The sequence below is a fragment of the Lissotriton helveticus genome, chromosome 1_1 (assembly GCF_964261635.1).
Source record: "Lissotriton helveticus chromosome 1_1, aLisHel1.1, whole genome shotgun sequence".
NCBI classification, from domain to species: Eukaryota; Metazoa; Chordata; class Amphibia; order Caudata; family Salamandridae; genus Lissotriton; species Lissotriton helveticus.
Window position 1 is genome coordinate 1,925,135,496 of NC_136057.1, and position 576,716 is coordinate 1,925,712,211.

The window sequence follows — 576,716 nt, forward strand, 5'->3', positions numbered from 1 at the left end:
ATCTCCGACTAAAAGTGGTATTTACATGTATGTTCATGGACTTTTAGAAAACGGAGTGATGCGTGTCGTCGTTCAATCTTGCAACGACCAATAATCAGCTATTACCGGATATTTTGGAAAGCATGGCTTACTTATGCTTTTGGGAACATCCTTGGTGTTTTAATCCATGGTAACATTCGTACAATATGTAGAATTCGTATTTTAAAGACATGTTTTCGTGACAATATCTACCCCTCAGATAACGCACATTACACCTCCTAGTTCCCCTGTGATGTTAAAATGCCACTCATCGCGTGCGCATAATGTTTGCAGGCGCGGTTGCCATGGCAACACCAACAACATGCTCAAAGTCCTCCAGAAGTTGCGTTCCAGGTCTCGAGCTCCAAGTGGTATTATTTATCTGGGAGGGGGCCGCAGACCAGGGTTCCTCTCTAAGGAAGGGTCCAGTCAGAGGGGACCCCCCACAAAACCACGGCATTGGGGGCATTTCGGGGGGCACGGGCGGTGTTTATAAACAGGAGCTAGAGTCCATCCATTCAATGCACTCTGCCCCCTGCCTAACCCTGCCTAAGACCCACACTGAGGACCAACCACAGGCCGTGCCCTGCTCGCGCGCTCACTCAGCATTCGCCAACATGGTGCCGTTCGTGTTACCTCACATGTTCGCCGACATTCCGACAGGCTTGGTTCGGAAACTGCTGGTGCATGTGAGCAAAATGCTATATTAGGGCACGTATTCCTCAGATACACAGGTCTGCATGTAAAGCAACATTGGTATGAGTTTAAAGCAGTGCTCTTCCAGTTTTCCTCCTGCCCCCATGTGACAATATGTTTTCACAATTCTTCTAGAAAATGGTATAACTATATTTTGAAACTTTATACTTATGTTCCGCTCTTCCCTTTAAAAATGTGGTCAAATACATGATTGGCACCAGGCTATGGGCAGCCCGGTCTTACTAAAGTGTACAACTATCCTCAATGTGCATCGTTATCCGAAATGAGGGGGGTGGAGAGTTAAGAATTATTTGGACCTCCTCCTCGACCCCTACTTGGCTATGAGTGACAAAACATGTTAGTGATGGCACATTACAAGGTGGCCTAATGCAGCACTGTTTTTTTTGTAGCATTTATCCCAACGGGATAAGGTATCCACCTCGGAATCAATTCTCCTAGGCCTGCCCCCCTCTTGAGAACTTCGTATTTAAAGGAACAGACGTACAGTGTGCGTGCAATGAAGGAAATGTTTCTGGGACAGAACGGGATGGGTGTAGTGATTTCACTCTCTCAAGAAAAAACGTCCGGGTACACAGTGCTGCGGGCTGAGCGCTGAGGCAAGAAGTGTGCGATGTTCTAAGGAAATGTACTGGGTCTTTGTCACACATCTCTGCAGTGAGGTAATAAAGGGAAGGGCCCCGTCCCCCCCACCGCATATCCCCTTCTCTCCACTTGTCTCCTCCCTCCATGTCACTCGGTAATGATTTTTGGAATGAGTTACCCCTGCACAAACACTGCCAACGCCTGTCCCCACCTCCATGCCTCTCCCCCTCTCTCAATCAGGCCCCTGGCAGCGCCTACAGCGCCTCTCCCTCCTGACGAGGCGCCCCGCTGGCCTCCCAAGGAGTGGGATGCCTCGCCCATGGCTGTCACCCTGCTGGAATCCGCTGACAGAACCGGTTCCGAAACTGGCGTCTCCCTCTTCCCCATGCTTGCAGAAGGCATCACAGCCCTCTGGAATTCCTTGATGGAAACACCTCAGTCGGTACACTCGTTCTCCTGAGCTGGGCCTGGCACCCTTCCCAGCCTCTCCCCGCCCCGTCACCCACTGCTGCCAAGTCCCGCGCGACTTCCCAATTCTGCCATCGGATTGCACACTGAAGGCCAACAGACGGACAGACAGATGAACAATGTTTTATACTAGTGTGGCCTTCTATACCGCGTTAAGCTACAGCGAATCACGGACACATTTATTTGTGTCTCATTAACATTGACCAATGTAACCTGGCACTTATTTCATTGACTTGCCAGAAACTGCCATCAATTTCTCTCTTGTGTGTGCGGTGGGTTAGAGGCCAGTGGGCTGTTGTTGGTTGAAATTAAAACCAGCACTTCGGTTAAAACGTAGGATAAGGATGTTCCACTCTAATAGTTCAATGCAAGCTATACACAGAAGTGCAAACGTCTAATATGCCTCATCATAACTGACGAAGTATGAATCTAATTTTCTTGTACAGTGCAATTGTAATTTGTAATTGATGGCAAAGTTGGACTGTGGAGGCAGGCACTTACTTCAGTTCGGAATCGGAGTCGACACAGACAGTCACAGTGAAGTCCTGAGCGTGCGCGGGCCTGGCTGCTTTGTCTGTTGCTGGAATCGAAGTTCGTTGTTCTTCTCTGTTGTCTTCTTGCCTATGGCTATGCTCAGTGAGCGCCGCCGCACCCCTGATGCCACACGCACCTTACTGAGTGCTTACTGCTTATTGGCCCGCCGGCGATTGCGCATGAGTGTTGTGCGTGCGTGCCCTGGGGCTGCCTGGAATTGCTCACCACTCAGCAGCCGCCTGCCCTGGCCCTGCTGCCCACGCCCCCCACCCGGCACGCGCATACCCGGCGCGGGCGGAACGGAAAGTGAAAGAATAAGTCAGTCAGGCAGGACTACTCAACTCTGTGGTAGCGGTCTAGTTGTTCCGGAGACGGAACAGGAAGCAGCTAGGCAGGAAGCGGAAGGCGGCCATGTTGTTTGCTGGCGCCGACCGCAAGAGCAGTCACGCAGCCCCGGCGCTCCCAATAAATTTATCTCACTTTAAAACTATACGGAGTCTAACATCATTATTACAATGGCGACGAGTCGGGATCTCTAGAGACCCGCGCAAGCACACGCTACCTCGGCGATTCACCCGCATTGTGCGTGAGACACAAATTAAGCTCCGGAGCGCGGCAGAGGAGCTGGAACCAGTGAAGTTTTGGCGCGAAGGTGAACCACCACGTCCCCATGCCAAGCAACTAACAGCCAGCCAGCCAAGCATAGTGCACCACCCTACCAAGCTGGAAAAACGCCCAGAAAAACGCCCAGACAGCAGAGGGCACCAAAGGACAGTGAGGGACCACTGCTGATAACCAGGAGGGCACGGCTGTGTGGTGCACTGCGGAGGAACATCACCTAGTGACCAGGTACCCAAGCAGAGTGACACACGCTGGCGCAAAAAGCAGGCCCATCACGTCCAGGAGCGGTAGGGGCAAGGCAGGCGACATCCGACACCACTAGGGGCACGCTAGTGGAGGAGAGCGAAGAGGAGAACGGAGGAGACGAAGGAGTGGAGCAGGACGCTCCGGGCAGTCCGACCAGGCAGGCAAACGCCGCATCTACTGGAAGGAGGAACGCACCAACCATGGCGAACCCGAGCAATTCCCTCACGCAGCTGGTGCCATTTCTTACGAAGAGCGGAGAACCTGAGAGAAAATGGGAGGACTGGAAGAGGTACTTCCTAAATTACCTGGAGGCATTAGAAGAGGAGGGCGACACCCCATTCACAAGCAAAAGAAAAAAGAAAATTTTGCTCCACAATTTAGGCCCAGAAGGGCTCAGGATCTACGACACCATTGTGAAAGGTGAGAGGACGGCGGGGGACGCAGAAGTGTTTGATCACGCCATTGAGGATTTAGACGCACATTACAGACCAGTGGTGTGTGTCGCAATTGACAGGTTCAATTTCTTTCAGAGAAAGCAGAAAAATGGAGAATCAGTGGACGAATACGTGGTTGCACTGAAGAAGTTGGCCATCACCTGCAAGTTTGGAGCCCTACATGATGAACTCGTTAGGGACCAAATAATTATGCATACCACCAGCTCTCACATTCAGGAGAAGCTGTGGGTCAACGGCGACGCTCCCCTCAAGGAGATCTGGGCGATGGTAAAGAAGGCCGAGTTGTCGAAGAGGTGCGCTCAGGCGGCGAAGAGGGAAGCCCAAGAATCTCAAGCGGTGTGCAGAGTGATGACGCCCAACAGAAATGACCGATGGAAACAGAGCGAAGCGAGGAGGAACCAAGGAGGTAGCAGAGCAGAGTTCCATGCAAGACCGCAGTCGGACGGCAGGACACACAAAGCGGGTAAAGCACAGTGTTACCGGTGCGGAAGCAGCTCTCACTTGGGCAACGACAAGGCATGCCCCGCCTTCAGGGCCAAGTGCTCCTACTGCAACATATTCGGACACTATGAGAAGGTGTGTCGCAGGAAGCCCAAAAGCGCAGTGGTACGGCTGGTGGACCAAGAGCAAGGAGGGGATCCCAGCGACCAGGAAAGTGCAGTGGAAGAGGAGGAATTCCTCTACATCGACGTACAGATTTTGGAAATGGATGGCTCCAACACGGATAGACCCAGGCTAGACATGCACATAGGGGGAGTACCCCTGGAGATGATTGCGGACAGTGGAGCACCTATATCTATAATCCAGAGACGTGTGTGGGAGAACGATTTCGCACCCATTCTCAGAGACACCTTGTTACCCATGGATGTGAGACCGGTGACGTACACTGGACAAAAGATTCCCATGCTGGGCTATTGTCCACTCATGTTCGAATTTAGAGGCCGGCAGGCGCAGTGTAAACTGTATGTTGCTGAGAAAGGCCCATCCGTACTAAGTTGGAAAGACCAGGGGGCATTGGGAATTCAACTCAACCCGGGTGGCATAGAGAAAATTCTACTAATGGACATGGAAGTCAAGGAGAATGTGCAGTTGTGGCGGGCAACGTATCCGAGAGTCTTCAACGGGCAGATTGGTGAGCTGAGCAAATACACGCATCTCATCAAACTCAAAGACGGAGCGGTGCCGGTAGTGCACAAAGTGAGGAACATCCCGTTCCGCAGCAGAGAGGCGGTACAAATGGAATTGGAAAGGCTGGAGAGGGAAGGCGTCATCAGAGCGATTGAGAGTGCGGAGTGGCTATCTCCCCTGGTCGTTGCCCAGAAGCCCAACGGCAAGGTACGTCTATGTGTAGACCTGAGAGAATTAAATAAGAACATTGTCGTGGATAAATTCCCCCTTCCGCGAATCAATGAGATGTTGGCAAAAACTAAGGATGTCACATGGTTTTCCACGGTGGACCTATCATCCGCCTACCATCAAGTGAAGCTTCACCCATCGTGCACACACCTCACCTCCTTTATCACGCCATTCGGGTGTTATGAGTTTGTGAGGATGAAGTTCGGCCTTGCCTCGGCAGCGGCCGTATTCCAGAAAATAATGCACAAACTGTTGAAAGACCTGAAGGATGTCCTTTTCTTCCAAGATGACATTTTAGTGATGGGGAAATCAATGCATGATCACAACGCAAAGCTTCACAAGGTGCTACAGAGGCTGCAGGATAATGGGTTGACTGCTGAATGGTCCAAGTGCAGTTTGGGAGTGCAGTCTGTCACGTATCTCGGTCATGAGATTAGTGGACAGGGAATAACACCCAAGAAGGCAAACATCAGAGCCATCGAAGAGGCACCCACTCCAGAAAAGAAAGAGGATGTTCGGTCATTCTTAGGAATGGCTGAGTATTACAGCAAGTTCATCCCACAGTTCGCAACCAAGACACACTTTATGAGACAACTGCTCAAGGAAAGAAACAGGTTCCAGTGGAGTAAGGAAGAGCAAGCGGAGTTTGATGCACTCAAACGAGAAATGAGCACTGCAATTCCCCTCAAGGGCTTCGATCCCAGGGCTGAATCCGTTCTCACCACGGACGCAAGTGACCGAGGCCTAGGGGCAGTCCTGATGCAGAGGGAGGATTCGGGTGTGATGTCTACGGTCAGCTTTGCCTCCCGTTCGTTGACGCCTAGTGAGGAGAAGTTCAGCGTGGTGGAGAAGGAAATGCTGGCTGTAGTCTGGGCAGTGGAGAAATTCAGGCAGTATCTATGGGGGGCCAAGTTCCTTGTCAAAACGGACCACAAGCCATTAGTTCGCGTCCTGACGTCGAGCGGACATGATCATGCCACACCCAGAATCGCCAAGATGACCCTCCGATTGTTGGACTTTGTCTATGATGTTGAACACATACCGGGGCCACAGAACAAAGTGGCTGACTTTCTGAGCAGGGCGGCGGCCATGGACGAGGCACAGAATGAGGAAAAGAATGAATGGGAAGGATATATGGTAGCAACCATTCAGGACACTGAGGAAGTAATAAGTGCTCAAGACTGGGAAAGTGCCTACAAAGAAGACACGGATCTGGAAGCAGTGAAAGGCTACGTGACACATGGCTGGCCTGAGAAGAGACATTTGAAGGAGGAATTGAAAAGGTACTGGGAAGTTAGGGAGGAGCTGTCCATAGCGGACAACCCTGTGTTCCTACTCCGTGGTGACAAGGTGGTACCACCCCAGAGCATATTGGAACGGCTGATGTCCTTACTCCATGAAGGGCACCAAGGGATCACGAAGACTAAAGCGTTGGCCAGACAGGCATACTGGTGGCCTGCCATTGATGCACAAGTTGAACGGCACGTGCGCAACTGTGAGTCCTGTGCCAGGGCTGACAAATCTCAAAGCATGCTCAGGCCGCCATTGGGAAGATTTCCTATTCCGGAAGGTCCATGGGAAATGTTATCGGTGGACATAATGGGGCCAGTCCTGGACAAAGATGGTACTCCGAAATATGTACTAGTAGCAATTGATAAGTATTCCAAGTGGCCGGAGCTGCAAGTATTGGAACAGGTGGACACTGAGGCGGTGATACGTTTCTTGCGCACCACGTTCGTCAGCGAGGGCATCCCAAGGATCATCACCTGCGACAATGGTCCCCAGTTCACGTCTGAGAAGTGGATCGCCTTTACCAGCAGGAATGGCATTGAAGTGAAACACTCCCCGATTTACCACCCCGCTGGAAATGGACAGGTGGAGCGCTTCAACCGGGTGATAATGGGCACCATACAAGCAGCTATTGAAGATGGCCTAGATTGGGAAAGAGAGTTGGAAAAAATGATTTGGGCATATCGCATTACACCCGGAAGTACGGGCTATAGCCCCTTCAAGATCTTAAGAGGTAGGGAAGCATTCACCAAAGACAATGCGGCCTGGAAGAAATTGGTGGTGCAGAGCAAGTGGTCACCAGCGGTGGTAAGAAAGAACCTGGAGAGAGCACAGGACACATACACTGTGCATTACAACAAAAGGAGGAACACGCGCAGTACGGAATTGGACAAAGGAGAGTGGGTGAGGGTTAAACTCGCTATCAAGAAGAAGAAAGGGGAAAGTAAGTTTTCTCCACCCCTCAAAGTAGTGGAGCCATACTCCCGGTCTGCACTGCTGAGCGACGGAAAGGTATGGTCTATGGACAGAATGGCCAGGTGCAGCAAGATAATGAAATGGGAGGAGGAGATAGAAGAAGGAGCGGAACAGGTCAGTGAAGAAGGAGAAGGTGAAGTGAGTGTGAGACAGGAAGAGAATGTCGGAGGAAGTGGTGAGAGACAAGGAGAGAACGTTGACGCTGCTGATGGGAGATCTGCAGGCGAAGGAAGAGAAAGGGGGAAGCCAACAGGAGAAAGAAACAGAGGAGAAGGAAGTGGTGAGAAGAGAGAGAGAGACAGAGAAAAGGAAAGCAATAGAGAACTAAGAGATAAAGGTATGATGGAAGGTGAGAGGAAGGAAGAGAGAATGGAGACTCGTGTAGGAAGAAGAACCAAGGTGCCGGAGAGATTTAAAGATTTCGTAATGGACTAGAAGTAAGACATTGTAAATTGTTGTGTGATTAAAAGGGGGGAGATATGTGGTAGCGGTCTAGTTGTTCCGGAGACGGAACAGGAAGCAGCTAGGCAGGAAGCGGAAGGCGGCCATGTTGTTTGCTGGCGCCGACCGCAAGAGCAGTCACGCAGCCCCGGCGCTCCCAATAAATTTATCTCACTTTAAAACTATACGGAGTCTAACATCATTATTACAAACTCGGACTCGGAGTGAAAGTGAAAGTGTGTGCGCGCCGCACATCCACCCTCCCACCGCAATGTCATAGATTGGAATCGGGCGGGCTCACTCAGTGTAATAATAACATAAAAGTGCCTCACAGTCCGAGTGACTCACAGGCCACGGCCGGGGCCCCCGGCCCCCCGCACCATCGAAGACTCGGACCCTGGCCGGGGCCCTGCACGCACCATTTAGAAGACTCCCAGGGGCCAGGCCGGGCCGCACCATTTCGAAGAATCCTCTCCCAGGGGCAACTGCCGGGGCCCCCCCGCACCATTTCAAATACTCGCAGGGGCCCTTGCCGGCCGGGGCCAGCGCTGCGTACCATTTAAGAGCCACAGCAGTATTGTATTAGTGACGTGAGGAGGGGCCCAGCTGGGGCCCCCCAGAGCGCGCCCCCCGCCCCCCCTGCAACGCGGGGCCTGCGGGGGCTTGTGTTACGCCCCTGGGGCCTTATTTGTGAAAGCCTTGCGCCGCCGGTACGTCACTTTTAAAATGGGAAAAAGTGACGTACCGGCGGCGCAAGGCCTTCCCCTGGTGTGCAGTCCGTTGACTCGCAGCCTTTTCACCCACCACCTTCTGCCGCATTCACTCAGCGAACTGGCGTCCCAGCCATCTCCATCTTCAGGGTCAGCGTCCTGGCCATTTTCACCGGGAACGACACAGTTCCGCTTCACCTTATCCGCTCCTACTCAGGTGGCGGGGGGGGGGGGGGTTTGCATCACTGCATGATCCATTCAGTTTACTTTCTCATATGCCAGAGCTGTGCCTGTATTCTCGCTTTTCCCGTGATATTTGAAAGCCTCAAAAGATTAGTCTTTGGCTAAGGAGCGATTGGCACTGATTTGAAGAATAGCTAGCTATTTAGTTATTATTATTTTTTTGCACAGTTTTATATAGCGCGAACTAGACCCGAACCGAATCAGGTATCAGAGCGCTTTACATATTTTTCCAGTTACGTTACAATTCACGTTTCCAGTTACTTTCATTTTAGGCACGGGGAGATTAAGTGATTTGCCCAGAATCACAGGAGGTTGATGGGCGTAATAAAAGATGCTGTTTGAGAAATCCTAGTTACTTTAGACAAAGGATCAACAAACCAGCCCCAGGACACTAAATGATAGGCAATGAGGAAACTTTTTCAGCAACGGTTTTGGGACTATGTTGCAGCAAGCTAAGGCGATCTAGCACATATTAACCCCAGCTTTGCCTTTAGACATTCTGGAGGTTTTTCTCCAAGTGTCCGGGAAATGTTCTTTATAGAAGTAGCACTGGAAACTGTTCATGTTGATCATTGATCGTCCAAGCTTCAAAGCCTGGTGTAATTATTACTCTAGCCCCTTTGTTAGAGGGACGTAGTTTTAAAAGTTGCAGTGGTATTAAAACTATGAAACTGTGGACAGAAGCATTGCCCTCGTGGACTTAACATGTGGTCAATCTGAACTAAGTTCAGCACCTGAAGCTGGTCTCCAGCAGATGCCTGGTTGGCACAAGTGGTGCACCTCAGTGTTGCACATGGCTGATTCCTGTCTGAGGTGGCATGATGGGCAAAATAACAATCAACATGGGGATATCCACAAGCAATTACCAGTGGCTCAGGTTTGTTAATTCTAGGATTCTATCCATAATGTTTTGGTTTTCCTCAGTGCGATGCCCTAAGTCTGACTGGTTTGCCAAGATGGCCCCATGCTTACTGTGACATATACTATAAAATTCAAGCTGCACCCTATTCAAGAGGCCCAAAAAATCCCAAAACACATATACTATACAATTCAAGCTGCACCCTATTCAAGAGGCCCAAAAAATCCAAAAACAATCGGTTGTTACTTATGTTCCCATTCATAGGGGACTTGGCACAGTGCTTACGTCTGGACTGTTCCTGTTGGAGCAGGGCCAATTCTGAGTTACATATAGCTGGTTCTGGATTGGATTGGATTGGTTCTTGTCTGAGGTGGCATGGTTGAAGAAAAAGCTATGGACTGTGATGCGGCTCAGAGTTATTACCAGTGGCTGAGATCAATTCAGTCATTCTACCCCTTGCTTTATTCGCCAATGTGATGCTATAAGTGTATTAGGTTCACTGATAGCTGGTCTTAAAATAAAGTATGTTTAAAAGGCTTTTCCTGATTCCCCTTTGTGCCGTTTTTGTTGTCACTCAGCATGTTTGAGTTATTAATTTTAATTCTTTTGTTTTATTTCTTGGTTGTGCCTTGTCTAGATACTACTCGTGGCCCTGAAGAGAATCCCACGAAAATAATTGGGATTCGAAACGCGTAGGCTCCTTTGCCACATCACAACTGCGAAAACGGCTTGGCCATCCAATTAATGTTTACATCCCGTCTGTACATTACGTAGAATCTTTCGAAAGTGCAAAAAAAAATATTAGAGACGAATGTACATATGATAGAAGTCGTTTTGTTAATTTTTGTGTAACATTGTGTTCGCAGTTTGTGGCCCCATGTTCTTTTTGAAAAATTAGAAATTGCAAATGTATATATAACTTTTTACTATTATAATGTGTGTTTCTTTATTTCTTCCTTTTCTTCTGAATGGTGTGAAAGTTTGTTGAATGCCTGTGATATGGTTGCATTAACGAATGTTTGAAGATAAATATTCAGTTTTCTTTCATTTCACTTGTCCTTCCCCTGTGACTATGTTCCTTTGATTGCTTCAAAAAAACAGAAATCCTTTTTTCTAATATATCAAAATAAAAAGCTACTAAACAGCAATTACCGTCCTTGAATCCTTTGTTCAGGTTCTGGTTAACATATTGTTTGTCTAAATTGTCCATATCAGCATTGGCATTCTATTTTGTTTTTTGATAATCCGGCTCAGCCTTGCTGTATAGAGCCAACCCACAGTTGTTTTCTAGATAAGTGTTAGTGGTCTGCCCAAACAAGGGTCCTAACCTCACTGTATTATTGGACTCAAGCCACATCCTACGAATGTGGTCCATATAGTCAGCGACTAGTCTAGGGATACCTGTGTTCCTGTTCAGAGGTAACCTGGACTGTTCTTATTGGAGCAGTATGAAGTCTGATTTGCCTATAGTTGGTTCCTGTCTGAGGTGGCAAGTTGGGCTAAAAAACGACAGATTATAATACAGCCACCAGCAACTACTAATTTCTTGGATTAATTCAAGAATTTCACCAAATACTTTTTCTTTTACTTAAAGTAGCCATGCAATCACCTCTCTGATCCACAACCGAGGGTGACTGAAACATATAATCTAAACATTACTCGTTCATAGTACAACAACCAGATTCTTGCTGAGGGAGGGATTGTTACAAATGCATGGGAATAACTGTACTGGGTGTGAATGTTTGACATTGTTCAGCATTCCATACATCAATTGTTTTTTTTGCATTTGTCGTCCTAAGTGGGATGCGTATGCCTGGCTGATGAGGGGTGATACCCAGAAACCGGCCCAGGATGCTTTGTTCCGGTACAAGGAGGGCCTGGCTTGGCAGTTCTGGCTGGACTGTTCCCATGAGGAGCAGGGTCAAGACTGATTTGCATTTGGCTGGGTTCAAACTGAAGTGGTATGGTGAGCAAAAAAAAATATGGATTTAGTCCTAGGTCACTGTACTGGGGGTGAATGTTTGACATTGTTCAGCATTCGGTACATCAATTGTTCTTTTTTGCATTTGTCACCCTCAGTGGGGCGGGTATGCCCAGATGTGGGTGGGCCCGCTGCTTGCCATGCCAGTGGAGTCAAGTTAGCCTGGCTGATTTGTGGTGATACCAAGAAACTAGTCCCAGGGTGCTTGTTTCCTGTCCAGGGGGGACCTGGCTTGGCAGTTCAGCTGGACTGTTCCCATGGGGAGCAGGTTCAAGACTGATTTGCATATGGCTGGGTCCAAGCTGGAGTGGCATGGTGACAAAAAACACGATAGATTTAGGCCCAGGTCTCTGTACTGGGGTGAAAGTTTTACATTGTTCAGCATTCCGTTCATCAATTGCTCATTCTGGATTAGGGAATAACTAACAATCAGAAGGCATGGAAGATGCTTCCAACTCTTTCTATCTGTACACCAGCAGTGTCTTTTCATGTCTCCACTCTGAAATGGGAACTGTAGGTTATGCTGCAAAAGTGAAATGGCAACCTTTGTAGACCCTGGACAGAGGGCATGCAAGGTGACAATGAAGGATAGATTGCTTATGAGATAGATTCCTTGTTATGTGGTATTCATTATTAGCTGGAGTGTGAATCTTTCCACCTGTGTGACAGAGGACAATGATTGGGTTTGAAAATGGCTCATGCTGCTGGAGCTGAGGAAAAATGCTGTCTTTGATGTGTTAAGCTTCACGGGACATCCTAATCTGGGTGAATGAGGTATAGTATGTGCTGTGTTGGAGGCGGCTGGCAGGTGGAATTTTCTCATGCAGACCAGTGCAACCAGTTTATTGGAGTCGGCTTATTCTGTGAATGGCCGAAGAGATGAGAGAGGATCAGTGTAGAGGTTGAAGAAATAATGGACCGATGTATGATCAACTCAAAGCTCGCGCGATCTAGTATCTCACATTTCAATTAATAGGTCCTTTTTGCTATGGTAGAATGTTAACCATGACACATATTACTTGTAGTATTTATAATGGATTGTTAGTGTAGGACCTGCGATTATTGCCTGGAAACGGATTAAGTTCTAGTCCCATAACCCTGCCAAAGACCCCCCTAGTTTTTGTTTCCCCCCCCCTTTTTTTGTTGTGCAATTAATGATGTTAAAGATTGCCACCACTGAGTACGTGAGTAGATCAGCTGTATCACAGCTGTTAATTTCAATTATTTTTTTCTATATGCCCACCCAGATTCCCTATGCATCGTGGATAGTATTAAAGTACGAAACGTAGTTTTACTGTAGCCCACAGTGGAAATTCACACTTAAATGTTTTGTAAAATATCTGTTAAGAAAAATAGTATAGGATAATTCTTGCTTTACTTTTTTAAGATCACACAAAAGAGTGGACACTGGACGACGTAACAGGCAGGCTTTAATGATCTCAAGGTACATGAAGTAATATAGGTAAAACTGTATCAGTGTGTGATATGTCTGAATCCACTGTGGTGGATGACTCACATCAATAGTTTCAATCATAGATGCAGTTTCTGGAGTTGGGGGCTGGGAAGCAGAACAAAAAACTGTGAACACTATTGTGCACCACTATTTAAACAAAACAGTGCAGAATTGTTTCTGATGTTTTCATAATAACATATATCAAATATTTAGGTGTATTATTGACTGGCTTCTCCCAAGTTAAACTACTAAATGTATTGCAAAAGAAAGTAGAGCAACGTGGGTTTGACCTTATTGCTTATCTAATTACAATGTCTTCGTTTGGATTGATTGCACTATTTCCCCATTTCAGGTCGAGCCTCAGCTAGATGAAGCAGATTGGCCTATGCAGTACACTCCAGCAGAGGAATCACTCAGGATATTCAGAAGTCACCATTGAGTTCATCTGTGGATCAGAACAATACTGATTGCCTGTGCCATATATGTTTTTCCACCCACTCAAGGAAACATTATTATCATGAACAAGGGGGAGGACATGGGAACCTCTATGTCAGCAGCCTCCTCCCTGGAGGATCAGGAAATTATTACAGTGGCAGAAGAGATGCCTAGTGCAGCCTGTGGCATCGAATCTCAAACAGGATTAGAGTCGCAAGTCAACACTGCGCTTTATCCAGCGGGGTTAAACAAATGCAATTTGCTTTGGAAGGCTGTTGTAGAAGGGAAGTCTGGCAAAGTCCGCCTCCTGTTGGAACAAGGTGCTGATATCAATTCAAAAGTCAAATATGGATGGACCCCATTACTTCAAGCAATGCACCTGGGATGGGATGAGATTGTTAATCTTTTGTTGGAAATGGGGGCAGGCCCATTAGTCAAAAAGGATAATGGTGGTACTCCATTCATTATTGCTGGGATGCTGGGAAATGAAGAATACCTCAAACATTTTCTTTCCAAAGGGGCAAATATCAATGAGCAAGATAACAATGGCTTCACAGCGTTAATGGAAGCCGCCTTACATGGTCATGAGCAAGCAACCAAGTTCCTCTTGGGTGCAGGCGCAGATGTAAATGTGGTGCGAAGTGCAAATGATGAAGGAAAGTCCAGGAGCACAGGTGGACAGACAGCTCTTATGGATGCGGCAAAGAATGGTCATGGAGGCATAGTCAGGATGCTGCTTGCTAAAGGAGCCGATGTGAATCACCAAGATCTTCATGGACGAAGTGCATTGCATCATGCCCTGAGTAGTTCAGACCCCACTGTCATCAGTATTCTGCTGGATTTTGGTGTAGAGATTAACATGAGAGACAGAGAGGGCAAAACAGCTTTTTTCATGGCAGTGGAGAAGAAAAAACCTAGTATGGTAGAGGCTTTATTGAGCAAGTGTGGAGGTCAAGCTGATGTACAGGATAACACCGGAAGGTCCGCATTGCAGGTAGCCGTCAGTAACAGTGATTATCAAACAGTCAAACTCTTGTTGGAAAATGGGGCTGACACAAAAAATAGGCATTTAATCCAGGAGGCCCTGACCAAGTATAATCCATCGTTGGTGAAGCTGCTTCTCAATTATGGTGCAACTGTGGATCCAAATGACATGTCAACAAACTGGACCGCTGTCAGCAAATGCTGGGGGCAGAAACTAAAGGAACTCCATGATTTGAAGCGTCCACTCAAAGGGAAACTGGAGATCTTTATCAATGACAACTACAAGATTAAAAGTACTTCTGGAGTAGGCGTCTATCTAGGCATCTATGATGATCATGAAGTAGCCGTGAAGATAACCCTGAAAGAAGGTGGGAATGAGAGATTCCTACAGGAGCAGCGGTGTCTGAATTATTTCCAAGGCAGAAGCCATACTATGAAGCTACTTGGAGCAGAAGACGATGATTACCTCCATTACTTGTGCCTTATGTTATGTGAAAATAGCATTGAGGGACATACAAGCATGTGTCCACTGAAAGCCAAGAACATCATGAAAAATGTATTCCAAGCTCTTGAGGACTTACACCAGTCAAACTTTGCCCACCAAGATGTATGTCCTTCAAACATTTTGATAGGTGAGTACTGTCTTCTCACCATTGCAATGAGTAAATTTGGTCTACTGGATTAGGTATTTCAGTTGGAACCACGAGTTATGACTATCAGCCTTAGTTGCTCACAGATACAGTTCACCATTGGGTAAATAGCTTTTTTTCAGTCTTGCTGCAAACAGTATTGTTATAACAAATTACATTTACTAACAAGTGGTCTTTGCGACTGCCCCTTGCTTATGACCCTTGCTCATGATTGGATGACCTTCTTGTCTATTTTAGCTCCTTGTTCCTGACTTTTTGACTTTGACTTTCCTCTCTATTCTTGTATTCACCACCCCTCCCCCCCCCCCGAGGATCATACCAAGTTTTGATTGGTTGACTTGTATACTTCAACTACTGACTTTAGGGGACTATTGTCCCTTCGGTATGCTTCTTCTGCATTTCAGTTTTTGCACATCAAAATATATGGACCCTTCTCTTTTTTGCCTTTTATTGTTTGCTCCTTGCTCTCCTATTCACTCTGTGCTTTACTTGCCCCTACTCCCTCTGCTTTGCCATGCCACCTCTCTCCTTCCCTCCCATTTGCCTCCCTCCTGTTTCTGAATCTGCAGCTTGGGCCTACTTATCGGTGCTCTCCCGGTCTTCCTTCTTTTCTCAAGCTGTGCTATAACCATCATAGTGTGGGGAATTGGTTCCTGCCTACCAGGGTGTGGGGAGCTGATCCATATGGATGGAGTATATTGTGTTGAAGTTTTTGCTCATACCTCCTCTTCATTACTATGTAAGGGTTGGTTCTCTTTCAAACATCGTCCCCATGCATCTTGCCATTCGCAGTCTTTGTGTAAATTGATGCTTCTCACTGCAGGTAGCACTGAAATTGCCTTTGAACAGGAGTGCCCACAAGGAGACAATGAAGTCTCATCTCACAATCATCAGCCTTCCTGAAGCAGCAATAAGGGTCAGACAAAAGGGCACTCCTGGCTTAGAACTTCCCTTATTTCGAATATCAAAAACAGCAATCTCACCCCTACAATACATCAAATGGCAGTGCACAGGAAGAACCTGCCAGCATCCCTTGCTTACAGTCTCCAAGTAATTTTAATGGTAGCCTTGTATCCACACTTCTCACTTCAGTCTTTCTCCAGGCACAGGAATGCAGGTAATAAACTTCCGCTATCTAGGGAACTATTGTCTGGATCCATGTTGTTCCCTGCTAAATTAGGGGCATCCATTCAGTATGGATCCCAATGGATTCAGTTATCCTCCTCTCACACAGACACACAGACAGAGTCCTAATACCATAAATGGGTTGCATGCTTACTGTACGCGCGCAACCACTTGACACACACACACACACACGCACGCACGCACACACACACACACACACACACATACACACACAAACAATATAGTGTCTGGTTCTGCATTTCTGATGGCAGAGGAAATGTATATGAGAGGGATCAGTAGACTGCACCCTCTCTGACACATTTGTGTTTTTTCAATGCCAGAAATGTAGAGGTTGCCGAGCAGCAGACAGACGATTCGCCAGATTCTAGTACCTATCGAAAATGCTTAGACGAAAACTATTTAATATGCTAATAATGTTGTTTCTTTCTACAGTTGTGCGTACTCTTAATGCCTGCCGCCTTAAAATGCCCCATTTATATTCCTAAAACCCTGCATGAAAAATGGACCGACTTAACTTCCGACTGTTACCTCTCCATGTTTTCTTTTGGATTACTCTTACCTTACTGTCCATCCTGTGCATGCCTCTCACTACAGCCTACTCCTGTCGCATGCATGGTTCGCTTTATTCTCTATTATTGTATTTCCTCAAAGTCACTGCATGTAATTTCATCACAACTTCTCTTTCTTGAAACCATACCTCGACAATTTACCAATGCCTAATCTCCTCTTGTCTGCATGTTAAGCTCACCATTCATTTGCATTAACGTACATAGCCTCCAATAGCGATCACCTAAAACCCTATCAATTTAATCTACTACAAAGACACTTGAGCAAATGCATGAAATGGTCTCCCCAAGAGCACACGACAAATCCCAATAACCACTGGGTTAACCACTAAGCTTGTGTTCCAGGACAGCCTGTTGCCCAACTAAAAGTACTTCAGCACCTTATCTGGGGTAGTAAGCACTATATACATTCAATTACAATATAAATTAAATTACAATACTCTACAATAAAACAAATACATTACACAAAATGATGTGATTCTTGTTATCATTGAAAGAATTGTTGTCAAATGCCATATAGTCAATATATCAATGTATTATGAGTTGGTAAAATAGTGCAGTATTGCGTTTAGCAGCAGTATATGTAAAATGAAGTGAGGAGTGCTCAGTATAGTCCATGATCACACAGTGAGTAGTATAACATCAAGACAGAAATGGAGCCAAAGTAAAATAGTAACAACTACCTGACCAAGATCAGCCACGGTAGCATAAACTATCTGAACCCCAATCAACAGTCAGATTCATGGTACACTAATATTCATGGTCTCAGTAGTCAGGATATGATGTTTCGGCCTGCACATTAGTACAAGGTCACCAATAGGACGAATGAGTGCTGCAACAAGAGCAATTAGAGATCAAATACGAGCGATAAGTTAGAGGCTCAATCGACCTCAAACATTAATACTGGCCTTAATTAGTCACTTAGCATCTCAAATCAGATGTAAGATGTAGATAAGTCAATGTGAGCAACAAAGGAATATAATTGTACGTAGTTCCTTAAGAGTGTATGATTTACTCTAAAATGTTCAGACGGGAAGGACAAATGGAATGAGAAGAGGGCAATCTAATCAGTCTCAATATCGTGTCTCCAAAGAAAGCACACGGGGCCAGGTGAGTAATCATTTTAACAGCAAATGTTTCGATTCAGTGTTAAAATGCTTTTTTTGAATTTAATAAAGTAATTTCAGGAGTCGTTAGCATAAACGTTTACCAACTCCTAAAATGGTTTTGCAAATTTTGCAGTTTGGAAGGGATGTGTTGTATTCGTGTTTTACGACAAAAACCCAGTTGCAAAACATTGAGAAATTACCAACTTCTGGATTGGGTTGGTATTGCATTTGCAAAAAAAAGGGAAGGAGTTTTCTTTGGATAAAGGCCAATTGATAAACAAACTGAAAAAAAAATCTTTATTGAGTAGCAATCACAGACATGGTGGACTGCTGATTCCAGCAGGCTTAGTCCCTTTGCTTGCCTCCAATCGGAGTGACTTGAAATTTGGCTATGTAGCTTATAAATATTAGTGAGTGAGGTTGGATCGCGGCTCACTTCCAATCCTTTTTAGGTCGAGTCTGATCAGCGCGCAAGCACTGCTCTGGTGATCTGCTGTTGGTACTGTACTGAGGAGAAGCCCTGCCCACATTTTTCATTGGCTTGTGTCTTTGCCCTTCATAAATGCTGTCTTCTGATTACTTCATAGGCTTGTAAGTCCCTCCTTAGTACGGCCATATCTACTGGCCCCTTTACTTCAGTTCTTACACAGTCAGCACTATTTTCTTCAATGAGTTTGTCCTAGTGAGGCACAACATGCTTTAATTACATTCAGCGTGCTATGCGCGCTTTCACTTTCTAAGCTCCTGGGACAATCGCGACCGCTTGTCTTTCCTTGCAGTCAGTCCCCTGGCTTGTAATGCTGCAAGGATGTGAAGCAATGACTATTAGAGCCCATTGTTCGGCGAAGGCCACCAGTCTCTCTCGCTCTCTCTTGCGTTCACATTGTGCAGCCTCCCTCACCGCCGCTCTTGCCTCAACAGAGCACTTCTGAGAGAGAGCTCTCTGCTGTTAATGATAGGTAAAGACGGACGTTAACAAATCATTGCCCTTAGGGCAATGATTTGAAGTGGGCATGTAGTGTGAAACACATGACTGTCTTTTCCAAATTTGTGCCTAGTGACTTAAATACAAGGCTGCTTAAATACTCTTTATAACCCTATATCTTCTAATAGCCACAAAGGCTGCCTGCTCGAGCTCCGCTGTGCCACTTCTGCCTGGCCGAGCCTTGCTATGGATCTGCCTCTGCTTCCGGGAGGAGAGCATCTGCCCCGAGCGGTAAATAATGGTAGACAGGGCACGGCAGACCCGGGGCTGGCAGCGGACTGGAGGGGCCCAGCCCACGGACAGTGTTGGAGCTTCAGGTGCTCCGGTTCCGCCCCAGCCCTCATTTTCCCTCTTCCTTCACTTCAGGTGCTCCGGTTCCGCCCCAGCCCTCATTGTCCCTCTTCCTTCAGTCCACGGATAAGGTCCGCCTGGAGGCTACTGTTGTTCTCCGGATTTCAGTCATACTAGATTTTCTTGAATGTGCCCTCTCTGTGTCTTCATTTGCCTCCACCTGCCCTCTGTTGCAGTGTTGCCAGATTTTGGTACTCATCCCAAACCCAATGCTGTCCAAGTTAAAGCCCAAATTCAGCCCAACACAGACCAGTTTCAGCCCAAAAACAAGTCCAATGTTGCCACCCTCAATTTATGCTAAATCAGCCTTCAGGAAATATTTTACACATAATCCTAATTTCCATTCAATAAGCTCATATTGGAAGAATATTCAATGGGCACCTATGCACTTCTGCATTTATGACCCAATTCGATTAGTAACTACTGATTTTGAAGATCAGTCCCATTAGGACATGTACCTTTGTTCACCACAAATCCAAACCTGAACCTGGCATTGATGAACAAACTTTACAAGAGCAGACTGTAATCCATTTAAGTGGAGTCCAAATGCTGAAAAGTTGAAACTCAATGTCGTGTAGCTCCTCAAACGGGGAATTTAATGCATTTCATGAATCTCACAAGATTACCACTACACAATGATGCACATATAAAGTAACCACCTTGCCATTAAAGCAATTTCAGCACTACTTGTTTGGCAAGCTGCAATCATAGGTCTACTCCCTCCAAATAAAATGTAACAAGGCCAAATAGGAGAGTCACTTACTCTGATTACTGCCTGCCCTCCACTTCAAAGTCTTTCACCACGACCATCTACTGCGACATTGAAAGTTAAACAGAGCCTATGTCGTTGCCTTCCTGTTTCAGCAAAGGGTAGACTAAAGGCACCATTCTTGGCAAGACGCAGATGGGTTTGTGTGGGGTCCAAATAAAATCAACTGTAGCAGACAGGAAACAGACTTCTTTCCCAAAACCTTAGGTAATACCCTCCCCAACTTCTGAACACTAAGGGGCCCATTAGGATGGCGGGCGGATTGCCCCCGCCAGGCTGGAGGTAACCACCGCCGGCCTGACGGGGGCAATCCGCCCGCCATCCTAACCAGAATGACCCCCATCATATTAGCATGGCTGGGGGGTCCGCGGCGGACGGAAAGACCGTCCGCCGCTTTTCCGCCCCGGTCGACCGGGGCCGAAAAGGTTTAATATGGTGGCGGTGTCTATCAGACACCGCCAGCCATATTAGTATGTGCTGCAACAGATGCCTTTCCGTGGTGGCGATGCTGCCACGGAAAGGCAGGCAGTCTTCACTTCGGGGGCCCCTGTGGGCCCCCGGAGTGAAGGCGAGGTGGGGGGTGCACATGGGGGGTACCTGTGGTACCCCCAGCATTTGCATACACAAAGCGGAAGGCACCGCGGGGTGCCGGCCGCTTTGTGTATGAAAATGCGTACATGTATTCTCAATGTTAAAAATGCAGGATGCGCCCGCCACTGCGGCGGGTGCATCCTAATACCCCCCACCGGACCCCCGGCCTTATGGCGGGCGGTCCCAAGTACCATCCTAATGGCCCCCTAAGTCAGATGACACTGTCATCACTTCATTTGACCCATTCAGTTCCATTCTCCTTCATCATTTGCACTGTCTGTCTCTCATATCACCATTGATCAGTGAAATCTCATTAGGTTGTGCAATTCCTTAAAACCTATTAGCCACTCGTGGCTTTAAGCAGAGCAGCTCCTAAAAACTTGCTTTGCAGTGGATGGATCAGTGACTAAATATCGAGGGACAGAAAATCGACTGTCCAGAATATCGATGCCAAAATATCGTGGGACAGAATATAGAGTCCCTATCTACAAACAGGTAAGTACTAAAATATCGAGTACAAATATAACAATGTTTAAAGTATAGTTAACTAAAATATCGAATTTTTCAAATGTGTTAAGAATAATATAAAAGTAATTAAATAATAAATACAATTAAATATAAAATAGTTAAAGTAATGTAAAAAAACGTAAATTGTAAAAATAATAAATGTAATATTAAAAAAACATTAATTATTTTGTAACATATATTTACATAATAATATTATAAAATAATTATTAATCTTAATGATAAAATATATAAAACATTATTCAAAATATATTTACATATATATAAATAAACCTCATATATAAATATAAACATAAATAATATATAATAGTTTACACAACATTAAATATAGCAAAATTAAAAATGCTGCATAGCTAAGGGAATAAAATTAGTATTCACACTCCAACAACTGCAAAAATAGGGAATTTGTTGGATAGCAGGTGGGTACAAATTAATATTCCACCTCCAGCGAGTGGAACTGTAGGGAAAGTGTTGGATTGCGGGTGGGTACAAATTAATATTCCGACTCCAGCGAGTGGAACAGTAGGAAAAGTGTTGGATAGCGGGTGGGTAAAAATGACTATTCCTACTCCAGCGAGTGGAACAGTGGAGAAAGTGTTGGATAGCGGGTGGGTACAAATTAATATTCCGACTCTAGCGAGTGGAACAGTAGGGAAAGCGTTGGATAGCTGGTAGGTGCAAATTACTATTCCTACTCTAGCGAGTGGGACAGTAGGGAAAGTGTTGGATAGCGGGTGGGTGCAAATTAATATTCCGACTCCAGCGAGTGGAACAGTAGGAAAAGTGTTGGCTAGCGGGTGGGTAAAAATGACTATTCCTACTCCAGCGAGTGGAACAGTAGGGAAAGTGTTGGATAGCGGGAGTGTAAAAATTACTATTCCCACTCCAATGAGTGGAACAGTAGGCAAAGTGTTGGATAGCTGGATTGTAAAAATTACTATTCCCACTCGAGTCAGTGGAACAGTAGGGAAAGTTTTGGATAGCGGGTGGGTAAAAATTACTATTCCGACTCCAGTGAGTGGAACAGTAGGGAAAGTGTTGGATAGCGGGAGTGTAAAAATTACTATTCCTACTCCAGTGAGTGGAACAGTAGGGAAAGTGTTGGATAGCGAGAGGGTAAAAATTACTATTCCGACTCCAATGAGTGGAACAGTAGGGAAAGTGTTGGGTAGCGGGTGGGTAAAAATTACTATTCCCCCTCCAGTGAGTGGAACAGTAGGGAAAATGTTGGATAGCGGGTAGGTAAAAATTACTATTCCCACTCCAGTGAGTGGAACAGTAGGGAAAGTGTTGGATAGCATAGGGGAATAACTTAGTATACCCACACCTGCAATATAATTAAAATGAATTAACAATTAATTAATTAATAAAAATGTATTTACCTCCAACCATTTTCCTCTATAAACGTCACCTCCAATATTGTAAAATTTTAATCTATTAACATAGTTAATTAAGAATTAATTAATTGGCTAATGAAAATTAACAATACAAATAATAACCATCATATCTAAATTAATTCACGCAATTAACACTATAAAATAACTTTTAATAAATATTATATAAAAAAATTGGATTTAAAATTCAATTACTTCGCAGCCTCCCCCCAATCAACGCTCAACCTGCTCCTAATTTTTTTACACAATTAACATATTAATAAATCAATAATTATTAATTAATATCTAATTAATTACTAATTCATATTTTGTACCACAATTAACATAAATAAAATTAATTATTACTTGTTATTAATCAAACAATCAGAATGAAGCTCGTGCTCTGGAGGATTTGCAAATCCTCCTTGGTGCTCAAATATCATTATTTTATTTTTTTTTTTTTCTCAGCAACTACTGAATGGATTTACACCATTTAAGCCCTTCGCTGCGGCAGCAATTCCGCCGCAGCGCTAGGGGGAGGGGGGGATACGCGGCGCTCACATGCTCGTGACGGAACCGCTCCGTCACGAGCCTTGGGTGGGCTGTGTTTGTGACGGAGCGGTTCCACCACGGCCCGCCCGCTCAATAGAGGTAATATATATATATATATATATATATATATATATATATATATATATATATATATATATATATATTCAGTGAAAAAAACAAAGGTTACATTTCACTGATACAAAACCAGATAAATTCAGCAGTAATAGTTAGCTAAGCTAACTATAACTCTCGTCCCTGCAATGCACTGCTTATGACCACATATTACTATAGTCAGTGAGTTCACTGATTACATCATCCACTGACTGTGACTGTGAGTGTTTTTTAAAACGTTTATGAGTGTTAAATATAGATACCAAGGTGTATTGGTGAATCAGTGCATGTATGAGTACCTGATTCGATGATTCAGTCGATGTGTTAGTAACTGTATAAGTGAATAATTAAGTGTTTCCGTAAATGTATGGGTGAGTGACTTGTGTGAATGTCTGTATCTCTCTGTCAGTTGGCGTGTAAGTGGTTGTATAGGTGTGTGAGTGGGTACTTGAGTTTCTGTATTGCTGAGTGATTGGTCGTCTGAGTATGTGTATATGTGTCTCAATGTCTGTGTCGGTCAATGAGTGGGTGTGTAACTGCCTGTATAGATGAGTGTGTGAGTGAGTTAGTGCTCTATGGGTTAGTGAGTGTGTGTGTGTGTTTGTGTGAGGGTCTGTATGGGTGAGTGAGTGTGTATGGCTGTGTCAGTGGGTGAATGGATGTCAGTGGTATGTGAGAGAGTAACTGAATATATGAAAGGTAGTGTAGGTGAGTTTTGGAGTATGAGTGACTGTATGTGTGACTGAGTGATTGCGAGAATGGCCGTATGGGTGAGTGTGTGCTTGTGTCTGTGACGGTATAGGGGAGTTAGTATGTGTTAGTATCTGTATGAATAAATAAGTGGGTGTGTGTATAACTGTATAGATGAGTAAATGGTTGTGTGATTTACTCTACAGGTGATTGATTAGGTGTGTGAGTGGCTGGCTGCGTGTAAGTGGCTGTATGGGTGTATGAGTGGATATGCCAGTGGCTTAATTAGTGAGTGACTTGGTAAATGAATGGCTGTATGGGTAACTGAGTGGATGTGTCTGTGTAAACCTATAAATCAGTGAGTGGGTATTAAAAGTACTGGTATGTGTCAATGGTTTGGAGAATGCTAGTGTAGAAGTTGGAGTGGGTGTATGAAAGGTTATATTGGGGTGTGAGAGGGTGTGTGAGAGATTCTGTGGATGATGTTGTCAGTGATGTCATCAGTGATGTCATCTGTGATGTCACTGACCATGTTATGAGTGATGTAATATGTGAGGTCCTAAGCATTGCATTGCGGAGGTGTGAGTTATAGTTAGCTCAGCTAACTATAACTGCTGAATTTCTCCAGTTTTGTATGAGTGAAATGTCAGCCTAACTGTAACATCCCTGTAACCTTTGTTTTTTCACTGAATTGCTAAGGTTTTTTAAAATTCTATTTCATAACTATAATGTCTAGGTAACCTATGATTTTTTTATAGAATATTTAAGATTTTGATATTGTATTTTTGAACTAAAATGGCTCTATATGAGTTTTTTTTAAACATTTTTTAAAATTCTTGACTATGCTGTGATACACGCTGTGATGTCGCAAAAGGTGAATTTTTTTTAGAAAGTCTTAAACATATATATATATATTTTCAAATGGCTGCTCCTGCTGCCTTCCCTCCCTCTCTGCAGAGGATCGTGCACAGTCGGCGGAGCAACACCAACCAGAGAAAATTTCCAAATTTAAAATAAGACGATCACTCAGAGGTTTTGGCTGACAACAGTGGTTGTTTTAATAATATATATATTCACTGAAAAAACCATAGGTTATACACCATATATAGTTAGGAATTAGCATTTAAAAAACCTTATTTTACTCACACAAAACCATTGAAATTCCATATATAGTTAGTTGCACTAACTATATATCGCGCACCCGCAATCCACTGCTGATCATGTCACATATTACATCATTCATGACATGGTCAGTGACATCACTGATGACATCACTGATGACATCTCAAATGACATCACTGATGACATCTCAAATGACATCACTGATGACATCACTGATGACATCTCAAATGACATCACTGATGAGATCACTGATGACATCATCCAGTGACTGTGTGTTTCTGTAAAGTTTAAATATGTTTTACATATTGAAGAATGAGTAGATGTATAAGTGTCTGGGCGAAGGATTTAGTAGGTGCATGACTGAATGTATGAGTGAGTGATTAAATGTGTCTCACTGAGTGCATGGGTTAGTGAGTAAACTGTCTTAATTTGTGCATCATTATGTCTGTTGTTCTGTAAACTGCTGCATGTGTTGATCAGTAGCTATATGATTAACTATATGGGTTATTGATTGATTGTCCAAGTATTTGTATAGGAGACTGAGTGTGTGTGTGGCTGGCTGGGAGGTGTGTGACTCTGTGCAGATCAATGTGTACTTGTATCAATGATTGTATAAGAAAGTAAGTATGTGTTAGTATATGTTTGAAAATGTAAGGTGCTCTATGTTTAACTGTATAGACAAGAAAATGGAAGTGTGATTGATTCTTTACAGGACTGACTAGGTGTGTGAGTAACTCCATGGATGAGTGGCAGAGTGTAAGTGTCTGTATAGGTGTATGAGTGCATATGATAGTGTTGTAAAGATGAGTGATTGTATGTATGAATGATTGTATGGGTGAATGAGTGAATGTGTGTGTAGACGTAGGAATCAGTGAGTACGTATGTAGTAACTAGTATTGGTGTGTCAATGGTTTCAAAAATTATACTCTGTATTTAACACTGGGTGAAACAGAGGTTATATTAAAACGTGAGGAGATGCATTGTATTGTCACATGAATGATATCATCAGTGATGTGGTCATTGATGTCAAATGAGATGTCATCAGTGATCTCATCAGTGATGTCATTTGAGATGTCATCAGTGATGTCATCAGTGATGTCACTGACCATGTCATGAATGATGTAATATGTGACATGATCAGCAGTGGATTGCGGGTGCGCGATATATAGTTAGTGCAACTAACTATATATGGAATTTCAATGGTTTTGTGTGAGTAAAATAAGGTTTTTTAAATGCTAATTCCTAACTATATATGGTGTATAACCTATGGTTTTTTCAGTGAATTTTCAAGGTTTTGTAAATGCTAATTCCTAACTATATATGGTCTATAACCTATGGTTTTTTCAGTGAATTTCAATGGTTTTTTAATAGCAAATATCATAAGCTGTCGAATGTCAAGTACGTGGTAAGTGAAAACATTTTCGTGTTTATGCACACTGATCTGCTTTGAATGGTGCCCCCCCCCCCCTCATTTCTATTAGGAGTACTCTCTCTTTGCAGATAGTGAAAGGTAGTTAACGCAGGCCTTTGCCCCCGTTGTAATCCGTCGTGCCTGCTTCTCTCTCCATTTGATTGATTGATTGTTATCCAAGTATTTACTGTTTTAGAATTAGTTCTCTTTGGTTCATTCTCTATTTACAAACAAACACAGAGTCGCAATACTCTGTTTAGTCTTTGCAGATAACGAAAAATCGTGTAAAAAAAAAGAAAAGGAATCGAGCAAAATCAGTAGGCCACTAATGGGATCTCTTTTTGACCTCGCTAAAATAGAAACATTAGGAACAACCCCTCATGACAAATACAAAACTAGTGAGATGAACTGAACTCCACACAATGATGGCTGCAAAACAGCTCGGCTCCGCCACCCACCCCGCCCAAAATAACGATAAAGAGCGGCTGCCATGATTGGTTGCGGAATGGCCACAACGGAGCTACGAAATGGTGCTGCTCTCATGCTAACCCCAGCTTCGGTCTGAAACATCCAGAAACACTGTAGACTACCAATTCGATCAGTTCCGGTAGCGCCCCAATGTAACCCGGTAGAGAAGAACTAGCCCTCCCCTCTTTGACTGATGGTTCTTGTTGCCTGTCCTTTCTGTTGTCATTTAACAGAACTATTTAGCCTGCTGAAAGGGGTTGTGTTTCGACCGCTGGTTGGTGGAGACATTTTGACTATATTCTGGACCTGCGTTGTCGCGTAATGCGTCATATGACGCGCCGCGTTAGCGCATCCGGAAGTCATCCGGGGCGCGCAGCGCGTAACGTAAGCATAACAAGTCATGTGACTTGTTAATAAAACTTTTCATTGGTTCATTTTACTTTTCTTATTCTAATGATGAAAGCCTTGGTCATATCACCTAAAAATTACGCTTTTAATTACTTCCGAACATTATTTTCTCTTAAATATATGTTATAATGTTCCAGGCTAATGTACTTTCCCGGAAATTTTACAACTGTCCTGCAAGTAAAATATATTCTTTTTTCGAGAAAAAGAGCGTTTCTTCGTCCCATGACGGAGCCGTTGAGCAAAAGAGGGTCGACCTGCTGTCTTAGTCGCCGATACGCCTGAATATGAGATTCTTATCGATCACTTTATGTTGCAGGAATAGAAAACACAACAGCCCTTGACCATTTATCTTTACTGCGTTCCTTCGTATTATACCTTTTACCCTTCATGTAATTGGTCTGCTTTATTTCACTTGCCTTTTAATGATTCTAAAACAGTGACTATTATTAAAAACTTTACCAATGTATACACTACTACCATGTTTTCTTTTAAAAACCTTTATTGTGAAAATTTCATTATACAAATACGAGCCTATAACCACGTGGGCCTGCCACGGAGCAAACTGTAATCGTATATGATGAATAGACATTTACACTGTAGAGGAACGTAACGGGCGGGCCATTAGGTTGCAAAAACTAAGGTGTCTAACAGTTACGGAATCGGTGGACGTACATTTTATAATTAAAATACGACAGGGCCAGTTACAATAAAATTATCTAGATATACATTTGCGGGCAAGTACCATGGGTGACGTTAATTCGAATTTTCAACAGTACAGTAATCAATAACACATCAGAACTTAATATCAATAGGGATGTCGAAATATTCAATCAATTCTCGTCCCCGCCCGCCATGTGCTTCAAAACTGCATACGTATCTCGTGATTTCAAGGTTCTGCAACCAGTACACAACAAGGAGTTACGAGTCCCATTTATTCCGGCGCCATTTTGGGCGAGGACGGGCAGGTCCAGGATATAGTCAAAATGTCTCTACCAACCATCGACTATGATGATGTTCATATGCTGTATTTATTAGAGTAACACTCATCTGCCCACATGAAATTAATTTACCACAATCTAAACATGTCATTTTAATCTTTCCAAAGTTCTTCTAAATATTTGGGACCGTTTCCCTTGCCTCTGAAGCTCTCAGTGCCACTTCTTTGATGAATGTACTAGCAGGTCAGGGGTTCTCCTCCAAATCTCTCTTTTATGCAGCACTATAATTAATTGGTGCCACCTCTCCATATGACGATGCATGGTATAGTTACCACAACTATATATTTTTTCGGTTCCTCTGGAGAGTTCATCGTGGCAGATGAAGCGTGTAACATACCGGGCATTTACCTTTTTTTGCATGTACAGGAAAGGAAAAAAAAATCGAGCGTTCGAGTTCTTAGGTGTCCCAGGGCCATTTTAGTGGACCAGGCCCAAATCCAAAGAACAGCTATCTCACAGGCTAATGGGGCGACCCACGCCGAGTTTCAGCATTGTAGGATGACCACACAAGTACAGCAACTTGCTAGACATCACCTCGGTGCCATCCGGATCTCGGCGCCGCACTGCAGATGAAGTGCCTCTCAACTATGAAACCACCACGGTGACATCCGGATCTTGGCGCGTTGTGCTGCCTTCGGCCTATTCGCACATCGGTCCGCTACTGACGCCATCTCACAGGCTAATGGGGTGACCCACGCCGAGTTTCAGCATTGTAGGATGACCACACCAACTTGCTAGACATCACCTCGGTGCCATCCGAATCTTGGCATCTCAACGCCTAGTGGTATCTTCCATACAGAAAATATTGTTACGCTGCCTTTGGCCCCATTCGCACATCAGTCCGCAACTTAGACATCACCTCGATGCCATCCGGATCTTGGCATCTCAGCGCCTTGTGGTGTCAGTCAGAAAATATTGTTGCGCTGCCTTTGGCCCCATTCGCACATCAGTCCGCTACTGACACCATCTCACAGGCCAATAGGGCGCCCCACGCCGACTTTTACCATTGTACGATGGCCACACCAGTGGCACAACTTCCTAGACATCACCTCGGTGCCATCCGAATCTTGGCATCTCAACGCCTAGTGGTATCTTCCATACAGAAAATCTTGTTACGCTACCTTTGGCCCCATTCGCACATCGGTCCGCAACTTAGACATCACCTCGGTGCCATCCGGATCTTGGCATCTCAGCGCCTTGTGGTGTATTCTCTTCAGAAAATATTGTTGAGCTGCCTTTGGCCCCATTCGCACATCCGTCCGCAACTTACACATCACCTCGGTGCCATCCGGATCTTGGCATCTCAGCGCCTTGTGGTGTCTTCTACTCCGAAAATATAGTAGAAAATATTGTTGCGCTGCCTTTGGCCCCATTCACACATCAGTCCGCTACTGACACCATCTCACAGGCCAACAGGGCGCCCCACGCCGACTTTTACCATTGTACGATGGCCACACCAGTGCCACAACTTGCTAGACACCACCTCGGTGCCATCCGGATCTTGGCATCTCAGCGCCTTGTGGTGTCTTCAAATCAGAAAATATTGTTGCGCTGCCTTTGGCCCCATTCGCACATCGGTCCGCTACTGACGCCATCTCACAGGCCAACGGGGCGCCCCACGCCGACTTTCAACATTGTAGGATGGCCACAGAAGTGCGACAACTTACTAGACACCACCTTGGTGCCATCCGGATCTTGGCGCGTTGTGCTGCCTTCGACCTATTCGCACATCGGTCCGCTACTGACGCAAACTCACAGGCCAACGGGGCGCCCCACGCCGACTTTCAGCATTGTAGGATGGCCACACCAGTGCGGCAACTTACTAGACACCACCTCGGTGCCATCCGGATCTTGGCGCGTTGTGCTGCCTTCGGCCTATTCGCACATCGGTCCGCTACTGACGCAAACTCACAGGCCAACGGGGCGCCCCACGCCGACTTTCAGCATTGTTGGATGGCCACACCAGTGCGACAACTTACTAGACACCACCTCGGTGCCATCCGGATCTTGGCGCGTTGTGCTGCCTTCGGCCTATTCGCACATCGGTCCGCTACTGACGCAAACTCACAGGCCAACGGGGCGCCCCACGCCGACTTTCAGCATTGTAGGATGGCCACACCAGTGCTGCAACTTGCTGGACACCACCTCGGTGCCATCCAGATCTTGGCGCGTTGTGTTGCCTTCGGCCTATTCGCACATCGGTCCGCTACTGACGCCGCCTCACGTGCCAACGTATTTTCTCCTAATTTTACACCCTATGCCGCATAACAGGTCATGTGACTTGTTTATAAAACTTTTCATTGGTTCATTTTACTTTTGGTTTCCTAATGATGGAAGGCTTGATCATGTGACCTAAAAACAACACTTTTCATAGGATGAAAACTTTTTTTTTTCCCCAAACGATGAAAGCCCCACCTTGTTTCTGGATGTTTCAGACTGAAGCTGGCGTCAGCATGAAAGCACCACCATCTCGTAGCTCAGTCGTGGTCATTCCGCGAGCAATCATGGCAGCCGCTCCCCACCAGAAGCCTGCAGGAGTCGGAGCCCCCAAAACTTTTGATGAATTCTCAAGGCGGAGGGGACGCTTTCGAGAATGAGGTCCAAGACCTAGCAGACAAGCGTCCGATTTCCAAGGTGTCCCAGGGCTATTTCAGTGGACCAGGCCCAAAAAGGAAAGAGCCTGCCGCCATTTTGAGAGTCCTGTGACAGCCGCCTATCGCTGCACCGCAAGAGTGGGCGCAACTCAGCTGAATTGCGGCTTTTGACACAGTGGACCAAAAACGGACGGAATGGCAACTGAAACGGTAAAGGGGCGCCCCACTACAACAGATGACACTCCACCTGGAGAGGCCCGTTCACGCCGCCTCCCCCGGGGCGCTCCACGCCGTTATTCGGAGCAGCATTGTAGGATACCAAAACCAGTGCGGCAACTTACTGGACATCACCTTGGTGCCATCGTTCTGCTGCCTTGGAACTATTCGCGCAACAGTTTGCTACTGATGACCCACCCCCCGCGACGCCCCATGCCGTTATTTGCTGGGTGGCAACTTACTAGACATCACTTTCGTGTCATCTAGATTTCAACGCGTTCTGCTGCCTTGGAACTATTCGCACAACAGTTTGCTACTGATGACCCACCCCCCGCGACGCCCCACGCCGGAAATCTGGACGTTGTGCTGCGTTGGGACTATTCGCACAGCCGACCGCTACTTCGTTGTTTTTCCCTAAAAATGTTTATATGTTATTACTATTTTTGTTTTCTTGTATATATTTATAAATTATTAAAGTTTTATAATCTTACTACTTTGTCGGAGTGCTATATATTTTTAATGTGACACATAATTGTAAAAACTTTGATGTACAAACAGTCATCCCTGGAATCTTCCGCTTCAGGCTCGGTCCCCTCCCCAATCACAATACAGGATGGTTTTCAGATAATAGCAACGCTTCTGCTGTGACGAATCTCATCGAGTGTGGGCCTTGATCTACTATAACTCCTTTGAAGAGGGGTGATTCTTTACAGCTGTGGCCATATACTACATCTGCAGGGCTAGCTGATACCCTAGGACCAGCCTGGACAATCGGACACAGAGGAAAAGGAGTGTCAGAGGGTGCGGTAGTGAATAGGGCGAAAGGGAGGTGTCGGGCAGGCACAGGGTGTGATTCTCAGGGAACAGCAGCGCAGATGGGGGAGGTTTATTACCCATGCATAAGACAGAGAGCGGGGGTGACCACTGCCTGGGGGAGATGTTTGCGAGGGTGGGGAGCCATGCTAAGGATCGACAGCGTGCACAGAGTGGGTCTGGTCAAGGCATCTAAAATGGCTGCCGTGCACGACAAAAGTGTGGCATTTGAAAAAAGACAAGATGGCGCAGACAATGTTTTTCAACACTTCCTGATTTCCTTCGAATCGAACGTTAACAGACGTTGGGGCATATTACCAAAGTTAAGCGATATTTATCCCTAACGATGCTTAGCAACGATTTTTTTACCGTCAGAAATTATCGCAGATAAACCTTGCTATTATCAAGGTTTATCGGAAATACGATAAAAAACGACCGCAATGCATTAATATCGCTGATAACTCAGCGATATTCATGCATTACCGAGCTAATGCTCTTAGCCATGTTATCCACCTCCCATTGGATAACATGGCTAAGAACTGCTCAGGGCAGGTGGTAGCTTTTAGAGATATTCGCCCTTATCTCGAATATTTCCAAAAGTTGATAATAGGAGATAGCGATGTTAGCGACTGTTTCCAGTCGCTAACATCTTGGCATGCCCACTTTGCATGTCATTAGTGATAAATATCACTCACATGAAAAGTGGGGCCCAAGATGGTCGCTATCTTCTACTAGCCGTCGCTAACTGGTGTTAGCAACAACTAGGTAATACACATATAATTTTATCTCCGCGAAGCGGAGCGCTGTTACAGATATATATCTTGTTTCTGAACGTTAATTTCTCAAAATGCACTGAAGCACATATATTGAGACCTAGCAAAGGCACATCGGGCTACCAGTCCCTACAATTTTGCCAAGTTTCGTGCAAATCCATTCAGCTGTTCGATCCTACCGAGAGACAAGATGGCGGCCGCTACGGACTGTTTGGAATGTTTACAGACACCGGAGAGCCAATCAGCTTCGCTTCGCAAAGCTCCGTAACGCGAAAAGTACGCGAAGCGGTGCGCTGTTACAGATATATACCTTTTTTTGAACGTTAATTTCTCAAAATCCACTGGAGCACATATATTGAGATCTAGCAAAGGCACATCGGGCTACCAGTCCCTACAATTTTGCCAAGTTTCGTGCAAATCCATTCAGCTGTTCGATTATTATTATTTTTATTTTTTTTTGCCCCGCGGGGCCCTTTTAAAACCTCCACATCAAACCTAGGGGGTGAGCGACAATGTACTATGCCCCCTTATGGTCATTTGCCCCTTCGCTTCGGCCTCCTCTTGTCTCTCGATCCTACCGAGAGACAAGATGGCGGCCGCTACGGACTGTTTGGAATGTTGACAGACACCGGAGAACCAATCAGCTTCGCTTCACAAAGCTCCGTTGCGCGAAAAGTCCGCGAACCAGAGCGCTGCCCGGTCCGCTGTTACAGATATATATCTTTTTTTAAACGTTAATTTCTCAAAATCCACTGGAGCACATATATTGAGACCTACAAAAGGCACATCGGGCTACCAGTCCCTACAATTTTGCCAAGTTTCGTGCAAATCCATTCAGCCGTTCGGGCTAAAAGTGAGGCCAACCGCCCTATGGAAAACTCAATGTTAAAAACACGTTTTGGGACCCACCTTTTTTCTCAGCCCCCACTGGACGAACCCCCCCCAAATTTTCAAGGGCTGCTCAGAAACAAAATGTGCCATTTTCCTGAAAATTTCAGCCAATTCCGTCCACAAACGCCAAAGTTATTAGACATAGAATTTTCAAAAAACCCATAGAGAAAAAATCCTAACTATATATACCTACTGGCGACCGCCAGTAGGTAATATATATATATATCTACAGACTTTACTTATTAATAGACACTAGTTGTTTATTAATGTAGAGTTTTTATTTGAGCTTTTGTAATGGTTTTGTAAAAAAAAGTCTTCAATGTGATGTTTTATATGTTTGCAGTGACTTACCACACGTCATGTGATCGGGAGTCTCTCTGAGCTGTGCTCAGTGACAGTTGGCTTCTTTAACTTTTGACCTCCTGCTTTCAGCTCAAGGTATTTCTTTTTGTAACTTTCATAATGCCAGATAAAAAAGGGTTGTTTAGGCCCTGTAAGTCTTGTGGCAAATCCAGACTTTTCTCAGAAGATCCCCACAAGCAATGTCTCTATTGCCTCTTCCCTGACCATAAGCCCATGGAATGCAAATACTGCCGCACCTTCTCGGCCAAAACCCTCGACAATAGGGAAGGAAGACTGCTCCTTTGGCTCCAGAAGAAATAGACAGTTTCTGAATTTGGCTCGGACGCCCCCCTATTCCTCCAGGAAAAGGAAAGAAGGTAGCTCCTCTTCTCACCAAGGGGACAACAAGAGATTAAAATCACAGGAGGAGGAAAGATTTGAAAAGAAATGCCACAGAAAGCAGACTGAAGGAACTCATCTTCTACTCCAGTTTTTGCTTCTTTAACACCTGTGAGAGATCTTTCTTCTTGTCCGTTGACGGCGTCATCGAAGAGAGCTATCCTGTTAGACCTGAGGTAATTCCTTCGCCGGCTGCGGCGGTGACAACGTCGACGGTCACTACATCGATGGCTGCTGCGTCAAGGGGCCCGCAGTTAACCCTGACGATGGTGTCACCATCGATGAGATCATCTCCGATGACGAGACCTTCGTCGACAAGTCTTCCTCCGTCAATGAGAATTTCTCTGTTTACGACCACTCGGTCAACGACGTTGTCTTCCTTTCCGCAGACGGTCGTGGTGCCACCGTTGACACCCTTGATGGGCCCATTGACAGGAGAAAAAATCAATTTGGGACCTTCTAAAGTTCAGGACTATTCAAAAATGTCTCCGCTACCACCTACACGTTTGCTTTACTTCCAGGAGTCTGAGGATGACAGCATGTCATCCTGCATATAGTCCTTACCAGCTACAAGTCAAATGTCAGGACTTTGATGATGATTAGGCCATAGAGAAGGTTAATCCATCCAAATACCTTGCAGGAGAGTACTCGTTCACTGACTCAGCTACCATTCAGGAGTCAGAATCTTTCAAGAGCGTTATCCCTATGAGGAAGCGGATCTTCATCATTTGAGGGAAACATCCATTAACGTTCCAGTGTCTTTGTAACGGACTTATGTCACATGCTAAATGACTACTATAGACACTTTCCTGTGGCACATGCTCTGCAATATCCTCCGCGGCCTCAGCAGGCCCCGGTGGAGCACGCAGGACAGATGACTCCTAGACCCACAAGGGAAAAGGTCTTGCCTCCTCCTATCGTTATTCCTGTTGAATCACAGAATGTGGACCAACCACAGATAGAGGAAAGAGACGTTGACACCCAGGACGAATGGGATGATTATGTAGTTACCACACCGTCATCACCTCCTCCTGCAGACTCTCCCCCTGCTGACATCAGGAGCTTTCATAACATTTTAGAACATGCCTTGAGGCGATTTGCTCTACCCATGTCAGTTAAACAAACTGAGTGTTTCTTGTATGACTTTAGGCCAAGCACTCAACGATCTATTAGCGCAAGTCCCATTGTGGATTACTTAAAAGCTGGAGGGACTAAAACTGATGCGGACACCAGCTTCTATTCCAGTGGTAATCCCAAATCTGGATAAAATGTACAAGGTCCCGGATAATTCACCCACATGCCTCGTCGATCATCCTAGACCGGATTCCGTAATCATGCAGGCTGCTCAAAGAAGAACTAAAAGTCCTGCATCTCAATGTTCTGCGCCTCCAGATAAAGAAGGATGTCGGCTGCACAACATAGGGAAGAGGTTTGCCACAATGGCAGCCACTTCTACAAGAACCCCCAACGCTTTGGCTATTCTCCGCAGGTATGACCGATACATGTAGTTGCACATCTCTTCACTCCTAGAACATCTACCCGGAGATGAGAAGAAAGAAGCAAGGGATATGTTATCGGAGGGGGAAAGAGCATCCACTGAGATGATAGTGATTGCGATGGATATCTCTTTGACTTCATCCCGACAAATGGCAGAAGCAGCTGTGTTGAGGCGTCAGGAGTGGCTGAAGTTAGCTTCCGTCCTGAGGTTCAGGCTAGAGTGCTAGAAATGCCTTTTGACGGCGAATGCCTATTCAAAAATCATATAGATGAAGCTCTTAAATCTATGAAAAAGGACACAGACACGGCTAAATCCCTGGCAATGCTACAACAATGTTGTTTCCAGTCCTTTCGGGGCAGAGTTCGAGAGCAGTACTCATCCAGACTGCAGTTCCAACAGAGGTTCCAACAGTACCCTCAAACATCCTATCAGGCGTACAACCAGCCTTACAGATCCGGCACTGCATCATCCTATTCGCAACCTGCCGGTCATAAAAGGCAGCAATCTGCCGGAAGACAACAGGATTCTCACAAGATTTGCTTTTACAGTCCCACAACAATTCGGACCAACCTGCTCAAAATTCTTAAAAAATTGGACATCCATCTCGTCAGACAGATGGGTTTTAGATGTCTTCCATCACGGTCATACATACCCTAGAGTTTGTTCAGTATCCTTCAGCTACCCCTCCTCCAAAGGTATTACATCGTCATCTGCCAGATCTCAAGAATGAAATAAAAATTATTTTCTCCAAACGCGCCGTAGAAAAGGCACCCTTAGGTCAGCGCAATCGGGGATTTTATTCCCATTTTTTCTTAATTCTCAAAGAAGACAGGAAAATGAAGGCAGGTCTTGGACCTCCGGTTACTGAACAAATTCATCAAAAAACAATCTTTCCTGAAGAGGCCTGGGACTGGCTTGAGGGATGTCACACAGTGGAAAAGAAAGGTAAAAAGGCATTCTCTGCAGTGGATGACAACACTGACTGACGTCAACAGAGACAATCTCCTCTGCATTCTGACTCCCAGGGACACACGGGAGGGCGCTGATTCGGTGGTTGGTAAGACTGTATGAGATTGGCAATGTCCTCCTGATGCCGCATGGTCTTAGCGCCATGACCTCCCGAACTTGACTTTATACAAGGCTAGTAATGGGGGGAAGAAAGGGAAGATGTCTGATTCTTATATCATTTGGGTTGTCAAGTCTTGGGGGATTGCCCTAGTACTTGATTACAGTGCCTACGCTGCTGTTTGGTATGTTCGTGTAGCATGTTGGGCTGTTTGAGAAAAAGATAAAAATTGTTATTGCACTGTTCTTGATGATGTGGGCGCCACAGGACATTTTGCGAGGTTCGAGCCGAGCCTCTGTGTGGTATACTGCTTCTGGGGTGGGGTTGGGCCGGGGAGCGAAGAAATGTCTGTATAACGATCTGCAAATTGAGAGTGGGGTTACTTGCGTTCCCTGGAATTGTTTATGGCTGGGCGACAGGCACTCTGCATGTTGGAGGTGGTGGGTGGTTTAAGTCCCGCTAAGCAGGGAGACAGGGAGGGGGGTGAGTTTGTTGTCCTGACAGTACTCTGGAGGTTAATTTGTTCGGGGGGAGCTAAGGGGGGCACTTTGCAGCTAGATGAAGTAATTGCTTACTCATGAACAGCTTGGTTGGGTCCAATGTACAGATGGCAGCAAGAGATTTTCAGTGTTTTGAAATTATCACTGTAAGCCCGGGCATTGCTCAATTGACAGCAGGGGAGAGCCTGGAAGGCCGCATGTCCTACTTCGTTCTTCTGATATTTGTGACACTATGGCGAAAGGTCAAGGACTTAAGCTTATAACCTGGAATGTCAACGGGTTGGGAGACAAAATCAAAAGAGGTATTGTACTGCAATATGTCCACCGGCATGGGCTTGACCTGGGTTTGCTGCAGGAAACTCACCTAATTGGTAACTCTTGCATGGCCCTTGATAGGAAAGGGTACCGAATGGTAGTCCAATCAGGTTTCATCTCAGGATCCAGGGGGGCAGGTGTCCTCCTTCGAAAAAGTTGGTCATATGTAATACAGAATACCTGGACGGACCAACAGGGTAGATACACAGCTTGCACAGGGATGTGGGAGGACAGAGTTCTAAATGTTGTTTCTGTGTATGCTCCACCTGGTCTACAGCGACTGACACTGATAGATGTTGGGACACTTTTACTTAATCTACCTCTGGACACACTGGTATTGGGGGGGTGACTTTAACCTGACAATCGATGATCAATTGGACAGATCACCGCCCAGACGTGACCCAGTACACCGCTCCCAACTACGGGATTTTATCGAAGCCCTGGGGATGGTAGATATCTGGAGGTGGTCACACCCTCATGACACACATTTTACCTTTTAGTCTGCCGTACACGGAAGTCAATCATGTATTGACTATTTGTTCACACATGCGCAACACATACAAGACTTCTCTAGTTCTGGGCGCGGAGGTGTCAGATCATTCCTCAGTGCTGACGATCCTGGGAGTGCAACGCCCGCTGCAACCTGGTCCAATACGGATCCAGCCTTTGGAACTAAAATTCAGAGACACCTTGCGGAAAGACACAGATTATTTTTTGGAGGAAAATGTAGGCTCGGTCCAATCACCCATTACACTCTGGGGGGCGTATGGTGCAGTGATCAAAGGAAGGGCACTATCGTAGATGGCTGGAAATAAGGCTGAGCGCCGTTGTAGGATATCGGAGCTAGAAGCCTAGATTCTACAGCTTGAGGTTGACATATCTCGGGCTCCAGACCCTGATACTCAGCACCTGCTTAACATGAAAAGGCAAGATTATAAATAATTGCTCCTAGAAGACGCCAATATGCGTGCTCTGGCCTCACAGCATCATATATATGAGCAAGGGGAACGCACTGGCAAATTACTGGCATGGCTGGAATGCAAAGAACAATCAGGGAGATGGGTATGCACGATTAAGGTTTCTATTGACATTCTCATGACGGATCCTCTGGACATCGCTGAATCCTTCGCAAATCACTATAGGACAATGTACGACACCCCACAAGACTTGCAGGCTTCGAGAGCGGCGGAACTCCTCGCCACTATCGGGGTGACGTGCCTCTCGGAACATGTGAGTGAGGCGCTCAACGCTGATTCAACGGTCGATGAAATTCAAAAGGCGATTCAAGACATTAAAGCGGGTAAAGCAATGGGCCGAACGGGCTCCCGATTGAACTGCTCAAGCCTATGGCTATCAAACTAGCACCTCATTTACTAAATTTATATAACGAAAGTTACGAGAAAGCCCTCTTCCCGAATGATATTCGTGAAGCCACTATTGTGGTCATCCACAAACCTGGTAAACCGATAGATGAGTGCATCTCGTATAGGCCTATCTCTCTAATAACGGTAGTGGCTAAAATTGTAGCCAAACTTTTCGCCACTCGTTTGTTACCCTATCTCATTGCCTTGATCCATTCAGATCAGTCGGGCTTCATGCCAGGACAGAACACTCCGTGCAACTTGCGTCGTTTTCATGGTGCACTGGGCAGTGTAGATACTCTAGCAGAAGAAGCAACTCTCCTGGCGCTCGATGCCAAAATGGCGTTCGACCCCATAGCGTGGGAATACTTGTTTGCAGTCCTTGACCGCATTGGGTTCGGAGCTAAATTTATGGGGTGGGTCAAACTGTTATATACACAACCTAGGGCTCATGTTTCAGTGAACAATCATCGCTCCACTCCTTTCCCTCTGTGTCGCGGCACAAGGCAAGGATGTCCATTGTCGCCGCTCCTTCTCGCCTTGGTTCTGGAACCATTGGCGGTGTGGATAAGGGGAGACCGGGGCATTAGAGGCATTAAATGGACTAGAGAACATGAAGACCGCATATCATTGTATGCAGATGATATCTTGCCTCGCCGACGCGATCTTTACACTGCGTACTCCATATCATTCACATTTTCGGGGCGCACTTCGGGTATCAAATAAACTGGTCTAAATCCCAGATGTATCCCCCATGGCGAGACGTATTATGGAACAACAGGCCGCCCGCATAGCCATGGCCAAACTTTCTATGGGGTGGTACGATGGGGGTATAGGACTTCCAGATCTACGCTTCTACTATCAGGCCTCACAGTTGACGGCCATCAGTCAATGGGTGTTTGGGCGACATGACTATCCCAGCTTTCGCACTGATCACTAGCTGCTTGGTAAGGGGGGCTACAGCAGAGCACTGTATACAAACCACAGGAAATTGTGCTTGACTGGCCCTACGGCATGAACGGTAGAAGTGTGGCACAGATACGAATGGGCTGGCAGAGGCGCCTCACGAAGACTACCCATCTTTGGGAACCGGACATACTGGGACGGCTCAGTGCCTGTGCAGGATTTGACAACTGGGACATGATAGGGATCTCCACTGTGAGCAATTTATGGGTCAAGGGCAAGTTGGCATCGTTCCCAGATCTCCAAACTAAGTACCAACTAGCAAAGACGGAGAACTATCGCTACCCCCAAATCAGCCATGCCATTGACTCCGCTGTCCCTAAGGATACCCCCTCCCTGACTACTCCCCCCGGAGGACCGGCTAATGCTGTATCCTATGACCCGGAAGGCCATCTCTCTCACGTATAGAAAATTGATAAATAACCGAGCCGATCCGATGCTGAAGTTGAGAGTGGTGTGGGAGGCTGAATTGGGAGAATTAGCTGATGAAGCCCGGCTAGATGCGCTGTCCTCACCCCGAGAGGTAGCCATCCCGATGCAGCTTCGCCTGGTGCAGCTGAAAATTCTTCGTTGTGTATATTTTGATGCCACACTACTATACCGACTAGGTAGGCGACCCGACGCTCTCTGCCTCCGACACTAACCATACGGGAACATTCCTACACATCCTATGGGACTGCCCCCACATACAACAATACTGGACAGACGTAATCCGACAACTGACTAGGACGTGTGACAAGCCCCTCCGCTCGACTCCCATGCTGTGTCTTCTCAACATTTGGGAAGCAACAGACCTCACGCAAGCCGAGCAATCATGGGCAATAATGGGATGGAGCATAGCAAATTGAAACATAGCTCAAAAATGGGGGGGTCGATACCCTACCGCTGCTGAGAGACTGGGCAAAAGATATGGATCACACCATGATCGCCGAAAAAATAGTTTATAAAAATAGGGGATGTCCACGCAAATGGTATCACAAGTGGGGGCGCTGGAATAAATATAGGGGGGAGACATGCATCTCTCCGACAGTTGAATTAAGAAGCGAAAGACTCCTGGTGTTGGAAGAAGACGTAGATGAAAGCACGGCACATACTGTGGGCTAACAGAGTTAGCTGGACATGGGTGAAGTTTCCTGACCCGAGAATATACAATTGACCCTCCCTGGATAGTTCTGTAACTGTTAGAATATACTGCCCTGAATCTCTGCCAAATTAATATAGTGAAGATAATATTGTAATTGATTGCAAATACTCGTGAGGCGGAAGCCGGGAGGTTAGAACTTCAGAAACAGAAAAATTGTTATTTTTATGCACTGCACTTTATCATAGCATAGCGCTTTTTAAAAAATCGGCATAATTGCTTTTTATAGTGTTGTAGTGTAACTTGTGTAAACTGCCCCTGACGACCGCACCGAGCCGCTTATCATTGTAGATTCAATTACATGATACGAAGCCGTTCTCAAGGCTCCCGGTCTCCTTAGACTATCCCCCTCGAGGCAAAGAATCTACGGCCGCCATCTTGGAACGGGGCCTGGACAGCGCTCTAGTGGCTGGGCGATTTGGGCCCTCCCACTATAAAATGGAGTCCTCCTCCCGTCCGCGCAGCGGGCGTGCCGATGGCGCGCCAGAGGCAAGCCCGTCTGGGCCCCTCCGGGCCGGGCCAGGCACAGGGCCACCCACTATGCCCTTTTCTCGAAGTCATCGAATCAAACATTCACGTGACTACCTTCTACAATTCTGCACAGCCGCCTCAACCCCTATCCCACCACCCTCGCTTCAGGGCGAGTCTTCATGGAAAACCAATCGCCACCCACCAAACCCGGTTAGCCTCGCTCTGCTGAACTGTAGATCTGCATCCAAACATTCTCTAGAGATCAAATTACTGATCCAAGACATTAAATTAGATATACTTTTCCTCGCGGAAACTTGGTTGACGTCTCATTCCGAGGCTGATATTGTCAATATGCTACCTCACGGCTACCTTATACAGCACCAGAACAGAAGGAAGGGAAAAGGAGGTGGTCTAGCGATTGTATACAGAAACACCTTCGTATGCAGGCTACAAGAGGGTGGAATCGAAGACTGCGAAAGCGTCCACTTTTCCCTCCAAATAACTCCTAATAAATCCCTTTCGGGTACTCTCATATACCGACCTCCCGGCAGTCTAGGAAATTTTGGCGGTTCATTGCTAGAATCCACATTCTCCTCCTGTACCTCGACTTCCAATTTTATCTTGCTTGGAGATTTAAATCTCCATTTCGAGGACTGCACAGACAAAATAGCAGGGGATCTCATTTCAGAATTAAAGGCACTTGACCTTCACCTACTAAACTCAGAGGCAACACATACCAAGGGTCACCTTTTAGACCCTCTCTCCGCCAACCTCTCTAAAATAGAAATCCTACCCTCACTCCCCCTTCCATGTTCTGATCACTCCCTCATCCCATTTACTTGGCAAACTATTTTAAACACTCCCCAAACCCCGATCTCCAGAGAACAGGATAGAATATGGTCCAGACTCTCATTTGAGCGCTGGACCCAGGAATTAACACTTTCTGCCCCTCCCGCAGACCCTGACCCTGTAAAAGCAGATGAAAACTTCACTAGATGGCTCACCTCCACTCTGGATGCAGTCGCTCCCAAGAAAAATCTAAAGAAAAAAAGTAAGACCTTCAAATCCCCATGGTACTCACAAGAACTAAGGAACCTTAGAAAAATTTGTAAAATCCAAGAGCGGAAATGGAGGAAAAAATGGGACCCCCTCATCAAGGAAGAATACAAAAAAGCAATGAGGACCTATAAATCAGCCCGAAAATCAGCCCAGGCTTCCTTCTTTGAAGAAAAAATTAAAGCTGCATCTAACTCGTCTCGAGAGACTTATAAAATAGTCAAAGAGCTACTTAAAATTCCCAATCCCCCTTCAACCCAGCAACCCACAGTCGCTAGATGCAACCAAGTAGCATCTTTCTTTCAAAATAAAATTGCTAACATCTTACAAACCCTCCCACATAAAGCTGATAATAACCTCCCTGCCCCCTTGTTACCGCCCACAACTGGCCCGACTCTGGATAGTTTCAACCAGCTGTCCAATGAAGACTTTCTGAAAGCTCTTTCAGACATGAAAAGTGGCTCACCTAATGACCCAGCCCCCATCCGTATCCTCAAACAAGTCGGACCTACCATCTCACATCTAGCCACCAACCTTATTAATGCTTCTCTCAGCCAAGGAGTGGTCCCTCCTAATTGGAAACACGCAATAGTTAAAGCTTTACAGAAAAAACCAGGCCACGATCCTTCAGATCTTTCCAACCTTCGCCCAATCTCTCTCTTACCAGGCATAAGTAAGATTGCAGAGAAGGTGGTCAACCAGCAATTGTCGGCTTTCCTTGAATCCAACAATCTCCTTCGCCCCTCGCAAACAGGTTTTCGTCCTGGTCAGGGGACCGAGACCGCTCTTCTGAAAGTGGTCGAGGAAGCCAGATGCATCTTGGATTCAGGAGGATCGGTTTTACTAATCCTCCTGGATCTAAGCGCTGCATTTGACACGGTGGACCATAAGATCCTGATCCAGCGACTACTTGGCCTAGGAGTGAGGGACACGGCACTTTGTTGGCTTTCTTCCTTCCTTAAGGACAGAACCTTTCAGGTCTGTGAAGGGAATATGCGATTGGACTTTTTCCCCCTCCAGTGTGGGGTTCCCCAGGGCTCTTCATTGAGCCCTACACTTTTTAACACATACATGGCCCCCCTGGAGGATGTGGTTACTCCCTTCGGGATAAAAGCCGTCACATACGCTGATGACACCCAAATGGTTGTATCATTCTCCTTAGAAGGTGACAAACTCAAAAACCTCCATGACTGTCTTGAAGGAATCCATAACTGGATGTCTAACTCAAGCCTTAAACTAAATGGCTCTAAAACCGAGCTCATGCTGCTGGGACACCAAATGTCATCTCTCCCCACCGCCATGTGGCCATCATGCTTAGGACCCCTCCCACAACCCAAGACTGAACTTAAAAGTCTTGGCTTCTGGCTGAAACAAGACCTTTCTTTGAAAACGCAGGCAAAAAAAACAGCTGGTACCTGTGTGGGCTTACTCCGTTCAACCAGGAAGATTCTTCCATTACTTCCCGCACAATCACAAAAAATGCTCATTCAAGGTCTAATCTTATCAAGATTGACTACAGCAACGCTCTCTTCTTAGCAGCCCCAGAATCCACTATCAATGTTCTTCAGAGAACACAAAATGCCGCTGCAAGGATTCTGACTGGTACCCCCCGCAGAGCATCAGCCAAACCTGCCCTAAAGGCACTCCATTGGCTGCCGATCCGTGAAAGGGTCAAATTCAAGGCCTTATGTACCACCCACAGAGCTATGCAAAATCAAGGGGCCCGATGCTTAAGGCCATGCTGTTCCCATACAAACCCAACAGGTCCCTACGTTCCTCCCAAGGTAACCTGGCTACTGTCCACAGAGTCAAAAAAGCCCGCACTGGAGGGCGTCGCTTTTCGGTAACAGCTGCAACCCTATGGAACGCATTGCCAACCCAGCTACATGCCGAACCCAACCATATGAAATTCCGGAAGCTACTTAAAACCCACCTTTTCCCGCAATAACCCTTCCCTTTACTCCTCTGTTTCTCCCCTCAGTTGTTAATGCAATCCCAGCGCTGGGACGCCTCCGGGCAGCCATGCGCTATAGAAATCCCATTTTCATTTCATTTCATTTCATTGTAATCTCTTGAACAACTTAACCTAAGCTGTCGATGTAATGTCTTTAATTCTGCTCTTGTTTTCTTATAAAAATTGTTTAAACAAAAAAAACAATCTTTCAAGATGTTGTCTCTGCAGGACATCCTTCTTTTTATCGAAAAAAGGGGTTATCTGTCATCTCTCTATCTTCTTGATGCTTATTTTCACATCCCCATTCATTCCAAGCTTCAAAGATATCTCAGGTTTGAAGCGGCAGAGTGCCATTATCATTTCAGAGTGCTTCCCTGCGGTTTGAAGTCTGCTCCCAGAGTCTTTACTAAATGCATGACGCCGATAGCTGCCTTTTCTGAGACGCTCAGGTCACCAGGTATTCCCCTACCTTGGCGATTCGGTAATAAAATCTCCTTTGTTTCAGGTAGCCAGACACTCTACTCAAACTTGCTAGAATCTCTTTCAGTCTCTGGGTCTCCGCCTCAATCTAGAAAAGTCCTCTCTCATTCCTTCCAATTCTCTGACTTTCCTAGGAGCTCACTTCGATACAAATCATGGCAAAGCTTTTCCAACTCTCGAAAGTGTCCTGCGTCTCCAGAGAATGACACGCCTTCTATCGTTAAATATCTCAGTTTCTGTCAGAAAGTACAAATCTATGCTGGGGAGGATGTCCTCATTCATTCACCTAATTCCCAATTGCCACCTTCGGATGCGCCCAGGAGCAACTGGACACTCAATTGGTTCAGTCCAAGGGGTCATTCAACAACATGATTTAGATCTCAACAGCTATGAAAACTGCAATATCTTAGTGGAAATCAAGAAAAACTTGGCTCAGGGCCTGTCCTTCATTCACTCAACTACTCAGTTTGTGATGACATCATATGCGCCCATGGAGGGTTGGGGGGGCTCACCTACAAGAGCTTCAAGTGCATGGGGAATGGTCCAAACATGAATCAAATTGACACATAAACCTTCTAGAGTGAAGAGCGGTGTTCTTGGGACTCAAAGCATTCTTGTCTCGGATTCGGGGATCTCCAGTTCTGGTCCGGATGGACAACACCACCACCATGTTTTATCTCCAGAAACAGGGTGGCATGGGATATCAGGTTCTCTCTCTTCAAGCGCAAGAGATTTGGGAATGGCTTCTCCTCAACTATATTTCACTCTGAGTGGAGCACATGCTAGGAATCCACAATCAGTGGTCTGACTCTCTCACCAGGGTGTCAACACAGTGCCTCAAATCGGAGCACAATGACTAGATGTTGCAGATGGTCTTCCGGTCTTGGGGCTTTCCAGCGTTAGATCTATTCGCTACGTACCTTAGCAAATAGTGTACCTTTTACGCAAGCAGGACTCCTCAGCTGGGATTGTGGGGAGACGCTTTTCTGCTCTCCTGGAAAGGAAAATTCACCTACACCTTCCCCCCGTTTCCTGTCATTCCTCGAGTTCTCAAAAAATAAAACGGGAGCCGTGCCGCATAATTCTTATCGCTCCAGGGTGCGCAAGGCAATTTTGGCACACAGAGCTTCTTTGCCTATCAGAGTGCACTCCGATTCTCCTCCCTCCAAAGGAGGACTTTCTCTACATGGGCAAGGGGCAAGTGATCCATCCGCAAATCCCTTCTCTTCACTTATCAGCTCGGCTCCTCACTTCATTGAATTTGAGAGTTTGAACATACCCAATGATTGCAAAGCAATTTTACTAAATTCTCGAGCTCCTTCCATGCTCAAATGTTACTCTGCAAAATGGAAAAGGTTCTGTGCGTGGTGTAGCGCTCATTCCCTACATCCTCTTTCATCCACACCGGAGCCAGTGTTACCCTATCTCTTACACCTAGGTAAGGCGGGGCTCTCACATTCGTCCATTAGGATCCACCTTGCTGCAATTTCTAGATACAAATGACTTCTGGATCAATCTTCATTGTGGTCTCCAACCAGACACCGAGAATGAAACTAGAGACTCTTCCTGCGGTGAGAAGGAGGCTGCGGATCCTTCCATGCACCCTTTGGCAGCTGAGATCCTCGCAATGGAACGGGACGCGATGGAGGAGGCTACAGCGTCACAGGGAGAACCTCATGAAGAGTGGTCTGCAGAGTTGGCCGTGGTCTAGACTGATATGCCGAAGCCGACAGGCTGGGTATTCGCCACCCCTCCTCCTTTTCTTTTTCTTTTCCTTTTTCTTTCTCAGTTATTACTGTTACATACAGAGACATATAAAACACCCGCAGAGCCGCAGGCGACAGCCTGGTGTGGCTGTAGACTTGGACCCGTAGCGGCTCGCCTGTTCTGGCTGGAGTGTTCTTCCTTGGTTCTATCTCTGTCCCTGTTTCCTCTTCACTCATCTGTTCATTTGGTAGGATTTTGGGTTTGATGAAGGAGTCGGAACTTGTGACGTAAGTGGGGACTGGGAGGGCCATAGACCTCCACCAACCTAGTGTTCACTCCCCTGCGACTGGCAGGGGATGCGACCTCGGGAGGGGGGAGGGGGGTGCGGGTGGGGTGGGGAGCTGGGGAGGGCACCAGAGTTCTACAGTTGGGGGTTGGTATACGTTTGTTGTGTACAGGCAGTCACATGGTCACTCAGAGACGCGCGCTCACCTGCTCTGCCCACCCGGGTTATACGTTGACCACCCACTACTATGGCCCCTGTGACTCAATGCACCCCCCTGCTGATGGGATGTAGGCAGATAGCTACAGGATACTTACATGGAATGTGAATGGCCTAGGGGATAAAATTAAGAGGGGACTGGTATCCACATATATAAAACTGGTTCACCTGAATGTGGTCTTACTACAGGAGACCCACCTTAAGGGCACAAAGTGTGGGTTCCTGGCAAGGGGAGCTTACACAGTATTGGAGCATGCGGGTTTCACTGCTGGTTCCCAGGGGGTGGCAATCATACTCAGGAAATCTCCCCCTTTCAAGATAGTTCGAACAAGGGTAGACCCCCAGGGTACATACGTGGGAGTGACAGGGTCATGGGGTAGACGGAAAGTTACCATAGTCTTGGTTTATGCCACTCTGAAGTTACAGGACAGGACACTAAGGGGGCTAACTGATATCCTGCTTGATACCCCGGACACACTTCATATAATAGGGGGTGACTTCAATGACGTCATGTCCCTCCCTATAGACCGTTCAGGGAACCGTACCGACCGCACCCCAACAACGCATTTGGTGGAGGTGATGAACACGCTGGGATTGACAGACATATGGCGGTATCTACACCCAGACACTCGAAGTTACTCACACTACTCTGGCACGCACAAGACGTACTTCTGGCTAGACTATGTCTTTCTCCCACAGCGGGCACTGGACAATGACTGTGAGGCGGAATACATGGCACGCTGCATCTCTGACCACTCCCAATTGACAGTTAGGACGGGAAGGATGGCCAGGGCAAACTGTGGTAATTGGAGGTTGACGGCTTGGGACCTTCAGAACACCGAGATATTAAAGGCACTGCGGGCCGACACAAAAGTGTATTTTGCGGAAAATGTTGGCTCTGTGCAATCTGGCGTGATAGTGTGGGAAGCGTATGATGATGCTTCGCGATAGGGCACAAAACCGAATAGCCTGGGAGAAGCGGAAAGCCCGAGAGAATCTAGCTTCCATGGAAGCCCAAATCCTGATGTTGGAGTGACGGTATTTGACAGGTTGCGACCCGCAGGTACTTCGGCTTCTGACTGAAAACCAACAACGCTATAGAGCCCACATAACAGAGGAGGCCAAAGCGCAGGCGACCCTCCACAGGCTGTATGATGTTGGGGATAAATCTGGCAAACTACTTGCTTGGCTTAACCGCAAGGAACTTGACGCCCGCTGGATCGCACCTATAGTGGACTCCCAGGGACTGCTCCATAGGGGGGATGCACAGATAGTACAGGCTCTTGCCTCCTACTTTAGGGATTTTTACGCGGCCAGGGAACTAGCTACCCCGGAGAAGATACAGGCCTATCTAGACACTGTTCCGACTCCGAACTTGGAGGCAGAGGATATAGCAAATTTAGAAGCTGACATATTGGTGACGGAACTTAAGGAAGCGATTTCCAAATTGCGCCCTGGGAAGTCCCCGGCCCGAATGGATTCCCAGCCGAATTTTATAAGAAAGGGGCAGTCCTCCTGGCGGCCCACCTGTTGGCTCTGTTCAGAGACGCAGCCCAAGAGGGCGCCTTTCCACTGGACCTCAAACTGGCCACAATTGTCCTAATCCATAAAATGGGGAAACCCCCCCCCCCAAGGAGTGTGCGTCCTATCTCCCAATCTCTCTCCTCAACATAGAGGTTAAACTTCCGGCGACGATGCTGGCCCTCCGAATACGCCAAGTAATTTCGGGCCTCGTGCACCAAGATCAAACAAGTTTCTTGCCAGATCGGGCGACCCGACAGAACCTACGGCGGACTCACAACTGGCTTATGGAGGTACAGGACCGGGAGGACCCACATATGTTCCTCTCTTTAGAAGCAGAAAAAGCGTTTGACGCTGTCTACTGGCCCTTTTTAGAGGTGGTCCTGGTCAAATTCGGCATCGGCCCCAAATTCAGACACTGGGTGGGACTCCTATATGCGGACCCACACGCTCGAGTGAAAGTGAATAGGCTATTGTCTGAGGACTTCCCCATTAGAAGGGGAACCACATAGGGGTGTCCTCTGTCCTCCCTGCAATCCCCCCTCACTATTGAAATTGGGGGAGATAAGACAGACAAAGGAAATATGGGGGTTCCAAATTACGCAGACGCAAGAAAAGATTTCGCTATACGCGGATGATATCCTATTATATGTTACTCAACCGGAAAGAACGATCCCCACGCTATTCAGGCTCCTGGGAAAATATGGCACCTTCTCGGGGTATACGATTAATTGGCACAAGTCAATTCTGTATAGCCCACGACCTTAGGTAATATAGCCCCCTCTCCCAGGGGCTCTCTTGGATACACAGACGGGGTTCATGTACCTGGGATCTATATAACCATAGACAGACATGTCTCCTACCAAAAAAACATTCACAAATTTTACACAAGGCGCTCTACGTTGGAAAACGCTCCCCCTTACGATACTTGGCCGAGTCGCCATGTTTAAAATGATAACGCTACCTCGCTTCCTGTACGCCCTCCAAAATGAAAATTCCCTCTCCCTCGACAGACGTTTCAGACGATAGCAGCGGAACTACGTTCTCTACTATGGCTAGGGAAACATCCGAGGATTGCGTTAAGTACACTGCAGCGTAACCAGTACAATGGAGGGATATCCCTACCGGACGTTGAGGCCTACTATTTGGCGGAACATCGAGCGCCGGTGAATGACCGGCTCCATGCCCCGGCAGATCATCCCACAAATAGATTGGAAAGGGACACCATGGCACGTCGATCCTGCCTGTTTTATTTATATGGGGGTGCGGGTAGGAGACACCTCCTGCCGTACACGCAAATAACCAGTGAGATGTGGGATAGGGCGACTAAGACCATAGGATGGGCGCGTAAGCCGACAAAACAAATGCCGCTATGGAATTACACCTGGTTGAGGGAACTTCACAAACTCAAGGGCTTATGAGGCTGGGATGACATTGGGATCTCCACCCTGGGGGAGATGGTGGCAAAGGGGGAACTTAAAACCTTCGGGGCTCTGGCGCAGGAGTTCGGGCTGCACCCCACCCAAATTTTCAAGTACGCCCAATTACGACATGCATTGAGGGCGGAGATTGTGCACTCTGGCCTCTTGCTGAAATATGCTCAGCTGGAGGGTCACCTAACACAAGAACAGATAGCCAACAAGACAGTATCTCTGACGTACAGAACACTGAACAATAATATGCTGGGCAAGCTAGAAAAATTAAGAGAAACATGGGAGCACAACGTGGGTGAGATGGACACAGTGGATTGGGAGGCTGCCCTGATGCATCATAGGGAGGTAGCGATTAAGTCACGCCTCCGTCTCATCCAATACAAAATATTACACAGGGTATACATCGACAGGGCTCGACTCCACCGAATAGGGTGAGCAAGTGACCCCAATTGTCTGCAGTGTGGCCTTCCGCCGAGGGACTTCTATCATACCATCTGGGATGCCCCTTCATCCTCACATACTGGTCACAAATATTGGGAGAGTTGAATAAGGTGCTTGAGACTACACTTCCCCTGGACCCTAGATTTGTATTGTTGGGAATCTCCTACAACGTTGACTTGGGCGCAACTTATCTTTGCATTATTGGCATTAGTGGTTGCGAAAAGGGACGTGGCTCGCGCGTGGGGAGCAGCGCTCCCTCCACAGCTGGATGAATGGTGACGGGGATCGGACCTTTACATGGCGGCAGAAAGGGTCACATATACAGCGAGAGGGTGCCCCCGGAAGTTCCGTAAGGTATGGGGGAAATGGAGGAAATATCATGGTCTGGATTGGGGGTTGGACCCTGAATAGCGAAATGTGGGCCTCCTCGACCCTTACTACGTGCAGGGCCGAAGTGCTAGGGAACGTGTGTATTAGACCCTGGGGGAGGACGGATGGAGAGGGGAGTGGACTCCCAAATATGTCACCGGATTCAGAGTTGATTCTTTGGCAGTTATATGTCATGGAAATTATGCTATAGGAGGTGGGTGGGGGAGGGGGAGGGTATTGGGGTGTGAGAGTGACCATCTGTACCATGTTGGTTGTTTGGTTAAAAATGCAAAGACAAATGTTTAAAAAAAAAAGTAAAATCTTCATTGTGGTCTCATAGACTTATTAAGGAATTTCTAAAAGGCCTATTCAGGACCTGCCCACCGGTGCAATCTCCTCCACGGCTTTGGCAACTAAAAATACGGTCTAATCACAACTAATGCATTTTCCATTTGAACCCATACACAAATGTGACCTAAAGTTTCTCTCCTGGAAGGTCGTCTTTCTCTTGGCCATTACGTCAGCCAGATGTATCAGCGAGATTCAGGCTTTTTCTTCAAGGGAACCATTTCTTCAAATTTGAGCAGATTGGGTTATTCTGGGTATGAATCCTGCTTTCATACCTAAAGTACCATCTTCTTATCACCTCGACAAGCCTATAATTCTGCCTAAATTTTTTCCAAATCCGACCACTATGGCAGAAAAATCTTTCCATTCTCTGGACATCAAACACTGTTTGAAATTTTACCTGCAAAGGACAAAATCCTTTTGTAAGTCTTCTCAGCTGCTGGTTTCTTACTGTGCACCCAGGTAGGGACTCGCCCTAACTAGGGTCAGTATTGCTCGTTGGGTCACTTCAGCTATTGTTTTCTGGCATGAGAAGGATGAACATCCATTGCCTGCAAGAGTGCAGGCTCATTCGATGAGAAAGGTCGCAACTTCTTCAGCCCTATTTGCGGGGGCTTCTCTCCCTGACATTTGCAGGGCAGCAACGTGGGCAAGGACGCACACATTCACAAAGCATTACTGCCCAGATGGTTGGTGGAAGGCAGATATAGCCATGGGACAAACGGCTCTTTGTCATCTCTTTGCCTAAGGTAGGAGGCTTGTAGCCATCTTGATTTCTTTATCTACTTATGGTGTGTATTCTTGTATAATCTTTTTTGATGGTTATTTATTCTGGTTTGATATATATATTTTCTGATCCTGTCATGGTGGGATTTTTCGCCTTCATTGTTGTTTCTATTCATATATAGATATACTGCTCTTTAATCGGATTCAAGCATGTGAATGTATAAAAGATACAATACTGGTTAAAAAACAAGTTCCATACCTGTACACTGCGGTTCTCCAGTATTGATATCGTTTATAGATTCACATGCGACGCGCCCTTAGGCTCACCATTCTACCTCAGAGTAATATATATATATATATTTGCACACTTGTGCTCGAAATCTGACGTGTGGTGGCACTGTGGAGAGGGTTAATCTGAGGTCTCTGCTGTGATGTGCTGAACTTTAGATGTTATAAAATTAGGTTGATAGAGTGCTCAATTGAATTTTCTCTCAATCGAGGTCTATGTAATGTATTCAGTACTACTATCAATAAGAATCCCTAGCTGGTGTGCACAGGACAGGATTATTGCTATATCAATTCAATGTTATCAATCCCATCAATCACGCTCCACCTTCTGTAGCCCACCACTGCAGGACCACCTCCAATGAAAAATACCACAATGAAGGGAGCGCCGTATTCAGTAATCCGTATTTGCAAATGCAAATTTGTTCCCAACTGATTCAATTAAAAATACAGATTTCCTTGAATCCACAGATCCACAAATAATTGCACGTCACTTTAGGATAGTGTTTCCACAACGATTATGACAGTTCATCAATATTAATTGACAAGCTCGTAGCAGTTCATCAACAGAAGTTCCTAATAAATCCAGCCAACTCGTTTCGTCCAAAGTAGGACGTCATCAGGGCTGAAAAGAAAAACATAACACCATTCATATTTCCCATACCATATAATTAAAATCATCTTGATTGATGACACAATTTCCTAAGCATTAACTTCTTCACATTATCATCAACAGCCCCAATATATCGTCATCAGCATTAACAGTGTCCCTCTATAAGGAAGCCTGCCGATATACCAATCTCAACAAAAGTCGATCATATAACGCAAATTGCAAACAATTCTTAGAAACAACTAAACACTGGGAGAAAAACATATTCGTCCTATATGTAGAAATACTGGACCCTCCAAAACATAATCTCATGGTTATTGAATCGTAACCGTACATTGACCAGTTCATTCATGTCACCAAATTGTCTTTCCTGACATTGATCGTTCACTTATTATTTAGCTCAACCTGAGACATTATTGCTTGCCAGAATTCTATCTCTATCCCAAAATCCTCTTTACAGTATTAAGACAGAAAATTAAAACACCTACCTATAGTTCAGTGTTCTTTCTGTGTAACTTCTACCTATCACGCAAAAGGTTCTGATTTAGATTTTTATATTTCTGAAGATAAAAGGAGATACATAAAATATGATTATTACATCTGCCCCAATCCTCTTATCTCTTACCATCCGTTCAGAATCTGATAACCTCATGGCCGATTAAACGTACCTTCTAAAATAATGGTTTCCAAAATGTCATGAGCACCATATTTCATTAGGTTATCCTTGTCTACTACATTCCCAATCAGCAGTGTGCACGAAATTACAATTTAACTTATTACACCAAAGTCCACTTTAGTCTTCATCATACAACAGTTTCAACAATTAAGCCACCCACCATATTTATTATGAGCTCACCTTACATATATCCGCATCCAAATTCATCAACGATTTCCCTGTAAACAGCTATTACAGTGGTCTTGTAAAAGCATCTTACTTATTTTCAGTCCACTCCCTACAATTGAAACAACAATAGAAAAACCTATTACTCAAAGGTCCAGGACACAATCCCCATATTATATAAAGCCTCCAATCTACGCCAAAACCTGCTCACCTTCAATTAAAGCCCCATTCAGCTAAGGCGACCTCATTCCTCTCAGCTGGCCCGATAAATCCCGCAGTCAGAGCACTTCCCGCGTCCATCTCCTTAAAAGTCTAATCACAGCCTATCATGAGCGAGTCCCTTTAGCTCATTCATTAGCATAAAACCAGTACTGTTTCCACTGTGGTCCTGTACACGAAAACCAGCGCATAGCGTTCGGGTGCACCCGAACGCTATGTGCTGATTTCCTGGGAACGGAAATATGAAAAGAAGGGTTGGCATTGGTCACGGTGGATTGCGCGAAAGCAGGACTCTTATAGGCTGGTTTTTGAGCACAGGAGATATATCAAGAATAGCTTTCATTAGTTGAAAGGTGAGGAGAACCACAGTGGAAACAGTACTGGTTTAAGCAAAAAGAGGATTCTGATAGGCTGGTTTTCGGGCACAGGAAACATATAAAGAAGGGCTTTCATTGGTTGAAAGGGGACGAGGACCACAGTGGAAACAGTACTGGTTTTATACTAATGAATGAGCTAATGCGACTCGCTCATGATTGGTTGTGATTAGACTTTTAAGGAGATGCGCAAAAGCAAGATTCTGGTTTTCGGCACAGGAAATATATAAAGAAGGGCTCTCATTGGTTGAAAGGTGATGAGGACAACAGTGGAAACAGTACTGGTTTTATGCTAATGAATGAGCTAAAGGGACTCGCTCAAGGAAATCTGTCTTTTTGATTGAATCAGTTGGGAATTAAATTTGCATTTGCAAATACTGATTACTGAATACAGCGCTCCCTTCATTGTGGTATTATTGAGTACTACTATTTCTTCTGTTACCGTGGGACCCCACCATGACGACTGGGAAGATTCAAGCATGTGAATCTATGAAAGATATCAATACTGGAGAACCACAGTGTACAGGTGAGTAACTTGTTTTTTTATACATATTAAATTGTGTGATACTCATTTGGGGTTTAATATCAGTTGATTATCATTTATGGTTGACTTCTTATTTTCAAACAAAATATTATTCTGTTAAATTTCTGGTCTTCGCGATGACGCCGATCGACGTGAAGATCATGTGACCGGGAAACAAAGAAATATGATTGGATGATACACTTTTCAATGATAACATTGGGAAGAACACCCCCATACTCCTTTCTTGTTCATTCTCTGAGAGCACTTCAGTGAAAGAAGGTGTCTGGAATTTTCTGGTGAGATTTTAACAACTTTACTAAAGAAATGGCAACTCAAACAACAGCACAACAAATGGGCGGAAAACAACAACAACAGGAAAACCAGGAACTGCATTCAGAAGACTCTGAAGATGAAGGGCATCCACAAAATAAAGCAGCATTGCATGGGAGTTCTTAAAAGTTCCTTCTGGAGTATACAAAACTATTGCAAAATTGTGCAATGCACAATTTGTGAGAAGAAGTTGTCAAGCGGTACAAATAAAAATACTCTTGTGGATGGACTTCAATGCTCTACCATCTATAAACTTTCCACAACAATCAATTACAAGCTGCAAAGAGACACGGAGAGGCTGAACGTCCATCTACATCTCTAGCAAGTGCATCAACACCACAAAGATTGCCTTCTGAAGTTCAACAACCGTCTCAAGATTTCACACCTCAAGGCAGCGAGAGGGCCACTTATTATATGGACTGTGGAGTTGTGGTTAGTGCTGACAAGCAGAGCATAACAGCTTTCTGCAACAGTTGCAAGATACACAAATGTTGATTTTGTCTTCGGTTCCTTGCAGTATTCTCATGTTTTTGAGAGCTTCTTCAAGTTTTTCCATTGCCAGTTGTAGTAAATCTTTGCTTAAAAAATAAAGAATTAAGAAGTTGAAAAATCACAAAAAACAACACCTCTCAAAACAAAAAAAACACAAATATTTTTACAGATATAAATAAAGCTGAATGAATGTGTGTGTGTAGGTATGTGTATAATGTTTGTAATAGTAAATGACAGGATGAGTGGTTTATTGAAGAATGAATGAATGCAAGAGTGGTACATGGGTAATGGAATGAGTGCATAGGTAGTGCCTGAGTGAATGGGTAATTACATGAGTAGTACCTGAGTGAATTTATGAAAGCATGGATAGTGCCTGAGTGAATGGAGGAGTGCATGGGTAGTGCCTGAGTGATTGGATATGTGCATGGTTAGTGTCTGGGTAATTGCATAGTGCATGGGCAGTGCCTGAGTGAATGTATAAATATGAGGTTTGTGATTGTATGAGTTTATGGGCGGTGCCGGAGTGAGTGGATATGTGCATTGTTAGTGCCTGGGTAAATGAAAAAGTGCATGAGTGAATGGATGAGTGCAAGCGTAGTGCATGAGTGAATGGTTGAGTGCAAGTATAGTGCCTGAGTGAATGGGTGAGTGTATGGGTAGTACCTGAGTGAATGGATGAGCGCATGTGTAGTGCATGAGTGAATGGATGAGTGCAGGTATAGTGCCTGAGTGAATGGATGAATGCAAGATAGTGAGTATGAGTGCATAGATAGTGACTGAGTGATTGTATGAGTGATTAGAAAGTGCCTGGGCTATTGGATGAGTCTATGGGTAGTATCTGAGTGATTGGATGAGTACAACGTACTGCCTGGGTGACTGGATTAGTGGAAGAATAGCGCCTGGGTGATTGGATGAGTGCATTTATAGTACCTCATTAAATGGATGAGTGCATGGGTAGAACCTGGCTGATTGCATGACTGCATGGGTAGTTCCTGAGTGGATGGATGAGTGGATGGGTACTGCTTGGGTGATGGGATTAGAGCATGGGTAGTGTCTGGGTGATTGAATGAGTGCGTTGTTAGCACCTTGGTGACTGGATGAGTGCAAACGTAGCACCTCTTGAATGGATGAGTGCATGCATAGTTTGTGGCTTATTGGGTGAGTGCATGGATAGTGCCTGGGTAATTGAATGAGTGCATGGGAACTGTCTCAGTGAATGGATGAGTGCATGGGTAGTGGCTGTATGAATGCATGGATGCAAAGGTGCTGCCTGGGTGATTAGATATGTGCATGGTTATTGCCTGGGTGAATGGATGAGTGCATGAGTAGTGCGTAAGTGAATGGATGAATGCAGAGATAGTGCCTGAGTAAATGAATGAGTGGAAGGGTAATGCCTGAGTGATTGAATGAGTGCAAGGTAGTGCCTGGGTAATTGCATCAGTGCAAGGGTAGTGCCTGGGTGATTGGCTGAGTGCATGGATAGTGCCTGGGTGTTTGAGTGAATGCATGCATAGTGCCTCTGTGATTGAGTGAGTTCATGGGTAGTGCCTGGGTGATTGGATGAGTGCTTGGGTAGTCCCTCAGTGAATGGATGAGTGCATGCGTATTGCCTGGGTGACTAGATGAGTAGAATAGTTGTGCCTGGGTGTGTACATGAGTAGTGATTGAGTGAATGGATGAGTGCATGGGTAGTGCCTGACTGATTATATTAGTGCAAGGGTAGTGCCTAGGTAATTGTGGGAGTGCATGGATACTGCCTGGGTGATTGGATAACTGCAAGGGTAGTGCCTGAGTGATTAGATGAGTGCATGGGTACTGCCTGGGTGACTAGATGAGTGGAAGAGTAGCATCTGGGTGATTGAATGAGTGCATGGATAACACCTCATTGAATGGATGAGTGCATGGGTAGTGCCTGGGTAATTGGGTGAGTACATTCTTAGTTCCGGGGTGATTGGGAAAATGCATGGATAGTGCCTGCGTGATTGAATGAGAGTATGGGTACTGCCTGGGTGACAGGATGAGAGCAAGAGTAGTGCAAGGGTGATTGCATGAGTGCAAAGTTAGTGCCTAAGTGATTCAATTAGTGCATGCATAGTGTCTGGGTGATTGCATAGTGCATAGGTAGCGCCTGAGTGATTGTATGTGCAAGGGTAGTGTCTTGGTGATTACCTGACTGCATGGATAGTACCTGAGCAATTGAATGAGTGTATGGGTAGTGCCTGAGTATTTGGATGAGTGCATGGGTACTGCCTGGGTCACTGGATGAGTGGAAGAGTAGCGCCTGGGGTATTGGATGAGTGCATGAATAGCACCTCTTTGAATGGATGAGTGCATGGTAGTGCCTGAGTGAATTGATGAGTGTATGGGTGCTGCTTGGGTTTGGATTAGTGCATGGGTAGTGCCTGGTTGATTATATGAGTGCGTGGGTAGTGCCTGGGTGACTGGAATAGTGGAAGAGAAGCACCTGGGTGATTAGAGGAGTGCATATATAGCATATCATTGAATGGATGAGTTCATGGATAGTGCCTGGGTATGTGAATGGATGAGTGCATGGGTAGCAGCTGGGTGAATGAATGAGTGCAAGGTAGTGCCTGGGTGATTGGATATGTGCATGGTTAGTGCCTGGCTGAATGGATGAGTGCATGGGTAGTGCATGAGTGAATTGGTCAGTGCAAGGGTAGAGCCTAAGTAAATGAATGAGTGAAAGGGTAACACCTGAGTGAGTGCAAGGTTGTGCCTGGTTAACTGGATGAATGCAAGGGTAATGCCTGGGTGATTGGGTGAGTGCATAGATAGTGCCTGGGTGATTGGTTGAATGCATGGATAGTGCCTGCATGATTGGTTGAACGCATGGATAGTGCCTGCATGATTGGGTGAATGCATGGATAGTGCCTGAGTGATTGGATGAGTGAATGGAATAGTGCAAGGGTAGTGCCTAAGTAAAGGAATGAGTGGTAGGGTAACGCCTGAGTGATTGGATGAGTGCAAGGTAGTGACTTGGTCTTTGGGTGAGTACGTGGATAGTGATTGGGTGAATGCATGGATAGTTCCTGCATGATTTGGTGAATGCATGGCTATACAAAAGGGGATGATGGACGGAGCGTTTGAGCAAATCAAACTCTCACCCCCAGTCAACTGATCTGGGTTTAATCCATCACCATTCTTTAGCCCACTCAGCCACCCCAGTTCAGACATGGCCACATGCAAATCAGTCTGACCCTGTGCCTAATGGGAACAGTCCAGCCCGAACTGCCAAGCCATGTCTTCCCTGGACCGGAAAGAAGCATCCTGGGACCGGTTTCGGATTCATAATCCTCATCAGCCAGGCTATCTTGAATCCAGTGGCCAAGTGAGCAAGGGACTCACGTCTGAGCATACCCTGCCACACTTATGGCGAACAAAGCGATACAAAAGGGAATGATGGACGGAGCATTTGAGCAAATCAAACACTCACCCCCAGTCAACTGATCTGGGTTTAATCCATCACCATTCTTTAGCCCACTCAGCCACCCCAGTTCAGACATGGCCACATGCAAATCAGTCTGACCCTGTGCCTCATGGGAACAGTCCAGCCCGAACTGCCAAGCCATGTCTTCCCTGGACTGGAAACAAGCATCCTGGGACCGGTTTCGGATTCATAATCCTCATCAGCCAGGCTCTCTTGAATGCATGGCTAGTGCCTGGGTAACTGGATGAGTGCATGGGTAGTTTCTGGGCGATTGGATGGATCCATGGGTAGTGCCTCAGTGAAAGGATGAGTGCAAGGATAGTGCCTTTGTGAGTGGATGAGTGCATACGTAGTGCCTGGGAGACTAGATGAGTGCAAGAGTAGAGCAAGAGTGATTGCATGAGTGTAAAGTTAGTGTCTAAGTGATTGGAGGAGTGCCTGTATAGTGTCTGGGTGATTGCATAGTGCATGGGTAGTGCCTGGGGGATTATACGAGTGCAAGGGTAGTGCCTGGGTGATTGTGTGACGGCATGGATAGTGCCCGGGTGATTGCATGAGTGTATGGGTAGTGCCTGAGTGACTTGTTGAGTGAATGAGAACTCCCTGGGTGACTTGATGAGCGGAAGAGTAGCACCTGGGTGATTGGATGAGTGCATGGATATTCTCTATTTCACTTTTTAACAGTTTGCATTTGATTCTTGTAGTGAGTTTGTGGACAGCATACACAAACATACGCTGATTTTTCAGAACATACTGTCTATTTTGTAATCTCTTCTTCAAAACTATCAACTGGAAGACCTGTGCCCTGTTCTGCAACTCCTCCTGTTATCAGCTCTTCAATTTCCCTACAGTCCTGTTCTGGGCCAAAGAAACAAAACTGCACATCATCACAAACCTTTTCAACCACTGCCACTGTACCATGCAAAAGTGCCCTATTCATTTCTTCTAAACATAAAGCATGAGTTTTCACAATATAGTACAGCCTCCAAACTAAAGTTTGAATTGTTTAGTGATGTACAGCTAACTCTTTAAATAATGAAAGGTGCTTTGGCCCTCTTTCTTTAATAAACAAGCTTGTGAGTGTCCCTGCCAATTTGTATGCTTTCTCAGATTGCAAGGATCCAAACCTTGTAAAGTACTTAATTTGTGTTTTAAACTTCGCCTTAGATATATGCATAGGAATTTCCTTAATATATCAATGGATTGCTGTACAAACACTACTACAATTTCATTTGTATACAGGGGCCTGACTACTCCTTCCTTGTATCTCTTCTGCAACAACTACTTCTACATTTCTAGGTAGCATCACCTGTAGGACTGCCATTCTTCATTTCATAATTTTGTCGTCGTTCATCAATAGCTTGAACTATTCTGTTATCTCATATAATAGCTTTCTTCATTAAAGAAAGGCGCTGTACTAGAATTATGTGTCCATTCTCCACTAAACACTGTACAAAAGTTACTTCTATTCACTAATCCTTTCTTCTGGTTTTATCCCCACATGCACAACACTGTTGTGTCAAGAGTCTTCATTCTATTAGAATCAAAATGAAAAGCTTCATCTTCAAAACATAGGCCTCATCAACTGCTCTCTTAACTTGTTCTTTCTGCTTCAGTGCATCTCTCCTATAATTTTTTTTATTTCTCAGTAGATTTACAACAACTCTACTACGAAACATCCTGGCTCTGATTTCCTTAAACTGCTTCTGTCTCCTGGTTAAGGTGCATCAATGTTTTTACAATCTTTTCTGCTCTTGCAATGTACACTTTGTCCACTTTTTCTGTATTTTGCCCCTTTTTTCACTCATTTCTGCTAACATACTGTAGTTGGTTATGATGCGTGTTCGTCTGAGCTTTTGTAGGCATTCTAACTGTGTGTAGTTATGTAGATATTGTGCTATAAAAAAACAAGAAGATTTTAATTTTTACCCTAGCCAATCTACCAACTACTTTACTACTGACTTACACATAATACAAAAACAGTTTTCACGTAATTTTCAGTTTGAAATCTACAGATGAAGCTAGATATCTTACTACATGCACTTAATTCAATATAACAAAACCAGAACAAAACACAAAACTTTATTTATTAGTTGCCTTCTAACATTTTAGGTCGCTGTTGTACAAATAAGGTGCAGCATGTCTCACTTATATATATTGAAAGAGCAGTTTATACCTACTGTAGTAAATTTTAAAATGAAAATCAAGGCAAAGAGGCGCATTTACAAACCCCATGCACTTTCCTGGACATTACTTTTTTGGCACACTGGTGCGTACTGTGATGCTCCATATTTACAAAGCCACGTAAAGCCACTCTGCATAGTTTTTAACACCTTCAGCGTGGCGCGAATTTTCGCGCTGTGCTGAAGGTTCTAAAAAACGGGTGTGGTTATGACGGAACGGTTCCGTCATCAGCACAGCTCAACCGACGCTGATGACGGAACCGTTCCGTCATAAGCATCGAAGGGGTTAATGGCCTTATAAATACGGGCCCTTTTCAGGCAGCACTTTGTGTGAAAGAAGCATGCCATGGGTGTTGCTGTGGATGTTCCCATGCAACACCCATGGATTCTGCTACATATCCAAATTTACAACAATTTGTAAACCTGGTAATGCAAAGAGGAGAAATACTGTTCTTTCTCCTCATTTTTTCCTGTTTCTATGCATGCTGCATTCTGCAGCACACATACAAAGACGCAAATACCTCTGTGATTGTTTTTTGTACAGAAAGGTGTCCATTCCTGCAGAAATACATTCATCCCCACCACACAGACACCCTTGCACCACCTGTGCTGTGAAAGTATTGTTGCAAGAGACAGCCAAATGACTTGCAGCTCTGCACTACATTACTTTCTTGCAAATGTAGCCGCCCCAAGTGTGCAATAATAAAAGTCTCAACACTGTAAATACGAAAACACAACTTAAGAGCAATTGGATGCCCGTCTACCACTGTGTTAGTGGTGTATTTTAGTATCTCAGTACTGTTCTATTTAAATTTATCAGATTTAAATTTTGGGAAACTGTGCGTATAACAATCTGCACATTAATCTCTATCAAAGCATATAGCTCACACATTCTTCCAACTTAATGCAAAGAGTGAGTCACAGCTTGCATATATAATTCACCAGATGGTTCCAAAAGACTACAAATTCCTCCGTAAAACTTGTAAAAACATGTGCTTGTGGTTGAACACATGAATACTTGCTGAATGATTGAATTGGTGCATAGGTAATACCTAGGTGATTCTTTGAGGCTACAGGTAGTGCCTAGATGATTCCCTCAGTATATCAGAACTCAGATCGTTCTATATCTGCATAGTTCCTGCCTTCATGTTTGCATGAGTATATCACTACTATCTGCGTGTTTGGATGAGTGCATATGAGTAGTACCTGAATGATTAGAAAAGTTCATGACTACTGGCTCAATACTTCAATACATGCATAGATAGTGGTTGGATGATTACATTAGTGCGACTTTAGTGCATGGATGTTTGCATGAATGCATAAATAGTATATAGGCGATTTGGAGTGCATGGATAGTCCACACATGACTGTTTAAGTACACATGCATAGCACCTAGCAGTTTGGATGAGTGCATAAGTGGTGTTTCAGTGATTACATGACTACATGGCTGCTACCCATGTGTTTTTGATTCAGTGAACAGGTAGTACCTGGGTATTTAGATAACTATATGGGTAGTGCATGGATAATTGAATAAGTGCATCAGTAGTGCCTGGCTGATTACATCAGTGCATGACTAGTGTCTTAGTGATTGCATGACTCAATTGTTAAACCTTGAGAGATTGGATGAAAGTAATTGTACTGCTGAGTTGATTGTATTCGTGCAAGAGTATTCCCTCATTGATTAAATGAGTGCATAGCTACTGGATGGATAACAGCTTTACTACAATGGTACTCTCTACATAATTAAATAAGTGCATGAGTAGTATCTGAGTGTTTGCATGAGTTCATGCGTGTGCCTCAGTATTTCAATGATGGCATAGGTTGTAAGTGTAGGTTTAGAGGACTGCAAGTATTACTATGACTGCATAGTTACAGCCTTGTTAATTGCATAAGTAAATGGGTACTGTCTGAGTGATTAGATGAATGTATAGGTAGTGCCTCCATAGTTCAATGACTACATCATTTCTACCTGCTTGATTTGAAGAGTACATGTGTAGTGTCTAGGTAATTCAATAACTCCATGGATACTGAATCACTGATTTGATGACTGCCTCACTAGGCTGCAAATATAATCATGTCTATTTTAGACTACACTATATCCACTTGTGAATAGTTAGTATCTATTAACCCTTTCCCTCTCTTTCAAAAAGAGATTCCTATCTATGTGTGTTTGCCATGTATTTGTGATGATCCCAGAGAAATCGCAAAACAAACGGGAGTTCAAACTTACATCTAGCTTCATTTTTCTAAAATTTAAATACTACACAACAGTTCATTACATAGTCCTGAGTAGGAAATTAAAGCTTGCCATTACTTAAATTGTGTCATCACTCCTCAACGTAAAAAAAATATTTCTGTCTCTTTAACACCCTTCCCTCCCACCAATACACTCTTAGCACAATGTACTTAGCAACCCAGCGGAACTAGTAGGTCACAAGTTCATAGCACATTCTAAAATAAACATGCTGCTTCCAAATAAGATACAGCAGGTGTGCTTTACTCCACAGATTCAAAAGCATATTCATGTCTGGATTACATTTTTTTTCTTAAACAACAGCCAATAATAAGACTTCTTGCTATAGCATCCAACACACTACCTAATCTAATTAACTTTCATGCTGACAACATTCAATGTCTAGTAGATCCCTGGGCCTATACCAAACTTGCAGGCTGTCCACAGAACCAATATAAAAGACAGATCCCTCATGCGAAAAGCTTATGTTAGATCTGAATAATGTAATGTGTTATGATCTTGTAGCCCTCTTATGATGTCATGAAATCTGCACTTAGAGATGCAATGTAAAGATTGAACAACTAATGTGAATAACATAGTTTGTATGAAAATGTTAAGAAGCTTATGCTAATAACGAGTCTATTGCCATGTTATTAATTTCACTGTGTATCTATCCTTTAGGAACATTTGTAAAGTACGACAGAAATAGAATCTTTGTCTTGATAAAGGTGGATAAAATTTCAACAAACCACTGAAACGCGTCGACGCCCTAGTACAGTGTGATTGATGGTTCATACATCGCTACTGACAGAATAATATTCTATCTGCACAACACCGCTGTTCCAAAAAGAACATTAGAACACATACCGTGTATTGCATAATTTGTATGTCTTACTGTTGTTTCTGTCTTTTTTCAGCAATATTGCTGGTCAATATTGAATATGGATTGTTATTTTTATCATGTTTTAACTTGTGTTTAGCAGTCAACTTGTTCTCTGCTTTTTTTAACCTCATTGTATACAATAAAATTTGAGAGATTTTTTTAACCTTTATTCAGTTGTTATAGTCACTGTTTTTCCTCACTTATGGTATTTATGTGAATGACCTTACTCAAGGGAATTGTTCTTTTATATTGGAACATTCAATGTACATCTTTGTTTTTAAAAACCTGGAAAAAAACACCTACATTGTAATTGCTTTTCCCCTGGAAAACTACATCCTTCAGCTCCAGCCTTCTCCTGACCACTATTGCTCCTTCACTTCAGCTTAGAGCATGGATTGTGGGCCACAGCTATATCTATTGGGCTAAAGAGGCTGCAAAAAAGAGAGGCCTTGACAAGGACTTGGGTTTGCCAAATATGCAGATTACTTGGTTTGGCCAGAGAGTGGTAACGTTTCATCAATTGCTGGCATTGGTTAAATACATTGTGGATTCCCAAGCTCCTCACCTCATGAGTGTGCGCTGTGGCACATTGACTGGGGTAGGACTGGAAATCCTAATGAAAGAAACCTTTGCAGAATTGATGTTGCTTTCCCTCACACTGTCTTGGTGTACTCTAAAACATGCCAAAGACAGAAATGGAAGTGGTCAAAGTAAATGTGTAGACAGATTGACAAAGCCAGAAAACATGTTATTAAACTGTTTCTGCATTCCTCAGAGACCATTGAATGGGCTGTATCTATAACAACAATCTGCGTTTTGATATGCATGGAATTCATAGAAATGGTGGAGTGCAGTTTACAGATGAAAGCAACAGGCTGTTTTGAAGTAATCTGAAACTCTGCATCCGGTCTTATGTATCGAAACTATATACACACAACCAACACAACAGCACTTGTAAGAGCCACCCTAGTACCCAAAATATTGTGAAGTTTTTTTCTAAAAGGTTTTTTATCCTTTAGTTTTTGCCAATGTTCTCGATGACGTCGCGATCCCTGCAGATAAGTCGTGAAAACAGAAAGCAAAAGCAGACATTCAATGACAACCAACACATCAAAATATAAAAGGTTAAAAATCAGTTCTGAACATTCCCCTACACATATTAGTATATAAATACTTTGTTCAAAGCATGTTTAAACTCATATTTGGTACTAAGTTACTTTAAAAAGCATCCTTCAGATCCTTCATGATGCCGCGATGACGTCGTTAACCACGACAATCACACCTTTTCCATAAAGTGAAAACACATATTTGCACACCTATTACATTATTTTACACATTAAGGATTTCTTACAGTATTCTCTAAAGTCATGTTTTTCTAGAGCGTTTCTATAAAAACCATCTCTAAAACCTAGTTTCTGTTTTTGTGGTGAGGCCGGAGATCAAATTACATCGGTAATCAGTATATCCCCGCACTTACACTGCGAAAGCAAAAGCAGGAATTCACTAGCCACCACCACATTAAAAAATGCTTACTATATAACTAATTCTAAACATCACAGTAGATAACTCACTGTATAAATAACTAAACACTTATTAGAATCTCAATATCTCTATAAAAATGCGTATTAATGATTCACTGATAAATTATTTATGTTTCCACCAATATTTGCGACAACATCGATAGTTGCAATGTCTCCACGATGGTACATGGGGGGGGCCGCACTAGTGGTCAAGGCGTTGTCAAAGTCAATTTTGGACACATAACTTGTGTCACTAACACCCCCATTCCTCAAACATGGGGTCAGAGTACCTCTACTCTTACCCCTTATGTTAGCTTTTTCAGAAATGTTCAGCCCAGGGAACAGTTCCAGAGCAATAAAATGTGGGCCGCAACTTTCTGTTCATATTCTGTCCAGCCAATCAGAGCATTCCCTTTGGCGTGTGTTTTCAAAATTAATCGCAAAACCACTGCGAAATATCCACGGCCAGAGGTATCACTATAATTTTAAACTTACATTTCTCGACAACTACTGAACGTATTTACACCAAATAAGCAAAGGGTGCTTCCTTGAACCAACATATACCTCCGTACCAAAGTCAGTGTACGTCCGTTCAGCGATTCGAGCTGTAGCTATGGCTAAAGGTTCCTATGGGAATTAACATTACAAATGCACCCTAATTTCATGCCCCAAATTCTCCGGTCCCACTGCAAGGATCAACCCAAACTTTCCATGAAAAACAGAACATACCTTGACACTTTTTTGGGAATCTTTCATGAAGATTGGTCAAACGCCACCAAAGTTATAGGCAAGTCAAAAATGCTATTACTTTGGAAACTAGGTCCTAACTATAATATATATATATATATCTATCTATCTTGAAAGCAAAAGAAGCCAAACTGCAGTCCCGGGTCCCCAGGGCAGAAACAGATGACTCCACGATTCCAGTCTGAGGCAAAAGATTTATTTAAGCAGCTTAGCAGAAAGCACAAACTGACGCGTTTCGGGCGGATGCCCTTGATCACAGTTGAATCTTAACCCCTCATATTTGAACTTTTAAAGTGCTAGTGCATACCATGTGACAAACATAGACATTGAAAACATACTATCACTACGAATCACTGGCATGGGTTTGGAATAAGAGGGGAAACATTCTGTAACCACATTAATATTATATCTTAAACACCAGTTAATACCTGAATAAATTCATTTAGTATATTTTGAAAAAACAAGATTGCTTCTGCATGAATGCTCGAAGAAAGTTCTATATAAGGATAATGATGATAAACTACTAACAAATATAAGTATTTAAAAAAGGCATTATAATAGCAGCCCACAAAATATCCACATACTGACCTCCATAATGCATTTGAATATGGTACACAGCATATATATGAAAAATAATGTAGCTAAAAATGCACATTTTACCACTACTGCATGTTGTTATGAGCAAATGCTCTAATTAATACACTATGTATCTCTACAATAAAGGTAATATCATATGTGCAAAATTTCGCCAATAAATACTATACATATATACAAATAAAATCATCTACCCTATTTACAATCTTGTGGGGACATCTCATAGTGATGGCAACCCCTATGTGGTGCTGGAAAAAAGGGGACATCTAAACTTGATGGCAACCCCTCATTTCCCAAACCAATTTCCTACGTCTAATAGTAAATTTTCAAAAATAAGTGAAATGTGTGCCCAATATCTAATAGGTGAAATAAACAAATGAACCAAAATTATTCTCAGATATGGTTCCAATTTTTTTGTACATTTTCTACAACATAATCCAGTCAGGACCGATAGTTGTGTTTAAGTTCAAAAAACGAAAGAAATATTAAACGGGGTGAATAAAGAAAATAAACAGAAAATTCTTTTTTAGAAAAAAGGGGGAAAGGGACAAAAAGTAATAATGTTGTATTTTGAAATTAGCAGGAATGTCAGTATGATAACATAAAGGCAGACTTCTGAACTAACCGATGAACACAGATAATAAAGGTTACAAATGAATACAGAAAATGGACAATAATATAACTGAGACAGGATCTTATAGAAAATGATATAGGTCCTCCGTGGTGTTAAGCCCATTGGGGATCTTCGTATCTAATTCTAATATCATTCTAGATTCCAGCTGGCGAAGCATCTTGTCTCTGTCCCCTCCCCGACGGGGTTGGGGTACAGATGTCAGGACAAAATAGCTTAGACACTCCAGATCGTTGTTGTGAACACTCTTGAAGTGTCTTGCCACCGGATAGGAACTGTCGTTATTTACAATTGCTCGGAGATGCTGCAAAATCCTGACATGCACCGCAAGCCGAGTACTACCAACGTACCTCAGGCCGCAAGTGCATGTCAGGACATATACAGCAAACTCCGTCCTGCAATTGAAATTGCCCCTGATCTGTATTGGTAAAGGACTGAATGGAGTCTTGTAAGTACTGGTATTTATACCAAACTTACATGCTCGGCAACTAGAGCATTTGAAAAATCCTGGTCGTTGCGGGAACCAGGATTTCTGTTTGAGGATTTCAGGAAATGGATTTGTGACATGGTTGCGGAGGGAAGGTCCTCTCCTGAAAGTAATCTTGGGGTTATCAGGGAGTTCAGATGATATAACATTATCAGTTTTGAGAATTGGCCAACTCTTCGTAAGGATTGATCTAATTTTCCTATTTTGGCAGCTATATGGTGTAATAAATCTCAATAATGATTTTTCAGGGTCATCATTTATTGTTGCACTCAATTCTTCCTGGTGAAAGAGACAGTCTCTAGATTTTTCATTTACTTTGTTGACCGCCCTTTTCAGAGTATCAACATGGTACCCTCTTCTTCTGAACCTACTCAACGCTTCCGTGGTACACTTCTCAAATTCCTCTTCACTGCTGCATATCCTTTTGAGGCGGAGCAGTTCCCCATAGGGATATTTTCAATAGTATGGTGCGGATGAGCACTACTAGCGTGCAGAGTAGAATTGCCCGCTGTGGCCTTTCTATGGAGAGTGGTAGCAATCTTGCCTGACTTGTGGTAAACCTTAACATCTAAAAAATCAACTGATTGGCTACTGATGTGATGAGTAAACCTTAGGTTGTAATCATTAGCGTTAAGTTGGTCAATAAAAGCGAGTGCACTCAATTCATCCCCTCTCCAAATTAAAAACACATCGTCAATAAATCTGACCCACATTTGTACATTTTCCTTAAAGATGTTGTGGTGTGTGCCCATGAGGACCTGCTTTTCCCAATATCCCACGTGCAAGCACGCGTAGCTAGGGGAAAAGCAGGCCCCCATTGCCACCCCCCCTCTCCTGTAAATAAATGTCTCTGCCAAACATGAAAAAATTGTGGTTGAGGCTCCATGCAGTTAAGGCTACCAACATTTTACTGTGGTTATAACACTCTACAGGTCTTGTGTTTAGAAAAAATTCCAAAGCCCTCAATCCAATTTTATGTTCTATGCTCGTATAGAGAGCCTCAATGTCAAGCGTAATCAGAAGAGAGTCATCTGTCCAGGTGGTATTGTTAATTTTGCTCAAGAAATGTCCCGTGTCTTTAATATACGTGGGCAATTTGACCACCAATGGTTGTAAGAAGTAGTCTATATACTGCGCAAGATGTTCACCCATACTGTTGATGGCCGAAATGATCGGCCGTCCAGGTATGGGGACTATTTCCCTATGGACCTATCTATCTATCTATATCTATCTATATATATATATATTCACTGAAAAAACCATAGGTTATAGACCATATATAGTTAGGAATTAGCATTTAAAAAACCTTATTTTACTCACACAAAACCATTGAAATTCCATATATAGTTAGTTGCACTAACTATATATTGCGCACCCGCAATCCACTGCTGATGATGTCACATATTACATCATTCATGACATGGTCAGTGACATCACTGATGACATCACTGATGACATCTCAAATGACATCACTGATGACATCATCCAGTGACTGTGTGTTTCTGTAAAGTTTAAATATGTTTTACATATTGAAGAATGAGTAGATGTAGAAGTGTCTGGATGAAGGATTTAGTAGGTGCGTGACTGACTGTATGAGTGAGTGATTAAATGTGTCTCACTGAGTGCATGGGTTAGTGACTAAACTGTCTTAATTTGTGCATCATTATGTCTGTTGTTCTGTAAACTGCTGCATGTGTTGATCAGTAGCTATATGAGTAACTATATGGGTTATTGATTGATTGCCCAAGTATTTGTATGGGAGACTGAGTGTGTGTGTGGCTGGCTGGGAGGTGTGTGACTCTGTGCAGATCAATGTGTACTTGTATCAATGATTGTATAAGAGAGTAATTATGTGTTAGTATATGTTTCAAAATGTAAGGTGCTCTATGTTTAACTGTATAGATTAGAAAATGGAAGTGTGATTGATTCTTTACAGGACTGACTAGGTGTGTGAGTAACTCCATGGATGAGTGACAGAGTGTGAGAGTCTGTATAGGTGTATGAGTGCATATGATAGTGTTGTAAAGATGAGTGATTGTATGTATGAATGATTGTATGGGTAAATGAGTGAATGTGTGTGTAAACATAGGAATCACTGAGTGCGTATGTAGTAACTAGTATTGGTGTGTCAATGGTTTCAAAAATTATACTCTGTATTTAACACTGGGTGTAACAGAGGTTATATTAAAGTGTGAGGAGATGCATTGTATTGTCACATGAATGATATCATCAGTGATGTGGTCATTGATGTCAAATGAGATGTCATCAGTGATGTCATCAGTGATGTCATTTGAGATGTCATCAGTGATGTCATCAGTGATGTCACTGACCATGTCATGAATGATGTAATATGTGACATCATCAGCAGTGGATTGCGGGTGCGCGATATATAGTTAGTGCAACTAACTATATATGGAATTTCAATGGTTTTGTGTGAGTAAAATAAGGTTTTTTAAATGCTAATTCCTAACTATATATGGTCTATAACCTATGGTTTTTTCAGTGAATTTTCAAGGTTTTGTAAATGCTAATTCCTAACTATATATGGTCTATAACCTATGGTTTTTTCAGTGAATTTTCAAGGTTTTGTAAATGCTAATTCCTAACTATATATGGTCTATAACCTATGGTTTTTTCAGTGAATTTCAATGGTTTTTTAATAGCAAATATCATAAGCTGTCGAATGTCAAGTACGTGGTAAGTAAAAACATTTTCGTGTTTATGCACACTGATCTGCTTTGAATGCTGCCCCCCACCCCTCATTTCTATTAGGAGTACTCTCTCTTTGCAGATAGTGAAGGGTAGTTAACGCAGCCCTTTGCCCCCTTTGTAATCCGTCGTGCCTGCTTCTCTCTCCATTTGATTGATTGTTCTCTTTGGTTCATTCTCTATTTACAAAAAAGCACAGAGTCGCAATACTCTGTTTAGTCTTTGCAGATAGCGAAAAATCGTGTAAAAAAACAAAAGGAATCGAGCAAAATCAGTAGGCCACTAATGGGATCTCTTTTTGACCTCGCTAAAATAGAAACATTAGGAACAACCTGTTGAAAATAGCAATGCGTATGTATATAAGCGGCGTTCATTTGTGTTCACAGTACCCCTTGTTGATTGTTTCAATCGAGCATTGAATTGTTCGAAGTTAATTCTCTTAAGGATCTTCTCTACCTGCAAACGAGGAAGAATAGGAATATTCTCTCTCCCTTTGCAGATAGTGAAGGGTAGGTAACGCAAGCCTTTAACACGTCGTACCTATTTCATTCCTCATTGATTGATTGATTGTCCGAACATTGACTGTTTGGGAATTAGTTCTTTTTGGAGGTATTCCCTGTTTGCAAATAAACGTAGGAAAATCTTTGCAAGTAGTGAAAGGGTACGTAATGCTGACCGTTCTCCCCCGTTGTAATCTGTCATGCCTATCTACTCCCCACTGATTGATGCACCTTTTTCACCCGGACCATTTACTAGAGATACGTCATCTGGCCCGACCAGAGAGCACCCCTAGTGAAAAGGACATATGCAATAATAACGAAGTGATCACTGTATCCTGTTAACAGAAACTTTACCATGAAACAACCTGGAAAGAAAAAAATAGGAAAACGAAAATCAGTAGGCCACTGATGAACATGAACTTTTATTAAACAACGAACTAAGAAACGATAACATAACGTAATGATAAAACCTATTAATGTCCTAGAAACAAGAAAACGTTAAAATATGCCAGTGGTGAGAGACCAGAAAAACAGTAAGAGAAACCAAATCACCCCTCGCTGTCCCACCGCCTGCCACGCCAAAAAAATCGATAGACTAGGGAAAATGCAAGTCAGTAGAACATCCACCCCCACTCTGGAAACTTCCAAGGTGGGGCAGGGTTCCGGCTACGCCCAGCCGGGAGCAGCCCATATAAGGCAGGTCCTGCTGCCACGCCTCGGCCAGGAGATCCTAACGTAGGGTGTAGCCGGAGGAGAGGCCGAGGCCAGCGGGACCCGGCCAGGGGATTGCCTTTACAACGCTGAACAGTTGCAGGGGGGGGGAATGTCTCCTCGACCCTCCCCTCTCTCTCCCAGTCCGGCCGCGGTGGCCCTTGAGAGTTGCAGGTAGTCCCGCCACATGCTCTTCCGGTCCGACCACCAACGGTCGGGGGGCCGAGGCCGACGGGATCCGGCTGCAGCCGATAAACCAAGAAACCCGTTCATGGGGCCAGAGCCAGGGGCGTCCGGCCGACATCCACTGGAAGCCCGGCCCGAAGACGGACGGGACACTTCTTTCTTTTATAATGGCTGCGACAACACTGGGGGGGGATGTCTTGCACATGCCTCCGACCCCCCCCCCCTCGTCCTCATCGCCTGGTCCGGCCATAACAAATCTCAAGCGAGACGCCGTGGGGTGCACTGGGAGGGAGAGACGGTGCGAACAGGCCTCTCCCGCCTCCCCAGGTGGAGGCTTCCCAGCTGCACCCTCAGCGCTCCAGGCGCCCGGAAAAGGGTTCTTCCACTGTGGCCATGCTGCAACGTCTCGCCCGGCAGGGTGGAGCCCGTCCGCTCATGTGACACCGCGATCGCCGGTAGCTGCCGAACTCTCAAAATGGCGGTCGACCTGGCAAGAGCGGGCCCAGCATAAAGAAATGGCTCCACCACCGTAGTCCTCCACGACCTTGAAGATTCTAGAGGAGCCGCGGGAGTCTCCGACCCCCGATGGGGAATGACTGCCATGATCGCCCGTGGAGTGACGAAACTGTATCCGCGGGACGTCGGCGCTCCCATGCTGGCGCCAGCCTCACTTTGAATTACTAGAATCCTGCAGACCTCACTTCCGGTGAAAGCACAGTGTGACCCGGTAGGAAAAATTATTGCACCCCCTCCCCTTTTTGACTGATAGTTCAAACCACCGATCCTTTCCTTTGCCCTTTTAACGGAACTTTGGACTGCCTCCCCCTCTTTTACATTTTCTAGAGAAAACAAAACATTAACCACTACATTAGCATAGCAGTTGACACCAGAACTGTTTTCAAATTGAAAACCAACAACATCTTCAACAGAATCCTTTTTGTTTCTGCTGTGACCCTGCTACAGCACAGGCATTGTCCCCAGCAGTAATTCTGCAATGCCGGTAAGAATAGCTGTGGTGCCTACTGGACTCACTCACCCCCGCGGCGCCCCACGCCGTTTTTTGCTGGGCGGCAACTTACTAGACATCACTTTCGTGCCATCTAGATTTCAGCGCGTTCTGCTGCCTTGGAACTATTCGCACAACAGACCGCTACTGACAAGAATATTTCATTATTGGTGCTGTCAATTTCAATAAATCTATTGGATAATTCAAAAGAAATTGCCACGGTCTCTTCGTTGTTTAAATGTTTTTACTGTTTTTGTTTTCTTGTATATATTTATATGTTATTAAAGTTTTATATTCCTACTACTTTGTTGGAGTGCTATATATTTTTAATGTGACACATAATTGTAAAAACTTTGATGTACAAAGAGTCATTCCTGGAATCTTCCGCTTCAGGCTCGGTCCCCTCCCCAATCACAATACAGGATGGTTTTCAGATAGTAGGAACACGTGTGGTGTGACGGATCTCATCGGGTGTGGGCCTTGATCTACTATAACTCCTTTGAAGAGGGGTGATTCTTTACAGCTGGGGCCATAAACTACATCTGCAGGGCTAGCTGATAGCCTGGACAATCGGACACAGAGAAAGAGGAGTGTCAGAGGGTGCGGTAGTGAGTAGGGCGAAAGGGAGGTGTCGGGCGGGCACAGAGTGTGATTCTCAGGGAAGAGCAGCGCAGATGGGGGGAGGTTTATTGCCCATGCATAAGACAGAGAGCGGTGGTGACCAGTGCCTAGGGAAGATGCTTGCGTGGGTGAGGAGCCATGCTACGAATCGACAGCGTGCAGAGAGTGGGTCTGGTCAAGACATCTAAAATGGCTGCCGTGCACGACAAAAGTGTGGCATTTCAAAAAAGGCAAGATGGCGCAGACAATGTTTTTCAACACTTCCTCATTTCCTTCGAATCGAACGTTAACAGACGTTGGGGCATATTACCAAAGTTAAGCGATATTTATCGCTAACGATGCTTACCAACCAATTTTTTACCACTAAGCATCGTCAGAAATTATCGAAGATAAACCTTGCTATTATCAAGGTTTATCGCAAATGCGATAATAAACGGCCGCAATGCATGAATATCGCTAAAAACTCAGCGATATTCATGCATTACCGAGCTAATGCTCTTAGCCATGTTATCCACCTCCCATTGGATAACATGGCTAAGAACTGCTCAGGGCAGGTGTTACTTTTTGGAGATATTCACGCTTAGCGCGAATATCTCCAAAAGTTGGTAATAGGAGATAGATATCTTGCATGTTGTAATGCAAGTTATTGTGGTATATGGAACTCATACCATAATCTCTCAGGAAAGCAGAAACTGATCCTTTTGGGACCGCCTAAAAAGGCCTAGGGGGTGAGGAGTACTCTACTTTGCCCCCTTTTCACATTCCGAACTATTTTATTTTACTCTCTTCTGTAATTACACAAAATAGCAGCGATAAGATGCATCGGAGACACACAGTGAGAGAAAGGAGGCCGGAGATGAAGAAGAGATGTCAAATACACATTGGAGATAATATAGTGGCAGAAGGGAAGTAAATATGAGTAAACTTACCATGTAACATAAAAATGTTGCACTCTATACTATAAGTCTCGTTTTATACTACAATCACTTCGCTACAACCTCATAAATTAAAAATAAAAATGAATAATGTCTCAAACAATTTTTGATTTCTAAATATAAATTTATTCTTCAGAATTTTCTAAATTTGAAAGAACTAGTAACATGTCCTCATCAGCAATGTCCTCATTAAAAGTCTCCAATGATGATTCTTGTAACTCTATGGTCTCCAAACACTCGATAAATTCGCCATCAAGAGATTGATCAAAAAAATCATTCAAGTCATCTCCTCCTTGTGACAATATTTCATTATTGGTGCTGTCAATTTCAATCAATGTAGTGGAATCATTCAAGTCATCTCCTCGTGACAATATTTCATTATTGGTGCTCTCAATTTCAATCAATGTAGTGGAATCATTCAAGTCATCTCCTCCTTGTGACAATATTTCATTATTGGTGCTGTCCATTTCAATCAATCTAATGGAATCATACAAGTCATCTCCTCCTTGTGACAATATTTCATTATTGGTGCTCTCAATTTCAATCAATGTAGTGGAATCATTCAAGTCATCTCCTTGTGACAATATTTCATTCTTGGTGCTGTCCATTTCAATCAATCTAATGGAATCATACAAGTCATGTCCTCCTTGTGACAATATTTCATTATTGGTGCTCTCAATTTCAATCAATGTACTGGACAATTCAAAAGAAATTGCCACGGTCTCTTCATTGTGAGCCATTTTATTTTGAAATTGCTTGCTGTAAATTGCAGAAAAAAATAATCACTTTCATTTATCGTTTTTAGTAATACATAATATAAAACTAACTTTATCAAGTATTTAGTATAACAGAAGGACTGCAAATAAATAACAGAAAACATTTTTCAAATTATCTTCAAGTGTACAACATAGTTCCCCTTACAAATTAACAACTCACCTTTTTAAAAGTAGCAGAAGTGTTAGTACTGTGTAAATCAAACACCAGAAATTCACCACCAAAAATTCCTCACAAATGTACCTCAGACAGTAGTATCACAAAATGGCTGTGGTTTCCTCTCATTTGACATATATACATAACCAATTAACTTTCATCACACACAAATACAAAACCAAAGTAACATTTTAATTGGTTCTAAATTTCAACACTTTCAAATGTGTTTTCCCCATGCAATTTTCCATAGGACATTTACATACGTCTACAGCCTGAATGGCTGAACGGAATTACACCAAACTTGGCAAAATGGTACATCAAACCTAAGAGGTCAGGAAGGATCTACTATGCCCCCTTATGGTCATTTCCCCCTTCGCTTTGGCCTCCTCTTGTCTCTCAATCCTACCGAGAGACAAGATGGCGGCCGCTACGGACTGTTTGGAATGTTGACAGACGCCGGAGAACCAATCAGCTTCGCAAAGCTCCGTAACGCGAAAAGTACGCGAAGCGGAGCGCTGTTACAGATATATATCTTTTTTTGAACGTTAATTTCTCAAAATCCACTGGAGCACATATATTGAGACCTAGCAAAGGCACATCGGGCTACCAGTCCCTAATATTTTGCCAAGTTTCGTGCAAATCCATTCAGCCGTTCGATTATTATTATTTTGTTTTTTTTTTGCCCCGTGGGGCCCTTTTAAAACCTCCACATCAAACCTAGGGGGTCAGCGAGGATCTACTATGCCCCCTTATAGTTATTTCCCCCTTTGTTTTGACCTCCTCTTGTCTCTCGATCCTACCGAGAGACAAGATGGCGGCCGCTACGGACTTTTTGGAATGTTGACAGACGCCGGAGAACCAATCAGCTTCGCTTCACAAAGCTCCGTTGCGCGAAAAGTACGCGTCCTGGGACGCTGCCAGGTCCGCTGTTACCGATATATATCTTTTTTTAAACGTTAATTTCTCAAAATCCACTGGAGCACATATATTGAGACCTACAAAAGGCACATCGGGCTACCAGTCCCTACAATTTTGCCAAGTTTCGTGCAAATCCATTCAGCCGTTCGGGCTAAAAGTGAGGCCAACCGCCCTATGGAAAACTCAATGTTAAAAACACGTTTTGGGACCCCCCTTTTGTCTCGGCCCCCCCTTGACGAACCCCCCCCAAATTTTCAAGGGCTGCTCAGAAACAAAATGTGCAATTTTCCTGAAAATTTCAGCCAATTCCGTCCACAAACGCCAAAGTTATTAGACATAGAATTTTCAAAAATCCCATAGAGAAAAAATCCTAACTATATATACCTACTGGCGACCGCCAGTAGGTAATATATATATATATATATATATCTATATATTTATATATATATATATATATATATATATACAGAGACCTTTCTTTCTTGTGAACACTCCGATTTTGTGAGTTATTTTAGCTGTTCCAAGATGGCGCCCACAGTGGTGCATGAAGGGATAGTCCCTTATTGGTGTTTAGTTGTGTCATCACATGTTTACTTAACCGGAACTGCCTGTGTACGGTGAGAAACACCGAAGAAGGCTTACGCCGAAACGTTTGTTGTGCATATTAAACTCGCTGCGACTGTTCCCGCCTTAGTGCTGCTTCCTTTCTTTAACGGGGAGGAATTTGAGCGTTACATATGGCGGGGCCACGGCCCGCTAGCAGCACCCGCTCCAGAGTGCTCGGGATCTTTCTGTGGGAAACGGAGCGCTTTCCATTTCCGAGCACTGCCTCAACTGCGAAAAGGATAGACGAGAGGACCGCTGTTGGATTTCACGGCGAAAATCTCTCCGACCGCTGGTTGGGGACGAGTGCTTCGCACCTAGCCGGTGAGTCCTTTACCCCACTTTGTTTGCAACTGCAGGAGTGAACTGCATATCGCGGTAGAGCGTCTGGGCGGATGACAGTCATAGCGAAGCTCGTTTAAGCAAGAATACGAGCACACAGATTGGTAGAAGTACTTACCATCACCTGGCATCACTATGGATGTATTTTGCGAGGAAGAGCGTCGTGCTCTCGCTCAGGATATGTTCAAAAGACGTGATAGACCACTGGTAACGGCGGCTCAGCCCGCTGACACAGGAATGGGGAATAACAAATTGAATGAGACAATGCACAAACTGGAGAAATTACATGAGCGTGAAATACGGAAGTGGTGGGAGGCCACCAGCCTGAGCAGTTACATTGAGGTGGTGCGGGTGCCACGGGGACTCAGAGTTTATACAGTACCATCATATGAGCACCCAGATCCCCAACTGTTTACAGATTGGCACGAACAAACTCAAAATTATTGTGAAGGGATACTTAAACTATTGGTCAAATATGCGTGGAGCGATAGGGACAGGGCACTGGCTGAAATTAAGATCCTCGAAGAAGATATCGAGAAAGAAGAGGATACTGACAAAGTGAAAGAGCTCAAGGAGGCAATGAAAAAACGCCTAACTAGATATCAGCAGAAAATTATGACGCGCAAACAAGAAAAGTTTGAACGCGATGAGACTGACTATCGCCAGGGTCGTGTTCTTACATTCGCCCAAAAATATGACGCACCACGGAAGGCCATGAACCAGGGCATCCTGGTAACCCCCACCTCAAGTGCAGCTACCTCAGAATCGGAGGCCACAGCCGAGGAATCGGGTGATGAACAGCGGGACTGTGGTAATGAACGCAGAAGAGTGGCTGTTCCTTTTCACACCGAGTTCCAACTGATCCGACAGAACTGGCTGAGGGGGGGGAAACAAGCCCCCAAAGCAACAGGAAGAAGGAGAACCCGGAGATCAGGAGATCAGGAGGCGGCGGCAAAAGGAAGAGGGTGGGGAAGAGCAAAACCCCAGAATCGATCTTACCGCAACAACAAGAAGAAGTAAGGGGCAACCAACAGACTGAGGTAACGAATCTAACGGTAATTAACCTCACGGATCACCCCCTTACAGCTGAACAACATGAACTCTTAAGTCTAGGGCTCACCTTCTGTCCATACACCAACCTGGAATTCACGCAAAGGAAAATTGATCTCTTTAGGTTCACCAGGAGATTGAAACTACACAAACATTTCAAATTAAGACCGCATACCAAAGGATCTTCCAAGCATGGTATAAGACTCACAGCTACCGATGCTCTGACGGGCAATGATTTGTCCTGTATTGAAGCAATGGAAGCTATCAGAACTGAAACAGACACCATTGACGTCACTGGAATGGATATGGTGCAACGAGCAGCAATGAGGGGAATTGAACAAGAGCGAGATGAAAGTCACTTTAAAACTCGCTCTACATTTATTCCTCAGTCGCCATGGGATGCCATCGATGCTTTTTCAGAGGCTATAACGATGGAACTACTGAAACATCGGAAGGAAACCAGTAGGAATATGTATAACATCACGGAAGCACAGAAAAAAGCTTTACAAGAACTAATGAATAACAAGAAAATCATTATAAAGCCCTAGGATAAGGGGAGGAACGTTGTACTGATGTCTAGAGAGTACTATCGTGATGAGGCGATGAGGCAACTCTCCGATTTGAAATTCTATTCTATCACCACTAGGAGTGTTTATGAAGCTAGCATCAGACAATACGACGATCTAGTTCTTAAGTGGTACAACCTTTCTATGTTAGGGAAGGACGAGCATATTTATCTGCGCAGCAACAACCCCATGATACCAACTTTTTATCATTTGCCCAAGCTGCATAAAAACAATACAACACCACCAGGCCGACCCATTGTGGCCTCCACTGACGGATTAACTGAAAATATGTCTAAATTTTTGGACAATTATATCTTTCCACTTGTTTTGGAGCTAAAGTCTTATATCCAGGATACAAAAGACTTTTTGAGTAAAGTGTCTATGATGGAATGGAAAACAGACTATCTATTTCTGGTGATGGACATCACCAGTCTTTACACCATCATCGATCACACCCACGGACTGGCCGCTATCGAACACTATCTAGGCAGACGCCCTGCTCGTTTTGCACATCACAATATCATGTTAATCGAATTTGTGCAGTTCTGCCTCACTCACAACATTTTTCTGTTTGAGGATAGTTTCTATAGACAGATCTCTAGTACGGCGATGGGCACCTGCTTCGCCCCCAGCTATGCAAACTTATTCGTTGGCTGGTGGGAGGAGCGGGTGCCCAGGAGCTGGAAGGAAGGCCTTGAAAGTGGCAGGGTGGTACACTGGTACCGCTACATAGATGACTTGTTCATCGTGTGGCAAGGTACCAGGGACATGGCAGAGAAGTATATCCAATCTCTTAATGACAACATCTACAACATACACCTATCAGGTACAATTAGTGGGGTGGCAGCCAACTATTTGGATCTCAGGGTGTATGTTGAAAATGGCCATGTCCATACCTCGCTGTACCGTAAGGAGACAGCGGGGAACTCTATTCTGTTTGCTAAGAGTGGACACCCACCTAGACTCATCAATAGTATCCCCAACGGGGAACTATTGAGAATCAAGAGGAACAGTACTCAAGACCAGAAATTTGAGGCGGCTGCCTCTGATTCCATGGCTTGTTTCCGTCTAAGGGGGTATGACGAGACACTCCTACAAAACACTCTGAAAAAAGTCAAGAAGATCCCTAGGGAGGAACTGCTCAAAAAGAAAAACAAAGATTCCAACTATTTTACCAAAGATACATTTAGGATGATTACACCTTATTCCACAGGTGCCGAAAGACTCAAAGCAATGATGCGCAAGAATTGGCACATCTTGCTTACTGATGAAGTCATAAAAGATGACTTGCCACCGTGCCCGCTGGTGACCTTTAGCAAAGCTAGGTCCCTTGGCGATATGTTGGTACATAGTCATCTTGAGGCGCCTAGTATCCATTCCAACACTTTGAGGGAAATGAGCGGGTTCTTTCCATGCGGAAAGTGCAAAGCATGTGCCACAAGTCGTAGGGTACTTCAATACGACATTCCAGATGCGGGTAGAACGAACAAAATCCATAAATTCATCACGTGCAGTACCACCTATGCCGTGTATTGTTTAGTATGCCCATGTGGTCTCCGTTACATCGGGAGCATCATTAATCAGCTAAAATTGAGAATTTTAGAGCACCTTAGGGCAATCGACAGAGTAGACCCCTCATACCCAGTAGCCCGACATTTCGCGGAACATCACAATAGAGATCGAAATAAATCACGATTCTTTGGGCTAGACCATGTTCCATGTAACCCACGGGGGGGTGATAGACTTAGGAGATTACGACGCCTTGAATCAAGGTATATCATCGACCTGTCTACTAAATACCCAAAAGGTATGAATAGCGGGGAGGAAATGGCAGTACACCTTGGCAAATAATGGCTAATAATGAATTACTTCTTTATGGGAAACATCCTTTACAACAAAACTTTTACAATGCAGTGCTATTACAACGCAGGTTTTACAACGAAAACCATTACAACGCATTGCACTGGGGGGCGCTCTAGGATAGGGAATAGATTTAATTTACTATCCAACACCTTCCCTACTATCCACGGGGACTGGAGTTGGAATAGTAAATTTAACTATTCATTATCCAGCACCGCAAAGCGCTATGCGTTGTAACAGCATGCGTTGTAAAAACTGCGTTGTAACAGCATGCGTGGTAAAAGCATGCGTTGTAGTGTCATACATCCCTTCTTTATGTGTCTTTCATTAGACAACTCTGCTATGTCAGCCTGTCCATCTCCACCCCTGTCGACTGAGCCTTAGGTGATCTATCGTGAGATTGGGTATTACCAGCCACATAAACCTGTGTCTGTGATAGATACAATCACTGCTTTGCTAATCATAATGCTAATGCATATTTTTTTTGATAATGTTGTCAACAATGTTAGATATTAGGAAGGGATCTTCTCTAGTATCAGTGTAGCTCACCTGGTACACCGATTTTGTGTATTTTGTCAATGGACCTATATTAGTTTCCAGGTTACATTTTTGTTACTCTGGAAAACAGAATATGAATTATGGAATTTTCTTATATGTCATTCATTTGCTATTTATCTCTAGTGTTTCCTTTCATTCACAGTGTTGGTGGCACGCTAGCCTTCGTTTTACAATGGTTATATCATCAATTTATGAATTTAAGTGATACATTATGAATTCTCATTGAAAGGTTTGAAATTTTATAACTTGCCTAACATCTGCATAATGTTCCGAGTTCTATCTTTAATGTACATATGTGTCACATAATACTCACCCATATAGGGACATTTGCCGATCCACGGCTTTATCTTGCAGAGACCTTTCTTTCTTGTGAACACTCCGATTTTGTGAGTTATTTTACCTGTTCCAAGATGGCGCCCACAGGGGTGCAAGAAGGGATAGTCCCTTATTGGTGTTTAGTTGTGTCATCACATGTTTACTTAACCAGAACTGCCTGTGTACGGTGAGAAACACCGAAGAAGGCTTACACCGAAACGTTTGTTGTGCATATTAAACTCGCTGTGACTGTTCCCGCCTGAGTGCTACTTCCTTTCTTTAACAGGGAGGAATTTGAGCGTTATATATATATATATATATATATATATATATATATCCTCGCTCCTGTTGCACCAATGACGACGGGGCTCTAACGGTGGGTGCCGCAACACGGTTGGTGCACCGTGCAATATTCCAGCTCCAAGAACTTCTCTCCCGGCCAAGAAAGAAGAGGCAGCACTCGCGGGGTGAGTAACAGTGTTATCTTTATTCCTTACAGACGTGTTTCGGGTCAAGCCCTTTGTCAATGTGATAACAAAAAACGCTACTTGGAAGTCATTATTTATGTGAAGCGCAATTTCCGGTGGAAATAGTAGAAGGACTACCCACTCATAATCCGCGGGCAAACCAGATATTTTAGTAGTAAGATAGCAAAGGAATGTTCTACTCACTAGGCAATACTATATAAGGTGGGGTAAATTGCTGGAACATATACTACTAAAATGTGATAAACTGTTTTGATGATTACGAAATGTATACAAGTATAGGATTACGCTGTATATGTCCTAGCATTTGTTTTTACTCTACAGTAAGCATTGCTGCAATGTGGATATATCTGGTTTGCCGATTCACGGCACAATGAATTGATGGTATTTAATGATTTAAATGCGATTTTGCTAAATGAGCTATGGTACATTCCAATATGGCGCCCGCGGATTATGAGTGGGTAGTCCTTCTACTATTTCCACCGGAAATTGCGCTTCACATAAATAATGACTTCCAAGTAGCGCTTTTTTGTTATCACATTGACAAAGGGCTTGACCCGAAACGCGTCTGTAAGGAATAAAGATAACACTGTAACTCACCCCGCGAGTGCTGCCTCTTCTTTCTCGGCCGGGAGAGAAGTTCTTGGAGCTGGAATATATATATATATATATGTTCACACAACTTGGCTCGCACTCGTAGACCCCTGGCAATTCTTGTCTCTGTGCTGTACATATCGGCAGAGCCCCGCCGAAATGTATTCAACCACAACTCCCTTTCCGGAAAACAGTATGCACTCACAGGATCTTCATATATTCTCAGTTTCTTTTAATTTGACCCGCAGTATCCAGCACTGAAAAATCCTGATGCGTTTCACTACACACAGGTAACTTGCTCACGGTAGATATTTCGTAACATTCAAACCATCCTATAAGAAATAGTACACCAAACATGTGACTACCAACGTCACTTCCTATTTCATTGCTAAGGATTGTGGATGATGTAGTTATCAATTGATAAATGTATCTTCAATATTTACATTGTGGCGATATAATTGTAGCGCTATTTATTCATAGATCGTTATACATTCTAATTCCATAAGCCTTTATATCCAAGCAATTCTCGTTTAAACTGATTTATGCCAATATCCTAATATCCTACTGGGACTGATTTTTTTCCCCGTATTCATCCATTATTCAACACCAAACTTTATTGTTCTTTAGCTTTTATTTGAGTACGCTTATATGGGGCTATAGTATCTTTAATATTAAATCCTCCTTATCCCCTTGCATTTTTAACTGTGCAAATAGTATTTACATAACGAATCTGAGATTTTCATTTAAGGTACCTGTTGTGGTTAATGTTACTGTCCCTTTAATGGAACACCACCAGCCTTGTCTTCTTGACATCACTATGAGAATGTTATGTTTTCTACTAAGTGTCAGTTGCTGTAGACTGCTGTTGATGGTTGTACTAATAAAGCTCCTTCTACAAAGTATCCTGATTTTGAGCTTTTATCACTGGCGACGAGGGTCAAGGCTTGATTGGGGACAAGCGCCTACAACCATCAACTCCCCTACCTTTGGATTTCGTTTTGGACTTTGAACATTGAATTTTTTTCAAATTTTCGGTTTTTTTGGAACATTGGATCGTACTTTGGACATTGGATCTCTTCACATATTGGATTTGCTTTGGTCAAATTGGATTGATATTTATTTGTCATTTCATGGTCATCAATTTTTCCTCACCTGCACCTTTTTGGACACATTTTGGCTGACTATTGTAGACCTTCTTGATCTACACGACTTTAGAAATTGCGCTGGAAATTGTACTACCTTGCTTTGCTTTGGAAACTCATATAGGACATCGCACTCAAGTTTTCGATTTAAACAACAAGGTAGTAGAGAGGCACCAGCGCTCAGCAACTTGGCGCTTACCGTTGCACCTTGTTATCTTTCAAATCCACATTGAAGCATCGCGTGTGACGAGCTGCAGGTGCCATCGCGCGTGTCTGGAAGCACTTCACTGCTCGCTCTCCTGCTTGTAGAATTGTAGACTTTGACCTCGCGTCTTCTCGCGTGTGTCTGACAGCGCGAGTGTTTACCTCACGCTCCTACAACATCGTCACACAGCGTCATCACGCAAACGGCGGCCATCTTTATTACCATAGCAACGCCGATGCGCACGGCAGCGCATTTTACATAAAATTCAACTCGCTGATACACACAACAGCGCGTTTTCAACGACAGGTGCAGTATCGCATTCTACACAGATTAACAGCGCTGATACACACAGCAGTGTATTTTTAGACTACCACTTTAAAGGGAATAACAAATATATCGGAAGTAAGATATTTTTACAGTTTAGCAACGCTGATATTCACAGCAGTGTACTTTTGGACTAGCAGTTTAATGTGATTGACATTACATTGAAACGATTTTATTATTTAATAGTTGCATACGACAACCTGACATTCCCAGTAAACTATGTCTGACTTATTTTCATTACTAATATGCACTACAAAATATTTCTGGAAGTATTAAGTTTTACATGCTGATTATTCTCTACCTTAGTATTATATGCTGTAATTTATTACACTTAGTCTCACAAAGAATAATTTTAATTTATTATTTTCTTATCTAGTTACTCTTTATCTGTATCCTGGTCTATTCCAATAATGGCTACTACTTCTAGTATGTCACAGCCACCTCCTTTCCTTTCAGAAGAGGGTGAACCCATTCTCCCTTGGAAGAGATGGAGAAATTTATTTGATTCGTATTTAGTTGCCATTGGGGGAGAGAAATTTTCAGCGGTCAGAAAACAAGCTATTTTGTTACACAATTTGGGTGTGGAAGGCAGACATACATATGATAGTATGGACACCATACCTATAGGTGGGGCTGACGGTGAGCCTGCAGACATTTTCGAAATGTCTATGTCTATGTTAGAACAATATTTTGGTCCGAGGATAAATGTTGTACTCGAGCGACATAGATTTTTTACACGTGTTCAAGGGTCTCGTGAACGTGTTGGAACTTATGTCGCTGCATTGAAGACTCTATCTCGCACTTGCGATTTTGGTGACCTGTCCGAATCTCTTGTTAGAGATCAACTTGTTCGATGCACGAACAGTTCTAGAGTACAAGAAAAATTATTGTCTAAAAATCCTTCGCTGAAAGAGGCATTAGATATTGTAGAGGGCATGGAGAACACCTCCACTTGGGTCAAAGAGATAAGAAAGAATAAGGAAGATGAGAGTCAAACTGTTAACGATACTAAAAAGAAAATGTCAAATTCTGTACATATGCTAGAAGAAGATGAATATACTGAGTGTCATGAGGAAGTGGCTAAAGTTAGTGTTGGACCTAAGAGTAAACCTTCTCAAAAGAACTCTCCTTTCCAAAAAAACTCTTTTGAAACTCGTCCTGCTTCCTCCAGAGAGTCCACTATCTCCAAAGAACATGACTCTCGTCAACAACGTTCTTTCAACCATCAAAAAATGCGTTGTTTTAGATGCGGAAGCACTTTTCATTCGTCTAATTTTCCTCAATGCTTTGCTAAAGACAGCATTTGTAACAATTGTGGAATCAAAGGGCATTATGCTCGTGTGTGTAGGTCTGGAAAGAAAAAAGAAACAAATGACCATGTATCTGATGGTGTACATACTGTTGTTGTTTCCAGTGTCACTGAAGGTGCTGTTGACGTAGAACGCATTTATATGCCATTGTGTGATGTTGGTATAGGCAAGTTTGTATTCAAACTCATGGCTGACTCAGGATCTCCGTTTACATTAATTGGGAACAAAATTTGGGATGAGGTGGTTGGTTTAGGGAATGTAAAACTCCTACCTTCTGATATCTCTCCTTTGAGCTATAACAAATCAAGAATAGAGATACTAGGCTATACTGTTACTAACATTTCTTTCAGAGGTAGATGTATTTTTGGCAAGGTGTATGTTGCTGTCAGAGGTGACAATCTTCTTGGTTGGCGGCATCAGCATGACTTGGGGATAATCCTTAATCCTGGAGCTGAAGACCCAAATGACCAAGTTATGTTAAAAGAAGATTTTCTTGCAGCGTTCCTTCCTGTTTCTTCTTCTTCTCAGATAGATTTAGTGTCTGGAACTGAGAAGTATTTTACTGATTATCCCAAAGTTTTTGCTGACACCTTGGGGTGTTTGAAGGGTTTTGAACACAGAATAATCCTCAAAAAATCTGCCAAACCATGTGTGCACAAAGTGAGAAAAGTACCCAACATGATGCTTGAGCCACTTAAGAGTGAAATTGAAAGATTGTTGAATTTAAAGATCATCGAAGAAATCGAGTCCTCTGAATGGTTGAGTCCAGTGGTTCTGGCACCCAAGGATGGTGGGAAGTCAATTAGGATGTGTGTGGACTTGCGCGGACTGAATGAGTGGATTTGGGTAGATCGACAACCATTACCTAACATAGCTGAGAGCATTAGCATATTGAAGGGTGCGAAAGTATTTAGTGTACTCGATCTATCTTCAGCTTATCATCAAGTTGTTCTGCATAAAGATTGCAGGCACTTAACATCTTTTGTCACGCCATTGGGTGCCTACCAGTTTTTGCGAATGCCGTTTGGTTTAGCTTCGGCTGCTGCGTGTTTTCAAAGAGTGATGAAGATGGTTTTGGGTAGTCTATCTAATGTCATGTTCTTTCAGGACGATATATTGATATATGGGGTGGATGAGAGAGAACATGACAAAGTTTTGAGATCTGTTTTGAACAAGTTAGATGAAAGTGGTCTCACTGTAAAGAAAGAGAAATGTCGCATCGGTTTAAATTCGGTCATATATTTGGGACATGTTATATCTGGAAATGGAATTCAGCCAAAACTAGAGTTAGCTGAGAGTATTGTAGGAGCACCGACTCCTGTGGATAAAGACCAGGTTAAGTCATTTCTAGGCATGGCGGAATTTTATTCAAAATTCGTTAAAGACTTTGCCAGTCTGGTTGAGCCCATTAGGTCTCTTTTAAAGAAGGGTGCACATTTTTCATGGTCTGCTGACTGTGAAAAGGCTTTTGAATTGGTAAAAAGAGAGATTGGTAAGATGCCTACTTTGGGTCATTTTGACTCGAAGCTTAAGACTATTCTCACAACTGACGCCAGCCTTAAGGGTTTAGGTGCTGTACTCTCTCAGGTTGTAAATGGTGAAGAAGTGGTTGTTGCTTTCGCCTCTAGAGCCTTAAGAGAAGCTGAATTTAATTATTCTTGTATAGAAAGAGAAGCGTTGGCAGTATTTTGGTCTGTGTTGCATTTTAAGTTTTATTTGTGGGGGATTCCCTTTCTAGTAAAATCTGATCACCGTCCTCTAGTTCAAATTTTTTCATGTCATCAAAGTGATCATATGACACCTAGATTGAAAAGATGGAGTGAAGGGCTGCAGGAATTTAACTTTAAAGTACACTATATTCCTGGGACGAACAACAAACCTGCCGATTGTCTTTCTCGTCTTCCCATTGTAAGGGATGGTGTCACAGAAGGTGTTTGTATAAATTGGATCTTGGAACCTAGCATTTCCAAGGAGGAATGGTCACGCTGTGTAGCTAATGACGTTGGTTTTCAGTTACTCAAAGATGTAATCAGAGATGGATGGCCAAGCTATGACGTTCTTGAGGTTGTCTTGAAGCCTTTTTGGACAGTAAGAGATGATCTAACCTTCATTCAGGATAATTTGATGAGAGGTGACAGGGTGGTACCTCCAAGCGATTTGAGAGAGAGAGTCATCAATTTAGCTCATGAAGGGCATTTAGGCAGGAACCTTACGAAGGCTCGCATCAGAGAGAGGTACTGGTGGCCCAGTATGGATAGTATGGTGGAGTCAGTTGTCAAGGATTGTCATTTGTGTGCTGTCAATGACAAATCACGAACCACTACTCAATCTCCCCTGTCACCAATTGAAGTTCCTGTTGCCGTGTGGACTAAAGTGGGTCTGGACATTGCAGGTCCGTTTGAGCTCATGCCTGCACATGAGAGATTTGTTGTTTTACTTGTTGATTTTACATCCAAATGGGTTGTTTCCAAATGTATGAGTGTTGTAAATTCTAGAACAGTAATTGAATTTTTGAAAGAAGTTTTTATGTCAGAGGGCATTCCTAAATTCCTGCTCACTGACAATGGGGTGCAATTCACCTCCAGGGAGATGGATGATTTCTTGAAAAATCTTGGTGTCATTCATCAGAAAACAGCCCTATACTCTCCACAAGCTAATGGTCTCACGGAGAGAATGAATAGAGTTGTGAAGAGTTGTGCACAAAGAGCTTTGGAATCCAAAGTTTCTTTTAGCAGTGTCTTGAGGGAAACTTGGTGGGCACACCGCACGACTCCAAATGCTGTAATGCAAAGATCACCTTTCGAAGCTTTGAGGGGTAGGTTGGCATATTCAAAACTCAATCCTACCTGGCTTCCTGAGAAGGGTCGTGATGACACTGTTGAAAGTGAAGTGAGAAGGAGGGAGGCGTTGAGAAATTATCAGCAAAAGTATAAGCAACGCTATGACGTTAAGATGCATGTCAAACTTAGGAAGTGGAATGTTGGTGATTCTGTGCTGGTGAAAAAACCTAAGTGTGGTCTTAAAGGTACTTCAAACTTCACTGGGCCTTTCACCATTATTTCCATCAGGAAGAATGTTGTCACCTTAGACAATGGATGTACTTGGAATATGTCCAAATTGGCCAAGTGCGATGCTGCCAAGTTCCATTCCACCGGCAGTTTCAATTCTTCTTGCACTCCTAGTGTTTCTCCTTCTCCTAGTTTTCAAAGAACTGTATCCAGGAGGGCTTCACACCTTCCTCGCAGATTCGATGATTATATAATGTCTTAAGTATTGTTTACTTTAATTCCTTTTAAATTTATTGATTGGTTGGGGGATGTGTTGTGGTTAATGTTACTGTCCCTTTAATGGAACACCACCAGCCTTGTCTTCTTGACATCACTATGAGAATGTTATGTTTTCTACTAAGTGTCAGTTGCTGTAGACTGCTGTTGATGGTTGTACTAATAAAGCTCCTTCTACAAAGTATCCTGATTTTGAGCTTTTATTGACCTATTTTTTCTCGGAGCTCCGATTTTATTATGCCATACTCCTGGCTTACATGCAATTGCAAATAATTGCATTTGCTGCTCTCTTGGATTTGGTACATTCTTAAACTAAGCCCTCCAGTGGGCTAAACTCTGATATAGTAATGTCTGGATTCTTTAAGCCCATGCTTAAAGAATGAACTTTTTTTTTATAAATTGGTGTTGAGCCTGTTTGGGTTAAGACTATCCCATACATTAAGCCTAAATGATTTCAATTGCAAAATCATTTAGGCTCAATGTATGGGATAGTCTTAAAAAAATAGTCTTAATGTATGGGATAATCTTAAAATAAAATAAAAATTAAGAAAAGCATGGGGCTTAAAGAATCCGGACTAAACATTACTCCAGTATATATTATTACAATGTACTCCATTCCACTCTATGCCACTCCAATATTTAATTGTATGTCACTCCACTGTATGCTCCTCCACTTTCCACCGCTATAATGTATGGCACTCCACTCTATGGCACTTCATTCTACATTATTCGATAAGACCTCACTCCAATGTACGCCACTCCACTGTGTGCTATTACACTTTACCCTGCAACATTTTACGCCACTCCAGTCTACACCGCTCCATTATATGCCACTCTACTGTACGCTACTCAACTACACAGTGTTACACTCTATGCCACTCCACTGTATGCCACTCCACTATACACTGTTACACTATACACAACTCCACTCTACACTGTATGCAACACAACTCTACACCGCTTCAGTGTATGCTTCTTCAGTGAACTCCACCCCACTTATTTATTTATTTATATGAAAGGTTGTATATAGCGCTGGCTAGACCTGGGGGTATCAGAGTGCTTTACATGAGCAGAAACAGTTCAGGAAGAAAAAAAAATGTTGTTCAATAGCATTAAACTAAGACTAAGCAAGACTAAGACATATTACTTCACAAATGGGCAAACAGCTATTTACATGAGTAGAGGCAGTCAAGAAAGAACTATTTTACACGGTCAACAAGAACGCAGGTACAGCTCAATATTAAGTAAAGGGGTGAACGAACATTCTGGACAGGCCAGCGGGTATCAATCAATCAATCAATCAGAGCATTTGTAAAGCTCACTACTCACCTGTAAGGGTCTCAAGGCACTGGGGGGAGGGGGAGGGGGTGCTGCTACTGCTCGAATAGCCAGGTCTTGCGTAGCCTCCTGAAGGTTAGTAGGTCCTGGGTCTGCCGTAGGAGGATGGGGAGGGGGTGTTCCAGGTCTTGGCGGTGGGTTGGGAGAATGATCTGCCGCCCGTGGTCCTTCTTCGGATGCAGGGGACGGTGGCGAGGGTGAGGTCAGCAGAGCGGAGCTGGCGGTTCGGGGTGTAGAAGGTGAGTCGTCTTCCGAGGTATGCCGGTCCGGTGTTGTGGAGTGCCATGTGTGCGTGGGTGAGGAGCTTGAAGGTGATCCTCTTGTTGACTGGAAGCCAGTGCAGGTCTCTCAGGTGGGGTGTGATGTGGCTGTGGTGAGGGATGTCGAGGATCAAGCGTGCAGAGGTGTTCTGTATGCGTTGTAGTAGTTTCAAGAGTTTGGCCGAGGCTCCTGCGTAGAGGGCGTTACCGTAGTCCAAACTGTTGCTGATGAGGGATTGGGTGACCGTTCTTGTTTCGGTGGGGATCCACCTCTAGATCCTCCGGAGCATGCAGAGGATGTTGAAGCAGGAGGACAAGACGGCGTTGACCTGCTTGGTCATGGAGAGTGTTGAGTCAAGGATGAACCCTAGGATGCGTGCTTGGTGGGTGGGTGTTGGTACTGCTCCCAGTGCGGTCGGCCACCAGAAGTCGCCCACTGCCAAGGGTGGAGCCGAGGATGAGGACTTCCGTCTTGTGCGAGTTCAGCTTCAGACAGCTGTTCTCTATCCACTCGGAGACCGCTTTAATTCCTTCATGGAGGTTAGTTTTGGCGGAGAGGGGGTCCTTGGTGAGGTAGAGGATCAGCTGCATGTCGTCGGTGTAGGAGATGATGTTGAGGTTGTGCGGTCAGGCGACGTGAGCGAGTGGTGCCATGTAGATGTTGAACAATGTCGGGCTGAGGGATGAACCCTGGGGTACGCCGCAGATGATCTCGGCGGCTTCGGATAGGAATGGAGGAGGCAGATGCTCTGGGTTCTGCCGGAGAGGAAGCAGGTGGTCCATTCCAGTGACTTGTCTCGGATCCCTGCGTTGTGGAGGCGTGTGCTTAGGGTGCAGTGTCAGACAGTGTCAAAGGTGGCTGACAGGTCCAGGAGGATGAGGGCTGCGGTTTCGCCATTGTCCAGTAGGGCCCTGATGTCATCAAGTGGCAGCGATGAGGGAAGTTTCGGTGCTGTGGTTGCTGCGGAACCCGGACTGGGACGGGTCCAGGATTGTGTTCTCCTCGAGTTAGCGGGTCAGTTCTCTGTTGACGGTCTTCTCGATGACCTTCACCGGGAATGGGAGCAGGGAGATAGGTCAAAAGTTCTTGAGGTCCTTCGGATCAACCTTGGGTTTTTTGAGTAGGGCGTTGATTTCAGCACGCTTCCAGCTCTCCGGGAAGGTCGCAGTCTCAAAGGAGATGTTGATGGCCTTGCGGAGATGGGGTGCAATGGTGGCGCTGGCTTTATTGAAGATGTGGTGTGGGCATGGGTCTGACGGAGAGCTGGAGTGGATGGTGTTCATGATTTGATGGTTTCTTTGTCGTTTATGTTGGTCCAGGTGAGCAGGGGATCGGTGTGGATGGTGGCCGTGAGGTCGGAGGTCTCATGGGCTGTCGGGGCGGTCACGGTGTTGAACCTGTCATGGATGTCTGCGATCTTGCAATGGAAGAAGGTGGCAAGGGAGTCGCACAGATCTTGAAAAGGTGGGATGTCGTTGGTGTTGGAGCTGCGGTTGGAGAGTTCCTTCACAATGTTGACGAGCTCTTTGCTCTTGTGTGCGTTGTTCTCTAGGCGGTCTTTGAAGAAGGCCCTTTTGGTGGATCTGATGAGGTGATGGTGTCTGCGGATGATGTTCTTGTGGGCTGCGTAGCTGTCTGGTGTCTGTTCGCGGTGCCATTTCTTCTCTAGTTTTAGGCAGGTTGACTTGGAGGCCTGGAGGTCCGTGTTGAACCAGCTGGCTCTCTTGTTGGTGTGTCTGTTGGAGCGTTTCTTGATCGGGCAAGAGTGTTGGTGCAGTTGTTGATCCACTGTCTGAGGTTACGGGCGGCGATGTCCGGGTCGGTGGGGTCAGCACGTGGGCTTCTGGCATGGGTGGCGTTTAGCTGGTCTTCGGTGACTTTGTTCCAGCAGCGGCGGGGGATCTGCTGAGTGCAGTGGTGCATGGTGGGTTTCCGGAAGGTGAAGTGGATGCAGCGATGGTCGGTCCAGTGGAGCTCGGGGTGTGGCTGAAGGAGACGTGGGGGCTTACGAAGAAGATGGAGTTAAGTGTGTGGCTAGGTGTTGTGTCGAGCTGTCTGAGTCCGAGGTTGGCGAGGTTGTCCATCAGGGTGGTGGAGTTGGTGCCGTTGTTGTTCTCGAGGTGGAAGTTCAGGTCCCCGAGGAGGATGTAGTCTGTCAAAGCGAGGGCGTGCGTACTGACGAAGTCGGCGATGGAGGCGCTGAATTGTGGCTGTGGTCCGGGGGGTCTGTAGTCGAGGGTTCCTCTGAGGGTGGTGTTGGGGCCCATGTGGATCTGGAAGTGCAGGTGTTTGGCGATGCTGAGGGTGTTGTCGGTGCTGGTCAAGACTCTGAGAGAGTTCCTGTGGACAATGGCAATTCTTCCTCCTGTTCCGTTGGTGCGGTCCCTGCGGGTAATCATGTAGCCTTTGGGGATGGCTATGGCGATGTCGGGTGCCAAGGAGGGGTTCATCCAGGTCTCTGTCAGGAATGTGACGTCCGGGGAGGAAGATTCGAGTAGGTCCCAGAGTTTGACGGCGTGTCTGTGGGCGGAGCGGGTGTTGAGTATAATGCATCTGAGGTAGTTACGTCCTTTCTCGGTGGGTGGATTTGCGGCTCAGATGCTGGTGAAGCTGCAGTTCTGGCAGGAGAAGGGTCCTTGGGTCCACTTCGGGTGGCCCGAAAGCAGGTGTGTGATCGTCCGGTGTTGAGTGCGTGGAGGGTGCTGGCATCATAGCGGTGACGGGCCTTGGGTCGTTCGTGGGGGCCAGGGGTTCTGGTGCTGGGCGCGGACCGATGCAGACGGGTGCAGACGGGCTTACCTTAGGCGCGCCTTAAGGGGAGGTGGGAGGGAGGAGCAGCTGGGAGGCGGGAGCGGGGCGGCGAATGGGTGAGCAGGGGGCCTGGGCCGCAGGGGACGTAGCGGCAGGAATGGTGAAGCAGGGATACAGAAGGCAAAAGGGGGGCACAGAGAAAAGAGGGAAAATGAGGGAAACAAGGAACAAAAAAATTACACGGGCAGAAAACAAAACAAGACAAAAGCAGTGAGCAAATTAAGGCAGTACCGGACTACCGAGGCGGAGGGGCCTCGAACCTCCGGCAGCAGCGGTGACAGCCAGCAGAGGCAGACAGAAGCACTGGTTGAGCTGTGCAGGGGAGCGACCTGCCTGAGGACAGGGTCTCCTCACTGCGCAGCGGCCGCCATATAAGGAGAGGTGGGAGGGAGGAGCAGCTGGGAGGCGGGAGCGGGGCGGCGAATGGGCGAGCAAGGGGGCGGGCTGCAGGGGACACAGCGGTGGGAACAGCAAAGCAGGGATACAGAAGGCAAAAGGGGGGCACAGAGAAAAGGGGGGAAAAGAGCGAAACAAGGAACAAAAAAATTACACAGGCAGAAAACAAAATAAGACAAAAGCAGTGAGCAAATTACCGGACTACCGATGCGGAGGGGCCTCAAACCTGCGGCAGCGGCGGTGACAGGCAGCAGAGGCAGACAGAAGCATTGGTGGAGCTGTGCGGCGAGGGGGAGTGACCTGCCTGAGGACAGGGTATTCATTATTTAGATTAGTATAGATCGGTGGGAACAAATTGAGGGAGAGAAGTTATTATTGATGGAGAGGGATTATTAGGAGGAACTGGAAGGTAAGGGTAGCAGATGGGGGGGAGAAGGGAGGTAGGGAGAGAGTAAACAGGATGATATATAATAAGGGGGGAGAAGAGATGAGAGCCAGGATGAAAGTAAAGGAGTAATCAGAGCGGGGGAAACAGAAGGTAGGATCAGAGGCGAGGTTATGGACCCAAATATTTGATGAGAAGGTGATGTTTGAGGTATTTTTTAAAGCTGAGGTAGGAGGGGTTATAGCACAGGTCCAGATGTTCGGGCGTTCCCGGAGATAAAGCGAGATTGTGTGAATTTCTTTTTGAACGGGTGGGGTAAGGAGGAGTGCATTAGTGCTTCTCATTGCTCGGGAGCAGCCCGCTTTCTTGAGTTTTTTTGTAAGGTACAACGGGGTTTGTTGGTGAAGAGCTTTATGCATAATGCATGCAGTCATGTAGGAGGATCTTCCTTCAACGGGTAGCCAATTGAGGGCTTTGAGGGCTGGGGAGATGTGGCCAAAACGTTTACAGTCAGTGATTAGTCTGGCCGCTAGGTTGAGCACAGATCTAAGAGGGGCTAGGTGTACATTGTGGGTTCCAGTGAGGATAGCGTTACCATAGTCAATTTCCAAGAGGACTCGAGATTGGACAACCCATTTGAAGTCGTCAGATGGTATGAAGGGCTTGACTTTCCTGAGATGCCGTAGAATGATGAGAGCTTCTTTAGCTGAGTTTTTTATGTGGTCATTGAGAGAAAGGTTTTTGTCAATAGTGAAACCAAGTGATTTAACCGAGGTGGATAAGGAAAGCGAACAATTGAGGGCATTAATGTCCGAGATCCAGGCTTGGAGGGATGGGGACCAGGCCATTAAGGCCAAAGCGAGGTTTGAGCGAGTTGAGTAAGGAGGAATGGTGAACTGTATCAAAGGCAGCAAAGAGGTAAAGGAGAAAAAGTGGGCAGAATGGATGTCATCCACTATGTTTAGCATGGCGGTTTCAGTGCTGCAGTCTTTTCTGAACCTGGATTGTAAGGAGTCAAGTAAGTTGAAATTGCCAATGTTTTTATCCAATTGGAGCAGAGCACATTTATCAAGGGCTTTTGAAAGAAGTAGGAGGTTAGAGATAGGGCGGAGAGTGTTACGGTCGTTAGGGTCAGCAGTGAGGTTTTTAGGAATGGGAGTGATTTTTTCGAGTTGGAGGGAGTCTGGTACACATCCCGTGGCAAGGGAGGTGTTAATGATAGTAGTTCAGTAAGGGGTAATGATGTGGTTAAGATCTTGGACAAGGTTAGAAGGGAGAGGGTCTTTGGTGTGTGAGGTCAGCTTTAGTTTGACAATGATGTTAAAGACTTCAAGCTCAGTCACGGGGTGGAAATTATACCAGGAGACATTGTTTTTCAGCTGTAAGTTTGAAAGGCTGGCTTCAGGAGCAGTTGTAACGGGTTGGTAAGTGGAGGTACGGGCGGAGTCAATAAGGGAGGTAAGTCTATGTCAACATCAACAGCAAATTGGGGCAGGGCGGAACCTGAGTTAGATGGAAGTTTTGACTTATTTTGGCGATGTTATCCGAGAGGAAGTTAGCAATTTCCTCACATTTCACTGTTGAGGCCATCAGCACTGGGGGGTGGGTGGGGGGGGGGGGGGTTGGGGGGTGGGTGGGGGGGGGGGGTTGGGGGGTGGGGTGGGGGGGTGGGGTTGGGGGGGTGCTTTGTTTTCTAACAATGTTAAACAGTTCTCTGGGCTTATTTTTGGGACAATCAAGTTGTGCTTGAAAGAAGGTGGCCTTTTCATTGAAAATGTGTTTCTTGTAAATTGATCTGGCGGAGCTGAGGAGGGTGAGATGGGAGGGAGAAGGGTGTTGTCTCCATGTTCTTTCAGTCAGTCTAAGTGAGCGTCTTCGGATCTGAATTGAACCAAGATTTTGAAGGAATTTTTATTATATTTTTTATTTTAGGACGGGATATTTGTCCAAGACATCCTTAACGGTGTTATAGAAATGTTCAGTGAGCTCATTGGCATTGTGGGAGAGAGGGGTGAGAAGAAGTTGCGCTTGGAGTTTAGACTCAAGTTCACCAGGGGATTTGTTTAAGATTTCTGGTCCATTTCATTGTTTTTATATTTTTTGTAGGGGGAAGTAGGGCACGTGATGCAATCTTAAACAGAATGAGGTGATGGTCAGACCAGTCAATGGGGATAATGTTGGAAGGGGAAGCCAAGTCATTATTGGAAATGATGGCATTGAGAGTGGCCCCTTTGGTATGTGTTGGATTATGACATAGTTGTTTAAGGTCGTTTATCTCTAGAAGGTTTATGAGGCGCATGACTGGGGGATCCTCAACGTTATTCCAGTGGATGTTAAAATCACCTAAAAAGAGATTTTTCGAGTCGGAAAGTGAGGATTGTGTAAGAAGGTCGGATAATTCCTCGACGAAGAGAAGAGGTTCACCCGGAGGGTGGTAGATGTTATGTAGTCGAATCGGGGAAGAGCTCTGCTCTATGAGTTCGGTGCCAAGGTATTCAAAGGTTAAGTAGTCTGTGTTCTTTAAAAGGGTAAGTTGAAGTTAATTTTTTTTTATTATAGCTAGTCCACCCCCTTTTCTGTCAGGTCTGCCCTTCCTAATGATAGAGTAATCTCGGGGGGGGGGGGGTGAGTAAGTGAAGGACAGCCGTCGAGTGGTCATTGAGCCAGGTTTCCATAAGGAAGGCGATGTCAATAGCTTCGCTGAGGATGGTTTCTGATATTTCTGTCGCATGTCGGACAGCCGATCAGCAGTTCACAAGCATGCATGAGAAGGGATTCGGATTATCTTCGGAGGGATTGCAGGAGTGGATGGTGGTAAATTGAGCTGGGGTCTGGGGGAGATGGGTGTGGAAGGGATTCTGTTAGTTCCCACAATCACTGGTATGCTGGCGTAGGGGAGGGGATGATCAGTAGTCAAAGGTTGAGGGTAGGTGGGAGTTGCATTGGTCAATATGGTCGGAAGTGGAGAGGTAGCTCACAGAACGGAGAGGCCTATGCGTTTGGATGCATAGGGGTGTAGTTCTCCATCAGTTATATTGGGAGATGTTTTAGAAGCAAGAACATAAGGAATCCGTGTGATTAAGGAAGGTCCTGGAGTTAAGGGCATTATAATCCTCTCTAAGTTGTGTAAGTTCAATCATCAGGGTAGAAAGATTATGTTCAATGTTAGTTAGTGTCTGAGCCATAAGATTGAGGGGGAACTCAGTTGCAAAGGATGGGGGGGTGATGAAGTGGTTTCCATATTGACCGGGGAATAAAGTTTGATGTGTGGAGAGGGGGAGAGGCCAGGAGGAGGAGTCAGAGGAGTGTTCCGGCTGCTGTACGTGGAGAAGGACGGGTCAGTCATAGAGTCAGGGAATGTGTAAGGAGTGATAAGAGGGAGTGAGGGATGTAGGGATAAGCCACTTTGGGTTGAGGGGGGTAGGATGCAGTTTAGAGAGGGAGAGATTGGTGGAGGGGGTACAGTAGGAAATTCCAGGTGTGGGGGCAGGGAAGTAGGAGAGAGGTCAGAAATAGCGAGTGGGGCTGGAGGTGATCGGTCATTAGAGAGAGTGTGAGTTTGCATGACTGTGTGTGCAGTTGAGATGTAGAGGAGAGGGAGGGTCAGAGCCGGGGCGGTGGGAGACAACATATGGGCATCAGCAGTTGTGTTGAAGAAGGGTTTAGAACTAGTTTGGAGAGTTGGTTGGATAAAGTGCTGCATTTGTGCTCACAGATTTTGTGGTGATAATCAGAGGCTTGAATGAGGATATTACCAGTTTTGAATATGGAAATGTCAGTTTCACTGAGAAAAGCTGGGGATGGGATAGTAGACCATTTGAATTCATAAGGAATTTTGTTTGATATGGTGACTGCAAGGTGGAGAAGGAAAATGTTTTTCCATTTGGAGGGGCGTTTGGAGTAGAAAATGTAGTTTGTTATTATATGAGGTAGGTGTCAACTAATAATGTTTCAGGGTGACAAATCAATAATTTACGTTTAGAAATGTTCTTGGCTGTTTTAGAAAGATTGGAAGGGTATAAGATGTTCCATGATTCGGGGCCATGTCTGGAGAGAACAGGGTCTGGAGGAGTGAGGAGGGGATTGGGGGGGCATGTTAGGTCCTAAGATGAAGACTAGGGGAAAGAAAAAGAGCGGGAGAGATGTAAAGAAAAAGAAGAGGAGTGAACACATGGTGGGAAAATAGCAAGAGAGTGAGGGGGGTAAGTGTTAGGGGGGAAGAGAGGTGATTTTATGTATGCCACTCTCCTGTTCGCTACTCCGGTATATGCTATTTCACTCTACCCCATTCCACTGTATGCCACTCCACTCTACGCCACTCTTTTCTATGCTTTTCTAGTGGACGCCACTCCAGAGTATGCATTTACACTCCACCCCATTCCAGTGTACGCCATTCCAGTCTACACCAGTTCATTTTATGCCACTGCACTGTATGATACTCCACGCTATTGCACATTACGCCACTGTACACTTTACTCCACTGTACACTACTATACTAGATGTTATTACACGCTACGCCACTTCACTATAAGCTCCTCCAGTCTATGCTACTTCACTCTACACTATTCCCCTTTAAGCCTCTCCACTCTATGCTAGTCCACTCTAAGCCACTCCAGTACTCTACTGAATATAACGTGAGTCTACTACTCTCTATACCACTCTTCTAGACTCTAAACCACTCTATTTCTTAACACTATACTGTCCAAGTTTGCACTCGATCTATGCCCATACACTCTATGGTACAGCATTCTACTCCACTCTACGACAGTTTCCAACACTGTACAACAAAACACTCCACTCTACTGTAGGAGACACCACTCCAATTTATATGTTTCCTCAACTCTACACTGCACCACTTCAATGTACGCCACCCCACTCTACTTAAATCCACTGTGCCCTACTCCACTTTACGCTATTCAACTGTATGCCACTCCACTTTACGACTATCCACTCTAGTCCACCACAATGTACACCACTCCACTCTACTCCGCTCCATTGTATGACTCTCTCCTCCACTCTATATAAGTCCACTTAATAAATGTCTGCAACATTTCATGGCAACCCTATGGTCCACTCTATGCTCATACACTCCAGTGTATAATACTCTATCCCACTATAGGACACTTTTCTATTCAACGCAGCAATCCATGCTACTGTATAGGACCCCACCTCAATTTATAACAGTTTACTACCTATGCTACGCCAGTATTCTCCAATCCATGCCACTCTACTCTATGACATAACAATCACCCTATCATACTTTACTCCACAGTACTGTACACCACTCCACTCGACTCTACTCCATTGCAGAAGACTTTTTCTCACTATATGCTATTATACATCAATTTTCTCTACAGAGCACAACTGTTTCACCCACTTCTGTACTCTATGCAACTCCACTGTACAAAACTCTACTACACTATTTTCCACTTTCCGACACTTTACTTCTATGTATAACCTTTCACTCCTTTGTACAACACTGAATTATACTGTATGCCACTGTACACCACTCTGCAAGACTCTAGTCCACTTTACAACATTGTACGCAACTCCATTGCTCCCCTCTTTACTCCATTCTACTCTTACCCAGTACTTAGCTATACTCCACTACACCACTATATGCCACTCAGTTCCATTGTAGTCTATAACATTGTATGCCAATCCACTGTATCACACTCTACAACTAGGTACTGTACACCACTCCACTCTACAAAAGTCAACTAGACTATATGGCTCTGCATACCACTTTAATGTTGTGTACATCACTGTCCAGTGCTGTACGACACCCCATTGTACTCTAATGTACTCCAATTTATGACACTTTACTCAACTGTATGCTATGCCACTCCATCCTAGTGCACTCCACGCCACTATAGTCTAGGACATGCCACTTGTCTTTCTGACACTTTACTCCACTCTACACTACCCCACTCGAGTGTATTCTACTTTACTATGCTCCACTCTGCTCCATTTTATCACACGATACACTACTCTACTTTGCTCACCTCTATGCCACTCCACTGTCCAACACTCTACTCCACTGGATGCAGTTCTACTCTATAGCACTGTACTACACTCTATGCCTGTCCACTCTATGCCATTGTTCTACCCTGTATGACAATTGATGACAAGCCATCAACTTCTCTCTATGATAAGCCACTCCACTCTATGACATGGCATTCCACTCTACGACACTCTCCTCCACTGTACTCTACAACAATCCACTTGGCGTTCATCCTTTCTATGAAACTATTTCACCCTACTCCACTTTACTCTCCTGTGTGACAAGTCTACGACATCCTACTCTACTGTTCGACACAACATTCCACTGTAGAACTTGCTGTGCTAGTCTATGATGCTTGGTGTGTGGTTTTTCAATAGTAAAAAAATTGAAACTGTGACATCGTACAAATACCTGGGCATTTATATGGATTCCAAGGACTCTTTCTGAAAACAGAAAGAAGTGGTCAAAGCAAAAGCATTGTCTCTTGAAGCAGCATCAATGAAATTCTCGAGACAGCTACTTGGCCCTAGCTTATCCCCCCTCCTGACAGTCATGAAGGCAAAGGTTGCAAATTATCTAACCTACGGTCAAGAAATTATGTTGGAAGCAATTCTTTAATGCTGAAGAAAATAACAACTAGAATTTTTAAACGAGCCTGGCTCCTGCCGAAATCAGCATCACCGGCTCAGATCAGGCACAAGTTTGGCCTTTTGAACCATGAGGGTGTCAGAGCAAGTGCTTTCATCAAGTTGTGTCATAGATTCCTCAACTCAAGGGAAGGAAGCCTGGAGGCCATGTTGTGGCAAGAAATATTAGCCGGCCAATCCAGTCAAAAACACCAATGTTACCTTGAACACTCCGTGCGACTGCTTGACGTCGTGGATTACTGGGGTACTAATCCGCCCCAGCAGGCATTAAAACTGTCTATTAAAAGAAGTGACATGAAAGTAGGAACCCAATTTTCTGGGTTCAGAGACCTAGCTTGAGTTATGGTCACTGATCAACTTTGGTCAGTAAAAACCGATAAGAAAGAAAAATTTCTTTCTGGAGTCCCCTCACTCACCGGGGTTTCCCCATGGTGACATGCTTCATCATTGGGATCCCAGTTCTCTACGAAAAGGGGCGTGCTACAACTTGCGAACTACATAGGAGCACTTGGTTGTGAAGGACTATGTGTGGTGCAAGTGAAATTGTGGTCGAGTGGGTGTGAGTGAATTAAAAATACCGTGCTAGTGGGCCTCAACAATTTTATTTTGCTCCTAGGTTGGTATTTTAAAATGGGGTGTGACACTGTATAATAACCAATATTAAGGATTATATCAGTGTTCGGTCGACATGTTTCAAGCTACCCCTAGCTTTTCTTCAGGACCATACAGGGACCAGCCCTATATATGCCACTCCTATAAGCCCCTAATTGGGGTATTAGTATATGTTAAATTAACTAAACAACATGTAACGCTGTTAAATCTAAAACATGCGTATCATACATACGTTTGTACTGTTTTGCTGTTTCTGTAAAGATAATGACACATAGTTAGTGGCGAAAATCCCCTTCGAAAAGAGAATGGGGGTTACACATTTTACCTTCATGCCGCACCTCAGAGTATATGGTGTTTGGTTTGCCCCATATTGGTGCGTGCAGGCTTTCAGGTCCAGTGCGTGATTCATAAGATATAAAAAAAAGGTGATTGTGAATTCACACATATAAACAACACAGGACTTAATGTGACTAAGGACGGTTGACACACAAAACATAGATATCGTTATGAGAAAACTGCATATTTACATGTTTTTGTGCCTATTAGCACTTCATGGTCTCTGGTAGGGGGCAGGATCACCTATGGAAACTCTGCTGCCGTTTGAGAAATCAAGATGGGAACATGGATTAACCCATGTCTATTATGCCCTCATCGAAAATGCTGCGGTTGAGTGAGAAGGTGGGGATCTTCACGCCGTTAAAGAAAGAAATGTACTTACTTCCTTATCAGTGAAACCGCATCAGATTACCTAATCGTTACCCCTCCGGACCGCATCTTAAAGCAGGGTCGGCGGGCGATGTTTTAACTGCTGGTATTTCCGGGTCCGCAACACAGGCGCTAGACCGTGTGTCGTCCGCGGCCATCTTGGGAGTATGTGATCGGCGTGTATAATAAAGTTGTTGAGAACACAATATCGCGTTGTTCAACTCATTGGCTTACAATTATTATCCAAACACTTTCCGACCTCTAAACATAATCTGAGCACAGTTGGCAATGAAATGGCATTTACATGCGTTTAATGACGCGAGTGGTTATTTAATTATTTAATATTCGTAAATTTTAAGGAGATTGAAATTTTGATGTCTGATATGGGCAGGCAGTAAAATCCACCTCCAGATGATTAATACAGGGTTTTTTTTTGGCGCGTGACGCGGTTTATAAGGACAAAGGCAACATGGCCAGTACTTATTGTAAAAGAATGTTATGTCATGTAAAAACAGTCGCATGTTTACATGAGATCCATGTAAAGCCCTGTCTATTCGTTATTAAGGGTGGATGGAGAAGGTTATAGGGTGAATCAGTTATACCACAACAGTAGAGGTTAGTTGCTGAATACACCCCAAGGGATGTCGTAGTTGAGCCCCTGTGTGTCAGTACGTAGTTTGAAAACCCATCTTTGTTCTCATTCATGCAGTACCCTCTTGAGGTTTTCTTTGTTTTTGAGGCATTCCAAAACTACCCACGTGAGGTCATTGGGTGTATGATTTTTCTCAATGAAATGGTTCGTCATGCGAGTGGTAGCACGTTTGCAGTGGATGTTACTCCTGTGTTCCACTATGCGGGTACTGACCTTTCTAGTGGTCATACCCACATAGTGTAGGTTGCAAACACAAGTGATCAAGTAGACCACCCCACATGTATTGCAATTTGAAAAATTGCGTAACTCCCATTTGGTGTTGTTGTTGAAAAGGACAGATTTTGTAATGGAGGTCAAATGGCACACACTGCAATTGTTGCAAGGATAGTGCCCGGTTGGCAGTGGGCGCAGCCTTTGAGTGGAATTGGTCGGTGGTGGTCGGGTATGTACTAGGTAATCTCTGAGGTTTTTTCCCCGGCGATGACTTAACATGGGCATCGGTATGTTTAATCCGCCGCTATTGATCATTGGCCAATGTTTCTTTACTATTTTTGTTACATTGTCAGATACTTGGTTGAAAGTCGTGATGCAAATGGGTCTTTTGTTTTCCGTTGGATTTCTCATTTTGGGTTCCAGCAAAGCGTCCCTGTTATTATTGCTTGCTCTCTTTTTTGCATCTTTCACCAGTGTTTTTGGGTATTTCCTGATTTATAATTTCTTACTTAGGTCTTCTGCTTGTGCAAGGTAATCATGCTTGTTTGTACAGTTCCTTCTCAACCGTAAGAATTGACCAAACGGGAGGTTTTGTTTCAGATGTCGCGGATGGAAGCTGTCATAAGTCAGTAGACAGTTCCGGGCAGTTTCCTTGAAATGTGTTGTTATGGTCAGTGTACCCGCGTCTGCCCAGATGTTCAAATCTAAGAACACCAGATGGGATCTGCTCATAGTATTGGTGAATTTTAGAAATCTATCCTGCTCATTGAGCCAGTAGAAGAAATATTCAGCTTCCTCTTCATTCCCATGCCAGATCAGGAGAACATCATCTATATAGTGCTTCCATAGTATTATATGGTGCCTATATGGGTTGTTGTTGGTCAGGATTTTCTTCTTCTCTAAATGGTGGACATACAATCCAGCTATGCTCGGCGCAAAAATGCTGCCCATGCTGGTCCCGTGTTGTTGCCGGTATAGTGTCTCCTCAAAATGGAAGAAATTTTCTGTGAGAGCCAGGTGGCAACACTCCATCACCACATGTCTAGGAGTGTGATACTTCCAGTCTTCTTTGAAAAGAACTTCCTCAAGTATTTCCAGAGTTTCCTTATGTGGGAGGCTTGTGTATAGACTCTCCACATCCAGGCTGATGAGAATGCTGGATGTGCGGTCATAGCTTTGTTCCTTCAATAGGCAGAGAACATCTTTAGTGTCTTTAAGGTAGGTGTCAGTCCCTTGTACCAGTGGTCTTAAAAATGCATCCGCATATTTCGATAGGGGTTCCAAAATTGACCCAATCCCCGAGACTATAGGTCTCCCTGGTGGATTGTCTAGTCGCTTATGAATTTTGGGAATCATGTAGAAATAGGGGATTGTTGGTTTGTTATTCACCAGGAAATCTGCTTCCTTTTTGCTTATCCAATCATTGGCAAGAGATTCCTCAATAAGGTATGCTATAGATACCCTCAGACGTTCTGTTGGGTCTTCCTTTATGATGGTGTCATTTCTGGTGTCTGCAAGGAGGCGAAAGCATTCCTGCCTGTAGTCTGTGGTGTTTTGCAGGACAATCGCCCCACCCTTGTCGGCTGGCTTGATTGTGATGGTGTCATTTCTGGATAGTTCCTGTATTGCTACCAGTTCAACCTTGCTCGTGTTTTGAAAAACTTTCACTGTGCGAGGATCCAGATCTTTCACCTCCTTGATAATGGCCTTCTCAAAGGCCAATAGTTCAACTGGTAGATTACCTGACGGGGGTACAAAGGTAGATTTCTTCCTTAGTCCTGTGTCACTTCTGGTTTGTTCAGTGGGTTCTTTGTCTTGGAAAAAAACCTGAAGTTTTAGTTTCCTTAGGAATTCCTTCAGCTCACAACAGAGTTTAAATGTATCTGTGTGAAGGGTTGGTACAAACCCAAGACCTTTGTTAAGTACTTGTGTCTGTATTTCAGATAGATTGATAGAGGACAAATTTACCACTAGGTCTAATTGCTGCTCGTTGTTGGTTCTGGGGGACCCTTGCTGCGTGTGTGGCGTACTGCTGTCACTAGTGGTTCGGCCCATTGTAAGTGTTGGCCGGTTTTGTTTTTCGCCCGTTGTGTGGATCTGCCCCCGCCTAAAAAAGGCCGGCCTTGGTTTCCTTGGTTGTTGCCCCAATTTTGAAAGTTCTGTTGCTGGTCTTTCCATCGGGACAGGGCACAATGGTCTAACTGAAAACACGCCTGGTCCATAATCGCAGTGCTCCAACCTAGATCAGAGGCCCCCTATCTTTCAAGCACTTATGCAGCCTTGTTCAAAATGAAGGCATGTAAAAATAGCTCTAATGTGCTAACTTACAAGATTCCAGGCATGAGGGGAGTAAAAACAATCAATAAATTTTTAACTTATAACACCCCCTACTGTGTGTACTGCCTAGTATGTCCGTGTACTCAAAACTACGTAGGCAGTACTATACATCCTACGAAACGCAGAATTCTGGAACATGCAAGGGCCATCGAGAACAGGGATCCCTCGTATCCAGTAGCGAGACACTTTTCCCAGTTTCATAATAGTGACCGTGATCTCTTGAGATTTTTCTGTATTGACCATATTCCAAGCAGTGAACGCGATGGAAACTGCGAGTTGAGGCTATGTAGGCTTGAGTCTAGGTATATAGTCGAGCTAAGGACTGTAATCATTTCCTTTTTAGTCCGAGCAAAGCTTGTTTTTGTGCCATTGCCCTCTTCCCATGCTCACTCCTCCATTGTGCTGCGGCATAATTATTGAGCCTTTCTCATGCTAGTCTGGAACAATTAGCACCCACACCCTGTATTGTATTTATTACTCAATTGTGTTTATTATACAAATGTTCCATGTAATGTACTTGAAAGAGCTATAATGCAGTGCTATGCTGTATCGTTTTACACCATTTAACAATGGCGGTGACTGTTCTTTGACACGGAGTCCTTGGTTAATGTTCCTGACCATAAGCCTATATACGCACAATACTAACATCTGGAAATTAATTTGTCTACCAAGCCGGCAAACTTGAACTTCTGAATAAACATCTATACTCTACGCCTACATTATATGCATACGCATCTCGTTTCTTGCTGAACTCTGGCACAGTAATGTATAACAATGCTCGGCACTCAGAGATGTAATGTTAGGTCTGTGGTAGCAATCACAGAATAATGAGGCAGCGATTTGGACTGCACAGCACTTCATTATTTTCCCTTTAGTCACAATGGTCGGCTGAATAGGATTTACACATCCTAATATTTTCCTTACTTAAACATAGCTACTTACACACCTTATTATGGTTGTTTTAGCACACTTTAATTAGTGTTCACTGGATTCCTGTTTTATTAAGTGTCCTCATTCACACTTTTTATCAGTCTCTGTGAGCAGTGGTATAACATTCAGCTTGTTCAAATAACATTCACATGCATACTCCTTTTGTTCATTTAACATCCGGTGTATGTGCTTTCAAACGCTTTCTAATAACCCTCGTAATCATCTAATACACAATCTTGGTAGCATTAACAACAATGATCACTCCACTTCAAACAAAAATAAACATTATCATTTGCATAGCCAATAGGTCTCACTTTTGGAGCCTTATAAGTATTTAGTTATGCAGCACAATATCCTTGTTGCAACAACATCAACTATTGTATGGCTAAACACTTATAAGGTCCCAAAGGCGAGACCTATTGGCTATGCCAATGCTTGTTTCTAAAGTCCCCGTGTGGGCCACATCCTGGGGCATGGTAAAAATGAAGGAGGAGGTGGCTTGGGCCCGCTCCTCGGGCTATTGAAAGCCCGGGGGACCGCCACCTCCCCAAGCCAGTGATTTAAATATATGCGGGGGAGCCTTGCGGATCCCCCGCTTCCCCAGGGACCACCACCTTAATGGGGCACAAATACTATACTATACCACTGCCCCAGGGACCACCACCACCCTGGAGCACTAACTTAATTATATGTGGGGAGCCTTGCAGCTCCCCTGCTGCCCCGGGAGCCGCCCTCTCCCTGGGGCATTGTTCCAAACAAATGCAGGGGGAGCGTTTGGCTACCCCAGGGACCGCTACCTCCCCGGGGCCGCCACCTCCCCGGGGCACATACATGAATTTTTTTAAAACAACGTGGGGAGACCCTAAGTCTTTGCCCACCGCCTGGGGCCCGCCACCTCCCCAGAGCTCAAATAATAATGCTCCCGCCACGCCATAGCACACAGTGTGCAGTTTGCTTCCACTTGCTCAAAGCAGAGCATACTTTGCTTTTGCACACAGGGAGGTGCATGCCTGCAGGAGGCTGGAAGCCGGCAGGGACGGAGGAGGCCTTCAGGCTCCACCGCGGTACACAACAAAGTGGCCTGGCCCCATGGAATGGGGTCCCCAGGGCCTAAACAGGCCCCCTTCCCTTTAAAGAAAAAAAGAAAGAAAAGAAAAGTCCTGGCCCCAGTGGATGGGGTCCCCTGGGTAATGTCCAACCAGGAGGGAGGCCACGCTGCCCCATCTAGGCCTGGGCGGTGAACTTCGCTCCGTTTTCCGAGTTTGCAGAGTTTTCTGCACTCCGCAGAGCTCGCGGAGTGCAGAAAACTCTGCTTTGCGATGTGCTGCGGAGTTTTTCCCCGCTGCCGCTCTGGTAGAATTTCTACCCGAGCGGTAGAAATACCAGCACAAACTGCAGTTCGCATTGCACTCCATCACCCGCGGAACTTTGCAGAGTTTTTTTGTAACTTCGCGGAGTTTGCTTAGCAAAACTCTGTGAACTACGCCCAAGGTTACCCCATCTCCATTTCTTAAAAGACTGGCCCCAGCAATGGGTCCAGGGAAGGGGGGCTACACAGTCCACGTCCCTAAAATAAAATAATAAAGAAAAACACTGGCAAGTTGCCAGAAGCCACGCCCCCTTCATCACCACTCTGCAAACGCACCTACTGGTGCAGTTGTGGTTCGCGGAAAAAGTCTCCTTGGGTGCTGAGGGTCTTTGGGGCCAGCAAGCCCTCTTGTTAACTCCAGTAATTCCCAGACAGAGGGATTGCTGAGAGGTTATCAGAAGCCACACTGCCTTTCTCCACCACTCTGCAAACATGCCTCCTGGTGCGCTTCTGGTTGGGGAATGAATACTACTTACTCCTGAGGACCTCAAAACTAAAGTGGACTACTTCCCTCAACTAGTAGTGCACCAGAAGGCACATTTGCAGAGTGGTGGAGAAAGGGGGTGAGTCCTCTGACAACCTCTCAGCAGTCCAGCTGTGTGGGTCTTACTGGAGGTGACAGGAGAGATAGCTGGCCCTTATCCCCAAACTAGTAGTGCACTGGGTTGGCCTAGAGAGCTCTGGGCACTGAATGAGGGTTTCTGCCATCATGGTAGTGGGCAGAATGGTGAATCCTAGGATAGTCAGATGTCACACCTCCCAGGAAGTTGTCCTCAGGAGGAAGCGAACCCAGTAGCCCATTGGCTACTGACCACGTCTACCTTCTACCCTATGGGCACATTCTGAGCATAAATAGGGCACCTCTGACACCCAGAACTCAGTACTCAACTACACTGGAAGAAGAACTAAAGAAGGACTGCCTGGCTGCACAGTGAAGCCGGCAATGCGAGGCTGCACCAATGTGAACTGCTTCTGCTAAACCTGGTACGTTGCAAAGAAAAAGAAATGTACCTGCTGTGTCTGCTCAAGGAGGTGAGCAGCCATCACAACGCGGGCATTACCACGCGCTGCCATTACGACGCTGCTTTTACAACACAAGTCGTTTCAACGACTTGCGCTGGAGGGCGCTGTTGGAAAAGGAATAGTTTAATTTTCTATTCCAACACCTTCCCTACTGTAACGTGGGCTGGAGTTGGAATAGGAAATTAAACTATTCCACTATCCAGCGCTTACAGCGCAAGTCGTTGTAACGACTTGCGTTGTAAACACAGCGTTCTAATGGCACGCGGGGTAAAAGCCCACGTTGTAATGTCATACAACCCTCAAGGAGAAGTCGTCTCCAGAGCCCAGCCAAAGCCAAGAGACTCCAAAGGTCAGTTGGCTGACCACCTGTTCACAGCACAGGGCCACATCAGCTGAAAAGCCTGCTGGTTCAAGTTGGTAGCCCAGAATCTTCAGACCTCTGCCAACCGCTGCTGTGCAAGGCCAGGGACCAGTACCCAGCACACATATGTGCACCCAAGTTTGTTGAGCCCGGAAGAGTTGTCATAGAAGGCTTGGTAGCCCAGAAGATGGGTTATCCCCCAGGTTAGGAATTGGCTGTTACTGTGATACCAGGCGACTGGTAGCCCAGTGGTGACTGGATTTCTGCCAGCACCGAGAGTACTTTAAGGGACGTAGATCCTGTTACCAGCACTGCCTTACCCCCTCCATGAATGGAAGAGTAGCCACAGGAAGTCCCCATTGACCACATTGCTTGCACATCGTCCTTGAGCATCTTCAGCATCCTTCATCCCTTGCACCAGGACCACTGCCATAGGAAACCACTGCAATAGATAGGAAGTGCCTTGAACTGACTGAACATCTGCTGAGGTCGCTGTTTCTCCTGACTGGCTCCCTGCTGGAGTTAGTTGCCTAAAGTGAATCTAAGTGACCAACTTGGCTAATTTGTGGTGAAAAAGTTTCTAAGTGTCAAATTTGTTGAATTTGTCAAAGCTTGTTCCTGGCTGAGTGAAATGCTTTGATTTAGTGTACCTTATTAATTCTATATCTCAGGAAGCCTCCAGTAGATCTTTTTGATTGTGATGTCTAAAAGTACATAAAAATACAGTTTACTTTCATAAATTGGTGTTGGATTTCTTGAGTGTCTTCTCAATTTTTTCTTCCATTGTTTTGGTGCTGTTTAAATGTTAAACAGTTCTTCCTTTGTGTAAGCCTTGCTGCTGAGAGTCACGTCTACCTAGGGTTGAGCTGAAGGTTTGACAACCTGAATCTGCTGGTCGTAAAGGGGTTGGTAAGTGAATCACATGGCACAGTTGTACAACCACACCATATAATACATTTCCTCACAGGTGTCTACCAAAATAGCCATCCGATGGATTCAAATCATATTGGAATAATTTTTACTCCCCAAATTGAGTCTATAGAGTGTGTTTACATATGTAAAATCCCCAGATTCATCCTTGAAGTGTGTACACATGGAGAAAATGAGCATGAGTGAGCTGAAAACTATATAATTCATTTAAATACAAATTAAATTATCTATATCAATTCAAATTATCTACATTTCAAGAATCTACAAAATAATGGTGGAAAAAACAAAGTTCTATTCCAATGGTTAATCCCAAGTGGATAAATGAATTTCTATATAAAACTGTTTCTGCTGATTTTGCAAGGTATTTCCACTTTACACTCATTATTAAAAAATCTATTTTAAAAGAGGTCCATATTCTGATCATTCATAATAGACTATGTAAACCCTAGTGGGTGTACTATTCAACACATAAATGCATATAGGCACTTACCAGAATACAGTACACATTTTTCAATTCACATTTATCTTCAATCGTATTTTCAAACTTCAATACGTATCCAGTACTTGTAAGACCGAAACAAAAGTGACCATTTCAAAAGCAGTGCAAAATGTAAATAAATCACAAAGGTAGTTAATTATACTGTATAAAAATTATCAGATCATATGTTCCGCGTCAGTATTTAAGACATTTGGCTCTTTTGTGTCTAACTCTAAGATATACCGGCTCACGAGTCTCCTTAATGATTTTCCCGATCGCCTCCCCCTCTTACTGTTGGGGTTATCATCAATGATGCTGTATTCTAGCAATACCCACTTGTGTTTATGTAGCTGCCAGAAATTTCGAGCTACTGAGTATGTGTCATTCTGTTATCAAAGCTCTAAGATGGTGTAGTATCCTTTTGTGTTCAGGTAATTTGGTGCTTTCAATGCACTTTTGTTTGGCAAGGGCAAGTTAGCGTATATACCACAAAATCATTTTCACACCCAGAATGTTTTCTAATAGGTTTAACATTATTCGTTGTGGGGTTCTCTAGTTCCTTGATGTTCCTGCCATGTTTACAAACCTTACACTTGGAGCAGTTGTACAACTTGCACTCCTTCGTAAGCCAACAGCTACTTTCCTCTGTTCTTAGGTCGCTCTGTAACAACCTAGCTTTCATAGATGGAGGCTACCTAAAGTTCATTAGAGATTTATTATTCAGTTGGTTACCTAACTCTGTTTCAGATTTTAATATTAGCCAATGTTTTTGCAATATGTGGCTTATTGACTCGTGTTCTGTGCTATAAGTGGTATTGAATCTCAGGGAATCTCCATAAGCAGTTGCTTCTTTTTTCCTTTGGGTCCTAGAAGTTCCAAACAATAAATCTCCTTGTTTCTTATTTTTAACTCTCTCAACAGCTTCACTTAATGTGTCCGCCCTGAATTCAAGATTTCTGAATCTCCTAGTGTGCCCGACCTGGATGCCATGTAGATGGCCTCCGTGCTACTATTTCATTTAGTTCTATAAGCTCTCCATATGTTATATTCTCTTTCACAGGAATTGGGTGGGAATGCCTAGCGTTGTGCAAAACATTCCAGCTATTGTAAACAAACACAATTGATTGTATTTGGGGTATATACATTTTGTATTTAGGGCATACAAATGAATTCCGTGTCAATTTCTTAATTCAATGACTATTTCTGTGTACACTACGGGGTCGATTCCGAAAAAAACGCTCCGAATAGCCGTTCGGAGCGTTTTTCCCATACGAATCGTACCCTGCAACGTCCCCCGTACATACGACGAAGTATGATTCGTACTAGGAGCTGTATTCCGTACGAGTCGTACAGAGACCGTACGACTCTAATCTCCGTACGATTCTCCCTCGGAACCCGCTGAACACGACATCTGTACGTTTCGCGGCTGGTTTTTACGACCCAGTAAGTACGATACGTGTCGGGGACGCACCGTACAACCCTTTTTCTACGGGAGCTGAAAACAGCCGTAAAAGCAGAGTTCGCGCCGAAACAGGTACGGAACGGCCCCCCCTGGTACATTGCGTACCCCCCATGATCGCAGGGGTACGGTGCAGGGGTACGCACTGTACCCCATGTATGATGGGTGTGCGCACCGTACCCCATGTACGATGGGTACACCCATCGTACATGGGGTACGATGGGTACACCCATCGTACATGGGGTACGGTGCTTACACCCATCGTACATGGGGTACGGTGCGTACACCCATCGTACATGGGGTACGGTGCGTACACCCCATGATCGCAGTGGTGTGCACCGTACCCCTGCGATCATGGGGGGTACGGACCGTACGGTGTGTATGTGTTTGTGTGCTTTTCCGTACGACTCGCCTTTACCTGACGTGAACCATACGAATCACGTCCTCATACCCCGGTCCGGATCGTACTCGTCGGGTCGTACAGCATGTGTACGAGTCGTACAGCATGTGTACTAGTCGTACGGTTCACGGTTTCAGCCTTGCAATACGTACGGATCGCGACGATTCGCATGGATTCACGGAATACAGATCGTACTTCGCGACTCGGACGGACGGGTAGGATTTGTACGGAGAGGGCTCCGGATACAAATCGTACGGATGTTTTTTTTTCCCGAATCGGAATCGACCCCCAGATGATCTCAATTCTGAGACTTTACTAGTGTGATCTTTGTTTCTTTTGTTTTGGGTAACTAGTGTTGTAATGTAAAAAGTGCTCTAAATATGGAACTCTTTATCATGACCAAGGCTATTAGTTTACCCCAAATGAGTTGAACTTTCTGACAGAGAAAAAAATAAAGCACTTTCGTAGAGTGTGCAGTCGCCTTTTCTTTAATTGAGTGGAGAGGAATGAGCAGTTATATATTTGTATGAGTGTGCGTGTGTGTATATTTATTTATTCATACACAGAAAAAAGCAAAGGTTAAAATAACATTACAGTTGGGTGAAAATTTCTGTGACAGTGTAACGTTTCAAACTTATAAAACCTCTGAAATTCACCAGTTATGTGTACTAAAGCAGCTGTAACTTGTGCCCAAATGTAACTATAGCTCAAGCCCCCTTCATGCACAGTTTTCTAATCAATAATTTTATTGCAAATGCTGCAGTGATGTTATCAATGATGTCATAGATCATGTCATGAGATATGTGGGGTAATTAGCAGTGCATGACAATGGCTTGATATATAGTTACCTTATGGCACGAGTTAAAGCTACTTGAGAAAACTATAACTGGGGAATTTCAGTGGTTGTATACGTTTAAAACATTACATTGTCACAAACGTTTTCACCTAAGTATAATGTTACTTTAACCTTTAGTTTTTATTCCAGTGAATTTTTAAGTTTTTTTTTTTTAACCTAAAGTAATATTACCATACGTAAAGCGAACCCACACACAGCGAAGTGCTTTAGCTGTGCGTGGCAGGGATTGAGCACAGGGCCTGCATCCAACCCATAGCGTGAAGTTGGCTATAGGGCCTGCAATCAACTCATTGCCCCCCCCCGCCCCAAGGGCCCTGACTCAACCCAGGAGTTTTTTCATGAATAGCACAAACTAGCGGCGAAATGTAAAAACCAAAAACATTTGTAGCATTTTTTTAAATGTGTTCTCACTGTGTTTAGATTACAGGGGGGAATGTTACCTGGCAGACTTTGACAAGAGCCTGCGATTTGAAGACTGCGCCGAAAATGTTAAGCGAGAGCTAGTCAAAGGTGACATGAAGGTACACCCTAAGGCTTCTTGTCTTTCTAAGTTTCTCCACAAAATGGTGTATGTGCTTTAAACAGTACCTGGTTTCTTGGTAATTAGTAACATCCACGCTTCTTCTGTTCTGGATCTCCCTGTCCTTCTATCTTGCAAAATTGTGTTTCTAATGCCAGATAGCAAAGCAGATGATGGTGTCTGCTCGACTCTTGCAATGTGTTTTTCTCTGATGATAATCGTGTTTACCCTGTGCTCCCAAAGGTAGGACAGATAACTCAGAGATGCAATAAACAAAGGAAGCACAACCCAGAGGTGTAATCACAACAGTGGCACACACTTTTTAAGGATACTTTTTAAGGTTTATAAAGCTTGTTCAGCTTAGCAGTTTGTGCAATAGAGTAAAGCATCAACTTAGAATTGTGTGGAAAATGTAATTGTTTCACAGCCTTGTTCTCTTTTCAGCATTTACGCACTATACATGAATAAAATACTAGATGTCTCATCATGCATAGGAGAATCTGTGTGTGGGCCCCAACAACCTCTTTCCTCTGTTGCAGTTTTACTTTTGAGCAATGAAGAAATGCAGTTGTAGGTTTGTTTTATTTTTCCTATAAAATTTACTGCTAGGTTAACCTGTCCTATGTGTGGTGGGATCTGGAAGCTAACACCGGCTGATGGTGAAGCACCTGCTGTGAGATCTGAAGTAGAGACCTTTACATAGACAGCCTGAGGGGGCCCTATCAGAGAAGAGCCATGGACCTGAAAATTGCATTGCATGTGGTAACATTTCTGGAACAGAAAAGTAAAATACACCTCTCCCCTGGTGATCCAGTGGAAGGGCAGGGAAATAAATTTCACAGTCAACAATAATTTCACACCGGGCCCATAAGCATATTCTTGTTTTCTTGGCTATTCCGCTCGGGGTCAATTTTTATTTCTTTGATCCTGATTAGTCAATACCTAACTAATCAACACTCTTCCTTTGGTCAATGGACCATTAGTTGAGTATTTGATGGTAATATTAACAATTATAACTAGTTTAATTTATAGCCATTCATAAAATAATCACAGACTCCAGGTAAGATTCAATGGATTTTTTTTATCTAATCACTCATTCAAAAATTAACGCTCATTTATACAGATTCACAGTAAAAACGACATCAAATTTCATGGGAGAGAAAACCTCATTTATCAAATACATTCAATTCATAGATCTATTCAACAATTCATTGCATTAGGAGTGGATAGTTGGAGAGACAAAATACATAATATTGATAACAAGAGAGAGAGAGAGGGAAAAATAATTACAGGCACTATGTGAGGTGGGAACTCCTGGTCCCCCAATTAATATGTAAAAAACAATAGAGGAGTAACCCCTCGTGGTTAGAGAGAAATATCTCTCTAACAATGAGCCCAAATGCTCTGGTCAGCACATTTTGCCCCAACCTGTTGCTGGATAATGCATATCCTTATAGAAGACCCCTCACTCACCAACCTAGTTGGTGACATGCTTCATCATCGGGGTCCCACCCCATAGGCCAAGTGCCTATAGGGTGTGCTGCGACACCTGATTACAGTGGAGCTGGTTTTGTTTTTTATGTGTTCAAGACTATCAAAACTGTGTTTAAAAAGGGCCAACACTACTCACTTCAAGTATTTTATTCTTGAGTGCTTGAACCCTTGTTAAAATTAAAGTGTGGCACCTTTGCCTAATTAGGTAGGCTTTGGTGTCAAAAGTAGTATTTAAAATATATAAAAATAGCCAAAGTGTGCTATGTGAATGTGAATGTACAAAACTATTGTTTAAGAAGGTCTACATGTTTCAACCCATACATGGATTCCAGGGTTTTCGTCAGGACCGTGGTGATTTGAACTGGGTGGTCCGCCCACGCTAAGGAGCGTCCTGCCCTAGTTCAAGAAAGAGACCATAAATAGTGGTCTCGTGAAAAAAGGTGCGTTTTTCTTTTTTGAAAAAACGCTTAGAAGCGGAACTATCGCTTCATGGGCACCAGCGTTACCAAGATGACAGGATTCCGTCTCTTGTCGCTTCTGATCGTCAGACCGAAAAACCTACTTGGTTCTTGCTCGGCAAGGGTTCAAGCACTCAAGAATAAAATACTTGAAGTGAGTAGTGTTGGCCCTTTTTAAACATTATTAAAATGTAACCAACATGTTTGTCTAACTAATTTCCCATTTATTCTGACATTTTGGGTATCCTAGTGATGCTTGCTTATGTGTTTATTAACCTTAATACACTTGCCACTAAAATGGCCTCTGCTTGGCGGGGTTTTCTTCTGCGCATGCGTTGGTCACAATCACGTGACGTGACGTACTCGCAGTTCTGGTGGGAATCTTTGCGCTTGCGCACTCGACTTAAGACGGCCGCTTTGTGTTCTCACATGCTGAAGCTTGCACTGCCGCTTTCTGCATTTCTGTTCGTCTTGCACTAATCTTAATGCTATAGTTAGTATAAAGTAAGGGGAGTCATATAGGGATTCCTGGTATACAGTGTATTCATTTATTTCTATGTTCTAAATAGTTTTTTCTTTACTTTTCATGTATCGTAACCCTTGGGCCTGGGAGGGATTCAAAACCCCATCTTAGAAGTCCCCACTGCGCATGTCATCCTGGCAGAGGGAAGAAAACCTTGTACCAGTGGAAATCAGCCAGGTGGCAGCCACAGTCAAGATGCTCATGAGAAATGACCTGCGACCCAGCAGGACGAAGCTGAACTGTACTACAATTGACACAATTGTATATAATCTTTGTAGTCTCCATTGTATTTTGTAAAATATGTCATGGAAACCCCAAATTCAATAGGCGGTCCCAAAAGAAGCAAATTGTGACTTGTAGAAGCTTATCCTGGTTGGTGTGTTGACCTGTCCTACTTGAGGACCAATCGAAATTGGGGATTCTTACACTTGCAACATTTGGGGGGTGGTACACTGACCCGAAAACAGTATAACTAGCCTAGGTTTAGCTAGAGAATTTGTCCGACTTGTCCAAATAGCTGACCTGTCACTGACCCAACGCACTCAATAGGTGACTGATACAGAGAGCTGCGGAGCACTCTGTCCGTAATTTCCACAGACCCAAGCGGGGGTTTTAAAAACCTTAAGTGCTGGCGGAGCACTTTGCTGGAGAATTCGATAACCCAATCGGGGTTCTGACTGATAGCTGCAGAGAGGGTGTAGCGCAGGCGTTGCTACCGAACTGCGGGTGCTGGTCCTTTCCTTGATGGTCTGTCCTGATCCTAATCTGGTTTACCTGTCCTATCCTGGGGTGTCCATTCTGCACCTGCTGGCCTACTGGCGACTGTCCTTCCTTGGGGTTTCTCCTGTCCTTAACTGACCCGTGGCCATGGTTGGTCTTCACACCGTTCTAGGTAAATATAGGGCTGGGAAATCTATTCTGCATCCTTCATTCTTTTTCTTGCTTTAATAAAGACGTACTCTTGCATATTGATTTTCCATGCTTTCTTTGCACCGACAAATGAAAAGGTCATACATTATAGTTGTTATACTAGCATGTTCCAATTTTTCCCTATCCTTTATGTACGTTCCTGCATACAGCTTATGAAATATAGATGTTCCTTTTTCTTTACCTACCTTTAGCTAAATGAAGTGACTGCATCTGAAATATTAGCGTGTTCCACTTTTACCCTTCCTATAGTTACATGTTATTTTTCGAGTCTCCATAGACTGACTAAATTCTCATATGGTGTCCACTTTAGAAGGGGTATATTCTAGCATGTTCCTTATTTTTCCCGTCCTTTAGTCACTCCACGTCTAGCCTAAATTCCTGAAATTCATACTAGCATGTTCCTTGTTTTTACCTTCCTTTAGAATTATAAATGGTTAGCCTGATGTATTTCCTATATGGATACGTGCTCTTTATAATTTTAGTTATTGACAGTTTATTGGCTGTAAACCTTATGTTTAATGAAACTGACGAATTTCAGATAAAGGTTTTTAAAACTTCCAGAGTTTGTGGTTATTATATGAGTGCAAATAGAGTAAATAGAGTATTTTGGTGTCTGCCTTTCTTTTACAGCTAGCTGCCTGATCCATTGTGGTCATTAGGTACCCGTAGCAGTGGAATGGTAAGTCGGGTACATTAGAAAATACAGTAGGAAGGAACAGGGTTACTGATAGTAGAGTGTAAGGTTACCCGATCAATAAATATGGTAAATTGAATTTTTATGGGCCCAATACGTATACGGTAAAATTATAGTCGGGTGACCTGCGCGCTCTATCAGTAATTTTTCTGGTAGCAGATGTATGGTTAGGGACTAGTTAAAGTTAGGTAGGACTAGTTAGGATAGGTAGGTAGGTTATTTGCTGCTAATTGTGAAAATAATATTTTTCTGTTAAGATCGATCGAATGTACAATTGATGTCTTATTGCTGTGAAAATTATGAAATGTTTGAAATTGTTTTTTTTGCTGCTATATTGACATATGTACTAATCCACTTGTTAGTGATTGTTATATATTTGTTTGGAATCCCCGGGGAAAGAATAGCGGGTGGTGAGGAGAATCCATCGCGCAGTGAGGTCAGTGGCTCGAGGAAAATTGGTGCAGGATAGGCAGAACTGGAAGCACTAATTAGGGTTTCTGTATAAATGTATGAATGAATGGTAGCAAAGAGTTCGCTGACAAAACTTCTATTGTGAGATAACCTAGTAAGGGTCACACGGAAGGAGTAGCAGGTTCGTCTAAGCTTGATTGGTAGCAAAAGAGTTCACTAGTGAAACTTTTGGCTTAGTATATATCCCAAAGTGGATGAGTCGAAGGAGTAGCAGGTTCACTAATGCTTGCGTGAAGAGTAGGCAGAAGGGATCTACTCGTACTACTTGAAAAGTAAATAAAGAAGTTTACTTGCAGTGAAACAAATCTTTTTCTTTCTAGACACTCGAGTACAGTGGCGAATGTGTTTTCGTTGTAAATTTAACTAAGCACTTGCACTTTAAAAGGTAGAATTCAAAGTGTTTCTTACCTTGTGAAGAAGGGAGTCAGTTGCGGAGCTGCGCTGATGTCACTCAGTGCCGCGCTGGTATTGGTCGAGACAGCGGGTGTGTAGCTGAGGCGGAATTGTAAGGGAGGGGTGAGCACAGGAGCATGAGAACTCGTTTACGAGAAACGCCGCTCACCCATTGGTTGAATTATTTTGAAATCGCGCAATTGATTGGTTTGAGAAAAATTGAAAGACGTGTTAACATTGGAAGAAAATAGTAAACAGAAGAACGCATTCGCGTACGATCTAGGGTTGCAAAGTATATGTGGTATCCAGAATTTTTACCTGATCCGAAATACTTAGGGTTCGCTAAAGAACAGATGCTAAAAGGCAAACCTTAAAATATGTACGGAAGCAAGAGAAAAATGACTTTAGTAGACAAAGTTAAAAATTATTTCAAGAAGGATAAGCCCATCAAAACTAGAGAAGGAATAGTTATTCCACCATCAAATACTCCTGCATCATTCATGTTATTTGACAAAGGGTATCACACATGTGTATGGTTGGAAAATTGGGTGGAATATACTCAAAATGACGGAATTTTGGCATTTCCATTAGATGGTACTTTTAATAGCCGGATTCTTTTCAATTTGAGAACCCGAATGAATGATTTACATCCCAGACCCAGACTAACGCAATATGAGGCCTTAGAAGAATGGGAGATAGAGGCTTTTGAACGAGATAGACCTAGAATTGACAAAGGAATAAGTAAATGGTACCCAAAAATGCATGGAGAAGCCAACGAGATAAAAATGAAGCAGTGGAGACAGAACATGATAACAGAAGGACTGTACCCTGTAATTGCCCTAGAAGCCCCAATGGGAGAGAATAGGACAGAGAAATCGAAACATTTGATGACCAGTGGGGATTCAGATGATGATTATTTGGAGGAATTGTTAATGAAGAATCCACCTCCTTATAATGAGGGATCCAGATCCTCAAGTGTAGGGGATACTTGCCTAAGACCCCCTTACCAGGAGGGATCAAGACCAGTAAGTGTAAGGGACGGCTGTCAAATACCTCCTTATCAGGAGGAGCCGAGACCTTTAAGCACAGGGAATCCATTTCTGAAACCTAATTATGGTGAAGGACCAAGTATGACGCATCCACCTGCCCCGACTTATGCCCCAACCCTGACTCCGCGAATAGTACATGAAACAAGCCAGGAAAGAGTACTGCAGGAGAGAGAGCGAGAGGCTATAGCTAAACAGAGAACAGAATTAATTCAGAAAATTTCCCAACTAAATACAAGTCCTGAAGCCTTGACAATCCCAGTAACTATTGGACCAGTTGTTCCTTTGTACGGGGATAAGCAGAATAACCCAAAACCTCCAATTATTACTCCAGCTGTAGTGCAGCCGAGAAAAGAGCCCCTAATGGTAGATGACCAGGCAAGTGAATGCGAATCTGTGATTTCCTTGATGGATTTACCGATAAGGGAACCAGAAACGGGGTTCACGGAGGAAGAACACTCCTTTCAATTCAGGAGAAGTGCAGATTGAGTCAGCTTCTGATACTAGAAGTGCCACCGTAGTGACTCCTGAAGAAATCGAGAGATGGAGTCGAGAATTAGAGAAACCAAATCCTCAGTCGAAACCATTAGATATTTACAAATTAAGAATAGAATTGGAAGAATTGATGGCTGGAAATGTGGGGTTAGACAGACTAAATACTTTTTCCGAGGAAGAATTGCTGTTTATCTGCAAGAGTATCACCCGTAATACCAGAGTGTTTCATGAGAAATTAATGGACACTGCGGCTAGTATGGGAGTAGATATTGGTAAATCTAAAGTGTTGCAAAAACCCTACAGAGCAGAGTTTTCAGACAAAGATTTGGAAAACATGAATGTGTCGGGGAAAAAGGTACAGATCAGAGAATTGTTGAACCTGTTGCAAAAATGGGGAGAATTAGAAAAGTGAAAAGCCAGATGGGCTAAGAAAAAGGAGGAGATTAGATCAAAACAGATGGCTTCCGAGTATGTCTTAAAAGAAGCAGACAAGGCAGAAAAATTATATCCTATGCGAGAAGTGCCAGGTGGAAAATATGTGCATGTTCCATGGTCCTGACAGGATATTGTGTCATTTACTAATGATTTCCCAAAATTAAGAGAAAAACCTGTAGATTGGTACAGACAGGTAGAGAGATTTGTGAAGGTTCAGAAATGTCTCTGGAAAGATTTGGATGGTTTCTTTGATATTGTAGTCCCCGTAGATTTGTGGACGGAATGCAAAATTGCTATTGATTGGCCTAGTGAGGAATTCCCGTGGGACCCTAACACAGGAGCTCCTTCACCCGAGGTAATGAAAAAGTACAACCAGGTAATGTTGCATCTCAAGGGAAAAGTGCCTGCAAAGGAAACTGATTGGACCCGAATAGATAGAACTACCCAGAATAGAGATGAAACTGTGCATTCCTATTATGAACGACTGTTACAGGTGTTCAAAACGTACAGTGGTCTAGACAACATCGAGATGAAGGACATGACCCACTTTATTTATAGATTTGTGCTAGGGTTGAGACCTGAGATTTCACAATGGATCAAAGACAATAAAATCTGTTGGCAGTCCAAACCAATTGATGAGGTCCTGAAGTATGTCAAATATTGTGAGGATGAGATGGCTGACAAACGAAAGGCATTGAAGGAAAAGGTCATGTGGGCACAGGTAAAACTGGCAGAACAACAAGAACAACAGTTAAGTAAATTAACCAGTAATCAGAATCAAGGCCCCGGGGGTGGGGGTAAACCCTAGAGTAAAAATGAGCAGAGAAGAGGCCAAAAAGAAGTTCCCCTGTCACGGGTCACTGGAGAGACGAGTGTCCACATGTACAGAATGGTAACGTCCAAATAACTGATTTAAATCCACAGACGCAGAATGAGAAACCACGAAAGACCCAGCAACAGGTAAAACAGAATCAGTTGCCTCGTGCACCTAGACAGAATATTAGGAGCAAAGCACAACAGGGTGAAGACACCGAAGTGTGGGAAGTAAGGGAAAATAAGAATGCAGCAACCTCACAATTTCTGTTAAATGACATGTTTCTCTGTGATGACACCTACTGACGGGGCCTGAGGGGGGAGGACGAGGAGTGCGTGCTTGGCGCCTCCTAGCCGGTCGACCAGTCAGGACCATACATTGAAGGAAAGGTTGAGGGAAATGACGTCACCTTCCTGTTGGACACTGGTGCTACCCGTTCTACTGTGAGAACAGCAGACGTTCCAAACCTACCCCTCTCGGGAGAAGCGATCCAAGTAGTGGGCGTTTCTAATCAGTTAATTAGTACCCCAGTTACAAAACCCATGGAGATTAAAATTGGAAATTTTAAAGAAATGCATAGATTTGTTGTCTGTGACTCCAGTCCTGTAAACCTATTGGGACGAGATTTGCTGTGCAAAATGAACTGTACTATCTTTTGCACACCAAATGGCGTCGAAATTCAAACCCCAGACGAAGATGGAATTTACAAATTAATGTTAGCACGATCAGACTCTGAAATTAAAAGACTAACAATGCAAGACTTGCCTGAAGAGCTCCAAGGAACAGTGAAACCAGAAGTATGGGATTTTACTGGAAAAGACGTAGGATTGATGGAAAATGTTGACCCAATTAAAATAGCCATAAAAGAAAATGCAGCATACCCAAATATTAAACAGTACAAAATGAGTGCAGAAGTAAAAGCAGGAGTTGCCATTGAAATAAAAAGATTGTTAGAAGCAAACATCATACAAGAAGTAATGAGCAGCCTATGTAATTCGCCCATAATTGGAATCAAGAAACCTAGTGGGAAGTACAGGGTAGTACAGGACCTGCGCAAGATTAACAAAATTGTGGTTCCTTGTTGTCCTGTCGTGCCAAACCCTGCAGTAACTCTATACCAAATTCCATGGAATGCTGGATGGTTTACCGTCATTGACTTATGTCATGCATTCTTTTCAATTCCATTGCATCCAGACAGCAAATTTCTTTTCTCATTTGAATTCGACAGTCACGTGTACGTCTGGAATCGCGTCCCTCAGGGGTATACAGAAAGCCCCTCAATCTTTAATCAGATTTTGAAAAAGTGCCTTGAGACCCTAATTTTGCCCGGAAAATCAGTTTTGGTGCAATACATAGACGACCTCTTGGTGGCGTCTAAAAGTCGAAGAGCCTGTGTAACTGACACAATTGCCTTGCTGAACCATTTAGGTGAAGGGGGGCATAAAGTATCACCCGAGAAACTGCAATTCTGTACCACATCAGTTAAATATCTGGGGCACCAGATAGAGAGAGGTATCAGAAAAGTCACCTCAGAAAGAATCAGGATAATTCGAAACATGGAATTACCAAATACCCAGAAGGAAATCAGAATGTTCCTTGGAGTTGTAGGGTACTGCAGGCAGTGGATTGTGGCATTTGCAGTCCTAGCAAAACCATTAATAAAAATGACAAAGAAAGGAGCAAGTGACCCTGTAGATTGGGATGACGAAAGCATAACAGCTTTTACAAAATTACGAGACTGTCTCTGTACTGCTCCTGCCTTAGGAATGCCCGATTACTCAAAAGATTTTGCACTGTTCTGTGACACACGAGATAATTGTGCACTCTCAGTCCTGACCCAAATTCATGGTTTGACCCGACGTCCAGTGGCATACTTTTCTTCCACATTGGACCCAGTAGCAGCTGGATTACCTGGATGTCTGAAAGCTGTAGCTGCAACTTGCATGAGTCTTGAACAGAGTGAGTCCATTGTTATGGGACATCCAGTAACTGTGTATGTTCCACATTCTGTTGTAATTTTACTGACAAGGACAAAAACCCAGTACCTCACACCTAGTCGGCTGACTAAGTACGAGAGCATCCTTGTAGGTGCAGGAAATGTAACCATCGAACGATGTAACATTTTGAATCCAGCTACCTTACTGCCCAGCTCATTTGCAGAGGAAGTGAGGGAGGAATTTGCACATAATTGCATTGATTTGACTGAGTTCAGTACCAAACCACGCCCAGACATCAAAGAAAACCCTCTGTATAGTGAAGATTGTGAGCTGTTTGTAGACGGCTCATGCATGAGACATGAGGACGGGGGCCTAAGCGCCACCTACTCAGTATGCACTCTAGAGCGACCAGTGGAAGCATCCTATTTACATGGAGTAAAGTCTGCACAAATAGCCGAATTAATTGCATTGACAAAAGCTTGTAAATTTGGGAGAAATTTGAGAATAACCGTATATACTGATAGCCAGTATGGTTATGGGGTTGTGCATGACTTTGGCCAATTGTGGCTACAGAGGGAGTTCCTGACTTCTTCAGGCACCCCTATCCGAAATGGAAAATACGTGCAGGATTTACTGGAAGCAATCCAGTTACCAAAAGAATTGGCTGTGGTCAAGTGTGCTGCTCACAAATCTGGCAATGACGATGTGACAGCAGGTAATTGTTATGTTGACCAGTTAGCCAAACATTGTGCTAAATACAAAATGGCAATCAACATAAAGGTTGGGGGAAACGGAAGCAGCTGCCAACTTTTGATGCTAGAGGGAGTGAATACATGGGAGGAAGTGAGAGACTTACAGGAAGAAGCAGACCCACAGGAGAGGCAAAGATGGAGAAACTTTGGTTGTCGTAGGAGGAATGCAGATGGTGTCATTGTATACCTTGATGATATGCCTGTGTTGCCAGACTGTATGCTTGCTCCTATGGCTAGGCTGATCCATGGAGACACCCATGTAGGCAGAGATGCGATGATTCACATGTTCCACCAAACATGGTTCAACTCGAGATTCAGAAGCGTAGCAGAAGCACTCTGCCAGAGGTGTTTGACCTGCCAACAATTTAACCCTGGAAAGAAAACCATAGTATTACCAGGAAAAATTGGAAAGCAGAAGGCCCTTTTATTAGATTACAACTTGACTTCATTCAGTTGCCCCTTGTCGAGGAATGAAATACCTACTTGTCATTGTCTGCCTGTTTTCAAAATGGGTAGAAGCTTTCCCTGCACGTAGAAATGACAGCATCACAGTAGCCAAATTATTGCTTAGGGAACTAATACCTCGTTACGGTTTCCCAGTCTTAATTGAATCGGACAGAGGAAGTCATTTCCAGAATTAAATAATAAAACAGATTTGTGAAGCATTCAAAATCACGCAACATCTGCACTGTGCATATCGTCCAGAGGCTTCTGGAGTGGTAGAACAGATAAATGGCACAATCAAATCGAGATTGGGAAAGATGTGTGAATACACTCAACTGGAATGGCCAGATGCTCTGCCTCTAGTGCTGATGGGACTCAGAAGTATTCCAGTTCGGAACACGGGCTTGAGTCCCCATGAAATCCTGATGGGAAGAGCAATGCGGCAATCATGGGTGCCAGGATACAGATTAATAAGCATATCTGATGATTTGGTACTGGAATACTGTAAAGAACTGGCTGACCAAGAGCGTTCTATCTCTCGCCAGTTTGGGGGAGAAGACGTTGCCAGGCCAACAACTCCAGCACATAACCTGAATCCAGGTGACTGGGTCGCAATAAAGAAGCACACTCGGAAAAGTTGCCTTGAACCAAGTTGGGGAAAGCACGACAGGTGATCCTGGTAACCACCACAGCTGTAAAGTGTGCAGGAGTACCTCGCTGGATCCATGCCAGCCACACGAAGAAAGTGACTGAACCAGACCTAACTGAAGCTGAAGGCGTGACTTATCATCACCTGCCCTTAACCTATGGAATTTCCTGTAGTATACTAACTAGCTTATTTTACAAAAGAGGACCTTTACAGTATAACTACTCAAACTCTGATGTAACGTTTTCTGAACTTCCTGTTCGAAGAAACCTGAACCCTGTACATACGACTAGAGATGTAGCTAAGTACATGAGTGATTATTTTCTAACTGTAGGAAAAATTAATATAGATGATGCACATAAAAATAACCTGACCTGTTCTTTACATGAAAAGGAAAAGGAATTTCTGGACATGGTAGAGAAGAGAAGAGAGAGTTTCCAAAAGAAAGCCAAAGACAAGAACCATAAAGTTCCTAAATGGGCAGAGAGTATAGGGAGCACCCCAAATGGTGGAGCTAATGCTGCGATGCTTCTGGATTTCGAAAAGAAGGGGAAACTTTGTCTTAAAAGGGAAATGACTAGTTATTATAGCAATATTTTTATTGGTTCCAGTGAATGCGAACATAATTACAAGGTAATTGGAGGTTGGGGTTTCAAAGATGGGACAGAGCCTGTGTTTCCTGGAATTTATTTTATTTGTGGGAACAAGGCTTACTTCAAATTGCCCGACCATTGGTACGGGAGTTGTTATTTTGGTATTGTCTTCCCAAAGATATACCATGTGGGGAAAATCACTGGAAGCAATGAAGAAACTAACCAATTAGTACGCACTAAAAGAGAAAGTATCGATGAAATTGTAGGAGATATTTTTAGTGCAATAATACCTGCAGTGGGAGTGGTTCTGAACTCACACAAAATTTGCCAATTGTCAACAGTAGTAGATCGGTTATCTACTGACACTGCTGGAGGTTTCCTGATGGTCAATACCGAAATGGTTGCGGTCAGATCAATGGTTTTACAGAACAGACTTGCGCTTGATACCCTATTGGCAAAAGAGGGCGGAGTCTGCAGAATGTTGAAAGCGCAACATTGTTGCACTTACATACCTGATACAAGTGTGGAAATCCAAAGGTATGTAAGGAACATTACTAATTTGGCAAAAGAACTCACACCACTGGAGGTTGACAGTGCCTGGAAGAGACTTACTGATGGTCTTTCCGCCGTAGGTCATTGGTTTGCTAATTTAGGTAAAAGTTTTCTGATTAAAGTACTAATGCCAATTGCAGGAATAGGTTTAGTAGTATTCGTCATATTCATCTGTTGTAAATGTCGAAAGCACCAGAAAAAGTATACTGTAAACCAGAGAGGGGTAAAGAGAAATGTGGATGAACTTGAATTAGAAGAAATGAACAATCAGATTTATAAAAGGGTGAAAAATTCTCACCCTAATAAAGAGACAAAAGAGAAATTGAACCAAATGTTTGAAGAAATTGAATTGGGCAAACTGTGAAAAGTTGGCATCTGGTTCTACTGATTTGTGATGATATAAAATATCATCAAAGAGGGTAAACAACATTTACAACGCAACTTTTACAACGCACTACCATTACAACGCATTTTTTACAACGCAAAAACTTTTACAACGCATACCATTACAACGCATGTTTTTACAACGCAAGTACTTTTACAACGCATGCCATTACAACGTAAGTATTGGTAAGTATATAATTATATTTAATATTTTATATGTTTGTTTTTTTTTTACGTTTTCAGCTTTTGGGTAAAGGGGTATTTTTAGGGTTTAGGGTCAGTTTTCAGTTTTTGGGTAAAGGGGTATTTTTAGGGTTTAGGGTCAGTTTTCAGTTTTTGGGTAAAGGGGTATTTTTAGGGTTCAGGGTCAGTTTTCAGTTTTTGGGTAAAGGGGTATTTTTAGGGTTTAGGGTCAGTTTTCAGTTTTTGGGTAAAGGGGTATTTTTAGGGTTCAGGGTCAGTTTTCAGTTTTTGGGTAAAAGGGTATTTTTAGGGTTCAGGGTCAGTTTTCAGTTTTTGGGTAACAGGGTATTTTTAGGGTTCAGGGTCAGTTTTCAGTTTTTGGGTAAAGGGGTATTTTTAGGGTTCAGGGTCAGTTTTCAGTTTTTGGGTAAAGGGGTATTTTTAGGGTTCAGGGTCAGTTTTCAGTTTTTGGGTAAAAGGGTATTTTTAGGGTTCAGGGTCAGTTTTCAGTTTTTGGGTAAAAGGGTATTTTTAGGGTTCAGGGTCAGTTTTCAGTTTTTGGGTAAAGGGGTATTTTTAGGGTTCAGTGTCAGTTTTCAGTTTTTGGGTACAGGGGTATTTTTAGGGTTCAGGGTTAGTTTTCAGTTTTTGGGTACAGGGGTATTTTTAGGGTTCAGGGACAGTTTTGGGTTTATGGGATACAGGGGTATTTTTTGGGTTCAGGGACAGTTTTGGGTTTTTGGGGTACAGGGGTATTTTTAGGTTTCTGGGTTAATTTGGGTTTTGGGGGTACAGGGGTACAGGGTAAAAAAATTAAATTAAATTAAATTAAATTATATTAATTACAAATAATTTAAAAAAAATATATTATATACTTACCAATACTTACGTTGTAATGGCATGCGTTGTAAAAGTACTTGCGTTGTAAAAACATGCGTTGTAATGGTATGCGTTGTAAAAGTTTTTGCGTTGTAAAAAATACGTTGTAACGGTATGCGTTGTAAAAGTATGCGTTGTAACATCATACATCCATCAAAGAGAGGATTGATGGAGCAAGAATTCGCACGTAAAGCGTCTTGCTTGTATTCAAGAACCTCGAATAACATTAATAAAATGTAACCAAAATGTTTGTCTTACTAATTTCCCATTTATTCTGACATTTTGGGTATCCTAGTGATGCTTGCTTATGTGTTTATTAACCTTAATACGCTTGCCACTAAAATGGCCGCTGCTTGGCGGGGTTTTCTTCTGCGCATGCGTTGGTCACAATCACGTGATGTGACGTACTCGCAGTTCTGGTGGGAATCTTTGCGCTTGCGCACTCGACTTAAGATGGCCGCTTTGTGTTCTCACATTCTGAAGCTTGCGCTGCCGCTTTCTGCATTTCTGTTCGTCTTGCACTAATCTTAATGCTATAGTTAGTATAAAGTAAGGGGAGTCATATAGGGATTCCTGGTATACAGTGTATTCATTTATTTCTATGTTCTAAATTGTTTTTTCTTTACTTTTCATGTATCGTAACCCTTGGGCCTGGGAGGGATTCAAAACCCCATCTTAGAAGTCCCTACTGCGCATGTCATCCTGGCAGAGGGAAGAAAACCTTGTACCAGTGGAAATCAGCCAGCTGGCAGCCACAGTCAAGATGCTCATGAGAAATGACCTGCGACCCAGCAGGACGAAGCTGAACTGTACTACAATTGACACAATTGTATATAATCTTTGTAGTCTCCATTGTATTTTGTAAAATATGTCATGGGAACCCCAAATTCAATAGGCGGTCCCAAAAGATGCAAATTGTGACTTGTAGAAGTTTATCCTGGTTGGTGTGTTGACCTGTCCTACTTGAGGACCAATCGAAATTGGGGATTCTTACACTTGCAACATTTGGGGGGTGGTACACTGACCCGAAAACAGTATAACTAGCCTAGGTTTAGCTAGAGAATTCGTCCGACTTGTCCGAATAGCTGACCTGTCACTGACCCAACGCACTCAATAGGTGACTGATACAGAGAGCTGCGGAGCATTCTGTCCATAATTTCCACAGACCCAAGCGGGGGATAGCTGCAGAGAGGGTGTAGCGCAGGCGTTGCTACCGAACTGCGGGTGCTGGTCCTTTCCTTGATGGTCCTGTCCTGATCCTAATCTGGTTTACCTGTCCTGTCCTGGGGTGTCCATTCTGCACCTGCTGGCCTACTGGCGACTGTCCTTCCTTGGGGTTACTCCTGTCCTTAACTGACCCGTGGCCAGGGTTGGTCTTCACACCGTTCTAGGTAAATATAGTGCTGGGAAATCTATTCTGCATCCTTCATTCTTTTCCTTGCTTTAATAAAGACGTACTCTTACATATTGATTTTCCATGCTTTCTTTGCACCGACAAATGAAAAGGTCATACATTATAGTTGTTATACTAGCATGTTCCAATTTTTCCCTATCCTTTAAGTACGTTCCTGCATACAGCTTATGAAATATAGATGTTCCTTTTTCTTTACCTACCTTTAGCTAAATGAAGTGACTGCATCTGAAATATAAGCGTGTTCCACTTTTACCCTTCCTATGGTTACATGTTATTTTTCGAGTCTCCATAGACTGACTAAATTCTCATACGGTGTCCACTTTAGAAGGGGTATATTCTAGCATGTTCCTTATTTTTCCCCGTCCTTTAGTCACTCCACGTCTAGCCTAAATTCCTGAAATTCATACTAGCATGTTCCTTGTTTTTACCTTCCTTTAGAATTATAAATGGTTAGCCTGATGTATTTCCTATATGGATACGTGCTCTTTATAATTTTAGTTATTGACAGTTTATTGGCTGTAAACCTTATGTTTAATGAAACTGACGAATTTTAGATAAAGGTTTTTAAAACTTCCAGAGTTTGTGGTTATTATAGTGCAAATAGAGTAAATAGAGAGTTTTGGTGTCTGCCTTTCTTTTACAGCTAGCTGCCTGATCCATTGTGGTCATTAGGTACCCGTAGCAGTGGAATGGTAAGTCGGGTACATTAGAAAATACAGTAGGAAGGAACAGGGTTAATGATAGTAGAGTGTAAGGTTACCCGAATAATAAATATGGTAAATTGAATTTTTATGGGCCCAATACGTATATGGTAAAATTATAGTCGGGTGACCTGCGCGCTCTATCACACGTCTCTAGAAACTGAGGCACCGGAGCACATCCCTATATCACACTCTCTCCCTCCTCCATATTCTTCTGCAATTCTTCAATCTATTCAGGCTGTCTTTCAATATTGAATATTCCCAGTCTGTTCTTAAACAAACAGCATTTTCACCCCTCCTTATTCAGCATCGACATCTGCATCAATCTCAAAACCCGCAAAAAATCTCACTCGACTCCTTTCTTAAGTTACTCCAGTTATACCCTTTGCTTCTGCATATCCCACCGTCAAAGTTGCAAGTATTCAGGAATCCTGGACTGCGATTGGACAAGGGCTGGGGAGTTGTCATCACCTCATGCCGCCATTCTTTATTTCTTAACTAATCCTTTGTTTAGTAAACCCTTCCCATTTAATTTATTCATAATTCAGGAAAACTTTCTTTCTCACATATTCATGAACAGATTAGATACAAAATGTATATAATTCTTCAGTTAAGAAATGTTCTCAGGCGTCTCGTCCTTGGTTCTTGTCAGCCGGTCAATGATCCGGTCACCAGGTCACTGCAAATTATCAGTGCGCAGACTCGACTTGTATTACGTCTCAACCACCATCTTTTCTGTTTGGCTTAGCACATCAGGCCCAAATGAACACTATTAATAAAAGAATCATAAACAGATGTTATGTTCTCAAATATGTTATTATCACTGTTCACAACCCACTTCTACTCTATCCCATGTTATTTTTTCCTTTGTTAAGCAAAAGCCTTAGGAGCGACAGCTTCTTCTACACTCAGGCAGCATATAACAGGCACGCAGTGCTTCGAGACCCATGGTTAATGACTCCTTGCGCATGCATGCGAGTTTCCTTCTCACATGGGTTAATCACATGGTTACTTGCATGACACTATTACGCACGTGCGCAAGACGATTTTCGGTTTCAAGCGGGATTTTTGTTGCGCAGCAGAACATTTTCTGTTAATTAAGCAAGCATAAAGCCTTTTCTTCATGTGTGGATGTTGCGTGTGTGTTAATTTTCTATTATCTATTGTTTCTTTTTGTTAGTATCTGTTAATAAGAGGTTGATTCAAGCAAGTTTCTTTTCCTCTGATCCTTGCTCCATCAATCCTCCCTCTGATGGCATTTTAGATCCATCATAAAATACCCATCATTACCATCTGCCAAGTATAACATTAAATCTTAGTGTCTACGTTAGTCTTTACACACTCTTTATTTTTCTCTTTTATGTTAATTTCTTTCATTTTCCCATACAAGTTGTCTTTCATTTGCTCTAAATCTATTTCTTCCCATTTTCTCTTTCTGCCCATTCTTGTGTTCTTTGTTTCAATCATTGACCTCGTTTTCATTTTTCCCTTACATTTATGTCAGTCAGTCAGTCAAACCACTTTATTCGATTATTTAAAATCATAAAAGTACAATACACAATACAATAAGCAAAACTTATTTACATTAAATCCATATGAGCTATGGTAAAAAGAATAAAAACAACTGCAGCAGTTTTATAGTTCATCAGGGTTAAAACTAAAAAATTGTCAGATAAATACAATTACATTAAGATATAAAAATAGAGAGATTCATACATCATTAAGCATGGGATATCTTTTTTCCCGAGGTGTACAGCTGCGATGAAGAAACTGGCAATATTAAAAATGTTCTGTGTATTATCAAGCATTTGAAGATAGATTAATGCTGGTCTAACCTGAGAGAAGCTCTTTCCCCTCAAAGGAGGGACTAAAAATCTCCTCTGTATATCATTATAAAAATCACTGAACATCATAAAGTGCAATTTGTCCTGTGGTGAAAAGTTGTCACACTGACACGGGCCTGTATCCTCTGGTTTACACCACCCTGGAATGTTACCCAGCGAGAAATTAATTAAGTTAAAACGGCACCTAGTCAGGAGCCAACAATGGAAATGTTTGGTTACAATTCTCAAGTAAGGCTCAATTAATTGAGAAGAATTTATCATGTAATGAGCCCTGATCAGGGGTTTTTGTAGCTCCAGCTCTTCCCGTTCCATCATCAGTATGTTCAAAAATTTAGATTTAACCCATTTCACGTCCTCTTTTTTAATCCCCTCCGGAACATTAAAAGTTTGGATCGCCCCAGTTTAAAAAACATAAGCTTAACGTAGGACAGCCACGGAATACTGCTGGCTTCATCAAGGGAAACACAATCCCGCAAGATCTGGTGATTCAAAGTTATGTCTGGATTGAGCCAGGTTTTAAGCCAGCAGACCATTGGGGCCATTCTCAGCGAATCAGACACGTAACCCATCCCCAATTCCTGATGAATGGCAAAAGCTGGGGTTGCCTGGGGTACACCCAAAAGGGTACGTAAAAATCTATTTTCAGCCATCTGGACCACTGCCAGTTGTTTATAGCCCCAAATGGCTGAGCCATACATAGCAGTAGCCAGGCTTTTATATCTGTAGATAGTAAGAATAGCTTCAAAATGCCTGGCTCCCAAATGCTGTGAAAACCCTAGTAGAACTGACGTTGATCTAACTGTTGCGTTTTTTTTAGCTTTATATTGGGGGACCCAAGAGTATCTGTCATCATATAGGACCCCCAGATATGTAAAAGAGGTCACTCTGGACACCTCTGCTCCATTACAGAATAGAGGTTTAGCTTTTCAATTTCTTTGGCCCATTGTCATGACATGTGATTTCGAAATGTTCACTATCAAGTCCAGGGATTTCATATAGGCACCAAAGGCATCCAGAAGCCTCTGGAGGCCAATGGCAGTTTGGGATAACAACACAGCATCATCCGCGCATAGGAGAACTGGGATAGTCCTTTCCCGTACACACGAATGTCCAAACTAGCCTGGGCCAAGGTTTTATCTAATGCATTAATATAAAGGGTAAAAAGAAGTGGTGCCAATATACATCCCTGGCGGATGCCTCTACCTGATTTAAAGTGCCTGGTGCATTTACCTTCCTGGGTAACCCTGACTGTTGCTAGAAGATTCCGATGTAAATCTGCTTAAAAATAAACTAAGCATGGATCGTGCCCATATCAAGCAAAATAGACCACAGCTTCGACCTGTTAACCAGATCGAATGCTGAGGTGAGGTCCATAAAGGCCATCTGTAGAGAACCTTCTTTAGCTACGGTATATTTTCCTATTAATAAGTATAAATTGAGACACTGATCCATGGTGCTTCTACCTTGTCTAAAACCATACTGTAGATTAGATAAAACCCCATTGTCATTCACACAATCCGTGACTTTAGCCAGAATCACTTTGCCTAGTATTTTGGCTGCAGAATCAATCAGTGATATTGGTCTGTAACACCGTGGATCCCCTCTCTGTCTCTTTTTAAAAACAGGTATAATTGTAGACAGGGACCATGAAGCAGGAAACCCCTGTGCACCTGAGGCATTAAAAACATTTGATAAAATCTTAGCCCAAAATTTAGGTTCACATTTATACAGGTCTGCAGGGACATAGTCAGGACCAGGTGCTTTATTACTAGATGTCTCTATTATCGCCCTTTTAATGTCTTCCTCTTTAAAAACCAACAAAGGTAAGTCACAATAAGTATCTAAACATTGAAAGGAGTCTGGAACCTCACTAGATCCATAGATTGCTTCAAAGTGAGCTAACCACTGCCCTTCTGAGATATTAGTTTCCAGGGCATCATTCTCAATACCAGAATAAAAGGTGTAGTAACAATAGCCCAGAATCTCGATCTGTCCTTTAAGACTTCAACACACATAAGTGCATTCCAGGCCTCATTTTTGTATCTAATTTTTTCATGTATGTACCACTAGCTTATAATGCTTCCTTAAACTAGCTATCTGGTCCCTGTCTCGAAGTGTACTTTTCAGGGCTTGTACTAGGTTTCGATGGGCCCTAGAGCAGTTGGTATCAAACCATCTGTCACCTGTATTTAATCTGGGTTTAGTTATAACGGTCAGATAAGATGCTACCTAGCCACAAATCCCCTCTGCCCTTGGGGTGGTATAATCTACGCATTTTGCGATATTTTCTTTGGCCCTCTCACAAAGGTTAACAAAAAAGGATTCAGGAATTGCCTTGGACCATGTGAGCCTCCTCCCCTGATCACTTGATGCCACACAATTAGCTCCCATAATACTACCCGCTGGACCCAAAAAACCCAAATCTTTGTTTAACTGCAAAATTACAGGGAGACAACCTAGCATTATAGAACACTACCTTGTCTAACATTGTGGAGGACAAAAATATATAGTCAATGAAGGTGTCCCTCTCCTTGACCTTAAACGTCGGTAACCTCTCAGATGGATCATTAAAGCTTGGTTCACAGAGGTCAGCTCCAGCCAAAAGGTCCTCCAGAGCCTCCCCCTATTGTGTTTGCTCAAAGTGGGGTGTCACTGAGTAGTCAGGCCCCAGGAGATCATCAACATAACAATTCAAGTCACACAAATGAATATTAAAATCGCCCATAAGTATAATATAATAAAAAGTGGATTGCTTCAACCTATAATCTTCCATAAAACTTTTCAAATAACATAAATGTTCATTCCTAAAATCACTTTCCCCAGAGTTATAAAAATGAATTAATAATATTTTGGGGTAATTAGGAGTACTTAGTTCTACTATCAGACAGTTATGGGAGTTCACCTCCATCCTCTTTGTAGACCCTATTAACTTTAATGAAAAGAGGAGCACTAGACCCCCCTTTGCTCTACCTGCCGGAGTAGGACGTGCAGGTGAGCAGAAGGTTTTAAACCCATCCAGCCAAAAATTGCTCGCCCTATCCCACATTTCCTGGAGGCCAATAACGTCATATTGTTTTATAAAAATCAGCCATCTTGGATCTTCTCTTTTAGTTCTAGGACCCGCAATGTTCCAACTAATGATCTTACAATTAGGGGCAACTTCTATATCCATGGGCTGAACGTTATGGCTGAATTCAGGAAAACCCTCATTGGCTATCTCTAGTCAATCAGTCTCATCTAGCTGAGACAGTGGGGAAAATCTATTTGATAGGGCTATACCCACTCCTTCAGACCCTTTTTGCATAGGTAGTGTTTGCGGAGCAGCTGCTACTCTACAGCTGAAACATTATGGACGAGACTCAGAGTTTTTATTTTCTGCAGGATGATTAGAAGACTGATAAGGCATCCTCTGGTATACCTCAAGCTGAGCTTTAGCAAATGGATTAGAACATCTTACTGGGGGGATAAAAAAGTCCCAACGGCAGAGCCCTGATACCCCCTTCCCCAACTCTGAAGCATCCGAAAACAGCCTGTCAGCTACTTTTCGTTTGTTAAAATTAACAATAATACAATCACTGTTGGCTTGTTTGCGGCAATTTCCAACCCAACCCACCGTCAAAGCCATAAAAATGTTAGAGGAGATCTCGGCATTTCCGATACAATATTGATCACACCATTTTTGGGCTTTTAATACCAGGGTCAGGGTGGATTCATTGTCATCGACACCAAGTGGGGGTACCCCTACAAGAACCATTACCAGAGGGGTGGCTTCTGGGGGGGGATTACGTCTACAACAATTGGGTTTTATATTCCTCTCTTGTGGGACTGGAGACCTCCTAGTAGCCAGACCCGGGCCATTGACTGGCAGGTCCACAAGGTTCTGGTCAACATGGGTAGGAATCCACCCCCCCCCCCTTACCTAGGGGCCCTGGATTACCCCATATCTCTCCAGAGAGCTGAATTTAGACCTAGCCCGTGAATGGATTAGGGGTTGACTACCCTAGTGGTTCTTACCAATATGTGGCCTAGACTCGAGTTGGGCTTTAGGAAGCATAGTTACACTAGGTGTATCATGCGGAATTTTTGTTGAAAAGGAGTCAATGCGCTCACATTTTTCAGGATCCCCGCAACACGAGTATTCAAAGTGTCAGTAATATCTTTAGCTATACTAGTAAGAATAGATTCCAGCCGTGAGCTAAAAATGTCCTCCATCAGATTCCGCAGTATTAGATAAGTGTTCTCACCCACAACATTCCCTTGGGTAGAGTTACTCTTTTTCAAGCTTTTGTCCAGTTTAAAAGTTTTTCTGGTGGACCTCCTTTTCCCAGAAGGCCCCTAGGATGACCTCTGCGATGCCTTTTCCAACTCAGGCGAGGGTTCTTTAGTTGCACCATCCATGCCCCCAATCTGCACAATGTCATGCTTTCAAGCATTTTTGCCATGCACCGTCTGCAAAACCATAGATCTGATTGCAACCATTTTAGTATTGATCATTAAGAATCCTCCAGCAGTATCCATTGATAAACGGTCTACTACAGTGGACAATAGATGTAATTTATGTGCATTTAATGTGACTCCAACTGACGGTATTAATGCACCAAATATATCACCTACTATTTCTGAAAAACCTGCTCTTCTATCTCTTGTTAGTCCTTTACTTAAATCACTAATTTCATTGTTCTCAGTAATGTGGTATACCTTTGGAAATACAATGGCAATGTAACAACTGCCATACCATCATGCTGGTAACCTACCATACAAAAAGAACAATTGATTAACAGAATACAGAACAATGTCATACATTCACCCCAGTACAGATATCTGGACCTAAATCCATTGTTTTTTTGCTCACCATGCCATTCCAGTTTGGACCCAGCCATATGCAAATCAGTCTTGACCCTATATCCAATGGGTACAGTCCAGCCCGAACTGCCAGGCCAGGTCCTCTCTGGACTGAAAACAAGCATCCTAAGACCGGTTTCGGGCTTTCAGCCCTCATCAGCCAGGATAGCTTGACTCCAGTGGCATGGGAAGCACGGGACTCGCGTCTGAGCATACCCGTCCCACTTGGGGTGACAAATGCAAAAAGAACAATTGATGAATATAATAGGCATTTTTACCACACATTTAATACATTCCTGGAAATACGGGATCAGTTCCTCCTTTTAGTCCCCATCTCCCCATTATTAGAAAGGTATGTTCACATTCGCTAGTACCAATGAAAATATTGTTATATTCCGCCTTTAATCTATCTAGACAGAATTTCCCCAGTTTCGACAAGTCCAAGGACATTGCAGCATGAGCCCCGCCTTTCTTATAATCCCCGTCTAAAGCAGCCCATGGAGGTATATGGGACTTTTGCTCAACTGCTTTCCTTTGGATATCCTGCCTTCTTTCTTCTACTAAATGTAGAAAATCTTTTTCTTCAAATCGCAAAATGCATGTTAGATTATTTCTATGTGTGTGTGTTATGTCTATGGGATTCGTAGTTAGAAAGAATTCTTCCATATACACTGCATTTCTAGCACTAAGTTCTGGATTCATATTTCTTCTAATAGGAACCTCTGAAAATACTAAATCCATGTTACTATAGAAATATTGCAACTTACCAGTAACATAAAACAAACTAGTTATAACACTATAAGACACACCATAAATTAATGGAAGGTGGGGATATGTCACACCCTCCGAGACAGACGTAGGTAGTTTCATGCAAACATAACATTCACTCACATTCATAGTCTCAACATAATGATAAAGAAGTTTGGTAAATAGATTTAATGTTGAATCACTATTTGATTTATCATGATAATACATGCTTTTATCCACTTGTGTTAATTCAGTAGTAGTAGTTCTCTTAGTAACCACACCTACCCTTTCACTTACATTTGTGTTATTCTGATTATTAATAATCATTAGGACAGGTATCACAAGTGTTAATAACAACCACAGCAATATTAATATTGTAAAACTATATAGACAACATTTAACACATCGCCGTTTTATGTTAGATTTTGGATGTTCAGTCACCTTTACTTCTGCCATTTTTAAGTTCTGAAATGTAATCTTAAATAATTTTATAAAACTAAATATGTAAAATTTTTGTGTGATCCCACACTTCAAAGGCTTTCAGATTCTTGTCAGTCCTTTTCCTTCTTGATCCTTTTCTCCTTTTGATAAATCTTTCAATGAATTCACCCTTTGTACAAAAGTCTTTTCTTTAAGGTGGTCTCGGATCCCTTTCATCGGATCCTACAACTTCGTTATTCTCTGGTTCATCTGTTATATCAAGATTTTCAAAATCTTCCAATATTATGTATGTCCACGCTGGAGCTTTATATTTTCTATTCGGTACCCTTGTTCTTTTTAACAATCTTAATGATCTTCTTCTTGTTTGTTCTTGTTCAGCCTGACTTGATACCTCGTTTACTTGTCCTAGCTCTTCCATGTTTTTCTTCCTAGGATGTATCTCAATCTTTTTACTCCACTTGGCCAGTGATCTCCCTTTCTAACTCTTTTTGTCTGTTCTGCATTTTCACCTTTTCTTTGTTAAAGCAGTTGCTGCTTCGCTCGATCAGGTGGATGTGGGACTTTTTGAGTATGACTGGCATGGATCCAATTTGGAAATCCGGCACTTTACTGCTGTTGTCGTGAACAATATTTCAAAACCAAAGGGGATGATGGACGGAGTGTTGAACATTGCAAGCACTCACCCTCAGTCAACTGATCTGGGTTTAATCCATCATCATTCTTTAGCTCAATCCGCCACCCCAGTTCAGACATGGCCATATGCAAATCAGTCTGACCCTGTGCCTCATGGGAACGGTCCAGCCCGAACTGCCAAGCCATGTCTTCCCTGGACCGGAAACAAGCATTCCTGGGACTGGTTTCTGGCTAATCAGCCGTCATCAGCCAGGCTAGCTTGAATCCAGTACAGAAAAGGGGGTGGTGATGAATGCACTGGGCCAGGGACAGTCTAATTTGCATATAGCCAGGTTCTGAACTGGGATGGTGCAGTGAGCTAAAAAACGGTGATGGATCAAGCCCTGATCTGTTGACTGGGTAGGAGTGTTCTGATTAACTCAGATACTCTGTCCATCACCACCCCCTTTTTGAATCAGCTTGAATCCAGTGGCAAAGTGAGCAAGGGACCCAAATCTGGCATACCCTGCCAATTTAGGGCGAACAAAGGAAAACCAAAGGGGATGAAGGAGTGTTGAACATTGCAAGCACTCACCTCCAGTCAACTGATCTGGGTTTAATCCATCATTGTGACCAATATATCTTGATGAGGTCCTTTCCACCTGGGTTCCAAGCACGACATCCTTGTATGCTTCTTTATCACCACCCAGTCTCCAGGACACAAATCATGCGCTTGATTTGGATGTGCTGCGTTTGGATCTTCTCCAACCTGGTGAGACATAGGACGTACCAGATCCGCCAGTCCTTTGCAATAGTCCAATATTAAATCATCAGTTATATTCATCAATTTGTTTCCAGGTATGAATGCTTGTCTCATTGCTCTTCCCATGAGGATTTCATTAGGATTTCATCCTGTTCTTTGATCAGGAATGCTTCCAAGGCTCCTCAATACAACACGGTACATAAAGAGAGTGGTCCCAGTACATAGTGTCTAGTTAAAACAGATCATAACAGTACACATTTACATGTAAATATAGAAACACAAATGCATATATATATATCAAATTAGCACACTGTTATTTAATCACAATGTGCATGAGAGTGCAATATGCCATATATACATTACATTTTCATAATAAGAGTACATTAGTGCCCCAGCGCATGCAGCATGGTTTTCGATCAAATAAGCTATGACAATTGATTGTCTCTTTCTTTAAGCTGGCTCTATGGTGAAGCCAGGGTGGAATAACCTATTCATGTACTTTCAAGTTCAGGACCAGCATTTCGTACTGTGTTAAATCTCGCACATTCCCTTTTTTCCACTTAACACCCCACCCCTCTAATCCCTGGGGCAGTAATGTACTCTTATTATGAAAATATAATGTATATATGGCATATTGCACCCTCATGCCCATTGTGATTAAATAACAGTGTGCTAAATTGATATATATATATATATATATATATATATATATATATATATGCATTTGTGTTTCTATATTCACATGTAAATTTGTATTGTTATGCTCTGTTTTAACTAGACACTACGTACTGGGACCACTCTCTATATGTACCGTATTGCACCCAGGTCCCAGTGACTCCAATGGGTATACCCCCTTTTCTGTAACATCATCAATACAACAGGCAAAGCATCAGGCCATTTCAGTGAAGTGGATGCACACACTTTTCCTAACCTGGATTTTATTGTGCCATTGAGCTGCTCAACCACTCCAGATACTTCTGGTCAGTAGGCACAATGTAATTTCTGTTCAATTTTGAAAGCTTCACAAATCAATTAAAATATCTCATTAAAATTAGGTCCTCAACTTGATTAAAAAGTGCCTGAAAATCCAAATCTCGGTATATGCTCTCTTAACAGTAGTTTAGCAACAGTGAGACTATTGTTTCTTCTTGTGGGATAGGCTTCTACCCACCGAGAAAACAGACAAACAATGACAAGGACATACTTCAAGCCATTGCACGGTGGCAACTCTATGAAGTCTAGTTGCAATCTTGTGAACGGTCCCTCTGCCTTTCCAATTTTTCCCCAACTAACTACTGTCTTCCTTCTCTGGTTTTGCAGTTGGCAGGTCAAACATATTTGGCAGAGGCTCTCTGCAACAATCCTGAACTTGGGATTAAACCACATCTGTCTGAATTGTCTGATCATGGCATCCCTCCCGACGTGTTCAATTCCATGATATACCCTCGCCATTTGGGACAACAAGCTGTCTGGCATTATTTGTCTACCATCTGGACACACCCATACTTCATCGTCAGCCCTTCTGGTACAACCTGTTTTGATCCATCGTTCCTTTTCTTTCATGTCTGCCTCATTCTGTAATCGCCTTCCTTCATCCCATGTTTCAAAAGCAGAGAAAAACTATTGTTGGCAATTGGTAACTTCTTTTTCCATCCCGCTGTTCGAAGACATTGTATTTCTTGCACAAAATTGTGCCACTTGGTCTGCGTACCGATTACCCAATGTCACATAATCATTTCATGACTTATGTGCGGCACATTTCACTACTACAATTTCTTTTGGCAATTGTAATGCGTCCAATAGTTCTTTAACATTTTTGCCATTTCTTATGGGAGATCCTGAAGAAGTCAGAAATCCCCTCTGTAGCCACAATTGGCTGAAATCATGTACAACTTTGAAACCATATTGACTGTCCGTAAATATGGTTACTCTCAATTTTTTCCCAAATTTACAAGCCCTCGTTAATGCAAACAGCTCAGCTATTTGAGCAGATTTGATTCCTTTTAGACATGAAGCTTCCATGATACCTGACACAGTACATAAAGTATAGCCAAACATCTGTTCTACATTCTCCCTTCTCAAACATGACCCATCAACAAACAGTACAAAATCTGACTCTTCCAGTGGAACATCAAAGAGATCAAGCCTTGGTTTTGTATACATCACTGTCACATTCAGACAGTCATGATTAACTTCTTCTTTCACTTCTTCACACTAAAAATCAGGCAACAAGGTTGCTGGATTCACCGTGGTGCATCTTGTCACACTTACATATTCAGCACCCCAGATTACTCTTTCATACTTAGACAGCCGACTAGGGGTCAAATGTTGAGTATGGGTTCTTGGTAAAGGAACCTCAACTGAATGTGGCACATACACTTTGACAGGATGTCCCATCACAATCGATTCACTCTGCGCCAGACTCATACAAGTAGCAGCTACTGCTTTAAACAACCAGGTAATGCTGCAGCCACCGGATCAAGGGTAGCAGAGAAGTATGCTACAGGATGTCGAGACAATCCATGTCTCTGGGTTAACACCGAAAGTGCACACCCTTCTCTTTCACAACAGAACCATGCAAATTCTTTCGTATAGTCTGGCATTCCTAATGCTAAGGCCTGACACAAACAACTTTTCAATTTTTTGAATGCTTCTTCACTTTTATCATCCCACTCAATCGGGTCTGTTATCTCCTTTCGTGTCAACCTTATTAAAGGTTTTGCCAGCAGTAAAAATCCACTTATCCATTGATGACAATATCCAAACATTGACACGTCCTTATTGGTTTTAGGTCACCCTGGGCAATGAACTCCGCTCCGGAAGCGGAGTTTGTGGAGATTTGTTAACTGCGCATTACATTAAAAAAACAGAATTCAGGCAAAAACTCAGTTCTTCCACCTAGTGGAGTCAGCCACTAAACTGCACCCACAATTGCTTTGATAAAGCAACTTTACATGCTAAAAAGCATATCACCAATTCACAAAAGTGAATTTTGAAAATGAAAAATATCAGGCAATGAGAAAGGTGATGATATTGTGGTCCCCCCCAACCTAGGGGGAGAACAAAGTAGATGCCTTGAACACAAAGAGCATATAATACTGAACGATTCAGTGGTGGTCCCATCCTCTTAAGACCACCCCAAGCACAGTTATGGGCAAAAATACAATCCAAACCAAAGGCCCTGCAAAGCATTATGGGACGAGATAAGCAGTGGGCAGTGAATATTATAGTATCCAAGATCAAAACATTCCTCAAGGTGCAGCAGCTCTCGGGCTGAGCTGAGAGCTAATACTATGAATTCTACAGAGCGGCAGTTCAACTAGTCATTGCTAGGTGTCCCTCAAGTCAAATGCTTTTGCCTTTGACTCATGAGGGACACCTAGTAACGACTAGTTGAACTGCAGCTTCATGAAAGGGTTTCAATGGTTTTGCATTTGACTTGTGAGGGACCCCTAGTAACAACTAGTGGAACTGCAGCTTGATGTAATAATTACAATGCTTTTGCATTTGACTCGTGAGGGACACCTATTAACGACTAGTTGAACTACAGCTCTTTGTAGAAATATTTTGATATTGGGTACTATAAGATTCACTGCCCACTGCTAATCTTGTCCCATAATGCTTTGCAGGGCCTTTGGTTGGGATTGTATTTTTGCCCATAACTGGGCTTGGGGTGGTCCTAAGAGGATTGGACTACCACCGAATCGTTCAGCAAGATGTGCTCTTTGTTTTCAAGGCATCTGCTTGGTTCTCTCCCTAGGTTATAGAGGATCCCACTTTTGTGAAATGACTATATGCATTTTAGCATGTTATTTTCACCAAAAGTATATGAGGTCTCTGTTTTATTAATTGGGAGTCGGACGGAGCGAAGTTGTGGAATTCACTGAGTTTTTGTCAACTTCGTGGAATTCCACGTAGTAGTACTACCTCAACTACGCCCACCCTTAGTTTTAGGTTTACTCATTTGTCGAATCACTTTTATTCTTTCTGGTGCCACCTTTCTGACTCCTTTCCCTATCTTATGTCCAAAATATTGAACTTCTTGTTCACAAAAGTTGAATTTTTCTGGGGACACTTTGTGTCCTCCTTCTGCCAAATGGTTCAGTAAAGCTATTGTGTCAGTCACACAAGCTTCTCTTGTCTTTGATGCCACCAATAGGTCATCAAGGTACTGAACCAAGTCTGAGTTTTCTGGCATTACCAAGGTCTCCCAAAAAGTTTTTTTAAATCTGATTGAAGATCGATGGACTTTCTGTTTACCCTTGAGGAACTCAGCAACATGCCAAAACATGGTCTCCAAACCGGAAAGCAAAAAGATATTGGCTATCCGGATGCAATGGAATTGAAAAGAATGTTTGGCACAAATCAATTATAGTATACCAGTGAGCATCCCATGGTATCTGATAAAGAATCACTGCAGGGTTTGGCACTACAGGACACCAGGGCACTATTATTTTATAAATTTTCCTCAAAACTTGCACTATTCTATATTTTCCACTAGGTTTTTTGAGTCTCATGAATGGCGAGTTACAGGGGCTGCCTGATATTTGTTTTAATATTCCTTGTTCAATCATTTGGTCAATTACTATGGCAACTCCTGCTTTTACTTCAGTGCTCATTCTGTATTGTGGTGTGTTTGGGTATACGGCACCTTCCTTTACCATAACTTTGATGGGGTCTACGTTTGTCATTAGACCAGTTTCTTTTCCTGTAAAATCTCATACATCTGACCTCACTGTTTCTTTAAACTCATCCGGCAAATCATTTTCAGTAAGAAGTGAATACATCTCATCCACTTCTGTTTCTTGTTTAGCTAGCATCCGATTAAAGGCTACATCTTCATCCGGCGTTTGGAAAGACACACAATCAGGTGTACAAAAGATGGTGCAGTTCATCTTGCACAACAAGTCCCTACCTAATAGGGTTACTGGACTTGAGTCGCATACCACAAATCGATGCATATCTTTGAAATTTCTAATTTTCACTTCTAATGGCTTTGTAATCCGGGTCCTAATCTATTTAATTGAGACTCCTACGACTTGGATAGTTTCTCTGAGAGGGTTAGGTTTGGGATTTCTGCTGTTCTCGCAGTAGAACCGGTAGCGCCAGTATCCACTAGGAAAGTAATCTCATTGCCTTCAACCTTCCCATCAATTAATGGACTGGACTGATCTACCGCCAAGGATGCGCCAAGTACGCACTCCTCCTCCCCCTCAGGCACCGTCATTGCGACTGATTCATCTGCACCACTCTGCATCCAAAATTGTTGAACAGTCTGTGTATTCTTACCACTTTCTCCTTGGAATCCGGTGTTCACACTGTATCTCTACACCTGAGCATTCACATTGTTGGGCGAAGGGGCTTGAGGCACCTGTAACTGGGGAGTAACTATCTGCTGCTGCTGTTGCTGTTGATTCGCAACCACCCTATTCTGCATTTGTGGATTTAAAATTTGATTTACCCCATTATTCTGTTGAATGTTCTACACTCTTTCTTCCAATGTTCCAGCTGTCCACACCCATAACAAGGATATTTCTTTCTCGCTTCTTCTCTACTCTTTCTTCCTTTTCCTTTGCTTCCATTCAAAACTTGACTATTCTGATTCTGTCCATTCATCTGTTTATCATTTTGTGAACCAGAATTTGCTTCTTGGTGCTCTGCCATCTTAACTTGTGCCCACATCATTGTCTCCTTTAACTTTTTATGCTTTTCATCAATGTCATCACGGCTGTATTTTGCATACTTCCGAATGTCATCGATGGGCTTGCTTTGCCGACAAAGCAGATGCTGCTGAATCATCTGCCTAGTTTCTGATATTAGTTCATAGACAAATCTATATACAAAATGTCCCATATCTTTATCACCAATGTTCTCAAATACTGTTTAAAAACCTGCAGCAGACTTTCATAGTACACATGCACTGACTCCTTAGGTTCTTGAGTAGTTCTGTCTATTTATTTATTTATTTATTTTAGCTTTATTTTCAGTTTTGTAAAATACAAACGTAGAACCCCCCCCCCCGCTCCAGGCATCATTAAAAAAAACAGTTGCTTACAGGGCGACAGACTCATTACGGCACATCGTGGATTAGGACAACCTCTGAGTTGACACGGAAGGTCATGTGATACATTAACATATAACATCATATCTCGAACATTGTGAGGGAAAACAGGCCAGACCCCACATCAGACACACGCCCCACAATTCACCCCTCAGTGGTCCTCACCCTTCTCCCCCTCGGACTCCAGTTCGGGTGTCGAAAATAATTCACCGCTAGTCCCATCTGAGTCTCTATGTGACGATTGCCCCTCCGTAGCTAGCCCCGTCATACACATGATGCGCCAGGCCCTCAGGTCATCTCCCAATTTTTCATCCTTTCTAGTGGATTGCATGTGTACTTCCTCTGCGAGGGTCCATTCCTTCACATCTCTAAGCCAGGCCTCCACCTCGGGGGCCCTCTGTCCCATCCATGTGATGGCTACCCTACGCCTAGCTAGCACCAGCATTAGTTGTAACATTTTAAATGGAATCTTCCTTTTCCTAGGCTTGGGTACCAATCCTAACATACAGTGCAGGGGGGATAGTTCGATTCAGAGACCAGTTTTAGCCTTTATACGGGTCACGACCTCTGTCCAGAAACTCCCCACCAACGGACATTCCCAGGCCAGATGTATAAACCCTGCGGATTGGTGTCACTACATCGCGGTTTTTTACAACGCATTCCGTTACATCGGAATTTTTACAACGCAGGATCCATTACATCGGATGCCATTACAACGCATGGCATTACATAGCAGATGCTATTACAACGCATGGCATTACATCGTAAGTATAGGTAAGTATAAAAAATGTAATTAAGTTAATTTAATTAATTTAATTTAATTAATTGAATTAAAATACATTTTAAAATAGTAATTAATTTTATTTAATAAATTTAAATCTATTTATTTAAATTAATTTTAATAAAAATTGTAATTAATTTTATTTAATTAATATAATGAAATTAATTTAATTTAAATATTTTTTTAATTGTAATTAAATTAAATTAATTAAAATAATTTATTTAATTTAATTATTTTAATTAAGAAATGTAATTAATATAATATAATTAATTTAATTTAACCTAAAAACACCCCTGTACCCCAAAACCCAAACCCTACCCTGAAACCTAAAAACACCCCTGTACCCCAAAACCCAAACCCTGCCCTGAAACCTAAAAACACCCCTGTACCCCAAAACCCAAACCCTGCCCTGAAACCTAAAAACACCCCTGTACCCCAAAACCCAAACCCTGCCCTGAAACCTAAAAACACCCCTGTACCCCAAAACCCAAACCCTGCCCTGAAACCTAAAAACACCCCTGTACCCCAAAACCCAAACCCTACCCTGAAACCTAAAAACACCCCTGTACACCTGTACTTATTTTAAAAATTACTTTAATTAATATAATAAATAATAAATTAATAATATTAAAAAACATAAATAAATATATTTAATTATAATTAATATTAATAAAATAAAAAAAATTAAATACTTACCTATACTTACGATGTAATGTCATGCGTTGTAATAGCATCTGCTATGTAATGCCATGCGTTGTAATGGCATCCGATGTAATGGATCCTGCGTTGTAAAAGTTCCGTTGTAAAAGACTCTCGTTGTAAAAGTTGCGATGTAACGGTGCATCACCAACCCTGCACCCCCATGCCACACCTGGGGCAATTGTCCCTTCTGCCTTCAGAATAGCGACTCAACGATTTTGGAGTGAGATATGTGCGGTGAAGAAAGTTAAAGTAAATATGCTTAAAGCAAGCATTGCAGGACACTCGCTGCGTTAAGTCCCCCACACGCTTGCTTTGCCCCTGATACAGGAGGGCCCCCAAATCCGCCTCCCAGGCCACCCACGAAGTGGCACCGGGGGGGGGGGCTGAGTCGCGTTTCATAGCTGCATAGAGCAAGGCTATCATCCTCCGGCCTCTCCCACAGGAAAACAGTATATGTAAGGTATGGGCCATCGGGGGAATCTCCGGACACTGCGGCCAGACTGACTGCACTACGGAGTGCAGGCCGTGATAATGCAAATATTGGCCGCCGCTTAGGCCGAACGACTCCTTCGCCTGCTCATAAGACGAGAATACCTCTGAGAGGTAGAGGTCTGCAAGGACCTCACAGCCCCCCTCCCTCCATGCACGGAAAGATAGATGTTGCTCTATTTGAAGCATGGGTGCCAGAATCCAAATCGGCAATTCCCTGTGGAATGGCGCTGAACGGAGAATCCTTTCTATAAAGCGTTGCCACACACCAGCTGTATGCCGCACCACGTAAGGGAGATCGGCATTAGCCCCAGAACCTTGCATCAGAGCTATCTGGAGCTCCTGCACCGTGTCCCGTCCCACCAACAACCGAGTCTCCCACACTTCCGGGTCCGCGAACCACCGTGCCGACGGGAGGAGCTGCGCAGCATAATAGTAGAGATCAAAACAGGGGGCCTCCAATCCTCCCTCCTCAAAGGAGCGCACGACGGTACGAAGGGCCACTCTGCTGCGTCGCCCTGCCCAAGGCAGGGACATGAGCAATGTGTCAAGGGTCCGAAAAACCCTTGGGGGAAGTGGACACATCGAGTTTTGGAGGACATACAACGTCCTCGGGAGCATTACCATTTTGGCAATTGCCAGTCGCCCCATTAGGGACAGCGGCAGAGAGGTCCAGAATGTTATGGATGTCCGAAGAGATGCAAGCACCCTAACCGCATTTCGGGCGACGGACTGTTCCTCCGTCGAGGTCACATGAATGCCCAGATACCGGAAACTGGTCCGCTCCCACCGTAGTCCAAGCTCCGGCAAGTCCTCTAAAGGCACTGCGTCAAAGCCAGGTAGCGGGAAGATTAGGGACTTGCTACGATTAAGTCACAGGCCCGACACCTCTCCAAATCGATCCAACAGCTGTAGCAGCCTCGGCTGTGCCTCCCTGGGGGCCCTCAAATAAAACAACGCGTCATCCGCGTATAACGAGATGACATTACACATGTCCCCTACCTGAATGCCCCAGTGCTGCAGCTCCGTACGTACCTTGACAGCAAACGGCTCTATGGCAAGTGCAAAGAGCAGAGGCGAGAGGGGGCACCCCTGTCGTGTGCCCCTACCCAGCCTCCACTCCTCTGATCTAGCACCCCCCAGACGCACCCGAGCACCTGGGGATCTGTATAGGATCTGAACCCAGCGTGTGAAGTGTGGCCCGAAGCCCAATAGCCGAAGCGCCTGCAGGAGGTAGCTCCAGTCGACGGTGTCAAACGCCTTGGCAAGATCTATGGAAACCAAGACCATCTGATCCTCCTTGCCCTGCACCTCGTGCTGGATGTGGTTCAATTGCTGCAGATTCATGGCTGTATTTCGCCCGGGGATTAAACCGCATTGGCCCAGGTGAACCAATTGCGCCATATGGGGCGCCAGTCGGATGGCCAACAATTTAGTGAGAATTTTGATATCTGTGTTGATCATGGTAATCGGTTGGTAGGAGGAGGGGTCATGTTTGTCCCCCCCAGGTTTAAGGATCATGCAGATCTCTCCTTGATCCATGCTCGGTGGGAGCTCCTCGCGGTCGAACACCTCAAGATAGACCTGCAAGAGGAGCGGTGCCAAAGTGTCCCGAAATTCATGCTAGAACTCTGGAGGGAACCCGTCACTACCCGGCGACTTTGCACGCGGCAAGTGTGCCAGCGCCCCATGAACCTCAAGCAATGTCAGGCCGGTATCCAATTCCTCCCGATCCGAGTCTGATAGGGTCGGTATGGGTGATCCCTGCAAATAGGGGAGGTAGGAGGTCTCAGAAATATCCGAGTCCGCTGTGTATACTTGCCGCAAATGGGAGGGAAGGACCCCCAGGAGGGCCTGCTCCGAGTATACCAACTCTCAGCAAGAGTCCCAAAGGGCCACTATGCGCTCAGGGGTCTGCTCTCACCTCAGAATCCAAGCCAGTAGCCTCCCTGACTTATCTCCCTCCCTGTGGAGTCGCTGCCTATATTGGCCCAAGTTGCTGTGCCTTACCTATTGGACTTGCTGCCACTGAATTACTCCCTATTTTAAACAACAAGGGGACCCCAATTAGTATCAGCGAGGGACCTCGGGGAGCTTAGTTATATGGAAACAACAATGGTCCCTGGCAGCGAGACAAATGATTGAAAATGAATATAGACTCAGTCAGTTCTATATTAGAGAAGACATGCCCAGCCGGGCAGAGGTCCTCAAAATTTATATTTAAATCAAAGTTTGCAAAACAAAATAACACCTTCAACAATTCACGTGCGTGGGGCACAAGCCTGTACCCAGCCACAACAATACACAAACAACAACATACATAAAGGGTTTGTAAGGCAAAATCAACAGTCTCTGCAAAATTACAAGTTTAAACAGAGAATTCCCTATAGGTACCATTACACAATTTTTGTAATAAAATATTTCACAAGTATATGGTACACAGTGGGTCGACGACGTTTCGGACCCCTTGCTAAATGATGGGGTCCATCATCAGGACAAAACAATGGTTGCCTTTTTAATATAAAAGCCTCTTTTGCCAGAGGGGTAAGGGTACTGGAGCTCAAGTAAGCGCGCAGGCGAGGGCTTACTTCGTGAACAATTAATAATCCGCTTCAATCGGTATATCAGTAATATCAGAATATATATTTTCCGAGGGTCCAGGGCAATTGGAATGAGAGCTCACAGGAAGAGCGCGCAGACAAGGAGTTTAGAACGGAACCAATTAGGGAAGCATTATCCGCTTGGTCGGTTCATCAGTGAATCAAGGACGTTAAGTCGAGGGTCCAGAAGGCGGGAGAAGAGTATTATCTTGCATCCGCATGTACCTTGTGCACTGGGTAATACCGGAAGCGCCGCGTCGCGCTGGGATCCTGGAACCAGGAGGGCCGGGTCAGTCGGCAAAACTCGATTTCCTGGTTTTTTGAGGACCTCTGCCCGGCTGGGCATGTCTTCTCTAATATAGAACTGACTGAGTCTATATTCATTTTCAATCATTTGTCTCGCTGCCAGGGACCATTGTTGTGTCCATATAACTGAATTACTCCCAGCTCTTCAAGCACACTGCACGCGGTACCCGCTGCGCGGGTCCCGCTTCGTGCAGGGCGGATTAACAAAGTCACCATCTGCCTATCTCAGGGGAGGTTTGAAACAGCAGGGCTGCGAGCGCGTTACTCGTGCAGGACTACCTGTCCTAGGAGCACTAGTAACCACCCCCAATCGCCACCAGCTGGGGCGCTCTCCCTGCTGGCCCCTCCCTCGCTGGAATCTGTATTAAAATCCTTGACGGAGGCTAACCAGCGGATTGCTCCAAGTTGCTGTGCCTTACCTATTGGACTTGCTGCCACTGAATTACTCCCAGCTCTTCAAGCACACTGCTCGCGGTACCCGCTGCGCGGGTCCCGCTTCGTGCAGGGCGGATTAACAAAGTCACCATCTGCCTATCTCAGGGGAGGTTTGAAACAGCAGGGCTGCGAGCGCGTTACTCGTGCAGGACTACCTGTTCCAGGAGCACGAGTAACCACCCCCAATCGCCACCAGCTGGGGTGCTCTCCCTGCTGGCCCCTCCCTCGCTGGAATCTGTATTAAAATCCTTGACGGAAGCTAACCAGCGGATTGCTCCAAGTTGCTGTGCCTTACCTATTGGACTTGCTGCCACTGAATTACTCCCAGCTCTTCAAGCACACTGCTCGCGGTACCCGCTGCGCGGGTCCCGCTTCGTGCAGGGCGGATTAACAAAGTCACCATCTGCCTATCTCAGGGGAGGTTTGAAACAGCAGGGCTGCGAGCGCGTTACTCATGCAGGACTACCTGTCCCAGGAGCACGAGTAACCACCCCCAATCGCCACCAGCTGGGGCGCTCTCCCTGCTGGCCCCTCCCTCGTCAGCCCCACTAGTCTATCAGTGGGTGATAGGTCCCGCTGCGCGGGAGCGCGCGGGAGGGCGCCGGGAGAAGCCCGGGACAAGGGCGGGACCGTCTGTGGCCGTCCGGGGACGACCGAGGACGGGACGGGCCACCCTACTAACATCACCGCCCGAAAATCTTCACCATCGTGGAGACAAATCGTTGATAAAAAGGTAACTCTCCTTCTCTTCGATTTAAGTGGCACACCAATCCTATTCCAATAAGGGGGAGTTGTTTGGAGTTTCTTGCGGACATATACATCTTACTGGAACGTGATTTTCCGAGATATTAACCAGTAAAATTACTATAAAACCTGTAATAGGAAAGATAAATGGGTCTAAAGAAATTACGTTCGCGTACAATATTCATGAAGCGAATGGGAACGGAGGAAGCAGTCAGGAAATCTACAGACAAAGCGATAAAACCTGGCCGAAGTACTTTAACCCCGGCAATCAATGAATATTTTTCTGCTATACCATCAAAAAAGATACTTGGGAAAATAATGTCTGACACTGAAAATAAACCATTTGGGAGTTCAGGGGATTTAACATGCCTATCTGATTCTCCCCAACTGTCTCATAATGTAAGTGACATGGCGCCCATGAACAAGTCTATTCACTCAATGAATGATCAACAACTAAAGGACTGCAAAGCTACTCTCTTGAAATCATCAACTCCTATAAAAGGCCATGAGAGTTTAAATAAATCAGAGGACCTAAGCATACTTAATCATAAGTCCGAACAAAATAGTCCGAATGTAAAATTACTTTCTACAAAGAGTAATGGGAGCCTACCAAATTTAGAGGATCCAAGTATACTCAATCAAAAATCGGAAGACTATAGCTCCGAAATAAAGCTATTAAATACTGACACAAAAAAACATCTATACAATTACAAGAACAAGATTCCTTCTTGGACCCCTTCTTAATAGAAACCAATAACCTCGATAAATCTACAATTCCACTATCTAAGGCTCTTTTCTCACTACAGGAAATATTAGAATCGGTTCTCTCCTTTTTAGGAAACATCCTTGAAAATTCAGATCAAACCTTGGATGTCCAAATTGGTATTCTAAAGTTTCTAGTAGAAGAGAAAAGGAAAAAGGAGTCCTCAAAAATAATAGAAAATCAATTAAAGGATATCACTAAACGAAAGGAAAACGACTACAAACAAAGTAATTGTAATTCTTCTACTCAGACATCAGAAAAAGATTTAATAGAAACTCATAAAAGGAAAATATCGGAATCTTTTAACGAATCTACACTCTATTCCTTAAAAAAATTATTTAGAGAAAAACCACAAAAAAAGCAAAAGCAGTTCCCGATTTTTATCAAACACAGGAAAAAGGATACATATGATAAAGATTCAGTAAAGGAAGATGAAGATTTTAGTACAAAAACTAAGTCAGAAACTCTAACAGGAGAAACAACAACAAATAAAACCAAGGAATTTGAGCAAAAAGGAAAAAATAAAAGGAGGAAAAAACCTCTAAGAAGGATTCACAAAAAGAAAACCCGTAAACTAAAATTCCAAAAAATTAATATACTTCAAAATGATTTGCAGGAGAAAAATGATGAGAATAGCACGCCATATACGAGCAAAAAAGGAGAATCCACCAAAGGAATAAGTATCGATATAAAGCCAATATTGAACCCAAGGGCGGATGAATATTTCCCAACCAGGACAGTTATAAAGACAAAACATGAAAATATCTATGTCGAAAGAAGCAACGAGAAGGACACCAAATGCAGTGTTAATATACAGTCAAATGCACTACAATTTGAAGAACTTTTCCCCACCGATAACACACCACTTAACAGAGGCAGGATACTTAACCTCTTGCAAAACATAAAGTCTCTTCAATTATTGACTAGCAGTGAAATAGACCTAGTGACTTTCCCCAAAAGAGGTCATAATAAAATCGCAATGGTTTCTTTTTGGTCTCCAGTAATACCCGGGATCATACTTAGGGAAAAAGAAATAATACACAGACTCGGATATGATGTAATTGAGAAGGTCGAGCCCAAAGGAAATAAAAACTATAAAACCTCAAACAATAACATGCAACTAATCTCTATTCCATATCCGAATAATAATGGTCTTAGATCTTCCTCGATGTCTGAAGACTCAGGGGCTAGCAACTTTAGAGATATGCGACAAGGAGATGATATCCTGAAAATTTGTGTGAATAAAGGGGAAAGGGAAGTGTGGTACTTGGAATTAAATGAGAACAAAGCTACTGAAATTGACACTGTGAAGTCTTGGACCTGGTTATCGGGGACGCTGAACTGCAATAAAAGTACTAGCCAACTGAAGTATCCTGTTTAACCAAGGTCTAAAGTTTATATCGTGGAATATAGCAGGGAGAACAATAAGTAAAATGAAGGAAGTCCTTAATAAACAGCCTGATATTCTGACCCTACAAGAAACTTGGGCAACAGAACCCTTTTCACAAAAAGGCTACTATGTTTATAACATATCTGCAAAAGCTACTAATCGGGGTCACGCCAAAGGAGGTTTGGCTATTCTAATGAGGGAGGATCACTTATGGGCACAAGAGATAGTTGAGACCAATAGTGACAATTTGCAATGTATTAAACTTTTTCTAAATACCTATAACATGACTCCACAAAGAGCAATGTTGCTTTTTAATATATACGCTCCCCCTGGAAGAAAGTATGACACCTTATTTGAAGATATCATGGAGACCATCATACAAACAATAGAAGCCCATGTTTCCATCTTACATAATTATGGGTGACTTCAATGGGAAAATCTCCAACCCTGAAATCAAAAAGTGGGAAAGAATTTTTGAAGAGGAAAGACTGGACTTTTCGACTCCCCTATTCCCCAGAGAGATTCGCTCTAATAAAAGAGGAAAAATAATGTTATCAGTGCTATTTAATATAAATGGGGTAATCCTGAATGGGAACATTGAAGGAGACATCCCGGCATCATACACAAGACAGGGAAACGGGAGCCCTTCGATATTAGATTATATCATCTGTGGCAAAGATCTATTTGAAACCATTTCTCATCTTCATTCTAACTTCACAACAGACAGCGATCACGCCGTGATGCAACTACGTACCAGTTGGTCGGCTCAGTCTGCAGCAGAAGGACAGATGATCTTTCACAGAAATGAAACTCTGGTAAATAGCGAACAGAGACGTATCTTTTGGAATTCATCCTCTATGGACAAAAATGCAAAACTGATTAAGGATAAATACCTCTTTAGGAAACAGTACTCTGAAGACCCTATAGTAAACTTTGAAAGTATGCTTAACGAACTCAAAGAGGCATTAATAAAAATGAGTCATCAAGGAAATACTGGTAATAAAATGAAGAAAAATATAAATAAAACCTGGAATACACTTACAAAGAAAAAACTAAATAATCTGATACGAGCTCAATATTTAAACTCTTCTCCTACCAAAAAGAAAGAAATAAACAAACTGAAAAATCAACTGAGAAGAGAAAAAATAAGTAAGAAAAAAACCTTTCAAGATCGCAACTGGGTTGACTTACAAATAGCTGCAAAAGAACCTAACCAGAGAACTTATTGGTCATTATTAGCTAAAATAACAGGAACAAAAAAGAAATTACTAGCAGTACCGGTTCCTCCGAAAGAGTGGGAAATTTATCTGACAGATCTTTACAAATCAAATATGGTCAAAATACAAGAAAACTGTGCAGATAAAGTAAAGGAAAAACCAAAATCATTAATTCCTAAAACAACAACAATAATGGTAGAAACCCACATTCGAAAGGCAAGAAGTACAGGTGCTTTCGGCCCCGACCAAATACCGATCAAAGCCCTGCAGATGAATCCTAAGGAATGGAGTTTTTTGTTAACCCCACTCTTTAACTATATTTTCACCACTGGACAAGTACCAAAATCATGGCAGGGGAGTACTATCATCCCTATTCATAAAAAAGGTAGCAGAACGGTAGCAGGAAATTACCGTCAAATAGCATTGATGGATGCTACCGGAAAAGTCTTCGCTGCTGAAGTAATATTCCAATTGAAAAACTGGGCTTTCTCGCTGGGTCTGATACCTATGTTCCAGGCTGGTTTCAGACCTAAGCACTCTGTCACGGACAATATTGCCATTATTCAGGTTATTCTTGATAAATATGTGACACGAAGAAAACAGACTGTCTATATGGCATTTATAGACTACTCGACCGCATTCGATCGTGTCGACCGACCCACATTATGGAATAAACTGAGGAGTTTTGGAATCAACGAACATCTTCTACAGGTTATAATAAGCCTCCACACTACAACTTGGTGTCAAGTCCAAATGGGGGGCGAAAAAGGTTTAACGAAAAGAATAAATACAGAGAATGGTCTCAAACAGGGTTGTCTCCTAGCCCCTATGCTATTTTCGTTATACCTCAGCGACCTGCCAAATCAGTTACAGCAGGGCTCAAGCCTGCCTCCGAAAATAAACAAACAAAGTATCCACTCGTTGCTCTATGCGGACGATATAGTTATGTTTGATCTCACACCATTTGGTCTGCAAAATTCTCTTGACATCTTGTCTCAATACTCAAACGAAAATTTCTTAATCCCGAATGTAAAGAAAACAAAAGTTGTAGCCTTCTCTGGGAGGAGAAAAAGTGTCAAATACAACTGGAGGATAGGAGGAGAAAAGATCGATGAAGAAAATGAATATATATACCTTGGTAGGATTCTGTCAAAGAATCTAACAAACACAAAGCATATAGATAAATTAATAAAGAAATCTGACTTACATGCTGGAGCACTTTCAAGACTCTATAGTGCCACTGGGAGCAGGCATTTTTCCTCATTATTAAAAATATATAAAGTGAAAATTCCTGCAGTCCTATCGTATGCTACGGAATATATCCCTATAAAACAATGGGGCTTCATGGATCGCCAGGAGGGAAAAATCCTGAAAAGAATGATGAAGGTCCCAGTTGCAACACCAGTACAAGTTCTAAGGCTAGAATTTGCAATAACAAGTGCTTATGCCACGGCTGTGGCCAACATCATTAGGTGGGCCTACAACCTCCTCCATGCAAAGGAGGGAACACTTAGATCCCTGCTGAATAAAGAAACTTTTGACACAGAAGCAGCTAAGCAAACTTTTCTAGGGAATATGTCAGTTGCATTTCAAATGGCTGAAATTACTACAGATATTTTACTCACCTGGACTGTATCGCAATTAAAACTCTTCCTTAAATGTTTTACACCTAGGTTGAGTTTTGATTTGGACTTTGCGCATAGCAATAAACTAAAGACATTCAAATCATTTACTGACCTTTTAGAGTATAAACACATCCAGCCTTACATCGGGTTTTCCCTTACTCATAGTGCAAGGAGGGTGATCTTGATGTTACGAATAGGGATTTTACCTGTGCAATCCTATAAATCAAAATGGTCAGCTGGGGAATCCTCCTACCTTTGTTCGTTATGTCAAGGGGGCGAGCAGACTGTGGAGCATTTACTATTTGTTTGCCCTAGTTCTAAAGTAGTAGTAGCTTGTGCTATGTATATTGATCCAATATATCGAACTTGCAGGATAATAAGGAAAAAGGACCATTAACAGTGGGCAAATTCCCTCCGAATGAATTTGTATGTTATAATTTTTACAAATTTTTTAAAACTATGTTGTTTTTATATTAATCAGTGATGTATACATTCTTCTGTTCTTTTCTTGTTTTATATGTTATATTTGTGGTCCTCTGTCGAGTACCAACACAAATAAAATCTTTGACTTGACTTGACTTGGCCCAGTTTATACTTGTCAAGCCTATCAAGGGTATTGTGAAGCTGTGCGAGGGCAACCTGTTCCTCTGAACTTTGGGGTTCGCTGGGGTCCACCGCTCGTTGGGCCTGCAGGAGGGTATCCTCCGCTGTCTGGAGATCTCGAAGGAGCTGCTTCCTGACACCATAGGTGAGCCCCATGCAAGCGCCCCGCACTATCGCCTTCAAGGCCTCCCACTTAGTGGCCACGGACATGTCCCCGCCCCCCCCCCCCCCAGGAGAGGTCAACATAGTCTCCGATGGCGGTCCCAACGTGTTCTCGCCCCACCTGATCATGGAGGATGTCAACTGGAAGCCACCAGGTACGGGGCCGGACAACCGAGGACCCCCATTGAACAATGCAAGCTACTGGTGAGTGGTCAGACAAGAAGCGGGCTTGGTGCGTTACATCTACTGTCATATTAAGGTCAGTTTTCGCCACCAAGACCCTGTCAAGGCGACTAAATGTGTAATGTGTAAGGGAAAAGCATGTGTACACCTTCTGTGCCAGGTGTTTGAGGTGCCAAACATCAACCGCTCCCACATTGTCCATGACCCCCTTGAGCTGCGCTCTCATGCGGGGCTTAGTACCCGGCCGGGGTGGGAATCTATCTAGGGCAATCCCTGCAAATAGGGGAGGTAGGAGGTCTCAGAAATATCCGAGTCCGCTGTGTATACTTGCCGCAAATGGGAGTGAAGGACCCCCAGGAGGGCCTGCTCCGAGTATACCAACTCTCAGCAATGGTCCCGAAGGGCCACTATGCGCTCAGGGGTCTGCTCTCGCCTCAGAATCCAAGCCAGTAGCCTCCCTGACTTATCTCCCTCCCTGTGGAGTCGCTGCCTATATTGGCCCAGTGTATACTTGTCAAGCCTATCAAGGGTATTGTGAAGCTGTGCGCGGGCAACCTGTTCCTCTGACCTTTAGGGTTCGCTGGGGTCCACCACTCGTTGGGCCTGCAGGAGGGTATCCTCCGCTGTCTGGAGATCTCGAAGGAGCTGCTTCCTGACACCATAGGTGAGCCCCATGTAAGCGCCCCGCACTATCGCCTTCAAGGCCTCCCACTTAGTGGCCACAGACATGTCCCCCCCCCCCCCAGTAGAGGTCAACATAGTCTCCGATGGCGGTCCCAATGTGTTCTCGCCCCACCTGATCATGGAGGATGTCAACTGGAAGCCACCAGGTACGGGGCCGGACAACCAAGGACCCCCATTGAACAATGCAAGCTACTGGTGAGTGGTCAGACAAGAAGCGGGCTTGGTGCGTTACATCTACTGTCATATTAAGGTCAGTATTCACCACCAAGACCCTGTCAAGGCGACTAAATGTGTAATGTGTGAGGGAAAAGCATGTGTACACCTTCTGTGCCGGGTGTTTGAGGTGCCAAACATCAACCGCTCCCACATTGTCCATGACCCCCTTGAGCTGCGCTCTCATGCGGGGCTTAGTACCCGCCCGGGGTGGGAATCTATCTAGGGCTGGGTCGAGAACACAATTAAAATCTCCAAACGAAAACAGCGGAGTCCCCAGGTCGGGAATCAGGACATCCTGCAGAGTCCCGAAAAAAGTCGGGTCATCAGTGTTGGGCGCATAAGAATTGAGAATAACTATTTCCTTGCCATCAAGCTTGGCCTTAAGTAGCAAGTACCGACCCTGAATATCCGCTTCCATATACTGGAGAGCGAACGGAACTCCGGGCGCCACCCAAACCAGGACCCCCTAGCATATGAAGAGAAGGATGCGTGAAACAGTTGACCCCGCCATTTCCTCCCCAACTTCTGCGCCCCGTCCTCAACCAGATGGGTCTCTTGCAAGCAAGCGATAGACACCTTGTGCCTGCGGAGGAAGGAGAGAACTCTGTATCGTTTGGTACATGTGCCTAGCCCCCTCACGTTCCAACTCAAAAACATATACCCCATGACTTCCAAAAGAATTCACCCTGCCGTATCTGGCTGTTCCCAGAGCACGTCGCCTCCAGTGCCCGACCTGTAATGCAAATGATGCCAAAAACATTTCCCCTCAACATTTCCTTGAAACAAACCCCCCCCCTCCCACGAGAAAAATATCAGCAACAACCAAACGCGCCAATATGCCCTTTCCCTGCTGGTGCCAGGACGTACACAGCCACCACATTTCCCCAACGAGTCAATTACCCTCAAAGAACTATGGAAATAAAAATAGAAAATCTGGTCCCCCCCCCAACTCCCTACGCGACCCATTGTTATTGCAAAGAGTACCAGGCTCAACTAGGCAGGTCTAGTCCGCATACAGTCAACACCCCATCCATTCATATCTGCTCCCCTCCATTTATATGCTAATAATAGAGGACCCCCCCCCCACCAGGAAAGGAAACATCAAATGGACACTGCACACTAGTGAGGAACCAAGATGGCCCTAAAGGCACTACAAGGCTAACATACATCACATGCAGTCCATAAAGTTCCTCAACGAGGTACTGTCTCTCCCGGCGGCTCAGCCCCCCCCCGGTCTCTGGAACCACCGGAGCGGTGAGAGTCGTGTCCTTCACCGTGACCTGCAACGTGTCCGGGACCAGGATATCTTCGGACCCATGTGGCTACAGTACTCCCGAGCCGTCCTCGGGATCCGACTGCTCCAGGAGATGAGCGCCATCTTCCCCCACCGTTACCCTACGGCGCTCCTCTCTCTCTGCGATCTCTGAGCAGTGCCGCCACCTGTTGGGGCGCCTCCGTGAAGGTCGAGTCCCCCACTTCTCACGGGGACCACCGCGTTCACCCGGCGGAAGGATGTCTCCCTGATCTCCAGCCTTCCTCCGGGGAGTCGAAGAAGTGCGCCTTCCCCTGGGACAGCACCTTGAGTTTAGCCGGGTACAGCAGCATGTATTGCAGTTGCATCTCGCTGAGCTTTTGCTTGACACCCAGCAAGGACTTCCGTTGCTCTTGGACTTGCTGGGTATAATCCGGGTAAATGGAGATCCTGCTGTTTTCAAAGGTGAGATCCGCCGTCTCCCTCGCTGCCCGCAGGATACAGTCCCTGTCGCGATAATTCAGTATTTTGGCTATGAGACCTCGCGGGGAGCCCCAGGGCGCGGCGGGGGGACCAGAGCCCGGTGGGCCCTCTCGATCACAAAGACCTCCGACAGGCCTCGTGGACACAACTGCGTACGAATCCAGTTTTCAAGGAAATGTTTAGCGTTGCCCGCCTCTGCCCGTTCCGGCACACCAAGGACCCTGATGTTACTACGACGTGCCCTCCCTTCCGCATCCTCGGCTCTCCGCTCCAGGGCACCCTTCGTGGCCATGAGTTGTGTGACCGTCTTCCTGAGGGAGGTCACCTCGCCCTGTAGCTGAGCAATATTACTCTCGGCGTCGGAAACCTTATCTGCCACCTTCCGGAGGTCCGTCCTCAACAGGTTGACTTCAATGGAGACCGTCTCAATTTGCCGTTTCAGCGCCGTATGGAAGCCTTGGATCGCCTTCAACAGTTCCGCCCGGGAGGGCTAGCCGGGGGCCTCATCCTGGCCCGATTGACGTGTGATCCGCTGGGACGGCAGTCTCTGGGTAGTGTACTGCGTGATTGTGTTGGGCTGTGTAGAGCACGACATCCTGTCCTTACGCATTGCCAAGTCCCCGAGAGGTCAAAACAGCACTCCGAGAGGGTGGCAAGGGCCAGGCTCCGTAGCACCTACTCACACGCCTCTCAGTCCATAACCCAAGACCGAGATGCGCCCCACCGCTCCGCTCCACAGCCGACTCTCACCTCCACCTTCAGGTAGCCGGGGGCAGCGGGGGTGGGGGGCGGGCAGCAGCCCCCAAATGTCCTCCTCCACTCTCCGGGACTGCAGCGGGGAGCAAGACCCACCTCTCCTCAACAGTTCAGGCTCCAGACACCTCAGAGTCAGGGGGGGAAAGGCAGCGCAGAGATGCAGGGGGGACCATCCAATTCCCAGGTTGCCCTCCGGGTCACTCTAATGGTGGGTCTGTCCAGCAGCGGGGCCGCCTCGTGATACAAGGCCCCTGAAGTGGCACTCACAGAAGCGCTGCGCTCTGCCCTCCACCTCCGTCAGCGCTGCAGATCTCCACACCACCAGGGCCTTTCCAGGCGGTAGGCCTCAAGGCCGCTTCCCTCCTTCAACGCCAGCCGGCGCAGGTAATTAGCAGGGCGCCTCCCCAGCAGGGGGCCCACGGGGGCAATATCAAGCCACAGCAGCCAATTCCAGGGGCAATGGGCCCTCTTTAGGCCCGCCGACACCACACTTCTTTAGCGGGGTCCGCCCCTACCGGAGTCCAGGGCGCCTCCTCCACACAAGCATAGGCCGAAATTCGGGGCCCTCACAGAGCAGCGGGCCGCCTCTGATCCCCCCGCTGGGAGACTGCTCGGAATCCTCAGGCCCCCACAGCCGCCAGGCGGGGCCCCCGCCGGACAGCGCCACCAGCAGCAAAGTCCGTACGTCGCGGAGGAGGCCCAGGTAGAAGGGGCCGGCCGCCGCTCTCGTCCCGGCAATCACAGGGGCGGCCTCCAACAGCTCCCGCAGGACCCTCACTGTCTCCTGCTCACCAGGGTACCAGCCGACCGTGGGGACCTTGCGTGCAGGCCTCAATCCCCGGCCTCACGTAGGCAGATGTCTGGGGTGGCACAGTCGGGGCTGCTCACGCGGCCGCGTCCACGGGCGCCGACTCTCATTGGCCAGATGAGTGAGCCCTAGACATGAGGGGATCTCGCGATCCACACTTTAGCCCCCTAGGAGCCCGGACAGGAGGATTGCACAGGATTTCTGGGTTCGACGGTCGGGAGCTGGCGGAGCTCACGTCCTGTCGGCCATGTTGCGGGCCACGCCCCCGGTTCTGTCTATTTTAACCCAATCTGATTCTTTAGGGGGAATTTTCCCATTCAGAAAGGTAATCACTTGGTTATATTCCTTCAGTACATCCTCTAAAAGTGCTCCTGTTTTTGCATCTCTAGGAAATTCTTCGGTGGGCCAATCAACTGTAATCTTACATTCTGTCCTCAAATCAGTTGGTGCCACTATGTCAAACAGACCATCCAAATCTTTCAACAGAACATTTCAAACTTTAACAAACCTCTCTACCTGATTGACCACTCTCTCAACCTAGGGAAATCATTTGTAAAAGACAAAATATCCTGTCTGCTCCACGGAACATGAACATATCCACCACCTGGAACTTCCCTCAAAGGACACATCTTTTCAACCTTTTCTGCTTCTCTGAATTGAAATGTATACAACTCTTTCACAACTGCTTCCTCTCCACCTACTTCTCCATCGATCTACATCTCCTCATTTCTTCAGAAGGTGTATCAATTCCTTTATTTGCAATCTCTTTCCTGACACATTCAAGCTTTCTAAGTCCTTTTCAGTAAATTCTGCTCAATAGTGTTTCTGTAGTACCTTTGATTTGATTTTGATTTAGATTTTTCGTTATCTATTCCGAATTCTAATGCTACCTCTGCTATTTTCTCATGCAAATTATTGGTCCTACAGGTTATACTCTCGCATAGAAACAACAACTCTTCATCTTCATAGGAACCTAATCCATCAAGACTTATTGCACCAATAATCATCTAAATCCACCACTGGGACTGCATAACCAGGCACACGTACATGCGCAGAGGCAATATCAACATATGCGCGCACCCGGGCTCCCCTGACCCCTGTGGACTTCTGCTTGGACTATGACATATTGCTCTGTTGCTTGTATTGTGATGATGGAACACTGATTATACTAATAAACAGATTTACAAAAAAAATAATCATCTAATTCCACCCTTAACTTGCTTACATCTATAGTTTTGGGTTTCTTCTTTTTGTAATACTTTTGCCCATTCCTCCAAATCTTCAGGAGAAAATCCAGTGGAATTTAATTTCCTACCACTGGGGTGACAGTTGGTACATTCCTTCTTGCATCAATGGTTGACATTCTCTTTGGGGTTTCAGTCACAGCCTCAATATTTGGAGATCCATTAAAGACACATTTGACTCGTACTCACTAACTTGATCGTCTATCATGACTATCTCCTTCCTAGCACTACTCTGTGAAGCTGCCACCTTTTGCGATTTTGGTGTACTTCGTTTATTACCATACAATGGAATAACAGGACCATTTGTTACTGGTAGTGTTAGTGCTTTCGCATTTAAGCCTAATTGATTACATTTCTGAATTATCTCTTCTTTAGCTATATTCAGTCCATCTCTTTCTTTTTCCTGTGATGCTCGAATGTTGGATCATATAGGACTTGTGGAACCAATGGGGTTCCCATTATGGGGGCACTTGGAGTTGTATCTCTGGCACTCTCCTGATAAGGCAGAGGTCTCTTCGTTAAAATATCCTCTAATAACTCATCATCCAATTCATTACATTCTATCCCTGTTGTACTTATGTGTTTTGTTTTCTCCTTACACTTACTCCCTTCTTGATCATTGGTCACCAACACTGGATACAAACCTTCTGTTACCACAGCCTTTCACCATCTTTTCATGGTGATCTCCTTGTGTGTCAAGTGGGTATCTGGGTAAAAATCCTCTATTGTTTCTCATACCTCCTCTATATTTTTCACGCTCAAATGCCTCAACTTCCCATTCTTCCTGAGCCTCATACTGTGTGTACCTTGGATTTGGTTGCAACAAATTCATCCTATTTCTCAAATTCTGAAGAACTCTTACATTAAATGTACCATATTCAGGAAAAGCTAAAGCATCATCATCTTTTGTATATTCTAACCAATTTCCAACCATACACACATATGATATCCACTTTCCATCATCATATAGGAAGCTGGTGTGTTAGGAGGTGGCATAAGAATTTCCTCCCTAGCTTGCCCTTCTTAAAGAAATTCTTGATCTTATTAATCAACTTCATTCTCTCGTGGTTTTATTTAATTCACTCAAAAAAAACACCAAAACTATTCTTTATTTTGACTAAACCAGTTATTTAACCCTTGTCCAATGCTTGCGCGACTCACACCAACACTCCACTTCACCAATAATAGCACACTACCAGTCTAATAACCAATCGGGGCTTACAGCACACCCACTTGCCTGTCCAATGCCAGCGCGGCTCTTGTGACGTCAGTATTACTCCTTTTACTGACCCTCCCTTCACAAGGTAATATAACAATGTCTGTTTTCGTCTTTTGTTATAATATTCTAGTTTGTAACAATGTAAAAACAGCGCTATTCTGTCTGCTCCACTAAACAAAGATAATTTCCCCACGCACTACAAAGAGAAAATTCCTTCCTGTCACTACAAGTAAAAAAACACTGTTTACTCTTCACTTAAGCCCGGAGAGGACCTGCTACTCCTCTAGGGATACTCCTCCTTTGGGTAAGGCTAGAGTTTCACAGGTGGGCCAGACGAGTAACCTTCTGCAGTGTGATTTCCATTTACCACTCGCTTCTAAATTCCATTCCCGGGATTCCCAGGTATCTCTGTACCCCTGCTTCCAGACAACATAAAACGCAACACTAACTCTTAGTGTTAAACATGTCGTTAATTAGTCGGAACAATAGTCAATAATCAATAATCACCAAGCTAATCGATAATAACCATCACTCTGCTACTAGAAAAACTGATCCAGCGGAAGGCCTGGGAAATAAATTTCACAGTCAACAATAATTTCACACCGGGTCCAAGAGCACATTCATGTTTTCCTGGCTATACCGATCAAGTTTTATTTCTTTGTTTCTTATTAGTCAATACCTAACTAATCTTCACAGATCAACACTCTTCCTTTGGTCAATGTACCATTAGTCGAGTAGTTGATTGTGATATTAACAATTATAACTAGTTTAACTAATAGCCTTTAATAAAATAATCACAGACTTCAGGTAAGATTCAATGGATTTTTTATCTAATAACTCATTAAAAAATCAACGCTCATTTATACAGATTCACAGTGCAAATTCCATCAACTTTCATGGGAGAGAAAACCTCATTTATCAAATACATTCAATTCATAGGTCTATTCAACAATTCAATGCATTAGGAGTGGACAGATGGAGAGACAAAATACATAATATATCATACATTTGCAAAAAGTTATGCAAATTTAAGACCGAAGTATAACAACTGAGTGATGAAATGAGAAACCCAAACCCTGGCCAAAAGGACTGGTGGAGGTCACCTGATAAAGATTCAGGTGACAAAGACTATAGAGTAAGGGCAAGATAGGATTATACTTACTACACTTCTCTAGAAACCAATGCACCGGAGCGCATCCCTCTCTCACACTCTCTCCCTCCTTGATATTCTTCCGCAATTCTTCAGTCTATTCAAACTGTCTTTCAGTATTGAATCTTCCCAGTCTGTTTTTCTCCAGCAGCAGTTTTTGCCCCTTCTCATTCAGCATCGACATTTGCATCAATCTCAAAACCTGCAAAACATCTCTCTCTACTCTTTTCTTAAGTTACTCTAGTTATACCCTTTGTTTCTGCATATCCCACCCTCAAAGTTGCAAGTATTCAGGAATCCTGGACTGCGATTGGGCAAGGGCAGGGGAGTTGTCATCACCTCATTCTGTCATTCTTTATTTCATAACTATTCCTTCGTTTAGTAAACCCTTCCCATTTAAATTATTCATAATTCAGGAAACCTTCTGTTCTCACACGTTCATGAACAGATTAGATACAAATTTATATAATTCCTCAGTTAAGAAACGTTCTCAGGCATCTCGTCCTTGGTTCTTGGCAGCCGGTCAATGATCCGGTCACCAGGTCACTCCTAATTTTCAGTGCGTAGACTCGACTTGTATTACGTCTCAACCGCCATCTTTTCTTTTGGCTTAGCACATCAGGCCCAAATGCACACTATTAATAAAAGAATCATAAACAGATGTTATTTTCTCAAATATATTATTATCACTGTTCACCACCCGCTTCTACTCTATCCCATGTTCTTTTCAGATGTATGACGTTACAACGCAGGCTATTACAACGCCTGCCTTTACAATGCGGTTTTTACATCGCAATCCATTACAACGCATAGTGCTTTTGGGTGTTGGATAGTGAATAGTTTAATTTACTATTCCAACTCCAGTCCCCGTGGACACTAGGGAAGGTGTTGGATAGTAAATTAAACGTATTCCCTATCCTAGAGCGCCCCCCAGCGTAATGCGTTGTAATGGCTTGCATTGTAATGACCGCGTTGTAATGGTAGTGCGTTGTAAAAGTTTCGTTGTAAAGGTTGTTTACCCTCACTTTCTTCTTTGTTAAGCAAAAGCATTAGCAGCGACAGCTTCTTCTAAACTCAGGCATGCATATGCCAGACACACGGTGCCTCAAGACCTACGGTTAATGACTCCTTGCGCATGGTTGAGAGTTTCCTTCTCACATGGGTTAATCGCATGGTTACATGCAAAACAGTAATAAGCACATGCACAAGACGATTTTCAGTTTCAAGCGGGATTTTTGTTACGCAGCAGGTTATTCTCTGTTTATTAAGCAAGCATAAAACCTTTTCCCCATGCATGGATGTCGTGTGTGTGTTAATTGTCTTTTATCTATTGTTTCTTTTTGTTAGTATCTATTAATGAGAGGTTGATTCGAGCATTTTCTTTTCCTCGAATCCCTGTTCCATCACTGGTACCCCCCTGAATTACATATTTTGATTATAATAATATTAGAGTGGAAAAGGAATGGGGAATAGTAGCAAACTCTGTTTTAAAGGCACAAAAAAGCCAACAGAGTTGGGTGATTCACAGCAATCACTTAGTCTTAGTCACAACACATTGCATCATTTTCCTGAGCAACTGTTAAGACTCTCAAATGACCCAATTGTCCCCCTGATTGATTCCCTCAGGATCACAAAGGAAAGAGTCAATCAATCAATCAATCAAAGCATTTGTATAGCGCGCTACTCACCCGGAGGGTCTCAAGGCGCTTGGGGAGGGGGGTCCGCTACTGCTCGAACAGCCAGGTCTTGAGCTGCTTCCTGAAGGCGAGGTGGTCCTGGGTCAGGCGGAGGTGGGTCGGGAGGGAGTTCCAGGTCTTGGCGGCGAGGTAGGAGAAGGACCTTCCCCCTGTGGTGACTCTTCGGATGCAGGGGACGGCGGCGAGGGCGTGGCCGGTCGATCGAAGCTGGCGTTTGGGAGCATAGAAATTGAGGCGACTGTTGAGGTATCCTGGTCCTTGGTTGTGCAGGGCTTTGTGTGCGTGGGTGAGGAGACGGAAGGTGATTCTCTTGTTGACCGGGAGCCAGTGCAGGTCTCGCAGGTGTCCGGAGATGTGGTTGCGGCGGGGGATGTCCAGGATGAGCCTTGCTGAGGCGTTCTGGATCCGCTGGAGTCTCTTCTGGAGTTTGGCGGTGGTTCCGGCGTAGAGGGCGTTGCCGTAGTCCAGTCGGCTGGTGACGAGGGCCTGGGTGACCGTCTTCCTGGTCTCGGTGGGGATCCACCGGAAGATCTTGCGTAGCATGCGTAGGATGTTGAAGCACGACGAGGAGACGGCGTTGACTTGTCTGGTCATGGAGAGGGATGAGTCCAGGATGAAGCCCAGGTTGCGTGCGTGGTCTGTTGGTTTGGGTGCGCTGCCCAGGGCAGGGGGCCACCAGGAGTCGTCCCAGGCGGAGGGTGAGGATCCCAGGATGAGGACTTCCGTCTTGTCCGAGTTCAGTTTCAGGCGACTGTTCTTCATCCATTCGGCTACCTCCTTCATCCCTTCGTGTAGGTTGGCTCTGGCGGTGGCGGGGTCGTTGGTGAGGGAGAGGATCAGATGGGTGTCATCGGCGTAGGAGATGATGTTGAGGTTGTGCTGTCGTGCGATGGCTGCGAGGGGACTCATGTAGACGTTGAAGAGGGTTGGGCTGAGCGAGGAGCCTTGAGGGACGCCGCAGATGACTTCGGTGGCTTCTGATCTGAACGGGGGGAGGCGGACTCTCTGTGTAGGGTAGTGGGCACTGATCCCACCAAGCTGCGCGCGTTGGCTCGCGCGCACGATGGTCTCCTAGAGCGCGCAGTGTCCTGAATTCAGCGCGCACTCTATGAGACCCTACGAGACCATTCGCTCCGCCGCTTTTAAAAGGCGAGCGGCGCGAAATCCAGGCTGGAGGCAGAGGAAGAACATGCTGTTGCAGACGCGCAAAGCCCTTTGTGGTCAAAGGGCTTCTGCTTCAACCATTCCCCCCCACCGCACCCCCGTCGTGTGTGGACCCCCGGGCTGAGACAGCTTCCCCGCCGCACCCGAGCACTTCATGGGTCTTTGAAAGACCATTTGCACGTTAATGAGGCTTTGATGGGTTTCACTCCTTCTTAGGGCCCCTGCAGCTCGACACCTCCTACTGCTGGAAAAATTAGCCCCCCTCCCACCGCCTCTCATTGCTTGCTTGGTCGGCCTTTCTAGAAACATGCTCTGTTGTCAGCATTAGGAAAATAGCTGAGAGGGGGTGTGGAGGTAAAGTTTCCTGCACTCCGCACGTAACTCCAGCTGGTCATTTCTTTGGGGCAAAAACATTCTTTTCCCTGTGTTGACCTCTCCCCACCCATCCCTCTCAATTCCCTACAGGTTCCCTTCCCCCTACAGGTTCCCTTCCCCCGGCCATGCTTGTAGCTTTTCCCTATCTCAATGCGTGTTTGTTCAGCCTTTCTTGAAGCACACTCTGCTGGCAGCATTGGAACAACGGTGAGCTGCGGGGGTGGGGAGGCAAAGTTTGCTGATGATCCTGCACATAACTTCTCTTTTTTTACAGGAATACATCTGTGCTCCATGAATCAGTCTCAATGAAGGCTGTAGAGCATACTTCTTCTCTTTGTGTATTCTAGAGGAGGGACTGTGTTGCGCCTGAAAGGAAGCTACTGATTACACTCTCATTCAATCCCTGGCCCCTGCGCTGCGACTTCTAGAAAGTGTTTTACTGTTGATAATGCGCTTAGAGAAGTGGTCAACCGTCCATGTATTTCTTTTTGTGCACATACACGATTTTTCCATTTGAATGCTTGTTTTCACTTTTATTTGTTAATATTTCCATATAGATACAAAAGGTTTAGAAAAATGTGTTTTTTGTCTAGGCCCGTTCCATCTCTTTACACCCTACTCCATAAAAAAAGACTAGTCATGCTTTCCTGTGAAATTGGCATCTGTGAGCTACAGGGCAGTAATCAAACCGAGAGTCTGAAGAGCAGGTGGAAAAGAGGAGTACAGAAAAGATCGCTGTTATCCATGTAAAAGATGTGAAAGGTGATGGTGTACAAACTCTAAAATGATTTTAATGAGGTCCCAATGAGCAGTGTATACATCATTGTAGATATGCAGAGGCCACATGTTTCCGCTGTGGGTAATAAATAAACCTTGCCTGCGCTTTCCTGCCAGCCCTAAACATTGTTTTAATGGCAGCCAGGAAACAGGGCGTTAATGCAGTGAATGGAAAGGGTGGAGGACAGTCAAGACAGTGCAAGGCCCGTTTTCAGGACAGCTTTTGTTTATGTGATATTTATATCCTTGAACAAAGATGACTAATTACTTAAATGCTGCATTTTTGCCGACTAGACACACCTCAGAGCAATTTCACCAGCATTTTAAAATCAGCATTTCATCTATGGGGGCGACTCACAAAAGCATTTGAGTAAAAGTGCAGGGGTACTCTCGCGAGCTTCTGTGAACTGGCCCAATCTAAAATACGAGAATATTTGAACCGTGTTCATATACATTTAGGAACAATAGAAAAGACGGTCCCTGTTTTCTACTTTGGAGGGAAAGGATTTAGACGTTTCAGGGCAGAGTCACAAACGCATGTAACAGTTCCTCAAAAAGTATTTCCGTAGTAGCACTTCCCATACTCCCTAGTGAATCGGCACCAATATGCCTAAAATATTAACACAATCTTGCAGGTGTGTACTTTTAATACATTATTATTATCCCAAAGGGCCAAAGTAAAGTAGTTTAAAAAGTCCATTCATCTAAGTGCGTGAGGTGGCATCAAATTTACAGGTCCCTCTCACTGCCTGAATGACTCCGGGAGTACACGCGGGGGGGCCGGGGTAATTAAATACAATAAAAACAAATAAACTAAAAATAAACTTACCAGGATGAGGTATCTCCTCCGCCGGTCCCGCGTCATATCAGGTCTCCGAGTCCAAGTGACAAATCGTAGGACTGGATGCGACTGGGGGCGGTATCCTGCCATTTGACAGGGCATGGGGTGACTGTATTTCACGCACCGAGCAGGAGCCTATCTGCAGACTCCTGCACTGCACTAGGCATGCGCAGCATGCCTAATGTAATGTCAATGGAGTGGCCGTGCTAAATAAAAAGCGCCCCTCGCAGAAGCGCAGTAGGAGTCCACTTCTCTGGACTCCTGCTGCTCTCGCCTGCGTGCATACACTGTGCGTTATTGTTGAATGACGCATGCGCATATGAGGCTGTGAAGAAGCTGCCAGCACAGGCCAGAAATGTAAACAGACAAATGAATTGCATCTGCCGTCTGCTTACATTTCTTGCTGCCTGTCAACGTTACAGTTTGTCTTGTTGATTGTAACAATGGACCAGCAGCCACTGGGACTGGCCCATGGCTTCTTACGTTCCTGGATCAGGAGTGTTGGACGACGTCGTCATCCAGGTGGGAGCTCCAGCAGTCTCGACCCCAGCTCTACAAATACTCACAAGAGCTTTTTGACATGAAAGAATATACTGTGCTGTACAGGGCTAGAAAAAAAATTATTCTGTGAAAAAACGGATTTGGTTCTAGGTGTACAGCTGCTCCACATCGCAAAGTTACCATCAGCTGGAGGAGTCCCCAATCACCACCCACTCACCCTCCCACTGTGTGATCTGCTCAGTTAGAAGGCACTTCACTCTGCCTGCATCAGTGCTCAGTTAAGGAGCGGCTGCTGCACCTTTATTCTGAGCTAAGAGCAAAACAAGAATTAGACCGATGAAGATGGGCCAAGGCACTACAAAGCAATATGTTTTAAGAATACTACATTCTATACACAGCTAGCCTTATTTAACCCGTTGGCTGCTGACGTCGGCCAACGGTCGTCGCGAGCACTACCTTGGTAGTGCTGCGCACGTCCGTTGGTCGACTCTGTCCCACCCGTTTTTCGAACGTTCAGCACTGGAGCTAAACATTCAAAGCAGCCAACGGGTTAAAAAAAACAAAAAAAGTGGGACATCTATATGAAACCACATTTGGTGGAACGGACATTTCCCAAACCTAGTCCTAAAAAATGAACGTCTGATCCAACTAATGGTAAGGCAAACAGGGATACCAAACACTTGTTTCACCCAATTACATCAGCTTTATTTACAAATAAACAGTAAAAAAAAGTCACTCACTCATTTCAAAATGGGTTGTGCCTCATCTAGTAAAGGAGTTTTGTGGCAACGTGGAAAGGCCCAGGAATGTTTTCCACAAACGCCCTCCTTTACAGGACAAACACCCCTCAAGCTGCCAGCATAAAACAATAATTCATTTGTAGAGAACAGTTGTTCATGCTATTGCTAACAACTTATGGAAAGTGATATTCATTTTGCGAACAGTTCAGATCGGAGGACAGTCAACACCCAGCCATTAGGTTTTCAATTAACTAAACTCCTCTAACAAGCCAAAGGCTATTATTTTGTGGAGAACAGCTTCCCTACTGCAGCTTAGTAAGGGAGGAGGTGCGGTTGCTAGGTTCCCTTTATTTTTTTTAAAACACATTACCTGCATTTTGTCCACATTCCTTTAACTCATCGGAAAAGTTATAGTTGTAATAACTCGGTGCTTGGTGAATGTGGGGACCTTTCTGGCACTCCCTTTGCAGATTTAAGTATGCAAGCATAGATACACTGATCCTTTGAATAAAACAGGGCGCCAGATTGTTCAGTTTGTATAGAATATTCTGCCAGCAGATTTCAACACAACATCGCTTTACATGAATAGAGCACAAATTCACAACGCTGTCCCTGCCATCACCGTTTCTAAACGTGGGCAAAAAATTCTGCTTCACAGAGCCTGGTGGACACCACAGATAGATACAGCAACTTAAAGGTGGATGAAGTCATGGAATTGTGAAACATAAGGGCAGGATATTGGTTGGAAGGCTTAGATTGGTGATACATGGCATTTTAAGAAAGGTCAACTTGTCTCCCATCTTGGACACTGACAGCCAGAACTAAGTTCTAAATGGTCTTTGCAGACAGAAGTGGCTAATATTGTGAAAATCTGAAATAAAAATTCAAACAAATAAATCAAAGACTTGTGCAGTAATTGGGGAAGCATCAGGCCTATAATATGTTCAGCTGCAGCAGTGACTCACTTCATGGCCAGTTTGCGATTGCGGTCTTATTGCAACAACTGGGCAACAAAGGCAGGGATGGATGTTAGTACAGAAAGTGAGTGATGCCCCCATCTATATGCCACACTTACTAAAGTCAAAAAGGATCCATAAATAAGTGAACAAGAAACACACACTCCATCAATGCAAGGTAAATGCCTAACCCCAAAATGTACAAAGAAGGGAAGGGACAGACTGCTTGGCTACAGCGCCGGCTCTGTGAAGCAGAATTTTCAGCACAGACATCTCATCACTGTACCCCCCCCCAGCAGTTATTAAATATAATAGTACTATCAATCCAAATAACTGACTAACATAGAACCACTCAAATTACGTTCCTATTTCACTATACTAATTCAAAATTAATCCTTATGGGTTCCAGAGTAGCACGCTACTCGACAAAAAAAAGCGCTTCAAAACCCCATCAGGGGTAGCAAGTGCTATATAAATACAAACCTCTTTCCCTCTTCTATCCCGCCACCTACCCTTCTCTATCCAAATGACTGAATAACATTTCCACCACTCGAATTACTTCATATTTCACTATACTAATTTTCAACACTAATACTTTATGGGTTCCGGAGTAGCGTGCTACTTGCCAAGAAAAGCGCTTCAACATCCTTTAGGGGTAACAGGTGCTATATGAATGCAAACCTTTCTTCCCCTTCTATCCCTCCGCTATCTTTCTCACTCCAAATAACTGACTAATATGTGCACAGTGTTTTCAGTTTTTAAGCAAACGTTTGAAGGGATATTTGGCGCTGCACACACACGCGGTCTGGTTCCTGGTGCACATAGCCATGGATGCAGCACATAGAGACCCTACACTGCTGCACACAGAGGAAAAAAATTAGAGGGAACATTGGAAGTGGGTAGTGTGAGGTGAACCAAACATTGTGTACTGTATGTGTGGAAAGATACAATGTAACTTAACGGAACCCAGAGCGAAGAATACCCTAGGGGGTAGGAGACTACTAATTTGGGAATTTTACTTGCCCTGAGCAAGATTAAAACAGCATGGAGAGTCTCACTGGGCAGTCAGTCTGCTGGGGATGTGGCATCTGACCAGATGTCAGTTTTTTAGGTCGAGCCTGTCCCATTCCGCAGGAATGGATAGGATCGAATTCATGTCGGCAAAATCCTCTTCAAACTAAGGGGTTTCAGCCCGGCGTTTTCTTGCAGTTCACGTGAACATGCACGAGCATTCACGGCCAGGGCTTCTCCTCCCCTAGCAGCACTCCTCCCACACCAGCAACTCCCCCCTCCCACACCAGCACCTCCCCTCTCTCTCCCCGCAAACACAGCCTTGCCGTAGCAGCACTCCTCCCACACCAGCACCTCCCCCCTACCACACCAGCACCTCCCCTCTCTCTCCCCACAAACACAGCCTTCCTTTCATTTCTCCTCCCCCTCCCCAGCCAGCTTCCCCCAGGCCGTGTTCCCTCAGATATGCTATTGCATATCGTTTGCTACCTCTTGTATTTTGTTGCTCTTGATACTTGCACAACTGTCACTATTGTCTCATGTAACGTAACGTTTGCTTTTGTAACATGCTCACTTGTAATTTTGGCTTCATGGATCTAAAAACGCCTCCCTCGCGCTCCTTTCCCCCTCTCTCCCGCTGCCTAGTCCTCCCACCCCCTCCCTCTCCAGCGCGCGCTCCACTCGCATCTGCCTGCTGCTCCCCCGCCAACCCCCCCCACTCCCCCAACCAGCAATGCCGAGAAGCTTGTTTCCTCTAAGAACATATCGTTTGCTACCTCTTGTATTTTGTTGCTCTTGATACTTGCACAACTGTCACTATTGTCTCATGTAACGTAACGCTCGCTTGTGGGACCTTATAAGTATTTAGTTTTGCAGCACAATATCCGATTATGCAACTCGGATATTGTGCTGCAAAACTAAATACTTATAAGGTCCCACAAGCGAGACCTATTGGCTATGCCAATGCTTGTCTTGGGTGGTCACCTCCTAATGAGGACTGTTGTTTTTGTGACGGGTGACTCAGAGTGTTCTGTGAATGTGAAGTAAAAACCTTCCCTGGAAGGCAGGCGTGTAAATGCTGACGAGGGAAGATATGGAACTGTGTCCTGGATCAGCAATTAGGAATGTGGTGGTTTGAAGAAAGTATAAAAATGGAGGTAGTTGGTACAAACAGTGCAGGGTCCTCGAGCGCATTCATACATAAGTGGGTCGCAGAAGAGCTAAAGCCAATTTATGGAAAAACTGTAATTACCATCATTTTTTGCTTCCTAATACTCAGGCAGTTTTTCCACACTTGCTACCAAGGACTGGTCGCTGTGAATGTCTAAAGTTTCCTTCTTGATTGCCTAGGAATGGGCGATTGTGCCCAGTAGCCACGGTTCCACTGTGCATATAATATTCAAGACAAGGAAAAAAGGGGTGGAAGGCGTGCCTGTGAGTTACAGGCACCTTCAAGCAATCCTACAGGATTTTTTTGCTTGCTTGAAAGTGCCTGTAACTCACAGGCACGCCTTCCACCCCTTTTTTCCACACACCTTAGCGCTTGTGTAGGACCTACACACGTGGCCTTTCCTTTTGCCACTCACTCACCCTGGTCCTGAAGAAAGTCCCGCCTAGACCCTTTAGGGACTGAAACATGTAGACCGTTATTAAGTCAACTTAGTAATCATAATTTTTTTACTACTAGTTGCAACGCATAGTTTTTATTATCTTAACACCCTGGGCCGCCACGAATAAATTACTAGGCAAGGATTCCCAGAGGTGCATTTTAACATTCACCTTCATCCACTTCACACTATCGCACAACACCCGCTCCGCTGTAGTCAGGCGTTGAAGCACAACCAGGTGGCACTCGGCTGCCTGGTTGGACCCCGATGATGAAGCATGACACCAACCAGGTTGGTGTGTGAGGGGTTTTAAAACAAAGACTGCTTGTGCCCAGCTGACACAGCTACGTTTACAGGTGACATGGAATACTAACCAGATTCCATTACTCCATCACAGTGGGCCAGTCCTCGTTGTTTATCTAAATACTATTTAACCTGTAGACTGGTTCCAGGACTGATGACTTGGGTACCTTGATGTCATTTGTTGGGATGTAAACGTTTAAAACTAGTGGCACAATGGTTTTAGGAAATGAAGCCACTATTAATTTCCGTAATAGAATTTCGTTTTTAAAACATGAAACAGTATTTTACAGTGTTGTAGCAAAATGCAGTACATCACCCCCAGTTCATTTAGTTATGACCTGTACTTTAATATTCAATTGAAACAATGATTATTGAACATACAAGAGTCTACTGTGCCTTGGTAAGATAACATGCTTCCTTCTGTTCCAGGGCCTAGCAGACGTGGTCCAGTACATGACTGGAGCAGTGGGACAGGATATTGATGGATTACCTCCTGATGAGGTGTTCAGTTCAGTGGAGGTGAAGGACTTGATCCAAAAGCTTCTTAACCCAGATGAGGAGCACCAGTCAATAAAAGACTTCTTTAAGCACCCTTTCTTCTGGAGCCGCGATAGGTGAGAAAGCACACGTGTGACACAATAGGGAGAAGAGACTGCTCAATAACTTCTTTATATTCCCAATGTATTTTCATGTTACTCATTACACATATATACAATTTGTGACACAGGAAAGTATACTGATTTGCCCAGACTCGAATGATTGATCCAATGCCTAAGTAAGGAGCATTGCCATTACGCCACATCTCCCACTGGGAATATGTTGCCCATGTTTCTCTGTTTGAGACCTCAGACAATTGGGCGTTATAGCTTGGTTGCCCCAAATATGCAGAGGTGTAGACTCACATCCTGAACCATTGAGTGCACATTTATGCAGTACTCTCTTGACTCTTCAATGATCACACGGTCAATACTCTTGCAAATGTGTGGCTAAACCTTGTTGTTGTTGTTGTCCAAGGTACCTTTTAGCAAAATTAACACAAACCTGCAAGTATGCCAAACTGCAATATTTATTTACAGATTATAATTGTGGACAGTGCTGCAACCATCAGACTGTCATATGCAGGTATAGTCAGAGACCATAACAGTATAAACTCTCATTCTAGTTCCAGGAGTTGCAGGTAGCTTACTCTCATAACAAGTAATGGGTAGGACTGTACATAATTTTTATGACACTTGATTAATTTTTGTAAATCCTGATTATTGGGCTACCTGTAAGTCATGGAACCTCCTGTTTAGGTCTCGCCTAGCAGCATGCATGCGCTGCCTATGAAAAAGACCTTTAGCCGTCGAGTTGGTTTTGATGCCAAAAACTTGCACGAGTTCCATTGCCTTCAATGGCAACGCGTGCACGTTTGGCGATTCCCTTGCGGGAGCGAACAGCAGCGTCATATGTTATCGCGCCTTGCTGCTCCCTCCTGCAAGGGAATCTGGCGCAGGCCCCCTCCTTTCTCCCCTCCCCCTGCAGTCGATCAAAACAGTGCTCGTCCTAAACGCTCGTGATTTGCAATGTCTACGTCCGGGTTTAATCTAGTGCTTAAAGCTAATAAGTAGTACATTGTGCCAGGCGCTACCAGTTTTGGTTGCTCAGACAACTTGGGAGGTAAAGCGATATGCTCAGGGTCACACAGCACAGTCAAGAAGCAGAGCGAGGATAGGAATCCAGGGCCTCTGGATTATCAGCTGGGAATTTAATGATTAGGCCATGCGTCATCCAAGGGAAATTTTCCCAGAGTGATGCAGAGCAGCATTGCAGTCAGGGTCTCCCAAGGAGCAAGCCTCCCTGGAGCACAGAGCTGCCAGGCAGACCCAGCTGCTGCAATCGGGGCAACAGCTGATGCAATAAGTCTCAGACGCAATGAGCTCCTCTGCGTGTGCTCCTCAGAAGCACAGAACACTTACGGATGCCTCCACTGTGGGTCCATGGGAGAGCCAAAGTCATCATTTCACGGGGTGTATCTTTGCAGATCGACGTCGAGATTGTCTCTGTTCGTGTTGTTCTTTCTTCTTCACCAACTAAACAAGTGCAGTGCTGGTGTACAGCCCCTTCAGACATCGAGATGACAAAGTTCCCTTCCTTCCTCGCATGTAATGTAAGGTGTGGCATCAAAAGCTAGTCGGCTCCTTCTACTCAGGTTATCGGTTCAACCCCAACTATTGCTGCAGTACAACAAGCAACAAACACTACAGTGGGCCTAATGGATTACTTCCTCCCTGTATTGTCACTCTGCCTCCTTTCAGCATTCCAACTCAAAGCTATTGCTACACTACAACAAGCATAGTTTAAAAAAAAAGCTATTTTTACAGTACAGCAAGCATAATTCACACCAAAGCCACTACTACAGAACAAGCAGGTTTAAAACAAAAGCTATTGTTACAATGCAACTTATAAACAAATTGCTACGCTACAATTATTATTATTGCAACTCATAAAGCGCACAGCTGCCCCACAGGGTTTCCTGGCGCTGGATCAAGTAGGGCTACAAGAAGCCTAATTAAAAAAGTATTGGTACAGCCAATATGTCTCGTCTTTGAGACCTTATACGTTTTTAGCCATGCAACAGTTGATGTTATTGCACCAAGGATATTGTGCTGCATAACTAAATACTTATAAGGTCCCAATAGCAAGACCTAGTGGCTATGCCAATGCTTGTTTTCTAATGCTAATGCTGATTGCATAGGTTTTCTAGCAAGAGAGTTGCATTGAGTCGAAATATCTTGTGACAGTAGACAGTCATGAGGGAAAGGTACACAAAATATTGTATTCTCATGAGTTGATAGTGAAAATGGGGCTTGTGATGAAAAACATTGCAAAAGTCCTGATTTTCTAGCAAACCTGCACTCTCATGTGAACCACATTAGGGGCCAGATGTAGGAAGGGTATTACCGGTCGGTATCGGCCGAAATTAACGAATTTTGTCCGTTACCGACCAGTAATAGGCTTTTCTGATGTAGGGGCCGAAATTAACGATTCGGTAATTTACCGAATCGGTAATTTTAGGAATCGGTAAATTACTGATATTTTAAATAACGATTCGGTAAATTACCGAATTCCTAATGTAGGGAGCACTTAAATGAGTGCTTATCCCATGTTAGGATTTGTTATTTACCACCAACTAAAATTTTGGTTGTAAATAACGAAAACACCCCAAAAAGCAATTTTATGCAAATTGTTTCAGTGCAATGTTGCAGACATACATGCCCTTAGGGCATGTATGTCTGCAACATGTGCACCCATACACAATTGAGGGGTGCAACAGGGTGTCAAAGTGACACCCTGCCACCCTTCAATGTTTTTCCCCTTTAACGAATCGGTATTTACCGATTCGGAAATTGACATTCATTCCTATGGGCCTCCAGGCCCATAGGAATGAATTGCAATTACCGAATCGGTAAATACCGATTCGGTAAATACTGAATCTTAACGATTAGGTAATTTTTACCGAATGATTTGCCACATAGCATTTACTGATTCGAAAATACCGAACCGTTAAAATTCGGTATTTTCGAATCAGTAAATGCTATTTACCTACATCTGGCCCTAAATCTTTAGTTTCCACAAGTACTAGGCATGGTACATGAGAACAACTATGCGTGTTTGTCTTCCTCTGGTAAAAATAAATCTTGTAAGATTTTGTCTTCCTCAATAAGGCTGGGTCTTCTTTACATATCCCAGTGGTAGTTTAAATCTGGCATACACATTCCCTTGGCTGTTCTGATGGCTTCTTCCTTCCGAGTTTCATTAGGCTCCATGTGATTTTTGGGTTGTGCTTTAATTCAATCAATCAATCGGGGTTCTTGTAAAGCATGACTACTCACCCGTTAGGTTCTCATGGCACTGGAAAATACGTAGCTGAGAGCTAAGTTTTGGCTAGGTCCAAACCCGCAGCCTGGAGGTACCTACCATATTTTCCCCACCTGGTTTGGTATTCCTAAGAATGGTGACCCGCGTTCGGTTGCCCACTTATTGTTCACAAACAAATTATCAATTTCCGGGTTCCACCAAGTCCTCTCTAGCTCCTGTGTTGTGCACTTCTTAAAGATGGGCTGGGTATCAGAATGGCCGCAGGGGACGTGCCTGTTGGTGGCTCAGACCTGTCAGGAGTTTACTGATCAGATGATAACCTATACCTTCCCTGCTCTCCTGCTCTGATGCTTTCTTTTTTAAAACATTTTGATCGTGTGATCCTGGTAGGTTGGTGCAGGTTGGTAAATTTTCCTGAGTATGAGGTGACTAATAAAGTTCTAGTAGCGCTTCCCTAAGTATTAGGGAGCATCTCCAAACTGCACTCTTAAGAAACTTAATCATCAAGTGAATTCAACTTCTCCAGCGTCATTTTTATTTCTTTTCATTTTTCTTTTTCATAGATGATAATATACTTCATCTCATGGAATTCATTCTGGTTATATGATGACATACATGTTAATCCATAAACGAAAATGTACCCAATACATTTCGGGCCACACCCTTCATCAGGGACTTGCTCCTACAAAAATAGAAGAAACTGGTTTTATGCCTATGAGTGTGCACAAGAGACCAATTTTATTAGAATTCTCAAAAAATATTATGTCGTGACCATGCCTAACCTTTGCGAGGTATGTGTCTGGTTTCTACTTGCCGAAAACTCAAATCAATAAAGTATATGCATGCCTGTTTACGTGAACGTGACTTGAATAGTGAAAACAAATAAAATAAAAGAGGTACGAAAAACACGGACTATCATATGGTTCCCTACCAATGGTTGTTGTGTTTATCCAAAAACTTTCCTATAGGTTCATGAATGGATTTAACTGTTGACACGATCGGTCTGAAAGGTGCTCTTAATGGATCTTTATGTATCTTTGGAATCATATATATGTAAGGAATACCACGATTACTCATGGTAAGGTATGTCTTCTCCTGGTTTGTGATGGTTCTTATGTCAATTGCCTTTTCTATCACTTCCGCAAGTATTTTAAGTATTTTTGGGAATCCCTTGGTAGGGTCAGTGGACAATTTCATGTAGGTATTGGTGTCATCCACATGTGCATTGACATTATCCAAATAGAACTCAGTATCCATGATAATAAGTGCACCTCCCTTGTCAGCTTGACTAATAGTTATAGCAGAGTTAGAGAGAGGCCAGTTGGATTAGCACATGTTTTTCTTTGTGTGTGATATTAGTTGATTTCAGTCGCTTTTGTTTGAAAATAGTTGATAAATCTTGTTGCACAACAGCTCCGAAAGCATCTAGAACTTTTTGACTGGTGGGAGCGCAAAATGAACTCTTATTCCTTAGTCCTAACAAGGAAACAGCTACAGCTAACGAGAATAGAGTAATGTTCGTATCCAAATTTTCAACCCGCAGCTACAGGGTAAAGAAAACTAAACAGAAATACTAGCCAATGTAAAAAATGGAAACCGGCTTCAATAAGATATTTGAACAACTGCCAAGATTCGCATACTTGCGTACTAGCAACCTCAAACAAATTCTCAATAAAAACATGTTAAAAAACCTGAAAATGACAGAGGTACACTACCGTGTATGAATTGTGGGAGGTGCAATTCTATCATTAAAGGCACTCTTTTATCTCATCCCACCTGAGTAATCACCGTCACATTTAAAGTCACTGCCACATGTGACACTAGAAACGTCATCTACATGTTGAAATGCCCCTGTGGAAAAGTTTATGTTGGAAAAACAGAGATGAAAATTAAGATACGTTTAAATGAGCATAAAAGTAATATTCATACAAAAAAACAAAAGTCTACAGTAGCTACACATTTCAACTGTAATAACCATAATGTCAGTCAACTCAGGTAAATGATACTCGAGCAAGTACCTATTGTAACTTGGAGAGACAATACCCGTTTCCAACTCCAAAGTGAAATATTTTGGATTAACCACTTGGATACAGTGAGTCCATAGTTTTCTGTAGGATAAGGTACCAACCAGTGTACCAAGTAACAATTGACAGTTGTAATTTAACGTGCTGTTGAAATATGTATTATTCTTTTAGTTATTTTTCTACATTAGGGATTGTAATAGTAGTTACTTTACCCTCCAGTTGTTGTGTGCCATGCCACTTTGGATATTATTATTTTACACATTATATCTAGGGCGGATCCGAACACTTGGTGTAGCATTTCTCGTTTAATTAATATTTTCTCTATTTTCACAACTCTGTTTAACATTAGGGGTATTGCATAACACATTCAAGCCGCTGCTGTGGTTTGTCACTTTCTTTTACGTTTTGAACTTCTTTAAGTTTTTCATGAGGTCTGATCATTTTTAGGTCTCGGAGACCTATTGCAGCCGAGTTCGCTCTCAAGGGAGGACAGGGCGGTGCACGAGCCTACCAGGTCTGTGGACGCGCACACACACAGGCAGGCAGGTAGGCAGGCAGGCAGGCAGGCATGCCCAGACACACACAGACAGACACACGCACGCATGCATACACACGCACACACGCACACACACACACACCCTCTCTCTCTGCCCACTCCCTCTCTGCTGCCCCCCCTCTACCCCCACTCACCGGGCTCTTTCCCTCCGCAGCGGGTCAGTCATGGCAGCAGGCAGACTCGGTGTCTTCTCCGGCGATCTTCAGCTGATGTGCACGCCCACGCTGAGTCTCGTGCGCGCCCACCACGCTGTTTCGCGCCCGTTGATCCTCAGCTTGTGATTACTACTCCTTCTAACCCGGATTTTAAATTACCATTTCTTGGTTCTCTAACTCCACTCTGTTGATTCGTAACAAACTGATATTCAGCACATTTCACAGTCTCGCTTTTGCTTCTCATAAATACAATAAGATTATTTTAAGCAAATGTCTAACCTTCATTTGGTCCTGTGTGCCTATTATGCTTCGGACTATAGAGTTTTAGAAAGTGTGGTGGAAGATTCCATGATATCGGTGGCGCGCACAGTGCGGAACCTGGGTGTCATAGACATAGAAAAAGACTGCCCATGTGCCAACCTGTGTGCTGAGTGCAGAGTGTGAGTGCAGAGTGTGAGTGCAGAGTGTGAGTGCAGAGTAGTGAGTGCAGAGTGTGAGTGCAGAGTAGTGAGTGCAGAGTAGTGAGTGCAGAGTGTGAGTGCAGAGTGTGAGTGCAGAGTAGTGAGTGCAGAGTAGTGAGTGCAGAGTAGTGAGCGCAGAGTAGTGAGTGCAGAGTGTGAGTGCAGAGTAGTGAGTGCAGAGTAGTGAGTGCAGAGTGCAGAGTAGTGAGTGCAGAGTGTGAGTACAGAGTGTGAGTGCAGAGTAGTGAATGCAGATTAATGAGTGCAGAGTAGTGAGTGCAGAGTGCAGAGTAGTGAGTGCAGAGTGCAGAGTAGTGAGTGCAGAGTAGTGAGTAGTGAGTGCAGAGTAGTGAGTAGTGAGTGCAGAGTAGTGAGTAGTGAGTGCAGAGTGTGAGTGCAGAGTGTGAGTGCAGAGTAGTGAATGCAGAGTAGTGAGTGCAGAGTGCAGAGTAGTGAGTGCAGAGTAGTGAGTAGTGAGTGCAGAGTAGTGGGTAGTGAGTGCAGAGTAGTGAGTAGTGAGTGCAGAGTAGTGAGTGCAGAGTGCAGTAGTGAGTAGTGAGTGCAGAGCGCAGAGTAGTGAGTGCAGAGTAGTGAGTGCAGAGTAGTGAGTAGTGAGTAGTGAGTAGTGAGTGGAGAGTGCAGAGTAGTGAGTGCAGAGTAGTGAGTGCAGAGTGCAGAGTGGTGAGTGCAGAGTGCAGAGTAGTGAGTACAGAGTGCAGAGTAGTGAGTGCAGAGTGTGAGTGCAGAGTGTGGGTGCAGAGTAGTGAATGCAGAGTAATGAGTGCAGAGTAGTGAGTGCAGAGTGCAGAGTAGTGAGTGCAGAGTAGTGAGTAGTGAGTGGAGAGTGCAGAGTAGTGAGTAGTGAGTGCAGAGTAGTGAGTAGTGAGTGCAGAGTAGTGAGTGCAGAGTAGTGAGTGCAGAGTAGTAAGTGCAGAGTAGTGAGTGCAGAGTAGTGAGTAGTGAGTGGAGAGTGCAGAGTAGTGAGTGCAGAGTAGTGAGTGCAGAGTGCAGAGTGGTGAGTGCAGAGTGCAGAGTAGTGAGTGCAGAGTAGTGAGTGCAGAGTAGTGAGTGCAGAGTGCAGAGTAGTGAGTGCAGAGTAGTGAGTGCAGAGTGCAGAGTAGTGAGTGCAGAGTAGTGAGTGCAGAGTGCAAAGTAGTGAGTGCAGAGTAGTGAGTGCAGAGTAGTGAGTGCAGAGTGCAGAGTGCAGAGTAGTGAGTTCAGAGTAGTGAGTGCAGAGTAGTGAGTGCAGAGTGCAGAGTAGTGAGTGCAGAGTGCAGAGTAGTGAGTGCGGAGTAGTGAGTACAGAGTGCAGAGTAGTGAGTGCAGAGTGCAGAATAGTGAGTGCAGAGTAGTGAGTGCAGAGTAGTGAGTGCAGAGTAGTGAGGGCAGAGTGCAGAGTAGTGAGTGCAGAGTAGCGAGTGCAGAGTGCAGAGTAGTGAGTGCAGAGTAGTGAGTGCAGAGTAGTGAGTGCAGAGTGCAGAGTAGTGAGTGCAGAGTAGTGAGTGCAGAGTAGTGAGTGCAGAGTAGTGAGTGCAGAGTGCAGAGTAGTGAGTGCAGAGTAGTGAGTGCAGAGTGCAGAATAGTGAGTAGGGAGTAGTGGGTGCAGAGTAGTGAGTGCAGAGTGCAGAGTAGTGAGTGCAGAGTGCAGAGTAGTGAGTGCAGAGTGCAGAGTAGTGAGTGCAGAGTAGTGAGTGCAGAGTAGTGAGTAGTGAGTGCGGAGTAGTGAGTAGTGAGTAGTGAGTGCAGAGTAGTGAGTGCAGAGTAGTGAGTACAGAGTAGTGAGTGCTGAGTAGTGAGTGCAGAGTAGTGAGTGCAGAGTGTAGAGTAGTGAGTGCAGAGTGCAGAGTAGTGAGTGCAGAGTGCAGAGTAGTGAGTGCAGAGTGCAGAGTAGTGAGTGCAGAGTGCAGAGTAGTGAGTAGTGAGTAGTGAGTGCAGAGTAGTGAGTGCAGAGTGCAGAGTAGTGAGTGCAGAGTAGTGAGTGCAGAGTAGTGAGTGCAGAGTAGTGAGTGCAAAGTGCAGAGTAGTGAGTGCAGAGTAGTGAGTGCAGAGTAGTGAGTGCAGAGTAGTGAGTGCAGAGTAGTGAGTGCAGAGTGCAGAGTAGTGAGTGCAGAGTGCAGAGTAGTGAGTGCAGAGTAGTGAGTACAGAGTAGTGAGTAGTGAGTGCAGAGTAGTGAGTAGTGAGTGCAGAGTAGTGAGTGCAGAGTCGTGAGTAGTGAGTGCAGAGTAGTGAGTAGTGAGTGCAGAGTAGTGAGTGCTGAGTAGTGAGTAGTGAGTGCAGAGTAGTGAGTGCAGAGTGCAGAGTAGTGAGTGCAGAGTGCAGAGTAGAGTGCAGAGTGCAGAGTAGTGAGTGCAGAGTAGTGAGTAGTGAGTGCAGAGTAGTGAGTGCAGAGTAGTGAGTAGTGAGTGCAGAGTAGTGAGTGCAGAGTAGTGAGTAGTGAGTAGTGAGTGCAGAGTAGTGAGTAGTGAGTGCAGAATAGTGAGTGCAGAGTGCTGAGTAGTGAGTGCAGAGTAGTGAGTGCAGAGTAGTGAGTGCAGAGTGTAGAGTAGTGAGTGCAGAGTGCAGAGTAGTGAGTGCAGAGTAGTGAGTAGTGAGTGCAGAGTGCAGAGTAGTGAGTGCAGAGTAGTGAGTAGTGAGTGCAGAGTGCAGAGTAGTGAGTGCAGAGTAGTGAGTAGCGAGTAGTGAGTGCAGAGTAGTGAGTGCAGAGTAGTGAGTGTAGTGTAGTGAGTGCAGAGTAGTGAGTGCAGAGTAGTGAGTGCAGAGTGCAGAGTAGTGAGTGCAGAGTGCAGAGTAGTGAGTGCTGAGTGCAGAGTAGTGAGTGCAGAGTGCAGAGTAGTGAGTAGTGAGTAGTGAGTGCAGAGTAGTGAGTGCAGAGTGCAGAGTAGTGAGTGCAGAGTAGTGAGTGCAGAGTAGTGAGTGCAGAGTGCAGAGTAGTGAGTGCAAAGTGCAGAGTAGTGAGTGCAGAGTGCAGAGTAGTGAGTGCAGAGTAGTGAGTGCAGAGTAGTGAGTGCAGAGTAGTGAGTGCAGAGTAGTGAGTAGTGAGTGCAGAGTAGTGAGTGCAGAGTAGTGAGTAGTGATTGCAGAGTAGTGAGTAGTGAGTGCAGAGTAGTGAGTGCTGAGTAGTGAGTAGTGAGTGCAGAGTAGTGAGTGCAGAGTGCAGAGTAGTGAGTGCAGAGTGCAGAGTAGTGAGTGCAGAGTAGTGAGTAGTGAGTAGTGAGTGCAGAGTAGTGAGTGCAGAGTAGTGAGTAGTGAGTGCAGAGTAGTGAGTGCAGAGTAGTGAGTAGTGAGTGCAGAGTAGTGAGTGCAGAGTAGTGAGTAGTGAGTGCAGAATAGTGAGTGCAGAGTGCTGAGTAGTGAGTGCAGAGTAGTGAGTGCAGAGTAGTGAGTGCAGAGTAGTGAGTGCAGAGTGTAGAGTATTGAGTGCAGAGTAGTGAGTAGTGAGTGCAGAGTGCAGAGTAGTGAGTGCAGAGTAGTGAGTAGTGAGTGCAGAGTGCAGAGTAGTGAGTGCAGAGTAGTGAGTAGCGAGTAGTGAGTGCAGAGTAGTGAGTGCAGAGTGCAGAGTAGTGAGTGTAGTGTAGTGAGTGCAGAGTAGTGAGTGCAGAGTAGTGAGTGCAGAGTGCAGAGTAGTGAGTGCAGAGTAGTGACTGCAGAGTGCAGAGTAGTGAGTGCAGAGTAGTGAGTAGTGAGTAGTGAGTGCAGAGTAGTGAGTGCAGAGTAGTGAGTGCAGAGTAGTGAGTGCAGAGTAGTGAGTGCAGAGTAGTGAGTGCAGACTAGTGAGTAGTGAGTGCAGAGTAGTGAGTAGTGAGTAGTGAGTGCAGAGTAGTGAGTGCAGAGTGCAGAGTAGTGAGTGCAGAGTAGTGAGTGCAGAGTAGTGAGTGCAGAGTGCAGAGCAGTGAGTGCAGAGTAGTGAGTGCAGAGTAGTGAGTGCAGAGTAGTGAGTGCAGAGTGCAGAGTAGTGAGTGCAGAGTAGTGAGTGCAGAGTAGTGAGTGCAGAGTAGTGAGTGCAGAGTGCAGAGTAGTGAGTACAGAGTGCAGAGTAGTGAGTGCAGAGTGGTGAGTGCAGAGTAGTGAGTGCAGAGTAGTGAGTGCAGAGTAGTGAGTGCAGAGTGCAGAGTAGTGAGTGCAGAGTAGTGAGTGCAGAGTAGTGAGTGCAGAGTGCAGAGTAGTGAGTGCAGAGTACAGAGCAGTGAGTGCAGAGTAGTGAGTGCAGAGTAGTGAGTGCAGAGTAGTGAGTGCAGAGTAGTGAGTAGTGAGTGCAGAGTAGTGAGTAGTGAGTGCAGAGTAGTGAATAGTGATTGCAGAGTAGTGAGTAGTGAGTGCAGAGTAGTGAGTGCAGAGTAGTGAGTAGTGAGTGCAGAGTAGTGAGTGCAGAGTAGTGAGTGCAGAGTGCAGAGTAGTGAGTGCAGAGTAGTGAGTGCAGAGTAGTGAGTGCAGAGTAGTGAGTGCAGAGTAGTGAGTGCAGAGTGCAGAGTAGTGAGTGCAGAGTAGAGAGTGCAGAGTAGAGAGTGCAGAGTAGTGAGTGCAGAGTAGTGAGTGCAGAGTAGTGAGTGCAGAGTAGTGAGTAGAGAGTAGTGAGTAATGAGTGCAGAGTAGTGAGTAGTGAGTAGTGAGTGCAGAGTAGTGAGTAGTGAGTGCAGAGTAGTGAGCAGTGAGTAGTGAGTGCAGAGTAGTGAGTGCAGAGCAGTGAGTGCAGAGTAGTGAGTAGTGAGTGCAGAGTAGCGACTGCAGAGTAGTGAGTAGTGAGTACAGAGTAGTGAGTAGTGAGTGTAGAGTAGTGAGTGCAGAGCAGTGAGTGCAGAGTAGTGAGTGCAGAGTAGTGACTAGTGAGTGCAGAGTAGTGAGTGCAGAGTAGAGAGTGCAGAGTAGAGAGTGCAGAGTAGTGAGTGCAGAGTAATGAGTTGTTGGACAGGCCACATGAAGGGCTCGCTCCCTCCCCGCAGGACAGGGCCCGGGCCACCGTCAGCACCATTGCCCGGCCCAGCCGCCATCTTGGACACGGCACCACGCGGCCGTGCGGCCTCAGCCCGACCCCAACCCTGGGCCTGGCCAGGCCCCGACATCCCGGCACCACCCTCCACCCAGGAGGTGAACGGCCCACTTGGCAGGTCAATGGGAGTACGAAGTGTCGATGGCTCTCCCCCGCCAGGTGCCGAGCACCCCCAGCCTCCTCGGGCGCTGGCTCCACCCCCCTGCTGGGTGTCTGGACTCCCTCATCCCAGACCTCCCGACCTCCAAGAGCGAGGGTCCGGACATCAAAGGGCGCCAGACCTATAACTGAGGCAGCCCCAGGACAGGAAGGCAGTTGTATCCTGGAGTCGAGAGACACCGCGACGAACTCATCCTTGACGGACTGCTGGCGCTGCCACAGCCCTGCCTTGTGAACTATTATCCTGCCTGCTGGCGCTGCCGCGGCCCTCTGCAACCTTCATCCTCGTTGGGACCTGCTGGCGCTGCCGCGGCCCTCTGCAACCTTCATCCTCGTTGGGACCTGCTGGCGCTGCCGCGGCCCGTTGTAACCTTCATCCTCGTGGGACCTGCTGGCGCTGCCGCGGCCCGTTGCAACCTGCATTCTCGTGGGACCTGCTGGCGCTGCCGCGGCCCGTTGTAACCTTCATCCTCGTTGGGACCTGCTGGCGCTGCCGCGGCCCGTTGCCACCTACGACCTCTTCGGGACCTGCCGGCGCTGCCGCGGTCTGACCCCTCCGAACACCGAGCTCGAGGATTGTGAGCCATCACCGTTACACCCCCGTACCCGTGGGTACCCAGACTGCCCCGCTACCCCTTCCCCTACTAGAGACTAGAATTGAGAGGATCATCGTGTCCTGATTGCCTTGTATCGTACCACTCTACTCCCAGAAGTGCCTATAAAAGGTGTTACCCTGAACTTTGTGTGGTGTCCATCTGTGGGGGGGAAGTTACCTGTCTGTGCGATCACTGTGCTCGGCCGACCCTCCAGGTCCCCGTCTAACATTGGTGGCTAGCGGCGCGATCCGAACCAACGCGTACCGTACAGACAGTAACTCACCCTACGACTAAAACCACAATGACGACCAAAGAGAGCGGATCGGCGGAGAAGTTCCAGATGGAAAAGCTGGAAGAATACAACCACCGAGAGCTCAAACAATTTTGCATGGACTTAGGCATTGCTACCACCGGGCTAAGCACAAAAGAAGACTTCAAAAACGCCCTAGAGGCCTGGACAGAGACAAATACCGCAACCCCCCGGGACCCCGCAGCCCCGGAAGTCAACACCACCCGGACGGAGGAACGGAGAACAGGCCCCTCCCATGAAGAGATCCAAGAGCGGGAAAAAAATAGATTACACGAGTTAGACTTGGCACGACTCAGATTAGACGGAGAATTGAAACTGGCGGAACAAAAAATAAACTTAGAACACTTACGGCTCAGAGAAGAGCGAGAGGAAAAACAGAGACAGAGAGACCTCGAAGAAAAAAGACTGGCATACGAGCACGAGTGCAAACTAGCGGAGATAGAAATGCGCAAACTGAACAAAAACCTAGGGGTGCCCGAGCAACCGCACTCCCCGGGTCCTACCGAGCAGAAGGTCCACATCCCCAAGGATGTGGTCCGAGAATATCACCGGAACGACGACATACAGCAGTGGTTCAAGGCCTATGAGATTGCCATGACCGCCCACCGGGTCGCTCGAAGTGACTGGGGAGCCGGTCTATGGGGGAGATTCGTCAACGAGGGTCGTGATGCCCTGCTGCAGCTTCCGGACCATCAAATGACGTCCTATGACCACATGAAGGCCGCCCTCCTCAGTCGATATGGACTTACACCCGAAATGTACCGCCAGAGGTTCCGCAACTGCACCAGGATCCCAGGTACGACGTGGTTGGAATACGTGAACTATTTCAGCCGAGCCTTCGAGGGGTGGATCAAGGGTAACAACGTAACCACTTACGAACAACTCTTCAATCTCATTGTGTGGGAGCACCTCTCCAACAACTGCTTTGTCGAGCTCAGGCAGCACCTCCTCGACAGTAAATTGACTGAACCCCGGCAGCTCGCCACCGAGGCTGACCGGTGGGAGAGCACCCGAGTGGCCCGGAGTGGGCCGAATGAGCAGAACAGAACCAACCAAGGTCACCATCGTCCCCGAGGAGGAGGAGGAGGCCCGGGCCGGGGCAGAGACGCCGCCCCGGCCGCACCCACTAACGCCACCCCGGCCCCAGCAGGCCGGGGAAACCCCCCGATGCGCCCGGGGTTCCGAGCTAACGTGACGTGTCATCGATGCCAGCGAGTCGGCCACTATGCCAGTGACCCGACCTGCCCGAAGAACCAGGCCCCCGGGCCCCGCCAGATGGCGGCCGCCGCCCTGGGAGAAGAACAAGTCTCCGAAGACACGGAGACCTATGAGTCGGAGCAGTTCGAGTGGGAACCCGCCGCCATGACCCTGGCATGCCTAGGAGGAAGAGACATGGTCCCGCGGACTCCCCTGCCCGCCAACACTCGGAAGTACAGCCAATGGGTGAGCATCAATGGGCGCAAGGCCGAGGCCCTGCGTGATACCGGGGCCAGTGTGACGGCCGTCCGCTGTCACCTGGTGACCCCAGAACAAATCCTACCAAACGTACTTTGCCCCGTCCGATCGGCAGATAACTCGGAGAGCCTGTGTCGGATGGCCTGCGTCCCCTTCGAATGGGGAGGAGTGTCCGGCATGCTGAAAGTAACTGTCCTCGACGATGCCCCCGTAGACTGCCTCCTGGGGAACGATCTCGAGAGCTCCCCGTGGGCCGATGTGGAAAGAAGAGAGCATCTGGGGATGTTGGGTCTCCCGGACTGGGCGTGCGTAACCACCCGGTCCATGGCCACCCGCACCATCCCTAGACCAGAAGAACCAGAATGGGCAGCACCTCCGCCCTCGATCACTCCAGAAGAAGACTTCCTCCAGACCGACCACCCGGACCCCACCCCAGAGGGGTCCACACAGCCCCCCGAGCTTCCCGACCTGGCTCAGTGGCGTCAAGAAGGGGGGCCCACCCAGGAACAATTCCGGCAGGAGCAAAAGACCTGCCCCTCCCTCGAGGGATTGCGACAGCAAGCGCTCGCCCAGAGCCAAGGAGACACCACCGGGGCCCACTGGGTTTATTGGGACAATGATCTCTTGTACAGCGAACAGAAAATCGCAGAACTGGGGGCCGGGCGAGTGCTGGTGGTGCCCCTCCACTTCAGAGACTTCCTGTTGAACCTAGCCCATGATGTCCCCCTGGCCGGGCACCTGGGCCAAGACAAGACCTACCACCGCCTGGTGACTCACTTTTTTTGGCCCAAAATGAGAAATGACGTATCCAACCATTGCCGGTCCTGCCCGACCTGCCAGGCCAGTGGGAAGAGCGGCCGCAAACTCAAGGCACCCCTACAACCATTCCCCGTGGTGACCACCCCGTTCGAAAGGGTGGGAATAGACATTGTGGGGCCCCTGGACCCCCGAACAGCACAGGGACATCGCTTCATCCTGGTCCTGGTGGATCACGCTACCCGCTATCCTGAGGCGGTCCCCCTTCGTACGATAACAGCCCCAGTAGTGGGTCGAGCCTTGATGGGGATCTTCTCTCGAGTGGGCTTCCCCCGGGAAGTCGTCAGCGACAGGGGTACGAACTTTATCTCAAAATACATGAAGTCCCTCTGGCAACAGTGTGGGGTCACCTACCGATTCACGACCCCCTATCACCCTCAAGGGAACGGACTGGTTGAGCGGTTCAACCGCACGCTCAAAGGGATGATTGGGGGGTTGGAAGAGCCCCTCCGTCGCCAGTGGGATGTGCTACTACCGTGCCTTCTCTTTGCCTACCGAGAAGTCCCCCAGAAGTCCCTCGGCTTCAGCCCTTTCGAACTCTTGTATGGACACCCGGTGCGAGGCCCGCTCAGCCTAGTCAAAGAAGGCTGGGAAATGCCCCCTCTAAAGAACCCTCCAGATGTTTTCAAGTACCTCCTAACCCTCCGCAACCAGACCAGAAGGTTCAGAGAGATGGCAAAAGCAAACCTGGAGGCCAGTCAGGAGGACATGAAAAGGTGGTACGATCAAAATGCATCCTCCATCGAATTTGAACCCGGCCAACAAGTGTGGGTAATGTCTCCCACCGAACCATGCGCCCTGCAAGACAAATGGACGGGGCCCTTCAAAGTAATCGAGCGCAAGAGCCCTGTCACCTATCTCATCGATATGGGATCTTCCCGAAACCCTCTCCGGGTCCTCCACGCTAATAGACTGAAACCCCACTTTGTACGCTCCGAACTCAGTCTCCTGATGGCAACCGACAATGGAACCGAGGAGGACTCCGAACCCCTTCCTGACCTCCTACGGTCACGGGAGAAGGACGGCTCCGTGGACGGGGTCCGACTCTCGGAGGCCCTCACCCTGGAACAGCGCCAAGACTGCCGAGTCCTCCTGCTCCAGTTCTCCACCCTGTTCTCCCTCACCCCAGGGGTCACCCCCTGGTGCTTACACGACGTGGACACTGGAGACAGTCCCCCTATCCGCCATCGGGCCTACCGCGTACCAGATCGGGTACGGGCCTGCATCCAAGAGGAGGTGGCCAAGATGCTCACACTCGGGATCATCGAGCCCTCAGACAGCCCCTGGGCCAGCCCAGTGGTACTGGTCCCCAAAGCGGCCGCCCCCGGCGCCACGCCGGAGCTCCGGTTCTGCGTCGACTACCGGGGCTTGAATGCGGTCACCAGAACAGACGCACACCCCATCCCCCGAGCAGATGAACTAATCGACCGCCTGGGAGCTGCCCGCTACCTCAGCATCTTCGACCTGACAGCGGGCTACTGGCAGATCGGTCTCACACCCCGGGCCCAAGAACGATCGGCATTCTCTACCCCTGATGGCCACTATCACTTCAAGGTCATGCCATTCGGCATGAAGAATGCGCCAGCAACATTTCAGCGGCTAGTAAACCAGGTCCTGGCAGGACTCGAAGGATTCAGCGCCGCCTACCTGGACGATATCGCTGTGTACAGCCACCACTGGTCCGACCACCTCCACCACCTCCGAGAGGTGCTACAGGCCCTCCAACGAGCTGGCCTCACGATCAAGGCCAGCAAATGCCAAATTGGCCAGGGGTCCGTGACCTATCTCGGGCACCAGGTGGGAAGCGGTCTGGTGGCCCCTCTGCAACTCAAGATCGCTGCCATCCAGTCGTGGCAGTCCCCCATCACCCAGACCGAGGTCCGCGCCTTCTTGGGACTCACAGGCTACTACCGACGGTTCGTGAGGGACTATGGCAGCATCGTAGGGCCCCTCACGGAACTCACCTCCAAAAACCAACCAAAGAAGGTCAACTGGACCCCAGACTGTCAAGCGGCCTTCGAGAAGCTGAAGGCCGCCATGTGCTCCGCCCCGGTGCTCCAGGCCCCCGACTACAGCCGGGAATTTATCGTCCAAACAGATGCCTCCGACCATGGCGTTGGGGCAGTCCTTTCCCAGCTGAACCCCGAAGGACTTGACCAGCCAGTGGCTTTCATCAGCAGACGGCTCCTGGCCCGAGAACGACGCTGGAGCACCATCGAGAGGGAGGCCTTCGCCGTGGTGTGGGCCCTCAAAAAGCTCCGGCCTTATCTCTTCGGCACCCACTTCCGGGTCCAGACCGATCATCGACCCCTGCAATGGCTCATGCAGATGCGGGGGGAAAACCCGAAACTACTACGTTGGTCCATCTCCCTGCAGGGGATGGACTTCACTGTGGAACATCGACCCGGCCAAGACCACGCCAACGCGGATGGCCTGTCCCGCTTTTTCCGCCTCGACGAGGAAAGTCCCCAAGAAGATGGGTGACTCTCCCCGCCTTCAGCTGGGGGGGACGCATGTTGGACAGGCCACATGAAGGGCTCGCTCCCTCCCCGCAGGACAGGGCCCGGGCCACCGTCAGCACCATTGCCCGGCCCAGCCGCCATCTTGGACACGGCACCACGCGGCCGTGCGGCCTCAGCCCGACCCCAACCCTGGGCCTGGCCAGGCCCCGACATCCCGGCACCACCCTCCACCCAGGAGGTGAACGGCCCACTTGGCAGGTCAATGGGAGTACGAAGTGTCGATGGCTCTCCCCCGCCAGGTGCCGAGCACCCCCAGCCTCCTCGGGCGCTGGCTCCACCCCCCTGCTGGGTGTCTGGACTCCCTCATCCCAGACCTCCCGACCTCCAAGAGCGAGGGTCCGGACATCAAAGGGCGCCAGACCTATAACTGAGGCAGCCCCAGGACAGGAAGGCAGTTGTATCCTGGAGTCGAGAGACACCACGACGAACTCATCCTTGACGGACTGCTGGCGCTGCCACAGCCCTGCCTTGTGAACTATTATCCTGCCTGCTGGCGCTGCCGCGGCCCTCTGCAAACTTCATCCTCGTTGGGACCTGCTGGCGCTGCCGCGGCCCTCTGCAACCTTCATCCTCGTTGGGACCTGCTGGCGCTGCCGCGGCCCGTTGTAACCTTCATCCTCGTGGGACCTGCTGGCGCTGCCGCGGCCCGTTGCAACCTGCATTCTCGTGGGACCTGCTGGCGCTGCCGTGGCCCGTTGTAACCTTCATCCTCGTTGGGACCTGCTGGCGCTGCCACGGCCCGTTGCCACCTACGACCTCTTCGGGACCTGCCGGCGCTGCCGCGGTCTGACCCCTCCGAACACCGAGCTCGAGGATTGTGAGCCATCACCGTTACACCCCCGTACCCGTGGGTACCCAGACTGCCCCGCTACCCCCTTCCCCTACTAGAGACTAGAATTGAGAGGATCATCGTGTCCTGATTGCCTTGTATCGTACCACTCTACTCCCAGAAGTGCCTATAAAAGGTGTTACCCTGAACTTTGTGTGGTGTCCATCTGTGGGGGGGAAGTTACCTGTCTGTGCGATCACTGTGCTCGGCCGACCCTCCAGGTCCCCGTCTAACATGAGTGCAGAGTAGTGAGTGCAGAGTAGTGAGTAGAGAGTAGTGAGTAGTGAGTGCAGAGTAGTGAGTAGTGAGTAGTGAGTGCAGAGTAGTGAGCAGTGAGTAGTGAGTGCAGAGTAGTGAGTGCAGAGTAGTGAGTGCAGAGTAGTGAGTGCAGAGTAGTGAGTAGTGAGTGCAGAGTAGTGACTGCAGAGTAGTGAGTAGTGAGTGCAGAGTAGTGAGTAGTGAGTGCAAAGTAGTGAGTAGTGAGTGCAGAGTAGTGAGTGCAGAGTATTGAGTGCAGAGTAGTGAGTAGTGAGTGCAGAGTAGTGAGTGCAGAGTAGTGAGTAGTGAGTGCAGAGTATTGAGTGCAGAGTAGTGAGTAGTGAGTGCAGAGTAGTGAGTGCAGAGTAGTGAGAAGTGAGTGCAGAGTAGTGAGTAGTGTGTGCAGAGTAGTGAGTGCAGAGTAGTGAGTGCAGAGTAGTGAGTAGTGAGTGCAGAGTAGTGAGTAGTGAGTGCAGAGTAGTGAGTAGTGAGTAGTGAGTGCAGAATAGTGAGTAGTGAGTAGTGACTGCAGAGTAGTGAGTGCAGAGTAGTGAGTAGTGAGTGCAGAGTAGTGAGTGCAGAGTAGTGAGTGCAGAGTAGTGAGTGCAGAGTAGTGAGTGCAGAGTAGGGAGTAGTGAGTGCAGAGTAGTGAGTAGTGAGTGCAGAGTAGTGAGTAGTGAGTAGTGAGTGCAGAGTAGTGAGTGCAGAGTAGTGAGTAGTGAGTGCAGAGTAGTTAGTAGTGAGTGCAGAGTAGTGAGTAGTGAGTGCAGAGTAGTGAGTGCAGAGTAGTGAGTAGTGAGTGCAGAGTAGTGAGTGCAGAGTAGTGAGTAGTGAGTGCAGAGTAGTGAGTAGTGAGTGCAGAGTAGTGAGTAGTGAGTGCAGAGTAGTGAGTGCAGAGTAGTGAGTAGTGAGTGCAGAGTAGTGAGTAGTGAGTAGTGAGTGCAGAGTAGTGAGTAGTGAGTGCAGAGTAGTGAGGATTGAGTGCAGAGTAGTGAGTGCAGAGTAGTGAGTGCAGAGTGCAGAGTAGTGAGTGCAGAGTAGTGAGTGCAGAGTAGTGAGTGCAGAGTAGTAAGTGCAGAGTAGTGAGTGCAGAGTGCAGAGTAGTGAGTGCAGAGTAGAGAGTGCAGAGTAGAGAGTGCAGAGTAGTGAGTGCAGAGTAGTGAGTGCAGAGTAGTGAGTGCAGAGTAGTAAGTGCAGAGTAGTGAGTGCAGAGTGCAGAGTAGTGAGTGCAGAGTAGTGAGTGCAGAGTAGTGAGTAGAGAGTAGTGAGTGCAGAGTAGTGAGTAGTGAGTAGTGAGTGCAGAGTAGTGAGTAGTGAGTGCAGAGTAGTGAGCAGTGAGTAGTGAGTGCAGAGTAGTGAGTGCAGAGTAGTGAGTAGAGAGTGCAGAGTAGTGAGTGCAGAGTAGTGAGTAGTGAGTGCAGAATAGTGAGTAGTGAGTGCAGAGTAGTGAGTAGTGAGTGTAGAGTAGTGAGTGCAGAGTAGTGAGTGCAGAGTAGTGAGTAGTGAGTGCAGAGTAGTGAGTAGTGAGTGCAGAGTAGTGAGTAGAGAGTGCAGAGTAGAGAGTGCAGAGTAGTGAGTGCAGAGTAGTGAGTGCAGAGTAGTGAGTGCAGAGTAGTGAGTAGTGAGTGCAGAGTAGTGAGTAGTGAGTGCAGAGTAGTGAGTAGTGAGTGCAGAGTAGTGAGTGCAGAGTAGTGAGTAGTGAGTGCAGAGTAGTGAGTGCAGAGTAGTGAGTAGTGAGTGCAGAGTAGTGAGTAGTGAGTGCAGAGTAGTGAGTGCAGAGTAGTGAGTGCAGAGTAGTGAGTAGTGAGTAGTGAGTGCAGAGTAGTGAGGATTGAGTGCAGAGTAGTGAGTGCAGAGTGCAGAGTAGTGCGTGCAGAGTACAGAGTAGTGAGTGCAGAGTAGTGAGTAGTGAGTGCAGAGTAGTGAGTGCAGAGTAGTGAGTAGTGAGTGCAGAATAGTGAGTAGTGAGTGCAGAGTAGTGAGTAGTGAGTGTAGAGTAGTGAGTGCAGAGTAGTGAGTGCAGAGTAGTGAGTAGTGAGTGCAGAGTAGTGAGTAGTGAGTGCAGAGTAGTGAGTAGAGAGTGCAGAGTAGAGAGTGCAGAGTAGTGAGTGCAGAGTAGTGAGTGCAGAGTAGTGAGTGCAGAGTAGTGAGTAGTGAGTGCAGAGTAGTGAGTAGTGAGTGCAGAGTAGTGAGTAGTGAGTGCAGAGTAGTGAGTGCAGAGTAGTGAGTAGTGAGTGCAGAGTAGTGAGTGCAGAGTAGTGAGTAGTGAGTGCAGAGTAGTGAGTAGTGAGTGCAGAGTAGTGAGTGCAGAGTAGTGAGTGCAGAGTAGTGAGTAGTGAGTAGTGAGTGCAGAGTAGTGAGGATTGAGTGCAGAGTAGTGAGTGCAGAGTGCAGAGTAGTGCATGCAGAGTACAGAGTAGTGAGTGCAGAGTAGTGAGTAGTGAGTGCAGAGTAGTGAGTGCAGAGTAGTGAGTAGTGAGTGCAGAGTAGTGAGTGCAGAGTAGTGAGTAGTGAGTAGTGAGTGCAGAATAGTGAGTAGTGAGTGCAGAGTAGTGAGTAGTGAGTGCAGAGTAGTGAATGCAGAGTAGTGAGTAGTGAGTGCAGAGTAGTGAATGCAGAGTAGTGAGTAGTGAGTGCAGAGTAGTGAGTAGTGCGTGCAGAGTAGTGAGTGCATAGTAGTGAGTGCAGAGTGCAGAGTAGTGAGTGCAGAGTAGTGAGTGCAGAGTAGTGAGTGCAGAGTAGTGAGTAGTGAGTGCAGAGTAGTGAGTAGTGAGTGCAGAGTAGTGAGTAGTGAGTAGTGAGTGCAGAGTAGTGAGTAGTGAGTGCAGAGTAGTGAGTGCAGAGTAGTGAGTAGTGAGTGCAGAGTAGTGAGTGCAGAGTAGTGAGTGCAGAGTGCAGAATAGTGAGTGCAGAGTAGTGAGTGCAGAGTAGTGAGTGCAGAGTAGTGAGTAGTGAGTGCAGAGTAGGGACTGCAGAGTAGTGAGTAGTGAGTGCAGAGTAGTGAGTAGTGAGTGTAGAGTAGTGAGTAGTGAGTGCAGAGTAGTGAGTACAGAGTAGTGAGTGCAGAGTAGTGAGTAGTGAGTGCAGAGTAGTGAGTGCAGAGTAGAGAGTGCAGAGTAGAGAGTGCAGAGTAGTGAGTGCAGAGTAATGAGTGCAGAGTAGTGAGTGCAGAGTAGTGAGTAGAGAGTAGTGAGTAGTGAGTGCAGAGTAGTGAGTAGTGAGTGCAGAGTAGTGATCAGTGAGTAGTGAGTGCAGAGTAGTGAGTGCAGAGTAGTGAGTGCAGAGTAGTGAGTAGTGAGTGCAGAGTAGTGACTGCAGAGTAGTGAGTAGTGAGTGCAGAGTAGTGAGTAGTGAGTGCAAAGTAGTGAGTAGTGAGTGCAGAGTAGTGAGTGCAGAGTATTGAGTGCAGAGTAGTGAGTAGTGAGTGCAGAGTAGTGAGTGCAGAGTAGTGAGTAGTGAGTGCAGAGTAGTGAGTGCAGAGTAGTGAGTAGTGAGTGCAGAGTAGTGAGTGCAGAGTAGTGAGAAGTGAGTGCAGAGTAGTGAGTAGTGTGTGCAGAGTAGTGAGTGCAGAGTAGTGAGTGCAGAGTAGTGAGTAGTGAGTGCAGAGTAGTGAGTAGTGAGTAGTGAGTGCAGAATAGTGAGTAGTGAGTAGTGACTGCAGAGTAGTGAGTGCAGAGTAGTGAGTAGTGAGTGCAGAGTAGTGAGTGCAGAGTAGTGAGTGCAGAGTAGTGAGTGCAGAGTAGTGAGTGCAGAGGAGGGAATAGTGAGTGTAGAGTAGTGAGTAGTGAGTGCAGAGTAGTGAGTAGTGAGTGCAGAGTAGTGAGTGCAGAGTAGTGAGTAGTGAGTGCAGAGTAGTTAGTAGTGAGTGCAGAGTAGTGAGTAGTGAGTGCAGAGTAGTGAGTGCAGAGTAGTGAGTAGTGAGTGCAGAGTAGTGAGTGCAGAGTAGTGAGTAGTGAGTGCAGAGTAGTGAGTAGTGAGTGCAGAGTAGTGAGTAGTGAGTGCAGAGTAGTGAGTGCAGAGTAGTGAGTAGTGAGTGCAGAGTAGTGAGTACAGAGTAGTGAGTAGTGAGTAGTGAGTGCAGAGTAGTGAGTAGTGAGTGCAGAGTAGTGAGGATTGAGTGCAGAGTAGTGAGTGCAGAGTAGTGAGTGCAGAGTGCAGAGTAGTGAGTGCAGAGTAGAGTGCAGAGTAGTGAGTGCAGAGTAGTAAGTGCAGAGTAGTGAGTGCAGAGTGCAGAGTAGTGAGTGCAGAGTAGAGAGTGCAGAGTAGAGAGTGCAAAGTAGTGAGTGCAGAGTAGTGAGTGCAGAGTAGTGAGTGCAGAGTAGTGAGTAGAGAGTAGTGAGTGCAGAGTAGTGAGTAGTGAGTGCAGAGTAGTGAGTAGTGAGTGCAGAGTAGTGAGCAGTGAGTAGTGAGTGCAGAGTAGTGAGTGCAGAGTAGTGAGTGCAGAGTAGTGAGTAGTGAGTGCAGAGTAGTGAGTGCAGAGTAGTGAGTAGTGAGTGCAGAATAGTGAGTAGTGAGTGCAGAGTAGTGAGTAGTGAGTGTAGAGTAGTGAGTGCAGAGTAGTGAGTGCAGAGTAGTGAGTAGTGAGTGCAGAGTAGTGAGTAGTGAGTGCAGAGTAGTGAGTAGAGAGTGCAGAGTAGAGAGTGCAGAGTAGTGAGTGCAGAGTAGTGAGTAGTGAGTGCAGAGTAGTGAGTAGTGAGTGCAGAGTAGTGAGTAGTGAGTGCAGAGTAGTGAGTGCAGAGTAGTGAGTAGTGAGTGCAGAGTAGTGAGTGCAGAGTAGTGAGTAGTGAGTGCAGAGTAGTGAGTAGTGAGTGCAGAGTAGTGAGTGCAGAGTAGTGAGTGCAGAGTAGTGAGTAGTGAGTAGTGAGTGCAGAGTAGTGAGGATTGAGTGCAGAGTAGTGAGTGCAGAGTGCAGAGTAGTGAGTGCAGAGTACAGAGTAGTGAGTGCAGAGTAGTGAGTAGTGAGTGCAGAGTAGTGAGTGCAGAGTAGTGAGTAGTGAGTGCAGAGTAGTGAGTGCAGAGTAGTGAGTAGTGAGTAGTGAGTGCAGAATAGTGAGTAGTGAGTGCAGAGTAGTGAGTAGTGAGTGCAGAGTAGTGAATGCAGAGTAGTGAGTAGTGAGTGCAGAGTAGTGAATGCAGAGTAGTGAGTAGTGAGTGCAGAGTAGTGAGTAGTGAGTGCAGAGTAGTGAGTAGTGAGTGCAGAGTAGTGAGTAGTGAGTAGTGAGTGCAGAGTAGTGAGTAGTGAGTGCAGAGTAGTGAGTGCAGAGTAGTGAGTAGTGAGTGCAGAGTAGTGAGTGCAGAGTAGTGAGTGCAGAGTGCAGAATAGTGAGTGCAGAGTAGTGAGTGCAGAGTAGTGAGTGCAGAGTAGTGAGTAGTGAGTGCAGAGTAGGGACTGCAGAGTAGTGAGTAGTGAGTGCAGAGTAGTGAGTAGTGAGTGTAGAGTAGTGAGTAGTGAGTGCAGAGTAGTGAGTACAGAGTAGTGAGTGCAGAGTAGTGAGTAGTGAGTGCAGAGTAGTGAGTGCAGAGTAGAGAGTGCAGAGTAGAGAGTGCAGAGTAGTGAGTGCAGAGTAATGAGTGCAGAGTAGTGAGTGCAGAGTAGTGAGTAGAGAGTAGTGAGTAGTGAGTGCAGAGTAGTGAGTAGTGAGTGCAGAGTAGTGATCAGTGAGTAGTGAGTGCAGAGTAGTGAGTGCAGAGTAGTGAGTGCAGAGTAGTGAGTAGTGAGTGCAGAGTAGTGACTGCAGAGTAGTGAGTAGTGAGTGCAGAGTAGTGAGTAGTGAGTGCAAAGTAGTGAGTAGTGAGTGCAGAGTAGTGAGTGCAGAGTATTGAGTGCAGAGTAGTGAGTAGTGAGTGCAGAGTAGTGAGTGCAGAGTAGTGAGTAGTGAGTGCAGAGTAGTGAGTGCAGAGTAGTGAGTAGTGAGTGCAGAGTAGTGAGTGCAGAGTAGTGAGAAGTGAGTGCAGAGTAGTGAGTAGTGTGTGCAGAGTAGTGAGTGCAGAGTAGTGAGTGCAGAGTAGTGAGTAGTGAGTGCAGAGTAGTGAGTAGTGAGTAGTGAGTGCAGAATAGTGAGTAGTGAGTAGTGACTGCAGAGTAGTGAGTGCAGAGTAGTGAGTAGTGAGTGCAGAGTAGTGAGTGCAGAGTAGTGAGTGCAGAGTAGTGAGTGCAGAGTAGTGAGTGCAGAGGAGGGAATAGTGAGTGTAGAGTAGTGAGTAGTGAGTGCAGAGTAGTGAGTAGTGAGTGCAGAGTAGTGAGTGCAGAGTAGTGAGTAGTGAGTGCAGAGTAGTTAGTAGTGAGTGCAGAGTAGTGAGTAGTGAGTGCAGAGTAGTGAGTGCAGAGTAGTGAGTAGTGAGTGCAGAGTAGTGAGTGCAGAGTAGTGAGTAGTGAGTGCAGAGTAGTGAGTAGTGAGTGCAGAGTAGTGAGTAGTGAGTGCAGAGTAGTGAGTGCAGAGTAGTGAGTAGTGAGTGCAGAGTAGTGAGTACAGAGTAGTGAGTAGTGAGTAGTGAGTGCAGAGTAGTGAGTAGTGAGTGCAGAGTAGTGAGGATTGAGTGCAGAGTAGTGAGTGCAGAGTAGTGAGTGCAGAGTGCAGAGTAGTGAGTGCAGAGTAGAGTGCAGAGTAGTGAGTGCAGAGTAGTAAGTGCAGAGTAGTGAGTGCAGAGTGCAGAGTAGTGAGTGCAGAGTAGAGAGTGCAGAGTAGAGAGTGCAAAGTAGTGAGTGCAGAGTAGTGAGTGCAGAGTAGTGAGTGCAGAGTAGTGAGTAGAGAGTAGTGAGTGCAGAGTAGTGAGTAGTGAGTGCAGAGTAGTGAGTAGTGAGTGCAGAGTAGTGAGCAGTGAGTAGTGAGTGCAGAGTAGTGAGTGCAGAGTAGTGAGTGCAGAGTAGTGAGTAGTGAGTGCAGAGTAGTGAGTGCAGAGTAGTGAGTAGTGAGTGCAGAATAGTGAGTAGTGAGTGCAGAGTAGTGAGTAGTGAGTGTAGAGTAGTGAGTGCAGAGTAGTGAGTGCAGAGTAGTGAGTAGTGAGTGCAGAGTAGTGAGTAGTGAGTGCAGAGTAGTGAGTAGAGAGTGCAGAGTAGAGAGTGCAGAGTAGTGAGTGCAGAGTAGTGAGTAGTGAGTGCAGAGTAGTGAGTAGTGAGTGCAGAGTAGTGAGTAGTGAGTGCAGAGTAGTGAGTGCAGAGTAGTGAGTAGTGAGTGCAGAGTAGTGAGTGCAGAGTAGTGAGTAGTGAGTGCAGAGTAGTGAGTAGTGAGTGCAGAGTAGTGAGTGCAGAGTAGTGAGTAGTGAGTAGTGAGTGCAGAGTAGTGAGGATTGAGTGCAGAGTAGTGAGTGCAGAGTGCAGAGTAGTGAGTGCAGAGTACAGAGTAGTGAGTGCAGAGTAGTGAGTAGTGAGTGCAGAGTAGTGAGTGCAGAGTAGTGAGTAGTGAGTGCAGAGTAGTGAGTGCAGAGTAGTGAGTAGTGAGTAGTGAGTGCAGAATAGTGAGTAGTGAGTGCAGAGTAGTGAGTAGTGAGTGCAGAGTAGTGAATGCAGAGTAGTGAGTAGTGAGTGCAGAGTAGTGAATGCAGAGTAGTGAGTAGTGAGTGCAGAGTAGTGAGTAGTGCGTGCAGAGTAGTGAGTGCATAGTAGTGAGTGCAGAGTGCAGAGTAGTGAGTGCAGAGTAGTGAGTGCAGAGTAGTGAGTGCAGAGTAGTGAGTAGTGAGTGCAGAGTAGTGAGTGCAGAGTAGTGAGTAGTGAGTGCAGAGTAGTGAGTAGTGAGTGCAGAGTAGTGAGTAGTGAGTGCAGAGTAGTGAGTGCAGAGTAGTGAGTAGTGAGTGCAGAGTAGTGAGTGCAGAGTAGTGAGTAGTGAGTAGTGAGTGCAGAGTAGTGAGTAGTGAGTGCAGAGTAGTGAGGATTGAGTGCAGAGTAGTGAGTGCAGAGTAGTGAGTGCAGAGTGCAGAGTAGTGAGTGCAGAGTAGAGTGCAGAGTAGTGAGTGCAGAGTAGTAAGTGCAGAGTAGTGAGTGCAGAGTGCAGAGTAGTGAGTGCAGAGTAGAGAGTGCAGAGTAGAGAGTGCAAAGTAGTGAGTGCAGAGTAGTGAGTGCAGAGTAGTGAGTGCAGAGTAGTGAGTAGAGAGTAGTGAGTGCAGAGTAGTGAGTAGTGAGTGCAGAGTAGTGAGTAGTGAGTGCAGAGTAGTGAGCAGTGAGTAGTGAGTGCAGAGTAGTGAGTGCAGAGTAGTGAGTGCCGAGTAGTTAGTAGTGAGTGCAGAGTAGTGAGTGCAGAGTAGTGAGTAGTGAGTGCAGAATAGTGAGTAGTGAGTGCAGAGTAGTGAGTAGTGAGTGTAGAGTAGTGAGTGCAGAGTAGTGAGTGCAGAGTAGTGAGTAGTGAGTGCAGAGTAGTGAGTAGTGAGTGCAGAGTAGTGAGTAGAGAGTGCAGAGTAGAGAGTGCAGAGTAGTGAGTGCAGAGTAGTGAGTGCAGAGTAGTGAGTGCAGAGTAGTGAGTAGTGAGTGCAGAGTAGTGAGTAGTGAGTGCAGAGTAGTGAGTAGTGAGTGCAGAGTAGTGAGTGCAGAGTAGTGAGTGCAGAGTAGTGAGTGCAGAGTAGTGAGTGCAGAGTAGTGAGTGCAGAGTAGTGAGTAGTGAGTGCAGAGTAGTGAGTAGTGAGTAGTGAGTGCAGAGTAGTGAGTGCAGAGTGCAGAGTAGTGAGTGCAGAGTAGTGAGTGCAGAGTAGTGAGTGCAGAGTGCAGAGCAGTGAGTGCAGAGTAGTGAGTGCAGAGTAGTGAGTGCAGAGTAGTGAGTGCAGAGTGCAGAGTAGTGAGTGCAGAGTAGTGAGTGCAGAGTAGTGAGTGCAGAGTAGTGAGTGCAGAGTGCAGAGTAGTGAGTACAGAGTGCAGAGTAGTGAGTGCAGAGTGGTGAGTGCAGAGTAGTGAGTGCAGAGTAGTGAGTGCAGAGTAGTGAGTGCAGAGTGCAGAGTAGTGAGTGCAGAGTAGTGAGTGCAGAGTAGTGAGTGCAGAGTAGTGAGTAGTGAGTGCAGAGTAGTGAGTAGTGAGTGCAGAGTGTGAGTGCAGAGTGTGAGTGCAGAGTAGTGAATGCAGAGTAGTGAGTGCAGAGTGCAGAGTAGTGAGTGCAGAGTAGTGAGTAGTGAGTGCAGAGTAGTGAGTAGTGAGTGCAGAGTAGTGAGTAGTGAGTGCAGAGTAGTGAGTAGTGAGTGCAGAGTAGTGAGTGCAGAGTGCAGTAGTGAGTAGTGAGTGCAGAGCGCAGAGTAGTGAGTGCAGAGTAGTGAGTGCAGAGTAGTGAGTAGTGAGTAGTGAGTAGTGAGTGGAGAGTGCAGAGTAGTGAGTGCAGAGTAGTGAGTAGTGAGTGCAGAGTAGTGAGTAGTGAGTGCAGAGTAGTGAGTAGAGAGTGCAGAGTAGAGAGTGCAGAGTAGTGAGTGCAGAGTAGTGAGTGCAGAGTAGTGAGTGCAGAGTAGTGAGTAGTGAGTGCAGAGTAGTGAGTAGTGAGTGCAGAGTAGTGAGTAGTGAGTGCAGAGTAGTGAGTGCAGAGTAGTGAGTAGTGAGTGCAGAGTAGTGAGTGCAGAGTAGTGAGTAGTGAGTGCAGAGTAGTGAGTAGTGAGTGCAGAGTAGTGAGTGCAGAGTAGTGAGTAGTGAGTGCAGAGTAGTGAGTGCAGAGTAGTGAGTAGTGAGTGCAGAGTAGTGAGTAGTGAGTGCAGAGTAGTGAGTGCAGAGTAGTGAGTGCAGAGTAGTGAGTAGTGAGTAGTGAGTGCAGAGTAGTGAGGATTGAGTGCAGAGTAGTGAGTGCAGAGTGCAGAGTAGTGAGTGCAGAGTACAGAGTAGTGAGTGCAGAGTAGTGAGTAGTGAGTGCAGAGTAGTGAGTGCAGAGTAGGGAGTAGTGAGTGCAGAGTAGTGAGTGCAGAGTAGTGAGTAGTGAGTAGTGAGTGCAGAATAGTGAGTAGTGAGTGCAGAGTAGTGAGTAGTGAGTGCAGAGTAGTGAATGCAGAGTAGTGAGTAGTGAGTGCAGAGTAGTGAGTAGTGCGTGCAGAGTAGTGAGTGCATAGTAGTGAGTGCAGAGTGCAGAGTAGTGAGTGCAGAGTAGTGAGTAGTGCGTGCAGAGTAGTGAGTGCATAGTAGTGAGTGCAGAGTGCAGAGTAGTGAGTGCAGAGTAGTGAGTGCAGAGTAGTGAGTAGTGAGTGCAGAGTAGTGAGTGCAGAGTAATGAGTAGTGAGTGCAGAGTAGTGAGTAGTGAGTGCAGAGTAGTGAGTAGTGAGTGCAGAGTAGTGAGTAGTGAGTGCAGAGTAGTGAGTAGTGAGTGCAGAGTAGTGAGTGCAGAGTAGTGAGTAGTGAGTGCAGAGTAGTGAGTGCAGAGTAGTGAGTAGTGAGTAGTGAGTGCAGAGTAGTGAGTAGTGAGTGCAGAGTAGTGAGGATTGAGTGCAGAGTAGTGAGTGCAGAGTAGTGAGTGCAGAGTGCAGAGTAGTGAGTGCAGAGTAGAGTGCAGAGTAGTGAGTGCAGAGTAGTAAGTGCAGAGTAGTGAGTGCAGAGTGCAGAGTAGTGAGTGCAGAGTAGAGAGTGCAGAGTAGAGAGTGCAAAGTAGTGAGTGCAGAGTAGTGAGTGCAGAGTAGTGAGTGCAGAGTAGTGAGTAGAGAGTAGTGAGTGCAGAGTAGTGAGTAGTGAGTGCAGAGTAGTGAGTAGTGAGTGCAGAGTAGTGAGCAGTGAGTAGTGAGTGCAGAGTAGTGAGTGCAGAGTAGTGAGTGCCGAGTAGTTAGTAGTGAGTGCAGAGTAGTGAGTGCAGAGTAGTGAGTAGTGAGTGCAGAATAGTGAGTAGTGAGTGCAGAGTAGTGAGTAGTGAGTGTAGAGTAGTGAGTGCAGAGTAGTGAGTGCAGAGTAGTGAGTAGTGAGTGCAGAGTAGTGAGTAGTGAGTGCAGAGTAGTGAGTAGAGAGTGCAGAGTAGAGAGTGCAGAGTAGTGAGTGCAGAGTAGTGAGTGCAGAGTAGTGAGTGCAGAGTAGTGAGTAGTGAGTGCAGAGTAGTGAGTAGTGAGTGCAGAGTAGTGAGTAGTGAGTGCAGAGTAGTGAGTGCAGAGTAGTGAGTGCAGAGTAGTGAGTGCAGAGTAGTGAGTGCAGAGTAGTGAGTAGTGAGTGCAGAGTAGTGAGTGCAGAGTGCAGAGTAGTGAGTGCAGAGTAGTGAGTGCAGAGTAGTGAGTGCAGAGTGCAGAGCAGTGAGTGCAGAGTAGTGAGTGCAGAGTAGTGAGTGCAGAGTAGTGAGTGCAGAGTGCAGAGTAGTGAGTGCAGAGTAGTGAGTGCAGAGTAGTGAGTGCAGAGTAGTGAGTGCAGAGTGCAGAGTAGTGAGTACAGAGTGCAGAGTAGTGAGTGCAGAGTGGTGAGTGCAGAGTAGTGAGTGCAGAGTAGTGAGTGCAGAGTAGTGAGTGCAGAGTAGTGAGTGCAGAGTAGTGAGTAGTGAGTGCAGAGTAGTGAGTAGTGAGTGCAGAGTGTGAGTGCAGAGTGTGAGTGCAGAGTAGTGAATGCAGAGTAGTGAGTGCAGAGTGCAGAGTAGTGAGTGCAGAGTAGTGAGTAGTGAGTGCAGAGTAGTGAGTAGTGAGTGCAGAGTAGTGAGTAGTGAGTGCAGAGTAGTGAGTAGTGAGTGCAGAGTAGTGAGTGCAGAGTGCAGTAGTGAGTAGTGAGTGCAGAGCGCAGAGTAGTGAGTGCAGAGTAGTGAGTGCAGAGTAGTGAGTAGTGAGTAGTGAGTGGAGAGTGCAGAGTAGTGAGTGCAGAGTAGTGAGTGCAGAGTGCAGAGTGGTGAGTGCAGAGTGCAGAGTAGTGAGTACAGAGTGCAGAGTAGTGAGTGCAGAGTGTGAGTGCAGAGTGTGGGTGCAGAGTAGTGAATGCAGAGTAATGAGTGCAGAGTAGTGAGTGCAGAGTGCAGAGTAGTGAGTGCAGAGTGCAGAGTAGTGAGTAGTGAGTGGAGAGTGCAGAGTAGTGAGTAGTGAGTGCAGAGTAGTGAGTAGTGAGTGCAGAGTAGTGAGTGCAGAGTAGTGAGTGCAGAGTAGTAAGTGCAGAGTAGTGAGTGCAGAGTAGTGAGTAGTGAGTGGAGAGTGCAGAGTAGTGAGTGCAGAGTAGTGAGTGCAGAGTGCAGAGTGGTGAGTGCAGAGTGCAGAGTAGTGAGTGCAGAGTAGTGAGTGCAGAGTAGTGAGTGCAGAGTGCAGAGTAGTGAGTGCAGAGTAGTGAGTGCAGAGTGCAGAGTAGTGAGTGCAGAGTAGTGAGTGCAGAGTGCAAAGTAGTGAGTGCAGAGTAGTGAGTGCAGAGTGCAGAGTGCAGAGTAGTGAGTGCAGAGTAGTGAGTGCAGAGTAGTGAGTGCAGAGTGCAGAGTAGTGAGTGCAGAGTCCAGAGTAGTGAGTGCGGAGTAGTGAGTACAGAGTGCAGAGTAGTGAGTGCAGAGTGCAGAATAGTGAGTGCAGAGTAGTGAGTGCAGAGTAGTGAGTGCAGAGTAGTGAGGGCAGAGTGCAGAGTAGTGAGTGCAGAGTAGCGAGTGCAGAGTGCAGAGTAGTGAGTGCAGAGTAGTGAGTGCAGAGTAGTGAGTGCAGAGTGCAGAGTAGTGAGTGCAGAGTAGTGAGTGCAGAGTAGTGAGTGCAGAGTAGTGAGTGCAGAGTGCAGAGTAGTGAGTGCAGAGTAGTGAGTGCAGAGTGCAGAATAGTGAGTAGGGAGTAGTGGGTGCAGAGTAGTGAGTGCAGAGTGCAGAGTAGTGAGTGCAGAGTGCAGAGTAGTGAGTGCAGAGTGCAGAGTAGTGAGTGCAGAGTAGTGAGTGCAGAGTAGTGAGTAGTGAGTGCGGAGTAGTGAGTAGTGAGTAGTGAGTGCAGAGTAGTGAGTGCAGAGTAGTGAGTGCAGAGTAGTGAGTACAGAGTAGTGAGTGCTGAGTAGTGAGTGCAGAGTAGTGAGTGCAGAGTGTAGAGTAGTGAGTGCAGAGTGCAGAGTAGTGAGTGCAGAGTGCAGAGTAGTGAGTGCAGAGTGCAGAGTAGTGAGTGCAGAGTGCAGAGTAGTGAGTAGTGAGTAGTGAGTGCAGAGTAGTGAGTGCAGAGTGCAGAGTAGTGAGTGCAGAGTAGTGAGTGCAGAGTAGTGAGTGCAAAGTGCAGAGTAGTGAGTGCAGAGTAGTGAGTGCAGAGTAGTGAGTGCAGAGTAGTGAGTGCAGAGTAGTGAGTGCAGAGTGCAGAGTAGTGAGTGCAGAGTGCAGAGTAGTGAGTGCAGAGTAGTGAGTGCAGAGTAGTGAGTAGTGAGTGCAGAGTAGTGAGTAGTGAGTGCAGAGTAGTGAGTGCAGAGTCGTGAGTAGTGAGTGCAGAGTAGTGAGTAGTGAGTGCAGAGTAGTGAGTGCTGAGTAGAGAGTGCAAAGTAGTGAGTGCAGAGTAGTGAGTGCAGAGTAGTGAGTGCAGAGTAGTGAGTAGAGAGTAGTGAGTGCAGAGTAGTGAGTAGTGAGTGCAGAGTAGTGAGTAGTGAGTGCAGAATAGTGAGCAGTGAGTAGTGAGTGCAGAGTAGTGAGTGCAGAGTAGTGAGTGCAGAGTAGTGAGTAGTGAGTGCAGAGTAGTGAGTGCAGAGTAGTGAGTAGTGAGTGCAGAATAGTGAGTAGTGAGTGCAGAGTAGTGAGTAGTGAGTGTAGAGTAGTGAGTGCAGAGTAGTGAGTGCAGAGTAGTGAGTAGTGAGTGCAGAGTAGTGAGTGCAGAGTAGTGAGTAGAGAGTGCAGAGTAGAGAGTGCAGAGTAGTGAGTGCAGAGTAGTGAGTGCAGAGTAGTGAGTGCAGAGTAGTGAGTAGTGAGTGCAGAGTAGTGAGTAGTGAGTGCAGAGTAGTGAGTGCAGAGTAGTGAGTGCAGAGTAGTGAGTGCAGAGTAGTGAGTGCAGAGTAGTGAGTGCAGAGTAGTGAGTGCAGAGTAGTGAGTGCAGAGTAGTGAGTAGTGAGTGCAGAGTAGTGAGTAGTGAGTGCAGAGTAGTGAGTGCAGAGTGCAGAGTAGTGAGTGCAGAGTAGTGAGTGCAGAGTAGTGAGTGCAGAGTGCAGAGCAGTGAGTGCAGAGTAGTGAGTGCAGAGTAGTGAGTGCAGAGTAGTGAGTGCAGAGTGCAGAGTAGTGAGTGCAGAGTAGTGAGTGCAGAGTAGTGAGTGCAGAGTAGTGAGTGCAGAGTGCAGAGTAGTGAGTACAGAGTGCAGAGTAGTGAGTGCAGAGTGGTGAGTGCAGAGTAGTGAGTGCAGAGTAGTGAGTGCAGAGTAGTGAGTGCAGAGTGCAGAGTAGTGAGTGCAGAGTAGTGAGTGCAGAGTAGTGAGTGCAGAGTAGTGAGTGCAGAGTGCAGAGTAGTGAGTGCAGAGTACAGAGCAGTGAGTGCAGAGTAGTGAGTGCAGAGTAGTGAGTGCAGAGTAGTGAGTGCAGAGTAGTGAGTAGTGAGTGCAGAGTAGTGAGTAGTGAGTGCATAGTGAGTGCGGAGTAGTGAGTAGTGAGTGCAGAGTAGTGAGTGCAGAGTAGTGAGTAGTGAGTGCAGAGTAGAGAGTGCAGAGTAGAGAGTGCAGAGTAGTGAGTGCAGAGTAGTGAGTGCAGAGTAGTGAGTAGAGAGTAGTGAGTAGTGAGTGCAGAGTAGTGAGTAGTGAGTAGTGAGTGCAGAGTAGTGAGTAGTGAGTGCAGAGTAGTGAGCAGTGAGTAGTCAGTCAGTCAGTCAGTCATAAGCTTTTATTCGATACACAGAGATATCTTATAAGCACATACATAATACAATCAATACAGTATACAAAAAAGTTTATGCCATAAGAAGTCAGTAAGAAATATTAGAATGTTTAAGAGTGATAAAAGGATATAAAGTCCGTTAATAAATTAGCTAAAACAAGAATTAAACAGCTACTGACAATCTCTTACATCGAATATGCCAAAACTGCTTTAAAAATTTAGCTATTCCACAGACTATTGGGGGGGAAGTGTCCGTGCTTAGAATACGCAAGGCTACTAAATGACTGCGTGAGTGCAGAGTAGTGAGTGCAGAGTAGTGAGTGCAGAGTAGTGAGTGCAGAGTAGTGAGTAGTGACTGCAGAGTAGTGACTGCAGAGTAGTGAGTAGTGAGTGCAGAGTAGTGAGTGCAGAGTAGTGAGTAGTGAGTGCAGAGTAGTGAGTGCAGAGTAGTGAGTGCAGAGTAGTGAGTAGTGAGTGCAGAGTAGTGAGTAGTGAGTGCAGAGTAGTGAGTAGTGAGTGAAGAGTAAAGAGTGCAGAGTAGAGAGTGCAAAGTAGTGAGTGCAGAGTAGTGAGTGCAGAGTAGTGAGTGCAGAGTAGTGAGTAGAGAGTAGTGAGTGCAGAGTAGTGAGTAGTGAGTGCAGAGTAGTGAGTAGTGAGTGCAGAGTAGTGAGCAGTGAGTAGTGAGTGCAGAGTAGTGAGTGCAGAGTAGTGAGTGCAGAGTAGTGAGTGCAGAGTAGTGAGTAGTGAGTGCAGAGTAGTGAGTGCAGAGTAGTGAGTAGTGAGTGCAGAGTAGTGAGTAGTGAGTGCAGAGTAGTGAGTGCAGAGTAGTGAGTGCAGAGTAGTGAGTAGTGAGTGCAGAGTAGTGAGTAGTGAGTGCAGAGTAGTGAGTAGTGAGTGCAGAGTAGTGAGTGCAGAGTAGTGAGTAGTGAGTGCAGAGTAGTGAGTGCAGAGTAGTGAGAAGTGAGTGCAGAGTAGTGAGTAGTGTGTGCAGAGTAGTGAGTGCAGAGTAGTGAGTAGTGAGTGCAGAGTAATGAGTAGTGAGTGCAGAGTAGTGAGTAGTGAGTAGTGAGTGCAGAATAGTGAGTAGTGAGTAGTGAGTGCAGAGTAGTGAGTGCAGAGTAGTGAGTAGTGAGTGCAGAGTAGTGAGTGCAGAGTAGTGAGTAGTGAGTGCAGAGTAGTGAGTAGTGAGTGCAGAGTAGTGAGTAGTGAGTGCAGAATAGTGAGTGCAGAGTAGTGAGTAGTGAGTGCAGAGTGGGGAGTAGTGAGTGCAGAGTAGTGAGTAGTGAGTGCAGAGTAGTGAGTAGTGAGTGCAGAGGAGTAGTGAGTGCAGAGTAGTGAGTAGTGAGTGCAGAGTAGTGAGTAGTGAGTGCAGAGTAGTTAGTAGTGAGTGCAGAGTAGTGAGTAGTGAGTGCAGAGTAGTGAGTGCAGAGTAGTGAGTAGTGAGTGCAAAGTAGTGAGTAGTGAGTGCAGAGTGGTGAGTAGTGAGTGCAGAGTAGTGAGTAGTGAGTGCAGAGTAGTGAGTGCAGAGTAGTGAGTAGAGAGTAGTGAGTAGTGAGTGCAGAGTAGTGAGTAGTGAGTGCAGAGTAGTGAGTGCAGAGTAGTGAGTAGTGAGTGCAGAGTAGTGAGTGCAGAGTAGTGAGTGCAGAGTAGTGAGTAGTGAGTGCAGAGTAGTGAGTGCAGAGTAGTGAGTAGTGAGTGCAGAGTAGTGAGTAGTGAGTGCAGAGTAGTGAGTAGTGAGTGCAGAGTAGTGAGTGCAGAGTAGTGAGTAGTGAGTGCAGAGTAGTGAGTGCAGAGTAGTGAGTAGTGAGTGCAGAGTAGTGAGTAGTGAGTGCAGAGTAGTGAGTGCAGAGTAGTGAGTGAAGAGTAGTGAGTAGTGAGTAGTGAGTGCAGAGTAGTGAGTAGTGAGTGCAGAGTAGTGAGAATTGAGTGCAGAGTAGTGAGTGCAGAGTAGTGAGTGCAGAGTGCAGAGTAGTGAGTGCAGAGTGCAGAGTAGTGAGTGCAGAGTAGTGAGTAGTGAGTGCAGAGTAGTGAGTGCAGAGTAGTGAGTAGTGAGTGCAGAGTAGTGAGTAGTGAGTGCAGAGTAGTGAGTAGTGAGTGCAGAGTAGTGAGTAGTGAGTAGTGATTGCAGAGTAGTGAGTAGTGAGTGCAGAGTAGTGAGTAGTGAGTGCAGAGTAGTGAGTAGTGAGTGCAGAGTAGTGAGTGCAGAGTAGTGAGTAGTGAGTGCAGAGTAGTGAGTAGTGAGTGCAGAGTAGTGAGTAGTGAGTGCAGAGTAGTGAGTAGTGAGTAGTGAGTGCAGAGTAGTGAGTAGTGAGTAGTGAGCGCAGAGTAGTGAGTGCAGAGTAGTGAGTGCAGAGTAGTGAGTAGTGAGTGCAGAGTAGTGAGTGCAGAGTAGTGAGTAGTGAGTGCAGAGTAGTGAGTGCAGAGTAGTGAGTAGTGAGTGCAGAGTAGTGAGTAGTGAGTGCAGAGTGATGAGTAGTGAGTGCAGAGTAGTGAGTAGTGAGTGCAGAGTAGTGAGTAGTGAGTGCAGAGTAGTGAGTGCAGAGTAGTGAGTAGTGAGTGCAGAGTAGGGAGTAGTGACTAGTGAGTAGTGAGTGCAGAGTAGTGAGTAGTGAGTGCAGAGTAGTGAGTAGTAAGTGCAGAGTAGTGAGTGCAGAGTAGTGAGTGCAGAGTAGTGAGTGCAGAGTAGTGAGTGCAGGTGCAGAGTGAGTGTGCAGAGCAGTGAGTGCAGGTGCAGAGCAGTGAGTGCAGGTGCAGAGTGAGTGTGCAGAGCAGTGAGTGCAGGTGCAGATCAGTGAGTGCAGGTGCAGAGCGGTGTGTGCTGTTGAGTGCAGAGGGCTGTGTATTGGCAATGTAAATGACAATGCCATTTATTTATGATTTAAAGAAAAAAAAAGAAATGTCATGAGCAATGCCAATAGCTCTACCTTTAATGATGCCGAGACCATTGCATTGTAAATGCTTGTTTTGCATTGCCGTCCCCCTTACGGAAGACAGTGCCTCACGTGGGCGAACATTTCCGGGTTAAGTGGCGATTCTTATGCCGAATCACATTAGACGTGAAAACAAATCATCTGCACATCATCTTGGGATTCGCGTCTAGATCTAATCCAGATTTCCAAGGGTAAGTGTTCACTTATTTACACATCGCCCACATATGAAGTTTCGGGTAACAGGGCACTATTATATTGTGCGATTTTTTGAGCCTTCAGGCTCCGGGATTAAACCTTGTACAACATTGAAGTAAGTCATTCTCTTCGAGAGTATTTGATAACTCGTTGCAGCATGGTTTCCATAACACTTTAATTTTTCTGATACCCTGGACACTGGATAATTGTTGAAAGCATCGTCACTACTAGGTGTCATGTAGTGATTTTATTCCGGCACAATATTCCATGTTTTTCCGCACATCTTTTATTTTATTCGTTATCACTATTCAAGTCACTTTCATGGAAACATGCATGCATATACTTTATTGAGTTGAGTTGAGTTTTCGTCAAGTAGAAACCAGAAACACACATCGCAAAGGTGAAGCATGGTCACAACATTATATTTTTGGGAATTCTGATAAATTTGTCTCTTATGCACACTCACAGACATAAAACCAGTTTCTTTTATTTTTGTAGGAGCAAGCCCCTAATGAAGGGCGTGGCCCGAAATGCATTGGGCATAGTTTTTTGTATGGATTAAGATGTATGTCTTCATATAACCAGAATGGATTACTTGAGATGAAGTATATTATCATCTATGGAGAAAAAAAAATATGAAATAAATATGTCACTGGAAAACTTGAATACACTTGACGATTAAGTTTCTTAAATGTGCGGTTTGGAGATGCTCGCTAATACTTAGGGAAGCATTACTAGAGCTTTTTGAAAACAAACCGCAGAGGAAGGATGTGGTGGAAAGTATAGGAGTGGTCAGAGAGAGACAGTGAGACACTACAGCTTCCTCTTCCATTTCGTCGAGCACTGGATAGTGGCTCTCACTGGTTCAAATAATCGCAAGTATACTGGGACACCTTCAGAAGTACTATGAGGCAAAGATCATAAAAGAACAATGGTTTCAGACATGCTACAACTAACAACACACAGGAAACATACATTACCAGCGTCAAAATTAGCAGTAGTATTGATGGGTCATCAGGGAGGACCTGACTTTCAACCCTGTAGACCAATAAACTAGAATCTAATGGGGACACAGGACACAGCGTAGACGGAAGAAGCTGAAGCCTATAGAATGCCTGAATGTGAGCACCTCTGGAAACTGGAGCTGAAAGGACAGCTAAGGAGGAGAAATGAAGGAAAACAACAAAAGTGTAAGGTTGGGAGGGTGGATGCAAACTTGGCCAGAAGTGAAATTCCAGAGACACCCAGGTCATTTAACCAGTTGCCACATTTTTGTCTTTAAGTTTTCTTACAGTGCTTCTGCTTGTGTTGCTCCTGAAGTCGTTATTGCGACACAAAAATTACACTTCTTTCCTCTCGGGAAAGTGACTTTTATCGTTTTTATCCCTACAAAGCAGTATCCATTTCCCCATAAATGCAAGTCCTGTGTTGGAAAATGGCCCTCTCTGAAGGGTCACCCCAAACGTTTTGCCTTCCTCCACCTCTTTTTCTGACTTTGTTTTTGTTGGCTTTAGGACTCTGTGCACGTTACCACTGCTAACCAGTGCTTAACTGCATGTGCTTCTCCTCTAAACATGGTAACCTTGGTTTGGCCACAGTTGGGATAGTTAATTTATCTGTAAGCCCCTAGTAGAGTGTACTACCTGGGCCCACAGCCTGCAAATTAAAAGCTACTAGTTGACCTGCAGCACTGATTGTGCCACCCACTCAAGTAGCCCTTTAAACATGTCCCAGGCCTGCCACTGTAGACCCCGTGTGTGCAGTTATATGGTCAAGTCAACTTGGCATTTAAAAACCCTTGCCAAGTCTTAAACATCCATTTTATTACATATAAATCACCCCTAAAGTAGGCTCAAGGAAGTCCTTAGGGCAGCGTGCTGTGTAAGCAAAAGGTAGGATATGTACTTTTAAGTTTTGCATGTCTTGGTAGTGAAACCAACCAAAATTGTTTTTCACTACTGTGAAGCCTACCTCTCATAGGTTATCATTGTTAATTCCTTATTACACTTTTAAGCTGTAGTTCCTGATTGAGCAGGACAAGCTCTGTCAAGATTTATATATTTGCAATGGTAATTATAAATGCTCTTTACTGGTAAAGTTGGATTTAACATAACAATTTTAGAATGCCACTTTTAGAAAGTGGACATTACTCTACTCCTTAAAGCTCCGTGTGCATGCAGCCTGTCTCCAATAATTGTCTGGGGTGGGCGACAGCTTTACTTTGTGCATTTCCTCTAGACAGCTGCTCACAAAAGAAGGTCAGGTGTGTCTGAGTGGCCATCTGCATCCTGAATAGGCAGTGTTCTGTCCCCACAAAAAGGGTTTATTACCCCCCAGTAGAGTCTGGAGCCCGGGCTATGAAAAAGGGACCGCTCTGCACTTGAAAGAGCTTTCTTTGAAGTCATCCCCACTTCAGAGGCACCACCTACTTATGTGCCTGGTACACTGGAAATGGACCCAGGTGCTCGCTCAAGTTGAACTGGCGCATGTCCTATCTGCGTGTAGCAGAACCGACTCATTGACACTGTTGCTGTAGCAGAGTCGGCACATCGCCCTCGAAATCAGAGCATTGCCTTAAAGTACCGATGTATGTGACCCGACGCATTGCAGTTGCTGCAGTGCGGGAAGATCAACTCATCCCCTTGACTTCGTGGAGAAACCGGTGCATCATCTTCAGAACCAACACTTCTCTGCTCGGTGCATAATCTTCAGAAATGCATGAAGAAAATTGACACATCACCTTGACTGCGGTATCGACACCGATGCATCGCTCAGCTGCATCCCGCATCTTACTGTTGCCACCAGGATCATGGAACTGTGTTCAGCGGACCTGCGTGGCTCCTGTATCAAGCCTGTGCTCCATCGCGGTCGGCCTGAGCTTTTAACTATTCCCCGGTCCAGCGCGACCAGATAACACTGATAGGCTCTTATTGCTTCTAAGCTATTGCATTCTTATTCTTTAAAAATTCATATTTTGTCTTCTCATAATTGGGTTTTTGTTGTTTGGGTCTTGTTCTATTTATAAAAAAAAAAATCTAATTTTTCTCCCCTGTTGTGGAGCCTTTTTGTGGTGTTGTCATTGTGTCACTGTGTGTTGTGTTGCACAAGTATTTTACACTTGCCTCCTAAGTTAAGCCTGCCTGCTCTGTGCCAAGCTATCAGAAGGGTGAGCACAGGTTGAATTGTGGTGTGTGACTGACTTACCCAGACTAGGTTTGTGACCCTTACTTGAACAGGTTGTATACCTCTGCCAACTAGAGATCTGATTTCAAACATCCTTTCTGTAGGGAGACATTTTCTGCCGCATATGGGCCCTCAGAGTAGCCCCAAACCAGTAATGTCACCCCTGGTGTAGAAGACCATGACCAGATTTATGAGGATATCTGTGTTGATACATGCCCATTAATTGAGGGCTATAAATACCATTAGTACGTTTGCAGGATCTTTGGAAGATGTTGCACCCTTTCAAGACCATTTAATAATAGAATTGACTATGTTGTATAAAGGAATCAAGGATGGACTTCACATCATACTTTTTGTATTCATCTGCAGTTACAAGAGTGGGAGGAAGACTACTGGGCTTGGACAGAGCTGGTTTTTGCTTGGGTACATGCATTAGGAGGTGGGCTCTGCAATGAGACTGCAAGGATAGCCATAGTGTTGAGGAAGCGATCCATTTGAGAATCTATAAAGGACGAGGGTATTATCCTGTTATGGACAGAAACTTTGCAAGAAAAACAACATTTTGTCTCTAACAATGTAGTGGGGTAGACTACTGATGCCTGTCAAGGAAACATTGTTACTGTGCCCTGGCATATAGGAGATATTATAATGAAGTTGGAGACAGGGCTTGAGGCAAAATGTGTGGAATTCATATAGCAGAAAAAAGACGAACTCCCCCAAAAACCTATTCAAGAAATTACTGAATGTGAATTCCACTAGAGCTACCAACTTTGCCCAGTCCTCTTGATGATTTATGAGGCAAATTCAGCAATATTGTTCCGTGTTTTGATATAACCTTTCTATCTATCCATCAATTTGAGAATGATAAATAGTAGCTTTGAAGTATTTTCCTAGTCTGTTCAATAGAATTTTCAAATACTGTGATGTAAACGTGTACCTCTGTCTGTGAATCTTTATTTCTGGGATATCACTGATGATTATATTGTCCAAATGTGTTTTCCAAGTGCAAGGCCTGTTACAATCTTTCGAAAGATGAAGTGATCTCGTTTTATGAAATAACCCATCTCAGCTAACAATGTATGATGTCCCTGATACTTTGGCAGTTTACCAGTGAAAGGCATAGAAATCATGATCAGTGACTTTGAAAGCAAAAGCATAGTTTATGAAGGTCCTGTAGGTTTCACTTGCTTTGTCTTGGCTCGTGCACAGATAGAGAAAAAGGAATACATAGTTGCTGATTTGTTCCTACATCTGGTTAACCAAGTAATGATTTAGTAGTTCATTGATCGTCTTTTTTCATAGTGGCATGAGGGCATTCCAACACCGCCATACAGCCTTTTTGTTGTCGCTCCTGGGTGGACAAGAGCAGTGGTCTGCAAAACATGAAATCCCTGCGGCAGAAATGACTGCAGTTCTTACGACTGGTTTGAGATAGTGGTGAGAATATATGGGGCAGTGTCACAAACAAAGTCTGGTTGACTAACCTGGAAAATCCGGGTACAGCGGAAGCGATGCTGAAGCTAGTTCTCTCCCTCCCTATATGTGGCGCTACCCCAGAGTGGTATACACACTCTTTAAGCAGGGCCCCACACGGGAAGGGGAAAAAAGGGAGAAATAAAATATAACAGTCTGGCAGCCAGAAACCATCTATAGCAGAGATTAAACGAGTAGTAGATCACCCTCTATGTCTGCAGTCACTTTTCCTGCATAAAAGACACAAGAACAAGCATGAGAATACCCCCCTACCTCTAAACGTAAGGTACACTATGAATGTTTAGAAATGCCCACTCACTTTTATGGCTGCCACAATCATCCTGAATAATAAAGGCACAAAAGGTAAAAATAAATCAATGTAAAAAAGAAAAGGTAAGTTCTGGGTTCAAAAGTTTCCGGAAAGCTCTATCCTTAACTGTATGAAAGCCACAAAGTGTATATAGATAGGAGGAAGCTACTTATCTGCAGAAGACTTCTCTACATATTCATGCAGTAGTGCTTGTCTGAATCCTGAAGGGTTAATTCACCACAGTTCCAAAACTAGGTCAAACTAGCATTTACAATGCAATGGTTTCGCCTTTGGAAAAGTTATAGCTATTGGCATTGTAAATGACACATTTGTATTTATGTGTTGGTTTTGAAAACAGATAAATAAATGGCATTGTCATTTACATTGCCATTAGCTTAATCTCTCGCAAATGTGAGACCTATTGTACCCTACAGACGAGCTTAGCAGACAGACCAACCCTGCCACATAATTTGGCCCTACAGTGCCGCATAATTCCAATGTCCCTGCCTATACCTCCTTAGGAGCTCCATGAGGTGCGGGTCAATTAGCCAGGCGAAGGCCAATAATTGGCTTCATTGACTGACTTTGTGTTCAGTAATTTTAAATTATATGGCTTGCCAAATGTTTCAATCTGAGACACTACATCCCACATTATTGACTAGTTTTCAAAATTATTTTATGAACCGATGTGTGTTTTTTATGATTTTTTTTTACCATTAACATTAATTTTACAACCTTTCTATGAAATGCTGAATTTTTCTGTTGTGCTTTTATGGTCATCTATATGTACCGAATAAAGCTTCATGAATTGAATTGACTTGTAGGTTAAAAGTCCAGCACTAGAAATGGTGTCCTTGATGACACGGAGGTGGGCATCCTACTATCTTACCACCCAACACAGGGCAAAGGCTTACTGAGAAAAAGTGAAACATCAAAACTGTACCTTCCTAGAGCTTTCAAGTTGCTCACCATCATACAGCAGCTGCAGTAGCTTTGACAAGGTTCCCAAGTCCTTGTGTGATGTGCTGCTCCAATCCAGTTATTTTTCTTTGAATTCTAGGACTAGTCGTGCGTATTCCTTTATGAAACAGAACTACAAGACTCAGAATATAAAAGAAAAAAAACCTTGAACAAAGTAGCACCTCATGCAAGGACCTGGGAAATGTGCAGGTATGCAGCCTGACAAAGACGTGGGTGTACTCTTTACACTTTAGTAAATGTAGTTTTGTTTCCCGTAATTTAAATGCAGGATTACATATCCCAAAAATTAAGAAAACCGGAAACGGCGAGTTAATCACACAGAACATGGTGGTAACGTGTAAACGCTAGGTTTACAGAATACAGATTACCCACTGAAACAGCAGCTGGCCTTGTTACAGCGTATCTCTGATTTAGATATGAAATGTATTCATGTACACGTTTTTGTCCGAACAGCAAAGTAGCAGCACAAAATTCCAGCTAATTCATCTATCTACTTGCTTCAAAGAGTCTGTTAACTTTGCAATGATGGTCACGACACTGGCATACCAATAAAGTTCCACTGAGTTTGAAATTCTGCCTCATTCTCAGCCCCGCCTTCCCTGTGCAGCCAAACCTCTCCTCACCTGCTGACTGCCTCCTTGCTGCCCTCACTAGGCTTCCCCCCTCCGGGTCCGCCGCTGTCATAAAGCACCCCACTAACGTCCAGCAGCAGCGCCCGGAGACCCTGCAGCGCCCCCACCCAAGCCGGAGCCGCCATCACAGCGTGAGCCTGAAACCATCCTCTCGCATGAACCCGCCCACAGGTCCTCCCCCGTGTCACTCAAACTCAGCCAGCCCGCCCCTCGTATCTCCCACATCCGGCTGTCACCCGTGCTTCCCGGGTCGACCCGCACCTGTCACCCCCTTCGGTGACCCCGGCTTGTCAGTAATCAGGCCTTATCGGCGGAAGCTCCTCCCCAAAAACTACGTGACCTGGATGAATTTACTACGATACGAACCCTGCAAACATGCGAGGTCTGCTGCTTGACCACCACCTGCGTTTCGGGAGAGCAGGGAACATTTTTCTACAGCGAAGTCGAACGCTATCTATGTTTGCAAACAAAGAAGCATAACTGAAGCGTGGAGACTGGATACTGTTATTTCCGGTGTAAATAAAACAACCGTAGATAAAACAACCGGAATTAGTAAACATTCTTAGTACAAAACAAATTTAAGTACAACACCCCTGATAAAAAAAAAAAAAGTCAGGTCCCGGACCGGCAGCCAATCACAGCGCGGCCCGGGGAATGATGTCATGGGGGTGTCCCGGGCCGGCAGCCAATCACAGCGCGGCCCGGGACACACGGCAACAAGGGGCGGGACTTAAAAAAAGACCCAGAAACGCCCCCGAATCGCGTTTTCACGGGGAAAGCGTGATTGACAGCCAATCTCTTCCAATGGCTAGCCTCCATTTATGGAGTTAGCCAATGGAAGACAGAGGCGGGACCAAAGCCCCATATTTAGGACATAAGATTTCGCCCTGGGCGGAGCAACTGCTACGCAGTTGCTACGGCCAGGGCGAAACCTAAAAATGAAGGGAAGTAATCCGAGCCTCTCAACGGCTCCGTAGCCTTTCCAGTAAATGCGTGTGCTTTCTCAATCCAGAAGAAATGTGTAACACGTCCAAAAAAGCAATAAACAATCTAGGCGCACACTAGTTACTTCACTAGCATGCCTCTAAAGGGTCTCTCCGTAGTCCTAGAGGTTTACGATATCAATTCCAAAACGCGATAAAAATCGCATTTCCTCCTCACGTTTTTCAGCGCTTCTACGAGGCTCGCGCCACATTGATCGGGGCTTTTCTCAGGTCAATGTTCACCGCAACGCTCCAGCACGTTCGTGGACCTTGTCATGCGCCGATACTAGTAAAAGAACAGCGGACTCTGAAATATGTTGGCGGCTGCTCTCTGGTATTCCATGGATTTCACAAGGGGCGAAGATAGCAGGCAAGACGTCTTCACAGCGAATCTTGGCTGCATCAAAACTCAGGTGACAAGCACGGAATCCAAACAGGGAGTAGCCCATGTAGGAAGTGAAGAGTTGAGAGGGCAAGAGAAAGAGAAGACAGACCTATCCACAAGCATTCTGGGATTTGTAGTCAGATATCCAATACATAGGCTCTATGAGGCTGAGTGCATGACAGGCAGAAGGTTCGCCTTCTATGCCTTTCAGTTGTCTTTATAGGTCCTAAGCCTTCCCCTACTAATGATCTGCTTGATAAGTGATGTAATAAATAAATTGAGATTAAAATAAAGTCCACCCTTCATGAAATGGAGAAAAGGTATGTGGTATGTTCTTATGGTCTATTCAAACCCAGATCACGTGCTTGTTCCACTCTAAAGCCCTTATTACAGATTTCCTTGAGTAAACCTTATTGTTTCTCCACCCCTGGCATTACTATAAATCAGAGACTGTGGAAATAACAGGCAGTACAATTTTTGGGGAATAACATATGCGAGTCAACTTACCCGCATTTTCCTCCCTGGTGTTTCCCTTTGGGGATTTCGGCTGCATTAAGGAGTTGAAATCTCTTTGTAAAACATTGTAACTTCCATTCTGATGGACCACTCTTAATGTCACTCTTAATGTCATGCCCAGAGCTGTACACAGAGCTTACCCTAGGCCCTGTAGACTATGAAAGGGAAGAAGTCTCCTATATGTTTCATGTTAGCATGTTACCGCACAGTGTGCCTTTTCTGATTTAGGGATCTTTTACCTCCGGAAGTGCTATCATGTGTCCAGAGTTTCTGGTGGGGTGCTAGTAGTGTGTAGCACAGGTGGAAACAGCAGAGTTCCAGAACCTACCATGGTGCACAGAATGTCAAAGTTGTTCGAGGTAGAGCAGACATCAAGAATTCACAAACAGGAGTAGAGCGTGGCCTTATAAAATGCCCTTTCCAAGATGGTGGTCACTCAATTGGGAGTTACTGGAATATAATCCTTGATGTGGCAGACATTCTTCCTGAGTTCGGTTCCTGTATCAAGCATATAACAGCGTCAGTAGGAAAGGCTTAATACATAGTAAAGCCACTCATTCCCTGATTTTTGTTGTGCTAAATGCCCACTTGTTAATCGTTGCTGTCCCTGATTTTTTTTCTAGAACAGAATTGGATCTCTCATTCTTGCATCGTCCTTTCTTTGATCTGTTTTCAGTTGGTGTTTTTAACACTCTTTGTGATCCTCTTTTCCGCAGTCGGTTGGGTCATTATTTGTTGATCATCTTTCCTTGAATCTTTTGTTCTCCTTGGCTCTTTTTTCCTTTATGATGTCAGAATGTGTTTAGTACCTTGCTTTTATCACCACTGCTATCTACTTATTTTGTCGAGAATTGCCAAGAGTGCCTGAGGAGATTTTGATTCCTTTTGTACGTTTTTCCTCCCAATTGTGACCCTCTACAGGAGACAGCGGTCACCATTCATGTATATCTTTCCATGCAGATTGTAACAGTCATCTTTTCCATGGGCCGTCTAGATGGACTTTTGACAGATCTTCTCCACTTCCAGTCCTTGGCACTTATTGAGGGCCTAGTAATGGTGACAATGGTATAAATAGTCTTTGATTGCCAACAACTCATGTACATGGATTGTGTAATTAATTTCGGTCACAAATAATATCCTTGAATAAAATGCCACAAGGTGTAACTCCTTAGTACTTCGATGCCTTTGTGACAATATTGCAATTACATCTACGGAGTAGGCATCTAATTCCACAGTGAAAGGTACCTGATCACCTGAATAAATGAGAATAAGGGCTATTGGGAAGGCTCTTTTCAATGATTGGAAAATGTTCTCTTAATCATCAGTGAAATAGAACCCCCATCTCAGGTGGACAACAAGCTCGATAGTAGATGAGAAATCCTGTATGATAAAAGTTGAAGAAGCAGATTAAACATGTTTCCTTCACACCGGTGGGCTAGGGGCTACTCACACTACTTTAACTTTTTTTTCTAAATCAATGATACCAGCTGCAGAAATACTGAAGCCCAAAAATGTGATGCTGAAATCTTTGAAGCACACTTCTTAGCCTTGACACAAGGCAAATGTTGTCAGAATCTAGTCAAGACCACTATAATGTTTCTGCTGTGTTTTTGGAAAAATAAAAGGATGTCGTTGAGGTACATATTTACACACGTGTCTAATGGATCCTGAAAATCGCATTTCCAAAGTGCTGAAATGCTGCTGGATCGCTAAATTAGTAGAAAGGTATCACCAAGTATTCAAAGTGGCTGTATCCTATATTAAATTCAGTCTTCCCCTCATCACCACTCCACTTCGAACTAAGGCTTTGACTCTTCAAAAGCCATATTGAGAATGCTGTATCGTTTTGATCAAAATAGATTCGAGATAAGGGGCAATCGGTAGCAGTCTCTGATGATGATTGCGTTCAATGTTCAAAAGTCAACACGGATGATTCGCCATACGAGGTTCAGAATTAAAGAAAATCGGAACTCGAGCAGAGGACGTGGAGAGCCGTATAATGTTTTTTCCCCAGGGTTTCCTTCAGATATTGCTTTAAGACATGGTCTTCCTTGTCTGTTAACGTGTAGATTTAGCCGTGGGGAATGTCTGGTCCAGGTATCAAATCAATTATTAACAAAGTCATAGGGACGATGTGGATTACCGTGTTGTCTTCTCTCTTCGTGCTAAAGACATCTGGGTGCTGGTTGTAAAATTCGAATATGTGGTCATTTTTGCATGATACTGATGTATTGTCATAACTGTATATAATGAAAAGCACCTGCATTTTTATATAACTGCTAAATTTACTATATTTATTGGTATGCCACAAAGGCTTTTGTCTAAGCACTTGCTTTTTTCGATTTGGGTAGGGTCTCATTATTAAATATGGGTGTATAAAGATAACTGCCATGTTTAGAACTCAGTACACCACCAAATTCATGGAACTTTGGAAGTAGCAGAATTATCCTGCAATGATTGGCATGTGTTTATCCTCGTACTATATAAAAAGCACAATAAAGTCCTAAGTTGGATATAAACATAGCACAAACACCCTTGGTAGCAGCATGCATGCTAAATAAACAAGCAAGGACGGGGTGGGGGTGGCGGGTGAAAGTAATGACCAGGGCTGGGGATGGTGGCTGGAGGCGGATACAAGCAACGTTGGAGGTCGAGATGGGAAAATATAGGAAAGGGGCAGGACAGAGGATGGGGCATAACGACCAGAACTGCCGACCTTGGAGCTTGGGAGCGAGATTCACAAGCGCACTTGAAATACGTGCCAAAAAGTTTAAATAAAATGCAAGATAAATTCATGCAGCTAGAAAAGTAAACTGTATAGAACCTTAAAAAAGTGATGTGCATTAAAAAAAAGTGCCCCAACAACGGAAGAAAACAGTACTTTGGTTACAGGAAACTGATAAGAGAAGCACACGAGGAACAAGCATTGGTAAATGCAGAAAACTATGCTTCAGCCAATAGAAATGGAGGAATAGTAAGTGACAAGCAAAGGAACCAATGAAATGCGAGGGGGCAAGATGTAAGCCCTTTTAAGATTATATTGAATACAATAGGCACGACCTAAAAAGGGAATAAGTACAAACCATTGCTTACATCTTTCGAGTGCTACATTCTTAGGCAGTTTCTTCATGTAATGTGGTTGCAACATCACATTGCACATTTCATCCGAGCAGGCATCAGGCTTTAGGAGCTAACGAAAGTCTTAGTATCAACAGGTGTAATAACCTCAAACATTCTGCGGCTAAGGTATGGAGTTATAGATCAGGTTCTTACCCTTTCTGCCCATGTGAAATGTTCACACTTCTATAAACTTCACGAGGTATACTTTGAACTGGAAAAATGTCCCACCAATGGGGTGCTATTACAGAAGGTGCCAATGGAGCACAACGGCTGTCTGTGCCCTTTCTTTTGCCCACAGTGCTCTTTTACATTCGAGTAGGGTCTGCAGTAGGTGCGGGTGGAGAGCTCTGCTCCGCCCGCGGAGTGTGCAGAGATTTGCACACAGCGGATTTAACCACCCCCCACCACCACCCCCCTATTAAGAATTAATTAAATATACATTAAAGCTAAAAGGGTAAAAAACGTACCTTGACTGCGGCATCCCGGGACTGCCCTCCTTCTCTTCCTCGCCGTCTCAGGGTGATCTGCGCACGTGCATTCCTTGCGAGAAATGTGCATGCGTTGGCGCACGTGCGTGCACAGATCATCCTGGGTTGGCGAGGAAGAGGAGGATGGCAGCCCAGAGATGCCGCAGTCAAAGTAAGTATTTTTTCTTTTGCCTTTAATGTATTTTTAATGAATACTTAATAGGGGGGGTGGAGTCGGGGGGCGGAGCGGAGTTTGTTCTCAACTCCATGGACCTCCACGTTGTCCCGCTGCGCCAGCTCCGCCCAGGGTTAGCCTGCAGGCACTTATGAGGTGCTATTTCTGTGTGGATCATTCTACAACACATTTTATGTGTGCCCAGTCCTAAGAGGACGTTACCTCATTTGCATGAGGCATGACTCCATAAAAAGGAGAGAACACCTGTGCCTCTTCTCCCATGCCACAGATGTGTAGCAGAGGAGGAACAGTAATTGTGTGCCATATACAGCGCCTTGTGATAAAAGTGAGAAATTGAATGTTAGAAGCTTACCAAAAGAACAATAAAATAATCAAAACATAGCACGGATCATTAGAAATACATCATTTGTAACTGATCCACCATTGTTGCAGCGTGCCATTCTTGTGTTCGTTGGATAGGTTAAGTTCAGTAGCCCTTCAGTGTTTCTATTTTGACATTCTTTACCAAAGCATGTAAAACATAATTTTCCTTTTCACTTTGCCCCTTTCAGCAAATTTAACTTTCTCCAAGAAGTTGGAAATGAACCTGACATCAAGACGTCGGAGAAGTGTACTCTGGTTGTGAACTTGAACCGCCCGGATGCAATTGAGGGAAAAACTTTCAATGAATGGACGAAAAGGGTAATGTATTTACCAGCAACTCATGAGTGTGCCTAATGTGTAAAACAATTCAGGATGAATATGTTTTCAAAAGTACGGGTTCCATTTTGGACATCTGCATGAAATCCGACTGCAGAAACTCACCTGTGCAAATTAAGGCCCAGATTTACTAAACTTTGTGGTGAGAACTTAATACTCAGGCAACACAAAATGGGTGCTGTCAAAAAACAGTGGCACGAATGACATTCTCAACCAACTTTCATGAGCAACATTTTTTGTGCCAAAAGTTGATAAAAGCGCAGTACTACAACACATGAACCCGCTGGTAATTTATGCAAGGTGGGTGTGATGGGGTTGGAACAGGGCAATGACTGTTGGGAATCCAGACAAATCCATATCAAGTAAAGTCATGCAAAGTAGAGCAAACAACTAAAGTAGCACAACCTATATTTGCATTGCATCTTAGTGCCAAATAAAATCAATTTGAAACAGTGCGAAAGGTAAACCAGCATGATATTGCCAAATATACTACATTTTATTTCCATGAAATTAAACACACATAAGGGGATTTATCTTTTTTAAGTTTTAGAAAGACTTTATTGATCATAGTTTTATGACATGTATATGAATTAGAAGATAATAACATTCTGTAGTGAACAGCAAAATTATGCTTTAAATAGAAAATAGTGTAAATCGAACTTCATTTCTAGAATAATACATGTACACCTATGAATGACTCAAAACTTTAATGAAAGGAATATATACAAAAATCCAAGTATGATCAAAAAGGAAATTACAAAGAAAGTAAAAAGGAAAGAGAAGAAAAAGGACTGAATAGTGGGGAATTGATTAAAGGTAAGAAATATTGAGAAGTAAAGAGTTGAAGCATATGAAATAATAAACACGGAGCATTATATACTTATAATCCAGCAAAAACCATAGCATGTTGTTGAAAAACAATAGTCATTTAGAATCATCGTGTTATAAAGAATACATCTACAGATTATAGATAAATGTCGTTATTCATTTTTAATTGTACTTCAAATAGAATTCATGAAGAAAGATTTTCAAGGGCGTTTGGGCACCCCTTCAATTAAAGGTTGATACAAAGCATCCAAAATAGCATTATTTGATGAACGGTTACAGGAGACCATGGAGCTTGCCTTTTCATATCAAGTGAGATAGGTGCAATATAAGCTTTATCAAGTTTGTAACATATTCCATACCACCAAGCTTGAAACAAAATGTTTTGAATTTGTCCACTTTTTGGTAATTTATTTTAATGCAATTGCTAAAATCAGATAAATGATGTTAACCTCCAATCACTCCAGCCTTCAGATGAACTGACTAGGAACAAATTGACATATGAAAAATTTATATTTAATTGAAACACAAAATGTATCTTATCCCAAACCTTAATCCAAAACTGGTGAGTATAACGGCAACTAAATATTAAATGTTTGTAGTCTGCACTACATTCATTACATGACCAGCATGTGGTAGTTGTGTTGAGAGTTATCGGTAGAAAAAGCTTTATTCGAGTTATACACTCATAAAAGCACACACATATAAATTCCATACATTTCTTAAAACATCAAACATTCTATAACAATTAATTTATAGTTAAAAATACGTAATACACAAACATAAAAATCATTTATCAATAGAAATTAAAATAAGCTTTTTCATAATGTGCGGTAACTAAATGCAAATGTAGAAACCCCCACGTTACATACCATTCCCAAGTTTGTACAATCAAAATTCATGCCATACGTGTTACCCACATTTTAAAGTTAAAATTCATATGAGTCTCCCAGTTGCTATCTGCAAGGGGAAATCGTACGTAGGATATTAGAAGAACATAAGGTTCAAAGCACATTAGTAGATAGAGCCCTCCTCCTTAAGGACCACGCCCAACCCAAATATTTGGCAGTTCCGATTACAATGGGCATTTCAGTGGAGGAACAGATTATTCTTAGCCCCTCGACACCAGTTAAGACACCAAGATTCCTACAAACTGGAGCCAACCAAGATTTCCTTGGATTTGCATAAGCCACACATGCAAAAAGAAAATGTGCAAGGTTTTCATTGGGGGCCCCACATGACGGACAACACGCACTACCTCCATTTTTCCACCTGGACGTCATACACTTCAAGGGGAGGGAGCCTGCCCTTAGCTGGAAAAATAGTTTCCTATCCATTGGGACAGTTATACTGTCCCAATACTTTTCTAAGGATGGCTTTTGTTTAATTTCCATGAATCTACCCCCCAAGGATTCTGAGGTTACGCTCCTCCAAAGTTTTTGCTCAATGTGGTTCCAGTATAGTTCTTTAATACTGGATTTGCTAGGGAATACTTCCCCAAGGGGGTTTTCCCACAATTTGGAGAGCCCAAGCTCCACAAGGGTATCCCTTAAGGTTTTCAGCCATGTGATTTTATGGAAAACATCAAGTTTGACTAGCGCTAAAAACCCCTCGGCGTAGTGTCTTATTTCCATGGTTGTCCATAGGCGTCTCCAATAGAGGATAGGCCTCAGTCGGGCGCGGTCGCTAAGCGATCTTCTACCTAAATCTAGACCAAGCGGTATGAGTGGGGTGCTTTGGGGAAGACTAGTTATCCCTCTCACAAACCTGTTCTCAGATCTTTGAAGGGTAATAAGACTCTCAAAGCCCCAGACTTCAGCCCCATAAAGGGTTGCGCCCAGGGCTTTTGCGTCATAAACCATGAGAACAGGTTTTATGGGCCTGGTTTTGGATTTAACTTGCTCGACCCTAAGTGCTCCAGAGATCTGCTGATGTTTCAACACCGCCTTCTCTATATGTCGTGACCAACCCTGTTTACTTGATATCTCGACCCCAAGATACGTAAAAACATTTACCAACTCTAGGTTGATTTTGTTCAAAGATACATTGGGTCGAGAGTGACACTTTTGCCCGAAGGCCATCAACTTGGTTTTATTTACATTAACCTCAAGACCCCGTTCTTTACAGAAGGAGTCAAAAATGTTCAAGGCTCGCTGAAGGCCTGACGGGGTTTTGGACACGATCAAGGTGTCGTCAGCGAACATCAGAATTGGAACTCTGGTGCCCGCTAACGAAGGTGCGTCGACCGGTGCGTCCAATATCCTTTCTACAATGCCATTAATGAACAGGGAGAACAGCAGGGGTGCCATAGCACATCCCTGCCGGACCCCCCGCTCGACTGGGAAGTTGGTGGTGGATTCCCCATTCCTCCCCCACTGAACCTTTGCATAGTTACTTTCATGCAGACGCATTATCAGCGTAAGCAAATCAGGAGGTACCCCTATTTTATGGAGGACCTCCCACAGCGCGCTCCTGGGCACCAGATCAAAGGCGGCCCTAAGATCTACGAATGCTACATAGAGCCTGCCTTTGCCCAGGAGTACAGTCCCCCACCGCAGCATGGTGAAGCGAAAAATTTGGTCGACCGTACTAGTTGCACGTCTGAATCCTGCCTGGAAGGGGGATAAAGCATCGTTATCATCTACCCAAGCCATAAGTTTGTCAACCAGCATCTTCCCCACCACTTTCTGCATGGTGGCCAACAAACTTATTGGTCTATAATTTGCCGGGAGTGACCGATCGCCTTTCTTAAAGATCGGTATTATAATTGCCCCCTTCCATGTATTTGGGATTTTAGCCCCTTTCGCTAGACCATTTCCCAACAAAGTCGCATATTTTGCCCACTGGGCTTTTTCGTGTTTGAAAATATCTGAAGGGATACCATCTAGCCCCGGGGCTTTCCCCCCCTGCAAACTTGCTATTACGACATCCGCGTCCTTGCATGAAAATAAATCGCCCTTGCAGAATACCATAGGGATTGGTTCTCTGGCCATTAAATCCCTACTCTCGGCATACTGGGGTTTAAAATACTCGACCCACAATGCCTCGTCGACATTGTTGTCGGGTTTGTTGGGGGCGCCCCCTCTTCCCCATTTCACAATTTTCCAGAATAATCTGGAATCCTTCTGCCCTGAAGCTTCAAGTAGCTCCTCCCAATATTCCTCTTCCCACAACTTCTTGGCCATACGGATACTGTCATTATACTGTTTCCTACAGGCGCTAATCGAGGCCTTAACCCTGCTCTTGAGTGCTCTGCCCAACTCCAGTCTGGCAACCCTGCACTGTTTATTAAACCAGGTCGCCATAGTGATTGGTGCTTTTCTATTAGGCTGTAATAACTTGGTAAAATGCGGTTTTATCACAGTAAAGAAGGTGTCATGTATATCTGTTAGTTGAACAGAGTCAGGTGTTACCGGCTCAGCTTTTATCATGGCATCGATGGCATTGTCTGTCTCCAATTTAATGGACTCCAAAGTGGACGAATTGGCCAGGACATGTGGCCATCTCACCCGTCTTAAGTCGTTAGTCATAACAGGTATGCTACCACTACCTGATAGTGAGGTAGTTCGTGCGGCCCTCCACCATGAGTGGGAGACACAGAGGGGGTTATGATCGCTTTCTAATCTCCCCACAATTTTCATGTCACCCACGCCACACCATAACTCAAGACTACAGATGACGTAATCAATCCTACTTTTGTTATGTCCATTATCGAATGTACAGTTGCCACCATAGTCACTTTTTGTCCTGCCATTGAGAGCCCTCAAACCATACTCTAGACATATCGCATTCAACAATAGAATGTCTTTTGACCACCGCTTTACAGGCACAAGGTTTAACTTTGGGATGCCCCAAAGGGCATCTTCCTCCATTCCTATTGGATATTCAGTGTTTTCTAGTGGCTCGAATGTCCTATTCAAATCACCAGCCAAAATTACTCTGTTACCAAGTGACTGGGATTCGAGAGAGGCAGATAAGACCTCTAGGGTAGCAGAATTACCAAGACTCATGCCCCTGGCATATATATTATAAATGTCTATACTGCCACCCTTTCCCACAGATAGTCTTAATAGTTGTATATCTTTGCACCCTAGATCAATCATTTTTATTTTGACCTTTGAATTTTGTTTGATCCAAATTGCGAGGCCTCCCATGGGTCTACCCCTGGGGCCTCTCGTTGCGGGTATACAAAAATTTAAGTAACCTGGGCAATATATTGGGTCGCAAGCCCACGTCTCTTGAAAAAGGCACATTTCGAACCCACTTACAAAGTCAATCCATTGCTGAGACAATAATCTAGCCCCCAGCCCCGCCACATTCCATGACAGAAATCTCTCCGGTGTATTTTCAACACAGGACCCCACTTCAATGGATACAATGGGCAACAAATCTTCCAGCGTCCTACAATCATAAACCTCTCCTATAACAGTGTTCATACAATTAACAGTTATTCCCTCCTTACTGCCAATAGTGGTTGGGATAGCTAGTTCGCCCACAAAACCCTCTGGGCTTGCAATAGGACTCCCATCACTCACATTCACTATTACCGATACTGAACTCATTTCATCCTCATTATTTAGCACTTTTCCAGCAGGGTTACTTCCCCTATCCATTTCCCCCTCCTGATGGAATTGCTCGTCGGAACTTTGTCAATATCCCCACCTCATCTGGCCCTGCCCATTCTGTGGGAAGAATGCCGGCATATAACAATTGTTTGGTCTTGCGGTGGGCACAGAGGGTAGTTGTGTTGAGAGTTATCTTAGAAGAAATTTGAGGAGTTTTTTTTTTATTTTTTATTTTTTTTTTGCTTTTATTGAGCGTGAATAGCAGGCATAACAATCAAGGTACATAAAAAGACAAACTTACATAATTTCCCAATTTCATATTCAAATAGACCAAAAATAGTGCAAATTCATATTCTATTTTACATGATATAAAACCAACATTCTGTAACGCACTTCTGACTATCCCCCAAAATATACAAGTCTAGAGAAAAAGTATGAAGAAATATTGCTACAGGCTGACCTCGTCTTGATAAAATTTGAGGAGTTATAAGAAGTCTATCAAATATGAAAAACAAGAATTGGGTAATGTTTCTGCTCTTGGAATGTTTCAAACTTCATTGCACAAATTAACAGACATTTAACATTGAGAACTTCTCACTTCAGTTCTGGCTGCGATTTTTGCCTCTCAGTATCAGAAGATCTACTGATTTTATAGAGTGTGGAGCCTACTTGAGCAGATATCTGTGTGTAGAGGTTTGTGCTGAAGGTTGTGCCTGAAGAACAAAACTCACAAAGACACTGCTCGCTTGCCTTTATGATATGATACAATGCTAAATCATATTTAGAGTCACATAAACAAGCCATTTTGAATCCATATGCCATTCTTGGTAACTATGGAGGTTCGAAATGTTTTGCTGTTAGTGCAATGTAATGCTTCATATTTCCTCACGATTCAGAAAAGGGGGTGGTGATGGACAGAGCATCTGAATTAAGCAGAACACTCATACCCAGTCAAAAGATCAGGGCTTGATCCATCACCGTTTTTTAGCTCACTGCACCAACCCAGTTCAGAACCTGGCTACATGCAAATTAGTCTGTCCCTGGCCCAGTGCATCATGGGAACAGGGCAGACCAAACTACCAAGCCAATTCTTTACTGGAAAGGAAACAAGCTTCCGGGGACCGGTTTCTGGAATTGCAGCCGTCTTCGGCCCGGCTTGCTTGAATCCTGATGGTGCAGTGAGCAAGGGACTCATGTCTGAGCATACCCTTCCACTCCTATAGTGGCCAAAACGATTCAGAAAAGGGGGTGGTGATGGACAGAGCATCTGAATTAAGCAGAACACTCATACCCAGTCAAAAGATCAGGGCTTGATCCATCACCGTTTTTTAGCTCACTGCACCAACCCAGTTCAGAACCTGGCTACATGCAAATTAGTCTGTCCCAGGCCCAGTGCATCAGGGGAACAGGGCAGACCAAACTACCAAGCCAATTCTTTACTGGAAAGGAAACAAGCTTCCGGGGACAGTAAAGAATTGGCTTGGTAGTTTGGTCTGCCCTGTTCCCATGATGCACTGGGCTAGGGTCAGACTAATTTGCATATAGCCAGGTTCTGAGCTGGGATGGTTCAGCCTTTTTGCCAGGTATGTGCATGTCAGCCTTCCACCTTGTTTAATGCCTTTCGGGGAAACACCTTTTCAATCTCTCATAGGCTTAGTTTTTCTTTAACTGTACCCGATTTGTATTTATGTATTTAGTTGTGCGTTTTTATATTGCGCGGACATTACCCAGAGGTGTCAGAAGGTCTCATAATAGAGCAAAAGAACGTTACATGAGGAATTTAGCGAAACAAGGTAGTATGTGACAATATGTATAACTACTACGGTTACTCATGTTGAGAGTTACATACCTACAAATTCCATATTCAATGCAAATTACTTATTTAGAAACATTAAATCGATCAGGGATACATTAATATATATTACAAATTTACATAGTTGAAGAAAAAGGTCGTTATAGCTCTATAGGGTGTCTTGTAACTGTCAGGGTAACATCATTAAATCGGAGGGCGTGTGCCTCGTGGGGAGCTTAACGAGGAGTCTTATTTTGAAAAAATTATTTGGAAGAGGTTTTAAGGTCCTTTTTGAAGATCCGGAAAGAGGTGGTGGTGTGAAGGTATGGCTGTAAAGAGTTCCAATTTCTAGTCGCACTACTGAGGATGGATGTGGCGTAACAGCTAGATCGGCTGTCTTTGAAGCTGGGAAACCCGGTTTGAGTCTGATGGGAGACTGAAGCATCCTGTGATTCCGGGTAGATTACTGAATCTCTCCGTGCCAAAAAGTGAATTTGTCTGTCTTTTTTTTTTTTTTTTGCAGAGTTTTATATAGCGTGAACTAGAACCGAACTGAATCAGTTATCAGAGCACTTTACATAGCACCAGTTACGTTACATGAGGACACACTTTCATTTTAGGCACGGGGAGATTAAGTGATTTGCCCAGAATCACAGGGGGTTTTTGGCGTCGTTACCGAGACTCGAACCCAGATGCACAGGTCCGAGGTCGAGCGCCTTAGCCGTTAGGCCAACCCAACGTAATGCAACTTGTGCTCATGTAAAGCGCTGTGTTACCTTTGGTTCGAGATCACGCTATATAAAACTGCAACAAAAAAAACATGCGCCGTAAGTCCCTTTTGAAAGTTGGAGGTTCGAGCAGCAAGATTTTCAGCCTTTTTGCCTTTAACTTTCACCCATAACACTCAAAGCCATCGCATGCTATCACACACCCTGTCACTGCCTTTCCCTCCCTCTTCCATCAACCCCGGCTGCCACTACCCCGTGCCCTACCTTCACCCCACTGACTGCCCCAGCACCCTCAGTCTGGGGTGTCAAACCCGCTTTCGTCACGCCCACTGCCGCCACCTTCGCTTCTCCCTGCTAATCACCCTCTAGTTTATTCACTCGTAGGCCAATACACCCCCCCTCTCTGGGGGCTCGAGAGCACTCTCTTACACTTGGGTGCGCTGTGCGTTGACGCCTGGACGCCTCGTAGCGCTTCTGTGCACCACGTAGGATCACCGGCACAGGAGCCTACAGAGTCTCACGCATCCCGCGTGAGACGCGTACTCCGGTCACTGCAGGCTGGTGCGAGGCGTACTGCCAAAGGACCAAGGCGCCCCTCCCTCCAAGCAGAGCCCCTAACCCTCGCACCCCGCAGCCCTGTTTTAACCTTGGGTATGGTTTGAGTGGCCTGTTATGGTAATCAGTGCGCATAGGATTCAAAATGCCTTTACCAAGTTAATCAGCACCTCGAAAAGCCCCAGGCGATCTTTGGTAGAGTGAGCGGCAACTGTCGCAGCTCTGTGGTGAAACAAGATAGCGTGTCAGGTAGGATAAATTGTTTATTATTGCTCTTACTACCGTGTGGTGCAATAACCCTGAGATACTAAGGAGGATGAGTGGCTGAATGCTGCAGGGACTGCTCTTTGGTATAATCATCATCTTAGGGAGTACGCATGCTTGAATGTGAGTTGCCTCTCACTGGTCCAAGATCTAATTACCCTGAGATGTTACCCTGATTGCACTCGTTTTTTTCTTGCCTCTGCCCCCCTGATTGTGCTCGTTTTCTTGCCTTCTGCCCCCTGATTGCACTTGTTTTTTCTTGCCTCTGCTCCCCTAATTGTGCCATTTTTCTTGCCTCTGCCCCCTGATTGTGCTCGTTTTCTTGCCTTCTGCCCCCTGATTGCACTCGTTTTTCTTGCCTTCTTACCCCTGATTGCACTAGTTTTTCTTGCCTCTGCTCTCCTGATTGTGCCATTTTTCTTGCCTCTGCTCCCCTAATTGTGCCATTTGTCTTGCCTCTGCCCCCCTGATTGTGCTATTGGCAATGTAAATGATAATGCCATTTATTTTGTTGGTAGGTGGCTCTATGTGTGGGTGGCACTGTCTGTGTGAGGGTGGCTCTGTGTAGGGTGTATCTATTGGCATTGTAAATGACAATGCCATTTATTTAACGATTAAGCTATCGGCAATGTAAATGACAATGCCATTTATTGATGATTTTTAAAAAAAAAAAGAAATGTCATGAGCAATGCCAATAGCTCTACCTTTAATGATGCCGAGACCATTGCATTGTAAATGCTTGTTATCTGTGTGTGGCAATGGAAGGTGTCTGTGCACTCTAGCCGCCGCTATGTGCACCGAAGATATGCACCAACTCTCTTAGCAAGCAAGCTCAGTGTGCGAGCTGCAACAATCAGTGGTGTTTGCCACTCCTAAGATTTGTTTAAAAATAAAGGCAAAGAGTTGCATTTTGTCTCACGTTTTGCTACCAGTGCTACTCACTCTTGAGGCTTATGTACCAGTCTCAGTTTACAGTGTGTCCAATTGTGCTTATAACCATTATTTGCTTAATTGTGAAAACATTGTTTCTTATACTGTCTTGGCCATTTCTATGCAGGCGTTTTCACCATGTCGACTGGACTCATAAATCACATATTCCAAGAAGGCAGTATTTACAGTTTAGTTTTATGCACAACCAATGTGCTTCCTTCAGTGATTCATAATAGAGAAAGTTATTCCCTCTTTTCATTGGTACACTAGATAAAGCAAACACGCATGGGGGTTTATGTGAATTCTAGAGGCTCACTGTTGGAATAGCTGCAGTGATCAATGTCAAAGTCTCACTAAAAATCCCACATCGGTGTGCATCAACAGAGTGCTGTTTGGAGAGCTACCACTGCTTTAACAGGTGATGCTGAAAGAAGGATTGGCCTGCATTGGTAGATTTGTATATAGGGTTCCTTAGAACTGCACTAAAATATTGTACGTCTGATATATATTTTGAGGGTGTGTGTTGGGGGGGTGGCAGACAGGCATTAAGTATTACGTTACTATAGTCTTGTAGGTTGTGAAAGAAACCAGTAAGAATGTAATTTCAGAATCGAGTGCCTCATGTAAAGATGTACATCAGAGCAAGTTACACAAATGTGCTATTAGTCCTTCTACCCAAGCTAAATGCAGTTCATACAATATAAATTAGTCAGCCAGTTCCAGAGGAGGCCTTGACACAAGAAAGATGAAAACTCCAAACCATGGGCCTCACAATCATAATGCACCAACCGCAATTAGTAAGCAGCACACCATGAACAAGATCCTCCAAAGACGAAACCTTAATGATCCGCCCACAGCTTTGCATCTTAAAATTATCATCTTTTCAGAAATTAAATTTTCAACACATACATTAGTGTATTGCTGAGACATGCACCCCCATGCAAGGCCACTGGAGAACTCATACAATAATGGAACAGATGGGCCAGTTAGTAGTGCCTGTTCCTGTCATTACATGTTCATGCGAGTGTACTCATCCCCCAAATCAGAAAAGGCACAAAACAAAGCATGGAGCTATCAATTAACCAGACTAGTTTTCTTGCTTCCTATCTCTGTCAATCTTGTTCGTAATCAGTGGGTGGCCCATGCATGCCCAATCCTACCACTGTGCATTTAGATTTGTGTTCAGAGCTGTTAAGTTCAATATATGCCAGAGGGTTTCTTGACACTAACCAATCCAAAGACAAACAAGAAGTAGAGAATAAAATTGATTGCCCACCTTTTCTAAATTTTAGGTGTTTCTGTGGAGTGTGGGAAATTGTGTTGAGATGGGCTCTAATAGTGTGTGCTATAAGAGTTTTCATGTAACTTAAAAGGCCATACTACCATCAAATCCTCTGCCTGTCAAGCAAGAAGGCTGCTTCCTCTTTCTGTTGTCACAGTCAAACCATTGCTTCGTAGAGATACTAAACTCACACAGTGTATAGGGTAAGAGAAACGGGGGGAAAGAAGAGGGACAGGTGGGGCACTACATGTGTTTGGATGAGAACCCTCACTCACGCTAGGGTGACATGCTTCATCATAGGGTACCCAATGTGCAGCCGCGGTCGGTAGTGGGAGTACCTGCCGGGCGGTGACGTGGGGAGGGAGAGGGGCAGGCTGGGGGGTAGTAATGTATGGATTATGGAGCTTTACAGGTAAGTAAACATATAAATAAATAAAACTAATTTTGTTGCGCGCACTGCATAACATTTGGTGATGCAGTGCACACAACAAAATTCGTTTTATTTATTTATTTATTTATATGTTTACTTACCTGTAAAGCTCCATAATCCATTAATAGGCTGTCCGGAATTCAGTTAAAACCGACTCTACTCGAAAGTACACTACTGGATGAAAATCAGCTGACCCGGTTTAAACCGAGTGTCACTGATTTTCATAGTTGCCGGGGGAGAGGAGCTGTTGTGGTCTGCTGTCTGTCTCACTGTGGGTGCACCGAGTACTTCACAGGTCTTCAAAAAAGACCATTTACATAACGAGGCTTTGTTGTTCTTTCACCCTTCTCAGAGCCCCTGGGGGCAGGGCTGAGCGCAGAAACAGTCTTCGTTGCTTGCTGTTTTGGCACGTCTGGCAGCCGACTCTGCACCAGGGACCTGTTTATTTTCCGCGTCCATAACTTGTATGTACACAGGTGCCAGTTTCTTTTTAGCAAGGCGCTCACTTTAATGTTTCTTTGCGTACACGTTAAAAGTAGCACAGGTGTTGTGCTTTACATTTAGCTGAGTGCCCGTTTTTAGGTCTCGTGGCGATTACAGCGCGAAGCGCTGTCTCGCCAGAGATCTATTGTTACCGACTCTGCTTCCCAGGAGACAGCACCTGGCCGCGCGCATTTCCTCTCTGAGAAGGCGATCAGAGTGGGCCGCGCGCACGCGAACGCGCTGGCTGTGGCCAGCTGCTCTCTCCTGGGAAGCTCCAACACCACACACGCATGCGCATACACACAGACACACACACGAGCACCCATACACACACGCACATACATACAGAGACACACACCCCCGCACACATACACACACACACACACGAGTGCACCGAGCCCCCCCCCGCACACATACATACACCCATGAGCATACACACACACACACACACACGAGTGCACCGAGACCCCCCCCAGCCCTTTTGAACTTAACGGACCAGTCTCGGGGGACTCCGCTCTCAGCACGCGGCAGGGGCAGGCACCGGGCATGTGCCTCGTGCCCCCTCCGCAAAGCTCACGCTGCGGCTCTTGCCAGCTTCTTTCCCGGGGCTCCCTCTTGGTCAAGGGAACCCCGCAACACTTCCGCAACCTCCTGCTCGCGGCCCCGGGGCTCTCCACCGCTCACAGGAGCCCCGGGCCCGAGACGCATTTACTCCGCCTGCCTCCTCTTCCGGTCCGGACGCGGCCCCGCCCCCATCACAGGCGACCTTGCCTGACTTCCGGTGCGGCCGCGGCGGGATTCCGGGGGCATTTTCTGGCACACAAACCTTGCCAGAAATCGCATTTGTGCTTAGTGGTGAGATGTAGCTATTGGCAACCTGGCAGCGGAGAACAAAACAACTGAAATCTAGTTCACTCTCTAGCCTCCTCGGTCTATTAACAACAATTTAAATACTTAAAGTAACAAGAATAATCAATTGGCTGAATTCTGTATGATTGCAAAATAATCACATCTGAAATATACAGTAATGTAAATATTGACACCCCGTGTAATTTCTTGAACTTTTTCTATAATACTTAGCTAATATCATTAATACTAATGATTTTGACGATTATCATAATAATACATTTCTGGGGGAGGTTGCTGCCCTTCACACTGTGCATATAATTATACTCGGGAAGCGAAGTAAAAGCTAAAATACTTAAACAAAGTGGTTTAGTCCTAATTTGAACTAACGTAAATTTATGGCACTTAAAGGAGATAAGTCTTGTGGCATTGGTTTGCATACAACCATACAGGTAATGGGTATGTGGATCTTTTAGGGTGAAGGGATTTCAGCCTCGACTTCGTGCCTTCTATTCTTGGCCTTGGGGCTGTGCTCATAACAGACAGCTGTGGTACAGGTGGTATGCGGGGTAGATCCTAGATAAGGTGCTGGACAGCACTGCACAGGTGCGGTGTTTGACGTGGTGCCTAGTGGAGGACACCTTGAAAAGTACTGCCTATAGTATGAGTAAAGCTCACCGTTTTCCCTTTTTACTGATTTTTACAGGTAAATACACACCGAATAAATGTGTTTAATGTCTATTTTTATTTTTAGAAGTGGCAAAATACTGAAAATTGCGGTTCTTGTGAGAGAATCTCCATGCAGTCTTTTATGAACTCCAGGCAAAAGCTGAGCAGAGAGACAGCATGGGGAGTTAAAAAAACAGGATGAGATTTCCTTACATCCAGGCATATGTGAACATATATTTGTAGTATAACGCTATTATGTACCTATGAGTTTAGTGTTTTGTTATATGTTGCTGCTTAACTAGCTAAAACACGACAGGCATCCACATATGAATGCCTGAGGTGCATCATCAGAGCTGTGTGAATAATAACTGCGTCAGCCTGTGCATAAGGTGCATCATCAGAGCTGTATGATAATAACAGCTGTCAGCCCGTGCCTGAGGTCCTTCATCAGAGCTGTGTGAATAATAACAGCTATGAGCCCGTGCCTGAGGCGCATCATCAGAGCTGTGTAAATAATACCTGCGTCAGCCCCGTGCGTGAGGTGCATCATCAGAGCTGTGTAGAGCTGTGTGAATAATAACAGCTGTGAGAACAAGGAAAAGTCCTCCAGCCTCCCAGTCCAGCAGGCATCCAGGCAGCCAGGGGCTGGGCAGGGCCCAGTTATGTTTTACTGTAGATATGCCTCTGTGTACTTCTCTATACAATTCCTGTATCCACCCATTCCTTTCTCTCATTTATCAGTCTAGTGGCTGTCCTTTGTCCATGTTTTGGTACATTGATATGCCAATCCAGTTATCTCTCCCTTCTGTCTATAAGTTTAATGTTATTTATTTGTTTGTGCCAGTCCGTTGTCCTTACATACATCTATTCATCCGCCCATCTATGCGTGTATGTCGGTTCTTCTTTCAGTCTGTTCCCCGATTCCCCTGCAACCCTCCAACCAACCGTCTTTCTGTCTGGCCAGATGGATTAATATCTGTGTATAGCTTTATATTTTTAAATGCATAAAGATATGTATATTGTTGGTGCCCACATGTTGTTCACTATATTACCACACCAGGAGTAGTGTACTATCGCTATCTCGTGCATGGCATCGAACCTCTTTAGCAATAGTTACCCGGAGTCCTGCTTCAAAAGCACACGAGTACCACACACACGAGTACCTACTGCCTCATACCCACTTCTGTCTGGGTGTGTCTCCTCCTTCATTTATGAGGGCTGTGCTTCTGTTCTCTGTGAGAGTGAAGTGAGCAGGCATAGTGCTTTCAGTGGCTGTTACAATGGCTTGATGATCAGTATGATAGAAATCACAATCTACTGAAGGTCCATGTAGACGGTTGGGAGACAGAGAACATGACAGCACCAGCCACACACACATAAACACACACAACCACACACAACCACACACTACACACACACACACTACACACACACACTACACACACAACAACACACAACCACACACACACAACCACACACACACAACCACAAACACAACCACACATAACCATACATACAACTACAGACACACAACCACAAACACAACCATACACACAACCACACACACAACCACACACACAACCCCACACATACAACCACACACACAACCACACACACAACCACACACACAGCCACACACACACACAACCACACACACACAACCACACAACAACACACACAACCACACACACACCCACACACCACCACACCACCACACACCACCACACCATCAGTGCACACTTTCATCAGACACAAACACCATCAGTTGTCAGTGTACGCTTTCACCGGGCACAAACACCACCAGTCATCAGTGCATGCATCCACCAGGCACACACCACCAAACGTCAGTGCACACTTTCACCACTCATCCACACACCACCAGCCATCAGTGCATGCTTTCACCAAGCACACATACACCACCAGCCATCAGTGCACAATTTCTCCAGGCACACACACCACTAGCCATCACTGCACACATCAATTGTTAATGCACCCACAATTAACTATTGCAGCAATCGCAGTATGGCACACTTTACTTTTAAACATATTCATCTAAAGTGCAGCATGCCACCATTGCTACAAAAATAAATACACTTTTTTTTGGCCTACAATTTATTGACTTTTGTTGCAATTAGTGTTGCAATATTTAGCAATGCCAAAAGCTCAAACTTAATTACTGCGAGACCTATTGCATTGCAAATGCTTGTTTTTATCCTGACGAGAGCTAATTTATAACAGTGGCCACGGACAGACCATGCAGTTCCGTTACCTGGAAGCAGCAACTCATTTGCCAGCTTTTCACGTCTCTAAGATTTCGTTTCATTAAGCCTAGCTCTTTAGAAAAACATTTGCTGTTCCATTCTTTTGCTTTTTTCGCTTTCCTTTTTATGACTTTCAAGACCCCGAGGGTGATAATTATAGCTAGTGTAGGTCTCTCGGTTTCTACCCGTTATTTAGGTCGAATTCTGCGTTGCAGCACATGCGTTGTCGCAGGCGAGAGTTCTCGTTAGCAAGAAGGGGCGTGAAACCACGCCCCTTCTTCCATTGGCCGGCCTCGCCAAACGAAGGCCTGCCACTGGACAAAGCCCGTGTTCGGATGATTTGTCCGGCTGTGATCCCGCCTCTCGAGGACTGGGTGACATGACTTACGGTGTCGCAAGCGTATTTTCGAAAATATCGCCATGGCAACCATGAGTCAGGTCACCAGTCCGGGAGGGGCGGGATTCATTATCGTGTTTCCGGCTATTTTTTTTTTTTTTTTTTTTGCATTTTTGCAATCATTCCTGTGCATTCCTCGGCGGTGGAGGAGGTAGGGGAGAGGCAGTGCTGGTTATTTTTTACCTATTGTTCATACTTCCTCTACGTAATTTCTTTTTTGCTCTTTTCATTCCTTCTCTGCTTCGTTTTCCCTCCCTCCGTGTCTATCCTTTTCTCCTCTATCCTCTCCCCTCATTCCACCTCTCTTCTCCCTGTACATACAATTGTAAATTATCTCCTGCTGCCTTCACTTGTGCATCTCTCCGTAGCCTCCTCTTTTTTTCTGCAGGCCTCTCTGTCCCCTATATACTGCTTTAACTCTCAATTCCCGGACCTTCGCACTCTAATTTCTCCCTTCCATCACTTTTCTCCTCCATTCTCCCCGCACTTCTTCTCCTGGTCTCCCCCCACTTCTTCTCCTGGTCTCGCTCCACCCCCAGGCTGATGTGCACCTGCGCGCCGAGGGCGTTGCTAAGTGATGCGAAGGTCCCCAGGTGAGTCCGCTTCAGACAGAGGAGCGAGCGCAGGAGGATGGAAACAGGTAGGAGCCGCATAGGCGACCGACTGTGTGTGTGAGGGGGACTTTGAAGCAATGGGGCGAGGGAGTTAGGAAGTTACGACTCCGGGCCTCGCTCTCCGCCACGGATGCGGAGGACGATGGCGCGCTCTGGACTGTCGTGGGATATTGTAGAACCCTCACAGGGGTGTGATGCAGCCCCTGATTCGCAAGAGGGGTACAGTACAAGGTCGATGATTCGCTGTGAGGCGCAGGCGACTGAAGGGCCCCTCTTCACATTCTGCAGCCCCCCCACCGTGTGCCTTATGCCACTGATTTGCTCACCTACTTACTCCACGTTTCCCTGATCCATGCCTAGTGAGGAGGTCCAGTGCTTTTCGTTGCATTCTGGGGTTTGTAGTACTGGTTTTTCTAATGGAATAAGTCAGCCTACAAGTCCCAGCATGCAAAGAAAAACTGGGCAGGAGCAGTTGGTCACTCATGGATGGACCTCGGAATTTGACGGGGCTGCGCACCACCTCGCCCCTTGTCAAAAGGACACCAAGCGTCCAGTTCTGGGGCTTTTCTGTTGCAAGTCATGGTCATCAAGTGTCAGTCCAGTAGGTCCGATGGAAGCACCCGTCAGCCCCAACAACCAACAATAAGCCTCATGTCTGCGTTCCATGCCCGATTAGCTACTCCAGTCCACTTTTTTTTCCCTTTGCATTCTGGAAATTGTAGCAAAGAAAAAAGTGGACTGAAGCATCTAATTACGCAATGACATGGGAAACCTGACCGCTATGACCATACGATTGCCAAATAATATCCCAGGACTGAAGGGAGATGGCAAATGTGGTCTGCCCACTCCCTCACAATGAACCCTGCCTGCAATGTTTGCTCGGCTCGCCCCACGCACACTTCCGTTTCCCAATAACCGCACTGAAACCACTGTCAGTCACACGCCCCCTCCACCCCACCACCACCACACCCACACTCTTTTATCTCTAGCGCTAAGAAAAAGAATCTCGATATAAAGCACTCAAGTATTCCAGACAAAGAATGCTGCTAAAGCAATAATGGCTTCCCTTTTTAAAAGGCGTCTTGAAGAGCTGCCATAAGCCAGTATTTTTATTTATTTATTTATTTATTTATTTATGCATTTTTATATAGCGCGGACTTTACCCGAAGGTGTCAGAGTGCTTCACAAAAGGAACAGAAATGGAACATAATGAGAAACATTACAAAAGCATACGTTACGTTACATAAAGTAATAGTGACATTTGTGATCAAACAATATACATGAGGTGTTAAAAATTGTGAGCAACCAAAATACATGAGGTAGTAAAGGTAATAATGACAATTGTGAGCAAACAGAATACATGAGGTAGTAAAAATTGTGAGCAACCAAAAATACATGAGGTAGTAAAGGTAAAAGTGACAGTTGTGAGCAAACAGAATACATGAGGTAGTGAAAGTTGTGAGCAGCCAAAAATGCATGAGGTAGTAAAAAGTGCACAGGAAGAAAAAAGTGACAAGTATGCAGTTACAAGAGAGAACAAAGTATCATTTAAGGTATAATACTGCAAAAGGTGCTAGACACTCAGGCACACGAACAACCGTTATGTAGGCAAGGTGGCACTTGTGCAAGTATCAAAGATAAAAACATGTGAGAGGTAGCAAACCGTGTGTTACAAGGGCAAAGTGGAGTGTGCATGTTACACAAGGGCACAAAACACAGGTACATGGAAAAAACTCCAAAGAGGCAGACACTCCAACCCCAGGAATACCCTGGGAAGGCACTTCCATGGGCATGGAAAATATCAGTAGTGGGAAGTCTTCCTCCAAATACCAAGAGGACGTGAATCACTTTTGGAGGTGTCTCTGGAGGAGGAGAACTTTGAGGTCCCTTTTGAAAGCCTGGGAGGAGGCAGTGGTCCGGAGCTGAGGCGGGAGTGAGTTCCAGATTCTCACTGCGCTGCCTGAAAAGGATTGGGCCATTGTTCTCTCCTTCTTGAAAGTGGGAGGTTCAAGTAGAAGATTCTCCGCATTGCGTGAGGGTCTAGAGCCTCCAGAGAGTTTCAGTTTATTCGCCAGGTAGCGAGGAGAGGAGGAGTGCAAGGATTTGTGGGTGATACAGGCGGTCTTGTAGATAGCTCTAGCCTCGAAGGGGAGCCAGCGAAGGGTGGATAACATCGGAGTGATATGATCGCTTCTTTTGGCCCCATAGATGAAGCGAGCTGCTGAGTGGAAAACAGACTTAAGTGGGGACAAGTGGGATTTGGGGAGGCCAGTAAGAAGAGAATTGCAGTAGTCTAATCTGGAGAGGACCAGCGATTGCACCAGGGTTATAAGGTCCTGTTCCGGGAAGAAGCGTCTGATTCCCCAAAGAAGGTGCAGTTGGTAACGAACAGATTTTGCAATAGAATTGATGTGGGGGGTTAGATTGAGTTTTTTGTCAAGAATAACTCCAAGGGATTTTGCGCTGTCGACAATGATGGGTTTAGTGTTGAGTAGATTCAGCTGATCCATCCATGATTGAACCGGGGGGGGAGAGAGTGAGGAGGAGAAGAGGAGGAATTCAGTTTTGGAGGGATTCAGAATCAGTTGATGAGTTGACATCCAGTTTTGGATGGAGTCCAGAGTAGAGCTTAGGAAGGAGAGATCATGGGTGGAGGCAACCTTGAGGTAGAGTTGAGTGTCGTCTGCATAGAGATGGTAGTGAATCCCGGATTTGCTTAGGAGGTTTCCCAGTGGTTCTAGGTAGAGATTGAACAATGTGGGTGCAAGTATAGAGCCTTGAGGAACACCCTGACCTACCGCCACAGGAGAAGAAAGACTGTTCGCAATTTTGATCATTTGAATTTGAATTTTGAATTTAAAAACATTTATTCAGCGCACTTCTACCTAGCGGTTTCATGGCGCTATTGCGATAACAGAGGATGTCAGCAGTGGGAGGGATTTAAACAGAATAGGCTTTAATGAAAAGAAAAGTTTTAAGATCCTTCCGGAACTGGGTATAGGAGGGCACGGTGCGGAGGGCAACAGGAAGGGAGTTCCAAAAAGTAGGGGCCAGGACAGCGAACCTCGCGCCGCCAGCCCTCAGTTTCTTAAATCGAGGGATGGCTAAGAGGGCTGCGTGGGAAGAGCGGAGCTCTCTGCAGGGGAGATAGGGGATGACAGCGGAACAAAGAAATTTAGGGGCGGTCCCTGCTCTTGCCTGGAAAGTGAGGCAGCCGAGCTTGAAGAGGGCACGCTCCCGCACCGGCAGCCAGTGTAGAGCCTTTAATAGTGGGCTGGCCCGATGGTATTTGGGAAGGCCATGAATCAGGCGCGCAGCCTGGTTCATTACCAGCTGCAAGCGATGAATCGCGTAAGCGGGAGCCCCGTTGTAGATTACGTTGCCGTAATCAATACGGGACAATACCAAGGCTAGCACAATGATTTTCAAGGCGGGGAGAGAAAAGAAACGGGAAACCTTCCTAATTGTTCTCAGAGAAAAAAAACAAGAGGAGACGACTGAGCTAACGTGTGAATGAATAGAGAGTTGTGAATCCAGAAAAATCCCAAGGGTTTTAGCTTTAGGCACAGGAGAAGGAGGGACACCAAGTGAGGGGGGGCAGAAGGAAGGGGACCAAGGACTGCAACCACCTCCAGTCAGGACCAGCTCGGTTTTGTCTGGATTGAGTTTGAGGTGATTGCAGTTCATCCAGTCCTGGATGAATCTCATCACTGACTGGACGTTCTGGGCAGATGAGGGGGAGTGGGAGAGGTTGAAAATTAGTTGGAGGTCATCGGCGTAATTGAACACCGTGACCTCCAGCTGCTGTAACATAAAAATGAGGGGGAAGATGTACAAATTAAATAAAAGGGGGGAAAGTGACGAGCCCTGGGGGACCCCACACTCAACCCTACGGGAGGCCGCGGAAAAACCGGTAAGATGAACCGTCTGGGTTCTCCCGGCTAAAAATGACTCAAGCCACGAGAAGGCCAAGCCCTCAATGCCCGCCGCCCTGACACGGCAGAGAAGAATGGAATGATCCACCGTGTCAAAAGCGGCGGATAGGTCTAAAAGTATCAGGGCTTGAGGTGTCTTGATGTCAATGCCTTCCCGTAGCCTGTCCATCACCGAGATCACCACTTTCTCCGTAGAGTGCAGGGGTCTGAACCCGGCTTGATGGGAGGAGAGGCAGTCATTGGCTTCTACATGAGCACTCAGAGAGGTCGTAACATGAGTCTCAAGGACTTTTGCTAGGTAGGGCAGAAGGGAGATGGGGCGGTAATTGACAGGGGAAGTTGGGTCAGCACCCGATTTTTTTATAATTGGGACAACCACAGCTGATTTGTGAAAACTGGGAACAGAGCCCAGTAGAAGTGAGTCGTTGAGGAGGGTCAGGGCCGGTGTGGGACACGCTACATAGATTTCCCTAAGGATGTAGGCTGGGGCGAAGTCCAAGGGGGAGCCAGACTTGACTCGGACCAACAGCGGGGGGAGAGAATCAATGGTTAACGGAGGGAAGGTAGTCAATTTGGGACCCGTGTGGGGAGGGGAAGGGTTGACAAATGTGAGGGAGGGAGGGGGAATGTTGAGTTTAATTTTAACGACCTTGTCAATAAAAAACTCATTGAGTGAGTCACAGAGGGACTGGGATGGAGGGATGGTAGGCGCGGTTCTGCCAGATGAAGCCAGTTCGTGAATCGTAGCAAATATTTCCTTTGGTTGAGACTCTGCTGCCATCACCCTGTTCGTATAGAACTCAGTTTTAGCTTCGAGAATGCCCTTTTTGTAAACTTGTAGCACGGACAAGTAGACTATCTTCTGCTCGGGGCTATAAGATCTTCTCCAGACTCGCTCAGCCCTCCGTGCGGCCAACTTCAGTTTTTTTAGTTCCGGGGTGAACCAGCGGTTGGCGGCATGGGCTCGCTTGACCGTAAGACGCTTTAGAGGGGCAAATTCGTCACCTGCCACGGTCAGCCAGTTGTCAATGGCGGCCAGCTGCGAGGTGGCTGTAAGGCCCGATAACTCTGGACTGGTGTTTGCCAAAGTCGAGCAGAGAGAAGACATGTCGGCTTTGCCCCATTTCCTGACCCAGGTATTTTTGGGAAGTTGAGGTTTAGTCATCGGGGCTAGGGCAAGAGAGAAGGCGATGATGAAATGATCTGACCAGGGACAGGGAACTATTGCGGGGGATGTTGACGGGATGTTTAGTACCCAGATTTGATCTAACGTGTGGCCGTGAGTATGAGTCGGGCCATGAAGTATTGGTGTGAAGTTAAGACTAAGCATGAGGTTGGTGAAGTCCCTGGACTGAGGGCTCTCAGCAGGGTCATTTGGCCAAAAATTGAGATCTCCCAAAACTAATACTGAGGAGTTATTGATCACCAGTGTGGCAAGAAGGGACTGAATGTCAGAAAGAAAAGAGGGGGTAGACTGAGGGGGACGATAGATTAGAGCAAAGGTGAAAGGAACCAGGTGCGAGGTCGAACGAGCTAATAGGTAGTCCACGTCAGGAATTGGGGGGGAGGGGAGAAGCTGGAAGTTGAAAGTTGTTCGAGCTATTAGAGCCACTCCACCGCCTCGCCTGCCCTCAGGGCGATCCGCTCGGATAGCCGAATAAGTAGATGGTAGGGCAGTTAGCAGGTTGGGGAGGGAATCGTCCTTGAACCAGGTTTCTGTCAAAAAAAAAAGGTCTGGTGCATGTGAGTCAATATAGTCAAAGAGCTCGTACTGGTGGGTGACCGCAGAGCGAGTATTTAGAAGTGTAACAGAAGTGCTAGGTGCAGGGAAAGTGGGGGCAAGGGGCGAGGTGGGTACAGGAGGTGTTGTGGTGAAGGGTAGGACTAAGGAGGTTACCATCGCAGGAGGCAGCCGGGGTGGAAGGGTGAGCAGGCCTAGCTGCTTCAAGCGACCGGTGGTATGGCCGCCGATGGTCCCGGGGGCCCAGAAGGAGCAGAGCTGGGAGGGCGAGTATGTGTGGGGGCGGGCAGCGTCCGAGGCCCCTAGCCCCGACCGGCCGCGGACGGGCGCAGACGGGCTTGACTCTGGCGCAACTCCGGCACGAAGCCGGCGCGCCCGCTGCGCTCGTCCGCTGCGCTGACGCATGTGAAGCGTTAAGTAGGCGGATGCGAGGGGATGGGCGGGGTCAACAGGGCGGGTTGGGAGGTGGGTTAAAATGCTAACACAAGGCAGCCGCTCGTAATCAGCGGGATGAGGGACAGGGGACTGCTTGCCTTCAGCAGTAGATCAGGAATAAGGTAAAGTTTTAAAATGAATGCGCTCGCAGCCTCGCGCTAGCTCTCTGCCACCGGGCTTGTTCGCAACGCTGAGGCGAGAGAGAGGAACGCCTAAGTAGGCGGATGCGAGGGGGTGGGCGGGGTCAACAGGGCGGGTTGGGAGGTGGGTTAAAATGCTAACACAAGGCAGCCGCTCATAATCAGCGGGATGAGGGACAGGGGACTGCTTGCCTTCAGCAGTAGATCAGGAATAAGGTAAAGTTTTAAAATGAATGCGCTCGCAGCCTCGCGCTAGCCCTCTGCCACCGGGCTTGTTCGCAACGCTGAGGCGAGAGAGAGGAACGCCTAAGTAGGCGGATGCGAGGGGGTGGGCGGGGTCAACAGGGCGGGTTGGGAGGTGGGTTAAAATGCTAACACAAGGCAGCCGCTCGTAATCAGCGGGATGAGGGACAGGGGACTGCTTGCCTTCAGCAGTAGATCAGGAATAAGGTAAAGTTTTAAAATGAATGTGCTCGCAGCCTCGCGCTAGCCCTCTGCCACCGGGCTTGTTCGCAACGCTGAGGCGAGAGAGAGGAACGCCTAAGTAGGCGGATGCGAGGGGGTGGGCGGGGTCAACAGGGCGGGTTGGGAGGTGGGTTAAAATGCTAACACAAGGCAGCCGCTCGTAATCAGCGGGATGAGGGACAGGGGACTGCTTGCCTTCAGCAGTAGATCAGGAATAAGGTAAAGTTTTAAAATGAATGCGCTCGCAGCCTCGCGCTAGCTCTCTGCCACCGGGCTTGTTCGCATTTGGGATCTGTCAGAGAGGAAGGATGCAAACCATTTAAGCACAGTGCCCTCCATGCCCATTCTCTGTTGAAGGATATTGAGGAGGGTGTTGTGATTGACAGTGTCAAAGGCTGCAGAAAGGTCCAGGAGAATTAGAAGACAGGACCCCCCCGAATCGAGTATCCTCAGCGCGTCATCAACCACTTGCAGTAGGGCTGTTTCAGTGCTGCAGTTTTGCATGAAGCCAGACTGACAATTGTCAAGAAGATCATTGTCCTTGATATGACGAGAGAGTTGTTTTGCTACACATCTTTCTGTGATCTTCGCAAGGAAGGGAATGTTAGTGATGGGGCGGAAGTTGTTGAGGTCCTTCGCATCAGCAGTGGGCTTTTTAAGCAGAGGGGTGACCTGCCCAGTTTTGAAGGGGACAGGAAGGGAGCCTTGCCAGAAAGAGAGGTTGATCAGAGTGGCCCAATAGGAAAGGGAATGGGTATAGAAGTCCAAGGCAATGGCACTGGGGATAGGGTCAAGAGAATGGTTGGAGGGCTTTGCACTTGAGAAGGGCATCTTCAGATATGGGGTCAAAGCTCTGCCAGATGGCTAAGGATTTGCGCTCCTCTGGAGGTGTAGGATGCGCGACCTGATCCACAAGTGATTTCACTATTTCATCGAAGAAAATAGCGAAATCCGCTGCTCTCTTAGTAGGATCCTCCACCTCGGAAGAAGGGGGAGAGCAGCTCGGAGACTTGACGAGCTCGAATAGTTTTTTAGGTCTATTTTTGGCGGAGTCAAGGAGAGTTTTGAAGTGCGCCGCTTTCTCAAGGAAGATATGCTTGTGGTACCTGGATCTTGCTGTGCGAAGCATGGCTAAATTGTCTGTGGAGGGCACTTGCCTCCATTGCTTCTCCAGAAATCTTAGCTGCTTCCTTTCCTCATAAAGGGATTTGTTGAACCAAGGTGCTGAGGGAGTGGGCCTTATCCTTTTGCTTTTGAGTGGAGCGACGTTATTAATTTCAGCTGCAAGAACTGTGAGGCATTGGGAGGTGAGATCGTCAACAGCTATGTTTGGGTCTAGCCTTGGAAGTGATAGCAAGGCTGATTCACAGAGGGGACCGACATCAATATTTTTGGCATCACGGAACCAGGAGATGGCCCTCTTGGGTTGGCCAAGAGTTATAGAGTGTGAAAGTTGAAGAGAGAATGGGATGAGGTGGTGGTCAGACCAATCAACATGGAATGGGGAAGAGGTAGAAAGCATGCCTGCTTTAGAAATAACAAGGTCCAGGATTGCACCCTTAGAGTGGGTTGGTTCAATGCAGTGTTGGATAAGATCGTTTACAGAAAGGAAGGTGGTCAGAGAGTTCGCAGAGGAGTCTTGCGATACGCCCCAGTGGAGATTAAAGTCACCCACGAAGGTCTGATTGTCACTTTGTGTAAATTGGTCGCTGATGAAGTCAGTGAGATCCTCTATAAATGAAGGGCCACTACGAGGCGGGCGGTAAATGATATGGAATCTGAGTGATGGACGGTGTTTCAATTGAAGCTCAAGAGTAAGGCATTCAAAGGTGAGGGAGGAACTGCTTGGAGAAGCAGTATCCAGTGTACTCACCGCGTTGTGTGCCCTCCGTCAGCCTGTTGAGTGAGGAGGGGGTGAGCAGGTGTCTCCTAGCCCTCCCACGGTTGTTTCCCAAAGCAGGGTTAGCTTGCATGTGTGTGTTGGGTGTGCCAGCAGGAGGTTAGGATGCAGGTGTGTGCGTAATTGCCAATGGATTCTCGTTCCATCCTAGACCAATGCATTTCAAGGTGCGGCCTGTACCTTTTTAGGGCTCGCCTGGCGTTGCAGCGCGAAGCGCTGCGGCTAGCGAGCCTTATTGTCGTCCTGTTGCCTCCCCAAGTGGTACAGACCGGTGCACGAGCAGACACCGGTCTGTGAACGCGCGAGAAGCAGGGAACGCCAATGTGCATGCTCACGGCGTCACGCTCCTGCCCTCACGCGTCCCTTGCAAGGCGCGTTCCAGGCCGACTTGTTTAAATCTCCTTTTAACATGTATATATATGCTTGTCCTACATTGAGTTCAAAAGGCGGCTGAATCAATAGGGCGGGCCAGCAAAAGGTTGCGGCGACTCGCGTTCATTTACTATGAAGAGGGCGCATCCCACATATTGATCAAGAATGCGCTGCAAATAGGCTTCGGAATGCGTAGAACATGTGTGCCTGAAATATGAGCACCTGAGAATGCGTTACGATCAGCCGAAGCCATGCTGCAACTGATGTCGCTGACCGTTATGTTTACATTACTCGTACTGGTTTGAGAAGGCAATCGTGACGTCTCGGTGCATCCTAACACTGTCCGTGCAAGACCCTGATTTACAGCACAGGGGCGGCCCACGTGGCCAGACAGCCAGTCTGCCAGGGGGGCGTGCACTAGCTGCATCCGCGCACACTAGTCTAAAGCCCCTTTAAACACATCTCTATGCACAGGTTTGTGATACACGGGTGCAGAACACAGCAGGTGCTTGTGAAACACAGCATGGGACGTGCACATTGGATCCGTCTATTACGTACATACATAATCTCATGTTGGGGGCTCGGGCCTGGTCGAGGGTTTTGTAACGTCAGAGTGGTGGGAATGCTGTAACTTGTTTCCCACTTTCCCTTTTCATATTACATGACGTCACTTGTTTGGGTTTTTATGTTTCTGAATGGAGGAAATAATATCAATCTGTCATTTTATCTAGTATGAGGATCATTTTACAGTGCCTCTCCCAGCCTTACGAGGCGCTGACAACCTTTTTAACAGAAGATGAAAGAGAAGCAGCATGTTACTTATGTCGATTTAACGCTGTGCTGTGTTATGTTTGTGCATCGCGTCTGTATGTTTGCCGTGAGTTGTCATAGTAAGTTATGCATTTATAACATGCTGTGTTATGTTATAAGCTATAGCTTGTTTAATGCGCATTGGTAAAATGCAAAGTAGTTATCGGAGCGCTTTACATGAACACCAGTTACATTACATGTTTACACAAGGTTTTATTTATTTTGTATGTGTGAGAAGATTAAGTGCTTTTTTTAGTTAGGTGATGTGGCTGACTTTAGTGTTTTTTTGTTCTCGGCCTCCACATCTACTAAAAAAATGATATTAGTTCGGTTGAGCTTATTATTGTTGGCGTCCGACAAGCTGGGGGGTGGGAATGCGTTACAGGGAAGAACGTTGCTTGTTTTATTACCTGAAGCAATGGCTAGTCGTTTCTGAGATCACTGAGCTAAGTTAACAATATTTTTTGTATCAGCATGACAGCTGGTAACAAAAACAAACATTATCGCATAATAAAGTTGTTCAAAGCGCCTTTAAAACTCGCAGATCTTTGTCTATTCTCTTGCATCGACTGCCTTTATGGATTTCCATCATACAACTTGTCACGTGTTCTTTGCGCATCGTGCACAACTAAATCCATTTTGCTACAAGCATTTACATACATGTTTACATATTTCCAGTCTAAAAGTCATAGAGGTTAAAATCTTCAGGTGCTAGTACTAGAGTAAATACAGAATGTAGGGTGTTTTTAAATTTGAGGCTGCAAACGCATTACGTGCTAAAAAAACAGAATGTCATGTTGTTAGACAAAAATCAATCCTAAAATTATTCCAATTTCTGTGCGCCTGCCGGTGACAGCTCAGCGTGAAAGGAACCCACTGTGCCAGCGATCTTATGTAATTCGCTGGGTACAGGTTTGACTCCCAACAGGCCCATCTGGAGTTTATTTTAACACTCCCAGTAATGTTCAAGAGGGGGGTCGGGAGAGGGTGGGGGTAATGGCAAAACATTTACAGGCGAAGTTTAACCTTCCTGCCCATTACAAATCTTTCTAAAAGTTAACAGGCGCTGTGACTAATACTGCACGAATGAATCGCTCTGACTTCAAAGAAATGACAATCACGTCTCCAGCTGGACTCTTTTTTCAATAGTGGGTAATTATTTCTGCCGATTATTGCTCAAATTCTTTGTACAGGTTTAAAATACTGGGGGAATGACTCGGGTGATAATACTGGACAGAGAATTCTTGCGAAATGTTAAAGCAGATTCGTGGCCTGCCACCTTCTGAAATATCTCAACCTCATATGGTGGACTTGGGAAACAATAACATCAGGAAGTGCCAAGACACACTTGAGCAACGGTTTACAGGTCACAACAGGTCAATGTTACTGCTGTTCTACACAAACTCACAATTTGGTTTCATGATGATAACTCATCCAACTCTGGAGCGTTGCCAGCAGCATCTTTTTAACGGCACTCAAACGTATAGGCCCCAGAACTGCCAACATAACAAATAAAACAAGGATTTGCAATGCAATAGGTCTCGCAATTAGGCGAGTTTGAGCTATTGGCATTCTAAACAACAATGCCTTTTTTTTGTTTTGCTTTTTAAAAACCTAAATAAAAGGCATTGTTATTTACAATGCCAATAGCTTAAACTCTCATAAATGCGAGACCTATTGCATTGCTACAGGTCTTGCATTTACCCGAGTTTGAGCTATTGGCATTGTAAATAACAATGCCTTTTATTTATGTTTTTGGTTTTGAAACATAAATAAAACGCATTGTCATTTACAATGCTAATAGGTTAAACTTGTTATTAATAGTATGTGGAATGTGAAATGTGAAATGTTTTCGGTCCGCGTGCTACGTAAAAAAAAGTAAAGGCCTTCCTCAAGGTCAAAGGTAGCTCGCGCCATGTCTATTTAGGTTTCAATGACTGCATGCAATGTATGTCACAGTCAGGAAATGGATTACTGTAGCATATGTGTCGTCAGAAACAGTGAAGAAGGACACACTTGACCGGGTGCTGGCGGTACAAAGTTGATAAGGAACGAAGAGTCCCTGCAGATTGTCAGAGTTACTAGAATAAACACAGTTACGTCTCTTACATTTTAAAAAATAAATTTTTCATTGATCTGTTTGTACACGTTCACACCCCTTTCTACGAATTCCTAGACAGACCCATCCATTACCAATTCAGAGCACTCTCCACGCTTTGTCTTGCTATTGAATCCCGACAAAAAGGATCAAAGTGAATATTTGCTTGATTAAAAGTGTTTGAAGTGCACTGCAATGGCCACTCAGTCATGTTATGGCAGAGCCTGTTTCTACTTAACAACCGTCTGTCTCCACGGTCAAGATTTACTGATGGTGTAATCTATGATGGCGCTTGGTGTGAACTTTGACCCTAAACTACTCTTATATAGGCCTTAGATGGGGCCACTGCTATTGCATTTTTTCATGTACCCAGGAGGTAGCTACTGCAGTATCTGTTTTTTTAGGTCGAGCCTGGGCAGCGCATGCGCTGCTCTGCGAGGCATGCTGCACTCTCGTATGAAGTTGAAGCTCAGCCCACTCTCTGTCCATATTTTTCATTGGCGTGCGTCATTGTCCTTTATAAATGCTGGCTTCTGATTTATTAATAGGTTTGTTAGTCCCTCCTTAGTACCGCCTTGTCTTCATTTGTAAACTCCCATGAGGACTGGTCCGTTTACTTCTGTTGTTACACGGTACGTCTTATTCAGTCTGTAAGTAATGAGTTTCTCCTACTGCAGGCACAACGTGCTTTCCTGCAACATTTAGTGCGCCATGCGCGCTTTCACTTTCCAAGCAGCTCAGGAGAATGGTGGCCACTTTTTTAAAAATAAAAATGTCTTGCATTTACAAGAGTTTGAGCTATTGGCATTGTAAATAGCAATGCCTTTCATTTATGTGTTAATTATTAGAATAATAAATGAAAGGCTCTGTCATTTACAATGCGAATAGCTCAAACTCTCGCAAATGCGAGACCTATTGCATTGCAAATGCTTGTTATTTTTAATTACCATGGCGCCACCCACATACATTTTATGTACACAGGCACAGCACTTTGTTTCAGCACGCCATCCGCCTATTGTATTTTGCGTGTATTATTTCCCTAGTCAGAGGCTGTGCACGTTAAGACACCGCCCCTGACCTCTGACCTAGGAACAGCAAGAGTACACGAGGCTGGCATGCATTGTGTCGAATTACTTCTAACTCTCACCTCGGACCCCGCCGGTTGCTGCTCTTCTAAACGGACTCATTTCCACTGTTGTGCTGTGTAGCATCCTGCTACAATTACCACAGACACTTTGGTGTGTTACTACTGGAGCTTTATTCTCTTACAACTACCCTCGTCCCTGTCCCTACTCTGACTGCCCTTTCCTATTCTGTCCCCTCCTCTTCCCCTCTGCCCACCTAGCTCCGCCCACCCCAACTACTGAACTGCTAACTTCATTACATCTCCCCCTTTCTTAATAAAGCAACAAATGAAAAAAAATAGAGATTAGTCCATCTCTGCAATCAGTCTCTTGGGAGGCCGCACGTGACGGCGGGGTCTCGCTGGTGTGGACACGACAACTGCAGGTGAGAGTTCTTCTGTAGGTGAAGGTTCGGTGTCAGGTGCGACAGTCCCAGGGTTGTCCCTGCTTTCAGGTGTGGGGACCACAGGTGTATTTTCAGGGATCTCAGGAGAGCACTTCTTGAAATGAGAAGCGTTGCGGGTGACTCTTCGTGTCTGTGATTCGGCTGTCACCATGGTGCCCTTTTGTTGGGTGATTGTTAGGGGCTCGTCTTTGAAACGACAATCAGTCTTGTGGCGTTGTTCCTGCTTGACAACGACTCTGTCACCTTCCTCCAGGGAGGGGGACCGGGCCCTTCGCCTGCGGTCCGCATACTCTTTCATCTTATCCTTGCGGTGTCGATCGGTTATGGCCATGTCTCTGTGTTGTTGGTCCGACAGAGGTTTTCTCAAGGCTCCGTCCCATGTGGGGATCCGATTCCTCATTGTCCTCCCCAGCATGAGGGTCGCGGGGCATTGGCCCGTTGTGGAATGGGGAGTGGTCCTGTAGGCACTAAGGACCTCGTTTAGTGCTGACTGAAGATCTTTCTTTTCGGCCGTGGCTTGCTGGAATGTTCTCTTGATGGTGGACATGAATCTTTCCACAGTGCCGTTGGCCTGAGGCCAGAGTGGCGTGACTTTGCGGTGTTGAAAGTCCATGTGTTTCGCGAAATCGCTGAACTCATGACTATTGAATGGGGGCCCGTTATCCGTCTTGATGACCCGGGGGACACCCCAAGTTGCAAAGACTTCTTCGAGCACCTTGAGGGTGCAGGCAGCACTGGTGGATGATATGAACTGGGCCACTGGGAATCTGGAGTACTCGTCCAGGATGACGACTACATACTTCCCGGAGTGCAGAGGGCCATAAAAGTCCATGGCGACTTCTTGCCATACTCCATTAGGCAATGGGGTCATCTGTAGGGGTGCGGGTGGATTACTGTGGCTGGTCAGTCGACATAGGTGGCAGTCTTTCAATGTGTCCTCAACCATCTGGTCGAGGGCTGGGAACCAGACACGTTCTCTCAGTGCTCTCTTGGTGGAGACGACTCCTCGATGGCCTTCGTGGGCCAAATCAATTACTCCTTGTCTCAGTGTCGTTGGTATGACTAGTCTGTGGTCTCTGAGGAGGAGGTCGTCGCTGGTTACAGAGAGTTCGTCGGAGACATGCCGGAAGGCTTGGAGTTCTTTCTTGACAGCAGGACTTTCCTCTTCCTCCTGCGGGTGATATCTCCACCTGTTGGTTCGGGTGCGCTCTAACACTGCTTGTAAGGTGCTGTCTTGGCTGGTCGCTTCCCGAATGGCGTGCATGGGGATGGCTGATGGACGAGCATGATTGGTCACGAAATGAATGTATTCTTCCGCAATGGAAGGTACAGTCTCTGATGAGTCTCGGGGGTGGCGAGACATATAATCGGCCGGATTCTCATCCTTCCCCGGTTTGTGAATAATTGAGAATGTGTATTCTTGCAGCCGCAAGCCCCATCTCTCAATCCTGGGGGGCATTTTGCACTTGGGATTGCCATAGATCGTGACAAGTGCCTGATGGTCAGTTATGAGCATGAAATGCTTCCCATAAATGAAAATGTGGAAATGTTCGCACGCCCACACGACGGCCAGGCTCTCCTTTTCCGGCTGGGAGTATCGTTTTTCAGGGTCCGTTAGGCTCCTGCTGGCATAGGCGATGATCCTCCTCTGATCCGACTCATGGTCGTACTGTGCCAGGATGGCCCCCAAGCCCACCGGGCTTGCGTCCACGGTGATTTCCGTTTTCCTCCTAGGATTGAAATAGGAGAGGCATTTGGCTGATTCCACAGCGTGTTTGATGTCCTTGAAGGCACGCTCGCACTCCAGAGTCCACACAAATTGCGCACCAGCTTTCGTGAGGAGCCTCAGAGGGTGACTCACGGTGGCGTAGTCACGAATGTAGCGGGCGCAGTAGCTGGCCATCCCAAGAAAAGAACGCAAGTCGTTGACGTCTGCCGGACTCTTGGTGTTGTTGAGCGTGGCGATTTTGTCCGGGTCCGGTTTCATGCCACTCGCAGAGAAGATGTGTCCGAAAAACTTCAGGGTCGACTGATGAAACTCACACTTCTCTTTGTTGAGAGTTAACCCAGCTTCCATCAGAGCGAGGCAGACACGATCAAGGGCGGTGTCATGCTCCTGCGTGTCCGAGCCGTAGACCAGGATGTCATCGCTGTAATTAAGCGCGTTGGGGATGTGGTGGATGACAAGACGTATGGCCTCCTGGAAGATCTCGGCGGCCGATGAGACGCCAAAACTGAGGCGTTTGTAGCGGAAAAGACCAAGATGGGTGGCAAATGTCGTGATGGGGCGGGAGCTGTCGTCAAGCTCGAGCTGATGGTAGCCCTTGTTCAGGTCCAGTTTAGAGAACACGGTTGCCCCGTTGAGGGCCGTGATCATGTCGCTCAGGAGAGGGCCTGGGTGTCGCTCCCTCTCAATTGCTTGGTTCGGCAGGCGCATGTCCACACAGAGACGGACTTTGTTTTGGGAGCCTTTCTTGGGGACAATAACCACCGGGGACACCCATGGAGTGGGGCCCGCAGTGCGCTCAATGATGTCTGCGTCTAAAAGTTCCTGCAGTTCACGTTCAACTGCGGATTGCAAGTGGAACGGCACTCTTCTCGGGTGTTGGGCCACTGGTTTGACTTGCTCGTTAATATGCAGGTGGATCTGACGGCCCTTCAGCTTCCCCAGACCTCGGAAGAGGGAAGGGAACTTTCCGGCGCAGTCCGAGATGTCATGGACGTTGAAGAGGATGTGCACCAGCTGAAGACGTTCCGCCGTGGGGAGGCTCAGCAGACAGTCAGCCTCAGGACCTTTGATCACGTGGATAACCGCTGGGATGGAGAGCTTGCCATGCGTTAGGGTGGTGTCAAACTTGCCTAGGCATTGGAGAGGTTTCTTCGCCATCCAGGTGTAGACGCGGACAGGTGCAAAATGCAAACGTGGTTTGGGGTCCATACGGTCGTGTTCAGCAACAGATATGTAGTTAAGCGATGCTCCGCTGTCCATCATGAACTTAGCGGCATGGTTGCCCACTTTGATGTTGAGGCGTGGATAACGTTTGAACTGATCGTGGTCAGCAAAGTTGACATATTCGGTGGTGTAGGATGAATGCCTGGATGAGGATGATCTTGAGTCTCTTGAGGGGGAACGACGGTCCCATCGGGAGCGCCGAGAGTCATGACTCGAATGGGAGGACGTGGGAGATCCAGGAGGCTCTTCCTGAACTGCTCTGATGTGATGACGTTTGGCCTCCGATCGTGAGGGCCGCTGCGATCCTTCCCGTCTGCCGCCCTCGTTGCGTTTCTCTTTGTGGTAATCCCCACACATGGCCTCAAAGTGGTTGGACCGTCCACATTTCCGGCACCGTTGGCCCATGGCAGGGCAGGAGTCAATGTGAGGATAGTCGTACCCGCACCTGAAACATCGCCTCGTGCGTTCAGGTCGGCGATCTCTCCTATCGGATTCTTTTCTTCTGTAGTCCGGGCGTCGCCTGGGTGAGTATTTGGAGCGCCTTGATCTGTCTCGCGGGTGACGTCTTCCACTGTCGCGCCGATCCTGACGTCCCTGCCGTCTCTCAGTGATGCGGTTGGCGTGCTCACGGCTGGCACTGGGCCCTGTTTCAATTTCCGCCGCATTCTCTTCAGCCTGGTCGTACTGTCGGGAGTTTTCTTCGATTTCTGCAAGTTCTTGCGGTTTTCTCAGCAGTCGCCGTCTCAGCGACTCCGAGTGACACCCCGTGATTATCTGAGATTTGATGGCTGCATCCGGCGAGAAGTTGGTAAAGTCACAATGTTGGGACTGCCTCCGCAGCCGATGTATGAAGGAGCTCAGTGGTTCTTCCTTACCCTGGCGCTGCTGGTGGAATTTATGTCTCTCATAGTCGACGTTTCGTTTATGCAGAAAACGATTGTTCAGAACAGTTCTCACTTTATCATATGTATCACCATCTGTGGCTGGAATCTCTCGTACGATCTTGCTTATTTCACGCCCCCCTAGATTGCGAAGGGCTATGATCTTGTCCTTGTCTGGTTCAATTTTGGACCCTTCAATGTAGTCCTCAAAGTCCTCGAGCCATTCTTGCCATTTTAGTCCCATGCTGCTTCCTGTTGTGACTGACAGTGGCTCCGGGGCGCGCAGGTGGGTGCCTCCCTTGACGTCCTTCTGCGCGGGAGGGTTAGACATCGTGGCACTGAGCTTTGACGCTTGCGTCTGCCTTTTGCGTCAGCGACTGACGTGCGTTTCCAAGTTTTGTCACTTGTAGCTAGCAATGCTTGTTTGTCCCTTGCGACTGTCAATGCTTGTTTTCTCACTCTTCTCCTTTTCACTACTTCCAATGCTTGTTTTCCTTTATTTTATGTATTTTTTTTTTTATGCCTGACTTCAAAATGTTTTTTTTTCAAAAAGGGGGTGGTGATGGACAGGTCAGACTAATTTGCATGTAGCCAGGTTCTGAGCTGGGATGGTGCAGTGAGCTAAAAAACGGTGATGGATCAAGCCCTGATCTTTTGACTGGGTAGGAGTGTTCTGCTTAATTCAGATACTCTGTCCATCACCACCCCCTTTATGAATCGTTTTGGCCACCACAAGTGTGGAAGGGTATGCTCAGATGTGAGTCCCTTGCTCACTGCACCATCAGGATTCAAGCAAGCCGGGCCGAAGACGGCTGTAATGCCAGAAACCGGTCCCCGGAAGCTTGTTTCCTTTCCAGTAAAGAATTGGCTTGGTAGTTTGGTCTGCCCTGTTCCCATGATGCACTGGGCCAGGGTCAGACTAATTTGCATGTAGCCAGGTTCTGAGCTGGGATGGTGCAGTGAGCTAAAAAACGGTGATGGATCAAGCCCTGATCTTTTGACTGGGTAGGAGTGTTCTGCTTAATTCAGATACTCTGTCCATCACCACCCCCTTTATGAATTGACTTCAAAATGGCCGCCTCTATTTTGCCCAGGGAGGGCGTCCCAGAAATCGCCTGACTTAAAGATGGCCGCCGCTAGGGGAGTCTCGTGTCTCACAAGGTTTCATTCAGGCTTTCATTCTCCACTTGGCACTCACCGGCAGCCAGACTCTTCATGCAGCTCGCCCTCCGCACCTCTTCAGACGCTCCTCGGACACTGGAGCGGTCAGACGCGATCCTGGCGAGCTCCCGGTACACCGCGTGGCTGGTAGGCGATGTCTCACGCATCGGGGGTGAGCTTTTCTTCCGTTTTTTGGCGCGAACAGCGCTCGTTCAGCACCGCTTGACAGGCGGTCTCCGTGGGGTGCCGTCCTCCACGCTAGGGCACTTTCTCTTCTCTCTTGGGGTCTGGCAGAGTCAGGGTAGGCTCCTGGCTTCTGCTCCTGCAGCACTGGCTGGTCACCGCGCTCTTCCTGCGCAAGTCGCGTTTTAGCGCGAAAAGGTCTCTTCTACCTCGGGCGTTGAGACGCTTGGTGCCTCGGCTCCCTCTTGGGTCCCTCTCAACTGCTGGGGGGGGACAGGGTCACCTGCTACTGGCCTCACGTGGCAGGTCGCAATTTCGTCCTTCTGGTCAGCGTCTCCTGCTCCTCGAGGCGCGCTGGGGACAGGGCTCTCTCGTGAGGGTCTGTGGGGTTCAAGCGCATCCCATCCTCGTCGCCAGCTGTAGCATCCTGCTACAATAACCACAGACACTTTGGTGTGTTACTACTGGAGCTTTATTCTCTTACAACTACCCTCGTCCCTGTCCCTACTCTGACTGCCCTTTCCTATTCTGTCCCCTCCTCTTCCCCTCTGCCCACCTAGCTCCGCCCACCCCAACTACTGAACTGCTAACTTCATTACATGCTGGTACTGCTAGTACTGCATGAAAAGAGGAAACGTGGGTAACGAGGCGCTGTGTGCGCGGGGCAGCTTGGCAGGATATGTTTGCCTAGGGTGCCCCCACCTCCGGGCACATTGCTGCTCACTCTGGACCCCCTCCCCCCTCCACTGCTCACTCTGGACATTCAGGACCCAGGACAGGCTTCAGTGACGCCCTGACCCAGGAGAGATACCCGAGTTCGGGCCCAGAGTCAGGTGAGCACTTCAACAGCCATGAACATTACCGGGGCCTCTGGGTTGCTCCTCATAAAATATTATTCATAATCGTTTTTACTGTTTCTATTAAATGCTGTTGTTGGTAATTCGCTTCCTATTGGGCCCCGGCCAGATGACGTACATTATCTGTTTACTTACTTCTCACATTGGAATCACATGGTGCGCAGAAAAAACATAGCGCTGCGGTGGGTGATTGTCAATGTCTCACTTAAGGCCACGTGTGAAAGGGGATACAGGCAGTTGTGCTCAACTCTGAACCCCAATCCCAACTACTGGCCTGTTTCATATTCGAGGGGCACCTTTGTGAATGTGACGTCACTCATGGTGCGTCCTGTTATTAGCACTAGGAGAAACCGCACTTGTGAACGGCTCACCAGGGCACATGGTGTGCACAGCTGTTTAACAACACCCGGATGCAGGGTTATTTATATTTAATATTTGGCTTCTCTGCTACCATTGACGGGGTTATATAGCGGATTTGCCCTTTTAGTTTCACTGCTAGTTTAACGAATTAATCATTTCCTGCTTGTGCATCCAAGGCTGCATTCACCAAAGTGCCCAGGGCGAAGCTTGACTTGTAGCGCTGAGCTGCTCTCAGGGGCACATTGCAGCGCTAGGCTGCTGCAGATCCTCTCTTTCAAACTCTGTCACACTTGACCCTGCCTGGCTGGAAAGACAGTAGGTTAGTGACCTTTCATTTCAGGGGTTCTGACGCATTTAAACATCTTTATAGAGCTTTTCATTGCTCAAAAGATAGTCTGTTTCCAGTCACTTTATAGCTTAGTTTTACTTGGGAGAAAGTGTCACTATAAGTGTCACTCATTTGATTGTTGAATGTTACTCATTAGTACACAGAAATCATGGGAGTGTCACACATGTCATCAAAATTCAAACAGAATCTGTGCAATCTAAAAACTTGACAGCTCTGCTTTAGCCGTGCCTTTTCTCTTCCCTAGTGCAGGCTGCTCGAGTCCAGCAGAGAAGTTAGTCAAAGGACTAACTTCGTGCTGCCCATGACAAACCGAACGCCTATGTGTACTGTTCGCCCGCTAGCGCATGCTTTCATAGTGCATGAGCTCGGAGTTCAAAAGTATCAGCTGAGCTCAGTTAATTAATGCCCTTTCAGCATGGTCAGCGACTAGCTGCCGCCTCCCCCCCAAACCGGCACCCAACACCCAGGAACGTGGACACGAGACATCTTTACTTTTTGGAAGGCGGGCGCTAGTCGCCCGGCCGTATTTATTAAAGTATGAAATTAAAAAAGGTTTTTTTAATTGCATCATCAACAATTTATACAAAAATCAGCAGGACATTTAGATACACAATTCTTCAACAAGTTTGAGAGCCTGACCTTAACAAAACTCTAATACATGTTGTTTCCTAACCGAGACTAAACATCCTCATCTTGATTTTTGTACATTTCTGGCCATATGGCAGGGTCACTACCGGTGTCAGGTCCTACAAGCTGCGCCTCCCCCTGAGACGTGCGCATGCGCAGTGTTACCCCGGGAATTGCCCGATCTACGCCCTGAACTCCATTTAACCACTGAAGGAGGGCCCTTACTCTGCGCCAGCCAGTGACGTCATGAGTATACGCGCGCGGGGTGGCTACCAGCCTAAGGAAAGCGTGAACTACTCCTACCCGCGCTCCTTTGCAGCATGAATTACCTTGCCCCTGGAGTTCTAGGAGTGGCCCGCAGGCCCCTCCCCCTGGGCGGGAACCTCCATAGGATGATGCCCGCCCCCTCAGACCTCAAATATGTGCTCACCGATAATGACCTTACCGCATGCCCCATACCTAATAAATACGACGACCTATGGGAAAAAATTCTAAAGGACAGCTACACTGGCTAATAAATAACAGTATCAACGTATAGCTACAAAGGGAAAAAAGGCCTAAAGACACTTGGCATCAAATACAATTCATTTCACACATGGTTTGCTAAAAAAGGGGAAAAAATTCCTAAACAAAAGCATCAACAAAATATACCAACAGTTCCATTTTTACTACCCTGTGAGACATGTGGACAGTACCTTCAAAACTTACCAGTCAACCAGACATAAGAACTGCTACAAGACTTTGTTCCAAGGGATGGTGGGTGGGAAAACAAAGAAGCCCCGAGCGCGGGGCACACCGTTCAGCGAGGGAGCGTCCAGGGACAAGGGGGTCTCCTGGGCGCTCCCCACCTCTTTATTCCCGAGGGGCCAGGCGGCCCCTCCTTTAGCCCGCCCCCCCTGACCCGGACCTTCTACCTTGGATCCGGGTCAGGGAGGCCGCCGGCCAATCGGCGGTGGGTCGCGCCCCCCAGGGCACGCCCCCACCGCCGAGTGACAACAATGGGGGAAAGGGGGGGCGACGGTCGCCGCGCCGCCATGCGTGCGGGGGGGCCGAGGGCCCCCCCTTTTCACATGGTCAGCGACTAGCTGCCGCCTCCCCCCCCAAACCGGCACCCAACACCCAGGAACGTGGACACGAGACATCTTTACTTTTTGGAAGGCGGGCGCTAGTCGCCCGGCCGTATTTATTAAAGTATGAAATTAAAAAAGGTTTTTTTAATTGCATCATCAACAATTTATACAAAAATCAGCAGGACATTTAGATACACAATTCTTCAACAAGTTTGAGAGCCTGACCTTAACAAAACTCTAATACATGTTGTTTCCTAACCGAGACTAAACATCCTCATCTTGATTTTTGTACATTTCTGGCCATATGGCAGGGTCACTACCGGTGTCAGGTCCTACAAGCTGCGCCTCCCCCTGAGACGTGCGCATGCGCAGTGTTACCCCGGGAATTGCCCGATCTACGCCCTGAACTCCATTTAACCACTGAAGGAGGGCCCTTACTCTGCGCCAGCCGGTGACGTCATGAGTATACGCGCGCGGGGTGGCTACCAGCCTAAGGAAAGCGTGAACTACTCCTACCCGCGCTCCTTTGCAGCATGAATTACCTTGCCCCTGGAGTTCTAGGAGTGGCCCGCAGGCCCCTCCCCCTGGGCGGGAACCTCCATAGGATGATGCCCGCCCCCTCAGACCTCAAATATGTGCTCACCGATAATGAACAAAGAAGCCCCGAGCGCGGGGCACACCGTTCAGCGAGGGAGCGTCCAGAGACAAGGGGGTCTCCTGGGCGCTCCCCACCTCTTTATTCCCGAGGGGCCAGGCGGCCCCTCCTTTAGCCCGCCCCCCCTGACCCGGACCTTCTACCTTGGATCCGGGTCAGGGAGGCCGCCGGCCAATCGGCGGTGGGTCGCGCCCCCCAGGGCACGCCCCCACCGCCGAGTGACAACAATGGGGGAAAGGGGGGGGCGACGGTCGCCGCACCGCCATGCGTGCGGGGGGGCCGAGGGCCCCCCCTTTTCATGTGTGCAGGACACCAGTTCGGGTCTACGAAGTCGAGGTGGGTGATCTACAGTTTATTTCATTTTGCTGTTCCTTTATTTTAGCCGTTTTTCCTATGGCTAGAGTTGTGATTCTTGCACCAAACCTAAATCTGCTATGCTTTATCACTGCTGCATATCAGTTTGTTTTACCTGGTTTTTCTTTTCTGGATACATGCACACGGACAGTAATGGTGCTTCAGCACAGGAGCTACTAAAAGTGCGTTAGCGTTCGTAATTTAAATACAAGTGCTGTCCTATATAGATTTTTTTCTGTTGCAAGGTTATATGTTGCTTTCAATATGTGTATGTCGTAGACAACATTGGCCCTTGTGACCGTGCACTGATCTGGCTTCAATCCCTTTTTTTCCACACATTCTCCAAGTGGTGGTGTTATTCCCATTTGACTCCTCCCTACATGAGTGGGAATGCGCTGTCCCCATGATTGTCTTTATGGTCCCCTAACATTCCTTTACAAGTCCCTGGCACGTCTCCTACACACTCTGGAGTGGGATTGTATATGATATGCGGAGCCGAAAACTCCGTGTCTGTGTCACAATAAGTGGCAGAGCAACAGACACCCCATGACCTGGCTGCCGGTAAACCCCAAAGAGAAGCAAACTTTGTTTGTTTAGAAAGTTAAAAGAAACCCTTAAAACTTCACCTAGTTGAAAAGAGTTGCATTTTATACACAGGCAAAGAAAAAGAAAACAATTCCTCTTCGAAACGAAAAGACTCTCTGTGATAGACTTACTAAACTAAAATGACCCTGACATTTCATTAAGAAATAAGACAATATATTTTCTCCCTCTCCCGTCATTTTCTTTTGCCCACAGGCGCCTCTTCATGTAAAGAACCCAGAGCCAATATTAGCCAATTAAAAGTCCCTACACGAAAACGTCTGCTTAACTGTTAATAACATACTCAGTCAAATCCAAATGCTATAGTATATTTGTCACCAACTGTATTATTAAAATGATTGTGGTTCTGGTTAGATCACGTAATCTACCCGTCCCTAACAAAAATGAATGTGCCCTTGTGTAACGCAACAGGTGCTCATGTGAAGCGCTTCAATACCTTCAGGTCGAGTTAGCATTATATAAATCTCAGAGGGGAAAAAAAATAGCAGTGAAAACTAGCCTAGCTTTACTCATAGCCGTGCCATCATGCTACGTGATTTGTGAGGAATGCCCAAAACCATGAAAATGTCACCCAGCTCTCACTGTCTTCAAATGACAACACATTGATTCTAAATGAACTATGAGAACTGCCTGCCTTGCCTACAACGCCCAACACCCCCAGAAATCTCTCATTTCCCAAAAGTTATCTCTGTACCCCGCAGTTCAAGAGGTGTGCCTTGCACAGTCACCCTTTTCAGGCAAATTTCAGAAAGGGCTGACTTAACCTTCGACTTGTAAAAATGTATTTGGACCTCATATACACTGTACGTACACGGTCTATATACCATGCATCAATGAAGAAATGACGCAATAATAAAAGCAAAGCGTTCCATAAACACCGGTAAAACACCGTTTCAGTTGTTTATTATTGCGCGAAAATGAGTAACCACCTAAAAGCACTGTTTTTTTGAGGTATTGAAATCACTGGAAACCACTGAAAAAACACCACCAGAATTCACCAAAAATAGAAACTGAAAACAGGAAAGCCTATCCGTACATTACTACCCTCCACCCTGCCCCTCCCCTCCCCATGTCACCGCCTGGCACGAACTCCCACTACCGGCCGTGCTGCCAATGTGGGCTATAGTTTTCCCGTAGGAATGGAGCAGGGATATTCTATAACACAAACAGTACTAATACATATAGGGCAGAGTGAGGGGCAGACTGCTAAAGAAATAAGTGTTTTAAAACTATCTCAATAGGAGCAAATAACTTTATTCCTATGCTCTAAGGCAACATAGCTTTCCAAACTTCTCATGTGAGTGACACACCTTTTAGACAATCTTATTCGTGTGACACGCTAACGCGAGCCGAACCACCTTAGGAAGGTTCGGGGGGAAGGGGTTCTCCCCCTGAGAAAAGTTTGAAAAAATAGTGGGCAAATGGTGCATTTTCAAGCAAATTTGAGAAAGCAGGATGGCTAATAAAGCAATTGTGAATCTCTTCTAACAAAGACAGTGACTCACAAAACTGGGTGTAAGCAAGGTTAAGTTTGTGCCTGAAACAAGAATATAATCATGCACACATTGACACTTGCCCACAACCATTGTTCATGCATAATAACGTCCGTGCTGCTGATCTATTGCGGAACTGGTGGCCTATTGTCACCTGCGCCCTTAGTATCGCTATAATAAATTAAACATTCAAAATGAAAAGTAAATCTTAGAAAACATGTTTCACCTGGTGGCCTATTGTCACCTGCGCCCTTAGTATCACTATAATAAAATAAACATTCAAAATGAAAAAGTCAATCTTAGAAAACATGTTTCACCTGTAGCCCGTATAAAATATTTTCATGCACACCGTACCACAGAAGCCGGTATCTGGGTTATGTAAACGTGTCTCTCATACCTCCCCCTCATACTCTGCTTATAGTGCAGGAGTATGTAAATGTCTCCCATACCTCCCCCTCATACTCTGCCACAAACATGCATAAATATACAAAGGATGACCGACATTTCCACACTCGAGCACACGCTCTCCCACACATATACACACACACACAGAGGACTCAAAGAAGCACCGGCACGATGAACGCAAATTCTCAGACACTCGCATACACAAAAGCTTGCACTCTCCTAGGGTAACAACACAACTAGACAAACTCTCCGGGAGCACCCTAAAACAAAAACGGAAGCACCTGCACTTTTGACAGTACACCCTCAAGTAACTGAAACCATATCTGCCCTGCTAGATGTATCAAATACAACTGGCTTTTTAAATTTGCACACAGCTGTGAAAAAAATATGCAAAGCAAATGCAGAAACCATCGCAGGCAGACAAGCACACTCAACAACTCCTGCACAAAGAAAAAGGTTCAGAAACAAAAAAAAACAGGAAGGCAAACACATGCAGGTTGAAAAGCCTAAACATGAATGTAAACAGACATGGTCCCAGGAGCACACAGTACAAACCGGTGCACACACACGCAGACAAACTCCGATAAGAAACAAGAACACAAAAAGAAACACAACCAAATACACCTACACAGAACAGAGGTACGCGCACAGAGAGAGTAAAAATACACAAGTCAGTGCACGCACATGGGCAGATGCGCATACAAAAAAACACACAATCACAGACACAAACACACATACAGAGGCCAATGCATCCGGGCAAGTGTAGGGAATAAAATACCTGACGTAAAAATTATAGTCACAAACATGCTCAAAAACTGTCAAAGAAATGCCTGGATCAAACAAAAATGAATGAGCAAAAACAAAAAAGTGTGCCGACTTGCTAACACAAACACACGACATGCTAAAAAAACAACATACTAACACAAAAAAACAGGTAGCGTAGGGATGTGCATGTTAAATACTACCACACCATACAACAGACCAATAGACAAAGACACTAGATGAAGAGGGCTGACTGAAAGCTCTTATGCGTATATAATTTTAGTAAAATTAAAAGGCCTTGGCAGATTTCACACTTAAAAAGAGTAGCAGGATGTACACCACTTTCTGTAAATCCATTTATCTAGGAATTGCTAGTTAGAGCTTTGAGATCCCACAAAAATTGCAATGCAAAGAAAGAGGAGGCTGCTTTCAGCCTCGTGTAAATAAATGCAAGTAGCTCTTTGAGAAAAGATATCTGTGCCAATAATTGCCTATCACTGCGAGTACACGGAGGTCAAGTTTTGGATTGTGTTAGCGTGTCTTCTTTCAACCAGTCGTCGCCAAAAATATTACTCAGACAGCGGCAGAGATGGACAGTATATAGTCCCCTTGAAATATCCTTGCTGTACCGCTGTCTAAAATCATCAGTCCAAGACACAGGATACATTAAAGAAAAAAAATCTACTTAGAGGAACAATTATTGAATGAAAAATAGAAAATGCTGGGAGCTAGGCTTTAAGTCCCACGTGTGATGTTGTTAAACAAACCTCGATGAGAGAATGAACTGAGCAAAGAGGCACGAGCGCCGAGAAATCCGCACCAGACCAGCGCGACAGTGTGACAAGGCTCTGGCCTGGAACGACCCTGCTGCTGTTTGCTTATAGGGGGCAACATGGTGCTTTTAAAATAGTCCCAGCGGGTCTTGTCGTGGTAATGGGAAGTGCCAGGCCCCCCTCAGCCATGTCATTAACAAGCTGTCGTACAGAGCACCGATTTTACTGTGTGAGTAAGTCACAACTGCACCGGCGCTAACAGATTGCCTGCACCCCTCTCACTGCATCGGTTACATTGGCAGATTAACTCTAATAGCGACCCGTGCAACCTCCGAGGCGCAAGAGGTGCTAAAAAATTCCTCCAGGAGAGGGGAAAGCGAAAGACGAGAAAAGTAGAGTTGGATGCCAACACAGTTTAACAATTTCGAAAATGTCCCTTACTGAGCGCCTGGGATGGGGTGCAGAGGCAGCTCCTCGTCACTGTGTCGCAAAATAAACAAGGCCGCACGCTCGGCTAACACTTCTCCTTCCTCCTCCGCGTACTCAGCCTTATTGCGTCATCGAATACGTCCGGCCCAAGAGAGCATTCGCCCTAATCTGCCCAGATACGCCCGGAGACGTCATGGTCATGCGACACACCCACAAATGGAAGGCGACACACTACTGTGTCTCGACACACAGTTTGGAAAGCACTGCCCTAAGGGGTTGAGATTAAAAGCATAGTGAAACAGGGATATGGTTATTGACTCTGTATGAGGTCAACATGTTTCTGCCGTGTATGACTGTAATGTTCAGGGCATTCTTCAGGACCAAGGTATTAAGTCACTCTGCTATATAGAAAAACGTGTAAAGTAAATATATAATATCACTATAATATGATACTTCTTGTATACTCAGGCCATGACTCTTGACCAGCTGTGCCAAGTAGCAACAGATTCTTGAGTGGGTCAGGTGGCCTTGTAAAAATAAACAAATATCAAACATATGCATTATATCAATCAACGTGTGTCACCAGTGTCTACCACCACCACTACCAAAAAGTGTAGAATATTCCCAGTGAGCATCTATCTATACCGTACCCCGATACTATGGATAAGATCTGACTCAACCGTCAACAGAGTCTCTCCACACATAGAGCTCTAGATGGGCATATACAAACATATGTCACAAGACTGAAAAGGGGATGTTTAAAATTATGCATACTACATCATCATCTTGTTTTGTTCTGGGGCAATGTATCAGTATCATAGTGCATAGTTCAAAAGCTTTATTCGATTTGTAAAACAAACCATACAAGCAGAACACATACGTATACAACATACATTGCTAAAAAGCCGTCAAGGACACGGCAATAAAAAAACAATCACGGGGGAACCATTATATACATAATAACATGCATGGATAAAAGGCATCAAGGACACAACAAGAGGGGATTCTAAGAACATAATATAACCAAAGTTAAATTTCTACTAGACAAAAGCTGTAAGCCAAAAGACTAAATTCATTTAAAGTTCATACAGTATACTATATACATAATATATTGCACAGGAATAAATAAACAAATATACAGACAGGAATATCATAAAACTATGGTTTTCCTGGCAGCTGTACATTAATAAAATATACAGACAGGAGGCCATGGTAGAAACAGGACACAGTCCGAAATATCATAAAACTATGGCTTTCCTGGCAGCTGTACATTTTAATATATATGTTGCTACAAAGAAGCAGATATCCATATCCTCTAAGGAACTAAGTAGCCATAAAGCATTCCTCGTGGAACGAACATTGTGTTTTAAAAAGACGGGTTTTAAATATGTTACCCTAAAAAAATGATAACATTTGCAAAACAGTAAAAAATGGCAGCAGCTCTGGCGAGAAACATAGTCACAAGGGCATGCTATATCAGATCTAAAATTCATTGTATTAAATGCAACAAGATGATGGGCGATTCCCAATCGTAAGCGTGTTAAAACAAACCGGTGAGAGTTACGAGTGACACCAGAGAGGTAAGGTTGGAAACCAGTGGGTAGATTGTAGTCCCGGTAGGTAATCACGGTTTGCAGTTTTCCAGACACCTTTGCACGACCTTCTTTCTTATGACTTAAAAACCTTAGTTTAATATCTTTTTTTGGGATTGAAACCACAGATCTTGGGTCAAGAAAAATGTCAAACTGGAAAAGTAGATAAAACCAGTGGTATATGTACTTAAGTCAGGGGATGCGTGAGGAGTGATCCAACCTGAGGCAATCAAGAATTATCTCCTGAGTAAATTGGGTTTCAGGCTTGGTCCAGATTGAGCGCCAAAGCAGCAAGGGGCGCAGTGCTGCTAGATCCGAAATAAATTCAATTCCTACTTCATCATGGATCAGTTCCACTGATGCTGAAGGTGGTACACATAACAGTTTTCTGAGGAACTTATTTTCGTCTCTCTGCACATTTGGACCAACACAATAACCCCAGACCCCGGCACCATATAGTGCTGAGGACACACATTTTACATTATAAATATTCATCATATCTTTGATGCTCCTCACCCCAAGTTTAGATGAAAATCTAAAGATGCTATTGGTGGATCTCTTCGTTTTTAGGCTGATGTTTTCGAACTCAGATTGCCATGACCCACTATTAGCAAAAGTGATTCCTAAGTAACAAAAGGTTTTTACTTGTACCATCTTGACCTTATCAATAAAGAAGCTGAAATGGATTTTCTTAGCTTTCATCCCACAGGACATTACAAAGGTTTTAGATTTATTTACTAGTAGCTTCCTACTTTCTATAAACATCATAAATCTATCAATAGGGCGCTGTAAACCAATCTGTGTGCGGGACAATAGCACAGCGTCATCCGCATACAATAAAATTGGCACCGGTTTACCTCCAATCAAAGGTGCATCAGCAGGGGTCTGGCACAATATAGAATCGATTTGGTTAATAAAAAGGGAAAATAAAAGGGGGGCCAAAACACAACCCTGGCGTATGCCTCTTGAAACTTTAAAAAAGGAGGTACATTCGCCTAGGGATCCGTAGCGCACCTTGCATGACAGTCTCTCATATAATCTGGCCAAGAAATGTACAATCTCCTTTGGTGCTGCTGCCTCTAACAGGACCTGCCATAGTATACGGGGGTCAACCAAATCAAACGCACTACTCAGGTCCGCAAAACATAAAAACAAATTCCCCTCTTTAACTTCCGTGTATTTATTGATTAAGAGATCTAAATTTACACACTGTTCTAATGTCCCCATACCTTTTCTAAAACCATATTGAACCTTGGGTAAAATGTCCTTTTCATTTGCCCAGGATTCCAGCCTCTGCAACATAATTCGACTCATCACCTTTACTGAGGCATCCAATAAGGAGAAGGGGCCATAATTACGCGCCTCCGATTTACTTCCTTTCTTAAATATGGGAATGATGACCGACTGGCCCCAAGATGGTGGTGTACATCCCTCGGCTGCAGCATTGAAAACCCTCACTAGGATGGGTGCCCATAAATTCATTTCGGCTTTAAGAAGGTCTATAGGTACCCCATCGGGGCCAGGGGCCTTACCACCTTTGCTATCAGACAAGCCTTCGTAAACCTCCTCCAAAGTGATTCCCAGTGATAAGGGCAACCAGTCTGAAACCTCTTGGGCCGTAATTTCTAAGGGCTTCCCTTCCGGGTTAAAAATATTAGAGAAATGATCAATCCATGCGTTACATGCTACATAGGATGTTAATTCTGGAATTCCCTCAGTGTTTAAAAAGGGGCTATTTATGGTCTCCCAATAGAGTTTGCTATTTTGGGTTTCCGCCGCTCGATTAAGATTATCCCAGGCTTCTTCTTGCAAGGCCATTTTCCTGTTGGAGAGGGCCTCCTTATGTTTAACACGCAAAGTTTTGATATTATTATGATTGCATAGTTTAAGACAAAGTGCCTTTTTAAGTTCACGTAGGGACAGGGTGCAGGATTTATCAAACCATCCCAGCCTAGCTACTCTGGTTTTAGATTGCTACTTTGTAAATACAGCTTCTATGGCTGTATTAATCCTGATGTAACTTGACAGCATGGTTGCCGAGTTGGTGACTTCTCCTAAACAATAGAAAATCTCATTCCTACATTTTTCCACGACCTCCTTAAGTTTTGTCGCGGGGTCAATTCCGGCCCACTTGATTCTTGGGCCATTCGGTCTTGTGGGGACTATATCGGTAGAGCAAAATTCTCCAATGGATGACTTAAATCCCCAACCCAGTAGGGTTAAAAATATACTATTATGATCGCTAAGGGACTCTTCCCTCACCCTTAGGTTGGTAAATTCACTAATGTTTGACAGCAAAATGTGATCGATATTAGTATTTGCATGCCTGCCTGTGAATGTAGGGCAAGTATGATTAAACTTGTTTCTGTTGCAGCTAAGCAGGTCTAGGTCAAATTTAGCTATCATGTTATTTAAAAGGCTACCATAATTACAGTGAGGAAAGTGAAGAGGATCCACTTTGTCTATCACCCCGTTATTGCCCAACTCTCTCCTAAAACCACAAGGGTTACCTGATGCTAAAGGGCATGGCTGAATGTTGAAATCGCCAGCCCACAAGATGACTGCCACTCTACGGGAGGATGCCAGTACACTTTTGAGTTCGGTTTCCAGGGGGAGTAAAATGTTTCCCCTAGTGGCATCGAAGATGTTGTTATAAAAATTAACAAGGATTAGGTCTCTAGATTTATTGGCCTCCAACCGCAACACCTGGCTATGAGGTTCAATAAAAGAATAACTTTTGGTTTTGAAATCAATCAACTTGTTAGAGATTAACATCAATAGGCCGCCCTTGGCTCTACCCGATGGAGAGTTGGATGCGTTAAGGCAATAGGAGGAATAGCCCTCTACATAAATTGGTTCTTGGCACCATGTTTCTTGAAGACAGATAATGTCATGACCGGCCCCTATAAATACCTCCCAAAAGGGGGTATTCAATTTACTTGAAATACCTGCTATATTCCAGGTTACAAAATTAAGCCCCGCCAATACGACTGCTATATTAGTAACCCTGTCTTGTTTAGGGGCGGGCAATATGTCAGGGGCAAGCTGCTTGTCACCTGAAGGCACTTCAAATGGCTTCTGGTTAGCCACTGAAATAGCTACTTTAATGTCCGGGATCCTGGATGAGGTATGGGGACCTACTGTATTTATAATAGAATTTGGGACGTTAAGTAGGTCTGGGGCCAAGCGGGTTTCTTGGGGAATGGCCAAGGTGCTACCTGTCATCACATCTGTCCCCTGGGCCCACTGGGTAGAGTTATCCCTAAATGGGGTGGCCGATGGTCAATCGACCATTTCCAGACAATCAAATCTATTACTAACGGGGATACCCCGCCACCCCCCCGCAGTGAGATGGTCGCTGTTAGGGCGCCACGGCCGCTGACCCCACTCTCTACTCCTGTTCTTCTGTGGGTACCAATAACCTGTATTGTTCCACGTGCGCTCAGATGGTTGCGCCCAATTTGGAACTGTCGGATGTTGGCGCTCAGGTGTTTGCACCCACTTGGGAACTAACAGGGGCTGACGCTCAGGGGGTTGCACCCAGTTTGGTACTATCGGGTGCTGGTGCTCAGGGGGTTGCACCCAGTTTGGTACTATCGGGTGCTGCAGCTCAGGTGGTTGCACCCAATTAGGAGCTATCGGGTGCTGGCGCTCAGATGGTTGTGCCCAATTTGGAACTATCGGGGGCGGGCACACAGGTTGTGTCACCCAATTAGTTGCTATCGGGTGTTGGCGCTCAGGAGGATGTACCCAGTTATGTGCTGCCAAATTCTGGTGGCTACGTTCATAGGGATAGAAGGAGGAGGAGCGATGGGCATCAATCCCCCCCTTCTTGGCCAAAACGGCCAAGAGCAAATGTAATCCACCATATCTGGATCATCACAGGTCACTATAATACAGTCTCCCTGTATGTTTTTGGGTTCGTCCCCAATCCACGGCACTCTACGTACTGCTGAAATTCGACTATTGTGGGGGGATTGAAGGGACCTGTTCATAGTAAGCCACTGTGCGACCTTGTTCCAGAGGGACCAGGATGGCTCCTCCTTATTTATGGGTAACTCAGGGACCCCTGTAAGAATAATGGTATAAGGAGACACTTCTGGTGATAAGTGAACGGGCGCCTAGACCTGAAACCCCTCTTTCCCTCATCGGGTCGAGTCAAAGGTGGGTGCTGGGGCAAAAGTGGGGTGATGGGCCTTTTATTTGATGGTTGAGACAGACCCTTGCTGGGGGCAGACTGGGTGGACTGAGTGGGGGTAGGCTGGGAGGAAAGGGTGGCTGAATTTTCAGTCATACGCACACTCCCTAGGGGGGGTTGAAGAGGATGTTTCTGGCTTTTTATGCTTAGTTGGATTGGGCTGAGTTTTTGATGATATAGAGGACTTAACTACGCTATCCAACTGAGCCCCTTGGACTCCTGGTCTAGAAGGGATCATAATACCCACCCCAGGTTTTGCTTGGGCCAAACTAAGCTGAGTCGGTGGCTTCTGAGTAAGAGTAGCAAGTTGTTTTTCTATCGCCATAATGCTCAGTTCTAGTGGTTTCAAAACATGGTGTAGAAGTTTCCTGATATTCACTAAGAGCTGGGAATTGGCATCGCTTAAAGTACAAACACCCCCTTCTTTGGCCGTAGGCACTAAATTTAATGTGGGTTCCAGTAAATTAATAGATAACGGGTTGAAATCATCATCCGGGGCACCCTGGGATGGAATGGTGGTTGCCCCTTTCCTATTAATAATAGCAGATTGGTGATTCATGGGATTGCCTATCTTTAGGTTTTTGACCTGTTTTTGGGACAGCGCCCTCCTTTGCCCCAATTGGCTGAGACTCGGGGCATTGATCTTGGGATAACAATATCTGAAGGTCTGGGGAATTCTCAAGGTTCCCCGTGGAGTCAAAATCAGAAGTAATGTTTGTAGCTGACAGGTCGACCGTTTTCGGGATGGAATGGACCTCAGCTATAACATTTGGTTGAAGTAGCACTGGGATGGATGTGGTCAGCTGTTGTGGCGATTGTGCTGATGCTAAGGGGCCCAAAGAGGACCTCCTAGTGGTTGCCAAGTCCTGTGACACCCTCCACTCCAGTAAAGAAATGCTAAGGTTAATGGCCTCATTAGTTCTAGTAATGAATTGATCGATAGGCCCAGTAAGCATGGCAGTTTTCATGGCCGTCTTTCTTCTAGATCCCCTGGTCATGGTGGGGAGGCGAGGATATTCTTTTAGTCTGATAATATGGAAATAACAAGAAACAACAAATGTACCTTAATTAGGAAACATGTAGACCCAATCGCAAGGCCAAGGGGGGTGGCCCAGCCCGGCCTCGCTCGGTCTGGAACGGGCTGAAACGGGCCCGCCCTTGGCCCGGGCTTTGCCCCATGCTCTGTCCCGCGCGCGTCCCGCGTCACGGGATGACAAAGTCAATTAAATACTCACAGGCGTGGAGGCGTGTCCGCCGGGGGAAGAGGCACCAGCTGTGGGCAGAGTTGAATGCTGGGCCTCGCAGTCCCCCGGTAAGGCGCCTTGTAGTTCTGGGTCTCTCACCCACTGGGAGCGTGCTGTAAATCCGCCGAATGCGGATAGGCTCCCACCAGCGGTCGGACCTCTCAAGGCAGGCAAGCGGCAATTAATCCCCTCCTGGGCGGCAGGAAAACCTCCGTGAAAAACGGCAGAGTTAGGTAGTAGTGAGCGGCACCCGCGGAGCGGGTGTCGCGAAAGGTAAATACCGGCAACAGGCGTGGAGGCGTGTCCGCCGGGGGAAGAGGCACCAGCTGTGGGCAGAGTTGAATGCTGGGCCTCGCAGTCCCCCGGTAAGGCGCCTTGTAGTTCTGGGTCTCTCACCCACTGGGAGCGTGCTGTAAATCCGCCGAATGCGGATAGGCTCCCACCAGCGGTCGGACCTCTCAAGGCAGGCAAGCGGCAATTAATCCCCTCCTGGGCGGCAGGAAAACCTCCGTGAAAAACGGCAGAGTTAGGTAGTAGTGAGCGGCACCTGCGGAGCGGGTGTCGCGAAAGGTAAATACCGGCAACAGGCGTGGAGGCGTGTCCGCCGGGGGAAGAGGCACCAGCTGTGGGCAGAGTTGAATGCTGGGCCTCGCAGTCCCCCGGTAAGGCGCCTTGTAGTTCTGGGTCTCTCACCCACTGGGAGCGTGCTGTAAATCCGCCGAATGCGGATAGGCTCCCACCAGCGGTCGGACCTCTCAAGGCAGGCAAGCGGCAATTAATCCCCTCCTGGGCGGCAGGAAAACATCCGTGAAAAACGGCAGAGTTAAGTAGTAGTGAGCGGCAGTATCAGTATCATTTCAAAGTATGTAGGAGACAAAAGAATGTAAAGGACAAAAGAACAGAGGACACAACCAAGTTATTAATATGTGACAACCTAAATCCTCCAATAAAACCCTCAACATCATCATTTTCCCAAAAGTGTTACATATCGATGTCATGGTCTAGTGGGTAAATTGCCAGCTGTGAACCAGCGTCTCTCACTTTGTATGTGATGTATACCGGACTAATGGGAACGTTTCATAGAAGGACAGATGATTCCAGATAGTGATTAGTGTGTCTGTGCACAGGGCGGGACTTGTGATTCCGGGCACCGGTCAATCCCCCGGTAACCCAGATAGTGTGGAGGTTGGTTTTTTCAGAGGGGGCTGATTTTGCTGGGGCCGCCCCAACAATACTGGCCCCCTCTAAGTGGGGCCGATTTTCAGGCTGTGACTGACTCAGTCAGAGTTAGACTGTGGTAGCCTGTCTGACCTAGACTGCGGGGGAAAAAACACAACTACATGGCTGGCAGAGGCAGGCAGGTGATGATGTCGCTGCGTCTGCGCGCCACGTTCTTAGTCTTCACCCTTAGGATGGGGCTGCAAATTAGTTCTGCGCATTAAGGCCTTGAAGGCAAGGCTCACGCTGGGTGCGAGCAGAAGTGTAATCGCATGGGGCTGGCCCCCCGTCCAAGTAGAAGCAAAGAAGGTAATTTAATTAATACAGTAACAGGCACAGAGACCAGTTCTGCACTCCGCAGCAGTGGAGAGACGACCGGGAGGATGATTGCCAGCCTGGACAGTTTATGATTGTGAGCCATGTAAGTAGGAGGAGCCGGAAGCCGAGCGGATGTGGATCGTCTCGGCTCCCGGTCCACGAGCTGCTCTAACCAGGCTCTAGGCTGCTACAGCCCTTCTTTTTGATCGCTCATTTTCCCCACCTGAAGCGGAGCGAGTGGGGCATTTGCGGAGCAACAGTGATCGCTCCTGAGTTGGCGGACAAGTTCGATCTCCCTGAGGCGAAGAGAGGGCGGTGGCGCTCAAAATGGCGGGCGGCACCTCGCCGTGGACTCCACCGACTGCGGCCGCCGCTGGGAGGTAGGATTGCGACCTATGCTCCCCCGGCCCGCCGAGACTTTCGCCGATTTTCGCAGCAGCTGACGGGACATAATATTATCCAGCTTCACTTTGGTGGCGACCCCCACCGAGGGAATCCTCCCAGCGCCTGCCTGACTCCAAGATGGGGGCTGGCGGCGACCTTCAGATGGCGATCGCCGCTTCCACTGGCTCGCCCTAACCTCTCTCCGGCCGCCTGTTAATCCTGCGGCCCTCTCTCGGATTTTCTGGCCTGCCTCCCGACCTGCTGCCGGTTTGGGGCCACTGCCATTACCGGAATGCCCTGCGGTCCTGCAGCATGGGCCGGATCTCCGGATCACTCACCCCTCCCCCCCGCATGGCACCAGTGTTGTGAATGTGCCGTGCAAGACTGCATTGCTCCCGGAGTCCACACTGCTTGCCCCCCTGCCGGCCCGCCGCCGATTCCCACACATCTTCCAGGGCGGTTGAATCCACACACAACCCACCGCTGCCGTGCCAGCGCCACACGGCCATCGCGCGACTGCACCAACAGCGTCAACACGGCCTTCACCACCTTGCGCACCCTGACCCCCACCGAGACGGCCAACCGCAGGCTCTCCAAGATGGAGACGCGCCTGCGGCTGGCCCCCAGCTTCATCTCCCGCCTGGGCTCCCACCTTCTCTCCTGGACATCTTTACTTTTTGTTCTGTCCTGGCCGCCATTTTGCTGCTGATTGCGGACAGTTTTCTCTGGACTCTGACCCTCCATCCATTCCCTCGTCCTTTAACCCTTTTCCCCGTTGATGATCCTCAATTGTTTCTTCCCTTTTCTGCTTTGCATTCTCTCCATACCCATGCATCCCTCCCACCCTCCCTTTGTGCTGTGACTGCATCCACACTTATGGAACTCTGCTTTTTTGTATATAGAAATAACTCTAATCACTAGTATATGCAGTAGACCTTTGTACCATCTACCATTCCTATGTGACTCTTAGAGTATATCCAGTCATATCACTTCCCTATGTTTCTAGAGATAACTCTAATCACTAGTATATGCAGTAGACCTTTGTACTCTCTACTATTCCTATGTGACCCTTAGAGTATTTCCAGTCATATCCCTTCCCTATGTATATAGAGATAACTCTAACGACTAGTCTCCTATGTGACTGTTAGAGTATATCCATGTGTATCCCTTCCCTATGTATATAGAGATAACTCTAACGACTAGTCTCCTATGTGACTTTTAGAGTATATCCATGTGTATCCCTTCCCTATGTATATAGAGATAACTCTAACGACTAGTCTCCTATGTGACTCTTAGAGTATATCCATGTGTATCCCTTCCCTATGTATATAGAGATAACTCTAATCACTAGTATATGTAGTAGACCTTTGTACTATCTACCATTCCTATGTGACTCTTGGAGCATATCCAGTCATATCCCCTCCCTATGTATATAGAGATAACTCTAATCACTAGAATATGCAGTAGTCCGCTATGCTCTCTACCATTCCTATGTGACTCTTAGAGTATATCCAGTCTTATCCCTTCCCTATGTATATAGAGATAACTCTAATCACTAGTATATGCAGTAGTCCGCTGTGCTCTCTACCATTCCTATGCGACTCTTAGAGTATATCCATGTGTATCCCTTCCCTATGTAGATAGAGATAACTCTAATCACTAGTATATGCAGCAGACCTTTGTACTATCTACCATTCCTATGAGTCTCTTAGAGTATATCCATTTGTATCTCCTCCTTGTGTGACTTTACCTCTTGTACATTTGCAATTTTTTCTGTTTGTATCCTTTATGTAACGCATGTAATCCTAAGTCCTTATGTTTTCAACTGGTTCTTATGTAAAGCGCTCTGACAACTTCGGGTAAAGTTCGCGCTATATAAAATCGCACAAATAAAATAAATAACTAAATAAATGGCAGGCCTGATTGTGAGTGAGAGGAGCAAGGTGGCCTGATTGGGGGGTTGGCGTCCGATATTTCATGCTGATTTGTAAGAACCCTTTACATGGACAATCGTGTTTCAATATTTCCCAACTTCTCATGTTCGCTCGCCTTTTTTGTAGCAGCAGGTTGTGTATGCTTTCGTTTGCTGAGCATTGTGAGGCACTACATTCCGTTTGTATTGGCATGTCTGCGTGAAGTTTTTGGCCATAACCAGGGCTTTAGGAGGGATGAAAAACCGTGCAAATCTCGCAAAGGGGCATGGCTGGTGTTATTAAGGGTGTAACTTAAAAGCACGAAACCTAAAACTCTGTGCTTAGCATAGTGTGCCATCTGACTGGTATTTTGCTGTTTTTAGGTCTCGCATAGGCAGCGTAGGCTGCCTTTACGAGGCATTAAGTAATTTGTATTAGAAGTGAAACTCCACCCATTTTGTTTTTCTTTGTGTTGTCACTTGCCATTGGTTAAATGTGTCATTGCTGGTTTCATCTTGCCCATTGATTGGCTGGTGGTCTGAAACGTCATTTCCGGTTTACTTCGATTTCGCAGGAAGCAGCACCAACCAACTTCAATGTAGTTCCACTGCTGGCTGTTATTGTTTCATTTAGGGACTACTTGTTTTATGTAGGCGTCGCGCAAGCATGCCTGGGCGACAATATGGCGCCTTGTTTGCGCATACTTTAATATGCACGTGCCACTTTTCGAGGTGTGCAGCCCCCTCCCCCCACCACCAACACTCTTTGTAATGCTAGGTGTTGGCCAGTGTAATGTTTGAGACCGCGCACAAGCGTTCTAGTCCTCCGCGCACCGGATGGTGCGCCTACGTGAGCGCGCGACGTAACACGCTGTAGTATAAAATAAAGGAGGCGTGGCCGGCAAGGCAGTCCGGGACCATGCGGAAACTATACCAGGTGTCTCGTGTGTTCTTAATGCCGCAGCGCCTGCGTTGCCGCACGCCTGCGGCCCAAGAGCACCACACTGGCGACGAGGGGTCCTGAACCCATGCTGTGCCCCCAGCTCTCGCAGCGCTCCTGGAGCACGAGTGGCAGTGCCATCTTCAGCGCCCAGAGCAGCTGCGCAATGAATACGCTTCCCGAGGCACGTGTCTCCGCACCGGCTGAGTGGCGCAGACACGCCGCCCCGAGCCTCGTGCCTGAGGCGTGATCACTGGCACGGCGGAGGAGCCGCGGAGGTGTCCAGGAGCACTCGGAAGGCCTGCCTGGCCCCCCTACACCCTAGAAGTCGGCGCTCCGACCGGTGGGGAGGTCGAGAGCACGGTACACGCTGCCATGCCTACACCACGACCGGATCCAGACTGGGGGAACTACGTGCAACGAGGGGAACGGTCAGTGCGAGCGCGGAGGGGAGCCCCAACTGGCCAGTGCAGCGCAGGCTCAGCCCAACCGCACCCCTGAACACAAGGCTGCTCCGCGTCAAGTCACATTTGTCAAGGCCGTCTGCTGAAAAGGCCACAGGCCGTGAGCCGAGCCCCACATCGTACCTCCATGGCGTCCATACCTGCAATCGAACCATTTGTCGTGGACGGTGCCCCAGCGTCCCTTGCACCTCGATGGAAAGACTGGACAGACCGATTGCAGATATATTTTGAAGGGGCAGGCACGGCCAGGGAACGCCGCAGAGCATTACTGTTGCACTTGGGTGGGAAAGACATCCACAGGATCTACAAAACTATCGTAGAGGCCACCCCAAAGACTTACCACACACTCCTCAATGCTCTCAATGCACACTTCGAGCCCATGGCCAGAAAAGACTATGAGAGGTTCCTCTTCCGTCAAGCAAGGCAAGAAGCAAAAGAGTCACTAGACGCATTTCACGGCAGGCTGAAAGACCTAGCCAGCACGTGTGGCTTCCGCGACGAACAAGAGGAGATACGGGGACAGATAATCCAGGGGTGTTACTACTCTAAGCTGAGAGTCACGATCCTAGAGGAAGATGGCAAACCACTGACAGAAATCCTCAAGCTAGGGCGCTCCAAAGAACTATCACAGGCCAGAGCCTCACATATGGAGGCCGCCCTTCACCGACCCATTAAAGAGGAACAGGTTAACACGGCAGAACAGGTCAACGTTGTTAAACCTAAAACACGCCAATATGGCGGGAAAAAGCAGCAAGATAAGCGCAGAGAGTGCGGATACTGCAGTGGCCAACCCCACCGCGCCCAAGACTGCCCAGCACGAGGAAAACGGTGCAGCTCATGTGGATAGATGAACCACTTCGCAGCAGTATGCAGATCATCCAAGTCAAAGAAGGAAGCGGCCCATGCCATAAGGGAAGATCGAGACAGTGAAGACATGGACAAAGACACCAATGACCACCCTGTCCATTACGTATTTGCCATCGACCAACCGCAGCGGAATAAGCGGCGTCTCCCGAAGTGTCGCATCAAGATACACCAACGAGAGGTGAGGGCCACAATTGACACCAGGGCATCCATCGAGCTCATGGTGGCAAACGTGTATAACCAACTTAGCGCCAAACCACCACTGCGGACAGCGAAGATCAGAGTATTCGCATATGGACAGAAAACGCCGATTCCGCTAATAGGATGCTTCCAGACAGAACTCCAACACCAGGACCTGAAAGTCCCGACAACCATCTATGTCACTAAAGAGGGCAGTGGCATGCTGATCAGCGGGCAGGCAGCAGAAGAGCTCAGGGTAAGATCGTTTGCCATGGCCGTGTTGACGGAAGAATTAGAGACCATCCTGGAAGAGTTCAAAGACACGTTCCGAGGCATTGGGTGCCTGAAAGGGAAGGAGGTATCTCTCCACATCGATCAGTCGATCCAACCAGTAGCCCTCAGACACTGTGGTAAATAAAATATTACCCTGGCTGAATTTCTAGGCATTAACAATTAGCATGCATCAAGTGAGAAGCAGAGTCCGTGGTATCTGAGTTAAAATGGGCCTCTATTCCAATAACTCGAGTCAAAGGGAGAATATGTTCCATCACCTCTGAGGTTCAGGAAGAGTCTTCTAACATTTAATAACAAAACATTATATTATATACTTTTTACTCCTTGTACATAGGAGCAGGCGCAAGACAGAAAATGAGATAAGAACATGTGGGTGTACATGAGGGTGTGTACTTTGATGAGTCATAGCGAGGTGATAGGTAGGTGTCATAGGTGGGTGGGTACTTAGAGGAGGAGTTGGCATGACCAGCTCGAACTGTGCCCTAATTGTGCAACTTTGAGCATGACGTGCAATTGACGTGTAACTGGGAGGAGGCTGACTTTCAACCTAGCAGAGAGATCTCTTATGTCAAGGCGACCAGCACATCTAGTACAACTGATATCTAGAGTCAGGGGATGTATTATCTGAAGCAAAGGTTGTTCGTCACTAAAAGACAGAGAGGGCATATTTATTCGTTGCATGAGCTTTCTATGGGTGCAAGCACTGTGATTTACTTAAATGGAGACAGAATGGCTAGGCCTATCTCCCTCGGACGGGTTCTGTGTACTTTTCCTCAGATAACTGTTATTCATAATACTGTCTTGGCCTCTTGCTGGGCTTCTCTCGGCTGAGCTAGAAGTATGCGAGGTCAGAGGGACGTAACTGCAGCTTCAGTGTGTCAGGAGTCATGTAACACCCTTATTTCAGAAAAGTGGCTCGGGCTGCGCCACAAAATGGGTTCATTAGAATATTTATTTAACAGTGCACAATGCAATGCAAATACATGGGCCTTATGCTAACTTAATGTTTGGGAGACTTTGATGACTGGCATTTCTAATGCAGGACATGATTGCAGGGGCCTAGTGATTCAGGCCACTACGGGAAATATGCATGGGTGACATGCACATGACATGTAACATAGGGTATATGTAGTGGACATATTTGGTCATATTTGGTCAGGCAAAATATCATTTTCCTCATTCCCTCCTTGTTCCCTACATAACCCTTTAGGATACATCTATATTCATGAGACCGTATAGTTCATCATACAGAATCATTTGTTCATCTTTAACTCTTTGTTTACGTGGATGGGGAATACAGGCAGTGGCACACAGGCCGCAAATCGCCGGACCACACTGCAGACAGAGACAGCAACCAAATACCATAAGTAGGGCCATTCCTAGGAAGGATATAACTTTCCATCCCCATGCAGATATTACACCCCAGAACCAACTGGACCAAGTCCATGTGCCTGGATCTTGATGTATGGCATTAGCAATCTTGTGGAGCCTTGTTATTGCTTCGTACACAGATGGTGCATTATCTGGGATGAAAATGCAACAACTAGATCGGATGACTCTACAGGCTCCGCCCCTATCCGCCAAGATGACGTCTAGAACGAGGCGGTTTTGGAGAACGACAAGTCTAATAGCAGACTGTTCCTGGGTCAAGTTCGCCAGGGCAGATACAGTTACATTTACAACTGTTTCAAGAGTCCTTGTTAACCTGCGTATCAGTTTACTGTTTTGGATGGGACCTATGAAGAAAAAGAATCCTCTGTTGAAATCTGTATATTGCTCCCATGCTGTTTCAGTCTGATCGATACCTGAAGAATCTGTCTCTCTCTTTTGTCTAACATGTTCTAGTCGTGAATCTCTATGATAATTTGATGGGGCTAGAAAAACGGGTGGCAATAAGAATGCTATATAACAAGTCCCACCCCAGTCTAAGGGCAGATGTACATAGGCTGTCTGACCACAAATGAAATAGGTATGGCGTGATGTTTTGAAAGAAGATAGTCCGTTATCATCAAACTCTACTACAGTGTTACACTTGCTGTGTCCCATATGTACTGAGCCTTTCTTACTAACACATAAATCACCTTTTGCTGGCAGGACTGATATAAACGGTGGACCTGTATTTTGCTTGGGCTGAACGTTTAACATTATAAAATTAACAGATGCATTTCCCTGTTCGTACTCTTCATTCTCTAAATCTGTTCCTTTTCTTTGGGGGAATCCGTCTTTGTCTGGAAAGCATGCTTCATTCGTTACTTTATTCAGGTTTCCATATATCCAGCCACCTGAATAAGCTATGTACCTTCTATCTATTGAGGTCATTAGAGCAAACCATGCTCCACACGAACCATTGTTTGAGAACGGTAAAGGGTAGAAGGGCAATACTCCCTTCGTCTCTTGATAAGGGGGCAGTTGGCCACATACCCAGCAGTCAGTTGCATTGCTGGTCTGATGAGAATGGTGTAACATACGAATAAAAGTATTGTTACGCAGTGCAAGTCGATATGACAATTCATGGGGAGGCAGGTCACTAAATGTATGCTCTATGGTACTGTTACTGGAAGAGTGTATATGTGAGGAAATGGGAAAGAAAACATGTAGCAATAAACTGACACCAATTATAACAATGCACAGAATAAAAAGGATGATCAAAGTAACTATACATCTACTGCGTAATAGCTTGCAGTACTTTTCCTTCTTATCTCTCTTCTTGCTATTCTCATATGTGATCTTATACATGTCAGAATCGAGTCTAACCGATTCACCACCGGGTGGGCTTAAACAATTAAACTACGTCTGACTTACTAATTCTTAATCTAGACCTATACTCTTGCTGAGGGGTATTGTCTAGCAAAGGTCAGTGTTCTGTATTAAACGATTCAAAGTTCCAGAGTTCCAAAGTTCCAAATAGTGATGAAGGTGAGTTCGGCCTTTACGTCCTTCCACCAACTTCGGCGTCTTCCAACGTGGCTCAAGGGGACTTGAACGATCAAAGATCCTGAGGAGTCCAAATTCTCCTGGTGCTATGGCATGTTCCTTGACCTGGGTGTTGTCAGGGAAGGCGGCAGCAACCTGTGAACAACAAGAGAGTAGTGCAGAAATCAAGGAAGCCAGGTAATCTGTCAGCATGTTACTGTCAACATCAGTTAGTTTTCTTTGGCATAGGCGTACCCCACATATATACTCCATAAGGAGATAGGCCTGTTCTGGAATGAGCTACCATACGCATGTAAAAGAGGGCGACCGGCAAGGCCACCATCCAATCCACACCTTTTTCTGTACAGATCTCAGCAACTTTTGTCTTAATTGTCTGGTTTGTCTTTCTACAAGGCCTGCGGCTTCTGGGTGTCTGACACAATGGAATTTTCATGTATAACCTGACAGAAGGGACACTTGTTTCATTAATTCAGAGGATAATGGCTGATCGTTATCTGAATAGATCACATGAGGTGATTCATATCTGGGGAAATACTGCGCACTAATTGTCTGGCTGTTGTAACAGCAGTATAATCTGGAACTGGATATGCTTCTGTCCATCTAGACAGTGCACAACTACTAAGACATGTTTGTTGATTCCTCTACATCTGTCCATTTGGATATAATCCATCTGGAGAACCTCAAAAGGGTGGTCAGGAGGATGAAATCCGCCTAGTTCCACCGGAATGCCTTTACCTGGATTGAACTGACAACAGATCATACATGTTCGCACTTTCTGTTGCACATAGGTGCTTGTTAAACCAAATATACTGTAAACAGTCTATCATCATCTATCATCTTCTCTCCTACGTGTGTTGGACTATGTGCTGAGAAGAAAACAATGTACCTTTTCCCTTAGTCATCTAACCTTGGTTAGTCTGGACCCCTCCTTGTAAAGTCCATTTCTTTATCTCATCTGTTGTGGCATGTGTCTGTATGTCGAGTACATCTTGTGTAGGATCCCTGACTGTCATGCTTTATGTCAGTAATGGTACCTCTGTCCTTGTCGTGTCTGGTGGTGTCTGTGCTGTCTGAGCTGTTCGGTCTGCCAGGTCATTACCCTGGGAAATGGTGTCTGTAACTTTGGTATGAGCTTTATATTTCAGGATAGAATTGGCTGTAGGTAAATGTATGGCTTCTAACAGGGCCTGAATAAGCTGGCTCATGCTGAATCTTGGCACCATGAGAGGTCAAAAAAGAAATGCAGGCTTGTGTCAGAGCAATAAGCTCTGCTGCTTGAGCAGACAGTGTGTCTATTTTCTGTGTCTCTATGACTTCAGTGGTCACGGCATACGCTGCTACTAAGTCTCCTGTACTTGTTCTCATGCATGATCCATCTACATAGAGCGTCAGGTCAGGGTCTGGGAGTACAATATCTGTCAGGTCTTGTTTTGGTCACTATATTCATAACGTCCACACAGTCATGTGGTGGTGTATTTACTGTACTTGAGGGCAAAAGTGTTGCAGGATTCAGAATGTTACAACGTCTGATCTCTATGTGTGGTTGAAATAATGTCAGTTCATGTCCTGTCAGTCTTGCTACAGTCAAGTGTAAAAGTAAATAAAAATAAAAAAGCATAAAATGTTTACTGTAACATGGAGTCGCTTAAAACTGGCGCTTGACATAATGCTCTTTTTAATTCCTCAAATGCCAAGGTGTGTTCTTGTGTCCTAGGGAGAACAGTCAAAATGGCTGCCTCCTGTGTAGTTAACTGTATGAGTGGTTTGCTAGATATGCATACTGTAAGAAGTGAGGCCAATAAAGGCACGTACTTCCTTTTGTGTCCTGGGCTGTGAAAGGTTAGTAATGAGCTGTATGATTCTTGTGTTAGCTGTCTACCTGGTGTACCCTCCTTGGAAAGCAAGTGTTGTACACCACTTGCTTTACACAGAAAGTGCAAGACTGTCAGAGATGCAATGTCACAGTCTGGTTCTGATCTTGCTGTAATTAGAATGACGTTTATGTGTTGGCAGGCATGTGAATACTGTCTAGCTGTCTTTAGTGTCTGACTGTAAATGCTAGGGCATCAATCTAGCAAAAATAATTATATAAAAATAAATAAATAAATATAAATGAATTCTCAATTCAAAAGCACTATTTTATATTGGGGAACCTCTATCCAAAACCTCTGCAATTTTACAATAAATCCTACTCTAAATCCTGGTAATAGTATGACCATACTAACTACAAGATGTTCTCTAAATGTATCTGAATAAAATCCACATTATTCTTGTCATAAACAGAAGGCCTAGAAGCCTCGATACTCCTTTGAGAAACAGCCCCTCCCTCTAGAATTATGTTCGCGCTCGGAGCTTTGAATCAATTCCAAGCCGGGCTACACTGTGATCTAGAATTGAATGACTGCCAGATGCTGAACTCATTGCAAGAGCAAGACTCCTGCCAATTATTCTGTTTACACTACTGGGGGAATAACTATCCATTTGCAAGTGTGACTTTATCTGAAGTCAATGAAGCTTTTAGTGTTGACTGTAATGAAGAATACTTTTTCTGTACACAAGTCAGAGGGGCTGGGGAGGTAACTTCGCTACGAACTCACTCCTTGCTCACCTACCCCTCCCCTCAGAGCCAGGAGCTGGCTCAGTGTCAAACATCACTAAGAGGAGACAAGCCTCTCACTCGTCTCTGCTTCTCTAAAATTGGGTCGCTGCCAACGCTGAGCTCATTGAAAGAGTCAAACGTCTGCCAAGTTTCTTAAAGAGTGGGCTTGGTTGGAATACAAGCTTCCACCCTCTACAGGCGAAGGAAGCTAGTGTAAGTCTGAGCAGTAGCCCTCCCTTCACATAAACATTTTCTCTGTGGCTCGTCAAGTATTTTTATTCTGCTTGCGAAGGAAGCCTGACTTAGCTGGAGAACAGCCAATAATCGTCCACGGAAAGGAATTGGAGGATGGCCAATATCAACAGACAGGCACTCCAAGAGAGAAAAAGCCCTCCCTTTACATAAACAATTACTGGGAGCCAGGCCATCTCGGTCTCGGACTGTGTCTCAAGGTCAAAAACACATTCCTTGTACTTCAAAACATATCTGTTCCCAGGCCAGAGCTTTTCTAACTTTAACTGAAGCAAAATTTAAAACGTGGTAAAAAGTAAATTAATAAAGACATATATTTTTCTGTAACTGAGTGACATGCTAGCATTTTAAAATAATTCTGTACTGCTACTAGCTGCAAGGGAAAAAATAAACAGAACAAAACAATCATGGCATGGAAACACACCATATTTTACTTTTTTGAAAATAACATGTCGAACTTCTTAATTCTGCATTGCATAACCAATATTTTCATAAGTAAGTGTGTCAGCTTTTCTATTCTACCTATTAAAAGGGCCAGATTCATACTTTTTCAAAAGGCCATCTTTTCTAATTTTAGTGGGGACTGTTCTCTGCACATATTAATTGAAGCACCCTGTCAAAGTATATAGGTGAGCCTTGAAACTAAATGAATGCAAATCAAACTAATGTAGGGGACTCTTAGCAATGCACTAAGATGGGAGTGTATTATAGCTATCAAAAAGGGCCACGTTCATTAATTTCACAAATAGCCACTTTCCTAAGTGAGTGGGATAACATTCACACTCTATTCTAAAGGGCAGCTTGCATTGGGAAAAATATTCTGTAGAAACATTCCTATTTAAAAAACACACTGTTCTATTACACTAATTAAGAACGCTTTCTATGAAGGGTCTGATTTATATTTTCTTGTCAACCGTGAAAACATTGAAGCACTCTTCGTGGTGCAAACCCTTATCTCAATTCAACTGGTCTATTTACAACTATACTGACCTCTGAGCCAAACACCCTTAAGGCAAAACCCTTACAAATACACTTCTTTACTCTCCATGCAACATTTTACCATTCAATCTGCAAACTGAATACGCCCATTGGATAACATGGCAAATCGCACCTCCACACAAAACATGCTTTTTCCACCACTTCCACAGCTCAGATCCTTTTCAAATTTTGCATCACAGTAGTCCAAGCTATTCCCTAAATCCTCACCAAAAAGCAACCAAATCCCTCTACTGGAACGGGTACGAATTTCCGCTCAAAACACGGCCCCCCGCAAACACCAAAAAACGCCAAAATCCCTCAACACCTCGTTAAACAGAAACAGCATGTTAAAACAAATACTGCCTTCTCAGTACAAGATATTAACTCTTTGGCAGCCGAAGCACAATCATTCCCCAATGACTGCAGTACATGGGAAAGTCATGAACTCATCTCTCCACGTTATCACATAACACATACGCACATCTTCAAAACATTTTCTCTAAGCACTTGAAAGAGATCCAGCTCTCTCCTGACTAACGTAACGGCTAGGGACCTGATGATAACATGTCCTGCACAAAACATAACTACATGGGGCGCTATTTACAAGCCATATTTACAAGAAACTCAACAAGTCACAAAAATGACGCGCTATTCACAATGCATATTTACAAGGAGCTATACTTAAGAAAATTCAACAAACTACTCACAAGTCTTAATCTCAAGTCGCTATTCACAAGCAACTACAAGCCATTCACAAGGCGTTACACACATGGATGTAACAAACTATTCACAAGTCTTAAGCACAAAGCGCAATTCACAAATAAACCAACTAGTTACTCACAAGGCACTTTCGCAGTCCAGAAGGGACTTGTCTAGATACAAGGAAATGAACGCTTCAGATGCTGTCGGCTTTAATTCTACATACTCTAAAGGGTACAGGTGGTGGCGTTCTCTACCTACTGGGTCTTTCTGAGGTGGTCACTTTAGCTAGTTCTTCTGACAGAACGGGATAAATACCAGTTAACAACGGCATTTCTTGGCTTGTTTAGTTCTCTCTGCTTTATTGAATTCATTCTTTGTTCTCCTATGTCACTCTTTGCGCCATATCTCAATGGCATCTTTCTGAGAGGGTCTTGACTTATTTTTCCAAATGGCGTTTAGCCCAAGCTTATTATACATAAAATGACCAGGTGTGTCTCTAGGCCGTATTTTAACTGTCTATTCTAGTAAACCTCTTCTGGTCCCTATCTGACGTAACTTTGAAAACAGAAACCAATACAATGGAAACACAATACACAAAAATAGACTGTAACAATCAACCATCATTCACACTAAAACAACATAACATTGAAACACTAAAGCAGATACAACCTAAACTGATACAGAGAGTTAAACATGTACTTGAAAAACAGTTTGTGCACTGAAAATACAGTACAACCATACCGGTCTCAAAAAAGAGACACGTCTTTACCGGGCCCACCTTTTACCGTGGGCCCGTCTTGACCGTTCTCATTTAAAATGAGCCCGTCTTGAAACTTGATACATTTCCCATAGTGGTACTCACCGGGAAAGCAGAACTTGAAACTTGAAGGCCTCGGAAACTTGACTTGACTACGCTTGCGCCTTGGAACAGGTGGACCTCTGGAGACCTCGGACCTTGCTCTCTCACGGGCTGGGCCTCTGGTTGAGACGACCCGCGTTCCTCACCGCCTCACATGGATGCCTGGTCGCAGTCCGTCCTCCTCCGTGGGCCTGAGGGAGTGGCAGGAAGTCCTGCTGGTGCGCTTTGAAGTCCGTCACGGCTGTAGAAGGGGGCAAAGACTAGACCCACAACTCCGGCGAGTGGGGAAAGGGATATGTCCCTGTAAGGGCGCCAAATTATGTGGTAAATAAAATATTACCCTGGCTGAATTTCTAGGCATTAACAATTAGCATGCATCAAGTGAGAAGCAGAGTCCGTGGTATCTGAGTTAAAATGGGCTTTATTCCAATAACTCGAGTCAAAGGGAGAATATGTTCCATCACCTCTGAGGTTCAGGAAGAGTCTTCTAACATTTAATAACAAAACATTATATTATATACTTTTTACTCCTTGTACATAGGAGCAGGCGCAAGACAGAAAATGAGATAAGAACATGTGGGTGTACATGAGGGTGTGTACTTTGATGAGTCATAGCGAGGTGATAGGTAGGTGTCATAGGTGGGTGGGTACTTAGAGGAGGAGTTGGCATGACCAGCTCGAACTGTGCCCTAATTGTGCAACTTTGAGCATGACGTGCAATTGACGTGTAACTGGGAGGAGGCTGACTTTCAACCTAGCAGAGAGATCTCTTATGTCAAGGCGACCAGCACATCTAGTACAACTGATATCTAGAGTCAGGGGATGTATTATCTGAAGCAAAGGTTGTTCGTCACTAAAAGACAGAGAGGGCATATTTATTCGTTGCATGAGCTTTCTATGGGTGCAAGCACTGTGATTTACTTAAATGGAGACAGAATGGCTAGGCCTATCTCCCTCGGACGGGTTCTGTGTACTTTTCCTCAGATAACTGTTATTCATAATACTGTCTTGGCCTCTTGCTGGGCTTCTCTCGGCTGAGCTAGAAGTATGCGAGGTCAGAGGGACGTAACTGCAGCTTCAGTGTGTCAGGAGTCATGTAACACCCTTATTTCAGAAAAGTGGCTCGGGCTGCGCCACAAAATGGGTTCATTAGAATATTTATTTAACAGTGCACAATGCAATGCAAATACATGGGCCTTATGCTAACTTAATGTTTGGGAGACTTTGATGACTGGCATTTCTAATGCAGGACATGATTGCAGGGGCCTAGTGATTCAGGCCACTACGGGAAATATGCATGGGTGACATGCACATGACATGTAACATAGGGTATATGTAGTGGACATATTTGGTCATATTTGGTCAGGCAAAATATCATTTTCCTCACACAGAAGAATAGCGTTTCACCTGAGGAAGAAAGTGGAGGAAGAACTAGAAGCACTTGAGCGGCAAGGTATTATTGAGAAGGTCAGCGGGCCCACCCCGTGGGTATCCCCAATTGTGGTGGCACGCAAACCGAAGCAGCCAGGCCAAGTACGCATATGCGTGGACATGCGCCTACCCAATGCCGCAGTCAAAAGAGAAAGGCACCTGACCCCCACGATCGACGACATCTTAGGAGAATTAAACGGAGCCCGGTGGTTCTCGAAAATGGACCTCCGTTCAGGCTATCATCAGCTGCCTCTACATCCAGATTCCCGATACATAACTACGTTTTCCACCCACGTAGGCCTCAGGCGGTACCGACGTCTCAACTTCGGCATCTCAAGTGCCGCTGAAGATTTTCAGAACACGATCAGAGACGTCCTCAGTGGGCTCCCGGGCGTCCTAAACGTCAGCGATGACCTGCTGGTCTATGCCAACTCCATCGAGGAACATCACCAGAGACTACGAGGCGTATTGCAGAGAATCAAGGATGCGGGCTTAACACTGCACCGCGAGAAGTGCCAATTCCTACAGAACAAAATTAGTTTCTTTGGCTATACCGGACCCAGACAAAGTCAAAGATGTGCAGGACGCACCGGCCCCCTCCAACATATCCGAGATGCGAAGCTTCCTGGGTATGGTTAACTTCTGTGGGAGATTCGTGCCAGATCTGTCAAACCTCACCAGGCCTCTCCGAGAATTGACAAAAAGCCCTACCCCCTGGCAGTGGGGAGAAGAGCAAGAAAAGGCATTCCGTGACACAAAAACTGCCCTATCCACGGACAAGACACTGTCGTACTTTGACCCAGCTAAGCCTACAAACATAGCAGTGGAGGCCAGTCCCTATGGCCTGAGGGCCGTGCTAACTCAACATCAGGGCAATGACGAGTGGTACCCCATCGCGTATGCAAGTTGCTCCCTCACGGACACAGAACAAAGGTACTCACAGATAGAGAGGGAGGCGATTGCAATCCACTGGGCGTGCAGGCACTTCCACGTCTATGTGTATGGGCACCCCTTCACAGTGTCAACGGATCACAAGCCCCTGATTCCCCTGTTCCGGGGTTCAGTGTCGAAACCAACTCCAAGAATCGAGAAATGGATCCTCCAACTGCAGGAGTACGACTATCAAGTTGACTACAAGCCGTGGGCGACTAACCCTGCGGACTATCTCTCCAGACACCCCCGCGCTGCCACCAGGGTAGAGCAGGAGGACGCCGAGGAGACAGAGGAGTATGTGAGGGTCGTGCTGGAAAGGTCGAGACCCCTACCCATGAGCCTAGAAATGATCATTGATGCCACCCGGAACGATGAAGTGCTACAACTGGTGGTGAGTGCCCTAAGATCCAACGACTGGCGGCCAATCCAAGCTTCCCTGAGCAAATGAACACCGCAAGCCAAGACCTCATTGGAGACATTGCTGAGAGTGAAAGAGGAACTGTTGTTTGACAACCAGGGATGCCTACTGAGAGGACCGCGGATAGTGATGCCGGCCAGCCTGACCCAGCAGGCCGTGGAACTCGCTCACCGAGGACACCAGGGCATGGTGAAGACCAAGAGTAGACTCTGAGCTAAGGTATGGTTCCCAGAGATGGACACCATGGTCGAACGAGCGGTCAGGACATGCCAATGGTGCCAAGCAGCGGGGCAACCTGATCGTACACCCCCAGTTATCACCGAGGACAGCCCACAGCGACCGTGGGAATGTGTCAGCGCTGACTTCGGGCACTTACCGGATGGGAGATATGTATTGGTCATGATTGACGACTTCACCAAATATCCAGAAGTCGAAGTGGTTGAGACGCAGACAGCAAAGGAAGTCATTGCTAAGTTTGAGAAGACAATAGCTACTCATGGCATCTTTGAGACCGTCAAAACTGACAACGGACCACCTTTTCAGGGACAAGAGTTTGCTGAATACCTCCAAAGCTGGGGAATCCATCACCGGAAAGTAACTCCCCGCTGGCCTCAAGCCAACGGGGAGGTAGAGAGGTTCATGCGCACACTGAACAAGGTCGTAAGGATAGCCCATGCCGAGGAAGCGCCCCTGGAAAGGGCAATCTACAGTTTCCTGCGAGAATATCGCCGTACACCCCACCGAACCACTGAAGCAGCGCCGGGTCCCGCGACCATGGGGCGAGTAGTCAGAGACACCATCCCCACTCATCCCGAGTGGACCCCGAACCAGGTGGACAGGCGAGTAACCATCTCCAACAGAACCCGATCCAATAATTACGCCAGTTTCCGGCGCAGAGCAAAAGAATCGGAAATCCGGGAACAGGACCGAGTATATGTGAAGGACAGATACCCGGGAAGCAAGTTTCGACTCCCATTTGAGCCCAGACCGTGGAAAGTCCTACGCCGGACTGGCACCATGGTGACCGCCCAACGGGGACAGGAAACGGTTACCCGAAACGTGTCTTTCTTCAAGAAGGCCCACCCCGACACTGTCTGTCCTCAAGAATCGGAGCAGAGGGAGGAGACATCAAGCCAGCCTGAAGGACCGGACGGACCAGAGGGCGATGATCGAGGTGCACATGGTGGAAGCGCGGGAGCGAGCCCCTCGATACCCGGAACCCCCAGACTGGGCACCCCCCGGTCTCCGGACAATCGCCCGGACATCCGACCCTCCCCCCAGGCCACCCCAGTGAGGGGCCCCGCCCGCGGAGAAGCTGCGGGATATAACCTGCGGAGAAACCCAGCTCCATCCTCCCAGATGGCCGACTATGTGGTGGACTTATTCTGAACAAAACCCCCTGTCAGACTGGTTACTGGCCACACGGCCCTTCTCCATTTACTATGACTCTTTAATGTTTTGAACTGTGTTTTATTTTAAATAAAGGTTAGAAGGAATGTAATGTTTGAGACCGGGCACAAGCGGTCTAGTCCTCCGCGCACCGGATGGTGCGCCTACGTGAGCGCGCGACGTAACGCGCTGTAGTATAAAATAAAGGAGGCGTGGCCGGCAAGGCAGTCCGGGACCACGCGGAAACTATACCAGGTGTCCCGTGTGTTCTTAATGCCGCAGTGCCTGCGTTGCCGCGCGCCTGCGGCCCAAGAGCACCACAGCCAGGAACCGGGATTCCATTCAGCCACGTCACCGCTGCAGAGACGGGCCTCCCAGCAGGATGTGAGCGTCGAGCTGTGCTCGAAACCGAATGGGCTGCCCTGCTCTTTCTCTGTGCAGCTTCACCAGGAGCCTAGTTTAACTTTAATACTAAGCACAGCGCCCGCTTCAAGGACACCGCGCTCAGTGTTAAAGTTAAAAAAATAAACCGAGCCCGGTGTCCTGGAAGCGGCGCCGTGCTCAGTTTTAAAGTTGCTGTTCAGCTATCGCCTGAGTAGAAGCTACTGTCGCGTGACTGTATCATCCTTAGAACTGCCACATCAGAAGCTGCAACGGACCAGGGAATCCTCTTTCTGAGTCAAGGAGCTCAGGGGTGTGGGTCTGAGGCAGGTCCAAACTGCATGCCCAGAAATTATCTTTTTGATGCCCTGAAGTGCGGCATTAATTTGGAGCCTGCCGGCGCATTGTCATCGCCAAGCGGCGACTTCCAGCTGCTCAGCAAGGTACTTTTCTGACCTGTGCCGTTTCTTGTCACTCCGCTGGTGCAGAGCCGACTTTGGTTCCTACTGCCAGCTCTCGCGGTTTGGGAGTGCGTCCCAGCAACACTGCGAGTGCAGCGAGACATAACACAGCTGGCGGCCTCCCCGCAAGCCGCTATTGAGTCTCTGCTTTCTCACATTGCTGCACTGGTGACTCTTGACGGTACTTGAAGATTGTTGTGGATGCGGACCCCCACTGTGCTGCTTGCTGGGAGCCGCTTTTCTATAGATGTATCTTGCTTTCCAATGATGTGTTTCCTTTTCTGGCCTAGCTTCGGTCCTGTTCTTAGCTCGCATCCTGGGTACAGACACCTTTCTGGTTCAGGATTGTTTGTTGTTTCCTTAGTTACCTATGATGTTACAATTGCATGTAATTTTTAACCTCTACTTCCTATTCATATTGTCAATTTGTACTGCATTTTCCAAATAAAAAAAAAGCATTCATAAAAGTGGATTGGGGTGGGTTTTCCGCTTATGGGCGCTTGGTGGCCATCTTTCCTATCACAATGAAATCTAATATCATTGTTTGGTACAGTTTTTCATTGCAACGAAGAACCGCCACCTTTGACACCAAATCCATTTAAGCACCAATATACGTGTTATTTGTTTGTCTCTTTATGCACCTGTACGATGTCGATCTCGTTAATTTATTTTTATTACACATTCAGAACGGGTTCAGAGATTAAATCGTTCTGGGCTACTGCAGGCATAAATCACTTACGTACTGGTGGAATTACCTGTTTAATAGATGCAACTGGTTTCTACGTAATGCAGATTAGAGCAAGTGGGGTTTCAGACCCTGGACTACACATAAGAGAAATAAACAAGTCGATTTATACTTCTTTAATAAAAAATAGTCAAATAAAAAAAAATACATCTGAAACCAAAAGCCACCGGTTACCAGTCTGACGATGTAACTGGACCGACCTGGAGTTTTCATTGCTATAGTACGTGCCCCAAAAACTCATACCTGTACCCAGACTCATCAGAACCCAGTAGTAACCGGGGAACGAGAACTTTATTAGCATGGCTCTGAACACACAGAAGATCTCTAGTAATTGTGTGATGGCGGCAGGGGGAGGGAGGGTTGAGAGAGGGAAAGGATGCTGGGAGCATCAACGAACACCAGGGCAGGACTGCTGCCAAAATGAGGTGTAAGTACATTTGAATGGGTTTAAAACATGAAACTGTATGGAGCACAGCGCGGTACTTCCTCCATGTGAGGAGACAAATAGTAGTCAATGAGCTGTGATCAGATTTGCATGCAGGGCGCTGCCCCACCAGCCCTGCCAGTGCTTTAAGAAAGCGCCGTCCAGATCCGTCTGCATCGGAGACCAGAGCTTTGCTGACGCTGCACCATGTCTCTGGCTCCCCTCCTCCTCCTCGTGCTCAGCGCGCTCTGCGCTCTGTTACCTGCTCTAAGATTCATACATGTTAGGTACTGCTCACTTCTCTCCTTGTCACGTGACGCTGTAAGTCCTCATTCCTCCTTTCATTCCAGGTTCTGTTGCTCAGTGGGTTCTGACTCAGGCGCCCTCAGAGTCTGTGTCTGCGGGTGGAACCGCTAGGCTCACCCGCACCGCCGGTGACATTGGAGGCGAGAGTGTGTACTGGTCTTAGCAGAGGCCGGGCGGGGCCCCTCGACTGGTCATAGTCACTTCAGGGCCACAGGACCCCCGCCCCAACATATACAACATCCCGCAAATAACACACAGACACAAGTGTTAAGATTGGGAAAAATTGCTGCAGGTTTATTATTACATACAACATTATGTAATCACGGTGGGTTATCTTACGGACGATCCAATGGCAGGCCGCATTCTCGCCACCTGCCCGCCTGTTGAGCCAATCAGCACAGTGGCGAACCACCCAACTGCTGCACCATTATGGTAATAAAACTACACACGCCCCTTGTGGGGCGTATCTAGGCAAACCCCCGGTTGCACAGGCCCACAACCGCCCGAAGGACTACTGGGGCGCCGACACGATTTCCTGGACCTCCCATGAGGTTCCAGGTTAGGCTCTGGCACCCCTATGTGCCCGCTGAAGTACATTGTTGCACCTCTCTGCTTCCGGATCGCCCTGTAACTCCACCTGCAACGAAAAAGGAACACATTAAAAAATTCCCTTATGAGCGCCTCACCCAAGCTGACACTCTGGGTTAGGGATGTATGACGTTATATCAATCAATCAATCAATCAATGACATTTATATAGCGCGCTACATACCCGTAGGGTCTCAAGGCGCTGGGGGAGGGGGGGTGCCGCTACTGCTCGAACAGCCAGGTCTTCAGCTTCTTCCTGAAGGAGAGGTGGTCTCGGGTCAGGCGCAGGTCGGTCGGGAGGGAGTTCCAGGTCTTGGCGGCCAGGTAGGAGAAGGACCTTCCTCCTGTGGTCGCTCTTCGGATGCGGGGGACGGCGGCGAGGGCGTGGTTGGCTGATCGGAGGTGGCGTTTGGGAGCGTAGAAGTTGATCCGGTTGTTGAGGTAGCTCGGGCCTTGGTCGTGTAGGGCTTTGTGTGCGTGGGTGAGGAGGCGGAAGGTGATTCTTTTGTTGACGGGGAGCCAGTGGAGGTCTCTCAGGTGTCCGGAGATGTGGCTGGTTCGTGGGATGTCGAGGATGAGTCTGGCTGAGGCGTTCTGGATCCGCTGGAGTCTCTTCTGGAGCTTGGCGGTGGTACCGGCGTAGAGGGCGTTGCCGTAGTCCAGTCGGCTGGTGACGAGGGCCTGGGTGACGGTCTTCCTGGTCTCGGTGGGGATCCACCAGAAGATCTTCCGTAGCATGCGCAGGATGTTGAAGCATGACGAGGAGACGGCGTTGACTTGTCTGGTCATGGAGAGGGAGGAGTCCAGGATGAAGCCCAGGTTGCGTGCATGGTCACATGGTCACAACGCATACTTTTACAACGCCTACCTTTACAACGCGGTTTTTACCACGCATGCCATTACAACGCATAATGTTTTTAGGCGCTGGATAGTGAATAGTTTAATTTACTATTCCAACTCCAGTCCCCGTGGATAGTAGGGAAGGTTATTGGATAGTAAAATAACCTATTCCCTATCCTAGAGCGCCCCCCAGAGCAATGCGTTGTAATAGTTTGCGTTGTAAAAGTTGCGTTGTAATGGTAGTTCGTTGTAAACATTTCGTTGTAAAGGCTGTTTCCCTGGGTTAGAGGTAGGGAGGGAAAAGAGTGTCCCCGACGTAGAGCGCGCGACGTCCGGAGCGGCAAAGAGGCCTGAGCAATGGCGAGGGGGAGAGATATACCCCCCTCTCCCTGCCTGTTGCCCCGGACGCGCGTCACCTGACCCGCCCACATCCCACCGGACAGCGCCTGCCCTGGGGAGGAGTGGCTGACCACATTACGGGACGGGGGCAGCCCTCCGTGACTAAGGGCCCGCCCTCCTGATGGCCACAGGGTGGCCTCGGGCAGGCGCATAGTCACTTCAGGGCCACAGGACCCCCCGCCCCAACATATACAACATCCCGCAAATAACACACAGACACAAGTGTTAAGATTGGGAAAAATTGCTGCAGGTTTATTATTACATACAACATTATGTAATCACGGTGGGTTATCTTACGGACGATCCAAGGGGAGGCCGCATTCTCGCCACCTGCCCGCCTGTTGAGCCAATCAGCAGAGTGGCAAACCACCCAACTGCTGCACCATTATGGTAATAAAACTACACACGCCCCTTGCAGGGCGTATCTAGGCAAACCCCCGATTGCACAGGCCCACAACCGCCCGAAGGACTACTGGGGCACCAACACGAGTTCCTGGACCTCCCATGAGGTTCCAGGTTATGCTCTAGCACCCCTATGTGCCCGCTGAAGTACATTGTTGCACCTCTCTGCTTCCGGATCGCCCTGTAACTCCGCCTGCAACGAAAAAGGAACACATTAAAAATTTCCACTATGAGCGCCTCACCCAAGCTGACACTCTGGGTTAGAGGTAGGGAGGGAAAAGAGTGTCCCCGACGTAGAGCGCGCGACGTCCGGAGGGGCAAAGAGGCCTGAGCAATGGCGAGGGGGAGAGATATACCCCCCTCTCCCTGCCTGCCGCCCCGGACACGCGTCACCTGACCCGCCCACATCCCACCGGGCAACGCCTGCCCTGGGGAGGAATGGCTGACCACATTACGGGACTGGGGCAGCCCTCCGTGACTAAGGGCCCGCCCTCCTGATGGCCACAGGGTGGCCTCGGGCAGGCGCATAGTCACTTCAGGGCCACAGGAACCCCCGCCCCAACATATACAACATCCCGCAAATAACACACAGACACAAGTGTTAAGATTGGGAAAAATTGCTGCAGGTTTATTATTACATACAACATTATGTAATCACGGTGGGTTATCTTACGGACGATCCAAGGGCAGGCCGCATTCTCGCCACCTGCCCGCCTGTTGAGCCAATCAGCACAGTGGCGAACCACCCAACTGCTGCACCATTATGGTAATAAAACTACACACGCCCCTTGCGGGGCGTATCTAGGCAAACCCCCGGTTGCACAGGCCCACAACCGCCCGAAGGACTACTGGGGCGCCGACACGAGTTCCTGGACCTCCAGGTTAGGCTCTGGCACCCCTATGTGCCCGCTGAAGTACATTGTTGCACCTCTCTGCTTCCGGATCGCCCTGTAACTCCGCCACAGCCCGGCCGGCGGCCACCGTCGCTGTCCGGGCCCCCCACCACTTCGCTTCTTTAGGGAAACCTGCAACCCTTGCTCTGCAGAGCATTTTGTCAGTCTAAAGGAACAAGACCAAAACGACAGGTGAGCGGTGGACCCTTTCCACCGCGAAGAGACCTGATCTTGACATGAACATTACATGCCTGAAGAAACCCAGGCCCCTCTGCCACTAATCTGCAGATACCCCAGGTCTTTTTTTTTTTCTTCTATACCATAGTGTAACCATCTCCGGTTACATGAAGTCATACTTCCAGGTAAATGACAAAGTGATGAGGAGGGACCCCTACTGCTGAAGGCGCTTCATATCGAACAATAGGCGTTCCAGCACATGCCCTGAAACTCAACCACACCCTTCACAACAAGCGTCAGCAGGCTATACCCAGCTAAGTTACAACTCCTGCTGTAACGCCGTTCTCCGCATAACATGGAGAAAGTGTGCTTACGATGAATGCTTGTGCAGCTATACTCAAAAGAGCACGGGGGCATTGCAGGGAAAACATATTATACTATATAACTTGGGCGATGTCTTTGCATATGCCAATACAGGATTGAACAGGTATTTACAGCAGGCTTCACTTGCCCTCTCAGGTTTAGTCCGAAGCAGCTTAGGCCATGCCACCTATATATAGCTTGTCTGTAAGGGTGACTTACGACCACCACCAAGGGATTGCTGGGACTGAAACCAAGTGCCCCCTTAAGATCCTGACCTGCATCATGACACGCCCGCTGAAACCAAAAGCCCCTCTGAAACTAGTCAGCATATACCCCCGGGAACAACTCCCTCTACAGCAATCGTGTAGACTATCCCAGGTTCGTGAGGTCATACCCCTGGAAAGAGCCCAAGCGATGAGGGGGCCTCCCTGCTGATATCGCTCCCTAATAAAACAATAGGAGAACCAGCGCATGACACTGAGACCCACCACACCTGCACACAAGCAACAGCAGACTATACCCAGTACTGTATAACTTCTGCCGAAGTGTAGTTCTAAAATTCAACTATAAACTGAGCTTATGTGAACGCTTGTGCAACTGTACTCAATCAAAGTACCGAGGGATATTTCAGTGCGCAATGCATAATTAGTATAACTTGCGGGTGGACTTACATTGTATGTACAGGATTGCAAAGGTGAACCGCTGGTATCACATGCCCCCTAGTAGCCTGGAGGCTGCTTAGACCATGCTATCTAAGAATAGCTTGTCTAAGAGTTGACTTACGACCCCCGCCAAAAGGGATTAAAAGCTGAACCCAGGTACTCCCAATATTGGCGATATCAAACCTCAGGCCAACTTCTCACCTTAGGAGGAGCACAAAGGAATCTGAAGGTTACTCAGGTTCAATACGAAGCTGTTCAAACGCAAGCCAGGGGAGCCCAACCACACTAACCCTGAAAGAAAGCTGTGTGTCCAAATCCTGATAGGAGACCATCGTGCAAAGCCACCACCCACAATAGTGAAAACGAACAAAAGGGGTGTTGGAATACCAGATAGACATTCTGAGTTTCCATAACAGCTGTTACTACACTTCTTGAGCAATTCTATAATGAGAGTCTTCTAGGGGCCCACTCCTTTAAGTATTATTGGCATTCCAGGCTCAGGCAGTGGTTGCACAGTTGCCCCACTAGTACGTGAAATGAGTGTAACACTACAGGCTGAAAACCCTACCAACTTACTGAAAGGCAGCAGGAGCTCCCGATCTGATGGCTCAGCGGATAGACTGTCTTCCAGATTCCAGAGCCTTGGATGCACAGACAGACAACAGCAGTATTATGGAAGAGCAAATTGACTATTGTCAAGTGACCTTATCTCCTCATGGTTGAGTTACAAACAGTGCAGGTCCAAGGAATGTTCATAAACAAGACTAACTATGCCTCTTGGAAAGGCCCCAGGAGATCGATATGCGTAAGGGGATATATGAACCTATTAGCCTAGGGCTAGACCTAGAATTAGCTAAATATCCTAATTTTGGCACATCCTAGACGGACTACCCTACAGTCATACCTTGCCATGACGGTACAGTAAGATAATACCCAAAAGTGAGGACCCCTCCCAATTGAGCGACACAGGAGTAAGCACCGCAGCAAATCTGCCATATGTATGATATTAAGGTGCCAATATAAATTTCCACACAGCCATTAAAAGTCACAACGCGGCTCGGGGCTCCCCCTAGCACACTTAGACGTATAATTCTACGGAGTGCCTGCTCCACTCTATTAGAACAGACCCAAAAGACGCCAAATACATGAAAAGTGACTGAAAATTAACACCTTTGGCACACTGATTCCACACTGTTGTGGTCTACATACATCTGTTCTGACAGTCGCACTATCTTGTTTAAGGATAATGATAGCTGGAATCCAGTAAACGCTCAAAATGGCCTTACAAATGCGCAAGAGCAGGCGTCCATTCACATACATGTACCTGAGCGCACAACTACGCGCCTCTCCTGGGCCGAGCAGTCATACATAAGTCAGCTGTGCACACATGACCCCTAGCTCGGCACCTCTCCTGTGGGTGACAGGCACTCATTCACATGTACGCTGCGCACACCTCACACCATGTCTGTTCCATGCAACTCCTCTGCATGAGATGTACACCAGCAATCGGTTGTGTGTACATCTAGTCCACACTATGCAGTAGCATTTGCTTGGCTGGTGTATCGCATATGTCCTAGAACAGGATACTCGGTCACCTGTACATGCTGATCACCTCGTGCCTAGTTGGCTTACTGTTTGTCTGGAATAACACAAATCTCTAACATGGGCACACAGATAAACGTACACCTGAGTCACCTCATACAGTCTAGCTTGCTGCATGCCTGATGTAACACACCTCTTGCACAGGGGCACCCGGTCACACGTACACATTAGCGGCCCTTATGCAGAGTACACTAGCTGATGGCCTGGTGTACCGCCCACCCCAAATGCAGAACTCAAACCTGTAAACATAATGAGTATATCATCTTAACTTATATGCAGGCACCCAGGATATGTACCTGCTGAGTATTATGCAGTGTCGGCTTGCTGCTAACCTGGTTGCCTCACCCGCACTGAAGCACTTCCAATTCAGGTGTACACAAACCCCTGCCAAGTTTCTTAAAGAGTGGGCTTGGTTGGAATACAAGCTTCCACCCTCTACAGGCGAAGGAAGCTAGTGTAAGTCTGAGCAGTAGCCCTCCCTTCACATAAACATTTTCTCTGTGGCTCGTCAAGTATTTTTATTCTGCTTGCGAAGGAAGCCTGACTTAGCTGGAGAACAGCCAATAATCGTCCGCGGAAAGGAATTGGAGGATGGCCAATATCAACAGACAGGCACTCCAAGAGAGAAAAAGCCCTCCCTTTACATAAACAATTACTGGGAGCCAGGCCATCTCGGTCTCGGACTGTGTCTCAAGGTCAAAAACACATTCCTTGTACTTCAAAACATATCTGTTCCCAGGCCAGAGCTTTTCTAACTTTAACTGAAGCAAAATTTAAAACGTGGTAAAAAGTAAATTAATAAAGACATATTTTTCTGTAACTGAGTGACATGCTAGCATTTTAAAATAATTCTGTACTGCTACTAGCTGCAAGGGAAAAAATAAACAGAACAAAACAATCATGGCATGGAAACACACCATATTTTACTTTTTTGAAAATAACATGTCGAACTTCCTTATTCTGCATTGCATAACCAATATTTTCATAAGTAAGTGTGTCAGCTTTTCTATTCTACCTATTAAAAGGGCCAGATTCATACTTTTTCAAAAGGCCATCTTTTCTAATTTTAGTGGGGACTGTTCTCTGCACATATTAATTGAAGCACCCTGTCAAAGTATATAGGTGAGCCTTGAAACTAAATGAATGCAAATCAAACTAATGTAGGGGACTCTTAGCAATGCACAAAGATGGGAGTGTATTATAGCTATCAAAAAGGGCCACGTTCATTAATTTCACAAATAGCCACTTTCCTAAGTGAGTGGGATAACATTCACACGCTATTCTAAAGGGCAGCTTGCATTGGGAAAAATATTCTGTAGAAACATTCCTATTTAAAAAACACACTGTTCTATTACACTAATTAAGAACGCTTTCTATGAAGGGTCTGATTTATATTTTCTTGTCAACCGTGAAAACATTGAAGCACTCTTCGTGGTGCAAACCCTTATCTCAATTCGACTGGTCTATTTACAACTATACTGACCTCTGAGCCAAACACCCTTAAGGCAAAACCCTTACAAATACACTTCTTTACTCTCCATGCAACATTTTACCATTCAATCTGCAAACTGAATACGCCCATTGGATAACATGGCAAATCGAACCTCCACACAAAACATGCTTTTTCCACCACTTCCACAGCTCAGATCCTTTTCAAATTTTGCATCACAGTAGTCCAAGCTATTCCCTAAATCCTCACCAAAAAGCAACCAAATCCCTCCACTGGAACGGGTACGAATTTCCGCTCAAAACACGCCCCCCCGCAAACACCAAAAAACGCCAAAATCCCTCAACACCTCGTTAAACAGAAACAGCATGTTAAAACAAATACTGCCTTCTCAGTACAAGATATTAACTCTTTGGCAGCCGAAGCACAATCATTCCCCAATGACTGCAGTACATGGGAAAGTCATGAACTCATCTCTCCACGTTATCACATAACACATACGCACATCTTCAAAACATTTTCTCTAAGCACTTGAAAGAGATCCAGCTCTCTCCTGACTAACGTAACGGCTAGGGACCTGATGATAACATGTTCTGCACAAAACATAACTACATGGGGCGCTATTTACAAGCCATATTTACAAGAAACTCAACAAGTCACAAAAATGACGCGCTATTCACAAGGCATATTTACAAGGAGCTATACTTAAGAAAATTCAACAAACTACTCACAAGTCTTAATCTCAAGTCGCTATTCACAAGCAACTACAAGCCATTCACAAGGCGTTACACACATGGATGTAACAAACTATTCACAAGTCTTAAGCACAAAGCGCAATTCACAAATAAACCAACTAGTTACTCACAAGGCACTTTCGCAGTCCAGAAGGGACTTGTCTAGATACAAGGAAATGAACGCTTCAGATGCTGTCGGCTTTAATTCTACATACTCTAAAGGGTACAGGTGGTGGCGTTCTCTACCTACTGGGTCTTTCTGAGGTGGTCACTTTAGCTAGTTCTTCTGACAGAACGGGATAAATACCAGTTAACAACGGCATTTCTTGGCTTGTTTAGTTCTCTCTGCTTTATTGAATTCATTCTTTGTTCTCCTATGTCACTCTTTGCGCCATATCTCAATGGCATCTTTCTGAGAGGGTCTTGACTTATTTTTCCAAATGGCGTTTAGCCCAAGCTTATTATACATAAAATGACCAGGTGTGTCTCTAGGCCGTATTTTAACTGTCTATTCTAGTAAACCTCTTCTGGTCCCTATCTGACGTAACTTTGAAAACAGAAACCAATACAATGGAAACACAATACACAAAAATAGACTGTAACAATCAACCATCATTCACACTAAAACAACATAACATTGAAACACTAAAGCAGATACAACCTAAACTGATACAGAGAGTTAAACATGTACTTGAAAAACAGTTTGTGCACTGAAAATACAGTACAACCATACCGGTCTCAAAAAAGAGACACGTCTTTACCGGGCCCACCTTTTACCGTGGGCCCGTCTTGACCGTTCTCATTTAAAATGAGCCCGTCTTGAAACTTGATACATTTCCCATAGTGGTACTCACCGGGAAAGCAGAACTTGAAACTTGAAGGCCTCGGAAACTTGACTTGACTACGCTTGCGCCTTTGAACAGGTGGACCTCTGGAGACCTCGGACCTTGCTCTCTCACGGGCTGGGCCTCTGGTTGAGACGACCCGCGTTCCTCACCGCCTCACATGGATGCCTGGTCGCAGTCCGTCCTCCTCCGTGGGCCTGAGGGAGTGGCAGGAAGTCCTGCTGGTGCGCTTTGAAGTCCGTCACGGCTGTAGAAGGGGGCAAAGACTAGACCCACAACTCCGGCGAGTGGGGAAAGGGATATGTCCCTGTAAGGGCGCCAAATTATGTGGTAAATAAAATATTACCCTGGCTGAATTTCTAGGCATTAACAATTAGCATGCATCAAGTGAGAAGCAGAGTCCGTGGTATCTGAGTTAAAATGGGCTTTATTCCAATAACTCGAGTCAAAGGGAGAATATGTTCCATCACCTCTGAGGTTCAGGAAGAGTCTTCTAACATTTAATACCAAAACATTATATTATATACTTTTTACTCCTTGTACATAGGAGCAGGCGCAAGACAGAAAATGAGATAAGAACATGTGGGTGTACATGAGGGTGTGTACTTTGATGAGTCATAGCGAGGTGATAGGTAGGTGTCATAGGTGGGTGGGTACTTAGAGGAGGAGTTGGCATGACCAGCTCGAACTGTGCCCTAATTGTGCAACTTTGAGCATGACGTGCAATTGACGTGTAACTGGGAGGAGGCTGACTTTCAACCTAGCAGAGAGATCTCTTATGTCAAGGCGACCAGCACATCTAGTACAACTGATATCTAGAGTCAGGGGATGTATTATCTGAAGCAAAGGTTGTTCGTCACTAAAAGACAGAGAGGGCATATTTATTCGTTGCATGAGCTTTCTATGGGTGCAAGCACTGTGATTTACTTAAATGGAGACAGAATGTCTAGGCCTATCTCCCTCGGACGGGTTCTGTGTACTTTTCCTCAGATAACTGTTATTCATAATACTGTCTTGGCCTCTTGCTGGGCTTCTCTCGGCTGAGCTAGAAGTATGCGAGGTCAGAGGGACGTAACTGCAGCTTCAGTGTGTCAGGAGTCATGTAACACCCTTATTTCAGAAAAGTGGCTCGGGCTGCGCCACAAAATGGGTTCATTAGAATATTTATTTAACAGTGCACAATGCAATGCAAATACATGGGCCTTATGCTAACTTAATGTTTGGGAGACTTTGATGACTGGCATTTCTAATGCAGGACATGATTGCAGGGGCCTAGTGATTCAGGCCACTACGGGAAATATGCATGGGTGACATGCACATGACATGTAACATAGGGTATATGTAGTGGACATATTTGGTCATATTTGGTCAGGCAAAATATCATTTTCCTCACACAGAAGAATAGCGTTTCACCTGAGGAAGAAAGTGGAGGAAGAACTAGAAGCACTTGAGCGGCAAGGTATTATTGAGAAGGTCAGCGGGCCCACCCCGTGGGTATCCCCAATTGTGGTGGCACGCAAACCGAAGCAGCCAGGCCAAGTACGCATATGCGTGGACATGCGCCTACCCAATGCCGCAGTCAAAAGAGAAAGGCACCTGACCCCCACGATCGACGACATCTTAGGAGAATTAAACGGAGCCCGATGGTTCTCGAAAATGGACCTCCGTTCAGGCTATCATCAGCTGTCTCTACATCCAGATTCCCGATACATAACTACGTTTTCCACCCACGTAGGCCTCAGGCGGTACCGACGTCTCAACTTCGGCATCTCAAGTGCCGCTGAAGATTTTCAGAACACGATCAGAGACGTCCTCAGTGGGCTCCCGGGCGTCCTAAACGTCAGCGATGACCTGCTGGTCTATGCCAACTCCATCGAGGAACATCACCAGAGACTACGAGGCGTATTGCAGAGAATCAAGGATGCGGGCTTAACACTGCACCGCGAGAAGTGCCAATTCCTACAGAACAAAATTAGTTTATTTGGCTATACCGGACCCAGACAAAGTCAAAGATGTGCAGGACGCACCGGCCCCCTCCAACATATCCGAGATGCGAAGCTTCCTGGGTATGGTTAACTTCTGTGGGAGATTCGTGCCAGATCTGTCAAACCTCACCAGGCCTCTCCGAGAATTGACAAAAAGCCCTACCCCCTGGCAGTGGGGAGAAGAGCAAGAAAAGGCATTCCGTGACACAAAAACTGCCCTATCCACGGACAAGACACTGTCGTACTTTGACCCAGCTAAGCCTACAAACATAGCAGTGGAGGCCAGTCCCTATGGCCTGAGGGCCGTGCTAACTCAACATCAGGGCAATGACGAGTGGTACCCCATCGCGTATGCAAGTTGCTCCCTCACGGACACAGAACAAAGGTACTCACAGATAGAGAGGGAGGCGATTGCAATCCACTGGGCGTGCAGGCACTTCCACGTCTATGTGTATGGGCACCCCTTCACAGTGTCAACGGATCACAAGCCCCTGATTCCCCTGTTCCGGGGTTCAGTGTCGAAACCAACTCCAAGAATCGAGAAATGGATCCTCCAACTGCAGGAGTACGACTATCAAGTTGACTACAAGCCGTGGGCGACTAACCCTGCGGACTATCTCTCCAGACACCCCCGCGCTGCCACCAGGGTAGAGCAGGAGGACGCCGAGGAGACAGAGGAGTATGTGAGGGTCGTGCTGGAAAGGTCGAGACCCCTACCCATGAGCCTAGAAATGATCATTGATGCCACCCGGAACGATGAAGTGCTACAACTGGTGGTGAGTGCCCTAAGATCCAACGACTGGCGGCCAATCCAAGCTTCCCTGAGCAAATGAACACCGCAAGCCAAGACCTCATTGGAGACATTGCTGAGAGTGAAAGAGGAACTGTTGTTTGACAACCAGGGATGCCTACTGAGAGGACCGCGGATAGTGATGCCGGCCAGCCTGACCCAGCAGGCCGTGGAACTCGCTCACCGAGGACACCAGGGCATGGTGAAGACCAAGAGTAGACTCTGAGCTAAGGTATGGTTCCCAGAGATGGACACCATGGTCGAACGAGCGGTCAGGACATGCCAATGGTGCCAAGCAGCGGGGCAACCTGATCGTACACCCCCAGTTATCACCGAGGACAGCCCACAGCGACCGTGGGAATGTGTCAGCGCTGACTTCGGGCACTTACCGGATGGGAGATATGTATTGGTCATGATTGACGACTTCACCAAATATCCAGAAGTCGAAGTGGTTGAGACGCAGACAGCAAAGGAAGTCATTGCTAAGTTTGAGAAGACAATAGCTACTCATGGCATCTTTGAGACCGTCAAAACTGACAACGGACCACCTTTTCAGGCACAAGAGTTTGCTGAATACCTCCAAAGCTGGGGAATCCATCACCGGAAAGTAACTCCCCGCTGGCCTCAAACCAACGGGGAGGTAGAGAGGTTCATGCGCACACTGAACAAGGTCGTAAGGATAGCCCATGCCGAGGAAGCGCCCCTGGAAAGGGCAATCTACAGTTTCCTGCGAGAATATCGCCGTACACCCCACCGAACCACTGAAGCAGCGCCGGGTCCCGCGACCATGGGGCGAGTAGTCAGAGACACCATCCCCACTCATCCCGAGTGGACCCCGAACCAGGTGGACAGGCGAGTAACCATCTCCAACAGAACCCGATCCAATAATTACGCCAGTTTCCGGCGCAGAGCAAAAGAATCGGAAATCCGGGAACAGGACCGAGTATATGTGAAGGACAGATACCCGGGAAGCAAGTTTCGACTCCCATTTGAGCCCAGACCGTGGAAAGTCCTACGCCGGACTGGCACCATGGTGACCGCCCAACGGGGACAGGAAACGGTTACCCGAAACGTGTCTTTCTTCAAGAAGGCCCACCCCGACACTGTCTGTCCTCAAGAATCGGAGCAGAGGGAGGAGACATCAAGCCAGCCTGAAGGACCGGACGGACCAGAGGGCGATGATCGAGGTGCACATGGTGGAAGCGCGGGAGCGAGCCCCTCGATACCCGGAACCCCCAGACTGGGCACCCCCCGGTCTCCGGACAATCGCCCGGACATCCGACCCTCCCCCCAGGCCACCCCAGTGAGGGGCCCCGCCCGCGGAGAAGCTGCGGGATATAACCTGCGGAGAAACCCAGCTCCATCCTCCCAGATGGCCGACTATGTGGTGGACTTATTCTGAACAAAACCCCCTGTCAGACTGGTTACTGGCCACACGGCCCTTCTCCATTTACTATGACTCTTTAATGTTTTGAACTGTGTTTTATTTTAAATAAAGGTTAGAAGGAATGTAATGTTTGAGACCGGGCACAAGCGGTCTAGTCCTCCGCGCACCGGATGGTGCGCCTACGTGAGCGCGCGACGTAACGCGCTGTAGTATAAAATAAAGGAGGCGTGGCCGGCAAGGCAGTCCGGGACCACGCGGAAACTATACCAGGTGTCCCGTGTGTTCTTAATGCCGCAGTGCCTGCGTTGCCGCGCGCCTGCGGCCCAAGAGCACCACAGCCAGGAACCGGGATTCCATTCAGCCACGTCACCGCTGCAGAGACGGGCCTCCCAGCAGGATGTGAGCGTCGAGCTGTGCTCGAAACCGAATGGGCTGCCCTGCTCTTTCTCTGTGCAGCTTCACCAGGAGCCTAGTTTAACTTTAATACTAAGCACAGCGCCCGCTTCAAGGACACCGCGCTCAGTGTTAAAGTTAAAAAAATAAACCGAGCCCGGTGTCCTGGAAGCGGCGCCGTGCTCAGTTTTAAAGTTGCTGTTCAGCTATCGCCTGAGTAGAAGCTACTGTCGCGTGACTGTATCATCCTTAGAACTGCCACATCAGAAGCTGCAACGGACCAGGGAATCCTCTTTCTGAGTCAAGGAGCTCAGGGGTGTGGGTCTGAGGCAGGTCCAAACTGCATGCCCAGAAATTATCTTTTTGATGCCCTGAAGTGCGGCATTAATTTGGAGCCTGCCGGCGCATTGTCATCGCCAAGCGGCGACTTCCAGCTGCTCAGCAAGGTACTTTTCTGACCTGTGCCGTTTCTTGTCACTCCGCTGGTGCAGAGCCGACTTTGGTTCCTACTGCCAGCTCTCGCGGTTTGGGAGTGCGTCCCAGCAACACTGTAAGTGCAGCGAGACATAACACAGCTGGCGGCCTCCCCGCAAGCCGCTATTGAGTCTCTGCTTTCTCACATTGCTGCACTGGTGACTCTTGACGGTACTTGAAGATTGTTGTGGATGCGGACCCCCACTGTGCTGCTTGCTGGGAGCCGCTTTTCTATAGATGTATCTTGCTTTCCAATGATGTGTTTCCTTTTCTGGCCTAGCTTCGGTCCTGTTCTTAGCTCGCATCCTGGGTACAGACACCTTTCTGGTTCAGGATTGTTTGTTGTTTCCTTAGTTACCTATGATGTTACAATTGCATGTAATTTTTAACCTCTACTTCCTATTCATATTGTCAATTTGTACTGCATTTTCCAAATAAAAAAAAAGCATTCATAAAAGTGGATTGGGGTGGGTTTTCCGCTTATGGACGCTTGGTGGCCATCTTTCCTATCACAATGAAATCTAATATCATTGTTTGGTACAGTTTTTCATTGCAACGAAGAACCGCCACCTTTGACACCAAATCCATTTAAGCACCAATATACGTGTTATTTGTTTGTCTCTTTATGCACCTGTACGATGTCGATCTCGTTAATTTATTTTTATTACACATTCAGAACGGGTTCAGAGATTAAATCGTTCTGGGCTACTGCAGGCATAAATCACTTACGTACTGGTGGAATTACCAGTTTAATAGATGCAACTGGTTTCTACGGAATGCAGATTAGAGCAAGTGGGGTTTCAGACCCTGGACTACACATAAGAGAAATAAACAAGTCGATTTATACTTCTTTAATAAAAAATAGTCAAATAAAAAAAAAATACATCTGAAACCAAAAGCCACCGGTTACCAGTCTGACGATGTAACTGGACCGACCTGGAGTTTTCATTGCTATAGTACGTGCCCCAAAAACTCATACCTGTACCCAGACTCATCAGAACCCAGTAGTAACCGGGGAACGAGAACTTTATTAGCATGGCTCTGAACACACAGAAGATCTCTAGTAATTGTGTGATGGCGGCAGGGGGAGGGAGGGTTGAGAGAGGGAAAGGATGCTGGGAGCATCAACGAACACCAGGGCAGGACTGCTGCCAAAATGAGGTGTAAGTACATTTGAATGGGTTTAAAACATGAAACTGTATGGAGCACAGCGCGGTACTTCCTCCATGTGAGGAGACAAATAGTAGTCAATGAGCTGTGATCAGATTTGCATGCAGGGCGCTGCCCCACCAGCCCTGCCAGTGCTTTAAGAAAGCGCCGTCCAGATCCGTCTGCATCGGAGACCAGAGCTTTGCTGACGCTGCACCATGTCTCTGGCTCCCCTCCTCCTCCTCGTGCTCAGCGCGCTCTGCGCTCTGTTACCTGCTCTAAGATTCATACATGTTAGGTACTGCTCACTTCTCTCCTTGTCACGTGACGCTGTAAGTCCTCATTCCTCCTTTCATTCCAGGTTCTGTTGCTCAGTGGGTTCTGACTCAGGCGCCCTCAGAGTCTGTGTCTGCGGGTGGAACCGCTAGGCTCACCCGCACCGCCGGTGACATTGGAGGCGAGAGTGTGTACTGGTCTTAGCAGAGGCCGGGCGGGGCCCCTCGACTGGTCATAGTCACTTCAGGGCCACAGGACCCCCGCCCCAACATATACAACATCCCGCAAATAACACACAGACACAAGTGTTAAGATTGGGAAAAATTGCTGCAGGTTTATTATTACATACAACATTATGTAATCACGGTGGGTTATCTTACGGACGATCCAAGGGCAGGCCGCATTCTCGCCACCTGCCCGCCTGTTGAGCCAATCAGCACAGTGGCGAACCACCCAACTGCTGCACCATTATGGTAATAAAACTACACACGCCCCTTGCGGGGCGTATCTAGGCAAACCCCCGGTTGCACAGGCCCACAACCGCCCGAAGGACTACTGGGGCGCCGACACGATTTCCTGGACCTCCCATGAGGTTCCAGGTTAGGCTCTGGCACCCCTATGTGCCCGCTGAAGTACATTGTTGCACCTCTCTGCTTCCGGATCGCCCTGTAACTCCACCTGCAACGAAAAAGGAACACATTAAAAAATTCCCTTATGAGCGCCTCACCCAAGCTGACACTCTGGGTTAGGGATGTATGACGTTACAACGCATACTTTTACAACGCCTACCTTTACAACGCGGTTTTTACCACGCATACCATTACAACGCATAATGTTTTTAGGCGCTGGATAGTGAATAGTTTAATTTACTATTCCAACTCCAGTCCCCGTGGATAGTAGGGAAGGTTATTGGATAGTAAAATAACATATTCCCTATCCTAGAGCGCCCCCCAGAGCAATGCGTTGTAATAGTTTGCGTTGTAAAAGTTGTGTTGTAATGGTAGTTCGTTGTAAACATTTCGTTGTAAAGGCTGTTTCCCTGGGTTAGAGGTAGGGAGGGAAAAGAGTGTCCCCGACGTAGAGCGCGCGACGTCCGGAGCGGCAAAGAGGCCTGAGCAATGGCGAGGGGGAGAGATATAGCCCCCTCTCCCTGCCTGCCGCTCCGGACGCGCGTCACCTGACCCGCCCACATCCCACCGGACAGCGCCTGCCCTGGGGAGGAGTGGCTGACCACATTACGGGACGGGGGCAGCCCTCCGTGACTAAGGGCCCGCCCTCCTGATGGCCACAGGGTGGCCTCGGGCAGGCGCATAGTCACTTCAGGGCCACAGGACCCCCCGCCCCAACATATACAACATCCCGCAAATAACACACAGACACAAGTGTTAAGATTGGGAAAAATTGCTGCAGGTTTATTATTACATACAACATTATGTAATCACGGTGGGTTATCTTACGGACGATCCAAGGGGAGGCCGCATTCTCGCCACCTGCCCGCCTGTTGAGCCAATCAGCAGAGTGGCAAACTACCCAACTGCTGCACCATTATGGTAATAAAACTACACACGCCCCTTGCAGGGCGTATCTAGGCAAACCCCCGATTGCACAGGCCCACAACCGCCCGAAGGACTACTGGGGCACCAACACGAGTTCCTGGACCTCCCATGAGGTTCCAGGTTAGGCTCTAGCACCCCTATGTGCCCGCTGAAGTACATTGTTGCACCTCTCTGCTTCCGGATCGCCCTGTAACTCCGCCTGCAACGAAAAAGGAACACATTAAAAATTTCCCTTATGAGCGCCTCACCCAAGCTGACACTCTGGGTTAGAGGTAGGGAGGGAAAAGAGTGTCCCCGACGTAGAGCGCGCGACGTCCGGAGGGGCAAAGAGGCCTGAGCAATGGCGAGGGGGAGAGATATACCCCCCTCTCCCTGCCTGCCGCCCCGGACACGCGTCACCTGACCCGCCCACATCCCACCGGGCAACGCCTGCCCTGGGGAGGAATGGCTGACCACATTACGGGACTGGGGCAGCCCTCCGTGACTAAGGGCCCGCCCTCCTGATGGCCACAGGGTGGCCTCGGGCAGGCGCATAGTCACTTCAGGGCCACAGGAACCCCCGCCCCAACATATACAACATCCCGCAAATAACACACAGACACAAGTGTTAAGATTGGGAAAAATTGCTGCAGGTTTATTATTACATACAACATTATGTAATCACGGTGGGTTATCTTACGGATGATCCAAGGGCAGGCCGCATTCTCGCCACCTGCCCGCCTGTTGAGCCAATCAGCACAGTGGCGAACCACCCAACTGCTGCACCATTATGGTAATAAAACTACACACGCCCCTTGCGGGGCGTATCTAGGCAAACCCCCGGTTGCACAGGCCCACAACCGCCCGAAGGACTACTGGGGCGCCGACACGAGTTCCTGGACCTCCAGGATAGGCTCTGGCACCCCTATGTGCCCGCTGAAGTACATTGTTGCACCTCTCTGCTTCCGGATCGCCCTGTAACTCCGCCACAGCCCGGCCGGCGGTCACCGTCGCTGTCCGGGCCCCCCACCACTTCGCTTCTTTAGGGAAACCTGCAACCCTTGCTCTGCAGAGCATTTTGTCAGTCTAAAGGAACAAGACCAAAACGACAGGTGAGCGGTGGACCCTTTCCACCGCGAAGAGACCTGATCCTGACATGAACATTACATGCCTGAAGAAACCCAGGCCCCTCTGCCACTAATCTGCAGATACCCCAGGTCTTTTTTTTTTTCTTCTATACCATAGTGTAACCATCTCCGGTTACATGAAGTCATACTTCCAGGTAAATGACAAAGTGATGAGGAGGGACCCCTACTGCTGAAGGCGCTTCATATCGAACAATAGGCGTTCCAGCACATGCCCTGAAACTCAACCACACCCTTCACAACAAGCGTCAGCAGGCTATACCCAGCTAAGTTACAACTCCTGCTGTAACGCCGTTCTCCGCATAACATGGAGAAAGTGTGCTTACGATGAATGCTTGTGCAGCTATACTCAAAAGAGCACGGGGCATTGCAGGGAAAACATATTATACTATATAACTTGGGCGATGTCTTTGCATATGCCAATACAGGATTGAACAGGTATTTACAGCAGGCTTCACTTGCCCTCTCAGGTTTAGTCTGAAGCAGCTTAGGCCATGCCACCTATAGATAGCTTGTCTGTAAGGGTGACTTACGACCACCACCAAGGGATTGCTGGGACTGAAACCAAGTGCCCCCTTAAGATCCTGACCTGCATCATGACACGCCCGCTGAAACCAAAAGCCCCTCTGAAACTAGTCAGCATATACCCCCGGGAACAACTCCCTCTACAGCAATCGTGTAGACTATCCCAGGTTCGTGAGGTCATACCCCTGGAAAGAGCCCAAGCGATGAGGGGGCCTCCCTGCTGATATCGCTCCCTAATAAAACAATAGGAGAACCAGCGCATGACACTGAGACCCACCACACCTGCACACAAGCAACAGCAGACTATACCCAGTACTGTATAACTTCTGCCGAAGTGTAGTTCTAAAATTCAACTATAAACTGAGCTTATGTGAACGCTTGTGCAACTGTACTCAATCAAAGTACCGAGGGATATTTCAGTGCGCAATGCATAATTAGTATAACTTGCGGGTGGACTTACATTGTATGTACAGGATTGCAAAGGTGAACCGCTGGTATCACATGCCCCCTAGTAGCCTGGAGGCTGCTTAGACCATGCTATCTAAGAATAGCTTGTCTAAGAGTTGACTTACGACCCCCGCCAAAAGGGATTAAAAGCTGAACCCAGGTACTCCCAATATTGGCGATATCAAACCTCAGGCCAACTTCTCACCTTAGGAGGAGCACAAAGGAATCTGAAGGTTACTCAGGTTCAATACGAAGCTATTCAAACGCAAGCCAGGGGAGCCCAACCACACTAACCCTGAAAGAAAGCTGTGTGTCCAAATCCTGATAGGAGACCATCGTGCAAAGCCACCACCCACAATAGTGAAAACGAACAAAAGGGGTGTTGGAATACCAGATAGACATTCTGAGTTTCCATAACAGCTGTTACTACACTTCTTGAGCAATTCTATAATGAGAGTCTTCTAGGGGCCCACTCCTTTAAGTATTATTGGCATTCCAGGCTCAGGCAGTGGTTGCACAGTTGCCCCACTAGTACGTGAAATGAGTGTAACACTACAGGCTGAAAACCCTACCAACTTACTGAAAGGCAGCAGGAGCTCCCGATCTGATGGCTCAGCGGATAGACTGTCTTCCAGATTCCAGAGCCTTGGATGCACAGACAGACAACAGCAGTATTATGGAAGAGCAAATTGACTATTGTCAAGTGACCTTATCTCCTCATGGTTGAGTTACAAACAGTGCAGGTCCAAGGAATGTTCATAAACAAGACTAACTATGCCTCTTGGAAAGGCCCCAGGAGATCGATATGCGTAAGGGGATATATGAACCTATTAGCCTAGGGCTAGACCTAGAATTAGCTAAATATCCTAATTTTGGCACATCCTAGACGGACTACCCTACAGTCATACCTTGCCATGACGGTACAGTAAGATAATACCCAAAAGTGAGGACCCCTCCCAATTGAGCGACACAGGAGTAAGCACCGCAGCAAATCTGCCATATGTATGATATTAAGGTGCCAATATAAATTTCCACACAGCCATTAAAAGTCACAACGCGGCTCGGGGCTCCCCCTAGCACACTTAGACGTATAATTCTACGGAGTGCCTGCTCCACTCTATTAGAACAGACCCAAAAGACGCCAAATACATGAAAAGTGACTGAAAATTAACACCTTTGGCACACTGATTCCACACTGTTGTGGTCTACATACATCTGTTCTGACAGTCGCACTATCTTGTTTAAGGATAATGATAGCTGGAATCCAGTAAACGCTCAAAATGGCCTTACAAATGCGCAAGAGCAGGCGTCCATTCACATACATGTACCTGAGCGCACAACTACGCGCCTCTCCTGGGCCGAGCAGTCATACATAAGTCAGCTGTGCACACATGACCCCTAGCTCGGCACCTCTCCTGTGGGTGACAGGCACTCATTCACATGTACGCTGCGCACACCTCACACCGTGTCTGTTCCATGCAACTCCTCTGCATGAGATGTACACCAGCAATCGGTTGTGTGTACATCTAGTCCACACTATGCAGTAGCATTTGCTTGGCTGGTGTATCGCATATGTCCTAGAACAGGATACTCGGTCACCTGTACATGCTGATCACCTCGTGCCTAGTTGGCTTACTGTTTGTCTGGAATAACACAAATCTCTAACATGGGCACACAGATAAACGTACACCTGAGTCACCTCATACAGTCTAGCTTGCTGCATGCCTGATGTAACACACCTCTTGCACAGGGGCACCCGGTCACACGTACACATTAGCGGCCCTTATGCAAAGTACACTAGCTGATGGCCTGGTGTACCGCCCACCCCAAATGCAGGACTCAAACCTGTAAACATAATGAGTATATCATCTTAACTTATATGCAGGCACCCAGGATATGTACCTGCTGAGTATTATGCAGTGTCGGCTTGCTGCTAACCTGGTTGCCTCACCCGCACTGAAGCACTTCCAATTCAGGTGTACACAAACCCCATGGCAGAACCTAGCAAGTGAAATAGAAACGCTTCCGCTCACCCCCTTTCCTAAGCAACTGTAGGCGTTTCTGTCTAATATAGAATTCCTAGCCCAGGGCAATGTAGTGGAACTGATTCTCTGTAATGCGCTCTGACACCTATGGGCAAAGGCCGCGCTATATAAAACACTTTTAAAAAGACAAGCTACCGCTCCAGCCCCGCAGCATGATGGAAGCATAAACCATGGCTTGTATAAAAGAAAATGGTTCTTCTATGCGGCGCTCTGACACCTAGGGCAATGTTCGCGCCAGCATGGTACGATTGTGTACGTACACCGCCACTCTTTTCTTGAAAGACAGCTTGTAATCTGTACACTTGTAAGTTTCCCTCCTGTGTCATTACTGTTCCTATTGTAAAGCGCTCCGCCGCCTGCAAAAACACAGTGCGGGGGCAGAAAGCGCACTGGAGTCGCTACCCTTCCCCAACTTGGGGCCAACGCAGGGTACCATTCCAATCGAGAGCCAGGAATGCAATTATACTTGTGTGCCGGCAATCCCCCTGGACGGATCGAATGACGCTTCACCCGGTTCTATACATTCCGGGAACCATGCTCGAAGACACTCGGATCCCCAAGGATACCCCCCCCCCCCCTGCTGGTGCTCGACTTATGCCTCGAAGAGGCCCGAGGCCCCAAAGGCCGAAGCCCTTGCCGTAGAGCTACATCTCCAGTAAGCTGGGAGATACAAGGGCATAGCAGGTCCACCCCCACCGCAGCCAGCCCGACAAACTCAAATCTCCGAACCCTGTGCTACGACCGCTCCCGCAGCCAGTCTAAGCGGGGCACAGCCACACAGTTGTCATGGACAACTGCGTCCGAAATAGTGAAACAATCTGCCCGAAATGAGTGAATGTAAAGTATTTGACTGCGGACCGGGGGTGTCAGATGACGGGGACGTGGACAACTCTGATTGGACAGCATCAATGCATATATCAGCTAACAGTAGGTGCCATTGGAAAACATGTGTTTATTACTCTCACGGAGTGCACAAAGTTGCCCTGCAATTCGCAGACACTGATACAGCACCGGGGCACGTCATCCATACAGTGTTTTACAGCTATTACTAACCCGGCCATACATGTCCCGCAAGCCTCAACACCTTGAATGATTGTGCTTGTACATGCACAAGGTCGACCATTGCCTCAGATCGAGACGTTTATTCTTGTGCTAGGAATCTGGCAAGAATTGCAGAGTTATGCCTCTATTAGTACATGTACGCATACGTAACCTGCACCGCCACTTACGTCCTCCTGCACCGTGTCGATTGCTACCAAGATTTCAGGTTGCTCTCGATACATGCACGGTTGTCACTATTGCCTTACGTAGAGCAACGTTCGCTACAGTAGCATGCTCACTTGAATCTGCTCCTCATGTATCATTACTGCTCCTAATGAGAAGCGCTCTGACCCCGCGGGTAAAGTCTGCGCTATCTAAAGATGCAATGTTAAGGGACAAGTACAAACTTTACTTGTTCCCCACATGGCTGAGCCCCATTTGGATTGAAGACGGGGTGGACAGGACACCAGCCCCGAAGCATCTATCCAAACGGGCCCTCCACACCGGGTAAAAAGGGAGCGTGGCCACTAAAGGTGTGACCGCTCTGCCGAAAGCAAACACCAGCCTTGGCCCGGCGCTGATCTCTCATATGGTGGCGCTCAGGGTCTCTCCAGCGTGCCATGGAGGGGAGGCCCAGAGCCTCCGACCCGCTTCCCAGGAAGGAGACCCTGGCTGAAGCATGGAAAGCAGGGGGTATGATAAATGATAAACTCGGTTCGCCTAATCAAGGAATTGTCAGCCCCTGGGGCTTGCGCATTGGCCGCTCCTCCCCCGCTGACGCCACCACCCCCGACACACACCGGCGGGAGCGCTGGAGCACCGCGCGCCTCTAGAGTACGCGAGGGCGGCGGGGAGGCACAGGCTCAAATGCGCCGGCCAATTGGCAAATATTCCATACTGTATGGTGTTAAATTTCTCAACCATAACAACGTAGAAGCCGAGCGGCCCGTGTTGGACACAGGGGGGGGGGGGCTTGGCGCATGGTTGCCGGTGACGAACCCAGACAGCTGTTGCTGTAGACGAAAGCACAAGTGACCACATTTAGCTGAATATATTACATCTTCCGCACACAGAGCAGCGAGCGCACGGCTAACTCCAAAATTCCCAACTGGAGCCGCCGGTTGTTTGCGTTGCCATTGGAACATCTCCACGAAAATGATTAAGGGAGCAAGGCCCAACCTTGCAACTCATCTCAGAAGACAATGACATTAAATGTGGCAGTGAAAACTGCTCCTAATCCCTAGCAGAATCAGGAAACAAGGGGAGGTAAATATCCACTGCGAAATGAGTCTCTTCCAAACATAAGCTGGCTCTGTGAATATATGTTCATAGTATCCCGACCGATATGCAATATAATAAGGGTTCTATGGGATGTATATAAAGGCGTGTCAGGTCGCAAACTGAACTATGGTAAATATACCTTGAAAGGGGGAATGAGAAAGAGAACAACAGTAGTACTTAAAGACACGTTGCATTGGCGGCGTAGTACCGCGATGCCATAAACATACACACACACATCAGTTCAATGCCTGCTCACGGTCTGACTTCCAACTGGGGCTGTGGTCCCGACATAACCGGACCCGCCTTCTGACTTACAGGGGTGACCCTGTGCCTAGCTCCCATAACCGGAGATGAGCGTGAAAAGGAAGCCAGCTCGCAGTCCCCGTGCGCCATGCCCACGTGCCCGGCCCATGATGGCAAATGGCTAAAGGGTCACCATCACACCTAACGATACGGTTTGCCCGCCCACCCCGGGCACTTGGCCAGTTGCCCCCATACCGCTAAACGTCTCCGACCTAGGCTGGGGGAAGGTGAAAGGCCGCCCACACCCCAGGGCATCGCTAAACAGTCTCTGGGCCAAGCGTTCTGGTGGCCTGCTGGGCACAGCCAGGCGTCTAACTAAACACGTCTGAGGCTCAAATGTCTATTTACTGTGTACACAAACACCTATTAAACCGAATGCACGTGCAAGAACCGAGCATCATCTGAGTAGAAGCTGATCCGAAGAAAATGTATTATCTATTGGGGATGCATTCAGGAGAACAGGACTGGGAGGGTGAATACACTCCAGCACAGGTCATCACGTTACGGCGGCCTCTGAGTAACACGCTCACACGAGAGCAGTGTCCGGCCCGTGGACCACCCAGCCCTTCATACATGGTGCAGAACTGGTGTATCCTAACACCCTCATCGACGAAGCATGCAACTACGGAGCTGCCGATTCCCTCACCCTGCACGGGAACAATGACCTGAAGGGGTCTATAAGGTTGCCAATGACGAGCGGACCTGGCGCAGTGGCTGCCCAAAGCGGGCTGAGGGAAACGCCATCTTACCGACTCCCCCCCTGATGAGAGGGGGGGTGGCCTCCACGCGTGGGGGCCAATTACGGACGCAACAGAATCGGGCACCCTACACACATGGGTGATGGCGAGCGGGCCCCATGCGGGAACAAGCCTAGACACCTACCGGCAGCAGGGATGCTGGGGTCCTACGATCGCTGCGAGAGCGCTGAGTCTCCACGACGCACGGAGCTCCCCTAGGAGAATCCCCACCACGGGTACGGGCTAGCCCGGACGTGAGCTCTCCTGCCTATTTGCTGCTCATTGCCCGCATGCTGGCCTCCTGCCTGCCCCAGCCAGGGCAAGCCAGGACACCCATACCGAGCCTCGCCAAGGGCGGGCTAGAGGTGGTATTGAAGTGTCGATTGGAGGGGTGGAGGATGCCGGGGACAAGTCCCAGACACCAGAAGGGGAGGACCGCCCGATGCGAATGCTCGGGCACGGGGATCGCGGACAACGAGTAGAGTCCCGTCCCAACCCCATGGCCCCCCCAAGCAGTGAAGCTGATCCGAAGAAAATGTATTATCTATTGGGGATGCATTCAGGAGAACAGGACAGGGAGGGTGAATACACTCGAGCACAGGTCATCACGTTACGGCGGCCTCTGAGTAACACGCTCACACGAGAGCAGTGTCCGGCCCGTGGACCACCCAGCCCTTCATACATGGTGCAGAACTGGTGTATCCTAACACCCTCATCGACGAAGCATGCAACTACGGAGCTGCCGATTCCCTCACCCTGCACGGGAACAATGACCTGAAGGGGTCTATAAGGTTGCCAATGACGAGCGGACCTGGCGCAGTGGCTGCCCAAAGCGGGCTGAGGGAAACGCCATCTTATCGACTCCCCCCTGATAAGAGGGGGGGGTGGCCTCCACGCGTGGGGGCCAATTATGGACGCAACAGAATCGAGCACCCTACACACATGGGTGATGGCGAGCGGGCCCCAGGCGGGAACAAGCCTAGACACCTACCGGCAGCAGGGATGCTGGGGTCCTACGATCGCTGCGAGAGCGCTGAGTCTCCACGACGCACGGAGCTCCCCTAGGAGAATCCCCACCACGGGTACGGGCTAGCCCGGACGCGAGGTCTCCTGCCTATTTGCTGCTCATTGCCCGCATGCTGGCCTACCGCCTGCCCCAGCCAGGGCAAGCCAGGACACCCATACCGAGCCTCGCCAAGGGCGGGCTAGAGGTAGTATTGAAGTGTCGATTGGAGGGGTGGAGGATGCCGGGGACAAGTCCCAGACACCAGAAGGGGAGGACCGCCCGAGGCGAATGCTCGGGCACGGGGACCGCGGACAACGAGTAGAGTCCCGTCCCAACCCCATGGCCCCCCCAAGCAGTGAGTAAAGAGTAGTGGACAACGCAGGAGGACCTGAGACCCGTCTGGGACGGCCCAGGCCTGCCCCTATACCACCCCGGTGTGACCGACGACGGCCACCGCGTGGGCACAAGTTGTCTCTGCACCCCCACCTCCACAGCGGCCCGCTACCTAAGCAGGCCGCCTGGCCCGGCTCAACCTCCGGGGAGAGGGAGTAGGCGGAGGGGGGGGTACCGGCCCGAGGAGCCTCACTCACCGCCAGCCAAAAGAGTGTCCCCGACGTAGAGCGCGCGACGTCCGGAGCGGCAAAGAGGCCTGAGCAATGGCGAGGGGGAGAGATATACCCCCCTCTCCCTGCCTGCCGCCCCGGACGCGCGTCACCTGACCCGCCCACATCCCACCGGGCAACGCCTCCCCTGGGGAGGAGTGGCTGACCACATTACGGGACGGGGGCAGCCCTCCGTGACTAAGGGCCCGCCCTCCTGATGGCCACAGGGTGGCCTCTGGCAGGCGCATGTATGAGTAAAACCCTAACCCTGGTGACACGGCCACATTAACCATCACTGGGACCCCGGCGGAGGACGAGGCGGTCTGTCACTGTCAGATCTATGATAAGATCTATGACAGAGCGATGGGGGAAGTGAGACTGGAACCCGCCCTGAAGGTACCACAGAGCGATGCCCTCACCCTCACTGCAGCAGCTGCTGCAAAGGGGAAGATGTGACCAGTGTCATATGTCACTCTCTGATATGTTCTGTCCTTTCAGGCTCTAAGAGTGATCTGTCAGTAACATACCTAGGAGTGCCTCCCCTGCCACTGACTACCTAAAGGTGACTAATGTCCAGCTCCAGACTGAATTTATTTCTAATGCTTTGTGTGACATACTTCCTTTGACATACTTCTAGCACCATACTTCGGTGACATACTTCCTGTGACATACTTCGGGTGACATATTTGGAACAGCACTGGGGACTTCCAGTTGACTCATTGTCCTCTCAGTGACACATTAGTCCAGTCCACGTACCCGAGGGTCTTCTCAGTGACTCACTTTGGGTTAATTAAATGTCCTGCTACTGACTTACGTAGGAATCCTAGAGGGAGCCACTTATATGAGGCTGCGTGAGTGTCTGACTGGGGCGGTACTTAGAGTTGACTCACACTTACATGAGAGTCCAGTCAGTAACACACCTAGGACCGCCTAGTGATCTACAGCATCACATGCATTAACGTCTGAGTATCATGCAGTGACATACATAGTGCTGCTAGAGTGTCCTATTCCAGTGCTGTAAGAAGGATGGACTGCAGAAAGAATGTGGTTGATTCACAGTAAGTGAGTAACAACCATTTGCAATGCGATAGGTCTCGCATTTTCAAGAGTTTGAGCTATTGGCATTGTAATGACAATGCTTTTTATTTTTGTTTTGCAAACCTGCAAGTGGTGCCTAAACACCCATTTAGTAGTTATACCCCTTGTTTACGAGAAGCAAAGCTGGCAGTAACAAAGGCACAGTTACCTCCAGCCTTGCTTCTCATAAGTGCGTGTTTATGCACTGCTTGCAGATTTTCAAATCACAACTAAACGCCATTGTCATTTACAATGCCAATAGCTCAAACTCTTGCAAATGCAAGACCTATTGCATTGCAAATGCTTGTTGTCATTGTATCCACATATGTAATGCAGCAAATAACATTATACCAACAGCAAGCGAGGGCTATTGGCTTTGTCAATAGTTAGTTGTATAAGAAGAAAAAACAACTATGAAAAAAAAAAATATATATATATATATATTATTGAAAATGCTTCAGTTCTGACATGATAAGACAGTGAAAGAACTATAACGAGTCTCTTGTGAGTTACATTAAAGGCAGTGAAAGGTGGTACTGCTGCTGAGTAAAGATTTTTTTCACCCTCACACGGAGGGCAAAAATGGAGAGTCCGAATGGGACCCGTCTCAGCAGCTGCTTTTTAGAACTGCCGGCCCACTTAAAGCCCTGGCTATAATCTTGCACTTGCGTGCTAATAAAAAGCTGCATTTCTTTGCTCAGTGTTTTAATTTATTTGCTGCTGGCAACCATACGTAGTCAGTCCCCCTATTGCTGACCCTGCACTGTTTAATACTGCTCTGAGGTGGCTACGCTGATAGATATCTTTTACTGATTCATTAGATTCTTATTCTTTTTCATAATTCTGAATTAGGGTTTATTTTTAAATTATTTGTGTTCCCTTTCACCGGCCTATCTTCTCGTCTGCTTTCTTTCGCTCTTTATTTTGCCTCCTCACAGACATCAAACACTGCTGTAGCAGCTACCCTTCCCATGGACCAATCTATTGACCAAACAATGCCGACTTATTCTTGAACCACAAAACAACTCCTTTGCGTTGTTTAAAATGTTAGTCCTGTTTTTCTTTCATTCAGTTTCTTGAGTTATAGACATACATTTCCCTCTGGGACCATTCTCATGTTATCAGTACATCTCCTTTTTTTCTTCATCCATGTATTTTTACCATACTCCCAGCGACATTTAAGATGTCATTGTTAGTCAGTTTAACAGCTTTTTAGTCTTAAAATTCCCTGTTTTGTCACAAAATAGGTTTCTCATATACCCTGTGGTGTGCTACCTGTAATGCAGTACCACTTGAGTGTTCCGCTTGTTCGACCTGCCTAGGGACACCTCTGGAGTAGTAGGAATCCAGAGGTGCTCATTAACGAAGGCCTTCAGCAAGTCACTTACTTCATTGTTGGAAAAATCCATCTTGAAAATCTTCCCCCTGTTTAAAAAGTGTAGACTGGGAGGCATCGGAGAATATGAGAAAATCAGGGGCTTTGCTAAGCAATCCAAACTCTCATCTCGTACTCCACTGCCACATACTCGTAGTGGTGAAGTCTCAACGAATGCCGTCATCAGAATGGGTAGCCGCTGGGGACAACACGATGCATAAGCCGTTACCGGACCTAGCAAGGTATCTGTATCCATTGGTACTGCTGATGGTAGTGTAAGACAGACGTCTAACATGCATTCTTCTCCGTATAGCAAACATCGAAGCACAGGTAAGATGCAATCTTGCCAGATCGGTCTGAATGAAAGAAACCAGGTCATATTCAGATCTCTTAGCCGGGCTAATCCGAGGACTTTAGTGATGCCGTCCCGATAGCGTATAGCTAGGATCGTTTCTTCCATCGTTGCTGGAGTCCTGTCTGTGGCTTGGTTTGCCATATCGGAGCAGAAGGATCAAAAATAAAATTCCTGCTACGAGTCCCAAAAGTAGAGGTAGGCCGCCAAAGACAGAATGCACAAAATTCGGGATAAAGCCCAGAATTGTTTCAATGGGTGTTAACAGTCCTGAAAAAATTGTCTTAAATACATGTGCGATGCCACTGGTATCTGACATGTTTAAGATTTGGCTCAACATTTCTACTAAATGCACGGGGCAATTTGTTGATAATAATGAATGTATCTCTGCCGTTGTCCTTGCAACTTGCAGATCATACGTTTCTTTAGACGAGGTCAAAGGCACAGTTGTCTGTAAAAGAATAGACTTCATTCTGCTTAAAGTATCAATTCGAATAGAAGAGATATTCAAATAAGGCCATATTGCCGCCTCCATGTCTGGATTGCTGTTTGGATACAATACTTGCATACAACAAGTGACCATGGAACTAACGCTCACGAGATAGGCTTTTCCTGGCACCATGCCACAACAGCTGTGGTCCTTTATCAGAACATAGCTGCCGTTGGAAAGCTGTCTAAAAAATGTCTCTATCTGTGTTGCAGGAGTGCCGTGCAGGTGAGATGAAAGGTTATTCGAAGACCCTTCGCAGGCCCCATGCAAGTTAATACCTTGACACAGAAGTGTACCGCTTAGTGATGTTTTACAATTGTTACCACTAAGAAATACCTCCTTTTTCTTTTCACTATAATATTTGTGTGTATAAGGTAATTTCCATGTTGACTTGATGTATCCTTTACCCAACCTTTCATACTGGCCCGCTGGTATATACTCTTGGCAATATTTAAACTGGAAAGTTGTTATCAGAATTGTAATTATTCCGTGTATTATCTATTCAATGACAGGTCTTTCTGACATTGTCAGTGGTAATCTCTCAAGTTTTTTAATGCTCAGAATCGTATAGTCTGCTCCTTTTTGTGCCAAACTGATTTGTTTATCAGTAAGGTTAAAGATAGAGAATAATGACGTGGTGTTGATTAAACGCCATGGCACGTAGCCTGAACGCAGATTTTGCAACGTCCAGCCAAGCTGTACAATAGAACGCAATTGGGACTGACCATGTTGTAACATTAGCAAGTCCTGCTCTATTATATCAATAGCAGATGATACAATGCTGTCCAGTGAATATATTCTGGAGGACAGAGTCATTAACCCATCATCCACTACAGAAAGTGATTTTTCCAAATTAATGCGATCAATTTCTCGTATTTGTTCTGCTGTTTCAATTTGTGTTACTTTCCAAGCCTCGCTGTATGCAGCGGATATACCGGCCGCTATGAAACGTTTTTGACGCTGTTTGCGTGGTCCCAGTATGAAATCACGCAAGTCAGCACCGTCTTTAAGTAAAGTCAAGTGTTGCTTAATTTCAGCCAGCGTGGATTTCTGTAGCCACTCAAGGCTTAGTTTCCCTACACTGTATGTTGTAACTATCCCTGGATGTTGTCTCTGGGAGTATCTAGGGTCTGGCCTGGTCATTTTGAACCCCTGTGTTTTGTTCAGGAATCTATCTTGACAGTTATTTGTGTCTGTTGGCCAGATCAACCATTTTTTCCAATCAGGATGTGTTCTGTTTTGGTGTAAAATATGGGATACGTCTATCTCCACATCTGTAGTGCTATTACTATCAGGTATGGGCTTTGGAATAGACGGTTTGTTTAAGTCTTTTATCTTAGCTAGGCCAAGACAAGTAGTCTGTTGAATGGTGTCATTCAAGACTATTATTTGTTCTGGGATCATGCAGGCTCTAAATAATGCTTCTAAACCTTGGACCTGCCATTCTTTTGTACCCCAGATGGTTTTTGTTTCAATGTTGGTTTTCCAGAATTCAAAACCAAATGTAGTCATTTTTTCATAAAATGTTTCAGAATAAATCAATTTAGTATTTGTCAACATTGTTTTCATTCCTGTCTTATTTAACACTTTAAAATAAAACGTTTCTGCATCACTTGTGTTAAACCCTGAGAAGTATGGGAATTTCTCATAAAATGTTTTCGAGCTGCCTTTAGGCGGTGTTGGACAATGTTCCCATTGATTATATTTTAACCCCTTTAAAGCGTTGTAAATCCCTCCCCAGTGCTGCGCTGTCCATTGGAACTAGTGCTGAATGGACGTCCAACGGTCGTGCGCAGCACTGGGGAGGTAGTGGCCGTGACGACCGTTGGCCGACGGCAGCAATTAAGGGGTTAAAACATTTCTAGGCTGAGCAGTTTTATGCAAATAGTGATCACCAAAATGATTATAACAATATAACTCTTCATAATTTGATGAACCTTGAAAATAATCATGTTCTGTACATTTTGCTGACATTACTAAATCTGACATCATATTAATAATGTTTTCAAAGTCCCAATCATCAGAGAAAGTACTTAGTTTTACAAAGTCACTTAATGAAACCTTGAATTGGTGTGGATATTTCAAGAGCTCAATCGGGCCATAAATTTCATATTCCGTTTTGTCCCATGCTACCCCACCGGGTATTTAATTGGCTGTGATGTTCACTGATGACAGTTCTCTCTTCTCGATGTGAGAGGATGTGTGAGGCTTTAGGACCAAGTTGATGTTCTGACTTGCTGTGTCCATTGTACTATATTTTCCATCAATACATTTTCCCAAACATAGAACCATGATGAGCCAAAGCAGGAGGAAAAGTACACCTAACACAATCCAAAATTCAATCCATGGTGAAACCAGATATGTTTCTTTTAGTTGGTGAAAAAGTTCAGTCATTTTTTCTTTGAAAGTTTTTGTTGCTGGGTTTCTTCATGCTCGCCTGGATCTTCAGAAAAGTCATCGAAATTGATGAAGTAGGCAGATGCAGTTCTGTCAATTGTTAGAATTGCTTCCGGGTTTTCATTTGCTTTTGGATTTTTCTTTGTGTTTCATTAGCATAGACTGAAGCTACATCGTTGTAGATTGGTGTTTCTTTATGAACTGTTGCAATTTGGGTTTCAAGAGGCACAAGTTCCTTGGCTTTGTTGCATAGTCCTTTTTTATTCACTGCAGGTTTATCAAATGTGATTAGTCTCTCAGTTTGAACCTCTTGGATTGTAGCAAATTTTGGTATTTTGCTATTTCTTGGGAGTCCACTGGGCCTACTAATTATTGGCCACATGATTGTGGTTTCACCAGTTCGATGGATACAACTCGGTTCTCCTTTTTACCAGCAAGGGGCGGTAGTACAACTGATCTTGTTCCACTAACAGCTAAGACAGGTACTGCTTTTCTGTAAGAAGGCCCAAATTCCTTCTTCACCGCGATCTTCTCTCTGACCAGATCCCCAATCTTTGGAATCCAGACAGGTCTTGCTGGGACAGGTGGTTTTTCTTCAGTGGCTGTTTGCTGTTGTTTTAACTTTGTATTACTCAGGTTTCTTCTTGTTTCATTTAAGTCCTGTAAAACAGCCAAACGGTCTTTGATATCAAAGGATTTTTCTTCTACCACTGAAGTGTGACTATCAAGATCCTGAATGTGCATTCTAGTACTGAACAATAGTTCGTATGGAGTGATACCTTTTTAGAGAATTTCTTGGCAGATTATTAAGACTACGTTGGACACTTGTTAAATGTTTGACCCACCCATCATCCGAACCTAATACCCTCGCCGTTATAGATTGCTTTATGTCCCAGTTTTTTCTTTCCACTACCGCATTTCCCTCAGGATGGAATGGAGAAGAGTACCGCAATGCAATGCCCATGCTGGCCATGGCCTCCTTGTAAGCCCGAGAGCTGGTCAGAATGTAGCATGCCAATTGCGTATGTGCCGATAAAGACTCGCAAATCTTTTATAACAGTTCTGGCGTCAGCCGAGTGCTGGTGTCTGCATTTTAAGTGAATCTAGTCTTAAATATTATGGGGACGCATTTCTCCTGCTGGATTTCTGCGAATAGAAAGCCTGATGGTTTCGTAATAAAAAAGTCCTGACAATACTCCGGTCGGTTCACAACTGCAATCTCTGTTGCAGTTTGGACAGCCCATTGCAAATTTGTAATGTTGCAGGCTCATCCCCGGCCACCAGTATTCTGATTGTAATTCTTTCAGAGATTTCAAGATCTCTTGGTGCCTTAGACCTTCACCCATGTGTGCGTCTGCTATTAATATGACTCTCCTGTTCGTGTTTGGAATTACTCTATCCCCCACTCCAGGGATTTGAGCAAAAGGAACGGAGTTTGCATCAATTATGTATGTATTACTGAGTGGATAGTTCAGAGGCAATGCTGCATAGTCGCCTTTTAAGGACGCTTTTCCCGCCAGCATGGTTTCTCCGTCTATGTATTTTTTACAACGCTTTTTTGTGGCTACGGAAGCCGGTTGAACCGCTTCCGCTGTGGCTCTGAGAGCCAATGAATTCCCTGCAACGTGAACGCCATCACGCTGATGACTCAGTGTATGTATCACGTGAGTCTTTCGTAGTTCTTTCTGCATAAGAACTACTTGTTCCCAAAGCTTTTTATGCTTTATTGTGGCACCTGTGTCATCTTTGTAATCATTTTGAACCCAGTTCTGCAAGTCATTATTGTAAGACCTGACGCAGAAATGCGAATCGCAGACTATTAGTGTCGGAAATTCACGATCGGCATTTTCAAGCGCCATCTTTAAAGATCTGATTTCAGCTCGCTGAGCTGAACAGTTTCTGAGTGATTCAGTTTTGGTGACTATTGGTCTGAATTTACCAAAGCGCCAGCGACCTTTAACAATCGCGCACGCTGCGTTGTAGGATTTTTTTCTCTACATCGTAATGTTGTGCAAATCTGTCCATGTAGATTACACATGTGTACTGTTCGAGAGGCAGAATTTCGATTGGCAGAGGATATTCTTCATATTCTAGATTTTCTAGTTTTTTCATTTTCGGGTCAAAATAGTATTTCACGTCTTCTGCAGCAAGAGAATTTTCCCATTGAATCCATTTCGGATCTAATGCCACATCAGTCAAATTGCGTGGGCTTGTTAATGCCTCAAGGGCTGATTCTGCTGTTAAAACAGTTATCCTTCTGCCTTGGGCTTGGGCTCTTTCTTTTGCTACAGCAGTTTGAACCGTAGTCAGAATTTTTTCAGTAGAACTGAATTTCATTTCAGCTTGTGTGTACAAGTGTGATTTATAAGCTATTGGTACCGTTTCCCCCTCATTAGAGGTCAGGTACGTGAATCCGCATCTTCCTGGGATGACTCGGATTACAAGGTTGCGTATGTTTTCGCGTGTTTGTAATTTTGTTTTAGCTAACATGTCTGTTTGCAATGATCTTAAAATTTCTGTGTGTTTCTGAGTCCAATTAATTGGTTTGAAATCAGGTTTTATTAATTCAAAGAGGTTTAACCCTCTCTGCATAATTTAGAATGTATGTTCTTCCGAAATTCAGGAAACCTAGTATTGATTGTAAGTTCTTCAGCGTTTTTGGTGCTTGGAGTACAGCGCACTTCTCTAAGAAGTTGTCTGCTAGGCTTTTGCCTTCACTTGATAATTCATATCCTAAAAACAGGACAGTTAGATGGGCAATTCGTGACTTTTTAAAGTTGAATTTGTAACCCTCAGCTGCAAATCCAAGTATTATGGTGTTCACTCTTTTCAAGTGAGTCTCCAGGTCATTATCTGTGAGATAGATGTCATCGACATAAGATAATGCCTCATCATCATATATTTGTAGTAACTCTGTTACCCTTGCTGAGAATAATCCTGGGCTATTCTTGAATCCCTGTAGGAGTCGACAAAAGTGTTTTTGCGACCCCATTATTGAGAACGCGGTCAATACCTGCTCTCAGGTGCAATGTTTTGACAAAAGAATCCATTAGAGATGTCTAATGTCGTTTTGTATTTTTTGCGCACAATGTTATTCATCAGTGCTGCACTGTGTGAGTTTTGTACTGCAAATGTTTTGCAACAGGAGTTTAGGTGTCTGTAGTCCAAAACTAGACGATATGAATCGTCTGGCTTGGAGACAGGAAACAAAGGAATGTTCATTTGTGAGGTGCATGTTTCAATCACCCCCTGGTATTCAAGTTGATCTAAGATCTCCCTGACTTGCTTTTTAGCTTCTTGCTTAACTGGGTACTGCCTTTGTGCAGTGGGTTGACTTTTTAACTGGATTTTGTGGTGAGGAGAATCCTCATCCCATCCTACATGATTTTTATATAATGCAGGAGCTTGGGCCACTGCCCATTTTCTTGCATATATAGATTTTTTATGAATTGAAATATGATTTGAGAAGGCAGGCATAATCATTTCTTGGCCATGAGGGCACTCCCTGACAAACTCTGGTGGCCAGTCTTTCTCAGCTAGAAGGATGTCATAGCCTTTCAAAAGGTTATCCCAAAAGAGACCCCTTACTTTCCTAGTCTTGTCACCCTCTATACGCAATGTTATTTCGTATATTTTATGAGGTTTGCTAACTCTGGTATCTGCAGTTTCCACCTGAATTCATTAGTGTCCACTGTCTCCAGAAGATTAATCAGGATCTTGCAAGCTATGGACACTTCTGCTGCGCTGTCTAGCTTTGTCTGGGCCCACTCTCCGTTTTTCAGTTGTGTCCTCAGTGTCCTCGGCATGTTTAATTATTTTAATACTGGCTACCTTCTTTCTTAGAAAATTGTAATTTTTTACTTTGATGAGCAGGTTTCTTGTCTTTGGACTTGACGTGCTCTTCCCTGTGTTCTGACCGTCCTCTTCTTTCCGATTTCTGCGAGGAAGTCTGAAAATATCGAGAGGGATGTGTATCAATATCTTGATATCTATCAGGTTTTTTCAAATTATCCCTATTTCTAAGGTTGTATCTTTTCTCAGAGGGCTCCCTCTGGGGAGACTTGTTTCCTCGGTCAGGAGATCTTTCTCTCCGTTGAGGAGACCTTCCTCTGGGCTGGAATCGTTTTTCTCTGGGAGTGGATTGTTTATTACCATCCCAACTCTTTTTTGGTTTTGCTGGTTTCCCACCCAAACTATCTCTTCCTAGTTCTTCATAGGATTTTTATATGATTCTGGCAAGTTCAAATGGTTTTTCTGCTATATCTGTTTCTTTAAATTTCTGGCGGATCGCCACAGATGCTGCTTCTCCTTTTATTTTGGCTAATAATATAGCTGAGACCTGCTTGAAGTCTTTCAGTAATTTCATACCCAGAGTTAAAGCAGGTTCTGGACCGTATTCATTTTGAATCTGTCTTAGCACATCTGGTATTACCGCCATGGATGGAACACCATGTGTTTTTGTGTAGTTAGAAGCAAAGACTGTACCCCAAGTGTCACAGTCTTCCACATGTGGTGCGATCTCCATTGGAAGACAGATAGTCAGAATTCTGTGTTTCTCAGTAGGTGTAGTATCAGGAAATACTGCTTCTATTTGAGTTATTTTTTGTGCTAGCCAGAATGGAATTTGTTCCCGTTTTGCGGGTATTTTGCCAATTGCTGATTGTATATTCTGTGGTGTGATCTTATTTGTGTTCCCCTGATGAGGGGTCAGCTGTGGAATGTTAATCGTTGGTTGGACTGTTGAAGTCCGCTTTACATATTGGACCAATTGTCTATGTATTTTAATTAGTATTTTTAGCTGAGCTAAAAGTTCCCGGTCTGACATTTTATCAATGTCTGGATGTGGTGTGTAGCTGGCTAGAACCGGCCACGTGGCTTCTGGTCTACCTAGTGGACCTAGCCTGGTGATGTGATTATGATGTTTTAGGGCGCCTTTAAACCAGAGCAGGTGCTCTTGGTAATTTAGTGGGATTTCAACATCCTCGAAAGGAGTGTATTCATCCGGAGGTTCCTCTATTTTGTAATAGTGGAATTCGTGTGTTACAGCGTTTGCTGCTGGAAAGTTTATCCATGAATAGAATACATCTGTCTGCCGATATTCATGGGCCTCTACCACGAATATGACTGTACCACCTCGTGATGTCAGTCCATTTTCTATAAGTTTAATAGTTATAGTTCTTCTTATATTTTCCGGGATGATAATTGCACACGGTTCATTTTCATTAAACCCTGTAACATCGAAATCCGGTTGATTCGCATCTACTGCAGCTTCACCGGTTTCGTTGCTGTCGCCGTTAGTTGACATTGTCTTAATGAGAGTTTGCAGAGCAGGTTTCCAAGGAAACAAAGATTAGGTGCACAATATTTTGGAACACTGTATCCTTCAACGTTGACTAAACCAAAAACTAATACATAGGAATCTCTTCCTACTAAGTTCCGGCGGATTTTAACCTTTTACCCACTCCAGACGTCATTTGGAGTTTTTACGGGAAACGGGTTCTGTGTGAAAAAGCACGACTGAGTTACTCTAGTGTCTTGCGTTAGATTATCGCCTTACCAAACGTTGGGCGCCATGTAGTGTAGTTCCTATATTCCCAATAGGCTCTGCGCATTGAAATAATATAAACAGCAGTGTAGACGTAGGACTGAGGTCGACTAGGTCTCTACTGACTATATTAGACCTAATTAGTTTTGCCAGCTAGCTCAGAGGTCACTAGAAACTTTCTCGAGTAAACAAGGAGGAGTTTAACTTCCCTGGATAGACAAGAAGGGATTAGCTTCTGACAACCATATAACATGACAACTTTGCTCCCTCAGAATAAGAGTGTATGTCTAGAGTCGTGTGAAAACAATAGACAGCTATTTTACTCAGTCAATCGTGCATACTTAGTTTCACCAGAGTGCAGAGAAATAGAGAGACAGGCGTTTTCAATAAAAGGTGCTATTTATTGAGCAGTCTTCTTTCTCATGCAAGAGAAATGCATTGCCACAATTGCAATACTTATAGTAAAGTAAAGTGCGTACAGTAAAAGGAGTATTGTAAAATAATACTGTAAAAGCATTGATATGGTTTCTTAGCCATATGATACTTTAAAATAGATAAAATATATACATACATAAAAACATAGTCTAACATACTCAACTGGTGCTTCTAAATACGCCTACCCCGGTGTACCTGACCTAAGCCTAATATGTGGGAAGGAGTAAGTAAGTAGCAGTTTAAGTTAAGTTGGTTTTGCCAAGGAATCTGAATCAAGAATTTTCTTTAAGGGTTTAGTCAGCTCCGTACCTGGGTAATGGAATGCAGGAGGTCTGGTATCTCTCTCTCAGGACTCGATATCCCAGCAACCCGCAAGGGTGGCTGGAAACACTGGAGCTGGATTTTCTCGGCTGGAGAAAAAGACAGCGCCTTTTTCAGTGCGTCGAAAGGGAGGGACGGCGTCCATGGGCTCTCGCATCAGCTGGGCTCTCGGGCAAGTAGATGGCCACTCTGCTCCAAACCACCGTGTGTTTGCTTAAGGCAATGTTGGTATATTTATACCTGAAAGGTGCCGGGTTTGCCGTAAGGTTGGACATAAGACGTCAATAAAAGATGTCACTAAGAACTAGCCGTTCTTTCAGTGCTCGCAGGAGTTCTAGGACAAATCAAAACAAAAGCATGGGGAATTCCCAGGTTGCTGGAGGTTTGGTTTGTTTAAAGAACTCGTTGTACTTTCTAGGAGTCTAGGGAAGTAGCCTTGCCTAATTTGGACTGCATGGGATATGATTCTTATGCCTTTATAAGGATATTATGTATTATAGCCATATAAGGGCATACATTGGGAATATCGAATTAGGGTCCTAGATAGAAATACAACACCTGACCCACTCAAGAACCTGTTGCTACTTGGCACAGCTGATCAAGAATCCTTGCCTGAGTATACAAGAAGTATCATATTATAGTGATATTATATATTTTCTTTTACACATTTTTCTATATAGCAGAGTGACTTAATACCTTGGTCCTGAAGAATGCCCTGAACATTCCAGTCCTACAGGGCAGAAACATGTTGACCACATACAGGGTGAATATCCATATCCCTGTTTCACTATGCTTTTAATCTCTATCCCTTAGGGCATAGGAGTTAAGTTATTTGCTCCTATTGAGATAGTTTTAAAACACTTATTTCTTTAGCAGTCTGCCCCATAGGTATTAGTACTTTTGGTCCTATAGAACATCCCTGCTCCTTTCCTACGGGAAAGTTGTAGCCCACACTGGGTACCTTACAGTCCCAGTGTGCGGAGGGGACCCTATGATGAAGCATGTCACCCTAGGGGGAGTGAGGGTTATCGTCCAAACACATGTAGTACCCCACCTGTCCCTCTTCTTCCCCTCTGTTTCTGTAACCCTGTACACTGTGTGAGTTTAGATATTTTGGAAGTAGTACAGTATGGATTAGGTAATGCATACTTCCCCTTGACCCTAAGTGTGAAATACATTCCTTTAGATACTGCCATCCTTGCGAACTGTAGAACTGTAAAAGGTTTACATTATACACTGTTTGCCACTTTTGCTTAAAGGAATGTAAGCGGTATACACCATGCCCACAAGTAAAGCATTTTTTTTTTACATTTCTTATAGTGCTTTATTATAGCCTTATAGCCCGCCGTAGCGGGCTATACCGGATATTAAAGGCCCGCTGAATCGTTAAAGGCCCGAGCCGAAGGCGAAGGACTTTAACGAGACAGCGGGACTTTAATAGCCGGTATAGCCCTGCTACGAAGGGCTATAAGGATATTAGAACATTCTGCCACTAGAGGGCAGAATGTTCTAACAAATTAAACAAAGGGTTCTCGAAGCTAGAGGGGATATAAATCCCCTCGAGCTTCGAGAAGCCTTTGTAGAACATTGGAATGTTGCTCTGCCGGCCTTTACCGGCCCGTAGAAGCAGGGAGCACTCCATTGTCTGCAATGGAGATCCCAACATTCCAATGTTCTAATAACTTTTAGAAGGCTCGGTTGACTAACACAAGATTTTAAATTGTGACCTATCTCATGATATAATACTGTCAATCTAGCTCATTAGGAACATTCTCTTGCTGCAGAGATTTGTATGTAAAAAGCTGGCCATAAGATTGAATCATCAAAAGATATTTTAGAGGGTTAATGCAAGATTCTCATAATTTGCTGTAAGTATGTTAGGCAAAATTTCAGAAAACGTATACAAAATACAAATCTGTCATTTAGAGCTATATTATAGTGTGAAGTTAGTTCTCGGCGTAATTACGTGACGTGGTGTAATGGCTTAATTTAGAGAATTTTGTGTAACAAGCAAAGCATGAAGTTCCTAAAATTACACCGGCATAATTGAAACTTTGCCCAGTCCTACATGTAACCAGACAGGCATACATTTGATTCTTTGTGGATGTAACTGGAGTTTCATTCCACTGAACCATTCTATTGGGTAGTAATTTAAACATTCTCTAACTCCAAAAAAGAATTTACTTTGCATTTTGGGCAGAATAAAAAGTAATTTAATATGATTTTAAAGTAGTACCTGCATGCACATTACATTGCATGAAAGAATCACCTTTAAATGCACTGAATACGCAAGTATTTTCCTTGCTTTTACTGAAATTCAATTTGCACCGTATCTTGCAATGCTGGTGTCTCTCCTTGGTCATCTTTCATAAGCAGATTTATTTCCTTGAGAGGGCATCCTGTGAGTAGGTTTTTCTTTGTTTCTATAGATGGCTCTCTTAGTTTAGATGTAAGGTATGGCAGCGCGACCAGCTGTGCGGACTTCACACACCTACTGGAATACACCTCCTGAAAATAGACAGTACTAATTGTCCATCAATCTGCTCAGTACTTGCCTGCCATTACCTTATTCCTTTTCAGTTATCACTCCTGTGTCTCAGACAACCGCTGTCTGGACCTGCAAGTGACAGAGGTCTTTGAAAAGAGCAGAAATCTGGGGAAGGTAGCAGGGTTTGGGGAAGATGCCCATGGACGTCATTTAGGCATCGCCAGGAGTCCCTGTGGTGACCCCTGGCATGCCCTTTGTGACCCTTGGCACTGCCTTTGGGACCCCTAGCGTCAGCAGTGGCAAAATCAGTGGCAGGAACATAAGCAGCCAGTCCTTATGGATGTCGGGGGGGGGGGGGGGGGGGCTGGGGAGAAGGAGCTGGGCTTCGCTCACCTCATTTTTTTGTAAACTTTTTATTATACTTATAGTGAATAATATTACGTTATTCGCTATTAGTTTAGTAAACATGGAGTACAAATAGCTGGAGTATGATTTTCCCTGGCAGCTAAGGTAAGAAAGAAAAGGCTTTTAAATGCATGTATGTTGTGTGCGGGCTTGCAGTTTTGAGAGTGTTGTTGTAAGAGAAAGTGTGTGTTATGTGTGAATGCATGTGTAGGTGTAAACATATGTATGTATGTGTGAGCAAAAGTAAAGGTCAAGGGACATCAGGCCTGCCAAGTATCACACATCAGGCGTGACACCTGCGCATTTCAGTGTGGTAATCCGCATTACCGCTCTGAAATGCATTGTCACGCATATCTCTGTGTGTCAGCGGTCACTAAAATTGTGTCAGCCGTCACTAAAATTGCTGATAAAACTGTCTGTGGCAGCGCACCACCCGTGGCTTCCCCTTGCTGCTGCAGCAGGCTTGGGCTCGCAATCCGTGCGGCTCTCATTACCAGCATGACGTCACATCCTACTGCCAGAGCGCGCGCGGGGAGTTTATTTCGCGAGCTAGAAGGCAGTTTGCGGTGCATATAATAGTCATGGCGCTGGCCGAAGTGCTCACAGCCCTGTTTTCTACAGCAAGCACCGGCTCGGGCCACTGCCTCTCATCACTGTAGTTAATACAAGTTCTCGCCGGCTTTATTCAATATTACAGCAGCCGACGGAGAGAAATGACACCGGATGGTCTTGTGAGCCCTAGTCATGGCAGAGGCACTGCAGGAGCAGATGATTGTAACAAGAGGTCCGGCTGGGGTAGTTGAGGAGTCGAGCATGCTGCCTCTCGCACCACCGCAGCCTCTCCGAGGTCACCTGGGAAGCGGCAGAAAGCAGTCAAGAAAGCCATTATTTAGGTAAAGCTTTTGTTTCCATTTGTCTCAGCAGAAGAAACTAAAGCGGAACACAAAAGAGGGGGAAATGGAGTCTGCACCTCAGCTACATTCAGTACCCCAGCGATCGATGTGTGGTCTCAAGTGAGCACCCCCTCCCCCGGCGTTGCAGTCATGTTATTTTCCCTACTCGAGGTGAAAAAGTGGCAGGCACACTGCGCTTGTTTTCAAAACAGTTAATCTGACCCTACTACAATAACTGCTGGCTGAAATTTACAGAAACGTTCTTTTATTTGTAGTGGTGCAGCGTGCATTTCAATGAGAGGGGTGCAGATATGAGTCCGTGTTTTTTTTTTCTAACAGTACGATCAGTTTAGGAGGGCAATCGGTGCTTCAGGTGTTCAGGTGTTCAGGACCCTTGACCCTGCTTCAGGGCCGGTCGCTCCTCGCACTGCACGACTCCCCGTGAGTGTGCCCAGGCTTCCCCCTACTGCCGCGAGTTCGCCGCTGCCCTGCAGCTGAGTATTCTGGGCTTTGTTTTTGGTTTCTCTGTGCCTGTATTTGTCGCTGTATTTTCTGTATTCGTGACTTGCCCTCTCGTGTTTTTGGTTTCTCTGTGCCTGTATTTGTCGCTGTATTTTCTGTATTCGTGACTTGCCCCCTCGCCTCCGTTTCCCGCTCTGTTCTCCCTCCCCGCTACCCGCCGCTGCTTCCCTACGGCCAGCCCCTTTTTCTTCTGTACCCCCTTCCTTTCTCCGCCCCACTCCCGCCTCCTAGCTGCTCCTCCCTTCCACTTGGCCATTTATGGCGGAGTCCACTCAGTGCTGAGCTGTGACCCTTGACCCTGCTTCAGGGCCGGTCGCTCCTTGCACTGCGCGACTCCCCGTGAGTGTGCTCAGGCTTCCCCCTACTGCCGCGAGTTCGCCGCTGCCCTGCAGCTGAGTATTCTGGGCTTTGTTTTTGGTTTCTCTGTGCCTGTATTTGTCGCTGCATTTACTATATTCGTGACTTGCCCCCTTGTGTTTTTGGTTTCTCTGTGCCTGTATTTGTCGCTGTATTTTCTGTATTCGTGACTAGCCCCCTCGCCTCCGTTTCCCGCTCTGTTCTCCCCCCCGCTCCCAGTCGCTGAATCCCTGCAGCCCCGCCCCACCCCTTTTTCTTCTGTGCCCCCTTCCCACTCCCGCCTCCCAGCTGCTCCTCCCTCCCACTTCGCCATTTATGGCGGAGTCCACCCGTATGCGCAGCGTCCGCGCGCAGTGTCCGCACGCAGCGAGCGCGCCGATTGTGCGCCGAGGGCATGCCAAAGGCAGGCCCGGCTAAGCCCGTCCGCACCTGGACCACGCCCAGCGCAAGGACCCCTGGCCCTCAATGATACCAGCCCACCCGACTGACTTACGACGACGCCACCCTCCACACACTCAACACCGGCCGGAACTCCGCCTGCCACTGAGCCACCCCGAAACGCACCCACGGACCCTTCACCTGCCAAGCCTGCAAATTCACCTGCCTCCGAACTTGCCCCGCACCCGCCAGGCCAGGCACCAGCAACAATCACCTCAAGTGCATCCTGCTCAACACCCGCTCAGTCCACAGGCACGCCGTCGAACTCTGGAACCTCCTCGACACAACATCACCAGACGTCGCCTTCCTCACAGAAACATGGATGAACGTCTCCTCAGCCCCCGACACCGCCATAGCCATCCCGGATGGCTACAAGATCACCCGGAGGGACCGCATCAACCAAACCGGAGGAGGCATCGCCATCGTCCACAGAAACACCATCCCCATCACGACCAACTCCGAAGACACCCTCACCGCTAACGAGCACCTTCACTTCCAGATACACACCGACCCCAAGACCACCCTCAGAGGCACTCTCACCTACAGACCCCCGGGACCACGCACACAATTCAGCGAAGCCATCGCAGACTTCATCAGCCCGCACGCCCTCACCTCCTCAGATTACATCCTCCTAGGGGACCTCAACTTCCACCTGGAAAACAACGACAACAACACCACCGCCCTGCTGGACAACCTCACCAACCTCGGACTCAAGCAACTGGTGAACACCCCCACCCACTACGCCGGCCACACGCTTAACCCCGTCTTCTCCTCCAGCAAGCACATCTCCTTCAGCCACTCCACCGGACCACACTGGACAGATCACAGCTGCGTCCATTTCAACTTCAGGAGAACCACGACCCACTACCACCCGCAACAGGCTCCCCGAATAAGCTGGAGCAAGATAACCGCAGACCAGCTCACCACCTCCCTTAGCCAGAACCCTCCCACCAACACGACGGACCCCAACGAAGCAGCCCGCAACCTCACACAGTGGCTCACCAACTACGCCAATGACCTTGCACCGCTGAAGAATCCTCCCAGCAGACCCGGCAGCAAGAAAGCCTCTTGGTTCACCAACGACCTCAAAAACTCCAAGCAATCCTGCCGTACCCTTGAGAAAGTCTGGCGCCACGACCACTCAACAGAAAACATGACAGCCCTCAAGAACGCCATCCGCAAACACCACCAGCTGATCCGAACCACTAAAAGGACAACATTCAGAGAACGACTAGACAACAACACCCACAACAGCAAGGAACTCTTCAACATCGTTAAAGAGCTCTCCAACCCCAGGGCATGCAACAACGACATCAAACCCTCGCAAGACCTCTGCGACTCACTCGCCTCGTTCTTCCACCGCAAGATCGCCGACATACACAACAGCTTCGCGCACAGACCACGCACCCAACCACCGAACCAGCGCCCCCCACCACCACCCTCTGCACCTGGACCCCGGTCAGCACTGAAGACACCACCCGCATGATGAACACCATCCACTCCGGCTCCCCAACCGACCCCTGTCCACACCACATCTTCAACAAAGCCGACTCCATCATCTCACCCCAACTCATCATTAACAGCTCCTTCACATCCGCCACCTTCCCGGAGAGCTGGAAACATACCGAGCTCAGCGCCCTCCTGAAGAAACCCACCGCGGACTCCACGGACCTCAAGAACTACCGCCCCATCTCGCTCCTCCCTTTTCCTGCCAAAGTCATTGAGAACACCGTCAACAAACAACTCTCCGCCTTCCTCGAGACAAACGGATCCCTCGACCCCTCGCAGTCCGGTTTCCGAGCAAACCACAGGACCGAGACCGCCCTCATCGCAGCTACCGACGGCATCAGGTCCCTGCTCGACAACGGGGAAACAGCTGCCCTCATCCTCCTGGACCTCCTAGCAGCTTTCGCCACCGTATGCCACCGCACACTAATACAGTGCCTCAGCAACACCGGAAACCATGGGAAGGCCCTGGAGTGGATCATCTCGTTCCTCTCCGGAAGAACCCAGAGAGTCTGCCTCCCCCTCTTCCGATCCGCGGCCACCAAAGTCATCTGCCGCGTTCCTCAAGGATCCTCGCTCTGCCCCACCCTCTTCAACGTCTACATGAGCCCCCTCGCAGCCCTCGCACGGCAACACAACCTAAACATCATTTACTATGCTGACGACACCCAGCTGATTCTCTCCCTCACCAACGACCCCGCCACCACCAGAGCCAGCCTCCAGGGAGGAATGAAAGACGTCGCGGAATGGATGAAGCTCAGCCGTCTGAAACTCAACTCAGACAAGACGGAAGTCATCGTCCTGGGACCATCCCCCTCTGCCTGGGACGATTTCTGGTGGCCCCCTGCACTGGGCACCGCCCCCAAGCCCACGGACCATGCACGCAACCTGGGCTTCATCCTGGACTCCTCTCTCACGATGACCAAACAAGTCAACGCCGTCTCGTCATCTTGTTTCAACACCCTGCGCATGCTCGGAAAGATCTTCCGGTGGATCCCTACCGAAACCAGAAAGACGGTCACCCAGGCCCTCGTCACCAGCCGACTGGACTACGGGAACACCCTCTACGCTGGAACCACAGCCAAACTACAGATAAGACTCCAGCGCATACAGAACGCTTCTGCACGGCTCATCCTGGACATCCCCCGTCACGCCAACATCTCCGCCCATCTGAGAGACCTGCACTGGCTCCCCGTCAGAAAGAGAATCACGTTCAGACTCCTCACCCACGCACACAAGGCTCTCCACAACATGGGCCCCATATACCTCAACATCCGCCTCACAATCTACACACCCACCCGCCAACTCCGTTCCACCAGCCTCGCCCTCGCCACCGTCCCACGAATTTGCAGAGCCACCGCCGGAGGAAGATCCTTCTCCTACCTGGCGGCCAAGACATGGAACTCCCTCCCCACCCACCTACGGCTGACCCAGGACCATCTCTCCTTCAGGAAACAACTCAAGAACTGGCTGTTCGAGTAGTAGCGGTTTCCCCCCCCCTCCCAGCGCCTTGAGACCCTAGCGGGTGAGTAGCGCGCTCTACAAATATGTTTGATTGATTGATTGAGGTTCTGGTGCTTTCCATCAGTTTTTATGTGTTCTTAGAGTGTCTTGTTGCTCAGATGGGTGTAACTGCTGATATTCATGACTTTCCAGTCTTCATTGCATTATTATTTTGCTTCCGAAAAAGTATCACTCATAGTCGTTGAAATTTCACTCATAATTTCACTAAAATTATGAAAACGTCACTCATAGCAATCTGAAACCTGGACAGCTATGGGACATGAGAAATCACTTCCACTACCCGTGGCATTTTGGTGAATCGACTTCCATGAGGGTGCCTGCTTCTGCAATTAAATGTTGACTGGTGGCGTTATGACTTCTTTATCCGTTGTTATTTTTTTCCTGTCAGTATGATGAGGTCCCTAATCCAGCAGCATATCCATGTTTGAATAGACTGGCCTCGCATTGAATAGAGGAATCTGTATGTCTTCCTACAGAAGCAGACTCTCTGTTTGTGCTTGTGGCCACCACCTGCACACTTCCAGAGAACCCTTGGGCACAGGAGAATGCAGGCGGTACATGCACCTTACAGCCAATATTTCCCCATTGCCCTATTTTTATACTTGGTCAGGTGGATCAGATCCTCACAGACATAACCTCTGTGTCTTTATTGGTTTTTACATGTTCAACATTGAGTGACTTGGTTTAAAAATTATGCATAATTCTCACATGAAGACACATATTAAAAGTCTTCCTCATTGCAGGTACCCTTGTAGTTCTTGTCAGGTAAACAAACCATTTACTTTCATGCACAGTTAGCCAACCTAATGGGCCAATAACGTTCTGTATTTCTTTGAGTCATCCATTAACCAACAAACTTCCCTGGTCTTGTGTTTAAATGTTTTGGTGGGCTCTGAAGATCCAAGGAGTGTGCTGCGATCCTCTGTGCGCATATGCCTAGAACTATCGTCGTGGTTTGGGGTCTGTCACATCCAGCCACTTCGATGCAAGACAGCCATCCCAAGGTCTGAGTGCTCGCCCACTCTGAAGTGTCAGCACCTTACTGCCCTGCTGTCCCACCTCCATAAAACCCATCTCCAGATTCTGTCCACTGGGCAGTGAGAGGCTTCTTGTGAAGCCCTCTATGCTCCTCCTCCTTGAGAGTCGCTCTCTTCGCCTGTGCCCAACAGTTGATGTCTGCCTTGCATCTGCTATGTGATTGGCCCGTTGGGGATATCCAGTTTAGTGCAATATCTCTCTGGGCTACACCCAACACTATGTCCAGGAATCTTGTACCTGCTGTTCCCCAGTAGCGCCCCCTGTGCAACCCCAAAAGACAGATCCCTGCCTTAATAGCTTGATCATGCCCACTTGGCATTCCAGCATCTCTGTGACTTGGATCTAGAACCGCCCTATAATCTGGCACTCCCACACCATGTGCAAAAAGTCTGCATCTCTGACTTCACATCGGGGCCATCCCAGATCAGTTGTGTTTAGCATCACATTCAACCTGTAAGGTGTAAGGTAGCTGCGGTGCAAGTAATTAAATTGTGTGAATTTTACTGTACACTCTAGTGTCCGCTCCCATTCCTGCCCCACAGTTTATCTATTGAGATGTGTTTGCCACGTAGTCCAGAGGTTCAGCAGCATGTCCATTATCATATTATGTGTCATCTTATATAACCAGGACATTAAGTGGGTCCCACATCCAAAAGTCATCTCTGTCTGCAGTAGGCCGTGAATGGGGAGTTCCGGGTCTGTCTCCCCAAATCGTCTACACGTGTTACCACATTAACAATTAGGATAGTCAAGGCTCTCATTCCATCCACATGGATACATGAGGCTGTGATACTGGACAGAGACTCACCAGGTCTCACTTGGAAATAGACATCTAGCTGGATCCTTCTACGTGCATGCAGACATTCTTAGCAGACACGATCTTGCCGATCACAAATGCCAAAGTTAGTGGAGGAGTGTAGCTCACTGATTAGAGCGGCAGACTCTGATGCAGATGTCTGGCCCGGGACCAGGCTTTCACCCTGGGGATACCCAGTAGGGGTTATCTCACAGGGAAACGCCAGGACGGGTTCCCAAGGCAAGCGCCGTGATGCCTTCGGGTGATACGTGCGCTATATAAGTCGCAATACATTTACATTTACATACATACAGTTTGGTTGATCTTCACCCTGTGGTGCACACCTGAGGATTAACTAGTTCACCACATGAGAAAATGTTCACTGCTCACTGCTTTGCATTCTGCAGTTTCCACTGCAATGGTCTCCTGTGGATGTGTTCTATGTGAAGTGGAACTTCTGTTGCTCGAATATGAATTTACCTTGAAAAAACTAAAAGACAAGAGGCATTAGGGAAAAGAGGAACAAGCTAGTTTAATGAAAGCAGCAACATCGTCGTGTCTGAAGACTGTCTCGATGTACCGAGGTTTTGGCTGGCATTATATATACTTCTTGAAGTACAATAAACCGATTACACATTCTTGTAGAGCACGTACATCCGGGCCTAGTCATGAACCATAAATTCAACCATCTGATAAGGGAGCTCAGATAGCTCTCAAATTTGTGGAAACACAATGTGGGCCAGTGTATATGTGTCCAGATGTCCAGCATGGGGAGAGCCTGATCACTGCGAGTAGTGTACTAATTGGCTGAGTGTTCCTAACTAGATGTGGTATCTGACTTCGGGGTATTTTGGGAACGTGCCCCATTGGCCAAACATGTTTTAATAGGGCCAATCTCCTTGGACCTTTTGTGGTTTAGCTGCCTATTGATGTGGCTTTTCCCTGTTTGCGCGTTTGTCTTTGGGCTAAGTGTAACCTTACCTGTGACCTATCAATCTGTAGGCTTGTGTTTGGGTCACAGGGCCTGTCTGACCACTTATCTCTGACTCGGTGGTTGATGGGGAGGCCATTTCGGGTGGATTCAACAGAAATTATATAAGTTCATTATTACGTGTACATATAACATGGCGGTCATTGATATCACGTTTACGGACATTCTCTTTATTTTGCATACATTTGTCATGGCGTACAATGATATTGTATTTACCTGTATTACCGGTATTGAGATTGTTATGTGTACCTATATTATGGCGTACATTGACATCGCATTCACCAACTAGTTGAATTTCCAATTACATAATTTTTCTCATATGTCATGACAGTCACATTATTTAAGGCTGGGTGTGTTTCTGTTGTGTCTGCTGTCCTTTATATAGCTATTTGCATAGTACCTAATTTGATGACTGCGTTTTAAGAGCAGGAAACCCCCACGTGTAGGAAACCACACAATAATAGTACAAAACTGAGAACCAGAAGCAATGACGTGCACAGTTTGGCCATCAACAGGGGGAGCCAGGAAAAAATACTATGAAACCAGTCCTGCTCAGGGGGACCTCCTCCTTCTTCATGTCAGCATGTAGACAATGCAGTGCTTGGATGGCAAAAGTGAGAGTTCAGTTTTCAAGATAATTTCCAGGAATAAAGGTGCAACAGGAAGCAGTAATCTTGGCACACACCCCACCCTCCATCGCGGTCATCAAGTCCAACACATACCGATGTTGCATCACCATGAGGCGAATGGCTCTTAGTTTTTTCTTCACTGATGGCATTTAGGCCAAGCTCAGTGTTGTGAATCATCTTCAGCAGTTCCCACCTGGTCATCTGTAACCAGTGGGAGTTTGCTTTTGTTTATATGGTGAAGAAAGGTAATGACCCTCCTGCGCTCACCTGAGTGTCAAAAAACTGTGTGCAACAGAGTTGTTTTCTTCTGTAGCAGATGTTGGAACAACTCATGCAGATCTTCTTTAGGGATGACCAGGGTTTGGGTGTGTATAATCATGAGGGTTCAGAGGCCCGCCATCCAGGGACAAGCTGTGCATAGGCAAATTCTCCACATTGCCAATAGTAATCCATCATCGTGGTGGTGCCCCATTGCAGGTGCAGTATGTGTATTATTACTTTACAGTTTTCACCTGTACTAAGTGGCCTTTGAAAAATAAAGAGTACGGTGTAAGTGTCCGTACAATTAGGGGTTGCCCCTTCATTCCCAACTATGTGTACCTATTTATCTCAGTATCCCAAATGTCCTGGCATGGGGTAGCTGTGCTGGTGTTTGGACCCCTCCTTTAGGACTCATGTCCCCTAGTGTCATCAAGATGAATGGCCCTGCACTGGAATTCCTTATCAGGGATCCATTTTCTAAGTAAGAAAGGCTGCCCCAAATATGTTAAGAGCCACCCTGGGGCCACAGATGTAAGTGGGAGTGAACATATTTGTGCACTGGTGCAGTGGTTTTGCTACCTCTAAGAACCTATTTTCTACAAAGTCTTGGGGCCAAATACTGCCCTCCCCTATTGTTTCCCTGCTGCGCATCCTATCTAGCTCAGTTTGAATGTTGCCAGGTGCGGCGGGAAGGTATAGTACCGTGGGGTTGGTCACATACTTGATGATGGTTATTACTGCTCTATGGGGTTCTAGTCTATTGGGTTGTATCTTGGCCCTATTCCTACATAGGCACAAGTGGATGAGACATTTTGCCTTTAAGGGGGCTGTCTCTTGGGATAAGAAACGGCTGTCTGTGCCTATGGTGTGGATATCAGCGAACATATGTAACACGACCTGTTCTTGGTTTGGGTGCCCACAGTGGTCATGTACTGATACCTAGTGTTGTGTAAGAGTGCACTGTGTAGTGCGTGAGGAATGCTAGCGTTCAGTTCAGTATAAGTGTAAGTTAGGTGGGAGTGGTCCCTATGTAAGCGCTGCAGGAATGTTGAGGTAGACTCCATGAAACAAGGCAGATTCCTGGTCTGGGAAGGGAGCAATAGCACCCATGCTAGACAGAGAGTGCACAAGAATTCATAAATGCATAACTTTGGAACCATTTGTAGGTCTTGGGATGGTCTCCAGGTGAGACGTTTGTAGTCTGGGTGGCCAGGGGTGACTTGGCTTGGTACAGTGCAAAAACAAGTCTATAGAAAAGTGTCTGTAAAGGCAGCTTGCAATCTGTGTTATTGAGCAATTGGGCCTTGTTGAAGTCCTTTTGGAAGCTCCAGCTGCAGGGATAGTGGGCTGCTTTAACGATGGTGCACATGCCGCTCGATTGCAGACCTGTTGGATAAGAGCTGTGGGTTGTAGGTTAGCTTAGAAAAAACATATATTGTTAAATGATATCGGTTTCAGGAAATTCCTGCGCATTCTTTTTAGGGGTATATTTTGTAGCTTCACTATAAGTGAAAGTTTTCAGTGGGGTATGGGAAGGAGGTGGCAGTACCTTTGCATACCTTTGTGTGAACTGCGCATGCGCAGTTCAAGGAAGACATAAAAAGTAGGGGGAGGAAGAGGACGGCAACGAGGAGAGCCAGGAGAAACTGCGGCGAGGAGGAGGGCGGTCCGAAGATGACAGAGAAGACAAGGTAAGTGGGTTTTTTACCCTTTTTTAGGCTGAGGCGCAGGGGGCTGAGGGGCGTACTCTGCTCCACCACGGAGTCAGAGTTTTTGCCTCAACTTCCCGTTCCCAGCGGAGCGCGGAGTTGGTAAAACTCTGCAAACTGCTGGCAGAGTGGAGTACGCCGCCCGGGCTTGCTTTTTAGCAGCGGAATAGCAAATATGGAGTACTGACTTGTGGGAATTTTTTCAAAAGTATTTTATAGACACATTAACTTACTAACAGGACATACCATTTCAACATAAAATACAATGGCAAAATTCAACAGCACCACAACATCAACAATGCATAAATTGAAAACTCATGAGAAAATGTAACAAAAGAAAATGATTATTTGCTCCTAGAGCCTACTGCCCGATGAATAAGGAATATGCTGCATGGTACACAGAGCTAAGTGGGCCCGATAGTCTGTCAGTATTGGCTCGGGGGACAAAAATAGCAATGATCTGCACAGAGAAGAAGGAAAAACCTGACAGTTATCAGCCCTTTCTGGCCAGACACAAGCTACACCTTACTCACCAAGGTCGGAATTTTTACCTGTAGTCTGAATTACACCCTATGTCACACCTAGGGATCATGCATACCATGTTATGATGCCCAGTGGTCCAAGGGTAAAACTCCACCTCTTCACTTCTTTCAGACACTGTCAGTGTTAAGAAACCGACAATCCCTAAGAAAATTACTTTATACCTAAACATAATATCAAGGTGGTGACCCTATATCACACCCAGGGCCTATGTCTACCTTTTGTGTCACGCCCAGCAGTCCAAGCAAAGAAAATAATTAAGTGACCCTATATCACACCCAGGACCTATGCATATCATCTGTGTAATTTATTTATTATGTATTCATTTGCATTGTGATTCAACCAGTCATATATTGCACCTTTTCCTGCTCACCTTTCTTGGTTTTATCAACTTTTTGAATGATCGTTTTGTCAGACCCAACATCGTTAGAGTGGTATTCCTCCATAATTTTTCCATCACCCCACTAGTTTTTGCGGAACTCCTTTTTGTTAGCATTGGGACTATGTGCACATTACCTATGCTAACCAGTGGGAAAGTACTTGTGCTCTCTACCCTAAACATGGAAAATGTGGCTTCCACCTAATTGGCACATTTAATTTACTTTTAAGTCCTTAGTGAATGGTACTACGTGCATCCAGGGTCTGTAAATTAAATGCTATTTGGGCTACAACACTCAGTGTGCCACCCACTAAAGTAGCATTGTACAACATGTTTCAGTCCCACTACTGAGCATGTAGTGCATTTTCAAACTCCTATTTCTACCTGGTAACAAATACCTTAGGCCTGAAGGTAGGGTAGAGTGCATCATATTTCAAACTTTTACACGTTTTGAAAGTGAAAAATCCTTTAAATCGTTGTTCACTGTGGTAAGACTATCTCTCCCCTAAACTAACACTGGGTTACCATATCACATTTGATGTGTGATAACTTCCAATTGGGAACATATAGTGAAATGCCTCTTCCTCTCATTTTAATTGTAATCTGATGTCCTCTTTAAAGGTAAAGTTGGATTCTAAGTTACTATTCTGAAAATGCCACTCATAGAAAGCTACCATTTTTCTGCTTGAACCAAATGTGCCTTTCTGACAGTGTCAAGGGTCTTATGACTGTGAATGGTTCTCCTGTTGTGTAGTCCTTCCAGACATGTGCACAAAAGGACTTTGGGGGTGGGGCAGGGTGTTCCTCTCCTGAGCAGGATGCCCTGGGGGTTGTACTCACCCATTTCTGAGCGTCAAAGTGTAGCCACAGGGCTACGCCCACCCCTTCCTGACTTCTAAGGGCTGCCTGCCCAACTACTGACACAAATGCATCTAGTACCTATGCCAGCCTGCCCATCAATACCCTAGACAGTTTGGAGCCAAACCCAGGAAATGGGAAAGGTTAGACAAAGGAGTCATTCCCCCATCCACAGGCTTGAACTGGATATTAAAAACTGGGCACTCAGAACCGCTCATCAGAACTCTCCTGGTCATGTCAAAGATTCAGAAGGACTGCCCTGCTGTCTAAAGAAGGAAGACTGGACCTGCTTACCTTGGACCTAGGCTCATCAGAAGTGGCTTCAAGGGTTAGTGGAGCCACAGGAACACAACAAGTGTCCAGATGCTTTCTCTGCAACTGCCCAGATGACCAGCACCAACTGGACTTTCCTGATCTCTGCTGCTGGCCTCTGCTGGAGTAGTGAGTTCTAATCCCCAAGAGGTGCTCCCAGTCCAGTACCCTTGGCTGGCATCAGATGGAACTCTTCCAGTACTCCTTGAGAAAATCCAGATGTGTTGGGCTCTTCACGACTGCAAACAAACTCCTTGCGGTGAACAGCAACCATCTGCTATGCCCAGCGACATAAATCTCTAGCAATAACGGCTCTTTGCATCAGCAGTGACAGTCCATATTGAGTGCAAAGCTCCAGCAACGACTTCATGCCAGAACATCAGCACTCTGCAAAGCCCAACCTGCTCGTCACACCGACAATTGACCTCTTCATGTCCCCTGGCAACGCAAAACAACACCTGCAGCTCCTCGTGTCGACTTGGGCTTGAGAAGGGAAACTCTTCAGCGGAGTGAACCTGATCCATGTATCTGACCTGCGCTCCATTGCAGTTGGCCTGAACTTGTGACTTTTCCCCAGCGTAGCGTGACCATATAACCAAGAGTTGCGCTTTAGGGTTTTTGGTGCTATTTTACTAATTGAATTTTTTCGTTTTGGTACCATTTTATTCTATAAATTGCACTTTATGTTTCTAAAGTGGGTTAGGATTTTTCTGTAGTGGCATTTTCACTTCATTATTGTTTGAGGACTGCATAAAAACTTGACACATTACCGCTAAGTTAAGCCTAACTGCTTTTGTGCAAAGCCACCAGAGGGTTAAGCACATGTTTATTTAGTTATTTGTGTTGTTCACCCTGACAAGTATTGTGCTTATTATTTGAGTGGAGCTTCAACCCCTCTCAACTAACAATCCAATATCTTAGACCTTTCATTCACCCAGCTATTGCTAGTTAGGATCCTGTGACTTGTACAAGTGATATTCTTTTTAATTGCCTCTATGTCTGAGTTTTTACACCAGACCATCTGTCGCACTGTGTGTTCAGTATAGTTCAATTTAATAAGAGGACCATTCCTCAGAACAACTGCTTTAATGTCCTCAGTTTAGTACGAAGGTGCACAGAGTTATTAATACTGAACTCAGTATTGTTTTTTCTTCAAACAGACAACATATTGCTTTGAATATCATTCCATAGGTCCTCTCATTGAACCTTTAATCCTTCTACTTTTAACTTTAATACACATTCCAGACGAAAATGATCAATATTGAAATGATTTCCTCCCTCGTACCTATGAGATGCATAAACATCTTAAGCACTAAAATATTTATAGCCTACAGGGGATTTTTTTTTCTTTAGTATCCTTTGAATCATCCTTTGAATCATATTTAACAAGTGTTTGCCTCTTATTTTTCCTTGCTTTTTGAATCACTGGGCATGGGATACCTCCGGTTGCATCTGTACAATGGTGCATTGCAATAAAACTCCCCATTAACAGTAGAACACTTGTCGTGTACTCCTTAATACCACCGTCCATTTCTAATAAGGACCGATCATTCTCTGCCCCTGGAGGCAAATACAGATTGAGCAATAAAATCTTGCTCTGTTACTTCATATCCATCTTTAAATTCGCAATTAATTACTTATTTGAGATATTGTTCTGTTTCACTAGCAAAGCTTCTGAAGCTGCTCGTGACTAGTATTTGGAATGCTTACCCATGATATGGTACGACTAGGGGACGGCCGTTTCACCTCAAGGTTCTGTGCTGAAATGGTCACCTCAACCCCTGGGTGGTGCAGCAGAAGTGCATACAGAGTATCTCAACATGTTTTGTTTCTAGTGGGACCTAATCGATACTGGACGCCATCTGGGATCGTCTGTAAGTGCATACATTTCATAGCTCTTCTTGCAGCCAGTCTCATCAGAATCAGAGCAGCGCCTGTTGTGCGTTGCTACACAGACGTTATATTGGGTCTTAGCTACTGGCCAAGAGTACTGGTATTCTCCCTGGCCAAGGAAAAGTTCTGGTACTCAAGGCAGGGCTGTACTGGCTGTACTGGGCATCCAGTGTTTCCCCAGGAGGCTGGAAGGGTGGGGACCGGTTTTGAGATGGTGAGGTCCACTTTTTTTTACGGGGGGCAGTTTTGCAGTGTTGCTGCAATATCACCCCCCCATCAACAAAAGCAGCAGTGCTGCATACTTGCATCCCCCCCCCCCCTCCGTTCATCCACCCTGCTATTCTGACAAATTTGCCAGGACCCATTAAAGCATGGCTAGGCAGATAGAAGAGGTAGATACCACAACACGTAGGTTAGTGAATAGCATCTTGTTAATGAGTGGTACTACTGTAAAAACATAAAAGTGTACTACAAAATGCAGTTTGTGAATAGGGTCCATTGTGTTTGGGTTATGAACGCTAATCTAATCAGCTGAGATAAATTAATCAATACTAAGCAAGATTGCTATGACCCCTTTTAGTCTTCCTTTTGGCCTATTGTTGGCACCTTCATGAACAGGGTGAAGCTGTGAAAAATAATGTTGTCAGAGATCCATGTTTCCTGGAGCACAAAAGTATCTGTTTTATGCCACATTCTGGAAATTGTAGTAAAGCAGCACCAGTCCGGAAGCACTTACCTGCAGAGTCCGAGGATGGCCATAAGCCATTAAGAAGAAGAAACTAGGGCTTCACTGAAGTTGCAAAGTCTGTTGACTCGCAATTTTTTGATTTTTTTAAAAACACAGAGAACACAAGCTTTGCTAACTACATAGCTTGTGAAGTTTAAAAGATCAGGACATGTTTAGCCACCATTCGCGCTTACAGGAAATCATCCCTGATGTCACGATGGACAGCAAGGTGCAGGGGGTGGGGTGCTACCATTTGCTGCCGCCCTATCAGATTCCCAACCCATGGCATACACTTTAAGCCATTCCTTTCCCTCTGCCAGCTATAGCGACCCATCCCTCTTCCAAGGTCCCTGTGTGTGAGCCCATGTCCCTTTGCATCCTATCTGAGTGTATCGTAGAGGTCCAGCATTCCGAGCTAAGACCCCATCACAACTGTCCCCTGCCACATCCACAGTCAAGCCTTAGTGGACACAATTGTTTTTCAGCCACAGGATGTTCAGCCTTTCACAGGTGAATCATCTTGTGGTGGGAATTAAGCCCAATTTCGCTGAAGGGCAGATGGTGAATCTTAACTTCAGTTAGGTCATAAAACTTCCCTTGCTTCCCTAAATAGTTTTCCTAAAGGTTTTTTCCGGCCTCTGGTACAAACTATAATGGAATATGCGTGTTGTGGACACACTCCACATAGACAGCTCATTTAGCACCTTCATTGTGGCTATTTCGATCCCTACCTCTTTTGCAGACTCAATTACTGATGACAATTATCCCAGTATCTCTATAGGCCATTGCTTCTTTGATGCCAAAGTGTCAAGTTATTCAGATGAGCTATGTTCCTTTAGTGAAAGACATCTGGATTACTAAATTTGGCTATTAATATCTCATTGTATCGTGTGCTCCATATTCACTTGCCTTGATAATTTTGTGTTCTATGTAATTCTCTAGATTGACAAGAGGATCCTGGATGACATGAATCTTCGCAATCCGAAGTACCCTTACAAAGACACCGTTGAAAGCCTGCTGAAGTTTATCAGGAACATGGGTGCTCACTTCCAGGAGAAAAAAGAAATGTAAGCAATGAGCGTGTGTTTGTGATAAACCTACCCAACCCTCCGACCATTTGTGGTGTTGGGTGGATGGAATTTGCTTTGATTGTATATTTCTATGATTATCAGTACAACTGGTGGTGTGAAGTCAGGAGATGGCTTGAATACAGTTTTTCTCCAGCGGTTCAAGTTAAGATCTGTTTCATGGTGGCTAGTCATAAGCTTTTGCTATGTGGGCACCATCATGGACTTTTGGTGCACAAATACTATTGCTCTTGTCCTAATCCGAAATGTGCTTATTTAGCCAAGGGCAGCAGCACATGCTTCTATCAATAAGCACAAAGAACAGTTGATGGACAGAATGCAGAACAATGTCATACATTCACCCCAGTACAGAGATCTGGGCCTAAATCCATCGTTTTTTTTGCCCACCATGCCATTTCAGTTTGAACCCAGCCATCTGCAAATTAGTCTTGACCCTGTGCCTCATGGGAACAGTCCAGCCCCGATAGCTTGATTCCAGTGGCATGGAGAGCACAGGACCCACGTCTCGGCATACGCGTCCCACTTGGGGTGACAAATGCAAAAAGAACAGTTGATAGACAGAATGCTGAGCAATGTCATACATTCACCCCAGTACATAATTCTGGTCCTAAATCCATAGTTTTTATGCATGCCATGCCATTCCAGTTTGAATCCAGCTCTATGCAAATCAGTCTTGACCCTGTGCCTCATGGGAACAGTCCAGCCTGAACTGCCAAGCCAGGTCCTCCCTGGACAGGAAACAAGCATCTTAGAACTGGTTTCATAGTGTCACGCCTCATCAGCCAGAATAGCGTGATTTCAGTGGCATGGAGAGCACGGGACCCACGTCTGGGCATACGCGTCCCACTCGGGGAGACAAATGCAAAAAGAAGAGTTGATGGACAGAATGCAGAACAATGTCATACATTCACCCCAGTACAGAGATCTGGGCCTAAATACATCGTTTTTTATTCACAATGTAATTCCAGTTTGAACCCAGCCATATGCAAGTCAGTCTTGACCCTGTGCCTCATGGGAACAGTCCAGCCCGAACTGCCAAGCAAGGTCTTCCCTGGACTGGAAAGCAGCATCCTATGACTGATTTCGGGGTTTCACCCCTCATCAGCCAGAGTAGCTTGATTCCATTGACATGGAGAGCACGGACCCACGTCTGTGCATACCCGTCCCACTCGGGGTGACAAATGCAAAAACAACAGTTGATGGACAGAAGGCATTCACCCCAGTACAGCAATCTGGACCTAAATCCATTGTTTTTTTGCTCACCATGCCATTCGAGTTTGAACCCAGACATATGTAAATCAGTCTTGACCCTGTGCCTCAAGGGAACAGTCCAGCCCGAATTGCCAAGCCAGGTCACGTATATACTGTGTGTTCAGTCATCTCTTAATACATCTCTGGTAGGGGCGGTGGAGTGGCACTGATCGTGGATAAGCATATTTCCTGTACGACTTTCCCCATTGATAACATCTCGGGTTGTGAGGCCTTAGGCTTCACTCTTCGTTTTTCCCCGTCACAAGCTTGTGCAGGGCTTCTTCTTTACAGAACACCTGGACCTCTTGGGTCTTTTTTCGATGAACTTCAAGTGGCGCTTTCTGTGCCGTGCCTTAGATCAGAACAATGCATTTTATTAGGTGACCTTAATTTGCACATGGACAATAACTCGGACTCTGATGTTATGAAACTTCATGACATTACGGCTCCGTTAGGGTTGGCCCCTTTTATCACTTGGCCTACCCATAACAAAGGTCACACCCTGGATCAGGTATTTTCTACGAGACAGATTAGTGTGTCTCCGCCACAGCCAGTCTTGTGGTCCGATCATTTCTTAATCAACTTTGCGGTGCTTTCTACCGCAAAAACATGGTCGAGAACAATAAGAGACACCAAGAGGACCACGCGGCCTTTTCATCAGATTTCGGCCGAAATGCTGTCTGATGCCCTGCATAGCTTCCCTTGTCAATTATCGGGCAATCTGGAGGAGAATCTTAACCTCTTCCAGAAGTGGCTTACGGCCAGACTGGAGGAGTTAGCTCCCGAGAAAAAAGTTAAATCCACTGGGAGGCGTGCGTCTGCCCCGTGGTTTACTTCCCATCTCGGTGTTTTACGTCAGGAATGCAAGAAGGCCGAAAGGGCCTGGCGGCGCTCATATGACCCTACTGAGAAAATGAAATATAGAGTTGCGATCAGATCTTACCATAGGCATATCTGGGACGGAAAAAAAGCCTATTTGGAGCGTAGAATAGATGAAGCTGAAAATGCTAGTAAAGAGATCTTTAGGATAGTAAAAGATTTCACCTCTCCTTCCCTGAGCACTCCCGCTCATTCGCACTCCGAGTCCTGAATTAACCAATTAGCAGAGTTTTTTGTAAGCAAAATTAAGTCTATTCAGGACTCTTTTCCCCCCATCTGCCCTTTGTCGGTAGACAGTCGTGTGCCTTTTTTTTCCCCCTCCTTGGAGGGGGTAGGCCCCTTTCTCTCCGAATTTCCCCCTATGTCTCTCGTCATCTCTCTGGATCTCCTTTCCCGGTTAAAGTCTGGCTCACCGCTGGATCCTTGTCCGGCGAAATGTCTGGGAAGAGTGGCGTCAACTCTTAACATCTTGCTGAACCCACTTCTTAACTCCTCCCTTTCTACCGGTGTGGTTCCTCAGGCATGGAAACGTGCCTTGATTTTACCTTTGATTAAAAAGCCCACGCTGGATCCCCTTATCCATGCCAACTATAGGCCAATCTCTCTCCTCCCTGCGCTGGCAAAAGTGATGGAGAAGCATGTTCATCTGTCGATCTCCAATTTCATCGAGGAGAACGACCTTTTGCACATGTCTCAATCAGGCTTCCGTGCTAATTTTAGCACTGAGACAGCCCTTCTCAAGGTCACCGATGCTATCAGGGACGTTTTAGACTCTGGAGGTAAGACCATGTTGGTTATGCTGGATTTGTCGGCGGCTTTTGACACCGTCCCCCATGAGGGTCTCCTTTTAAGACTCTGGGAGATCGGCTTTCGTGGGACGGCGTTGAACTGGTTTAAATCTTTTCTTACCGGCCGCCGGCAAATGATCTGGGCCCCTCCACATTCCGCCGAAATGCTGCCGCTAGAGGTTGGGGTTCCTCAGGGTTCTATCCTCAGCCCCACCCTTTTTAACATCTATATGGCCCCTCTGGCGGCGGTGGCGGAATCCTTTGGTGCCCAGATCATATCCTATGCTGACGATACCCAGCTTCTGTTCACTTGCGGCAGAGGTGGGGCGTTCGACGGCATGCGGATCAGGGATTGCTTGGGTGCAGTCTTCGAATGGTTTCAGCTGCACGGTCTAAAATGCAACTCCGATAAATCGGAGTTGCTTTTTGTTGGATGTATGCCAGATCCCAGCTGGAAGGCTTGGTGGCCGCAGGATATGTTTCCCCCGGATGACGTCTCTCTCAAGGCGAAAAACCTTGGAGTTTTGATTGATTGTGATCTATCATTCAGACCCCAGATTATAGGGTTATCAGGGAAATGTTTCGGCATCCTGAGGATGCTTAGGAAGTTTCTTCCTCTGCTGTCACTTCATCACAAAAAAACTATCATGCAGGCCCTGATAGGTTCCCGTTTGGATTACGTGAACGCCCTCTATCTGGGTTTGCCCAAATATCTTCTGACCCGTCTGCAAATTGTGCAGAATTCTGCGGCTAGAGCTATTTTTGGGCTTCCGGGAAGGGCTAATGCCACTGAGTTGCTCAAAATGCTGCATTGGCTGCCCATCTCCAAGAGGATTTTATTTAAAATCCTGACCCTAGCTTTTAAAGCCCTTCATCGCGTGGGTCCTAAGTACATTGGGAAACGTCTGTCTTTCTATCTACCCAGCAGGACTCTTCGGTCAGCTTCTTTGGCCAAAGCTGTTGTCCCCTCTATCAAGCGTACTAGAACAGGAGGCCGTTCGTTTCGATACCTGGCTTCTCGGGGTTGGAACGAGCTGCCTCACTCCTTAAGAAAAGCCAATAGTCTGCTTGTCTTCAAGAAAGAGTTGGAAACTTGGCTCTTTACTCAATAGAGTTCTTCTGGTTCCTCTTGTTTTTAGCTGTTGTGTTTTCACTCTGCCTTTAGCACTCTTCGCTAAAGCGCCGGGATGCTCTTTGGAGTGGCCGTGCGCTATAGAAGAGATTAAATAACATAACATAACATAACATCTCAGTAGAACAAAACACTATGAAAAAGGGCCTTCAGATTCTACTCTTTTGACCCACCCTATATGTTTTTAGACATGGAGGTAAAACTCTAAACAGTGATTCTCAAACCGAAAAAGCATGGGCAGGAGACCTCAATGCGCATCCAGATTTAGCAAATGATACGATACACATAAGCTTCTGAACACTGTATGTTAATGTGTCAAGCTCATATGTTAAAATCAAGAGGTAATGAAGTAAACCATAGGCTAAAGAAGTGCACAGAAAGATGATGAGGAGCAGACACAAATGGATAGAGAATGGTAAAATATCCCACTCATTCCAGGGCATTGCAACTCAGATTCCAAGTAGACACCTCATTAGCACTTGCAGTTCTGAGGGTTTTTACAGAACCCTAAATTGAATGTGAGGAGGTCATTCCTTAAACATAATTCACTTTATTTGTTTCTTATGCTCTACATATGGAAGCTCAGTTTAATACTTTTTCTTACGCTAGTGGGTGATGTTTTATAAATGTTGATACATCAATATTCTTTCAGCAAAATATAAAATGGGATAATTGTTCAGCTTGCAGAATATGCTACCTGAAGTTAACAGAGCCCCTGTAATGAAACGGGATCCTTTTAGGGTAACTGTGTTTTTTTTATTTTATTTTTTTTATTTTTTATTTTAGCGATTTATAGAGCGCCTGGTGACCCGGAGGCATCCCCGCGCTGTGAAACTTAATGGAGACCGGAGGTAATGAGGAGAGGTACTATTTGGGGAAAAGGAGAGTTCACGTCATACCAGGTTAAGACTTATGACCAATTACTTAGGGTACTCAGATGCCATGAGCTAGGCAAAGGGATTTTAGTACCTAAGAGCCTGATTCACAAAGTTAACTTACTCTTTTGATAAATGTACACTTTGGAGTAAGTTTACTACTTTCTGTACTCACCAACTTTGTGTGTAAACATACTATAAAGCATAAGTTGCATGTCTCCAGTCTCCACCCCCACACAAGTAAACAATTGGCTTACTCGTGCAGGTGGGTTACTTCCCTCCCTTAAAATCTCCCTAAATGCCTTTTACTCCTCCCTTATCACATCCCCTTTTGCAATAAGTCTGCGGGTTTTCCCACCCACTCCCTTCAGTCCCACTCACATTTACTAGTAAAACGTATACTTATGTGTGCTGAGTTCTCTGCTTTGACTGTAGAGTCTCTGCATTCTTAAGTATAAGCAATGCAGAGTCTTAAAATATGCACATGGTTTGTGAATTGCAATTTGTAGTACGTTTTGTAGTACTACAAAACATACTACAAAAGTGCAGTTTGTGAATCAGGCCTTAAGACTTCAGTATTCACCTGCACATGTCCCCTCCATTCATCTAATATTCATGAATGTTCTCCTTTGTTGAGCTTGACAGATCTCTCATTCATGTATGCAAGCAGTCTGCTGGACATAATGGTTAGAATGCTAGATGGTAAGGAATCTCTGGACAGTTTCTTTATGGATAAGATGCTCCAAGAAGCAGAATTGTGTTCCTCAGTTTTTATTAAAATAGCTAAACTTCCAAAAAACGACTCGCTACAAGACACTGCAGGGGCTAGGAGCAAGAATACGTTTATTTTACCATACTAAGGCGAGTACAGGAAGTCATGAGTTTTTGAAAATCATGGAGTGCAAAACATATTAGAAATAGCCAGAAAAGATTTTGGGCAAGTAAAGGCTTTAAGGAGCTAGGTAATTTTCTGGAATATGTGACGTTATTCCGCACACAAATACCCTGCATACAATCACTCTGCAAACAAAATACCGCAAGTACTATTACTCCGCAAATTAAGACAACGAAAACTTTTACAACGAATATGCCTTTACCAAGCATGCCTTTACAACGCAAAGGCATGCATGTTAAAGGTATACTTGCTGTAAAAGTTGTAAAGGTAAGTAAGAGTACCCTACCCTACCCTACCCTACACTCTAATGTAGTACCCCTGCACCATCCAACCTTGACACACAGTCCTTTTCCTAAATTTACACTACCCAGCACGACCCCCCAACACTACCACAAAGCACTTTACTTCCCTACACAAACACTAAAACACTACCTTAAAACACTACCCCCAGAATGACCCTACACAAACACTACAACACTACCCTAAACCCTAAAACACTTCACCCAGCATGATCCTACACTACACAAACACTACAACACTACCCTAAACCCTAAAACACTTCACCCACCATGTCCCTACACTACACAAACACTACAACACTACCCTAAACTCTAAAACACTAAAACTGAATGACCCTACACTACACAAACACTACAACACTAACCTAAACCTTAAAACACTACCCCCAGCATGACCCTACACTACAACACTACCCTAAACCCTAAAACACTACACCCCAGCATGACCCTACACTACACAAACACTACAACACTACCCTAAACCCTAAAACACTACCCCTGCATGACCCTACACTACAACACTACCCTAAAACCTATAACACTTCCCCCAGCATGACCCTACACTACAACACTACCCTAAACCCTAAAACACTACCCCCAGCATGACCCGACACTACACAAACACTACAACACTACCCTAAACCCTAATACACTACCCCCAGCATGACCCGACACTACACAAACACTACAACACTACCCTAAACCCTAATACACTACCCCCAGCATGACCCTACACTACACAAACACTACAACACTACCCTAAACCCTAAATAACTACCCCCAGCATGACCCGACACTACACACACACTACAACTCTACCCAAAACCCTAATACACTACCCCCAGCATGACCCGACACTACACAAACACTACAACACTACCCTAATACACTACCCCAGCATGACCCTACACTACACAAACATTACAACACTACCCTAAACCCTAAATAACTACCCCCAGCATGACCCTACACTACACAGACACTGCAACACTACCCAAAACCCTAATACACTACCCCCAGCATGCCCCTACATTACACAAACACTACAGCACTACCCTAAACCCTAAAACACTACCCACAGCATGACCCTACACTACACAAACACTACAACACTACCCTAAACCCTATAACACTTCCCCCAGCACGACCCTACACTACACAACCACCACAACTCTACACTACACTAACACTACACTACACTACACAATCACTACCCCAGCACGACCCCCACCCCTAAAAAAAGAACCCAAACCCCCTTACCTCTCTCGTCGTCGTGGTTCCACACACCTCCTGGTTCCATCTTCATGAAGTCTGGTTTTTTTTTCACAACGCAAGTGCATTTACCATACATGCCTTTACAACGTAATTCGTTGTAACGGCATGCGTGGTAAATGCACATGCATTGTGAAAAAATGCGGAGTGATGGTATGCGAGGTTAATGACCTTGCGGAGTAATGGTATGCGGACTGAAAGTCCGCGGAAAAAAAGATGCGGAGTAAAGGTTGATTACCAATTTTCCGGTTGTGGGGAGATGCATAAAATGGCAGGAGATTCAGGTTAGATGTGGAACCAGCTGTAATTTGTATTTTTTTTTTAGCTTTCTTCAGATTATGCAGTTGGTGAAGAAATTCTGTTTTCCACTGAGTGCTTCGGCCTCTCTATTGCCAGTTCTTTTAAGAGCTAAATTAAGGGGTGTTGGAAACTGGTATAGATTATTGCGGGACCAACAGGGAAATCCTGTGGTAATGAGGTTTCTAGATAATGTCTCCCTAGAAACTCAATGTACGTTCTCAGAATTAGAGTGGCAAGAGATCTCATTACAAGGCCACAAATTACAAAGAGCTGCTAATTTTAAAAGAATGGCTTATTACACACCGGCTACCCTACATAAGATATATCCCGAGCTAGAGGACAAGGGCTTTCGTTGTCAACAGTCAGCCCTGCCAAGTGTCACACATCCTGTGTGACACTAACGCATTTTAAGTTACATTACCGCATTACCGCATGTGAAAGGATTGTCACGCAAATCAGCATATTTAAAAGCTGAGTGTATTACCAGTATTTGAGGTTGTCACTGTCAAGCCTGACTGTCAAGTCTGCCTAAAACTGAGAGTCTGTGGCAGCGCGCCGCCCGTGGCTTATGCGCGCTGCTCTAGCAGGCTTGGGGTTCAGCTAAGCTAAGGCTGCAGGCAGCTTTAGTGTTCGAGGCATGTGGGCTGCTGAATTCATATCTGTGCATAGATCGCCGCCTAGTGTTGGGTCCGGATGATTGCACATTGTTGTCCTGGAAGAGTCTTCGAAGTATCACGAGATAGGTGGCTCCTCCCTCGCACCACAGTGCGCATGGCCATCCTCTCCATCCTCAGATTGTTTTTTTCCGCCATTGGGTTCGGATGTACTTTCCAGCACTTTAAGTTCGGAATCAACATAAACTTTTCTAAAGGCCAAAAGGCCTGCGGATCCGTCGGTATTGTTAAGCGCTCGGTACCGATACACTTTTTGAACATCTGTTGCACTCCGGTCGTCGAATCGGGCCGTGAGGCCTTCTCGACACCACGTGGACCGACCGTTGATGGAACGAAGTCCATTCAAATACTGCCCGCACTGCAACTCAAAGTTCCCGCACACAGATAAGCATCCAGTGTGCAACAAATGCCTATCTCCAGATCACAATGAAGATAGTTGCCTAGCCTGTGCCCAGTTCCGATCGAAAAAGACTATCCGGAATCGACGGGTGGCGAGGCAAGAAATGCAGAGGTCGGCGCCAGAGCCCGATAATATCTTCGACGATGAGGAAGACCTAGCTAGCGCCAAAGACTCGAATCAGGACGAAGAACAATACTCGGAGCACGACTCCGAATATTACCTCGAAGAGGAGGAACAAATCTTCGATCTCGAGGAATACGATCAAGACATCGTAGCTGTTGAAGACGACTCCGATGACGACGAGGGGCGAACCGTGAGTACACCGCCCCATATAGACACTACACCGATATCAGAGACTCAGGTCGAGGCATCGCCAGCAGGCCTTAGCCAAGATCAACATTCTCGTTCTACGGCCCCGCCATACCGCCTGGCTAAGAACATACACAAAGAGCCCTCTGAGACACGACATACGACACCGGTTCCATCGAAACCGAAACTCGTCGACAATACCGTCTTCGGATCGAAAGTCGTCGAACCGAAGGTGATTAAGCCGAAGGGCGTCGACCCGAAGGCCACAGTCCCAATACAACCTTCGAAGCCAAAGACCGTCGAGTCAACATCGAAGACAAAAGCTGTCGAGTCAAGCTCGAAGTCGAAAGCCGTCGAGTCAACCTCGAGGCCAAAACACGTCGAATCGACACCAAAACAAAAGCACGTCGACTCGACCCCCAAGACAAAGCACGTCGAATCGAGCAAAGCAGCCTCAACTATCGACAAGGGGGAAAAAAACGGTAGACGAAAGCACAAGGCCTACGTCCAAAACTAATGTCGAACCGAAAGTGAAACCTAAGGTGGACCACAGTAAATCGGTCGAGCCGAAGCCCATCGATCCGAAAAAGGGCATCGAGCCAAAACCGCAGGCTCCGAAAACACCTAAAGACATTTGCGAACCGACCAAACCGCTCGGTCTGAAAAAGGTGGTGAAGCCAGCCAAAGACGTTCAACCAACAAAAGCTGTCGAAAAACATCAAAAACCGATCCAACCACCAAAAGCAGTCGAACCCACTAAAGGCATCGACCCGAAAAATGTCAAACCAAAGGCTACGGAACCAAGGCCATAAACTGTGGAAGAAGAGATTATTCATCCAGACCCCTCCACAGAAGACCAGTCGAAACTGTATATTGACTCAAAAACTGGTAAAGTGACTGTTTACACAAAAAAGAATAGACCTCTGCCAACTGAAGACTTTTCTAGAATTCCACTCAAGAAGAAGAGAGACTGTGCTACCTCTCCTATACTTTTTGAACCTATCACTCCAGCTATGCCTACTACTCCATATACCCCAACCTCACCTGCACGCTCTGACTACAACCCAGATGAAGATCAGGATGCAGATGTGGGGTTTGGTTATCCACAAAACCCAATTGGAGACCCCAACTCACAGCCATGGGGTGGGCGAGGAGAACCAGACACTGAAGGGACTCTGCCCATTACAGACCCTGCAGTATACCCAACTAAGCCATCACCCACAGAAGATACAGTAGCCTTTAATTCCCTACTAGATAGAGCAGCAACCTACCATAATGTAGATATGCACTATGATGCTATTGAAGAAGACTTTCTCTTTGATACATTGACAACATCTGAAAGACATGTAAAAACACTCCCCATGTTGAAGGGCGTCCTAAAGCACGCAAGTGACATTTTTAAGGACACTGATAGGGCACGGGTCATAAACCCTAGAATTGAAAAGAAATATAGGGCTGCACCTATAGATCCTACATACATCAGGGGGAGACTACCCCTAGACTCCCTAGTGGTATCCAACGCACGTAAGCGTGCAAATTCCCAGACTACTGGGGAGGCTGCTCCTCCAGACAAGGAGTCAAAATCTTTGAGGCATCAGGCAAGAGAGTGGCAGCTCAAGCAGCAAACTCATGGAGAATAGCCAATACACAGGCCTTGCTGGCCAGATATGACAGGGCGCACTATGACAGTTTAGAGGAAATTCTCCAACACTTACCTGATCCTTACAAACAGCAGGCAGATGAACTTATATAGGAAGGAAAGCTCATCACCAATGCCTCAATTAAATGTGCCCTAGACGCGGCAGACACAGCTGCCAGATCCATCAATACAAGCGTGCTGCTGAGGCGCCATGCATGGCTTCGCATATCAGACTTTAAGAATGAAGTCCAATCCACAATTCTTAATCAGCCCATCAACCCAGACTTTTTGTTTGGTCCAGCAGTTGACTCAATTCTGGACAAATTGAAAAAGGATGCGGAAACAGCGAAGTCCATGGGTGCTCTCCAGTCCCAACAACACCGGGGCTCCTTTCGTCGCTCCAATTATAGAGTAGGAGCGCGAAGTAATACATCACAGCAATCCTCCACCTACAAGAGTAATACACAATCCACATACAACAAAAACACCAACAGGGGTGGTTACAGAGGAAATAATACCAAGGGAAGAGGTCGTGGAGGCAATGCAAATAGATCCTCCACTAACACCAAACAGTGACTTCTTGGCACTACCCCCAGACCATATAACACCGGTCGGGCGAAGACTACAACAATTTCTGCCAGTCTGGTTAAATATCACTACAGACAAGTGGGTCAGGCAAATTATCCAACATGGCTATTGCTTTGAACTCACCTAAACCCCACCCAACATACCACCCGTGCACCGTCCAATGTCACAGGAACATATAACGCTACTACAACAAGAGGTCATCAGTATGCTTCAAAAGGGAGCCATAGAACCAGTCCCACTACAACATCAGAGAACAGGAGTATACTCCCTATACTTCCTTATTCCAAAGAAGGACGGGTCTCTCAGACCAATATTGGACCTCAGGCCCCTCAACCTGTACATTTTGTCAGAGCATTTTCATATGCTCACTCTCCATCAAGTCTTACCATTGCTTCGCCAGGGAGACTTCCTAGCAATTCTAGACCTCAAAGACGCATACTTTCATATACCAATACACCTTGCTCACAGAAAGTATTTAAGGTTCACCATTCAGGGACAACACTACCAGTTCAAAGTCCTACCATTTGGTGTCACAACAGCTCCACGAGTGTTCACCAAATGTCTAGCTACAGTGGCAGCACATCTCAGGATGCAACACATCCATGTGTACCCTTAGCTGGACAATTGGCTAATACACGCGCCATCAGCCCAGCAATGTGCCAACCACATGTCAAAGACCATCCATCTCCTGCACAGTTTAGGATTCTCGCTAAACTACCCAAAATCACATCTGCAACCCCCCCACGTCCAACAGTAACTGGGAGCAACAATAGATACACTGGCAGCAAAAGCATATCCCAACGCAGCACGGATCAAGGGAATGCAAACGTTGATCCAAAGATTCAGACCCCAACACTCATTACCAGCTCGAGTGTTTATGCAACTAATAGGCATGATGGCCTTGTGCATATTCATAGTCCCTCATGCCAGGCTACATATGCGTCCGCTCCATGAATGTCTAGCAAGGCAGTGAACCAGGCTCACGGGCAATTAAAGGACCTAGTGTTGGTGACCAGTCGGGCATACAACTCTCTGCATTGGTGGAATCCACAAAACTTTTGCAAGGGATGACTGTTCCAAGAGCCTGTCCCACAAATAGTGTTAACCGCGGACGCATCCCTAATAGGATGGGGAGCCCATGTCCTACACTACACAGTACAGGGACTCTGGACTGAACAGCAAAAGAAAATGCATATCAACCTTCTGGAGTTGATGGCGATCTTTCTAGCCCTAAAAGCTTTCAAGACACACTTATGCAACAAAGCTGTGTTGATCCGGACGGACAACATGACAGCTATGTATTACATTCAAAAACAGGGTCGCACCTAGCTCAAGCAATGTGGAAATGGGCCATTCAGAGGAACATGTTTCTCATGGCAGAGCACCTCCCAGACAAGGACAATCAAGTAGCTGACCTGCTCAGCAGGCACAGCCAACAGATGCACGAATGGGAAATTCACCCCAAAGTGCTCCAACCATTCTTCCGGAGATGGGGACACCCGTAGATAGATGTTTGCCACAAGCAAAAACGCAAAATGCCAGTACTTTGCCGCCAGGTTCCCACATCCGCAGTCGCAGGGCAATGCGATATGGATGAACTGGTCAGGCAAATTTGCGTACGCTTTTCTCCCAGCTCCATTAATACCGCTGGTGGCACGCAAAATGCACCAACATTCGCTGACACTGATCCTAGTTGCTCCCACATGGACAAGGCAACCATGGTACACAATGTTCCTAGAACTGTCAGTGGTGCCTCATCAAAGACTGCGACTCACACCCAATCTTCTAACTCAGAGCCATGGAGAAATCCAACACCCAGACCCGCAACAGCTGAACCTGGCGATCTGGCTCCTGAAGTCCTAAAGTTTGGATACCTAAACTTGCCTCCAGACTGCATGAATATTATCAAAGAGGCAAGAAAACCCACTACGAGAGCATGTTATGCAGCAAAGTGGAAGCGTTTCGTCATTTACTGTAGTAACAATGACATTAACCCACTTGATGCTTCTACTCAAAACATCATTTGCTATCTCTTGCACCTACAACGTTGCAATTTAGCCTATTCATCCATCAGGATACATTTAGCTGCGTTAGCAGCATATCTTCAAAACAGGCAACACCTTTCACTATTTAGGGTGTCAGCAATTAAAGCGTTTATGAAGGACTTAAACGCGTAATTCCTCCAAGACACCCACCTTCACCAGTCTGGAATCTGAACATTGTTTTAACCAGACTTATGGGACCACCTTTTGAACCACTACACTCATGCAAACTACAATTTCTTACTTGGAAGGTGGCTTTCCTTATTGCCATTACTTCGCTTCGAAGAGTTAGCGAGCTGCAAGTCCTAACTATTCAAGAGCCATTCATTCAAGTACATGCAAATAGACTAGTTCTCAGAACAAACTCTAAATTCATGCCAAAGGTGGTATCCCATTTCCATATAAATCAAACTATAGAACTGCCAGTGTTCTTTCAAAACCCACAGACAGTAGCTGAAAGGGCCTTGAATACTGTAGATGTCAAGAGAGCTCTGCTATACTATATTGATAGAACAAAGGCATTTCGAAAGACAAAATCGTTGTTTGTTGCTTTCTCACCGCAACACAAAGGTAACCCTATTTCAAAATCAGGTATAGCCAGATGGATCGTTAAGTGCATCCAAATATGTTATTTAAAGGCAAAACGCACCTTAACAGTTCCCCCTAGGGCGCATTCCACATGCAAGCTAGGGGCATCCTTGGCTTTCCTGGGTAATATTCCTTTACACGAAATTTGTTCAGCAGCCACATGGTCAACCACACATACATTTACCAAACACTATTGTGTAGATGTACATTCAAAACAGCAAGCTGCTGTAGGACAGGCTGTTCTCAAAACTCTTTTCCAGACTGCTGCAGCTGACACAGGTAGCCACCGCTAGGGGAGATACTGCTATACATTCTATGCACAGATATGAATTCAGCAGCCCACATGCCTCGAACGGAATATGCTACTTACCAGTATGCATCTGTTCTTGGCATGTAGGGCTGCTGACATTCATATCGCCCACCCGCCTCCCCGGTGCCTGTTGCAGCTGCAGCATTCACTCTTTGCATGGACATCTCTTACTGTACTATACTCCATCTATGCCACAATGGCGAAAAACAATCTGAGGATGGAGAGGATGCCCATGCACACTGTGGTCCGAGAGAGGAGTCACCTATCTCGTGATACTTCGAAGACTCTTCCAGGACAACAATGTGCAATCATCCGGACCCAACACTAGGCGGCGATCTATGCACAGATATGAATGTCAGCAACCCTACATGCCAAGAACAGATGCATACTGGTAAGTAGTATATTCCTTAGCTGCTACAATCTATCATGATTGAATCTAACTGCAGAGGCTTGGCTCTTACTGGCAGGCTGATGTCATCGCAGGGGGACGTCACTGCGGAAGCGCGTACAGTTTATTTTGGGTGCTCGATGCGTCTGGATAGTTTGCGGGCTGCGCACCATGTTCATTGTGAAAGGGAGCGCTGCTTATAATTACGGCACCGTCCACCAGCTCACTTCGGCTCGGGCACCACGTGCCAGAAGCTATTGTTATTACCGCCCCCATTGAATCATTCAATATCTTACTGTAGCCGACGGAGAGAAGTCAGTGACACCGGGGGCGCCTGGACAGACTGGAGGTGGAGGTGGAGAGCCCTTCTTCTGCGAGGTTAGTGAAATTTTGCTATCACCTCATGTTCGACTGGTCGTGGTCAGTGGGAGAGAGAGCTTGTGTGTGCTAAGTTGAGATGGTGGCTGAGTCCCCACCCCCACGTGCAGATCTTCCGCCGCATCTCAGTTATCTCTCCTCGGTGGAGCCTTGGGAGAGGCCACGGGTCTCTGAAGCGACCTGAAAGGCTCTTCTATTGCTTGGTAAAGGAGCCCCTGTCATTGGGCCTCCTTGTTTGTTCAGAGCGTCACTCTCTTACTCACAAGTGGAGGAAAAGAGATAGGAGGCAGCACACGAAGGCTGCGGCGGATCTTTCACTTACTCAGAAACACTCAGTCTGCCCGGGTCAGGGCAGCTAGCACAGCACAGCAAACCCCACTCCCTTAGCGAACCAATATTTATTAGAGCTTCTTATTAAATAGAATAAACTGTGCTGTGTTTATTCACGACATCCAATTAAATGCCACAGATTACTTTCGATTTATTAGGGCATTTTAAACTGCAGAGAGCTTTAACCATTTAAACTCATGAAAACAGACAGTACAAACATACCTGAGAGCTTCCCAGTTCTATGTGTGAAGTGTGGCTCATCTCAATCAGGTGCCTACCCAGACCCCTACTAGCAAATGCACTCCATCCTAGACTTATTCTGAGTTTGCCTGTGCCCCTGTCACTCCCACAGTATGTCTCTGCTTTGGTTTTCAGTGGCATTACAGCTCAGGTAACTGGTGGCAGTTGAGTGAGACTGCGAGTCACTCAGCTGATTATAATGACATTTTGAACCACTTCCAAGCTGCTTTATCTAATTTCTGCAATTTTAGCTAGTGTCTGATAAATGGAAGTCATTTATATTTCTTACGTTTTGCAGCAGTTAACTTAGTTTCTCGTTCCTCAAATGTGTGCAATTTCTGATATTATTGTTTCCCTCCTCTTCATTGCTTAATTTTGCTCGCAAGACAGTGTCACTCATAGTCATTGAAATGTCACTCATATTTACTCTAAAATTATTAAAATGTCACACATAGCAATCTGAAACCTTGGCAGCTATGAACAGTCAGGGCTGGGGGACTTGCTCAATATCTTTTTTACTTGTCCGTCTTTAACCCAGTTTTGGGAGGAAGTATTCTCCGCTGTCAATCAAAATGTATGGAGAAAACCTAAACCGGAACCAGAGATAGCATTATTTGGGTTTATAAAACAAAGATCAAATACTCCAAACCCTAGAGGACATAAATTATTTTTTGCGATCTCTGCTTTGTTGGCCCGCTCCCTGATCCTTCAGAATTGGAAGACAACGAAAATACCAACCCTACTTGATTGGTATAGAAAAATGCAATGTACTAAAACCTTTGAGGAAATGTATGCAAAAATTGGGAATAGTTCCAGCGCTTTAGATCTAATGGGAAGAGTTGAGTGAATAAGTGGGAAAAATGTTCATGTTTTACAGCTGAAATTTTATTATGCACTGCACTTTATTCTATGCATCTAGGGACTAGCTCCACCCTCTGGGAAAAAAAAGTTGTTTTTAGCTATTTGATTATGGTAAAATGTTATTATGCACTGCACTTTATTTCACCATGTATCTAGAATGTGAGGGATTATGGTACAGTGGTTCTGCACAACACTTTACTGCTTCTTTTCTACATCTCACCCTCTTTAATAGGTATTTTAGAAAAATCTATAGATGAGAAATTAGGGGAGGGGATCTTAGATATAAGTTAAGAGGATAGATCATATTTTATTTATTCAAATTAATTACATCTGTTGGTATGGTTGAAGATATGCATTGTAACTTTTAATTCTGCTCAATTAAAAAAAATGTGTGCAAGCAGTCATACAGTTTGTGCTCTTTATTTAGGGTTTTGCTAAACATTTTCGCTGTTCATCACAGTTGCTTTCTACCCTTTCAGCATAAAGGAGATCATCAAAGACCCTGGCGAATACTTCCTGAATTTGTTTCCTGATCTGACCCTGTACATCTATGAAACCATACGAGTCTTGGAAGACAAGAAACGTTTGCTGGACCCCTATGGGATTTCTCTGCCGACATGATCAACACCAGAAGAATATAAACTATTAGTAACTAACAACATGATATGAAAAGCTTATTTCAAACTGTAGGTGTTATTTTCTTTTGTAAATTTATAGGTAAGTCTGGAGTAAACCACACATACTCACAAGAATTATTTCTTAATCAAGTCTAAATTATTTGTACATTGCTTAATCTTCCCCTGATGAGCCCGCAGTCCAGTATGGGAATTTGTGTGTACCAAATGCTAAACAGCATAGTAAACTGTCTTGTGCCTTGAACCTCAGAGAGTAAAATAATATATTGACACCAAAAGAATCTGGAACACCGTACTGTCTGCCTGCTGATGCTATTAATAGTAAATGTAGTGGCGAAAATAGTACACACTCACTACAGAGGCCCACCAGATCAACACACCAATGTTTTCAGGTACCATCTTTTTTTGAGAGTTTAAAGGGAAATTTCGAGGTGAGGGGGTTCTGGACATTTTGGGCCTCATTTATGAGAAGTGCTGAATTGCTTCTTGAAAGCAAAACATGTTACATTATTTACACCGCAACTGAGTCACAAAAAGTGACACAACGGCGGCGTAAAAGTGACGCAGGGGTGCATAAATAACCCCCTTTGATTATAAGTTGTTGTTATCTGGGGTGTTGGTTCAGTTGGTTTAGTGAAAGCAAAAGTTGACTACAGCCCCCATAATGCATTAGATTGTCATATGAGGCACGAAAATGAGTTGCCCTGGCCTCATTGAGCGAAGAGGACAGCTTTAGATGGAGGTGGAATTTGTATGTATGTATGTATAGGCATTTATATAGCGCACTACTTACCCGTAGGGTCCCAAGGCGCTTCGACCGCTGCGAAACCCTTCCTGGCTTCCCTGAGAGATGGTCCCTTAATGGGTATCTCCAGGGTGAGACTAGGCATCCCCGGCGGTCTGGTGGGGCCGTTAGTGAAGATGAGGCAAGCTAATGCCCAGAGTTGCCGAGTGTGATCGCTGATCAGAGTGGGCACCGAGGCGAGAGAATTATCGAGTCCGCTGACCCTGGTCCAGAAACCTGCCGCGCCGGGAATCGAACCCTGGTCCCGGGCCGTCCTCTGCTCTCGGGTCTGCCGCCTCTAACCAGTGAGCCACACTACTTCACATTTGCCTATTTTGCTTATGAGGAAAGTGTGTGTGTTCTTTATGCATATATATCACTGCACCTATATATGTATTCTAGTGTGTGTGAGAAATAGAGAAAGAAATGGCTTTCACTCCCTTTGCTGTATCTGCACCATGTGGGTGGAATGCTTGATTGCTGCTGCACATGATGTTCCTGGTCTGTTTGTGGCAGAAACGTGTGCTGTGATTGCATTTCGAACGCTGCCCATGTGTGACAGAGGAGCTTGCCTTTTAATGCATTTTTCCTTGCTAATGGCTGCATTTCTGGTGACTTTCATGTCTCAGCAGAAATGTATTTAAGTCGTCTTAGCTAAGATTTCAGTTAGTATCATAAATCAGCAATTCTACATCAGGTCACAGAAAATCTGGGACGATTTACATTAACAAAGGTTTGGTGGTAGTCAAATGCAAATACAAGTGGTAATAAAAGGTAGGGTATTCCCTATTCCACCACAAAGGTCTCTACATTTACAGTCTCTTGAACTGTTAACCTAGGGAAAATGCACATCTCCTTACTACGGTAATGTTATCGGCACACTTTGGTATTATCTTTGCTTTTAGTGTGCAAGTTTAGATGGAGAGGGGGTCTCTGTCCTGCACAAGATGGGAAAGTGAGGGGAAGCTTTTCAGACCCTGGTCAGGAGATCGGAAAGCAAACAGTGGATGCTGGGTCCCACTGTGGTGGTTCAGTTTGTTTGCCACCGATGTCCTGTGGTATGGACTACTGTGGTTTTGTAAACAAGGATAAGTACAACTGTCTCCACATTTGACTCTCGTGGTAGCAAAGGTGAGAAATCCAAATCTTCTCAGGGGGGTAGAGTGACTAAGGAATAGTATGATTTACTATTCCAACTCCTTCCCTAGTGTTGCACACACTGGAGTTGGAATAGTAAATCATACTATTCCTAAGTCCAGTGCGCCATCTAGGGCAAGTCGTTGTAACAACTTGCGTTGTAATGGCACTGCACGGTAACAACGCGGTCGATGTAACGACCACGTTGTGATGGTATTGCGGTGTAAAAACCACGTAGTAAAAGTATATATTCTCTAAGTAGACACCAAAACGTCATTCCGGCAAAAACTACGCAAACAATGGACACATAGTCGACCAACACGCAGGGGTACTGCTAAAGAAAAAAATCTCCTGAGCCAGTCGGGTGCCTGGGGGTAATTCTAAAGGTAAGGAACCTATAACTACAGTCTCTTTCAGATACCCTTGTCCCTGCATTATGTATTTGTCTAGAATCTGGAGCACTGCACAGATATTTTCTTAAATCTATGTTTAATAAGCAAGACATATGGAATATTTAATGGTGAAAATTATATTGTGCTGGGGAAATGTGTACATTTTATGCCGTGAGTATATAGAAAGTTGATACTGATGCGCATATTAAATATAGGGCAGTGCTGGTGCATTGGGTTCTGTGACTAATTTTAATTCTTAGTTTTAATTTTTTTTAAATGGGTCCCTTTTCCATTTAATGTCTTTAGTTTGAAAAAATGTATTTGGTCTGTTTTAAACATGTAAATTTCTGGTTCCGATTGTGGATGTGGTTTGATGATTGATTTTACATTAATCACAAAATAAAGATATGGGGATGACTATGTGGGTTCTAAAGGATGCTTTAGATATAAATTTACAGTGGCATTCCATAGAATAACCAATGTGGGCGGTTTGAGAGTTTATCAGCCATACAATGTGGTCATTTGTCATGCTGTTACTTTGGAAACATATAATGTTGGCAATAGTAAATTTGTAACTCGAAAATCTTCTATACTTATAAAATCCCATGTTTTCGTCTGACTTTGTTTTCTGCCACAATGCATTGTTCAAAGTGGATGCCAATGCTTTCTTTCTGTATATTAGTAAAGACTGTTACTTTGGTTTGACAACTCTGTGATTACTCTAATGTAGATTCACAGGTTTATAGCTTGAGTTCAATAATGAAGTATTGTTAATCTTGTTTACTTTGAATGGGCAGATTCCTCCCATCACAGGTTGGAGAACATTTCAGCTTGCAGGCTTCTAAGCATCGGGCAACTGTTATTCTGACAACCTGAAGGGGGAAAAAGTCCTTGCCTCTTCACTGATGATCAGACTCCTGACCAATATAGGTCCTATCCTATTTCAAAAGACAGAATAAGAAACCTGAAGAGGGGTAAAAATCGAGGTTTACAGTTGGTATTCTCACTCTGCTGGTTATACTCAAGATTCTAAAGAAACCATTTCCAGGAACCCCTGTTTAGATCGATCAAAATGAGTTTGGGCACAAGCAGCCTAAAATAATTAAAAAGATGGTTTAACAAAGTGCGTTTGTGGATTATTTCTTACTTCCAGGTGATAAAAGGTCTCTGCATTGCATTGAGGAATACGTAGTAAGTCTATTTTCCTTTAAGGTTTTTCGAAGTAAAGTTAGCTCTCGTGTTATGTTAACGACAGGCAAGTTAATACCCTCAAGGGGCTTTGTCTTCAAGACATAAATAGTGCAATGTGCAATGACCTTGTATCAAAGGAGGTTCCAATTATTTCGCAGGAGGGGGACTGAAATCAGTAGCTGGCCTTTCCTCTCTTAACCAAAGACTGGAATGATAGGCCTGGTGTTACGGAAACCAGACACGATAACAACTTGGGTGTCTGTGTAGGTGAACAAAATGTTGTTTATAAAAAATGGTACAACTTGGATTTATTGTAATTGCCTAAAAGTCCCAATTATAATTTAAATTTTATGACGTTTCAAACAGATGTACTAAATCAAATCAAATCAAATCAAAACCAACTTTATTCGGTTTTCCATAATTGTAGAAATACCATAAAAGTTCATACATAGAAACAAAATACATTTATACAATTATCTCAATTAAAACAAAGAAATCATTTAAAACAAAGTCTCAGTTCTCATAGTATCAATTCATTAGGTCGTAACCACAACATACATTCGTTGCAGTGGGGTCAAGAAGCACCTGTTATACAACAAAGTTAGCTCACTTATATCAGAGATTTAGACGATGGCAAATACAAAATTTAAGAAAGCAAGCCACCGTTTTTGCAATAACTTCGTTTTCAAGGTATTGGAGCGCCAAATATGCTGGTCGACATTGACGCAGGCCCCAGGTTTTCAATATTGGCAATAGCCAGCGGGATCGTGGTCTTGCATAAAATTTGCAAAAGAGAGTTGTATGTATGGTCGATTGCGGGGAGACAGAGTCACAGGGACATGGGATTGCTCTTGACGACCAGTCGTTATGCGTAGGGAAAGAAACCATTAAATGAAACATGTTAAATCTAAAACGTGTCAGCAACAGTTTTTCGAATTGGGTTAGACTGTACATCAAATAAGGTTCAATAGAAAACACAGTCTGAGCTAGTAGGCCCTGCTGGACAGAGGGCTTCCCTATCTCTTTTAACAGGCGTATTTGGCCCAAGTGCGCCAAACAGGCTTTTTTTAAGTCTGCCTTTGAGATCGCAGCTATTGTTGAAGGCTCAGCAAAATATTTTTCAAAACCTAGATGGGTTAGTAAGGCTTTAACATAAGCTAACCGTTTTATTTTTCTGCAATGATCAAGTGACTGGATATCTTGTATAATTGATCTTGTTAGATGACATTGTTCTGTAACCCAAATTCGGCGCCACAACATTACTGGTTGAATTTTTATGGTGTCTGTTATGTAGTCCATGCCCAGTTCTAAATGGCAGGCATATGTGGAGGAGCTCTTCGGTACGCCTAGTAAGTATCTTACAAAGGAGTTTTCAATTATTTGTAATTCCTCCACATTCGCTAACCCCCATATCCCAGCTCCGTACGTGGCAGTACTAACACATTTTGCATTATATATTTTTAACAGTTCTGATGATGGTTTCTGACCCAGTTTTTGAGCAAACGATTTTAATGCCGTTGTTGCTCTTAGAAAAGCTAATTTCCTTGCATTAATCGCTGGCTTCCATTTAAATTTGTCATCAATTACAATTCCCAAATATGGGTATGTGTTGCAGTCCTGTCCAGTACCTCACCCTTTACATACAAAGATCTTGTCTTTCTAGTTTTCTTGCCTGTGTGCATGGTGTATGTTTTTTTTACATTAAGCGTCAGATTTAGACTCGTCATAAAGGCACAGTATTTGTCTAGTGCTCTCTGCAGCTCAACAGGAGTTCTTGCTAGTATAACCGCGTTGTCGGCATACAACAAAGCTGGTATCTGCCGACGACCGATTGAAGGAAGATCTTTGCTTCCTAGTAGCATGGCAGTCTCTAGCCCATTAGTGTACAGGGTGAATAAAAAAGGGGCCAGAACACATCCCTGTCTGACCCCCTTTTCCACCCTAAAACTTTCCGTGAGCTGTCCTTTAGTCCCAAATCTTACTCTTCCAGTTGTTCTGGTGTACAGTTCCCGTAGGAAATCCACAACCGGAGGATCGACACCCATAGCTAAAATGATTTTCCACAACTTCGAGTGTCTAACACAATCGAACGCTGAGGATGAATCAACATAAACCATGTGCAACGCTGTCCCCTTGGCCTCCACATATTTTCCTGCCAATAGAGACAGGTTTAGTGCCTGGTCCACTGTGCCTAGTCCGTCACGGAACCCATATTGTATTGCCGAAATGATGTTGTGAGTTGTTGTCCAATCCTGGAGTCGCTCGAGTAGAATTCGACCTGCGATCTTCCCGAACGAGTCCAGGAGTGATATCGGTCTATAACAAGATGGACTATTTCGGTCCCCTTTTTTGAATATAGGGACCAATATTGAGGTTTTCCAAGTGTCTATTAGGCCCTGTTCTATGGTGGCATTTAAGACGTTAGTCAATAGCGGGGACCAGATATCTGCTACATATTTAAAAATGTCCACTGGCACCCCGTCTGGACCTGGGGCTTTGCCTATTTTTGAGGATTTGAGAGCCTTTTGTACCTCGTCATACGAAAAATGCAGTTCTATTGGGAAAACAACCTCAGTCGGGTGGTCAATGTGTTCTATTCCCCGTGTATTCGCTTCACTAAAAACTTTAGAGAAGTAGCTCACCCATTCACTGTCGCTAATTGCAACATCAATGGATGGTAGGTCCTCTCTGCCTGTTAAAAAAGGGGATCTGACTATTTGCCAGAAAGTGGCACTATCTTTTAGTTCTGAACTTTTGCTTAAACACTCCCATAGATCAGCTTTTATCTCTTGTTTTCTGGTTTTCAAAGCTACGACATATTCTTTTCTTAATCTGGTAACCTCCCCTCAGTCTCTTTTATCCTTGCTTAAGGCTATCTTTAGCTTCGTATGAGCTTTTGTACAAGCCGGACTAAACCAGCCTTTTTCAGCCTGGCTTTTTTTTTGTTTACATGTTCTGGTAAGTTCTTTTTTTATATTGTGGGAGATGGTATTAAAGCTAACCAAAACCTCTCTGGGTTTTATACTTAAGTCTAGACAATTAAGTATGTCTGTTTGATTTTGTTGGACTATTTTTGCTGTTACAGCTCCTTTGTCAATATTTCCCCATTTTAATGTGTACCCATTCAGGGATCCTAGTTCGAGCTCTTGCTGATCTAAGATACTCATTAAGTGAGGCTTCTTATGAGATTTTAATTCGCGTAGTGCGATGGTTTTTGGGAAATGGTCGCTCAATGGATTTTTAATTACTTCGAATAGTTCTATGTTAGGGCCTTTACATGATGAGATCAGGACATAATCTATCAGGCTCGTCAGGCCTCTGCCGTTGAATGTTGGCAAAAAAGGTACTGGGGAGGTCTTTATCTCGTTGGCAAAGCCCAGTTCTAGTTCTGTCATAGTCTCATTCATTTTCTCGCCCTCAACCGAGTGTGAAAAGTGTGTTATTCCGTTGTCGCCATCCCCTTCGAAACCACAACTATCAGTATTTGTAATTCTACATAGATGGAGATTAAAATCACCGCCCCAAACTATAGTACAGAACTGCTTTGCATATCGTGCTCGCAGATCTTGGAAGGCTAGGGAAATCTCTGAGAGGAGGTTGGTCAGGTCCTCCGTGTTCAAATTATTATATAGGTTTACAATAATGTATATATTTTGTTTAGTTCTCTTTAGGACAATTATCTGATAATTCTCTTCCAGTTTTGGGGGGAGAATGCCCTCGTTATATAAAGTGTTTGCTATATATGTGATTAAACCACCCTTACTTCTACCAGAATATGATTTTTTGGCTGCTGAGAAAAAAGTTCTATACCCTGTTATATGTATAGGGTCAGTAGCCCAAGTTTCCTGGAGGCAAATAATATTGCTCAGGTTAACCCGGTTCAGAAAGTTAGGGTTAGTCTGTTTAGCAGACAAGCCAGCTATATTCCAGTACGTAAAATGAAGTTGTGAGGTAGCTGGATTTGAGTTGGAGGGTGTTGGTATATTCGTTAAGTTAGCAATGGTACTAGAAATAGGATTGACTGATGATAAATTAGCCAAGTCCTCCGGCCTATGTTGTGAGAAGACATTTAAAGTATGCTTACCAGGAGTGAGTGTTATGTTTTTATCCTCAGTAACTGATATTTTACATGTTTGCAATTCTCCCTTGTTCGCAGTATATCCATCTGTCTCTTTGAACTGGTCATGGGTCAGTCAGTCGTTAAAATCCAGACAAGACAGTGCGCTGAATCTGTTATGAGTCGGAATGCTATATAAATTGCCCGGGGCAGCGGCGACTTGGCGCCAACGGGCGTCTCTGTGCTCATAGTGTGGTGTTGCAGACAAGTAAGGGTGGGTGGTCAGATGTGGATGAGTTTGGCCTTGATGCCATTGTGCAGGACCATTAGGATCAAATAATTTCGGATTTTGATGGAAGAAGGGCGTGTTACTTTCAGATGTGAAATGTTGGTCATAAAAGGAAGTGATCTGATTATTTGCCGCGAATGGTTGGGTAGTTATTAAATGCCTATAGAAATACCCCAGAGGGAGAAGAGTAGTATTGAATTCCCAGGTAGAGGGGGAAGGGGCCCTGGCCAGAGTCTTTTCGGCCCATATTGGTTTTTTAAAGGTGACGATTACGCAGTCCCCCTCAAATTTTTTCTTCAGAGGACCTATCCATCCAACTCTCTGGGTGTGTGTAATTGCTCCGGAACATTCCATTGGGTAACTACAATTAGTTATCAACCAGTGTAATGTCTTGTTTTTTAAGGAGGAGGAAGTCTCATCTTGGTCATTCCTGAGTTTCGGGACATTGACCAAAACCAGCACATAGGCCCCACACTCAGGTGGCAGATTAATGCGTGAGGGTATCTGCCTTGAGGTGTAAGGAGGATCATGAGAGGACCGAGGCCTTTGGAAGATTGGGAAAGTGTCGCTAAATTGGTTTTGTGTTTTTCTACCGCTTTGAGATGTTATATGCAGCTTCTCAGCCTGGGTGTTTATGGGTTGAATATTCGTATCGATTCTAGGGATTGGGCTGCTAAGTGGTACAGATTTGTTTGTGACAGTTTCTTTACTTAGAGATGAGATAGGTTTTGGCTTTGTCACAGGGTCAGGGACTGGAAGGTCCTTAGGTATAGGTAATGTGATCTTACTAGTACTTTTCTTTAAACTGGTGATTACTTTCGAGGCGGCGCTATCAGCTTTTTTATTATAGACTATGAGTTGTTCTAGCTGCTTCTCGATACGGGCAAGCCTAGATTCAATTGGCGATATAAAAATGCTTAAAAGATCGCCAAATCTTTCCACTAATTGATCGTTGTCTACAATAACATCAGGCTTATCCGTGCGCACAGGACGAATCTCGTGAATGTTTTTACTTAGTGTCTCTGTAGGTATATTTGGTCCCTTAGCGTTTAAATGCTTATTTGTACCTTTCCTCTGTTGGCCTTTTGGCGGATTGCGTTTTCTGACAGCGGGGGGAATAGGTTGAATTGGATGTTTTATTAGTTTTCTAATGGCACCTTCTTGCCTGTCTCTTAGGTGTTTCTCGTTATTTTCAACTACAATCTCTGGTGTAAAGTCTATGTTTAGGTCTGGTGTTCTCTCTAGTTCGCTGCTTATGTCAAGATCTGATTCAATTAAGGATTCGTAGCCGATAGGTTGACCACGTTAGGTAAAGTGTGAAGGTCGGGTCGAATTTCGTGAATAGGAGCTATATGCAAGTTACTGTCAGAGTTTCTGGATCTTACTGGGGTTGTTGCTAGCATAATGGTCCCAAGAGAAGAGCGTTTTGCATTTTCCAAATTTTGTGAGACCCTACGCTCGAGGAGCGAGATGCTAAGATCAATGGCATCATTGGTCCTTTAATAAAATTATCTATTGGTCCGATAACGGACGCTCCCCCGGCCGTTGCCTTACTTCTAACACTTCTAGTAGACATGTTACAAATCTTTCTTAATTGTCTTGGTTTAAAACAGCTATTATAGGACACCACACACCCCAAAACGATGTAGTATGAGGCTGGTGGGCCACAAGTGAACAATATAGAACAAGGGCCTTGGAAGCAAAGTAAATGTCTTACGTGCTGCAGGAATAATGTCGTTAGGGGGGTGGACCCAACCCGACCTCTTCGTCCTCTGAGGGCCTCAGAGGGCCCACCCTTTGCCCGGGCTTAGCCCCGTGCTAAGTCCCGCGCGCGTCCCGCGATGCGCGTTGGGAATGTCAGTGAAGTAGACGCTGGGGGCGGGGCACTCCCGGGAAGAGGCACCAGCTGCAGTTGATCTCAAGAATGCTGGTCCTCGCAGTCCCGGGGTCCGCAGTGGGTCCTCGTTTTCAGGTTCCTCCACAATTAATCCCCTCGATAACAGTCTCAGCAAGTAGAGCGAAGAAGGGGCCAATAAGCGCCAGATAAGAAAAGCAAAACTTTACAGTCCTGCTGCGAGCGGCTCCCGCGGAGCGGGGGCCGCGAGCAGTTAAGAAGTGCTTGAAGGGGGCGGGGCACTCCCGGGAAGAGGCACCAGCTGCAGTTGATCTCAGGAATGCTGGTCCTCGCAGTCCCGGGGTCCGCAGTGGGTCCTCGTTTTCAGGTTCCTCCACAATTAATCCCCTCGATAACAGTCTCAGCAAGTAGAGCGAAGAAGGGGCCAATAAGCGCCAGATAAGAAAAGCAAAACTTTACAGTCCTGCTGCGAGCGGCTCCCGCGGAGCGGGGGCCGCGAGCAGTTAAGAAGTGCTTGAAGGGGGTGGGGCACTCCCGGGAAGAGGCACCAGCTGCAGTTGATCTCAAGAATGCTGGTCCTCGCAGTCCCGGGGTCCGCAGTGGGTCCTCGTTTTCAGGTTCCCCCACAATTAATCCCCTCGATAACAGTCTCAGCAAGTAGAGCGAAGAAGGGGCCAATAAGCGCCAGATAAGAAAAGCAAAACTTTACAGTCCTGCTGCGAGCGGCTCCCGCGAAGCGGGGGCCGCGAGCAGTTAAGAAGTGCTTGAAGGGGGCGGGGCACTCCCGGGAAGAGGCACCAGCTGCAGTTGATCTCAGGAATGCTGGTCCTCGCAGTCCCAGGGTCCGCAGTGGGTCCTCGTTTTCAGGTTCCTCCACAATTAATCCCCTCGATAACAGTCTCAGCAAGTAGAGCGAAGAAGGGGCCAATAAGCGCCAGATAAGAAAAGCAAAACTTTACAGTCCTGCTGCGAGCGGCTACCGCGGAGCGGGGGCCGCGAGCAGTTAAGAAGTGCTTGAAGGGGGCGGGGCACTCCCGGGAAGAGGCACCAGCTGCAGTTGATCTCAGGAATGCTGGTCCTTGCAGTCCCGGGGTCCGCAGTGGGTCCTCGTTTTCAGGTTCCTCCACAATTAATCCCCTCGATAACAGTCTCAGCAAGTAGAGCGAAGAAGCGGCCAATAAGCGCCAGATAAGAAAAGCAAAACTTTACAGTCCTGCTGCGAGCGGCTACCGCGGAGCGGGGGCCGCGAGCAGTTAAGAAGTAATTGAAGGGGGCGGGGCACTCCCGGGAAGAGGCACCAGCTGCAGTTGATCTCAAGAATGCTGGTCCTCGCAGTCACGGGGTCCGCAGTGGGTCCTTGTTTTCAGGTTCCTCCACAATTAATCCCCTCGATAACAGTCTCAGCAAGTAGAGCGAAGAAGGGGCCAATGAGCGCCAGATAAGAAAAGCAAAACTTTACAGTCCTGCTGCGATTGGTATCGGATATCTTGCTACCACCATACAATGGTTGAATATACGTCTTAAATTGAACATGCTTTTTTTTAATCTGAGGCTGTAGGCAACATTATATAGTTTACTGGAATGCTTTGAGAGCAAAGTGTTACTTTCTCTGTTTATGCACGTACAGGGTTATCCCACAATGCCTGATCCTACGCACTACATTAACGTCTTCTTGCCCACGCCTGATCAGAAGTCATTAACAAATGTTTGATTTTTTTTACACAGTGATTACAAATATAATTAATTCTAATATTCCCCTGTGAAAGTGCATCTGCACTTTTATAGTATTCTGTGGGAATAAATGCGTATACTGAACGAATGCCGTGTGTGCTTTTGTCAAGTTTTATTGACAATTTATTTTGTCTCTGTATCTACATTACTGTTTCGCTAGACTACTCAACTATGCTTTCCAAATAGAAACCATTTCAGTGTGTCAGGGCACAGTACCTTAGGGCTCATGGTTCTGGCAAAGTGTGTACAACCATTCCATAATCACGAGAGGTGGAAAATAAAAGCAGTTAAACCCTCCGACTTGCTGCCCAGAAGATTTTTTCAAATGACCATTATTAGTCTCCTTAGAATTGTGGTGGTAAGGTTAAGAATTGGTGGTAATGGTAATAGGTCTGGAAAATCCATCCTCCGCTCTGACTGGTGAATTGATGTCAATGGAGCAAAGGAGAGTAGTGGCGGCAACATTTATTCTTACTGTGAAATACAAGGCATTATAAACACAATGTCAATCAATTCAATTCAATTTCTTTATTCAGATAAGAAAGATATCCATAAAAGCACAAATCACATAGCAACAAATTAGAATACACATGTTCATAATAGACTTCATGATAATATAAAAACCAATTCCACCGTGGGATGCAGAAGTGAGAAAGGCACCATCTCAGGTGTGGAGAGTATAATGTTTGCCATTACACTGTCACCGACATGTACATTCTCTGGGCTCCTGCTTTATAGGCCCCCAGTGGCGCATGGCCAATTCTGCGAAGATCTCCCAAATAGCGCAATACATTTTTTCAGTAGTGCCCCCAACTTCACCATCTTGGGGGATTTTAATATCCACTTAGATGAGCCAGACACTCCGGCTTGTCATAATTTGACCACCGGTCTGGAGGTCCTCCACCTTAGGCAAATAGTCAAATGCCCTACGCATAAAGCAGGACACACGCTGGATCATTGCTATACCAACGTGAACACCTTGAACTTTGATAACTCTATGAGAGTTCACTGGTCCGACCATGCTCTCCTGCTCTTCTCTGTTGCACCCCAGGAGCAGCTAGGACCTGCTAACTTAACTAAGAAAGTAAGCCGAATTTGGTCCAAATTATCAACTGAGAAATGGATCTCGAATCTTAAGGAACTATACCTAAGGCTACTAATGACCCCCTTGAAGCTGACGCCCGCTATAATCAATAGTTGCAGGCATCATTGGATCTTACCCTCCCAAAAACTGAACTCTCCCACCGCAGCGGTGGGAATAAAAAAGCTTGGTATATGCCCGAACTAAAAGCCCTTAAACAGGTATGCAAACAACAGGAGAGAAAGTGGAGGAAAAACTACTCTGAAATCAGTAAATAAAGCTATAGAATGGCCTTACGGAATTATAAACAGGAAATTAAAGCTACCCAGTCCAATTATTTCCAGGACAAAATTAAGTCTGCCTCTAGCTCTCCTAGGGAATTTTTTTTAATTTTTAAATCCCTTGTTACCCCCCCTTCCTCCATCAGCGACCCCTGCCTAGCTCATACCCGCTGCAGGGAATTAGCAAAATTCTTTGCCTCAAAAGTGGCGAATATATATTAGGCTCGAGGAATTCACCCCACTCGATTGCCCGAGAGTTCAGGCCTTCTTAAATAATCTGAAATCAGGCTCCCCGGCTGATCCTGCACCACCTACCATTCTCAACATGGTTTCAGACACTCTGGCCCCAGTTATCCAGGAGGTGATCAATTCCTCATTAGCATCTGGAGTAGTTCCACCTTCATGGAAACAGGTAAGAGTAAAAGCGTTACTGAAGAAACCCAATCTCAACTCAGAAGACTGGGCAAATTATCGTCCCATCTCCCTGTTGCCCACCATCAGTAAGCTCGCCGAAAAACATGTAAATGCCCTGTTAGCCACCTTTCTTGAAAATAACAACTCCCTACGCTCCACCCAGACAGGGTTCAGATGTAAACAGGGCACCGAAACAGCCCTCATTACGGTGGTTGAGGAAACGAGGAAGATTATAGACAGTGGAAATTGTGCAGCCATACTACTTTTAGATCTCAGCGCGGCCTTTGATACCGTGAATCACTCCATCTTGATTCAAAGGCTGAGCGATGTAGGGGTCATGGGCCCCGCATTAAAATGGCTGCACTCTATCCTGTCTGACAGGACATTTGCTGTGTTTGAGGAGGATGTTTCCTTCCCCCAGCTGCACCTACAGTGTGGCGTTCCCCAGGGCTCATCCCTCAGCCCAACCTTATTTAACATCTATATGAGGCCACTGGCTGAGGTGGTGCTTCCCTGGGGGGTGCAACTGGTGACTTACACTGATGACACCCAGCTTATTATCACCCTGGCAGGGCAGGACGCTCCTCATGGCAACCTTTCCTCCTGTCTCAGTAAAGTCCGTGAGTGGATGGATGAATCTTTCCTAAAACTCAACGGAGCAAAAACGGAGGTCATGATGCTGGGACATAAGGCACCTTCCTCGGTGGAGGTCTGGTGGCCGGGTAGCCTTGGCCAGCCTCCTCTTCCAAAGGAGCAAATTAAGAGCTTGGGGGTCTGGTTGGACCCGGCTCTGAATTTCCTGGTGCAAGCCCGGAAGGTAGCATCTACATGCTACGCCCTTATTAGACTACTCGGGAAAATCATTAGGCTCCTTCCATTCGAAGCTAAGAGGATATTAGTACAGGCCTTGATTCTGTCACGCTTAGATTATTCTAATGCGGTTTACTTAGGGACCCCACAGGGGACCGTACAGAACTGTGCGGCCCGAATGTTGTTGAACATTCCGCAAAGGACATCGGCTAAACCAGCACTGCGGCAACTTCATTAGCTGCCAATGCAACAGAGGATTGAGTTTAAGGCCTTGACTATCGTTCATAAAGCTGTGACCAAGACGGGTGCAGCCTTGATCCAACCCATGTTCCGCCCCTATCAAACCTGTCGAACCCTAAGATCCAATAATAAGAACTTATTGGCAATCCCCAGGACAAAGAGAGTCCGCATGGGCGGCATGCGTTTTTCCTTACAGGCTGCAAAGCTCTGGAATAATCTCCCTGATTTCGTCAGACTGGAAGTAAACCATCTCAGGTTCAGGAAGATGTTAAAAACCTTCCTGTTTTCCTAAACCCTGAGAGTGAATGGGCAACGGAAGCGCTGGGATGCCTCCGGGTAGCCATGCGCTATACAAATGTGTAGTCATTAATTCATTCAATTCAATAAAAACATTGTTCACAAGTGCGAGATATGTTAAAAGCACATAAGCAGTATTCAAAAAAGGAGCCAGCTCAATTAATTGGCGTCATAATGACGATATAAAAATCCAGTACAATAAAACATACTTCATAAAGTGCACATCGTGTTGCAGGGTCGTAGAACAATTCTCAGGAAAGTGCCCACTCGAAAACTAGTTTGTCATCTTCCAGATTGAGTATGTTCCTATATGCGTAAACGTAGTAAAAGACATTTCGCATATTTTATTTAGAACTTCCAGAAAAAAAAAATGTAAAATCGTTTCACCTCTCCGGTCTTCAAACAGGCATGGCAAGGAGTCTAGGGTGGCACTGTACCCTAAGGGCAGAACAGAGCAAAAATGTTACTGTGCCATCCCTTAAATGGAAGAGGAGTCCCCTCTTTCAGCAGCATATAGGTTTTGTAAGATAACTAGGCGGCAAGTGCAAGGTGTGCTCAATGGTCATAAAATTTGCAACAGAAGGTTTCCTAGACTCTCTGGCAAGTCTTGCCTCTCTGTAATATGTGTATAGTGCTGTTTAGAGGGCTTTTTTGTTTACAGTATCTAATTCATTTGGGCTTGAAAAGAGCTGGTCATAATTAACACTACTTAGACTCTGGCTCACTGCAGCAAGCCACGGGATGTGCATTCCCATCTCGCACTTAAGACTGTCTTCTATTATCTCTCTTGTAAGGGACGCTGCTGGATTTTTCCATATTGCTACCAAGAATTGGGCAGGGCGGGCCTTTATGAAGTCTTCAATGTAGTGTAAATTCAATTCACTATGGCAGACATATTGAGATGTGGAGATTGGTATACCAAATAGTTTCTTTCAGAATCTGTTTTCCTCGCGCTGAATGCTGTAACTTTTTGAGAAGCCCCAAACCTCTGCGCCATCAGTTGCTGTAGGTATGCACTGAGATTCTTAAAAAAAAATGTATTGCTAAGATAGCCCCTGTCCATTCGGCCGGGGGAGACTAAGAATCAAATTGGTGGCCTTAGAGAACTTGTTCCTGCAATATGCCACATGATCAGACCAAGAGATATTCGCAGCAAAGGCCAACCCTGGGCAAGGAAATGTGCTAGTGCATCGTCATTTATGATGACCCACAGAAATAGAATTTAGAGAGTGGTTTCTCGGCCCACAAGCCATTATGAAGGATTTTTTTGTAGTTAGTGCACATATGTAAACTGGCCATGAAATCAACAAAACACCGCACTAAGATGCTTAAGGCGGTGGGTGTGAGGCCCATTAGGACTGCATCATCAGTGTATAATAGCACTGGGAGTACATTGCTTTTAACTCTGGGAACGTGATCACTATTAATGAATTATCTGAATTATTAATCTATATGATAAAAAAAGAAGAGGGGCGAGGACGCAACCCTGCCTGATCCCCCCCTCTGCAAACTTAAATATCATTGGAAACCTCACCACCATTATTGATCCTAATCCAGACCTTCAAGTCTCTACGTAAGTAAGCTCAAAAATATACTAGGACCTCATCTATACTGTATTCTAAAAGAATGGACCATAGTCGTGACCAGTTAACAAATTAAAAGCTGAGGTCAGTTCCATGAAAGTCAAATATATTGGGGATCACTTGGCTATGGTGTATTTCCCAATTATTAAATTAAGATTTAGGCATTGTTCATTTGTGCCTACTTTACTCCTAAACCCCAGTTGACATGATTGTAAAATACAATTTTCCTCAGTCCATGTCTTAGTCTTAATATATAAAATTCGACCTAAAATTTCAGGGTATTATCTATCAGGGAGATCGTTCCGTAATAGCTAGGTTGGGAGCGGTCAACCTTTTTAACAATCGAGACAATAATACTTGTTGACAATGTGCTTGGTAGCGGGGCATTGGTTAAATTATTAAAAACGTTCAACAAAAGCGGTGCCCAGAAATCCGGTTTATACTTGATAAGATCAATAGGTAACCCATCGAGACCTGGGGCTTTGTTACCCAGGCTCTGTTGGTTAGCTCCCTCGACTTCAGATAGTGATATTGATATCCCAGTGGGAGCCTTGTGCTCAGAGGGATCCTCATATTGAACTGGGGCTGTATTAATCATGAAAAAATGAGCTTCCCATGCCTAACTGGTTACATTACAACTTATTGGGGTCAGTAACTGACCCATTGATCTCAGATCCTTGACAGCGGCTCAGAATGTAGTCTCGTTCTTAAGACTAGCTGAATTGGCGACCGCGTCCCAGCGTGCTTTTAATAAATTGTCTTTCCTTTTAAAAATGGCTAACTTATACTTCTGCCTAAGTGATTTAATAAGTGAGTGGCACCTTGGGTTAGTTGACAGAGCCTTACGTAGCTGTCTATTGGCTGCTGAACACTCGCTGTCAAATCATTTGGGTCTTCGTTGTGCAGCGAAAGTGGGCTTTAATAGTATAGATTTTATAGCCTGGCAAAGTTTAATAAAGGCACTGATTACCTCGGGGTTAGGGTCCTGTGCTGCTAGACAGGAGTCGATGAGACTCAAGTTGTCCTTTGCCATCGTATAGAACAGGTCTGTATTATTGACACCCCAACAAGCCAATCTTAGATTGTCTGTGGAGGGTGTTAGGTACCTGGCACCACATTCAGTTTTGTATGTTGGCCTAAGGGACAGTCTCAGCACTGTTTTAATCGGATTGTGGTCACCATGGGTGGTAGGAATAACTTCAGCTTTCAGAAAACAGTCCTCTAGTGCAGGGGAAATTAAAACATAGTCAATGGTGGTGGCACTACCACTTCCTCTAAATTTCGGCTCAGTAGCGTTGTTAGTATTTGTTATGGCAGAAATATCCATAGCGTTAATTAGGTTATGATTACTCAAGTATACTATTAGTTCTTCGCCCCTGCGGCAAGTTTGCCCTCTGCTGCTAGTCCTTACAACTGCTGTATTTTTGTTGGGTAACTTAGCATTGAAATCACCCACCAGACAGATGCAGCTATTTTGTCAGATTCATTACAAAACTGTAGGGTGGTTACAAAATCAAATAGATTGATAAAATTAGTGTTTTGTGTAGACTGAAAATCATTATTGTAAAAATTAATTAGGTAAATAGATACACCCCTTTTATATAATAAGGCCTGAAATGTATCTCTCTTTGTACATAAGACCTTACCACTACCCACTGCAGGGTAGTGGTAAGGTCTTTACCCAAATCGATAAGCCACCCGATGGTCGACCAAATTTAGGGATTGGGGCAACAGTGTTAAAACATTCAAACCCTTCGATATATATATCTTGGGTGGCCCAGGTTTCTTGACACATAAGAATGTCCTGCTGTCCAACCAGTTCTAACCAATCTAGCAGGTGTGTTTTTGACTGTAAACCAGCTACGTTCCAGCTTAATATGTACAAATCGCAGTTAGGGGAAACCTTGGTTGCAGCGGCATGGTCATGTGTCTCAGTTGCAAGTGGAGGATATTTAGCTATGTGATCGACCCCATTAGGCTCCAGTGGTGACAGTAGTCAATCCTGGATGTCCAATTCAAACAACTCCAAAAACCTGGTTTGTACAACCAGGGAGGCAGTCTCATTTGCATGGTGCCCACAATTTGGTTTGTAAAAATAACCCAACCGTAATGGCCAGATATGTGTACTGTTGGTGGTTATGGCCCCCTGAATTCTCAACAGAGATCTTACCCTGGATGGTCTGCGGAAATTAATCACAATACAGTCCCTTTCTATATTCTTTGGTGAAGCACTCCCTGTCCTACTCTTCGTACCATAATATTCGCACTCGCATTTGACACATCGATCATCCTATTCTTAGATAACCAATCCCCGCATTTATTACGCAGTTGGTCCCAGGTATCCCTCTGTACCTCTTAAGAGTTGACACTCCCGCCAACACCAACACATAGGAACAGGATGTGGTGGCAGTCCCATGGCATCTGAATTGAACCCAAGGGGATTCCTGCGCAGAGTGTCAGGTGCGTTACTACTTGGTTTACCTAGATTAGGTTGCTCACCAACCGGTCTATTAATGGGTTCAGGGATAAGAGTAGGAATAGGGCGTACATTCTGGGCTGACCCATCCAGGGATAATGCTGTTGTTGATGGAGGAGCGTTTAGGTACTGCATCTATCTTAGGTTGGAAACAATCCCTAACTTGTCTGCATTAACCCATCTCGCACAGCTATTCCTCCTCCTACTGGCCACAGCTGTAAGCTTGTGTAGAACAAGCAAACACAATGTCAAAGTTTGTACGCAAATAAAGAAGGATCTAACTATTAAAAACATTAAGTCCTCCCAGCAGTATATTGGCATTTAAAGAATTTCCTTTGCTTAATGAACTGATTGTGCAGCATCGTATTAAATGCCAAATATTTGCGCTTTTTTCTAAACAAACACCTGAGTGCATCATTTAGATTATAGGGTTAAAGTGGGTGCACAATGCAAAGCTAACACATGCAATTGATTTTTTATAATCAATTTATTTTCCCAGGGCAATAATGGGGATAAAATGGGGATAAACAGCCACCACTAATCACGACCCACTGACTGTCAGTGAAACTAAATTCATAACTTGGACTAGTATTGAATTGGGTGTACAAACATTTGTGCTAGATTTAGAATTACCACCAATCTATAAATAATGCCTTAGGATATTCATTAACACCTGGGCATAGGCACCACCTCAGGCCATGCCCAATACACACCACTGCCACAGCACTGGCCCAAGGGGCATGTGCAGTAATTTTTCATAATTACCAGGCCAGCCAGGCCTTGCTGGAGACTGGTGGGTAGAGGCTTCAAGGTGCAAGCACTACCATGTTGATATATATCCTTGTTCGTCGTAAAGCCGCAGAGGGGTGTCTAGCAGAATTCACATCTAGGAATCCCCCATTTGGCATTCCCAGGAGCCATTTCTCATTTCCTGGGGCTCAAGACGTTCCCTGGAACTCCCTCAGCCCCGAGGAGATGGGATACAGGATTGGGTAGAAGTAGGCAACCGCCAGGTTCGCTCTTGGACCCACTGCCACTTCACTTCACTTCACTTCACTGCCACTTCACACTTCACACCATATAGTGTAAAAAGCAAGCTGTGAGTCCTTCCACCGGATTCCTACACGGCGAGTGTTAGTGGGCGATTAGTAGGGACACAGGCAGGGATATCACCATATGTTTGGCTGTAAGTCAGCCTCTGCATGCCATGTAAATGGCAACTGGGAGGGGTAAGGTGGATCTGTTTCAGAGAGATGCTACAACCTTCTTGGGTTAAGGTTTAAACACTGGGATAGGTGTCTTCACTGACCTCTGGGTGTCCTCTAAATTCTTGTTTATCAGGATCTGGCCAGGGGGCGTAGCCGAACAGCCACGATGGGGGACGGCTTTCACTAGCGCTCCGTGCCCGGCCGGGCTATATCCGAATTATACGGATTCGCAGGGGACACTGCCTTGTAAAACCACCAGCAACTGCTGCGGGGCTCTGTCCGGAGTCCGAGAACCCGTGAGGCGGCGAGAAAGGACGCCGGGACGGGAGACTTCCGAGCCGCGCCGAGACCCGCGGCGCGGGCCTGAGAGACCGGGGGCGGAGTGAGTCGGCGATCCAACAGAGGCCCTGGGCGCACTGAGACCTGACGAGAGCCGGCGCCCGGGACTGCAGGGGCGCCTCGTGGACCCTCCGTGGCTGACGCCGCCTGGAGGGAGAGTGCCTGTGGCGGGACGGGAGAGGCTGTGAGAGACACGCCGAGACCCACGCTCCTGCTGTGAAACGCTGGGCTGAGCGAAGCCGCCATTTTGGGACGTCCGACTGGTGAGGGATCCGGAGATCGAGGTGAGCCCTCCGAGCTATTGGGGGCCCTGCGCTTTCCGGCGACCTGCTTCTCTGCCCCCCCCCGCTGACCCTGCCGCTGGTGGATTAATCTCCGACCGGGTGCTTGGGGGGGACCGGACCTGAAGAGATGCTCCGTGTGTAGCCGGGGGCTGCCTCCGAAGACGACCCTCACCCTGCACAGACCCCATGCTGGGGGGAAACACTACTGCGACGTGGGCTCCTTCCTGGTGAGGCCCAGATACGGGCCCGGAACCCCCCGGGGGGTCTTCTCTGTTCGCTGCGGAGCCCTTCGGCTCGCCGGCCCATCCCCCACCTGAGAGCTGAGAGTGGAGTCGGCGAAGCCTTCGCCCTGGAAGACGGGGACGCGCCCCGTGGACGGCGGGGCCCGGAAGGCCGACACCACCACGGGACAGCTTACAGCCCCAGGCCTGCCGCAACGAGGCTGCCGCATCTACACTGTACTGATTAAAAGACAGGCGTGCCGGGGGGGCCTACGCGGCGCCCAACGGCGACCCTTGCCGCCTTGGATGAGGGGTCCTTTGGACACTAGAGTCACTGCTTGGACGCGATTAGTTTGATTCTGGACTCCCTATATAATTACTCGGGTCCTGGAGCGTTACTATACACTACAACCACATGGAAGAGTCGAGGTGCTCGGCAAAGGACACTCTAGTACGGTACGCCATGGTTCGGAAAGGGCAGAGGAATGTGGAGGGTCAGGGGGAGCCGACGGGATTCGGCCCGCTGACTGGCGCTGGAGCGGGCGGAGGTGGACCTGGCAGGGCGGACCAGACGGAGCCGAGTACTACACACACGGACAAGTTGGACCTCATACTCCAAGAGATGCGAGACTCCCGACAAGCGTTGGAGCACCAACTGGGGACCCTGACCAATAACCTATCCCTCTTAAAAGCGGACCATGGCAAGCTGGCGGACAAGGTCAAGGACCATGGGCTGGCACTCACGGATCTTGCGCCCACGGTGGCTGGTCACAGCAAATCTATCCAGGACATCCAGGGTCAGGTGGCCGCACTGATGGACCGGGTCGAGGACGCGGAAGGCCGCAACCGGAGGAACAATATACGCGTGATCGGTCTGCCGGAACGATGTGAGGAACCACGGGCTGCAGAATTCATGGAACAGTGGTTCAGAGACTACGTGGCGACGGACGGACTTTCCCCATACTTTTGTGTGGAACGGGCGCACAGGATCCCGACGGGACAGCCTCAGCGGGGACGCCCGCCTCGCCCTCTCATAGTCCGCATCCTGAATTACCGAGATAGGGATACCCTCCTGAGAAAAGCTGGAGAAAGATCCACCATCCAGTTTGAAAATCAGAGCGTATCGCTCTATCCGGACTACACAAACATGGTAAAAAAGCAGAGGGCCTCCGACATGGAGGTGAAGAAGAAACTGAGAAGCGCGCACCTGAAATATGCCTTACTCTTCCCCGCACACCTGAAAGTTATACATGGGAAGAAGTCATACTTCTTCGAGAGCCCAACAGATGCCGAAGAATGGCTAGAGGTGATGGGCCTGGATGGCAGTCAAGAGGCATCCCAAGAGGCAGACGCGGGGACGTCGGAGAGGAACTCGAGGGGTGGCCGTCGCTCCCCGCCTGGATCCAGAAAAGGAAATACTGAGCACGGCCCGTCGCGGAACCATCAGAGGGACGGACAACGGGAGGCCATCTAGCTCGCTGGCACCTTCAGGGAGGACCCAGCAAAAATAACTTCGGATTCTGAGGACGCCATTGGTCCCTCGGACTCGGACAACAGCGTGCTGCTCTTCCCTACAATCACACCTAGAGCTGCAGACGACCTCATAGACAGCTGACCTGTCGGGTGATATCCCGAGTTGACTCCTCTGCAGCAGTTGATGCAAGGTATCCTTTTTCTGTTATACCTAGACCCCGGGGGCTGGACCCCGAAAGAACAGTGATGGAGGCGGGAGGTGGGTGAGAGGAAAGGGTGAATGGACAAGAACTCAATCCCCAAAACGCACCACGTCCTCTGGAAACGGCACTGTACTGCAGAACCCCGGGGTGCGGCTCATGGCCGCTTACTGTCAACCATGCACACCCTGTCCGTAATCACATTGTGCTTACGCTGAGTGCCCGGCTGGGCCACCGTTGAGCCGGTGGGAACCGGAACTGATAACGAAATGACTATACGTGTGCTGGACCCACCCCCCACCCAAGGCGAATGCACACACATTTGGCTCCCTAAGTTGCAATTGTTAGCGTTGGGCCCAGCTAGGTTTTATGGCTGCGCCAAGTTTGTTCTAGAACTGTTGCTAATCTTTATGGGTGCACTCTCCTGGGTTCAGCTCCCCAATGTTCTCGACATAGGACCAACCCCGAGACCGATTCTTCCACACACTGATCATGGCTGACCGGACTGGCATGTATAAGGTCACCACCTGGAACGTGCGAGGGCTGGGGGCAGTGCAGAAAAGACACAGGGTCCACTCCTACCTCCTTAGACAGCAGACACAAATTGCCTTCTTACAAGAAACACACCTCATGGTCTCCTAAGCTCAGAAGCTACGGAAAAAGTGGAGAGGGACTATATATTCAACATCTTACTCAGCATTCTCTAGAGGAGCCACTATCTTGGTGCGACACGAAACACCATTTACTGCAATAGAAAGGAAAGTGGATGATCAGGGCAGGTATATCCTGGTGAAAGGTGCCCTGGATGGCAAGTTGATTGTTCTGGGATGCATTTATGCCCCGAATTACGATCAAGACCTATTCTTACAGAGGGTCGGGAGAGCACTCTCCCCGTGGGCGGATATTCCCTGGGTGCTCGGGGGGACTGGAATGCTGTTTTGGACCTGGCCCTGGACAGATCACACCCGCCCCTGCAAGCAGCCAGTGCAACTAAGCTCACAGACACATTCAGGGCATGGGTGGAAGGCTGGAGACTCAGGGATATATGGCGGGAGGTCCATTCCAAACATAAAGAATACTCCTTCTACTCCCCTGTACACGACTTGCACACACATATAGACCGCTTCCTATGCTCGCAAGCACTCGTCCCACTGATATGCGCCCCAGAATACCTAGCAAAGACCTTCTCGGACCACAGGCCCCTCAAATGTACTATCTCATGGGGTAGAGTCCCGACTCCAGTCCCTACATGGAGACTCAACCCCCAGCACCTGGAAGATGGTCCATTTAAAGCAGCTCTCTCAGAGGCCCTGTCACGGTACTGGGAGGTCAACTGGGATACTGCCTCCTCCAACTTAGTAGTCTGGGATGCGATGAAGGTGGTGGTGCGGGTAGAGGCGATTGGGAAATTGGTGGGCGCTAGACAGGAGATCCACCAGAAATTGTGTGAGGTGGAGGACCGCCTAGCAGAACTTGAGCGGGGGGCAGTGGGGGACCTGGGGAGGAAACAGGCTCTTCAGACACAACACATCTTGCACGCTGAGACGTTAGAAACGCTGCACAATATGGACTACAAGACCTACTTACAACGACAACACACGGAGGCGGACCGCTCAGGGGCGCTGCTCGCCCGCATCATACGTGATAAGCCGGACACCCCAGTTATTACCCAAATCCATACCCCGATGGGCGACCTAGTGGACACACAATGTGGCATAAACCGGGCATTCCACGACCACTAACAGGCTCTGTATGCCCGACCTGGACCGGAAGACCCTACACTTATCACTGACTTCATGCGGGACCTCCCCTTTCCTCAACTGACAGCAGCGGTACGAGAAACTATAGAAGGCCCCATCACCCAACACGAAATACGCACTGCAATCAAACACCTGAACAGAAACAAAACTCCGGGCATGGATGGACTCCCGGTGGAGTTCTATTCCACTTATGCCGACACATTAGTGCCGATCCTGGAACGGATCAATAGGGAGGCCTTCGAGAGGGGCCATCTGCCGCACTCGACCATGCAGGCCGTGGTGATATCTATCCCTAAACCGGACAGGGACGCTCAGGAGCTCACAAATTATAGACCTCTATTCATGTTGGCCACGGAATATAAAATCCTGAGCAAAGCTATTGCCCTATGGGTCCAGCCTCATATGACTACCCTTATACACTGCGACCAGTGTGGCTTCCTCCCGGGGCGCAGCACCTCCCTCAACACGAGGCGCCTGCACGCTGTCATGTCAGCGTCGCCGACTGCACTGGCGCGGGCAGGCTGTGTTGCGTTAGACCTCAAGCAGGCGTTTGACTCGCTCTCTTGGCCCTTTATGTTCGAAGGCCTGTGCCGATTCGGGTTCCCAGCCCCGCTGCTACGGTGGATCATGCTGTTGTAAACCGGTCCCACTGCTAGGGCGAGCACGGGACGCTACGTATCGGCCGAATACCCAGCTCACCGGGGCACCAGGCAAGGATGCCCCCTGTCCCCATTGCTGTTCGTACTGGCATTAGAACCATTAGCCATTGCTCTACGCCAACACGCGGAGGAGAGAGGGATCCTGGTGGTGGGGTCGGCCCATCTTCTATCAGTATATGCGGATGATATGCTACTGTACCTCCGGGATCTGGAGGCTGACCACACAGTACTGTATGACACTTTCCGCCGCTTTGAAACGGCATCGGGACTGGCTATCAACCCGGACAAATCGGTGGGGTTTTACTTCCACGAGGCGCCTCGCCCGCCCTCTCTGCCATTTGGCAATTACACGATCCCGGTAGCGCAATCCAGTTTTAAGTACCTGGGAATACACGTATACCAAAAGCCGGAAGACCAACTAGAGGGCAATATTTCTAGAGCCATTGCCGGCCTTCGGGGTAGTGTGGGTTTTTGGACCTCGCTCCCCTTGTCGGTCATGGGCCGCATCGCGATAGCGAAGATGGTAATGTTACCGCGCCTGCTGTACTACTTCGTGAACCTTCCCATATGCGTCCCGCACCGTACCTTCGAGTCCCTAAAAACATTATTGATTACCCTGATATGGGGGTCGGGCAGGCGGCGGATTAGTTTGCGGAAATTACAACTCAGTACCGCACGGGGTGGATTGGGTGCCCCAGATTTCCAAGGCTACTTTTGCGCAAGCCAACTCCAATGGTTGTTTACTGGCTGGCGGGGAGAAATCTCCACGAGATCGGATGGTCGGCGGGCCAGCTGAGCCGAGGGGAATTACACGCTTTACTACTACCCAAGAGTAGAATTCCGCATGAGTGCCACCCACTGCTCCACGTTGCCCTTCTGTGCTGGAAGAAATCTTTAGCTTACACGTCCACCGCCCTGCCATACGCAGATAACATACCACTGCTCTGGATCCCGACACCACAGGGAAGGCTCACTAGATATGCCCTTAGAGACTGGATGGTAAGCGGGACCGAGGGGGTGGGCAGCTTCTTCGGAGACGACTCATTGCTGGACCACCGCACTTTCGTGCAGGTGACCGGGACCTCGGACAGACATTACCTACTACATGCTACGATCTCTAACTACATCAGGACGATTTGGGCGCCACAACGCACCCACTCACAGCAGCATGAACTAGTACACCTAATGCACTACATGGGGGCCGGCGGTCACCTGGTACGATGGCTGTATACCGGGATTAGAGCCCATGCCGCAATCTCCCTCGACACACTACGAGAGCTCTGGTCCTGAGATACAGGGGAGGAACTCACGGAAACGACTTGGCGGGTGGCCCTAGAACACTCAATGAGGGTCTCCAGAAACGTGAAGTTCAAATTCATTCAGGCCATGATCCTCCATAGGGCATACCTCACCCCGAAGAGGATACACAAGATGTTCCCCAATGCCTCCCATTAGTGCCCGCGCTGTGGGACGGACAAGGCGGACTTCCTCCATATGCTTTGGTCGTGCCCACGGTTGAGGGGGTACTGGAGTGAGGTGTGTCAGACACTACGAGAGGTGTCCCAGATTCAGGTAAAGGACAGTGCATTGTATTGCCTAGTTGGTGCCCGGCCTCGCCCTAAGACACTAAAACCCAAGCTGAGATTTGTAGATTTGGCCCTCCTCCTAGCGATCAGGAAAATCACAATGCAGTGGAAATCCACAAGAGCGCCTAGGGCGGAGGCATGGCGAATTGATGTAGTGAAATAGGGTAAGGCGGAGAGTACTGCCCTTAGAAAGGAGGAAGAAGGGGGGAGGCGAAAAAATCCGATGGCACTGGACTGGGAGACTATGCTACTAACATTGGAGGGTATTGACCAGCCCTTGTCCCAGGACACCTGAGCACACTGAGACCTGGAGGAACTATGGTGACACGTGACAGGCACTGAGAAGAGTGGGAGTTGGTTGGAGAAGGTTTCATTGCAAAATCCTAGTAGAGATTGAACAGCGCTGGGGAGCGTAGACCGATTAGACAGGAGGAATTAAGCACCAGGGTTAGACGGGTGGGGTAGGGATAGTTGGGGAGGGAGTAGGGAAGGGACGGGACAGCCCCTGAAGTTCACAGAGTCTGCTACTAATGTACGCAAAATTGAATGGAAAGACTCAGCGGATGGTGCTCTGATTCTAGGTTGTAGATTGGGAGAAAATTGAAAACCGTGATGTATGACATGTTTAAGATGACAATGTATGCTATGTTGGTAATATGCATTCACGAATAAAGTTTTTTTTTTTTAAATCAGGATCTGGCCTGACACGCTCAAATGCTAACACTACATTCTGTTGCTCAGTGAAACAGGTAATTAAAAGAGGTCAAACAAGAACTGGTGTCAGGATGAAAGTGAGATGGAGTGAAGTGGAAAAGAGGATATACTCAGAGGAAATGATGAGGACAATGTTACACAAGACCCTGCAGCTGAGACAGCAACGATTCAATACAGTTGTGATAGAGACATCCATGCCATGTGAAAACAGCCCATATTTTATTTTCTGTTGTTGAATAGTTCTGTCAGAGTCACAAAAACTGAAGAAGCGAATCTCCTGTGTGGCTGGCTGAAGGGAAGCAAGGCTGGCATGTCACTTTGCCACCGAAGCAACACTCCGGTTTCCTGTCGCTGACTGTTTCGGGTGTTGATCAAGAGGGCTGTAAAGAGAAGGCACACTGAGATTTGATGTCTGTTAGACCATTGCAAGAATATTCTGAATAATCTGCTTTACCAGGTATAAGGTTCCTAAGCATATACTAACATGCCACTCTGTCATGTTGCCATGGAATCAGGTGCCTCTGATCTAGGTCAACATTACGAAACTAATACCTATTCCTGTATTTTCGTGCAAAGTAATTCTTGGAAGACTTGTCTAATTTGGATTATGTCCTTTCTTTATTACCAGCCCACTTGTGCATGTTTTCCCATACTGGCTGTGGCCGTGCACAGAGATTGCTGCAGAAGGAACCTATGAGCGGAGACACCGGGTTGGAAATTGTTTCTGATGCAACTGGGAAGCAGCTGTGCAGGGCAATATCTCCGCCCAGGATACCAATCTGCCCAACTTGTGATTGAGACTCTAAAGGTGACATCTCCTTGAAAGCTTTAAAATGTCGCAGGACTGTAAGGATGGCACTTTTCAGAGTCCTGCAATCCACTATGAGCTTTGTAAGGAGAACAACTAATCTAGAGGGCCAGTTTTAGCAGGAAGGAGTTTTAGTAATTTGGGTCTGCAGTGTTGGCAGGGGTGGAAGTGTACCTTCTTTGACCTCCCCCCCTGATAATTCTCTTTGAACTGCCGTGCAGCATGTGCAAAGGATGAGGCCTCTCAAAGTTATGCCTTCCAGCCTCCGCTGGGGACAGGGAGGGCACCAACAATGCAGCTTCTAAAATGTAGTTTCAGATGGGTGCCAAAGAAGACAGCTCCTGCAGTGGTGTCTGACAATCTTATTATGAGAAGATACATATTTCTCTCTTTACCTTCCTGCTACATCAAGAAAGGAAGGAGAATAGTACCTTGTGCACAGCCCAACCCACATATTCATTGAAATTAAAGTACTTCATGTTGCACTCCTCGGCAGCGTCATTCCTGGAAGATTGATATGTCACTGCCTGCTGTGTAGCACCTGAAGAATGCTTACCACTACCAGAATCGAAAGTAGGAGACTTGCACGTGTACCCCTTAAAATGGACAGGGTCAAATATAAGCTGCACTTTCTGCTGTCCATTAGTCTCAGTATTACAAGGCTGATACCACTCGTTCTGCCCTGCCGCTTCCCCATTTGAAGACTCATGACTCCACAGCACTGAAATTCCCTGTCAGCAACGGATGCACAACCTCCCGCCAGGACTGACTTCTATGCAGCAATGGAAGGATGGCTGCTTTCAATTCTCATGCCCTAACCCCAAATATTAATCCCACAATGCATGGAGGCTCATGTGATTATTCCATTGAAGACAACAAAGTCTGAAGGATATTTATTTGATTAAAAAATTAGAAACGGGTACCGCTTCCTGAGAATGTGCTCTCTAAGATCCAGGGCAAAGATGCTGAGAGCAATATGTGAATGACATATGTTTGAAGGATAATATGAGTAAGAACCTGAGTTGTGCAGTGATGCAATAGGCTACTTGACTTGACCTCCCTTGGTACTACCATGAAGTGCTAGATCCATATGGAAGACAACTCCCCTTAGTACAACCCTATTGGTCAGCATTACGACTATGGTAGTTTTTTGGCATACCTTGGTGGATCCGGTACACAGATAAAAGATGGTTGTTTCTTCCCTGACATGAGGCTGGTCTGAGTAGCTGAAACAGAGAGCAAAGATCAGGCAAATCTGTTGGATTCTGGCTGAAAAAAGATGTTATCTGTCACTGTGTTGACACTGTGTTGTGGGAGGTCCTCTTTACTGTTGCGTAATCAATGGACCAATGGGTTACAAACCCTAAATATTATACAAACATTAACCCACCAATGCACAGCCTTATCAAATAAGAAATGGAGAGATGTGTGAGATCATGCAGAAAAAAACTGAAGGCAGTATAGACTAAACTTAACTAGGGCATCTCAGCGTCACGATTTTATGACCTCTACAGTATAATTATAAACTTTCCGATGATTCCAGAATTTTGCACCAACTTATGCTTACCATGCCGAATGAATGTTTCTTTCTCCAACTGTCCCTAAAGTTATACAGGTTAATTGGTGCATCCTTCTGCTGGCGACAATGTGGCACAGTTAAACTGCCAAGAGTGTGCAGAACTCACCTGGAGGCTGATGTGTAGCTGCTATAAGGGTTGCTACACCCATAAGTGAGGATCTTGTGCAGAGACCATAGAGTCACTGCAGCTAGAACAAGGTAGATGAACATATGCAGTTCTATAAGTTACACAGCCCGACATTTACTGGCAGTTCTGAACAGGAAAAACGTACATAAGAAGAAATCCCCCTAAAAAGGACAAAAACTTCTGACATACATTGTCCAACAGCCCCACGACGGATGGGCCATTTGTCAAATATTTCAGTTGGCAAAACCAACTGTGGTTCCACCATTGGAAGCACTGAGGGGCATATTATCAAGGACCGGTGTTAAAATTATCACCGTTTTAATGGGCTTGATAATACGCCCTTGTTAATTCCCATAGAAGCCCATGTTCTTGTGTTAACATGGGCTTCTATGGGAATTTCCTGCCGATAAAACTGCGATAATTTTAACACCGGTCTTTGATAATATGCCCCCGAATTTTGCCCACCTCTAGATCACTGAATGAAGCAGGAGGCCCACAAGATTGGTGGGGGGAGCTCCAGCGATTTCCAGTGGGCCGCCTGCTCTGCCAAACTCTAAATGAGGTCCTAAGTCTCTTACTATGCTGGGAAGAAACTGTTCCCCTTAGTGGAATCACCAACGTGCTTTTGATAGGGTGATGGGTTTCAGTGGTCAGAAGGTACTTTACTGTCCATGCACAAGCAGTCAGTAGACCTTAGAGATCAAGGCCTTACACCAGAATCCACATCTTGGTGCGATATGACCACTCCAAGCTTCATGAGACTGTCAGTCTAGTGTAGAAGATCACAAACTTCCTGCAAATCGGAACATTTAAGACATTAACAAACTCCTCATTTAAACGAATCTTCTTTCATTATATTTGCATCCACCCAAAACATGCTAAGAGCTTCTGCTTAAGAAACCACTCTCTCTGCCCTTATTTGGGCCTCGCATTCAGACGGTATGAGTTCCTGAAATGCTCAGGAGACCCCACATTTAGCAGAGGAATAACTGTTTTCTAACTGTCGCGTATTGTACAATACTTCTTTACTTTTATGTAAATTAGGTACCATTCTTTTCAAATGATATAACACGAGTGTGTTCTACCGATATTACCCATGCAACAATTCTTTCTAAGTATCTAAACCATCATCCTTTTTGGATTTAGTTTTCTACACACCAAGAACCAGAGCCAAAAAGGAGGTTCTTGGCACTTCAGACAGTTTACACGCATGTCTGATCCAGAGATGAAAGGTATTATTTATCGCTGTGATGGCCCAACACGCCTCTGGCCATATAATCTGCATAAATGGCTTGCCATCGCCAATCAGCATTAAAGCCACTCTGATCACAATGTGGTCTGATTACCCATATGCTTCCGTCGGAGTAACTAACTGGAAAAACTGACTAAGTGAAACTAGTGCAACATTCAGATAAAAGGACAGCAGGTACATGCAACTGTATTTGCCTTCAAAAAAGCATAAATGGAATGAGAGTCGTTGCTATGCTATTTGCTCCCCTGAGTTAGAAACAGCGAGAAACTTCATTTCATCACTAGTCTCATCATTTTGCACATGAATAGAAAATATGGTGGTCTTGCAACTGGACTGTCCGGTAAAATGTATTGGACAAAAGACAATCTCCTCTACTGTGAATGTGACCTGCCATTGGCTGTATACATGATATCATGACATTGGCTTCAAAGATTTTCAGCAGAGTTTACTAATATAGCTTTATAGCCCGCCGTAGAGGGCTATACCGGCTATTAAAGGCCCTCTCCAGCGTTAAAGGCCCGAGCCGAAGGCGAGGGCCTTTAACAAGGGAGAGGGACTTTAATAGCTGGTATAGCCCAGCTACAAAGGGCTATAAGGCTATTAGAGCATTCTGTCACTAGAGGACAGAATGCTCTAAAAAAAAACAAAGCCCTTTGGAAGCGTGAGGGGATTGGAATCCCCTCAGGCTCCCTGAAGCCTTTGTTTACAGCCAGAGCTGTGAACAAAGAAACATTGGAATGTTGGAGTTCCAGGCTTATACCAGCCATTATATGCCCGGAGCACTCCATTGTTATCAATGGAGCTCCCAACATTCCAATGTTCTAATATCAATTTATTTTTTGTCTGAGAAAAGATTTTGGATTTGAGAGATTATAGACACATCTGGACTTTGTTCCACTCTGAATATCTGAATATGATCTAGAATGACTTCAATTTCTCGACAAACTAGCATACAGTTTAAGAAGAACATAAATTGTTTGTGAGGGTATTTTTCCCCGGTTTGGTTTAACCAAATTCCAGCAATTGTTTGTCATGACCCACATAATGGATAATCTATAGAACACAAATACAACTCTTCTTAAATTTAAAGTTTCATATTACATTTGTGGAACTGAGTGTTTTGCAAGGAACAGGGATTACCAATAATGTTAGGCCAGTACCAGTGATGTATTTAAGTCTTACCTTCATAAAACAGTACTGGAAAAGGGCCAGACTTTGTGGTTAAACATACAATTAGGAATCTAGAACAGAGCTCTTAAACTTTGTTTTTGTCATTTATTCAGTAAATCTTTTATAAATGGGACTCCTCTCCTGAACAGAAAGAAATCTGAGTCAGCTTTCCGACTCTCAGGCCACCCTGCAAATATTTAAAGTAAAAATTGCTACTTCAGATAGTTAAAAATGAGGCCATAAGGGACTACAACTGTTCCAGGAGATAATTGCAAATTCTTTAGATAAGCAAATACTATATTATTCAGCTTTATGGTTAACACCAGTGAAAGTTAATATAGCAGACTCAGACCAGTAACCCGTGCAGAAAACCTAGGTGCTGCGACCCATTGCTGCATCCTTTAATTTAACATATAGTAGTTTATGAGATAAAGTGGCCCCTGCCTCCATGTTAATAATACTGCAAGCCACTGAGGACTGCAATGACGATATAGGAACAAGGCCAAACTCTGATTTCCTTTATACTGTTGTGTGATTTATAATATCTATTTAATGTATGTCAGAGTGTATTTTATTCCTTAAGATAATTGATCACATAATTATCCTTTTCACATAAGCTTCAATCCTTGGTATCTTGGGTCTTCATGCGAAAAAGATATTAAGGTTAAAGACATAAAGAACTAAAGCAAAATCTGTAGTGCGAAATGAAACAGACCAACAAGCAGAAAGTATTTTGTTTCAAAAGCATACTGCAATCAGTTTAATGTAAATCAGATTTTAAAAAGGGCTATAGCTCAGAATGATTACTGACACAAAGAGAGTATTTCTTTCCTGGAATGATAAGTGCTCAAAAGATAGACAGATTGCCATATCTCCTTTCTGTTGATCACCGTTCATTTCAGACACACAGATCGTAGCATAAGAAGGAAAGGCCAGCTCTGTTCTTATTGTTTAAAATGCAACTACACTGATGCTACACGACTGATCCTTTGCCCTGGCTGCTGGCTCGGAGTTGCTGCCATTATAGTGTCACAACAATAACTATAATAAGTTATTACACTTACACAGCAGTGTCATTTTCTTTCTACAGATGACCAGAGAAATCACAACTTTATTGTGATCAAAAAAGTCTATACAGGTTTTTATACTGAGGTTGCAGGCTGCCATGTGTCATAAACATATGATTAATGGACAGAAGGAAGGTTGGTATGCTTGGCTACATCGGCCTTTCTTTTCATATCTAGACTATAATAGTAATCTAACTGAATTGCTTTGGACTGGGAGTAGAACAATGAAATCAAAAGTTAACTTACTTGGATCCTAGAGGTACAGTCCCTACAATTCTTCAAATTAAGTAGCAATAGACAACTGTCAGAAGTCCTATTATATAAGGAATAAAGTACTCCTACCATACTGTATAATGATATTGCAAGTCACTGAGGAGTTCCATTACAGTAAAGAGGTAAAAGGTCGAAGACTGAGTTTCTTTATAAAGTTCTGGAACTCAAAGTTGACATGCAATGTCCTTGTCATGTACGCCCAGTTTTACTTTATCCCATATAATACATGGTGACACCATCACCTTTCTAACAAACAACTTAAAAACCTTCGTATGTAGCTGTTTCAGTTGAAAGAGCGAGCATGTTTGCAAACATGAAGAATAAAAATATAACCTTCAGTGAATAATTAAACAAGTCAAAAACCTGTGAGATATTTATGGCAAACAGATATTAGAAACTGTTAAATACAAGTCAGGTTTTTTTAAAATAAGAAAAAAGTTGTAGTAGCATAGATTCTAGGGCCTTATTTATGAAGGCCTTTCGCCGCCGGTGCGTCACTTTTTCCCATTTTAAAAGTGGCGCACCGGCAGCGCAAGGCCTTCATAAATAAAGCCCCTAGTTTTTATTTAACTAAAGAGTGCAAACAGTGAACATATTCTCTCTGCTTTTCAATGTAAGCTATTAAAATAGATAAGAAGAGAAGCAATGTGCTGTTTTCAAGTTTTACTAGTCACCCTGAACCTCTTGATATACTCCCTGAAACCTGTTAAAAGCTGTGCTATAACCCCAGCACTGGGAGCAGCCAAACAGATCTTACTTCCCTGCTGGGGTTCTGAAGCGATCTCAACCCACCTCAACTGGATACACAAACTCTGGGAATTAAAGGGACTGGAGAAGTTGATGGCGGTGGAGACCCATACACTATCCTTGATTAACAAGACCTGGGGGCCATGAGCCCGGTAACTGGCAGATTAATTCAGAGAATCGAAATGCCTTCTATACCAACACGTTCTCCGACTGACACATTCAGATCATAAGCCCATATAAACTAGCTATTGGTGGTCGTTTCAGTCACTCACACTTCGCCTTTATCCTATCCTATGACTGGTGTCCTGTTCCCTCTTCAGGTAGTCAACACATCGACCTACCCTTCTGACATCCTATCCCGTTTGTTTTCCCTCTGTTCTGGTTCGCCATGCCATAATGCTATTGATTAATCGATGCTTCCCCACCGGCCATTGGATGGAGGAGAGCTGATTGTTGTGTCTTGTGCTAAATATTAATAAAAGAGATCTTAAACCTAAAAAATGTCACAAACTAATCAGTGGCCTGAGCTGGACTTCTCTCCTCCCAAAGGCCCCCTCAGCAGAGCTACAGAGCCTTCAGAGTGGGCAGGAGAAAAAAAGGACTGCCAAAACAGTGGTAGATAACCATCTGATTTAACACTCAGACACTGACATTCACCATACTTCCTTAAGCAAGTCTCCATTCTTCTACATTGGCAGGAGCATGTGGTCTACCATATAAGCATCTAATTTAGAAATATTACCTCCACCATCATTGGAGATGAGCTGAAATGTCAGTCACTCCTACTTTTCATGGGGTTCTCTGTAACAAGCCCGGTCTCCAGGGTTCAAGAACAGAACATATGAGACATACTCATTGCGTTTTAGGTCTATTGTGTGGGCTGTACAATGGAGTTTAGGTCAGGAATGAGGCCTTCCTTCTCAGCTATGTATCATTGTTAGACCTGGCACCCTTGGCATGGTTTCCCCTGACCTTTTGCCTTCAGAACTTCTGATGTTGCTGATGTTGTTTTTGCCGGCCTTAGGGTTCTGTGCAAGATACGATTGCTGACTAGTGCTAAAGTGCATGTGCTATTTTCCTACAACGTGGTAACATTGGTTTATCCACAATTGGCATATTTCATTTACTGATAACTCCCTCTTAAAGTGCACTGCATGTTCCCAGGGCCTGTATATTAAATGCTAGTAGTGGGCATGCAGTGTTGGTTGTGCCACCCGCTTAAGTAGCCCTTCAAACATGTGCCAGGCCTGCCATTGCAGAGTTTGTGTGTGCCGTTTTAAACTGCCATGTCGACCTGCCTAGTTAAACCTCTTGCCAGGTTCAAACATTTTTTTTTAATATACATTAGTCACCTTTAAGGTAGGCCATGGACAGCCCAAGGGCAGAGTGCAGTATATTTAAAAAGTAGGACATGCACTTTTAAGTTTTACATGTCCTAGTAGTGAAAAACTCTTAAATTCGTTTTTCACTACTGCAAGGCCAATCTTAGAAAGTTGGCATTGTCGTTCTTTAGCCATTTGGTGTTTGCTGACTGTATCTACTTACATGTCTGGTGTGGATGACAGCTGGGTTTTGTGTGTTCCTCCTAGATAGCCAAGTAGGAAGGTTAGATGTGACCTGATGGGCCATCCTGGCAGGATAGGAGGGAGAAGCTGGGCACAGCCTCACTCATACCTGAATAGACTGTGTCATGTCCTCACACAAAGTGCTGCATAACCCCCTGTAGTGAGCCAGCTCAGGAAGGACAGTGACTCTGTGCACTTTAAGGCATGTCTTTGAAGTCTCCCCCACTTCAAAGGCACAACTGGGTATAATTACTGGACCTCTGACACCACCATTTCAGTATACTTCTGGACCTGTGGATACTCTTCCGCGAACAATGACTGCATGCTGCTGAAAGGACTGCAACTTTAATGGACTGCTACTCTGTAGGCGCTGCTGTTATGCTGACCTAATGCCCTCTTGTCTGAAGAAGAAGAACTGGAACCATCTTAAACCCAGGAACCTTGAATGGCTCAAAGAGTTAGTGTGCCGGCCTTCTTATCTGAGCCTCAGGGACGCAACAGGCTCTCCACTGACTTGTCTTCAATGATCTTCTGACCCCCAAGAGGCACCTCTACGGTGCTGGTCCCTTGGAAGTGGTCTTTTTGCTCTTTAAGTCAGGCTTGTGGGCTCTTTGCTAAGCGAAGGGGCCCTTACGCTCTGGAACCTTTTTGCTTGTCCGCAAGCAGCCGCAAGTTCGTCTCTTCACATGGCAAGTATCGCTGCTGGCAACTACGAGGCTCCAGCCCATCCATCCGCAATGCCCAGCCGGCTCTTTGCCCCCCCCAACAATTGCCAGCGATGCTCTCCTCACTCCCGCTGAAGTTCTTCCCTGCAAACGGGACTCTTAACACAAAACTTGAGTAGGTAAACTTTCAGCTGGACTAATCTGGGACTGTACCCGACCCACGTTCCATCGTGGTCAACCTGAACATTTGGATTTAACCCAGTCTAGCACGACCAGATATCCCCGGTTGGTGCTTTATGCTTTTAAGAGCTATTCTACAGTTTATCCTTTAAAAATTCATAACTTCGGTTCTACTCATTGGATGTTTGTGTTGTTTTGATCTTATTTTATTTATACAATTAAGCTCTATTTTTCTAACTTAGTGTAGAGTATATTTGTGTGTTTTTATCTCTGTTTCACTGTTTGAAATGTTGCACACATACTTTACACATTGCTTTTAATGTTAAGCCTGACTACTCTGTGGCAAGCTACCACACTTTAGGGTGTGCTTGGGATTTACCCTGACTAGGATTGTGGTTGCTGTTTGAACAGAGCTCACACCCTAATCATCCAAAACCCAATTTCTAACAATCATGCATTAGTATTCTCCACTTGGTGCAAGGTGGCTATTGCTTGATTAAAACTAGGTCAGCTAATATAGTCTGGTTCAATGTTTTGAATGGTGTCTCCTCTCACCTCTTTCCCTCTTCTCCCAAGCTCTAGTCTGCCTGTATCAAGGTACCATTGGTTCAAGTGATTTTTGCCATGCACTTACTGGTGGTCTTCTGGTCATCGTCCTTTGGTGTCAGTGCCTTATGAGGTAGGAGCAGTTCAATCCCCCGTGTCAGAGTGAAGCGAATAACAGGGTATTCTTCTGTTAGGGAAAGCAGAGTGAGAATGAGCATTATATCCTCCAAAAAATCAATACAGCAGCAACTCCCTAATCATAACTATCTATGCATTTTGATTAATTGTGATACATGAATTTCTAGTTTATAATAAAACCACAGAACATAGACATCATCATCATCGTCATATCACTTAATTCGGATTTTGCATAAAACCATAAAAGTTAGATAAAACAAAATATATAAAAAGGTCTCACAGTAGGCAAATCTGCTTAGTGACATCAAATACTATTTAAATAGATAATAATGTATCTTTAAAAAGAAGATGAGCCATGAATCCTACACAGTCTTGATATGGCTTAACAATAGATATGAAAACACATCCCAACCAACCCTTATAAGCCACTGACAATTAATCACAACAGGCTCCAAGACTGACAGCTGCTTTAAAAAAATGAAGAACATAAAAAACAGTGGGGCCAGATAATATTTGGAAAAAGGTGAAGGCACGTCGCACCTGCCTGAACTCAAGCTTTTTCAGAATGGGGACAATAAAAGTGTTCCTGGGTACCTCGTAATATTTATGAAACATTATAAAACGAAGCATGTCCTGAGGAGACTTCCCGTCGCAGCAACAGGTCTCTAGTCTCTGACCCCTACTAAACCCGCATGGCTGTGCCAACAGGAGGTAAAAAAACATCAAAACGGAACCTAGTCAATAAAAATCGGTTGTAGACACTTAGAGGCCCCAAAAGATAAGGTTTGGTAGATTACACAGTGTTCAGGATAACAAAGCTACGTACACTAGGCTTTCTGAGCTCCTGATCTTCTCTGTCTAAGGTCCTCTGTCTAAAAAAGGACTCCATTGCCCACCCCAGGTCTTTTCTGGGTTGGAAAATAAGTCAGCTCTTCCCAAGCTCGAGAAGCAGCCCTTTATATAATTGAGCCAGGGGATGTGGTGGGCTTGGTCAAGGGCCATACGATCCTTTAGGAGCAGTTTGTTTAAAGTTGTTCCCAGACTCAGCCAGATCTTTAACCACAAAAACAGGGAACGAAAGGCCAACAGGACACCCCCAGCTCTTCATGGACTGCTAGGTTTGAGGTTCACTCGGGCACACATAGAAAGCATTTCAGGAAGCTATTTTCAACCACTTGGAGTCCTTCCTGGGCGGTATAGTCCCAGATTTCACTACCATAGGAAATTTTAGCGATACACTTTGCCGGATAACATAGTCAAAATAAAAATAATTATTTCAAGTAATAAAAATTATACAAAATATACAGTTAGTAATTCATTTTTGCAGATTCCATTATTTTATTTATGCAGCCAAATTGCACTGTACCAGGGAACCCTGGGCAACTGCCCATTTTGATGTAGTGTAAAAACAAATACTGGGATATTTCTTCAAACATAGAAGTAGGACTATAATTTTGCACCGACACTGAAAAACAGAAATACTTAATTGAAAGCACTCACCAACATGTAAAATTCAGGCAACAAGGCATTAAGGGGATATTACATGCAGCTTCCAAACAAGTATCATCTTTGTTATACTGATTGCTTCTAGTGTCTGCTTGCTAACTCTACTAAAACACATGTACACTTGCATCCCTTTGTGTTCAGTTTACACTTTCTGAAAACTGCTAAATTTAGTGAATCTTGCTGGGGCAGATGTTGGAAAACTGGGATAGTCCGACAAATGTGAGAATCCTGGTCACCCTACATTTTGCCCATGCTTTACAAAGTCACTCAAGCCAGAATTCATAGTGTAACACTATATGAATTAGGGAAATTACAGCCTTGGTCTCCATGTAAAGTGGGCAAGAACGTCAAAAAGAATCAACATAAATGTTCCGTGAATGCAGCCCCTTGGGTTCAGGTGATATAAAGTAGATGAACCTCATTAAAACAATGTGATGTCAACGACTGAGGGAAAGTGGATGTCTCAGGTATGGGGCAGCACCAAAAATAAGACCAGGAGATACCTGGTCTTAAATAGGCAATACGAGGAGAAATGTTTTATTTCTCATCACATTTTGCTCTTTCCATGTGTGCTGCATTCACCTGTATGGATTGTTTATGTGCAGGAAGATGTCAGTTCCTGCAAATGAACAATCCCCCCTGCAGTGCAGGCACCCTTGCAACATGGCGCAAGGGTGCCTGCGCTGGTGCTACACACCTTTTTTAGCGCCAGCACTAGGGGAAACGCTGGGATGCACCACATATGTTTGTAACTAAGGCGCATCCTGCATTTAAACAATGTTGGAACACGGTGTTCGCAATTTTGGAGTAACACCGCACTTTGACATTTTTTTGTAACTACCCCCTGTTTCATAAAGAGGCACATTACCAAAATTGGGAGGGCAGCAAATAAAAACGCAGAAGCCGGACAAGTCATCAAATTCCCCATTGTCATGGGGAGGCAGGCCTACATCAAATTATAAACTGGCCAGCATCAGGTGGATAATGAATACAGAGCAAACTACCCATGTCAAACAGGATGAGTTTAGAAGCCATCCTAGAGTTATTGGATGATCATCCAACTATATTAGAAGTCACTTGCACATCATCAGACATCGTAATGTTTCTAAAGTCATCATCAGTGGTTGTGTGAGAATGACTTCACAAGGTTCAGTTATTCCTGATGAGTTCACGATGACTGAAAATGAGTATCTGATAACTTTATACGATGAGTTGCTCTTGATGATTTGAGAATGATTAGGAGATTACTTCAGAAGCATATCCAACATTTCATTTTTGTTAGAAAAAGTTGATTGCTGGCTGCTTCCTGCACAGTTAACACATTAAGTATTAAATTAGTTTTCTTATATGTGCAAATAAACATGGAATGTGCTTCAAAGAACCGTGTGTAAAATAAGTCACTGATTGATATTTTTATTGTTTTTATTTTAAATTTTTCATTTATAATAATTGGTAAAAGCAAATATCTTGTGTAAAAATGCTCAAAACATTATATTAATGGTAAAGCAATTGGACAACTTTAGGCAGTGCATCTTAAATTGAGAGGTAAAGGAGAAGGAATTTATGCAGCAGGACAGACAACTATCCAGGAGGGGAATACCATTTTTGCAAACTAAGATTGCAGATTATACAGCACATTCTGAAGCATTTTGCTATCGTGACAGTTTCACTAAGGGCATGTAAAGTTACAAATTCAGGGAATTTGCAACTCTGGATTTCTTTTGAACGTCGCCAAATGTGATGCCATAATGTAAAAAAATGTATCTTCAGCAGAAAGCATTTTTGCTTCTGCAAGGTTTGGCGGGGGGAGGGGGGGGTGCGGGGAAGGCAGCTTGGAAGTGACAACCACGTTGTGGAAAATCCCACAGGAAGTGTCAACCAATTACGTTCTTGGTTTTGCTTATTTTATGGCAGCTGAGATTAGCCAGCATTTGTATCATTTTGTCCATGGCGGCTCTCAAGGTGAACTCTTATTGTTTTGTTTTGTACACTTTTCACCCACTGATTGGAGTGATTGCAGTCCTGGCTGGAGTGCTCACTCGCATGGCTGGCAAAGCCAATTTATTGGGCTTGTCTAGTTTTCCAACAAAATGATCTTCAGTGATTGGTGTTTTTGTGTGTATATTTACATGAATTTTTGGGTGGTACAATGTTCAAACTAGTGGAAGAGAAGGTGTATGGGGAAACGTTTACAAAGTTAACAGTTTGGATAAATAAAAAGCATATGGATGTATGAATGGGTTTGTAAAGAATGGGTATGAAAGACAATGAGTTGGGATCTGAACTGCATGGATGTCTATGGATGAGACGCAGGTGCATGTGGCCGTAAGTGGGTTGGAGTTTTACCTGGGATGGCCCTGATAGATTGATGTCAGTAAAAGATGCTCAGGCATACTAGGCATTGTTAGATTACCATTTTCTGTAACACAAAATCAGTTGGTGGAAATGGTATCTTGCCTAGAGGACAATGCTCCTGTAAAGGAAAGTAATGGGCTTTAAGGAGCATCTGATCATTCTGAATATTAATAATGTTGCAAATGCACCATGGGACCTAATGCAAGCAAGATAAAAGATAGGCATACATGTGGGTATGCTGGCCCCCAGGCACCACACCCGTTAGTCCTGGTGCCACTGCAGCTGATGCGATGATAGCTGCAGCCTGATGCAAATATTCTGTGTGATTTGATCTGTCAGTTGTTCTGGGATGATTGCTGCAAAGCTGTATCTCTGTTATGAGTATGTTTGTCGGGTACTGTATTTACAAAAACAATGGAGAGAGCAAGGGTTATGTTCACCAGAGTGAACGGGGAGTACTCCTGTACCCCTGGATACAATAATAGAAAAAACAAAGATGAAGGAGTACCACCAGTGGGAATTCACAAGTCACTGTGTTGGTGGATGGTTTTCACAAATTAGAGGAAAACTCTTTTTCTTAAAAACCCCTCACTCATCACCTAGTGATGACATGCTTCATCATCGGGGTCCACCCTAAAGACCTAGCGTCATCAGGGTGTGCTTCAACACCTGATTACAGTGGAGCAGGTTTGTGAGTGGTGGTGTGTGAAAAATGAAAAAAATCAGTGAGTTAAAAATTGTCCTGGTTTGAACTTGTAAAATAAAGAATTTTTATTGGAAAGCAACTGGACAATATTAAAAATAGTGGCGAGATAAAATAGGGCAACAATGAACCCGTGTATCTCTATAATTAATAGGGTCTAAGTGTTGGGTCTAGGTCTACATGTTTCAACCTTAATGGTTAAGGTTAACCAGGTTTTCGTCAGGACCATAAAACCACGTGGTGGACGGTCTGCGTCCCCTAAAAGACGCACCCAATCCTACCACATGGGACCACTGGATGGCGAAAATGCGCCCGTGGTGTAAGCTCGCTCCACACTGGGTGAGCTAAAAAATCAAAAAACCTGTAAAAGAAAATACCGACATTTGTCAAAGTATTGAACATATTTACAAGCCTGTAACGTAGTGCAGTGCTTCAACGTTGTGTCAGCATGCTGTCACACCCAGTTACATAGTGAATTCAGTGGTAACATCAAACTTCTAGCGTTACCAGTGTTGGGCTCTACTCCAGCATACTTCTAGAGGAGGGAAGTGCAGGTGCGAAATGTGGGACAGTGTAGATTACCCACAACTTTCACACAGAGGGAATATCGTAATTTTCTCTATTCACAACGCACACGTGGTTCATAAAATGGTCACCGCGTGTTACATCCTCGCATACCGACTAGTTTGGTGCGAGACTATATTCAATTCGATCGTGCATGCATTGTCAAAGAGAAACTGTACAACACAAAGTGAGACACACACAACAAAGACACACGACAGACAGAAAGTATATATAACCAAGGCTCACTCTCAATGGAGTGTTCAGGGACTTCATGGGACGGGGGAGGTTACCCTCTTTAAAACGTATTCTGAAAGAGAGTGATATTTTTTAAGAGGTAGATAAATGCGGGTAAGGAATATCATCCAACTCGTGTCCTGGGCGCGTTCGTTTTTGGCGCTTGTTGAAAAAAAGACACGCCCGCAGTGAAACGGGTACTTTTACTTACAGTTAGTTGCCGAGGTATTCAGTTTGTAACCTACTGCCTGCACCGCCCCGCTAGTACTGGGCTGGGTGAAGGCGCGAGTGAAATAGAGTGTCGGCGCTTCCGTGATGGGCGTGGTTGAGCCGCAGTCACGTGGGCGGAAGGCCGACAAGGATGCAAGGACGGTGGCCGCATAGCCTCAAATGGCAGCAGGGAATGTCAGAGATCGAATCTCGGGTAGGGTAGTAGGGTAAAGCCCAGGCTCGGAGGTACAATATTTCAAACTACAAAATTGTAAAATACTTAAGAGGTCATGAGGAGTATTTCAGATAATATATACAAAGACCTGAAAGGCTGATGAAATATTGGTGATCGCATCCTAGATAGCCATATCAAAGGGGGGTTCTGAGATAGAACTGGGGTGTATATTACCAGAGGACCCCACTGTTATGATTTAGGCGTGGTCATACTAACCAGAACGAACCATGACTTGATAAATTACAAGAGTGCTACAGTCATGTTTATGGACAACTCATTGGATGGTTAGGAGTAGGCTGAATATTACTCAGAGGGTAGGCTTACAGTATTGAGGCCCATGGGACATTATCATTCAGGCCCGTGATATGAGTGGAAAGTCGGTACACCCAACGTTGTTCTTTCTCATATAGGATCTTGTGAGAGTTGGGTCCATTTGGAATCTGCTCAATGACAGTCCACCTCATGTCATTAGGAGTGTGATTAGCATCAAGGAAATGGTCAGTCAACTTGGTGGCATTTTTTCTGCAGCGTATTGTGCTACGATGCTCGCAGATACGTTGTTTGACCTTTCTGGTCGTCATACCAACGTAGTTCTTTCCGCAGATGCATGTGATCATGTACACAACGTTGGTGCTATTACAATTCGTGTGTTTACGTTGTTCCCACACTCTGCCTTCTTCAAGATTCAGTGTTTTAGTGTTCTCTGTCAGATGGCACACACTGCACTCCCCACATTTGTAGTGCCCAACAATTGGTGGCAAGTTCCACATTTCTGTAATGCTTTTTTTCAACAAGCGCCAAAAACGAACGCGCCCAGGACACGAGTTGGATGATATTCCTTACCCGCATTTATCTACCTCTTAAAAAATATCACTCTCTTTCAGAATACGTTTTAAAGAGGGTAACCTCCCCCGTCCCATGAAGTCCCTGAACACTCCATTGAGAGTGAGCCTTGGTTATATATATACTTTCTGTCTGTCGTGTGTCTTTGTTGTGTGTGTCTCACTTTGTGTTGTACAGTTTCTCTTTGACAATGCATGCACGATCGAATTGGATATAGTCTCGCACCAAACTAGTCGGTATGCGAGGATGTAACACGCGGTGACCATTTTATGAACCACGTGTGCGTTGTGAATAGAGAAAATTACGATATTCCCTCTGTGTGAAAGTTGTGGGTAATCTACACTGTCCCACATTTCGCACCTGCACTTCCCTCCTCTAGAAGTATGCTGGAGTAGAGCCCAACACTGGTAACGCTAGAAGTTTGATGTTACCACTGAATTCACTATGTAACTGGGTGTGACAGCATGCTGACACAACGTTGAAGCACTGCACTACGTTACAGGCTTGTAAATATGTTCAATACTTTGACAAATGTCGGTATTTTCTTTTACAGGTTTTTTGATTTTTTAGCTCACCCAGTGTGGAGCGAGCTTACACCACGGGCGCATTTTCGCCATCCAGTGGTCCCATGTGGTAGGATTGGGTGCGTCTTTTAGGGGACGCAGACCGTCCACCACGTGGTTTTATGGTCCTGACGAAAACCTGGTTAACCTTAACCATTAAGGTTGAAACATGTAGACCTAGACCCAACACTTAGACCCTATTAATTATAGAGATACACGGGTTCATTGTTGCCCTATTTTATCTCGCCACTATTTTTAATATTGTCCAGTTGCTTTCCAATAAAAATTCTTTATTTTACAAGTTCAAACCAGGACAATTTTTAACTCACTGATTTTTTTCATTTTTCACACACCACCACTCACAAACCTGCTCCACTGTAATCAGGTGTTGAAGCACACCCTGATGACGCTAGGTCATTAGGGTGGACCCCGATGATGAAGCATGTCATCACTAGGTGATGAGTGAGGGGTTTTTAAGAAAAAGAGTTTTCCTCTATTTTGTGAAAACCATCCACCAACACAGTGACTTGTGAATTCCCACTGGTGGTACTCCTTCATCTTTGTTTTTTCTATTATTGTATCCAGGGGTACAGGAGTACTCCCCGTTCACTCTGGTGAACATAACCCTTGCTCTCTCCATTGTTTTTGTATATCTTGGCAGCGCACAGCTGTGAGAGTTATTAAACAGCAGCACTGTCCTTTTTGACTGTCTACACGGAAAGGGCTACACAACTATTGACCATGGCAGACACTCAAGGCTTAACATTCTCGACTGATGAAATTGACTCTATCATGGGCAACCTTGCGGCGTTTGCGGATGCAAACATAAGCAGTACAATATCCCAGACATCAGACTGGGACAAATTGACGGAAATGAAAAAGAACAGAATAAGAACTATTCTACACGGCACTATATTAAAGGAATATGTGACAAATCAAATGGCACCTAAAGGCTTACTAGTGTCTAATGCCCCTCGTATCTTTCTGGACGATCAAGAGTTCCGAAGGGACTGGGCACGTATAGCATGGCACTGTACCCATGATTGGATCATGCTGATCCTCAAGACTGCCCTACGTCTCTCTGAAAAAATCCAGATCGAAATACAGGTGACTGAAGCACAAATAAAAACTAGCATCACGGGATATAAAAAGAAACTAGATGATCTCAATAAAGAGATGAATGAATATAGGGACAACCTTACCCAACAAAAGGTACAGAAGTTCCAGAAGGATCTTAAACGCTTTTCCTTTGTAAAGGCCTATCCCTATTCTGATGCTGACTACAAAGCTTCCACAGGACCAGATCAAGACTCTGATGCATCCAGCAACACGTCCAACAGCTCCAGCAATAGTGGTAGCTCAGGGAATGGAAACCAAAGACAAAGACAAAGAGGAGGATTTAGAGGACATTATCAATGGCCACAATACAATCAACCTCCTTTCCCGACACCATTCATGCCAGATCAATCATTCCCCATGTATGGATGGCAACCACCATTCCAACCGCACTTCTTCCCACCCAGTCAGTACCGTCCTCCTTTTCAGAACAGAGGCAGGCGCGGCAGAGGTCGGAAGAGAACCGGAAACAATGTACAGTGGGAAGACGAGGACCCAGTGGGCAACAACACGAGGAGCAGAGCAGGAGTGAGCAAACCAGGACCAAGCAACAAGACGAACTAGTCACCAACCTTTCCTCAAGGAGTCTCACTACAACTGAAACTAAAGTACTGAACAAGGGCCTGGGTTTTGTACCCACGAGACATTTGGACAAATTCAAGCTACATTGCGAACTGGCCAATTTCTTTCGGAAATTGAAACTCAAAGCATTCTTTGAAAAACACCCTAGCAGTGAAAATGACGAAACACCCAACGAAACAGGCCTTAAAATTAAGTCAAAGTTCACACCACCTCCACACACTATCCCTGTGGAAATCCACACATTTGAACAGGCCGTGTTCAAAGACATTGAAGAAATGAGGGAACCCAGACAATTTGAAAACAATAGCAGGGCAGAATGTGACGCAATCTTGCAATTGAAGAATGACGCCTCAGTCATAATAAAACCAGCTGACAAGGGCGGTGGCCTTGTTGTCATGAATAAGAGTGATTATGACAGTGAATGCAGGAGGCTACTCAGTGACATCAAGAGCTATCAACCCCTATCAAGAGATCCGACCGAGGAATTGAGAGCAGAAATTTTGGAACTCGTTGAGACAACTGAGGCATCTGGTGCAATTTCTAAACAGGAAGCGGACTACCTCTGTAAAACGGAAGGGAAGATCCCGTATTTCTATACCTTGCCAAAGATGCACAAAGGTAAAATCCCACCGCCAGGAAGACCGATCGTGTCAGGGATCGGCTCACTCTTGGAACCCCTCTCTCGGTTTTGCGACTTTTTTCTGAAACCGATTGTACAAACTACCCCAACGTACCTCAGAGATACAAAAAACCTGCTGACACTCCTGAACAATGTACAAGTAGACGATGAAACCATCCTACTCAGTTTTGACATTGAGAGCCTTTATACGAGTATTCCTCAAGATGCCACCCTGGATGTCCTTAGGAGCATTCTGGAAAATAACAGTTGGGAACATCAAACACCAAAGGCGTTCATCCTACAATGTGCCATGCTCGCACTCAAAAGGAACTATTTTGAGTACGAAGGCTCCCTGTACCTCCAAATCGGTGGGACGTCTATGGGCAGTGTCTTTGCTCCTAGTATAGCCGGGCTATATGTCCATAACTTTGAGGAAAGGCACATCCTTACACAAGAGAACCCCTACAGAGATCACATCAAGTTTTGGCGTCGTTATATCGACGACGTCATGGTAATCTGGCAAGGACCTGAGGAATCACTCAGAGAGTTTACCATCTGGATTAATACTCGAGATCCACACCTCAAGTTCACTCACACGTTTGACAAACGACAGATGGTCTTTCTGGACATAGAAATTAAGAAAGAGGGGCAGGAATTAACAACCAAAACACATTTTAAGCCCACTGCCAAGAACAATCTACTGAGGTACGAGAGTTTCCATCCCCGTCCTCTCAGAGAAAACCTGCCTTATGGCCAATACCTGAGACTACGGCGAAATTGCAGCAAACTATCAGATTATAAACTTCAAGCTAAAGACCTCACGTGCAAACTGAAACAACGTGGGTATCCAAACAGAGTAATTGAGAAGTGCCAAAAAAGAGCAAGGAATCAGCCTCGTGATTCTCTACTTGAAGAAAACATGTCCCGGAATGATTCTATTCCCCTCACTTGTGTTACAACGTACAATTCCGTTTCAAACAATGTGAGCAAGAGCATCAAAAAACATTGGCAGATCCTCAGCACAGGCGCATTGAAATGGGACAAACCCCTCTTCTCTTATAAAAAAGCACCAAGTCTAAAAGACAGCCTTGTCAACACAAGACCAAAGAATGCAACGATCATTTCAAACCCTAGCATTACAGAAATGTGGACCTTGCCACCAATTGTTGGGCACTACAAATGTGGGGAGTGCAGTGTGTGCCATCTGACAAAGAACACTAAAACACTGAATCTTGAAGAAGGCAGAGTGTGGGAACAACGTAAACACACGAATTGTAATAGCACCAACGTTGTGTACATGATCACATGCATCTGCGGAAAGAACTACGTTGGTATGACGACCAGAAAGGTCAAACAACGTATCTGCGAGCATCGTAGCACAATACGCTGCAGAAAAAATGCCACCAAGTTGACTGACCATTTCCTTGATGCTAATCACACTCCTAATGACATGAGGTGGACTGTCATTGAGCAGATTCCAAATGGACCCAACTCTCACAAGATCCTATATGAGAAAGAACAACGTTGGGTGTACCGACTTTCCACTCATATCACGGGCCTGAATGATAATGTCCCATGGGCCTCAATACTGTAAGCCTACCCTCTGAGTAATATTCAGCCTACTCCTAACCATCCAATGAGTTGTCCATAAACATGACTGTAGCACTCTTGTAATTTATCAAGTCATGGTTCGTTCTGGTTAGTATGACCACGCCTAAATCATAACAGTGGGGTCCTCTGGTAATATACACCCCAGTTCTATCTCAGAACCCCCCTTTGATATGGCTATCTAGGATGCGATCACCAATATTTCATCAGCCTTTCAGGTCTTTGTATATATTATCTGAAATACTCCTCATGACCTCTTAAGTATTTTACAATTTTGTAGTTTGAAATATTGTACCTCCGAGCCTGGGCTTTACCCTACTACCCTACACGAGATTCGATCTCTGACATTCCCTGCTGCCATTTGAGGCTATGCGGCCACCGTCCTTGCATCCTTGTCGGCCTTCCGCCCACGTGACTGCGGCTCAACCACGCCCATCACAGAAGCGCCGACACTCTATTTCACTCGCGCCTTCACCCAGCCCAGTACTAGCGGGGCGGTGCAGGCAGTAGGTTACAAACTGAATACCTCGGCAACTAACTGTAAGTAAAAGTACCCGTTTCACTGCGGGCGTGTCTTTTTTTCAACAAGCGCCAAAAACGAACGCGCCCAGGACACGAGTTGGATGATATTCCTTACCCGCATTTATCTACCTCTTAAAAAATATCACTCTCTTTCAGAATACGTTTTAAAGAGGGTAACCTCCCCCGTCCCATGAAGTCCCTGAACACTCCATTGAGAGTGAGCCTTGGTTATATATACTTTCTGTCTGTCGTGTGTCTTTGTTGTGTGTGTCTCACTTTGTGTTGTACAGTTTCTCTTTGACAATGCATGCACGATCGAATTGGATATAGTCTCGCACCAAACTAGTCGGTATGCGAGGATGTAACACGCGGTGACCATTTTATGAACCACGTGTGCGTTGTGAATAGAGAAAATTACGATATTCCCTCTGTGTGAAAGTTGTGGGTAATCTACACTGTCCCACATTTCGCACCTGCACTTCCCTCCTCTAGAAGTATGCTGGAGTAGAGCCCAACACTGGTAACGCTAGAAGTTTGATGTTACCACTGAATTCACTATGTAACTGGGTGTGACAGCATGCTGACACAACGTTGAAGCACTGCACTACGTTACAGGCTTGTAAATATGTTCAATACTTTGACAAATGTCGGTATTTTCTTTTACAGGTTTTTTGATTTTTTAGCTCACTCAGTGTGGAGCGAGCTTACACCACGGGCGCATTTTCGCCATCCAGTGGTCCCATGTGGTAGGATTGGGTGCGTCTTTTAGGGGACGCAGACCGTCCACCACGTGGTTTTATGGTCCTGACGAAAACCTGGTTAACCTTAACCATTAAGGTTGAAACATGTAGACCTAGACCCAACACTTAGACCCTATTAATTATAGAGATACACGGGTTCATTGTTGCCCTATTTTATCTCGCCACTATTTTTAATATTGTCCAGTTGCTTTCCAATAAAAATTCTTTATTTTACAAGTTCAAACCAGGACAATTTTTAACTCACTGATTTTTTTCATTTTTCACACACCACCACTCACAAACCTGCTCCACTGTAATCAGGTGTTGAAGCACACCCTGATGACGCTAGGTCATTAGGGTGGACCCCGATGATGAAGCATGTCATCACTAGGTGATGAGTGAGGGGTTTTTAAGAAAAAGAGTTTTCCTCTATTTTGTGAAAACCATCCACCAACACAGTGACTTGTGAATTCCCACTGGTGGTACTCCTTCATCTTTGTTTTTTCGGGTACTGTATTTAGGCATGAAACTTTCATCATAATGAAATGGATCAGTTGTTTTGTGTGTTTGTGCGGTAGTAGTTCATTAATGATTAATTAAAGAGATTAAAGATTGATTCCCTGTTTTATGCTGCGATAATATTGCAACAATGAATTGGATTGAAAATGTGTCAAAGATGGAAAACAGTGACAGAGAGAAAGCAGGGGCTGAAAAGAAGCTGCAAGAATGAGATAAAGGTACAGTGAGTGGTGGATTAGAGGCACGAGGTGGAATCGATAATAGCAGCATTGGTTCTGCACCTCAGCCTTTGAACAATGGCCTTGGCACATTATTTTTAAAATTAAACACTGGCTACTATCAAAAGATATTTTACTGGCGATCATTTGAAATACAGACGTAGACAATAAAAGAGCTCCCTGATAATTGACGTGATCTTTGCGCTATTTTACTGTATGTTCTATCTGATAGAGACTCCTAGTTGCAGATTCCATACCTTAGAAGTTCCCCCAGGCGTCAGTCTAGATCCAGATGTTTTTTTTAACAGTACCTCTGAGCACCGTAAGTGGCGTTGGTCGGCTCTGAGTGCATCATCGGCATTGTGCATGCCGCACATGACGTTGCCGGTCCTAAATATACACCAACCCGGTGCACTAACATCAGTTCTTTTCTTTACGTACCAGCCAAAGCTGATCCGAAGAAGAGCTATCCCTCAGTCACTTTTTGAATGGCCTTTTTTAGACTTTGTTGAAGATTTTTGAGTGTCTACAGTCCTGGTGCATCTAGTATTTCTTCTCTTAAGACCTGTGGATCCTGTCATCGGGCGAAGTCCATGATGGATCTGCACCTCATGTGCTTTTGGTGTTTAGAACGTAACCATGACCTGAAGTCATGCTCTGGGTGCCTGGCCATGAATCCCAAAGCTTTGAGGGAGCGGTCCCTAAAGCTCCTCGCGGCATTACGCTCGGCCCGGCTCTGCATTGCTCCCACTCGAGAGGAAGGTCCCAAGAACGGTTGCAAAATCCCCCTTCATCTTCATCCCACTCCATGTCCTCGGGAAGATCGGTTAAGTCAAGGCAAAAGAAGAATTCAAAGAAGCACAAGCGTTCTTCGGCTTCACCCCGTCCATCAGCCGACGCAATGAGGGAAGGACAGCGTCAGCGCTGTTGGCCTCCATCCTCGGAGCCTGCGCCTGGGTCTGCTCCAAGCCTCCTTGATTTTCCAGGGCCAAAGCGACCCCGGCACGACACAAAGTTTTATGAGGACATGCTCCTCATCTTTGGGCAGTCCAACTCTGCTGGAGTGCCTTTGGGCCCCATGGGGTCAGAAGGGGCCTCCTCGGGTTCTTTCCTGGTTGCTTCGACCTCGGCTCCAGGGTGTACCCTTAGATCTGTTCCTGGATCTGAACTGGTGTCAGTCGTACCACCTCAACCTTCCCAGACACCGGTTCCAATGCCCACACTCCCACCACCGCCTGTGTCCTCAGTCAGCATCGACCCATCCTTGCAACTCCGACACAGAGCCAGAACAGTGTAGCGCGACGTCAACTCTGACCTTGACAGGGGTTTTGCCCCTCTGTCGGATCCTGACCCTTATTCCTATGGTTTGGAGTATGGTGAGGGATAGGAGGGTGTCGCTGGACCCTTTAGAATGCCAACTCAAAGACCCTATGGACTGGTGAATGGACCCGGGTGAAGCCAGTGGTCTTGACACTTCCCCTGACACTGGCATGATTTCTCCCCCTATCGCGGCTACAGAGGAGGGAGTGTTCTATTTAATGATGGTGGGAAGAGCGGACGAGGTCCTGGGCCTCGAGCTACCTTCGGTGGCAGTCTCAACTAACCTACTGACAGAGGTGCTTCAGCCTGGGGCTTCATCCTCTGAACGTTGTTTGCCCTTTAATAAAGCCCTTACTGATGTCCTACTGGGCACCTGGTCTATACCCAGCGCAGAGGCTCCTGTGAATAGGACAATTGCCTGCCACTGTAGTCCTGCTCCAAATGACCCAGCGTTCCTGACGCAACACCCCACTCCTGAGAACTTGGTTATCCAAGGCTCTACGTCCCATGGCGCATTTCCGCACCCCCGGCTAGGGAATCCAAGAGGCTGGACCAACTTTGGAAGAATATGCTTTCTTTCTCCAGCCAGTCATTGCAGTCCTTGAACACCACATGCCTTTTAGGCCGTTATTCCCATACTATATGGCACATGGTTGTGCAAGTGTTGCCACAGGTCCCGGATGAGGCCCGGGCCATTCTCTCCCAAGTTGTTGCTGATGGGAGAGATGCATCAAAGTTCACAATCAGATGTGAGATGGACACAACCGACTTACTGGGCAGAGAGGTTACATCAATGGTGGCCCAGAGGTAGCCTTCAGGTGCCACGCCTAGTTAAGGATGTCTGGCTTTTATGGGGATGTCCATTCTACCCTTATGGACTTGCCCATTGTTGGCACCTGTCTCTTCCGAGACAAAGCAGACTCGGCACTCGAGCGCTACAAGGATTCCAATGCTACAGCCAGGGCCTTGGGCCTTGCAACTACCACTCGCCCCGTTCAGTTTGTTTTTCACCCCATTCATAGTTACTGATGGGGCGCCCCACCACGTCCATTCTCCCCCAGCCACTGTACCACGCATGATGCCCATCCTCTGTGTAGATGGGGATGTGAGATCCACTGTCCTTGTGGATCAAGGAGCCAGTGGTCTGGCCAGTCCACTGCCCCCACCTCTGCAACTGCCTCCAAAACTTCCTAGCCTGATGCTTCCAAACCAGGGACCAGTCGGGCGCAGGTTTCACCATCACCTGCTCCGCTGGCAGTCCATGATGCCAGACAGTTGGGTTTTGCAGATCATCCAAAGGGGCTACTCCCTCTCCTTCGTGACTGACCCTACATCTATGCCACCATCCTACTATGATCGGATGATGGAGGATCATTTGGCACTTCTCCACAAGAAGATTCTGGCTCTCTTGGCCAAGGAAGCAATAGAGAGGGTTCCGGTGCCAGAAGAAGGTTGTGGTTGCTATTCCCACTACTTTCTGGTACCCCAAAGAGACAAGGAGCTGCACCCTATCCTAGACCTTTGGACTCTCAAGCTCTTCCTAAAAAAAAAAAAGAAGTTCAAAATGCGAACTCCTGCTCGGGTTTTATCTGCCCTGGACCCAGGAGACTGGATGGTACCATTGGAATTGCAGGACGCCTGTATTCATATCTCCGTCCTGGCTGCACACAGGTGTTACTTGCAGTTCAGGGTGGGGCACAAGCACTTTCAGTTCACCATGCTCCCATTTGGCCTTACTAGTGTTCCTCAGCTGTTCACATAGGTGATGGTTGCAGCTCATCTGCCCAGGTCGAGGGGTTCCAGTCTTCCCCTACCTTGACGACTGGCTGTTGAAGGCGGGCTCACCCCAAATGGTCCATCTCCCACCTTCAAACTATGGTGGTCCTCCTGTATTCCCTGAGATTTACTATAATCATGCCAAAGTCACACCTGACTCCCACATAGACGCTCCCTTTCTTCAGAGTTGTTCTCAACACAGTGGAGTTTCAGTCTTATCCTCCAGGCCTTTTGGAGCTTCGGCGATCAGACTGGCATTGAACGCATTTCTTCCTTCTATCAATGGGAAAGGAGCACAGGTTTTCATGGACAACACCACTGCCATGTTGTTCTGTAACAAGCAGGACAGGGTGGGGTAATGGACTCTTTGTCAAGAGGCTCTGCGCTGGCTGGAACATCAGGGCATTTCCTTGATGGTTCAACACATGGTGTGCTCTCAGAATGCCAGAGCAGACCACTCTGCCGACAATGCCTGGTCAATCACGGATGGCATCTCCATCAGCCATGGGGAGAGACTTGGTTGGATCGGTTCGCCTCCACAGAGAAAGTGCAATGTCAGCGGTTTTACGCGTTGGACTTTCCAAGGCGCCACTTGCTCGCCAACGCTTTTCATTGTGAGTGGTATTCAGGCCTCCTGTATGCCTTTCTGCCCATACTTCTTCTACCCAGGGTGCTCAAGAAGATCAAGAACGACCAAATCCAAGTAATCGTTGTGGCTCAGGACTGGGCACAAAGAGTCTGGTATCCTGAGCTGTTGAGCATGGCCATCAATTGTCCGATCAGACTGCCCCTTCGGGAGGATCTTCTGTCGAACCAATCCTGTCTCTTCTCCCTTCTTGTGTAGAGATTGAGTGGCAGCAGTTGACAGCTTTTGACCTTCCGCCCGAAGTCTATAACGTCATCTTGGCAGCTAGGAATCCCTCCACCAAAACGGTACACGCCTCTCATTAGAACAAATTGTGGCATGGTGTGGTGATCAACTCTTTATTGGTTATGTAGGTGTGAAGATAGGTTGGGCTGTAAAGAAGAGCACCATCTCCAGGTGGGTCGATTTCAGCATTGAACTGTGTTATTCATTGGCTAAAAAGCAACCATGGAGGCTTTGCACACTCATTCTAGAGTAACAGCTGCAGTCACTGCATTAACACATGGAGTTCCAGTCCTGGACATATGTAAAACAGCAATGGGGGCATCCTTGCACATGTTCACACACTACTGCCTGGACAGTCAGGTCCGAAGGGATGGGCACTTTGCCTGTTCTATCCTGCAGGACTTCGTAGTATGATCTTGGTTCACAGACCTACCACCGGGCTGGTATTGCTTGGGCTGTGGGCAGGGTGCAGTGTATGTGAAAAGTAGGACAAGCACTGGTGTGTGTGACATTTCCTGATAGTGAAATACAGTGTATTTTGTTTTTCACTCTCTAAAGGCTATCTGTCCCGTAGGATAGAATGGGAGTTACCTTGTAACATCTTACAAGTATAACTTCCCATTGGGACGAGATAGAGAAATGGAGTTTTGTACACCTGAACTCAGAATGTAAAAATGCATCTTTTAGTAAAGATTATTTTTATATTGTGTTTTGAAAATACCACTTTTAGAAAGTAGATATTTCCTTGCTTAGCCATCCTGTGTGCGTCTGCTGGGTTTGTGGATTGACTGTCTGGCTTTGGAGTGACAGGGGCTAAGATGTGCATTCTCTTCAGACACCAACGGGGATTGAGGTTTGTCCTTCCTTTCCTCGAGGAGTCAGGACTCGGCTGAATAGACCTAGGCTGCATTCAGAGTAGTGGGAGTAGATTTCCTTGCACCTGAATAGGCCTGGTCTGCCTTGGACAATGCTGTCTTTACCTCCTGCCGAGAAGCTGGACCAGAGCAGACAGAACTGGTTTGGGCTGAGCACAGACGCTCTCTGCCCAAAAGAACAAAGAAAACTGAGTATAAATATTGGGGCTCAGAACCCAGAACCTTAGATTACTGCTGAACTAAGGAACCTGCCAGGAAGAAGACTTGGAAAAGCTGTCAGGAGGAACTGCCACTTTGCCGCGTGACCTGCTGTGTTGACCTGCTGCTTGCTGCTTCTGTCTTGGGCAGGGAAAGGACTGGATTGTACTTTCATCATCCTGCTGTTAGTGTTTTTTCCAAGGGCTTGAAGTAGAGTGTGCCTCCTGTTGGAAGTCTCAGGGAAATAAAAGACTTCAGGGAACTCACTGGATTGAAGGAACCTGCCAAGAAGAAGAGTTGGAAGAACTGCCAGGAGGAGTACTGCTCCTTTGCTGTGTTGTTGCTTTTGTGGGTCGGCCTGCAGTTGCTGCTTCTGTCTAGGGCAGTTAAAGGACTGGACTGAACTTCCTTAAACGTGTGTTGAGTATCTCCAAGTGCTTGAAACCAAACTTGCCTCCTGTTCACAAAGTCTCAGGGACAGCAAATACTTCACTTACCTCTGGTTACCGCCTCTGGCACCATGGGTTTCAGTAGCCACAGAGCGGGAAGCAGCGGACTCCGTCACCGATTCCATCGTTGGCTCTATGTCCTGAAGGCACCGCAGAGGGCACCGCCACATCTCACACCGCAACCCTGGCCTCATCGCCGACCACCGCCACTGAGCTGCTGTTTGCACCATGACCTGTGGGCACGTCACTCCGCACCGCCTTGCTTTTCTTCTCTGCCCTGTTCTCACTAACAATGACACTTCATACTGACCGCGACACCCGTGACCGCACCATTGTTTTGGGGCACAGCTCGTAAGTCACACAACGCATGGCCCTGTCCCACAACACCATCTGGGCCGACTGACGACAGTTACAACCAACCGGCACTGTCGCATGCACCATGATCTGTCAACAGCATCTCACTCCGCACCGCAGACCTGGTCTCTCGGACGCTTCTAGACGAATGTCACCGAGCCGCAGCCTGCACAGCGACTTGAGTGCACTGCACAAAGCATCGCTACTCTTCACCTCACAACCGGGATGGCTGCAACGACTGGCCCGCACCAACATGATCGGCTGCAATGAAACGGTACTGTTTACGAGTCTGCCGACAGGACAACTGTTGCAGTCTGATGGAACTGTTGAATTCTGTTGTTTTCAGCACCGCAGTAGCACCAGATGGAGCTACTGACTTCAAGGAACTGGATTTTCAGGTCATTATTGCAAAGTGCATATTTTTTAATTACTGTATGTTTGATTTTTATCAATTTGGTCTTGTTTTGAATATATATTGGATATTTTTCTAAGCTGGTGTTGTATCCTTTTGCAGTGTTTTCACTGTATTACTGTTGGTTATGTGCAAATGCTTTGCACACTGCCTCAGAGATAAGCCCGACTGCTCATGCCAAGCTACCAAGGGGGTGAGCAGGGGTCATTTCAGTAGTTTATTCCCCTTATCCTGACTAGAATGAAGGGTCCCTACTTGGACAAAGGTGCAAACCAACTAGAGACCTCCATTTCTAACAAGCATCCATGCCAATGTTCACAGTATAACCTTATAGCCTCTTGCCTCATCACCACTGACCGTATCCTCAAAACTAGTTCTTATCTGAGTGGAAAAGAGGTGCCATCCAAATATTGACAGTGCAGAGGTGTGACATGCATGGAGCTGGTGATTGCAGTGTACATAGAAGACCTGGACTGGAAGGGATAAAGTAATTGAATTCTGCTGACATTCTTCACAAACAGTTGTTGAATCATCATGGAGTAGTTAACTTCTATCCAAAGTTTATATTGGAATCATCAATGAGTAATCCTCACTTATCCTTATGTTGTAACAGAATCCTCATGGAGTAATACTCGTACATCTTGAAGTTGCTACTGAATCATCATGGAATAATCAATACACATTCTGAAGTTGTCACAAAATCATGTCGGAGTAATTTATGTTTATCCCTGGGTTGCCTTGGAATCATCTTAGAGTAACTTGTTCTGATCTTGAAGTTGTCAGAGATTTAGCCAATAATATCCTGCACTCATCCTGATGTTGTCCTGGAATCATGCTATTGTAACTTCATGCTCATCATGAAGTTGTCACAGAATCATCCAAGACTAATCTGTATTTATCCTGAAGTTGTCAGTTAGTATTCTTAGATAGTAAGCGATTGTCACGCATATTCAAATAAAGTTATCAGAACACCATTCTGAACCGGGCTTACAGAGTCATAATCCTTGTCGTAGAGTTGAATGTCGGGATTCTATGGGCACTTTCTAGTTCCAGATTTTTGTTGAATTTTATGCCTGTGACTTGTGGAATTCAATTCTCCAGAAAGGATATGCAGGAGCCAGCGGAATCCTCCGACCCTTCCGGCACCCCAAAAATTTGAATATTGCCCTTCTGTTGCGATCTTCAAGTTTGGCAATGTCTCTTTTCATACGGTTGGTAGCAGCTAGTAGGAATTTTATGTCTTTATTGCAGCCTGTAGTGGAGTCCTCCACATCACTTATCCTTTGTTCTACCGCAGAAATATTTTTTTAGTTGATTGTGTTGCTACTTATATCAGCAATGAAAATAGTCCTAAACAATTGGAAGAATACCCACAAGGCTTCGTTCAATTGCTGGATTAACTGGATTGCTAATATTAGAGGTGCAGACAATATTTCACTCCAACAATCACCATGGAAGGCTTCATCTAAACATATCTGGGACAAATTGGACAGCTACTTTGCCACAATCAAACCACTTTGAATATCCTCCCTTAGAATCTTCTTACCCATACAGTGTGCCTAACGTTCAGCCTGGTGACATATTAGCACAATACACTGTGATAGCTCTGCTTTTCACTTTCATAACCTATTACCCTACATCATTTACATATAAGCAGACTCTCATACTTAGCCTAAGTCTTTACACAATGTACACATACTCATACCTAAAATAACATAATAGCTCCCTCTTCTCCCTCTCCCCTTCTCCTCTCTCCATACCTAGCTATAACTCTGCCTATTACTCTTGAGTTGAGCAAGGCTGCCATGCCAACTTTACCATTCAGACCACTATGAGACTTTCTCCTTTCCATTACTTATGTAATATTTATTTTATGTATTGTATGTACTTTAAGTATTTTATGTTCTTTATGTAATTTATGTATTTTGTGTATTACCTCTTTCTTGATAATTTCAATAGAATTGCTTTGAAATAAAAAAAAATTAATGTTGAAATAAGCAGAGACTCTGTAGCAGATAAATGAACACTAAATGGTGCTACAGATTAATTCATTGAAATGCATAAGCCTGTTGGTTTGGGTTTCTAGTTGCCAGGGACAGACATTGGGAAAGCCAATATGTCTGGCTTTAGTTGGCTAACATATTCAAACACAGGCAAGCATAAATGTGTGCAGACTTTTGTGTCATGTCTTTGTGCCTCTGCACCATGTTCTATAGTCCAGGCTGTGGTCTTGTTTGCCACCAGTGCTGCATGCTTTGGGAATAAAAGGTCGCAGGCCTGCAAGCTTGGTGAATAAAACAAGCATTGGCAAATCCAATAGCTCTCGCCTATGTAAGAGCTATTTGCTTTGCTTGTGTGTTTTAGCTATGTTGCCCACCAGTGTGGCTTTTGTTCAGCATGGCTAGAATTTGTCGCATGGAGCAGAGTGGCTTCGTGTGGAGTGGGAGAAAGTGGAGTGGCACAGAGTGGCGTAGACTAGATAGTTGTAGGATGGCTTACAGTGTTGTGGAGTGGTGTTGAGTGTTGTGGAGTGGTGCACAGTGAATTAGAGTGGGGTGGAATGAGATGGAGTATAGTGGAGTAAAGTGTCAGAGTGGAGTGGTGTGGAGGGAGTCGAGTGATGTAGAGTGGAAGGGCTTTGAGTGGAGTGGCGTGTGGTAGATTGTCTTAGAGTGGAATGGCATAGAGGGGGTGGTGTGTAATAGAGTTGAGTGTCTTAGAGTGGAGGTGTGTAGAGTGGATTAGCATAGAGTGGAGTGGCATAGAGTGAGTAGAGTGGCATCGAGTGGAAGGGCATAGAGTGGAGTGGTGTGTCATAGAGTAGAGTGAAGTAGAGTGTCTTAGAGTGGAGGTGTGTAAAGTTGAGTTTAGTAGAATGGAGTGTGATTGAGTGAAGTGTTGCAGAATGTAGTAGAGTGGAGTGGCATAGAGTGGAGTAGTGGCATGGAGTACAGTGTTAAAGAGTGTCATGGAGTAGAATGCCCTTGAGTGGAGTGGCATATAGTGGTGAAGAGTGGTGTAATGTGGAATAGTGTGTCGAAGAGTGGAGTCAAGTGCCACAGAGGGAATTGCATAGTGTCTTGCAGAGGAGCATAGAGTGAAGTAAAGTGGATTGGGATAGAGTGTAGTGGCATAGATGGAGGGGCATAGAGTAGAGTGTCGCTGACTGGAGAAGTGTAGAGTCAAGTAAAGTGTCAGAGTGTAGTGGCATAGAGTGTCATTGCGTAGAGTGGAGGGGGTGTTGTAGGGTAAAATGGCAAGTCATAGAGTGTCATCAAGTGGAGTGACTTGTTGTAGAGTGGAGTGGCATGTCGGAGAGTAGTGTGGAGTGGCATGTCATGTCATAAAGTGGTGTGTCGTAGAGTGTCTTTGTGTGGAAGGGTGTTGAGTGGAGTGGCGTTGAGTGCAGTGGCATTGAGTGGAGGGGAGTGGAGTGCTGTGGAGTGACTTGGAGTGGAATGACAAAGAGTGGAGTGGAATTAAGTAAAGTGACAGGTTAGATTGGAGGGGCATAGAGTGGAGTAGAGTGCTGTAGAGTGGAGTGGTGTAGAGTGGAGAGGTGTAGAGTGGAGTGGCGTAGTGTGGAATATGCATGGTGTGGTAGCGCACTGCCATTACAGACAGCACATTTTCAGTTGAAATTACCATTACATTTGTTCAGGCATAAAACTTTACTGATAAAAATATATAACGCACAAACGATAATGTGTGGAAATGACACCAACTAGTCTATACATTTGTTTTGATCGGTTTGAAATATTTGTTTCTACCACAAATTACAAGACAATGTGCTTCATTTGTGGTTTCTTAATTCTGATTATTCTGAAATATCTGCAAAGTTCATTTACAGACATTTAAATTTTGTTGTGTGCTAGAAAAAGTCTTTACTTTTACTACCCCAGTAGCCAGCAAGATTGTCACATAAATCCTCTCACTTTCAAGTCAGAGAAAGAAAAGTAAACACCAACCTCACACGAAAGACAGAGCCTAACAATTCACCTTTGTCTTTGGATGCACAGCAAATGTGAACAGATAAGATCAAAGTATAAAGGTTGGTTTACAGAAAGTGAGCACTCATGGAAGAATACAATAAACAGGCTATGCGCCATGGGTGGGACTAATTCAACCTGGACAGCCTAAAACAAATAAGGCCAGCAAATAAAAAGCAAGCAACAATGAGTTACAAAACCAAAGCCAATGGTAAGCAATTGGTGGAATGCATGCCCATGAAAGCTCTCAGAATGTCTCCAAGAAGATTTTAGCAAACCAGACAGCTGTGCCAACTGGTAGGATTTGACTGGAAAAAACCTATTGTGCTGAAAGGAAGTGGAAATGATGTTTTGTAACTTGGAAGTCCAATACAGGAGAAGTTGTGTCAGATGACATGAGTCACCTGGTGTAGCAACAGAAGAAGCAGGTTGTTTTTCTAGACCTAAGCAGCCCTGCACCCCTGCCTCCTTCAGGGAGAAATTGCCATGGTAGGAGGTGGCGAGGAGTTGAGATTGGTTTCATTGTGGGGTGTAAAAGGACCAATAGGGTTGCATTTGAGGTGGGGGGCTAGTGTAATAGACTCTCCTGTTTTTTGTGCAAAATAAAGCAGTTCTGTGCTGCATTTTATAGACCACAGATTACATGTATACGGGGAATCTCTGATTTGCTTTTACAAGCCCTTTCCCTTTAACCTACCCCAGCATGATCTATTACAATGTAAGCAGTCCCAAAAGATGCTAGTGGGATCAGATTAAAATAATTAAGGTGAGACAGTGCTATAAAAAAATTATAGGTGCCTTTTACAGCTCTCTTCAAATACTGGAGGTAATCATAGAGGGAAGGAGAGAGAGAGCGAGAGGAATGAGAAAGAGAGAAAAGGACAGATAAGAAAAACCTAGAAAGACAGATGGTAAGACAGAGAAAGAGGTGGAAAGCAGAGAGGAGGTGAAGGTGGTAGAGAGAGGATGTGGGTCCGGTCAGACAGGGAAGGAGAGGAAAGAGATAAAGAGAAAGTGACAGACAGAGATGGTGCGGCACAGAGGTAAAAAAGAGGCAACAAACAGAAAAGAGGAATTGGAATATGGTGATAAAGAGTGAGAGAAAGATTAGATACACAGACTGAAGAGAGCATACAGAAAATATGGAGAGAGAGAGAGAGAGGATTGAAAAAAATAATAAAGACAAGATGGTGAGATAGACACGAATTAGAGAAAAGAATACAGAGACAGAGAGATACAGAGATGGGGATAAGGGATGTAGAAATGGGTGAAAGCGTTGAGGCTCCGGATGTAACATGCATGTTAATTTTAAATCTCAGTACGCATGCTCACATTTGCAAAGTCTTTGTAATGCACAAATCTATGCAATATGATGCAAATTGGCAGAGGGTATTTAATATCTAAACGGACATTGGAGGGGCGGATTATCACAAACATCCTTAGTTCTTGATGCAAAACCTAATCTAAGAAGCTTGCCAGACCACAGTTTGAGGTATATTTATAAGAATTGCCGCTAAGCAGTTTTCAGGCTGCTTAGCAGCAATTATTTTACCGCTGCAGATCGCCAAACCTTAATGCTATGTTTGAGACGTATTTACAATACATCGCTACATGGCGTTAGGATCAGCTAGCGGCATGGAAAAATATCACTAACAGTAGCATCAAGGCAATAGAAAAATACACACTAATGAAAATTCAAGCTAGTCAGCCCAGCGTCTAGCGGCAAAGAGAGCTTACAAATGCCCATATAAGGTAAAAATAAATAAAAGCACCGGAATGCAGATTGGAGCAGCCAGGACCAAGTTCAGCACTAGTCAAGAACCCCCCCCCCCCCAACCCACCCAACAGCAAGGATGACTAGCCAGAGTCCCAGGGGCAGAGGAAATGCAGATTATGGGCCTCTTTTATGAAAAGTGGCATCGCGCTGGGGAAAATAAGTGAAGCATCACTTTTCATTGCGCCATCCTTGCGACAACATGGATGTACCGTATTTACAACAACCCGGTACAGCTCTGCATTTCCCCCTGTGCAGGTGCTAATTTCTGCTGCCTAGTGCCAATGCAGGAACCTGTGCACCACAGTCTAAGGGTGTCTTCTTTGTGGGTAATGATTGTTTACGTGCAGGAAGGTGTCCCTTCCTAGTCTACAGGCCCCCTGGCCACTGCCCACCCTGTACCAACAACATGCAGGCCTCATCGCATCCCAGGCTCTCGCATCCACCAATTACATCCTACCCAGAGACTTCAATTTCCACCTGGACAACCTTGCATCTCATTTTCGGTAAGTCATGCTAAACGAAGTGTCGCTGTGAAAAATTCACGTTAACGCTGAAAAAATGCTGCTGACCAAAGTTTGCAGCAATTTGTAAAAAAAAAAGCCACCAAGTTTGCGGGAACTTGGCGATAAAAAATAAGCCACGTAACATAAACAAATTGATGCTACAGTGGGGTTAATTCCTTGTAAACATACCCCTTTGTGTTAAAAACGAATTCCTCTTTGGAGCAGTGGTTAACAAGATAGATGATTTACATATGTACTGCAGAGCACAGCACATATGCAATGCCTGTGATCCCACAGAGTTTGTTCAGGAATGGTAATTTTTACTGGAAGGTTATGCTTTCAATCCAAACTCTTTGCTAGAGACCATACACTCACTTCTGTGTCATTGTACGGATCTGCTTGTTGCCCTAGGTTCAGGGGATGACAGCTGCAGCAGCCCAATCCGAGTAGATATGGCTCTGTGCTGTGTTAACCCCCTTGCACAACACAGTGCATCACATTTGGCTGCTGTGCTGTGATGCATAAACAAATTACTAAATTAGGGCCAAGGCACCTACTATCCCCACAGATACTGAAAAGAAGGTACTGTAAAAACATTATACTGAAGTGGCAGGTTCAGAACCAGTTGATGTATGTTTCTGCTCAGTTTATTACCAAGTCGCCTTATCATTGAAAATAGTTTAAAGTTGTTTGCGCTGCATATCAGGAGCATCATTGACAAACCCCTCCTAAAAAGCAAGACAAATCTGTTTTAAATCGATTTAAAGTCAGTGTATTACTTTGTTCACAGTTTCTGTAAACAGAGCTGGATACAACAGCCCATGAAACTTGCAAAAACTGAGCTAAAATATTGTAGATTTTGGCAAACATTTTAAAGAGAGAATTCCCAAACAATATTTTTTCTATTAAGCTGCTGATTCGGTCAGTTTACCTCCTTCACACCAAACTACTGTAGTCTAGTCAGCGGCGGCCTCCATAAACGAAGGGCGGTGAGGCAGGTGGGGTCGCACGGGAGGCGTCGTGTGGGGGAAATACAATAAATATAAAAAAACTTATTTTTTGCCGCCAACCACTCCAGCGTCATGTCTCGTCGCGCCGCCTTTCCTCTTGCTGCCTGCTGGTCCCGCAGACCCTGGAAAAGACTCCCTGTCCAATCCCTGCGCAGCAGAGCAGCACAGGGATTGGTCTGAGCAGGCAGGAAAGATGCCCTGCTCAGACCAGGGAGTCTGTTGGGTTTCTCCAGCCCAATGCTCAATGCAGCTGCGTTGGAGAAAACGTAAGTGCACATGTGTGTTATGGTTGGCCTGAGATGGCTGGCCAAACACACATGAGGACCTAGGGAGCAATAGCACTCCTCCTCCCCCTCCCATGCCTTGACCCCGCCCCTTCCAACACAACTGGCTAGGAGCCGGCAAATGTAGTTTAAATTAATGCACGAACATTGTTCTATTTTAAATTTTCTGGCTCTGAGCAAAGCAGTGGGGCGACGCTCCTCTGCCTTTGTGGAGGAGCCACCACTGAGTCTAGCCTTGAACATTTCTTCATCAGTCACACTGCTAAGCAGTACATCATATAACACAATAAAAGCACTTCCTTGTTAATCACACATGGCACGGAAACACTTCCAACACAGGTTCAAAACAAAGACAACACACTTTCAGTCACATATCCTACATGGTGTAGTGTTCCACCATGTAGGCAGGCACTTCAGTGCACTACATAGTGGTAGTAAGCGCTATATAAATGTTGCAGTACAATACAACAAAACACAGCCATGGACCTTCCAGAAATTAGAGAAACATGATAACCGCTAGGCGATATGAAGACGTGTGTTGAGCCACTTTGTCCCAGTGGACCACAACAGTTTAAAACCCTGCAAGTGTCATAAATGAGAGCTTTGTTTAAATAACACATTCTACCACACAATGGCATCATTATAAACGGACTGGAACATCATCCTCGTGGTCTGTTTCTTTACATAGCTATGGTGAGTTGACGACATGTGCATACATGCAGATAGACTCGATTCAGGCGGGAGACTCCCAATTTTTTAAGCCAAAAATGCCTTTATTTCAACTGTCTGATGCTGAAGATGCCTCTGGTTCAATAGAAGTCAAGGGGAAAACACATTCTCCCAATTATGTTTTTTAAATTTCCCACTAAATGTTAATATGTATGCATGGGCCACAGGCAGGCAGCGGCGACTTCTCCGCTAAGGCGGAGGAGCATCGCCCTACTGCTTTGAAGCAATGAAAGAAAGGAACAAAATAAAATGAGAACAGGACTGCTCTGATGACATAGGAGGAGGGGGTGGAATGGTTTGCCCATTCCAAGTATACAAAATGTTTGGCTGGCCCTCATGGGCTGGCCAAATATTCATGCTCACTTTGCAGGTTCTCCATGCAGGCTGCATTACACCCTACACTATGGTGCAAGGGCACCTGGGTTGGCGCTAAGCAGCTAAATTTAGCGCCAGAGCTAGGGAAACCACAGGGGTGACCTGCATTATGCGTTTTGAAAATGTAAGAGCGCTGCGTTGCCAAATTTTGGGCAGCTTCGTGCTTCAATATTTTCTAATGAATATGCCTTCCATGAGTAAATTACAATCTAATAATTCATTTCTCATTCCAGAATATAGGTCAAGCTGACATCTAAACCCGTGACCATGAAGTTAACATTTGCTTCAACAACAAGCGTCCAAGAAACTGAGACATATGGACATTTTGGAGTACCAAATGATTAAAGCTTTTTAATTAAGTTCTAGAATTGATACATCCACAGTTCGTTTCAGAAATTTGTCTTCCATATTAACCCTTTATTGTGTTATGTTATGTAATTCATAGGGCCAGACTTGTCAAAGATTTTGGCACGTTCCCAGATTTACCATGAGTGGTAGACCTGGGAATGTGTTAAAATGCTACGTTCCCTGGGGAGGCGTAAAAGAAAGAAATATATTTTTTTCTCATTTTTTTTCCACTTTCTATGTGTGCTGCATTATGCAGCACATGTAGAAATAAGAAAATGCCTCAAAGGGTTGTTTCTGTGCAGGAAGGTGTCCAAGTGGCCTGGATTTACTTACATTTCATGCAATGCATCGTTGAAAGATACGTTTTCGTACTGTATTGCGTGAAAGGAAGAGAACAGAACTTCATGAGAAATGATTTTGGTGGTCGTTCATAGCATAATGTTATAGACAGGTAGACAGTTTATGATGGGGAGGTTTTTCACCTTTAGCTTCTGAGTGACCTAACAGAGAATTTGAGCTTCACTCTTAGTGTCTAGTTGATGTCATTTGCACAAAGCACAAAACACCCTTTTTAAAATGACAGGGGAATAAAGATTGACCAACAAGAGCAAAACTTGTGGAGGACATGAGACGGAATGGACCTATATTTTGTGAATGACCCTCAAATCACTTCTGATTCAAGAGTTTCATGCTGTTCAAATAAACAAATCCAAAGACTATAACAAGTTTCTGACCACAGGCAAAGATCAAGCCTTTGTGCACACCCGAAGGTTGTGAACTGTGATGGGGTAGGTTAAGAGACAGTGGCCAACAGCAGGAAAGACCCTGCACCCAACACCCACAGAGCACAGCCGAAGGAGGTGCACAGGAGTTACCTGATTACAAACCGCCGGTGCGCACACTCAAAGGCTTCCGTTCTCATTATCTCAGCCTTCAACACTTGTGTATTTCTATTTCTTTTATGAAGTTAAGTGATCTCTATTGGAAGACAATGTGTAAAAACCCAAAGATTTGTGCTTCTCCTTCACTTATGGAGTTTGCTCCAGTAGCAGTTGTTGAGTAAACTTCTGGTTAACTGAATCTGTGAATTCACAGACTAGAATTTTTCTTTTGGTAATAAACCATTTCAGACTTTGATTGGCATTCATGCTGATTTTACTTAACCCCTTCGCTGCGGGGGTAATTCCTCCGCTTTGCTGGGGGACGCGCACAGCGCCCCCATGTTCATGACGAGCTCAGCTCGTCATGAGGCACAGTGCTCCTGTGCTCATGACGAGCTGAGCTCGTCACGGCGGCACCCTTTTTCGTGGAACGTTCAGCACAGCAGGGGAATTATCCCCGCGTATGAGCGTTCCACGGCTCATGACGAGCTGAGCTCGTCATGAGCACAGAAGCACCGTGCCTCAGGACAAGCTGAGCTCGTCATGAGCTTGCAAGGTGTTAAGAATCTTTGATCATAGTGCAATGAAGTGCCAGCAGTTGATCAGATGAAGAGTGAAGCTAGACCAGACTCCTTACAAAAAGTAAGGTGGAGAATTCTCCAGGGGAAACTTGGGTGTTGGGATGCCTGGCACGTGACTCATAGTCCGGGATGGACAGCACCAGCACACTTTGAAATTTAAAAAATGCCAAGTCTGATTGTGTGTATCAGCTGTGTCAGAACCCTTTTGAGAGGCCCACAGGGCTGGCAGGCAATACTGGAGCTAACCGTAGAGGGTAAAGCCCTTCTAATATGGGCTCTTTGCAACTGAGCCAAGCACCCCTTCTGCACTCATAGTGGTAGCGTGGGTTTTGCCGTCCAAGGCTTCTTGGGAAGGAGGGAGGTGTAGGGCAAACACAGGCTCACAACTCATAATACATCCTGCAACCAAAAAAAGGATTGTCTAATCTACTTGCTTTTATTAACAAGCATTTGCAATGCAATAGGTCTCGCATTTGCAAGAGTTTAAACTATTAGCATTGTAAGTGACTATGCCTTTTATTTATCCTTATTGAAAACTAACACATAAATAAAAGAATTGTACAAACTCTCGCAAATGTGAGACGTATTGCATTGCAAATGCTTGTTTGCATTTGCAAACTAGCCGATTCGCAGAGTTGGCCCGTTAGCGACCGCAAAAAAGCATTTTGGCATGCACGAAACAAAAAACAAATATCAATTCGGTACTTGGAAGTCGTATTCCTTTCAAATAACAAATCAAAATGGTATGTAACAATGTTTTGCAACCAAGTTCTGTAACATGGAGCCCACTCACAATTGGAAAGGAACCCCTTACCCTTTGCAAATATGTAAACATTAAGGTTATTTAAAATGAGGCAGTGGTCCATGGGACCACTACGCCTTCTTAAACAAACAAACAAAATAAACTAGTCTTTTAAACGCAGTCCCATTTCATTTAAGGGAATGGGCTGCTATAAAAAACATAGGGGCATATTATCAAGAACGGCATTAAAAATGATCGCCGGTTTAGGGGCAGAAAACTGCTGCTAAAGCGGCGATAATGGGCTTGATAATATGCCCTTGAGAATTCCAATAGAATTCCATGTTCTGGTGTGAACATGGGCTTCTATTGGAATTCTCCAGGGCATATTATCAAGCCAATTATCACCGCTTTAGCTGCAGTTTTCTGCCAATAAACCAGCGATAATTTTAACTCAATTCTTGATAATATGCCCCCACGATTGCTTTATTAAAAAGCAATCACAGATATGGTGGCCTGCTGAACCAAGCAGGCCACTATTCGTGTGATGACATCGACTCCTGGTAGTTCACAAATTGTGACCTACCTCATAATGTTCATGAGGTAGGTTAATTTGTGATACTCTAGGAATTGCTCATTTAAAATTAAACCTTACATACATAAGGAATTGTAATTTCCAAATTGTGATTCTGTAAAACACGCAATTTGGAAATTCTAATTACTAATCTTGATACCTATGGCCCTTGGCAACTTTGCCGAAAAATGCCAAACATAACAACACAAAAACGACCTCTTAGACAACATAAAGCTCGCTCATAAAAAACCCAATCCTAAAGCCACTCCTCACCCATAGCCATCCATAAACTAACAGTCTGCTAAACTGACCAATGCATTATCACCTTTCCACTCTTGCTCGACATTACAGATTCATTTCTAGCTGTGTACATGCAAAATACAGCCACGTAGGCCATACAACATAACATAACATGAGTATCTGTAAAGCGCACGTTCACCCAAGACGTGGACTACAGCTAAACACTTCCTACATACAACATGCACATGGCCTGGCCTTCGTCCATGCAGTGTACAAGCCAAGTACAAGAACATCAGCTCCACCTTCATCCTGGGTGCGTTGGGCGTGGCCAACAGCCCTGCGCTTTCAGTGGCACATACAAAGATACTAGGCAGGTAGAACATGGCCTCTATCTTTGATGATGTCACATGTTAACCAAGATGTCAATGATAAGGGTGCTTTCTATGTCATATGGGAAGTCATATGTGAGGTATATGAGACTTATCATAAATCATAGGGAGTGACTTGGGCGTGTATCGTAACATAGCTGACTATAACAACAGACTGTCAGTGTGTTTTTTTGTGCTTGAGTGTAATGATGATATCTCCTCAACAACTGTTTGATAGTGAACTGTGTGTACACTTTGTCTAAAGTTTGCAGTCGAAACAGGGTATGAACTCTGACATTTCCTGAGGTTCTGCATACAGGGCCTTTGGCCAGACTTGTCCCTCACTACCCATTAATGTAGAATCGCAATACAAGGCCTGCAGCCTTGCCTATGGGGGCTGAGCACAGTTCATTGCATGTACCCACGGCTTGTGTCTAATACCTATGCCCTCAGGAACTAGCAAGATGGCCTGCATGCTATTCACATTCTGTACACCAGGCTTGGCCTCTGGTCATGCCCTCTGCTCACTACCTAGTCACAGAGTAACATAACGTGTATTTATTTACAAAGCACATGTTCCCCCTAAATGTTATTTTTTTGTTCTCCAGAGTGGGTCTCAGGAGCTCCAGGGTCCCTTTAGCATAGTGTGCTCAGTCACGGACTGGATTTGGGACCAGTTTATTATACAGATATGCTCCTGCGCACATGTACCAGCGATCAATATCACGACATTCACATGAGCCATTAGTTACACATGGTGCACTGCAAGCTGCGCAGTGCGCGCAGGTGCGTGGTCTTCTCATTTGTCAGAGAACCAGCAGATAACCTCTAAGCTCAAACACGTGAAGTTATCAGATTTAGATTAGCAGCCCAAGTCAAAAGCTGGATAAAGCTCCTTCTATACTCAGCAGGTCGGATTGCTATAATAACAATGTCTGTGCTTTCCAAGCTTCTATACTTATTTACTAGCATAGCATGATGTAGTGACCCAGAGTCAGTTAGCATTCTAGTGCTAACAATGTAATTACACTAAACACCCACTCACCACTGATGTCACTGGTTAGGTGTCACAGCTCTAATAAAAGTGGCCGAGTGCTTGTGCTCTGGGCCAGTTGTACCCTGTATGCAGTGTGTCCTGTGTCTCCCTCATTACCAGCATGAGGGCCTAGGGCCCGACCTCACAATGGCGACGAGGGTTAGCTGTGCCCACGCGTGCCAGCTAAAAGAAACTTGATGGGAAAGGGGATGAGAGCTGCTTGCATCGAAAGGCACACCCCCTCGGAAAGGAGCCGGCCACCGATAGGCCCGCTGAGCGTGTGTCGAGCCCTGGGCCTGGAGAAAAATGAGAAGGTGACCGGGAGCCCACCCGCACCTCTCCGGCCTGCCGTGGTCTGCCCTGCCGAGGCGGTGCCCCAAGAAGATAAGCGGACCGACCGGAGCCCACCCGTGTCGGCCGCAAGACAGAGATCCCACCGTGGAAAGAGCGCACCGACCGGAGCCCAAACGCGTCGGCCGCGACTGTGCCCACCTGCGCTGAAGCCTTCGTGGAGCCCACCCACGTGAGAAGAATGGCCCGTTGGCCAAAGGTGAGCCTGCAGTGACCAGCACCGAAAGCGGAGCCCACCCACAACGGTACAACAATTATAATGGCGGCCGCCTACTAGCGCCGCCCAGGACATGTAAAGCGGAGCCCACCCGCTATAAACAGTAACTGTGCCCCCAAAAGTGCGAGCGACGCCGGCTACTGGCCCCCCCAGTGAAGCAAGGCCAGCGGAGCCCACCCGCGGCCTGCTTGCAGCATCCCCCGTCCCCCGCCGCACAGCGTGTGTGAAGTGCGGCGGCGGGGCGAATACTTTCAGAGGAGAGCGCCTGCAGCGTGAGGAGAGCTGGTGGGTGCCCAGACAATCAAAGCGGAGCCCACCCACAAAGCACCAACACCCCATTTCCCCGCGAAGCGTGTGGCTGCGGCAGTGGGGTGAAGGAGTGAGAAAACCAGCACCCAGCCCGCAGCCGGTAAAAGTAACTCCTGCCCCTTTTCCCCACGCAGCGTGAGTAACGAGCGATACTGCGACGGAGGAGGAGGGAGGCAGAGGATGGGCCGGTATAGCAGCACGAGTGGCACAGAGAGGAAGCAACGCCCGCCGTGTACGAGAGGCGGCCATTCCTGACGCCACAGTGGAAGTACGCCAGGCAGCAGCCCGATCCTCCGCACAGCTCGAGGTTTAAGTGGGCCTATAGCGAGGGGCGAACACAGCCAATACCTATATGCAGCCAGCGCCGCCAAGTAGCACACTGAAGAAAACCCCTTCCCCAACGGCACCCAAACACTAAATACGCTTCTACACTGCAAGTGCTCCATTAGTGAGGCGAACACTTACCCTGGTGGAGAGGATGTCTCTCGGGGCAGTGATGTGGCCTAGGGAGCCAGACAGAGTAAATCCAGGCCATGCCATCATGAATACGAAGTCTGATGCATGCAGAAAGCTGCTGGTGCGCTGAAACAGAAATGCAGCAACACTGCCATCTAGTGGCCTTTTCCCTATACTGCAGGGAAGGGAAGAAACAAGCCTACGACAAACAAAATACACACAGCCCAGCCAAGAGTGTATAGCCCCCACAAGTGATGCCCAGAGACTGATACAGAACCACCTGCGGGCAGATGGCTACTCCCAAGGGGAAGGGAACAAATGAAAGGCAGCACTACCACAGCACGTGACTGAAGGTCACCTACCACCAGGGGAAGAGAAAGAAATACAACGGTGAGCGCGTGAAGAGTGCGCAAGAACACGGCCACACCGGAACGCCACCAAGTCACCACACAGCCTGAGAAGGTAAAAGGCACCGCGCGCAGAAGCGCCAGAAGCGCAAAAACACGACAGAACCCCTGAAACGCTCCAGAAGACCCAGAAGCGCGTCAGGAGTGCAGCAACTCCACGCAGGACATTCCAAAGGGTCGCAACAAACAACATAAAGAAGAAGCAAGACCAGGAGAAGGTCAATGGAGTGGTGATGCAACCCTCCAGAAGCAACACCAAAGAAGCACCTATGCCGGAAAAGAACACAGCGATGCCTAGTGGCCACAGGCCATCACTGCAGCAGTATGGCGAAAGTAGGAGCACCCCTCACGAACCGACAAGGATTCTGATACCCGGGACCAGGAAGCGCGAAGCCGCATGACACAAATGCGCACCAGTGCAGACAGCACTAGCCCAAAGCAGCAAGTCAGAATGGAACACCCGAAGAGAGCACCCAGATGCGCTCCAAACCAGCCGAACTGCGACACAAGGAAAAATGGTTGCGCAGACAACCCGCAGCATTGAAGACTCAGCATAAGAGCAACCCGACCACTCAGCCTGGTCACAAAGCACGAATCCGACCAGCCAGATGGTCGCACCAAGAAGTCGACCAGCCAGATGGTCGCACCACGAAGCCTACCTGCCAGACCTCGGCAGAAGGGACCAGCACGAGGTCCAAGAAGTTCAGCCAAGGCGCAGTCGGTGGCCATGGGCCAATGAACTTCAACTTCACAATTAATGGAGGTGACAGAAAGAGGAAGTGAAGGTCGCGACGCTAACCCTGGGAGTTAAGTGACAAGAAGATAGTGTCCTAGAACTAGGACAAGACCAGGAGGACATGTGCAGAGTGCGCGCGCTGCATGGGGAGGCCTGGCCAGAGAAGATAAAAGAAGACAGGGCCAGGTTACGTTGCGAGAAGAAGAAGAGTGGCCACTGCCACTGAGAAAAGAAGGAAGAAGAAACCAGAGTGGCACACTCCCACTGCAAGAAGAAGGAAGGGGAAATCAGAGTGGCCACCGCCACTGGAAGAAGAAGTAAGGAGAAGTCAGAGTGGCACACTGCTACTGCAAGAAGAAGGAAGGAGAAATCAGAGTGGCACGCTGCCACTGCAAGAAGAAGCCGCCCCTGTGGAAAGAAGGAAGGTGACAGGCACTGGAACACCTGAGTGCGTTGGAGAACAAGGCCTGGCAAGAGCACCGGCAGCGCAGACCAAAGACAACTACCTACGAGCCATCCATCCACATGGCGATCGCAGAAGAGAGCAAGCTAGACTGTTGGCGACAGCTACATCGGGGGTTGAGCGGAAGATTGGATGGCGAGACTGCTCAGGCCTCTGGAAGCCGAGGAACTGACCACCTCACACCAGCCCGTGGCAACCCAGGAAGCAGAGGCCTCAAGGGACTCTGGTGGCAGCAAGTCCCGCACGGGAGAAAGATCCACAGTTGCGCGTCTGCAGGACCCAAGGGGATGAAAGCCTCGCGAGCAAGGAAAAGAGTCGACAACCCAACCTTCAGGTGGAACTAGGACACAACGGTGAGGCTCGTGGAGCACCCTGCTCACGGCCCAAAGGCTATGGTAGAGCAACACGACCGACAACACCAGTCCAGTGGAAACCTGGTAAAGAGGTCCTCCCGGACGTCTTGTGAGAGAAGAACACCGGCGAGAGGGGCATCCTAGTGAGAGGGATGTTTGCACCTATTCTCTTTACCTGCTAGCGGTACCATCAATATGAAATGAATGATTAAATACTGCTTCACTATTAAAAGAACTGAAAAGTAAAAAATGTTTATAATTATCATTTTACAGAATATCGATGGTACAGTCCTGAAGAAGACACAGCTCACGTGTCGAAACGCGTCGACAGGAAACCATCTATTTTTATATTGTCTAATGAAATTTTAATATGACAAATCATGTACACTTACAATGAAGGTTGCATTTCCCCTGAACATTGTAATACATTTTTATCGTATGATATTTTATAAAAAATCTTAAAGGAATTAAAAACCAAGTTTATCAGAGAAAGCAGTTGTTTAATGTTCTTGTAGATATTCTTATCTGCATTTGTACACGCTAGTAACTAATGTGCATGGCTGGGAATTTTTGTTCACATATACTCTTTACCCTGACCCAGGATTGCTATTCGCACCAGGGGGCTCTTGTTTCTTTACATAGCTTTACCTGCCAAGAGACACACTGAAGCCTGCCCGGAAACATCACGGAGAAAAGAAGCCAGAAGACAAATAACACCCATGTCATCCATCTTTTCTTTTTAACTATTCACCGTCACCAAGAGAGCAAAGCAAAAGGCAGGGCTGAGAACAACATCCAGACAGCACAGATAAAGAATGAACCCGCCGAACAACTGCAAACTGTGCCACAGAGAACTGTTGGTCCTGGATGCAGGAACTACACTGCTTGCGGACTGCAAGCAGCAAAAGAGACTCGTTTGAAAACATAAGTCCAATGTTACATTTTCGTGTATTTTCTTTTCCCCACAGGATTTTGGACTTTTTTCCATTTGGTTTTATTTTAACCAATTTTGGGAGGGATGTAGTGACCCAGAGTCCGTTAGCATTCTAGTGCTAACAATGTAATTACACTAAACACCCACCCACCACTGATGTCACTGGTCAGGTGACACAGCTCTAATAAAAGTGGCCGAGCGCACGTGCTCTGGGCCAGTTGTACCCTGTATGCAGTGTGTCCTGTGTCTCCCTCATTACCAGCATGAGGGCCTAGGGCCCCGACCTCACACATTCCACCTCCAAAAAGCTTTTTCTCCACCAGAAGAAGCTTTCTAATCAGATTTACATGGACAGATAACCACCCTAGGATGCTTACACTACCATATGAGTTGGGAGGATCAGAGTTTCCAGATTTAGAGCTTTATTACTTTGTGGCACATTGCCACTTCGCTACGTATTGGTACCACTTAGAAGCTAGGATACCGTATCTCAACCCTGGAAGAGACCACACTTAGGGAACTCAAGTACAGGCCCTTTTACCAAGTGGGCTAGCCCAAAACCCAAATAAAATTAAGACACTAGCCACCAAGGACTGGGCATAGAAAAAGTGGGCCAGAAAATGGGGGTACCACTACTGTACTCACCAGTGCTACAATTGGCACAAAGCCCACTATTGCCCTTCACTAAGGAACGCTTAGTGCAACAGACCCTGGAGTGGCTCAAACTCCAGGAACTTGAAGAACTCTATGTGCAAGTGGTGTTCATGCCACTCAAGCATTTTACATCCGAGCATAGACTGTCCCCACTAGACCACTTTATCTAGACTAGATTTCGACATACCTTGCATAATCTAGTTCACTGGTTCCCAGAACAAGCCAAAGATTTTGCACCACTGACCCCACAGATCCGATTGATGGACGATACTAGATGAGTCTCCTTACTATTAATATGAGATTAGGTCATATTGTTTTTTTTCACTTAGCCTATTCTTGTCCTCCCATACAGACTTCATGAAGGAATGTAAAAGAAACAGCTACTGTAATACTAGGCTGCAAAGTAGAAATACAACCATTCATGGTCCTAATTGAATATACAGAAAATACCTCCCGGGCAACATAGACTGGCTGCTATGGCTTTTTTATTAGCCAAAAGGAGAATCGCTATAAGCTAATGTCAAAACACCATTCCACGGAAGCGGGCGGGCTAAAAGATTTGGCACAATGTAATTACAGAAGTGAGTCTTTGCTGTACTTTAGCCTCCAACCTCCTGATCAAAGGATATCTGGGGTTCGTGCAAATCATTCCAGCTCAAATGGTAGAGGAGGAAGATAAATAGCGGACAGATTCACATGAGTAATGAATTGACTGTTACACAACACCTTTGTGGTACAATAGTGATTCCGGCGTTGGAAATCATGAATTGTTGTATACCACAAGATATATATCTAATACCCCCTTTGCCACATCAATAAAAGATAAATCATATGTGGGTAAGACTGTACCAAAGGCATGTAAATGTCCTTATTATAAATTGAAAGAGTAAGAACAGTGCCATGAGGTGAACCAGGGAATGACTCCAGAGACCGGTGATAGCCAGGATTGTGGGGTGGTGAGCTGTGTAGAAGGCTGTAAGCGGCTCGGAGAGATTGAGAATAGGGAACAGGTGGTAAAAATGTGTGAGGCGTGATTGAGAGCAGCCTTGGTAGAGTCTTGTCAGATAGATAAGTTTGGTTCGGGCTCTGTTTCTAAAATTGTACTAAAATATTTCCATTTGAAGTATTTTGCATACTGGAGCAGTTCTCACTTGTTAAAGAAGCTAATGTGCCTTTTTATTGCTATCCTTGCTTTGCAATTGGAAGTATTCTCTTCTTTAGTTTACTAATGCTTGATTCAGGAAGTGTTTTTTTTTAATTCGTGGACTCAGAGCTCTAAGCATTAACCAGAGTGTTATGGCAACACATTTGTGTGTGAGCTGGAGGTAACTTGTGGTACGATCAGTGCTGAATGTGCTCATATGATAGCAGATGGTGGTGGACTCAGGCACTCAATTGTGCTGACCAGGGCCAGTAATATGTACCAAGTTCACTGCGCTGTGGTGCACTTTTGCGTAACATAGGTGACAATGTGCAAAATACCATCCCTCGAGGGAAATAAGCATGCCTTACTCATTTCCTAGATGTGATGAAACAGAATGTTTGTAAATATTCATCACTGGATGGTGCTGTGATAGAATTCATGACCATCAGGGCAGAGGAATATGACCAGAGAAACATATTTTGATTTGTGTGCCTACCTATCAGTTATTTTAGAAGAACCAACAGTTGGCTGAGGCTATAGATTTGTGTGTGAATGTGTTTGGTGCTTAGAACGTTTACTAATGCCTGTGTGTTTGAAAAATATACTATGCAACATCCACAGGATGGGATTGATGTATTATACAGTATAAAATGATGTCATATTGTTTGTTAACATGGATTAATCTGCCACTCCAGGAAATAGTTGCTCTTTTAAAGAGCATTCATTGTCAGAGAGAAAAGGCTGTGAAGATATTTGCTTCATCTAAATAAGCCTTCAATGTGGCATGATCCAAAATGTCCAGTTGGGAAGGCAATCTGAATGCTCTGTGGTATGTTGGAACATTTTGAATATGTTCCCAAGAGTGGTAGTATGTGTGCAGGTTTAAATTTCATGTGTGATAAATAAGCAAAAGAGCAGTTGGGCAACTGGTGCTGCTAGTGCTTTGTTGAGAGGACCCTTATACTGAGGTTATGAATTCTGGAATGCATCTTGATTTCAGATTCGAATCACTATTAATTTATGGAAAATATTTAAAGAGGAGCTGGATAATCTAGAAATGTCTGGGGACGTCTAACATTGGGAACATCGAGGTTCAAAAATGTTTCATCCAATATTTTGTTGACCAAGTGAATTTTAAGAAACACAGTGCATATAGAAAATATGTGCCTCTTTTCTAATCTCTGTCTTGTCTGTGATACAGAACTACATTTGGAAGTTCCAGTTATGTTCTATGTTTTTTACTATTTGAATTTGAATAAATGCACATATATTGCTCCGGGGGAGTGAGTAATAGTAACAAGAACAATTGGTAAATTAATCGCTTTCACAGAATACTGAACTATTTATGATCCAAATGTCTTTTGCCACTGGAAGTGATAAATGGCTCATTCAAGTGTACTATATGATTTTATTTTCACAGGGCGTTGGAAACTCATATCAATAACTTACTTGAGCAAGGCTCCCTTGCTGAAATTCAGATCCGGTATTACATCTGGCTTTCTGCAGTGCCAGTTGAGTTTATGGATGGAGCCAATAGAACAAGTGGGTGGAGCCACTGGAGAAGTGGGTGGAGTTGGGAAAGTGGGTGTGGCCCTCCAACACACATTTGAGCACCTGGACTTCAGGGCTCCGACTAAATCAAATGTATTTTGAGCAAGGATAAATGACAGATTACAGACCTGAGAGTGTTAGTCTCAGAGCGAACCACGGTACGGCTGACTTCAGCCGCAAGTCCTGTCCCGTCTTGCGCAGTATTCATCATGAGAGGCTGCAGGCACTGAAATATTGGCAGCACAACAGGTAGCAGAGTTTGCAGCTGGGGAGCTGCCAAACTTATTTTGGAAACTAACCTAACTGTCGCCAAATCCTGTATCATATACAATTGGGAAATCATTCTTGCTTTCTCTGTGTTGCCATTATGTTTATGTCACGTGAATGCAGCGGTGAACAGTGAGCCAATGATCGCAGGTTCTCCTGTATCCCACCCTTGAAGGGGCGCTGAGGGGGGTACCCGACCGCAGGGATGTCTCGCCCCCGGACGGTTTGGGAAGGGCAGGGGAGGTGGGCGGGCGTCTGGTCATCACTGAGGTGGTGGGGCCGGCTGCCCTGCGCGGCCTGCCTCTGCCGGGGTGTGTCTGTTCCACGCCTAAAAGGTGGCGACAGTCCCTGGTGAGTGAGCGGGGCCATCCGCGTGTAAAGAGAGCGCCCCCTGGGGTTTTAGTGCAGGCTGAAGCGCATATGGAGATGGGAGCGGTTGGGGGTAATGTCACGATTCCGTGAGGGCCTGGGCGTGGGGATGCGCGCCGCGGGAGGAAACAGGCATCTATGTCCGCCAAGCAAAGCTGATGGCAGGCTCCATGTCAGCAGGGAAGGCGGGCTCTGCGCCCGCTGTCTCCAGGAACAGCGGTTGGGGCGGGGCTGCCGGGAGAGTAAGCATGGGAAGGCCCGGGTGTCTGCGGGGCCTGGGCCTTCTGTTGTCAATGCGGGCAGGAATGAGGGTGGGGTTGTGGCGGGCGGGAAGAGGGTGGGAGGTGGGCTACCTCTGGGGATGAAGGCCCCCTTTAGGTGCAGGCCAAGAGGGTCATGGGCTCTGATTTTTCAGTGGCCACAGGTAATCAGGGGGGCTTCCAGGGAATGCGGGGGGCTGATTTGAGTGCAATGGGAGGTAGTGGAACAGGGACTTTCCGCTCGGGGAGGTAACTTTCTGGGCTGGTGTAAGCCTGTTCTGTGGGTGGTAGTTCTAGAGGGGACGGCGAGTGGGCACAGTTGGGTGGGAGGTGGTTTCCCCACGGGGGACAATTTATGACGGAGGCGGCAGTAAGGCCGTCCAGTTCTATGCCGCTTGGCCCCTGGGTGGGGGGCCCTGATGGGGGTGATTTGAAACTTTTAGACTGGGATGAAGGTGAGGCGGTGGGGGGCAGCAGGCCGGCGTCAGAGGATGAAATCCCGACAGATCTAGAGCCGGCCTTAGGGGGTCAGGCTTGGGAGGGCTTGACATTTTTCAAGCTTAGAGCGAGGAGGCAAGGGGGCTGGATGGGGTGGGTCGTTTGGATGCATACCTGGTGTGGGGTGGGTCTCTGGCGGCGGGCGAGCTGACTGCAGAACAGGTTGGAGGGTCCGCAGGGGTGGAGCGGGAGAGGGGTTTGGGAGCCAGGGGTGGGTCCCGCCTCTGCCATGGTGGCAGCCATGCTGGAGTGGAGCGGGGAGGAGGAAGGGGGACCTCCCCTTTCTCCCCCAAGCAGATAGAGACGTCAGGTCAGGGGGGGTCAGGGAAGTGGCAGTCATGACAGAGCATCTTCACAGTGGAGGCAGCCTAAGAGCACAGATCTTAGAGGCAAGGGACCCAGCATATCAGTCCAAACATTTTTGTTGCATGGCAAAGAGCGTTGCCGGGATCACGGGCACCGAGGTGATGGGAGGGTAGAGCCCTGCACAGCACACCCGGTACCGGCGGGGGACCCAGACACGGCCATTGCAAGAAGGTTCAGTACGATCTCGCTAGTCCCAACGAGAGGCAGGTCACGGTGGGACGCAGCACCGTCAAGGATTGTTATGGAGAGAGCGGAAGGTTCCAGGTGTACCGGCATGTACAGTCGGCTCCACCGCGAGGAGGGCAGATGGGGTCCGGTAGGACCCGCAGGGAAGAGTGGTCTCGAAACTGGCTGCAGGTGAGAAGCTGATAATTTTGGGCTATGAGGAAGATAGCCTTGAGCAAGGAGAATTGCAGGACGATCAGATCCGGGGTGAAGGGGGGCACTCTCTTGTGTTACCTAGTGTTTTACAGGCATCAGCAGTGAAACCCCAAGGAGAGCATGGTCACCCGGTGAAGGTGTCGTGGCTTGCGGAAGGGAGAGAGACACTGGCAAGGCGGACTGCAGCAGTACAGTCACAGGGGACGGGGCTCAAGGGGGGAACAAACAGGAGGGCCTAGAGAGTAAGGAGTTGAAGATTAAAAAACTCCCTTATATGGGAGTGACAAAACCCCTGGGGGCTCATTTAATGTTAGTAACCAAGTAACACATCTGGAAAGGGGAATATGTGGAAATATTGAAACTTTTGCACCGGGAGGTGCGATCAAATGAGGGTTCGAAAGAGGAGGAATACGAGCTCGCCAAGAGGCCAAAGGTGCTGTTGACAATTGAATACTGGACGGCAGCGTTTTTGATTTACGCCAATGTTTACTGTGAAAAGTTGCATTGTTTAAGTATATGGATGTGACCAGAAAAGCCATGATCACAGGGGGTGGATACGCCTGGGCACAGTATGATGAGGAGTTTAGGGCACGAATGGCCTGGGATCCAGAGGTGAAATGGAGTGAACTGTACACGGATCTGTGGCAGCATACTATGGGGCTGCGAAATGGGGAAAAACCTTTTTCACAGCCAGCGGATTGCCGATAGTGTACTGGCCCTTTCAGGGGAAACCCACCTTGGGAGGGGTGGGGGCACGGCCAAAACACAGTTCGGAACAGTGGGAGCGTGCTGGGACTTTAACAAGGACCTGTGCATGCTGGAGTATTGCAGGTTTCGGCATGAGTTCCCCAAATGTGGTCGCAGACACGCCATTGCTTTTTGCCATGAGTGCGTGCTACGAATTTCGTTTTATTAATTAAATTGTGTACTTACCTGCAATGATCCATATGCCTGTTTTTAGCACCCTCCACCCCGCCCCTCCCGCTCCCCGCCTCCCTGCCCCACCGTAACTCCCTCCACGGCCCGCGGCTGCTCTACAAGAATAGATTGGAAGTGCTGTTAAACCCGCCCTTACCATACTATGCCTTCTACCCCACCCCCTCTATGGAATCAACTGTGGCACTAGACTGGAAGTCATCTAATTAGGAAACTGGGTAGGACTGAAGGTGCAGTAAGGAAATGGAGGCAATGGTTGATAAAGCTGAACCATCAGTATGGAACAAGCACGTGCAGGTATGCTAAAGATTGGGTTAAGTGCACTAGAGGTGAGAATGAAAAGCATCTTCCAGAAGAAGCTATCATTGAAATTACGCACTGGAATATCCTAAAGAAACATTGTAGGATCCTAAGTAGAAATCTAGCCAAGCAATTTGGCTGCCTTCTGAATGAGTATGAAGAAGCCATGAAGCGAAGCAAGAATCTCAGATAAGGGGATTTAGAGGCATCCATGTAAAAGTGAGATACCAAATTAGTCGAGGACGAGGTTGAGAATGAGGATTTGTGCCCCACTGCTTTGCCTCCTCATATGTTTCTCAAAATTACTAGGGGGAACTCAGAAGTAGAAGAAAAGGAGGAGGATGTATTAGTTGTTCTGAGCTTCCCTACTCAAGCATAATATGCTGGAGTTGCAACTCTTTGAGTGGACCACCAGAGGGGACAAAGGCTAACTCAAGCCAGTGTGTGTGATGATTACAGGAAGCAACAATGTGATGATGATATGAGAAGTGGACACAACAACACCTCACTTGCCACACATGATGTCATTTTATTCACTACCCCATCACCCCATCCAATGCTACATATCATAGTGATTGGAATCAAATCCATCTGCTACTAAAGATAGGCTAATAATCACTGCAGCAGGAAGGGCAAGAGACTTTGAAACAGCATCTCAAGGCGACTGACATACTCCTTAGGCTAAGGAAGAGGGCAGCGATAATCCCAATGACATTGCCTGAGTCAACCAGATACCTCCTAATATTGTAAGAGTACCAGACCATGGAGGACGTGGCCATTTCAGCTTTTATGTCCCCTGTCCCCTTCTGATTTAGTGAGCATCAAACAACAATTCTCTAACATACATGATAACCCCCAAAATGTGTGTGAAGACAACTTACTGTGCTGATGTATATATAATATTAAGTCAAGTGAAGTGAAAGATTTGTTATTAGAAAAAGCTAATTGGCCAAGATAGCAACTGTTAATCAAGCTTGTGGATGCACTGTTGGATGATGTTATTAAGTACTAGCTTATCCGGCGCGCTTTGCTGCAATCTCCGAAGAAAGGAAATTCAATGAAACTCGTTATGATAACATTCAATTTACATTGTGTCATTTTTATTGAAAATTATTCATTTTAATATGGAAAACATTTCAAAGTGTCGTTTTATTTCTATTTATTTATTCGAGTGCTTGTGGATACGCGATTTTTTGTTTTTCCGTCTGGTGCGTACATCAGTATTTGAAAGATTATGAGGGCCCTGGGGGGCCGATATTTAAAAACATTTTATGGCAGAAACCTTTGCGGGAGTGTACCCCACAATTTCCCAATTTTTCCTGGTGATTGGATGAATGCTGTTTTAATTCTATTTATTTATTCGAGTGCTTGTGGATACATGTTTTTTTGTTTTTCCGTCTGGTGCGTACATCAGTATTCGAAAGATTATGAGGGCCCTGGGGGGCTGGTATTTAAAAAATAAACTATGCCAGAAACCTTTGCGGGAGTGTACTCAACAACTTCCAAAAGTTTCATGGCTATCAGATGAATGGTGTAGTAATGCATAAAGGACAAACAGACAGACAGACAGACAGACATACATTCGTGTTTATATATATAGATGACTTGTAAAAACCAGCACAAATAACCAAACAAAGGTGATATCCCTACTGACTATCATGATCATTTAAGAGATATCTTGGATCACTATTCTGTTATTGCTAATTCTACCGGAAATGCCCAGGAAGCTGTTGGGATGACTTCTGATCAAGGGTTCAACACACAAGATCAGTTCTGTACCATCTGCATCAAACAGCAAGGTTTTACTGAATCTAAACTTATGAACTTAGAAATTCAAGGTGCACTGGTGATGGCCACATGACTGAGGTGGGCCAGGAGGTGGAAGGTGTGGATGAAGACATGTTAGGGTAGATTCTTCTCTGCCTTATGATTCTTCATGTTTTGTATGTTGGGAGTTGAGCACAGGAAACGAGGTTGCCCTAACTTGCCCATGGGCTCATACTATTGGCCAGAATACTCACTCTAAGTTTGCCCATTTTTCGCAAAATCAATATCCTACCTTTTAGGACAGCTAAGGAGAGCCAAATGCAAAACAATTACATGGGGTCGGTAGGGGTAAACTCTTTTATTTGCCTTTTTTGCTTTCAAACAGGTTATTGTATGGTATCAGAATATGGTGCTTAACCCTTTATGTCACAGTGGAAGTGTGTGTCAGACAGCTCCTGGCTGTTCTAGCACCCACGCACGGGGGAAGCGATGGAGCTCACCCTGTGGGCTGCCCTTAATGCTGCCCCCACCGGGAAGGCAGTGGAAGCCCTTCCGCTTTCCCCCACCACCTTCACGTCATCTAATGAAGTCAGCACATCCCGCGCACAATATCATTATATGAAACTGGACATGCTGGAAGCCATTTGCTTCAAGCGCGTCGGCAAGAGAGGAGGTGAGTTTCTCCTTGGGGAGGGGGGAATATAAAGAAAAGTGGCATTGGGGGGAAAGGAAAGGGTTTTCCTTTCCTACGATGCCTTTTTTGAGCATTCCTGCTGCACAAATGCCCACTAGACACCACAGATTATTTTTTAAGTAATCGATGAATTGTAGCCCCTTAAGCATGGGTCGCACCCCTTTAGGGGGCAATGTTTTTGGCTGATCGGGCCATTTTTTTAATCATGCCCACTAGAACACCGGGGATATATTTGTGGGGAGTGGCGCCTTGTGCAAGGGTCACTCCCCTTTGGGGAGCATTATTGTGGCTGTTTCAACCCCCCTGGGGGGGCAGCTCAGACCATTTAAAAAATAAAATTGTGCCCACATGTGTTTGCGGGGAGCGACCCCTTGGGCAAGGGTCGCTCCCCTTTGGGGAGCATTTTTTTTGCAGTTTCTGCCCCCCTAGGGGGCAGATTGGCTAATTTAAAAAAAAGTCTTCTGAACCCCTAGGCCACCAGGGATTTCTGGCTTTTTTGGGGGGGATGTTGGGGAGCAGCCCCTTGGACAAGGGTCGCTCCCCTCTATGGGGTGATTCTTGTGGCCGTTTCTACCCCCCTTTGGGGGCAGATCGGCCATATGTTTTCAGGCCCATCTGCTCCCAAGTGGGGCAGAAGTCACTGGACTCCAGAGTTTTTTTTAATGTTGGGGTGCGGCCCCTTGGGCAAGGGTAACTCCCCTTTATGGGGGGTTATTGTGGCCATTTATGCCTTCTTTGGGGCAGATCAGCCATATGTTTTTAGGCCACTAGACATCAGGTTTTTTTTTTTAATATTGGTGTTGGGGAGTTGCCTCTTGGGCAAGGGTTGCTCCCCGTTTACGGGGGTGAATATTTTGGCTGTTTTTGCCCCCCTTGGGGGCAGATCAGCCTTATGCTTTTAGCCTACCTGCCCCTTAGCTTGGCTGGTGGACTGTGTGTGGACTCGTGCATTAGTTGCATATGTCATTGTAATGTTTTATTTCTCTATTTTATTCTTATTCTTTATTGTTTGCGGTTTCGGCAGTGGTTGTTCTGCAGTTTTGCGTAGTTGCATTCATTTGGTAAGATTTTTTTTGTTGTGTTTACTCCAAATGAGTATTATTGTCATGCATGAATTAATTTTTTGTAAGTGGTGTCATTATGGCAGCATATGTAGTTAGTGTTTTGAGCATGAAATTCTTTGTGATGTGTTTTGCGTTGTCTTATGTGTAATTTTCTTTTATTTTTATTTTTTAGTGGAATACTGTTGATCCTTACTATGTGTGTGCAGAGTGGGTGATGGTGAGTCTAGCTGCTTCTGGCAAGTGAGTGGTGCAGTTTTGGAGTATATAGGTTTTTGTGATAAAGCCACATTTTGTTTATTACTAATTTTACAAAGTTTTTGTTGTTGGTGACTTGTTTGACAAATTACCTTTATTTGTAAGGATTCTGGCTAGCCTTAGAATTGCTGCTCAGCAGGTGATTGGTATGCTTTTTGAATCTTTCTCTGACCATGATTATGAGACTGACAGTTCGTCTTAGTGAGAGGAGGGAGTGCAGGATTCTGGCAGTGAGTTTGTTGTCCACGAGGAATCATCTGATGATGAAGCTACTCTCAGTGTGGATGAAGCTACTCTCAGTGCCGATAAAGTGCCTTTCTTAGAGGAGGATACTGATGTGTTCGAGGGTGCAGCAAGAGGCATCAGGATGGCAGCCTGGGGCTGCAAGGCTTCCTGCTGGAAGTGCTGGACTCTGGGTTGATCTAAACATGGTTCAGCCGGTGTTGCCTGCCTTTAGTGGTGATGCAGGGTGTAGAGTGGATTATGAAATTATTTTGCCTATACATTTATTTCAGTTGTTTATGGATGATGTATTTTTGGCTGAGATTGTTGAGCAGACTAATTTGTCTGCTGAACAGTTTTTGAGGGACCACAGTGCCAGACTTAGGCTGCACTCTAGAGCTATCTGGTGGACTCCCACAAATCTGGATGAGATGAAGAAGTTTTTGGGTTTGACTTTTTTGATGAGCTTGATAAGGAAGCCGTCCCTGGCTTCATATTGGTCTACCAGTCCCTTGATGGAAACAGCTATATTTCCTGCAATTATGAGTAGTGATTGGTATTTACTTTTGCTTCGGATGCAGCATTTTGTTGATAAAACTGCGATAAGACTGTGACCATCTTTTTAATTGATCACTTTGTAGATACATTTTCAGATCTATATTCCAGGGAAAGAAATAGATGTTGATGAGTCTTTGGTCCTGTTCAAGGGCAGTTTGGTTTTTAGGTAGTTCATTCCTAGAAAGAGGGCACATTATGGAAATAAGATGTATATGTTGTCTGGGAGTAGGACATGATTTGTCTATAATTTCTGTGTGTACACTGATAGTGATTCCACTAGTGACCTCCCTGGTTGTCCGTCAGCGTTTGGAGTTTCAGAGAAAATTGTGTGGGAACTTGCTAGAGGACTGTTTAACAAAGGTCACCATTTGTACCTTGTTAACTTCTACACTGCAGTGCAATTATTAAAAAAATTGTTCAAAGTGGACACTCTTGCTTGTGGTACAATCTGCTCTAATGCTAAATGTTACCCAAAAGAGCTTGTCTGCAAAAAGCTTCAGATTGGACTGTGCAGTGCCTTTCCTAGTGAGAAACTGTTAGCTGTGAAATTTGTGGACAGGAGAGATGTGTACATGCTGACTACCATCCATGGTGACAGTACTTCAGTTGGGACTGTTTGGGGTCAGGTTGCTGAAGTGTGCAAACCTGTGTGCATTGTAGACTACAATAAGCACATGGGTGGTGTCGATAGAATAGTTCAGAGGTTGAAACTTTATACTGCTGTTCGGTGGAGAAGTGTGGCTCAATGGTTAGAGCGGCAGACCCTGATGCAGAGGTCTAGCCCGGGACCAGGGTTCAATTCCCCGCCTCGGCGGGTCTTGGGCTAAAAAATTCCACGGACCTGATAATTCTCGCCTCGGTGCCTATTCCAATCATGGAGTCCCACTCTGCAACTCTGGGCAATAGCTTGCTTAATCTCAACAACGGCCCCCACAACGCTAAGGATGCCTGGCGTCCCCCTTGGGGGTGCCCAGGAGTGGACGACTCACAGGGAAAGCCAGGATGGGTTCCACAGCGGTATTCGTACAAGCGCCTTGAGACCCTTACGGGTGAGTAGTGCGCTATACAAGTATCAATTTACATTTTACATTTACAAGGCTTACATTTGGTATAAGAAGTTGGCCATCCATCTCTTCAATTTACCAACTTTTAATGCTTTTGTTGTGTTCAAGGGGTGTTTTCCTGCGTCAAAGATGACTTTTGTTCAGTTTCAGGAGTCTGTGATAAGCAGCCTTGTTGTAGTGAAACAGTCAAGAGTTCCTAGAGTTGGAGTGGTGGAGGATGTGGCTAGATTGAAAGATTGCCACTTTCGTGATTTAATTCCTCCCAAGCCCAAAAAAACCAATCCCTGTAAGACATGTAGAGTCTGTTTGCGAAGAAGTATGCAGAAGGAGAGTCGTATGCACTGTGCTGAGTGTCCTTCTAATCTTGGGCTGTGTGTGCCCACATTTTTCAGATTCTATCACACTCAAAAGATTTTTTGAGAGCAACCGTGAGTCTAACAGTGTACTGCCTGGTCTGTATGGTTTTATATACTTGTTGTTCAGTTTCACGGTTGGCAAAAGAAATGATGTCTTTAGTTACTGCTGTTGTGTTTGTAGTTATTGTTTTGTATCTAGTTCCAATTGGTTTGGGATATCTTTCTTGTTAAAACAAAATTTGATGACGGTGTGCATGGACTGGCGCTTGGCTGGCAGTGTGCGTGGACTGCCGCTTGGCTGACGGTGTGCGTGGACTGGCAATTGGCTGGCGATGTGCATGAGCTGGAGCTTGGATGGTTGTGTGCGTGGGCTGGTGTTTGGCTATCAGTGTGCGTGGGCTGGCAGTGAGGCTGGGCTGGTGCTTGGCTGGTGGTATGTGTGGGCTGGCATTTGGCTAGCAGTGTGTGAGTAGTGACTCTGCTAGTCAAACGCCACTGCACACAGTATGTCAAACACCAGCAGGTGTGATTGCTGTATCAGTCATGTGGGCATGTGAAAGTGATGGGCTCTTGAATGGTGCTGTCTGTTAATGTGAATGTTGTAATGTGCTAGGCCTGTGGCTGGTGGTGTGAATGGTCTTGTGTGTCATGTATGAAAGGTGTGTGAATGGCCAGAAAAGAGGTTGGTTCCTTGGTGTGGCTTTACAGCTCACAAGCTGGGAGTCATTGGTTCAGGTTATCAACCTTTTAATTATTAACAGTGCATTTCTTTTTTGTGAAATCTCTTGTTAATAGAATTTTACTCTCGGAACCTTCACTTGTGCCAAATCCAACCAGTATATGTGTGAATTGTTAGTTGGGAAGTAATATTTTTTTTTCTCTTTCTGCCAGGGTGTACATTGTCTCCATATTGTCTGTTGATGAGTGTTGTAATGTGCTGGGGCTGCAGCTGGTTGTGTTAAAGTGTGTGTCAAGTATGAAAGGTGTGTGAATGGCCCGTAAAGAGGTTGGTGCCTTGTCGTGGCCTTATAGCTCACGAGCTGTGAGTCATTGGTTCAGGTTTTTAACCTTTTAATTATTAACAGTGCATATCCTTTTTGTGAAATCTTGTTAATAAAATATAAATTTTCAACCTTTCACTCACCCTCATGCCAAATCCAACCAGTATATGTGTATACTTCAGGAACAAATGGATAGGCAGTTATGTTTGTCTCATCTGCCTTTCTGTGCTAAAGTGTAGTCTGTCTCTAAGAAAAATTTACCAACTTTAGATATTTCTGTAAACTCCCAAAAAATGTAGACTGCTGGGTTGTGTGCCTCTCATGGATCCAAACAAGTATTTTTTACTCACAATGCCATGCAAACCTGAAAATGTGACTATAGTCACGCATTTTACTTGTATTGCTGTGACATAATATTCTGGTATCAGAAAAACCACAATTTTCCTACCATCCAGAATTCCCCCCCGGTCTCCCGATAAAAATGGTACCTCACTTGCATGGTTGGACCAAGTACCCATGACAGGCAAGGGCCCAAAACGTATTGAGGAGATATCAAAATTATGTATCACAAAACAACCTGGCTTTGCAAGGCAGCCATCTTGGGAAACTACCAAGCCTACACATTTAAGAAAATTAAACACCCGGGGGAGTATAGCGAGGTATGACTTGTGTGGACCCCCCAACGTTGTCCCTACCAGAATCCCCTGCAAAACTTAAATTTAGCTGAAAAAAATAAAAATTTTCCTTAAATTTCTACCCGCGACAGGCAAGGGCCCAAAACATATTGAAGAGACAACAAAATTACCTATTTAGCTGTATTTTGGCTAATTTCTGGGTCTCCTCTAGAAGAATCAACCAACCCTGGGTACCTTTAAAATCCCCACGATGTTGGAAGAAAAGGACGCGTATATGGCGTTGATACCTTATGTGGTCAAAAAGTTACAGCGGCCTAAGCACAAACTACCCCAAATAGCCAAAAAAGAGGTAAGCACGGGGGGGGGGGAATGGGGACGGGCTGCCAACAATGGGGTTACGTATCATCAGACAACAATTTTGTTTCTGAAATACTGTTTAGAAAAAGATTGCATCAGAAGAGCTAGTAATATTCAATCTAGACCCAGTGGCAAGATGTTTACTCCATGAGATGTATGTATGACGATATTTTTGTTGTTGATAGCCTGACACACAACCTACTCTTTCTATTCAGCTATGAAGCTTTTAAAAGTTGGGATCAAATAAATCGAAGATGGTAACTGCTTAAGTCATAGACTCGGAGAAAGTTCATTTGAGGACAATCTTTGACCTCGGCCAGCTAGAAACCAACAATTGTGCTCTACTGCAGAGTGTGCCACTCTCCGATACCAGGCAAAATTGAAGCAATTGGCTAATTAATCAGGAATAAGGCGGTGCAAGGCCTTACAATACCTTCTAAGTAAAACACAAAAATCTCATTTTGACCTAGACAGCAAGAGAGGTTCAATTTAGACTTCTTTGAATGAGTGAGACATAGTCAAACTTGAATAACCCAAAGATTATTTTAATAGGTCTGTTCTGAATTGATTGAAGCCGCAAAAAATAGTGCTGTTCAGTACTTAAATAATTGATCAAGTATTATAAAAGCCTAATAAACAATAGCTGGCACAAACGCCATTGCGTGCCTAATGCCCTTGAGAAGACCTATCTTTAAAAGGTTGTAAAGATGACAGCCATCTTCACAATAGTGTACTGGGGAGGGGGATAATCTCAACCTACGTATGACCCAGGACCACCTCACCTTCAGGAAACACCTCAAAATCTGGCTATTCGAGCAGTAGCAGCACCCCCTCCCCCCCTCAGCGCCTTGAGACCCTCACGGGTGAGTAGCGCGCTCTATAAATGCATTGATTGATTGATTGATTGAACTGTAATAGGCATTAAAAACAACAACAAAATGTAATAAAACCATAGGGGTTTATTTATACGCCCCTTGCGTCACTGGTGAGTCACTTCTAACATTTGAAAAAAGTGACGCACCGGCGGCGCAAGGTGCTTGTAAATAATGTTTTCTCTAAATTCAAAGACAGGTATATTTTTGTCAGCGGTTTCTTAATTGCAGTCGAGCACCTCCCTGACCATCATCACTCAGGTCCCCTAAAAGTGTTACTGGTGTCCATCAGACACTGTAGCCCATGAACCCCGAAGGATGCCACCAAAGAAACAATGTAGGTGTTAGAAGGGGGTGGGGAGAGTATACCTGTGCTCTGGAGTGCACCACATTTCAAGGAACATGTTTAGAGCCACGGTGATGCAGGTGCTTGTGTTGCTGATGATTTGTATGCTGTGATCCACGTTTGTCAATTAATACTCTTCCTTTGTGAGAATGGCATTGGATTCACTTCTGGACTTTCAAAACCTTGATGGCTTGGACCATGACTCTGCGTACGGTCTGCGGAAGGATTCCAGTGCTTTGGTTGTTTCTGATCTCCCCTATAACAGGAGACATTCTCTCGACTGGTCTTTGTGTATGAGGGAACAGTGACTCCACAACCCTCGCACAAAGTTTATGAGGTCAGGCCTCGTGCTAGTGCTTTTGAATTGCAGATGTTCATTACACTAGGCGCCCGTCAACAACCTCTTTTCTCTATCTAAACCACGGTCTTGACTATTCTCTCTATGGTCTGACTCTCACCAACTAGTCCTCCGACACTGAGGGCCTTATTTACAAGAAAGTGACGCAGTGCAGTACCGTAAGCCATTTGGCTGCGCCGTGACACTTTCAAAGCACAGAGATGCGTCATATTTACAACAACGGGTCACTTCCCTGTGCTTTCCCCTGCACTGGTGCACAATTGGCTGCCATGTGACAACGCAGGCACCCTTGCGCCATGCTTCAAGGGTGTCTGCATTTTAGGGGAGATTGTTTTTGTGAAGGAAGGGACACCTTCCTGCACAAAAACAATCACTTGAGTTGTTTTCCTCTTTCTATGTGTGCTGCAGAATGCAGCATGAATGGGAAGAGAAAAAAACGAGGAGAAATGTAAGTATTTCTCAATGTTGCCCATCCTTACGCCTCCCCTGGGGAGACTTAGGAGTCTGACGCATTCTCAGGTTTCTGAAGTGTTGTAAATCTAAGAATACGGCAGAATCCATGGGAGTTGAGTGGGAACACCCACAGCAACGCCCATGGCACGCCCCTTTCAACCAAAGTGCTGCTTGAACAGGGGCTGCATTTACAAGGCCATGAAAAGGGAGGCTTTCCGTGACCTTGTAAATATGGAGCACCCCACTGCGCTGCGTCAAAAAAAGTGACGCACCGGCGGCACAAGAGACTTGTAAATTTGCCTCTTAGTGTGGTATGTTCACTATTGACTAGATTTATGTAAATATATGAAGCTCATTCACATGAGTACTCAGCTTTAATACTGGAAGCACGTATCCCAAGAACCATCCTAATGCTGCTGAAGTTACAATTATTACCCTTCCTAGACCTTCTGAGTGGATATTGACACTTATTTCTCTATTCAGATGTATTAGTTTTAATAGGATTTTCAGTCTGTATAATCTACTGCATCATCTACTACTCTTCTCTTACTTCTCCTAGGTCATATGAATGTGCATACATTTACATAGAAGTACAAAAAATGGGTTAAATGAGGGACCGCTAATCTTTTATTATAGTACATACCCCAGGTCCCTTGATACCCATGGGTTTCCCTTGTTTTCTAAAATGTGGAGTGGCAGAGTGAGCAAACAAATGATGGACTGGCATACGGCCAGATTAACTACAGAGCTATGGTTGATTCGAGTTTTCCACCCATCACCTATCTTTGTGTTTTTACTTTGTATTGCTCCAAATCAGTGCTTAATTTGAGCTGGTGCTCAACACCAGCGCTTTCATGAGCACCAGTTAAGGAAACTGGGATATTAACAAGAACTTGCGATATTTATCGCAAAACACGCTTAGCGTGTTTGTTTTTATCGCCGCCTATCGCTGGATATTTTCGTGGAGATAACATGCTATTAGCACATTTATCTCCACTGTGATAAAATATCCAGCGATAGCGGTGAAATGCCTGAATATCGCTGGAAATCCAGCGATATTCACGCATTAACGCCATGGTGGACTTAGTCTGAAAATCCACCTCCCATTGAGGCTGCAGGTAAGTCACGTTTTCAGCAGGTGTTAAATACTAGCGATAATCCCGCTTAATGCTTTTTTTATCGCTTCGCCTGCGTTGCTAATAGGGGGAAGTTGTGTTAGCGACTGTTTTCAGTCGCTTCTAGTTGGGAACGCCTACCTTGCATGTCATTAGCGATGTTCATCGCTGGCATGCAAGGCGATAGGAAAACCGCCCGCTATCGACAGAAAGCTGTCGCTAACGCCTGTTAGCGACAGCTTGCTGAGAGGGCGATTCAAAAATCGCCGCTTTAGCGGAAAAAAGTCCTAATATGCCCCACATTCTTTTATGGTAGGTCCAATGAGATTAAGTGATTTGCCCAGTTTCACAGGCTGTTGAGCTGACTCCGAGACCTAAACTTGATTTCCCAGCTCTGAAATAGGCACCTCTTACCATTACGCCATATCCTCTCCCTACTTTCACAGTTAGTAGTTGGTTCTGTTTTAGGCAGCGCTAACAGGAAAAATAGGCTGGTGAAATTTGCCTCCTGACGAGAGCCACAGGCACTTATTTCTTTACAAATTAACCACTGCTTTAAATAATACCCTAAGTACGATAGGGATAGGAGTCCTATGGTCCACTCTACCATAGGGTTGAAGCTGCACCATACTGATGATGCCCAAAAAGGCTAACACCAGTGTGGGGCTGCTTATGTTCTATTTCAGAGGATACCTAGCCTGGCAGTTTGGGCTGAACTAGACCTACTGGTGTGCTGATTTGAATTTGGTTGCTGCTTGTCTGGAGTGGAACAGTTAACAACAAATGATGACTGGAATGTGGCCCAAAGTAATTATCTGTGCCTTAGATTAAATGGTCTTCTTCCCACCACATTTGTTTTTAATTAGAATATGCCATTTCTCATCAGAAACATTGATTTAAAAAAATAGATGGCAGGAGCACAACACTTACCTGTCCCCTGAATTCTGCTACTCTGCCAGCAGCCCTCTGGACGAGCAACATCAAGCTGCTTTGCCAGCATTTTCTTCAATTCCTGCCTGTACCTGTCGAACAAGTCCGCTGCCTTCTGGCGACAGAATCTGAGGAGGGATCAGAAAAGAATGGCAAAAAAGTTGATTAGAGCATCAAGAATAAAATTGGGGCAATATTCAATTCATCACCAGCAGACTCGACTACGGCAACGCACTCTACGCCGGAATAATCAAAAACCTCATCCGCAAGCTACAGAACATCAAGAACGCCGCCGCAAGACTGGTCCTCAACCTGCCAAAACACTGCCACATCTCCCAGCACATGCGCACACTCCACTGGCTCCCCGTCGAGGCGAGAATCACCTTTAAGATGCTCACCCACGCACACAAGGCCCTCCACGGCACCGGACCAGCATACCAGAAAAGCCGGCTCAAATTCCACACACCCCAAAGGACCCTACGATCAGCCCAGCTCTCCTACGCCGTGGTCCCCCACACCAGAAAGACCAGATCGGGAGGCCGCTCCTTCTCCTTCCTCGCGGCCAAAGCATGTGTTAACGCGGGATTTCTGGTCTATTGTTACCTTACCAGATCCCAGCGCAGGTCGACTGAATCGTTGGTATCTGTCATTGAGTAAAAGGCAATCCACTACTAGGTTAATCAAAAGAATTCACGCCACTCTAAAGAACCACTTACCACTGAAAAAGGTTTAAAAGTTTATTATAAAGCCAAAAGTATCTGGAGATACAAACATCTCAGAATAAGATTCAAAAGATATACAGGTATCAATATAAAAAGATATTCTCTGAATGCTCTCAATCGGCAAAAGGAAATTATCAAAAATATCTCAAATACCATGAAAGTTGCAAGAATCGCTATAAGTTGCAACTTGAGAGTCATTTACAGAAAAGAAAAATACAGGTTAAGCTGTCCCTACACTACACTAAGTGACATCCCTACTTAACAAGATCTTTACCTAAAAAGGTGTCAGCCGTGGTGTCTTCCAAAGAAGATCACACACTTCTCTTAGTCTTTGTCTCAAAGTTGAAGTCTTGCAGTTCCCTATCTGCCTACCCCATCCGCTCTCTTAGGTTCTTCAGGTCATCTGCCTTAACTCCACCCCGGGTGCTATCCCTAATACAAAATCACATTTCCAATAGGAACGCCCCTGGAGACGCCTCTCACGTGGTGTAGTTTCTGGCGGCAAATTCCATGCTGGTACTCTTCGGGTCCCTTCATTAAAGTTGACCTTGCTTCCCAGGCTTCTCTCCGACCAGGCGATACCCCCTAAAATTCCTGAAGACTCCTACAGGCCTGTGCCAGGCGTCTCTGAACAAAGCCCATTCATCACATTCTGATTAGGTTCCCTCGCACCTGCAAACAGACACTTTTTCCGTAGGCCCCAAATTCCGGCCTCCATCATATCTAGAAGTCGTAAAACATTTTGAACAGACCTTTCGTTCGTGCTCTGTGCGACCTCTCCTTAACGAGCACATACAGATCAAAGAAGCGACTTTATCTATTCAGACCTACTAAAATTACATGAAACGGGCCTCTGCACTCTGCACATTTAATTTCTTTGTTTAAACAGTATTCTAACTAACACACAACACATCTATTTAAAATATATTTCTATTCTATGATTAATAATACTTTGCAGTAAAATGACAATAGAATCCAAGTTACTTAAAAGTGTAGCAGCATCTTTCGTTTCTTGTGAAATGCCATGTGGCCTACACATTTCCATGGTTTGCAGAGTTACATTTCTTATACACACAGCCTCATAACGTGAGACTCCAATATCATTCTAACATTTCTATAAACCTCTACATTAGTTTCACACTCTGAATCCCGTTTTGTCGCTTTATTATTTCTTTGTTTCATTTCTTAGCCCCTGATTTTAAACACTAGCGCTTACTTGCACTATAATAGTGGGTTCACCGCCGTTTGAGCGGGTCCTTAGGTTTCCCTGGCCGCCGAATTCACCCGTTTTTTGCAGCCATCTTGGGTGAGGCTGGGACACTCTACGGGCGCCATCTTGGGTAGCGCTTCAGTGTCCCAGGCAGACCCAGCAACCGCTACTTAAGCCACTCATGGAAACGCGCAGCGGTGACGCGCAGCGGAAGCGCCGTCCCAGCGCCGGAGTCACGCCAGAGTCCAGCCCGTCTGTGCCCGTCCGGGCCCAGACGGGCCAAGGGCCTGGCATTCTGCCCAAAAAATCTACAGCCAGACGGATATATGCTCGGGACGACCTTATCGCACTATGTCCCCCGGATGGTGCCTCATGTGGGTACGCCCACATCGGTTCCAATTCGCGATCAAGCTGCAGGAGTGGTCAGCTCACCGACCCTGAGAAAGGAAAGACGGCCCTGTCGCTTGGTCTGCTAAATTGCAGATCTCTCCCGAAACATGCGTTAGAAATCAATCACCTTATACAAAATAGGGAACTAGATATCCTGTTCCTGACGGAAACTTGGACTATGTCCGGTTCTGAGGCACCGATAGTGCAAGCCCTCCCCCCTGGTTTTCTTATATACCATCTGGATAGACCGGTGGGGCGAGGGGGCGGGATCGCTATTCTGTATAAGGACACGTATATGTGTAGGGCTCAGAATGGCTTAGTGTCGGACTGTGAGAGCTGTCAGTTTTCCTTGCGGATATCTCCCACAGTGTCGGTGGCAGGTATTCTGATTTACCGTCCGCCAGGCGGTGTGGGTAATTTTATTAGTTCCCTTATGGAAACAATTACTACCTTGGCGTCCGCTACGACTAATTTTTTAGTCTTGGGTGATTTTAATATTCATTTTAATGACTCAGCCGACCCAATAGCTTCAGATCTGCAGTGCAATCTGAAAGCTTTTGATTTGTTTCTAATTAACTCAGGAGCGACGCATGATAAGGGATATTTACTTGATCCCATTTTTACTAATATTCCCCGTTTGGCGACCGGTCCGGTTTATCCCCTGCCATGGTCAGATCATTTTCTGATCCCGGCAACCTGGCAAACGGACTCATTATCCACGCCCTGCCATCAGACTTACATGATGGATAGAGCTTGGTCTAGGCTATCAATTGGGGACTGGATTCCCAAATTGAATGATACTTGCCCCCCCCCCCTGAATCTGATCCAATCAAGGGTGATTTTAACCTGGATCAGTGGCTGACTTCCTCCCTTGACGCTATTCTTCCTATAAAGAAGGTGCCAAGGAGAGAGAAAAGAGTCAGCTCTGCCCCATGGTACACTTCCGAGCTACGCATCCTTAAAAAGAGATGTAAGAAGTTGGAGAGGATCTGGAGAAAGGATTGGGAAGTGGCTAGTCGGGAGGATTATCGCTCTGCAATGAGGGGCTATAAAACTGCTCTTCGTTGTGCGAAAACCCACTTTTTTGAAGAGCGTATAAGATCGGCCTCTAACTCCTCTAGGGAAACTTTCAGAGTGGTAAAGGAGCTTCTTAAAGTTCCCGAACCCCTGATAATCCATGATAATCCTGGGGAGAAGTGTAAAGAACTAGCAGACTATTTTCATTTGAAAATAGAGAAGATTTTAAATACCTTGCCTCCTCCTTTGCTCTCCTACTCGGAACCCATCAAGGACACAGTAAACCAGCAAAGTGGAATATCCATCCACTTAGATACTTTTGGCCCAGTATCATTGGCTGAAGTCCTTGAAGTACTAGGTGGCATGAAAAGTGGCTCCCCCAAGGATCCGGTCCCTATGAAATTTCTGAAACAGGCAGCCACCGCTATTGCGGCCCCGATCACCGATTTGATGAATACATCCTTTGCCCAGGGCGTGGTACCACCGAGCTGGAAATCAGCAGTGGTAAAGGCGCTTTTAAAGAAGCCAAGCCTGGATCCTTCGGACCTGGCTAATTTTAGACCTATTTCCTTATTGCCGGGTCTTGGTAAAATTGCCGAAAGGTTGGTGAATCGGCAGCTGTCTGGTTTTTTGGAAGAGAATTGCCTGTTGCGAGACTCACAAACTGGATTTCGGCCAGGTCAGGGCACTGACACCGCTCTTCTGGCAGTCGTGGAGGAAGCCAGAAGCATTTTGGATTCAGGAGGGTCAGTGGCAGTGATCCTCCTGGACCTTAGTGCGGCTTTCGACACCGTGAACCATCAGGTGTTGATTCAGCGGCTGTCCGAGGTTGGAGTGTCTGGGGCCGCTTTGAGGTGGCTTAGGTCCTTTCTCAGTGGCCGGACATACCAGGTCTGGGAAGGCAATGATCGGTCAATATCTATCCCCCTCCAGTGTGGTGTGCCACAGGGCTCTTCCCTCAGCCCGACATTGTTTATTGTGTATATGGCCCCCCTGGAGGATGTGGTGGCCACATTTGACATTAAAATCGTCAGTTATGCGGATGATACGCAGTTGGTGGTCGCCCTATCCCAACTGATGGAGAACCCCGATCTATTGCACTCCTGTCTGTCCGTTGTCCACACCTGGATGTGTGAGTCCGCCCTTAAGCTCAACGGCTCAAAAACAGAAATTATGCTGTTAGGGAATAAGACCCCCTCTCTTCCATTGACCAGTTGGCCCTGCTGTATGGGTGACCTCCCGAGCCCTAAAAAGGAGATAAAGAGCCTAGGGATTTGGCTGGAGCAGGACCTGTCATTTAGGACACAGGCAAAGAAAACGGCAGGTGTCTGCTTTGGTCTACTCCGGTCAGCTCGCAAAGTCTTGCCTCTCCTTCCTTTGACATCTAGGAAGCTGCTCATTCAGGGGCTTATTACATCAAGACTCGACTATTGCAATGCAATCCTTTTGGGAGCCCTGGAAGCTACGTTTAACATACTCCAGCAGGTCCAAAATGCCGCCGCCAGGCTACTCACCGGCTTGTCTAGGATACAGTCAGCCAAACCTGCCTTAAAGGCGCTGCACTGGCTCCCGGTGCGGGAAAGGGTGAAATTCAAGGCCCTCTGCACAGCCCATAAAATTGTTCAGGGTAAGGGCCCTCCTTTACTGAGGAGCTTAGTGGCGCCCTATAAAGCGAACAGAGCGCTACGCTCGGATCGGAAATTTCTCCTCCATACTCCTAGAGTAAAAAGAGCTCGTACTGGGGGGAGGAGATTCTCGGTCAACACAGCGATGCTGTGGAACGCGCTCCCTCTGAAGCTACGCTCTGAGACCTGCACTCTGCGTTCCGCAAAAGCCTCAAAACTTTCCTGTTTCCTGCTTAATCGCATTTGAACTGGCCAGGGGTTAATTGGTGGGGTCTGGACAAGCGCTGGGATGCCCGAGGGTAACTACGCGCTATATAAAATTTTAAATAAATAAATAATATATGTATCCCTATACTAATTAAACACTCATGTATATATTTTCTCTCTATAAATTGACACTCTTGTATATTTCACACTAAACTAATACTACGTGCTTGTAAATATGGTGCACTTCTACATTTTTCAGATTTGTGCTCTCTCAATCCCCCCTTTGATGACTTACAGTAGTCATCATCATCACAACACCCTCTCTAAGGTATAGAGTATCAAACTGAAGTCGTTGCAATCTTCCCTCGTTTCATCTCCTCTAGAGCCCTCAGACTCCTGTACTGATTCTCCTGCATCGCAGCTAATCTCCTCCCCTGCTCTCGCATGGATCTCTGCAACCTGTTTGCTCTATACCATTTGTACAGTTTCACCAACCCCCACAAAGTGATTACACAAATCACTATTATGATGATAGGTTTCAATATGTACCAAATGATACCTTTTCCTAGGTTGGCAAACCAACCTCGGACTTTACCCATTCCTTGACCTACTTTTTCCCACACTGTTACCTTTGTCAAATCTTCTATCTCATTATGTATTTCAGTAATGTTTCGAATGTAGTTTTCGAGAGGTTTTGAATTGTCTGGAATGTAAGTGCAACATTCCTGGACCTTCAAAGCCTTACAGACTCCGCCCTCTTTAGCTAACAGACGTCTAGAGCAAGTCAGTTCTGAAGAACCATTGCCTTATCGATTGCATCTCTCCCTCCACCAGCATTAAAGATCTAGCAGTACTGGCGGACAACCTATCTACGACTGTTGCCAATCTTCTAATCTTGACATCATTTAGTGCTATCCCTAAAATAGGAAACATAGCACCAAACACATCTCCAACTACCTCCTTAGCGCTTATATCCCTTCTTCCTCTAGCTGATGTTCCTCTCTTTTTGGTTTCTAAATCCTCAGCATGGTATATTTTGGGGAAGACAATTGCTAAGTAACATGATCCATACCAATTATCTGGTAGTTTCACATATGCATTTCTTCCACAGACAAAATATACATTTGGGATCACCTGCATCTCCTTCAAGAAGTCCTTGGAATAGTACTCTAATTGAAAAGCATGTTCACAACTGACTTCTCCCACAAACACATTCTCATAATATGTTTGGCCTCTGTATAGGCATAGTTTTCCCTTTTTCTCTCTGTCTAAAGCTATTGGACCACTGCTACCCTTCCTTTGGTGTTCCCTTTCTTCTTTGGTCCAATCTGTTTTCCATTGTCCTGAAGCTTTTAGGATCTTTTGTCTTCTATATCGATCATTCACTTGCCCTATAAACTTTTTCTCAATTTCGGACACTTTACAAGTCAAATTATTTCTTCGGGCATGTGAAGTATCTAATGTTTTCCATGGAATGAAAAATTTCTGTAACCTGTCTTCACTCTTGTAATAATCCCACCTGTTCAGATGTTTATAATTTGGAACCTCTGGCAATACCGAGTCAAAGTTTGAGAAGTAGTACTCAAACCCCTCTCGTTCATAAAATATGCTCAGCAACAAACTACATGAGATTCCATAGGTCAATGGAAGATGATGATATCTGATGCCCTCATCTACAGAGGCTGGCAACTGCATACAAACATAGCAGTTCTTCGCCTCCATGACATCAATATATTCATAAAGCAATTTAGCATAAGCATTTGATTTAAAGTTCCCCTGGGATTCGTCTGCATGTAACCTCTTAATCTCAGCATCTAATAAAGCTTTCTCTTTCACTGTGTTTTCCCCCTGTTTGCCAATTGTAGGAGGCTTCTGTGTTGGTACACTTTTTGTTTCTTTTTCTGTTTTCACATCATTTTCATGTCCTACTATATAAGATACAGTAACTACTAAAACTATAAGAGAAATCACTACTCCTAAAAGTGTGCCTACTATGCATTTTGCCCTGCGGTTCGGGTTGCCAGCCTCCATGTTCTCAAGACAGTGTAGTTCTGGTTTTCTTTCACAGTACAAGTCTCTTTTCTTTGCTTCTCCAATCTTTTCCGAACCACACCTGGAAGCTGAAAATCCCCTCCGCAAAACAGTCTCTGAATTCTGTAGTAATAGACAGCCCTAGCCCTTCTCCAGCCACTAAAATGGAAGTCCCTAGTTTTTTTTTTTTCTTCTTCCACTCGGCGCTAGGTTATCTTCCAATCTGTATTTACAAAGTTCTTTACAAAGTCTTTAGTAGTCCGAAACTATGCGTGTTCCAAGAAGTTCCACCACCTGCTCGAATATTTCCATACGAAGAAGGATTCCCTCAAGTATTGGACACTTTGTACAACAACATGGAAATTCAACTGTCTCTAGGATCAACTTTCTTATTTCGCTCAGAAGAGGAGGATAGACGATATTAAGTGTCAGTAGTCTCTCGATCTCCACTCCTGGTACCACCAACTCCACATCCACTGTTATAAAGGGGTCAGTTCTGGTCAGGGTCACTTTCTTCACCCTCCCAGTTCTGCGTCCCGCTGAGGACATCTGTAGCGAGGTAGGTCCACTCAGGAGTAGCGTATCTTCTACAAGGCACTCGCACCCTCCTTGATCTTCTCGGACCTTCCTGTTCTTGTCCTTGTGCACTTTCTTCTGGATCTGAGTCTTCGGATATAGGAGCAAGAGTTTCCTCTCGAGCTGGCTTCAAGCTTGGCCTCCTTTTTCTTTCAGGCCAAGTAGCTGCTCCACGTCCTGTTCTCCTATTTCTTGTCCGTTCACTCAGTTCTTGGTCACTTTGGACTTGCTCTGTCTCTGAGTTGGTTTCACAACAGCTTTCTCCTTCAGACGCAATTTCAGTTTCACTGCCGTTTTGTCTTTCTTCTTCTTCTGGATCTGTGACACTCCCAACTTCTTCAGACACCCCCACAGCTTGACTGGTCCCCTCTTGTGATTCTTCTTCCACAACTGGATTTTCGTCCGTGAGAGGAGCTGTTTCTTCCAGGGGTGCTGGAACTCTTCGAGTATGGGAAGCGTGTATCCAATTTGGCAAACCTCCGCACTTCACTGCGGTGTTTGTGATGAGGATAACCTGGAAAGGTCCTCTCCAACGCACATCTAGGCAGTTTTTCCGGACGTGCTTCTTCACCAGAACCCAGTCCCCTGGGCACAGGTCATGACACAGATCTTGTGAAGATGGGATCTCGGCAGCCTGCACCTGAAAGGACACAGAATGAATGGCGTCAGATAGTCCTTTGCAGTAGTCCAGGATCAGGTCATCTGAAATATTGAGCAAGGCAGCTGTTGGGACAGTTGGGAGTCTCATCGCCCTTCCCATTAGCACTTCATGAGGAGAAAGACCTGTCCTCCTGTCTGGTGTACTACGCATGCTCATTAGCACTAAAGGCAAAGCATCAGGCCAACTCAGGGAAGTTGATGAACACACTTTAGCAATTCGACATTTCAACGTCCCGTTTATCTGCTCCACGATACCTGAAGCCTCTGGTCGATAGCTACAATGCAATTTCTGATCAATGTTCAACGCAGAGCAGAGCATCTTCACAATTTCGCTGTTAAAATGTGTTCCTCTGTCCGATTCCAGAGAGGCAGGCACCCCGAAGCGCGGTATCAACTCTCTAAGTAACAACTTTGCCACTGTGAGTGTATCGCACCTGCGTGTAGGGTATGCTTCAACCCACCTGGAAAATATGCATACTACCACCAGAACATACCTAAGGCGATTGACCCTTGGCATTTCAATAAAATCCAATTGCATTCTGTTGAAAGGCCCCCCAGACCTCCCAATGTGACTCAGTGTAACTGGTGTTCTTTTCCCTATGTTCAACTGCTGACAAGTAACACATCGCTTACACACTGCTTCTGCTGCAATCCTAAACTTTGGGCAATACCAAGTCTGCCTGAACACCCTCAGCATGGCATCCCTTCCCAAATGCACTGGACCATGTATCTGTCGTGCCATTGGTCTCGCTAACTCCTCAGGTAACACTGCCCTTCCATCTGCTGAAACCCAAAAGTCCATTTCGCTTCTCACACACCCTGCTGTTTCCCATGCCTGCTTCTCAGATTCAGGTGCATTGTCTTGCATTTGTTTCAAATCTTCCCAAGTATCTACCGTTTCTAACATCATGCTTAGTTCCGTCCTTTCCTGAGCCCCACCTACTTCCACCTCCGTGAAAGAATAACCATGCTCCGCGCAATAGCGGGCAACTTCGTCTGCATATCTATTTCCCTGTGACACAAAATCTGTATTTTTCGTATGAGCTACACATTTCACAACTGCGATTGCAGCTGGACCCTGTAATGCTTCTAACAGCAGTCGCACAAATTCTCCATTTCTGATTGGCGAACCAGAGGAGGTCATGTAACCCCTCTGATACCACAATTGCCCGAAATCATGAACTACACCGAAACCGTATTGGCTATCGGTATAAATGGTGACTCTAATTTTCTTGCCTGCTGTACAGGCACGTGTCAATGCAACAATTTCTGCTACCTGTGCGGAGTGTACTCCTTCCAGGCAAGCGGCTTCCACAACTCCAGTAATGGTGCAAACAGCATAAGCTGCTCTCAACCGACCAGTATCGTCTCTTAAACATGAGCCATCAACAAAGTAAATTGCATCAGGGTCGATCAATGGCTCATCCACAATATCTGGTCTGGGCTTCGTGCATAGTTCAGTCACATCAAGACAATCGTGATCTTCACAGTCTTCGCCTTCAATGTCATTAGGAAGTGGCATCAGTGTAGCAGGATTCAAGACGGAGCACCTTTTAAGGGTCACGTTCTCTGCAGCAAGAATAACTTGCTCATAGCGCGTGAGCCTACTGTTGGTCAAGTGCTGGGTCTTGGTCCTGGTCATTAACAGTTCCACAGAATGAGGTACATACACCACTAACTGGTGTCCCATCACAATGCTTTCACAACGCTCAATGCTGACACCTGTTGCAGCAACGGATTTGAGACATCCGGGCAACGCTGCGGCTACTGGATCTAAGGTAGCCGAAAAGTATGCAACTGGTCTACGGGCATTTCCATGTACTTGCACTAAGACTGACAAAGCACAACCCTCCCTTTCGCAGCAATAGAGGGAAAATGGCTTTTCATAATCCGGCATCCCCAGAGCCGGAGCACGACACAAGTCATCTCTCAGCTGTAGGAACGCCATCAAGCACTCGTTGTCCCATGGTACCGGATCACTCACCTCCTTGTGCGTCAGTTTCTGTAAGGGTTTTGCTTTCAGTGAAAAGTTAGCTATCCACTGTCGGCAATAACCAACCATTCCTAGAAACATCCTGACTTCTCTCTGTGTTGTAGGCGAGTTCATCTTCAATAGCCTCTATCCTATCTGGTGACACTTTGCGCTTTCCTTTTTCTATCCGGTGACCCAAATACTGTACTTCTGTCAGACAGTACTGCAATTTGCTCGGGGATACCTTGTGTCCATTTTCAGCTAAATGGTTCAGCAAGGCGATGGTGTCTTCCTTGCAAGCTTCTTCTGTTTCTGACGCAACAAGTAGGTCGTCTATGTACTGGACCAGAACCGAATTCTGGGGCAGTACCAGACTTTCAAGATTCTTTTTCAGTAACTGATTAAAGATTGATGGGCTATCTGTGAACCCTTGTGGGATTCTACACCATGTTAAGACGCGACTCTCCATTTTAAACGCGAAAAGGTACTGGCTCTCTTCGTCTAATGGGATTGAAAAGAAAGCCTGACAAAGATCTATCACTGTGAACCACTCAGCTTGGAATGGTATCTGAAACAATATCACTGATGGATTCGGCACCACGGGACAACATGAAACAACAATGTTGTTAATTTTTCGAAGATCCTGCACTATTCTAAACTTCCCACTAGGTTTCTGCAAACCCATAATCGGGGAGTTGCATGGACTTCCCACGATTTCCCTCAGTATTCCCTGTTTAATCATAGAGTCGATCACGGGCTTTATTCATGCAATCGTCTCTTGGGACAGCTTGTATTGTGGCGTTCTTGGATAATCGACATTTGGTTTCACTATGATCTTCACTGGCTCTACCCCTTTGACCAATCCTATCTCTTCTCCTGTAAAATCCCATACTTCTGATGATACTGCCTCACGTAAGTCCCAAGGAAGGTCCTCCACAGTCAGAGTAGGATACAGTTCTATGCATGTTCTTGAATTCACAATTTTAAAGGTAGCGTCATCATCTGTCGTCTCTACCTCGACTCCCTGAGGTGTGCAGTATATAGTACAGTTCAGTTTGCACAATAAGTCCCTTCATAACAGACACACAGGACTTGAATCGCACACCACAAACTGATGTTCATTCATGTAGTTTCCGATTTTCACTGACACTGGTTCCGTCAAAGGGCTAGTCATTCTCTTGTTTGCGACTCCTACCACCTGAATTGTTTCCCCTGACATTGGTAGATCCGGAACCACTGCTGATCTCAAAGTTGATCGAGTAGCCCCGGTATCCACTAAGAATGTTGTGGGACACCCTGCCACTTCAGCCTCAACAAACGGTCCTCTTTGATCCACTTCCAGAACTGCCCCGAGGGTACAATCCTCTTCTTTGCTTACACGTTGTCCAGTCAATGGATCAATGTAATAACATTTTTCCTCATCTACGAAAAGAGGCATTTGTCTAAAGACCTTTCCCCCTGTCGAAATCTTTGGTGGCTGCGGAAACTGAGCTCGTGGAGCCGAAGTCCCCCCTTTGGCCACCTTGACTCTCGGTACTGGCACCCCTTGAACTGGAACCTCTGGAACCTCCTCCTCTACCTCTAGTTCTCCGTTTTCAGGGTTATAGGGACACTCGCGTCTACAGTGTCCCACCTGATGACACTGGTGGCACTTTGTCGTTTTCTTCAACGTAGCAAGGTCTATTCTAGGTCTCGGGCTTTCCTCGCTGTCTCTATTCTGTCCGTTTGGTTTTCGTCCCATTGTCCCTGTTCCCTGTTGTCGCTGTCCACCCTTTCCAGCTGACTGTATCTGCACTACCATCAGCTTCTCTTTTAGCTTCTTTGCTTTGGAATCTATTTCGTCACTGGAGTATCTGGCATACCTCAAAATCTCATCTAATGGTCTGTTCTGCCAACAAATTAAATGTTGCTGAATCATCAAACAAATGTCAGGTCTCAACCCCAAAACGAACTTTGACACAAACTGTCCTATATCCTTGGGGTCCATTACATCGAGTCCACTGTATTGTTTGAATGTTTTCAGCAATCTCTCATAAAACTCATGAACTGTCTCCTTGGGTTCCTGTCTTGTTCGGTCTATTTTTACCCAATCTATGTCTTGTGGTGGCACCTTGTCTTTCAGCCAAGTTATTACCCTTTCATACTTTAGCATTACCGTCTCTGACGGTCCATTAGTCTGAGCATTCCTTTCTGGTTCTGTAGTTGGCCATTCGACACTAGTCTTGCATGCTGTCCACAAATCCCCTGGGACCACAATGTCAAACAAGGTGTTCAAATCAATCCACAATACCTTTGAGATTTTAACGAACCTCTCTACCTGCTTATACCACTCAACTGGATTGTCCCTTAACTTCGGAAATGAGTTGGTAAATGCAGCCAAATCTCCTCTACTCCAGGGCACATCTACATAGTTTCCATTCGATATTTCTCTCAAAGGAAATGCCTCCATCTGGATTACCCTTCCTTCCGGAGACATCACACTTGTGCTCCTCCTGACCGTACCCCTTTTGGACCACCTCTCTTCCCACTTGTCCAGATCTCTCCACGCTCTTATTCCTGTTATCAGCTCTCTTATATGTGTTTTTAATCCTGTAGTTCTCTTCTCCTCTAAGTCTTGATCTGAATACTGCAACCTATGGTTACTCTGTAATGTCTTTGTTCTGGACAAGTCTACCGTATACTTCTCTGCCAGTCCAGACAGTTTCTCATGAATTGCTCTTGCCTTTCGGGTAATATCCTTTGCTATAAACAGTAACTCATCTTGTTCGTACAGGTCAATCCTTTCTAAGGGCAACGTCCCATCTATTATCTCATCCAGGTCAGATTTTAAGCTAGTGACATCGAGTCTTTTGGCCTTCACTGCAGCTCTCAGTATGCTAGTTCTAGGGGGTCCATTCACATCTCTCCCATCCCAGCTCCGAGTCCTACGTCTAGGCTCAGGCGAGTTATGGGGAGTCCTCCCTTGTTCCCATCTCTCCAGGTCCCATGCAGTTCCATCCTCTCTGGGTGTATGGTGAAACACTTTCCCATTTCTCCTAATCCCACCATTCCCATCCTGCATGATTTCCCTAGATGCATGGTAAGACATTCCGTTATTCCCCCTTTCCTCGTCATTTGCCGGTGGTCCCTGATCTCTCGACCCATGGCAAGACCCTTCACTGTTCCCCATGCTCCCACGACTCCAGTGCTGTACATTCTCATTAGGTGCATGGTGAGTACATCTAAACCTCTCTCTGTATTCTTGGGTCCGCTGGTCTCCCTCGCTTTGAATGAGACGAGACGTCTCCCCACATCGTGTACTTCTCTCACGTCTCTCTTGCTCATTCCCACCGTCAGTATGACGTATACCTCCTTTACTCTCTGACCTGTTACCATCCCACTCCTGACTACTTGCGCTAGCCCCGCAGTGAGACAATGTTCCGTTGCCTCGGCTTCCCCATTCTGCTTCTGCTCTTGACCTGCTGTTTGGTGCCTCTGTGGACCCATCCCATTCTCTCAAATCGGCCCTCAGCTCCTTAAAGGATTTCGGCCGTGGTCCCCTCAGGTCCATCGGTCCTCTCTGACCCCCCTGTTCTGCTGCGGGACCTACTGCTGAATCAAATGGGGTGCTTCACGTCTCTGGTCCTGGCAATTGCCTCCAGGCATTTGTCGTGTTATTTCTCCTTTCCATTTCAGCTCTCTCTCTATCTAATCTCATCTGTTCTTCTTCTCTATCCCTCTCGGGGTTGTAAATCGATACTATAGGACCTATGGTAACGGGTACTTGTAGAGCGTCTGGCAACCCATAGGGCTCAACCCTCTCTGTTTCTGGTACCTTCTGCACCACAAACCTTCCCACTACTCTCGGTACTGTACTAGGCTGAGGTGTCTCCTCACCTTTGGTCGGTGTCCACTCTGATATAGGGAGTTGTACATACCCCTCTATGGCAGCCCCATCATCCCTTGCGAGTCCTCTATCTTCCATTCTCCCAACGTTCGGAGGCGGTCTATCTATCAGCAATCTATTTATCAAGTTGTCTTTCGACTCGCTCTCCTCATCCTCTTCCATGAGCCTCTTTTCTCCTGCCACCTCTCTCACTGTATACAACTTATCCACCTCAATAGCCTGTACCCTCCATCTCTTGGCGTCCGCATCCCATTGGGCATCTCGCACTGCCCTTACTGATCGCTTCAACCTTTCTTGGCGCCTGTTCAGATTTCTGTCGTGTGCCGCCCTAAGCCATGCATTAAGGGCCTCAAACTGTGTGGGTCTAGGCGGAGGGTTCAATGAGGACATAATTGATTTCAGCAGATGTAACGCCTCTAACCTGAACGTTCCGTACTTAGGAAACGTCAGTTCCTCATTCCCTTCCGAAATCTTACTCCATTCACTAATCCATAGTATCGTATGCAAGCCAACATTCGTTGCCATATAGTAAGCTGGTGTACCCTCTGGCGGTGCCTCTTCCCCGTAAGAAGAGTCCCTTCTTTTTCTCTTAAAAATCCCTCTCAAACATTTAAAACACTTCATGTTCAAAACCTACAGAATTTCTATTTTCTCCGCGTTTGTTTACTTCCCGATGACAATCCACCAATCTCAGCTCGGCTCTCGCTAACTGGCCTATCAGAACGCGACTTCTCACTGACGTCACGCCAGCCGCCCAATCTCAGCGCGGCTCTCGCCAACGTCACACCAACCATCCTATCACGTCGCGGCTCCTCACTAACCGCCCTATCTCAGCGCGGCTCTTGTCGACGTCACTCGTCCCCCTTCGCAGCAGTTCCCCTCCTTTCTCAGCTCGTCTCCGCGTTTATGCATGCGTTCCATTCATACTCTGAAAAATGATTACTTCCGACCAAGCGATCATTTTTTCTCTGACTGTACGTCCACAGCCTAACTGTAATTGTCGCCTTAACTGACGAAATGTCTTTCCGTTTACGTCCAGACAATCGCCTTCTCTGATAGGTTACTTACACACAGTAACTTTCGACCAGCGTCCGTTACTCACACACTCACTCTTACACTCCCCCTATCTCGGTCCTGCGGGCGATCAATGGTACCTCATGATCCCCTAATCTGGTCGACAATTACTCTGGATGTTCGATACACCCGAACCACTTAAGCTCTACCCCGAACTTAAGATTTTACCAGGTTGCGCGCGCTCACAACCTTCTCACAATCACACTACAGGCATTCAACTCCGCAAGACATTACAATGCAGATACAACACAAAACACCGCAATCTGTCCACGCATGACCCTTGTTATACTCACTCTCGTCCGATACTGCTGCTTTTCTCACTCCGTCCGCGCCTTCTTCGGCAGGCCACCTCTCGAGCTCTAGGGACCTTGGGGTAAACTAACCTAGCCTAGATTACCTTCCTCAAGAAGATAACCATCCTCACTCTGCTACCAACTGTTAACGCGGGATTTCTGGTCTATTGTTACCTTACCAGATCCCAGCTCAGGTCGACTGAATCGTTGGTATCTGTCATTGAGTAAAAGGCAATCCACTACTAGGTTAATCAAAAGAATTCACGCCACTCTAAAGAACCACTTACCACTGAAAAAGGTTTAAAAGTTTATTATAAAGCCAAAAGTATCTGGAGATACAAACATCTCAGAATAAGATTCAAAAGATATACAGGTATCAATATAAAAAGATATTCTCTGAATGCTCTCAATCGGCAAAAGGAAATTATCAAAAATATCTCAAATACCATGAGAGTTGCAAGAATCGCTATAAGTTGCAACTTGAGAGTCATTTACAGAAATGAAAAATACAGGTTAAGCTGTCCCTACACTAGACTAAGTGACATCCCTACTTAACAAGATCTTTACCTAAAAAGGTGTCAGCCGTGGTGTCTTCCAAAGAAGATCACACACTTCTCTTAGTCTTTGTCTCAAAGTTGAAGTCTTGCAGTTCCCTATCTGCCTACCCCATCCGCTCTCTTAGGTTCTTCAGATCATCTGCCTTAACTCCACCCCGGGGTGCTATCCCTAATACAAAATCACATTTCCAATAGGAACGCCCCTGGAGACGCCTCTCACGTAGTGTAGTTTCTGGCGGCAAATTCCATGCTGGTACTCTTCGGGACCCTTCATTAAAGTTGACCTTGCTTCCCAGGCTTCTCTCCGACCAGGCGATACCCCCTAAAATTCCTGAAGACTCCTACAGGCCTGTGCCAGGCGTCTCTGAACAAAGCCCATTCATCACATTCTGATTAGGTTCCCTCGCACCTGCAAACAGACACTTTTTCCGTAGGCCCCAAAATCCGGCCTCCATCATATCTAGAAGTCGTAAAACATTTTGAACAGACCTTTCGTTCGTGCTCTGTGCGACCTCTCCTTAACGAGCACATACAGATCAAAGAAGCGACTTTATCTATTCAGACCTACTAAAATTACATGAAACGGGCCTCTGCACTCTGCACATTTAATTTCTTTGTTTAAACAGTATTCTAACTAACACACAACACATCTATTTAAAATATATTTCTATTCTATGATTAATAATACTTTGCAGTAAAATGACATTAGAATCCAAGTTACTTAAAAGTGTAGCAGCATCTTTCGTTTCTTGTGAAATGCCATGTGGCCTACACATTTCCATGGTTTGCAGAGTTACATTTCTTATACACACAGCCTCATAACGTGAGACTCCAATATCATTCTAACATTTCTATAAACCTCTACATTAGTTTCACACTCTGATATATGTATCCCTATACTAATTAAACACTCATGTATATATTTTCTCTCTATAAATTGACACTCTTGTATATTTCACACTAAACTAATACTACGTGCTTGTAAATATGGTGCACTTCTACATTTTTCAGATTTGTGCTCTCTCACATGGAACGCCCTTCCGCTGCACCTCAGACAGACAACATCGCTCCCCATCTTCGCAAGAAACCTCAAAACCTGGCTCTTCGACAAACCCCCTCCTTGATGGAATGGAACCTGCAACCCCCCCCCACCCCTAGCGCCTTGAGACCCTTACGGGTGAGTAGTTGCGCTTTAACAAACTCCTGATTGATTGATTGATAGGGGTGGTACACTAGAGGCAGAGAAGGTGACAATATGTTGATTTGTTACAGCAGAAGGGCCACCTCTTTCTTCTATTCTCCCAGGTTCTGCTAAAAGGAAGTATATAAACACTGGTTGCAAACAAGACTAACATTAGCACTCCCTCTCTCTCAAGTCAGGTTGAAGTTGGAAGACAGACTGTGAAGTGAAAAAAGACCATGCAGTACAAGTATCGTCCAGCAGGTGACATGATGTGAAACACAGGCTCTGGAGAGCAATCCACTCCCTCCTGCACTTGTCTGTCTCAGTGGGGTTATTGTGTGTTTGAGGACTGGAGCAGAGGAGTTATCCTGCCCCACTGCTATCATTGTGTCTCCATTCATGAGGCATTAAAGGAAATGCCGGAAGTGGGAGTTATTAGGAGCAAGGTGCAAAGAGAGAGTGCACTGTAGTGCATGGACTTACCTTTTCCAATAGTACAGGAGAAGGGGCAAGACGCTGAGAATTGCTGAGTGAAAAATGGAGCGTTCCACAAAACCCTTGGAGGCCATATCAAATATCATGTCCTTCTGCGCCTCAGAGATGTTCACCTGTGGCAACAGAATAATAAACAACTGTAACACTACGTTAAATATTCATCCTGGCCTGTATGACCCCCCTGTAACAGTATCATGTCTTTACGAGCTCTAGCAATGCACATTTAATCTAACCTCTTGCTTTTTCCGCTGTCCCCGTACAGCCCCTCACCCATCTCTTCCAGCCCACCTTACTTGTCCTTTGGCACTCTGTTGGGGCATAGCTTCTCTTGTAAAATCACAGTATGGACCCTATGTCCTTTCTCCTCCCTAGGACCTAGAGTTAACACAGCTCTTTCATTGTACCTCAAATAGTATTATCTGTCGCACTCTTTGATGCCTTGGTGCTGGCTCTCATATAGCTCTGTCAATGCTCTTCACTCATTCTGACCAATAGCACTCTCTCCTGCTCCAGTATAATTTTTGTAAGTATTGATGGGCAGAAAACGTAGAATTACATAAAAACTCTGCGAGATTCCATGGAGTTCCACGAGCGAGCGGGATCACCAAACCGTGTTGATTTGTCAGTGCTGAGACCTTGTTATGAGCTGCAAAATCAGTGCAAACGCCATGACGTGGCGCTCCAGAGGGCACTGCTTCTTTGCTGATGCTCAAGTCGATTTTCTACTTGAGCGCCAGCTTCCTCACCACAAATGGTCACGACTGCCTGCGACTACCAGCGTTGAGAAAATGTCACCCGGGGTCATGCTAGTGCCAGAAGACCACGCTAGGGACGAGAATTCTCACTCATGCTTCTCAACTTAACTTTGATGAGCCTCATGTGAGAAACAAATTATGCTACGCGGCAGATGACGGAGTTTTGTTCGAATTCCGTGTTGCAAGTGTAACACGGAGGGGCCAAAACCAGCGGAGGAGAAGATTTTATCACTCACTTTTACTTATAAGTTCACCACTTGCTTAGAAGAGGCCTTATGTTATGTGCTGTCAACACATTTGTAGAGGTCATATGTGCCACTGCTGTATCTTATGAAATGCCTTTACGACTATATGGTACAAACCGATTAAGGTTTTTGCATGTAACAAACCTTTATCGATTCGATAACCTGTACCGAATTGCAAAATGGATTTGCGATTTGGTATTTGGAAGAGGTGTCCCTTCCAAATACCAAAGCACAACGGTATGTGCTTCAAGATCAGGCAGTGGTCCCATCGACCACTGCCTGATCTTGAAAAATGAAAAGAAAACTTTTAATTGTTGTTTTTTAAATGAAACCTGGTTTCCTTTCAAAACAAAAAATGCTTTCTTTATTTACAAGCAATCACGGACATGGTGGTCTGCTGACCTCAGCAGGCCGCCATCCCAGTGACTTTAGCAATTCCCAGAGGGTCACAAATTGCGACCAACATCATTAATATTAATGAGGTAGGTCGTTTTGCTAGCCCCTATGAATCTCTAAATGAAACTCTTGGAGTTTCATACATTTGGAATAGTGATGGCCTAATTGTGATTCACTAAAAATCGCAATTAGGTAATCGCTATTCCAAATCTTGATACATGTTTCCCTGTATGTTTCTTGGAAAGTTTTGAAATGTTGTGTTTTTGGTTCGGAGAGTGTGTGTCTGTACATGTGGCTGTGAGTTTGTCTGTGCAGTTTGAATGTGAGAAATGGAATTGCCCATTCAGAAGGGTTATTCTTGAATAAAGCAGATTGACTGCTGTCAGTTGTTACAATCATATGGACTTCATTAGGTTGATGGGCAGTAATATCCTCCCTGTGGCTATATCATGTAGCTGTGTGCTCACACAAGACGCACCTCAGTGCCTGTGATATCTGTGATTGCATTTTTAAAGTGCATACATTAACCTCTCGATGGTGCATCTGCTGTCGCCAGCACAGGTCGAAAACTGAACAGTGATTGCCTGTCTCTATTTCGAGCTGTGCTGTTTGCACAATCAGTAGTTCATAAACAAATTGAGTTAAAAGCAGTGTTGGTGCCTCTGTTAGGGCTTTGGAGCATTCCCCACTCATTATTTCGAACCCCCTACCAATAAATGTATTAGTAAACTACACTACAAATATATATTTTAAAGTGCTTCTGCATGAAAATGATGATTGAGTGCTCCTAGGGTGGGCCCTGGACAAGCCAAGCGTAAGGGTCTTAAAATTGCACCAATATTGCTAGTCAGACAACCGTACTAGTACCCTGTCAGAAGCCTGCTCACCTAAGTGCCCATATCAGGTCGGACTGTAGCCTTTCTCCAGCCAGCCCGACATGCGCACTAGGCCTCTCTCAGAGTCCCGGCAATGGTGCACATTTGTGAGCCAGGGGAGACTTAAAGTCGCAGCCCTTCGGTTTCAGTAATGAGTGATGAGGTTCCCTGCCCCAGCCAAACCTGGAGCCTCTGGTACTGTTGTGGCTTCCAGACTGGGGGTTTCACGAAGGATGTAATGTACTGTGCGAGGCTTGCACATTAAAAAATGCATAATCTCACGGGACGCCGAAGCTGGCATATGCACATTGCCAAATATTGTTTTTTTCTTTCCCCTATTAGAAATACCAAAATGGTAATTAGCGCTGGAGGGGGTTACATGTAATTTTCAGTACTATAGTTGTATGGTGGCACATCCCCGCACCCATGCTAATATGGATGGTGGTGTCTCCCAGACACCGCCACCATGTTAGCTGCTTTTCCGCACGGTCAACTCTGCGACCGGGTGGAAAACCAGCAGACGGTCTTTACGTCCGCCGGGGTCCCCCCGCCATGGTAATCTGGCGGGGGGGGGAATTTGGGAGTGGGTGGGGGTTTTTAGCAGGTGGCGATCTGCCCGTTATCATAATGGGCCCCTATGTGTTGCCTTGAGCCAAACTCTGTTCGAGTGTGATGTAATCATTGAGAAAGGAAATCCCAGGAGACTCCAATTGTCTTCGATGCCCTTTCCTCTTGTAAACAGGCAAACTGCCGCCTGCAGGGAGTTAGCAAATATGTTAAGAAGATTCAGAAGTGGATTCTTACTTGGAAGCAATTATAGAACTGCTAAAAAAAAAGAATGTTATTCTTGTAGCACTAGTATTGTGTGTCATCATGTGTTAAATAATAGTTCCTGCAATACCTAACACCTTAGGCCCTTATTACTAGTTCAGCGGTCCAATGGCCTGCCGAACCTGTGGTGGCAGTCCGAGGACCATCAGACCGGTGGTCCACCCACCGAATTAGGACTGTGGCGGTTGGACTGCCACAGGACTGTTGTTGCTACCAGGGATCCAAGATCTGAGGCCCCTAATATGCAGGCTGTGGCGGTGGCCCAGCATAATAGGAGTTTCATCACTGCCACACTTTTCATGGCGGTGCTACGGTACAGAGTCCACTTTTGCCTCTGCGCAATGGGGTACATGCAGGGGGGCACATGTTGTTTCCCCCCTGTATGCCAGTACCCCCAATTTCTGCAGGGCATAGACTTGATACTCCATGACCTGCAAGAACTGTCTTTGACACTTCCACTGCGGTGCCTTTTTCATAGGCACAGCAGCGGGACCGCTAAAGAACCGCCCACCAGAGTAAAAATAAGTTGTACATTGACAGGTGGTCTTTGATGCTTTGGGGTCTCAGAGAAGGGTGTCAGTCTGGCGGTCCTGCTCCGAGATTGCCAATGTCATAATAAGGCCCTTAGGCTTTAAATATTGATGTAACAAATTCAAGTCCTTGAGAAGTTTGCAGCTATTAAAGACTTGTTCATTTTCTGTACAAAAAGTGAACAATGTGTTCTAACATTTCTTGAATGCTAGTAGTTTGTGATCTGCTCAGTTGTTCCTCATCTGATGTGCAGATAATAGAGTCACTAAATTTACTGGTGTATGCCCGACTTTAATCTGTCTAACATTTACAATATGGTTGCTCTGAAACTTAATACTGAGCATTTGAGACATTGCAGAGTCCTTCATTTTATGATTTTGTTTTAGCAGTACCTCTCTCGTTAAGTTGCGTGGGTTCATAAGGCCTTCTTATCAATTGTTATCTGATCCAAAACGCCCATTTATTTTTTCATAGCTTTGTTCTGCCTGTCAAGATATGAGGGGTGCTGCAGCGGGTCACTGACAAAATATCGACTGCAAAATATCCCCATACAAAAATATTGTGACATAAATAGCGATGTCAAAAATATTGCATGCTATACTTATCATGTAAGTTTAAAAAATATCGGAAAAAAATATTGTTGTATAAAATATGATTTTTTAATATATATATATATATATAAATTTAAATAATCAACATTAAGGGGGTTATTAGGTTATCGGGCGGAATCCTTTGCACCCAACACCGACACCCAGTCGGCGGTCTCGACCGACAGATTCCAATGCAATCGAACATAGTTCGGTCGCATGGTCCCTTTCGTCGATGGTAGCCTATTTTACGGCCATATACCAGCCATAACACAAGCTCCCATTGAGGACAGGAAGATGCAATTCATCCCTGCACCCTGTGGCAGGCACCTCAAGGTACCTGAAATAAGGTGCAGAGATCAACAGGGTGGCCTCCAACCAGAAAGACCTGCCCTGGAGACTACTTGTCGGCTTCTGACTGGAGGACAGGCTCTCCAAGCCAGTCGAAAGCCAGCCGAAATTACCCGCATGTTTACTTTCCGACCGCCTCCAACATAAGGAGGCGGTTGAAAAGTAAACCAACCGGCCCATTACAATGTGGCCCTAAAGGCTCAGACCGCCCCTTGATATATTAAATAATGCCACTAATGTAAAATAAATAAAATATATGTCCTATTTTTTTTTTACATATAACAATTTCAAAAGGTAAAACACAATTATTCAAATATATATATTTATTTACATATATCTAATTAAAATATTATTAAACAAATCATTTGTATTTATATTAGAATGTAATTGTTTTAAATGTAATAATATAAACAAGCATATATACACATGTATCCAATAACATAAAATATTGTTTGTAAAACCGTTTTAATTACAAATATGACATTTAACAAAATAAAAAATAACAAATGACACAAAATATATTACATTTTAAAAACTTTTATAATTATAAATACTACAAATTTCAATAAAAACATATGATTATACATTTAAACAATATAAACTAGATAATAACATTTTACAATACATATACTCTAACCACTACAATTTCTACAAAAGTAGGAAAAGTGCTATACTCAGGAGGTTTAAATTGTACTATTCACACTCTAGTCAATGCAACAATAGGGAAAGTGTTGGATTCCGGAGAGGTAAAATTTACTAGTCTCACTCCACTCAGTGCCACAGTAGGGAAAGTTTTAGATTGCAGAGGGGTTAAAGATTACTATAACCACTCCAGTCAATGCAACAGTAGGGAAAGAGTGGTTTGTGAGGGGTAAAATATACTATTCCCACTCCAGCCAGTGTAGCAGCAGGGAAAGTGCTGGATAGAGGAGGGGTGAAATTTACTATTCCCACTCCAGTCAGTGCAACTGTAGGGAGCATGTTGGATAGTGGAAGGTTTAAAATTGACTATTCCCACTCCAGTCCCTGCAAAAGTCAGGAAAGTGTTGGATTGCAGAAGGGTAAAATGTACTACTTTTCCTGCTCCAGACAGTGCAACTTTAGACACAGAATAATTAACTTGAATAAAATAAAACATTTTCAAAAATACACTAAATAACAAAAAATATAAATATGTAAATAAAAAAAATGATTTTTTATACAATTAAATATGTGTTACAATATTTGATACATATAATAAATAACTGCAAATATTATAATTGAAAAACAAATGTAATGTTATGTACATTTATAAAGCAAAACACAATTAACACATACAAAAATAAATAACATATTAATAAAACATCAATGAACTTTTTTTAATTGTATTATTATTTAAATAACTTTCTACCCTATATTTCAACAAATTACACAATCCATATCTAAAACTAAATCTTTAAATGGTATTATTTACACATTACATAATTAAATATTTATTAGATAATTAATAATAATTAACTATTACTAAAATAATTATATTTAATTCCACCCCCACCATTTAGCCATACAAACCAAACAACCCACACCTAATATGTAAAATAAGAAATATTATTTGCATCATTTTCATAATTGATTGTTAATTAAACAATAATTATTAATAATTAACTATAAAAAATGAACTATATTAAATTAACTTCACTTCCTTTAATCCTACAAATGCCACAACTCACACCTAATATATTACATAAAGACTGGCATTATTACATATCTTACATAATTATTTATAATATCAATAATTATTATAAATGTACATTATTATTTACTGATTATAATTAATTTCCCACACACCCTTTATCCCCCAAAATATACTGTATTACACAATTTACATAATTGTCTAATTAATAATTAATATTAATTAACAATTCATTATTAATTCATTATAATTAATTCACTTCCCACCCTACACCCCTATGAAACATACATCCTGCACCTTAAAGGTAATTACAAAAATAAAATTAATAATACAAATAACTAATAATAATTAATTAATTAAAAATATTAATTACATACTCATTACTAAATCATTATAATTAATTTACTTCCCACCCTATACCCCTATAAACCCTACAACTTGCTACAGTACTAAAATAAAAAATATATAACATTTAATTTTAGAACTACTAGCAATTTCTATGTTTGTAAATTATGCAGCTGGTTTTGATGATGTAGTGGACCACCAAGGGGAGCTAATGGAGCTCCATCATCAGGATGGGGGGGATGTGATCATATTTCTTCGTCCCTTGAATTAAACTTACAGTGCCTTCTAGGGTGCTCTCCTGCCTTTTAATGTTTATTCCTTGCTGTCTCATTGAGTCCAATATGACAAATCACAATAACTTCTATTTCCTCAGAATTCCTTTGTAAAGGTATATCAATAAGTAAAGAAATGTATGAGGCACTCAGCATTGTTATCTAAAAGTCTGTAAGTTCTGTGGTTATACTGAAGAATCAGCTACCTACTTCATCATCATATGAAATCTCTTAATTGATTTCATAACTACACTTTCACAATTGCTTTATTAATTTTCTTGCTTTCTCAAAAATGTTGAAAATGCACCATTTGCCCACTCTTTTTTTCAAAAATATGACAGTTGTACGTGCTTGCTGCGCTCTTTTGCCACCGGGCACTCATCTCGAACGTTTACAACCACCACTCTCAAATGTTACCTGCCGCCACTGATTAAAAGCATGCCCTCTAAAAACTGTAATCGAATAAAAACAGACGCAGGCTTAGGGCCTGATTATGACTTTGGCGGTGAGGCGCCGGGTCTGTCCCACTGCCGCACTACCAAAGCTATGATCAGGCCGCCCACCAGATTAGGAGTTTCCTCCTGTCTGGCAGGCTTTATTTTTGACGTTCTCACAGTGGTGCCCAAAAAATAGGCATCACAATGGGAATGCAAACAACAGTTCCTGCATGACATGGACTGTAAAGTTCATGCTGTGCAGGAACTGGTGTGCATGCACATAAGGGGGGGCACATGTTGTGTCTCGTCCCCCTGTGTGAATCCCAGGGTGCAGAGGCACAAGGGGGCCATTGTCTCCTCTCCGCGACGGTTTTAATGACGGTAGAACCGTCATGAATACCGTGGTGGAGAGGAAACATGTAATATGCTTGGTGGGAGCGCGGCCATCCCCCCCAAGCATACTAATGCATATATGTGGCAGGGCAATGGGAGTCCAACCACCCTGATTGCAATAGGGTGGTTGGGAGGACGCCACCGTCTCGCCCCCACGAGTCTGATGGTCCGTGGACTGCCAGACTCATAATTAAGCCCTTATGCCCCGTTTATGAGTTTAATGGTGTGTCCTAGGGTCCACCACGCTGCCACACTGCCAAACCCATTGCCGGGCTACCCAGCAGATTACAAGTTCAACTCATGTCTTGCAGGCTTTTGTGGTGTTCCCACAGCGGGCCTTTAAAACTAGGAACTGCAATGGGAACGACAAAAACAGTTCCTGCATGGCATGGACTTGAAAGTCCATGCTGTGCAGGAACTGGTGTGCATCTATACAAGGGGCACCCTTTGTATAGGATCGCTCCCCTGCCATCCGCGGTAGCTCTTAGCCACTTTTGCTTGTTTTAATTTTCACTGGCACCTCGCAGCGCCTCAGCGCGCTTTTTAATCCACTGTCCCCTTACCTGGCTCTGGGACCTCGCCCTCATTCCTCCCTCCCGCGCAGCCGAGCTTGACGCTGCCGCGGCTTCCCTCTGACTTGCCTGCCGCCTTCAGCGGACGCTCCTCCGGCCACGCCCACTTCCTGGCCACACCCCCCTTCTCTCACTAATAAATCATGTGCCTCTACCGTTCGCGCAGCGGACGGGCGCAGCGGGCGCGCCGTTTGCGCGCCGAAGGCGCGCCTAAGGCAAGCCCGTCTGCGCCCGTCCGCGACCGGCCGGGACCAGGGGCCACAGACCCTGCCCGTCCTCTGATGTACTCTTCTGCCCAACTCACTTCGTTTCCTGCCTCCACCCCCCCCTCCCCATCCACAGTTAAACTCTTATCCTCGCATGGCATTTATGTCCCCCCTCTTATTTGTCCAGTCCTGCCCATCCCCCCTCCTCTATCATCTTCCCTGCCGTCCTTCATTCGCACTTCCCCTGGTTTCCCAGTCGCCTCTGCCCTTCTCCTCAACACTCGCTCTGCTGTGAAAAATCAATCTGCTCTCTTCAACCTTTTGGACACTGACGCCCCGGACTTTCTGTTCCTTACAGAAACTTGGTTTTCTTCGGACTCCCTTCCCGACTTGCTGGCCATCCTCCCTGACACCCACTATGCTCTTCGCGCCGACAGCCCAGATGGTAAAACTGGAGGAGGTGTGGCCATGATAGTTCGCCGCTCCCTCCTATTCCAGCTCTTACCGCACCCCGGTATTTCCGGTGTGGAGTTCCTGGTGGCCCGCTCGCTCAACCTCCCGGTTCCCCTGACGGTGATTCTTCTCTACCGCCCCCCTCAAAATATGCCGTCATTTGTGTCCACCCTGCAGGATCTCCTGGCCACTCTGGCTGTAAACAATTCCTCGTTACTTTTGCTCGGGGACTTTAATTTCTGGCCGGGTGACCCAAGGGAGGACTCCTCCTCCAAAGACTTTTCTACCACCCTTCGTTGTCTTAATTTTCTCCCTCTTGTTTTGGCCCCTACCCACATCCATGGTCATACTTTGGACCAGATTTGGTCCCTACGCTGTAACTCCTCGGTCACCTTGATCTCCCCTTGTGTCTGGTCCGATCATTTTTTGATTTCCTTTTCCATCAGCCTAGGTCAACCCGAGAAAGTCTCCCCGCCCAAAAACGCATGGGCCCGGAGTTGGAACAAGACGGACCTTAGTGATCTTTCTTCTTCTCTACTTTCATCGGCTCCCACCCTGACCAACCTCTCTGTGGAGAACCAGGCGGCTGCTATTAACAACTGGCTCTCCTCGGCTTGCGACCGGGCCGCCCCACTCAGAAAGATCAGATCAGCCCGTCCCTATGATGCACACAAGTGGTTTTCCAGCGACCTCAGGTCGCTGAAATTAGAACTTAGGCGCTCTGAGCGTCGCTGGCGCCGCAATTACTGTCCTGATCTTCGCCTTACTTATAAAGCTCTTCTGAACAGCTACAAATCGGCCATTCTAGCGGCAAAATCCAAGTATTTTTCGGAGCGCGTAGCCCTTTCGGCCAACAAATCACGTGAGATTTTCTCACTGGTGCGTAGTCTTGCCACCTCCGACCGCGCTAGTTTGTCCCCTGCCCCCTCTCTATCCCTCTGTCACTCCCTTAATGACTATTTTATCAATAAAATAATAACCATCAAGTCCAACATCCCGGTTGTACCTGAACTCAACTTCCCGGACCATTCCTTCCGTTGCTCTCTTGTTTTTGATCACTTCCTACCCATCTCACCTGAGCTCTTCCGTGACCTCCTTGCTAAGGTCAAGTCCGGCTCTCCGGCAGATTGCGCTCCTGCTCGGATTCTTAGATCCCTTTACACTTCTTGCCCCACTCCCCCCTTAACTCTTCTCAATTCTTGTTTGGCTTCGGGCTCTGTTCCTTCTTTCTTTAAAACTGCCATTGTGCACCCCATCCTGAAGAAAGCTGGCCTGGATCCTTCCCTTCCATCGAACTATAGGCCGATCTCCCTTCTTCCCTATCTCGGGAAAATCCTCGAGAGCTATGTGACTTCTTGTCTCTCGAACTTTATCGAGGAGAATAACATCTTGGCCTCCCGCCAGGCTGGCTTTCGACCTGGCCACTCCACTGAGAGTGTGGTCCTCGCGGTCTTGGATGAACTGAAGGGGAAGGCTGATTGCAATCTCCCCCAGGCCTTAGTTCTCTTGGACTTGTCCGCTGCGTTTGACACGGTCGATCATGCCATCCTTCTCGACCGTGTCGGCGCAGCGGGCATCCAGGGCACCGCCCTCTCCTGGATCGCGTCCTTTCTTCAGGGCAGATCACAGGCAGTTCACCTCTCTGATTTCTCTGCCCCCCCTCTCCCGGTCACATGTGGGGTACCCCAAGGTTCTTCTCTGTCCCCTCTTCTTTTCAACCTTTATATCCGCCCTCTTATCTCTTCCCTTCTCGAGCTGGGGGTCTCTGTGTACAATTACGCAGATGACCTCCAGCTTGTCTTTGATCTATCCTCTCCTACTCACTCTCTTTCCAAGTTCAGCTCTACTCTACTCTTTATTTCCCAATGGATGAGCTTTAATCATTTAAAGCTTAATCCTGACAAGACTGAGCTTGTCCTCACTGGTGGTCCCTCTAACCCCTGGTCTGCTGTTCACTGGCCCCTTTCCTTCGGTCCCCCTCCCTCACCAGTTTCCTCCGTTCGGACCTTGGGCATTAAGATCAGCAATGATCTTTCTATGCATGCGCATATTAGCGCCGTCGTTTCCGCTTGTTTTCTTTCCCTCCGCCTCATCCGCAAAATCTCCCGGTTTTTTTCTGTTGATGCCCTTAAAACTATTATTTCTGCCCTTATTACATCTCGCCTGGATTATGGCAATGGCCTGTTTGTAGGCATCCCGGCTTACGAGACTCGCCGCCTCCAGGCCATCCAGAACCAGGCAGCCCGTCTTGTTTTTCGTCTTCCCAAGTTTTCCCACATCACCCCTGCCCTTAAATCCCTTCACTGGCTCCCTGTTCACTTCAGATCTCACTTTAAACTTGCCTGTTTGGCTTTCCGGGCCCATGCCCGATCTGCTCCTCTCTTTATCAATTCTCTAGTTTCTTCTCATGCCCCCTGTCGCTCTCTTCGCTCGTCCTCTCTCTCCCTTCTTCACGTTCCCCGCTTCCGCAAATCCCGCACCGGAGGCACCCGCTTCTCGGTGCGGGCTCCCCAGATCTGGAATTCTCTTCCCCTTTCTATTCGCTCTATCCCTATTTTCTCACATTTCCGGAAAGCTCTTAAAACTTTTTTCTTTCTTCAGGCTTTTCCTGTCTAATCTCCCCCCGGTTTTCTTTGCAAATTGTTGGCTGTGATCCTCAGCGCCAGGAAGCCGCTTGGCCGCAGTGCGCTTTTATAAATATTTGTTTCATTTCATTTCATTTCATTTCATTTCATTTCATTTGTGCCCCCCTCTGTGCATACACAGGTCGTGAGGCAAACGGGGGTCCTGTAGAGCCCCCTTTGTTTCCTCTCTGCCAAGGTTTTCATGGAGCAGGAACTGCCATGTAAACCCTGGCAGAGAGGAAACTTGTAATATGATTGGTGGGACCACAGTGATACTGCCACGCATATTGCGGCCTCTGGACTGCCGCTCAACCTCGAGGGAATGGCAGTTCCCTGGTGGCAGCGGCGATCCCATGGCTGTCCCACTGCCAGAGTCGTAACCGGGCAATCGGTAGACCACCACCGCCATGTCACGAGTCTGGCGGTCCTCTGAATTCCAGACTCATAATTAGGCCAATAGTGGTTGGAGGGTTCAGGGCTTTTATGGTACTGTGTATATAACAAATAAATTAATTAAGGCACTGTCATACATTATGAAACCTCTATTAGTTAGGGCACTGCAGAGGTCTGTGTCTGTAACCAGAGGGCCACAGATTTGAACCCTTGTTAGTGCAGTGGAGGATAGTAACTTGTGTATGTTTAGCACTACAAGGTCTCAGCCTGTTACATAAAGTACTGTGAATATGTATTTATTTAAAATGTGCATTACACACAGTAGATGATATGCTGCTATAAAATGCACACAAAGGTTTAAGATAAAAAAGGGCTTCCAAAATACAGAGCCTGATTAAGAGTGCGGTGGTGCAGCAGTAGTGGTGCACTGTCTGCTGGATTACGACTATCACTGTTGTACTGGCAGTGGACCAGAAGCTGCATGTCATGCCTGCAGATGTGGATGGCAGGCAGCTACAGGACATGGTTGGCAGGCAGCTACAGAACGTGGTTGGCAAGATCCCGACATTGTGGGCGTGGCGCTTGCGCAAGGATCAGCGCATGCGTTGAGAACAGAGAGGGGGATTTAATCCCGCCTCACATACCCGGTAACGCTTTGCGTTTAGCCAGGTTCCTGATTTTTCGTTCCGGGTCACGGTGGTTGGCGTCCAAGGAGACTAGGTGTGTGGCGTGCCGGTATCACATAGCTTCAACGGATTCTCTGTGAGCAGCGTTTATCATTTGTGTTCTGAAGACTTGCATGAAACCTGACCTTAGAGAAGACTGAAGACTTCGTGTTTTTTCCCTTTTCCCTTTGTTCTGTTTCCCTCTTCCCCCCTGGTCACCATTAGATGTATCAATTTCTACACTGACATGTGGTGGTAATAGGGTGAGGTTGGGACATATCTTCGTACTTCGTGACACTCCTGAGACAACAAGGTGAAAGCACGACAGAACGCAAAGCCTATATATAAATTTTGTCTCCCGAGTGCCATGGATCTCACCCGTACTGATTTAGCTACTATGATAGGGAATCTCCAAAGAGAGACCCAAGCTATCTCAAATAGAGTAGAGGCATTACATAGAGATAGAGACAGAGCAAGTGCTAGTTCCTCAAATCCTGTGGTTCAAGTCGTGACCCCTCAAACCATTCCTTTAGCTCCACCTGAACGCTTTTATGGGGATCCTACTAAGTGTGCCGCTTTCCTCACTCAATGTCAGTTGCATTTGTTATGTAAAGCCTCATGTTTCCCAACCGATCAGGCAAAGGTGGCGTTTGTTGTCTCATATTTAGGGGGATCAGCTGCGAATTGGACAATTCCTCTTATTGAAAAAAGATGATCCTCTACTATTAAATTATGAGGCATTTAAGAGAGAGCTACGTAAACCTTTTGACAAACACACTTTTACTCATGCTGCAGATACAGAACTACTGAATTTGAAACAAGGATCTAAAGACATCACTATCTACATTTCTACATTCAACAGACTCGTAGCGGAGGCAGAATGGCCCGCAGAAAAACGCAGTGCCCTCTTTTATAAGGGATTGCGTGATGAACTCAAGGATGCATTAGCGCATGTGGTAGATTCCCCTGAAAGTTGGTCCGATCTGATAGATTTAGTGGTAAAGCTGGATCATAGATTATGGGAGAGAAGAAAAGACAGAGCTCGATACGACTATACTAGAATAGGAAATCGTGAAAAGAAAACAGAGACTGAGACAAAGTCTGATGAACCCGAACCTATGCAGATAGGTAGCGTTAAAGGACCTCTAAGTGATTTTGAAATGCAGCGGAGACGAGAAAACAAGTTATGTCTGTATTGCGGGCAAGCAGGACACTTTTTGAGAGAATATCCTGTAAAACCCAAGCTGTTCCGTTAGTCGGAAAACTAGAAGACCTGAGGCTAAAAGAGACTGCGCCATCGGGTCATCCAGGACATATGGTCTCATCCGTGCTCTCACATAAAGGCCATTTTTATACCCCTGCACAGATACATTGGGACACAAATAACATCTCTATTCCCATTATGATGGACTCAGGAGCCTCTGGCAATTTTGTAGATAGACAATAGGCTATCAAACACTATTCCTGAAATACTTAAAGAGGTCCGAGAAGAGGTATTCACTATAGATGGGAGTTCCCTAAAGTCAGGACCCATTACTCATACTACCATCCCTTTATAACTTTGCATTTCCTCCAATAATTGGAAAACTCTCACGTTTGAACTGATTCAATCTCCTCAATTCCCTGTAATGCTAGGTCTTCCTTGGTTAAGACAACATAATCCTTGTATCGATTGGCAACATTCACAAATCATGTTTAAATCAGAGAATTGTGTTGACCATATAAGAATGAATCTAGGTATAACTAATAGATCAGAGGTAGATGTAGTGGTCATGACACGTCCTCCTGATATGCACCATCAGGAGGTGTCCGATCCTCCCTATTCCTGAAAGTGTCATAATAGAGGAACCCGATACCGTATTACCCACTGAATATCTATCATTTCAGTCTGCATTTGATAAAGAACAAGCTACCAGTCTACCCCCTCATAGGATATACGACTGTCGTATTGATTTACAACCTGGGGCACGCATACCTACAAGTAGGGTGTATTCATTAACAGAAAAAGAAAACATATATCTGAGAGAATACCTCTATACCATGCTTGCATTAGGTTTTATTCGCGTGTCTAGATCCCCTGCTTCATCAGCTCTCTTCTTCATTCCTAAACGGGAAGGGGCACTAGCCTGTTGTATTGACTATAGATCGCTTAATTCTATTACCATCAAAAATAAGTACCCATTACCACTCATCTCCTCTCTACTTGACCAGATTAAAGACGCCAAATGGTTCACAAAATTAGACTTAAGAGGTACCTATCATCTTGTTAGAGTCAAAGAAGGAGATGAGTGGAAAACTGCATTCTTCACCAAGTACGGTTTATACGAATACCTCGTAATGCTCTTTGGGCTGTGTAATGCTCCCTCCGCATTCCAATATTTCATAGACGTGGTATTGAAAGATCTCCTCGAAAAATGCGTGACAGTCTACATTGACGATTTACTCGTCTTCTCGAAAACTTTGGATGAGCATGTTTTGCATGTACAAACAGTTCTAAGTAAATTACAAGATAACCAGTTATTTTACAAATTGGATAAATGCTTTTTCCATTGACATCAAGTAGCCTTTTTAGGGTATATCGTGTCTGCTCAGGGTCTATGAATGGACCCCCAAAAGGTTAATGCCATCTCCCAATGGCCCTCCCCTACGAATGTTAAGGAAATTCATTGTTTTATCGGATTCGCGAATTTCTATAGGCGATTCATTAGTCAATTCTCAGATGTAGTCAGCCCAATTACTAAATTACTACGCAAAGGTACACCTTTCCATTGGTCTAAAGAAGCTGAGAAAGCCTTTAGGGTATTAAAGGCAGCATTCACACAGGCACCGATCTTGAGACACCCTGATCCGAAAAGTCCATTTGTAGTGGAGGTAGATGCCTCCCAGGTGGCAGTAGGGGGGGTGGGTACTATCCCAAGCAGACGCGGACACTGGTGAATTACACCCTGTTGCTTACTATTCTCATAAACTTACACCCACAGAAACCAACTATGCGGTAGGGGAAGGGAGCTTCTTGCCATCAAGAAGGTTTGGAAGAATGGCGTCAGTATCTACTAGGTACCCACCATACTGTGACAATCATTACTGGTCACCGAAACCTACAATATCTAAAAACAGCCAGAGCTCTATCAATGAGACAACTAAGATGGACACAGTTTTTTAGTGAATATGATTTTGTTATTAATTTTAGAGCAGGCAGAAAGATTGGCAAGGCTGATGCCTTATCTCGCATAGGATTTGAACCTCTCTCCAGCAATGAAGAACCCCCTACTATCATCGACTCTCAAAAGATGATAGGTGCACTAATAGTAGAAGAACAGCTTTTGCAACAGACACGAGAAGCACAACAAGATCCCTCTATGTCAGCACTATTGGGCCAGCACCCATCACAGATTAGAGAAGGACTACATTATGTTCAAGGTGGATTAAGTCATCCCTACATTGTCACTTCAAAAGCAAATATTAGATTGGTGTCACTCCCATGGTGTAGCAGGTCATCCTGTATACAAGAGAACTCTGGAACTAGTAAGAAGGTATTGCTGGTGGCCCCATTTAGCACATGACGTTCAACAATACGTGCGTACCTGTCATGTATGTGCTCAAGGAAAAGTTTCACATGAAGGACTTGTTGTCAGACCCGGCTCAAAGACGATATCCTTGGTTTGTAAAAGTTTGGGTCAACAAGCTGCTCCCACTGTTTTGGCCCTTTGGAGCTGGCGGCAGCGTCTGGCTAAATCCTGGTCATTCTAGGATGGTTGGTTCCTGGTTGTCCCATCAGCACTGTCAGTTAGCGTTCTAGCGGTAATCTGTAGACCGCCATTTCGGGTGCGCGAGAATTCTTCTCTGCGCACTTCAACTGTTTTTCCCGGCGGCAGGACGTGCTTCTTTTGCGCGCCTTTAAGCCCGCAGTTTGACAGGGTTTCTGTAAGCCCTTTTAGTTTCCTTAGTATTCAGAAACTATTTGGGAGTTCAACTTCTGAATTAGAGCATATTCTGGTGATTTCGGAGCTCCGCTCAATTCCGAAAATTCCGCTTAGTGTTCGTAAGCGGCTCCCATGTTAAGACTCATCAGCAGCTCCCTCGTAGTATCCAGATTCGTTTCTAAGGAGTTGGAAGAAGATTAATTCTACAGTTGCCAGTATCCAGAGTACTGAGAGGCATGCGGTAGGAAAAATTTCCGTTCTGACTGAGTTCCAGTATTCTGAAGACAGCTGGTAGGAGAGTCTAGTTGTTATTCAGTGTGATATATCGTCAACCAATTTCTGGTACCAACCTGCCAGATACAGTTTTATCTCAGCTAGTATAAACTCAGGAACTGTGATAGACATTTTGGAACATTACTGTGTCCTGAATAGACAGCCTACAGATAGTACTTTCAATGAACTTACTGAACGATCCATACACCATTTGGATAGTGAAATCTCCAAGTTAAGTTGCAATCCAGAGAGAGTCAATGCTGCAGAATCCACATCCAGATTTCTAGTCTGCAAGTATATAAGGGTATCTAATGATATGCATATGATTGTTACCAATGTATACCATCTTTAATTAATCATCTGGAGGCGACATAGACTGATTCCCTTTGGCTTGTCGAGTTTGGGTCATACAGCACACTCTTTCTCATTGGATCATTTCACAGAGAGCAGCTAAGTCCACATAGTTTACAGGTAGGACTCTAGTTAGGAGGAAATGAGTTCTGTTCCATAGTATTATAAGAACTGTATTAATGATGTGCTAAATCTTGTAGGTGAGACCAGACCAGAAATACTGAAGAGTCTTGGTGACACCCGTGTGGCAGTCTCTCTTTTCACTCCACTTCCCCTTTCCCTTACTCTTCTGGGCTTAGAGAAATCTGGGTCTAGGGGAGTGGGGGAGTTAGGAAATATTCGGCAGGGAGCCTCACCTTCACGCCATCGGCTTTCACGGAAATTCAAGGAATTCAGGTACACTTTGTGACAGATTGAAGTGCCCTGTATTTCTTCCGTCTGAGCAAGATGGCTGAAGGCTTAGATGTGAAGGCGTTAGCGTCCGTTCTAGAGGGATTACAGAAGCAATTGAGTGAAACCAGGGAAGAGGTTAGGAAATCCAATTTAGAGGCAGGTTACCTTCGTCAGAGATTAGATCAACTGTCTGTGAGTCCCAGTCCCAACTTCGGGGGGTTAAGAGCTCCAACGTTTGATCCTTCCCCTACCTTATCCTCAAGTTTAACTACGCAGGCAGTACATGCCATGTCTCCGACCATTCCTTTGGCGGCCCCAGAGAGGTTTCAGGGAGATCCACATAAAGCTCAGATATTTATGACCCAGTGCTCTTTGCATTTCCTTTGCAAGCCAATTCTATTTAGGGAGGACCAGTCCAAGGTGGCTTTCGTGCTTTCTTACCTGAGTGGTGACGCAGCTGCGTGGTCCATGCCCTTGGTAACTTCGAATAATCCAGTCTTGTATAAATTCGAAGACTTTAAAGCGGAATTTTTACGAATCTTTGATAGAAGAACCATTTCTCAGACCACCGACAATGAACTCTTAGATTTGAAACAGGGGAATAAAGAATTGGTGGCTTATCTGGCGCAGTTTAATAAACTAATTGTAGAGACTAATTGGCCAGCAGAAAAAAGGGCAGCAATTTTCTACAGAGGACTCAAGGATGAGTTGAAGGATGGTCTCGCTCAGATTCCCAATAGACCTACTGATGTTTCTGAACTCATTGATTTAGTGCTCCAAATCGACCAAAGGCAATCTGAGCGGCGGAGTGAGAAGCGTAAGGATTTTAAACAGTTTCCTCCTCGTCTGGATCGTGTGCGGTCGGAACCTGTCAAGAATGTGGAAGGCAGCATTGGAGAAGAGCCCATGCAAATTGGTACTGTGAGAGGCCCTCTCACTTTGGAAGAAAGGGAGAAACGTCGGATAGGAAAACTTTGCATGTACTGTGGTCAGCCTGGTCATTTTGTCAGAGAATGTCCCAAGAGATCGAAGTCTAAGCAATGGGTAAAAGACAAATCCCACCAGTAGATGGAGTTGCTCTGGTGGGAGTTTCGCAAGAGACAAATCCCAAATCTCAATCATTAGCAAACACACTACAGTCGGCGGCACCTCATTTGATTTTGTCCTGCAAGATTCAATTTGGGAAATCCAGTGAGGAAGAGGTTGCAATTATGTTGGACTCTGGGGCAACCGGAAACTTTTGCGATATCCAGTTTGCGAGATCACTGGGGATCCAATTTGAGAAACAATCTCGCCCTGAACCGGTGCGGGCAGTCGATGGAACCAACCTATCATCCGGACCCATCGTTTTTGACACCAAGATGATCACCGTTTTGGGATCTGGAGAGCATCGAAGTTATACTCATTTCAATCTGATTGACGCTCCACAATTTCAGATGATTTTGGGATTACCGTGGCTTACCGAACACAATCCTCACATTGATTGGGCAAGTCGTACTGTGGAAATGAATTCCCTCTTTTGTTTGGAGCATTGTTTTCATACACCATCTGAAAAGATTCAGGCCTCCATGCCACAGGGATTGGCTGATCATGCTCAGATGATTTGTGCAGTGGAGATGCCCGAGATTCCCACTGAATATCAAGACTTAAGAGAGGTGTTTAACGAAAAGGAGGAGAATAAATTGCCACCCCATAGAGAGTACGTCTGTCGGATCGAGTTGGAGCCGGGAGCCTCATTACCTTGTAGTCGGATTTATGCTTTATCTGAACCTGAAAACCTCCATTTGAAAGAGTACATTGAGCAGAATTTGGCATGTGGCTTCATTAGACCGTCCCAGTCACCAGTGTCTTCCCCTCTCTTCTTCATTCCAAAGAAGGATGGCTCTCTGAGGACTTGCATTGATTATAGAGCCTTGAATCAGGTAACAAAGAAGAACCGCTATCCGCTGCCCCTCATCTCCGAACTTCTAGATCAAGTGAAGGATGCTCGCATCTACACCAAGCTGGATTTGAGGGGGGCTTATCACCTGGTTCGAATGGCGGAAGGAGAGGAGTGGAAGACGGCCTTCCGAACTCGGCTGGGGTTATTCGAATACCAAGTAATGCCATTTGGTTTATGCAATGCCCCCGCAGCCTTTCAACATTTTGTAAATGATATTCTGCGAGAGTTTTTGGATCGTTTTGCTGTGGTATACATTGACGATATACTCATATTTTCCGACAATCAAGAAGATCACGTAGGCCATGTTCAAGCAATTTTGGAACGGCTACTGGAACACCATCTGTTCGTGAAACTGGAGAAATGTGTTTTTCATTCAACCAAGGTGGAATTTCTGGGGTTTATTCTTTCTCCGGAAGGAGTATTCATGGATGACTCTAAGCTACAAGCAATTCGTTCCTGGCCAGCTCCTAAGTCAGTGAAAGAAATTCAAAGCTTTTTGGGATTTGCAAATTTTTATCGCAGGTTCATCCAAAATTTTTCTGAAAAGGTTAGTCCCATTACCAGGTTGTTAAAGAAGAATGTCCGTTTTGACTGGAAGGAGGATTCGGAAGAAGCTTTTCAATCTTTGAAAGCAGCCTTTGTTTCGGCCCCCATTTTGCAACATCCAGACATTAAGGAACCCTTTTTCATTGAAGCAGATGCTTCAAATCTGGCCATTGGGGGAATTTTATCTCAACGCCATAGACAGACGGGTCAGCTGCTTCCAGTGGCATATCACTCAAGAAAATTATCTCCCGCAGAAATTAATTATTCAATAGCTGACAAGGAGCTGTTGGCAGTAAAGGATGCGTTTCAGGTTTGGAGACATTATCTATTGGGAGCGAGGCATGTGGTGACAGTTTTCACGGATCATCGAAATCTGCCATTTTTAAAATCAGCACGAACCCTTACCCCTCGTCAGTTACGTTGGTCGCTTTTCTTTGCAGATTTCAATTTTGTTTTGACTTATAAACCTGGATATGCCAATGGAAAGGCTGACGCCCTTTCTCGTCTCAGTACTGAAGGAGAAGCAGAGAAGATCACTGAGGGTTATATCATTCCTCAAGAAAGAGTGGTGGCCACGTTGGAAATTGGAGATTTAATCAGAGAAGAATTTTGCAAAGATGAATTTTCCAATTGGACCACGGAAGGTCAGGATCGGGAAGTAAGGGATGGAAAGCCATATGTACAAGGAAAAATGTTTGTTCCTAGTGAGACCTTGCGAAAGAAAGTCATTCAACAGCTCCATGATCATCCTCTGGCTGGACATAAAGGAGCAGACAAGACTTTGGAACTTGAGACAGCACGTAGCCACTTGTGAGCAGTGTGTTAAGGGAAAAAGTTCTAGACAGTCTCCTCAGGGTTTGCTTCTACCTTTACCTACGGCCCCTTCTCCTTGGCATACCATTCTAATGGATTTTATTGTGGAATTGCCTTCCAGCCAGGGTTACTCAGTCATTTGGGTAGTTGTAGACCAATTCACCAAGATGAGTCACTTTATTCCCTTGAAAGCCTTACCCACTGCCCCGCAATTGGCCTCGTTGTTTGTCCAACATATAGTTAGGCTACACGGTGTCCCAAGGGTAGTGATTTCCGACAGGGGCCCACAATTTGTTTCCCGATTCTGGAGATCATTTTTGAAAGGGTTGGGGGTGGATTCCCGTCTGTCTACCGGTTTCCACCCAGAGACTGATGGCCAGACAGAAAGAGTGAATCAAGATTTGGAGCAGTATCTTCGCTTGTACTTAATGGATCAGGAGGGAGAGTGGCCTGATTTGTTGAGCACTGCGGAGTTTGCGTATAACAATTCAGTTCATTCAGCTACAGGTTTCTCCCCATTCTTTTTAAACTCTGGTCGACATCCAAATATGTTCCTGGGTAGGGTGGAGGCAGAGGTCCCAGCAGCTGAGGAAGTGATTCAGAACCTACAGAAGACATTTCAGTTGGCTTCTCAGAATCTCTCCAAGGCAAAACTCGGATATAAGAAGCAGGCAGACAAACGAAGAAGAGAGAGTCCAATTTTTAATGCTGGGGATATGGTTTGGATCTCTACTCGGCATATGAGACTAGTTGAAAATAGGAAGTTTCACCCTAGGTTTGTAGGTCCATTCCCAGTTGAGCGCATGATCAATCCAGTTTGGGTTAAGGTCACTTTACCTAAGTCCATGAAAATTCACCCCACATTCCATGTCTCCTTAATCAAACAGAGCCCCCCAATGCTGAGACAAACTCGCTCACCCACTCCTGTGCAAGTTCATTCAGCCGAAGAATTTGAGGTGAAGAGAATTTTGGACTCTAAGAAGAAAAAAGGCAGTCTTTTCTATTTAGTGGATTGGAAAGGATTTGGCCCAGAAGAGCGATCTTGGGAGCCCAGTTCTAATGTCCATGCTTCAAAGTTGGTTGCGGAATTTCACAAGACTTATCCACAGAAACCCAGGGAGGGGTCTTTAGGGGGGGTACTGTCAGACCCCGCTCAAAGACGATATCCTTGGTTTGTAAAAGTTTGGGTCAACAAGCTGCTCCCACTGTTTTGGCCCTTTGGAGCTGGCGGCAGCGTCTGGCTAAATCCTGGTCATTCTAGGATGGTTGGTTCCTGGTTGTCCCATCAGCACTGTCAGTTAGCGTTCTAGCGGTAATCTGTAGACCGCCATTTCGGGTGCGCGAGAATTCTTCTCTGCGCACTTCAACTGTTTTTTCCCGGCGGCAGGACGTGCTTCTTTTGCGCGCCTTTAAGCCCGCAGTTTGACAGGGTTTCTGTAAGCCCTTTTCGTTTCCTTAGTATTCAGAAACTATTTGGGAATTCAACTTCTGAATTAGAGCATATTCTGGTGATTTCGGAGCTCCGCTCAATTCCGAAAATTCCGCTTAGTGTTCGTAAGCGGCTCCCATGTTAAGACTCATCAGCAGCTCCCTCGTAGTATCCAGATTCGTTTCTAAGGAGTTGGAAGAAGATTAATTCTACAGTTGCCAGTATCCAGAGTTCTGAGAGGCATGCGGTAGGAGAAATTTTGGTTCTGACTGAGTTCCAGTATTCTGAAGACAGCTGGTAGGAGAGTCTAGTTGTTATTCAGTGTGATATATCGTCAACCAATTTCTGGTACCAACCTGCCAGATACAGTTTTATCTCAGCTAGTATAAACTCAGGAACTGTGATAGACATTTTGGAACATTACTGTGTCCTGAATAGACAGCCTACAGATAGTACTTTCAATGAACTTACTGAACGATCCATACACCATTTGGATAGTGAAATCTCCAAGTTAAGTTGCAATCCAGAGAGAGTCAATGCTGCAGAATCCACATCCAGATTTCTAGTCTGCAAGTATATAAGGGTATCTAATGATATGCATATGATTGTTACCAATGTATACCATCTTTAATTAATCATCTGGAGGCGACATAGACTGATTCCCTTTGGCTTGTCGAGTTTGGGTCATACAGCACACTCTTTCTCATTGGATCATTTCACAGAGAGCAGCTAAGTCCACATAGTTTACAGGTAGGACTCTAGTTAGGAGGAAATGAGTTCTGTTCCATAGTATTATAAGAACTGTATTAATGATGTGCTAAATCTTGTAGGTGAGACCAGACCAGAAATACTGAAGAGTCTTGGTGACACCCGTGTGGCAGTCTCTCTTTTCACTCCACTTCCCCTTTCCCTTACTCTTCTGGGCTTAGAGAAATCTGGGTCTAGGGGAGTGGGGGAGTTAGGAAATATTCGGCAGGGAGCCTCACCTTCACGCCATCGGCTTCCACGGAAATTCAAGGAATTCAGGTACACTTTGTGACAGATTGAAGTGCCCTGTATTTCTTCCGTCTGAGCAAGATGGCTGAAGGCTTAGATGTGAAGGCGTTAGCGTCCGTTCTAGAGGGATTACAGAAGCAATTGAGTGAAACCAGGGAAGAGGTTAGGAAATCCAATTTAGAGGCAGGTTACCTTCGTCAGAGATTAGATCAACTGTCTGTGAGTCCCAGTCCCAACTTCGGGGGGTTAAGAGCTCCAACGTTTGATCCTTCCCCTACCTTATCCTCAAGTTTAACTACGCAGGCAGTACATGCCATGTCTCCGACCATTCCTTTGGCGGCCCCAGAGAGGTTTCAGGGAGATCCACATAAAGCTCAGATATTTATGACCCAGTGCTCTTTGCATTTCCTTTGCAAGCCAATTCTATTTAGGGAGGACCAGTCCAAGGTGGCTTTCGTGCTTTCTTACCTGAGTGGTGACGCAGCTGCGTGGTCCATGCCCTTGGTAACTTCGAATAATCCAGTCTTGTATAAATTCGAAGACTTTAAAGCGGAATTTTTACGAATCTTTGATAGAAGAACCATTTCTCAGACCACCGACAATGAACTCTTAGATTTGAAACAGGGGAATAAAGAATTGGTGGCTTATCTGGCGCAGTTTAATAAACTAATTGTAGAGACTAATTGGCCAGCAGAAAAAAGGGCAGCAATTTTCTACAGAGGACTCAAGGATGAGTTGAAGGATGGTCTCGCTCAGATTCCCAATAGACCTACTGATGTTTCTGAACTCATTGATTTAGTGCTCCAAATCGACCAAAGGCAATCTGAGCGGCGGAGTGAGAAGCGTAAGGATTTTAAACAGTTTCCTCCTCGTCTGGATCGTGTGCGGTCGGAACCTGTCAAGAATGTGGAAGGCAGCATTGGAGAAGAGCCCATGCAAATTGGTACTGTGAGAGGCCCTCTCACTTTGGAAGAAAGGGAGAAACGTCGGATAGGAAAACTTTGCATGTACTGTGGTCAGCCTGGTCATTTTGTCAGAGAATGTCCCAAGAGATCGAAGTCTAAGCAATGGGTAAAAGACAAATCCCACCAGTAGATGGAGTTGCTCTGGTGGGAGTTTCGCAAGAGACAAATCCCAAATCTCAATCATTAGCAAACACACTACAGTCGGCGGCACCTCATTTGATTTTGTCCTGCAAGATTCAATTTGGGAAATCCAGTGAGGAAGAGGTTGCAATTATGTTGGACTCTGGGGCAACCGGAAACTTTTGCGATATCCAGTTTGCGAGATCACTGGGGATCCAATTTGAGAAACAATCTCGCCCTGAACCGGTGCGGGCAGTCGATGGAACCAACCTATCATCCGGACCCATCGTTTTTGACACCAAGATGATCACCGTTTTGGGATCTGGAGAGCATCGAAGTTATACTCATTTCAATCTGATTGACGCTCCACAATTTCAGATGATTTTGGGATTACCGTGGCTTACCGAACACAATCCTCACATTGATTGGGCAAGTCGTACTGTGGAAATGAATTCCCTCTTTTGTTTGGAGCATTGTTTTCATACACCATCTGAAAAGATTCAGGCCTCCATGCCACAGGGATTGGCTGATCATGCTCAGATGATTTGTGCAGTGGAGATGCCCGAGATTCCCACTGAATATCAAGACTTAAGAGAGGTGTTTAACGAAAAGGAGGAGAATAAATTGCCACCCCATAGAGAGTACGTCTGTCGGATCGAGTTGGAGCCGGGAGCCTCATTACCTTGTAGTCGGATTTATGCTTTATCTGAACCTGAAAACCTCCATTTGAAAGAGTACATTGAGCAGAATTTGGCATGTGGCTTCATTAGACCGTCCCAGTCACCAGTGTCTTCCCCTCTCTTCTTCATTCCAAAGAAGGATGGCTCTCTGAGGACTTGCATTGATTATAGAGCCTTGAATCAGGTAACAAAGAAGAACCGCTATCCGCTGCCCCTCATCTCCGAACTTCTAGATCAAGTGAAGGATGCTCGCATCTACACCAAGCTGGATTTGAGGGGGGCTTATCACCTGGTTCGAATGGCGGAAGGAGAGGAGTGGAAGACGGCCTTCCGAACTCGGCTGGGGTTATTCGAATACCAAGTAATGCCATTTGGTTTATGCAATGCCCCCGCAGCCTTTCAACATTTTGTAAATGATATTCTGCGAGAGTTTTTGGATCGTTTTGCTGTGGTATACATTGACGATATACTCATATTTTCCGACAATCAAGAAGATCACGTAGGCCATGTTCAAGCAATTTTGGAACGGCTACTGGAACACCATCTGTTCGTGAAACTGGAGAAATGTGTTTTTCATTCAACCAAGGTGGAATTTCTGGGGTTTATTCTTTCTCCGGAAGGAGTATTCATGGATGACTCTAAGCTACAAGCAATTCGTTCCTGGCCAGCTCCTAAGTCAGTGAAAGAAATTCAAAGCTTTTTGGGATTTGCAAATTTTTATCGCAGGTTCATCCAAAATTTTTCTGAAAAGGTTAGTCCCATTACCAGGTTGTTAAAGAAGAATGTCCGTTTTGACTGGAAGGAGGATTCGGAAGAAGCTTTTCAATCTTTGAAAGCAGCCTTTGTTTCGGCCCCCATTTTGCAACATCCAGACATTAAGGAACCCTTTTTCATTGAAGCAGATGCTTCAAATCTGGCCATTGGGGGAATTTTATCTCAACGCCATAGACAGACGGGTCAGCTGCTTCCAGTGGCATATCACTCAAGAAAATTATCTCCCGCAGAAATTAATTATTCAATAGCTGACAAGGAGCTGTTGGCAGTAAAGGATGCGTTTCAGGTTTGGAGACATTATCTATTGGGAGCGAGGCATGTGGTGACAGTTTTCACGGATCATCGAAATCTGCCATTTTTAAAATCAGCACGAACCCTTACCCCTCGTCAGTTACGTTGGTCGCTTTTCTTTGCAGATTTCAATTTTGTTTTGACTTATAAACCTGGATATGCCAATGGAAAGGCTGACGCCCTTTCTCGTCTCAGTACTGAAGGAGAAGCAGAGAAGATCACTGAGGGTTATATCATTCCTCAAGAAAGAGTGGTGGCCACGTTGGAAATTGGAGATTTAATCAGAGAAGAATTTTGCAAAGATGAATTTTCCAATTGGACCACGGAAGGTCAGGATCGGGAAGTAAGGGATGGAAAGCCATATGTACAAGGAAAAATGTTTGTTCCTAGTGAGACCTTGCGAAAGAAAGTCATTCAACAGCTCCATGATCATCCTCTGGCTGGACATAAAGGAGCAGACAAGACTTTGGAACTTGAGACAGCACGTAGCCACTTGTGAGCAGTGTGTTAAGGGAAAAAGTTCTAGACAGTCTCCTCAGGGTTTGCTTCTACCTTTACCTACGGCCCCTTCTCCTTGGCATACCATTCTAATGGATTTTATTGTGGAATTGCCTTCCAGCCAGGGTTACTCAGTCATTTGGGTAGTTGTAGACCAATTCACCAAGATGAGTCACTTTATTCCCTTGAAAGCCTTACCCACTGCCCCGCAATTGGCCTCGTTGTTTGTCCAACATATAGTTAGGCTACACGGTGTCCCAAGGGTAGTGATTTCCGACAGGGGCCCACAATTTGTTTCCCGATTCTGGAGATCATTTTTGAAAGGGTTGGGGGTGGATTCCCGTCTGTCTACCGGTTTCCACCCAGAGACTGATGGCCAGACAGAAAGAGTGAATCAAGATTTGGAGCAGTATCTTCGCTTGTACTTAATGGATCAGGAGGGAGAGTGGCCTGATTTGTTGAGCACTGCGGAGTTTGCGTATAACAATTCAGTTCATTCAGCTACAGGTTTCTCCCCATTCTTTTTAAACTCTGGTCGACATCCAAATATGTTCCTGGGTAGGGTGGAGGCAGAGGTCCCAGCAGCTGAGGAAGTGATTCAGAACCTACAGAAGACATTTCAGTTGGCTTCTCAGAATCTCTCCAAGGCAAAACTCGGATATAAGAAGCAGGCAGACAAACGAAGAAGAGAGAGTCCAATTTTTAATGCTGGGGATATGGTTTGGATCTCTACTCGGCATATGAGACTAGTTGAAAATAGGAAGTTTCACCCTAGGTTTGTAGGTCCATTCCCAGTTGAGCGCATGATCAATCCAGTTTGGGTTAAGGTCACTTTACCTAAGTCCATGAAAATTCACCCCACATTCCATGTCTCCTTAATCAAACAGAGCCCCCCAATGCTGAGACAAACTCGCTCACCCACTCCTGTGCAAGTTCATTCAGCCGAAGAATTTGAGGTGAAGAGAATTTTGGACTCTAAGAAGAAAAAAGGCAGTCTTTTCTATTTAGTGGATTGGAAAGGATTTGGCCCAGAAGAGCGATCTTGGGAGCCCAGTTCTAATGTCCATGCTTCAAAGTTGGTTGCGGAATTTCACAAGACTTATCCACAGAAACCCAGGGAGGGGTCTTTAGGGGGGGTACTGTCAGACCCCGCTCAAAGACGATATCCTTGGTTTGTAAAAGTTTGGGTCAACAAGCTGCTCCCACTGTTTTGGCCCTTTGGAGCTGGCGGCAGCGTCTGGCTAAATCCTGGTCATTCTAGGATGGTTGGTTCCTGGTTGTCCCATCAGCACTGTCAGTTAGCGTTCTAGCGGTAATCTGTAGACCGCCATTTCGGGTGCGCGAGAATTCTTCTCTGCGCACTTCAACTGTTTTTTCCCGGCGGCAGGACGTGCTTCTTTTGCGCGCCTTTAAGCCCGCAGTTTGACAGGGTTTCTGTAAGCCCTTTTCGTTTCCTTAGTATTCAGAAACTATTTGGGAATTCAACTTCTGAATTAGAGCATATTCTGGTGATTTCGGAGCTCCGCTCAATTCCGAAAATTCCGCTTAGTGTTCGTAAGCGGCTCCCATGTTAAGACTCATCAGCAGCTCCCTCGTAGTATCCAGATTCGTTTCTAAGGAGTTGGAAGAAGATTAATTCTACAGTTGCCAGTATCCAGAGTTCTGAGAGGCATGTGGTAGGAGAAATTTTGGTTCTGACTGAGTTCCAGTATTCTGAAGACAGCTGGTAGGAGAGTCTAGTTGTTATTCAGTGTGATATATCGTCAACCAATTTCTGGTACCAACCTGCCTGATACAGTTTTATCTCAGCTAGTATAAACTCAGGAACTGTGATAGACATTTTGGAACATTACTGTGTCCTGAATAGACAGCCTACAGATAGTACTTTCAATGAACTTACTGAACGATCCATACACCATTTGGATAGTGAAATCTCCAAGTTAAGTTGCAATCCAGAGAGAGTCAATGCTGCAGAATCCACATCCAGATTTCTAGTCTGCAAGTATATAAGGGTATCTAATGATATGCATATGATTGTTACCAATGTATACCATCTTTAATTAATCATCTGGAGGCGACATAGACTGATTCCCTTTGGCCTGTCGAGTTTGGGTCATACAGCACACTCTTTCTCATTGGATCATTTCACAGAGAGCAGCTAAGTCCACACAGTTTACAGGTAGGACTCTAGTTAGGAGGAAATGAGTTCTGTTCCATAGTATTATAAGAACTGTATTAATGATGTGCTAAATCTTGTAGGTGAGACCAGACCAGAAATACTGAAGAGTCTTGGTGACACCCGTGTGGCAGTCTCTCTTTTCACTCCACTTCCCCTTTCCCTTACTCTTCTGGGCTTAGAGAAATCTGGGTCTAGGGGAGTGGGGGAGTTGGGAAATATTTTCACGCCATCGGTTTCCACGGAAATTCAAGGAATTCAGGTACACTTTGTGACACTTGTGGGGTTATTACAACCCATACCCACTCCTCCGAAACCATGGCACAGAGTATCCATGGACTTTATAGTTGAACTACCATGCACCAAGGAAGGAAACACTACTCTTCTTGTTGTTGTGGACATGTTCACTAAGGCCGCCCATTTCATCCCCCTAAAAAATCTTCCTTCTTCTAGCACATTGGCAAAGGTCTTTTTACTAAATGTTGTTCGGCTACATGGTCTACCCTCAGTGTTAATTACAGATAGAGGAACGCAGTTTGTGTCAAAATTCTGGAAGCAATTATGTACTAGTCTACATATTGATATGCGTCTGTCATCCAGTCATCATCCTCAAACGGATGGACAGACTGAAAGAGTTAACCAAAGTCTAGAACAATTCCTTAGATGTCAAACACTGCAAACCCTAACCGAGTGGGATGAATTGGTCTGGCTTGCTGAATTGTCTTACAACAATAGCCATCATTTCTCCACTATGTATACTCCCTTTTATGGATCTTATGGCTTTCCTCCTAGAGTTCTACCTATACCTTTATCAAACTCCTGTGACGCTACTGCTGTATCCGATCTTGTTAATCACCTTCAGACAGTGCATTCCAGCATACATGATAACTTAGATAAAGCAAAAGTTGATTACAAACGAAGAGCGGACACTCATAGAAAACCTGAACCTGTCTATAAGATAGGAAAGAAAGGATGGCTATCCACTAAATATCTGGCCCTGAAAGGTTCCTGTAAATTTAAGCCCAAGTTTGTAGGCCCCTTTACCATCGACAAGATAGTGAATCCTGTTGCGATAAAACTGACACTACCACACTCCATGAAAATACATCCTGTGCTCCATGTCTCTCTTTTGAATCCTGTCGTACCTGGAACTCGTCTTCCTACTGTACCTGTTCCCATACTCCCTGACGATGGGGGGGAATATGAAGTAGGGGCTATAATTGATTCTAGACGAGTGAGACGTCGCCTTCAATACTTGATTCATTGGAAAGGCTATGGCATAGAAGAACGCTCATGGGAGTCGGCAAGCCAGGTGCATGCACCTCGTCTAGTTTGGGCCTTTCATAGGCGATACCCTCACAAGTCCAAACTGGTGGGGGGTATTGTGGTAGGGGTGTTCTGTCATGCCTGCAGACGTGGTTGGCAGGCAGCTACAGAACGTGGTTGGCAAGATCCCTACATTGTGGGCGTGGCGCTTGCGCAAGGGTCAGCGCATGCGTTGAGAACAGAGCGGGGGATTTAATCCTGCCTCACATACCCGGAAACGCTTTGCGTTTAGCCAGGTTCCTGATTTTCGTTCCGGGTCACAGTGGTTGGCGTCCGAGGAGACTAGGTGTATGGCGTGCCGGTATCGCATAGCTTCAACGGATTCTCTGCGAGCAGCGTTTATCATTTGTGTTCTGAAGGCTTGCATAAATCCTGACCTTAGAGAAGACTGAAGACTTCTTGTTTTTTCCCTTTTACCCTTGTTCTGTTTCCCTCTTTCCCCCTGGTCACCATTAGATGTATCAATTTCTACACTGACATGAGGTGGTGATAGGGTGAGGTTGGGACATATCTTCTTACTCCGTGACACTCCTGAGACAACAATGTGAAAGCACGACACTGCACCAGGGAACAGTTGTTCCCTGGCAGTGGCAGAGCTGCACCATAATTTAAAATGCTCAGAGGGACTGCACCAGTCCCGCTGAGCATATTATGAATTCCTGCACTGCCAGCCATTTCAACCTCGTGCAATAGCATTTTACATGCGAGCAGCTGTCAGCCCAGAAACACCATAGCGGCTATACCATATGGTGAGATGATACGTGTGCGTCGCAATTGTAGCGAAGAGGCTAATTTTGAGAACACAATTGAAAGAATGAAGACTGATTTTTTGGCAAGAGGCTATATAAAAAATGACATTATGAAAGCTGAGAGTAAGATCAGAAAAAAGAAACGATGTGAAACAATAGTTAAACAACCTAAAAAGAATACAAACACATTGTTAAATGAATGTGCATTCATAACGGAATATGGAATGTATAGTAGCCATATTTATAACATCTTAAGGAAACACTGGCATCTCTTAAAATCGGATGTACTACCGGCGGGTGCCATTGCTGATAAACCTAGGGTTGTCCATAAAAAGGGCACCACGATAAAAAATCTACTTTGCCCTAGCTATGTGAAAGCACCAAAACGTCGTGGTTCCACATGGATACCAGAGAAACCGGCCGTTTGTTTTGTATGTGGCAACTGCTCAGTGTGTAAATATGGGATTAACAAGATGATCAATTTCAGTTACAACAGTCCAAGGAAACATGTGATCACCACATTCATAAACTGTAATACTACGTTTGTTGTCTACGTGATTATCTGTCATTGCAACATGATTTATGTGGGCAGTAGTATTAGATGTCTAAAAATACGAATTCAAGAACATCTCAGAAATATAAGACACAATGATACTCGTAGTCCGGTGGCACAACATATTTTGGAATGTCATCCTCAAGAAAAAGAGATCACATTCCATGCAATTGACAGAATGACAGTAAATGATCGAGGTGGGAATAGGACAACGAGCCTTAGACAATTGGAGGCACGCTGGATTTGGAGATTGAGAGCTGTGAATCAGGGCCTAAATGTAAATAATGAATTTCATCATTTCTTGTAGTATTTTTCCTTACAATTTGCATTTTTTACCTTGCATATTTGAGTTTGTAGAAACAGACAATAAAGAAAAAAGAACAAAGGAAAATAAATTATTTTCCAGAATCTGTTTCTCTATCCGCTCACATCTGTATTATTTGATTAACAGATCAATAAATAGGGTATAAATGAACTGTCTTTCTGTTTTTGAATGTGCCCGTTAGATTTGGGAACATCTTTAATTAATAATTATTAAATGTATATACTAAAAATTAACTCAAGATCTTGATCGCAATATAACAAACTTGACGGGCACATTCATGTTCATTGCTTGACTATGGTTTCTTTAGTTTTAAAAAAAAAAACAAGATATACCATGTATCTTTCTCTTCTTTTTTTGACCATTTCAAAATGGCGGCCATTATTGAGCGATCTCAATTGTCATAATCACCTGATCAGCAATATATCTTTGCGCTATCTATTGGAATTTTTCCATCGACATGCTTATAATGACATGCATGTTGCTTGGAAACTTATTGACATTCTACGATTTTCTTTTCGATAATTTTAAGGAATTTCGTTGAAATGTGGTAAATTTAATGGGCAGTTATATGCGTATGGTCTGACAATGATTTTTGTGGAATTCTGTTATAATTCTACAAAATCGAATGAATACAATGTTTTTCTTTCCTCATTTTATCCATCTAAAGATGGCGGTCAGTATCGAGTGAACTGATGTGCGGTTTACACTCGATTGTAAAGGTATCGGGGAGCCATTCTATTAAGGATCGGACGAACATGCTTATGCTCAGAATGCATGCTATTTGAGAATTTACTGATATTCTATCAGTTCTTCTGAGAAATGTTATAGGTGAAGGTTCGTTATTAAATAAATAAGATATACACATGTATTTTTCCCACCACTTCAAGATGGCGGCCATTATCGAGCTAATGCTCACGTCATTACCACTCGACGAAAATCGTGACTAATTAGCAATTTGATTTTTAATTGATTGTTAAGGGCTACTCGAGAGGGTATATATACACTCCTTTTGAGCTCTTTCACTCACCAGACGACTATCCGGTTTCACAACACGCCGACACTGAACTTACGGTGAGTAATGCCTGGGAGATTTATGGGGATCCTCCTTATGGTATAGGATCGTATTTTTCTTAGTGGGTTTTTCCTAACTGGGTGCGTACTTTAGGCTATGATTATGTGTTAAACTAACTTAGAAAATACTTAGTCTAACCATCAGATGGGTGTACATGGCATTCCAAGATGGCAGCTACCTGTTATGTCCTATATCGAGACGAACACTGAGAGTATATATAATTTATATCATATTGCCTGGCTACAGACCCTATTGGCATCGGCTTTTTCTCTCAGTTCCTTTAGTGTTTATGACACCCTATGTTAATGGAATTATGAATAGTTTGTCCCAAATGCTCATAGCCTACCTTGAGTCTGCCGTTTATTATGACTTGTCAACACAGTATATCTCTGTGTAAATTAGATGCCTTATAACACGTAATTACTGCTTTTGAAGTTAGAGTGTTATGCTATATGTTACCTTGACAGCATATAACTGTGCTAGCCAGACGACGTACAAACGCGAAATCATTACTCTTTGAAGTTGGAGCGTTACGGTATAAAATTATATCTTTTATTAAGCCAAGATGGCCGCGGACTTGTATAACTTATTGGGTTTGTTGAATGTAGGAGACCACACACAGAGTGTTTGCTAACAGAGGTCGTGCCCTTGTAGACTGCCTATTAAAACACTCTCAAACAAAATTAAATATTGATAAGTTGAGAGTAACCAGAATTTCTTTTCCCAAAAGAATTAAATGTGCAATTTCTAACTAGTGCCTGATGGGCTGTTGGATCTACAAAAGATGCTTTTCCTTTTTTCCTTTTAGGCCTTTACTGCTTTTATAACTACAAAAAATGGGAAGCCTTTATGATTACTTACTGTTGCGAAGTAAGTAGTCACATTGACTTCCTTTCAATATGAGATTCAGTTGACAAAATCACAATAGATGAAATAGTAATAGTAATAGATACAAATAGATTGTAATAGTAATAGATACAAATAGATTGTTCGGTTATCATCTACAATTGGATAAAGCGATGTATAATGTAATATATGTATAGACCAAATGTTTATTGATGTCAAGCGTATATTAAATTGATTGTTGTCATAATTCAATGGTTGACTATGAAATGGGATCTGGGTGCTTTTCTCATGATCATTAGAGAAATAGAGATGAGTTCACTATTAGTCATTGTTAAAACTACTGTATCGCTATTCGTAGAACAGCTATATGAATTGTTAAAAAATACACCATCCTTCCACAGATTGTTTGAACCTCACGTGTGAAGATCTTTGTGAAGTCTTATCACATAGAGAACTTTAAACAAGGTATTTACTGAACATCTACTGTAGAACCATAACTCAATTAATGTGTTCTTGCCATTTAAATTAAATGGACAAGATATCTCTAGAATACTAGAAAACTGAATCTGGCTTATCTTTGTATATAAAAACATTTCTTCAAAAGGAACAAAGGAGCTTGATATGTGGTATTAGTTGAAAAAAACTTTGTACTATGACTGCTATGTTTGTTCTCCCATTGTGTTTTCCTCAGAAAAAACGTACAACTCTAATATTTGACTTTCAATCAATGTCTAGTGTAAAAATGTCTGATTTACTGATTGTATTTACCTATGTGTATACATCTGTATGGATTAGCTTTTGAATAAATTGTCACTATTCATATGTAAATATTTTTATGTTTTGTATTTTTTAATATAGCCCTGAAGAAGTCCGGTCACGGACGAAACGCGTTGGCTATTGGTTTTAAGCATCATTTTGAATAAAGAATTATTTACTGAAGAAACTGACTTTGGAATTCTTGGGAGAACAACTGGAAAGCTGATAGAACTATATGTATATCATTGTTGACACTGTATTACCATTATATTTTCGGCTGAAGTGTGCGGGGTCACCATGTACTATTTGATTTGAAAACCAAAGTTTTTGGCTTTCTACTATTGGGATCTAGGGGATTGTGTCCCAAACCCCCTGCACCTACACATTTACATATCATAGGGACTTTGTCACCAGTGCGGGCAGAGCAGCCTTAATCCCCTGTTTGGTTTGAATTTTGTATTTCATGGCGGGAGCTCTGCTATGAAAAGATTGGTGGTGAAGAATCAAATGGGACCCTGCATGGCCCCCATGCCCTGCCTCCCCACCACCATGGGGATACCTTCAGGTGAGCACAACATGTGCTCCCCTGTCTGTATTCTCCCAAAGTTCCAGCACCGCATGGACGTCACCATCTATGCTGTGTTGAAACTTTTATGTTCCCATTGCTGTGCTTCTTTTCAAGGCACTGCCACGGCAAAGGCAAAGGACTGTCCGCCTTACACAAGTTCAACTCATTGTAAGACTGGCTGTCCTTGCACATCTTTCTGCAGTGCTCTGTTGGTGGAGAGCCCAGCGCAGCACTCCCAAAGTTGTGATCAGCCCCACAGATTTTGTAATACCCAGACTGTGTAATGCAATTATTTTTATAACTGTTGCTTAAAAGCACACACTTCACGGCTCAGCTGGTAACTCTCAGTTGGCAACATTTACATTTATTTTTCAGAAGCAGGCACCCTGGCAAGAAGGCTGGTTTAGCTGTCTGCTCCTCCCTTGGTTGTTTCACTCACAGCACAGGAGACTTCCTTCCTTACACTTCAGATGAAGCATTTCAACTCTCCAAATAAACCGGAACGGTTGCCTTTTCATAAAGTGTAGGGGAACAGTTTTGCATACATTAAAAAAAGTAAGGGTAAGTTGTGCCCCTCAGATCCTACCCACTTCAACTACTGCTTCTAATATAATGATGCTAACAACTAAAGTTAGGCATTCAACTTGTTAGATGAAATTTGAGGGCTTTGCTTTCCTGTTCGTATGTTCCTTCTGCAAAATCAATATGGTACTGAACACTGGGGAAGCTCAATTGACTCCTTGTTCCACCATGCAGGAAGAATTAGATGTTAAAGTTACTGTTCTTGAGACACGTCTTCATCCCCTGTTGTATCGGCTTCAGTTTATTGTCCAAGCCTAGATTAAACTACATATTGCGATGCCATGAGGGATTTGCCTATTTAAGCAAATGTCACTCCATATCTGGCTTACAAAAGGTTATATATATATATATTTTTTTTTATCCATCAATGCATTATTTGAACATTATAAAATGATCATTAAAGTAAATATAGTCCATAAAAACATAATAAAATCTGCCAAAGTCACTGTCATTATTATAAAACCACAAATTCAGCATAATTAATAAATCAATATTAGAGTGCCTATCATTACATTAAAAAAAAAAGTTTCCTAGTACACAGGGCATGTTTGTGCAACATACAAACACTAAAACAGACCTCGGGAGCATTGCGCATTTGGAAATATAGCAAGGCGGGTATGCACTTTGACAGACCTGAACCTGTCAAGACTGTAATTAAAAATGTATTTGTGAAACTATAATAATAGTTACAGAAAATGTCAAGTGGAGAGAAAAGGTTATACCTTTAATGCATGATGGTCTCCAATCCAAAACCTTTATGCAACATCGAGTTCTAAATATTTTTTTTTAATCTTGCCCTAATAGAGGTAATACTTGAAATTATACACCATTGCGACTGTATTTTAGTAAATAATTTTCAGCACTCCTGTAAAACGAGATTTCATAAATTATAATTAGGACACATAATCATATTAGATAACATTTTTGTTAACGATAATATGACATATAACCATACCTGCACCTAATTTGTGTCAGTGATATGGAGGAACAGTTTATTGCCTATTAATATTATTTGTAAACATTTCTGCCCACACACTCCAAACGATACAAAAGGGGATGATGGACGGAGCGTTTGAACAAATCAAACACTCACCCCTAGTCAACTGATCTGGGTTTAATCCATCACCATTCTTTAGTTCACTCAGCCACCCCAGTTCAGACATGGCTATATGCAAATCAGTCTGACCCTGTGCCTTATGGGAACAGTCCAGCCCGAACTGCCAAGCCATGTCTTCCCTGGACCGGAAACAAGCATCCTGGGACCGGTTTCGGATTCATAATCCTCATCAGCCAGGCTATCTTGAATCCAGTGGCCAAGTGAACAAGGGACTCACGTCTGAGTATACCCTGCCACACTTAGGGCGAACAAAGCGATACAAACAACACGAAAACTTACAACCAAACATTTGACTGAAATATTAACCACACCTAATCTACTGATGATTCTACTCGGACATAAAACAGACTCAGTGTCATTGAAAGAACGGTGTAAAGGTACCCAAAACCTGACAGCGAAGGAAGGTCAAACAATGGCTATTCAAATCTCTGTTAACATAAAATAACTCATTGCAAAGAATTTTCTCAAAGATTGCTTTTCCCATTGTTTAGCAGAACAATAGCTGTACTTTACCAGCTGGTATAAATTCATGTCTTTGCTCTCACCCGAAACTTGTGGGGCACATCTGCTTGCAGGAAGAGTCGGGTGATCATGTTGATTTTCTGCTGTAGCCTGGCCTCATCAGCCTCCTGGTACATCCCATATGACATCAGGATAGAGGCATCATCCCTCAAGCTAAAGAACCTAGGAAGCAAGAGGTCATTGTGGGAGATTTTGATTAGCTGATGGAGCCAGTCAACATATTTTCTTTCTTTAGAGCTATTGTTAAGCACTTCAAAGCACTGTGCAACTGCCTCAGAGTGCATTATGGGCTACAGCAATAGGGAGGTCATGTAAGTACAAATAACATAATAGTTAGTGCACCTTGACAAAGAGCCCTCAAGTGTATTCCTGTCATATTTCTGAAAAAACGTGTTTAATAATGTGATGATGATAAGTGGTAGTTGAGGAGGGTGCATTGGAAATTCATCAATATACACTGAACAAGTCAAGATTCCAGTTGAAGCTAACCAGGTGGTATGACACAAATGGATGACTGGTAGAATATACTGTGATGTGTGGGACAACAACTATCCAGAAGTGGCTCAGTCTTCTAGAAAAGCTGGAATGATGGAAATCTCTCTTTAATTCATCCCATCTCTTATTGTAGTTTGGTGTGAGTTGGACCATTGTTCTACAGTCTGAAACCTCAGGCGTGGGTGTCTGCAAGTGAGTGTGCAGTCTGCATAATATTAAATTATTTAGTGTGGCACATTTCACAATGCTGTACATGCCTGATATTATTATAACTAAATGGAATTGCACTTATTTAGTTGACTTCAGAAAGATGAAAGAGTTACCTTTATCAAGTTTTAACCCTGTTTTGAGCCTGTGACTGCTAGGTTTTGTGGTGCTCATCATGAGAAGTCATCAATGGCACAATTGAGATAGGAACAAATAATTTTGTGTGAGAGTAAGGTGTGGTTGGTGTGGTGGATCCTTTTGCGCAGGGGTAAAATGCCATTAATCCAGGGGATTCCCTGTCAGTCGAGGTTTCAGTTGAGTATGAGTAGGAGTTGGCCAGAAAGTGTCGCTCCGGACCATTTCTTGTCTGATTGATTACTATTGATTCTTTAGTGGAGCAGACAAAGTTGTTGTATTTTTCTTGCCATTGCTTTTGTGCTTGTACTGCAATGCTCAAGAAAAATTGTAAAGAAGGTTGAACCGATGCGAGGTGTGAGAAAGACATGACAGTGTGTTGTCCTGAGATTGGATTGTTGTCCTTAGTGCTGCACTGCTATTAGTTGACTACATTATAGAGAGCTGTGCTGTTATTGGTTCACTGATGTTTGCATGCTATTCCACAATTAATTTGAAATTCATTGAAAATGTAATAAGGTATTGTACAAAATGAAACTACCTCCTAGGACTGCACAGTACGAAGCACTTAGCACTAGGGAGCATGCTGCTCATGTTAGGTAGAAGGAAAAATATCAAGGAAAGGTCAGAAAGGCAGTGCATAGTTGTGCTGATGCTAGATGGGTAGCGGAACAAAAATGATAGAGATCTGATATAATAGAGGGAGCTAGAGTGTACCCTGCATTGGCGAGTGAAGAATCTGAGGAAAGGAAGAAACAGAAAGTGACGAAGGAGTATGATAAGGCAAAAAACACAGAGAATACGTGCATAGATTGTGATAGTGATTATAGGTATCATTCCTTAGATCTGTTGCTATCAAAAATTTCAACTCCATATAAACCCGGATGGACGATTGGTTCAGTTACTAGTGGAAACTCTGGAATAGCCACCTCACGAGTACAAGGGAAATACGAGTATGAATCCAATGGGAGGGAGTTCAGGGATCAGTGCCCTGTTAACGCCACTCTTCTCAATGCCCCAGATGCAAGTACTGTTCCAGTCACTATTGGTCCCTTAGTTCCTTTCTATAGACCCGAGTCTGCAGGAAACATGACTCATACTTTGACAGTGCCTACTGGGGTAGATACTTTAGCTAATGTGCTTGTGGTCCATGAATGGTAGGAACTCCCTAATTCCGACTCCGTTAAATAACCCTTGTGTTGCCAGTGTACTATCAAAGATGAATCAGCCAGAATTTGCTCTTATAAGAAGGGCCCACTCAAACAACGCTAACTTTTTACATGTCTATTTGGTATTCACCTCTGAACATTAACCACAGTAGTCACAGTGAAGGGATAGTGCCTAATGCCCATTAGTAAAGAATGATCTTGGTACTGTGGAATTAGATGATTGGACTAGATTTTTCAATGACTCCACAAGAGAAAATGATTGTTCATGAGTAGGCAAATAATTAGTTCGTACCCTGATGAGGGAAAATGCAGTGGATGGGGACAAACTAACATTAAAACTGGATGAGATGAGTTTTTTCTTCTGCTCTTTTTCTTTTTTCTTTTCTGTTCTTCTTTTCTCTCTCTTGTTCCTTCTTTCTTTTTCTTTCTTTCTTTCCTCTCCCTCCCCTCTCTTTAAAACTTATAAAATGCTTAGGTATTGATTCTTGACATTAGGAATGTTATAATCTTCTTGCTTTTGTATATACTGCATACAGTTCCTTTTGTCCTTGCTTATTTAAGTATATTAATAAAGCTTTCAAACATAAAAAAACAAAAAAAAAAAAACTGGATGAGATGATTCAAGAAAACCTTGATCTTTCCCGATTAGATGCCTACCAAGAGGACGAACTTGTATTCCAAATGTGCAGGACAGGCTCATTAAAAGCTGTCTGAATTAGCTCAGAAATATGAAGTCTATTTGAATAGAACCAAATCTCTGCAGAAGACTTACCATGTATGCTTTGATGTAAATTACATAACTAGCATGAGAATTGCAGATTAAGGAATTAATTAGTAGCATCCGAAAGTTGAATGAGCTAGAATCTGGGAAGGCAGATGGCCAAAGATGAGACCGCAAAAGAAAACAAAGGGAGAGCTGCCTCTGCCCTCGACAAGAGGCGAGGGCACTTCAACATTTCTATTTAGGGAGGTGGCTGGTGGAGTCATGTCCAGGTGAAGCAGGGTCCAGTTTTACCATATAGTGCCCCATGCCCTTCCTACCCACATCTGACGCATGAGAGCCTCAAATGTCCCTGCCAGCCAAACCTCAGTCCACTGCTTTTCTGATAAACAAGTCACTGAGCTCCTGCCCTCTGTATGTACATCTTACTGAACATCGAAAGGATGTAGAAATAACAGGATGCATCTGTCATCTAGAAGAACAAGATGGGCTAAGAGTAGCTCCTGCTTTAAATTTTCTGAGAAGTGATACAAATTGTTTTCGATAAAATGTTCAGCTTTTGTTGTGTTCTGCGGTCAAACACCTGCTAATGTTTAGAATTTGTAGTCAACGTTTCCTCATTAAAACTGTATAAATGGACTGTCTACTGACCAGCTATTTGATCACCACTTATACTGTAATTCACTTTAAGATGCTCCCAGCTAGCTGTTTGATTTATTGATTGATTGATTGAACATTATATAGGGCTATACTGCCTCATTGTACTTTGATATTCAATTCCTCTTTCTCTCTTTGAATTGCAGTGATTTTAAACTTACCAGACTGCATGTGTTTACTTTTGAATAGTGATGTGCCTTCAATACTTGCTAGATTGTATGGTGTTATTTTTTATGAACAATGCGATCCTCGGGGGGAGCAGAGCGAAGCAGTCTCCCCCCGCGGATTTTCGCCCAGGTGGACGGACCCGGAGCAATGACGCGTTAGGACAGGGCGCGCGCGTAGATTGCTGCGCAGGAGTTTAGTCAGGGGAGAGGCTCCATGGGAGTTTACAGGCATAGGAGGTAGGAGTTTTTAGGCGAGGAAGTCGACGAGAGCGCTTCTGCAGGCAGGGCGGTGTGCCGCTATTCAATAATTTAATTGGGCGTTTTTGTACAGTGTGGACTTTGTCAAGGGAAGTCAGAGTGCTTCACAGGGGAACAGTGATTTATTGTTTATTTCTTTATTTGTGCAATGTTGTGTGGCGCGAACTTGGCCCGAAGGTGTCAGAGCGCTTTACAGGGGAACTGGTTGAGAAACTTAAGGAATTTAGATTACATGCTTTACATACAGGTAAAAAAAAAAAAAAAAAACTTTTTTTTTTATTGCAAATGTACAAGATGTAAAGTCACATAAGGATAAGGAGGAGATACAAATGTATATACTCTAAGAGCCTCAGAGGCAGGGTAGATAGTACAAAGGTCTATTGCATATACTAGTGATTAGAGTTAGCTCTATATACATAGAGAAGGCATATGTCTGGAGATGTGGGGGAGCATTGTAGCTGAACAACTGGCAGAAGCGAGGGTGGCATTGATTGGGGCGGGGTGACGGTCCGGATAGAACGGGGTACAGGGGTTGGCAAGCAGTGCATTACATAAGGAACAAAATGTTTTATGAGCAGGTTATGAAGCGTACTACGTACAAGCGGTGGTATACTGCTGCAGTGGGTCGGGGGCGCTCAACCATGGGAATGCACATGACATAGGCAGTGGCGGCAATGGTGCAGGTATCGTCAGCAAGCAAAAGCGGGTGGTAGACAACTGTGTTACAAGAAGGACAGTTATGTGCAGGTTACCAAAGAGTGCAGAACTCAGGTACAGGGTAGTACTACAATAATGGCAGTCTATCAAACCTCAAGGACACACTGGGACGGCATTTCCATCGTCCTTGACTTGCTTCGGATGGGCTCGGTTATGGAAGAAGACGGAGGAGCTAAGTGGCCACGGCGTGCAACGTCTAGAGGGAACCCCGTCATCCACCTGCCACCCTCAAGTGGACATTGACTCTGATTCAATGGGGGTGGCTTGTAACAACGGCAGAGACAAAAGGTATCAGCAGGGCTCCTGCGAGGGGTAAGTATATGGCGGTTTCTGCGAGGGGTAAGTATATGGCGGTTTTGACCGGAGCGGTCAAAATTTGGTGGCGGACCTGTTCCTTGGGCAGGTCCTAGTTTTTCTTTATCAACATTGCGAAGCAGGAGCGGCTTTGCGTAGGTCACAGTATTCACGAGACTTTACTAGTGCGGTGGTCTCTGCTGCTAATCCTCAATGTGGTCGCTTCGGGTGTGGGGTTACACACTCGGACGTTGGAACTGCGGTGCTGAAAGGTATTTCGCAGGGTTACTGCGAAGGGTAAGTATATGGCGGTTTCTAGCTGGAGCGGTTAGAAATTGGTGGAGGACCTTGCTACTAGGGAGGGTCATAAGGTGTATTTTTACCTGTCGCGACGCAGGCAGGGACCTCTTGATGGTGTATGATGGCAAATTGGTGAGGGCGAATTGCCAAATACTACGATACTATTGCAACTTTTCTGGTTGATCAAACGGAGTAAAATGTTGGCTATGAATGAACAGTGGTGTCGATAATATGGGGTATACATTGGAAATGCGGTTCCGGTGGTAGTCAATCCGGAATTGGGGTCGGGGTTTTTTCGGGGTAACTTCATGTCTGCCAGTATTTTTCAGAGGTCACGAGCGGATTTCACGATGAATCAAGGTCAGCGAGTGGGACATCGTGGGCGTGATGATCCCCAAGAATTTTCAGCAGCGGGCTGCGCAGCTAAAGTCAGATAGGTAATAGCTAGTAGGCTGTGTGGGCACGACCGGTAGCGTGCAAAGTTTTGTCATTATACCACGTTTTGCGGGCAAGTTTTCAAGGCTTTCTTTTAAGGGGCAGTGGTTGGGGTAGAGAGTTGAAGGGTGTGGTTTTATTGAAGCGAAGGTTCCAAGTTTCAGTAAGGGGAGGGCTCATTCAGTTTGCTTTAGCGGGAGCCAATTTCTTTTGATTGGTTACAACAGCTTCTACGGTACTTGCTCGTTTGCTGTTTTGCTGGGTGGGAGCTTAGTCGTGTTCGGCTGCATATGATATTAGTTCTTTGGGGCATTTTTGGTTTTCAGATTTGAGGGGCTTAAGGGGTCCTTTGGGCAGGAAATCTACAAATGTATAGGTTCCAGAAGGTAATTTGGATTTTGGTCGTGACAGTACAACCGGATCAAAGGGGCAGGTGGGCATGGTTTTCACTGAGTGGGAGTGGTATTGGGGTTCGTTTTCCACGGCAAGAATGGGAATCCTTTTTACTACCCCCTCATTTCAGTCACGGGTGGGATTTTGTCCTGCACACTGGGACAATATTATCTTTTTCTGGTGCTGGAGGTGTTTCCGTAAATTTGTTGACGTTAGTTGTCCAGAATCCCTTATAGTATGGGATCCATTTCTGTTAGACTTGGAGAGGTGAGCGGAGGCGTCATGGTTGGGATATAAAAAAATAAAAAATAATAATAAAATGTGTGTGTGTATATGTATATATATGTATATATATATATATATATATATATATATATATATATATATATATATATATATATATATATATATATATATATATGTGTGTGTATGTATGTGTATGTATGTATATATATATATAGATATATAAATACAAAAAAAACTAAAAAAAAAAAAAAAAAAACTACCCGGTGGCTGGAAGTTTGATGGTTGTTCCCGTTCTATGCGTAGGTAGCTTGCATGGCATGAATTTCTAAGTGCAATTTGGGGCTTGAGTCTGGCCAAAAAACAAATCTGGATCATGGGACACTCATTTTTGAAGTGGGTCGTGATTTTTGCTGACCACCAAAGCTAGGGAAGGAATTTGGGTATCCCCGGTGCTGGACATGAACTTTACTGGTGCGGCAAAGGGGGAATGCGCTGAGAGATTTTGTTCCCTTTATTGGCAAAGATCGGGTATGACAGAGGTGGCCCTGATATGCTAATCCTCCATCTAGGGGAGAATGACCTTGTGGCATTATTGGGTTTAAGTTTATTCAAAGCATGCAATTAGATTTAGCTGTGGTATACGAGAATTGGCTAGGGACCAGTCTAGGGTGGAACAAATTTGCGTTTAGACAACAGTGGAGGAATGCAAGGTGCCATAGTGCCATGGCAAAAGCCAAGAACAGTTAAACAAGGCTATGCAGATTTTCTGTGTGGGTTTGGGGATACAGACAATCGCACATGACAGCATCACTGGGAAGGAAGGCCATTTGTTTGTTTGTCCACCTCACACAATTGGGGATGGCGTATTACATGCTTGAAATTAGAGACATGTTATACAAACTTTCGAAAGTGGATTTGTGGGTGTCTTCCAAAAAAAAAAAAAAAAAAGCGGGCTGAACTGAGTAACAACAAAGTAAGATAAGAATGGTTTTGGTTTTCGGGTGGGGTCAGGAAAAATCCAAGGTTTTTCCTGGGTGGCGGAATAGGGGGAGGTCAAGATCTAGAGCGGACTTGACCGTCCTTCATGAGAGAGGGTGGTGGGAGGTACAGGATGGGGGAAAAGGAAAGAAAAGATGGAAAAGTGAAAGATTTTGAAACATGGTGGTGAATTCAAGAAAAAGGAAGTTATATTGGTTTTGGAACAATACAGTTATAAACAAACAAGGGCGGAAATAAATGTTATGGTTTTGGTAAAATATGCAAATTCAACGGTTCTGAAGATAAATGTAAAATTACAACTGTTTGAAGGTTTACGGATATTTATAAATTGCCTGATCTAACGAATAAAAGTGGCCTTTTATGCTACCAGTGATGTTTGTCTCATTGCATTGGGTCTGGATTATCTCGGGCGATGCGATCCTCGGGGGGAGCAGAGCGAAGCAGTCTCCCCCCGCGGATTTTCGCCCGGGTGGACGGACCCGGAGCAATGACGCGTTAGGACAGGGCGCGCGCGTAGATTGCTGCGCAGGAGTTTAGTCAGGGGAGAGGCGCCATGGGAGTTTACAGGCATAGGAGGTAGGAGTTTTTAGGCGAGGCCCACCCACCCACCCTTTGATGACAAGATGTTCAATAAAATGGTTTATGTTGTTAACAAGCTTGTATGCAAAGACAGAGATGTTAGACATGCAATATGCCACTGTAGGTCAGGCAATTGATGTGTATCCTATTATCTGGGAGTGGCGGAATAGGGGGAGGTCAAGATCTAGAGCGGACTTGACCGTCCTTCATGAGAGAGGGTGGTGGGAGGTACAGGATGGGGGAAAAGGAAAGAAAAGATGGAAAAGTGAAAGATTTTGAAACATGGTGGTGAATTCAAGAAAAAGGAAGTTATATTGGTTTTGGAACAATACAGTTATAAACAAACAAGTGCAGAAATAAATGTTATGGTTTTGGTACAATATGCAAATTCAACGGTTCTGAAGATAAATGTAAAATTACAACTGTTTGAAGGTTTACGGATATTTATAAATTGCCTGATCTAACGAATAAAAGTGGCCTTTTATGCTACCAGTGATGTTTGTCTCATTGCATTGGGTCTGGATTATCTCGGGCGATGTGTCTTTGACACCTATTATTTACTTGTTTATATAAATTCTGACTCAATTCCTGCTTCTCAGAATTGTGTCTTGTTATTTCAGCTCAACCAAAGGGGATGATGGACGGAGTGTTGAACAATGCAAGCACTCACCCCCAGTCAACTGATCTGGCTTTAATCCATCATCATTCTTTAGCTCACTCCGCCACCCCAGTTCAGACATGGCCATATTGGATTGATGAGTCAATATAAACTGCTCTCGAAACCATATTTTTACACATTGAGCTTTTCGTGCCAAAATATACACATTTAAATAGGGAATACGGGAGGAAAATAGATCTAACGCCCGGTGTATTTACCCTTATAAGATGTCGTCTATGCATATAGGCACAGCACATCATTGTAGTTTGCCGTTTTCTATGTTGATGGCAAGAGAATCACGTGATGATCAATCTCGCGCCGCAACTACCGGCTTAAATACTGATCGGCATCACAGTGTCAGTGCTGGCGTTTTTTCGGGCGTATTTGTTGTGTGACAGATGGAGTCAATACAAAGATGTAAGTCACAAGTATTTAATTAGATAAATACAAAGGACCCGCAGGGAGCGGAAAAGATAACAACAGGTGATAACGGCCGCCAGCTGTCATATAGTGACAGTTATACTGACGTCATTTAAATAACATATGAACATTCCATGATCTGTCATCGTGATGTCAGATCATGGAGATAGAAAACATACTGTTATCAAACTACCCCGCACTTAACAATACAGGAAGTACAACATCTCCCTTTTTCCCCCATGAATAATAAACATATATAGTATAATTACTCCATTACATAGTCTTTGAATCTTTCAGGCATTTTGATGGTTCTCCCACCTCTAGAAGACATTCCCTCTATGTTTTTTGGAACGATTTCAAGAGCAATTTCATTAGGTGCTCTAGTGTCAACATTCCTAGAACTCAAGTTAGTATCATCAGGCATTATAACAGAATCATTTTCACAAACAGAGGTACTCCTTGAGTTCACAATAAACTCCGAAGAAACCCTGTGATTGTCATTATTATGCGCTAGATATGAAGTATTTGGCATGTCTTCCCATTCAAGCACACTGTCATTAAAGCTATCTTCTTTGTTTTCCACATTTTTCATTATTATACTCTCTTGTCCTGGTTTTAGTTTCACCACATGGTCTTTACTTCGCCATCCTTCACCTTCTACCAATACTGCACCATTGGTAGCCCTACCAACTCTCATGGGTTTACTAAATTTAGACTCGCCCTTACTCACCATACCTGGCTTTTTCACTAAAACCCAATCTCCAGGTGTTATACATTTGTCTTTTGCCCTGTTGACCATGTCAGAATATGCTTTGGCTGTCTTTTGTTTCTTTTCAATGCTTTCTTTCACTTTAAGCTCCTCATCATTTATCTCTTTTGATTCAGTTACAGCACTACTCCATCCGCCGATCTTAGGTGTTAAAATGTTGTTACAGGTTCTCCCTCTCATCAAAAAAAACGGAGTGTGTTTCGTGGCATCTTTAGGTGTATTGTTGTATGTATTAACCTTCACCCTTATGAAATCCTTCACATCCATTTTATTTGCAATTGCCATTTGTATTCCTTCTTTAAAGAATCTGTTCAGTCTCTCTACCAGGCCATTGCTCTTGGGGCTGTACAAAGGAGTTTTCTCTTGAGTAATGCCTGATCTCTTAAGAAATGTGTTCATACTGCTTGAAATTAATTGTGAGCCATTGTCTGACACCAAGATCTTTGGTTGCCCTTCTCTATCAAAAACCTTTTTCAAATAATCTATGACTACTTCAGTCGTGACAGCATGCACACATTTGTAACAAACCCATTTAGAATAGTAGTCCATTAATACAATCAGGTACTTATTAACACTTGGCATTATATTGAATGGTCCAGCGAAATCGATTGCGATTTTTGCCCATGGACCATCTGGAATTTCAACGCTCTGCAGCTCATTCTTTTCAACTCTCCAATGCTTGTCAGATTTTAAGCACTGTTCACACTTGTCCACATAGCTCCTCACCTCAATGTCCATGCCAGGCCACCAGTAATGCATCCTAAGTATATTCCTAGTGGCAGTGACACCTGGATGCCCATTGTGAGCCAGATTTACAATTTTTTGTCGGAGTTCATATGGCGGCACAAAGACTTCACCTCTTTTCAGATAGCCACTTTCCATTGTCAACTCATCACTCACTTGCTGATAGCTCCTTAGTTCACTAGGTAGGTTCCTTATAGGTGGCCATGAACTACACACATACTTTTGTACTTTAGCTAACACTGTATCCTTTGCTAACTCATCTTGCCATTCCTTCTCCGTTATGGATCCTTCGCACATAATTGTTGCATCAATTAGTGCTACTACACATTCAGTGTCATCCAGTGTCTCCTCCTTCAGATTTTGTATGGGCAAACGCGACAAACAGTCAGCTCTGCTATTTTTGCCACCTTTGATGTGCTCAATTACGTAATTGAACTCCTGTAACTTTGACATCAGCCTTAGCAGTCTTGAGCTTGCATTTCCGTTGCCTCGTCCCATACCATTCAACATATATATTAGAGGTTTATGATCTGTCACCAGAGTGAAACTCTTACCCCATAGATAATCCTTGAGTTTGTGCACAGCCCACACACATGCTAAGGTTTCACGCTCAATAGTACTATAGTTTTTTTCTGTTTCATTCAGTCTTCTTGATATAAAAGCAATTGTGTTCTCCTCCTTTCCCTTTAATTGACAAAACACTGCGCCAATCCCTTCATTGCTTGCATCTACAGTTACTATGTTTTCCAATTGTGGATCATATGGTTTTAATGCAGGTGCATTAGCTATTTCTTCCTTCACCTTTTTGAACGCTTGTTCCTGCTCAGTTGTCCATTTAAACACTGCATTTTTTCTTAAGAGCATCCTGAGTGGTTCTACTTTTTCAGCATATTTCTGCATGAACTTAGCATAATATTCACTGAGGCCTAGAAAACTTTTAAGTGCATCTTTGTTTCTGGGTTCTGGAGCTTCCCTTATGGCTTGTACAAGATCATCCTTAGGTAGGATTCCTTCTGCAGTTAAAACATGCCCTAAATAATCAATTTCATTTGTCATGAATTTGCATTTGTCCTTTGACACAGTCATGCCATTCTTTTCAATGACTCCCAAAACTTTATCAATTAACTGCAAGTGGTCCTGTTCAGTCTCTGAATGTAAAAGTATATCGTCCTGAAAGGCTTCAACACCTTTCATTCCTCCAAACAGTATGTCCATAAGTTTTTGAAAGACTCCTGAAGAGGATGCTAACCCAAAAGGTAACCTCAAGTACCTGAAAGCTCCATAAGGTGTTATAAACGTTGTTAGCTTCTTTGACCTATCTGAAAGACAAACTTGATGGTAAGCTGCTCTTAAGTCAATTAATGAGAAAAACTTGGAACCTGACACCAATTGAAGTATGTCCTGGATTTTCGGTAGAGGATGACAATTCACTATTATGTTCCTATTTAATGACCTCAGGTCCACACACAACCTAATGTCCCCTGTTTTTCTTTTCTTGGAAACGACAATTGCAGAAATCCATTCAGATTCTTCTGCTTCTTCAATTACACCTTCCTTGGTCAATTTCTCTAGTACCTCCTTCAGCTCCTTTTTTATTGACAGAGGTACCGTTCTGACCTTATGTTTGCATGGTATAGCTCCCTCTTTCAACTTTATATCATGACTAAAACCTTTGACACAACCAATACTACTTCTGAAAACCTCTTTATGTTTTCCTAGAGTGCTATTCAAATTAGATTTATCTTCATCAATGTTAATATTGTTAACCCATTCTTCTCTCAAAATAACTGGGTCTTTTGCTCCTGGCACCAATATAACTCCCAATTGGGCTAAGTCTCTCCATCCCACCAATATCCTCCCTTTTTCTGCTACATATATTTTAGTTTCAATAACTCTTCCCTTGAAAGTTACCGTATCATTAAAATACCCTAGCATGTTTATTTCCTTCTCACCAAATGCTTTTGGGTTTATATCTGATTCAGTGAGTGGGACATTTAGCCATTTCTCTTTGAAGAGTACATCAGAAATAGTTGTTATGGGGGCACCAGAATCTGCAGTGAACTTAAGCTCAACCTTCCCAATTTTCACATCCCCTATTGGTCCTCTAATCTTACCATCTTCCATTTCAACATAAAGAATAATATTCGAACACATTTCCTCATCAAAGTTTCCCACAGTGTTAATACTCATGTTGTTACTTGTTCCCTTAGTTTTACACAAAGTGGAATAATGGCCATATTTCTTGCATTTTATGCACTTCTTACTTATTTATTTATTTTATTTATTTATTTAGGCTATTTGTTAAGCGCTCAATTACCCGTAGGTGTCTCGGCGCTGAGTGAAACGAACTAGCTCATGAGGAGATTATTGCTTAAACAGCCAGGTTTTTATCTGTCTGCGAAAGGAGAGCAGAGAAGTGGAGGTTTTGATGTAGGATGGTAGACTGTTCCAAAGTTTAGTGGTAGTTACTATGAAGGATCTGTCTCCCCAGGAAACTCTTTTTGTCCTCGGGACTTGGAGTAGTCCAGCGGTTGATGATCGTAGGGATCTGGTAGGTTCGTAAGGACAAAAGGAGTCTTTCAGATACGTTGGTCCTTGATCATGAATTGCCTTGTAGGCAATACAGAGAGCCTTGAACTTGGCTCTTTTCTTCACTGGCAACCAGTGGAGCTCCCGGAGAGTTCCGGAGATAGAGGCGTACTTGGGAAGTCCAGTAATCAATCTGGCCGCCGCATTTTGCACAAGTTGCAGTTTCTTTAAGACACCTTCTTGGGCATTGACTAGCAGGCCATTGCAGTAGTCAATGCGGGCCATGATAAGTGCGCTGATCAGAGTTTTTCTTGTATCCATTGGAAGGTAAGGTAGAAGTTTTTTTATCATTCTTAGAGTGTAGAATGAGGAAGATACTACCGTGTTGACGTGAGACATGAAGGTGAGTTTAGTGTCCAGTATAACTCCAAGATTCCTGGCCTTGGTTACAGGGGAGGGGGGAGGTCCCAAGGCATCAGGCCACCATGTGGGAGACCAGGCAGGGGAAAGATTTCCGAACAACATCACCTCCGTTTTATCGGAATTCAGTTTCAAGCAGTTTTGTGTCATCCAATTACTTATAGCCAGCATTCCCAGATTGAAGTTGGAGGCCACTTCATCTCCGTTTTTATTTATGGCTAGGACAATCTGGGTATCGTCGGCATAGGATGTAACCGCCAGGTGATGGATTTTTATGGTCCTCGCCAAGTCCGACACATAGATGTTGAATAATGTCGGACTTAGCGAGGATCCCTGAGGTACACCACAAGGAAGAGTGAAAGAAGGTGAACTGAAATTACCGAAGGTGACAGATTGAACTCGATTGGTGAGAAATGAGGCGATGAGGTCCTTCGCTGAGCCCGTGATGCCGGCCGATTCGACACGGCCGATCAAGGTGGAGTGATCGACCGTGTCGAAGGCCGCAGACAGGTCCAGTAAAATAAGCACCGCCGAACCTCCACCATCCAAAGCCTTTCTAATTTCCTCCGTGGCTCTGATAAGTGCAGTTTCCGTCCCGTGTCCTTTTCGAAAGCCAAATTGTGTCTCGTCCAAACAGTTGTTATGCTCTATGAAGTCGGAGATTTGTCTATTCATGATTTTTTCTACAATCTTGGCGGGGAGCGGGAGGCAAGCGATTGGACGGTAGTTGGCAACTATCGTGGGGTCAAGTGAGCTTTTTTTTATAAGAGGCTTGACGATAGCTCTTTTCCAGATGGAGGGAAGGTCGTGGACAGGAACATAGCATTAAATATCTCAGTGAGTATAGGACAAAGGATTTCAGGAAAGTTTTTAAGGATACCAATTGCGGGACAATTTTTATAGTCAGCTAGGTGATCATTTGATCCACATCTGAAACAACTCATTTGCTTACCTCCTACTTTCCTTTCCCCCACATTTTTTCCATATGTCTTACCATCATTTTTCTTTTTGTCCTGCAAGTAAAATACATTGGTGTTATTCCCAGCATGAGATAATTCTCTGGTAGACACAAGCGATCTTTCTATACCCCTAGCTATGTCTATGACTTCCTGCAATGTTGGCCTTTTGCAAGCCAGTAACCTTTCCTGAACTTTTTTAGAGAAGCAATAGAAAACAATTTGATCTCTTATGTAAATATCAGTCATTTCATCATATTCACATTCAACAGCAAGAATCCTTAAACAAGCAATATACTCATCAACAGTTTCCCCTTCCTGTTGCTTCCTTAGAGCAAACCTATGCCTTGCGACCATTATGTTATTTTCCTCATCGAATTGTTTTTCAAGCCTTTTCAAAGCTTCCTCATACTCATTCATGGGTATAAAAGTTCCTGGTGGGTTCTCAAATTCGGGTAGACTGTCAAAAACGTCCTGCCCAGCCTTTCCCAATAGGCCAAACAATAAAGAACACTTTCTTTCCGCATCGAATGCTTTCCCATCAATGGATACTATATAATTTTCAAAAGCCCTTTTCCATTTCTTCCACTTCATGGTGGGTTTACCAGGCTCTTCCAAAAAACGGGGAGGTGCACAAATATTGTTGCTCTCAGCCATATTTTCCTTTGGTTATTATCACTTTAGAGAAAAAAAATCCTATATCTTATTATATCCTTATAGTTCAATATAATATTTGTTCCAGTTATTAGCTTGCTCACTTCATATCATGAAAAATAAGCACACAGTTTACCGTAATATTGCTTATCTGTTTTTGAAATAGCCTTTCTTTGACATGTAGCAAAATTATCTTTTATGCACAGTGCCCGACGTGAATCTCCGGCAACTCTCTGTGTTTACTTATGAGATTATTTTTTCAAAATGGCCGCACGCTTTCACGTTCGATGACGTGTTTCCTTTGCGGTCCAATCAACATATGGGAAAAAACTCCCAGAGTGCTTCACGCGTCACAGCTGAGGAGAATGACAGACTCCAGCGAACACTCGAACCTGACAGGATTTCGCGCCAAAAAGTAAGTCCACACAGCTGCCGCTTTCAGATCACGAACTTCCTCAGCGCTTATCCTTATCTCAATTTACATCAGTGTCAATTCCAAGCGCACATAGAATCGGACTGGTTAATCCTTAGTCGCGCTCACATCCGCTTGTAGCTTATGTTAAAACCTTAGTTGCGCTCATTTTCAATTCAATTCACGCTGTCCATCCTTTAAATTATTCTCTACTGCTGCGCTTCTCAATCGTGACACCGTTATTATGTGAACATGTACTCACATCGAGAAGTTATCCACCTTTCCGCTTTTACATCAAATCCTAGTTGACAGGTTTCATCAATCAAACCCGCACGATAGGAACTTCAAATTATCTGCCCGCAGGTCCTTTATTCGATCCCACGTCCTCGTCGCCAATTGTTGTGTGACAGATGGAGTCAATACAAAGATGTAAGTCACAAGTATTTAATTAGATAAATACAAAGGACCCGCAGGGAGCGGAAAAGATAACAACAGGTGATAACGGCCGCCAGCTGTCATATAGTGACAGTTATACTGACGTCATTTAAATAACATGTGAACATTCCATGATCTGTCATCGTGATGTCAGATCATGGAGATAGAAAACATACTGTTATCAAACTACCCCGCACTTAACAATACAGGAAGTACAACAGTATTCAACCTTTTCCGAAATATACGGTAAGTTTTATACTAGGCAGGACATTTCTCGCTATTGTTGGGCTTCCTAATGGTGCAAATCTTTGTCACTCTATTATTTGGCGAACCCAAAAGCAGCTCTTTTTAAGTCAGAGAAATTTATGTTGTTACAGCTTCAGCTGATTCCTTTGCCATGACGTCTTTGGAAAAATAATCGGTATAGGTGCCTTATAGTTATATAGGGAGTGGCACCCTCTGGTGGTTTTAAAGCAATATGAAACGAACTGGTGGAATAAAGAGAATAAACATAACCATTTCGCTTTATTAAACTCTGTGATTCCACCTGTAGAAAAGCAATAGATTAACTGGAGAGAACATCGACCTACGATCCCTATATAATCATTAGGAGGCACATGAGCAAAATATAGCCATGTACGTGTCGAGTATTTGACGTTAGGAGTGTTCCAAATGGATGTATTTTCATAAATACTTTGAGCTGTATTGGCTTATTTTCCATAGGTAAAGAAGATAAAGGGGTGTTCGTATAGATAAATTCTCCCTGACCCTGACTAATAGAACAAAGAAGTGAACTTTTGAAAATAAATTAGAGCCGAAAACTATACAAAACAGAAGGTTAGTGTGTAATTGTCGAACTGCTTGGCTTTCTTTTACAAAAAAAGTTGTTTACAAACAGAATATTGTTTAGACTTACATAACGACATATATTTCTAGATAATTCCTGCTGGAGAGGAAAAGTGGTTAAAAGACTGAATAGAGAAGTCGCCCGATAAATAGCTTGGACTAAAAGATTGCAGATGTGAGTTGTGGTAAGATTCATTTCCTAGATCCCTACTGCTAAAACAAGCCTTGGTAAGATCAGTGTTTGTGTAACAGACTGTACTTTTATTCTAGGAGTCCTACTTAATTTGAGGCCTCTCTGAAGAATAACGTATTTCACAGTCACTTGTATTGGAGGGTAAGAAAAATTCTTTGCAAATAGTATATAGCGTAGATCCCTCTAGTGTGGGCTACTATTACAACAATGGGTGGGTTTATGGAGGGCTTAATCAATTCTCGGCCCCCTTGTCTCTTCAAACAACCCGGATGATAAGTAGAGAGACCCATCAGCTGTAGGCGGGGTCCTTCTCCTCTAAACAGGGAAAAGACAGCTTATGTCTCTTTTTAGGTTTCGCCTGGCGTCCGCTGCGCAGCAGCGTTCGCGCAGGCGAAATCTGTTGATCTAGATTATGTGCCAATGTACCGCCTTAGTCTACCATTGGCTAGCTCCATAAATGGAGGCTAGCCATTGGCAGACATTGCTGTCCGTCACTCTTTGCCCGTCCGGACGCGAATCGGGGGCGTTCCCGTGCCTTTTTTTAAGTCCCGCCCCCTTCTTTCGTCACCCGCCCCTTCGCCCCTTTTTTTCATCACGGCATTTGTTTTTGTCGGCTTTTGTTTCCGCCCCTTCGCCTTTTTTTCATCACGGCATTTTGTTTTTGTCGGCTTTTGTTTGCCGCCCCTTTTTTTCCAGACTTTTTTTAATATTTATTTTTAGTTAATACTAATGGTAATGTGTGTTTAATGCTGACTCTTTACTAATGTGTTTATGTTGCTAATCTTATGTTTATTTCTGTGTTTTTAGGTCCAAGATGGCCCGTGGCGTCTCCGTGCAGCTGGGTGCACTGCTGTGCACGAACTGGTCCCGATATGCTGCTGTTTTGCTGTTAGAGGTAAGGCGTTTTGTTTATTTTGATATTCTAATCTTTATTTCTTTGTTTTTCAGGTCCAATATGGCCCGTGGCGTCTTAGTGCAGCTGTGTGCACTTCTGTGCACGAAGTTGTTCCGACTTGTATGTATGCTGCTCTTTTGCTGTTAGAGGTAAGGCGTTTTGTTTATTTTGATATTCTAATCTTTATTTCTTTGTTTTTCAGGTCCAAGATGGCCCGTGGCGTCTTCGTGCAGCTGTGTGCACTGCTGTGCACGAAGTTGTTCCGACTTGTATGTATGCTGCTCTTTTGCTGTTAGAGGTAAGGCGTTTTGTTTATTTTGATATTCTAATCTTTATTTCTTTGTTTTTCAGGGCCAATATGGCCTGTGGCGTCTTAGTGCAGCTGTGTGCACTTCTGTGCACGAACTGGTCCCGACATGCTGCTGTTGTGATGTTAGAGGTAAGGCGTTGCTGTTTTGATGTTAGAGGTAAGGCGTTTTGGTTATTTTGCTATTCTTATGTTTTTGTCTTTGTTTTTTAGGTCCAAGATGGCCTGTGGCGTCTTCGTGCAGCTGTGTGCACTGCTGTGCACGAAGTTGTTCCGACTTGTATGTATGCTGCTCTTTTGCTGTTAGAGGTAAGGCGTTTTGTTTATTTTGATATTCTAATCTTTATTTCTTTGTTTTTCAGGGCCAATATGGCCCGTGGCGTCTTAGTGCAGCTGTGTGCACTTCTGTGCACGAACTGGTCCCGACATGCTGCTGTTGTGATGTTAGAGGTAAGGCGTTGCTGTTTTGATGTTAGAGGTAAGGCGTTTTGGTTATTTTGCTATTCTTATGTTTTTGTCTTTGTTTTTTAGGTCCAAGATGGCCTGTGGCGTCTTCGTGCAGCTGTGTGCACTGCTGTGCACGAAGTTGTTCCGACTTTTATGTATGCTGCTCTTTTGCTGTTAGAGGTAAGGCGTTTTGTTTATTTTGATATTCTAATCTTTATTTCTTTGTTTTTCAGGTCCAATATGGCCCGTGGCGTGTTAGTGCAGCTGTGTGCACTTCTGTGCACGAACTGGTCCCGACATGCTGCTGTTTTGATGTTAGAGGTAAGGCGTTTTGTTTATTTTGATATTCTAAGCTTTATTTCTTTGTTTTTCAGGTCCAATATGGCCCGTGGCGTCTTAGTGCAGCTGTGTGCACTTCTGTGCACGAACTGGTCCCGACATGCTGCTGTTTTGATGTTAGAGGTAAGGCGTTTTGGTTATTTTGCTATTCTTATGTTTTTGTCTTTGTTTTTTAGGTCCAAGATGGCCCGTGGCGTCTTAGTGCAGCTGTGTGCACTTCTGTGCACGAACTGGTCCCGACATGCTGCTGTTTTGATGTTAGAGGTAAGGCATTTTGGTTATTTTGCTATTCTTATGTTTTTGTCTTTGTTTTTTAGGTCCAAGATGGCCCGTGGCGTCTTAGTGCAGCTGTGTGCACTTCTGTGCACGAACTGGTCCTGACATGCTGCTGTTGTGATGTTAGAGGTAAGGCGTTGCTGTTTTGATGTTAGAGGTAAGGCGTTTTGGTTATTTTGCTATTCTTATGTTTTTGTCTTTGTTTTTTAGGTCCAAGATGGCCTGTGGCGTCTTCGTGCAGCTGTGTGCACTGCTGTGCACGAAGTTGTTCCGACTTGTATGTATGCTGCTCTTTTGCTGTTAGAGGTAAGGCGTTTTGTTTATTTTGATATTCTAATCTTTATTTCTTTGTTTTTCAGGTCCAAGATGGCCCGTGGCGTCTTCGTGCAGCTGTGTGCACTGCTGTGCACGAAGTTGTTCCGACTTGTATGTATGCTGCTCTTTTGCTGTTAGAGGTAAGGCGTTTTGTTTATTTTGATATTCTAATCTTTATTTCTTTGTTTTTCAGGGCCAATATGGCCCGTGGCGTCTTAGTGCAGCTGTGTGCACTTCTGTGCACGAACTGGTCCCGACATGCTGCTGTTGTGATGTTAGAGGTAAGGCGTTGCTGTTTTGATGTTAGAGGTAAGGCGTTTTGGTTATTTTGCTATTCTTATGTTTTTGTCTTTGTTTTTTAGGTCCAAGATGGCCTGTGGCGTCTTCGTGCAGCTGTGTGCACTGCTGTGCACGAAGTTGTTCCGACTTGTATGTATGCTGCTCTTTTGCTGTTAGAGGTAAGGCGTTTTGTTTATTTTGATATTCTAATCTTTATTTCTTTGTTTTTCAGGTCCAATATGGCCCGTGGCGTCTTAGTGCAGCTGTGTGCACTTCTGTGCACGAACTGGTCCCGACATGCTGCTGTTTTGATGTTAGAGGTAAGGCGTTTTGGTTATTTTGCTATTCTTATGTTTTTGTCTTTGTTTTTTAGGTCCAAGATGGCCCGTGGCGTCTTCGTGCAGCTGTGTGCACTGCTGTGCACGAAGTTGTTCCGACTTGTATGTATGCTGCTCTTTTGCTGTTAGAGGTAATGCGTTTTGTTTATTTTGATATTCTAATCTTTATTTCTTTGTTTTTCAGGTCCAATATGGCCCGTGGCGTCTTAGTGCAGCTGTGTGCACTTCTGTGCACGAACTGGTCCCGACATGCTGCTGTTTTGCTGTTAGAGGTAAGGCGTTTTGTTTATTTTGATATTCTAAGCTTTATTTCTTTGTTTTTCAGGTCCAATATGGCCCGTGGCGTCTTAGTGCAGCTGTGTGCACTTCTGTGCACGAACTGGTCCCGACATGCTGCTGTTTTGATGTTAGAGGTAAGGCGTTTTGGTTATTTTGCTATTCTTATGTTTTTGTCTTTGTTTTTTAGGTCCAAGATGGCCCGTGGCGTCTTCGTGCAGCTGTGTGCACTGCTGTGCACGAAGTTGTTCCGACTTGTATGTATGCTGCTCTTTTGCTGTTAGAGGTAATGCGTTTTGTTTATTTTGATATTCTAATCTTTATTGCTTTGTTTTTCAGGTCCAATATGGCCCGTGGCGTCTTAGTGCAGCTGTGTGCACTTCTGTGCACGAACTGGTCCCGACATGCTGCTGTTTTGATGTTAGAGGTAAGGCGTTTTGGTTATTTTGCTATTCTTATGTTTTTGTCTTTGTTTTTTAGGTCCAAGATGGCCCGTGGCGTCTTCGTGCAGCTGTGTGCACTGCTGTGCACGAAGTTGTTCCGACTTGTATGTATGCTGCTCTTTTGCTGTTAGAGGTAATGCGTTTTGTTTATTTTGATATTCTAATCTTTATTTCTTTGTTTTTCAGGTCCAATATGGCCCGTGGCGTCTTAGTGCAGCTGTGTGCACTTCTGTGCACGAACTGGTCCCGACATGCTGCTGTTTTGATGTTAGAGGTAAGGCGTTTTGGTTATTTTGCTATTGTTATGTTTTTGTCTTTGTTTTTTAGGTCCAAGATGGCCCGTGGCGTCTTCGTGCAGCTGTGTGCACTGCTGTGCACGAAGTTGTTCCGACTTGTATGTATGCTGCTCTTTTGCTGTTAGAGGTAATGCGTTTTGTTTATTTTGATATTCTAATCTTTATTTCTTTGTTTTTCAGGTCCAATATGGCCCGTGGCGTCTTAGTGCAGCTGTGTGCACTTCTGTGCACGAAGTTGTTCCGACTTGTATGTATGCTGCTCTTTTGCTGTTAGAGGTAAGGCATTTTGTTCATTTTGATATTCTAATCTTTATTTCTTTGTTTTTCAGGTCCAATATGACCCGTGGCGTCTTAATGCAGCTGTGTGCACTTCTGTGCACGAACTGGTCCCGACATGCTGCTCTTTTGCTGTTAGAGGTAAGGCGTTTTGTTTATTTTGATATTCTAATCTTTATTTCTTTGTTTTTCAGGTCCAATATGGCCCGTGGCGTCTTAGTGCAGCTGTGTGCACGAACTGGTCCCGACATGCTGCTGTTGTGATGTTAGAGGTAAGGCGTTTTGGTTATTTTGCTATTCCTATGTTTTTGTCTTTGTTTTTTAGGTCCAAGATGGCCCGTGGAGTCTTCGTGCAGCTGTGTGCACTGCTGTGCACGAAGTTGTTGCGACTTGTATGTATGCTGCTCTTTTGCTGTTAGAGGTAAGGCGTTTTGTTTATTTTGATATTCTAATCTTTATTTCTTTGTTTTTCAGGTCCAATATGGCCCGTGGCGTCTTAGTGCAGCTGTGTGCACTTCTGTGCACGAACTGGTCCCGACATGCTGCTGTTTTGCTGTTAGAGGTAAGGCGTTTTGGTTATTTTGATATTCTAATCTTTATTTCTTTGTTTTTCAGGTCCAATATGGCCCGTGGCGTCTTAGTGCAGCTGTGTGCACGAACTGGTCCCGACATGCTGCTGTTGTGATGTTAGAGGTAAGGCGTTTTGGTTATTTTGCTATTCCTATGTTTTTGTCTTTGTTTTTTAGGTCCAAGATGGCCCGTGGCGTCTTCGTGCAGCTGTGTGCACTGCTGTGCACGAAGTTGTTGCGACTTGTATGTATGCTGCTCTTTTGCTGTTAGAGGTAAGGCGTTTTGTTTATTTTGATATTCTAATCTTTATTTCTTTGTTTTTCAGGTCCAATATGGCCCGTGGCGTCTTATTGCAGCTGTGTGCACTTCTGTGCACGAACTGGTCCCGACATGCTGCTGTTTTGATGTTAGAGGTAAGGCGTTTTGGTTATTTTGCTATTCTTATGTTTTTGTCTTTGTTTTTCAGGCTGTCTCGGCTTTCATAAGGTAATTGCTATTTTGTGCCAATGTTTTATTGAACTTGTCAACATAAGATGTTTTTGTTGGTTGCATTTTCTTTACAGGCGGCTGCAAAACTGATCTGACTTTACTGCTAATGTGAGTTTAATGCTATTGAGGCTTTCTGTGTCCCGTTGTCGACTTTACTGCTAATGTGTGTTTAATGTTATGAAGAATGTTTTAGTCAATGCGTTACTATTGGATGTCTTTCGTTCTGATATATTTTTAGGGGGTGTACTTTATTTAAAAATGGCAGTGTGGGGCACGTTTTTATGGTAAAAGGCAGATGGTGATGTCTTAGGTGTTGTGTTTGTGTAAGTGTGCTTTTTGCATAACTTTATTTTCCAATTAGATAGTAGTTTCATTGTGTTTATTTTAATTTTACAATAGGCTTTTCATGTGACTATAGCTTACTGTTTATTCTATTTAATATTGCATTTTATTCGCGAATCTGCTGTTCGTATCATTTGCCGGAGGAAAGTTTTGCATTGGAATACGTCAGGGTGGGGCACGTTATAGATTTAATTAGCGGTAAGCGCCATCTTTTCCAGACTTAGGAGCATAAAGTAATTGCTATTTTGTGCTAATGTTTTTTTGAAATTGTCAACATAAGATGTATTTGTTGTTTGCATTTTATTTACAGGCGGTTGCAAAACTGATCTGACTTTACTGCTAATGTGTGTTTAATGCTATTGTGGCTTTCTGTGTCCCGTCGTTGACTTTAGTGCTAATGTGTGTTTAATGTTATTAAGGCTTTCTGTGTTCCGTCGTTGACTTTACTGCTAATGTGTCTGGATTTTGTAATTTCTTTCAAGGCTTATCCCGTGTCCCATCGTGCCTGGCTGTCGTCTCCGTTTCCCGTTGTCCATGTATTCCTTTCCTATACTTTTAGAGGTAAGCCGTTTTGACTTTACTGCTAATGTGTGTTTATTTAAAAATAACTTTGTAGCCTTATCTCGTGCCCCGTAGTGCATAGCTGTGGTCTTTGTTTCCTGTTGTTCATGGACTCATTTGCCATCTATGTATGCTGATGTTCCCGTGTTAAAGGTACAGTTAAGCGATTTGGACTTTGCTTACAATGTGTGGTGTTGTTTTTATGGTAAAAGGCAGATGGTGATGTCTTAGGTGTCGTGTTTGTGTAAGTGTGCTTTTTGCATTACTTTATTCTCCAATGACATAGTACTTTCGTTTGGTTTATTTTAATTTTACATTAGGCTTTTCGTGTAAATATAGCTCACTGTTTATTCAATTTATTATTGCATTTTTTTTCGCGAAACTGCTGTTGGTGTCATTTGTATCTTTTGTCGGAGGGAAGTACAGCATTGGAATACGTCAGGGTGGGGCACGTTTTAGATTTAATTCGCGGGAAGCGCCACCTTTTCCAGACTTCAAGTAGCTTAATGTAAGTGCTGTATTATACCAATGTTTTACTGTAATAGGTGACTTTAGATGGCTTTGTTTACTTTTTCTTTACAGGCAACTGCAATAGAATTATGTATGCTGATGATCGCGTCTTAGAGGTAGAGGTAAGCCATTATGACTTTGCTAATAATGTATTTTTCCACATTCGCTTTTTAGGCTTATCCCGTGTCCCGTCGTGCCTGGCTTTTGTCTTCGTTTCCCGTTGGGCATGTACTCCTTTGCCGGGTATGTATGGTGATGTTCGCGTCTTAGAGGTACATATAAGCCATTTTGCCTTGGCTTCTTATGTATTTTTTTTACACATTTTAGGCTTATCTCGTGTCCTGTCGTTCGTGGCGTCTCCAGGGAAAACATCGTATGTCAAATGCTCTTTATATTTGCTTTTGCGTTTGTTTTACAAATAGATCGCAACTCGTCTCCCCTCTGCCGTCTCTGCTCACTATCTCTCCCACTACTACACTATCTCTCATTCACTCTCTCTCTACATCAATCTCTACATCACTACTCAACTCTCTCTTTCTAATAGCATCACAATATCACTACTACAGTAACTACCTCTCTAACACACAACTTCACAACTTCACTCTCTCTATCTCACTACCTCACCCTCTCTACATCACTCCCTCACTCTATCTATTACTATCTCACTATCTCACTGCTTCACTATATCATGACACTCTCAAAAATTCACTACAACACTCTCACTACTTCACAACTTGACTCTCTCTCTCTCTCTCTCTCTCTCTCTCTCTCTAACTCACTGCTTCACTCTCTCTCTATCTCACTACCTCACACTCTCTCTATATACTACATCACTCTATTTCTATCTCACTATCTCTCTCTCACTATATCACGATACTCTCTAAAGTTCACTACATCACTCTCTCACTACCACACAACTTCACTCTCTCTCTAACTCACTACGGCACTCTCTCTCTCTCTCTCTCAAATACACTAACTCACTTTCACTCTCTCATACACTACCTCACTCTCTCTCTAGCTCAGTACTTCACAACATCTCTCTGTTTCTATCTCAATACAGCACAACAACTCTCACCCTCACTACCTCATTTTTTTACTACCTCACTCTCTCTCACTACCTCACTCTATATCTACTTCACTCTCCCACAAAACAAAAAAAACTACATCACTACTCAAATTATATCTATAACACTATCTCACTCTCTCTCTCTCATAACTCTCTCCATAACATGACTCTATCTATTTCCATATCACTCTCACTACCTAACTATAACACAAGTCACTCACTCAAAAAATAACTTCAACACTCTCTCGCTGACTCACTCTCTATCTCACTAGCTCACAAGTTCACTCTCTCTCTGCAACTCACTACGTCACTCTCTATCTCACTAACTCACTCTCTCTTTCTATCTCACTAAGTCACTTTCACTCTCTCTTAAAGTACTTCAGTCCTTCTCTATCTCACTATGTCATAACATCACTCATTGTTTCAATCTCACTACCACCAAAATAACTCCATCACTAACTCACTCTTTCACTACCTCACTCTCTCTGTCTCACTCTATCTACCTCACTCTCTCTCTCACTACCTCACTCTCTCTATTTCTATCTCACTAAGTCACTTTCACTCTCTTTCACTACCTCACTGTCTGTCTCTGTTTTCGTTCAGACGTAAGCCATTTTTTTTTTTTGGGGTCATCTTATGTTTATTCTCTCTTTTCTAGGTTCAACATGGCCCATGGCGATTCCCTTCAGCGATGTACACCGCTGTGCACGGAGTTGTTCAGACAGGTATGTATGTTGATTTTAGCTTATGTTAGAGGTAAGGCATATTTTTATTTTTACACTGCACTGTCCTTTTACTGCTGCACTCTCTCCTCAGCCTACCCCTGCGCCATCGCTTCACTGCTGCACTCTCTGCTCAGACCCCCCCCCCCCACCCCATCTAGGCTGCAGCTCACACTCCTCCACTGCACCATCACTCACTGCTGCACTCTCTCCTCAGCCTCTCACGGTACCATCGTTTCACTGATGCACTCTCCTCAGCCTCTTACTGCACCATCCTTTCACTCTCTCATCAGCTCCACTATACAGTCTCTTACCTGTTGCACTCTCCTCAGTCTCTCACTGCACCATCCTTTCACTCCCGCACTCTCTCCTCAGCCTTTCCCTGCACCATCCTTTCACTGATGCACTCTCTCCTCAGCCTCTCCCTGCACTGTCCCTTCACTGATGCACTCTCCTCAGCCTCTCCCTGCACCGTCCATTCACTCTCTCCTCAGCTCCACTATACCGTTCCGTCGAACTCTCTCTCTCACTACCTTACTCTCTCTATCACTACCTCACTCTCTCTTTCACTAACTCACTATCTCTCTCACTACGTCACTCTCTCACACTACTACACTATCTCTCATTCACTCGCTCTCTACATCAATCTCTACCTCACTACTCAACTCTCTTTCTCACAGCATCACAATATCACTACCACAGTAACTACCTCTCTAACACACAACTTCACAACTTCACTCTATCTATCTCACTACCTCACCCTCTCTACATCACTCCCTCACTCTATCTATTACTATCTCACTATCTCACTGCCTCACTATATCATGACACTCTCAAAAATTCACTACAACACTCTCACTACTTCACAACTTGACTCTCTCTCTCTCTCTCTCTCTAACTCACTGCTTCACTCTCTCTCTATCTCACTACCTCACACTCTCTCTATATACTACATCACTCTATTTCTATCTCACTATCTCTCACTATATCACGATACTCTCTAAAGTTCACTACATCACTCTCTCACTACCACACAACTTCACTCTCTCTCTAACTCACTACGGCACTCTCTCTCTCTCTCTCAAATACACTAACTCACTTTCACTCTCTCATACACTACCTCACTCTCTCTCTAGCTCAGTACTTCACAACATCTCTCTGTTTCTATCTCAATACAGCACAACAACTCTCACCCTCACTACCTCATTTTTTTACTACCTCACTCTCTCTCACTACCTCACTCTATATCTACTTCACTCTCCCACAAAACAAAAAAAACTACATCACTACTCAAATTATATCTATAACACTATCTCACTCTCTCTCTCTCATAACTCTCTCCATAACATGACTCTATCTATTTCCATATCACTCTCACTACCTAACTATAACACAAGTCACTCACTCAAAAAATAACTTCAACACTCTCTCGCTGACTCACTCTCTATCTCACTAGCTCACAAGTTCACTCTCTCTCTGCAACTCACTACGTCACTCTCTATCTCACTAACTCACTCTCTCTTTCTATCTCACTAAGTCACTTTCACTCTCTCTTAAAGTACTTCAGTCCTTCTCTATCTCACTATGTCATAACATCACTCATTGTTTCAATCTCACTACCACCAAAATAACTCCATCACTAACTCACTCTTTCACTACCTCACTCTCTCTGTCTCACTCTATCTACCTCACTCTCTCTCTCACTACCTCACTCTCTCTATTTCTATCTCACTAAGTCACTTTCACTCTCTTTCACTACCTCACTGTCTGTCTCTGTTTTCGTTCAGACGTAAGCCATTTTTTTTTTGGGTCATCTTATGTTTATTCTCTCTTTTCTAGGTTCAACATGGCCCATGGCGATTCCCTTCAGCGATGTACACCGCTGTGCACGGAGTTGTTCAGACAGGTATGTATGTTGATTTTCGCTTATGTTAGAGGTAAGGCATATTTTTATTTTTACACTGCACTGTCCTTTTACTGCTGCAGTCTCTCCTCAGCCTATCCCTGCGCCATCGCTTCACTGCTGCACTCTCTGCTCAGCCCCCCCCCACCCCATCTAGGCTGCAGCTCACACTCCTCCACTGCACCATCACTCACTGCTGCACTCTCTCCTCAGCCTCTCACGGTACCATCGCTTCACTGATGCACTCTCCTCAGCCTCTTACTGCACCATCCTTTCACTCTCTCATCAGCTCCACTATACAGTCTCTTACCTGTTGCACTCTCCTCAGTCTCTCACTGCACCATCCTTTCACTCCCGCACTCTCTCCTTAGCCTTTCCCTGCACCATCCTTTCACTGATGCACTCTCTCCTCAGCCTCTCCCTGCACTGTCCCTTCACTGATGCACTCTCCTCAGCCTCTCCCTGCACCGTCCCTTCACTCTCTCCTCAGCTCCACTATACCGTTCCGTCGAACTCTCTCTCTCACTACCTCACTCTCTCTATCACTACCTCACTCTCTCTTTCACTAACTCACTATCTCTCTCACTACGTCACTCTCTCACACTACTACACTATCTCTCATTCACTCGCTCTCTACATCAATCTCTACCTCACTACTCAACTCTCTTTCTCACAGCATCACAATATCACTACCATAGGAACTATCTCTCTAACACACTACTTCACAACTTAACTCTCTCTATCTCACTACCTCACTCTCTCTACATCACTACCTAACTCTATCTATTACTATCTCACTATCTCATTCTCACTATATCACGACACACTCTCTCATTTATGGTAATTTTACAATGCAACGGTTTTGCCTTTGGAAAAGTTAGAGCTATTGGCAATGTAAATGACAATGCCATTTATTTATCTGTTTTCAAAACCAACACATAAATACAAATTTTGTCATTTACAATGCCAATAGCTCAAACTTTTCCAAAGGCGAAACCGTTGCATTGTAAATGCTTGTTGTAAATAGTGATGAGTAATCACATGTTTTCTCCATAAATGATCCTTAGCCATCCATTTGTAAAATATATGTGCACGTAGACTCTAATCAGGTCATAGACTGTAAAAATGAGATTATGTTATTTACTGTCCTTCTGTAAATATATTCGTGAAGGATATGCACAACAAGTTGTGTTTGTCATTACAGATATCCTGTATTCACCCTGCACGCAGAAAGTGATTCTGTTAAGGTCCTGAGGAAGGTGGTACAAGCCCACCGAAACGCGCGTCGACCGACCTAGCGTGTAAACCCACATAACATTCTGTGGTTGTCACTCAGCCAGAGTTGTTCTCTGTAAAAACCTTTTATACAGAAGGAGTGGTTGTTTGTTAAACGGTGTGTATGCAAGAATATGTATGAATGACTGGTGTATGGTAATTGGGTGTAGGTATCTGTGTAGTTTTATAAAGTTTTGTGTACTGTATCAAAAAATGAAAAAAAGTATCATGATTATGATGTATGTTTTTATATTTGTTCTGAATATTTAAAAATCAACACTATGAAGTTGTGAGAAAAGAAATTTTGCTATATGGAAAATCTTTATGATATATTCACTCACTTCCTACTCTGAAAAAAAGAAATACATTTTGATAAATCTACAAACACTTGTTATTGGCATATCTTGGAGGACATGCAATTTGTATATGTACTGAGACATTGTTTAAAATATGAAAGCCACAAGGGAAATTCGTTATTTTCAGACATGGCCATATGCAAATCAGTCTGGCCCTCTGCCTCATGGGAACAGTCCATTCACGCACTGGGTTGAGTGCTTGCAATGTTCAACATTCCGACCATTATCCCCTTTGGTTTTGCTTTGTTAGCCCTAAGTTGGCAGGGTATGCTCAGACATGGGTCCCTTGCTCACTTTGCCACTGGATTCAAGCTAGCTTGGCTGATTATAGCTGATTAGGCAGAAACTGGTCCCAGGATGCTTGTTTCCGGTCCAGGGAAGACATGGCTTGGCAATTTGGGCTGGACTGTTCCCATGAGTCAGTGTGAAAGAGTACTTTAGCTCCAGTGCCCTTTATTGCACGACCTCTTCCACAGGGCTGTCTTGAGAGGGCCCCGGGGTAGTTAGAGAGCTTTTTGGAAGGAGCGGTGGGGGGGGAGTTGGATGGGAAGGAGGGGCTCATGAGACTGCTGGGTTTTTCCGTCCTGCCATGATAATGCCATTGCTGCAAGTGGTGATTGAGTCCACAATTTACTACAAGGGTTTCTTAAAGGAAATTAGTGAGCTATATATATTTTTTGTATATCTTTTGTAGTGATTAATTAGTAACAGAAATCTATCAATTGACAAGGACTCATGGATGTAACTGTACAGCAACAATAAAATCTGCATCAACAATTTAACTAGATGCAGCAAAACTTTGAAAAGGCAGTGAGCGGAGTTTGTCCGAGCTAAATAGATGCTGGCTTATTTGCAAACTATACTGCCTTGCATGGATTTTAATCTCTAATAATGCTGATGTATAAATAGATAACGAATTTGACCCTCCAAAAAACGATTAGCAATACTACCTTGAAGGTGCTATCTGCTTGTACTCTACTTGCGACCCTTCCCATGTGCTAAATTCACATATCCATTCACATAGAGGTGGCTCAGTTTTCAAAGTGTGCTTAAAAACGCCCATTGCTCAATTGAGACCATTACTGCACACAATTACAAGAACAAGAGATTAGATCCAGTTTCATAAGCTAATTAGCTTTCCATTATAATCTGCTTAATTTTGCTTGTGAACTCACTGCCTTGAATGTATGTGTTGATGCTGGAAAAAGCAAGCTCCCATTTTAAGTCCATTTAAAGAAGTACAGTCTATCATTTACATTAGTGGTGGCCAACCAAGTTCCAGGATGGTTCAATCCAAGCTAGATTCTCAGTTTAGCCATATAATATCCATTTAAATACAATTTGCTTAGTAGTTATCATGAAAATCAGAAGTGTACCTACATTGGAGACCACTGTTGAACAACATTACGAGGGCCAAAATGTAGCATTTTACAAACAGTCAATGGAGAAATGAATATCGTCTTGTTTCAGACATTTCAGCTTTTGGATTAGTTTACTATCCATTCCCCTAGAATAGAACAGATTTTACAAGGAAGGGAATGCATAAGGAAGTGTAGGTCATGAGGTAGGGCACCTCAAGCACCTTGTCAGCTTATCAAACCAATCTGCTGGGTACTTTCTGGTTTTCAGTTGTGGGTGTGAATCATTGAAAATGAAAAATAAACTCTACACAATTCCACTCCACTCCAGTCTATGCCACTGTACTCTATACCAATCAACTATGGCATTCCAATCCACATCACTCCACTTCAGGCTACGACACTCTTCTCTACACCACTCCTCGTGCACACAATGGCACTCTGTCATTCTACTCTCCACCACTCCTCTCCTCTCTATGCCACTCTACTCTACGCCATTACACTCTAGGCCACTCCATTTCAATCTAGATTTCTCTACGCCACTCTGCTCTAGCCTACTCTAGTCTATGGTACTCTACTGTATGCCACTCCACTCTACGCGCTTACAGGCTACATCACTGTCCTCTAAACCATGCCGGTAACCTTTAGAAGCAACACTTCTGCACAACAGAGCTAAAATACATTGGAAAAGCTGATAGCTCTAACACAAGCAAGACCTATTGGCTTTGCCAGTGCTTGTTTTTAAAGAGCAGGCAGTGGTACCATAGACCACTGACTGCTCCTAAAAATGTTTTCCCAATGATTCTCAGAGGTGAAAGGGTCTTTCGTGGACCTCTTCCCATATGCAAATGTATTACCCCCATCTTTGAGTTGGCAGTAGATTGTGAATGTTTTGTGAGCACATTTCAGTAGCAAAACATTTGTAAATAACACTGCAGTTGGGCTTGACCCTTTCTGCAAGGTCAAACCCAAACATGTTGTCTTCCCCCTTTGCTGAATTCGTTTTTGTTAGCCTTAGGACTCTATGCCCTTTCCTACGGCTAAACAGTGAAAATGGGAGTACGCTCTTTCCTTAAGACATGGTAGAATTGGCATGTACCCAATTGGCATATTTAATGTATTTATTAGGCCCTAGTAAAGTTGTGCTCCATGTACCCAGTGCCTGTAAATAAAATTCTACTATTGGGTCTGCAGCTCGAATAGTGGCAACCACTTAAGTAGGCCTTGAAGCATGCCTCAGGCTTGCAATTGAAGCCTGTGTGTGCAGTGTAAAATGGCATTTGTACCTGGCAAAATAAACCTTTTGCCAGGCCCAAACCTTCCTTTTTAATACGTATAAGTCACCCCTAGGGTAGGCCCTGGACAGCCCAGAGGACAGGGTGCAATGTATTTAAGAAGTAGGACATGTACATTTACATTTTACATGTGCTGGTAGTGAAAAACTCTTACATTTGTTTTTCATTACTGCAAGGCCTATATCTCCCACAGGATACCATTAAGTTGACTTATCAACTTTCATAAGTGATAACTTTCAATTAGAGCAGATAGGAACATCATGTTTGGTTCCTGAGAAATTGTAGCAAAAAATCCCACTTAATGTTAAAGTCTGATTTTAAGCTAGAAATTTGAAAATGTCACTTTTAGAAAGATATGAAAGATAAGTCCATACACACCATTTTATCACTTTTCAACATAATTAATGTTCTAAGAAGATTGTGCATGTCTTCACTCCAGTCACAAGCTGCACAGTGTAGGTTTGTTGAATGAAAAGTGTAATACAATTTTCCTTCATATAAATCCTTTTTATTCATTGTTCTTCAAGCTTAAACGGAGGCAACTTAATTTGAAGCTTCAGATGCTGTATACATGCCCATCCAGGCTTTATCATGCAGCACGATGGAATCAACAATACATCCTGGTTCATTGAGCAAATATTGACCCAATGCATTTCGGCCTCAAAGCCCTTCTTCATGGGTAACTGAAATTTTAAAAGAGCCCCATTAGCAATATATAAAATCTTAAGAGACAGAATTCAAGACAAACCTGTAAAATAAAAAGTACATAACCTGAGTATACAAACAAGTCCCTCCCTTTCCCCAAATGCACCATGATTTACATGCAAACTTAGCCCAAAAACCACCCGGTAACAACGCGTGTTAACCTGTGTTGGAATTGCTATTTTTAAAAAACAGTATTTTAAAGTGTCCAGTGTTGCTTTTAAAGTTGTAAATTGAATCTGAATGCCTTATTAAAATTTGCAACTGAAAGCTAACTCACCCTAAGAGCACTCTGAATACTAGAGCGCTCCAGCAACTTCCTGCCTCTTTCCCTGGGTCCCGACCACGTGACTTTCCAGGAGGTGCTTAGGTAAATTGCCGGCATAAATGTCAGACGCAGCGCGGGAGCGGGCACTCAGATGTCGCCACCCGGTAACAACGCGTTTTAACCTGTGATTGAATTGCTATTTTTAAAAAACAGTATTTTAAACTGTCAAGTGTTTCTTTTAAAGTTGTTCATTGAATCTGAAATGAAATGAAATGAAAAGAAAATTTATAAAGCGCGATAGTTGCCCTGGGGCGTCCAGGCTCTAAAGAAAATAGTGCACCTAATGAGAACGGTCGCCAAAGACGAATCTAGTCACATTTGTTAAAAAGAAGAGTTTTTAGCTGTTTACGGAATGAAGACTAATTGGGGTTTGATCTGAGATAAAAGGGCAATAAATTCCACATTTTGGCCACGGTATAAGAAAACGACCTGCCTCCTGATCTTGATCTCCTAATCTTGGGGACGGTAGCAAGAAAAGCATGAGTGGAACAAAGCTGTTTATTACGATGGTATTGAATGATTAGGGAGTTGTAAATCATTGGACCAGTTTTCCAATATGCCTGGTGAGAAATACACAAGGATTTGAAATTGATCCTCTCCCTGACAGGGAGCCAGTGTAGACTCCTCAGCCCGGGTTTAGCTGAGAGCCTACGGGGGAGCTGAAGCAGCATTCGCGCGGCACAGTTCTGGACTAACTGAAGTTTCCGTAAGGTGTATTCAGGGGCTCCTAGATAAAGGGCATTTTTTGGCCTCAAAGGGCAGAAGAGGAAGAATCTTCTTGAGAAGTCTCAGAAGACCAAAACAGATGGCTGATAGCCTGGTTGCCTGGCTGTTAAAGGTAAAGGACCTGTCAAGCCTGATACCAAGGCTTTTTATGGTATCTTTAGGTATTGGTGGTGGGCCCAGACAGGAGGGCCATATTGAGTTAATCGTAGGAGAAACAGAGCAACCCAGAAGCATAAGCTCCGTTGAGTTTGAGACATGAGGCTGTCATCCACTTATTGACTTCCTCCAGGCAGCCCGCCAAGTCAACCTGTGCTGATTGGCTGTCTCGCTGTGTAAGAGAGACCACTAGCTGAGTATCGTCCGCATATGTAATGATCTTAATACCATATGGATGGACGATCTCAGCCAGCGGTCTCATGTACACGTTAAATAACGTCGGGCTCAAAGATGAGCCCTGTGGTACCCCACTGCCTAAGGGTCTACTGGAAGAGACAGCGTCCCCCTCGAAGACCTGAAATGATCTGTCGCTCAGAAATGACTTGAGCCAGGTTATCGCTCTCCCTGACACCCCTTGGCTCAGGAGTCGATGCAGTAGGATTCTATGATTCACCGTATCGAACGCGGCGCTTAGATCGAGGAGGATGACTGCCACCGATCCCCCGATCCCAAATCCCTCTAGTTTCCTGTTACCGCAAGTAGAGCAGTCTCCGTCCCATGCTTGGGGCAAACGCCTGTCTGGGAGGAGTCGAGCAGATGGTTATTCTCAAAGGAACCCCGTCAGATGACCATTGACGTGTTTCTCGAGAATTTTGCTCACCCAGGGAAGCAGGGAAATAGGGCGGTAGTTACTAGAGTTATTGGGGTCCAGATTTGTTTTTTTTTAGAAGTGCTCGTACCATAGCTTGTTTCCATACGGGAGGGACAATGCCTGAGGATATGGATGCATTAAGTAGGTCAAGAATAGTAGGGAGAATAGTATGGGTAGCAGCCACTAAGGTACAAGGGGGAGCTGGGTCACAGGGGGAGCCCGACTTTACTTGAAGCAATATGGGACGAAGCGCCTCTGGATCCAGCAAAGGGAAATGATCCAAGATGATAGGTGGATGACGCATGGTTTCTTGAAGGAGCAGAGATGGGCCATCAAAGTGAGGATCTATATCGGCAGCGGGAAATGACAGGTAAATTTGATGAATTTTTTGAAAAAAGAATTCAGCCAGGTCGTCACAACGAGATTGTATGTTGTGATTAGATGGCGGGATTTGGAGGAGCTTAGTGAGACTCTTTATAATTTGGTAAATTTCTTTAGGTTTGGAGCTAGTCGCAACGATTTTTCCTGTGTACAAGACAGATTGCGCAGTTTTATTCTAATTTTGATAGGATCCCTATATATGATTTTGTCCGCTGCAGCATAGTCCAGACGCCACTTCCTTTCCAGTTTTTTGCACTGGCGTTTTTTCTCCCTGAGCCCAGCCAAATAGCAGGGAGCAGTTTTCCGGATTCGTTTCAAGACAGTTTTACAAAAAGGGATTATGGAGTCGAGTGTGTTCACAATCCAGTTGTTGTAGTGGTTATTAGCTAATATGGGCTCTTGATTGGTTGGAGGTCTGGAGATCTCCAGGGCTACGGTCCACTTGTCTAAAGGTAGTTTAGACCAGTTGCGTGCTTTTCTTGGGATGGGGATAGAAGAGGGAAAGTTATATATACTCCAAACAAGAGGAATCAGAGAGTGATCCATCCAAGGGAGACGGATAGAAGAACCTGCCCTGAGGTCAACACAATTACTAAATACAGGATCAAGAAGATGACCTTTAGAATGTGTGGGGGAGAGGATAAGTTGTTCCAATTGTAGCGCAGAAAGACTGGCTATAAGCTCTGAAGCAGTATGGTCAGAGGGGTTATCAAAGTGAATATTAAAATCACTCAACAAGGTGAAATTGGAGGGAGTAGTGGCTAGGTCGGCAATAATGGAAGGTAAAGCAGTATGAAACTATTTAGTTAGGAGAAAAGTTAAGGGAGAAAGACAGACTCTCACAGTATGGGATGGAGTCAGAGGAGCAGCGGCACGTGTAATGATCTTTATAGATAATTGCTAGTCCGCCTCCTTTCCCTTCAGAGCGATCTTTCATGTCAATATGATAGCCTTGAGGAAGTGCTTGCACTAAGTCTGGTTCAGAGTCCGAGGTTAACCAGGTTTCAGTTAAAAAAATTGCGTCTGTTGCAAGTTCATCTAGTAATAAAGCCATGTCTATGCGATGTTTAGGAAGGGCCTGCAGTTCAAGAGATACATTTTGAGTTGCAGTCTTTCTTCTTTATGATGGATGGTATTAAGCTCAGTATTGCATTGGGAGCAGACGGTGGGCAGATCTGATGGGTGGCAAGAATGATGACATGGAGCTTTTACCTTAGGTCTAAGATTGAGGAGAGAGTTGGAACTATAACACCTGATATATCCAGTAAAAGAAGCAGGGGTTGTGGCCCCTGGCCCCAGCCGGCTGCGGACGGGCGCAGACGGGCTTGCCTTAGGCGCACCTTTGGAGCGCCCGCGATGCCCCCGCTGCGCGGCCGGCGGGTTTACTCATTATATGGTGAGAGAAGAGGGAGTGGCCGAACAGCTGCACCGGCAACCCGGCCTTACCCCAGGATGACGGCTTGCTCCCCGTGACAGTGCCTAGTCGGCTGTAAGGGGAATGGTGCAGGAGAGTAAATAAAGGTAGGTTGTGCAAGTTTAAAAAAATTACAACACTTTATAAAAATTAGAAGCGGCAACTAAATCTCCCGGCTTCCGCCTCAGGAGATGGCACAAGATTCTGTTAAGCGCACGTGACTGTGAGCGCACTTATGTACAGGCGAGAGGTCCCAACAGCTGCACCGGCAACCCGGTCTTACCCCCAAGATGGCAGCTTGCTCCCCGTGACAGTGCCTAGTCGGCTGTAAGGGGAATGGTGCAGGAGAGTAAATAAAGGTAGGTTGTGCAAGTTTAAAAAAATTACAACACTTTTTAAAAATTAGCAGCGGCAACTAAATCTCCCGGCTTCTGCCTCAGGAGATGGCACAAGATTCTGTTAGACGACGAATCTGAATGCCTTTTTAAAATTCGCAACTGAAAGCTAATTCACCCTAAGAGCACTCTGAATACTAGAGCGCCGCAGCAACTTCCTGCCTCCTTCCCTGGGTCCTGACCACGTGACTTTCCAGTTGGGGCTTAGGCAAATTTCCGGCATAAATGCCGGACGCAGCACAGGAGCTGGCACTCTAGGTGAGAGGTCACCACCGATACTACACGTTTTAACCTGTGATTGAATTGCTATTTTTAAAAAACAGTATTTTAAACTGTCAAGTGTTGCTCTTAAAGTTGTAAATTGAATCTGAATGCCTTTTTTAAAAGTCGCAACTGAAAGCTAACTGACCCTAACAGCACTGAATACTAGAGGGCTCCAGCAACTTCCTGCCTCCTTCCCTGGGTCCCGACCATGTGACTTTCTAGGAGGGACCTCAGAATGCTTCACTCTGCCTCACTTAAGCCCGCAGCTAAAACCCTAGCATGCTTGCGTCACTATAACATCGGTCAGACAGGAGACTCATTCCCCGGGGTCAGGCTGCCCATCACTCATGCCCTCCAGCAACCAAACCAGTTAAATATGGAGCATAAAAACTTGCTAATTCTCTACCGCCACACTCGATCTCTAGTTAAACACCAGTTAGAAATTCTTGACCTGCTCGACTCAGAAAGACCAGATATTCTTCAGATCAACAAAACGTGGCTCACCTCAGAATCCTCACCCTATATTTTAGCCGCCCTACCATGTGAATACTACATTTTGCAAACTAACCATCTGCCTGGCAAGACAGGTGGCAGAGTAGCAACCATTATTAACAATAATTTCAGTTTCTCTGCTCTCACTCCACTCAACCCCCCCACTACAGACAACAAAGTGATAAAACTCAAGTCAAACTCGTCCCAATCATATGTATTCTACTCTATAGGCCACCCCCAGTACATGCCCCTGTTCCCCCACTCCCTGGGAGAATAAATTGCGCCCCTAGTCACAAATCACACCAGAATCCTTCTGATAAGGGACTTTAATTCCTGGGCAAACGATCCTCAAGGAGGGCCACACTCTACCAAGCTGACCGAATCACTAAAAAATATGAACTTCACCCAACAGATCTTCTCTCCCGCCCACTCTAAAGGTCATACTCTAGACCAACTCTGAACCACCACTCTGGCGGTATTAGTCTTATCTATCACGCCCTGCATTTGGTCCCACCATTATTTGATAAAATTCTCATTAAAATACCCATCCTCCGGGAAAATGCCCATTCTAAAGTGGGGGTTGGCGAGAAAATGGAATCCATCTACAACAACGACTGATCAACACTGTGCCCCGTTCCACACCCGACGTCAACCAACACGAGGAATCCTTCTCAAACTGGCTCTTAGCGGGCAGCAACACTCATGCCCCGATTAAACAAATCACACTCACCTGCCGGCATGAGGCTCAGAAATGGTTCTCCCCAGACCTTAAATCTAAAAAAAGCCCCCGCCAAATAGAAAGGAAGTGGAGACAGGACAACTCTCTAGAAGGTAAAACTACCTACGTCCGGTCCCTGATGGAATATAAAAAGGCCATCTCCACAGCTAAGGCAACTCACTTTTCTTCACGAATCCTCACTTTCAACAACCAAGCCAAAGAAATATTTGCTATAGCAGACGACCTGTCAAACCTAGAGAGAATGCTAAACAAACCCAAGCCGTCACAGTCCCTCTGTGACTCCCTGAATAATTTCTTAATCGAGAATCACTGCCATTAAAGCCAGCATTCCCCCCAAGACTTTGCAATAAATCACCCCGCCCACGTCCAGGAACCCCCCCTCCATGGACTCCTTCCCGCCAATTGATACAGAGACCCTGAATAACCTACTAGCTAAGGTCAGATCTGGCTCTCCCCCTCATGTAGTGATCCAGCTCTCGCCCTCTTAAACCACTCCCTGTCCCAGTGCTGTGTCCCTAATGCTTTCAAGGAGGCCATAGTAGGCCCCCTCCTTAAGAAACCAGGCGCAGACCCTCAGACACCAGCAAATTACCACCCCATGTCTTTACTCCCTTACATGGCCAAGATATTAGAAGCCCACATGGCTAAATGCCTGTCCAATTTTTTGGAACAAACTGGTTTCCCCGACCCAACCCTAGCAAAGCCGGCTTTTGGCCAGAGCACTCTACAGAAACAGTGATTGTGGCAGTAACTGACTCCTTATGAGAAAGCGCAGACATAGGTACCCCCAGGCCCTGGTGCTGCTTGATCTCTTGGCCGCATTTGACACAGTTGACCATGATATACTGGCCGACCGTGTCAGCGAGGCAGCCTTTTAGGGTCCAGCACTCAGCTGGATAAACTCCTTCCTGAAAAACCACACACAAGCAGTCCGCATCGGCCATTTCACTGCCCCCAAACTAAAAACTACTTGCAGGGTCCCACAGGCCTCGTCGCTCTCCCCCCATCTATTCAACCTCTACCTTCTCACACTGATAAGATCCTTGAACGAAAGAAGAGTGACCACCTTCAACTACGCAGACGACTTCCAACTTATGTTCAAGACTGACAACTCTCCCCAGTCAATATCTGACTTTCAATCTCGGTCCCAACACTTTAGCACACCTCTGGACCTGTCAAAAACTCAGAAGTACTCCACTTTGGAATCACTATGCGAGGCATCCTTGGCGCAGGATTACGCATTATGTATTTAAATATATATATATGTGTGTTTATAAACATTCTAAGATATATGTGTGTGTATATGTATATATATATATATATATATCCTGCTCCAAAAAGCACCAAGGCAGGGCACTCGCAGGCGGGTGCTTCCCACTGTGGGGGTGCACCCACAAATCAATACTCGCTCCCAATCCCGTAACTCTGGATTTCCATCCTACGGTATAAAGAAGCACTCACGGGGGTCGTTTGGGTTATTTATTGTTCACCAGCAAACAGACACTTCATCAACAGACTTGTTTCGGTACAAAACCTTCATCTATGTTTACCGATGCGCCATCTTGGACACAGTTTTATCCTCATGTGCAAAAATCGCAATCAAAGAAGGACTCAGAAATACAAAGAGTCACACTAATAGGGCGCCATCTTTAAACGTGTAACTAAGGAAAATCCCATTACATGGTAAATAATGCCAATAGATGGGCTCAATCTAAACTGATTATGCACAATGTATATTAAGCGCACCCTAATTGAAAATATAATATTATTTGCGCTGTGAAAAATCAAAGCTTCAGCATATCCTGCCCTGGATGGGCATGCAAAACAAGCACATAACAAGTGTGCTTTTCATGGGGTATAGTACCCAGTTCATTATACATTTGGCAGCGTTGATTGTAATGTCATCTTACTTTCAGTTGTTGCAATGCATGCTGGGTTGTGTAGTTCAGCGTTTCACAACCAATTCCACGACAAAGCTTTGTGCGTATTCTCTTTGTACACCCATGGTTAATTCCATCTGTAACTGGGACGAAAGCCATTTGGGACACTGGTTCACAAACAGCATGTCGTCCAGGTAAACGACCATCCTCACACCTCGCACCTGCTGGAACTCCACTACCAGTCGAAGAACCTTAGTGAAGCACCACGGAGTGGAGGAGAGTCTGAAATGGTGTGTGGTGAATTCGTAAACCTGACCATCCCATCTGAACTGTTGTAAACACCGATGGGGGAAATATAGGCACCATCAGGTACGCATCCTTCAGGTCGAGTCTGATCATCCAATCGGACGGACGCAACACATCCCGAAGGAGGTGTATGCCCTCCATTTTTAAATGGCGGTATACCAGCCACTCATTGAATTCTTTTAAGTTGATGACTGGCCGCTGGCCACCGTCGACCTTGTCGACCAAAAAGAGATTGCTGAGGAAACCCTCTGGATGCTCGCAACAAAGCCCCCCCATTTTTGGAGGAGGGCGAATACCTCTTCGCGCACCAAATCTGCATCTTGCTGCGAGAAAGTAATGGGGCGGGGACGATATGGCTGACATGGACGGCCATGAAACTCCAACTGGAAGCCCTGGACCATCTGCAGCACCCAAGCATCATTTGTGAGGGAAACCCAAGCCGGGAAGAACTGCGCCAAGCGCACCACTACCCGCAAGCTCGCTGAGGGCAGCACACTCACCTCTTCCAGCACCCTGCTGCTGGCCTCTTTGGCCTCCTCTGCCACGGAACCTCTGTCCTCTTGTTGGGTAGAAGTTATTGAAGCGGGCGTTATCCTGGAATTGCCCACGGCCGGAGCCTTGCCCCTGATCGGAGCTGTTGCCAAGGCCGAATGAGAGGCGCCTGTCTCGTCCGGCCTTCTCGAAAACACGAGGGGTAAAGATCTTCTTGATGTTGGACTGAGCCCTGTCCAGGGAGGTAAAGGTTGCCACAAACTTGCCTAACTCCTTGACGAAGGGGTCCCCGAACAGGCCCCCTTGCGCCACAGCACCGGCCTCCGAAGAGGCGAGGTCACGCAACTTGGGATCAATTTTAATAAGGAGTGACCTCAGCCTCTCTGTGGAGAGCGCGCAGGGGGCATTCCTGAGCAACACACTCGCCCGCTGCGCCCAGTTGGAGAGAACCTCCTCTGCCTTGTACAATTTCTTGGTCATCAGCCCTACTGCATACAACAGATTATCTTGGCAGTTATGCCACGAGCGGTCGATACCCTTCTTAGGGTCCCTAATAAACTTTGTTAAAAATCTTGCATCTTCTGTCTATGTCAGGAGTCAACGCCACCTTTCCTTCTAAGGTGGGGCGTGGGCATTCCGCCCTGAGGGGGTTACGAGCATCCTTATCTACGGGCTTATGCAGGTGACTCGGTACATAATAGGCTACTTTGTCCCCGGGCACCCAGTCCGAAGACCGTGGGTGGACAATATCGTCTGGGTCCAACATATCGGATGTCCCTGCAAGGGCTGGGGTCGGAGCTGGGAGCGAGGACCTAGAGGAACACGCTTCCTCATCCGTATCTGGGGATTCCCCATCATCCGGTAGGTCAGGAGAAGCGGTCCTAAGCGTAGGTGGAAAATGATCAACCGGGGGCAACTGGGCTGGCTGGAGAGCTTCCTGCGCTAAGAAGGCACTTTTCAAGCGCGCAAACACATCAACGTCAACCCCCTCTGTGCAGGGCTTCTTGCTAGGAGGGGAAGAGGGAGGGGGGGCAAGAGTGGGGGCCTGAGTGGGAATAAGGGCCTGCCAACTTCGCTTAAGTCTGATCCAAATGCGCTGTGAGGCGTTGCTCAAGGAGAACCATGGCCTGATCTACAGCCTTATAAATGGAATCATCTACCGCTTGATAAAAATCATCATCCCAGGGTATGTAGTTAAGAGGGTCCTCCTCTTGGTACTCGCCTTGCTCCTCCTGCATAATGAGGTAACCCAGGAGCTTCAGGCAGCAGAAGTTAAATGAGCCTTAAAGGCACCAATTTAGAGCTGGGAGGGAGCCCAGACCAATATGGGAGGCACACAGACACACAATGCACGGGCTAAGACCTGGGGACACTTTGTACCGCTTACTAATCACAGGGCAACCACCCGGGACAGTGTCCCACAGCACCACAGAAACGGTGCGAAAATTGCGACTCCTCAGGGTGTCAAACAATCCCAATACATACCCACCAGGGTGTTCTAATGCAGGAAAAATGGGCAAATCCCAGCCCTCAGAGTGTCACACCGAGTGGCAGGAGGCAGAAAAGGCTCTCTGAGGACAGCACGCGTTCGAAAACACCACGTCTGGATCCCCAAACACGCGCTGACCAGAGAGAGGAGCGTCTGCCCTCTAGCGGCGGGAGGACCACACTGCACTGCTCACTGGGGTCAAAATCGCATTAGGCACGCATTAAGTGTCCTGCGATTGCGAGGGGATCTGAAAAGCAAAGGCACATACAAATGCTAGCCACAAATGGACAAGCAAGCCCAAACAAACCCCCAAACCCAGGAGAGAAGCAAAAAAACAACTTATATTGCTGCTGAGCAGCGGAGGAAGAAGAAACAGCGTGGATGGACTATGGGAGCTGGTCGGAGTGCGGACACAGACAAAGGACTCCTGTTAAGTCTTTTGTTTTCCCAAGTGTTCATGGGAAATGTAGTTTGATAATGTTTTGGTGTTGCTGCTGTAAAAAATAAAGCGACGGAAGAAGGCAGAATCCGAAGCCTCCGGTCCTGCCATAGAATTGCGTTTGCAGAGTGGTGGAGAAAGGGTGCTGGGCGTCCAACCAACATTCAGGAATTCTGCTGTGTAGGACATACAGGAGGTACCAGGAGGGATTCTTGGCCCCCAAATTTCCTCAGGACTAAATTGGACTTCATTCCCCATTCCGTGGTCTGCCACGAGGCACGTTTGCAGAGTGGTAGAGAAAGGGGGCCATGGCCTCCAAAGAAATCTTTGCAATGCCACTGTGTGTGACTTACTGGAGGACATTCTTGGTGGCTTCCCAAACTATTACCTCCAGTCAGTCCCACACAGCAGCACTCATACCAGGCCACGCCCACATAGCTTACCACTCTACACACGCGCTCCCTGGCACGCTCTTGGATGGGGATTGAAGTTAAGTTTGGGGATTAAGTCCCCTTGAATCCTGAGGGTCCCTGGGTCCAACTAGCCCAGCAGGTACCTCTAGTATGCGCCAGGGAGCGGAGTTGCAGAGAGGTGTTCAGAGGCCATGCCCCTTTTTACACCTCTCTGCAACACAGCTCTGTGGCGCTTACTGGAGGTACCTGGTGGGCTAATTGGACCCGAGGGGTCAAAGGGACTTAATCCCCCAAATTAAAACGCGCCACAGGGTGTGTTTACACACATGTCACCTCAGGCCCCACCCCCTTTCTTCACCACTGTGCAAACGCGCCCCATGGCGCGTTTAAGTTGGGGGATTAATTCCCCTTCAATCCTGAGGGTCCACGGGGTCCAATTAGCCCGCAGGGTGCGCAGCTCCTGCAGAGAAAAAAAAACCTCAGCACGGGCTCCAGTGCTTCATTGCTATATAGCCCCCGGGGGTGCCAAGTCCTAGGGGCAAAATTGATATGCAATGGGGGGCCCAAAGGAGCCCCCCAGCCCCGGGGACCGCCACGCCAATGGCTTTAATACAATATGTGCAGGGGGCTCACAGCACCCACAGCCCTGGGGACCGTCTCCCCCGGGGCTTCAAACAGAAATGGTTAGGGGAACTCAAAGGCTCCCCCAAGCCCTGGGGACCACCACCCCCGGGGCTTAATTAGGTTATTTGTGGGGGGGCTCACAGGCCCCCCAAGCCCCAGGGACCGCCACCTCCTGGGGCATTTAGAAAATATTTGCAGGGGATCCATGGCCTCCTGCAGCCCCGGGGACCGCCACCACCGGGGGCTTGTTTTTGAAAGAAAATGTAAATAAAAAACCTGTGTCGGGGGCTCGTGCCCCCACCACATACCCCGGGGACCGCCACCTCCCGGGACTCTAAATATTAACATTGGGGGTCCGTGATGGACCCCTCAGCCCCGGGGACCACCACCTCCCCGGGGCTTGAAAATCTGGGGAGGGGGGCCACACGGCCCCCCTCCTGGAGCCCTGTCATGGCCCTAGGGACCGCCAACCCCCAGGGCCAGCTTCTGCAGTTTCCTGGGGTGCCCACACCCGGGACACTGTAGTTTGCTATGGCAGGGCGGGAGCCTCGCGGCTCCCACCCTGCCATAGCAAACTGCTTTAGTTTTTGGAAGAGAGAGCAGGAAACCTGCTCTCTCTTCCAAAAACCAAAGTCGATTGCTTTTCCACACGTGGAGGTGCATCTTAGCAGCTCCCCATGTGGAAAAGCAATGCCGGCTCCCAAGGGACGCGAGGAGCCGACGGGACTGTGGGGGGGGGATTGGCGACCCCCCATGGAGAGGGCCAGCCCCGGGGGATCAGGTCCCTGGGCTACAAGTGGCCCAGGAGAGGGTATCTGGTGGGCTAGTTGGCTCCCAGGGACCCTCAGGATTGAAGAGGAATTCATTCTCCAGCTTAAAACGCGCCACAGGGTGTGTTTGCATACAAGTCACCTCAGGCCTTGCCCCCTTCACCATTGTGCAAAAGGGCCCCTGGTGAGTTGTAAGTTGGGGGATTAACTCCCCTTGAATCCTGAGGGTCCCTGAGGTCCAACTAGCCCACCAGGTACCTCCAGTATGTGCCAGGGAGCTGCGTTGCAGAGAGGTGTTCAGAGGCGACGCCCTTTTTTACACCTCACTGCAACGCAGCTCTGTGGCGCTTATTGGAGGTACCTAGTGGTCTAGTTTGACCCTAGGGACCCTCAGGATTCAAGGGGACTTAATCTCCCAACTTAAAACACAGGGCATGTTTACACAGTGGGGAAGGGAGGGGACGAGGCCTGAGGTGACATGTGCAAACACGCCCTGTGGCGCGTTTTAAGTTGGGGAAACAATTCCCCTTCAATCCTGAGTGCCGCTAGGGACTAACTAGCCCACCAAGTGCTTCCAGTAAGCGCCACTGTGCTGCGTTGCAGAGAAGTTGTCCAGGCCGTACCCCTTTTTACACCTCTCTGCAATGCAGGTCTGTGGTGCTTACTGGAGGTACCTAGCGGGCTAGTTAGACCCTAAGAACCCTCAGGATTCAAGGGGACTTAATCTCCCAAATTAAAACGGCCACAGGGCGTGTTTACATAGTGGTGAAGGGAGGGGAGGGGGCCTGAGGTGACGTGTGCAAACTCGCCCTGTGGCACGTTTTAAGTTGGGGAAATAATTCCTCTTCAATACAGAGGGCCCCTGGGGTCAACTAGCCCACCAGGTGCTACCAGTAAGCGCCACTGCGCTGCGTTGCAGAGAGGTGGTGCAGGCCGTGCTCCTTTTTACACCTCTTTGCAACGGAGCTCTGTGTCGCTAACTGGAGATACCTGGTGGGCTACTTGGACCCAAGGGACACTCAGGATTCAAGGGGACCTTATCCACCAAATTAAAACGGCCACAGGGCATTTTTGCCCATGTCAGCTCAGCCCCCCACTCCCTTCACCAGTGTCCAAACGCGCCCTGTGGCACATTTTAAAAGGCAGTTTCAATCCCCGTGCCATATTATGTACTAGGGTCGTACAGAGGAGGCAATTGTGGTCACAGGGATACCCCAAAGCATAGTGTTCCCTAGTGTATGCAGGTGTTTTAACTGTATTATGAGTGTCTTTAAGCATAGCACTGGCTCTAGGACTGGTTAGTCAGAGTCAGTTACCACCAGTACCCATCTGAAAAATTTGAGGAAACAGGATGATTTTGCAACTAGGCCTCTTTCTGCTCCTCTGTTTGTTCTTTCGGCACGTCTTCCTTATTCCTGCACTTTTCTTCGTCTTTGATGACTTCTGTTGCTTCTTTCTGCATTTCTTTTTCTTCTTCCTGTGTGTTTTTTCTTCTTTTTCCACATGTGCTACCTCTGTAGGCATAGTTAGAAACTAGCATTTGAATAACATTTGAAATTAACTGAAAAAACATAGGTTTCAGGCATGTTATAGTTACAAATTAGCATTTAAAAAACCTTTGAAATCCACTGAAAAAAACATAGGTTTCAGGCATGTTATAGTTAGGAATTAGCAAATAAAAAACCTTAGAAATTCACAGAAAAAAACATAGGTTTCAGGGGCGTTATAGTTAGCTGGACATTTCACTTGTACAAAACCATTGAAATTCCCCCGTTATAGTTAGTTCAGCTAACTATAACTTATGCGCCCGCAATGCACTGCTGATGATGTCACATATTACATCACTCATGACATGGACATCTCAAATGACATCACTGATGACATCATCCTTGTGATAGTGGCAGACCTCCTCTCACCCTAATATAACCTTTGATACACACACTCAAAAATAGAAACTAACATTTTCAAAACAATGGAGATACCAATACCAGTTACAACACACCTATTCAATAATTCCAAGATCTACACACACATCCACGCATTCACCAATAGTTCTATGTAGTCACTCATACATGTACTCACTCATCATATCTACTCATACACCCATACATCCTGTTACACACTGACACTCATCCATAGAGTTACTCACACACATAGTCGCACATGCAAACAAAGTATCAAACATCCATTTAGTTATATATACAGTTATACACACACTACCACACTTACTTCTACAGAAACTTACACCTACTTTCTTAAACAATCACTTATAGAAACTCATACTTATTTATACAGGAACTCTTCCAAGCTCTCACTCACACATACAACAATACTCACATATACTAGTTTAAAACATAGGTAGTTACTCATAAAGACACTTTTGAGACAGTCATTCACTCACTAACGCACCCATACACACACTCATCCACCTATACAGTGTTGCATATATGTTGTGTTCAAAACATACGAACAGTGAGTCACATATTCATGTATCTATGCACTAAGTAATACTCCCCACCTAACCACACAGACACTCAGACACTCATACTGATACTCAAAGAAACAACTAATAACCCATATACACATTCATGTAGCTACTCACCAACCCATGCAGCCACTTATACACAAAGTGAGAGACTGATATACATATTTACATATTTAAACATCACTGACTAACCCATGTATTCACTAAGAAACACTTAATCAGACGGATATACAATCAATTTTTTTTTTTAAATCATCCATTTAGACACTTATTCTTCCATCGAGCTTCAGATGTACATATATAAAACATATTTATCTTTCAGAAAAACATACGTTCACTGGATGATGAAATCAGTGATGTCATCTGAGATGTCATCAGTGATGTCACTGACCATGTCATGAGTGATGTAATAAGTGACGTCATCAGCAGTGCATGGCGGGCGCGCAAGTTATAGTTAGCTGAACTAACTATAACGGGGGAATTTCATTGGTTTTGTACGAGTGAAATGTCCAGCTAACTACAACGCCCCCGAAACCTATGGTATATATATATATGTGTATATATATACATATATATATATATATATATATATATATATATATATATATTTATATGTATATTACCTACTGGCGATAGCCAGTAGGTATATATAGTTAGGATTGTTTTCCATAGGGAAATCGCAACATTCTATTGGGAATAACTTTGGCGCCGGTTGAGGAATCTTCCTGAAATTTTCCTTAACTTTGCCTCGCGGCGCTCCGGTCCTTCCCTGACAGTTTGGTGGGGGATTCATCAAGCGGGGGCCGAGAGATAAAAGGGGGGTCCCAAAACGTGTTTTCCCCATGTTAATTTCCATAGGGCGGTTGGACTCACTTTTAGCCCGAACGGCTGAATGGTTTTCCACCAAACTTGGCAAAATTGTAGGGACTGGTAGCCCGATGTGCCTTTGCTATGTCTCAAGATATGTGCTCCAGTGGTTTTTACGAAAATTAACTTTGAAAAAATATATATTGGGCTACATTGGGCTATATATATGTTAGAGCCCAAATGTAGCCCAATGTAGCCCAATGTAGCCCAAAGATGGCCACCAGAGACAAAAAAAAAACAAATGTAGCCCAAATATCAGCCAGATGTAGCCCAACTATAGCCCAATGACAGAATGTCCCAGAGTGTTCTAAAGAACAACTAGAGCGCTAACAGTCTTACTTATGACAAAAGTATGGCACACCTGAAGTCATCTTGATTGGAATAAAGTGTTAACACTTAAAACATTTAATTTGCAAAGGAACAAAATGAGGGGGTTCATTTTGCCATAGAAATTATGATTAGTGCTGAAGAAAGAAAAGTTAGGGCACATTTTGAGTCACTTCTCAAATCCTCTTATATTTCATTAAAAAATTCTGATATGCAGTCTCCCAAGATGGCCACCAGAGACAAAAGAGCCTGTGCTTAAATACTCTGTTAGCAAAGCAGGCATTTGAGATTTAAAAAATTTGTAATATATAAAAACGTTATCCGCTAATAGAATTAGCATTTAAAAAACCTTGCGAATTCAATAAAAAAACCATAGGTTTCAGGCCTTATATAGTTAGGAATTAGCATTTAAAAAACCTTGCGAATTCACTGAAAAAACCATAGGTTTCAGGCCTTATATAGTTCGGAATTAGCATTTAAAAAACCTTTGAAATTCACTGAAAAAACCATAGGTTTCAGGCCTTATATAGTTAGGAATTAGCATTTAAAAAAACCTTGCAAATTCACTGAAAAAAACATAGGTTTCAGGCCTTATATAGTTAGGAATTAGCATTTAAAAAACCTTGCAAATTCACTGAAAAAAACATAGGTTTCAGGCCATATATAGTTAGGAATTAGCATTTAAAAAACCTTTGAAATTCAGTGAAAAAACCATAGGTTTCAGGAGTTATATAGTTAGGAATTAGCTTTTAAAAAACCTTTGAAATTCACTCAAAAAACTATAAGTTTTAGTGGTGTTATAGTTAGCTGGACATTTTACTCATACAAAACCATTGAAATTGCTCCTATATAGTTAGTTGTACTAACTATATTTCGTGCACCCGCAATCCACTGCTGATGTCACATATTAGATCATTCATGACATGGTCAGTGACATCACTGATGACATCTCAAATGACATCACTGATGACATCATCCACGTGACAATCACATACACCTTTTCATACACTATTACAATTTTTCATCACTCTTTGTAAAATATAGAGTATCATATTTAAATCCATTGTCACAGCAATACAAGTATCTAAAAATCCACTCAGTGATTCATAGATGTATACACACATCTAATCACTTACCTATGGATTCACTCATACATGCTGTCAATGAACAATAGAACACTATCAAAAATACTTATACATCTATATCGACATTAAACAACATCACGCATCCTATTCACATATGAAGTCATCCTACTCACTTATGCAAACAATGGATCATACTTACATATTTACTTAGCAAAACACTTATACAAACACCACTTCTTCTATTCATTTAGATAGTAAGTCATACTTTGTGAATTATAAAATCATTATTACAAGTATATAGTTATCCATACAGTCACTCACACAATCATTGTGTCTTATGTATACTTATTTATATACAACAACTGACACATACACTGCCTTTTATTTTTCTAGATTGTTGGACCTGTACCATTGAGAAATATATTTGCTCATCACCACACCCATAAAGATATTCACTCACCCAAACAACTGTTAGAACTTGTAGTTTTAACTTCATATATCTACTGAATCAACTATTGACACATCTTTGGACCGTCACACACACCCCACCGAACCACACACACTTTCACACTCCCATACAAATACTCAGTTAACTAATCAATAACTAATATAGACTTTCACATAGCTAGTAACCAACTGTAGAATCAGTTTACACAACAACTGACAAAGTGATACAGATATTCACACAGTTTAGTCACTATCCACTATATTTAGTGAGACATTATAAATTGGTCAAGTAAACAGTCAATTACACTGCTACTAAATCCTCCATCCAAATATTTATTTATATATATCCACTTATTCTTCAATGCAAATTGCTATATATATATATAATGCATATTTAAATAACGAAGCAAACCACATTCACTGGATGATGTCATCAGTGATGTCATTTGAGATGTCATCAGTGATGTCACTGACCATGTCATGAATGATCTAATATGTGACATCATCAGCAGTGGATTGCGGGTGCGCGAAATATAGTTAGTACAACTAACTATATAGGAGCAATTTCAATGGTTTTGTATGAGTAAAATGTCCAGCTAACTATAACACCACTAAAACTTATAGTTTTTTGAGTGAATTTCAAAGGTTTTTTAAAAGCTAATTCCTAACTATATAACTCCTGAAACCTATGGTTTTTTCAGTGAATATATATATATACACAATACCCTTTCAGGCATAGAGTGATGAATAAATGTTGACAAAAAGAAGCGGAGAAGTCAGGGTAGTTCTCAAGTTTAGGTGGAAAGCAGCTCCTGTATAGAGCTCCCTCAACACCCAGCAACACTCTAAATGTGCTCTCTTTAAATATCTGCTTTTCTATCAAAGTCTTTAAGCATAAGATTAGCACAGTGCCATCCACACCGAGACAGAAAGGGACAAAGCCTTCTGCCATTTCTACAGCAAAGTCTTTAAGCATAGGATTAGCATAGTGCTATCCATGACGAGCTGTAAAATGACCAAATCTTTATTTTTTTACTACTCCAGGCACAGTATTACAGCTTTGGATTGGTAAAAAGAACTAACTATAACTCACACCCCCGTAATGCACTGATTATTTTTAGACTGAGAACTTCAGAACTCCGGAGGCGCTCGGCCGGGAGCAACGTTTACCTGCTTTTAAATTGTGTGTGCATCTGGACACTGCGCACTTCTGCCGCTGCTGTGCATTTTAATCCTCCTACCTGCCCGCACTCCAGGGCGCCTCCTCGCAGATCGCTCCCCTCCTCTGGCGACTCGGTTGTTGGAGTGGGGACGGGCGAGGTCTGGTCGCCATCTTGGGTGCTCTGGGGTTGATGCTGCAGTCTTCTGGCCACTCCCCCCTGCCACGCCCCTCCCTCCCTTACATAATGACACTACTCTCCCGGCCGCGCAGCGGACGAGCCCAGCGGGCGCGTCGAAGGCGCGCCGAAGTTACGCCTAAGTTAAACCCGTCTGCGCCCGTCCGCGACCGGCCGGGACCAGGGGCCACACGCCCTGGTCCTGCTCATGTCTATACCACTGCTGACTTGCTCATTCTTAATGTCACCCAGCCCATTGCTCCTCCCTTACTGCAGCGTATTGCTGCACTCGGCATCTCTGCTTCTTCTCCCCCCTCCTCTACACTTGCTTTGCCCATTCCTTTGCCTTATGTTGCCCCATTTTCTCCCACTGCCCCTCTTCTATCTCTGCCTACCTCGGCTACTGCCTACCTCCTTAACACCCGGTCGGCAGGCAGGCACCAGCTAGAGCTCTTTAACCTACTGGATACTGAGGCCCCTGATTTCTTGTTTCTCACAGAGACTTGGTTCTCTGCCGATTCGCTGCCTGATGTACTGTCTACCCTTCCCGATTCCTACTATGCCCTTCGGGTGGATCATCCTGATGGCAAAGTCGGCGGGGTGTGGCTATGATTGCCCGCTCCCATCTCCAGTTCCAACTCGTCTGGGAGACTTCAATTATTGGCCGGGCGCCCCTAGGGAAGACCAGTTTTCTAAAGACTTTACGGCCACTCTCCATAGTCTTACTTTTTCTCCCCATATCCATACCCCCACCCATGCCCATGGCCATATCCTAGATCAAATATGGTCAGTTAATCGTACTATTTTCCCTCCCAGCATTCTCCCTTGCCCATGGTCTGATCATTCTCTGATCTCTTTTCTTCTTGACCTCGGTGCAACAGAGAAACCCCTCCTACCTAAGAATATTTTTGCCAGAAACTGGAATCGGGTTGATCTTAACTCTCTCTGTGCGTCCCTTACCTCTTCCTTGCCTGATCTTTCTGAGCTGCCTCTTGACCTGGTTGGTTGATGGCTTTATTTCGATATGCAGATATCATAAAAGCATTACACATGGGTATAAAACAGCACATCGTAAATACAAAAAGACTAATTCAAGTTAAGAACAATTTAAAAAAGAAGTACCAATGGTGCAAAAAATAATTTTGTTAAAAGAAGAATTAAATTGAAATGGAAAGTCTCTTCAAGCGAATCAGCCAAGCCCATTTTAAAAATTTCGCAACGCCACAGACTATTGGGGAAGAAGTGTCTGATAATAAAATGCGTAGCGCCACCATGTGCTGGCGAGTTCCCAGTTGTCTGCAAAGAGGTTTAAGCCAACGATTTCTTGGGCGGGAATAGTCAGGGCACTCAAAAAGGAAATGTGCCACCGTTTCACGCCTAGTGGAGCAGAGGGCGCAATAGGGTGATGCTTGCGCAGGCATGTTCCATCTTGAGAGTAGGTCACCTAGGGGTAAAGTACCCACTCAAAATTTGATGTAAAGTGCCCGATCTGCAGGAATTGTGATCAAATCCAAGTAGGGCTCGAAGGCAACCACGTCCCTAATTTTCAGATAGGCTGCGGTGGAATTGCAGTGACGTGGATTGCTGATCAACTGGGCAGAGACCCACTCCCAATATAGTTTTTTTTAGGGTTACCTTTGGTGGAGCAGATTTTGTAGTCTAACAAGACCCCAAACCCAATTCCCCCAAAACTTTTTAAGTGTCCCTTAACCACTTGATTTTGTGCCAACCGCCCATTCCCATTACCTCTGACAGTCCATCTGCATAGGTTTTCAGTTCTGGGACCCTCCACAGGCGTGCCCATAGAAGAAGGGGCCGAAGGCGAGCCTGGTCCATGATAGGTTTACATCCCACATCCAGTTGCACCGGGACTGTTGGAGTACTGAGGGGAATGGCCAGAATTTCCTTCAGAAATTTGTTCTCTGCCTTAGATAGAACCTCCAAATTTCCTAGGCCCCATAACTCCGCCCCGTATAATGATGCCGGAACAGCTCTGGCTTTGTAAATGTCAATTGCAGGGGCAACACATTGTTTTGATGAGTTACATTACTCCCTTAGTAATGCTCCCCCCACCCTTTTGTGACTCAGGATCATTTTGTTAATGTGGGGTGACCAGCTCATAGTATCACTCATGCGAATTCCCAAATAATCGAATTCGGAAACTCTCTCAAGGGGGACAGAGTTCAGGACTGGGGGACGACCAAGTTTCCGTGGAGGGTGCATGATCAGATATTTCGTTTTATCCACATTTATGACCAGCCCTCTTTTTGAGCAAAAATCCTGGAAGCGGTTCAAGAGTTTCTGCAGGCCTTGGGGAGTTTTTGAGATGAGGAGAGTGTCGTCCGCAAACAACAGGGTAGGAATTCGCACACCCCCAAAGGAGGGTGCATCTGCCGGTTCGTCAAGCAGGTGCTCTACCACACCATTTACGTACAAGGAAAATAGTGTGGGAGCTAAAACACATCCCTGTCGGACGCCCCTAAGGACCGGAATCCTATTGGTCTTTTCCCCACTCTGGCCCCACCGTACCTGTGCATAGTTGTCAGTATGTAATTTAATAAGAAGCGACAGAATGTAGGGGGTAGCCCAAGACCCCTGCAGAACCCTCCATAGTTCCTCCCTAGGAACCAGGTCAAAGGCAGTCTTTAAATCAATAAAAGCCAAATAAAGACTACCTTTGACCTTCAAGCAGACGCCGTGAATTCTTGGCTGTCTCTATCTTGAGATTTGGTGGCCCCTCTTAAGAAAGTTAAGGCTTGCCGCCCCCATGATGCGCATAAGTGGTTTACTAGCGAGCTGAAAAGCCTTAAATTAGATCTTAGGCGCTCTTAACGCCATTGGAGGCGCACCTACTGTCCCCTTTTACGGGCGAAATAAAAATCCCACCTAACTAACTATAAAAGGGCCGTCCTTTCAGCCAAAACGTCATACTTTTCGGAGAAAATCGCACTCTCAGCCAACAAATCCAAAGAGATTTTCTCAATAGTCTGCAATTTAGTCGCCTCTGATAGGGTCAACCCCAATCTTGTCCCCTCCCAAGCTTTATGCTCATCCCTTATTGATTTTTTTATAGAGAAGATCGAAAATATTAAATCTAATATTCCATCAGCATCTTCGCCACTCCTCTCTCCTTTTCTTCTCCTGCCCTCTTCCCTTCTTGATCATTTCCCTTCTATTATCATGGACTCTTTTCTTGCTCTACTTCAGAAGGTGAAGTCAGGTTCTCCTGCTGATTGTGCTCCGGCTCGCATTCTGAGGGAGCTCTTTATCAACTGTCCTAATCCCCCTCTTTCTCTCCTTAATACTTCTATTTCTCAAGGCCTAGTTCCTAACTCCTTTAAATCGGCCGTTGTTCTCCCCATTCTAAAAAAGCCCGGTTTAGATCCCTCCCTCCCCTCTAATTTCCGACCCATCTCCCTCCTTCCATACTTGGGGAAGATCCTGGAGAGCCACATTACAACTAGCCTCTCCACCTTCATCGAGGGTAACCATCTCTTGGCCTCCCACCAAGCCGGCTTCCGCCCGGTCCACTCTACCGAGTCAGTGGTCCTGTCCGTCCTAGACGAGCTTAAGAGTAAGGCTGATTTCAATCTTCCTCAGGCCCTGGTGCTCCTTGATCTGTCCGCTGCGTTTGACACGGTCGACCACTCCATTCTTCTCGGCCGTGTCAGCGCAGCGGGCGTTCGGGGCACCGCCTTCTCTTGGCTCGCCTCCTTTCTCAAAGGGTGGACCCAGGCGGTCCACCTCTCTGGCTTTTCTGCCCTTACCCGCTCGGTCTCTTGTGGGGTCCCCCAAGGTTCTTCCCTCTCCCCCCTTCTTTCTAACCTCTATATCCTCCCTTTGATTCGCTCTCTTTTAGACATGGGGGTCTCCGTGTACAATTATGCGGATGACCTCCAGCTTGTATTTGATCTCTCCTCTCCCTCTGATTCCCTGCTGAAATTTCATTCTACCCTTGTTTTCATCTCTGAATGGATGAACCTTAACCATCTGAAATTAAATCCGGATAAGACGGAGCTGGTCCTGACTGGCGCTACCATCTCTCCTTGGTCTGCTGCTTTTTGGCCCTCCACCCTTGGCCCTCCTCCAGTTCCCGCGACCTCTGTGAAGACCTTGGGCATCAAAGTCAGCCAGGACCTATCTATGCATGCCCAGATCAGCTCTGTCGTATCCTCCTGCTTTCTAACCCTCCGGATCATCCGGAAAGTTTCCCGCTTTTTCTCCCCAGATGCCCTGAAACTTATTATTTTGGCCTTGATTCTCTCCCGTCTTGATTACGGGAATAGCCTGTATGCTGGTATTCCAGCTTACGAACTCCGCCGCCTTCAGGCCATTCAGAACCAGGCCGCCCGTATCATTCATCACCTTCCCAAATCCCATCACATCACCCCTTTTTTGAAATCCCTTCACTGGCTCCCCATTGGCCAGAGATCCCTCTTTAAGATGGGCTGTCTGGCCTTTATGGCTCGTGCCCGCACTGCCGCAGCCTTCATTAACTCACTCATTTGCCCCGATATACCCAGTCGCACTCTTCGTTCTTCCACTCAGGCCCTTCTTAATGTCCCTCGATTCCGCAAATCCAAAACTGGTGGCACCAGGTTTTCCATACTGGCACCCCGCTTTTGGAACAGTCTCCCGCTGTCCATTAGATCTATCCCTGTCTACTCCCAATTCCGTAAGGCACTTAAGACGTTCTTGTTTTCCCAAGCGTACTCCTGCTGATTCTTTTCCAGCAGACTCCTGTGATTCTTAGTCTAGAATTCAGCGCCAGGAAGCCGCTTGGTCACAGTGCGCTCTATCAAGAACTTTTTAACTAACTAACTTACTAACTTATGACCTCACATATTACATCACTCATTACATGGTCAGTGACATCACTCATGACATCACTGATTACATCTCAAATGACATCATCAAGTGAGCGTAATTGTTTTCAAGAGTTTATGGGTTTTAAACATATATACAAACCTACTAAAAAAGTTAAATCAGTATACTTGGCACACTAGTACCGAGTGATGCTACTTCTTACATATTTTATGTGAGTGGTTGTGGGACTGTATGTATCCTTGGGTGTTTAAGTGATAGCAACTCACACATCTACTTGTACACCCATGCTATGTGGTTGAGTGCTATGCTATGTGAGTGGCAGCATTGGTGAGTAAGTGTGTGGGTCAGTGGCTGTATGAGTGAGTGAGTGAGTGGTGGTGTCAGTGGCTCTTTGTGTAGGTAAGTGGGTGTGTAATGACCATATGGGTGTGTGGGTGGGTGTCTGAATGGGTGTATGAGTGAGTGACTTGGTCTGTAAGTGGCTGTGTGGGTGTATGAGTCGATGTTTGAGTGGTTGTTTGTTTTTTTAAGTTGGTGTGTGAGTGGGTTTATTGGAGAGCGTGTGTGAGCAGGGCCAGACTGGGAATTGAAAGCAGGCCTGGCAAATTTAGCTGGACCAGCCC

At 45.4% G+C, this 576,716-nt stretch overlaps 2 protein-coding genes and 2 long non-coding RNA genes across 5 annotated transcripts; 3 read left to right on the forward strand and 1 right to left on the reverse strand.

Moving 5' to 3' along the window:
- Positions 1 to 13,300: 13,300 nt before the first annotated feature.
- Positions 13,301 to 375,660, forward strand: LOC144755009 (2-5A-dependent ribonuclease-like). The gene is made up of 6 exons (XM_078643424.1): positions 13,301 to 15,000; positions 114,215 to 114,315; positions 176,076 to 176,260; positions 225,183 to 225,312; positions 355,005 to 355,129; positions 372,068 to 375,660. The coding sequence occupies exons 1-6, from the start codon at positions 13,467 to 13,469 to the stop codon at positions 372,207 to 372,209; spliced, it is 2,217 nt and encodes a 738-aa protein (XP_078499550.1). The 5' UTR covers positions 13,301 to 13,466; the 3' UTR covers positions 372,210 to 375,660.
- A 38,546-nt stretch (positions 375,661 to 414,206) lies between these two features.
- On the reverse strand, positions 414,207 to 415,025 carry LOC144775839 (uncharacterized). The gene is made up of 3 exons (XR_013600566.1): positions 414,976 to 415,025; positions 414,777 to 414,837; positions 414,207 to 414,327 (listed from the first exon to the last, which is right to left on the reverse strand). It is a non-coding gene; the product is annotated as an uncharacterized LOC144775839 (long non-coding RNA).
- Positions 415,026 to 536,303: 121,278 nt separating this feature from the next.
- Positions 536,304 to 549,869, forward strand: LOC144775850 (uncharacterized). Of its 2 annotated transcripts, none has more exons than XR_013600567.1 (5): positions 536,304 to 536,329; positions 536,807 to 536,920; positions 537,020 to 537,114; positions 537,200 to 537,263; positions 548,977 to 549,869. It is a non-coding gene; the product is annotated as an uncharacterized LOC144775850 (long non-coding RNA). The 2 variants fall into 2 exon arrangements; XR_013600568.1 differs by having other exon boundaries at positions 537,020 to 537,104.
- LOC144818260 (uncharacterized) lies at positions 544,023 to 547,804 on the forward strand. Its single transcript, XM_078675522.1, has 4 exons — positions 544,023 to 544,324; positions 544,409 to 544,454; positions 545,806 to 545,872; positions 547,709 to 547,804. The coding sequence occupies exons 1-4, from the start codon at positions 544,171 to 544,173 to the stop codon at positions 547,802 to 547,804; spliced, it is 363 nt and encodes a 120-aa protein (XP_078531648.1). The 5' UTR covers positions 544,023 to 544,170.
- Positions 549,870 to 576,716: the final 26,847 nt, after the last annotated feature.

Excerpts from the sequence above, each read along its gene's own strand:
- LOC144755009 (XM_078643424.1), top strand. The coding sequence starts at position 13,467 with ATGAACAAGGGGGAGGACATGGGAACCTCTATGTCAGCAGCCTCCTCC. Across the intron at positions 176,261-225,182 it reads TTCTTCTGGAGCCGCGATAG|CAAATTTAACTTTCTCCAAG; the intron begins GTGAGAAAGCAC and ends TGCCCCTTTCAG. Across the intron at positions 355,130-372,067 it reads TTCCAGGAGAAAAAAGAAAT|CATAAAGGAGATCATCAAAG; the intron begins GTAAGCAATGAG and ends CTACCCTTTCAG.
- LOC144818260 (XM_078675522.1), top strand. The coding sequence starts at position 544,171 with ATGTATGCTGATGATCGCGTCTTAGAGGTAGAGGTAAGCCATTATGAC. Across the intron at positions 544,455-545,805 it reads GCGTCTCCAGGGAAAACATC|GTTCAACATGGCCCATGGCG; the intron begins GTATGTCAAATG and ends TCTCTTTTCTAG. Across the intron at positions 545,873-547,708 it reads GCACGGAGTTGTTCAGACAG|GTTCAACATGGCCCATGGCG; the intron begins GTATGTATGTTG and ends TCTCTTTTCTAG.